This window comes from Calonectris borealis, chromosome 3, assembly GCF_964195595.1.
Source record: "Calonectris borealis chromosome 3, bCalBor7.hap1.2, whole genome shotgun sequence".
Taxonomy (NCBI): Eukaryota; Metazoa; Chordata; class Aves; order Procellariiformes; family Procellariidae; genus Calonectris; species Calonectris borealis.
In genome coordinates, this window is record NC_134314.1 from 94,744,297 (window position 1) to 95,321,012 (window position 576,716).

General features: G+C 38.8%; 6 protein-coding genes across 12 annotated transcripts; 2 read left to right on the plus strand and 4 right to left on the minus strand.

The window, feature by feature from the left end:
• Window positions 1-38,061: 38,061 nt before the first annotated feature.
• On the minus strand, window positions 38,062-168,353 carry BTBD9 (BTB domain containing 9). Of its 3 annotated transcripts, none has more exons than XM_075146799.1 (13): window positions 167,038-168,353; window positions 164,932-165,098; window positions 159,650-159,860; window positions 158,220-158,583; window positions 156,318-156,582; window positions 154,067-154,286; window positions 150,085-150,204; window positions 86,076-86,185; window positions 75,723-75,912; window positions 66,013-66,120; window positions 46,167-46,245; window positions 42,075-42,101; window positions 38,062-41,363 (listed from the first exon to the last, which is right to left on the minus strand). In XM_075146799.1, exons 2-13 carry the CDS (start codon window positions 165,011-165,013, stop codon window positions 41,169-41,171), a joined length of 1,971 nt encoding a protein of 656 aa, XP_075002900.1. In that variant the 5' UTR covers window positions 165,014-165,098; window positions 167,038-168,353; the 3' UTR covers window positions 38,062-41,168. The 3 variants fall into 3 exon arrangements, with proteins under 3 accessions (XP_075002900.1, XP_075002899.1, XP_075002901.1); XM_075146798.1 differs by lacking the exon at window positions 42,075-42,101 and adding an exon at window positions 100,813-100,866; XM_075146800.1 differs by lacking the exon at window positions 42,075-42,101 and having other exon boundaries at window positions 38,063-41,363.
• A 2,739-nt stretch (window positions 168,354-171,092) lies between these two features.
• On the minus strand, window positions 171,093-178,564 carry GLO1 (glyoxalase I). The gene is made up of 6 exons (XM_075146801.1): window positions 178,422-178,564; window positions 177,192-177,274; window positions 175,654-175,794; window positions 174,755-174,822; window positions 173,581-173,670; window positions 171,093-171,472 (listed from the first exon to the last, which is right to left on the minus strand). Exons 1-6 carry the CDS (start codon window positions 178,500-178,502, stop codon window positions 171,384-171,386), a joined length of 552 nt encoding a protein of 183 aa, XP_075002902.1. The 5' UTR covers window positions 178,503-178,564; the 3' UTR covers window positions 171,093-171,383.
• A 7,460-nt stretch (window positions 178,565-186,024) lies between these two features.
• Window positions 186,025-338,273, plus strand: DNAH8 (dynein axonemal heavy chain 8). 2 transcript variants are annotated; one of them, XM_075146803.1, is made up of 89 exons: window positions 186,025-186,147; window positions 187,531-187,720; window positions 188,090-188,253; window positions 189,222-189,398; window positions 189,723-189,836; window positions 192,383-192,490; window positions 194,282-194,383; window positions 195,955-196,101; window positions 197,048-197,245; window positions 197,818-197,894; window positions 198,352-198,451; window positions 201,575-201,694; window positions 203,011-203,146; window positions 204,132-204,319; window positions 205,240-205,320; window positions 207,421-207,537; window positions 210,053-210,172; window positions 210,964-211,105; window positions 212,189-212,298; window positions 213,217-213,323; window positions 214,772-214,874; window positions 217,002-217,197; window positions 219,194-219,390; window positions 221,019-221,145; window positions 223,271-223,506; window positions 226,914-227,018; window positions 228,046-228,159; window positions 228,756-228,818; window positions 229,974-230,074; window positions 231,021-231,158; window positions 234,193-234,433; window positions 235,454-235,653; window positions 237,130-237,283; window positions 237,388-237,551; window positions 237,698-237,800; window positions 238,411-238,515; window positions 238,815-238,976; window positions 240,877-241,101; window positions 242,223-242,395; window positions 244,219-244,397; window positions 246,389-246,576; window positions 248,529-248,615; window positions 248,715-248,822; window positions 249,613-249,747; window positions 250,384-250,545; window positions 254,134-254,380; window positions 255,718-255,959; window positions 256,040-256,180; window positions 260,665-260,902; window positions 261,908-262,050; window positions 266,599-266,733; window positions 276,694-276,816; window positions 277,430-277,643; window positions 278,193-278,302; window positions 278,856-279,019; window positions 282,102-282,294; window positions 282,708-282,830; window positions 284,525-284,655; window positions 284,975-285,128; window positions 285,596-285,760; window positions 286,334-286,560; window positions 286,953-287,071; window positions 291,060-291,163; window positions 292,890-293,066; window positions 295,162-295,329; window positions 296,539-296,751; window positions 298,125-298,262; window positions 298,603-298,730; window positions 299,830-300,001; window positions 300,801-300,956; window positions 303,103-303,258; window positions 311,395-311,577; window positions 311,994-312,099; window positions 312,935-313,187; window positions 313,287-313,477; window positions 314,739-314,860; window positions 317,779-317,897; window positions 319,069-319,271; window positions 320,173-320,246; window positions 322,414-322,566; window positions 324,986-325,141; window positions 327,231-327,347; window positions 328,050-328,151; window positions 328,530-328,690; window positions 333,308-333,464; window positions 333,993-334,145; window positions 334,240-334,429; window positions 337,064-337,185; window positions 337,672-338,273. In XM_075146803.1, the coding sequence occupies exons 1-89, from the start codon at window positions 186,040-186,042 to the stop codon at window positions 337,957-337,959; spliced, it is 13,503 nt and encodes a 4,500-aa protein (XP_075002904.1). In that variant the 5' UTR covers window positions 186,025-186,039; the 3' UTR covers window positions 337,960-338,273. The 2 variants fall into 2 exon arrangements, with proteins under 2 accessions (XP_075002904.1, XP_075002905.1); XM_075146804.1 differs by having other exon boundaries at window positions 214,814-214,874.
• Window positions 338,274-348,640: 10,367 nt separating this feature from the next.
• On the plus strand, window positions 348,641-436,028 carry GLP1R (glucagon like peptide 1 receptor). Its single transcript, XM_075146805.1, has 13 exons — window positions 348,641-349,528; window positions 379,892-379,988; window positions 381,298-381,408; window positions 404,627-404,736; window positions 407,372-407,478; window positions 411,000-411,153; window positions 412,721-412,880; window positions 421,294-421,354; window positions 425,530-425,599; window positions 426,322-426,410; window positions 429,851-429,989; window positions 430,886-430,927; window positions 435,575-436,028. The coding sequence occupies exons 1-13, from the start codon at window positions 349,445-349,447 to the stop codon at window positions 435,740-435,742; spliced, it is 1,392 nt and encodes a 463-aa protein (XP_075002906.1). The 5' UTR covers window positions 348,641-349,444; the 3' UTR covers window positions 435,743-436,028.
• A 4,273-nt stretch (window positions 436,029-440,301) lies between these two features.
• Window positions 440,302-441,057, minus strand: SAYSD1 (SAYSVFN motif domain containing 1). Its single transcript, XM_075146806.1, has 2 exons — window positions 440,884-441,057; window positions 440,302-440,793 (listed from the first exon to the last, which is right to left on the minus strand). The coding sequence occupies exons 1-2, from the start codon at window positions 441,040-441,042 to the stop codon at window positions 440,497-440,499; spliced, it is 456 nt and encodes a 151-aa protein (XP_075002907.1). The 5' UTR covers window positions 441,043-441,057; the 3' UTR covers window positions 440,302-440,496.
• Window positions 441,058-512,991: 71,934 nt separating this feature from the next.
• KCNK5 (potassium two pore domain channel subfamily K member 5) lies at window positions 512,992-551,221 on the minus strand. 4 transcript variants are annotated; one of them, XM_075146809.1, is made up of 6 exons: window positions 550,823-550,911; window positions 547,869-547,977; window positions 522,060-522,171; window positions 520,450-520,616; window positions 519,083-519,251; window positions 512,992-518,258 (listed from the first exon to the last, which is right to left on the minus strand). In XM_075146809.1, the coding sequence occupies exons 2-6, from the start codon at window positions 547,875-547,877 to the stop codon at window positions 517,438-517,440; spliced, it is 1,278 nt and encodes a 425-aa protein (XP_075002910.1). In that variant the 5' UTR covers window positions 547,878-547,977; window positions 550,823-550,911; the 3' UTR covers window positions 512,992-517,437. The 4 variants fall into 4 exon arrangements, with proteins under 4 accessions (XP_075002910.1, XP_075002911.1, XP_075002908.1 ...); XM_075146810.1 differs by having other exon boundaries at window positions 547,869-547,974; window positions 550,823-550,903; XM_075146807.1 differs by lacking the exon at window positions 547,869-547,977 and having other exon boundaries at window positions 550,823-551,221.
• Window positions 551,222-576,716: the final 25,495 nt, after the last annotated feature.

Sequence of the window (576,716 nt, forward strand, 5' to 3'; positions counted from 1 at the left end):
TGGTTTGTGTAACAGCTCTATTTTTTTGTTTTGTTTTTAAATGAGATGCATGAACCTGTAATCAAGATGTTTTTAAAAAGCTCTCCCTTTTTACAGCTTCCTTTCCCAGCTGCCAACATGTTTTATATCTACAAGCTTTGAGAATTGTCATGATTGTTTGATGTAATAGCCTCAACAGCAATTGTGGGGTTGTTCAATGTTTATAGATATATCCAATTACTTAGCATGGGGATGGCTTTGGTGCCTAATTTGTTCATTTCTGTTTTCTCCAATACATTTCCACTGAGATCAGAATATCAGAAACAGAGTCAAACTGCACAAGCCAATCAATGTCAGATGCTGAACCCAGCAGATGAAACTGTGAGAAGTGCCTTTTGAATAGCAAAAATAGATGTTTTTATTAATTACAGTTATGCAGGACCCCTCTGTCTCTCTCAACTCCCCACCATCCAAATAGGACATCTGAGATGGTGTATTTGGGCTAGGCTTTTTTCTCTCATTTGGAATCATTTCACTGACTTTGTAAAACAGGCACCCAGCAGGTAAAACAATTACCCAGAAGGTTTCCCATTCAAAGGCAACATAGGTTACAATGGTTTATCTTGGGCCCCCACCCTCTGTCTCTAAAGTAATTCTGTCATTCTAGATGCAGGTGAGAAATCAGTGTAATTAGTACATATTCTCAGTGGTAGCTGAAATATGGTAGCTGCCTTGTATATGCCATTTTTCCTCCTTGTTCCAAGTGCATAGCAGCATCTTACCTTCAGCAGCATGAAGGGAAGAACAAGTCAATTAATGGTGAGAGGAAAAAAAGCAGTTCCTCTTGTATATAAAAAGGGGACAGCAAGTACTGCACAGGTTAGATGGCTGATTATTTTTCATCTTAGATTTTAAAAGGCAGTAAAAATGCTAAAATATCATCAGAAGTATTTGCTGTGAGTCTCTACAGTCATACCAAAGTCTAAATGCAACAAAGTAGTATTAGAAATCCCAAGTGAAGCCTAGGTGCCCAACAATTCCAGACCAGAGAACTGAAATGCTTCACATGGCATTTAGAATGCCACAAGCATCAGAGATACGCCCTTTGGAGATGATACAAGACATCAGTATCAGCATTATCCTTTACCCTAGAAAAATCCAAATGTTCACCCCACTACTGAAATTTTACTGCTAGACCTAGCCTCACTTGCAAAGGGCCCAACCACAAAAAATTTGTTCTTACAGAAAGAAACCTTGAATACGAAGATTATTTTCCCTTCTGGTGAGTTTCCTACATTGAAGTAAACAGAGCCCTACCCTTTTCACACAGAAAAATCATCAAATGCGTGGATTAAACACAGATTAATCACTATGCCTCTGAGCACACTGGCAACACTACACATTTCTTTGGCATGAAAAAACTCAATCATGTTCAAATGAGATTGCTGTCTCCATCCAGACTAGACCTGCAAGTGATTGAGTTACCATGGTGTACAGCGAATTACAGCTTGCCCATTGAGCAACAGTAGCCAAGGCCATATATGCCCTTAACCCACTGCAAAGGCAAAGGAAAACCACTTCCACCTGGTTTAAGCTTAAAGCTAAGTTACAATTTATCACCAGTGCTTCAGTAACACTTCACAGGCATTCTCCTCCTCTTGCAAACATAGTCCTTCACACACAGTACCTCAAACATTTGTTATCATATTAATGTAGATTTAGGGAGGCAGCACTGAAGTTGTTTACATGGAAATTTGAACAGGCCATGCAGAATAAGACTCTCAGTGACTTGGGAAGTTTTCAACTGCAGTGTAAACCAGATGCAATTTTCATGTCATGCATGAATGATGGCACTTCCAGAAGGACAACATCCCCTGTTATCACACTGAAGTGTTGTCTGCCCTTGAAGAGAGAGGAATGCCAGCTCCCCCATCAAAAAACAACACTCCTTGCAGCACAAGATTTTCCCTTAGCATTCTCCCACCTAAGAACTGACCAAGCTTGAACCTGCATTACCTCACAGAAGTTAGCAGAATCACAGCCTGTGGCAGTTTGCCAGCATGCCAAGTAAAATACTACTCAGATCTGTGCAGTCAGAGTGTCTTTTTTTCTAGCCTTGGCTGATTGCCTTTGAGCTGGATCCTCAGCTCCAGTGACATCTTCAAAGAGAACAACAGCTGCAAGGTATTGCACTGATTACAACAACAGACTAGCGCTAAAATGGCTGTGAAATCTCACTTCATCAGAATGAGACACAGATATTGTAACCCAACAGGGAGATGTGATCTGGAATGGACAAACAAGACACGCAAAAGGAATATAGCATTCGCTGATGTTAAAGGGCAAGGCAGCCACAGTGTCACTCCTCTTTTCCTTTACCTGTGCAAGTCCCAGCCAGATCCAATAGCTTTCTGTAAGGTCACTAGTCAGGATGAGAACAAACCAACAGTCAGTGTTCCTAATCAGCCTGACTTGTTACACTCAAGGCACAGCCCCATGTTTACCTTGTGTCCATTATCCTTGGGTTGGAAGACATCTCCCTAGACCACAAAGTCTTAGGAAGTCTAGATTACAGCCAGGGATAACATGGCAGAAGACAAGGAACACAGCCTTCACAAGAGGAATTTCTTAAGCACAGCCATTTTATATGATACATGCAGAGAATCATAGACCAGGATTCACAAACACCAGTTCTCTGACACAGCAGCCACCTAAGCCCACTGACGATGCTAAGTAAGAGCATGAAGAGCTAGACCTGGACAAAGATTTCAGAAGGTGTATGTTCTGCCCAACTCACAGGCTGCAGCCACTGAGGCAGGCCTCAGCAGCAAGGTTTGCCAGCAGTAATGGTGTGGAGTGGCAAAGGGGCCCATGCTAACAAACTTAAGCTAACAAGCTGTAAGCAGCACTGTGGGAGTGCGGTGGCAGCAGCCACAGCTACAGTCATGGCACGAAAAGCCTTACGTACTGTGGGAGTCCTGGGTGGTGTGGAGGATGGGAGAAGCACCGTGACACATACCTAAGAAATACCTGGGATCCAACAGTCTGGTTGGTAGAAGCAGTGCGAGAGCTCTGAGGGTTTTCTTTTGGTTTGTTTTTAACACAGGTGCTTATCGTCTACAGACAGTTGTACTTTCAATGTTACAGGTTTCTGTGCATCTGTTCTCTTACATCAGTAAGACCTGGGCCTGTCTACACAGCTGAAAGGAGCTAGACAGTGGAGGCAATCTACTCAAAAAGCAGACTGCTGTCTAGACTTGGACAATGAACCAAATTCTGCTTCAGCTTTACCAAGAACAGCCAGGTGACCAGAAAACAAATGATAAAAACAGAGATGGGGTCACAGGATAAAACTAGAGAAGAAGAGGTCTAGTCCATCAGAAGCTGCACACAGGAATCAGAAACACTCTCCTCTTCCAGGTGTTTTCTTTACTCAACAGCTGCGAGCAATCGGAGGTGCATTCTCTGCCCTTTACGCTAGGCATGAGCATGTGCAGATCTCAGGGTAAACGGAATAGCTCTGCTGTAGATGCTTCTCAGACTCCCCATCTTGAGAGACCCAAACCGGAAAGTGTAACTCCAGTTAGCTCTGCAGTCTAACTCTGCAGCAGAGGAGCTGTAAAATGAGAGACATTCTACTTATTTATCAGCTTCGCAAGTAAAGAACTCATGCAGAGCATGGATGGCTCAGATGCACCTCGCCCCCCCTGTCTGTAGGGGTCAGAGACCTACGGCAATTCCTTAACTGTCGGCGTAGGGGGTGCTCTGAGCTAAGCGCTCTCCTGACTATCCCAGGTGTTAACTGCCACTGGGCTAGGAGGAAATCCCAGAAGGAAGTTCTTCTTACCCCCAAAAGCAGTGCCCCGCTTACTAGACTACACAAAGAATGCAAGGATAAGCCCAAGTGACACGCCAGGAGACTTCAAGAATCACTGCACAGTCTAAACATGCCAGACATTGCTTCCTAAAATTGCTTCTGCAGTTGTTGAATCATCAGAAGAGCTCTCTTCACGCCTGCTGCAGTTTAATTGGTTTGACCACAGGTGACCAGGCTGTATACAATATTTTACATATGGTGGTACAGCCTTAGTACTTCCTTTTTTCTGCTGAAAATTCCTCACTAAGCATGTCTGGAAACAGGAATACAAAATTGAGATCATCACAGGGTGCAGGTCAGTGAGCTCTGCCATAATACCCACAATCCACATTCTATTTGTTGACAGCTCTGTTAGGGCAAGGGTCTGGCCACTCTGTTTCCCTTTTCCTCAGCCCACTGGTTCCATTTGCATTACTACCACACATAAAGCAACGGTCTTTACTCCTTCACAGTTCAGTTATCTCCACTCTACAAATTTTTCTCCTAATATTGAGGCAAACTTAATAGCTCATCAAGCCAAGTGTGCCTCAGACATACCCTTCCTGTGCTGCCCTTTAAACATGGAAGCAGTCACATAGTAAAATCCAAAGAACCATTGAAAAAATTCTTCAGGTCTCATCTTCACCACACTGCCCACAAGATACATGACAATGGTTGACAGACCATGCTGTTCCAACACTGGTCACTTCCCAAGTTGCAAATTTTTTCCTCCCTTCTACTGTTATCCAGTGTTCCTCCGGCCTCTTGTATCCCTCACCTATTTTCCTATAACTGTTCAAAGGTCTTTGGGACAGGGCTTAGCTTTTCATTATATACACAGTAGAGTTCCAAGTCTGATTGGAGCTTTTAGATGCAACAATACACATTAATAATAATAGCTGCAGAACAGTGGTAACACTCTCCAGTTGTGATGGGCATGCTGGAAAGATTTCTTGATGTTTATAAAGCTCTTTTAGACTCTTGGATGAAAGTCAAGGTAGTGATGCACAGGATTTATTATTCTATTCAGCACTTCAGTATCCAAGGCTAGCATCTATTCTAGTTGAAAAAGATTTTTACTGCATTGTAAAATGGAAACAAAATGAAATATATACAGTGCAAGGTGCTTTATATATAAGGCACAGGCAGCACAGAAACAGAATTTCATTATTGAAATGGATGTAGCTGAAGCTGTTACACACAGTAGGTAAAAGACCAAATTCAGTGACCTCTTATTCCATTTAATCAAAAACTGTTAGTATATGGTTTTCCAAAGGCCAAAGAAAATTTCTGGATTTTTCTTTTTTTCTTTATCAGGTACTTCATCAGTTTGTAATAAACCTTTGTAGTTGCTTATGATGTGAATCTCAAGCAGATTTGACCAGCAATGAAATGAAAATAAAGTGGATATATGTTTAACAAACAAAACCACAGTTCTGTAATACACTGTGCATTTAACCACCAGATCGTAACGATTCAAAGAGACTGCACTCCCTCTTCCCCATCACAAGCTTCTGCTCATTTCACAGCATCCCCCACTGCTCTATTTAGACGCAGGTCCCTAGTAAGTTGTCGCCCTCCCCCCCCGCCCAGTTCTGCGCTTGCTGAGCACAGAGGGTGGACACTGCTGGTTTAATCGTGCTAGTTATGCTATATGTGATCTTGCTGTTTCTAGGAATAGACATGCTCAGACATCAATTAACATCTAATTGTGGGAATTAATCTTGTTCCTCTGCCTCAGACGCCACAGAGATCAAACCAAGCCCATTTGCAGCTCTATTTTTAATTTAGTGGAATTACAGTTTTTCCATCCAGTGAAAAAATAATTAAGTGACATGCTGTCCAGAGAATATACAGTTCAGGGATCAGGATGTTTATGAAGAAATGAAACAAGCAGGAAGAGATCATAACTGTTTGTGCCAAAGGAAAAGCGTCTTTGTTACTGCAAGTCTGTCCTCTCTTCTTCACACTTTCTCAGCAGTATTTCCTTCACACCTTCCTGCTTGAGTGATCCTCACAGAGACAGTGAGGATTATGAGACTGGCTTGGGAAGGAGCTGAAATTACCACCCTAGCAGATAATCCCTAATTCCCAGAGTCAGCCTGGGCATAGGGGCAAAACAAGCATGGAAAGAAGATAAAACAAGGAAGCAGAGGGAAAGGATTTAAAAACAACAACAACAACAACAAAAATCAAGCAAAATGTTTTTGCAGCACTCCCTTAAAGCGGTCACCCATCTTCTTTATTACCTGCTGAAGAGAAAAATTGCAAGTCTTTTGCAAGTCTTTGTACTGAATGAAGCCAAGCAGTTTTCAGCAGACAGCTCCCAATCTTAAAATACTGTCCCAGTTTCCTATGTACATGAGCAAGGAAGACTTGAGCTTGGCTGGTGAAGTTAGGGTGGAAACAGGCTGGATTATTCAGCGAGAAAAAATAGAATCCTGTATGATAAGAGCAAACCTGCAACAGATACCAATCAGAAAGCTATCTGAGCCTGACCCTCTAATAGGGCTGTGTGAGATAACTCAGTCATGAGACTACACTCTGGGATTGGGCCACACCACCTTCTTATATTAAACCTAAAGCAGCTAAAGCAAGCATTATGTCCACTTACAATGCAGACTAGTGACCTATATTTCTTACTGTATAGAAAGGGACTTTGATGGCTCCTCCAGTTTTCAGAAAGAACTGAACCACTCCTTCCTCATTCCTAGATTAAATTGGCAAAGTCCTAGGTTAAATTCCAAGGTCAGCTGCATAACATGTAGCTTCACTCATATTTACTGCTTGTGTCAGTCCAATTATTCTCTTGGCTCCTCAGCACCAGTGGCTAGATCAGAGTTGATCTCACCTAAGGCCATCACCCCTTTGCTTCCTTTTTCTGTCATTTACCAAATACAGCATGCCTAGTAATGAATACCACTGAACTCCTCCTTTTACTCCCTCCTGCTAAAGGAGGATGTGGAACATTCCCACTTCAATGCCTTCATAAGAGCTCAAACTCCCTCCAGAAATGCAGCTTAAGGAAAACGTGCATGTGTGAACCTTTCTGGCACCTTTACTGTAAGTCACTCCCTGTGTGAGGAGCCCATTTGGAGCCGATGAACATCAACCAGCCCTGCACCTGTAGAAATTTCAGAATTTACCAAGAAATAAGAAGGGTGGTGGAGGAACACCACCATTCCATCTGCTCTCATAGGCTTGCAAATCCCACTTTCTTACTTTAAAGAAAAGGAATGGTTCCTAGAGCTTTGCCAACCAGACCCATCTTTCCTACATTGCATTGTAGTGTTGGTGGAGATTTGCCACGTCACACCTGATTCAGAAAACTTCTGGTTTCTGTAGAAGAGCAAGATGCTCAAAAACGAGACTTCGTTTGATCTGTTCCTAGGAAAGTGTCACCAAATTTACACATGCTTATGTGTGAGTGAAAGGCAGAGACAAGCTGTTTGCAGCAATCTGCAGTAAGTAGTAAAACAAGAAAATCAAACCTGTTTATTCAATGCATATCATTAGTTACTTAATTTGCATTCCTACCAAGCAGCAATAAACATCCTTCTGCTGCTTCCCATTCCCCTCCCCCCAGTCTTTCTATCAGGAGCTCAGCTGGAGTCAAGGAAGGAGTGGGAGAGGAGGGAAACAGAGAACCTAATTCCATAAACCAATTCCTAGTTCTCAAAATACTGATACATAATTCTGCCAATTTGTAACCTTAATTTATAATCTCTGTGCCCCCTGCAGTCCTTACTCATTGCTGACAGTAGAGTTCCAAACTATTAACACCACATCTCAAGAACAATTTGACTTGCTTGCCACTTCTACTACCTCATTCCTGGAGTTTTCCCCTGTCCCTCCTAATTGCATCCCCCAAATCACTCCTCACCAACAACCCATACCATTACAATCCAGTACTTTTCTGAAGCAGGAGAGAGTAACATGATCAGTGAGAGAGCTGAAAGAATCCATTCCATGCTGTTTCATCCTATCCTGCAGTAAACATACTTTCTTTAGGAGACTGACATTGCAATAAAGCAAGAACATAAAGAAAAGTGAACTCTTCCCAGCACAAAGGTCTTAATTCTCTGTCCAGGTGAAACCCCCACTAAACACAAAGCAAGGACCATTCTAACTGGATGGTAATTATTGGCAAATTACACAGAATTTTCTGATGAGAAAAAGCACTTGCTATCACCTTGGAAATATATCCTATGGTACGGAAGAAAAGAAAGAATACAGAATTAAAACTCTCAGATAAAGAAAGTAACCTTAATGTAAACCCTAAGCACAGAAACGTTACTTTAAAAAGTAAGCCACGCTCGAACAAAAACATTGTCACATTCAGAGATCTCATTTCTTTCTTTCTTCACAGACCTTAAAGACACAGACAATGACACTCTGATCCAGGAGCAATCAGCTTACTTCAGAGTAACAGATACACATCTGAACTCAACAGCAACAAACAGTTACTGTTGAAGTGGTGCAAACATGAGAAAAGAATTCAAATTGCGAAACACAACAGTGGTTTGGGGAACATGCCACAGGCATGGAAGTAATGCCAAAGCACACTAGCACTTTACACAGTATTTGTAAGTAACAGCCAAAATTTTACTGAGTAAGAGAAAAAGGTGTTTAGATGAAAGACTGCAGTATCCCATTTCTGACTTAATATGCAAAGCAAACCAAAACGTGACTTACATTCCTACCTCAGTTTCCCCATTTATATAATGATGATACTAATATTCAGACACCTTTTAAAATATTTTACTATCTTTGTTTGACAAATGCAACATTAATTAAGTTTATTCATGCTAGTCACTTCTATCACACTCATTAGCTCTACTTGAAGACATCACAGCTTTATTAGAGACACCAAAACTGCTTCATAAATTTCAATTACCTAGTACAAATCATTATTACTATTATTTTATTAATGCTTGTGTAATTGCCTGTTGTGCATACAATTACAAAGTTAATATATGTAAATCCCACTTTAGAAGTTTTTTCTGTACCTTTTATCTACATTCTTAGCACAAGTGTGTGCTTAAATAATTTTTTTCATTAGCTTTAAAATCTCCACCCTGAAATGTTCACTGTGCTTACACATACTGGTGTGATTTAGACATTAAAACATGATTTTTTTTGTAATACTTCCAAAGCAGCCATTTGTGTCACTGAAAAAAAAAAATCTTACCATTTAGATATGTGCAGAAACATTCATATTTACAGGAAATCTTGAAAAAGAGGATCACATCATTATTTCTTTTACTTTTTTTTTTTAAAAGAGGAAAACAAAGACAGCCACCTAGTTGGGTCTTAGGCATAATTAAAGTATCAAGATCCCAAATTACTAATCAACAGCTTTCACTCAGCTGTTGCTATTGATGGCAATGGTCTGCTTTTATAGAACACCTGAGGACTTAAAACATGCACCTGAGAGTAGCCAGTATTCAGTTTTGAGCATTACTCCAAGGACCATTATTAATTGGTAAAATAACCATGTGTTCCCTGAGGCAGGGATCAGAACTCTGGACTTCCAGGTGATTGAAGTACTTCATGTGGGAGCCAAATTTCCTTTTCCCAAGTATTATTTTGTGCATTGATGACACAGCTTCAATAACACAGGTAGCAACTACTCCACCTCTCTCCCAGTAAGCTACAGGCTTAGAGTATTTCTAGGAGTAGAGGAAGATGTGACTTTGAAAGTCGTGAGGTTGCAAAGAAAAACAATCTCTCACTTTCTGCATGGTTTCTTTGACAAGGTGTTATATACCAAGGTGACATCTCCATCTCTTCTCCTACAATGAGGATACATTAAGGAATAAAAAAAAGCTCTCTTCTCTTTGTAGGCATCCCTGCTCAGTGAAGAGCTCCAGACGATATCCCAAGTGATTCCAAATTAAACACTTGAACTCTACAGAGAGACAGGATGGATGATAAACCCTTCCACTCAGAATTTCCTACTGGTTAGTTCTGTCCTGTTTCAAAACACTGTTCTGGAAGTAATTTTGATATACCTAGCTTTTCCTATGCCTCATTCAAGGAGCACAGGTGGGATTTGATACAGGTTTCAGATTCAACTCCCAGGACAGGTGATTAAACAATAAAGCATTCTGGCATTTAAAGTGCCATACTTTGTTGTGCTGAATTGTTTTTGGTATCTAGCTCTTAGAAACCGATGTAATGAAACTGTATTTACTTGCCTTCCTCAAAAGGAACAAGCATCTGAAGGTGAACACGGCGAGCTGTTTGAAAAAAAAAAAAGAAGTGGGGGAAAAAGGGTACAAGACTAAATTGATAGAAAGCAGAAAACATCTGTAATACTAGAATAAAAGAAGAGATTTTTAGGTAAGACTACAGCAATTTTACCTATGCAAGGGTGAACAGCTCCTGCACAGACCCATACTCTTCCCTGGACCATGGCACAAACAAGTGAATACCACCTCAGGAGCCATGATGCACGGTAGTCCCCAAGAATTAAATGGGAAATTATGAAACCATGATTGGAAAAGCAAGGAAAACAACAGATAAAAACTGAAGAAATCACGAGGCATCTCTTGTAAATAAACATAACGACAATGGAACTACTGTCAAATCAAATTATACAAATTACAGATTGTAAACTGTAGCTCCAAAGCAGCCTGATTGATTACTCAAAATGAAACGAGAAGCAGGCGGAGGACACCTCCAGCATATTAAGCAGCTCCTCACCCGACAGCTGCGGCTCCAGCAGCACGGCCAGGCCTAGGAGCGAGCTGGGGACGACCCACCCCGGAGGCAACTTCATTTACAGCGTGACATTTACAGACTACACGTTACTTATAGGTCTTGTTTCTGCCCAGTGTGGTGCAGCCTTCGGGTATGGGTGTGACTACCCGGTTGGGAAGGCATCGACAGGGACGGCGCGTTAAGCAACGGCAGTGCTTAGCATTAAGCCACGGCAGTGAAAGCGACCGATTGCGGTACGCCTGCCTGCTGCTGCCGTGGCGGAGCTGCTTCAGCTAAAAACCAGGAAAGTCGCTCATTGAGCCAACAGAGTTAAAACAAGGCAAAAAGGAGCCCCGGCACCACCTCCTCAGCCCGGCGGCCCCGCCTTACCTCAGCCGCGGGGCCGGCGGTCTCCGGCTCCCTCTGGCGGGGCCGCACCAGCGGCAGCGCCGCTGAAATCGCCGCCGCTGCTGTGTCCAGCTCCGCAGCTGCAGCCCCCTCGGTGGGCACCCCCCTCCGCCCTGCCCCGACACGAGCGCGGCTCGAGACGTTGGGGCGTCCGTTAAACGGCCGCTGGAGCTGCCTCGAGCGGCGTCCGTCGGCCTGTGGTTGGCGGAGAGGGGAAGAGGGGAGGTGCCGGGCAAGACATGAGGGCCCGGGGGAGCCCCTCGGAGGGGACGGCGGCCTCAGGGCGCCTGCCAGGGGAGGTGGAAGCGATCGGGATGCGGTCGCTGGAGGAGATGCGGGCCCTAGAGCCGTGGGCGAAGAGGAAAGCCGGTGGCGATTTTGGAAATGCTGTGGAAGAGGGGTCAGACCCCTCGTTTGGAGCCCCGAAGAGGGAGCGCTGCTCCGGGCGGAGCCGGGGAGAGGGCCAGGGCACGGCCTGAGGGAGGCTCAGCGCTGTCGGGAGCGGGGTTGCTCCGGATAGCACCCCTCCGGTGACAGCGGCTCTCCAGGCGTTTTGGGCAGGGCCCCCACTCTGCTGCGAAACTGCGGGAAGTGCTGAAGGTCGGGAGGTCGCGTCGCCAGGGAATTCGCTTCCGTCTGCCCGGCCGTCGCCTTGTGAAGGTCTTCTAAGAGGTGCTGCTGTGTTATGTCTTTCACGGTGATATCTGATCAGAGTAAGATACCTCTCCCTGGGACAGATAAACCACCTTTCTTGTAAAAAGTAATCTCATTTTAAATTTGAATGGTTTCCTTCAATAGAGTAAGTTGTTTTTATCATTTATTCTGTCTGTACAAAACACACCAGATTTGTTGCTAGAGATAAAGCTATAGCAAAGGACAACGTTTAACAAAGATATCAAAGGGTTTCTCACAAAGCGATGCTCAATATACACTTCACATTATTAATAACAAGGAAAGAAACAGATGGGCATTGTAGATCATCCATCTCCAGAGGGAAAACGACTTTCCACAGCAGGCTTTTATGTAAAATTTCATCCGGTGCCCAAAAAGTCCCAGTGGGTTCTTTCAGCTATATTTCACTGAGTGTCATAGAACAAAATAGTAAACCCTTAAATACATGATTGGCATTAAGCTCACAATGTCAACCTTGATATGTTACCCATCTGGCTGGGTGTGTGGAGACCAGAAAGCATTACATAGTTTGTAGGTTGCTTTCCATTCACTCTTTGCTTGCCCAGCAGTTTGGCAGCATTTGCTTGGGATACTCTGCAAACAAATTATGTGAAAGAAGTAAAACCAAATATTGCCTCAGCTTCCATAACAGTGTGAAGCTCATACTGTACATCAGCTAAATCTTCCTCTGAGGTCTTGGCCAGACAAACTGTTATTTAACTCACCTGCTTTTATTTTTTAATAAAATTGTCTTTAAAATGTATGAGGTGCATTGGAGGGGACACAGTGTAGAAGGACAGAAAGTGCACTGTCAGCCAAATAAACAGCTAAATGCAATAAATAAGTAACGAGAGGAAGCAGAAGGCCCTGAAAGACGGGCCCATGTGGGAATGCCCAAGAGGGCAGTCTCGTAGAAGAGCAAACACTACAGCTTTGCTCCCAGAGAGCCACCCAGCACAGAGGACGTGGAAGAGAAAGCTACCACTGCTCGGGGTAGATGCAGTAAGATTCCAAATGCAAGCACAGACACTTCCAGGCCTAGAAATATTAATGCTTTACATGGAAGTAGTCAGACAGACGCTAATTGCAGGTCGCGAGGGAAAGGAGAATCAGTTCCTGCTTGCAATGATGAGCTCTGTGTGACTCTCCTAGAGGGATTAGATAGTCTGCTGTTTCATTTCACTAAAAATCTTATGGCATTGCTCAGTAATGACTGAAGCCAATTCGGACAAATCTGGAATTGTCCCCTTTTCTTCCTTTCCCTTCCCCAAGATGAGAAGGGCAACACTGACCTTTCCCTAATGCCATGTGTCCAGCAAGCTGGAAATGCTACATGATAACTTCTAAACCTTTACAGAATGAGCAGTAAGGAACATGCTCAGGCTGCTTGCTTGTTCATAAGAATAATCAAAGTGAAGATGAGGATGAGGGAAGGGACATGACTGTGACCTGCCTCAGCTGATACATACAGAAGTACATGGGGAAAAATCCCAACATCTATCTGTTGGAAAATGACACCGTCATGAAACTGTTAAATCTGAGTTGATGCCATTATTCCCAAGCGTTTCATTGATTTGTTACATCGCCAAAAACATTATTAACTGCCCAGATCACTGTGTGCCCTTGGCTTCGCATTTCTCCATTTAAATAGATGGAGACTGGGGGAGATATTTTCAAATAGAGGAGCTGTAAATTTAAGCACTATTTGATTTTCAGAGGTGCTGAGATTTCTTAGCTGCCAGTCAAATGAATTGGAGGGGCATTTGCTCAGCACTGCTGAAAATGAGTGTGGATTTGCTCAGGTAGTGCATCAATATGAAAATAAAAGCCTAGTGTACGCAGCCAGGTTGAAGATTTTGACCATGATTTTTATCAAGCATCAGTCTAAGGCCAAGTGCAAGATCCATGTGGCACATGGAAAAAAATCCTCATTTTGTTCTTCACAAATGTTAAGAGCAGCGATTTTGACTCAGCTTTTCTTTCTCAGTAGCACATGGTGTTCTGGAGATTAATGGGCCTACTCTGTTATGTTGATACTTAGATGCTCATTAATAGAGTTGTCCCCTTTGGGGGGGCGGGCAGGAGGATTGATAGTTAAAATTTCTGACACTGGCTGTGGAAAGCCCTTTTTGTCTGTTCCTTAAGAGGGGAAAACCTATAAAAAGATTTGTTTTACCATGAAAATGCAAAAGGGCCTGTGGTACTTTGATTTTTCATACGGAAAAGATAGAAACAGGTTGCAAGTTTAATTTACTTAGAAGAGGTGACATCCTCTTTTTTATCTAAAACTCACTCATTTTTCAAATACAGATGTTTCTGAGGAACAGACTACTGCTGGTTCCTGAATAGTTTGTAGTGGGTGTGGTTTTACCGGCTCAGTGGACAGCCCAGGTGATAAGCCAGCCCCTAATGCCAACTCGTCCTACCACAGCAGGATCAGGTGAACAGCAGGGTGAGGGAGAAGAAAGGCCCTATCGGTCAAGAGTTCTGTAGTAAAATGCACAGGTGAAACCCAATAAACTATCCCTTAAAGCAGCCTAGATCCTTATGGTGATACTCTTATGAATTTATTCTTGAACCGTCCAGAATTGATATTATTCCTGGACTCACATCTATAAGGATTTCTGGGATGCTCTTTCACACTGTAGTTATTAGATGAACGGCAAGCTTTGCTGTGCTTTCTGGGGTTAAGCTCTATATAAGGAAGAGACACCTTAAGACACCTCCCAAACCTTTTCTGGCTACGTAGTGCTGTATTGTTGAATCTGATAATTATGATTAATATTATGCAGAGGGTTATGAATGCAACAGTGCTAAATAAAGAACAAGAATAGAAGATGTTTGAAATGCACCAAAAACATTCAAAGTACTTCACAATAGTAGAAAAATGGGAGTCTGTTTACAAGCGGTCCCATCTTTCAGAAATCTCCATCCAAATATCAATCTTGGAAGCCTTTTTTTGCCAAGAATTCACTCTAGTTAGAGACTGAATCAGAAAACAAAATCTCCTGCTGCTTTCAACACCTTTCCCAACAAGAAAATGCATTACAAGCGTAACAATAAAGTGTATTTTCTAAGGCATTGTTCTCATGCTAGGAAAAACAGCTTTGGAAACACCACCACCTCGAGCCTCCCACCATGTCGGGAACGGCATTAGTGAAGAAACTGGCAGAAGAGGAGTGTCTTAAACTTCGCTGAGTGGTATTGGGGTGTAACCACTCACAAAGGTCGTTCTACCATGCAAGGTCTACTAATAAGGAATTAGATCAGTGTCTCTCATCTCTCACTACAGAATGGCTTTTTTAAAAGAAAAGTGTAGAAAAATAATTGTTTTCAAAATTCCACGTTACAAAACCATCTGACAGGTGGCAACTGACAGGGAATGTGTTTGACCTAACTTACACATCTGAGAAGCACAGAGCATTCTGCACTTGGAATAGCTAGTTAAACCATGCTTATACTATTTGCTAATGATTAGTTTGAGGGAGCTGATTATATTAGATACTAGCTATTTTCCAACTGCTATATGACCTCATGGAACAAGACCATATCAATCTGATTTTAGATTGCAAACATTACAGTGCCAAACAGTGATGGCTATAAGTACAGTCCCTCTGCTAAAATTTCTTCACACAAAATACTTAGTGAGTAGCTCTGGGTGCGAGATCCACTTAGAAAAACTGTTATCTAGGAAACAAAATTCAAACTCGGTGGGTAAATAATTTGTTGCAGATAGCTCGGGTAGATCGACAGTAGCAGGCTGGGCATACTGTCACTGTTCTCCTCTGTACCCACAAAAACCACTTGTAAGGGTACATGCTGCAGATCAGCATAATGGACAAGCAGAACATCAAGCATCTTCTTTATGGAAAAAGTGAACGTGATGCGTTTGTCAGCTGCTTCCAATAGATGACATGAAGCTGTGGGCAGGAAATAGGAAGCTCTAATAGAACAAAGCTTTTCTAAAGGGCAAGTCAAGCAAGCGCTTTCTAAAATTTCCAAAAGAACAAGCATACTTTTTGCAGGCAAACCTGCTGTCAGGCTGGATCTGTTTACCACCTGCCTTATCTCAGAGGCACAGCTGAAATAGTAACAGGGATTTTGATGCTGGAGAGTTGCTTAAATATGGCTCATTAAAACCCAGTGTGACTTGGGAATATGAAATATTTGCTGTAAGACACAGTAATATCAGTATCAGGGACTGACATGTAAGAACACCCTCGTTGCTGGCCGTAAGCTGGCCATAAGCTGGCCAAGAATGAGGGCTGTGTGCTCGAGGGACGTGGAATATGACTTGGTTTCACTCTGAGGAAGGGGCTTGAGGAGGATATGGGAAAAAGGGGAATATGTATAAATCCGAGAAGCTGCAGATGGACAAGCTAGTCTACATTTATATCTGTGCCACTGTCACATTAGATGGTGGCCAAGATAAGATTTACTCTTCTAGAGCTTTTACAAGGAGCTGAAGCTTCCAGGCAGGAGAAAGAACTACTATGGGACTGGGTACGACACGGCGCTTTTCTTATTAAAGAAATGTGATTAGCCTATTGCTTACTGTACTTCCTAACCTCAGTGATTTGAAATCTGTTTCACGCAGACCATGCCTGGCTATGATCCCAGTGCACAGGAACTTGCTGTAAAGGCAGCTGGCTACCCAGGAGGGATGATTAGTGACTCCCCTCCATCACCCTCAACCAGAAAAGGAAAATAACTTCTTTATCTGACCTCTGGAGAAAACCTGAAGCCTCCAGCAGCCTTGGCAGCAAGATGAAGTAGATACTGATCAGTAGGAATCTTGCCACTGGTATCTCTGGTCCACTCCTGCCAGCCCTCAGAGCACACTTGGCTTTTGCACCCTCCAAGGAAGACTCATACTTTTCTACCAGCTCCTGAATCATCTTTTTGTCATCACAAACATAGCAGAGTAAATGGGTATTCACTGAAGCTGGGGACTTTTAACCAGGACTTTTCTATTAACATTCATTCTGAATCCTTATCCACAAAGGTGAAATGTGGGGCTCATATTGTTTATTGCTTCATGTTAAGTAAAACAATTGATTCTTCATGGAAGAAAAGTACTGGCACAGAGGTATCAATCAAAATCCTAGTCTCTAACCCACAACTGTGTCAGCATGTGGGTACCAGAAGAATATGTCAAAAGAATCAATGGGCCTTTACCCTTCATTCTATAGTAATAAAGAAGCATTTCTGATTCTGTATCTGACTTGCTTTTCTCCCTTTTGTCTCTCTGAAGCAGGGCAACAGAACATACACACACCAAGTTACCAAAATCCAGTATTTAAGACAGCAGAAAACTGATTATAATACTATGCTCTGCCAGCTCTCCAGAGATCTTATAACAGTTCGTAATTGCTAATTCAGCCTCAGAAACACCAGTGAGATAGGCTGGAGCCATTATTTTCATTTTTAAATATGAGGAAACTGAGACAGAGTGAAAGGCTGTGACTTACGGAGTATTGCTTCAGGAAGACATCTTAGAAACGTGGAATTGCTGTATCAGAACAGACTGGTTCATGAAGGCTCAGTCCCCATTCTCACTGAACTCCAGAACAGTGTGCCTGCTTAGCTTAATGGTGTTGGTCACACATTGGCAGTTGTCACCACCAGATAAATCAGAGGAAGGTATAAAATCCTATCCCATCATTCCCAGGCCATACACTAATCACTTTTATAAAGAGCTCTGTCTTCATCTTGCTTACTTAATGCATGTACCTTACGTTATTAGCTGTACAGCAGCCAAGCTTTAACAGGCCAGAGAAAGGTGCCTTCTTCCTACAGCTTGCTTTATGTCATGTTATGGCACCCTCCTGGAAGATAACATCACATTACATCACATGGAGCCTCAACTATAAACCTTGGCAGATTCAAAACATCTCAGTGCCTGCGCCACACCGACAGGACCAGGTGGGCTGTCAGCAACAGTGTGCAGGGACAACCTCCAGAGCCACAAGAAGTAAGACGGAGTACAGCTGTGCACAGCAGCTCTGTGCAAGCTGGATCTGAGCTAACACCATGCAGAACCACTGCCTCCGCACCTGCAGCTCCATGCTCCTGGTTCCAGGGCTTGTTCATTCAAGCCATGATGTAGCTGCAGACCTAGATCTGGGCTAGCACTGCGCTTGATTAATGAATCCTCTCTCTCAAAGACTGGGGAACACCAGTGTAACTCTGCAAGAGCCAACTTAGCTCTGATATGGCCAGATAATAAGCTCGACTGAACTCAGATCTGCACTGGACACAGGCATTGGGTATATTACATTGTGCTTTCAGGTGCACCCAGTAGTACTTGTACAGGTTTCTCATCTCACAGTTTTCCCCATTACCTTTGATAATGGAGACTTTACTATAGAATCTCTCTCCCAACTCTTATCTGACAGGATTTATGTATGTGGGAAGAAGAACAAATACGGCAGCTGAGATCTGCAAATTTGCCAAACAGTGCAACTCAGCACACATTTCCATTCTTAGTTGAATGCATTTTGCAAGAGATTCTAAAGATGAAAAACTCTCCAGATATGACTTTATCAAACACAGCTTCATTCTTGGCTCATTTGTTGCCTCTGATGCTTTACTTGTTTACACAGAGATAAAATAGACAGATTCAACCTGGAGTAGTGCCTGCCTTACATTTCCAAGAGGCTAGGGAATGACCAGGCAGAGTGCCAAGACTGAGGACGCTACTGGAGAGGCCACCTAACACAGAGAAAAATGGACTGGTTTCTCTAAGCAGGGGTGCTAAATTAATTAACTGTAGTTTGTAATACATTTGATATGTTTTGGGCCTTTCAAGTTCAGGAAAACCAACACTTTGGAGGGAAATAACAGTAAATAATTTTTTGAACTAGCTGATAATGACTACTATTTCTTCACTTCTAGCTCTACTCCCAAGTCCTTGGCTGTCCTTTTTGCCCCATTTGCGTGCGTGACTTCCTTCAAACTGATTTAATAGAAAGCATATTTGCATGCATATTTCGTTTCACTTCAGTTTCTCCAAAACTAAGCTTCTTTGGGATGTTTGGCTTCCTGTATCTGCTTTTTGCTGCAGCTTCTCAGGTTGCTCTTTGTTTTGGCTGAGATACAAAAGCCGAGATTCCGAGCACCTTTGCTTATTGAGGTTCAACTTTTTGAAAGAACCAGAAAATTTCTTCAGGGAAATTCTATTCGCTGTTTTCCTTTTTAATGCCTCGTCCATCTCTTTCTTAAGGATCTGTACTGCCCTTTTTATTTATTCTAGTTCTCCACATCTCTTTTTTTCCTCCTATTCTTCCTTACTTCCCCCCCCCCTTTCATTTCCTCTTTCTTTCCAGCTTCCCTCCACTGTGGAGTAAAAACTCCTGTTCTCCTCAATCCTGCAGCATTTTCCACTTAGCCATGCTTTGCATGAAAACCCTTGCACCTTTAAAATGCCTTCTACCTTTAGAGTATAGAAGTATACCTTGGTGTCAGCCATAATAATTTAATATAGCATGGGATTTTGAGTGTTATACTTCAATTTGACTATCCTCTGTGCTGCCTCCTCTTTCTGTATGTCATTCTCCTGTTCTGTCCTAACTTCCTGGGCAAGCCATGAGGAAGACAGAGTCATGTTTGTTCAGAAGTCCCACTTGAGAGGTGAAGTCAACTTCATGGTTTGCTGAAGCTTATAGGACGTTTTGAGATGATTATTAACTGATTAATAATTATAGGAGAATGAATAATCTCCCTGGCCAAATCACTGTCCTGCCAGTAGCATCTGACAGGCTGGGAAATCCATCTGAATGCACTTTCTATCCTACAGAGAACTTCAACTGTCCTACAGCTATGGCTTATAAATCCCTGACACTGTAGTAAGGAATACTTGCTTTCTATTTCCCTGCTACGACCATTAGAGAGTGCTTTCTCTTGATCAGAGTCCACAAAATTAATTCCTACAGATCTCAGGCTAGCTGGTGGGTTAGTTAGCCTCTTCTCTTTCTGTCATCAAAAGAAGAGTATAACATGAATAGAAAGAGGCCATGAACATGCAGAACAGTGCAATTATTTCAAGTTCATATTTTTACCAGCTGTCAGTCATGCCAGCAGTTTCCTCCCACTCTGCTTCATGTGCTGAGCCTCCTCATTTCCTTTAGGCATGAATTAGTGCACTTGTCAAGCAAAAAGATTCTCACAAAGTCCAAGGCTCTTCTCAGTTTAGTGATTGTCAGCCCTGACAGCCTTTCAGCTAAGTTTATTGGGTATGTTTTAGCAACCCCATTCATGGTAAAACAGTTTGTCACCAAGCTGAGATACCATATTGATCCCTCCTGGTTATATTGTGGGATGGCCACTTTCCTGACACCTACTAATGCCAAAGGGAGACGTGCACCAAATGCATGCCATAAAGTGATTGCCCAAAAGAGTAGTAGCAAGAACCAGGAAGGTGGAGACAAAAAATGTGCAAGGCTTAGAATTTATTAATCTAAATGCCCCGTTTCACTTGTTGGTTTCTCCTCCCTCTCTCAGCAGTTTTTTCCCTTAACATAGATGTTCCTTCCCACCTGCATAAATTGTAAATCTTACGTCCCAGGCTGAATTCAGTTGTGCCGTTTAGTGGAAGCATCAGTATAAATGCAGAGACTTCTGTAAATGTCTTGATTTTTTTCCTTAGTGAAGCCGTAAGTCTTTTTTGGTAACCTAAATCCTGCTAAAGGGAAATGTAGACAAAACAGTAATTGAAACACAGACATACAATAGTGAAGTATGAAAGACAGCTGTTACAATCTCTTTTGCCTCTAGGTATGAACAAAAAAAAACCCCACCACCCCAAGTTAAGTTTCTTATGTTATCGGATAGTTGCAGCAAATCTTTAGTAAAGGCCATCCCAGGATGGAATATACTGGCTGCTTTCTCTAGATTTAAAACTGCAATGAAAACAGGATACTATGTTTTCTACTGAGGGAGACCACTGTTCTATGGTTTCCATTTTCACGTAATAGACATTTGGGCAGGTCTCTTTAAATCCATAATCCAGTCTCCGGTGTACAAAACTCAACTTCTTTTTCATTTGCTTGCACAGACTTAAGTGCTTTGCCACAGACCTGTCTATTGTTTTGCTACCTTACCTATTATTTTGTGTTTGAAATTAGATTTCAAGTTCCTTGAGATGGAATCCCATAACGTATTTTGCACTGTAGAAGTGTTTAGAATACATTGAGGTGACTTATAAAACACATAAAAAAGAAGAAAACATAACATGGCAATGATTCTGAATTCAATGGGCCTTCATTAATGCACATCTTTACCAGTTTTTACTTCTCATACAAAGGATTCTGGGTTAGACTCGGAATTAAAGATTGCAGGTAGGCGAACTGTGAACAAAGACTATAAGCACAATGTTTTTACAATATTTTAGTTACATAGGTCTGCTAGTAGGCTGTCACCCATATAAGTAAAGACAAATCACCCAGCTAACTGATCAGAAGAGTGTTTTCACCACAGACATGACTTAAGAACTGAAGTCATTAGCTCAGGAGGCTTTTTATAGTGTTTCTTGAGCATTTAAAGATCCCTTTGTCTTGTGAAAATACTATCTCTGGGAAAGAGGTTGCCTTCAAGCCATACATGTTCCACTGTTTCTGTCTTTCTCAGACACCTAATTTTGCCATTGCTGGGACACTGGTATTTCCTTCTGATTTTACACAGAGTTTTATTCCAAGCATTTTCTGTAATTCTACATTATAGAAACTAATGTTGATTCAGCCATAGAGTTTAACATTACACCCTTAACTCACTATGCCTCTCTAATCTAGCTAGGCACAGGCAGTCCTCATTCCTATGGTACCTGAGTGCCCAGGCAGAAGAATCCCACCTAGTTTGCACTTCTTTGGACTCTGTTTTAGGATTTGTTGTCGGTGTGACTTGCTGGCTTCAATGACTCCTGTTGTTGCCCTCTGCAAGATGAGCCTTAAGCAGGCCGATGCGCTTGTTCTCTCCCACTAGAATCACTACATCACCAACACGGGCATTCCCCCAGTATGATGCTGTGAAAAGGCATGGTCTTCAGGAAGAGATAAGTGAGACAGCAGGACAAGTGCTTTATCATGAACAATATGTTTTAAATTGGGGTTTTTTCTTCCTTTTATTAAAAATCTTCTGAGCACCCGGATTTGACTTGCCAGTATCATTAAGAAACTCTCATATTTTGATGTTGCATGGGTGGAACTATGAGGCAGTACTATATTACTGTAATAGCTCAGCAAAGATCCTTGAGCATGTAGCATGTTGTAAATTTGCTGTAATGGAAGAAAATATTTCTGGTCACTTCAGGGGCAGGGGAGGGCTCTTTACTGTGATCCCCCAAGTTTTGCTGTGGAAATCAAGGCATAGCCAGCTGCAGGTAGTAGGGAAGTCAAAGCTGCCTGCTTGCAATAGCTCCCATCTTTGAATGCTCCTGTTCAATATATGATGCCTTCTGTTCACTCTTTGGTGTTTCTACAGCTTTCAGTATTCAGATATTCAACTTTAAAAGCCTTCCTCAATTTAACACAGAGCCCCTGATGCATCTCTAACTAGGGAGGATAATTAGATGAACCAGGCGCACAACGATGTTCCAGTAAGGACAGTCTCTGTGGCAAACCTTTGAAAAGCAAAAGATAAACTCCCACTGGAATACACAAAGAAGCAGTAACCATATGGGGATTATGATGTTGAATATATCAGAGAAATCAAGAAAAATACATCTCAGGATAAGTCAACATATGGCAGGCATCAGCAAGGCTTAGACATTCTCAGCTTGGGCTGTGTGTTTCTTACACAGGTCACAGAAAAAATGCGAATGCCAGGAAAAAATATATGAAAGATCAAAGTCTGCACACGAGTTAAAAGCATGTCAATATGTGGGCACAGCAAGTAATCCATGGAGCAAAATGAGCAGCGTAATATACTGCAAGCTGGCGCTTCTAACACCTGATTGCAGCCACAGGGGTACAGCCACATCAGTTCCCCCAGCCTGCAGCCTGGTCTTCTGGCCACCAGTATTTGCATCATGAAGAAAAGAGTAATCAGACCTCATATTGCAGGACAGTCAGTCATCACGTGAAGGGATAATTAGAATTTCTCTTTGCCCGAATTTTATACCATGCTGATCACCGTGTTTTCTGAAAATGCACTTTAAACAAAAATTAAACTGTTGTTTTTTTCTCATCCCCCACTCCCCGCCCTTAGGAATTGCTTCCTGACTCTTTATCTTCTTCTGTCCAGGACCGCTCAACAGGTCGTGTATGTTTTAGAGAACGCTTCCCTTCAATTGAAGCATCGGACACTGCCAAGAGCAATATAACAGATTTGACAGAGCAACAGATGGGTGACAACCTCTATGCTAGGAATAGTTTCCTCTCTTTCTGGAGGCAGTTCATACATTCACAAACTGGTCAAATTTGTTTTGTAATGCACCAGTCTATCATTCAGTGAAAGCGAGTTAGCAATTTCCAAGGTAATTCCCCTATTTCCCTGCCAACAGCTCTGACAGGAGTCCCTGGGGAAATAACCATTAAGCAAACATCTGTGTACATCCTATCTGTCAGCATCTCAACAGCTTCAGAAGCGGGGGCTGACGTGAAGGACCTGCCAGCTTTACCAGAACCCAAATTCTGAGGCAGCTAAGATTAGCAGAAACTCTGACTCAACAGTGATAAAGACCCAGAGATACACTGAACTGCACAAAGTAGCAAATTGCTGTTTTCCTAAATGTATTATGCTCGCCTTGATACAATATATGTCAATTTTTACAATAAAAATCTGCCTTGAGAACCTGCTGCAGGATTAGTATTGTCATCTGTCTAGTGTCATCTGTCTGGTGATGATACATCGTATTGTCATATTGTCAAAATGATTAACTGAGCTAAAAAGCTAAAATTTTAGCGCTTTCATGATAAATAAAATGCATAAAGTGTTCTTTGTGTTTGTCAGTATCTGCTATGTTTTAGTGATTTGGCTCTGAAGGAGGAGGGAAAAGAAAAAACAAAGTGGGGAGAAAGACAGGTAAGGAAAACCAGTAATCTTGAGAAAAATAAGACTGCGATCTGCCCATCAACGTTAAGATTAAAATCACTCAAAAAACAATGGGCAATTTTATTTTCACTTAAGAAAGAAAATGATAAAGCAACTTGCTACTTCACATTCTCAGAAGTAAAATCTATACAACATCTGTTACCTAATAGTTTCTACAATATTTTCAGGGGAACAGAATATGTTAGTATCTTCCTTGCCATAAAATAGACCAGCCAACACTTCCAAACTACACCTGAAATACACTTTTGCATAGCGCCTAGCAAAGAATATTGTCTTCAGTTAGACCACTAGTGAAACTACAATCTTATTTCATCCTTAATATTTATTAAAAAAAGGGAGGTGTTGCAAGTGACATTTGTGATGGAGGCTGTACTGTAATTATCTTGATACAAACTTGTAATCAAGTTGAAAACATTTGATATTTTGGATTTAGATATTACACAAGCATCTCAATTGAACAAAAGTCAATTTTGCTGATTAAATTTGATGTAGGACTGCTACAGGCAACCATGGGGCATTCCCTAAGGCATCTTAGATTTATATGCCTACTGCTATGTCTCAGCCCATGACAGCATGGTTGATTTGGCCTGCCCGCTACTGCAATCAGCGGAGAGAATTAGAGATCATATTCAATACATGTAATATAGATATCTACCAACTTCAGCGTTCAGCCTACTTCCCATTGACTACGTAGTGAGCCAGGATTTGGCAGCCGTGGAAAGCAGATGATCGAAACTATTTTGTGGTCTCCTGATCTTACATGTTGTTATAGACACTAACCTTACTTGTAGGTCAGTTGATTGATGCGGCCCTGAACATTCATGTTTCATCAGCTCCTTTCTGTCTCTTCTCCTTCACAGGGTAAAAAACCTTGCAACCATTACAAGAGCATCTCCTTGATCATGATAGCCTGAAGTGAAGTGCCAGGCCCTTTCATGAGGTCCTTCATATACATAAGTCTGGCCAAAGGATTATTTTCTGAAGATGAATAATAAGCCGCCTTCCTTTTTCCTTATCCCCCTGAGAGAATATCTGAAATGTGTAATAGTTAAGCTTAGAAATCATTGTGTTTAAGTTATTGGGACAGTCATTTCTCTAAACAGTTACCACTGGGAGCTGTTCAGAGTTAATGCTTGGAAAACAAGAAAGAAAATGCCCTGGAGTATTAGTAAACTTGCAGCTTGTGTTTCTGACGTTGCCAGTATTAACAAGGACATGAAGGAAATAACAGCATCCTCTTTGAGCAGATGTTTTAATCACCGTAGTCATGTACTGGAACCCCCCCCATGAACCGGCCCTCTTTGGCCCATCACCCAAAGAGTTTATGTGCAAGTGTGAGAGACAGTGGAAGTTCTTAAACACATCATCAGTCAAACCTGAATCTGGCAAATGCCAGAAGATTACAGGATTTCTTGCTGTAAGTCATGGGTCCTAGTCTAGTTTGAAACAAAAAGAAAGGTAGTTTAATGGGGAATTCAGATCTCATAAAATATGCAGGATAATGTATGTATGCTTATACTATTGCTCCCGATTCCACAAAAGTGGAAAGAATACTGGAGCTTGCTGGCTGTTCTAATCAGAGGCTAATACTAAACCACAATTATGCCAAAACTTTACCCACGTAGTTTTTAAGACTTTGAAATTACTAACTCTGTATTAATTTTTCTCTGCCCAAATACTTCTACAGGTCTGCAGTTGGGAACGATGCTTTTGACAAGGAAGCTACTTATCTTTCCTTCCATTTAAAAAAACCCCTTTTCACCAGTTCTAGATGAGAACATGGACAATGAAAATGTTTGTGTAGTAATGACATGCTTTATTTCCCTTTCAGTAGATTGAACTTGAGAGTCAGAGAACAGAACTGTCACCGGCAGGAAGCCCTCCACACTGGAGGTAAAACAGCACAAAGAAGAGGAAAGCTGCTGGGAGCAGGACAAGAAAGCCGTACCATTAAACATATGGGAAAGAGTTAAGTGTACATATCAACTGGAAAGCTATTGACTGGGAATATTTGCATACCCCTACTGTTATCTCCTGTGTTTTTGCTGAAAAACGGTTTCTTCTAACAGCCTCAATTGCAAAGGCAGTGCTTTTTTGTCCTTCTAGTAGGCTTTAACCTAGACGATACTATGACAGCATCAAAAGCATAGGTAATTCCTTTCCTCATTCCAATCACTTCCAAGAGTAGTGTTTCTGTCCAATATTATCATTAATAACCAGAGAAATAAAAATGTAACTATAATATAAGCTTACATATTCACAGCAAACTCCTACTGATGCTATACAGCTTAGAACATAACTAAAAGAGCATCATGACATATTTTCCATTTATATTAATAAAAACTCATTTACCTGTTTATTAATAGTGAAACTATTAGCTTTAAAATACTTCTGTAAAAGAAAGTGTCACCTCCATTATGTGATGCTGAAGTCTGAACGGTGCAAGTAGCAATAAAACTACACTATGTCAGCACCTTAGCAAAAATACCTTTTCACCCGGCAGTTGATAACAGAATGTGATAATGTCATGTCTGAATTAAAACAACAAGGATATTTATGTAGTGGTCTAGCAGAGAGCACGCAGCATAAAGAACACACCTGTCAGAAATGCATCTATTTGTGCCACATTCTCATTTCTTAAAAATACACCTTACGTGTTCATTTCATTAGACTGTTAGAAAGCAAGACCTTTTGAAATTCTTACAATGGCATCAGTTTAATCCATTGCAATGATGGATTAATAGTAAATTGCCTTGTTAAACAGAATCAACTTGTAGAACCGCACCAGGGAGCCTCAGGCATGCTCTAAGCAAATTTCTAATACTGTTACCACGCCCCTCATTGATATATTGAAGTACATTTGTTCGTGCATGATCTCTTCATACATGTTGTGCCTAATGAAACCATGAAATCAGGCTGCAAAATGCCTATTTGTCAAAAATAAATATCTCTGAACAGAGCTCAGGCTTGGTCTTATGCAGCCTCAAGGCAAGTGCAATTAGGAGTAGTTGTTGCTAGAATCACTTTTACTTTAATATGGTTTTCAAGCAGCAATCCTGGAATCTGCAACAAAGCTTACTACTTAAGAATACAACAGTCCACGTTTTCAAAGCTCACAAATTCTCTGAATCAAATTAGGGATCCCTCATTAGCCAAGCATGTGTATGCACACAGCTGATTTGCGTGTAGCCATTTGCATACATCAGGTATGCAAGTATGCATGACCTACAGGCAAAGAAGTCTTTATATTGAATAAGCCCAGCTGTGTCTCAACCTATGTCGTTGCCCTGCACATGAACTCCAGGCAGTAGGTCACACAATTTGAGAGTAACCAAGGCACGAGGCAGTAGCTAAGGGTAGACAGGGGAGCGGATGCACTGGAGAGCAGTTAGCTCTCCATGAGGATGACCAAACCCCTTGGCTATTCCATAGCTGCGCTTCCTTGGCTGGGGGTAGGTTGATTACCTGCATACAGCACATTACCTGCCTACAGCAGCTCCTGTCTTCTGAAAACCACACCAAAAGCGGTAGTGAAGGACTATGAATGAAACGGGGGACAGACAAGCAAGTCTCAGCATATGTATGACCCGACAGATCTGAAAATGTAAAAGCTATTCCACAGTGCACAGAAGCGTCGGTCATCTCTGTTTCCTCCTCGACAAACACACAATGGGAAAACTCAGGATGGCTTTTGCAGAGGAAATAATTACCTCACAAATACATTCGGTGCCTTGAAGAAGTCAATGAGCACAAGGATACCAGTGATTTAGTTGGTATATTGTATGTAAGTTTTCAATAAGCTTTTTCACAAGGTTCTTCACAGAATCTCACTCTGCTATGGGCTACCATCAGAGACAGGATACCAGAGCAGGGAAACGGTATTGCTCACCAAAGGCTCCAAGAAACTGAGCTGTCATGGGATATAGAATGTCCTCTCATAAAGAAATAACTGTTCAAACAATAGGAACCCAAATATACCTTTTATGTTCTAATAATAACCTCCCCTTGTCAATTTGATTTTATCCCGGAGATGGTGATATTTCGGTGCTAAGCAATACCACTGTCTCCCGTATGTACATGCTGTGAATCTTCACATTCAAAAAACACAGGGAGGTGTTTGATCAAACAGAACTACAGAAGCAGCATTTCCGCAAACATGTCGGTAACAACTGGCCCGCACCCTCTCTGCAAGTCAGAAGGGAACCTGCGCAGCAGTCAGGCAGCTTGTTGCTGAGGGGAGCGAAGATTTGTGAATATTTCAGTTCCTCCCTGGGGTGGTGCATTCCCCGCCTCCCCCCCTCCTGGGCCGCTCCGTGATCTCAGAAACTCCCGTTAAACCTGGCCTTGGTGTAACGAGTCAGGCGGGGAAGCGTCCCTTGACCGCATCAGAAACTCTGCATAGCTGAGGTTGGGAACGTACTCCTACTGCCTGGCCCAGGTGGGAGACGAGAGCTGCGATAATTCGTCACCCCCTGATACCCTTATCTGAGTTGTAGCTCAAGTGGAACGATATCATTATTACCGAAACCTTGAGAATTTTAGTAACTACCACCCTGGACTGTGGCCAGGATGGAAGTTTACGGATGACTAAAGCCAATCATCTTGCGAACCTATAGACAGCGGTCCCAAGTGAGACCCTTTGAGCTCTCCTGGACCGCAGCGGGCTGTGCCCAGTATCTGCCTCTTAGTGGGACGCCTCTCAGAGCTCACGAACTCTTCAGTTTGTGATATTCGGAGGACCATCACTGACTGACGATGGGACCTGGGCTGAAACACTCCTTGAGGCTCAACCCCTTGCCTGTTGAGAAATGCCAAGACATTTGACGTGAATATTTCACTGGACTCGAGGGTAATTTTTAACAGGTATACCTTTTGTACATTTATATATATTTCTGTGTGTGTGTGTGAATTGATTTAGGTAACCAATAGCAAGCATAATCTGTAATTAAGTCACTATTGTGATGGTAGTAAATTCTATTCACTCACCTTTAATGATTAAGTACTGCTAAAATCTTGTGATCCACCATAAAACTGTGAATGAACCTTAGACTGCTGCTAAACACATATAATCCCTTAGACATAAACCGCTGACCAAGTCTAGGACTAGGAGTGGATCCAGCCGCACCTAAGCTCTGTCAGAAGTTCAGAAAGCAAGGGGGTCTTCTGCAAACCTCGTGACTCAGTGGGAGAGTCTCCTTACCCTTTTGTATTAGACATAAACCGTTGTCCAAGTCTGAGACTAAGATTGGATCCAGCCGCACCTAAGCTCCATCAGGAGTTTAGAAAGCAAGGGGGTCTTCTCTGAACCTCCTGACTCAACAGGAAGGTCCCCCCTACCCTTTCTGTCCTTGGTCTCTGTATAAATCATTCTAGCTCAATTCTAACTTGATTTTCCATTGTATGTAGTAAGTGATAGAGTGAACCTCGCCATCGAACTTTTATAAATTTCTCTTAAAATCACTTTCTGCTAATACCTTTGATGGTGATTCTTTAAGCGGCCTCTAAGCCACTCATTCGTGACACTCCGAGTCATGCAATTTAAATGTCAACCTTCAAATGTAATGTCTTAAAAACCAGACAACAAAGAACAGTTCATAAATGGGACTAAAGTTGGCGCTGCATAGATTAGACACATGCAACTTCCCAATGACTCAGCTGCATTAAGGGGTATTTTTGTGATTTATCCACTCTTAATAAATGGGATATGCTTTTTTCTGTACAACTTGGATCTTCTGATGCTTTTGAAACAAAAAACACACGTTTCCAGCTATAGAAGGTTAGTATATTAGTGGGGGAGAAAAAGGGAAAGAGAGTGGCAAAGCACAGAAATACAGAGACTCAAATAAGATCTTACACGATTATTTCTTTTTTGCCTTGAGCTATAAGGCAACGTCTACTTTCCAGGAGATTTAAATTGCTTAACACAGTCTACGAGGATATTTCTGCAGCAGTTAATAGAGGGTAAATTACAAAATGAGTAAGTAACAAAAACGTCCTGTTTATGTGCATTTTGCTCTGTATCATGAAGATAAAATGATTGTGATTTGACATATATCTGGTCTTTCCAACTCATACACAAACGATGTGTCACTGTGTTTTAAGCTTCAATTGCCACTGCTCATTAACAAGTGAATCCATGACTTAGAATTAGAAACAACTTTGAAATAAATCCCCAGGCTGTAGCATCCAAATTGACTCTGCACTCTGCTACTGTTCGGAAAGATAGCTGTATTTTCACTTCAGTCTGCACTCTCTTCATGATCCCTTCCTGTTGATGATGATTTTACAAGCCTAAGCACAAAGATAAACTGGACCCTTACCAGAACAAGGAGCTTTGCTCTCATCCATCTTTTTTTTCTCCTCTCTATGGTTTGTAAGTGTATTTTTTCTTCTAGTATAATATATCCACCACTTGCTATGAATTGCATTATCTTGAACACAATTAAAATTTTGCCTGCGGGTTGCGATGGAAATTGCCTAATGCCCTTAAGAGGCCTCTGATTTGTCAAGATAGAGCAAAAAGCATTTACCCTCTTTTTAACTTGGACACATGGCCTGGGAATGCAGATGGCTTCAGCATGCACTGCTTCTCATTGACTGGATTACACAACTTTCTGGCTTACATTCAGCCTGTACTCTATTAGGCAAACAGCATTTCAGAAGTAAGGTTTCCTCGCATCAGTACTCTCACATGTTCCAAGTCTCACAATTTAGTAACTGAGGTGAGTGGCAGCTTATGCTCCAAAATCCACGCATTCATTTTTTTTAAACAAACAGCAGGATCTGACACTAAAAAATCCCATTTTTATTCTCAAAATCTAATAATAACTGTCAAACTCACTAACTATTGTAAGGCTAATCAACACACAAAAGAAAGTAGATCTAATTGTATTTCGGCATTGTATGGTTTGCTGTGGTACCTCAGCTTGATCTCACAACCTGGTATCGTATACTTCCATCTTTTGAGTTTGACCCCTCCACTTTCTAGGTAACAAAGGTTATATACATTTATGAAGGGAATAGCATGACACACCTACAACTGCTTAAAAGATTACACGATAGAGGAAGGTATTGTTGTTACTGGAGAACAGTGCTTTAGGGCATAAAGTTCTGAAATCCAGGCAAGGCTTACAAAAATTCTGTTCAGTATGTGAGGCTGATAAGCCAGACAGATAAAGGCCTAATATTCATGAATCAAACACTTGGTGCTCCCACCTTTCATGGTAGTCCAAAGGAAATCAAGTGCTAAATATCTCTGAAAAACCAAGCCTTTTTTGGTTCGTTTGAAAACAGATTCCCAAGTCTCAAAATATTTGCCCCCTTTTTTGTGAAATAAAGTGAAATACTCACTCATACACTTCTTCCAGAGAGCACAGTGGCACATGCCGGTAGTAATGTCTGGCAGCTGCTGCTTTCAACAGCCACAGTAGCTTCATGGATGCCCACTGGCCTGAAAGTCACTGCGAAAATCACCAGCGTTTTCTATGTTGATATTAAAACTGCATCATTATGAGTTAGTACATCAATGATGATGATATTCATTTCCTTGCCATGCTGGGAAATCAATCCAGTTCTGCCAAAACTCTTCTATTCGCACATGCAATATGTGAAAAGCACTACACAGGCTCTACCACTATTTTAACAAAACTAGAGACAAGCAGTTCAACACAAAAGATCACTTTATTTCTCAAATCACACCCCTCTCATTCTTGACAAGGTGCATTTCTAATTGTCACTATTTTAAATATAGTCTATATTTTCCTGTGAAGTTAAATACTTTAAAGGACAATCCCCGAAGAAATAAATACAAAGCACAACAGTTTCACTTTATGATTTGCTTTGAGCATTGTCTGGTCCTGCATCCACTCTGGCGAGTTTTGCTGCTCTTTGAAACTCTTAAAAAAGAAATCCAGAGCCAGCCTTCCTTGCTCTCCAGAAACCTCTGCTTATCAGCTGTTAATACAAACTGTTAATACAATGCTAGAGCATGCACAGAATAGCTTATAGCAGTTTAATAATTCTATAACTTTCATTACAAATACACACTTTGTTACTAAGGATATAACTGTGATGCTTCTTTTTCTAGATGCTCATAGAAAATTCCATGTTACAAAATGCTCATTTGATGATGTGCATGTCTGCTGGTGAAAAGGAAATCAGTACTAACAAGGTTTGCCGCGTTGTTCAATGGATAACTTACAAAACCAGACAATTCCCAGAAGTTATTGATTGGATCACTGCAGCACAATCTGCAACCATCATTTTACCTGAAACATGATTAGCCCAAATGGTTGGCAATGTGTATCCGTTGCGGTATAAAATGTTACCAAGGTCATCAGAACATGCCATGTGGGGTTTATTCTCATTTGATGAGCACAGTCCAATGCAATAGCACAGCTCCTGCTAACAGCCAGAAATGGAGGTCTGACGATGCAATTTTTATGAGGGTTGTCACAGTAAAAGAGAGGTGAAAGTAGTCCAGTGCAGGCAATATCATGTTCCTTCAAAGAGGTGAGACAAGAAAGTTGAAGCACTTCCCATATCAGAAGTTGCGCTCCTGAAAAGTTTTCCTTGAAAGAGGTATCAGTATGAGCCCGAATGGGTACGGCTGTGAATTCATCCCAGTTATGTATCTCACTCGAGACAGCATTCCTGAAAATGTAAGCAGGGTTTGGCAGGCCGATTTCACTACATATACATGCACTTAAAGAACATTCAAAGACTATGATAAAGTCTGAAAACTTTAGCTGAAACTCGTACCTGTTCACAACAAGGTCTGAGGTAGTTTAGAACCACTCTACGTTTAGGAAATGTGAGAAAGAAGGAAAGGGATTTAATGCACAAGACTTTCAAGATACAATGATAATTACTACAGAGAAGGGGAGTGTACCATATAGTTTTAAACTACTGTCTGTCAAGAAAGAGGAGCACTGACAGAAATGAGTGAAAAAGTTCATTAAAAGCTGAACTTCTATTTAGCCTGGCTCCTTATATTTAATTTATGATCTTTATGAAGGAACATACACATTCATTAACATTCACTTCAGACAGAAAACCAATGATAATAACAAAATTGAGCAAAGCAGAAAGGAAAGAAAATTTTACAAGATATTGGACAAGGTTAATAGACATGGGCACTGAATTGTGAAGTAACGCTATACTTCTCAAAATGAGTCCATGTGCTCAGTGTGATGTCTGAATCTCCAGACAGCTGAAATACCCTCACACAAGGACGCTGAAAAGTTACAAATTCTTTCGAGGTTCACTTCTGATGATGCAGTTTATTTAGAAAACCACACTTATGTACAACTAACACATTAAGCAATGCTCAACTAACAAATTGAGCGTGTACCTGGTGCATCATGGTGAGAGAGGAATACTTAAATTTATATTTAAACTTAACTTAGATAAGCCTGCACAAAGCCTGACCTACTACTTAAGTCAACAGAAAACCTCTTATTGATTTTTCTCTTAAAGGTAACAGATTGCAAACAGATGATGGAAGTACAAGCTGCAAAAGGGCTAGCATTTCCCATACCCATAGACAGCCAAATTTAAATTTTGCTCACTGGCACTTGACAGCCTAGTGGTAGCTGCCTTTAAAGTCTGATGTGAATGAATGGGGATGAGGATATTTTATTCAGCATACGGCAAAGAGGTAAAAATAAATAAATTTTTAAAAATCCTTAATATATCACAATTTGGAGGAAAGTTCCAGGGAACACCACAGCAACAGTGATATGATGCTAGATAGGGAGGAAAAGAAAAGGAGTAACAAGCAGATTGGGGGAAGCATGTAGGAAAAAGTAAGAGCTGTGTGGAGTGGAGACAAACAGAACTAGCTCAGACCACAAGAATGGTATCTTCGTGTTGCTTTTCCCATAAAAGCTACTAAAGCCTTGCTCCCTACATTCTCCTATTTTTTTTTTAGCGCTCACATTCAGATGAGTGATAGATTCCTTAACAGAACTCCCTAAATTAAAAAAAAAAAAAGGCCACGTAGAAACACATCTTTGCAAATAGTCACTTCAACTTAGGTAACACATACATTTTCTTAGCTATACATGCACAGATGCACACATGTAAGCCCATACCAGTCTTTCCCCCAAACTGCTCCTTGCAACTCCAGCTCTTGCTGTAAGTGATATGTTTCTAATCTAATCTAAGTCCTTTGTATTATTGCATAAAAACATTAACTCAAAGTATTTACCTCTCAAAATGAATAAGTGACATAATTCCTGAAATAGATCCAAATCATGCAACACCGATGCCCTTGTTATTAAAAATGGCATAAACAAACTTACAGAATGACTTAAACGGGATCCTGGCCTGCAGAAAGCAGAAGAAACCCGCCCTGTTCTCCAGCAATGAACCCTATGATTGTTTCAAAAGCTGTTTCTCAGTGCGACAAATCTCTATGAGAAATTCCTGTGAAGAATTCTACTGTCTTTTAGCAGCTGAAAATAACTAAAAAACCCAACAGACAGCTATAGAAGATGCAAAAAAAACCAATTCTGTGGCCTGACCATGCTTCAAAAGCACAATCTAAAATTTTTATGTAAAGACACAAACTTCTTAACATCTATTGTTAAACACATTTATTGGATTCTAGGTATTAAGCATAAATCACCTCGCGACTATAGCTCAGGAGTACAGAGACAACAGATAGAGGTGAAGTAGACCAAAAATGATACAAAGGAAATGAGTGATTTCTGGTAGGTGTGCAAGTTCCCGGCTTCCTCTCCAGAAAGAAGCTGCGATAACTACTATTCACTAGGATTACATGGCACATAGCTTTAGATGCACAAACCCTCACCTGAACAGTAATACTGCCCAACTTACTTGATATTTCAGGAGTCACCTGGTACTTCTTGGACACATAGCATTTGCTGTAAAAAACCATACAGGTCAGTTTTGTAAATTCCTCAGACTACTTAATATAGACTGAGGTTGTTGATGTATATCTGCCAGTTTTCAGGAGTCACTGGATAATTCTGAAAATCCTGAGAAACTGGGTTACCTTCTTTTAACCAAGGGATGAGTATCTGCACAAAGAGAATAGATGCACCAAGATGATAAATACAAAATACATGAGTAAAAGTTCAATGAGGAAAAGTACTTACATTGCACCAGCAGTGCAGCTCTCCTCCTCTACGATAGCCCAGGGCCTAAAGTAGCAGGAGGCACTGGAGAGGTGCGTTTACACCTGTGCAGGGTGAAGTCACCACTCATTCAGATTTTTAGCCAAAGTAATCTGAACTTGAATTCCTAGGACGTTTACGTAATGAATCAATTACAATTTTTTTCAGAACACTGAGTTGTATTGTTCTATTAGGCTGGAAAGAACGGGAAAAGAAGTAATTCTCTGGTGTCTGGTTGGGTGATAAGGTCTAATGCTTAAGGTATGCGGAGCCGATTCTTCACTTCCTTCCACCATTTGTATATATCCTAGTAATTAAACACGTACAGCATTATAAAACTGGGATGTAGCTGTACTGGCAGTCAGTCTACTAGTAAATGACAGACACCTGCAGTTTCCTTGTATTATACTACAGTTTTTAATTTGGGCTTTATCTAAGAAAAGTTGCAGGGTGATTTTAAAACTATTTTTCTAGTCAGCATCTTCAAAATCAAACAGAGACCCAGCTTCTGTCATGGAGTATGGGTGGGACTTCAACATTACCTCAGCCAAAGCTTTGCAGTGAAAGCTTACCAAGGGCCAATGAAAAGTCTGCAGGGTTTTTTTGAGCAGTTAACGAAAGTCGTATGAAGGCTCACTCTGTAAACACTGCAAGCCATGGCATACAAGGTAGCTATGAGGAATATAGGTGTGTTCTTTGGACTGCACCCGTCTTTGAGATGAGCGTTTAACTTGCTCTATTTTACACACCTCACTACAGCCGAATTGCCAATACTTAGCAACGGGGCAAAACCCAGCTTTGGACCTGCTCACCCATACCTTGTTTAGACATTTTGCACTTTTTAAGCAACCATAAAATAGAGTCAGCATCCTGCCATACGACAACGGAAGCATTTCACATCTGCAAAGAAGTTTTTTTTAGTTTTGCAGCTTTAAAACCTGTTCTAAATTCAAGCTAAATAATTAGCTACTAGCTCAATTTAACATATATATATATATATGATTATTTAGGTACTCCTAAAACTTGACCCAGGACTTTTATTTCTGTATCCTGAACAAAGCTTTGTGGAGCTTCTATATATATCTGAGTTAACTAGTGCAACTGACAACAACAACCATCAGTTCAGAGAAAATTAAGGATTCTAACCTAAATACACCATTAACTGAGAGATGGGGATGGGAACCAGGCCTCAAGCATCCTCTGGGATCTACGAATTGTAATAATTTCTGAAGCATGGTTTAGTCCTCTGGCAACTGATATAATGACATACAAGCCTAAACGTTTACTCTTAAATACATTAACTCTTACTGGCTCTGATTATTTGCTGACTACTCCAGCCACAACAACAAAATTACCCATGCATTCACTTGTCCATTTGACAGTATATTAACACCTGTCAAAATATAAGCCAATTAATACTTCCATAGAGAAACGCAACGTATAGCATGTCTACTTGCTGTGAAATCCAAGTTCTAATTCCTAATTGAGTGTCTCTGAGTGGGCATCACTGTATAATCAGAACTACTAACACACAACAATCAGACAAAAATGGCATTAACTTTGTGTTCTGATTTTTGCACTGACTCGAGATGTACAAAACATCACTGAATAATGAGTAGATGCTCGCATGCATTTGGTTGGAAAACTTAATTTACTTAGAGTGGAACAATTATAGACATCTTTTGCTTTCTTTCATGGAAACCAACTCTCATCAAGTCAGATACTAAACTGAAAATTCTCTAATTTAATGTTATCATCAGTAAAGATGAAGATGCATTAAATTCATTTGAATTTTTCAGCAATGCTGAGAAGCACTGAGCTCTTTCATGAGTTGTCATAATAAACACGAAAAACTGATTTTCATGGGGAGAAAAGAAAGAAATAGAGCTCTAAGGGAAGGCAACTGCAATGAAGAACAGTTCCTTCTCTAACAAAATTGGTGATTCCTCCTCTGTATTGTCTTTTACATTAGACTTGGATTAACTTCTCTCATTGTAATTCCATTTAACTTGCCATTTGAACTTGTTTTAGAGTTGATTGGCAATGGCTTGAAAACAGAGCTGCACAATTTTTGCTCACTTCAGAAATTAATTTTCCCAGATAAATCAGTTTTAAGGAGTTGATATTTGGCCGTACATTTCTGTGAACAAAAATCTTTTAAATGCACTTGGAATAAGTTAATTAAATAAAGAGACTTTAGAAAGAGCTTTGTTGAGCTCCATATGAGTTGAGCCTAAGTCTAAATTCAACCTATGGAAGAAAAACTGAGAAAATGAGGCCTGGGGAATTTAAAGATACTAAAGTACTAAATAGAAATAATGGCTCAATAGTGACAATATAGTTAGTTCCACTATGTAGAAATCTAACAACAGGCCTATTTTATAGTTTCTGAGAAAAAAGCAATGAATACCTGGTCAGTTCTGCTCTACACCTGTTGCAAATAAAATATGAGTAAGTGATAACACAGTTCTGAATAATTACAGTATTTCATCACTCTGATAAACCCTGATATTAAGACATAACATCACAACTTTCTTCCACTGAAAGGGGAACAAAAAAAAAAGGAGGAAAAAGGAGGAAAAAGGAGGAAAAAGGAGGAAAAAGGAGGAAAAAGGAGGAAAAAGGAGGAAAAAGGAGGAAAAAGGAGGAAAAAGGAGGAAAAAGGAGGAAAAAGGAGGAAAAAGGAGGAAAAAGGAGGAAAAAGGAGGAAAAAGGAGGAAAAAGGAGGAAAAAGGAGGAAAAAGGAGGAAAAAGGAGGAAAAAGGAGGAAAAAGGAGGAAAAAGGAGGAAAAAGGAGGAAAAAGGAGGAAAAAGGAGGAAAAAGGAGGAAAAAGGAGGAAAAAGGAGGAAAAAGGAGGAAAAAGGAGGAAAAAGGAGGAAAAAGGAGGAAAAAGGAGGAAAAAGGAGGAAAAAGGAGGAAAAAGGAGGAAAAAGGAGGAAAAAGGAGGAAAAAGGAGGAAAAAGGAGGAAAAAGGAGGAAAAAGGAGGAAAAAGGAGGAAAAAGGAGGAAAAAGGAGGAAAAAGGAGGAAAAAGGAGGAAAAAGGAGGAAAAAGGAGGAAAAAGGAGGAAAAAGGAGGAAAAAGGAGGAAAAAGGAGGAAAAAGGAGGAAAAAGGAGGAAAAAGGAGGAAAAAGGAGGAAAAAGGAGGAAAAAGGAGGAAAAAGGAGGAAAAAGGAGGAAAAAGGAGGAAAAAGGAGGAAAAAGGAGGAAAAAGGAGGAAAAAGGAGGAAAAAGGAGGAAAAAGGAGGAAAAAGGAGGAAAAAGGAGGAAAAAGGAGGAAAAAGGAGGAAAAAGGAGGAAAAAGGAGGAAAAAGGAGGAAAAAGGAGGAAAAAGGAGGAAAAAGGAGGAAAAAGGAAAAGATTTCAGAAGAATATACAAGGACTACATCTGAAATTGGGAGTCAATAAATACAGGCAATAATTAGAAAGAATGAGAACATTCACACCAAACCACAAATCAGTTCTATGTGGTATCTTGCTTTATCACTAGTAATATGTTGCTGACACAATGTTTAAGACAGAGACCTATACTTGGCAATACAGATATTAGGGGTGTTTGTTGGCAGGTAGTGCTAGAAGACCAAGCACAGTTCAGGTCCCCTAAACATTTCAACATTATTTCTTTGAGTAAAAAGGTAAAGGACTCCCACTAGAAAATGTGAAGTTGTGGCAGGGCTTGTTTTAAAAGCCTGGGAGCTCTGTGATCACATTGGACTCACCTCAACAACAGTTCTAAGAGTAACTCTAACAGAAGAAAATAAAGACTGTGAGAAAGGCCATGTGTGACTGAGAATCGGTCTAATACTAAAAATTTGTATTCACCTGTATGAAGGGACAATGCAAAGTTGGTTTTTGTTTTGATTGATTTTTGGGGGTGGGGAACTGGAGGGTCTATAGGACCTAATAGTTTTTGCTTTGGGAATCTCTCAGATCTGTTCATTCAGATTCTTGGCAGAGAGCGAATGTCATGGGAAATAAATAGACAGTTCTGTTCAACAGTGAGTCATGGGACAATATCAAAAAGATTTGCAGTAGGTTATAGTCTACAAGACTTATTTGTATCATAAAAATTAATTGTGCATATCAAAGATTACAAACTGAAAATCCTGTTCTTTCTCTGAGAGCCTAGACTCAGAACTGGCACAAACTCAGCTGGCACAAACTTTTTAAAAATTTTTTCTTAACCATTCTCTACAATGGTGACTACTAAAGACTAATGGCTAGGAAGTTATGCCCTTTGCTTATCCACAGTTTGAGAAAAGGAAACTTGTTTGATCAAATTGCAAAGAAATACCACCACTGGCACAGAAGGACTTACCTACCAAAGACAAGACATGCTCCATGCATCTCAGTAATTCCAGCATGGATTACAACCAGAATAGAAAAGTTTTCTGGTTTTACTTTTCAAAGGGGAAAAAAACCCAAAAATCCAACTTTCTGGACCTATACTTAAACAAGAGTTGTGTCCCCAGTAGCTGGTCTCAATTCTTTCATGCTCCAAAGGCTGTTAAGCCATAAGGTAATCAGCACCCCAGACTAGGTGCTGGCCGGCACGAGCAGTATCCTGCTTCAGAACTCCAGACCGTCTGAGGCAGCTGTGGTACATACTATTATAAGCTATATATAACGCAACAGGCATGCATCTTCACCGACAGACATTCACAAGTCAGAAGACAGCAGTAGGAAGGGAGGGGGCTGTATGCAAATGTCAGAATTCAACTGCAATTTGGCAATGAAAAATACTATAATATTATTGATAAAGCCTAATCAATTTTATTTGGAACAAGAAAAAGAAAGCTTTTCTCCTTCAAAGTTTCTACTGATTCATTGCTACCACTTGTTATATTTCTCCTGTTTTTAGCACAACCAGTATCCAGCAGGGAAATTCTTTCAAATTAAGTAGTGTGATAAATTAACATGCTATTTGTTATGTTGATATAACTCATTTTATCACTATGGTTATGCAAAGGAAAACTGTATTTATCCTACACTAGCTTTGTTTTCTTCTGACAAGCCTATTTGTCACCACAGGGAATTCCAAGTTCATAAAACCGGAGAGCTGACATTTCCAATATAATACACTTTGTGAGGAGTAACAACCCTCCTAATCAATTTTGCCAATTACATCAGCATTTGTCTTAATACAAAATCACTTTATCCCACAGTGAAAGACCAACGTGGAGCTCTTCCTAAAAGTCATGTAGATCTGGAGAGTAAGACTGCATCATCATCAGTGTGGAAACACTTAGAATAAGCAAAGTAGCAGGCAATGTAATCCAGACAGACATAGATGGATAACGAATTCTGTGATTGTAAAGTAAGAGCCAGATCTTTTACAATACAGTGTAAAAGCATCATATTTTATGAAGATTATGAGAGAAGTTTATGCACAACCTTTGAATTTTTAGCTCCCGACTGTAAAACATTTTTTTCTTGGGGGGGGGGGAAAAGTATTTGCAAATTCCTCTTTTTGTATTCTGAACAAATGCTTGTCAGCAACCAGATGCAGTTCCACTTTTCTAAACCAAACATTTTTGATGGTCTTTTGCAAGTTTTCTTAGAAATACAGGTAAAATTTAAGTAATCATCTTCAGGAGTGAAAAAGATGTTTTTCTTTCAAGACAGATGCTTGATTTAGGAATTTCCTTTTTGAGTGTGAGAAATGACAATTTTGTACTTTGAAAAGTCAGCTAAGGTCAAGATTAACATAGCATCCATTAATTAGTTTGTTGATATCATGAAGGCTTTTCTTGTCATCCCACTGATGAATGAGGGAATTTGCATCTCAGCAGGTAAACATGTTTGATACTTCCTTAATCTACTGCACAGCCAAAAATAAGAGACAAAGTGGAATAGAGTCAAAACAATTTAGAAAACAGGTTACTAGTTTCAAAGGAATATGAATGAAGAATAACTTCTAAAAATAACATATATTCTGGACTGATGTGTTCCACAAACATTTTCTTTGCTAATGGAAGCCTTCAGGGAACAAATACTTATTTCATATGCCTTCCATTCTGCTCGAGTCATTTTAGACTTCCACTGTAGCTTTGCCTTTTATTTCCTTCTGTTCTCCTTGCCTTGGTTAGATTAGAGAGGTAGGGTGTTAATGGGGTACTTGATGAAGATTGAAGACCTATTTTCTCCCCCCTCGGAGACCAGCCTGATTTGAACAAATTGAGAATGAAGCAGTCTCTTCATGTTCTTGGGAAAAGCCTTTTCCATTTCAGCATTTCCAGCTTTCAGACCTGGTCCCCTTTGTTCACAGAGAAAAAGCAAGAAAAGGTGCCAGCACAAGAAGGTTCTGAATAATTTCATATAACGTCAGCGGGGCTGCAAAAGCTCCCTTTCAATCTCCTTCACGGTTGGTGAGCATGTGAACGCGAGGTGGATCCAGGAGGGGAATGCAGGGAACTAGTGCTTGCAGCTCGAACAGGGCGAGAAACAAGCTGCTGTCCACCAGTCCCCACCTCTGCTGTTGCCACTTCCTTACTACTCTCATCCTTGTGGGTACTGTTTTGTGCTGGGCACTCAAAATGCACACAGTGAAACACCTGGAGAGAAGAAAAGATGAAGATAAGCAAAACAATTAAATGCTGGCAAAAGCATGATCAAAGTAAGATGAAGTCTATATGGATGTATGCAGGCCAGATCAGTGCCAAAGTACTTAGTCAAATTAGAATGTTTCACCAAGAGGTCAAAAACATCTGTCCATGGGCCATAACCATTATAAAGCGATACAAGTGGAGCACGAAAAGGCCTTCAAATTATACCAACCTTTACACTAAAAATCAGAAAAATAGTTCCAAAGCGGACAGAGTTATTTGTAAATGATTTTTTTCTTTGCCAAGTAGCATAAATATCTACTACATGCTATTGGATGACAACAACAATTATATTAATTGTCTTAAATGTATCTTGTGATCTAATTGCTTCCTCAAAAGACTGAATGTTCATACATGCTAGAAATTGTTCATACATGCTAGAAATGAAATTTAAATCATTACCAAGATGATTCTATTTCAAGATTGCCCTCTGCTGTAATAGCAATGGTAGCTCTACAGATACATCCCGGAGTATGTAGAAAGGCATTCAGAGTGTCCAAGGAGGCTGCTGCTTCATCAGCTGCAATGTTCCATTTCAAACAGTGATCATTTTCTGATGTTTCAAACAATACCTGGGACCACTGTATAGGTGACTGTATCTTAGAGTAAGAGGACCATCTGTTCAAGCATTTTTTCCAATTTATTTTCTACTTTACTTACTCTTACTTCTACTTGTTCTTGAAGTGCCTGGGAGGAGAAGGGGGAGGAACTCTTTAAAATTGTTACAAAACTTCTTTCCACATAATTTCTCATTGCTACGAATTGCACAGCTTTGCCACATACTAAACAAATAAATCTTTTCTTATATTGATTTAAAATTTGCTATTTTCTCATGCATTGTAGCTTTATAGCTAAAGCTTGATGAATATTAAAACCTGAATTTTAAAATTATTGTTTTAACTTAGTTTTGTATGCTTTTATGACATCTTCTATTATTCTTCTCGCAAGTAGATCATGTCTTTAAAGCTCTTCTCACAAACAAAGGTAATCTCTAACTGCCCTTTCCCAGACCCTTTCAAGTTAATGTGGGCAAAATCAAATACCATAAACAAGACATGGGTATACTATATATTCATACAAAACTACAAAATATTATATTTTCTATCCTTTCTTCAATACAACCGAAAATCCTATTATTCTTTTTGACCATCCCTGCTCAAGTGCACATTGCAGACGTCTGCTCAATGACATGTCTGCAATAGCCCCTGGGTCTTTTCTGAGGAGGTAGCTAGTTAATTCAAATTCTGATAGCATACATGAAACGAGTAAAAAAATATTCACAGTCACCGTTTTTTATGCCCGTTATATTTTCTTGTGCCTCTCAGTGTAAGAATTCTTGCAGTTTTTTATACAGATAGATAGCGATGCATGTTGATATTTCTACATATACACACATGCTCACGTAAAGATGTATCGCTATGCCTTTATATATACAGATGACAAATCTACACCTGTACCCACACATACACACACATGCACAAAATGGTTTTTCTCTGCATTTCTTCTGGTGAGGTTTTTTTTAAAGCCGAACTAATTTCTACAGTGGCATGAATTCTCTCCATCTGTTACAGTTCTTGAGAAGCCAATTTTTGCATTCAGCTACACTTCTTGAGAAGCCCCTTTTATACTCATTCTGCTCCTATGTTTTTAAAGTAACAGCTATTGTTATTTTTCCAGCTGCACTTACCAGCATCAGGATTTGCAGAAAAGAACATTATCTCATCAGTGCATCTCTATAAGATGCTGTTTTCCTTGAAAGGCAGCACAGTCTAATGAATGGGATGGAGGTCTCCAAGTCAGAAGATCCCATATTTCTACTGTATCCCACACCGATAGTGTTTCTCTTTACATAGTGATGCATACTTTTTTAAATATAGCATGGGTACCACTGAAATTTAGCTAATACTAGTTTATAAAGTCTGAAGTACCCGATTCTTAAATTGTAACTTTCATTTTTACTGATTCTTTCATACTAAATTCTTAATGCTCAACTCAGCACCTGGCACATTAACAAGCCTGTGAATTTACAACACAATTTCCAGTTACTCTGCCACTTCAACATACAGAGAATAGAGCTTGTGAAAGAAGCAGAGGACAGAGAAGTACAATTGAGCTCATCTGCTTCATCCAATATCAGAATTACGTATTTCAGAACAGCATTACTAAAACAAACAATCCTGCATGTGTTTGTCTCAAAAGGCAGAGATGACAGTTCAGCATCATCCTCTGATCAACAGCATGTTATACTTCTCATGGATATTTTAAGAAAGGTTCGACATACAAAGCAGGAAGGCCAAGTACATACACACTGCAGTAATTTATAAGATAAAGCTCTCATATTAGCAACTAGGTGTCCTTTCCAGGTCAGTAGTACTGAAGAGGGATAATAAGATGAAACTTACACAGTCACAGTATCAGGTGACCTGTCTGACAAATAAATGATGACAAGGACTAAGGAAAAATAATCCTTTTCTTTATAAAAGTAGGATGACTGGAAGCTCAAGAAAACAAAAAATTACACTTCTATCATGTTCTAACATACCAAAAAGTATTCAAATGCCAAGTCAAAAAAATCTGTGAACATCATGTCTTTCAAAACTTGGAAAACATGGCAAAGGAAAAGATGAGTTTAAAAACCGAAATTATTCACAAAATGGAGAAATTTTATGGGATTTTTTGCAATTACAAAAATCAACTCTTCCCTTTGGAAAGTATAGCTTGTGCTTCAAAATTCAAAGGTATGTGTTGGTAGAACAAGTAGGGAGTATTTTTGTACCCATCGCAGTAAAACTCCTTGATGAGAATATGCTGCCATTAGCATCTTTTGTTTAAAATGAGAATGGTTTGACATAAAATACAACCAGCTGTGGGCAAATAATTCTGGAAACTGCTTGTGTTCTTACTGAAGAGATTACCAAGACTATAGACTCCAGAACAAACCAAGACTTTGGTTATACTGTTATTATTTAAATTGGAAGTATGAAAAATATCTTGCTGCCTTCTTTGGAAAATGAAAATTTATGACAAAATGTTACAGACCATCTGTTTAATATATATCAAAAAATGTAATTTAGTAATAAGTGCATGCTGATAATGTTCCTCTGCAAGCTTTAGGAAAAATAATTAAAAAAAAAATTTAAAAAATTAGTGTTGGGTACAGATTTTAAAGACAAAAGAGGAAAAGACTTAGAACAGCAGCATGTGTTTATGGTTCCACTGAGCCACTACATGAATAGCTGTAACCTCAATTTGCACATACTGATCTTCACTATAGTTATGCAGTGCTCCATATAAATAACTACACAGGATATTAAATTCCTTGGAAATAGTAACCAATTTGAAATTAGAATCATGTTTAAAAGCCCATTACTCTTCAGGGCATAAAGCCACCTTTAAGCTGGAGGTAAAAGTTGGAGGTAATGTTTCTTGTAGGCTGATTTTCTAAGTTTACGCAATGCACTTCATTCTTTTTTAATAAAGAGATGAGAACTTACAGAGACTAGCATGAGAGCAAACAAGACTATCTATATGGATCAGGAATGGAAGAGGCCTTTTTCATGCATGTACAACAACCCTGGAGGCAGCTTCTGACCCTGTATTTCTAAAAACTCACTGATTAAGACTGAACTGTACACCGCAAGAGACAGTGCTTAGAAAAAAAAATAAAAATTTGTATTCCCAGTTCAGTTAATTGGTCAGCTTCTTTCCAACTGTCTGCCGAGAACTGGTGTTGACATCTGGTGATGCATGTGTTTGCAATACTTGCTCTAAAATTGGACATAAATAAACAATGCTATTTGACAATTCTTCCAATGCTTAAGAACCAACAACCTCATATGTGAAATATAATCAGAAATCCTGACTCCTAGAGTTGACAAACTCTAATTACTACAAATGTCATAGTGCTATCCAAAGTTCATTGTAAAGCGTGAAAGTTCATTGTTTTGTGGTGAACTACATGTGTGGGATGTAGACATGCATGCGTACAGAGAAGCAGCAGCTTTTGGTGCCTCTTATAATCTCGTCATATAAGGTCCTTATCTCACAAAGACTTACATAGTTGTTTCACTGAATTCAACTCTAAAATCTGAACTTCATCTGAGACAATACACAACAATTACGAAAGACAGAAGCACCAGTAAACAAAAAGAGGATGATATTGCACTTGGTTGGTTAGGGCAAAATACATTTTTTCTGTATAAAATGAATTGAAAAAAATCTCTTGGTTTGGCCACTATTGGTTAACTGATTTACCAGGAATGAAAATTAATTATAAGAGAATCTTATGCAAGTAAGATTTTCTTACGAAGAATGAGATTTTTATTATGTTTTATTCATTAAGAAGATAATATAAAGGTGATAAAACCAAGTAATGAGAGACTACACACCTTCCTCTAGTGCACTAAAATGGTATTTTCATCATTCATCAAAATAAGGATTAATTTAAAACCAAACCCAATAAGGAATGTTTGATGGCACTGTGGAAAGGTCAAAACCAGAAACGCTTTACTATACTTTGCCTGTAAAACCCCCCAAATATCCCCCAGACTGCAACAGCCCTTCAACTCTGTAGGGAACACAGTAAGACAGTTCACAAATACTCAAGTAAGAAAAGCATTCATTCTTATTTTGCCAGAGCAAAACAATGAAGCAAGTACATTTTAGAAGGCATTATCAATTTCATTGCAAGATATGAAAAACTGTACCGTTGTAGATTCATGAAGAATATAGGTTTTCTTAAAAGTGCCTTACCTCATTAGCTGTGTTGTGAGTTCCAACTATTCTGATAAAAGATGCAGGCTGTTTATCAAAAGTGATTGTTTGCCAGGATCTACAAAAAAAATCCAGAATGAGATACAAATATTAAACATGGTCACAAGAGCTTGCAGTAACATATACAGAGAATCCCTTCAAGTGACAGTACGTACTATTATCACTTAATGGGACAAACAGAGAAACACTTTTCACCACCTGAATTTCCAGCATTCCTTGTTCATTTTTATTTTTAAGTGCCTTGGCTTTGCTTATGTGTTTTCATACATACCTTACACTACTATGATTTGTAGGCAGAAATAATACTCATACTATTGCTGAAAGTTAAGAAAATAGTAGAAGAAAAAAAAACGGAATCAAAGTCTAAAATCCTTGACTAATATTGACTGTATTAGATAAACAAAAGATCAGATAAACAAAAGTAAATGCATCCATCTGTTAACTACTCATGAGAAATCATCAGAGCTTGGTTAAGGAAAATTACAGCCTCATCCTGACACAGAGGCAGTGGGGAGAACAGACCACCCTCCCCAGAGCTAGAGTGTAACTTTTTAGGCTAGACTGAGAACACTAGAGGTAGATTGGGACGACTATAATCTTCCTTCCTCATTCATACTCGTGTGATCTGGGTGAGGTACAACACCTCAAGTAGCCTAATACACAGCAGGAAATGGGCACCAATTCCTACCATACCTCTGTGCTCACAGAACACACAGACAGTGAAACAGAAGAAACAAAAAGAATACTGGGAACTAGAGGTTTCAGTTGGATGCCAGTCTTCCACTACACTGGAAATCTAAATTATTTTATATTCATAAAACATGAAAGCTAGATACAGAATTTAACTTTTTAGCAAAACTAGACTCTATCACAGAAGGCTTCAGAAATAAAATTAGTCAAGTATAACTTGATTAACTCACTACAGAAGAAAAACATTGGAGAGTTTTCCTGAATGTGTCCAGAATACCTTCGGAAGTGTTCATATAAGAAATAAGGGACCAAAGCAAAACTGGAATAAAACACCACTCGCCACCAGTAGACTACCCCAAAGCCTGGCAATATGAACAGCTTGGTTGCTAACTATTTGTCAGGCGCTTGAATTTTCCCTTAGTAGGAAAACCTCTTTGTCACAAACATAGCATTTCTGGGTTTCATTTAGTCAACTATTACTTTTATCACTGCTGTCAGGTTATATTTGCTTAAAGAAGATTATGAGCCCAATCAAGAACCAATTTCAAATAGTTTACTAGTATTAGTGCATGAAGTAATGGATGTAATTAGAGTTACCCATCATAATAGAAAGGTGCGGTCTGTGTCAGGCCTCGGAGGTACAGCAGTTATCTATCTAACGCCACAGTTTATTTATATCCCTTATGTGGCTATGTCCTCCTTATTTTAAAGCTCAGGCTGCTTCTTCAAGCTCCAAATAAAATACAAAATGAGAACAGACTATTTTGTTGACTGTCTCAAGATCTGAAAGATTGCTATGATTTAAACATTTTTTTCCCTAAACAGGAGAACAATTCTTCTTGAGTTTCCTTCTCATATTACTCTAGTACAGCCAGTCAGTTAATCTTCATGGCGAAATGTAACTTGTTACCTTGAAGTATAGAGTCCCAAAGATGAGTGGCTGGGACAATCAGATGATTGCAACACTACTTCTCATAACAAAGTATTGCCATAATTTGCATTATGCATATGCTTTCACATTTACATGCACGCACTTTATGCAAGGAGAGTGATGATGTAAAAATCAGATTTCCCTATTTAGTGATTTGGAAAATATTCTACAGCTATTCTAAATAAAAGAGTTTAAAATAATCCTAAAGAAGCTATTAAGAACAGCCTATGCCTTCCTAGCCTCTAAGGTAGAGTTTGTGTTCTGTGACAAGAAAATAGGTTAATTAGGGATCATAGAATAGAATATAAATGGGTCTGTATTTATTTATAGCACTTCTGAGCACTGGTCAAATACTCACTGCAAGAGTTCAGTGCAGATTTTCTGAAGATGGCAGTCATATGAAGTGACAGCAAGGAAGCTGACACATCTATTCGGGAATACAGCTGAAGAGCATGACAGATACTAAGAGAGGTTGAGAAAAAGGCCTCTGAAGATCCTTTTCACAACACACTTCTAGATCAGCTCCTCCTAAGTTCTTCCACTTCCCACTGCATTGCAAGTCCTTACTTTCTGCTACAATGCTGCTGTTAGGATTGGATTATAATTACCCTTTTAATAATATTAAAACATGATAGAAAACAGTAAAAAAAATTCTGGAGGATGTGAGACTTGAAGGGAGATAGGGTTTTCAATAAATTTGGTCCCAAGGATATTTACTGTTTTGGTATGTGTCCATTTTATTCCTTTCCCATTGGAAAAAGAAAGTCTAAATTATAGACAATTTGTAGAAGGGTTATTAAAATTCAAGTTATTAAAATTCAAGGATATTGCAACTAGAGAATTAGTACTTGATGGGATAATGAGAAAATTAGGTCTCTTAGTTTATTTCCTTAGCAAAAAGGAAAAAACAAAGTAGAAAACAACCAAAATGGATTTGGAAAAAGTCACTTTTGAAATAATCTAGGCAAACTTTCTTCACTAGAAAGTTGCACTGATTTCAACTGTAACAGTACATTTGAGAACATCGATATATACAAAGCAACACCTCACCAGTACAGATATAATTATGCAACAAAGAGATAATTTATGTAGTGTAGCTATACCCACATGTGAAGAGAGATTACTGACAGAACATTATCAAGGCATATCTGCCTTCTTTTTGCATTTTTTGCTGATATAACAAATTCAGTAAGACTTCTACTTAGGTATTAAGCTATAACAATTGTTCAGTGTTGTTCCTCGATTAAATTAAAGACATCATAGGTAAGCCTTAAATTTCTTATTAATTTTCTTCTTTTACTACTAGGTATCTCTTCTGGTATTATTGTAATAATTTCAGTTTCTCTGTAGAAATTTTATTTTGCAAATTATTTTGTAGTCATGCCATTTGTGTAGTCATGCCATGCGTATGTGCTTATTTTTTACTTTCCTCACAAGAGCTAGTCTTTCTATCCTCAAAATCGCTTTTGATGGTCCTTACAAAAATTTCCTCCAAAATTTATATATAGCTCTGGTATTGACTCATACATAAGTCACTGTATTCCAGGAAGAGCAGCATTAAAACATATCAAAAGCACCTCATTTTTGGTCTGGGATTAGATACTTCTGTGTAATAGATGCCATTTCTTCACCTTTACTCCCCATATGCCAAGCAAACAAATCTTTCAAGCCGGTGGCAATACTTTCACCTTCTTTACCTAGTACACGGTCATAAAGAAGCTATCAGAACTTACTTCTCCCATAAACTGACATTGTTTGTCTTTGGACTTTCTGTATCTCTGTACTCCTTATTAGTGACCCTATAACAAATTGATTTTTCAGGGTTTAGCTTTTTTAAATATTCAGGAAGCGTCCATCTTTTTTTCTGCTTTCACACTTGTCTTGCTGGTTGATTCATTTTAGATTTGCTGCTCAATCTGCAGCAGTCCTGGTCATCACTTTCACAACAGAAATAATCACTACCTCAAGCTGAGGTTTACATCTCTAAGAGAATGTCGGGACTAGCAGCCTACTCAGATTTATATCAGGGTCCTCAAGCTGAAATGCAGCACTACAAGTTGTTTGGCTAGCAAAGATCCCCTGATACCACAGTTCCATTTTCCAAAAGAAATTAGCCTTGCTACAGTCCTACGGTGTTTTATTTAACACTCTACATCTCACCTCAGCCACCAACTTCTAACTCTCTCGTTCTGCCCTACTCCCCTAAGGAGATGCAGTAATTGATGATTAGCATTCCAAAGCCATGCTTGCATCCTGTAAGCCTGTCATATTTAATTACATTTTAACTATATTCGTCTTCTATAATAGCCTGAACATAATTTAGATAATTATCTTTTGCTCTCTTATTCTCCGACTCTGCCTGTCTCACTTAGAGCTCCTTGCAATGAAAATAATTTTCTCTGCTCAAACATATAAAGAGACTCTTGGGCCAAGTGCTTTCATCTCTCCAACAGCAACAGCTGTCACTGAAAACTCAATAGCTTTGTGCATCCCACAATCTTTTCACCATATTCTATTCAGAGGAAGAAGAAAATAATTAGAAACCCCTCCACCTTCATGTTTCTTCCTGTCTTTTTCTTTATTAGGCTATTGCAAGAAGAATGCAAGAAATACTGATGTCCAGGTAAATTATAACAATAGCTTGCTATTGCTTAAGCTCTCTATAGCTCCAAAATAGCAATTCACCTCTTAAAGATTTTAATGGCCTTTCTCAGCATTTGGAATCCTTGCCTAGTTATTTCTATGAAAACCTGCTATCTTTCTAAAGATTTATTACATATAATAGAATATAAATAGTGACCCTTCCGCGTTATTTCCTTCTCTTCCAGAAAGAACAAATTAAGAAAGAAGTGGAAGCTTATCTTTTTTTGAGGTTTTCTAATGAGCCACTGGCACTACAGAATAGTACCACACTGTGGGATCACCAGAGCAGCACTGATTACAGCTGAAACCACGTTTAGGCCAAAGATGTTAAGATGAAAGAGAAAGCTGTTACATGTAACTAACATTCATCAAGCTGTAATAACCATATTGTATTCATATCATCTTGCTTTAGGCTAAGCATGTACATTTTGTGTGTGCACATTGTCTCTCCTCACTTTCCAAGGTGACATACAACCTCCATATTTTCTTCCTCACTCCAAGAAGAAAAGCAAAGCAGAGTTGGAAGCAAATGTGGAAATGAACAACACACCCTGAAAAATGTCAATTACCAGCAAGTAACCTCCATTTTGCTTTCTAATGCTTGTCCACATATGCCTCATTCTATAGTAAGTAACAAAACATTTCTTAGCTTATTTGGATGTGGACTTTTTCAGCTGTGACTACATATTTTTTTAATGAAATACAGCATTCATCATGATGGCATAGTGAGGAGATATTTGTAAAAGCAAATTACAGGAAAGGGAAAGAAGAGTTGTGTTGTCTTTCTGTACATCAGGCTGATGACTGTACTATAAACAAGACAGCAAGTAACTACCATGTGATGCTGCCAAATAAAAAATTGCGTGCACACATAAGCAAGCCAACTGAGACTCGAGAAGTACTGTAATATGTTCTGCATGATATGTGTTACATCCCTTGCTTTATTAATAAATAAAACTAAAGAAAAACCATACTAACCTCTACTATGGAGTACCTACAAAATAAACACAGAAGTGTGCACTAAAAATGCTCTAACAGTTATTGTCATATAGACATTTTTCTTTATAAAATACCAAAAAGGTCTACAGCTACCTTATAAATTGCCTATAAAAAACAACGTTTTCTACCGTAACAGTACTAAACAGTAAAGTGAAGTAATACTCCCTCTCCTGTTAAAGCTGTAATTTAACATAATACTAATTCAGAGAGTCAGACCCATAAATCACAGAAGCCAAACTAGGTAGCTGGCTCAGCCACCCCTTTCCATCCAGCCTCCCAAGCCACTGAGGGGGAAGACAAAGCAGGAGAAAGAAAATATTGTGAGGAATCAAAGATCATCTACATTTTGGTTTTTAAATCAAAGTCAAATTAAGTGCAGTTCTACCCCTGGTCTACCTCAACTAAAAACTGAGACTTAAAACTGAGTTTCCATCTTTTCTGTTGTCACCATGACAGCACTCTCTCAAAAGGTGGCCCATCAAACATGGTAGGTCTAAGGAAGCAAGGAAGGTGCAAGCCAGAAGTAACAGCTTTCTCTCTGCAGCTCTCAGCGACAGAGGCAAAACTCACCTAATAATACATCTTGGTTATATTTATGCTATAGTCCATTGATGAGATAGCAAATATACTTTATGCAGTCTAATAAGGAAAAAAAAAATAAAGGACTTGAAAAACTAATGGCAGAGGTAATAAAAATGGTTAAGAGAAATATAATGAGAGTCTAGAACAAATTTGAAAATAATGAATACTAAAAATCACCCGTCGCAGTGTTTGTTATCTAACGGCTTTATATATTGACAAGTAAAAATAGGTATTCCCATCTTTTGAGAAAACTCCCCTCAGAAGTTTTTATTCTAAATATACTCCCCGTAAGGAACATATAATTCTGAAAGCATCTGAACAAAATTTGTAGTTATTTCTGCCCTATGATTGGTCCCTCCCACCAATCCAAACAAAATACCTGTCCTCTGTAAGAACACTTTACTAAACTGGTATAAACATTTTATTGCATATGATTTACTGTCGAAATCAAATGTGGGCTTTATAAAGCAGACCTATTAGAATAAAAATTCTCACATAAAACAGATTTAACGAAGTCTATACCGACTTTCTGACATCTTTATAAAGCTTCTAATGTAAAAGATGCCTTATAGTAATCCCTACTTTCACAGCTTCAGTGCTGACATTTTTGCTGTTTTAGAAAAAACATTGCATAAAGAAAATGTTAAAATAGTCAAATTGAGCAATGGTAAAACTGAATGTAGTAATTATTTTTCTAACTAAATGTAATAACCAATTTTCAAATATATCCACATGCCAAGGTAGGCAATCAGTAGCATTTTTGTACTGCATAAGCTGTATACTCATATAATTTAGCTTGCTCACACATTTTTTCAATTTCAACAGGTTGTCTTTCTGTACTTCCAGAAATATAGTTTATATTTAAAAATCTTACACAAAATGAAATCATTAGCAATTTTCTGGCAACTGTCTGGCAGAACACCAGGAGTCAAATTTCTATGCCATAGCAAGAACTGTGCATGTAGTATCTACACATACGTCCTTGGGGGATGGCAGTGGTGGCGGACAAAGGCTGTGAACTTGAGTAACTTGACCTGTACGTTCATCTTAGGTACTTTGGCGTACACCAGAGCACACATGCAGAAGACAAGCTTGCACAATCCTAGAGATTGAATTGGTTTTGTTGTGCTTACTCATTACCAATAGTTACTGCTCCTGATGTTCATGTAGATAGCAGAGATATGAAAAGCCATCCAACACATTAACATACCCAGTAATACAACTAGGGGGATGCTTTTAACTTTGAAGACTTCTCCCCCCCATAATCCTACAACAGATTGTAAGCTATTTTTGTTATATAACTTTTCATACCAATGAAATAGTTGATTAACAACAAATATATAAACAATATTTTTAGAGATATGAGACAGAAGCATACTCCCTATTAATCAGTTCCTTTGTAGTGTGTAGACTACACTGTATTTATCGCACTTCTCTCTTACATTCCCTTGGGTGTGATCTCATGGCCCACTCGTAAAAACTTCACATTTACAGCAACCGCCCTTCTATTACTGTCGATAACATCTAATTGACATGTCAAACCTCCAAGGAATGCAGTAAATTGAACCACAGCCTCTAAGAAGAATAAAACAGTGAAAAAAGTAAATCAGCATGTGCCTCCTCCTAACAGCAATACAAGCATACTGAGGTTTCCTAATGGAAAGGAGGAAAACTGTAACCCTTTCTACTACCACACTGAATTATCTATTAACCTCAAGGTCAGAAAACCAGGCCTTGTGACCTCAGACTGAAACTCGCCTAGAAAAAAACCTGAACCCACATCCATGACTGCAGTAACTTTAGACATGAGATTACAGTGAACTAAGACAGACAAAAATAACAAATACAACTTTTGCTTCTGTTACCATGTTATAGAACAGAAAAAATGTAGCTCCCCTCCCAATAGTTTCTGATAAACTAAATTTCAGTATTTAATTCATAGCTCTGTACCTTAAAATTTTATAGACAAAGAGCTGGGTAAAATTCACAAATATAATTTTAAAAACAGAGGAAAACTTGGCTCATGATGAAAGAACACAAAATAAAGTCAGGCAAAACTTGTTTAAGTAGCAACCAAGGTAACAGGAAAAAGGCAGAATGACTTTATAAATATGTAGTTGAAGTGTATGAAATCCATTAAGAAAGAAAAATTGGTTTACAGGGATACAAGAAAAATCATGGAATGAAATTAGGTAATATGATATTAAGCACTGGTATCAAGAAAAAAAATTCTTACTGTGGGAACTCAGTGTGATAGAAAAGCAAAGAGCAGAATGGAAGCACCATCCCTTCAAGCATATGAAACAAACTGATGGAGCATTATTCTAAAAAAATACACTGCATACCACATAGTGTAGGAATCCCCAAAGGATGAACCTAAAGATATAATAATTCTTCCATTTTGTGATTCATGGATATAATCTGTCCTGGTAAAAACATTACTGTGAATAAATCAATGGCTTAATACTGCATATATCTCAATGCAGGATATTTGTAACACTAAAGACCACACCTGTTTTGGCCAAACATAAGCACATGTGTACTTTTCAGAGTTTCAATGAAATTAGATCCTGAATATCAACAATCTAATTTGGGTAAATCTCTAGATTTGATGCATTAACATCTGACTGGCCTCCTGACTATACAAGGAGATGTCAGCAGTCGCTATATTTAATGGCTTTGCCTGTAAGAAAGGGCTACAGACAAAACAGTAACTTACCACCTAGTTCATGAACATTTGCACATCTCCTATGCATTCAGTTATTAGATGATCTTATGCAACAATGAATTTCAAAATAAAAAAACGTAACTGCAAAACAACAGTTCAAGTACTAGGCATTCCTTCCTTATCTCAGGCAGATAAATGGGCCAGTTTCACAGGAGACATCTATAATTTGGATACCGTTTTTGTAGTAATGTTTATAAATAAAGGTGCTGAGAGTGTGCATGTGTGTGGGTGCCTGCATGCATGTGGGTATGTGCATGCATGCACAGACATTTTCAAAAGAGAGAATATTATGACTCAGTGAAGGCAATCCAATGTACTGCCATAGCATCCTTCCATAATGTAAAAGCAGTAATCCGCACTGTTGAGTCCTTACCCAGAAGTTGCAAATTTGTTCCTGTGCTGATTGGAAAAAGACTTTGCTTAGCAGCATGCAAGAGAGTAGTATTCTCCTCCTAGTAAGAAAATTAGGATTTCTGTTACATTGAGCAGAGTTGGCAATAGCTGGCGAAGACCTCTTAAGATAACCGGCCTTTCCAGAATTGCTAAATGTTGTAGGTCAAACCGGGACCCAAATGTTTATGGGGGGGTATATTTAAGTATTCTTAAGTATTCTTAGCCTATACAAGCAATGAGTCACAGAAGGAGGATGACAGAATTTACAAATCTCTGAGAGGGGCAAGATACACTGAGGTAAAGCTGAACAACACAATAAGGTTAAAAGAGAAATAAACCTACTAAGAGCACGTTTTCTTACACTATCAAAGAGCTTCTCCATGGCAAATAACAGAAAGCCAAACAGTTTGTACATTTAAGCGAGGCTGACCACTGAAAACAATGGTGTTTGTTGTAAGACAGAGCAACAGCCAAGATTCTGACTTTTTATTTTATAAGACAAAATTAACGTTTACTTATAAAGCAAAATTTAATTCTGGCAAGGCATTATCTATAAGGTTTAAAAGAGACAGGGATCATTTCCCATCACCTTCACATTTAGCCTGCATCTCCAAAATGGGGTTATGTACTAATAAAATAAGCAATGTGTAACTTGCCATCTTACTGATCTTTAATATTCAAAAGTGACCATAGTACAATCAAGCAAAATACAGCAATGTAGTCATGCTATAACTCTCAAGGAATACATGGTTTCTTGTACCTCTACACTACAAGGAACACTTACAGACCAGTATGTTGCTGCAGAAATGGGCTGCTCAGGTATCCATCTCAGTGTCTCAAAAACTTACATTCTTCAATCTCAGCAAGCATTTCCTTATAATTAATTATCATCTTTTCAGAAAACTTTTCAAAAGGCATAAAGGTTTCACCCTTCACTAAAAAACACAGTGTTTTTATCATCTAATTTCCTTTTTACCCTGGCAGACATGAAAGATTAAGTCGAGAAGAAAGGATACAAAGAGGAAAGGACAAAGTTTTATGATTAATCTCAGAAATAAGAATATGTAGAATCAGGTCTTGGAGCTTCAGTATCCAGGAGTGTCCCCTACCTACAATATATACACCATATTTATCAACTTAATATTGGTTCTACAAAACCTAATTCATTAATACTGGTGAAGTATTTTTAGCTCTTTTGATGGCATGTGTTGAAAACAGGCATGGTACCATGTTCAAGTAAATGCAGAAGACAATCAAGTGAAGTTGAGAATAAGGATGTTTTAAAATGGAACATAGGAAACGTGTTCTCAGAACCAAGAAGTCTGAATGCTTCTATAATTTGGTCCCTGGGCTCAGGGAAACACAACTCTCTTTTGAATTTCAGTTTTTGTATGAATCTATCCTAACAACAAGCTGTAAAGACAATATTAGCGTAAGTAATATTATCTCACATTCTGGCATGTTCTTCCCTCCCACCCCCCAACAAATATTCTGCCCACTAAGCAATGGACAAGAATATTTGTCTCTCTGGCGTATTAGGGGGGAAGAAAAAAAAAAAAAAAAGAAAATGGACTGAGAAAGTCAATGGACATTGAAGTGTATCTGAATCTACCCAATGCATATGTGAAATATGCAACAAAAAGCCTATGGACATGGTTGATGTATGACAGATTACATACATAAATGACAGATTTACCATAAAACATCAAAGTGCATGTAAAGTAATTGGTGAAATAGTTTAAAAGTAAATTCATATTGTCTTTAAGAAAAAGAAGTAAAATTACAACAAGAAGTCCTATTGAAAAACTCTAGAAACTGGGTGCTCAAACAAGATCTCAAGCAAATACGTGATCAAGAAAGTCTTCACTGTATTGCTTAGTAGACAGTGAGCGAGAAAAGTTGCTGTGTCAGAAGGGAAGGCAATGCTGAGCTTCATGGAAATCACGCAAAGGACAAGTCTGATTATCCAACCCATGACTTTGCATTGATAACTTCTAAACTAAACGTGGTCAATGAATGCAAATTTGACAAATCAACTGTAACGGTATGTTGGATTAACATGCTTTTAAAAGTCACAGGCATCACAACAGAAGGCAAGAAATCTACAGGCAAGCCATGTCTAGACAGATAAATGACAGCAACAACTTGTGATGAAAGCACCATGTCATGTCAACATGGTGATTTACACGACTTACAAGATAGCACAAGATCAGTGATTCTGGCAGCAGCTGGTGTGGCTCAGATTCAGTTGGGATAAACAGTTGCAAAGATAAATATATAGATGAAAGAACGGCTAGTGCAGAATATGCAAGAATGAGCAGCCAGAACCAGACAGACCAAATCCCATCCACTTTCACAATACGGAAAACAAATCCCTTCCTGATAAAACCAAAGACGCTTTACGAGTATCGACCCAGGAAGTAAGACAATCAGAAAAAGAATTAATAAATAAAGAAATAAAAAATGTCTGAATATCAGAAACAGATTTGGAGGTTGATAAAACAATTAAGGCAGCCTCTCTCTCCTTCGGTACTGTCTTTTCAAAGCAGAATGAAAACACATTTACGAAAACACCTCCCCTCCTGTGTCTAGCGCTTACAGTAGAAGTGGTTATCTGTAAAGAGTGAGAACTAGCATATACTTAAAATGTAATCTCTTGTAATAAGAGTAACTTGAAAGTTTGCTATTTTATCACAGAAGTTTTAGAAAGTCATCTGGCAAGAATCAAAAAGGCAAAGCCATTGGGATGTCTAATTTCTACTGAAACGTCAATGTAATAATAAATAATAATAATAATTATAAAATAATAATAATTCATGAAAGGAAATGAATGTTTGCTTTGATTTTTATGTTAAATAGAAGACTATGCAACAGATATTTTACACATACTTAATTACCACTATTTATTTTGAAAAAACTTTTTTAAAAAAAAAAATTATTTTTTCTAGATGATATATTATGAAGTAATAATACATACACCTATTTATATCATTAGCTTGACAATTTTTACTGGCCTCCAAAGAGACATTCAAGTCTTCAGCATGGGAGAAAAATCCAATGCCTAGAAGAAACAGGTACTGATACTATGGGTATTATTTGGTATTGCTTATTTTCTCTGAGGCAGAACTGAGCTAACATCTAAATTGATATCAGAGTTTTCAATTGATATCGTTGTTTTCTTCACTCTCCTCACATGCATGAAGAGGAGCTGAGAACATGCCAGCCGCACGGCAAAATGGAGCAAAGCAAAACTTCAATGCATGTGGCGCATGCAAAGCTGCAGTGAGATAAGTGTATGGCACAACATTCAAGGGAGACTAAGACACTGTAGTTTGCAACTTGTTGCTACTCTGTTCAAGCCTCGTTCAAAAGATCCGTGGATATTTGTGGCTGAAAAGCAACCACAAGGAACTGAAGGTAGAAGTGGAAAAAAGACAAGACAAATTAACAATTCAAAAACCTTCTTGTGATCCTGAATCACCACTAAGAAACATAACTTAAAAGAAGCTAGATCTTTCTTCAGTCAAACTAGACTCAGCTAAAATAAAAGCTAGCAAATGAAATGTTAGACACAAAGTTTCCACAGTTCTGAGAGGCTCCTAATGCTCTGAAATGGAATACAACTCTGGTTTCTCTCTGTGAAATCTTAATTCTTCGTGCTTAACAAGGCAGGTCTATGAAGCTAGAGCCTCTTTCTTCTTTTGCCTTATGAGAATCTTTCAAAATGTGAGCATATAAACACAAGGAAAAATATGTACTTCAATGCCTCTATCGCTCAGGGTTTTTAAGCTCAATAATTACACAAAATGACCCTTTATATCTGTCTGACTTGCTCCAGCAGGCATTACTAGCGGCATAATGAACAGATTAATGAGAACCCTCAGTTTATTTTTGTGAAGTGAGACTTGAAATTGAGCTTAACAATGTAGCAATTTCCCAGACATATTGCTTGAATATATTTCATCTTTGTGTTGTATGAATGTGGTTACACTGAGTTCGGCAACTCTGGAGGAGGCGTTTGGATTTCACAGAGTTGCTGTGAAATTTGCTTCATGTAAAATAGGACGAACCATGGTTGAAATACAGTTTGACAGAAGAGGTACAAGAACAGTTTTGCTGTGAAATTAACTTCATGCAAAATAGGATGATGTGTGGTCAAAACACCCTGTTTGACATCGCAGGTACAAGAGCAGTTTCTTTTATGCTGTTCCAACACCCCCCTTGGGAGCTCAGGTGCGGGATAGAATTACAAAAGATATACAAAAATTAGGAAGAACGTTATTTTTGTCATTCTAGGTATGACAGGACAGTAGATGCATGCAATTCTGATGGGAAGCAACAGAAAAAGCAATGTGAGCATACAGGCAGTTGGAAAGGCAAGAGGGCTGAGAAATGTTCGAGGTATTTTATTATGAGAGAAAACAGTCCTATGAAAGTGGTTAAGGAGAAGACTGATGGATGAAAATGGATGTGAGGGAATTCTAGAGATGCGATCATAGAGTGAAGTGGAGGAACTAGAGAAGGACAGGAGGAAACTACATATAAGAGTACGTAACGTGCCACGTGCAGTTATGAGGAAAGGTATTTACATGCTTCAAATATTATCTCTATAGCAAAAGAAATAATCACATCATGATAGAGATTAGCCAGGTTTCTCAAAAGTATACCCAGAAAAAAAAATTCAAAACTGAGTTTGCCACTACCATTGTGTAAAGCAGAAGTATTTTCTCACTTGAAGTCCTTAGACAACATGGAAAACACTCTTCTGTACATCTGAAGGGCGGTTTAGAACTGTTAAGTGCATGACCTAGATCTCTTAGGTGTTCTTTACCTGTGATTTATTATTAAAGGAAATACAGCAGTGCTTGAAAACTGGAAATGCAGATAGTACATCATAGGATAGAAATATGAAACACTGGACAAGAGCAGTAAACCTCAAAGTTGAAAATTATTCTTGAAAAATCAATCAGAAGACAGTTAATTTTGTTAATGAATCTCACATCCACATCCCAAAGGGCATTTCATGTGAAAGTACTAATTACATTCATACAAAAAATATAGAAAAAAAATTGAGGGGAACTGAAATAAGAATTTAGGATTTGAAATAGCTATTATATAATAAAAAGATAATAAGCAATGGAAATGTGAAATTAAGTTTGGAAGTTTTTAAACATTTATCATAACAGCAGTATACTCTGAATAACAAACAATGAGTCCGAGGGGGAGATATAATGCAATATGCTATAAACCATCTGAAAATGAAGTCATGCCCTCCACAAGAAAATCATAAAACTGTCCCAAACCAGCCATATAGACAGTTGATACCAACTGCCTTAGAACTGCCCATCAATAAACAATATCCATTGTCTCCCAAATTCTATCAGAGTATTAGACCCTTTATTCCTATTGGGGAATTGAACGTGGTATGTCTGCTGCCAATGGATTAGATTCATTTCACAACAACTACACAAGAGAACTTTGAAGAACGATACTGAGTTGATAACCGTCATGATAGCCTGTTTCATATTTGTCTTTACAGTGCTTATTTTACCAAAAGTGTCATTAACTCTAAGGTCTGAGTCCTACTGGCCTTTGGTATTTTCTGTTTTTCATTTGACTTTCAGACTCTCTGTCAGCAAATTCTGCTAACAAGTGCAGGTCTCTATTGTTCGACACTAACACGCTCAAGGCCACTAATCATAAATGTTTTAAAAAAATAGAACGGAACATGACTGTTTTTCATTACTGTCATACTGTGTAGAGAGAAAAAAAGCTTATTGTGGAAAAGAAAAAAAAAATAGCCTCCATAAAGCATTTGAAAATTGACAATTACACAACCAGTACGCATTAATTGGCTCTCACATAGGGAAGGTAAGCAAGCTTCCCCTGTGAAGATAATAGACATCCAGTTTCTGTCTTCAGCCTTTTAGAACTGGGAGAAGAGGAGGTTAGGAGTGGCCTGTCAGTTCCTGGCTTTGAGCACTGAATTATTAATTTAAACAAAATACTACATTAAAAATACCATTAAAACAACCCAAAGCAGCATACTGATAGTTCAAAGGGGAAGTTCATGCTTCAGTAGACTGCCAAAACCAATATATGCTATTTGAACGTAATTTTATTTTCTTTCTCATCGTTTTGTTTGCCACTTACTGATCATCAAAGGTGTCTGCTGATGTCTGTGTTTGCTACCTTTATGGTTCATCCTACCCCTTGTGTCAAAATTCAGCACAATGATTTGGAGACCTCACAGGACAATTGCGAGACATCACGCTAATGACTTTCACAAAGGATTGTAACTCCACTGAAAGACCGGGTAGACAGAAAATCAGCAGCAAACAGCAAAGGAAACAACTCTTATCCACATGTCTTTGAAGACAGGAAAGTGAATAGAGAATATTACTAGCAAAATAAATTTTCTCATTGGAAGTGCTCTGTCTCTTCAAATGTGGGCCCTTGTGAAATTCTCCCGAGTTTTAACTCCATCCACTTTCACTTCCTGCTGCAGCATATCCTACACAGAATAGCAAGCGAGTTATTTTCCTGGAGTCTACTGCAGTATATTAAACACAGAACTAACACCAGAAAGGGTAAACCTTCAAGACCTTATCAACCACCTGGACTGCACTCACATCTCCAAAATTTATAAGAGAAACAGACATAATTCAGAGTATACTTTTTGGAAATCGTATTTCAGCCTCACACAAATACATGTATAATGATTCTTAGTTGACTGTTGCTCTGAGAGGTACTTCTAGTCAAACAGGCAATCATAGTCCCAGGCAAGTACATACTTACTTCTTCTTTTCTTTAAAGAAAGACACATAAGCCTAAGTGATGACAATTTTTATATCAATGTAGGATTAGTCCTTTTTGGGCTGGGATGTCCAAGTATGCATCAAAAAAAATTAGGATTTGGCTGAGACAAAAAAAAGTGGCAAACTTTGACCGCATTAGCAAAATATTTTTTTTGTTTTGTCCAGGTGAGAGAGGGGTGCGGCATTCATAAACATACAGGGAATGAAGCGATGAGGGTACTGTTGCTTCCACCCCGTGACGCTGTAATCTGGTTGTGTGAGCCGGCACAGGCAGGACGCAGGAACAACCACAAAACCGCAGATGAAAAGCAAAGTGTAAGCTTATTTCCGTTACCTCGCCAACCGGGGGATCCCCGAAGCAGCACCCAGGCAAGAGGCACACATGCGGGGACACAGGCACCGCAGAGCTCAGTCCATGCTAGAGGATCGCCGAACCTGCTGTTTTCGCCTGTATATCAGGGATTCACGCAGGCGAGGTTTACCACTGTGCTTTGATCTTTCCCGCAGCAGGGCAGGAATCTCAAGTACGTGCGATAGGGTGCCTCTGAGTCTATCACAGGCCTATGTTATCTAAACACAGATGTTCTACTTGTCAAGCACACAAGGCCAAACAACAATTAGTATGATATATGTGTTTTTCGACACCTTAGCTGCAAGTCACTTGAGCGTGTTTACAATCTTCCTCGCCAATCTGCCGTTATTTTCCCACACTGGTTAAGGCAAATTGCTGAACGCAGTCTGCCTAAACCTGATGATGAGCCAAACCCAGGCACAGTGCACGAGTTTGATTCTTGCTTTTCCTTGGGGAGTGCCTGAATCACTTGACTAAAAGGCATTTAGAGGCAGATTTCTCTCTGTTGGAGCTGTGCTGTTTGCGTAAAATACCAAGTTATTCATGGTAAGGGGAAAGACAGAGATGGGGGTTGGGGGGGGCGAACTCTCTTGCATGCAGCAGGAGTATCTTTACCATTACACTATGTTGGTAAACCAGGTAAACTGCACCACCTCCACCTTACTACACCACTTGTTAATTTTGGTTAAAATCCAACTCTTCATCTCTTCTGTTTGTTTTTGATGTTAAAATTGCATGAAGTTAAAATAACTTGTTTGTTTTTCTTGGGGCAAAAAAACCCACGTTTTCAATTTGGTTCAAGATGCGCTTTTTTTTTTTTTAAAATTTTTTAAATTTACAGAAATTAAACCAAAAAGTCCGTTCTTCACATTCCTACCAGTGATTGGTTCAATTTTCTCCTTTTCATTAAGATGTCTCCTCCACCACATTGAAATCTTGCCCAAAAACTTTTAAGTGAGGCCCTTCCTTCAGAGCATGAGTCACTGAACGATATCTCTTCCATTCTACTTCAACTATTTTTGAGCACTAAGAACATGGCTTTTTATGGTCACACTACCACGTTTCAGTATTTCTCAGTAAAATGAAAGTGGTCCAGCTCTGACTGTATGCAGTGATGGCACTCTCTACTTTACAAAACAGTCCTAAAATTTATAGCATTTGGCATTTATATAGTATTTTATATATTTGTTTTATATATTTAATATATGTAAACAGATAAATATATAATTTATAAACATACAAATATACATGTAGTATTATATATATTTGTTTTCTATATTATACATATACTTATATAGTATTTGGAGTTACCAACCTGCCATTACAATTAAAGTAATTTTTGAGCTGAAGTCACTTCAGCATTTCTGCAAATCCTACTTGAAAAGAAAATTAAACATATTTAAAAGGTTTTCTTTTCTGTGATGGGGTGACTGTAAAAAAAGTCCAATTTGCTGATCATAAAGGGCAAGAGATTTAAATTGAATATGAAAAAATGCTGTCAAATGCAAAGAAATCACGTGAAAATTGAGGGGAGTATATGGGGGGGCCACAAACCTTTGAACTTATCTCAGTTCCAGATCATACAGTATTTAAATGTAACTGAAGAGCATAGAAAACTTTCAAAGAGAAGCAAGATTTTTCAAGTTGATGTTTTTCTTTACAATTTTCTAGTCCTTGTTAAATTGAATTGTTCTGGAGTCCACTGAGCTTTTGTAATTGTAAGGTCTTTGTATTTGTTTAGAACTGATAGTTGCAGACAGTGCTAGGACACTGTAAGTCTCTAGACTTAAAGACTGGCATTTTGCTAGCTGGATGCATGTCTGTCAGAGCAAGAAGTTAGGCAAAATACAATTCTCTAATCCACATGAAAATAGTTCCTGTAGCCACAGCTTTGAGACCTTCCAGAGCACCTACGTTTTGAATTAAGATCTTGAAGTATATATCATGACGAGGCAGCTCTCTTTACTTCAGGGATGCGCCTATACTTGTCCAAGGTTAAGGCTTTAAAAAAAAAATGTGTGGTTTGAAGATGGTGAGTAGATACTTGAACTGGGCAGTCAACCAGCAATTCCACCTGTGCACACTTAAGCAAGTGCTCCTTTTGACTGTTATAGACTATTAGTATCAAAACGTACAAGGAAAAAGTGCAAAAAGATTCTGATTTTGACTCTCCCCCTCTCTCTCTTTTCTGGTTTCAGCCTTTTAGTGCTCCCACTGCTGGAGACAGACAAAAAGATGAATTTTATCTGTTACGCTGAGATGCCTTTGAGAATGATTAAATCTCCTTTACTCTTTTGCCAGACCTGCAGGCAGAACCCAGGTTTTCTGCTCATCAATACCTTGCCCTTTACAGACGGTGAAAGGACATGTCAAGCTCTCCTTCACCAACATGTCTAGACCATATTGTAATGCATGTTTGAATTGCAGTATTTGTTAAGAGATGAAATAGAAACTTTAGAAAATGTGTAATCAACAGTGTTGCTAGAAAGCACTGAATAACTCTCTTGCCCGATCTGACAAACTGAGATATGCCTCTGAATTTGTAAAATCCATTTTGTTTTGGTTGGCACAAATACAGGATGGGTGGGGGCTGTCCCCATATGAGTTGATGACTTCAATTTTGACCCGGGAAAGAAAGCATATCTTATGGAAAACTGATGCGGGGAAAAGGAGAGAAATAAGACTTTTGTAAGTCTGAGCTTCCCTGCGGACCAGCCAGGAGATCATACCCTATCAATATCCACTGGATGCTGAGCATACCTGGCTGAAGGATATGTAACGTGTACATTTGCAGCCTATCTTTTCAGTTCCATGACAAGTATCTGGGTCATTCTTTACTTGGAATTAGAACTATCAAGTGGTTTAAGAAGGCTATCAACACTGAATTACTCTTCCATACTAGAAGAATGGGTTTTATCAGCAGACCCAGTAATTACAGAAAAGCCAATGGAGAGTATACATGTGGAGAGCATTCATGCCTGACTTCTCTTGATTTTAGTATACAAATGAAAATGAAACAGTTTTTTTGTCTTTTTTATCTCTTTTTAAGAAGCATTTTTTTTTAATGGAAGGGTCCTGTCCAAAAGCAGAGTGATCAGTGCATATAGGTCAGGTACTCTGCTTTTGAACAGAGACAAGGTCAAGCTTAGATACCTGTTTGATCTGTTATGACATGATCCCTACCCTCACTCTCCCCACCCCCTTCAAATATCATACAGTACATTTATGTGCTTTGATAAGGGAGAAATGCATTTGATTAAGAAAATCCTTTCCAAGCATGCTCTCTTTTCCTCTCCTACCATGTTTCTCAAGGAGGGGTGATTTGACAGCAGGGTCAGCATAAACACGTGAACTCTGGAAAATGGTTTACCTTCCAGTGATCACAAAACCAAGGGTATGGTAGGCAGACTGCTTCTGAGAATGATCAAACTGATTGTTTGAAGATCCAGTACTCATGTGGATCTTCAGAACTTGATTCTGGTTTGAAAGTCTAGATAATCAGCCACAGTAGAAGCTGTTACCTCCTAAAGTTGTATTTACAAAGGTCTAGAGTTAGAAATCTACAGGTTATGTAACGATCATCTTTTCACAGTCAAAAAGACACCTATCCAAGTACTGAACAACAGGATAAAAAAAACAGTTTTCCAGTTCTGACTTTGTGCAAATAAGGGGAAAAAAATTAAACTCACTTGCAGGAAATTTTTGTGCGATCGGCCACCATAGTCCACTGCTGCTGATTTGTTGAAACCTCAATGTAGTAGCTGTAGCTCCGATCATCACAGTCCCAAAGTAGCAACCTAAGTATGAAGAAGTTGAGTTGTAAGTAAAATAAACATTAAACCAAGCTGCTTAAGTTTTCCAGTCCTTTCTTTTCTCCTCTTAATCCTTTATAAATTTAGCTGTTTCTTTTGGAATGTGCCTCTAACACTCAACAAGGTCTTTACTGTTTCTGTCATCTCAAACTTGCATATCCCTATTCTTATTATCCTAAGGCCAGTAATAGACTTACAGGCTTATAATAACTATCTTACTAACATTAATCTATTACATTCATTCAATTACTTTTAATTTATTTGAAAGTCAATAAAGGAACTAATTTATTTGGCGTGTGACATTGCCTGCTTTAAACCTGAATCAAACATCTGTTTGGAAAGGACAGTTTAAGAGGGGAAAGAAAAAAGATTCTGATGACTAAAAAGATTACATTGTCTTAACTGTATTCTCTTTTTTTTTTGTAAATATATCAGAAATATTAAAAAAAAAAAAAAGCAAGTAGGAAAATGGGAATTCCCAGTCCTGGTTCATCATAATATGAGGAAAAAGGTACTGAATTGTTGACTACATTGCTAAAAAGAAGAAGAAAAAGGAAGAAATAGACGTCTCAAGGACTCATTCCATACTCATTCTAACAAACATGCAGCTCTTCAGGAAGGGCACTAAATGCTGTATTGAACAGCCTTCAATTCCCATTTCCATACCTGTCTCACAGAGAGGAAGATCTAAAGAATCAGGGATGTGATTTAACTTAAGTATGTAATTCTCAAAAAACACATCTGGCAAATAACGTATCCTCTCTACTCCTCTTTATATGGGGATTATTCCCCTGTTGTAAGAGATATTTGAAACCTCAATATCATTCCTCATTTTAATTTTAATTCTAAGGATATGAATTAAAGCAAAACCAAGAACCTTGCCCTTCCTTTCCTCTCCTCTCCTCCTCAATGGATGGGATTGAGATACGTGTACTTAAGAAAAATATCCAGCACAGAATACCTTCTTTAGCAAAAACCATGAAAAATTCTATCCACCATGTTTGCAAACCAATACGGAGCATCCTTTTTTCCAATGAAGCATCCACAAATGACAAGAGGGTATTTACACAACTTAAAGGGGCAACAGACTGGCCAGAACAGAGGCAGACACTTCTGCAATTTCTTCTTTAAAAGCAGTTAAATGTAGTCCATATTTTGATTAACAAATGTGTTTTTCCCTAGATTTTATGTAAAACCCCTGGCTGGTGTCATTCCACTCATTAGCGGGGTACAGTTCAGAAAAACTAACTGCTATCCTTACTGTTTTCATATAAACTCAATGGCAAATGTGATATCAAAAACAAAATTTCAAAAATCTTTTCTATTTGAGTTGGAGGTGACTGGAGGCAAAACCAGCATGCTGCATTTACCATTCTCTGAAATAATGCTCTCTTGTCAACCTACCCACTGTTTTTGAATTGCAATATTCTAAGTGAACAAGCCACATTATGTCTGTCATGGAAAATGATGTTTTGCTGATTTTGTTTTTGTTAAAACTCTTTTTCTCTGAACCCATACTTAATACACCAATGGAAAATAAATACTCTACTGCAATATATTGGCTGCTACCAACTGCTGCCATCTCTTGATCCTCAGGTTCTTGTCAAAGTTAGCTCACAATTACTAGGATTACTGCTTAAATCTGACTATTTGTTACAGAAGCAAATGAACCTGCTGTTGTCAAATAACCAAAGCACAGCTAGCTATCCAAAATAGCTATAACTGTACCGATGACCTAAATGAGAATAACTACAGCCACACGCACAAACAGAGAAGTGCGAAAGCCAGGTAATACAGCTAACCTGGGTTCTTTCTCCACCTGTGAGGAAGAACTTCCACAGATCCACATTTTTCAAAGTGCAATAGATAAGGATCCATTGATTGTCAATGAAAATAGCCAAGACACACATAAAAAGAAAAGGAACTTGTGTCACACTACAGACTTTCCCAGAAACAGAGTTTCAAGCTGTCTCTCTTTAATCACCTTTCGGAAGAGTGCCCAAGTTTTATATTATAAATTCCTTTCTTCCAGCTGAGAAAGCCTTCCTTGTTTTCAGCTGCTACCTCTGCTGGGAGGAATAGAACTGCAAAAATTATTGCTCGCTTTTAACATTTAAAAAAACAATACTGCTAGAGGGGGAAAACGACCTATCCAGTTGCCGAATGCAGAATCCTTCCTCTACAGAGAGAGGTTGTCCCAGGCAGAAGCTGGACTGTCTTTGGAATTTGGTTATTAAGGACACATGTGTCTGTATCTTTGCCCTAAAAACCAGTGCTACTACCTTCTTTTCAAAACAATCTAGATTAGCTCTTTTTTTTTTTAGGTTTTGGAATTCCAGCATTCAAAGTGGAATTGGGTCTACTGGACAAGCAGATTTAAAATAAACTTCCTAGATGCTCTCAACTGAACCCAGCTCATTAATATTATCAAAAATAATAAGCTATCAAGAATAGCTTTAAGAAGCTAAAATAAAACACTTTTAACAGAAGCCTTTTAGCACATACTAACACTGTCTATTTGCAAATTAAAAAATTCAGAGCTGACTTACTGAAAAATAAAAATAGTTGCCTGTGGCATCATGAAAGACTTAAAAAAAAGAACCAACACAAACAAACAAAACACAACCTACACCCCAAAACAAAATCACCCAACTCCAACCCCCCTCCCCCTGCTTCATCAGATCCTCTCCGTTCTGCTTTTCTATAGCTTGAGGGTCCCCAAATACTGAAGAGACTGAATGAAGCGCATTTTCTGTTTTGTTGTTTTTTTTTTTTTTTTTAAAAAAAAAAAGTTTATGGATTAAAATTCTGGATTTGGTAACTACTAATAATCAACAGATCCTGAACTGATTTAACATCTATATTTAAATCAAGTCTTCTAAATGATAAAAAGAGGGAAAAGGAAAACCAATGTAAATTTGTTTTCTTTTAAAAAGGCTATTAAAATGTAGCTAATTATGCTTTTCAATAGGATCCTTTTCATCATGGGGGCTCAGTGTTGTTTCCTTGATCCGTGTTTTCAAAGCTACGATCAAGAGTTTCAATATCAGAAGCACACTAGTGACTGTAATTTCAACTAACAATACTGTAATTATAACACAACTGGCTCGGCTTTAGAGCAAAAGGCTAACAGGACATATGTGTTCCTTTTAAGAATGTGTATAATTGCTCTCTCCAAAAACAACCTAGCCCAAGTTAAATAGGTTTAAAAAAGTTTATGGCTTAGAATTATGACAAACCAAACAATGAGTGAATTGAAGTTGGCAGAATCTTTCCCAAAGTGACTTAGCATGAATGCTAAATGTAAATTTTTGTTTCTTTGGGACTTGTGAAAGAAAATAAGAAGTTCTTTCTTCACCTCCCTGCAGTAGCTTTTTTAGGAGAGACTGGGGAGGGAGACTGACAGCAGATCCTATTTGGAATTTATTCTGCGTGAAATGTCTTTCTGGATAAGCAGCGAAAAACTTTCAGGTGATTACATGAATATTCACCTGTGCACGCTGGGCACAAGGGCCACCTTTTATGCCATGTACAGTAATCTTTGAAACACATTCCAGGTGAACTGCCAGGCTAAATTTTCGTAGAGAAGTTATGTTTTGCTAAGATGGATATTAAATGACAAGAAGGAGAATATTCCACTTAAAACGTCAGAACTATACTCACTGGAAATGCATTTGTTTACAGCAAAATTGCCCATGTTCCCAGGACTTTCTATATTAGAATAAAAAGCTAAATTAGTTTGTTAGTAAATCTTGCCTTCAGGATTGAGATGGAAAAGCGGAACAAAGCTTTATCCAGCTCACTCCCTGCAACATCGTGAGATTCAAAGAGAATTCTCATACGCCACTTCTTTGGGTATCTAAAGTCTAAGCCTATTAATCATTTAATATGGGGCTGTTATCTACATCACGTGTTGAAAATGCCTCATTTTATAAAATAAAAGCTTTTCAAATGTAAATAAAATTTCATATTACAGGTGTGGGAAACTGATTATATTGGCTACCTGTTACATCAAAAGATGCTGCAGTACTTTTTTTTAAGAGTATTTCCCTAAATGTCATGTGTTTCCCTATGATTGGTTGTTCTGCATTTATACAAGCATTTTGTGCTGTCTCTGCTTGCTTTTTATTCCTAGAGTTCTGAAAAAAAGATTGTCACTGTTTAGTTTAGACTGCTGTATAACTACATATACTCAAGGTGTTAGCAGAATACCAAACAAACCTGACAGGATGATACCTGCTTCCTGAATACTGGAAGTCAGTAGTTACCACAAACTGTTTTCATAAACTACTTATAGAAACCCAAAAGAGAGAAATTAAAGCATGAGGTAGCGACACTTGTTGAAAGATGGGGAAAAAGAAAGAAAACCCAAAACCATATGGAAAGTTTTTTTTATACAATTGCCTTTGCATTTTTGCCTCCGGTTGTCTATAGTCCCCTTTCATTTTCTGCAGATATTTATGTTTCAGTAGTTATCTTGCAGGAAACCAATCTTTCTTTAGGACCCTACAAAGGAGACAAAATTCCTACACATTTGCTATGTGCTTATATGATCATTTATTCTCAGTTACAATTTCACTCTCAAGTCAGGCAAGCACAGAAAATGAGCAGCAAAGAAAGAAAAACTGCATAAGCAGAAGTGGTATGGAAAATTAGAAAGCAAGAGATGTATATGATGATGGTATAAGCAAACAGAAAACACATTAAAGCTAATTGATATCGTTTGTTAATTTAAGAATTACTCTGAATATGAAAAGCAAAACAGTTGGCTATTACGTATTCATATTAGTAAAGTAGTCTTCAAATAGATTAAAGTAGGATAAGTGGTTAATCCACTTTTACAAAGATGCAAAATGTTTCTACTTATTTTAACATGAAAACCACTATGGTACAGAAGAATTCTGTCTCCCACCACCACATACACTATAACAAATCCTGTTCGATCTTTTTTTTTGTTTGGTTGGGTTTTTTTCTTTCTTTTTTGGAAATTCTTAGGGAAAAAAAAAACCCTATGAAGTTATCAACCAAAGATTGTAACATAATAGTATTACATTTCTATTCCAGATAAATGCAGGGAAAGTTAGACAGAGAGCTATTGTGATATGGCAGCCTTTTCAATATTAAAGTTTTAGCCATTTAAAAGTTAAATTATGTTTACTATGTTAAACACACCAGTTGCTGTCTTTCTGTTCCTAGTTAAATATAATAGTTTTTCTGTCATTGATAAGTGCCTTTTCAGAAAGGAAAGATAGCAAGGTTATTTTCTGTCCAGACAGGCAACAATGTGGAAAAACTACCTAAAGTAACATTTTCTGTTAACTGTTCCAAGTATCTTGTAAGCTGTTCCAACTAGGAGTCTTAATAAAAGAATAAACCTCTTAAATAAAAAAATCTTCTAATTTCTATAATCTAAAAGACAATATTTAGTTACCATTATTTTAAAATAAAATCATAGAATCATAGAAGAGTTTGGGTTGGAAGGGACCTTTAAAGGTCATATAGTCCAACCTCTGTGTTCTCCAGGTCTTTTCTATTAGAAAATACTATTGAGCACAGACTATCATTACATCTGTTTCAGAATTTCTGAGTAAATTTTGATGTGGAAGTCAAGAGCTCCAAATTTATATACAAAAACCTGAAGAAATATTTGATATTAACAAGGTTACAACATGGTTTCCTATAGCATCCCTGTATCCAAGTTGGGATGTTACAGTTAAGATGGGTAGACTACAACCCAGGTAAAAATCAGCCAGATTGTTTAGTTCAACAGGTAGTGGTTAACAGTTCATCACCCACCCAGCGACTGGATGCAAGAGAAGTTCTTCCAGAGTCTACTCTGGGACCTATCCTGTTTAATATCTTTATCAGCGACCTGGACAAGGAGATGGAATGAGCCCTCATGAAGTTTGCAGACGACAGCAAACTGTGGGGTGCAACCGATACACTCGAGAGTATGGCTGCCATTCAGGAGGACTGATTGCCAGCCTCTGGGAAGACGAAGGGCATGGGCAAAAAAGCATCTCATGAAATTCAACCAGATCAAAAGCAAAATCCTATTAGTCTCATAGGAGACTAATCCACTGCAGTAGTAAATGTTACAGTCCAACTGGCTGTGCTAAAAAGGACATGGGAGTCATACTGAACAGAAGATGCCATTAGTTGCCTGTGTGCCTTCTCAGCAATGGCAGCTAGCAGCATATGGAGCTGTAGCAACAGGAACTGAGCCAGCAGAACACGGGAAAAAGATTATTCTCCTTTACTTGACACTTGTTAGATTATAGTCGGCATACTGCATCCCATTTTGGACCCAAATACAACAGGGATAGATCTGAGCAAGTCCAGCAGAGGACCACCAAGATCGTCAGGAGGTTGGAGCACACGCACTGTGCAAGAAGCTGAGGAAATTGGCTTGTTTAGCCTAAGAAGGCTTGGGGTCGTGGAGGAACCTAACAGCACTTTTCAATACCTGAGAGCAGGTTATCAAAAAGACTGAGCCAGGCTAACTACTGAGGTGCACAACGGGAAAAACAAAAAACAGTGGTCAAAAATTGAAACAGGACATTCCAGATGGACTAGAGGCATAGGAAAACAGGAACCGCATGAAAAAGAGAGGAGGGGAAAAAAAAAAAGTACACCGTGAGGGTAATTAAACATTGGAACAGGCTACCCAGAGAAGTTGTGGAATTTCCTTCCTTGGAGGTTTTCAAGACCTGAATGCATAAAGCCTTGAGTAGGATGGTCTTTCTTCATAGCTGACCCTCCTTTGAGGAACAGGCTGGGCTAGGTGTCTTCCTCAAGTCCCTTCCAACCTGAATGGTTCTAAGATTCTAAGACAATGGGATGACTTTTGCAGAAAGCATGCATACAAGATATATTCCTGAAACATTAAGCTCTCTGTGCATTTTTAATGCATATTCGAGTACCAAGAGTTCTTCTGCTTTTTTCATACTTAGAATTTAGTTGCCATGGTAACATGTTCTGACTTGGAGGCTCTCTCCAGTGGTATTCCGATTTCTATAGACTAAAAGCAGCTACAACCCTTTTTGCAAAGGCTCATATATTTACTCTCTCCGATACAAATATATTCAATGGCACATTCATGTCTCTGAACTTAAAAGATACGTACTTTAATTCCTAATTATTCATTTAGAATCCAAACCCACAGGTCTAATGACTCAGTTTCTGGGGGTAGAGCAATTCATGTCATTCTGCAGTCACGGTGTACAGTCAGCCTAAAGAAAATGCTCCTGGAAATTTTTTTCTATTAGGTGGGAGGGTGAGATCAAGGGAGTTTTCAAGCAAGCAAACAGCAGGAAAACAGGCAATGAATACAGTTCAATCAGTTGTGGAAGACGTTCTGTTCAAAAAAATCTCTTGCTTTCACTAAGATGAAATATTAAGACTTTTTGCTCTAATCTATGTTTATATGTAATTTGATTACTGTACCAGTCACAGATTTCCTGGTGCTAAATAAAGAGATCATTGTCACCACCTTTAGCATTGCACAGTACAGGACGTGTTGCAGACCCTTGCCAAAGCTGTAGCTGTCACATAGTGAAACCTTGCTTCCCCACTCAAAGGGGCATCTTTCCCTTGGCTGCCTATGATCTGCCACAGACATGGCTGCAACTCAAAACACTTGTTCTTCTAGGCAGAACACAAAAAGGAAAAGATGACATAGTGCTAGCATTTCTGTCTCTAGGCAATGCAAGTAGTCTCCTCTGTCAGAAGATACCCTAGATGATCATGTTTATTATTGTTGTTTTTTAAGGCAAGCTATTCATCTTTGTACTATACATGCAGGAAAGCTGACAAAGAAAGACGAGATGCTGACCCTATATCTGTACAATGCAATATCACATAAATCACTAAATGCCTATTAGTTTTAAATTATGTAACGTTTGGGGTTTTTTTTAATTTGCTCTACACACTTGCCCATTATACAATTATCATTTCTTGGCAACCAAAAGTCTAGCTCACCTAACACACTATTTAATACTGAGACTTATTAAAAAGAATCTTCTGCTCAAGAATAAACACTAGCATAGTATTTAATATAGGAAAGTCAATTTTTTGCACTGACTTGAAAAGATGGTATGATTCACCAATTGAAAGAAAACAGAAAACGGTAAGATAGGAAGACAGAGACTATGAATTGAGAAACTATGCATTTTAGTTAATATATTCTTCTCTTACACCTTCATGTGGCCAAAGCTTCTGCTGCTACTTAAATTTAAGTTTAAAGTGGCATGAAAATGATGTAATTACATTTTCAATCACCTCTTTTAAGGAATCCAAGTACTGTGTCTTCCTGGTTTTCTACTTGAAATGCAATACTTAATTGAACATTAAAAACATCGAACTCAGAAGCATAAAACGACGAGTGTGGAAAGCTGCCAACTATACTTACTCAACTTGTTTCACACAGTGAGAACAATGCCAGACTTGCATTGTTGCTACTATCTGTAGCTAGCATATAGACAAAGCAGTACTTTTGTTTGGTTAGAGATTTGCCTGGATGTCTGATTTTAAACTTTACCTTCAAAGTTTTATAACCATCATAACAATGCCACAAGCCAAAACAAAAACACACAAACCAGAAATTGGCAGTTATAAACGAGCTTTCAAGTTCCACTTGCTCATCAGTCAGTTTGAAGAGGCAACTCTAACAGGCGGATGGCATCAAGCTAGTTCCTAGCAATACGTACCTATGTGCATGGTCTCTGTTGCGATCCAGTGCCTCCCCTGGGGTTTTAACCTTTGCTCACTGGTACTCTCAACTTCAGAACCCTTTCTCTTTTTTTTTTATTGTCACAGAGAATACAAATTAAGTCCCTGACAACATATTCTAAATTTACAAAGAACGGGAAGCCATTAAGACAAGTTTTTGTATGTCTGATTTTATGAAACAAAAAAACCTATTTACACTCAGAGAATCTGAAGTTGGCAAGAATATTTTTGTCTTCACCTGTGAACAGTCCCCCTCTCCAATCTATTTCTACATTAGCCAAAAGTTTGTTCTTCCTATAATTAGACATTCACTGTAGAAATAGCCCAATCCAGAACTTCAATCCAGATCTAAAAACATTCATTAATTCAACACTGTAAAGCAATATTCAGGTTACTGTACCCTATTATACACTCCATGTTCAAGTAAGAACTGGTACTAATTGTATAGTGAAAAGGAAACCTGGCTGACTTGAGATGATGGCTTTCTTCAATAAATGTTTTTGTTTTCACAATGAGGTGGATATGAGGAACCACATCTACTTCGACGACAAGCGAGGCTGCAATTAAATTTCTATTTTAATGTAAGTATGTACCTTTAATCTTACAATTTGATTATTACTATTATTATGCCTCCGAAATGTAGTATTTTCTGGAACTGCACTGCTGTATCTCGATGTATAATTCACACATTTAATTTTTAACATGCCCATTATATTGAAGTAAGAAGCCAAATGACAACTACTAAACTAGTCCCCTAATTATCGTCGTTTCCAAATGTCACATATTCTGAAGAAAATAACTGTGCTCAGCAAAGTTTCACTGTTGCCCTTAATTTAGAGAAAAATAAACCCTCTTACCGTATTGAACCAATCATGTAAGGCTGTGCTAGCTGTACTACAATAGCTCCGCTCCCAAGCTGATGGCACGTGTACCCAGAATCCCAATCATAGTTTTTTGTATCTCCATTCAACAAGGCATTGCGACTGCGACTTACACCCTCAATCACACTGGCACAGTCTGCAATTGTTGCAACGTTTTCAGTGGGAACTGTGAATTAAAACACAAAGAAGACAGACATACAGTCAGAAACAGTTCTGGTACCAATGGTCTTTATTTCTGGTAAAGAACTGAGAAAAAAAAAAAAAAGGATAAAAGTATGATCAATACAAGGAAATTTAACTCTTATTTAACATGAACTATGAAGCAGAATCAAGTGGTACAGATAATTTTTATAGCATTGATCCTGGAATAGCTTAGTAAATTAACAGATGGATTTCTGTCTTGGTGGTATGAAAGCATTCTTTTAATACAATTGGGAAAAAATTCTTGTCCAGTAAAACTTTGAAATTTTCAAACAATTTCTTCCTGTTTGCATGATGAAACCTCCCTCCCCTCCCCCCTGCCCTGCCTCCAAAAAAAAAAGAAAAAAGAAAAAAGAGAAAAAGAATCGAGAGAGAGAGAGGACTAAGTGGGAAATAGTTTAAAGCACTGATGTGGACTGTGGAAAGTCAGGACTCAAAGCCTTTGCAAGCAGGGCTTGAAGTCTTACAGCTCAGGAGACTATTCTCGACACATACCTATGGGTACTTCTGACAGTATCTCTGACTGTGATTAGAAATTGCACCCCAGAATTTAGAAAATGAAAGTGCTTTTTAATACTTATAAAATTCTTCAATACAAGTATTGGACTACTTGTCCCCCCAAAAAGGAAGGAGAGCCCAACAGGTTTGCCACACAGATGGAACAGCAAGTGCAGAAGTATTTCGTATTCAGTCAAGAGTCACAAAAATGATATGACTGAATGCCACAAAAAACATATTATAATATCCCAACAGCAAAAGAAAAGAAACTACTTAAAACCCATCCCTTTGAAAAAAGGAAGGCCAAAACACAGGATAATGATTTTCCCTCAGGAGATAGTGATGGAATTATACAGTACTTTCCCCGTCCCCTCGCCCCCCATGTTAATTTCATCACAGATCTTTACTGGATAATTCTTTTTTCTATCCTATATGTAGCCACAAAAAATGCCAGCAGTAGCCTGCTATGCCAAAGAAAGTCAAAGGTATTACTGCACAATATCGAATCTGCCTTCTTTCATTCATCTTATATGCAGTTACTTGAATATTACAGGGAAAATGAGCAAGTTAGGGAACTCAAAGAATTTTCAAATTCGTAAAAGCATTCCTGAGAAAACCATGACAAGAGGAACGCAGTCTCAGTTAAAAAAACGTAAGATTACAATTCTAATTGCACAGGTCAGTGCTAACTGCTACCTTGTGCTGCAACATCTATAATGAACTCTTTCTTTCACCTCTACAACCCCTCTTGCAATCAGCGTACATATCCAACACTGTGGTCCATGTGTTAGCATCATCCAACTTCAGCTCTTCCTTCTCCCTGGCACACCCAAAATTGAATGCTCTAGCTTGGAAACTGCTGTTATTAACCAAATTAGATAAAGGATAATAAATTTTAGAAGCAGGAGAACATTACATACTCAGCAATAAAAAAAGTGTTGTATTGGGAGTTATTCTTCTTTAGCAAAGGACATAACTTTAGTGTTGGTTTCTAGAAAACTTTCCAAGGAGAGGAATGCTCTTCTTGTACTTAGTCCTGCTCAATCTGACTCAAATCCAATGCCAAATAGTTTCCTCCTTCCTTCCAAAATTCACAGCGTAGTTAGAGCTCGGCATAATTTCAGCAATTTCATCAGAGATCAAGACAACAGCAGCTCCTCTGGGAGCACACTGTAAGAAGGAGGTGTATTTTCTTGTGCATAGAGTACTTTTCCAGCAATGTTTTACAAGTGCTTCAACACTTGTTTTTGGAATTACCTATTATTTCCCTTTGTTAACATTTAATCAAGTATGGTACTTTCTTTCTGTTTGTAATTCAGAGAGAATCCCTTTTTGAACGTCACCTTCCAGCAAGATGACAGATGAACATGGGGGAAAAAAAAAAAGGTATTTAAGACACCGTAGTCAGGTCCAGCACTTTGCTAAAAAGCCCAGTTTTTAGCTAACCTCCTCAATTTTTCACACACGTATGTCTTTCTATTCTCTTTCTCAATCAAAAAATTAACAAGGGTGAAAAATGATGCTCTCTGAACATGTAAAAATCAAGGTTGCCTGTTGAGCCTTTGGTTTTTTTGGGAAAAATGTTAAAAGCATTGATTGTTTTATCTAAATGATAACAAAAATTCTTTTAGCACAGGCTGTATATTAAAAAAAAGCTAAGTTTTTGTGTGTCAACTCTGATGAAGGACAACCAATCTGTGTGGGAATGCAATTTAAAAGAGAGAGGAAGAAATAAGTTACCAAAAATTATCTGAATGACAATGAGCAATTTAACAAAATTTCCAAATTCACAATATCTCATACCAAAGATTATTGTTCTTTTTCTGGTTTTCAATAAACAAGCCAAAACAAGAACGGCACAAAAAAATTAGAAATACAGAAGACGTACAACCAAGACTATTTGAATTTTCATGAGAAAACAAATGATGTATAGTACAGATGCAAATGTACCATTTTAAGCCCACTGCACACTGATAACTTAATTACATACTTTTAATAGTTGTCTGTGAAATATGTATTTAAAATACTACGACATCTGAAAATGGCTGAAAATATAGCTATGTGAAATTTCAGAGCTAATTGTAAGAGTCTCCAGCACCCAAAAGAGAGATAATTTTCCACGAAGAGCTAGGATTCTGTGTTTTAAGTGTGCTAGTGGTCTCAGGAGCATGATCTTAAGAAAACCACCAACCAACAAAACACCATAAAACACACGGGAAAAAAATGCAAGCTTGTTGCCAAGTAATAATCCAAGGCAGTGGAAAGGCAACGGTTTCTGAAAAATCTACTGCACTATCAAACGTACCATCACCTCTGTTTGCTCATAAAAAATTACTAAAACCAGCACATTATTATTCTAGAAACCTGATTCCCTATTACTGAAAAGAGGCATTCAGAAATTCCCAGATTCTTATGGGGGAGCAGGTGGCAGACATTAGAAGTACTTCACTGGGAACAATCTGAATAAAGCAAAAAGACTAACAACGCAAACTAAGAGTACTGGCATCAAAATCAAGTTTGTTTTGGCTTCCTTTTCTTCCCCTCTGCCCTGGCAGTAAGGGAACTTCTTTGAGTATCCATTTTATATAGGCATTGAAGCATCTTCTGTATATTGCTGCTTTTTGTAGGAAGAGGAAACTACTGAAATCTAGGTTAAAAAAAACAGGTAAAAGATGAAGTGTCAAAATCACTGTTCACGTTGAGGCTCTATGGCATATTCTGGACACCCTCTGAGCTAGGTAAGGCATTAGTTGAACACAGTACAGCTCAGCTCATCCAATATTTTACCTGCATGCCCTCTGAGCATCATCCTGTTCCTTCACACGTTTAGATTTCTGCACTAATCCATGACCTCCTAAGAAGATGTTACCCTGATTAGTCAAACTCCTTAACAACCGCACAGAAACTTAGTGTGTTTTTAATATAACGGTTAATTAGAAAGTGATTCTAACTAATTGCAGTGTGCAGAAGGTGCCATACTGTTCCTTCTCTCTAGGGGGGTTTGCCACTCCCTATTTTGAATGTTCATTATCATCTTTTATATCCGCTTGATAAATTTATTAAAAATACCATCTGGTGGGGACTCTGCTCTGTGCTGTATTTTCAAATCTTCTGGTTCTCTTCCTTCTTCCCATTAGAATTTCTGCTTCAATTTAGGTCACTTGTTTACAAAAACATACTGCCAAAACCACCAGTCTTGTTTCTATTTTTGTTTCTTTTTTTTAATCCACCAGCAATCCAGCTTTTACAGTAACCAATGTTGTAAGAGAAAACAAAAGAGGGGATTACAAATACGGAAATTCTTTGTTTCCACTGTTCATACAGCAGTTTTGCTCTGACAAATCTGATTTGCTTTTATGGAACAGAAAAGATGGGTATTAGCAAAGCATACACATTCTGTAAGCAAACAAAAGGAGAAGATGATTGCGGTTACAGGACAGCAGCATCAAAATATTTATTAAAACTTACTTTCTTGTCTCCTGGTCTTATGCTGCAGTATGGAGTAATGAACAGCTTGGCAGTATATTTAATTCTAGTAATAGTCTTTTTACCAAGGATTGTCATTTTCAAGGCATGGCCTAAGGGCCACCTATACTGGCTATATTTAAAGATAAGACACATACATTATTCAACTGTCCTCAGAGATGCCCCAGGAGAAAAATGTACCAGGAGTATGTGGTAGCCTCAGTCATATTTATTTATCACTCCTTAAGCTTTTTTTTTTTTTCTTCTTTCTCTTTACTTGATTTTCCATAGGATTTTTTTTTCCCTGAAGTACTCAGAAAAAAATTAACACAGCTGTTGTTAACTGGCTTCCATATCTGAGTGTAAAGTACTTCCTTTCATCTCCCAGTCTGGACAGGTCAAATTTTGTTTTCTGTCCATCCACTGTAACTTCACTGCAATCAATTGGCTAACATGGGGGAAAAAAATGTCAGAAAATCCTGAAACAACTCTTTGCAACACAGGAAGGAACAGAACAGAGTTCCTGCACCCGCTCACAAAAGCAGCCATTAATGAACCTTAATTCAATTACTAAAATAAACATACAGAGAGACAGCAGATCTACTAACTAGTCTTACTTTATAGAAAGGCAGTAATTTAAAGCAATATGGACTGTTGAATATACTTATATGCACTCTAGGCAACAGTCAGCCAAAGGTTCTCAGCTAAAGTGTCGTCACTGAACACAACCGTTCATTTTACTGAATTCTCTTAAGACACTTACAAAACCATCACTTTGTGAAGAAACTATAAACAAGAAATTATACTGGAAGAAATAAATTTTTGTTTTAGTTAATACGAAGAAGTGATTTTTCTCTCATGCTGACAGCTGTTGAATGCTCAGCTTTCAATCTCTCAATTTTTAACCATAGATTTGCATTCCTTCTCTACTTGAACATCTACTGAGCTTTCATTATTTTCCACATGCCAAAAGATTTGTTAAGTCTATTCTTTATTCAGTATATGAATTAGCACTTGTTTATTTGCTACATGGTAGCAAATATTAAGTCTAGAGACTTTTTAGCTAATTAAAAGTATAGTCACAAAGTCCTGTCTCCCCTTCCACATACTCTTTCTTATTTTCTTGAGCTGAAACTTGCTGATGACATTGCTACATTTCATTTGAATCTTCAATCAAGAAATCAATCAAGAACTCAAGAAATATCAACTTCAAACAAATACCAACAGCATTTCTGCCTGTTTCAGTGAAAAGCTTTCTGCAAGCCATATTTAGCTGGAGAAGAAAACCCCACTAATATTTGTCAATGTCCAACTGTCAGTTTGGATTAGAATAACTTCAGAGAAGGATGATTTTTTAGTTGATATCTGCTAGAGCTCGTGATTTCTGATCCAATAAAATAGGACTAAAGCATTCAAGTCACTAGAACTGGCCATACTTTTAATTGCCAACAAATTGGTTGGCTACAGGGATCTTCCATTAAACATTCTGCCTGAAGAAGGCTTTCAAAAATAGTAATTTTTTCAGAAGAGCCCTAGGAAGTATGCATCCTTCGTTGCAGCACTGGAAACAGGAAGAAAAGGAAAAAAGAAAAAAAAAAAAGTAACTGGAACCATATGAACAGATCTCTGCTGAAGAATGGGTAGCAGTAACTAAACCAACCATGTGGCTGTTCTTTCCTGTAGAAAGAGGAAAAAAAAAAAAATCCCTGCAGTATTTAGATAATTTTCAAATTTTCATTATTTCCTAAGGCTATGCTTGCAGCAGAGCTGACTTACATTGCTGGGGAAAGAAGGCTAACCTTTAAAAAAGAGAAGAAATAAAATACGATAGCTTTGTTTGGAGTCAACATTAAACTAGACACAAAAATAGCATCTCTCACTGCTTGGAGAGAGACAGAACAATCTTTTACAAAGCTGAAACACACACTAGGAAACTGATATGACTGGTTTCTCTCTGTTATACATTTAAATTTTCTTTTTTTTTCAATAATTGCCAGGGAGTAAGAGACAAGTGAATGATTATTTATTCATTTCATTTTCTCCCTTTTAAAACAAGTTCTCCTAAGGCATTGAACAGCACACAAACGAAGGTTCACAATGATTCGTAAGTACTGAACAGCATTCCCCAGAGAGCGACCGAGGACATTCCAGCGTTTTATATCCAACTCCTGCTCTTCAGTCATTATTCACTGTTCTCCCTTTCTTGTGCAACGTACAAGTTACAAGATAGTCGATAGACTGAGAGAGACTACAGATAAACACAACTTCATATAAAGCCTTCCACATTGCACTCCCTATGACCTTAACCAGGCTCAAAATAGGATGGTAGGATGGTCAAACCCAGATGCTTGCATAGTCCCTGACTGGCCCTCAGCACTGAGTACTGATTAAAGGACTAAGCGAGGTTATAATTTTTTTCCCTTTGAGGCAGATAAGAGGAATTGCTTCCTATATTTAGGTGGGGAAAAAAACCCCAAACCCAAAACAGGCATTGCACAGAAACAGCCCCTTACCCACTGTTGCAGCTTCTTGCCACTGGGCAGATCAGAAGCTTTTACAAAACATCACATCACACTGGGTACCGCTTCTGCCTCCAAAGGAGTACGTCTCTTGCTTGTGAAAATTTTCATTTGTTTTGGATTCTAGATTAAATATTAATGACTAAAGACCATTCAAAAATTCCAGAAGCGGAAGTTCATTAAAAGCAAACACTATACTTTTGAGATTTAAAAAATATTTACATCTCTGTTAATGAAACAGTTATGTCAGTCTCATGATTCTAATACGTAGAACTGTTCACTTGCTTACACATTTAGAGATAATACTATACCACAAGGAAAATTACATCTCAACCCTAACATCTGCGTTGATACGATTGAATTAATTTCTGTCACCTCATTTCACAAGACAATAAAGCGTAAACCAACACTAAAACACCAGACAGTGCTAAAAAGAGCATTTCCTGCTACTTTTACTTCAAAACTGCTACTCAACTACCAATGGGTCATGTCAGTACTGCATCCAGTATTGTATAAAGTAACTGTATAAATAATCTTCCATATTAACTTTTAAATATAATACGTCAAGTTAATAATTTGTCATGAAAATCTTGTATGCAAAAACACAGCAACATAAAATTGCTGTTATCATGAAACAGCACTTTGTTTTTATTATTTGTTTACCAGCCTTCTAATCTTCACTTTATAGCAGTGACAGCCATTACATAGATTAGGCTTCATGAAAATTAAATAATTACTCTTAAATCTCCACATAAGATTTCTAAACAAATCCCCCAGTGGCCTTATTTCTTTCAAATGAGGTTTCAAATGACAAACTCTTTGCATATTATCTTCAGTGTTGTTTTGGTGGAAGTAAGGGTCACAAAGTCTTTCCAAAAGAACAATATGGCCTTCAAGGGCTGACCAACGTTTCATTTTTTTAATAAAACAGGTTATAGAAACAGCAGCTGTGTTTGTTCTAACCTAATTTAATACCGTATTTAACACCATACTGCATAACCCAGTAGTATTACCTAATACTGCTTCTCAAGGGTTGAGGATGAAAGCTTCTATACCCAGTCAAGCTTAAAAGCAACCTACTCTGATTACTGCACTTTCATATATTTCGTGAAGCTTTCTTAACTGCTTTCAGTTCACCTTACCCTATCCAGCCACTGCAGAAATAGAAACAAACATTACAAATCCTCATTAGAGCAATAAAATAAATTTGTGCCAACTACCCCATTGGCAGTCACACAGATTTTTTACAGAAGTGGAACTGGGACAGTCTGCTTGACCAAGGGAGCCAGATAACATTCTGCCTTACTGTAACTATCACAGGTATATAAAACGAAGCACTAAATGAATATAAGGTCACTTTGCTGGATCAAAGCTATTGAGAGTACTTTTGAATAGGTAACGTTGATGGCCATAAATTCTGGTGGAACAGCCTTTGTGCCCCTGCACCATTTCACAACAGGACTGCCCTCAACTAGTCCCAAAATCTTTCCATTTGTCCCTTTCTCACCATAAATTCTGCAAGGTCATGTATCCAGTTGTTGCTGCCTCATTTACAATGTGGTAGTTGGTCCACATCCCTCTTTCAATTAACTATTCACTGAATTCTTACTCTTTTAATTTTCTATTAATTGTATTGCCTACCATCCCTTCAATATAAAAAGCTCTACAGGCCGCTCTTTGCTTATTGTAGATCATTTCAAATGATTTACATGTACAACAGCTTGATTTACCCATACTGAATGATAGCATAGTTCCACTAATCACCATGAACAACAGATACTTACTATTATGTAGCCCAAACCCTATTTACCTGTAAGATTCTCTAACTACAAAAAAAAATTTCATAAACGGATAAATTTTAATAAAGCCATATAAAGTCTCCATCCCCAGATTTTCTTTGAAACTCATGAAATGCTGAAACAGATCAAATAGTCCGTCTCACCAAAATGCTCACTAAACCACAAAATATCATAGAGTATCTGAAAGACAAGTCAATTACAGTACAAGTACACTTCCACGAACATACATGGATTCACTACCTTGTCTACTGTTACAACCAAACAATATTTGAGTAAACAAAAAAAAAAGGAAAGCAAATATGTTATTTGAGTCCTAAATTAAGCATTTGCTAAATAAGACTGATAATCTTAAATCAAATATATATACATATACGCATCACTTACGTGCACGCAGTAACTCTGACTCTGTATGAAGCTTTTAAAAGTTCATAGCTGGCAGTGCTAAATATGAAATTTAGCTCAAAGGTTTTGTTAAACTTGACATATTTTGTTTCTCCCCTAACTAGCTTACTGAAGGTAGATGTTTTCTTTAAACACAGTTCTTCCTTACTGCTTATTCTATTTTCTTGTCAATAGCAATTGCAATACTACTGGCAAACTCCCTAAAACAAAGCAAAAACTTTCTATTTGCATTATGGGACAGCTTGTACACTTTGGGGCTATGTAACATAAAAATTAGTAAAGTGTGATTTGTCGGGCTACTTATTCTATGCTTCTAAAAAAAATTGTGAAATTACACAGCAAACCTCATGAGATCAGGTGTAACCACGCGATGCCTTTGTATAACAGATGGGGAACAGGCTGAAGGAGTTGGGTTCCAGTTTTTCACAGCTAAATATTACAGTTTTCTCAGAAAAAAATTTAAAAGAAATAAGTCTTACTAAAATCTTCCCTCTCATTCCTTTTTGAAAACTGTTTTCCCTTCCATCTACCATAGGTGCACACTTAAAATTTAAATATATGTTTAAAACCAGCATGAACTCAGAATTTTTCTGAAATTCTCAATTTCATGCCAGAAGTAACAAACTGCGGGAAATCCCTCCTAGACAACTACTAAAAGGTGCACAAAATTCTTCCCAATGAATTTCAGGATCTCACTTGCGTGAGTTTATATGGAAGAAAGCACAGAAATCACCTGTTTGGACTATTAAAAAAAAATTCAATATTAAATCTTACTTTGACATAGTTTATCATTCAGTATTGTTGGCCTGTTGGGGATTTCTACCTTAAGTAATGCAATACGATGTAGATACTTGAATCAGTATTATATAAGCTGTCCGGAGCTGCAGAGGTAACAGAGCTCCACCAACGTGGCGTTCTGAGAACAAGGGTAGCCAGTATAACGTCTTAGCCATGGCTAAGCGTGTCTATGACTCTTTAGGGGAAAATCAACACATGAGCGTTTACTTTCAGCAGTTGAAACCAGGCTGTATAAGAGGCCCTAAATGCCCAAATTCATCTTCACTGCAATAAATAGCTCTGGTTACTCCACCCTTGTTACAGAATTCAGGCTAACCTAGCAGGAGGCAAGAGCAACCATACTATGACATGCAAAGAAAAATCAGATTAGCAGCACATAGTGACTCAATTACCAGTGGCTTTGTCAGCAGCAGTTGATTTAATTTGAACTTTAGCATTCCTGCAGCATCACTAATTAATCCACAGAACTGGAATTTCAAAGAAGGTGCAAGGACTGGCCAACTAATTCTATGCTTACAACATTGTTTAAGTCAAGTTAGAGATTTCTGCGTGGAAACAGACGTAGAGTAAGAGTGCAGTGATGGCCAGTCTTAAAAGGCATGCGTTTGCAACAGTTCATGTAAAAGGAAAACAGTTTTATCTCTTACCTATCAGACCTTTCTCAAGAGTAAAGGTTTTGTTCGTGAACATGCATTCAAATGCCACAATATGGAAAACTTTGTTCACTGTGTTGTGGGTCCCAACAATTCGAATATACCTATGGGGGGGAAGAGGGGGGAGAGGAAAAAAAAAAAAGGTAAGTAGCACAAGTTAAGCATGACAAACTTCTATGCACTAAAATATAAATGACTCAGTTGGACTATATTGTGCAGACCTGTAAGAACTGAGTAACCATTAAAAAAATAAAACTAAAATAAGAAAAGGAGTAAAAAGAGTATAAATTTCACAGCAAACTTGCATCTACTCAGGATGCTGGCTCCAGTACAATTTAAGGAAAAAAAAAAAATTTAAAGAGCTGTGAAATCTATCAAAAATCTTTCTGGACTAATTTGCCAAGAAAAGCAAAATGAAGGACTTTCTGGTTCAGAAATGGTCTTTTAGTGCAAATGTGTGCTCATGGAGGCTTTAAATAATAATAATAATAATAAAAAAATCCCTTTACCAACTACTTTTGACCACAATGAAAGATTTCATACAGCCAGGACAAACGCAACAAATCAGTGAGGCTTCTCTGCAGAAGCCAAAAATTAATCCATTTTAATATGGCTGTTTCTAATTGTAACACTGGATGTACAGGATATCAATGTCTTTGTTGGTGTATCTTTTATTAATTAAAAAAAAAAAAATCTGAACAGTCAAATGTTATGAAACAAAGCTAGCTCTGGGTTTCATTCCTGGTTATATAACTTACATTTCTAGACTTTAATTGAAAATCAAATAGAGCTGTTCTTGAACACTGTGACCTATTCACCTTCTGTATTACCTTGGAGGCTTCACCATCTATAAACAGCCATTAACCTTGATTCAGTCCAATTCCCACATTTTCTGAAGAGATCCAACAGTTCTTACTATAAATTTTGAAAAATCCTACATGGAATATTGTGTACCATCTCAATAAATGTTGAACAAGTGACACAGAAAACTATCTAAAACAAATACCATTTCCCCACAAAATGCGTTACCCACACTGCAGAAAGCTTTGTATTAAATGAACTAATTTCAATCAAGAAGATTCAGAATGTATGAATCTTAGGTAATATCCCTGGACTGCGGTATAAAACAACCTTTCACTCACGTAGTATAATTATAGTTCCAACATAATGGCCGTTCACCAACAGCATTATTTTGGCTTGTATTCTTCATCATACCAAGTTGAAAAGACACACGGGTTTTAGTCCCGAGATTTTTTTTTTAAACAATAAAAAAACCTCATTGCTATTTACCGTACTAATGTTCAATCTCCTCCTAAACTTCAAGACTTGAGTGCCTTATGAAAGAGGTCTTATAAGCAAGCCTCAATGACTGTTATTACTGATATTTGTGTCTTTACCATAAATAGAAAAAATCTGCTAGAAAAATAATTTTAAAAAATCTACCTATAACATGCAAATGACTGCAAGAGACACCTAAGTTACCTGAATATCATGACATCACTAAAATTGCCAGTTTTTGACCTCTGCTCCTTTTAACTTATATAATAGTTTCATTTAAAAAAACTACTATATATTTTGATTAAAATTACAAAACTGATATACAATATGCTCAAAGTTTCACTTTAAAAAAATATTTCAATTATCATGACTTGAAACAAAAAGAATGATATGCTATTCCCTAATTAACATTAACTCACAGATCAATTATCACAGTAGCAAATTTCCTGCAAGTTGTTCTATGTAGAAAAAGTAAAAGTTGCAAAACTGGAGCAAATACTTATTTTTCATAAAGAAGGTGAACCTGTATTTTAAGAATAAGGCAGAACTTAGCCCTTGCTATGTAATTGTGCCAAGTGCCTGCAAAAAGCATCACAGGAATCTTGGCTGACAGTCAGGGAAACAGCAGTTCTTTCCCCAGACTCGCCCTTGTGAACCAGTCAGTTGCTGCAAAGTGATAGATGAAATGCCATATTTTGGGATTCACATTATGAAGGCAAAACCGCACCAGCCTCAGTTTTTCTTAACGTGCCGAGGATAATTTGCAGCGCTTTTGCAAGTGACGCACAGTCAGGTACAGTCATAGCAAAAGCACAGTAGACACAGAGGAGCAAGACCCCAAGGTTTCTACTCACAAAGCTGGCCTTCTACAAAACTGACACTGAAGATCCACTGAAAAGACTAAAATCAAATTATTCAGGGGATCTAACAGTTTGCTTTGTTCAGAGAAAGTCGACCTGAAATTTGAAAGAATCCTTCAGTTTTAGGAGGTCTGGTAGATATCTTCAGCTAAGGGTATGCCTCCTCCTTGAAGTTACAGGCACAGACATATTTGATCCAGTCTTTTCAGATTATTTTCTGTTTTGTCAATTCACAAGCACAGTATGAACCCTACATACTCAGGCAATAATCAGGATCTGACAACAGTAAATGTTCTCGTTCTATCCAGCATCAGAAGCGCAGAATTCGACTAAACACGCGAACAATCTTGGAACATTTATAAGCGCACGCGGAGGCTGGCTTGCCATAGCGACTCCCTCGTCTCTCTCGGGCAAGAAAGGTATTGACTGAGTTGTACTGCTTGGACAAAACATGCTCTAGGCTAACCAACAGAGCATTACTAATGCAGATACTCTGACATACTTCAGTTACACTTCCTTTAAAGAGTTTTAGAGAATAAACAAAGTAACAATATTAATAGGAACACAAGAAACTGCTTCATAATTAGCTTTAAAAGCTAATTTATTTAGATTTTTTGTGTTGTGAAATTGTAACACTAGAGCAAACTTATTGATTGGTTTTGGCTTTTTTGTTTTGGGCATTTTTGGGTTTTTTTTTGTGGTTGTTGGTTGTTTGGTTTTTTTTAATAAATCAAGAGGGTGAAAGACACACAAGACTTGAATAGTTTGCCATGGGAAAAGCATCTTTATCACACTGCACGCTTAGATTAAATAACATCACTCACTGGCTCTCAAAGTTCTTTGCCAACATGTAGAAAGGAACAAAGCTTATTCTTATATGCTAAATAGCCTATCAGTTATTTTGAACAATAGGTGACAATGTTTCACATCGCTGGAAAGATGAAATTTTGTGGTAATGTAAAACAAAATCCCATCCATTAAAATAATCATGTATACATTAATCTAAAGTATATTATTTCGATGTTGTAATGTTACTGCAAGGTAGAACATAATGATATGACAAATCCCATCCCTTCTCCCCAATACAATACATACAGTTTATTCTTTCCTTATGTCTCTCAAGGTGAGAGATCAGCATGATTCCCTACCTGAATCTTGCATTCTTCTACTTGGTGGAAATTAAAATAATGCAATCTTCAAAATTACTTTAAACACCCTAACTTCTAAAATCACATTCTCTGATTTTGCATAAAAACTGCAGCTTATTATTCCACTTGATACAAGACACTAAAGCCGCCATAGCCTGAGACTGTAAAGATAATCTTCCTTCAAATAAGGCAGAATTTATTAGAAATGCCCAGTACCGCTAGGTAAACAAGCTGTATCTGAATTTCAAATATCACCAATGAAGAGCAATATTGAAGGTACATGACCTGTTTCAGAAGAGTCAGATGAAGACATTGTAAATAGTGAAGTAGTACATCTTAATGAGAAGAACACTGAAAACAAAGAGTTGGCTCAGAAATATGGTAGTGAGGAAAAACTGCAATGTGGACAACTTCAATATGAGCTACAAAGTCTTAGTTCAAAGCATATAGATTTCAGAAATTTAAAACGCCTATTGTAGCTCATGACACGCTTGAAAATTTGTACCTTTTCCTAAGCTGTTTTCTGCCAAACGGAAATGCAACTGAGTCATGATTAAAAATAAAAGTATCCTTCAGGCAATCAGACTCTGTGTACCATCTCATCATTTTCCAGGAGCGATTTATTAGCTGGAATGTAAGAGTACAGGTAACAAAATTAATATGAACAATTTTTCAGCACATGCAACTTTGACAAATGCTTAAAAAGCATGGAATATGTTTTATGTGATCACTAAGTTTTTAAAAGATACTGTAGTGGTTTTGGCTGGGACAGAGTTATATTTCTTCAGAGTAGCTGGTATGGGGCTATGTTTTGGATTTATGCTGAAAACAGGTTGATAACACAGGGATGTTTTGGTTATTTTGAGCAGTGCTTGCACAGCGTGAAGGCCTTTCTTGCTTCTCACACCACCCCACCAGCGAGCAGGCTGGGGGTGCCCAAGGAGCTGGGAGGGGACACAGCTGGGACAGCTGGCCCCAACTGACCAAAGGGATTTTCCATACCAGGAAGGGGGGAAGTTCGGAGTGATGGCGTTTGTCTTCCCAAGTAACTGTTACGCATGATGGAGCCCTGCCTTCACGGGGATGGCTGAACACCTGCCTGCTAATGGGAAGTAGTGAATGAATTCCTTGGTTTGCTTTGCTTGCGTGCGTGGCTTTTGCTTTACTTATTAAACTGTCTTTATCTCAACCGACAAGTTTTCGCAGTTTTACCCTTCCGATTCTCCCTCCTACCCCGCTGGTGGGAGTGAGCGAGCGGCGGTGTGGGGCTGAGCTGCCCACTGGGGTTAGCCCACAACACCATGATACTGCTTTTGGCTTTGAATGGCAGTGCAGCCACAGGTGGGGCTCTCCGACTTTGATAACAGGCCTAAGGCACAAACAAGAATTAAGCACCATAAAATCTAGCAGCCTTCTGGTTCCCACAAGCAAATCTGCATCAAGTGACAAGAGTATCATATCTGGAGATAATTAGGTAAGATTGACAGAGAAGAAATCAGTGAGCAGGCTCTGTGTACAACTGTCTACAGCAAGCTAGGAAGAAAGTGCTCAGGCCAGATGTATGTCTGAAAGTCTATCCTTCTCTCCATCGAGCGTAGGGAGATCCTTCTGTGAACCTGGACTCCAAAGCTGTGATCCTTTTCTGAGGAACTCCTGTGAATACTGGTGCTGATAATCCCTCTTTATATAATGATCTGTTCTTTAAGGCGCTTGCTCTTAAGCAAGAGATTGAAGTTCAACTCCTTTTTTTAATGGGACTTCAAACCTAAGGAGAGGTCCCTACCCACAGGGAGCCAGGCCAGGCTGCGGCACGGCCTTCTCTGCCGCTGTGCTATACATGGCAGACAAGGTGTGAGGCCACTCGGTGAATCAGAGAAAAGCATCCAACAGCTCATCACTCAGGAACCATAGTTCACGTCCTATACATTGAAAAAGTTACAGGCTGAACACCCTCCTCCCTCCAAAGGCTCTTGTTATGAAATGACTACAAGACATCATCATGAGATCAAAGTATACTTAAGGCTGCAGGAGTGAACAATTTCAGTAACCCTGTATAGTTCAGAGTCCAACTTTGGAAGTTTAGCTGCCTTAGCATTTGCTTTCTATTTACATATTCATACAAAAACCACATCCCATAAGAAAACAAATGAATCTTAGTTAACTTAGTATTTTCTTTCTTGCAACTAAGGGAATAAGAAACAAGCAGTTGTGGGATTGGAAGTGCTGGAGTGAGTAACTTCTCCACTCTCTGTACCCTCTGTATGCTACAAATCAACCGATATGGAAATAAAAGAAAACCTTTAACCGCATAATAAAACATTTGATTTGATCTTGATTCTTTTAGATACTTAAGAATAAGATCAAACTTTGCATAGTTTTGCAATTACTTTTCACCTGTTCAAGTAGTGAGAACAAGTATGTTCACCTCTAAGATGAGTGGTATTCTCCTGCCTCCCACACTACATGCTTGCAATTATTGTAGTCCTCTGAATTAGAAAAAACAGAGGAAACAAGCTAAAGACCATATTTTTAACAGATCACATTTACTAACATACAATACAGGTATCTTTTATGCTGATTAAATCGACATAAATGCATATGCTAATTATTTTCAATAGCCACACCGAGTCATTTTTCTACAAGTGCTTTGCAAGGACCACTGACCAGACTTACTTGTGTATGCTGAATTACAAGATAATTTAAAAGCTTTGATTACTACAAGGTGAAGGGGGGAAAAAACAGCAGAAAGCCCAAACCCTAAATGAACAAAAAACTTTAGAGCACTTTGTTAGTGGGTGACACAAGCTTGGGCAAACCTGATTAAGCTGAGACATAGGAATGATGAAGAATTAACTGTATAATCAAAATACTGTGCCAAACTATGAATTTTAATTATATTGCTCACTGAGGAAGAGACATGGCAGACAAAAACGGGGAGGGCAGACATTAAAAACACTACAGGCAGTTTTTCCAGTGAAATTAGAAATTGTTCACTTTCCTGTCAGGAACAAAGCAGCCATATATAACACAAAGTTATCTATAAATCTTTATGTGATAGGAAAGTAAAAGAACCACAATTCAAGGGCTAGACTAGCTCCTCTGTCAACAGACTTTAGACTCAGCTAATAGACTGGGGGGAAGACAAAAAGAACCCTGAACCATTCTTCAAAGAGAAAACCTTGATCACTTTGGGGGGTTTAAAAGTACTTCCCTGGCAGGTGAACAGGCCTGCAGCATGAGAATTTTGCCCCTTTAGAATACATTTTATTTTGGTTTCTGGCCCTGTTTGAGAATAACAGATATTGATAGTATTTAAGTGCTGTAAGAATTTCATCCATATGTCACAGTAGTCACAGTTAGTTATGCTACACTTGGCCCTGAGATGCCCACGGCAGGAATACCAGAAAAATCTGTATCCTTCTTCTTTCTTTTTTTTTTCCCCACTAAGAAGAAAATTATCTTAACTAGAGGAAAACAACATGTTCTACTGGATCTTGGTAGAATCTTAACTTAAACTACTAAAATTTGAATGAACTGTCTGGGTTGATTAATTAGGCCACAGGACAATGCCCTCATCCATCCCCTGTTTTTCCCAGAGCAATTCTTCACCTTTACACAAAACTATGACTTGGGCAATCTGTTGTGCCTACAAATACTCACATTTCTGGAAAACTGTATTATGTTTCACGTCTGCTGTTTACATTTGTACAGCTGACACATTTAATTCAGATAACAGCTGCTGCTGAGCATACCACTGATTCAGCTGTGGATAGCCTGGAGGGCTACTAATACCAAAGCTCGGCTGCCTGCATCAGAACAGTACTTAGGACATATGTGTCAAAGCATAAAAATATCCTAAAACTCTAGGATCCGTTTTTAATCCTTCATTATAATAACAGCAGTAAGATACAGACAAACTCTGGAATATATTAAGCACCGATTCCAATCCCTTGAGAATATTGAGACAAAAGACTAAGTAAAGAGAGGTAAAGGAAATTAACTGGTATTTTGCACTGATATCCACTCTAAGTTACTATCAGAGCAACTCAAAACAGCAACAGCGAACTAAAATAAAGAACTAAATCCAGTATGTACCAAACGAGCTCTTAAGAACTTGGCATTTCATTTCCCTTTGTGGAGCATTTGGTATGAGACACCAGTGCTAGTCCTACATACCTCATATCTCCTCTGACTGCTTAGAAACCGCTAACATTCACATTCTGATCACTGCCACAGAGATGCACGAGATACAGCCCAGCACACATTAGAAGACATTGTGTTTGTCTTTCAGTGGAAAAGGAAACCGTGCTATTCACTGCCATCTAAACCCCATTTATTAACAACTCCGTAAAACATATAATCCTTCAGACTCACACAGCTGAAACAACAGGCTCATGGCAGGAGGATAAAAAAAGCAAGGAGGAAAAATCTATTGCCAGAATTAAATAATGTGGAAAAACAGTGGACATAAATAAATGTATAAAATAAAGAATTAAGCCAGAACAAACGTGGAAAGCACTTGTGGCTTTTGACAGGAGACAATTTTCCTGCACTTAGATGACAAAGTCTAAAGGAAATCCCTGCTGCAAATATAGAAAACAACAGTGACAAATCAAATAAAACACTTAATACAAGACAAAATCATTGAACTGTAATAGGAAAAGCATACGTAACACCTGCAAAGCCTGTACAGTAACAAACATTTTCACCTTCGCAACTGATGCAAATACAAGCAACAGTGTAGAAGTTTGAAAACACAACGCATTTCTCTCTGTAATTTGCTAAAATGTGTATCCAGGTATAATATAATGCTGCGGCATTCAAGTGGCTAAAAATATTGATAGAGAATAATTATACAGCATATGTAATTGTTTGTGCATATATATAAACAGCGTATCAACCAAGTAACCAATGTTTCTGAAAATATTTAACCAAATTAACATTGATGTGCATGGGAATGTAAGTAACATTTGCATGATAATGCATTTTGTGTTCCATACATAAGAATAATGAGCTTATAAGCGGTCATTTTTTCATTACTGCTTTCCAATTTTTTTTCTTTTTTTAAGCAGAAAACCTCAAATTTGAGGTAAACTTGCTTGAATCTGAATCTTCACATTGTGTGCATCTCTAGTTCCATTCAATTTCTCAAATCGGAACTTGGCTCTGCAGGTTTTGTTTCAGGTCAGATCTCAACCCAAAACAGTTCTGTATCCCAGAACCTGTCTAGATATGGGCAGGAATCTGTAATTTCACCTGATCTCATAATGGACTTCCCCCACATGAATTCAAAATCTGTTAGGAGAAGATACTAAGACTTTGATGCCATGAAATCTGTATTTAACCCTATCCCTGATTCGACTTTGCAGCCAAATCCAACTTAAATATCACCTTCATTTATCTTAATGCCATCTCTGTTGAATACATAAAATAGGACCCTAATAAACTAAATTTTATATAAAAAAGTAGTTCTTTTAAATAGAGAAGAAAGCATTGTTCCTCAGGAAGTATGGTTCTAGCACAAAGTGGACATGGGATTTAGAGAGCAGACATGAGCTTGCTCTGCATACCTTCCAGGCTGGTGTGTTATGGAGCCAGATTCTTTCCGAAATGCACATAATTTGCAACAGGACTTGTTTTCTTTGAATCACAGTATATCCTGATGTGGTTTCATGGCTTTGGGTCAATTTAACTTAGGCTTCATTATATATATACATTGTAGCCTCCACGTTTTTAAACGTGTTGAATAAAACAGAAGAAAATACAGGCAAGTTGTGTTCAATGAAATCTAAGAATGTTTTCCATTTTCCCCAGCTTCTCATGTTCCACCAGCCTGCGAATTTAACATGCAATAACTATTTTCCTGCTCCAAGGACACCTCAGTAAGAGCTGTCTAGATCTAGACTGGAGTCAGACTATATATGGTATGACAAAGAAATACTTGAAAAGTTTTAGAACAAAGTGATCTAGAAGCAAGTGGACCAAAAAAAAAAAAAAAAAAAAAGATATATCAACCTGCATCAAGGTAGCTCAACAAAGAAATAATTATGGTTTTGACCTGTGTTTAAAAAAGCAAGGAATTTAGAAATTCTTCCTATAAAACTGTAGTGAAGATACATACAGAAAATTGTATTTAGCTCTGGCGTCTCAGTATCTGACAGAAAATAAAGAAGGGTGGATTTTTTAAGAGGATGAAAATGATAATAAAAAGATGGCAACTACTGAAAGAACCCTTTTTACATAAGGTTTGTTTGGATGAATCATTACTAATCAGAAGTACAGCAACTCTAGGTATTTGAGCACATAAGCAGAAGAGAGTAAAAGAAGACCTCTAGGGCTCTCAAAAGGGGGTCATAAACGCACACAAAAAGTGAAACGTTAAAATAAATAAATAAAAAATAAAATAAAAACCAGCCAACCAAAAAACCCCCCCACAAACAGTAAAACTTTTTACTTACTGAGAAATATATCCAAGGATATATGCAAGGAACCCTACCATTTGTTATGGTAAAATTATACCAGAAAAGTGCTAAGCACTACCTGAGTGGAATCAGCTAAGTACTGGTAACATAAAAATGACTGGATACATCTTTTTCATCAATATTTTTATGATTTGAAAATTTGTACCTATGGATACAACTCCTTGTAGTTGGAGGTGGTTAGAAAATTGATTAAAAGTATTGCTGGTTCAATTTGTAATTTGCTGCGCAAACAATTTTGGAATGCTGAAATGTGAGGTAATTCATTAAGCTGAGTCTGCTTTATACATTTAAAACATTTATGATAAAGCATTTAGTGTTAATATTCAAGTGGTTTAGATCTGAGGCAAGGATGGCTTTGTTAATTAGTTCCTTAACTAAAGAGATAATCATACAGTTATTAAAACCCTTGTACTATTCAGTGATTTACAGATTTACAGTGATTTACAGATGCCACGCCAACAGCAACTATGTCACTTAAAAGAAACATCAACTTAAATTCTTCAACAGTAGAAGCAATGTTTGTAGGAGCAAAACCCCTTAAAAAAAAAAAAATCACAAGTAATGCCCTACTTAAACTAGTGGAATATCAGTTCTGGTTGCTTTGGTGTTCCTTTTTAACATAATTAAAGTGTGCAACACCTGTTCTGCTCCTGACAACACACAGCTTAACCAAACTCTCACCAGGATCATTCTTTAGATGCATTTTAGAAGTTATTTAGTGAAGACTCAAATTCACATGGAAATATATATCACACACTACGAAATGGAAGAGAAGCCTCATTGGAAATTATAAGATACATTCTTCACACTGGTGAAAAAAATGTCTGATGTGAGACAGATCAGTGAAAGGATCCACCAGTTATTTCTAAATTCACTAAGTTCTGCATTTTATGAGAAAAATCTGACATGGTATCAATTAGCAGTATCACCTGCTACACATATATATGGTTGCAACCTCAGAGCTATAAAACAAAGGAAAAAAGAAATATTATTTATGGGACTGTTCATCAGACATGGACAGTGCAGCAGATTCAATCTCGTTAAGCTTCATAGGTCTAGTTATTTTTAAATCAAATTGTATTTTACTGGAAATAATAGATAACATGGCAAAAGAAGATCATAAATTTGGATTACAAGTAGGTCTACATTAATGTGCACAAACACTCCTACACAGCTCAGCAGCAGTGAGATGGTGGAAGAGAAGGGCAGTGACTTCCAGTATCTGTATACACATAATAAAGTCTCCACAAACTCAAGGTCCTGTGAGAAGAGTTGGGTTACGGTTAAAGACAGAGAATTTAAGACAGACAACTACTTTAACGTAAGTATTTCTTGTTCTTGCTGCTTCTTTTTCCACTCTTTTTTTTTTGTGATTTGTTTTAGCTGTAGAGTAGAACCACATTTATCATATCAATTTGCCACATTTCTCTTGCTGATTTAATAAGCAATCAGGAGAACTGTTTGATTAATTCAGAACCGTACTTCACATCGCACCAGTTCAACTGATTACAATGGATATTAGCTCACTGAAACACTACCATCAGGCTGGAGCGGTACATTGGGTGCCATAGCCCCAAGAAAATGTTATCATTTTGTTAAAATGTAGTTCTTGATCTCCTACAATAGAAAATAATTTGTTTGACATGTCTACGAACTACGCCACTAAAACTTGTGAGCAGGTGAGCAGACCTGCAGAAGACAGAAATATATTTACTGAGCTACTGAATTCAGGTCTCTTCAACTGGTTCCTTCACCAAAGAACAATTTGATTTAATAACCAGTCATATAGTTCCCTTCATATGGTAAAACATGTAAAAATAAAAAACTGTTTTAAATCTAATGTCATAAATCCTAAAATCAATTTCGAGGCAATGGAAGAAGAACAGAATAAATGGTAACCAGAAGAATAAGACCTTTCTTTTAAACCTTATTTCTTCTATTTTAAGTGTAATAGAAAATAAAGTTCTCACTTGTCCAAAATTTGCTCACCATTGAGTGAGTTGCAGATAGGTTCCTTCTAGGCGATACTTATCCATCATAATAAATAAGCACCTGAAAATTAGCCATGAAGTTTCATTCTGTTGAAACACACCTCAAATCTAACAGCTGAAGTTTCTACGCTTTTCATGAAATGGTAAAAATCATTACATTTTTGGAAATCAGTTTGGTTTTGCGTGCTCTTTGGCTCACATCTTATCTTCAAGCTAATCTTATTTTGCACTAGAATAGTTTGCTGATGATTCCAGCTCAAATGAACAACGACTGAACATCTTTACCAATACATGCAGTAAAGCCAAGGTGCAATAAACTTTTGCATGTAATTCTGTATTAACATAACTCCTTCAACCATTCACCAAAAAGCTTCCACTATTTCTGTCAATATGTGCAGCTCAAGCCATATAAGACAAGCTGGTGCCAGAAGTACCTAGAAAAGAGAGCTGAATGAAGGAATTACCTTTCATTTTGTCTCAAGACAGCAAACAACATATTTCCACTGAAAAATTAAGAAGTTAGGATGTATTTACATTCAAATAATGTTTCACCAGAGTTATTGGATTTTTGCAGGAAAATCAAAGAGTTACAGGTTGTCACACATTATCACCTATATCAGTGGTGGAAGAAATATCTCACTGGGGTGAATGCAGCAATTTGTCGTTTATTCAACACCTTCAGGTCACCACAGCTTGACGTAACAGGACACCAACAACACAATACACTCAGACTGCGTTACAGTGAAGGGCATTACCATTGTGAACAGCTCTACGGAGAGAATTTTATGAAAGTAACTAAGCACTGATAGAGAGGATCATATTGCATGTTTGTATCAGTTACAACAACAAACCTGCCTTGATCTTCCTTTGTAATACCTTTCAAATACTTAATAACAGATCCCACAGAGCACTGAAAGGACATGAAGATGTCAGTACTTGCCTGTGCACAAATATTTCTAACAGTTGCAGGATGACTACTGCAGTGAAGTAAGTTTTATGGCCATGGAAAAAAAACCCTAAAGTAATAACTTCCTTCACTATGAACAAAGAATCTTTTATTTGGGAATCAAACAGAGCTTTGTCTGGATACCTACTTAAAAGCAGAATGCATTAAGCCATCATCCTTTTAGCTATCTATATATTAAGGAGTGCCAGAGAGAGATTTCATGAACTGTTTCAAAAAAGTAACATAAACTCACTGCGTATAAAAATTGTACTGAAAATGCTGAAAGTTGCAAATTGATAAGCTTAGAGCCAAGTAATGAAAAAATAAAGATTCCTTAAAAAATTTTAATGATCTACGTAGGATTCTCTAATGTAACAAACTTTTTTCTTCTCCATAAACCTCTCCCTTTTTCAGTCCAGAGGACATGTAGTACTCAGAAAGGATAAGCCTTCTTTTCCCAGTTTAATGCTGTAACTGAAATATTTCCACCACTTATGAAGGTACTGTATAAGGCCCCAATTCAGGTAAATCTTCTTGGTATTTTTTCCTCTATCATTAAATTTGGTACTATGTTCAAGACGAAAACCACGCAAATATAGCTCTAAATAACAATTTTTTCTCTCTCTCTAAAAAGAAAATGCAAAAGAGAGTTTTTTAAGTGCTCCAATCCATCTAAACTCTTACCACAATATGCCCGATACCACCTTATAAACTTGGGTCCCACATCTGTTTTCACCTCGATAGCAGCTGGAAGAAGAATTCTGCCCATACAGCACATCTCTAGCACTGACAAATCAGAGCTCCCAAAACAAAACCACGACGTTCAGTTTAACGGGAAGTTTTTTTTTTCCACTTCTGTCTGCTTTGGAGTATTGCTGAATTTACTTAGCTAACACTTTAAAATGTGACTCCTCAATGAAGAAATAAACCACTATCCTTGAACCAAAAAGTCAGAAGTAAAAAAAGGAGGGGGGGGGGGGGGGGGGGAACCAGTCTTTTCAATAGTCCCTATCCTGCATAGCAGGTGAGATAGTGAGAATGAAATTAGTGATTTAGGATATTAGCTCTAACAATTGTACAGCCTATCAGACACCTGCAGTTACACATTTGCGTTGGAAAAAAAACTGCTGAGCTGCTGTATTCACATGCTTGTTTCACCATATCTACCCTCAGGATATCTGATAGCTCTCCACTGTTATTACCTTGTATCTGGCCTTCCCAAAGTGGCTATGAGCATACACAACTCTCTCATATTCGAAATCCAATTAGATCATTACAGCGTTACACTGGAACAACTGCCATCGAAAGGCATTAGCTTGTATCGTATCTTCTTCAAGAAGATTTTTTTCCTCTAAATAATACGATTCTTGCCTCAGAAGTGACAGCGGTGCTCTGTGGTAAAGAGTATCTTTTAAAGGAATCTTAACATGCAGTTATGTGAATCTCAATTCTGTAGACATAACCTTCATTAGCATACCAATTCAATTTACCTGAATGTGCACTATTACCTTTTAAACCATGCACTTCACTTTATTAAGCTGATAATTTGAACTCAGTACTGCATTATTTTGATATGCAGCTAAAAGAGAAGAAGTTTATGTATTTTATTCTTATATATTAATGTAGTGAAAACATGTTTCAGGAGACAGCTCTTCATTATACTTCAATGCTTTATTCCTAGCTGTAATTGATGTCAGTTATGACTAGGAGGCTATCATCAGGATAATACTATCTTTTCCTCCATAACATTATTATTCTCAGTATAATGAAATAAATCTCTTTTTGGAAACAGCAGCAGTCAATATTATTTATTGCTATATTTTCATTAACTAGAAATTTACAGGGAATACTGGACTGACTTATTTTTGTCCTTCATGGAGTGGAACCTTTGAACTTCAGAACTAAGGTTCCCCCATCACATGCCCTTCTGGCCTCCCTTACCTATGCCCAAAGTCAAATTTTCACACTTCATTTTCAGATCTCTTACTATACCTCCTCCGCTCAGCTCATGCCCGCTTTCCCTCACCTTGGCAGCTCACTTAGCGTTAGTGTTTCCCATTTCCCTGCTAGGTCACGTATCCTGAAATAGATGATATATTTGATATATTCAAAATGAATCTTGATATACTTAGAATATAGCCTCCAAATTCTAGTTGAAATCAGTAACTAACCTATGTACTTTTCACCATAAAATGTTTAAGAACACTACTGCCTCCATATTTAGCAGGTAATCGTGGTATTGATTTATGTAATCATAAATCTCCTTTCATGTATACTCTATCCATCTATTTCATATCTGATCGTAAAGCTTTCTTGACTTCCTGCAACTCCCAACAGCTCAACTATATCAACCCCAAACTCAAACTTCCTGATCATTTTTTTGTATTACTTTATGTTGCTTTTTTTAAATATTACTCCAGAGAAGGCTGGTCAGTGTTTCTACCTAAATACACAGAGCTGACTCTCAATATCTCACTTTCAGATTCTTAACATCAACTCAGGAAAGGGGTGGATAAGACAAAAGAAGTCAACAGTGCCAAAATGTTAGTGAAACATTGGTTTATAGAAACCTTTTAAACTGGTTTCAGGGAAAAGAGTCCAGGAGTGTGCTTACTTAGCAAAAGTAACTGAAGCATAGGGAAACAAGTCATGGTAATTTTAATGCCTCAGTACCATTGTTTTTACACCCTACATTATGGATTAAAGCACATACAAGTCTTACAAAGAACCCTCAGAATGTCAGTAGCTGAAACCTGCATCCCTACAACTCACCTGCTATTATTATCCATGGTAGCCAGATTAAGTTAAAATGTGCATGCCTAACTCATGTTAGGATCACATTTTCATTTTGTTATATACACATACCATAAAAATAGGATTTCTACATGATCAAACTACATTTAAAATGATCAGGGATTCTACTATATTTGCTGATTTTCCACAAATAAATAAATAAAATAAAAAATATAGTGGTTGGATATGAACAAATTTCAACTCTAATAATTTTACATAGCTGGAATACTAATAAACATTTGCCCAATGTCTGATTCCATTTTCTATATGTAATGATCAAATCCATATATTAAGCACTGTGTGAAAACATTACAATTAGATACTATTTAAAGATGCATGTCTGTACATGACAAGCAATTTGGGCAACAAACAGATAACAAAATGCATAATGCTAAGAGAAGATCAACTGGCATAAAAGACTTGACATCTACTTCTGTTTCAAGAGAGATATTTAAGACAAAAAGAAAAAACAACAAAAAACCCTCAATCAACCAAACAACCCCACAGCATGACTATAACTAAGGAAAGAGTAGAAATAGTAGGAAGAGCAAGAAAAAGAAAAAGAAGAGAAAATGCAGTGAAAATTAATAAACAGGCAGTTCCATATTATTCTATACTTTTCTCATTCCAAAACATCTTTTTAAAGGAACTTGCTTTTAAAGTCATATTTAAACTCAAAGCAAAAAGCAACAAAAAAAAAATTTTCTTTTCCCATACAAATGAGTGTGATTTTACTATGACACCTCTTAACATGTTTAGCTTCAGACTTTAAAATATTCACCATGTTTTGTGAAGGAAGGAGAAGAAGAAAAAAAAAAAAAGACCTTTCAAGAATTGGTTATCCCCCTTAGCACAACAACCTCATGTTTGAGTTTATCTGGCTGGAACCCACCTGTGCCCCATCAGACATTATGGAAAGCATAAAGGGGCATTACTACATTTATTTTATTTCTCACGACACAAAACTCTGTTCTCCCGTGCAAGTGAAAATATCTCATCAGGTGTGCATTGCCAATGTTAATTTGTACGAATTCAAAGTTTTTTTTATTATAAATAATACACTATTGTTGTAGAATGTCAGTATTCTAAAAGGTAAACCCTGTGCATATGCTTTTAGTTCCACAACTACAGCTTCGGTTTTCCACCTCTGTTTCAAAGCAATAATGTTGCACATACATAAACAGGAGAGGACATCTACAATGAATAAATAAAATGCAAAAGTATGTTTTATTACACTGCAAATGGAAAGCACTTTAGCTGCACCTCTACTGTGACTCGTTTGTTTTGCATTAGTGAAGTCTAGGAACATGCCTGTTCTACACCAAAATTCAATCTCGAAATGACTCATATTCTCATAAATACTAATGCTAAAGGCCTGAGACACATTTAAATTAGAAGTCAAAGTTAAACCTTCATGACTTTTGAAATATTAAACCATCATCATCAAAAATACATTTTTAGAGGTATTACATAAATTTTATGCTGTCATGTCCCTTTCCAGAAAGAGACATTCCAGACCTGCACTTCAATAAAAGGTTTGGACTACAGACTGAACTTTATTCAAATAAAAGGCTGAGACTGAAAACCTGGTGAACCCTTCGGCCTGGAAAAAGCAGCCTTGCTTCTGCAAGAAACATACAGTTTAAACTACTCATTTTTGAGAGCGAGTTCATACATGGCTAATGTACCCCTTTCTTTTTAAAACAGAAAGATTACTCGAAATATTCTGTTATCCATTTTCTTCTATATTTATACACATCTTATTGTTAGTGCCATAGGATTACAATTAAATTCTACACCAGTAGATCAGAATAAGCAAGCCTGATTTTCCTTACTGTCAATGGATTAATACTCTTTGGCTCTTCTTTTTTAAAAACTGTCTGTTCAAGACCTGTTTAACATCAGTATTCTCCACAGTATAGAGAATTCACTATATTATTGATAACCAATATAGGCTTGCACTCTTACTCTGCAATAAATTCAGCCTGAAAATTAACATTAAACCTGTCCCACGCTGTATGAGCACAGTTAGCAAAAAAAAACCAAAAACCTTTCTGTATCAGTGGAGATTAGAATGATGATACATCCTAAAAGAGGATACATTTGGGACAGAAGTCATTAGCACTAGCCATCATTAGCATGATCCCTGTGCAGAGGGCAGCAATGCACCAATTCTAACGACCACCTTAGAAGTCCCCACACTTGATACTTTGTTTTAAAGTAGAACATTTACTCCATGGTCAACACATTCAAACATAAAGAGAAAGAATTTCTACAACTGTATCTGAACACTAACTGGTGGAGACTCCTGAAGGGGGAACAACTATGTCAAAAAAGCAGCACATCAAAAAGTCGCATCATAAAAATTTCCACTCCTCCCACCCATCATAGAATACATGATCATATTCACTGGTGTTCCCTAATGAAAATTAAATGGTGTATATATATGTATACATATATATACGTACGCCTAAAACCATTAAGGAAGTCAGCACAAAGCCAGTTACCAGCTAGAATATTAGCTCATATTAGCTCATGAGCTTCAGATTTCAAAATAAGAAGTTGATTTAACATAGCATTCAACTACAAAGATCCAATAAAAATGCTTTAAAAGCTTGAAAGAAGAGGATTATGCACCTCATCTGCTCAAGGGCAAGCATAAACTAAAGGATGCTCATCTGATGAAGGTTAAAATGACAACATGCAATTGATGATTAAAGGAACTTTATATATATTCAGGCTTTCTGGTGTTTTTGAGGTGGAAAGAGGGGAAGGTTAACTTCCACAGAAATGTGGGTCAATCAAGTAAAACTGAGAATATCAGATACAAAGATAAATCATACTTGGATATTATTGTTTTGATATTATACTCATAAATTTCTTTTTCAAAATTTTTGGTTTGCCTGCAGGGTTTTGGTTGATTTGTTTGTTTTGGTTTTTTTAATAGAAATGTCTTGACTCAGAATGGGTGAATCTTACAAAATAATGCATTAGCCTCTTTCAAGCAGAAAAGAGGCATAGAAAGGATATCCTGGCATTTAATTTAATATCAATAATATTGCCAGTTAATGTCTACATTCAATAAATGTGTAAGTTAAAATATGGAGCAGGTAACCATCTAACATTTGATGCAAGTTAATTCCAACTTGCCAAATGCATTGGTTTTGACAAGGCCAAAACTCTTAGAGGAAACAAATTCATTCCCTTTTAAGGACATCCATACAAGGCAACAAAAGATCTGCCAGAATCATAAAAACTTCATCTTATTTAAATCTTTAAATATATGACAAACTTTCCAAACTTACACTTGACAAGAACTATGTATTACGATTACTTACTAAGGGTTTGGGCTTTTTTTATCCCCCTCAGTTGCAATGAATCATTCTATGAAGGTACGCAGCCTACGAGTTTAATAATACAGAATACAATAGACAACAAAGGGGGAAGTTTTCAAGTACCAATATGAAATTTCAAAGCAAACTGTCTCCTCCAAATACATGCATTACATTGTGCAGAAATCCACAGTCACAGAAGCAGGACCAGAGATTATCAAATTTAAAGGACAAATGACAACGATCTTGTCATTCCCAATCTCATATAAAAGAGAACATGATAATGATTTAATTCTTTTAAACTATATTGGGTTGGGGTTTTTTGCCAACCTTAAAATATCAATGTAGCTCTTATTCAATTCAAAGTCTCAGGCCCTTTCTTTTTTTTCTTTATAATCTCTGTTGAACTTAATTGCCTTGGCAATGCCAGAACACTGCCTGATCCTAACAGGTCAGCATTGATCGCTCTAAACCAATTGGTTCCTTCATTACAGAGAAAATGAAGTACAGAGAAAAGGCAGGTGTGCTCTCACAGAGTCAGCTGGACTTCAGCTTCTCTTGCCCTTCTTCTCCCTCATTAACTAGTAACCAATCGATCAGGAACCTGCTCAGAACCCACAAAAGCTATTCATCACTTCTGACATGGAATGGTTTTAAGAGGTCACTGAAGTAAAGAATATTTGAGGTATCTATCTTTAGAGCCTTTAGAGCTCATATGGTTTTTAAACCGACATCCAAGAGAAAGGAAAATCGAAACATTACACTCCTGTATAGTTCTAGTCTAAACCTCCAAAATAATCCAAAATAAAATCTCTGTCAGTTATTTGCTCAAGACAAGAATCTGTGGTGCAGGGTACCTAATTTTAAACGTTCTTTATTGTGAAGAACTTTGACGGATAGAGAGAAAGACCACAACTGGGAGAAAGAGCGCAGATGGCCCCACTCCCCGCTTCCAGCTCACTCTCTTCTGCACTTCCATGGTCTTTAGTTGAACAAATTCAGAAAGCCAGTGAATGTTCATCCTAAAGCTTTACAGATCATTTATACCTCCAACTTTTTAAATATTTGAACACTGCTTGTATTTCCAACCATTTCACATCACTTTTTCCTACTAGTCCCTTTCCTATCAAGCTCCACACTTCATTTGCCCATACAATTGCCACAGAACCCTTTTGCCTCATTTGACAAAAATTACTAACTGTTCAAATTACTCTTAAAAATTATTCTTCTTGAAAAGTTATCTGTACTGATCAGCTCTTACTCTAGTCAGTTATTCATGGTGTTTCATCTCTTTCTCCAATTGTAAACTCTGCAGAATATGCCTTGTTGTTATGCTTTGTTCACTAAAAGAGGTTTGTAATTTCACATTACTATCAGTTCAAAATACTGCCACCAAGGCGATTCAGGAGAAGAAATCAAAGAGATATTGTAGTAAATATATAAGCAGGGAACAAGACATTAGAAAGGGAAAAAACTAAAAAAAAAACACCTAAAGAAGAGGACCAAACAGCATAAGGGAACAAGAAACGAACAAAGGGAAGAGGCAGCAGACAACAAACAAACTGGGTGAAGAAACAAAGGAGAGTGGCACCGCTTTGATTAGGAAAAAGAAAATTCCAATGAAAGATTGCATAAAAGTTTCACTTACTTCTACTAAAAGAACCGGAAAAGAGAAACAGAGAACCAATATGTCACTTTATGGTACACTGAATGGGAGGAAAAATTTAAGAGAGCAGCAGAACATAAAGGTGTAATCCTTTTATTTGCAAATCAGCGTAAGAGCCATTTCTCTCCCAGTTACGTCTACAAATCTCACAAATTAAAAGAAAAGGTTTAGATTTTTATTTTGAACAAATCCATGGAAATGAATTGACTGAATCCGTAGAACATCATAAGGAAAAAGAGGTGTTTCATCTGTGTTCTTTGTAATAGAAACATGATGTGACCAGTGAAACTTATTTCAGTTGGGAAAAAATTTATCCATTATAACCTATTCATCCCAGACTACTATAACAATTGTTAATTACACAATAAAATGGAATTACCAAGGATCAATAAATTAACTAACTCTTTTGCTAAATATTTCCTCCCCTATGATAACATACAGAATCAGTTTGCTTTCTGCTGTTGTTTTTCACCCTCTTTTTTTTTGTTTGTTTGGGTTTTTTTTCCTTCTCTTTTTAAACCTTTGAAGCAACCATCCTGTGTATCATTCAAAGGCCATGATTTCTGAAGAGATGATATTACTACTCAGGAACACAGTCACCTGTGAAGCAAATCAATTTACCAATACAGGATACTATGTAAAGGGCTATTCACATGACCTAGGTCAGCAATTTGGATTCTACCTGAGCTCCAGAGAATGATTCAAGTTCCCCAGGTCTAGCTGGGTTATCCTTTGTCATTGAATCACACACACACACTCATGAGCAGGTATCAAACTTGGATAGAAACTGGATGATTACATCAGCTGTGACTATTCGGCAACACATAGTTATACAGATGTTGAAGGAGAAGTATGAGCATGCTCAATAACTATTTTAAAGACTGTATGATGAGGGAACTTAACTGATCTTTCCCATAAATAGTCAGAAATCAACTTCTAATGGTAAGAATACATTTCAGTAGATTTGTGACAATCCTACTAAAAAAAAAAACATTAAAAATTTGACATACTACTGCACAAAAAATTGCAGGACCATTTTTCCTTTGGCATTTTAAAAATCAGTTAAATCAAAGGTTCCCAAATTATTTGGACAAGATGACAGTGGCAATCCTCCAAGTTTCTCAGACCTCTGGATACTCTATCAAACTCCTTAAAAAAAAAATTATCTTATGAGTATCAGAATAAAATAAGCCTGTCTTTCTACTGATGTGTGTCACAGACTTAATTGGGTTTGACACAGGCAAACTCCAAATTAGGTTTCTCCAAAACTGGGGTATCTTATAAAGTTTTTTGCTGTCTCTGTCTGACCCTTTTCTGAAGAGAGATCCTATGATGTCTGATAATATTTAGGCCTTTTTCCAGTGAAGGCATTAATAGAATCTCTTTCCTATATTTGATGCCTGTAGTATAGACTTCATTTCTTTATGGAACCAGGTACATACACTATAAAAGAAATGTGCTTCATCATACTATGTCCCCACAAACAGTAATCTATAAAGCATAGTTTATAATCCATGGAGCTAGATTATCCCATGAATCACTTCCAACTCATGAGACATGTGCTGACAACCAGAATGCAGAACAATCAGCGTTTAAGAAACAATACTGTACTGACCTCACGGTCATCATGCTGCTTTGACTCGAAGTACCAATCTGAGTCACACATGATCTAGAAACCAGAGTCCAGAAGTCACAGAAAAAAAGGCTTAAAAAGAGAATTTAAGATGTCATTTAGTCCATCCCTCCTGTCACACTGTCACAAAGAAAGATCAAACCACATTTATTACACTCCAGACAGATAAATATCTAACCCCTTGTTAAAATTCTCCACTTATGAAGCTTTCACAGCCTTCACAGACAACCTATATTTAGCCAGTGTGACAGTGTTTCCTAGCACCAAATCCAACTTTTCGTTGATATGATTTATGCCTATTACTTCTTGTCTTATTCCTTATGAAGATGCAGAACATATTCATCTCTTGTTTTGTACAAGTTTTTTACCTCTTGAGAGGCTTTTCATGCCTCCCCTCAGACCTCTCTTCTCTAAACCAGTCAGACGCAAGTGTGTCCATCTTTTCTTGTAGGTCAAACTGTGCTGGTTCTTGGTGTTCCCTTCTAGAAGCTTCCCACGCTTCTTGAAGTATGAAATGGTAATTTCCTCAAGGGTCCAAAATTAGCAATTCAGATATGACTGAACTACATGAATGATGCTGATTCATATTACAAGCTATACTCCTGTTTATATATTCAAATATTATTTTTTGCAACAGCTGATACTGCAGTCCCATGTCCAGCTTGGCATTCACTAAAAACTGCAGATCCTTCTGGTGCTGAAGTGCTATTCAGCCATTTGCTCCTCACCCTCATTCTTTAAATCGTATTTCCCCGCACATATACAAATTCTTGCACTTGTTCTTAGGAAACTGCATTCTATTTATTTCAGACTGTGTCTCCAATTTGTCAAGATCCTTTTTAAATCTAATTTTGTCCTTTCACATAACTGCATCTCCTCTCACAGTTTCATGCTATCCTCAAATTTAAGACAATATAGTGGGTTTTTTTACCATCCAAAGCATTACGCATATATTGAGTAGTATGGAACACCAGAAAGACCCCATAAAAATCTCACTTATATCTTTCCATTTTCCATTTCCATATAACTATGATTACAACAGGTGCTGTTCCGCTTTACTATATTTTCATTTAGACCATGTTCCCCTTGCTTGCACACTGAAATACCTTGTTAGTGTCAAAAGGTTTACTAAAGACAAAATATAATATGTACTGATTTATTTCTTATCCATGCCCTGTTTTTCTGCCTCAGAAGGAAACTAAATTGACTATCTGTTTTTGACAAACCCAGTTTAGCTGACAGTAATTTCTTTATCTTCTAGTGCCTACAAACAATTTGGTTCAATTACTTGCTCCAATATTTTTCTGGAAACTGAAGTTGTGCTGTATGACACAATTCCTCAGCAACCTCTTTTTCCTTCTTTTAAAGATGGGAAAAGAACGAACTTGGTGCCCATTACCTATTTTCCATGAGTTCATTAAATCAGTAACTTTTCCAAACTAATAGGTATCAGTTACAACTACTAGCTCAAAAGCTGTTTTCTGGGGATTAGAAAGCAAGTTTTATATTTATATAGATAAATAAAATAGGAACTAGAATATAAATTATAGGTACCAGTAGAACAACTTTATTTCTGGTTCTACAATTAATAATTCTTAACTGCAATTTTCAAGGACAATATCTGATAGTTAAAGTTTAGCTTATTAGTCATATTTCCCAATTTGCATAAAATTTTATGAATGATAGAACAAGTACTTCCCCTTCCCTAATAGTTATTGCTCCTTGCAGCTTCATGGTGAAATAAATATGGAATATTAGAATTAACTTCTGCACATCATGAAATTATGTATAGTATAAAAGTAAACAAGCTTCAAAATGGAAAAGGAAAATTATGCCTTACTAAATAATATTCTCTAAGGGGCGCAAATTCAAGAACATATACAAAAAGAGGTAAACACAGTGACAATACCTTTTTATTCTTTTTTCTTTCTTTTAAAAATCATTTGGAAACAGTTTTAAAGAAGGCTTTTCGGTGAGAATATTCAGCTCTAGTGGTAAAAAGTGAACGTAAGCCAGACATGCCAATAGCTCTGTTCCCTAATTTAATATAATGCAATAGTGTCTTTAATGATACACCACCAAGGGCCTTTCAGAGACCCCCATAGGTCTCTGAAAGGCAGAGAAGGAAGAAAGACATTAAGTGAGAGACTGTCACATTCTTATCTAACCTTCCTACAGAAAGAACTTAGATACCTTTCTTTGCCTTCTCCCTACCCACCAACCGAAAGCTATAGGTCTCCCCATCATTTACACTGAAAAAAAAACCAAGAAGAAATCCCACAGCTTTCTGACTTCTTGAGAGGGTTCCACTCAAGAGAAAAACCTCTGCAAGTGAGAGCTCATCTTACCAGAAAAGCACAGAAACTACTGTTCAACACACACCATGATACAAGTTTTATACCTTGGAAACACAAGTCCACCTTATTTTTTAATTAGTGACTGAAATCACTAAAAATGTGATATCTGATCTGCTGGTATCTGCAAAGTGTCCATAAGGATTATCCATTGTTTTCTACCAAAAACTTTGTCTAAGCGCTACAGAAAACTGTCTTTCAAAGTCTGTCTCATTGTACCCTATATGGACATTATAATAAAATAAATTAAAAAATTAAGAGGGGAACTATTTAAAAATAAAATTATTTTTTTCTAAATGTAAATTGGGTGGTGGAAGGCATAACAAACTGAAGGAAGACAATTAGCTCTCTTGTTCTTCCACTGTACATAAAAAATAATAATGTTGAAGTAAAATGAAGTGGAGTTTGTTTTTATTTATTTGAAATAATTGTTTTATAACATGGCTAAATGGGAAGCAAAGAGGGATAATCTGTTGTGTTTGTTTCATGCAAATACCTGCATGTTATTTATACTATTGTTTCAAAGTTCAGGTAAGTGAGTAAATAGAAATTCAGCTGTGTCAATAACAACTCCTTACATGCTTTGCAACAAAGAACTGAGAGCTGCCTTCCCACTTTAAATAAGTGGTTGCCTGTTTTAAAATGGTTTTTACACTTCAGTAACACCAGCCTATGGTGTTGGTAACAGACCAGCGTATTTCATGTTGGCATTCTTAGATTATTTAGATGCAGTAATCTTTGGGTAAAAGAACAAAACTCAGAAACCTGAGAGACAAATTCTTATCCTAGTATCCCTGAAAATTTATACTCTGATTAGAGAGATACTTACAATCCTGCTGGGGCAGCTGAAGTTACTGCCCCCCAACCAGACGTTACAGGCTCTTCGTATGAAGCCATTTTCCTCTGCATTACAAGAGATGCAGTACACATCATTGCATCTCAGTATAGACACCAACCCTCTACCAGAGAAAGCAGTAAATAAGAAAATGTTCAGAGATTTACAAGAGGAGGTAGTTAGATAAGATAGAGATGATAATGTACACAGATTTGTTTAATATGCAAATGTAAAAAAAGCTGTTTGCTCCTTTAGACATACTATATATTTCCTGACAAGAATAGCCTCACAAATAGCAGGAGGCTAGATAAAATCCAATAATACACCTCAGAAAAAAAGCTGAGTGCTTTAGTAAGTATAATTTTCAAAATTATTATATCATCCTTTGATGACCATGATCAGGTAACAGAAGAATGAACAGTATTCCACAGAAGAGATTAATTACCAGCTCTTCTTTTTTAAAGCTCAGTTATTTTACATTCCATTTTCCTCCATGTGATACATAAATCTTAAAAGAAACCAACAAAACATACCATGATTTAAAAATATTATTTCAAAAATTGTCAGTCTGAAAAAATAGAACGTAAAAATAGATGAAGTTAGACTTGTGGGGAGAAGATTTCTAACTTCTGATCGCATGACCTCAGAGATACCTCAAGTTTTCCTCTTGGCACTGACTGATGGGCCTGCCACAGAGACGTTGCTTGGATATTATTCTCTCTGAGATATTCCAGTCATCCTAATAAGGTAGGTGAAAGACAGTAACAGAACGAGAGTGTAAGTTTTCAAAGATGACAGGAGGAAGAAGAATAGGTTCCTATTCCACTCAAATGAAGTGCATCATCTCAAATTTCAATAAATATTGTATATAAATGAGTATTATGTACTCATAACTGTGCATCATACTGAACAAGTATTAAGGTAAGTCTTCAAAAGAAAAAAATCTTTAAGCACATTTAAGTTCTTACTTTTTGAATATTAGATCTCTCAAAAGCAATCACACATAGGAATTTCTTATCAATGCCCATGTATCAAAAAAATAACCAAACACTAAACATGTTCTATCTTATTACTACACTGCACTACAGCAAACCATGGCTTAGATAAAATCAAGAAATACATATTCTGTGATCTAATTATGTGGAATACCAACCTATGTATACACATTTTGCTTTCCAACCACTCTTCCAGTAACTTGGTGAACATGGTTAAGAAGGATCAGGAAAACTCCCAGCCAAAATTTAACAAAATTCTGTTTAGGGAACAAAACTTGAATGTAGTGTTTGGAAACCATGGTTTTCTTTATTGAAAGACCAGTGGTATCCTTACTACAGAGAAAAGGCATATTCTTTAAGTAGTTGTATAATTTATATCTTTTTCAGCGTAAAAAAAAGATAAAGAAGCAAGGATATCAGTACCTTTTATTATATTCATTCCCATTTTATTTTTTTAGGCAATCAACCCTTACTTGAAAATTTTGCTTGTAGCAGCTATTCGCTGTTTCTAATATAAAGGCACCTATTGTATCTCAAAACAAGATTCCAACCGTACATATTATAATCAGAAGCAGCAATATATACTGCACTCCAAAGAACACCATATTGGAAAATGATCAACCGATATTCTGGGGTCCAGCCCAGACACTAGTCATGCTGAAGAACAACTGTTTGCAAAACCTGTCCCAAAAAACAATGCTACTACTGGATCAAGAACCATAATGAATAATGTTATTGCTAAAAGAATGACAAAAATTTGATTTTAAAGAAAAGAAATGAAGTAAAATGATTAAAAATCAGAAGTAGTACTCAACGCTCAGTAACTTCTGCTTCCCCTCTTCCACCAGGCAGATTAGCCATACTACAGCCTTAAACACTACTAACCCACTTCTATGTGCAGCATATTGAGTCTAACACGGTTTATTCAGCTCAAGTACCCCATCACATAAATGCTACTATACTGCTTGCATATACTTGCGTCTTCCTGATATTGAGTCCTAAATAAAAGTCCCAAACCCAGTTCTGCACTCCAGTGTCTCAGCATTGCAACTCTGGAATTGTGACCAGGAGAAACTACAGTGTGGGAAGAGCAGTACTTGCACACAAATTTAACTCAAGTCCATGAAGACTGTTCAGCCCACATCCAGGCTAACTGCAGGGCTGCTCAACTGTTTCCTACCCAAGTTTATTATATTGGAACAAGCATGTATTATAAACGAAGCAAAACAGAACAAGGAAAGTGACTGCACGGCGGGAGTGGGCATTGCTCTCTACCTGACCATCCGGAGTGGGAAGGAACAGAGGGCAGAGGCTTCCAGGCAGGTCTGCAGAGAGCAAGCTGAGCCTGCACAGGGGCTGAGGTGGTGCTAATAACCCACCCTACCTTTGAGCAGCTTTCAAATATACATCTTGGAGACGTCTCCATTGAACTTTGCAGCAAAAGAAGATTAAAAGCCAGGCACTAAAGAATGTTATCCATGATACTATTGCCCCTCCCATTTTCCTAATTGGTAACTGCACTGTAATTTTAAGCCAAGGTAAAGGTATATTCGAAATCCCAAAGCAAAAATCGATGTCTCTCTTCTTCTCTGTACTAGTATACTTTACTTCACTGTAAGAAATAAAGTCTGCACATTGTTAAACATAATATCTTTCCTTTGCCAACAGGCTCTTCAAACTGTAAAGTTACAGTAACAGTTTTCTAGCTTCAAGGTTTCATCTTCCTTCATTTCAGACAGACTGTTAATAAAGTTTAGTACTGGAATTTCAAAGACTGAAAATAGCCGTATCCCATTGAGGAATTTATGGCATCTATTTTTCATGTCATTATGGAGAAAAACACTGAAATGAAAGTCAAGACACTGTTCCATAGTTAATTTTCACCCTCGGATCATACTTTCTTTTGTAGGAAATCTCTTCACTATGAATTACACTAAAACAGCAACATGTATCTACTTATCTTATTATTCTGCTAATAGTTCATTCTCTGCTTTTAATACATACATACACACACATTTTCCCTGTGAAATAAAGATGAGCTCTAGCCTTTGATCACAGTTTACCAGTTGACAATCCAGGCAACAGAGTTAAAATGCAAAAGACTGTCTACACTAAAGTTGTCAAACTTGGAGACATTCAGTACTCTCTGGACATTACAGAAGGGTACCGATCATCAAAGCTTCAGCGACCCTAACTTCTTTGCTGACTTTAATTAAGAAAAAAAAGAAAAAAGGGGGGGGGAGGGGCGGCAAAAAAAAAGACACCAAAAAAGAGCTAACATTACAAAAATTATAGGAATAAAAAATGCTGTGAAAAGTCAGCTGTAATTTGCTCTTTTTTCTACTTCATTGACATTTTTGTTTTACAGATGAACAAGAGATGGCAATTCAACAAACACTTTCAATTTTCAAAAAAACATCTTTCATTTCAAAGCGTTAGCTCCTTTTCACTTAATATCTCAATAAAAACATGTAAAATACACCAAGTAAAGCATATTTGGAAATAAAAAATATTGAACAACAAATTAACACCTCAGAGCTGTTTTCATGCAAGCTGCTTGACAAAAAGAAGCTTCAAGAACACTAGATCTGTAGCTTTGACACTTTCTAATTTCAAGTAACATCAACAAATTTCACTTTTGAAAAAATATTGTAAGTCCACAAAATGAGAATTAGTTATATTTATTTTCCCACTCTATGGAGTATATTTCTAAGATTTTCCTGCTGCTGCTCCCATGACCCACCACCTTCAAAGGGTGATAGAAAAGACATCAGCAGCAGATTCACTATTGTTTTGCTAGTTACAAAACTGCCCTTTTGTTTGTAACAGAGACTCTGGTTTTGATACGATAAGAGACCACGTAACAATTAATCAGTTCAGCCTTTGCCTATCTCAAAGATTAATCTATTCTGCCCATTACAATACTATCTTACTGATAATATGGATGCAAGAATAAAATCAGAGCTAACAAAACTCATTCTGCAGCTTCCAGTCACAGTACTTCATCTCCACAAATACCATTTCCAATTAGTGTATTTTTTTTCCTGAGAGAGTAGGAAAGAAGCAGGTGGGCAAGCAAATTTTTCCAATCAAACCTGTCCTTCAGTACTAAGGCATATGATACATTTAATGTACTTCCAGACCCAACAAAACATAGTTTCCAGACTCATTCAATGGCACGTTATCATTCCGACTTTCAATATGTTTATGTTATCTCCAAGAAATAAGGACCCAGAGCAATCACCTCAAATACATCACTTTCCTTATCATACTGTTCTCGACTGAGGGTCAATTTTGGTGATGACATAAAAGACGATGCTGTAACAGCCTCAGACACCATTGACTTAGCAGGAGTGGCAATAGCTCAAACACATTGGCCTCTCAGAGAAAGAAGATAAAGATTAAAAACCAAGATGCAAAGAACACACCAGCATCACTGCCAGACTCAGAGAAGTAAGACAGCTGCAAAGCTTGCGCACTAAGTGTAAATGCCTAACTTTGCAAATATATTTAAATCATTTTTATTTTTAAACTGAAATGGATACCTTCTGGCAAGAGATAGATACAAAGTCTATTTTCAATTAAATTCTCTATTCACCACATTGTTTCTGAATCAGGAATATCACATGGAAAGTGTATTTTCCATAGAATACATCCGATTCTGAAAGTATCAACATCAATTAAAAAGCCAGAAGAAAACCCCTTAAACCTATCTTTCAGAAAAAAAGGCAGGACTTTGTTAAATAGATTTCTCTTTTTCTGAAGGAATTGGATACTCCAGCAGATATAGCAATAGTCTGCAATACACAAAAAAATTCCCAAATTCACCACTTCACATATTATTTTATACATTTAAATTTCTGCTCTCTTAATGTCAGCTATACAATAATCCAAACTCTTATTATTCAAAGCGTAAAGCTTAAAAATGTGTGAAAAAATACATAATTATTCACATAGCTAACAAAAATTTCCAATGAAAAATATTTCTATGAAACTGTACAGCAGAAGTTTTTCCATTTACAAGGAATTTAGGAAAATTAAAATTAATCTTCCGAAAGGGAATGGAGGATCCTTTGTTCGCTATCATATTAGCCTGACCAGTGCAATAATACTTAAGAACAAATCTTTTGTATAGCCATGTCAGTATACAGAAAAAATAAAACCAAACCCAAGCTACACCTCTGACCAACATGTCTATACCAGGGTAGAATTGTAGAATGGGTATAACTGCACCAGCAAAATATTGTTAGGAATTAGTATAATATATAGCAGGAAAACAGTACTTCCTTTACAAAGGTTTGATGGTGGTATATTTATATTGCAAACTGTTAAAGACCCAAACAAGTCACTAAAATTTACTTGTAGGGTTAAGCAAGAGCTATCAAAGGCTACTTGATTTCTGCGTGACAGAATCATCATGGTGATTTAAGATCCTTAACTAATATATACCACTCTCTCGCACTTAACATTGCTTCACTCTGCAGTCCTCCTGGGCCATTCCAATGTCTGCGCAGCCTGAGCGGGAGCTTTTTACACCCCTCATAAAAGTTACTTTACTATATAACATCCCGCAAAGTATATTGTGCTACAGCATATAAAATCTGTGCCAAAAAGAGAAAATGCTGCTTACAAGATACACACTACAGTAGACTGGTACTGCTGAATTTCTACAAGAAGAAAAAAAAAAAAAAGTAGTGTAGAAATTTGGCTAGACTCCTGAAAGCAAATGTTTTCTTTCCCTGTTACATTTAATAGCTACCTGTCACTTAACTTAAATTCTGATAATTTTCTAGCAGACCTACACTCTCTTTTCCTCTTCTCTTGCACAAAAGTGTTGGCAATAGTGGAACTTTCCATTTCTAATATACTGCTCATATTTGTCTGTCATTCATGTTGAGATTTAAGTAACGAAGACTACAGGTATTAGCAATGCTATGTAATTTTATTCGCAGTTTCTTCTGGCTCAACAGATGCACAGTGGGCTTTTCCAATATGCCATGTTTTATGAAAGTTCTTTATGAAAGCATCTTTATTGTGCAAATTGTGTATAGGCCTGGTCTATAAAGCTGTGAAAAAGTAACTTCTGCTATCCTTAGTTCCCCCTCAGTCTGCAAATAAAGGTGAACAGAAGCATTAAATCTCTGCATTTCGCATAAAAATCCTGGAAGTCCTGCATCCTTACCTGAAAGATTTCTGTGCATTTGATCCCCACACATCTCAGCGTATTCAACTAAAACTCTTCCCTATGTTCCACACTCCAGGGGTTATGTACACCCCAATTCCGCACTCCTGCCCCACCAATTTACTCATTCACGTTCCTCCATGGAGCCTCAAGTGCTTCCACTTCTTCTCAAGACATGTGATCCATCTGCTTCAACCATTTGCTTCTATGCAAAGACAGTAATGCAGTACTCTGAAGGGCAGAGCTCCGAGTTCATCTCCATTTTTTCCCCTACCTTTATTGATGTTTAGTCCTCTCTAGAAACAGTAGGAGATTGTGTCTATACATATATATGAAACTTAGGCTCTTAGATGTATAAGCTAGATGGTAGGAATGTTCTAGACCATCGTCTTGAGGATAGCGTATTAGCTGTTGTTTTAAATTGTGTACAAATTTTCACAGAAAAATCCAAGATGGAAATATGAGTGATTCAAAATCCAGAAAAAACTCCAGCAGCATAGCCAAAACTAAGCTAATATTAGCACCAAACTGTGCCAGTATGATTTCACTTTTTAAAAGCATTTATAGCTCTTCTGACAGCTCAACGAGAGCAGCTAAAATGTCAGTGGGCAACAATTTGAAATCCACAGTGAAAAGACATTAAAGTCACGTTTAGTTATATGATTCATTGCTGCTGCTTCAATATGGAATGAACAAGGCAGTAAATCGGAAAACATGTCTACAATTTGTTCTGCTAATTTTTTTTAGAGAAGCTTTACAACATGAAGAAAAAAAAAGTTACACCTTTTAGTCCTACTGAAACTTGCAAAACATTTACAGCAGGGTTTTACCTCTTTTACTGAGTGCCTTGTGGGGTAAAAAGGCAATCGCACATCAGTTGTAGGGATTAGAAACTTGTATGGCATCTGCATAAAATAAAATATGTAACAAAATACCCGAACTACTAACAAAATGTTAAAGTTGTCGTTTTAACTGAATGAAGCCTGGAGTATTTAATTTAGAATCCTATTAGTAACAGTAACTAATTTCCTTTATATGTACTATTCACTTCATTTATCAAGATATTCCATAAAGCTTTGGAGAGTCATAACATTAGACATACACATGCGCACAAAAATCAGTAAATATCACATTCTCAACTATGCTTTAACTTCAACATATTTTTAAAATTGAACAGTCTTTAAAAAGCAGTTAAGACTCTAATGTATTTAATGCTACAAAAAAGCAGGATTTTTCCTAGCTAGAAGGGATAATTTGATGCTTGCAGCTTGATTTTGAGCTTGCTAGGTTAGCTAAGTTTATCCCAAGGTTCATTTGTCAAAATGTGGTGTACGCTCCCTGGTTCTTCAAAATAAAATATAATACGAGTCAGCAAATGATGTATGCATACAGTTGGAGCTGAGAAATCAGGTTGGTACATTAAAAAAGTGTGAGACTGACTGCAGGACACCTGCTCCACTATTGCTGAGGACGAAAGTACAGAGTAACAGATGAACAAGAGTAAAGGAAATAATGGAGGAAAGTTGCATGATTCAGGCATCTGAATGCTGCACTGTTGAACTGGGCGCAGTCCCTTCACAGGCTGCAGAGTTCTGGTGTGATGCCCAAAACCTCAAGTAAAACAGGCTTTTCTCAAGTGCCCATCAAGTAGGGCTCGCCAATATTTGAAGCCTGTGGCTTCACTTTACATTCAGAATTGTAAACTGAGATCAAGAGAAGAACATGAAATGGCAACTACAGTAAATGCAATACTGTATTATAAAACATAAATTTAAGGAGCACAAGTAAGGTTATATATATTACCTTGATTTTGGCATTTCTAAACATCCAATTACTGGATTTGCAACTTTGCAGAGAAAACTTACACTGAAAATTCACACAGAAAATTCAATAGTAATTTCTGAATTTTAAGGCCAATACGTTTGTCTATCACATGGTATAACACTTTCATCCATGCAGGTGACAACAACATACACATTCGCCGTGCAAGCTTGTTAACTAAAGTTAACTAAGAGCAACTAAGAACAGCAGCAGATACTCATTCTCCACCCCAATCAGGAGTACAGGTGAATGGGACGCTCTCAGCAAGTTTCACAGACATTTGCTGCCAACAGAGGAAAGCCAACATTCAAGAATTCTTGGTGCTATTTTAAAATCAACTGGATGAAGGAGATACAGAGCAAGTCAGTCAGATGCCTCCTGCTCCTACTCCTACGCAATGTCTTCCAAACCAGCTCCTTACTTGATTATTAAAGTTCAAGATATCTGAAGGTGCTATTAGTTACAAACAGAAATGTGGCACAATTAGCAGAGCTGGATTTGATTTTGCTTCTACTTCATTTACTTATGCTCATACACACTTCAGATTTGGAAAGGTGAGATTTTTTTTAGTTTGAGTTTTTTAAAATTTCCTTTGTGTTGAAAACCCTCCTGTATTTTAAATGTATATACATGCTTGGGAGGGTATCATTAAGATATTTACCATTAAACCAATTAAGAATAAGATACACATTATCCACATTGCTAATTTTAAACTGCAAAGTAAAGGTAGAAAAATACCACCACCCCTGAAATACAAGTATCTGAACTTCATACTTAACATACTGATATTTTAACTAATCATATCCGCCCATTCTGTTGTTAGGTCTATGAATTACTAAGAATCAAAATGAAACAGTGAATGATAATAAACAGTAGGACCAATTGTATTAAAAAGTGTACCTTCATCTGCACACAAAAGATGGAGTCAGTACAGTTGGAAGGCCAAATATTTTAAGACAACTAAAAATGAAATATGGTAAATTTGTTCACACTACCAATACAAGATATAATGACTTCTAAAAACATTAATAAAATACCCTTTTAAATAATACTGATTAAAATAGGCAAAAGTCTAAGTCCTGTTCACACATCGATGCATATCCTGACCTCTAGGCGATGACAGGAAAAAAGAGTAGATTATTGCACAGCTAAATACAATGTATAACTTTTGTGTTACCCCCCGATACATAATTTCCAACCCACCACTCGGAGACAGGATATGGCCTGGCTAGTCATATTGTTCTGCAAAGGCAAGAACAAAACCTTGTGAAATTCAAGTATCTCACTCCTTGCAGTTTTGCCAAAAGAGCAAAGAAAGGGAGGGCAAAAAGGGATCACTACAGTAAAGTGCCTACAGGCACTACAGGCTACAGTTTAACAGCATTTTGATTGGACAGGTTTGCTCCTGAAACCAAAATTTTTGGGAAAATACATTTCCAAAGCTTTTCCCCTGTCCTTTCCTCTCTATCATCCATGAAGATATGTCAACACATCCTGGGAAAAAGAAAGCAGATCCTCTAGTGCCGTAAGGTTTTGAGATGAACAAAAACTCAGGAAACTATTATTTAGGGCATTGTTCACAACAACAAAAACCATGAGGGAAGGGAGATGAAGAAAGAAAAGCAAGTTGCAGGTTGAACCGAGTAACACAGAGTAAGCAGAATTCCCCTTCTTATCAATCACTCAAGTCACAAGAATCCAAAAGGTTTTCCCCCATATTTCAGGGGGTTCAAGGATGCAATATACAACGTAAAGTACCAGCACTTCTAGTATACCTAAAGAAAAAAGTCTACTTTGACTGACTTCCCACATAAACTATTTCCATTACATTATGTGACTCAATTTTTCTCTTGGCAATGCATGTCCAATGTTAACCCTTACATTTTTATGTAAACATATGAATGCACCTACAATAATGCCAAACTCAGAATATAGTTATGCTGTTGTCATAAAGCAGGCTCATGAGACAAATCTAGACTATACAAAGCAAATGCAGTTGCACTTCACTTAGAAACAGCACAGCAAATGTAAAACCAGATGACAGGATGGAAGTACCTGTGACTTGCCTATCCTGAATGCTTCAGAAGCTTGTCCTACAGAAAATTTTTTATTACTGCCATTCTTATGAAGTCATATTGTACTGCAAGATGAGAAAGCAGATAAATAAGGAGGAAGGTATGGTTAATGAAAAGTCCTCCACCAGCTTCTCAACCTGTAGTATTACATGGAAGCTAACCAGCAGAATTGCTACTTTCTTTAAAAAAGGCTCTAATGGTAGGCTCTCAGGTGGAGTCAAGCCCATGAAACTGGTCCAGGGAAACGTCTTTTAGATGTGCATAGAAGCTTAACTTTCAAAAACCTGTATGCAACACTTCTGTAGTTCTTGCCAATCACTTAACGAAAAAGAAGAGAGAAAACGTATGCGAAGTAGAGGTGGAGGCTCTTAAATTCAGGGGGTTTGGTGTTTTCCAGGACCACATAAAACAACTTGACAGAGCTTCTCCTGAATAATTCAAATGACTAAGGGTCTCTTTTTTACTTCAATCCTAACATGTACATGTAGGATTTTTTTCTGACTCCCTTTTTAAGACAATCCTGGGAAGCTAGATTCCTCCTTCCTAACTTCCTCCTTCCTCTTCCTCTAACTTTCCCTACACAAAGCTGGTTGATATTTAAGTTACTGCAAAATTTTTTTTCTTTTTTCTTTTTCTTTTTTTCCCTTCTTCTTTTTTTTACTGAATACTTTCCTTCCAAGTTTGGGAAACTACATGCCCTCAAATACCAAGGAACAGAAGAGAAAAGCAGCAATGAAAACATAAATACACTCACCTCTTCTAGCTTATTTCCAGCAATAATTGCAAAGTTGTCCAACACAAACATGAAATTCAAAATATAAGCTTTTAGTTAAAAGCAGAGAAAACAGCACACTGGACAATGTCCCACAATGACATACATTTCATGTTTCAATTAAAAACAAAACAAACAAAAAATCAAACGCTTCAACAACTAATGGTCAATTCATGTTTACCTGACTAACAAAAGAAAAAAGTGAATTTAATTAAGGTACAGTTCCTTGAAAAGGAAATTTCAACTGTGGCTACTCTCTGCTTTTCAGCTACTTCTATAATACACATAGTGCAGAAAAAGCAAAACCTGGCATTTTCTCCCAAGTCTCTTGGTATTCAACTGTTAAATTTAAGAACAAAGAGCTCTATCTTTCAGCTTGGGGAAAGAAATCCAATTCAAAGACAGAATTAATACAGCAGTCTAATCATCTAACAAACAGAGTTAGAATAAAGTAGTTTAATACAAAGTGTAGTGATAGGGACCAATAGTTGCAGTGTGGATTCAGTTCTACTGACCACAGATGAGTATACTGTCAAAATACATTCATTTTCAGAATAGTGTTACAGAAATGTTTCATAGAAAAAGACTATTTGAACTTGCTGAAGACCAAATACTCTCTGAACCAAGCATGTTAGATTCATAGATATTTTCTTTTCCCTACATTCAAATTATCATAATGTGACTATTCGTTATCTCCTGATCAGGTAACAACTTTCTACTGCTGACATTCTGAATTAACCTGGTCATTCCTGTCATCAATTCTCATCTGCTAGCCTCAAAATAAAATTATTAAGAACAGTTGAGCTGATCTAACAACTCCTCTACCATCTGAAAGGGGAGGTCTCACTCCATTTCCAATTTTATTATTTCAATCTTCCCACCACTTTTTCTACTTCCTGCCAAGGAGCTCCACCTCTTCCCTTGCAACACTTCTGGTGCTTATCAGACAGTGCTTATTCACTTAAGCAACTCAACTCATTAGGAAGTAGAAAACTATTCTGTCATGGATCAGTGAGTTGAAGCTGTTCATGCAGAGGCCAAACATGCACCAGAGCCAACACAATGGAGAGAGGCAACTATGTTCACCCAAGAATGAGGAAAAAGATCTCCCATCCTTTTCAACCTTCCCAATATCCAGCTAAGGATTGTACTTGCACATACAGCTAACCTATATCTTATGAACCAATTAGTCTCCTAAATTGCTTCAAAGTAGTAGGAAACAAACATTTCCTCACTACTGAGAAGAATTACTCTAACAGTGAGCATCTCGGGAGATTAAGTGAGGACATCACCAACTTTGAGCACTTCCCACAGCATTGCTTTGAAGCAGAGAATAAGCAGAATTCATATGGTGAAGCTGGTGTACTGAGGTACCAGGATGACAAATGACATCCTTGAAATCACATACGGCACCTAAAGCAAAGTAGAGAACTGTACCCAAGACATCTAACTCCCATGTTAGTATTTTAAGCAGAATAACCTGGCATCTTCCTAATGAATACGAAGGCAAAGGGTCATCAACTCAGATCTGACAGATGCAACGACACGGCTCTCGGAAGCCAGGCAGCTGCACTTCCAAACCCACCTTCCTCAGGCCACCAGGTCATACTAAGCTGCAGAGCAACTGACCTAGATGGAGCATCACTTGCACGTTACATGCTTTTTAATATTTAAGTTACCCTAGCTATTTCTACACATCCCTATGAAGTTGAACCCACATAATCCTATCCAATGAAATTCAATGAAATGATTTACGACTTTTTAAAATCCAAGTAAGCATCAGAATCCTAGACACAAGCATTGTTTTTCAGATACATTTTATGTCCTTTTCCTTTTCTTTAAAAAGGGAACAAAGTAGGCATGTCCTTCCAAAATTGCTAAAATGTGAGTGTAAGACAAATTGCAACATAATTATCTGAAGCAATGAAACACATACAAAACATTAAAATATATTACTAAAGAGATGTTTAACTAAGAAAATTATCCTTTGCCAAAAATTTAGTAGCAACATTCATTAGTTCTTTCCCCAAGACACAACTGTTCTAATTCATGCTATGCCACTTCAGGTCTGATTAAAATATAAAATCTCTTTAGGAAATGTTAAGACTATATTAAACCACAATTTACAACTTATCTGTCAAACTGTGATAACGCTGTATTTCTTATCAAACGACCTGTATGTCATCTATTACTATGTATGAAAACTCACCCTAAAATAACTTCACGGTTGTCAGAGATGATTGTAAATTTAAGAAAGTCCACGGTTCAATAAGAAATGCATTCAATACATAACCATAATAGGTTGTACTGAGCTTCATATCATGTACCTGTTTATGGGAAGACATATGTCAACATTCACTCTTACCTTCATTGCTCACTCTGTCTTGAGCTTTCTTAAATATTGTTTCTGTATGTGACAAGAAAAACAGGCATGTTGAAGTGCCCTGAGCACCTGGAAAACTGGGTCAGGTGGCTGTACCATCACTGCTGTTCCTCACCTAGACTAAAGATTGTTAGTAATGACTCCAAAGGGAGCTTCAGTAAAGGGGCATTTGAAAGAATCCTGATTACAACAACTTTGAAGGTAATTAAAACCGAAATAATAGACCTTATGCAAAGGCTTATACCAACATTTTAAAAACAGCAAACAAAACAGAATAACAACAATTAAGGTCAGTTTGATGATCTGGTTGAAGAGGCTAGAACATTGAAAAGGATATATGGTATATAGGCATTTGATCACCGAGGGAAAATAGAGGGAGTTTTGGCTGACGCATTGCAGTTCTAAAAACATGTATCAAACTTTCACTTCAGTAAACCAGATAACTAGTTTTCATTTTTATTCATGGGCACCCCCAGATGAGGCATCCTAAAGCTACCAAACTGTAGTGATTAAACATGCCATGATTTCCTCCCCGAACCTCCCCAAGAGAATAGATGACCAACTTTTTTCTGGCTGTACCTTCATTGTCAATAATGAGGCTGGGGAGCGTTTTTTTCCAACTGCTGATAACAAAATACTGTACTAGTGCGCACTCACACAACGTAAGCTATTGAAAGCTACTGAATTCCAAACAAGAAAAGCAGCCAAGGTTCTTACAGCATTCTAGCAGTTGTCTAATTTCAGTAAATTCAAACCTTTAAAAACTGCACAATAAAGTACTTTTGTACACCTTTATTAGCTGAATCTATACCAGATAGCAAAAACATTCCTGATGAGATCTTTGGGCTTGAATGCTGAGGTTTTAACTTCAGCAATGGAAGATAGGAATTCAAGTACTACCACTGTCAGGTAAGTCAACATTTTAGTCGCTTGTTTGGCAGTTACACTGATTTTGTTATTTCAGCAAACACAACGTTCACTTCTGCTCAACAGAAGAATCATATAGATTAAAAAAGCCTATACAATTGATCTGCAAAATCAAGATTTAGTAGAAACAGCGTCTACATCAAATCAACACTTGCTTCAAATCTTGTCTATAAGTCTACTAAAAAAGAAACACAGGAAGAATTAAAAAGAACTAAAAAACTGAAGAAAAGAAAGAAAAGAATAGATCCATTGAGAAAATACTAATTTTAAAACAGAAGATGGTCAAAACTACGTTTATCTTAAAACTTTCTTTCCAAGTAACTTCTCATGAACCTGACTGCAAAATAAGAATTATAAAGTCTTATTTTAGGAGTTTGGGGTGGGTTTTTTGTGTTTTTTGTTTTGTTTTGTTTTTTTTTCCACATGTAATTAAATTAATGCTAAAAACAATGTCAGCAGCATTTGCTTTTGATCTAGCCAAATACGAAATTACAGGAATTTGAGTAAATTATAACCTTAAAAATTTAAATAACTTGCAATGAAACCATTACTGTCATTCAAACAAGTTTCTACAGTTAAATTTTGCATGTTAAGTGTAAATTAATTTGCCATTTGAAGAATAACAATCATTTATCTGTTTAATGTGAAGAAGGAAAGATGCAATTGGAGAATTTTTTTTCTGGAGAGAAAAAAATTTAGTTATTGCATAGCACTCTCTAGTGGCAAAAGGTGTTCAAGTCAACTAAGTCTTTGGAACAATTCTATCTGACTAAAGAATTTATCATTTAAATTACAATATAATTCTATATGACTCAGTATATACCTATGTTTCTTTGGAGGAAAAAATATGGTTATTTGGGAAAAGTGCTTGGGTTTGTGGTGGTTTTTTGTTAGTTTTGTGTTGTGGTTAGGTTTTTTTTTTTAACTACTTTACAGTCTCTCACATGCAACTTTTCTCATGGCAGTGTTTCGAGTACCATCTTTGTGAAGACTACTGAGGCTGCATCTAATAACATTTCAAACTTTCTTTAAATTACGCCTTTTAACTCATATCTTTGTACGATATTCCACAAACAACAAAACAGAAAGCATTTGCATAACTCTCCATTTACATTCTCTGACTTCAAGCATAGCCCATAAGTACAAAACACTTTGAACTGCTTGAAAACAGTTTCTACAGTCTGCATGTATACTTCTTTCTGAAGTGTATTTCCATGAGGTTGATGACACAGAGGTTACAAATGCGGATTTGGATACCCACACATGTAACCAAGTTGTATTTTATATATAATAAATTGTACCTATGCAAATAAAGACAAAGATTGTCTATTTCCATTAACCTGCACAAAAATGAGGTGAGCTATAATATTTTATGTTATATTTTTAAAAGTAAGTAATTTTATTTTAAGATAAATATCAGTTTTGCACATGTCAACACAAATTTAGTCATCTGCCACCTGGGAACAAAGACATGAGATTGGTTTCTGCAAGAAGTGCAGAGGAATTTACTGGTCTTCCAATCAGCTCACTCCCTACCTCTTTTTCTAATAGCAAATTTTCAGTGGGATCCTTATGCTCAACAACGCAGATTTCCCATTATATTTGTGATACAAGCAAAAAAACTTTATAACATGCAAGATCAACTCATTTGCACGTTCATTAAAAAAAATTGTGAAACTCAACTGTGTTTGAAATGGAACAAACCACGCCTTATTATTCAATGACTCAGGACATGCTGGTTCTTAAAGTTTCATTTTATGCCATAACTCAAACCTATTTTAGCTTTACTTGCTGGGAACAAGCATCTTTTCTGGCAGATTAGTAAAATACTAGCTTCATTCTGGGAACAGAACAAGCGCATATAAGACGGGCTAATCCATTTTCATGACAAAATTGCAAATGTTCTGTTAATAACTGTCTATAACGATTCTCAGCTATTAAAAGTGAAGTTACATTGTAATAAAAAAAAATCATTAAAAATATAAATATTATGAGCATCTGACTTCCAATACACTTTGTTATAAAAGGAATTGCAAAGCAAGATCAAAAACCTGAAGACAAACAAGGATTTTTTTTCTTTTCCTTTTTTTTTTTTAAACAAGATGTAAAGATTAGATTAGAAAGGATTACAATTATTATATTATTAGGAGCTGTAGCAACTTACCACATTTTAGTTCCTTGTTGTTTAAAGGGCTTATTCTTAAGCATTAATTATCACATGCAAAATTATGCTTTCTACAGAAGATTTTTACAAAATAAAACAAGTTTAGAAACATTTTAATTATTTAAGTAGATTTGGGCCCAACGTTCTATCATCTCATACCCAAACCTCCAAACAGAAAACTAGAGCTCCACTGGTTTGGAGTGGCATGTCCCTAGATAGGCTCACTGGGCTTTCCATCAGCTAGGAGCAAGCAGCATATTGCAACTGCTGACAGCAAGGGCCGAGTAGGCTCTGATCAAAGCAAACGCAGGAGCCATAGATACAAAAGGCTCTGGCATGTAAAAAGAACTTATGGATCTAAAAATTGATCTTGCTTCAAGAAAGCAATCCAAAAGGCTTACATCCAAGCAATCACCTAGTGCTGGAGGAATGTACAACTCAAACACCTCAGTCGGGTTAGTTTCTTTGCATGCCTAAAACTTACATGTACAAGCTCTGAAGCATTATTGACTTCTGATACCTCTCTCCAGCTGATGTTATAACACAGAGACTAGCTAGAAAAGTCCTAATAAACCAGAATTTTTCTTAATTTTTTTTTTTTTTTTAAATTTTTAAAGCTTTTTTACATTAACTAGGAGTAAGCAACTCCTGTTGGGAATACAGGCGCTCTGAACACCCTTCTGAAGACTCTCGTTGATTTTATTAGGAGTTCCTGTTAGCCTTTTCCAAACTTACTTATTGAAGGTAAAGGTACATATTTATTGTTTTGAAAAGCTACCCTGGCAGTAAAAACAGGTATTTCTGTCACATTAGTATCATAGTTTCACAACTTCTGGAAAACAACAGAGATACAAAACCAGCCCTGGTTTTGCATACCAGTTTGTAACAGGTATCCAGAATGCCAGAGAACCACCTTGAGCATCAGGATTTCTTTAGGAACTCATTGCTCATGACAGCTTTGGAAGTACAGCTTATTCCTTTAACAAAAGTTGTATTATAAACATTCTGATGATTTAAAAATTGCAGAATTCTTGGAATCTAATAAAAAAAACTTAATTCCACAATAAGATAAAGCACTGATCATTGTCAACGTGCAAGTTTAAAACATAAACTGCTTCCACATAAAGAACTTTTCCTACTATCTAGTCTCTGCTAGAACAGTTTGTACCATTTAGTTTTCATTTTTAACGGACTAACAACTACACGCTGGGGGATCCTACCTCAAAAAAAAAGAAAACGGGCTTTTTAATGCCATAAAAGTCCATGTTAACCCTTTTTAAAACTTTACAGAAAATATTCTTATTTCAGGCTGTCATACATTTATTCTAAATTAGAAGATTTTTCTGAATAATTTTTGATCTCTGAATTAATTTTAAGGAGTACCTAACAATGAACACGCAATTGTTTTCAGAAGTGAGAATTTAGGAAAGGAAATTTATCAGTACTTTCTTCTGAATTTCTTATTATATGTTATTTAACGACCAAATTCTAATTCTTAGATATATAGCCTTCTAGACAGAAAGAACAATTTTAAGAAGTCTTGTATTATAAAAGCATTTGTTTTAAAATATTATTACATGTGGTATATAGCTAACTAGACATTCAATATTCCCAGTTTGATCTTAATTGTAAGCAACTTTTTGAATTATATGTTATATTACATGTGTAAGCTGAGTATTACACTAGCATACAATGTGAATTTAAAACAATTACATTATATTTGTAAAGGACCTTTATTGAATCTTCCTGAGAGTAGTCTTAAAATCCTTCTATATAGGTTTATGTGTGTGTCTTCATGTATATATAGATACATAAATGTGTGTGTGCATGTGTGTGTAGGTGCTTTATACCACCATTGAAAACACTGTGAAATACTGTGAAAATACTAAAGGCACAATCAATTCTACATTTGCTACACTTGTTACTTTATTACAAGACAACACCAGAGAAAAGAGTAAGGGAATCAACCGCTTATATAAGAAAATCAGTTTTATTGAACTCCTACTTTATTTTACATCAGTAAGAAGGCTTTAAATTAGAATTCACTACCCTATGTGAGTTTAAATACATAAGACACGGTTTTGTTTGCTAGTGAAAGTAAGATGTAACTGTATACATTTCATGTTAAACCTTAAAATTACTGTAAGGATGGAATAAATAATTTCTCACAGGCATACTGGCTTTTGTTATGAAAATACACTGTACATATATATAGTTCTTATATGCTTACTGCTCCAATATAGCGTCTTGAACTACTGTGCAGATTAAAAAGCCCAGTCTCTTGCTTCCAAGAACTGCTCTTACAGTATTTTGATAGCAATTTGAAGTGTTAGCATGGTGTCTCAGAACTGTGGCTAAATGTAGTATTTTGCTGGCATCTTTCCTTACCATCAAACAAATGGACATTCTGCATATAAACTGTCAGAACAAAAATGACTTGAGATATCCTGCTTGCACTCCCATCTCAGAGCTGATCTGCCTCTGCATTGCAAATTTTAGCATAACACTAGAGCCTAAAGAACAGCAGTTTTTTAATCTGGTATCATCATTTTTATCAACAGGCAAGCAATATAAACCTAACAGCCCTTGTACTCTTTTCCATGTGAGAACGGAAATGGCCCCAGTTCAGCAGAAAACAGAAAAGCATCCAACAGCGGAGACAGAAACCCCTTTTTGGGCCCTTAATGAGGCCTCCAGAGCCCAAGGCAAACCAATAACAAATTGTACTTTCCACACATTGGAAAGTGGGGGCTGTGAGGGAAGAGAGGAAGAAAACCCTGGAGCTTGTCATCTGAAATTAATTGAACTTAGCCATGCCAGTAAAACACTGGTAATAAACCCTCCCCATCTAAATTAAGGTTTTACACCACAGGAAAAAAAAAAAAAATTATGGCAGTAATTTCATCTTTGGTTTTTCAAGAAGTGCTTGCTGTTTTTCTTGCATTCAATAGAAAAATCCCAGAAGAGCAATGCAGGCAGCAATAAGGCAGACTTCTAAAAAGATACCACTTAATTTCTCACTCCTTCCCTTGCACTATTGTTCCTCTTCCACTTTTATTTAACTGAATATTAACTCTATCACTGCAATATGCTACCACAAGGTTTCTCATTCTGTAAAGGTAGTAACTCTCATGCTTCACCATCCCTGACAGGGTGTTAGATCTCTGCAGTTCATCACTCATTCCATCATCCTAAAAGCAGTGCAGAGATGCTAGACAACTTGGGATTAACAAAATGGCATCAAAGATCAAAACAGAAAAGATTTTAAAATACTAAATCTCGACTTGGGCCAGAGGATAAACTTTTTATATAAGAGTAACTGACACTGCACTTCTTATTCCCTACATGCCGCAGAAACAAAGTGATCTTGGATTTGGCAATTGCTGAATACATGTTTTGCTTCACTCACTTATGCATCTTACATCCTATTAAAAATACAGCAACTAATATTCATTGCATCTATTTAATATACAGCATCCAAACCCTTCATTCGAGCACTAAAAATAAAAGTTTGCAATTTTAGTTTGTCTGCAAACAAAAGCAGATCAGCCAACATATTTTAGCTTTATTTTTTTCATCTGCAAAAGGAGTTTTTAAGAAGACCTTTATTAAAAAAATATTATTCATGCACTCTACAAAACCTAAAGAAATTATCAGCGACATCCTTTATTGATTCACTCTGTATCATAATAGAAAACGAAAATATCTATACAGCTCACACATATATCTATTGTGTCATTGAACAGCTTACACTAAGATGCTTCTGGTGTGTCAGGAAAATGACTACCAAAGCTCTCCAAATCAATTATTTAATAAGTTGAACCTCAGGCAAAGAGCTTTCACACTCTCTAAAACACTCTGTTCAAACAAACTGAAGCCATGCCTTTAATGGACCTGATGGCCCCCATCTTAGGTCCACCACCTCCAAGCTGTTCCCCCGTTCTGCACAGCAGTGATTGTGCACTAAAGCACAGGAAAAACTCTTCCAAAATTCAGTCTTGAGATTATTCTGGCTACATTATTCATTTTTAAGGTCATCTGAAAATGGAAGCAGACATACTGTCTACACTGTTAAAGTGTTAGACCTGTCCCTGGCACAATTCCAGTCTAGCCCAACTGGCACTCCCTCCTCAAGCACTGCTTGAGAATTCTGTAAGTTTTTTCAGCATTCCTAAGCATTCTCTAGGCTTGTCTTGCACGGCCATATTTCTATGTTTTGTACATGACACTTGCTCCAAATCCTGTCTTCCGTATACAGCTTACTTTGCCCTTTGGCTAATGCCCTCAGTTTAAAAGACTTTCTTTACTTCAAAAGCTTATCCTCCTATTACCCTCTTCCGTCCAGGCTTTCTAAACCTCTCCAATCTCTTCTGAGACTCACAAGCTACACAATTCTTAAGATCTTATTTAATCCCCCTGATTAGGCCAATACTCTATTTTTGAAGGAAGTCTGGAGAAAGCCAGCTGCCTTTATCAAGGATGAAATAACTGTTATTTCAACTAAGAGCCATAAAATTAGATCAAGAAAGAAAATAGTGTAGCATTTGTTTCCCTTTAAATACAGTAATTATCAGGCTGATTTTCTGACAGTAACTATGAGAGTAAATCAGAGTGACATTGACAAGAACTATATTATCCTGCATTTATGTATTAATCAAATTATCTTATTCAGAGATGCACACAAATGCTTTACCAAATAATCTTCTCTACCTGCCATATATATCTGCCATTTCATTTGCTGAAACAATTCTAAATCCTACCTAGCACAAATATCACATCATTTTCGTGTCAACAAAACATCCTTCCTAATTCTGTTGACACCATTTAACCCATTTTACCTGAAGTCAACATAGTACCTACAAGCTGTTGTATCATGGTTAACCACAGAATTCACTTAGCTGTCCAAATTTTTCTAAGCATCTTCCAACTCAGGACAGCAATATGCTGCCAGAATAACAACAGCCAATTCCAGGGAGGGATTAAGGCCTGTCCTGGACAAGTATGAAACTTTTCCTCTTCATTTTTCCCTCCCTTTTCCCTGCATTATGATCCAGGTCTCAATTAACAATGAGCTCTGGTTGTCTTTACCACCTCTGTCTACATGTGAGAGCATGTTTAGGCTATTAAGCCATGCAGAGTAAACTAAAAACAAAGGAAAAGCACAAACATGAGATTGCTTTAAACTGTTACTATATGGCATTAGCTCAGTAGAGAATTAAGAACATCAAAAACACAGAAAAAAAAAAAGATTGATGTGACAAGATACAGAAACCCTACAAGAAGCAGCAGATAGAAGGAAGACAGCAGCTCAGCAAAATGAAGGCTCAGCCTGCTCCAAGAAATGACAAGACCAGCACTTTCCCACTTGACTGATGACTGACCTGCAGACAGTCACTAAGGGACCGCGCTGAAGGTGAGGAGCATATTCATGTTTAGTCTAGGAATGTGTTTTTCTCAGTTAATTACTGTGCATATGAACAAGAACTATTCTTCACTCACAAACTGGGTACGATCCTGCTGTCAAGCATCCACAGCCAGTGGAAGATACCTAACAGCAATCCAAAGATTTGATGACTGCGTCAAGTATCTCTACCACTGTGGAGAAAGTGGGGGGAAAGTGAAAAGGAAGTCTCAAGTTTGATGTAGGAGCTCCTGTCTACGTCTAACTCAGTGAATTGTACCAACTCCCAGTCCAAGCATAAGAGGTTAAGAGAGGAAGCTGAGAGTCTCAGCCTCAAAAATCCCCACCTCAGTACTAACCTTGAGCTCAGGGAAGAGGAGGACCAGCAGGAACCACCCATCAATGCCCAATAAGGCCTTCTGAAGGAAGATGAAGTAGTGACAGATAGCATGGCATACGGGAGTTGTGTGTTAGTCACTAGTCCAAGAAACCAGCTGTCTTAACACTTGGTTTTCTGAACCAGAATGAATCACCTACAATTCAGCCCTGGCCTGGAAAGGAATTTAAAGCATTAAATAAGGAATTAATAGTTTTTCTAACTATAAAGATCTCCAAAAAGATAGAGGAGGAATGTGAGCGTCAAGACATTGTTAACGTGCAAGTGAACCACTACATTTAACTTGCTCAACAGAAATTGCAAAGAGGAAAGCAGAGTCAAAAAGAAAAATGTCTTTTAGCTGCAGATGATCAAGCATGCCAGAGAGCAGGCACTTGTTCCATTTGTACTTCTGGAAGTTGTCAGAAACTGTATTCTAGAAAACAGGCCGCAAAAATTACTCCAGTGACCCTGGAGTAAATTATTATTTATTAAAGCTTTAATGTTACAGTAACTATAAATGACAATTCTTCTAACACTAAAGCATGGCCATAATTCCACAGAGAGTAAAATTTTCAACTTTATTTTTAAGACAACCCTCCCCCTGTGCATCCAAGTATGGCACAGCATATTCTAATTAGATGATGGCAATTAAGTTCACAGAATTTCTTGTATATTTCCCTCCTAGATCTTAAAGTAAAAAAAAAAATCTGCTACTCAAAGTGAAAAGCACAAGTGTATTTCAGAATATCTGGATAAGAATTCCCCATTTTTGTTCTTGATATTGGTGGTTATTGCTTTATTTTAGCTACCTACTGTAACTCCCATATCTATTGACTCTTACATAGAACTTTGAAAATATTTACCTATAATTATTATGGAAGAAGTCCATTCTAAAGCATCATGCATGAACACCTGAAACATCATGCACATGAAAATACAAACTACAAAAAAATTTCTTTCTTCCCCTAGAGTGATGCTAATTTGTACATATTCCTCTTTTACAACAAGTCTTGCATCATTGAGACACGTTAGTGTATTCCATCTTCATGGAACTTCTGCCAACTTCAATGAAACCACTGTATTAAATGGGCTGGAGCTTATTAATAACTGAAGAACTGACATGTTTGTACATAACCTTCTCGACCCATAAATGAAGGTAACTACAAAGTCAACATAAAAGTTCTCCTTAAAATACTAGGTGGGTAGGAAAGCTCCATAGTACTGCCAAGTCATTTCTTCTAGCCAATGTTTCAAGCAGCACCGACCAATTCTGAAAACCAGAAGTTGCAAGGAGAAGGAGCAAAGTGTGGGAGGAAGCAAAACAAGAGATGTTCAGAAGACCCCAGAAAAAACTCTTCTCTCCTTTAAAAAGGCCACTAGAAATAGGAAAAACTCTGCAGAGAGAATTAAAAAGCTCAGTCCCTTCCTATCAGCCTGATCCAATGCAACTTATAGAAAAGCACTCTCCATTGTTTGTGACTCCTGTAGTGACCTCTGTTTTCTCTTAAGTACTGCAATTACTTCAAGTAATTTCCATGGTAACCGCATACAGTTCCTAATTTTAATACCCAAAACAAATTCTTATCTGAACAATTGAAATAGAATACGTAATTTAGCTCCTTATGCAGTTATAATTCACTAGAAGCTAAAATGAACAAAGATATTCAAATCCAGCTATGCCTGAAAAAGAAAAGAACGTAATTTTCCAGTTTTACAGCTGCTTTCAGAATTCTGCCTGAAGGATTACACTCGGCAGTTACTCAGCTGCAAAATATTACTTCTATCCCACAGATTTTGAATACGAACTATTAAATCTATTAGATCAATAGTAATTCCTCCCACCTGCACTTAAGAAATTGATATAATGACCATAACATTTTCATACTGAAACATTTCCTTTTTAAGTAACAGAGAACAAATATATTCAACTTTTTCAACTGCATCACGGCAGTTGCATACAATGTAACCCATGAAGCTACATAATAAAGATTAGATTACAAATTTCACCAAAATGGCAATTTTAAATAATGTACCACTGAGCTTACTTTAAAATAAAATGGTATAACAGATGTTCTTCAGTGCCTAGATGCCTTCTTCCCCCCCTGCAATTTATTTTTTTTTTAAATGTAACCACTAAATAAATTTGGTGGTTTGTTTCTGAATAGCTCAAACACTGGTCATCCACAGTACAAAATGAGAAAAATTGTCAAGTAGGTTTAGAGTAAATATTCAGAGAAGATATATTTTAAAATCAGTTAATCTTTAAAGATTTCATAAATGATGCATTAGTGAAGGCTTCCAAATGCTCAAGAGGCTGGTCAAGAACAGGCCTTATTTGTTTCTGTCACTCTCCCCACCTCCCAGAAAAAAAAGTTTAATTGCCATCATCCCAAAACACACAGAACAATGCATCACTCTGGGCCATTTTTAACTGAGGTCCAACAGTTGCCAAAGCTAATAGAGGAAACAGGCCAACCTGGGCAGACACTCATTTTGCATTTCATGCATTGCTTTAAGCAATTTTCCTTAGCTGATGATTTGGATGATTCTTGAACAATAATTTTTGGAATAAATATGCACTAAACAAGCTTATAGTACAGAATAAAATGGTTCAATCACCTCCCCAGTTTCTAAATGCCTTTTTAGATTATTTTAGACACAAACTAATATTGTGTCGAAAATGCATCTTTTGAGAATTCCAACTTAGAAATTTTTATTTAATTCAACAAGCCCAAACATTAAAAGAAAGCGTGTGATAATTCAGCAGACTTCTCATAAAAAAAAACACAAAAAACAGATTCTCTCCAAAATTCAATTATCTCGTCTCAGTCACCTTACTTCTGATAATGACAAATACAAAACCACCACAACACAGAAACAGACGCCAGTGAAATGTCTGTCCATTGCCCCTTGAATAAGATGTCTAGCCTCATCAGCATTTAGAAGATGAATTTCAGAGTCCCATCTCCTCCCCAGGTTACCAAATACAAACCTAAGCACTCTTCTGGCAAAGTGCTCATATTTTCTCTTTCACACGTGCTTTATATAGTGTAGATGTTTGATGCAGAAGGCATTTAAAACATCACATTTAGGTTCATGCTCTGTATTAAAGGGAGTCCTGGAAGAGGTTCTTTGCTCTCTATTAAACATACATGCAATGCAGCATGATTAGCCTCCTCCGGCAATTTGTGTTACCTTGCATTGGCCTCTAGAATTATGTTGCTGTGAAGTCAGCCAACCTTTATCCTTGTCAGACTATTTCTGTGAAACGTTACATGGTTCCGTGCTGTAACAAATTTGACAGCAGTGGTCTCCAAACAATTCTTAAGTACTAGAAAAGTAAATACCTAGCAGCATATTTTTCTGCAGAGCATCTCACGTGTCATATGAAAACTAAAGTGAGTATCTGCACTTCTCCAGCACTCACACTGATGATAACAAACAAACAGGTACACAAGGAAAGTTGGCTTAAGAACAGTCTCCTAAATTTTTCACTGAAGTTTTAGTAACAGAAGAATTCTTAATAAGTAACCAGTTATGAAAAACATAAAGGAACCAATTTTTGTCAAAGAAGAATGAACTATTGGCATGTATTTTGCCATACTATTACTCTGTAAACCAAACCATGCAAGTTAGAACTGAGAAACACTTAAAACTAAAATTTCTAGAAGATAATAATTTTCTAGCTACTTTGCCATGCCCATCAGCAGGACAGAAAGATGAGTCTTTTGAATGATCAAGACAGTTTGGCTTCGATTTTCTTTGCATTCATATAGATGACAGGAAAAGAAGAGTTGTGGTGGCTGTGGATACTTCTCCTGCTAGCTTGTGTGTGTATCATTACTAAAAGCCCCACAAGCTCAACTTGCACATGGCACTGTAAAACTTTCAAGGATCTCTCATTCTCTACATAATAAGAATGTCAGTCGGTTGTGGAAACGAAGTATTCTAAATATGCTGCTGACCCTTCTTAGTATATTAATTTCCAGACACCTGTGGGAAAGACCAGTTAGGTGCTAGATGCGATGGTGTCAACACATGCCCACATGCCGGAGGATGGTAAAGAACCTTCAGTATCTTCCCAGAAATCAGGTAATGCATAGATGATGCAGATGAGGCACAGGTAACTACAAACTTTCCGTAATACAAAGGGTAAAACGGGTTTAAGAAGTCTAAAAAAAATAAATTTTCTAACAGTAAACAGCAGCTTCTGTTAAAATGATGAACTACATGCTGTTCTGTGTAAATTAACATGCAAGAACGGCGAACCCCTTTTTCTTGACTGTAATTCAGTATTCGTGAATGTGTCTGACTACTGTTGATGATACGAGGAACATTCTCTTATTATTAATCTGCAGTATGTCAATCCGCAGCAAGAGGATAAAATACATTTATAGTTTCTAGTTTTACCCAAGAGCGAATTATTTCAATTTCATTCATTTTCACTCCAAAGAAATAATATAGATTTGCCATATTGAAAGAATTTGTTTCCCTTTCATTTACACATTTATCTATGAAGGCAAGATGAAATATGACACAGGAAGTCATCTCTCTTTACAGCTGTTATATGTGCTTTATAATTTACTACAAACTGAAATCATCAGCAATAATGTCTTCCAGCCCTTCACCCTATTTTGATCTACTGAAGTTTTAAAATCAGTTTTCATTATATAATATAATATATATCATAAATATATATATCCCTTAAAAAAAGGGGATGAACTACAACCTGAATGGGAGGAGTGTCTAAGCATACACATATACATGGTGTTCCACCCATCCTTAGTTTTCCTACCTATTAAATCAGAATCAAGAATACTCTCATTTAAAAAAAAAAACAAACCAAAAATAACCCTCACCCTCCAAATAAAACATTAACATCACTAGTTAAACTGAAAAAAACATTAGATTTTCTTCCATCAATGAAAGTTTTCATAAATACTCCTTTTACACAAAAAATTGTCCTGCTACTGATACTGTAATAAAAAAAAAACAATAATTTTAAAAAGCCAATCTCAGTAGTTCTTAGAAGTGAATTTTATCAGATAACAAACTTATTAATATGCACTGAAGAACATAACTGCTGTATAGAAACACCCTAAGGCATAATTAAGATTGATTGTATGCCTTAATACTAAGTACTTATAATTTACTCCTAATTTTTTCAGATGTCCAAACATGTGACATGTAAACTCTTAATTTTTAGACTCTAAAAAGCTTGTTACAGAAACAGTAATGCTTTACTTCCTTTTAAAATAATTGCTCTTTTAAATAAAGTTATTTTTAAACCCCGTTATCCAAGTTTTGATGGCATAAAAAGAACAAGGGCATCTGATAAGTTAATGTGAAAATGAACATGTAACGTCAAATCATATGGAAAGTTAGTATAAATTCCCCCCACACAAATACAACATATTTGAAAAAGCAAGTGTCTCAGAAAAAACTCAAGTTCTTCAAATTCATAAGGGCTTTTCAGGATTTTTCCAATCCAGTTTAATTGTAATCACTTAAAAATAAATCTGCAAAACAACCAAATTTCACCCCTCAACTCTACATAGGAGGACTCGAAAGAAAATAATTACTTTAACTTCAGAATGTTTCACTTATTTTGAAAGACTATAATTCTAGTCATTAACTAAAACAAACAAACAAAAAAAATCCTGCATGTCCATCCTCACCCGAAAAATAGATACTGCGTAACTTGAGAAACTTCCTGGATAAGTTTAGAGAGAGATTTTTGGAAAAACAAAACAAAAAACCCAAAAAAAAACATTCAATTTTAGCTTCTAAAGTATATCAGAGACCTAATCTTTGTAAACAGTGCATCAACTTCAACCCAAAGAAATACTGCCAAATCCTACTTTTTCAAGCTTTAAAACACGAATTGAACAAAAATGCAAGTCTCATGTGAGTCACAAGGTCAGTCAAAGAATTGTGAAAGCCAAAGAAGTTTTTTTCATTTGCAAAATACCGTCAATATCAAGACAGGAAGAGCCATGAAAGCTATAATCTTGTTTCTAAGCAGCACAGGAAAGTTCTCATTAGTGCAGCCTCCTAGTCTGCAGATGAAAGTAAGCTTTTTTGGGTAATCAAATGCCAGGGGGTGGTGGGGAAATCACTGAAATATTACACATCATTGTGAGGGGTGCTGAGAACAAAAGAGCGCGTCATTCTGTCACTGTAATAGCTTGGTGTACCCATATCTCTAGTGCTTGTATGCAGTTCTGGGTTCCACACTTCAAGGAGAGTATAGTAGAGTCACAGAAGGCACAGAGAAGATCACCTAAAATCATAAAAGCAACAGAGCAGACTGCAACTAAAGAGGAGATGGTTGAGGGGGCTATGCTTGACATTCACAAAATCATAGTAAGAGTGGAAAAGGTGAATGCAGTGCTGTTATTCACCAAATCCCACAATACTGGAACCAGAAGACACCGAAACTAGTAGAATTGTCCAAACAGATAAAACTACTTTCTTCATGCAGTGGCTACTAAGCTTTTGGAATTTGCTGCCACTAGAAACTGTGAAAGCAGTTGGTAACAGCCCAATTGGAGAAGGACCTTAGATAAATGAATGGACAACAGATCTATGAACGTATAATAATGGGATTGGGAGAAGTATAAGGAGAACAGACACACAGGATGGCGGGGCTCACAGGCTCTCCCTAACCAGCACCTCCTGCTCTCAGGGTCAGAGACAGGACACAGGGCGAGGTGCCCGTTGGTCTGACTCAACAGGGCATTTATGTTGTTAATGAAAATGCAGCTTGATTAGCCCACTTTGCAATTTGCCATTAAAAGAGACAGGATAATTGAACTGAACAGAATACAGTTTTAGAAATCAATATTTAATACACCTTCCATCACTGCTGTTATTCCCCAATACAAACAAAAAAGAAAATGGTATGAAGAAAAGTAATGAAGCCACTACTTTACTGATCACTAATGATCTTACTTACAGTACCTAAAATTTCCAAGATCTTTATTACATCTCCTGTGAAGTATGGAAATATTTGTCCCAATCTTACAAATGAAAAACAAGCATGAAAGAATAAAGCTGTAAAGATTGCTTCACGGTAAAAATCAAAACTCAAATGCAGAATCTGGTGTTTTACAAAGATCATTCTCTCTCTCTTTTAGAAGACATGACAAATAATAAAATAACTGCTTCCAGTAGCAGCCTGAAAAAGATAAGTCACACGTGGTTTTCCTATAATTATCCCTACTGTAAAAAACTCTTTTAAAATATTTTTCACTTGCACTGATTTTTTTTCCAAACACGTTTTATTTTCTCTGTGTGATCTCTTCCATTGCTTTCTTTCCTTCACTCACTCATTTCTGTCAGTTGAAGATGCTTATGCACGCTTTCACATGTCTTATTTCCTATAAATTTGATTCTCTATGGCACCTAATTTTTTCATTTTTATTGGTCTTTTCAACTTGATTTTTCATTTTCAACTGTTTGTGTCCTATCTTCTTCCATATTAGGGGGTGAATATTCCTTTCGTGGAACAGAAAACTATTTAAAAGCTGCATCAAATGGAACCATCAGCCTAATCCTCCCAATTGAAACGGAGACGAGAAAGAGCAAGTACAGTCCAAGCTCAAAAAGCTTAAGTTCAACACCAGTTCTATAAGCTTCTTTTGAGGAGAAAAAGGACACTGAATAAAGCAGTTTACTTTATGGCTTTCCCATTCATACGCTGATTTATACCTTCAAAAAGTGCTACACAGAAGATAACGTGGGGTTCGTGAACAAAGGATCAAGATTAACCACGGACAAATTTGCTTTACTATAAAATTTTCAATGTCATCCAAATTATTCCACACATGAGATTGGCCTAGTGTGGGTTGACAGATGGCTTTATAAACTTAGAAACTGAAAAGTGAATCCACATAAGGGTATTATTTGGTTTTACGTATACAATTTGAATATTCATAATGTGTAAGTGTCATACAGTGTTTCAGATACACATCAACAAACCATGCCCATTATCTGCTGAGAAATGGGGAAAAAGAGAAATGCTTTATGCAATGGCATCAAACAACTTCAACAGATGGCCAACACTGATCAACAAACTAAAATAAAGCAGAATTCTTACAAATTTGGCAAACCAAGATTTCCTTTTGTAAAAGCCTGTCTTTGTAAACATGTATGACAAGTTTTCACAGTTAATTCTAGCTCTTGGAGTGTAACAGAAATCGCGGAAGAGGATTTAAAGAAAAAGTGTATTGAAGATGCCTTTTAAACACAGATTCATCTTATGCAACATTAACTTTAAAATACAACTTGCTTAGAATTATTGTGAACAATTTGATAATTTAGTGTTTAGGTGTATCTCTACATATCACTTTCAAGCTGAGTAGCTACTGATAATTTTCACCTATGTCAGATATCTTTTATGAGGTGAAACAGCTTGAAAACAGACCTAGAAACAATTTACAGTTTAAGAAACTCACAATGAATACATCAAAACTCATAATACATAGAAATTCTAATCATACTACAAAAAAAAAGATTATGTCAAACATGAGAAATATGTAATCTAGATCGCTTAAAGTTTCTTCTAAACTATAAACCAAAAAAAAAGAAAATAATATACTGTACTTTTTTATAATTCATATCCAACAAACTGGATTGGCAGGCTCTCTCTCACATTTCTCAAGTATTTCTATACGAGCCATACTGACCCCTTCTACACACACTTTTTCAGACCAATTCATTCAGAGGATGAGCTGTCTGGCAGGTTGTCATGGACAGCTTAAATGCACACTAGCGTTTTTGCTTTTCCTCAAAGCTGAGTTGGGCTCTTTAGGTTAGGATAACTGAAATTGCTATGGCAGAGACAGAGAAGGAATTTGAGAAGAAAAAAGCTGCGTTGATAAAGTTCTTGATGAAAAATGTTATTGATTATGCCTGTAGAGAAATGGGCTTCTACATCAGTAGAACCGCATTTGGAGCTGAAATTAGAAGCGCAAGCTTAAGATCAAAAGTATACATAACCTGAAATGAAGAAAGGGAACTTTTAAATCAATAAACACTCCATCCCAGACGAGGCAATAGCTTTCTTGATCCTGTGTAGATGACTTACGTTGTTTGAAAAATCTGAGACTATCACCTTATCTTAGGAAAAGAGAAAAATGCCAGATTGAACACATACTGGAAAAAAAGATGTTTAAACACTGAAAGATAGAATGATAATCGAGCAGCACCTAGCCACTAAAATGGAGACTTCAGGAAATCATTTCCTTGTATTTCACAAAGTTAAAAAGCAAGGTATTGGAAACATGCCAATAAAGACCCTTCAATATGATCACCTTCTACAAGAAAGAGCGATTAGCTCTTCTCCCCACCCCCCAAAAAAAAAAAAACCCAAAACAAAAAAAAACCCCTGCATGCCTGCAGTGAAAATTGATTTGTGAAAATAATGTCAGTGAAAACCCTCAAAGGTCTGGAGTGACATTTCAAAATTGCTTTCTTTTAATATGTTTTTGTAATAGAAACCAAGTTAATTTTTACTTATCTCTGGACATTACATTATCACTGTATGACATACAGTATTAGAATTAGGAAAAGATTTTAAGATTTCAGTTATCCAGCAATGAAGAAAAGCTAATTTGTATTGTGCAGCAGGAGCTTTTTTTTTTCCTGAACTTTGAAACATCAGCATATCTGCACATTTAGAAATAAAATATTTACACAACAGTCAATGCTTCCCAAAGCAAAATAAAAAAAAACACCAAACAAAAAAAACCAAAACAAAGCAGCAAATAACATAACTTATCAACATGTTGCCTATACAACCATTTGTATTTCTCAACTGTGGTAACTAAGGTAAAGACGGTTTCAGTTACCCCAGTTTAATCACTCCATTTGCAAGAAGTCCTTTTATAAAGATAATTAATGACTTCGTGATGAAAAACTTTTCAAATGCTTTTCAGACTGACAGAACGCCTTACCAGAGCTCCTGCTAGCAACTCTTAGTCTACATATTTCAGTTAGGTCAGTGATGTAGTAGAGTTGCATTTTAAGTTAAAACAATGTTGAAAAGCCTCTTTTGGATGAATATGTGCTTTTTCTAAACACCACTGTTTTCTACTGGGGGAGAAAGCAGAATTACTTGCTTAAAAAAACTAGTGCAGACACTGCTTTCTTCTCAGTTTATTTCAAGTACCTGGGGCAGTGCTTCAACTGCTTTTTCCTCAAGAGTTAATTCCTCATTTGTTTCAACATCTTCTTAAGTTGAACCATATTCGGAACACCTTTTGGCAAATTATTATCACCAAGTTTCCAGCAAGCATGGGAAAACTGCAAAATGGGTATCTACTACAGGTAAGGCTGTCAGAGACCTACTGCTAAGGCTGAAAGTGAGACATTGCTGCCTAAGCAGGAATTAATTTCAATGAGTGACTCTCCCAAGTGGAAAGAAAAATGAAATGACTGCAGCATCACTAGTATAAAGCACAGGTATCTGAGGCTGCCTGACCAAGAAGACAAAGAAAAAAACCTTGTGTAGCCCATACTTGAAAATTACATCTCTTCACATGTTACTACCCGCAAAATAACTGTGCACAACTACCAACATTTCTTAGTTTAGAACTGCGTTAGTACTGAAACACTCTTTTTAAGTTTTGCTTTTTCAGTGCTCAGGAGACAGGGTCTACAATTTAATTTGTCTTCACTCAGGCAGAAGATTACAAATAGTGTAGTCATTAGTAGCAAAAACGGTTGAAGCACTGAACAAAAAACCACCCAGTATCATGAATGCTTAATAAAAGGAAAGGCAAGAAATTCTCTCAGCACTGATAAATACATTTAATACACAAGTACACCTTCTAAAGTAAAAATAATTCTACAACATGCCTCTATAGTAGCCAAGTACTTTAAGGGAAACACGGAGCATTTAGACATATTATACTACTACTAATTCAACCTATTGAGAAACCCTCAATATTTTTCAATTTAAAACAAATTAAAAAACAGGAAAAAGAATATGCTTAAATAATTTACCACATTTACAGCATTATTCTACAGGCATCTATTAGTTCTTTTAATAGAAACATGCTTTAGGACCAAAAATTTATGCAATAATAATTAATTAATATTTCCCTTTGATTAGTCACATTATAGTATCTCAAGAAGAGGTAAGACAATAAAATAGTAGCAAATGCAGATAAAAATTTACCCCTTTCCCCTTTCATTATCTTTTTCAGATTCTGGTATTACTGACAAAATAGCATTACTTTTCAAACTACAAATTGGTCTGGTTAGGCAAATACTCCCCCAATTAAAACTCAGCATCATCCAATGTCAGATGAAACACGGAAAATGAATTAAGAGTTTCCTTCTGATTTAACGTACCATGTCTATACTTGCTCTGTCTATAGCAAAAATGGCAAACCAGAATGATTCCATAAATCTGGGAAGTTTAGTACACATACTTAGTACACATAAGCACAACATACACTGGGAATAACAGTTTCACTGAAGGAGTTTAAACAGAAAGAAATTAAGTCTTTTAAACTTTTATTATAGTGACACCTTGTGGCTACATTTGACTTATTTCGAGACCTCTCAAAATTTTTCATTTTCTTGTAATTGCTTTAATGTTAGGTATTAAAAATACTTGGAAATAGGAAAGAAAAATATTCACTTAAAAAATCAGTAACAAACCACAGAAGAATAGCAAACACACAAACATTCTCTTCTACATTGCCTAACTATTAAAAGAGAAATCTGGAATAACTATGAGCCTGACACTTGTTCCTAATTCCGACAGGAACCTGCTTACGTGACTATTTTCTGTCTCCCGTCTTCCCTCTAAAGGAAGTCTTCGGCTCTACGTGAAAATTGCTACATAAGTGCAAACAATAAAACTAGGACCAAAAGAAATTTTAAAAAAAAATACAGTACCACATTAAAAAAGAAAAAAGTACCCTGTAATCCTGCTGTCTTACTTGCTTTTTCTGCCTAGTATATGGCTGTTCATTTTTTAAAGGTGGTGGAATAACATCTTCTAAAAATATTTAAAGCAAAAATTAAAAGTCTTTCTAAAACACAATTATTTCAATAAAAAGCCCAGGTATTATACCTAGCATTTTCTCTTACTAAAAAAAAACTCAAAATACAGCAACCAACACCCTCTCACCTGTTATACTAAGCCTAAGAAATAATCTTCCTTGTACAAATTAGCTTGTATATCTAAATCAGGGATTACATCCTACTAATCACAAATAAATCATCTTCTGTGTGTAAGAAAGCATAAACAATATCCTCATCTCCTTTCATTATAGAATTTCAGAGTCTTTGGTCACAGCCCTTCCATTTTCCATCTACTAATCTAGACAAAGGTTATGGCTGGCAAAAATTATTCTGAACCTATTAAAACATAGACTGGAGCATACAAGAAAGTAACAGGAAGAAGAAATGAGTGTAACTAATCTTATCACGTTACTTACTTGATTCTGCCTAATCAGTTTGGATGGCTTGGTACATGGTTTGCCAAGTACAAATTATCTTTCATGCGAAGCACAATAATGCCCCTAACTCTAACACTATTGTGAATATTCCATAATGCTCCATATATCAAAAAAATCAAAGTCGTGACAGAGAGTATGACACACACAATACAATAAATTACTTGTTAAGGAGACTGAACTGGTCTTAATTCATTGTGGTATAAATTACTTATTTTATTGAACAACTAACTGCCAGAATGTTGCTTTTTTTTCATCCAGCTAGCGTGAAAGAAGCATTGATTGTAGATTTGAAAATGGATAGATTCACTTAAGAGAAAAGTGAAAGGTTTTCAAAAAACAAATAAAAAAACCAACCTGCACACATGCAAATAGAAGATACACTCCATCAATTTTTATGCCCATGGAAATGTCCGAATAGCTTCTTAAAACTCAGATGAACACATTAGTTCAGCCCTTGACAGCTCTCACCTTGCATAACTAGTATTTATGTGAAAGGTAACTCAAAAAGGCAACTAACCTTGCCTAATGTTACAGGGCTCATATTCTCTTTGTAATCTATGTTTGAACAATTGCTCTAGTGTATCAGACACAAACAGGCTGTCCTTCAACAACGTGTACAGAATCTGGCATGTTTTGAAAAAAGGTGTGTAAATAAAACCACAGCCAATAACCCTGGTCTCCAATTCTCCATTACTACTCAAGAAGTCATTCTATACAGTGATGCCATAAAGCACTTTAAGCTAAAATCAACTTTTTTTTTTTTAAATTACAAAAACAAAACAAAACAAAACACAACCTATCTCAAATCTATACCGGTAAGAAACTGCACTATGAAAAGTTCAGCACCTTCCACTGACAGTGCATACAAACCTTTAAAAAATTGCTGCATGGTTCCCTAAGCGGTTGCTTGCAAAGAGATTATTATCCGCATTACTAAGACAAAAGGTGAATAAATGTTAAAACTAATGACAGGAAGACAGAGCAAAGCGTGATACTTGCAATGCACTCCTCAGTACTTTTGTCCATGAACAGCAACATTTTGGCACTGGGACTTATCACACTGACTCAAGAGTACACATCAGAAGCAGCGTTGAGCAATATGAAAACACAACTGGTTTCGGATGTAAAGAATGTACTGATTAACCTAGTGCTAATAAATGTGAGTGATTTGCTGAGTTGCATTACAGTCTTCCTTTAAAAATGGGGCAGGCATTTACATCTTCAAATGAAATAAATGTTTTTTTTTTTCATTATCTATTGATAATCTGATAACAATTTCTTTCTAAGCAGAGCATATAAAACACATAAAACATATCTGCCCTTTGATAAGCATGCATAACTTGTCTGTAAAAACAGAGTATCAGGTATTAAAAGAATACATTCTGACATAATCTCATATTAGCTCATGTTTTAAATCTGTGCTCATAACACTGGAAATCATCTCTTTTTTAGATGACAAAAAACTGCTATGTATTTTAGGATTTCTGTTTTGTGTATGTTAGTGTCCTAGAGATAACTAGTTTAACTCATTTAAGTAAACAAAACTATTTTAAATACATAATCACAAAAAACGGAAATTAGAGACAGAAAAAAAAAATCTAGTCCTCCTTGCTTACTTCTTTCTATACAGAATATTAATTAAAAGCCAGATAAAGAAAAGTCTCAAATACTAATATGTATGTATATATAGCTCCCTCACTCAAAGCCTCTCTTCTGGAGGTCAACTGGTCCAAACCCCTGATTAAAGCAGAGCCATCCTTCAAGTCAGACCTATTTATATTAACACAAATAAATAAATACAAAGTTCTTAAAGTGGACCTCCTCAAAAATTGTCAGCAATTTTAAGTTTCTAATTACATTTAAAATAGCCTCTTTTTCTTAACAGGAAAAATACATAAAAAGAACAGTAAATTATAGTCACAGTACTTTTACTTTTGACTAGCAAATGCACTCTTAATAGGCTTCAATTCACTGATGTAAAGAGAGATTACAGAACAACCTTGTCTAAACTACCCTGAATTATCATGTTGACTCACAACTGAGAACTCATATTGCCTTAAGGTTACTGCTCCTTAATAGTAAGTACTCATAAACTTATGCTGCTGCATGACTTTCTCTTTAGCTCTTTCACTCGCTTTTCAAAGTAGCTGCACCTCCAGGGAATTCCCCCCACTTTGTGGATATGATAACGAGGAACAGAGACTTATAGAAAATAACAGGTTTACTGGGGATCATGGAGCTGAACAGGAAAAATGAGAGGCATGAGGACTATGTGATAAGGAAATCTGTGCTGTAGTTACCTGGACAACTGTATACTTAAAATACCTGCTAAAATAAAACTGCAAGGGAGAGGCTTCCAGATGTGCTTGTGCATGCATTTATGTAGATAATATATAGCTATGCATACAAAAACACCACATGAAATGAACTCTCTACTGATAATCTGCTCCTTCAATAGAGGGCAAGTCACTTGCAGAGGATTAAGAGATCATTGAATATACAAGAGGTTCTTTTGTGCCAAAAAATGAGTAAGGCACCACCTAAAACTTTGGAATAACATTCTCCCCTCCACTCTTCCCTCTCTGCACTTTCAGGCAAGGCTACAAAGAGCCTTCACCAAAACAGAACAATGATGCTCTCAAAACATAGAACACACGCACAGAGAGATGAAGACAGCTGGGGTAGGGGTGGAGAATGACAAAGAGATAAACTGATGTTGAAATAGAAAAATCACTTTTGGACAAGTCTTTGGATGAGGCCAAAGAATGGCTGCCCTTTTGAAAGAAGATAAAGGAAAGTCCTACCGCAACACCCTAGATCTCTTAAAATCTTCTTGCTAACATGATGGAAGCAAAAAAGCTGTGCTTACTAACAATCTGTCCACTTTGCACCAAGTTAAGGTCACACACACAAAAAAATATCCCCACGAAATGTAAAACACCTATAAACTCCATGGGGCATTTCACCATTGCTAGATAATTTATCATACCTTTAAGCAAAAATTTATCAGATACACACACAAACTTGGGAACAGCGCCAACAATTTCAGAAAGAGAAAACAGTAAAATCAGAATCATAAAACTTACAGGGAAAAGGTGCGAATGCATTTGTTTGTATCAGGAAAAATAAATTTCAAGTCAGTTACATTCAGTATGAACTTATTAAAAGGACAGGGAGGCTGAGAAAGAGGAGAGACACACAAGTGACCCACCAGACTCTTTCCCCAGAGACTACAACTGTTTGCCAGCAATCCCATGTTGCAGAGCAGTAAAGATCACAGAAAGAGGTCATTCTTTGGGGAAAAGAAAGCACTTCTTGAGGATTCCAAGAGCTGCTGTGCCGATTAACAAGTTTGTGTCTACAGAATAATTATTACAACACAGGGCATTTCCTCTTTGGGTCTATGACCTAATGATGACAATATCTTTGGAATCTACAGACTGTGGCCTCTCTATCAATAAGCTCTATTCAGTTTTTGGGTAAGACTGCTTCAATGTGACCATAAGCTTTTTCCAGAATTCCCAGCACCTTTAATAAAAAGACATCATCACCTTAATAATGATTAAACCCAACTATCTGCTTTGCTTTACACAAAGCATTGCTCAAACCTCATTAGTCCTAACTCTCCCCTTTCTCTCTTTCACAACTGTTTAAAACACTCCTTCAATGCAACAGCAGGAAATATATAAAATATATAAAAATACATTTCTAAGTTTTATAGCAAGTATGTAAACACAGTTTAAACATTTTGGCACTCAAGGAATGATGTTTACTACTGAGTGAAAAAAACACATCAGCTGCAAGAGGAAAAGTGAGCATGACTCAAAAAAGAAAAAAGAAAAAAAAAAGAAAAAAGGAGAAAGAGAGACATAGTTAGAGATGGAAGCACCAGAGTTTTCAAAACAGGATGCCTGCAATTTATCACCTATATTTATATTAAAAAAACCATCCACCAAGAGAGACAATTTTTTTTTTTAAGGTAGATGATGAAAGTTGTATATATCATACATTATCAGAAATACATAATGCAGGAGTAAAATCCAGCAACTTATTCTGGTGTCTACATTATTTAATGATAGCCATGCAACATTACATTGATGAACTAACCTGCAGACACGGGCTGGAAAATAAAGGTTCTGCCAGGACCGACAGAGGTATTTAGAGTGATCGATAACCCGAATCCAGTCTAACTCATCCATGGACACCTCAATGTAGTAGGAATAAGACCTATGGATTGTCAAAAAACGCTGGTTAGAATACAAGCAACCACACCTTAGGTATTGAATTTTACGCTTTCTTCGGGATTTTCAGTTGTGCTGAAAAGAAGGCTGTTTGTTCCTACCCACAGATTTGTATCTAAGATATCTAAAAGAGATCCCTATTTTCAAACTAGCTTTGAAAATAAATTCATATGCAGTTATGTTAAGACATGTTTTCAGAATGACTTAAAACATCCTAACACTCACAATCTGCAGGAATTAGATGAGACCGTTGTCCCTCAAAAAATGCAATAGAGACTTTCAACTCAGTCATAAAAATAACCATTTGGATTTCTTCTGCATGGAATAAAGCTAAAACACCAGTGATACAGCTATTATTTCTATTGCCATATCAATAAAGAAAAATAAAAAAACATTTAGCAGATCAAAAATGCAAATTCAAACCCTTCACTTGAAGAAAGCAAATTTACTTTATGGTCATTTCCTCACTGATGATGTTCTTCACTTCTGACCCCTACAGTTGTTTATGATACATTGTTAAGCCTGTCACTACTTACTTACACACCCCAAAATTACCTCATCAAAAATAAAGAAAGTCACCAACACAATCTCTGTCTTCCTCTTGCTTATCAATTATATTTAGCTTATAGTTTGCTGTTAGGAGAAAGCAAATCCAAACTAAAACTTAAAAGCCACAGCTATTTCCATATTATACCTACAACTAAGTGATACTTAGAATGAAGTAGAAACTCCACTTGTGGATCAGCAAATCATGAAATACATGTTTCAGAATGTTTTCTTTCTCTTAGTGTACTAGTCTGCAACATTCACAGGCATTTCAACAGCACCATGTTAGCACTTATCCTCCTCCTTTCACACTGATTTCTAAAAGAAGAGTTGCTCTTCCTGAGTTCTGCACAGACATTTTTGTTAAACAGTAATGCTTTTGTTAATATTTCCAATTTTTTGCCGAGGTCTTAGAGGGGTAGATGTCTAAAGTGGTATTGTTTAAACATTCTTAAAATGTTAGATAACATTGTTAATACCAATTTATGCACTTAGAAAGGTAATGCAGAGTCTTTAAGATGTCAATTGCATAATCAGCTTTCACATTCACACCAACCAGATGTATAAATACACTGTATTTTAGCAACACTATTATTACTAGCCCATGCATATTTGACTGAACTAAGCTCCAGCATTTTAGAGTTTGAGCAGTTTGGATCCAAAAGTTACTGGCTGTCTGTCCTCTGTGTGGTGAGAATTTAGGGATTCTCACATCACCATCGCTAGACTCCTGTAAATGTGTAACCAGTAACATGCTATTTTTTTGGTTTCTGAAGGTACCAAGCAAAGAAAAATTATCTCAAAAATACAGTTCCATTATCATACACAACACTATGCCTTTTATTTTTCTTAAGTATAGCATCTTTTTTGCAGAGGTAATTCAGACAGCTAGTTTCCTTAGCACTTGTATATCTAAGATTCATCTGTTAATAACACCTCTTAGTAGAGGTGCAAAACACACCTGTTAGTTTGCATTTGGTTCTGTTAAGAATGTACATTATCTATATAAAGATATCCAATAGACCAGAGCTTCACAGAGACAGTTAAAATGAATGAGTAGTTTAAAAAGATGTTCAACAAGAAGACACCATGCACTTGTACAGTTGCTAAACATCTCTTTTGGAGACATTATTCATGTATCCCATGAGAAAGATACAGATGAGCGGCTGGCAATTCTTAGACTAAATAGGTTGGAAAGGATCTCTAGAAAAAGCAAGGACAATCTTAGAGCAAGTTCCTTAAGATCTTGGCTGGTAAAGTTCTGCATACCTCTAAGGACTGATATCCATAACTTTTCTGGGCAAACTCTTCCCAAGTTCAACTACCCCACTATGAATTCTTTTCCCAATATTTAATAGGAATTTACCTTGTTGCTTGTGTCCACTGCTCTTTGCCCTCTCAGCACACAGCTGTAAGAGGAGTCTGGCCCTGTATTCTCTATATTCTTCCATTAAATAGGCGAAGACAGCAGTAAGTTCCGCCTTCTAAGCCTTCTCCTCTTAAAACAGAAAGTTCTCTCAGCATTTCCTTGCACATTGTGTGCTCAGTCCTCATCATCTTGGTGTCCTGCTGAACTCACTCCAATATGTCAGCATCTTATACTAAGGAGCCCACAACCGGACAAAGTACTCCAAATGCTTCCTTTTCCATTTATCTTAGACAGTTGAGCTACTGCGGGGGGAAACCTGACAATTCAGGTACTATACCTGATTAGAAGCAAAAGAAAGTCCAATAGCAAACTTTCCACAGAAAAACAAAAAAGTCAGGATGACACAGAAACTAGACCCTAAACCACTGTACCCTCAGTATTTTATGAAGACAAAAAAACTCTAGAGTAGAGGTCCATCCTGTCTGATACTCTGCCACCAACAATGGTTTGGTCTACAAATTTCAGAGGAAAGGCATAGGACACCAAGCAACAGTTAATTTTTAATAAGTTGTCCCAAGGAGAAGGGTTTTTCCCTGAGTTTCAGCAGCTGCCAATTTACGCTTTGCAGATTTACGCTTTGGCATTTTACCAGTTATAAGCTCTCTAAAAATTGCTAGAAAACTCCTCATTATTAATATGTCTCTAATACTTTTTCAAATTTTATAAAATTGGTTGATAATTGGTTTCTAAATGTGGTTGATCTTCTGGGATAAGTAGTATAATACTGTATGAAGTAGTTCCTTGTACCTTCAAAGTTTTACTTTTCAATCTTTCCAAAAGGAATACAGGAGAAGCATAAATTTCAGCTGAATTGAATCAGGAGAACTTACCTGAAACAATTAAATAGCTAAAAATTCATGCAGTTTTGAATGATTAATAACTGTAATTCATATTTTTAAAATAATTTATTTTATAAAAAATAAAAATAAAACTCAATAAAACATTAGTACACCCTGTTCTAGAATAAAACAGTTAAGAAAACAAAATGCAACTGCTCTGCAATTCTAAACTTTTAGTCTGGAAGTAATATAAAATTAATCTTTTATCAGAAAGATAATAATGTGTTAAAAGTATAAGTAGCTTGTTTTATTGTTTTTAATAGAAAATTGCTTATGAATACCTGCATGAGCTGTCTACTAAATCATAGCAAGTTATAAAATTAATACATTCAATTTGTCAGATAAAAAGAACCTTGCAATTTTCCTACTTAAGCAGTCATTCAATTGTTCAAGTATGTATAATTTGATCTTTCATGTGTTCCATAACAATCTAAAGTAGCTGAGCATAAATTGGCTAAGGCATCCATGATAGTTCACACTTCACCAGTCTCACCATGAAGTGGCTTCTAACAACTACCGTAGTTATTTGGTAATTCACATTCTAAATAAATTTTACTATCTCTGAATTATTGTCAAAGAGTGTTAATTCTTAACAATTTTGATATATTGAAAAAATATGAACAAACATTCCTTCAATGTTTGGGATGTAAATATGTAAAAAACATGGTTTCTGCAAAAGAACTAGAATATTGTTTTTCAAACTGAAATAAAAGCCGTTGAAAACTAAGTGGCAAATAGAAAACAAAACAATTTAAATTACATAAACTTTCATTAGTAATATAAACTATTTAATGAAGACACAAAAATCCACTGAAATATTATGAGGTAGTTTAGTATCACAAAATATGGTCTGGTGTGTAAGCTATCAAACCTGCATTTAAAAAACAGGGTTTTTTTCAAATAAAACTTGTCATTGGCATCTCCACACTGTATCATGCTCTTTTTATAAAATATTTAATGAATATTTCGCATTGATATATTACCACCAGTACAAAAAGCGTTACTTTCCCTTTTTATGTAAACTTGGCACCTACCGACTATCTCTGTCCCACAGGAGTATTCGTATGTGGTTGATTATTGATGGCTGGCCTAGTTTAATTTCAATTCCAGAACGGCAGTCATCATCGATCGGGTGTCGAGAGAAGCCATGATCCAAGTCATAGTTCTGAGTATCCCCATCTAATAAAGCAGACTTCAGCTCCCCTTTTACAACCTGTGCTCCATACTTCATTGTTGCAATATTTTCCCCTGGTACTAACAAGAAAAAGAAATAATTGCTTAATGTTTACACTCTCATACTGCAAATTAGATGTTCTGAACATCAACTGTATTAGGTCAGAACAGAGATTTATTGCCAGTATCCTTTGTTGGCCACAAACACATGCTCAAGGAAGAACAAAAGTACAAAAAGAGAGGCATTTTAGAAATGTGGCTTCTTCCATTTCATTTGATGCCCCCTAGGACTTTTATGGTAATAATAAGTAGTGATAATTTACTAGTATGTAGTATCTATATTCTCAGTCCCCTTCATGATTTTACAGAATTCTATTGCATCTTTCTCATTCAATCATCACTTTCCCCCAGGTTTTAAAGTTTTGGTCTATTTAGTCTCTCCTTGTGATCAACCTCTCACCATACCTCTAATAATTTTTTTGCCCTTTCTTTCCCATTTTTTTGTTCTAATTTCAACTGGGTTTTTGGTTTGTTTGAAGTGGAAGAAAACTAAAAATCACATAAAATGTTCAAGGTGTGGATGCATCATGCATTTGCAGAGTGGTATATACAGCAGTATAGCTATACAAGCTATTTTGATAGCTATACAAGCTTCCAGTACTCTGCAAAGCTAAACGAACCTGAGTGAAATGGGAAACTTTTGGCTACATGGGCTTTGAACCAACATGGTAAAGCAAGTTTTTTATGCCACCATTTCACAGTAATAAACATGTTACGTCCTAGGAACAGATCTTCCACCATGATAACTGGGGATAATGATCCCTAACTCCAACTACAAAACAATACATTGATGAACCACCCTGTTAAAAAGACATTTTTAACAGTCTTGTTTGAGGACAGACCCTACAAAACATGATCTGAAAGCTAAATGATGAAAATCTGCCCCTGAACTCTTCAGGCAGGTTGGCAAGAGAAGTATAAATTTTAACAGTATGTTAAATTTAACATTTATAGAACAGAATTTGAAGTGGTAAAATTTTAACTGTATTGTAGTACTACTACATAAAAACATCAAATGTACAACTATGAAATTGCAAGTGGTCGTCAATGTTTCCAAACAGGAAAAAGTCCCAAGAGGCTGAACTAGTACTAAAACAACACAGAATTTAATTCTCTAAAAAGCTGTGATTTTTACAAAGCTAGAAATTTTGAGATTAGAAGCATATTATTATTGAGACATAAATATGCAGAAAAAGAAGTCAGAAAACACCATTTAACTTTTTCTAATTTATCTACTGCACTGTCAACAGAATGTCTTGCACGATAAGACTTTTACAATATCCTAATATTAAACTCATATGTTTAAATACTAATATCTGTAACTTCTAAGAGAGAACAAAGGGGAGATGCAGTTCTGAGAAAGCAGTTACCATTTTCAGGGCTCATCATGCATGACTGACAGACTACAGTGCAGCCTCTCAAAGAATACTTAACTTTATTCTTTGCTGTGGGGCAAATACTCTATAAATCACAGATTAGATAGCAAACTAACAATATTTTTCTAAAGCTCAGTGTTAGATATTCTTGTTGAATTAACAGAGAGCACAGACAAAAGTCAAACAAAAGGCTTCTCACACTTTTTAGGCTTCCATTAACACAATTTTGGAAGACAATTTTGTTTATACTAGTTCTGCAAGCATGTAAAGAGAAGAGAAAAATCAAAAGTAGTGGAGAAAAGATGGAAATCTTCATGAAGTAGAAAACAAGTCACCATCAGTATAAATATCATATACCCAACAGCCAATGCATTTTTATTTTTCATGTTTTTGCAAAAGTTTTTCTATTAAAATAGCACTTCCTCTAGGAAAATACACTCTTACTACAACATTCATGTTTGAGCAATGAGATAACAAAGCAAGAAAATATGCCGATTAATATTATTTGAGGAATAGAAATGGCAAGAACAGTACATAACAAGATATTGCATTATGTAAGCCTTTTAAAACACATAATAGTAGATAAAAACTCAAAGCACGAATTAACCATATCCTCCAGACAACTATAGTCACTCAATGAGAAAAAAAACAACCAAACAAAAACCCTGATGCTTACTTAACATGCCCCTGTAGTTGAGATCCATATCCCGACTCTCAGAACGAATCTTAATAGCATCTAGGATGGCATCAGGTGACAACAATCCAGAAGGTCTTACAACATTTAGTAGTTCTGTTAGACTCATTAGTGGCAAACGTACTGCTTGCATGATTTCAGCATGGTTTTCCTTGGGGTTATGTTTACACCAATTCATCAAAGCTTGGAAAATATCTTTCTCAGGAGCTGCAAATGAGTCCCTCAGTACAATACTTAGAAGAGCAGCCTGGAAAAGAAAAACAAAACAGAAAACCCCAAATAAACAAAAAAAAGAAAGTAATTTTAGTTCTTTTTGAAGGAAAAAAAAAGGAAATTAAAATAAGGCAAAAATTAATGGGTATTTTAACTTGTAGTTATTAAAGATAGTCTCCAAAGGAGTGACCAGCTGAAACTGTAGCTTTAGTTACTTATGCAAGAATTATAGAATCCATCATGTAAATAACAGGTAATATTACAAACCCACTAAGAGAAATAAGTCAGAATTGAAATGTGGAGAACTATTCACATCAATTTAATTCCAGTTACTACTTCAAATTTACTTTGGAATATAAGAAGTGATTCAGGGATTTGGTAGTATAGTTCAAAGCATTCCTTTAAACTTAGGCTGGTATAAGAACACTGATGAGAAAAATAAAGTGTGGCTTGGAATCACCTTTTCAAACCATTTCTAACTATTTGGGATTCTCCCCCCCCTTCTCTCTCTCTTTTGGTACCAACTTAGAATCAGCAGGTAAAAACTTCAGTGGCTCTTATTCATGCAGAAAACCCACTGATTCCAAAATGAGAACAAAAAGTATTAAACAGCTTTCTGATTTTCACCTAGCTAGCAGAATAATTAGGAGTTTGCCTAAGAAAAGGGTAAACCTCTCATATATACCAGGACTGGCTATGCCAAAGATGTCATAAAGTATGGGTTTCCTGATGAATGACGTTTGCTAATTTCTTTATTGATAATATGCTCTCAGAGCTCAGATTTAACAAACTGAGCATGACAGAGTACAGTAGAGAGAAAAAAAAACATTTTTTTCCCTACACAACTAGTAAGTCAGTCAGCAGAGCAGAATGTCTCGTACTTATTCAAGGAATAGACCCATCACAGCTTTTCCACTAAAAACACTTTAAAAAAAAAATTAAACCATCATTCATTCAAGATGCTTACGATACTCCATGGGAACACCACTTGAAAACACTCTATCACTATTATGTCCAGCTCAAAGACCACTCCAGAGTAAGTGGAAAATTTCAGCATCATAGAACAGCCTGATTTGGGCACAAATATTTATGCATCTAACAACAACAACAAAACCAACACACAAAAAACCCAAACCACCCTACAACACCACCATATTATGCAATCTCAGAACATGATGACAACCAGCAACATAAATCACAGCAACCTCCAGAATGCTTTAGCTTACACAGTACAAAATCACCCATCACTGAGGCAGCCTATATCAAGAAATTAATAGAATAGAGTACCTTCTGCTATCTTCAAACCTTTGTTTTATGTCCCCTGGGCAGCATTCAGAAGCCAAATCATATTATTTCAAGAACAGATGAAAAAAGACAAATTAAGATTAGATTGCCTGCTCCCACCTTTTAGAATACTCCATCAGATTTACTATATTTAGCTATACTGACTGGTCAAAATTAAATACCTATAAAATTCAGAACAGATCACCAGGATTTTCAGTTCAGCTTGGCTTGAACGTTTCCAACTGTCACAGTTTCACTAGCATAAAATGACAGCTGTTAACTAACATATAAACTTGTATTTGGTGCCCCCATTAGTATTTTATCATGAAGTTGTATACAGATTAAAATTAACATTACTGGGGAAAAAAGTGCAAACAAAAGATATACCTTAGAAAGCGATAGGAAGCCTTCGCTGGAGAGCACCTCTTGGGCATTTCTATCCATGAACATACAGCACATACAAGTTAATTTGGGAAGGGAATAAAGACTGGCAACGTCAAATGTCATACAGACATTCTGAATATTGAGTATTGTGCAAAGATACTCAGACGTGGAATCCTCCAGTTCTGGGAACCCATATTTATGTGCTAGGCTTAGGAAGTCTAGGAGAACCTCCTCTTTCTCATCTCGTAGTGTAGCACGACCAGTGTAAATATATTTCAAGAGCATGGTAAATGCTTCTGCAGTGGTGTCCTGAAGAGGAATTTCTGCTTCAGGCTGAGATTCTCTCATTCCGCCATACAATAATGCTCTATAAGGAAGATAAAATTTGAGAAAATTATAACCTGATAAAAACCAGGCAAAAAGTAGAAAGAGAAAGGAATAAATGGCTATTTACAGCAAGGGGAATACAAAGGGAATATGGTTTAAGAATTGACAAAAGAAAAACCCTTATACTTGGCATTTAAAGTGCAGCTCTGCTCTGAAAGCAGTTGCACAAGAATAATATTCTAATGCATCATGTTTTTATCCTACACAACAATTGCTCCATCTCCACTTTGAACAATAGCTTGCAAAGCAGAAATTGAGATGTGATTTTCGTACTTTTTTTTTTTAATATAGTGCTATCAGTGAGGAAGAAAAAAAAAAAGAAAAATTTTCAGAAAGCAAGTGAATCAAATAGTTCACCACTGTAAGAGCAGTGGCAGATTAGCAAATCTCAGGATTCTTAATCCTCTGTTCCTTATACTCTAAACCCAGCACACAGCAACTCCAATGAATCTTGAAAAAAAATCAAATTACTCACAATTATTTTTTAAAATATGATAGGCAGTTTGAATACAATTTGCATTCACACTTTAGTTTAGTTATTAGCTTATCCCTCTGACAAAATTAACTGGAAGAAGATTATCAGGAAGTTCTATTAATTACATTTAGAGTGAAAAATGCCCAGCTCTTAAAAAAGCTGGATTAGTATTATTCCAGCCTGTATCAGCCAGACCTCTTTAAATACTCAATTCCAACACATCAAAATTAAACTTTCTAATTGAGTATATTCCATAGAAGCACACCATCCATACTCTGAGAAATCAAAACAATTTTACAGCAGAACCTTCCTGTTCTGAAGTTATATTTCTCTTGAATTTGTGAAACTACCTTCAAAATCCAATTTAATGAAGGTCAAAAGAATAACATCATGACATGGTATTTATCTTTTTATATTTGGACACAATGATTTGATGTGCTGGGAAACATTCACACAGAAAAGGTCACACTCAATGGACAGATGATTACACCCTGAAAAGTTCATAGAGAAACAATGTTTATCTTATCTGCATGAAAATTTCCTGTGAGCCTGACAAAAAGCTATACTTCACCTGAAATAATGGCACCTAGCAGCTAGGATCACTCTGTGTGCCGGAAAACGTTTCTTTTCTACAATAAAGGTAACGTCACTATATTCTTCCCCATTCATTAGAGCACCAATATGCTCTGACAGAATGTGAACGTGGTCGATCTCACCCACAGCTGTGTAAGGACGAAGCGGATGGCTGTTACTCATCTTGGAGGGATGGTGATATTGGTAGCCTAAAGCGAAAAAGAAAACAACCAGTATTATAAAGGGCACAAATATTAAAAAATGCCAAAGATCAAGCTGCGATTACGAAAAAAAGCAACTAGTCTAAGTTCCTATATTACAAGAAAAATGAAACCAAGAGGTTTTATATTAAAGTTCATTTACAACAGGACTCGATGCAGCTTGCATCAACAATTCTAGCCCACAGAAAATATTTCAGAGAATTCCATCACTTTGTTGTTCTGTCAATCCATTTACTTAAAATAAAAAGCTTCCAACAAAAGGAACTAAAAATTAAACAACTTTAATCAAAGTTACCATTAGAAAGCAATTTTATCTGAATTAAAATGCACATAAATTATAATGAATATATAATTTGATCAATTAAGCATAGTCTTAACTCCCAAGTCTCTACTAAAATCCGTGGTTTTGCAGAATTCCAATCAACTTTCCAGAACTGGCAGAAAATAAACAATCAAGATAACTTTTAATAAATAACAGACAAAGTCTGTCAAAGAGCAAAGCTTTACAATGTACAATTTAATTTCCTTACCCTTTCCACTCAGTTTTCTTGATGCCTTCTTGTTCACTCATATATGTAAGAAAATAAACCCCCTAATACCCCTCAGTCATAAAAGTAGGATACTGTCCACTAATGTACAATATAGATTAATGCATTAGTCATATCTTCTATGGAGTTATTTTGTTACTTCTTAATTCACAACAAGTTTTAGTTTTGTTGGTTTTGGTTTATTTCAGCAACAGAAGCTTTCTGTAGTCTCAGTGACAAAAGCATCCACAGGACAATTTAGGCCTTAAATCAGCTCCTATTGTTACACTTCGGTTTAGTTTTAAATAAAAAGAGGTTGGCTATTTCAGATAATAACCATCTATATTTTCAGAGACACCTTCTGTGCTCCAATGACTAGCCGTTTTCAAGATGGGCACATACTTAGTGCTGAAGAAAGATGGTGTACCACAAGAAGCAGGAAAATGATGAGGCCATACCCAGCACACAGCTAACACGTTAATCTTTCAAGTGAAATATTCATGACATGAATGCATTTTTAAGCTATATTTTAAACGTATTATGAGAAAATACGCATCTGCTTCCAGTCATTTCTACTTCAACAAAGAAAAGAAAACACATGCACTTCTGTAACACCTGGAAACGTGTAACCCAAAATCAAGATACTGTAGAAACATGGTTCCAAAGAACTTCAAACTAAACTCGAAAAAGTGATAGAAATAGAAAATAAGATTTGAGAAAAATACAGCATACTAAATTGATAATACAGATCACAGCACAAATGGGAACAAAAAACCAGCTTTCCTCAGGCTGTCTCTGCTGCTTGCACTAGAAGCTGTGTGCCTGTGCAGCCATTATAGCGTGGAACCAGCAATACTGGCCGAGATACTGGAGGCAGCCTAACCATGGGAATACAGAATACTGTACAGTCATTCTTCTATTCTGACACGAGAGTAAATTAATTTTTATGGTTTTTCATAATAACAGACTGTTTCTTCCATTTGCAGTGGTTAATTTACAATTAGCTAAGACAACTCTGCACTGAACAGATTTATGCAACATAGACTTCCAGTAACATTTACTTTGTAACTAGCAAGATTCACTTAATTCACATCAGTCCAGTTGCATCTATTTATACTAGCAATAATATTTATCACAACATAATTATTTGAGCGTATAGACAATAGTAAAATTGAAATGCCCTCAAAATATAAAACCTTTTATTACACCAAAGGAGCAAACAAAAGGATGTATTTGTTACTCAGCTGCAAATCTCAAGTCTCAATACTCCTTCAAGACTTCTGTACCTTTCAAGTCTATAATTGCTGTTGCTGAGCTTCATTCACAATAGTCAGGCAACCCAACTACATGCGAGTTACATGCACATTATCAAGCGACTCTCTACTATCTCTCTTCTTCTCGTTCTGATTTTAATTAAGTAGGGAAGTTCACTTATGATATTTCATACATGCACAAGTACAGGCAAATTTTGGTTTTAAAAATCTATTTTTAATTTCATTTTTTCTACATTCTACTTGTTTTGTTTCCTTCATCCACTCTTATCTCTAAAAAATAAGAACAGGTACTGTCTGCATAAAACTGAGACTGTAAAAGTGGTAAAGATAAGGGAATGCCATCAGCTGCACGCTAACTTTGCTTCCAGTACCTGTAGATGTTGTCATGTGCCAAGAGAGTGAAAAGTTCAAGGGAAAATTGTTTCCATTTCAGGTTAAATAAATAAATAAAATCAAAAAAACACTTCCCTCTCAAGGGAACCTCTCTCTAAACAAGAATCAGTGTACAGAAGAGGGCAAAGTCTGAACTGGGGACACTTGCTAATAAGCCGATGATGCCAATTCTTACGAACATCAAGACCCTGAACTACAGCAAGCGATTAAAGTAGAAATTTACAAATCCATGTGTGTAAGCTGCAAGACAAACTCGTTTCGATGTTTAATGCTCACCAAATTGCTGGTACAATGTACTGTTCTAAATTACCAGTTTCAAACAAGAACATGCTGATCACGGAGAATACAGGACTCAAACGATAGCTACAAGCCTCTGGCTGAGGAGCCTTTCAGATGCTTGAATAACACGAAACGTTGGAAACTGGCAACTTTATGAAAACTATGTACATGCCTTATATGCTTTCTGTGGGTAACACTACTATATTGAAGAAGCACTCAAAATCATTTATTTGTTTACTACTATGCATTTCCAATGCAAGTTTCGTCTGTATTGTGGATTTTCCACCCAAAGCACCACAGTGCGAGCAGTCCCGCCTTCAAAATATAGAACCAAATAATGCATGACTTCAGATCTTCCCAGCTGGATTAATTAATGTATGAATTCAGTCAACCCTTGAAGTGATCTGCACATTTCTTGTTTGAGGAAGTAAAAAGTAATATACTGCTTTAGTTGTGGCAAGTTGCTATGAGCTCACAACTTCCCTGTATAGCTAAACATATACTTTTCTAGTTGCAACTCAAAGTATTATTTATGATAAAAAAAGATGGATGCTGCTAGGAGCTTGACAAAACCCTTCCTGAAGATCCCTCTGGCATATTCTGTCATCAAACAACGTCACCCCTTTCAGAGAATACAGGTGTTTACTCTTCCTGGCGGTCAAAGAACATTTAACCAACTTCAGAATAAAAGGCCATGCCATTTACAAGCCCCTTGCCAGCATCACAACCTATTTCCAGGAGGTATTCAGAGCTAATTAACTGCTTCAGGAGTCAGCTGCGGCAGCTTTGTTCATGCCACAGAAATAAACAAAACAAAACAGTCTTCTCGGTGAGTTTGAGGCGCCATTAAAACTGCAACAATCTCAAAAGGCATCTGTTTAGTCAGAGGGCCTACAAATCACTTCTGCCCCAGACCCCACCGGAAGACACGCTTCTTGATGGCCACCTTCAATAGTGAGCATGTGAAGTACTACACGCCCTAGTACTTATGACATATGCAATATTACACAATATGCGTCATGGCTAGAAAAACAACAACAAAACCACAGTTTTCAGCTTGCTACATTTCTTTTTAGTAAGTAATCTGTAACACATTATGGCATATAAAAACGTGATCTAGAAAATGCAGCAACAACAGCAAAACCCCTATGACATCTTTACTAAGCAACTCTCAAACCAGAGCTGCAATAAGGACTGGTACTAAGTCACTTCCCCCCTCACCTGGGCTATCACTAAAGAGTCCTCTGAAAGGCAGTGCTGTTTCAATGAAACATGGAAGAAATGTTTATTTTATACCAGGCACAGAAAAAGGAATTTAAGAAATTGTTCATTAATAATTTGGAAATTTTTTTTATATAAAATGAGTGAAAAATGTTTACGTAACTGATAACCCTATTGAAACTTTAGAAATAAATGCAAGTAAACAGACTATTGCTAGAATTAAAAATTTTATGAAATAAGTCTGGATTATAAACACTGAGCAAATCATTTCATACCCTTGAAACATTCAATTCCTTCATCGTCTAGTTTGTACCTATCAAGATAATACAGATTTTGTCAGAATTACACAAGGGGAATTTTCTTAAATATAATTCTTTTTATCTAGAAATAGGAATTGGTTCTCAGTTGATTGGAAAGGATTTGAGTAGTATTTCAATTTTTTGTAATTCATTACTTCATAACATATTTTGCTATGCTTTAAGTAAATTCCAGCAAAATATTTTAATTACAATTTCTATTACCACAGAATCACAGAACATGGTAGGTGTGGCAGTAAGGCTACTGTACAAACACACCGTTGTTATAAACCATATGGTTTGGTTTTTTAATGGATATACATGTCTTTTTTATACAAAAATATTTTTTTCTCATAAGTTCTGGTACAATAAGCTAACATCTCAGGAAATAGGAATTTTTATTAAATATTTCAACATACACAGAGTATAACTCAAGTAAATACTTTGATTCTGTCAGAACCCTCGCTACAGAAGCTCCTTTGTACATCTAAATAACAATAACAAAGTTGAGTGAAAATTGTAAAGAAAAGGAAAAAAATACATGTTCTAATACTTAGTATCCAATAATAATGTAATCAGTGCAGTACAAATACAGAATATAGAATATAGATATTCTAGATATAGAATATGAAAGATCAAGTAAATTAAATTCACAGAACTTTTAAGTCTCATCTCCAACCCTTCTGTTGTGAAAGGATTAAAAGAAAAGCAGGTATTAACTCTGGTTAATGGTAAATAACCACACCATTCAATGACAGCATTCTACACAACAATTAGTAGCAAAAGTGTTTTGACTTAAAGCATATAGTTATGCACTGCTCATCTGCAAACACATTGCCATTACTTAAGTGCTGTAGTGCTAAGGTTTTACGTTCTGCTCAGAGACGTATTCCTCTGACAGAAGAGCAGGAATAAGTTTAACTAGGTACAAAGAACAATATAGTAAGTACAGATTATTTATTAACACACATATAAAATAGGTATTAGTGCACTTGATACAACCTCGTTAAAATGGCATACAACTAAACCCTTAAGTTACAATCTCAAGAAAATACATTGGTCCACTCACCAGTAAAGCTGTCTGAAGATCTACAGTGGACGTAGCCTGTAGGCAGATGACCAACTTCCTGAAAATTAGGGTTCTTCGCCATTCTGAACAACAGACAGATTGAACAGCAAGCTCATAGAAACGCTATTCAGCAACATCCAGCTGCACAGCAACAACTGTACCATTTCCTGAAACAAAGCATGGAATATACGCCATCAGAAACACAGGGCATGTAGCCTATGGCAAAAGTGAGATACATATTTCTCAGTTAAAATTTTTGTGGAAATAAATTCTTAAATTCTATGGGAAAACTTCTAATAACATTAGAACATAGCATTAGAATTTCTTTTTTTGAGCCATCATCATTTAATGGTGACTATTCATTTCTTTAACCATCAAAAAAGATGGTAACACATTGCCATTCATTTATTCAATATAAGCCACAAAAATTTCATCCTGATGTTCTTGCTACAGCATTAATGTCCCTGAGAACACCGTTTTCCCACATGGGTGTCCTAATTAAACCAGGTCTATACAAACTGTACCACACACATTTTATTCCCTACACATCCAAAGTTCTCTAAGTGTTCTTGCCTAGCTAAAGGCTTTGGGGATTTTGTTTGGATTTTGGTGGTTGGTTTTTTTACAATACTTCAGGCAGTTCCAGATCTTTCTCCTGTGCAAGCTTTTAATTTTACAAACAGGAAAACAAAACAAAACTGTAGGGTGAGGAAATACAGAAATATAGAGGCTTTATTTGTTTAAATAAATAACCAACATAACGAGTCTCTCTCAACAAGTATAAATTATTGTTATTCTTCCCATCATACCTGCCAGCAGGAAAAATAAACTGTATTTAATTTGCTAAACAGATGATACCTTGATCTATGAATTCTCTCACAAGAGACACTCTAGTCTTCTTTAAAGTATATGTTTAAAGTATATGTCTTCTTTAAAGTATATGTTTAAGGGAGCAAGGGAAGAGAAGGAAGAAAAAATATTTTTAGGTAGTCTCATGACCTGGAAAGTAACCAGTAACCAGGAAAGTAAACAGGTATTTGACAAAGACCTCCTGGTTTTGGAGAATAACATGTAATATGTAAATATTTGTTCCTACAAATAATGTATGTTATCAAATTGGCTTATATTATCAAAATGTATTCAAAAGCCATTTATGAAAATTCTTGTGGGTTTTTTTTTTTTAGGCAAGTATGAGTGAACAGACCCCAACAGAACAATATACTTCAAGCCCCTGATTTACAGCTTTGTAACAGAAGACATGCCAAATACACCTGCATTGTGAGCAGGCTCAAATGAAATCTTATAACACGTAAGAAGTTAAGTGATTCCATGACAGGGCTTTGGGAGGGGTCTGTATGCTGTGCTTTAAAAATAATGCGAGCAAAGAGCATTGCTGGGCACGCAAGATCACGCAAGGCAGCTGCTAACAAGCTAACATCAAGTTGTTTTCTTTAAAGCCTGATAATATGACAGCTTCTTCTAAGTCAAAAGTATTTCAGTGAATCACAGCAATGCGTAACTGGCAAGAGTAGTTAAGTACTAAGACCCCAGAAGAATCTGTGAAAATATTGTGTGTACTATCAAAATATTGAACTAATATTAAAAAAAAAAAAGGCCACAACAGGGTCTTGCAAAGCACAGGGGCAGGCAAAGGGGTAGGCAAAGGGGCAGGCAGGTGAAGCAGGCGCCTCGCACCCAGGGAGGAGAGGGCGGCCGAGAGCCGGCGATCCGCCCAAGGTCGCGCCCGGGGAAGCCAGGGCCGCCACCTCCCCGGAGCCGCCTTCCAAGCCTGGAGACGCCGGGGAGGCGACCCCCCCCCGCCCCCACAAAAAGGCGCTTCAGGTGAGACCCCTTCATCGCCTGATGAGCCCGCCTGCTTCCCGCCGGCGGCCCGCGCTCCCGCCGGCGGCGCTTCCTCGGCCCGCGCCCGCCCCGCTGCCCACTCCCGGGACGACCCGTCCGCGCCGCGCGGGAGCACGTCGGCCCGCCGAGAGGCCGGAGCCCACCGCGGGGGAGGCCTCGGGAGCCGCCGCCCGGTCGTCACGAACCCGGTCCGCAGAGGGGAGGCGGCCGCCGCGCCCGACCACAACCCTCCCCGGGACTCACCAGCCCCGCCGACAACGAGGCCTCCACCCCCTGCCCCGCCGCCGTCGCTACGTCAACCGGCGCGCTGACGCCACTTAGCAACAGCAGCCGTCCTCCTGCGTGCTGACGTAGGCGAGCACCCGCGGGAACGGCACGGGAGCGGGTGCCGGTGGTAGCGTGAGCTCGCTCCAGCCTCCGTAGTTCCGTTCGCGCGGCACCGGGTTTCCTCTTCCGGCCATAGAGCGGAGGCGGCCGGAGGCAGAGCGGCACCCGCGGAGCCGGGCCGGGGAGGCGCGCTTGGCGCTCGGCCACGGCGGCAGGGCCGGAGGGGCCGCGTGCGCAGCGGGCGCGCTCCCGCTGCCCCCGCTCAAGGGAGCCGCGGGTCCGGCAGGACGGGTGGAGGAAGGCCGGGCTGCCCGCCGGCACGGCGCCTCAGCCCACCTCACCGGTAGGGCGGGGGCGGGCGAGCCGCCCCGGGCGCGCCCCCACCCCCCGCTCGGTGAGCAGGGCGAGGCTGGCGGCCGCTGCCGCACCGGTGGAGCTTCTCTAGGCGAGTGTTAAGACAGCGGTGTCCCGGTAGGGCTGCGTGGGGCCTTCACGGCCGCACCCCGCCTGCCGGGAGCAGCCAAGCTGTCGGCAGGTGCCAGCGTCCGTCAGAAACGGGGCGCTTGCCCGGACGACAGGGACGTGTAAACGCCCAGCCATGACAACATAGCAACTGGTGTTTAACCTTCCCCGCCGTCCTCATCTGCTGATACTCGGCTACGTTGAAAATACAGGTTTCTTGTGTTTAAGCGTAACGGTGCGCTTGCCAGTCTCTTGCCAATCCGCGAGTATTCTGCTTTCCTGAGCAAGGAGAACCTCCCCCTGGTCTGTGAGGAGAATGTGGACTTGCCTCTACGTGACCATTAGATTACTTTCTACTGTACTGCGTTAATCTGAACTTAGGCCCTCCAAGTGGCAAAGCACTACATGCTATTTAATTCCATGCTTTATTTAGCGGAAGTGTTACCTTGGAAAAAGTAAAAATAACGTCTGTAATCAGTGAGAACGTTAAATAATTTCAAAAGTTTTTACATCTAAAATCTTTAACATCTATTGCAGGCTAAAAGAATCCTTAAATGTTTGTCTTTAGTAGCTTATTCTTGCATTTCAAAACTGAGACTACTGGTTTTAATTAGTTCTCAGTATGGCAAACACTGATTAACTTTTTTTTTTTTTTACAAAAAAACATACCTTGCCCATTTAATGATATTGCTATAACTGGTTTGTAGATGCCAGTGGTTTTTTACTAGTTTCCTCTTTATTACCTCACCATGTATCATGTTGTCTATGCTTTGTCAAACACAAAATTAAAAAAAAACAAGGGTCATTCTTTGATTGCAAACATGCTTAGAGTAACTTTTGTTTGAGTACTAAGCAGAGAATCTTCAACATAGCCTGCTCCTCCTCGTGTAGTTATCCACTGAACTACCTATGCACACCTATGCACACCCTTTGACTTACTCATCTGATCTACGAACTATCCCCGTTTTAATTACTGGATTCCATGCAATTGGGTCAATAAGTTTTCCAGTCACACCTGTACTTTGAAGTGTAGTGAAACAAGTCTGAGTGAAACACTGGTGGTTCATATTTTATCAACATACAAGTTCCACGCCTGTAAAATTTTGAGATTTTCCTTGCCAAAGCCTTGGTCATAAAGCTTTAGATGATATATCTGTATTGACTGAAGTAAAACTTATTTTTAGACAACTTCGCTTAGACTACTATTAGTCTAAATAATTTTTCTACTGAGGTGATCCAATGCAAGATTCTGAATGGTAAGGAACAGCAGTTAGCACTTGTGCTTCAGTTGAGTTTTACTTCATTTTAAGTTCCTATTTCAGACCACCAGCAGCAGAAGGGGTGTATGTGTAAAACAGTTTAGCCATCAAAACCTATGTAACCTGCGATCAACTGAGTGCTTTGTCTCATTGCTGTAGCTCTCATCCTTCTTAGCACTATTCTCATCCTACTAACTTCAGAAGATACTGTACTAAAGTTACACTACAATAGTCTTCAAATTAAGAGTTCTCTTAATTGCTGCTGTAAGGTATTCTGCAATATTGTGCACCTTTTTTTAAAGTAGGGTGAGGTTTCATGAGTCAGCTGAGCCAACCTAACTTTCTGCTAAAAACAGAACAGCTTTATTTACTCATTCAGGAAACTACGGAGTCTTGAACTGGCTCCTCATTTCTGCTTAATAAACTTGGCATAAAACTAACGCAGCGCTCGAGAAAATCTTTGCCACTTTATTAAGCTGAATTAGCCTGCTTGGGGCAGTGGGTGCAATGTCAAAAGCCCCACATCTTGGAGGAAGACAACTGTAAGATCATGTGGTGACAGCTATTAAGACAGCTCACTTACTCAGGAGATCTCTCTCCAAACAGTAGTAACTATATTGTCCCTATCAAAATGACCTAACATACAGGAGAATAATAAATCGCACAAGGAACAAGACAGGGAACAGGGTAGGTATTGGTTCTGGAAGTATAGGAAGGCAGAAATAGAGAATGCAACCATGAACCAACAGTGTTTATTGTTGCAGAAAAAAGGCAACTTGGCAAATATTCAAGAAGGGAAAGAATCTATTGTATATGAATGACACTTAAAGCACAGTATCTGTAGATACTGTAGAGGCCAGCCAGAAAATGTCATACAAATGACAATTTAGAATATCAGGTTTGCTTCATATAACAAATAGAAAACTGAAAAAAAGATTATCTTTTGTGTAACTATGTCTACCTTCCAATGAATTTATGATTGCTTGCACATCCATAGGGGGTATTAAGCAGAGCAACACCTAAGGCTCAGATGAAGCATGCAATCTATTTTATTCATTTCCAAGGGTAAACAAAATATCTTGGATTAAGGTTTATGAATTATTTTTCATGTGGAGCTCTGTAAAATTACTAAGTTTATATACACTATCTTGTTAAAATGAGGCAGGCAAGGATTTTTCACATAAGGAGATACGACAGTAACAGCATTTAAGTCATTAACATCTACATTAGCATAGTAGAAATCAAATCCAATACTTCCTACATTTCTGTTTTAATTTATAAACCAGGGAGTTATTGACAGTTGTTACTAACTCTGCACATTATCATTAAGTTACTAAAACATCCTGCTAATCAAGTCACACAATTATCTTCTTCACTACTGTATTCCCAATTCATATTCTATCTTTTATCAGATTTCTTCTCAAAAAAGAATCCACAAACCAAAACAAATAGCCTTTCAGCTATCTAGGATTCAACAATTAGCAAAGCAACAGGTCATACTGCTTTAAAATTATTTTGTAGTTTGCACCAATGCTTTATTTAGGAGTGAACTGCAATGCCATTACACTATTCAATAGTCACATAATTGAAGACTTAGTAGGAGTTAAGTGCTACTTGAACCGCAGTATGAGGGCAGAGGGTTTTTTCCTTGTTGGAAGGAACAACAGGATTTCAAAACTCGACATGTTCTACACTGTTCATAACAGGTAGTGTAAAATCAAGTACTTTGTGTAACATACGTAAATGTCACGTTTTCCTGCTACGTACAGGCATCATTTCAGTAACCATCACTCGTTTTGAGAGGGCAGATCAAAACATCTACTAGTAGGAAACTTGTTTCAGATACTCTCTTCCATTAAATTCCTAATGCAGAACATACAGAGCATTTAAGTTAAACACAGCCCCAGACTTTCATTGAAACAAAAATTGTGAGCAAGTTTTTTCTAGTGTTGGAAGAGACAAGAAGGATCACTGTGAGTTAGCAACTATGAGACCTCTTATCTTGGCTGTCAATCAGCAGCCAGAAGCTGAAAGACTGAATTCTTTCTGCTGGACTGATTTATTGCCTCAACAAAGTTTCTTGTTCCAGGCAAGGCTGTTTAAGGCTGCTCCTTAAAGAGTTTTGCTTGGCATAATATAAGTAAGATCAGGACTTTCATAAACATGCTACTACTTGGTAGTAACACAGGATTTTGTTGTTGTTAGTTTAAGTCTAAACAGTGTGAGATACAATGAATTTCTAGTCACATATCTTTTGAGAGTGTTTATTGAAATATTAACATAATCAGTGTTCAAGAGGAGAATCTGTGTAAGCGCTTTTCCAAAAGATGGTTGAATATTGCTAATTGGAAGCAAATTGCAGCGGCATCACAGGACAACAAAAAGGAATTCAAGTATATTGAGGTCCCAGGGGATAGTTTTAGAGGGGACTCTGAACATGACCGATTCCTCTCCATTAAGCGAGAACTTCAAAAACACTGTTACAGATTTTCTCCAGGGGACTGAAAGTGTGCATCTCCTATATAATATACTTCATCAGAACTAAGTGAGAGTGACCATGTGGTTAGGATTCAAAATTTCAATCCAGTAGCCATCAGGATCCTGAACAAATGCAAGTCCTTTCATTTTCCCTATTAGAAAAAAAAAAAAAAAACAACAAGATAAAGTTAAGACTACATGACTAGTTCTTAATGTCAAATATGACTACTTTGAAAAGTATTTTTCCTTTTTTTCCTTTTGCATGAGAATTAACTCAAATTTAGACAGCTAATTCTGAAAACATCCAGATTAATTTTTAATCAGCATTAGATCTTTGTATGCTAAATTGTCAATCCTACTCTCAACAAAGCTGTAAAGTCGCTTTGAAATTCTATCTTCTGTTGACTGAAATTCTGCATATACCCCTGTAAGTGTTCATCCTCTAAATTCAGAAAAAGTATTTTTGTGCTCCAGGGTGTTTTGACATATTTTCTTGATCTGGCTTTGCCAGTATAAAATCCTGCGTTCTTCTGCTCTGTTCATCTCCCATCATTCCTGCCTCCATACTGAAGTTTTACGTTACTGGTTTTTGTTTGTTTTTCCCCCACGATGTGGTTTACAGTACATATTTGCATCACTTCATAAAACAGAGAAATGCGGGCAGGAATGTTTTAAATTTTACTATTGGAAAAAAATATTACTCATTAAATAGGGTTCCCAAAAGTTGTCTTCAACAGTAGATCAGGATAGCACAGCTTAACACGTTATCTTGAAGCGTTAGCCACACACTTTTAATTATATTTGCTCTATTAGGCTATTTACTGTGACAGAACCAACTTAATTCTTAATATATTCTAGTTACAAAAACTTCTGAGAGAATACTAGATGTTTCATTCAGTAATGTAGGGGAAAAAATAACATTAGGTCTCTCAGCCTGCTCCACAAACAGTGAAGTTCAAAACTTCCTCCTCCTCCGCATTTGCTGCATCAATTTTATTTCTTCGTGTTAAAAAACAGCCTTTGCTCTCTGCCCTCCCTCCCTTGACTGCTTCAAGAGTTCTTTCCTGTGATTTATTCCATTTACAGTCTAAGCTTCCCTCCCCTCATACAAACTTAGAGCTGTGCAGTGATACAGAATCAAAGTCAGGAGCTCTCACTTCAACTCTCTCAAGGTTCACCAGGTGATGAACAAATTAAAAAAGGGCTCAGAAACTCTAAAATGCTAGAAATACTAAGTTCAATTCTTAAATCAAGACATCTGTGTTCAAGTTAAGTTTTCAGCTGCACTTCTTACATTTGCTTCAGCGGAGAACAAATGAATAAGATGAAAATCCCTTAAGTCTCTTTTCAGTTACTTGTTCATATTCCTCTAGCAAGGAATCTAGAAGATCAATTCCAATATGTGTAAACTGAAGCTTCATGTACTAATATTACTTTCAAACTAAAAAAAACCCCACTGTTAGTACAGCCAGCAGTCTAGTTTCTATAGCCAGAAAGAAGTAGTAGTATCACAGATTTGTGCATGCTGCCAAGTACTAGATGTCTGTTTTGGAACGCATCAGTCCTAAAATGCTCATGAGGTCTCTTCATGAAAGAGAATCCAGTTGAAAAATGGCAAGCAAGACTTGTCACCACTGATTTCTGCATTTTAGGCTATTTTGACATAGAGATTCTCTGTTTATGTATTCTCTAGACATTTGAGCTACACGTTACGCATTTTTTAGCGAAAGTTATACAAGTCAAATATGATATAGACTAATGAGGCTATTTCTACCAAAGCTGACAGAACAACTAAAATGATAATAGCTAGTAGGTGGCATTAGGTGGATTTAAATAAAAATAGCCAGAAAAGTCAAGAATTACTCAGTTTTAATGGGTGGGAGTAATTATGCTTTCTGAGTCATCTTACTTTCATATGGTAAGAACAAACAGATATGAAAGGTGGGAATTTGATCCATGTTGAAGTAAATTCTGTAGTAACTCTAGGCAGTAGTATACTATGACATCAACAGAGCACGTGAATTTTAGTGAAGGGCAGACTACATACATAAGGCACGTAGCTAGACTGATTAACTGTTGTTATCGAGATGGATTATCACTTTTCCCCACGGTAAGAGGGTGCAGGGGTAACTGGTTCTAGCACCTTCTAAGCAGTGACAACTACTAGAAACATATTACCCAGCTTTCCAGGAAGATCTACTGGGCAGTATATGTTAAAAACAAGGAAAAAAATTGTCTTGCATTTCTGATCAAGACTTACCATCATCCGGTTTCTTCACAAATTTCACTCCTAGTTCTTCAAACCTCTTACAAGCTTTATTGACATCTGGGACAGCAATTCCAATGTGTCCTGTGCAACAAGGTAAAAAGAGTGAAGTACACTGTAAGTATTGCTAGGTATTCTAGGAAAAAGTTTCCATGCTGTAGCGCACGTAAGATATGGTTGTATACGAGAAAAACTGCTTCCAGAAAGAAGAGCGTTTTGGATAATACTATTCTCGTTCAGAAAGTTGGCTTTTTGATAATGCCTTTTAAAATAGGAACTTTAGAGTTAAAATATCTCATATTGTTTAGATGAGAATATTATCTGGAGTTGGAAAAAATAAGATTTTCAATCAAACTCTTTTATCTGTATTTCCTTTCCCAAAGCATGTCCACATAACAGGATTTTGTTGCATTTCCTCAGTTCAACAGTATAAAGAGTTTATCATTAATGCTGTATTTGTAAAGACTAACACTTGCAGTGTGAAAGGCCTGAGCTTACAAATCAATTCAGAAGCTTTAAATGTCAAGTGGCTAGATTGAGTATGACACTTATTTCACAAGTCAGTGACCTTTCAAGCACTGAAAATATCAAATCGAGCCACACAAATACTATCCGTAGTGCTACAAACAGAATTCTCCTTCTAGCTTAAAATGGTTAACCAATGGATTATAAAATAGAAATCCAAATGTAAATCAGTCTGAAGACTGTGATAATCTGATACACAAGAGCAATTACTATTCTTCATTCAGTAGTTACCATTAGCATGTGTTTGCTTGCCAAAGGATTAGATTCTTTATAAAAAGTGTAACTGTGGCTTATTACACTGAAACACGTTTGTTTACCTATTTTCAAAATCCTTCATAGCATACATGCTGGAAGAAGAGAGATAAAGGATGAGATGCAAGTTCCTTTCTTTCCTAGTGCTAGTACGTTTTCTTCTTTTCTACTAAAAAAGTCTTTTCATCCACACAAGTTTAAAATATTTTCTCTACTGGTTCTCATAAAAATAAAGCCTACAGTGTATACCATTCAACAACCTTTGCACAGAATTTATATAATGTTTTCTAAAAAACATTTGAAACTCCATTCTTCCTCAATACATGAGAGAAAAAACGTAATCACAATAAACCAAACCTTAAAAACTACAAACACAAAACTAAAGACCTACCAAATCCTCGGGGATCTGAATTGCCATTGTGGTAAGACTGATTTTCATCATTTTCAGTGCCCCAGTTGCTGTAAGAAGTAATTATTACACATTGAGGAAAAGCATCGAAATTAACAAATCCTAAATGTTGTGTTTCCTCAGGAGGGTAAGTTGCTTCTCCTAAGAAACCAGAGAATTTCAGCTGTTGGCTGCATTCATTAAACTATCAAGATTTTTCCTAATCACAGGTCCTAGGGATAGTCTCGGGGCTAATCCAGCCATGTTCACAGCCCTTCGCTAGCATTCAGGTTCTACATTTGAATGAGTCCGGGACACTCCTGTCTCATTGAGATTAGAGAGAAGGTTGCGCTGCATGAGTCAGTTTATCTACCCATCACTGCGGAACAAACAGCGAGGGTAGCAGGTCCTGAAGCCGAGCAAGACAGTGGGGTATTTGGGAGATTCTTTCTGCACAATTACAATGATTAGTAGCATTAACCAAACTGTCCTGTTTATGGGGAGTGTATGTTTTGACTTAATACCTCTTTTGATCAGATTCCAAAACCAATAGTTATCCATTATTAGGATGCTCTGGGGATCCAAAGGAAATTCTAATCACGTTGGGTTTTCCTAAATTCTGTGGCTTCCCTACCCAGATGGCATGCATACTCAAAATACAACAAGCATTATTTTGTGTTTATGTTCCACTGTTCACCCAGCAGTTTGAAAGAGCTCTTGAAAGAGAAAGATTAAGTTTGCCAAGTATCCAAGATCTCAGCTGTATTTTAAGGCTATCTGACAGTGAAGATGTTTCCACAGTAATGATTACTTTTTTTGTTCAATCCAAGAGGATTTACACTCATCCACTTCTGCTTAATCACTGTTAGCTAAATGTCATCTCTCATTATATTAACACTTACTGTGTCAGTTCAAGTGTAGCTTTTCTAGAGAAGGTCCAAGCTGTTCTCTCAGTTCTATCTTTCGGGATATCATTTTTATCTTCATACGCCAGGAAATAGAGCGAGAACTTCATAGTAGGAAAGTCAAATTTTTGAAGCAGTCTAAATGGCAACAATTATTTTGAAATAGTAACTTAAAAAGGTCATCAGGTAGCTTGCAAATAAACCAAGAGGCTTCCCCCATGGAAGAATTATTGCTGTGATTTTTTACCTTTCTGACTGTAATCCACATCTTAAAATAGCTACATTTTGAACTATCACATAGAAACATTCCAGAACACATTACAAATCTACAAAAATGAGAAAAATCAGATGCTTAAAAGCCAAACTATCAGTAACTGGATAGCAAAGCCAGTACAAAGGCTCAAGTCTTGAGGCTGCCACTCTGTTACTTGTCTGTATTTCCTTAGGAAGATCTTTATGTTTATCCACTTTAAAGTATCACCAAGGAGTAAAAAGATTTACTTTGAAACTTATTCATTCTGGGGAGCTCACTGGCACCAGACAAAGTTTAATAACACAGCAGGATTAAAAACCAAACATACCTTTAGATGAAGTATTTTTACAATTTCAATAGCTAGGTATAATGATGAAATCCATTTCAAATGTGACAATTTAATCAACTAAAAAATACCTGAGGTGAGAAAAAGCTGCTTGTAAAATTTATCCCTTTACTAGATGCAAGATGTCTCCCACTTTCCTGTGAAATATTTGATACATCTCTATCTTCACCTAATTTCCAGAGATGATGTGGAATAGTTCAAACCATTTTTATGTAGGACTTTTAACCAGAACAGGTAGGCATGCAAAACAAATCTAATTTCCTTTTCAGCTTACTAGGTATTCAATTTTTATTTTCTTACCCACATCTTCACTAAGTGGAAGTAGTTCATTTTACTTTAGTCTGGACTCATTTCAAGATGTTTAAAAATATGCTAGATTTTTTTTTTTTTTTAAATAACTCATTTCAAATGTCAAGAATGTGCACAGAGCCTTAGCATAAACACGTTAGGCTACTGCAGGGCATCTGCTTCCCAGTAGCCTTCTCCAAAGACTAAGTTTGGACCTTGTCTCCAGCTTCCATTGCCTTGGTCTCCTATGACTGGAGGTGGTCATACGCCACCTTTGAGAACTAGTAGAAAACTTAATTTCAGGATTTATAGCAATGACTCCTGATTATAAGCACCGTCAAAAAAGTTACCAGTTAGCTGCAGGCTCAGTGAGGAGGAAGTAAGCAAGTTGTACACTGATAATTAATGACCTATTTAAGAAAAAAAGAAATTTCTAGTGAAGGCCAATATTAGTTCATTTGCAGCTTAGGCATTAACTGTGCTGTGGGAGTTCTCAGAGATTGCCAGACTGTCCAACTGGGCATCAGCTGATGGGCCAACACTGTTTATGTAGTTAGACCAATTAGTATAATTACATCAAAATAACAAAAACTTTTCAGAACAACAGCAGGAAAAACAAACTTATTGTGGCATACAACTTCTACTCACGTCATTCCAAGAACTCTTGTATAAAAATCCAGTGACTTCTTAGGATCCTTTACTCTTAACATTGTCTGCTGCAACAAAAAATCCTGGGGGAAAAAAGGTTTATTATTTATACATCAACTAGAATTTAATTATGGGTATTAACAAAGATGCCAGTTAATAATGAATCTAAAACGAGCAGGTTTAGAAGTAACAAATAGAGTACTACATTAAGTTTAAACAAAACCTTTTGTTCTGATCCTACACATACAGATTTGTGTTAAATAACTATGCCTTTGTAACATAATGTTTAAAAAAAATAAACAATACCACCATTGGTATCACTCAATATATATTATCAGCAGTATAAAAAAAAGGGTATCAGCTTTATTATTCTTTTATGGAGCTGTACTGCATATGAACCACTTTTCATGCAAGCACACTAGCCACATGAATATTTGATACTAGGCCTCACTGCAGACATAATTTAAATAAAGCTAAACTCCTGAACTCATTATATTTGTTATTTCATTGCACAGGTGTTGAATTTATGTCAAGCTTGATGATATCTTGGCAGCAAAACCGGCCTGCAATTCTGTAAGGGTATTTTCCTCAAGCCACAGGGTAACTATGTAACAAGGGCTAATGAACAACTAAGCGGATGAAAAGTGAATGGTAGGATAGCTTTGACAGATGTATTAAAAAAAAAAAAAAAGACAGATACTGAAATGCAATTACAAGGTTCTCCTAATAAAAAATAAAATTGTTTGGGGTGTTTTGGGGCATTTTGTTTGCAACCCTGGCATGTGCTGGCTGAAGAGCCCCCGGACCACCCGATCGCCCCGCGGCCGAGCGCAGAGCGAGTGCTGGCTCTCCTCTCCCTGCGCACCAGCACGGGGGCCGACCCGGCTGCCTGCGCCACGGCAGGCCTGGACGCGGGGCGGTACGGGACAGGACGGGAGCTCACAACGACCGGCCCAGCGGATCCGCCCTTCACCACGGAACGTGAGACCGAACCGGGCTGGCCGACACCGGGTCGGTCTCCCCATACAAGGCGGGGCGGCGCACCCCGAGCGTCCGGGCAGCTCCCTGCCGAGCAATCCCCGGCCACCCCTCTCGCTCCGCCACGCCGGGACACTTCCCGGGCCCACGCCGCTTCCCATCCACCGCACGTCCGCCCGGCAAAGAGCAAGGCGGGGGGGTACCGGCGCTGTCGCAGCCCCGGAGCGTCCTCGTCACCCCCATCCACCCCACCTTCGTGCTGGCATCCGGCTCCGAGCAGGCGCCGTAGGCTGCCTCATCGCTGAGGCCGCTAAGCTCTGCTGGGGCCGCCATGTCGGGAGAGGAGAGGAGGAGGAGGCGGTGGCGGCGCCCGCGGGAAGGCGGTGCTCGGCTCCGCCCCGCCCCGCCCCGGGGACGTTCCTGGCCCCTGGCCGCTACCTGGCGGGGACGCCCGAGGGGTGCTGAGGAGGTATCCGATCAGGTGCGGTGCTGCCTGTTCGTTGCTATAAGCATTAACGGGAAGGAGCCCCCTGACCCCTGGAGTTCATTAGCCGAACCGTGGAATGAAACCATGGATCCTCCGCGTTGATGTGATGATGCGTTCCTCTAGCTGCCGCTCGCAGGCAGAGGGTACCGTACCAGTGCCTCCAGCAGGCGCGGGCATCCAGCTCCAGCGGAACGGTGCTGTTTTTGTAAATCCTCCCGACTGGCGGCATCTCGGGGTGGTTTGGAAACTCGGGCTTGCGCCTTCAGCCCTGTTCGCAAACACGCCGGCGGTGCGCTGGGTTCGGTACCGAGATGATGGTTTCTGCCTCTGCCTGCCGGCGCTGTGGGGGGAGTCCGAATTTGACGCCCTTTGGAGTTAGGCAGTGGCCTTTTAGTATAAACAATTATTTCAGGTCTGAAAAAGAAGAATAATCCTTCAAAAACTCGGCATGAAAAACAGCGATTGACGATTCTGGAAAAAAATACACTTTTGGTAATGGCGAGAAAAGCGCTTTAACAGTGCAGCACTCCCACGGCGTTACTGAAGTAACTTCCGTAGGTACATTTCAAACCAACCCGAGCAAGGGAATTTACGGTACGTCGCTGCGCAGAGCTCTTCGGCGCCTAACACGGTCTTTACCACAGAATTACGGTTCAGCTGCTGGGGGTCCAATTTCGGCCGAGCCTACCCGGGGCCGCAGCGGCACCGGCGTCTCCGCCCCAGCGCCCACAGCTCCCCAGCGGGCGCGCGGGGCGAGCCCCAGGCACGAGTAGCGTCGCAGCGTTAACGGGCGGCTCGTAACGCTCAAGGCGCATAACGACTCGCCGTCTCCCTCCGCCGCGCTATATAGCCCCAGCGCCGGGGCAGAACGCCTGGCCGCGGGAGGACTGGCGCGGAGGAGTCTTCTCGCGGCAGACGTTGGCGCGGCTTGCTCCCCCTTCTGAGGGGGCAACGGCTGATGGCTGTGCTGTTGGGGGGCCGCTCCCCTCTCCCCGCGTTGTGAGGCATCGCTCCAGCCAGGTCGGTGAGGCTCTTTGCCTGCATCTCTCTGACAAAGCCGCAGTGCTGGTTAAGGCATCTCAGCTTTTCAGAAGAGAGACAGAAGTCGGTATCCCTTGTGCTCTACACTTGGGAATCCTACACTCTCCCTCCCGTCCTTCACCTCATCCTCTTCCTGCCTTCTAAGACTTGTGCTGGAAACCAGACTCGCTTTTTCTACATGAAAAGGTCCTGTAGGCAAGGTTTAAAGCACCCTATAGGGCAGGAAAGGAAGTTCTAATACAAAAGCACATCAGCTGTTACAACTAGGATAGGTAGCCAGCTGGAGTTCATGCTGGTTTTTGAAAAGTGTGAAAATCTCAGCTGAGCCACCAGACAGATACTTGGAGAGTCAGGGAGGAAGTCAGTATGCAATGTAGTCTTTGTTCCTAAAGAGAGCTGTAAGAACCTCACCTCTCTCATCTTGAGCTTTAGGGGAAGGTACCAACTTCACTGTCTAACTTCAAAGAGGACCAGTTAAAAGGCAAGGGAATTAACATCCAACCTATTCCACCTAAGTGTCGAGGAGGAAAGTACCACTGCTAACCTTATAGATGACCAGCCCAGTCAGATAAACATGAAGAAAAAGAAAGGAATTAATTAATTTAGATTTTACATTTTCCTTTTTTTTTATGACTTTCCGAAGTTGTTTTTTCTTAATATTTTTACTGCAAGAAAGAGGCGAATGTTTTCTATAACAGGTGATTGCATGCCAAAGTCCATAGAACAGTGGCCACTTTGCTAATCATGGGCAAAAATAAGGAGCTAGTAATGTAGCACCAGGTGTTGTTTTTCCTGTCAGCCTCGCTTCCGATTTTCTATTTCCTGAATCAGGCAATAGTGTCTAAGGGAGTATATAACACAGTTACACCTGTGGTTGGCTACCCTAAGGCCTCACAAGAACTACAAGGTAATCCATAGTTATTTTAATCCTTATGGTAATAGTACTCAGAGTAGAATAGAAATTTCCGTGCTTTTGTTTTTATCTGTTATTCTGGGTATGACCTTAATGGCGTACCTTAAGGTTTGTTTTATAAAATATTTCTCCATTATAACATCCCTGTGAAACTGAAAAAGCTACTTTTAAAGGAAAAATTAGACACAAGGTAAGGACTTTAGATATAGCTCTACTGATTATTACGGTGCCTTAAAACTAGTTACTCAATCCATGTGTAGGTTTGAGCACACTGAATAAAACATTTAATTTTCTATATATATTTGTGAGCGTTAAGGTCTACCAAATGGGATTGATGGCAGCCAGCACATGCAAGTGGATGTGTATGCCCCATAATAGGAAAACATGGAGAGGAGTTAGATGCTTCTTTGTAGCCCTGGGTTATGGGCTTAGGATTCACAAACCAAACCTTTCCTAGGCTGATGTGCTAGTGGAGTAGAAAGGGAAAGAAAATGGAAGGCACTGCCTTTGCATAACAGCCTACAGCTTAGCAGTCAGCCATGAATGTACTTTGTTTTGGGCCATTTTAGAAATCCTCATCTAGGACAATTAACTTGCTAGTCCTTGGCCACCAGGAGATGGACTGGGAAATTCCTTTCTCCTGTTGAAGAATCTGTTCCCTATGAACTGCAGTGTTCCAGGGTTCAGGCACCGAATTAAGAGAAAGTCTGACTCTGTTTCATTATGCTGAAGGTGTCTAATGCTAAATTAAATTTTTTCCACTGAAAAAATACTACCCACCACCCTCCATCTTGCATTACTTCTGCAAACACACGTTAAGAATATTATGCATGGTGGGACATTTGTATAAAAATCATGTGTAAGTGCCTATGTGAGCAATGATTTAAGACCTGGTATAGAAGTGTATGCAAGGCTTTTTGTAACCTCAGTTGCTGAATATGTGTGTATATTTTGCAAACTAAAATTTAAACAAATCATTTATATTCTAAACAATTTCTATTTCTCAGTAATCAGATATTCAGTGAAAGTATTAATATTTTAAAAATTTTATTTATTATATAGAAGGATGTTCACTCCACAAAATACAAATGTATGGTAAATTATCTTTAAAAAATCTTTCTGTAATCATCTTCAGCTTGACATTTGTGTATCATAAAATGTATATAAATGTCTGTTATCTTAAAAACTTGAAGAGGACTTGATGAGACTATTCAATTTATATACCTGGGAAGTCAGTTTTGAGATACTCTCATTTTTTGTGTTTTTATTCCCTACCTTGCTCTTCCTTCTGGTCTTCTTGAAAAGGTGGACTTGAAAAATCTGAATCGTTATAAACACAATTTTTTTTTTTCAGATTTCAGAATGGAGGGGGTACGAAAAAATGATAAAGGTCGTTCAAACACTGGAGAAGGTGCTAGGCCCAGTCTTGCTGCCACAAATACTGCTGGGCCTAATCTCACTGCAAAGAGTTCTGTGCCTGCTCCTGTTACATCAGAAGATGCCGTAGCCAGATCTATTCACCATACTCGACAAATAGGAAGCTTTTCCTCTTCCCAAGAGTCTTTTTCTGCTGCAAGCCGAAGGTTGTCTAGGTTTTGCCGGAGCACTAGTGGAGTTCTGTCCTTGCAAGAAGTTTTAAAAGAAAAACAGGTTTAGTATTCAAGCTTAGGTCTTGAAATAGATTTCTGGTTCTTTTCTCAGATTAAATTCAGTTTATATTAATTGTTTCTTTTTTCTTTTTCTTTCTTTTTTTTTTTTTCTCTTTCCTTTTTGTTTATATTCTGTTCTTTTATTAAATTATTCCTGGTAAAAAGTGAGTGATCTTTGTTTTTAATGTTTGCAGTATTTTAAGATTTTCTTTTAAAGTAATAGAGGAAGGAAGCAGGAGATATTAACTGAATAATTTACACTGAAGCAAAGCTGTACCCAGCTTAGTTCCTGCAAATATTTACCTGCTTTAGATACTTTTAAATTGATGTTGTGACCTTTCTATATTAATATAATAAATTGAAATATTGATTGTGAAAAACAAAACCAGTTAATATGGCACACAAATATCTTAAAATCTAGCTGTAGTATATTTAATGTTTGCTTTTCCTTGACATATCCTCAGAGTTGACTTTATATTTTATAATAATTAATAATTTGTTCTGCTGATAGCCTCTGAAAATTTAGATATTTTTAAAGAGTAGAGCAGTTATGTAGTCTTATAATACAAGACAGTAGATTTCAGCATCTTTTGCAAGTTCAGTAGCAGCTCATTGTTGCAATCACTTTGTGTATTTTTAGTTTGAAAGACATGTTTAATGTTTTAGGCTCGATATAAAGAAGCAAGAGAATATCGAAGAACGAAAGTCGATGCTTCATATAAATACATATTTGAAGTTCTCAGTGTCAGGCTAGGTTTAGACTTAACAACTGTGGAAGAAATGATTTTGGATGCCCCTTCGGTGAGTCTGTTCTGTGTGTTTGTTGATTTCAGTTTTTAGTCAAAATATGTAGCAGATTGCCCCTTTGATATGAAGTGTTATCCATCATTTAGATTGTTTCTGCCAGAAAATGTGATTAATAAGGCACACAACTTAACTAAAATGATACTTGACTAAATCATTCAGCTTATTTGCAAATCTGCCAGGAAACTATTCCCAGGGTTTTTGGTTGTGGCTTTTTCATCTTTGCCACCTCAAGGAAAATATAATTACTGCTGTTATTTTGACCCAAGGGATTCTTGTCACCAGTTCCAACAAGTTTCATCCATCTCAGCCTGACGTTATTATATTCTAAAGATGATAGCTTCTATTTGTTAAGCAAGTCCTCCCTGAAATGCCAAAGATTCTGCCAAAATATGTGTAACTTCATAGGAACATTTTGAAAATTAAGAGTGTTATTTAGTAATAAGAGGGAAGATTAATCCTGCACCATTTAATTAATGTAATTACATTTGGAAAGACCCATTAAATAATTTCCAGTTTTGAGTGCTTTGTTTATTTTTGAATGTTTAAAAGATGGGATAGTGGGTTTGTAGAATGAGTAGATCCCAAACATGTGGAACTTGTGAAAGCTCAGTCATTCTTTGTGTGTCTTTAGTGTTGTGTCTTTCATAGTGTTTCAACGTGCTTGAACAAACAGGAGCTAAACTGCTCTTTTAGTAGAGTATCAAAACTCAGTATGGCTGTATGTGAAAGTATGTGAAAAGATATGATTCTTGCCTTCTCTGATTGCATGCTGTTATTTTTGTCTGTTAGAGAGATTTCACTTAGCATTCAAAACTCAGCCAGATATTGTCTCCTTTGATCAAACAAATCGTTAGAACTTCAGCTCTTTACTTACAAGCCAAATTTAGTCCCAGTCCAAATTTGCTGTTTATTGTTTGTTTATTGATACTTATGTATCATAAAATGTACTTAAACCGTCCTGTTTTTCTTATGCTTACGCAACATAGAGGTGCTTTAAATGTTGTCAGTCAACTAACATTTCCTTTTTTTACAGTTGCTAAATGGTATACAGTTTTAGATCATCCTGACTTCATGTAAAACTGCTGTTCTACACTGAGTTTGATTAATTCAGACACTTGAGAACCTTTGGGTTCTTAAGGCTTTTGTTTTTTAGTTTTGATTTGGTTTTGAGGATTTTTTTTTTTTGCTGTCACCAGGACCATCTGAAAACTTCTTGTAGTTGGAAATTTTCCCATTTCCAGTTTTAGTTTATTCATAAACAGTTTAGGCTGCTGGGGCTGTGTCAACATTGTCCTTTTACAAATTGTCAGTTAGTAAATTCCCATATACATATCATGTCTGACATCTGTAAGTTAAGTTTTACCCTTTAAAGCATTAGTCTGTATGTGTATTCATGCAGTGAGTGTTTGTACGTGGGCTTGAACCAGAAGCTATTTGCAGAAGCCACAGGGACAGCTCACGTCGTACGTCCTGGGTAAAATCATACAAGCCCAAAAGTTATTTTGCCTTTCTCTTCCTCTCAGGTTGGAATGCTTTTGTAATAGTGAATCTTTTTCTGATTTTTGTCATTGCCCTTTCAGTACTTTACTAGTTTTTCTTTTCTTTCAGTACTTTGGGGGAGATTCTTTCTGTATTTTTCTCAGTTTTAACCCTGTTATTCACTAGTGCCTATTAACCAAAGTGAAAGCACAGCATGCATTTCTAGAGCTGTCTTGCTTTTACTTCTTTTATTTTCGCACAATGTTGTCTTCTCAAAAGAGTAGGATTAAATTCTGTCCACCTGGGTGTCACTCATTTTCCTATCACTGTTCTGATTCAAATTTGATATTTGAAATATCTATTCTGTTGTTTTGTAACTTTTCACAATATTTGAGGATAAGCATTATGTGCCACCGAAACTTTAAACAGTGGCATGGTCAAATTATTTTTGCATGTCTTAAAGGCACATAAAAATATTTTAAGTAACAAGTATTCACTTTTTGATTTAACAGTTGGAAGCCTTTGATTCATTCTTTGCTAAGGGAGGAAGTAAAACATTGAAAATTTTCTATCAAGAAGGACAAGCACCAGGAATAGGTAAATTTTTAGCAATATTAATACAGGCAGATGTAATAGTGTCTTCTATTGTTAATTTTGTTTAAGGTTTCCCAGAATAAAATCTGGTTTTACTTGTTCATAATTTTGCAGTCTTTTGCTATAAGGATTGAAAATTCATATTTTAAATGCTTGCTTCAAGTCAAATTGTTTAGAAAAAATTCAGTCAATTTTATCCATTCTTGGAAGGAAGGCTAGAAAAAGATAAGTTCTTCTGAAATCTTAAATTGGTTGCAACTTTTTCTTACAGGAGGTATGCCTGCAGTTTATTAGAAAGTACTTTCATAAAACCTGTCTGAATTTGCATTTATTATAACTATTTGAAATTTTTTAGTTTTCACACAGTCGGTAGAGAATTAGAATTTAATGTCTAAAATCCCTAATGATTCTCTAAGCACTGAATATGTTGTTCCCTTACCTATTCATATGAAACAATCAAATTGCATAGGATTATATCCACAGACATCCTGAGGGTATCTCATATTCTCTATTTTCTTACTTAGGCATGACATCTTGTTTGATAGGGTGAATGCAAATAACCAACCAAAGTACCTCAGTCACCAGCAAATTAACGCAGAATGATAGGCCTGAGTGAATTTCCTTTTCAGTGCAGTACAATGTGCCAAAATTGCTTTGTAAGACATATGTTATATGTTTGGCGTAGATTTTTAATTGTGTGGTTAATTACAGCCAGGAATTCTGCTGGTTTTGGTTCTTTTACACACAAAAGAGGAAAATAAATTATTTCTATGTTGAATTTTATTTCATTGTATTGATTTTAAGCATTTTATAATACCCTTACTTTTAAAAATAGTGACACATATGAAATTCTTTTCAGAATGTGGTCGGACAATTCCAGGAGTTGTAAAAGGAAGTAAAATGATGCAATTGTATGTGGACAATACACCAGACAAATTCGTAGGACTATGCTTATTTTTTGTTCGTTGTACGAATGACAGCAGTATAAGTGCAAAAACTATACATGAGGTATCCTCTTATATATTTTAAAAACTAAAAACTTTAGAAGTAGCTATTTTCATTTCATTATTTGTTTCACTATTGTCACATAACTAAAGTTACTGGTAACTGCATTTTTTGAATGTTAAGCTATATCATGCTCTTTGCTCTCCTTTTTGGGTAGACAATGAATAGCTGTATTACTTCAGCAAATAGTCAGGATATCTTGTGAATTCAGTGTCTTACAGGACTCTTGTGAAAGAAGTCAGCATTTAGATTAATTTCTCATTCTCCTTGCTGTTTTTGAAGAGGTTAAAGCCACTACGTACATTTTAGATGTGATCAAAATCTCTAAACTAGAAGGACTCACTGAGAAGACTTTATTGCAAATACCAGGAGAGGAAACGTTTACTTGTACCTTTCTCTTTTATGTGTCTTTGAATGTGTGAAATACACATTTATGCTATGTAAATTATGTAGCATGAGTTTTTCTGCTTTACAAGACAAATTCTTAGATAAGTGTGAGCTTCATTCTCGTTTATAGCTACACATCTTAATACTCGGGCAGTGCTCAAGGGACTGTGAATTGGTAAGAATCAGTCCTATATATGTATCTTCTAATTAATATGATTTGAAATTCTTCAGACAGAAAATCCATTATTAATTTATATACTTTATATTATACATTAAAAATGTTCTGTTCCTTTTGAAAGCTGAGAAGGTGAAGGGGGAGAAGCACCATTAGAAGTAAGATACAAGATCTGTCTTTATCAAGAGTCTCAATATTGGTCATAAATATTACTTTTGCATCAAATTCCTTACTGAAGTGATGAGAAAAGGAAATTTATGTTCTAGGAAGTTTGTTACGTGAAGTATGTTAATATTTACTGATTTGAAGGACATTTAAAATATTGGAATATTAAAAATAGTCAGAACTTGTAACGTTTAGTTTTGGAGAGTAGACAAAAATTCCATCTGACCCAGAGTATTATACATTCAGTCAGATAATTGCTTCTAATATAATTTCAGATATGGACATTCAGAGCATTTGTGCTACTCGCATTTCATTACCTAGTACCTCATTGTAGATGGGCATATTTAGAATATTTTTAATTGTTATGTACTATTTAAAAATTCCCAGACTTCCTGTCTGGTAGGGAAATAACTGAAATTACAAAAATATAACCTGGCAGCCTTTTAAAACAGTATTAAATCATTGCTGACTTCCCTTTTTTATTGAAAACAGTATCTTATGGTCACATTGTAGGTATCAGTATTTTGTAAGATTTTGTCTCCTTAAATTAAAGTTTTCATTGGCAAATTGGAGTGCCTTTATAAAAAAATTAACTGATTTTATAATACTGTTTCCAGTCTAATTACTGCATTAATAACAATCATTCTGTTACAATGCAGGAAATATTCTTTGGTGTTTTGGATGCCACTGAAGGAGTCCTACGTGGTATTAGGAGTATGATGGAAAAGATTTTTCTCCCTGCTATCCTCGCAACAAATAATTGGGGTGCTTTAGGTCAGACCACACAGGATAGAAAAGACAAACAGAATTTCGTGGAAACAATTAACAGATACCTTTCATTTTTAGAAGGTAAGCATTGCATTTAGGAAGCAATCAACCTAGAGGAATTCTACTTAAGAATTTACATTTAAAGGCAGTAGTACATAGGTAAGGAACTTCTCACGTTCTGCAACGAAAAATAAAATGATCAATTACTTGCATAATAAATACATGGGTAGATTATTTACTTAAGAAAATTCTCTAGTGATATGTTACTTTTAAGGAGGAACACTGGATTTAAAATAAGAATTTTCTGCTTTATGTGAGTGCAGTGAAGTGGATATTATATTGAAACAACACTGACTGCAGACATATATTCCCAAATTTAAGTTGCTTACACTGGTAGAAATTAATTTTAGAGTCTTAATTGATTCTGTATTGTAATTGCTTTTTTTTCAGGGGCTATAATAAGCATTGAAGGAACTGTTGAGTTGAAAAAAATAGATTACATTAATTTTTCTAAACTCCAGTCCTTTGAGAAAGTAACTGCAGCAGCTGATAATCCTGACATGGTTCACCAGCTAGAGGAAGTACTTATGATATGGTATAGACAAATTGAACGGGTAAGTTGTTATTTTAACACATCAATCCAGCATGAATATGGATAGATATTTATAAATGATATCTAAGACTTGCCTGAAGTTACTTAAAGGCTTCAGCTGCATCTCCACCTGAGTAAGACAAGGGCTTCACTTCTATGCACAAGTGAAGTAGGTAGTCCTTATCCCTAGGAACTTACAGTCTACCAAGAATAAGAGTTTCTTAACAGTTAATACAAAAATAGTAAGAAGGAGAGGACAGAATGGTGCAGGAGTGATAACACTGGCGAGGACCATATATATATATACAGTTAGGTATACTCTATACATTACCTGCTACGTTTCTGCTGCTAGTCATGGTATGAGATACTACTCTTAGAAAGATCTTTGACCAGGCCCATTAGCGCATTTTTTATCCTGTGTAAATCTTGCATGGTAAGGTCTGTTATCCAAGAAATTAGTGTCTGAGACTTCCGTGATAAAGCACAGAACCCTTTGTCAAAACACAGAATCTGTGTAGACTGGGGCATACTATGTTTAGTGTGTTTAGCTCACGAGAACAAAAATGTAAAAGACATAAAAAGAGCTGACTGCACTTTTATCAACATACAAATGAGCACATTTATGACTTTATGTCTGATATTTAACGTTTTTATTAAAAGAGTTCTTCAAGTTTTTTATAAGTGAAGTTACATTTGGTGCATTTCAATCTATAAATTCTGATTGAAGAAAAAAATACGGATATATGCCGAGGTTCACCCAGTTTATGACAACAGTTGAACATATGTATTAGTTGCCTTCATTTCAATTTAAGAGTATGATTAAGTGCAATTCAGACTTAGGATGCTTCTCCAAATCAGAACTATTTTCATGTGTCAATAACAGCAAATTTGTTCCTTTTTAAGTTAGTATCCTCAGAGTGTTTCTTCTCCTTTATTATGATTTATCTATTCTCTATAGTAGACATTTGGTTTTTTTCAAATTGGTTGCAGGTTCTGATTGAGAGTAAGCAGATGAGGAAAGAAGCTGATGATTCAGGCCCACTGACTGAACTAGAGCACTGGAAATGTATGTCGGCTAAATTTAATTTTATTATTGAGCAGATCAAAGGACCAAACTGCAAAGCTGTCATTAATGTTCTGAATGTTGGACATTCCAAACTACTAAAGGTAATTCTTTTTTTCTTTTTTATGTTGTTTTTTACTATAGTAGACAAAGCTTGCGATATTTATTTTATTTCATTGCATCTAAGAGAGATAGCCTGAGGAGAATTAAGAGAGGAAAATTTAGGTATGGTGCTGGTGTGCTTAAAAGAACAAGACATTTCTAGAAATACAGGCAAAAAATATCATAAATGAAAATAACTTTTATTGCCTGCTTTGACAATGCCTTTTAAAAATTAATTTACCAAGGTTTACTTCTGGCAAATCGGTATAAGTTAAAGAAGTAGTTCAGTATGTATGAAGTTTTTTATAGTACTGTTTTCCCTCTAGATGTGGCAAGAGCTAGATGCCAGAATCACAGATGCAGCAAATGAATCGAAAGACAATGTGAAATACTTATGCACACTTGAAAAAGTTTGTCAGCCACTTTATAACTATGATCTTGTAAGTATGCCTTTCATCATTCTTTAAGCACAGTTTAGTTATTTACATAGAATGCCCAGAGCAAAAGAAATCATCTTTGTATTTACTTAAAAGTAAATTTTTCTAATTTACTTTTCTATTTTTCTAATTTTTCTGATTTTTTTCTAAATGCCTGTCAAGCTAAATGTTAAAACATCAGTTTATTACATGTGGCATAAAATATAATATTTTAAAATATGTATTTTATCAACAAACATAAATACATATGATTGCCTAGTAAGTCAGTCCTGCTGCCAATATAATTGGCATACATATTTTATAATACAAGAATCTCAAAATATGTCTTTCATTAAAAATTCCATGTGTGTCAATGAATAATCACACAACTGTAACCAAAGTACCAAAATTTCAGTTATATACAGAATAATGAAACCTAATGACATCCAAAATGGGTAGAATAATATTTTGATATTGAAAACAGTATTAGTTGCTTCTATTTGCAGAAATACCAGCTAGTCAAAATTTAAATAATTGGTTGTCCATGTACACTAGTCAGCCCTAGTTCAAGGTATGAGTTATTAGGTATATTATTATATTAATTATTATAACAGGTATATGTTTCTAATGATTGTTGCAGAATAGGATGGAAGGAGGAAATACCCAAGGAAAAATTGCTTGTTCTGCTGAGTTTTTTAGTCCTCCTTGTTTTGGTCCTACCTGCCTCCTGTCCTCTGTCAGGAAGTGTTGCATTTCTTTTGAATTTCTGGCAGCTTAGGATCCTACTTCAAAGTTTTAAAGGAGGGAAAACAAAAAGTCTGATAATGTATGACATATAGCTGATACTGCATGGAATAGTAGAAGAGAGGAGTATGATAAACAGGATTACTAAGCTGTTTATCTTCAGCTCTTCAGAGCATCACTAGAGGGTGCCAGGTACCAGGCCGTAATAATGAGCTGCCTCATAGGAGTTATTAAGATAATATTCTTTCTATCTTAAACAAAGACAAATATTTGTGGGTGGAAACCCGTTAAAGGGTTCATCATTTTACTAATACAGGATAGTTAACTATAATTCTTTGTTTAATCTGGAACAATTTGGATACATCTGAATTTCTGTTTCATTTCTTGGAACATTGTTCCAGAGATCAGGATAATTTAGGTAGGATTTTCTATGGTATTCAACTTAAAAATGACATCCAAGTTAAATATATCCTGTTTTCATAGAATCATTAGAATCATTAAGGTTGGAAAAGACCTCTAAGATCGTGTACAACTGTCAAATAATCTCTAACCGTCTTTTAAAAAGAACTACATTCTGGATTGAGTTGAATTTAATATCTGATATTAAAAAGTATTTTAAATATTAGTGGATCAGGAATGGAGTACATGCAGATTTAATATGATATTTAGTGTGTGCATAAAAAATGGCATTTAGTGTATACAGTATCACACATAGTCACATTTGTAGCTGAAGTGGGTTACTATATGAAAATTTAGACTGAATGTTTGACTTGAGGCTTTGAATCAGAGAAATCTCTATACAGTCCAGTATTCAGGGTTTTATTTTCTGTCAAGGATTAAAAAGAAAACAGTAGACTCAGAATCTCCCAGTTCCATTGGGGGGCAGGGGGGGCGGGGGTGGTGATGATGAACAACATGTGGACACTGAGGGTTGTTTTTATACCATATAGCCTTTCTTTCACACTCTTCTGCCAAATGCAAATGCCTGCTACATCTATCCACTGTATTAGTGTCTTTACTTTGAGTTTGCAGCCCAAAGTTAATTCCAGGAGCTTGGCTTCTCTGTTGAGGGGTGACGGTCAAAATTACTTTTTCCTGATGTTCTGAATTGCAACTTTGATAAGTCCTTGACAATATTAATGGATTATAATTTTTTATCTTTTTTTTTTTATCTTTTTTTCCAAAACACTTTGGAAGTGATTGAATTACAGAATACTTGTAATACCATGGTTTGATTTTAATGATATGAACAATGATTTCATGAAATATGTGAAAGATTTAGATGTTTCATATGATGATTGAATGAATTAGGCAGTCATTAATGAAATTAACATTGTGACAATTATTTTGAGTTTTGTGAAATGTCTGAATGAAACATTTTATGTAATGATTGTTATCACAATGTAATTGCATAGAGTATATTTAACAGCTGTACTTGAAGGAAAACAAAAGCATTAATCACAGACAACCACTGTCAGCTCCCAGAAGAATACTTCCTTTTGTGCCAAAAAATGCAACTTGTACTTTTTGAAACAATGTTTGATTGTGATCGTCAAAATAGCATATTAAAATATTCATATTAATATTTTTAATCTGATTTCTCACCAAATCATCTAAGGGTTTTATTGGTTTTATTAGTTGAGGTTTAAAAATTCATTGAGCACGATTAACTTTTTTTTACAAGAAACCTTTTGGTAAGATGCTATAGCATTTTGAAGATTGGTTCATGTGATTTAGGGAAAAACGTAATTTAGAAGTTGTCAATAGAATAGAAATATAGTTGCTAAGAATAGAAAGTAAAATTTTTCTCAAAACTCTGCTTTAAGGTATCAATGACGCATGGAATACCAAACTTGATAAATGCTATACGAATGATTCACAGTGTTTCAAGATATTACAATACTTCTGAGAGAATGACATCATTGTTTATAAAGGTGAATATATCAAGTATAATATTCATTATAAAAATTATGTCATTTTGTTTAAATTAGTAGGAGATTTGTTTAAAAATGGTAATAAATAGTGGGTGTCTGATGGGAAAGGAAGAGAAGACTGTTGATCAGGAGAGGATTGAACTTGGATTGAGACTTGTCTTCTGGAAGGAACTTTGTTGTTACTCTTGGTTCAGCAAAAATATTTTTTTTTCTTATCTTCTTGATTAATCTCCTGATCTGAATTAATCTGCTCAGTTGTTTCCTAAATCACTGAATCCACAAAGATTCTTTTATTATTAATCTTGAAGACCTAGTTAAGCAGATGGCCATCAGTCTGACTAAGCTATTCCTCCAAAAGGTATGAAAGACAAAAGGTTCCTGTTTTCCTGTTCTTGAATCAAGTCATACTTGAAAAGTTAATTGAATCTTAGGTCATAAACTTTGCCACCTTAAACAGAAAATTAAGATGAGCTAGGTAATTATACCGATGTCTCTTGCAGAATCCAGGTATTCACTGCAGGAAAATATGGTTTGTGTAATGGTTTTAGAAAAAAGAAATCCTTCATAACTAAAACACACATCTCCATTAAGCATATAGGGGAAATTCATAGCAGACCCTCATTACACCACTGTCTTTTTCTTTTTTTTTTTTTTTTAAAGAATACCCCAGGTTTTAGTGTAAAGTTTTGTTACAATTCAATTTGAACTAGTATATTAAGAAATATATGCTTTTTTGAGGCTATATTTATCCATGGCTGGGGCTGTTTTGCATACATCACATGTTAGGTGTAGATTATGCAGCAATGTTTATATTGCCTATTATGTAATTGTTTTTTATACGTTTGAGTATTGACACTTGCTAGTGTCTATTATTTAATGGTCTAAGGGATTGAGCATTTCACTACAGAGGCAAATTGGTTACATGAGGCTGTGCTAAGAAATAGCAAAGACAAAGCTCTATTTCAATCCAGTGGTTTAAGGTCCCCCTTACTCTTTGCTTCCATTTAAAGATCACTAGAGGTGACACTGGAGGTCCTATCTACAACTTCACCAGTCATTTTATTACAGTGTGAGGCTGCCTTTGTTGTGGCAGTGTCTAGTCTTTATTCAGTTAGGGATTCTTAAGACCTTCTTACAGGACTCTGATATTTCAGGAGAACTGTTTTGAATTGTTCGCATTATTTAATAGACAAAAAAGTTAATCTACCTGTAGCTGTTCTCTGAGATGTGTTTTCTATATCTGCGTTCACTCCCGTACTCCTCTCTTTCTGTCATTGCAAACTTTGGATTTTTGTGGTTGAGAAGTAGAAGAATGTTCTCTTATTTTCATAGCCATGGGAGACCAAGGTAAAGACACACTGCTAGGGTAGAAAATTCTTTAATGGCAGTTTTTAAATAAGGATGCACACACTAAAAAGTGTAAAGATGTCGTGGTTTAATCTGGCAAAGATGACAATGTAAGTGAAGAATAGTTAGAGTTAAATAACTTCTCTTTGTTTTTGAGTTATGGTTGGTGACATTCTGTGTTTATGCATACGTATTGCTGGACTTACAGTACTTACAAATACTTCCTGGGACTTAAATACACCTCTGGGAGTATTTTAAGACTTTTTGTTGGGTGTTTGTCATGTATATTTCATATATTATTTACCCACTATTATTCCCACAGGTGGAATTTATCTGAAATCTCATAGTATTAATACACGCAGGTGAAAATTTTGTTAGATTTTGCGGAACAGACAAATTTCCGTATAAGTTTGAGACCTACTTGTTTTCATTTGTCTGCGCTAGGTTACAAATCAAATGGTCACGACATGTAGAGCATATATTACAGATGGCGGCTTGTCTTGTGTCTGGGAGCAGGAGACATCAACAGTCATTGGGAAAATTAAGGTTTGTATTTTGGTATTTTATTATTTACCAATCAAACCTCTTGGTTACTTATTGATACGCACAAGGATATATCAATATGTATCAAGTACTTCACACCTCTTTACTGTTTTATTTCATGATGCTTTGAGTGTTTTCCCATTTCTTAGCCCACTGGCATTTGTTGAAATAAGAATGACCTGATCTTTATCAGGGTGGTCTGTCACTGACCTTGGAATTGGTATCTTCACTGTATGTACGACCAAGGAATTTTGTCATCCTGCATAATCCACATTCTTCCCTCTTGAGGGTATCTGATATGGTACCGTCTTCCTCTACCATGGGGAATTTGATATTTGAGTAGACCCCCACTTTGTTACAGTAGCTCCTTCCAATACCAGATTTTCTTGGCACACCATGAAAGTTCAGTGCTAAGAGAGTCTTCCTCTTCTTTGGCCGATGATGACATATTAAGAACAAATTAAGCACATGCAATATGCCATGGCAAAATATGTCCAGTTGTGGGGTTAATGGTTGCCAATACTGACGTCATTTCTACCTTCTCCTTTATCAGTTACTGACTTCCTATCTTATGCAGAAAGGCATGGATTTCATAGTCCTTTAAAAATTAGGTCCAGAAGTACAAAAGAAAATGTATTGAATGTATCTTTCCTGACCTGACAGGACGATATGATTCTAATCATGCATCTATTTCACTGAGGTCATCTTGTGGCTGTTCTACAGCTGACAAGCCCTCATTATTCTATGAGAGAAATGTAAGCCCAGTTTCTAATCATGGTGATCAGTCTTTGTTCTAGTGTCTGTACATTCTTGAAGATCCAAACATTTCTTTCAATGAGGACCTTTTTTCATTTAGTGTGATTCATAGCCAATTTTTATACATACATATATAGTCAGACAGTCTGGTGACTGCCAGTATATTGTGATAAAATCTGCTCTCTGTTTTCCAAGAACTGACAGAAGATTTTGTATTCCAATGATTATAGACTTTACAGTTCTCACCAGTCATTATTTTTACATCTGGTCTTAGTATTTTAAGCAAATAATCGACTGAGAAAGATGGATTATTTTTTGATCTCACTTTAACTCAGACTTATCAACATACATTAATTTGTATAACCAATATTTCCTTTAAGTCCCCTGGGAGTTCCAAACGGACTACCCTGTTATGCCAAATTCTGTCCTTATTTAGAGGACAGTCTGACCATTCTTGACTAAGCTAATGGCTTTTCTTAATATTCAAATGTCTCCTTTAGAGCAGGAGTAATCACCTGCTCTTCGCTGGCCTCTAAACCACTCTTTGCTTTAACAAGAACTAAAACTTTCCTTTCTTTTTTTGGTGACTCATTTCCCAGTGTTAAGTCTTCCACTGTACTGTACTGTTGTATGTTCATATGTTGCAAATATTTGCTACCCATACTGAAAGAAAGCACTGTATATAAGTCATTACTGCCTGTTGACTGAAACTAGATTAATAATTTAACCATTTTGGAATGACAGTAGGTTTGAATTCTCCAGTCTCTCACCCATAAGCATAGCATAATGAGTATGGTATTTATTCCTTCACTTTTTAGGACTGCATGTTTCTGCTGAAAGAATATCAGAAATGCTTTCGTGAAACAAAGCAAGAGATATTAGAAACTCTAGGAGAAAAGACATTTGAAGTATCAGAAATGTACATTTTTGGAAAATCGGAAGCTTTTTGTAGGAGATTAGAAAAAGTGAGTATACTATGTGCTGCTCTTATCAGTAGAGAAGGGCTTCTCCAAAGAACAGTTTACAAGGTGGACACTTGTCAACATACACACTCTTAATCACCCTGTGAAGGAGTTTGTAACTATTGAGAGAAATTAGGCACTTCCACAGAGTAAGTCACCCCAATACTTTAGGCAATTACCTCACAATGTCCTTCTGAATTTGTCAATTTATCTGTTAGTGTGGAGAGAAATAACCTAATTGATATAGACTTAGATCATTATTTTAGGAGGTTTAAAATTATGTGAAAAACAACATACCTTTGCTTTTCTGAATGGTGTCCTAAGGCATGAAAACCTCCTGTTACTGCCAAACATAGCTCTTCAGATGATTTTGCTGCTTGGTGTGGTCTTAACCTTTAGCTTGCTAACCCGATGAAAGGATTTTAAACTAACATTCGTAGAGTTTGTGTGGAAAAGATTATAGGTGCTCCTCTGTGCAGAATAAGGGCAGACAAGGGATAAGAGGATAATGGGGCAGACATCACATGGTAGGAATTCTGTGAGTCTCTGATGTTTTTCCTTATCATGCAGTATATATACTAATCTGTATGGTTGGTTTTTTTATTCTGTGAAATCTCTTTGTGTCATCAGTATGCATATGTCATGTTTTAACTCTTTTTCCATATTACCCTATTGAATCTAACAGTCAAATATAAAAAAAACCCCAACCCTTTACCATCAAGAAAAACAAAGATGATTTTTCTTTTATATTGGGTTGTGATGAGAACTGATATTGAAAACTGAATTAACCATGCTCTGTTGAAGATACTTGACTTAGAAGCTCAGAAGCAACACATTTCTGAATGCAGTAGTTAGAGAAGTGGCTATTGTTTATTTTACTCAGGTTTTAGTTTATAGAGGAAGTAACAAATAATTTGTTATGAGCATGAATATAATGTTTATATTTCAGATTACAGAGATGATAAATGTAGTACAAACTTTTTGTGCACTGAGCCTGTCTACCATTGAAGGGATAGATATTATGGCAGTAAAATTCAAAAATATCTACCAAAGTGTTCAAAAGAAACAATATGACATCCTTGATCCACGAAAAATAGAATTTGATGTGGATTTTGTGAACTTCATGGAAAAAATTGAAGGTTTAGAGGTAAGTAATATTGCTACCTAAAACTTAAGTGGGGAAAAATCTCATCACTACTTACTCAGTATCTCCCTGAATGTCAGTGAGACTGTGAATAGGCTACATTGTTCTTCTTCCAAAGAGCATAGAGTTTGTGTTTGTCTGGAGGGAGGCTTTGTGTTTGTCTGGAGGCAGGCTTTTTCCATTCTTTCTCCTCCTTCCAAAGGAAGCTGTAAAATATATCATACAGTCCTCACTGAAGATCAGTCACTCTGCAGCCAAAATGACAAAAATTATGAGACCTGAGAGAATGACCTACATGGAGGTGGTTTATTAGCCTGGAGACACGTGATTAGATTTTGGGCAGAACAAAGCTGCAATTGTTTTCAGTACATGATTTGATTCTTTGCTAAAGTTGTCTGGCATTGTAAGAGATTACTTGACTGATACTAGCTATTTATTGATTATATTAAGCATAGACTGGTGAAGGCTGCTATTTTGTCCTTTAAGCAGTAACAATTTCAAATGTTAAGAAAGTATCAGACATCAAAATACTATTATCTGACTAGAAAAACTATACTAAATTATGTATTCTTTAGATACAGATACAGACATTTATGCGTACCTGTTTTGGGAGAATTTTGTCTTCACAGCATGCACTTCAGTTACTTCAAAGGTATTGGCAATTATGTTTTAAAATATTTTAAAGTAACTTCATATTACTGATTAGCACAATTTAAATAACACAGCTAATTTTAGAACAAAGGGCCTAATGAAGAATTTTTCATTATTGGTGTTCTGAACAGTATAATCATTATAAAAGATGTATTTTTGCTTTCTTATGGGAATCAATATATTATCCTGTTTCTTAATTTCATTACAGTTTTTTCATATATACAAGAGGATACTAAAAGAAAAACCTAAAAAAACACAACAGCAACAACAAAAAAACCCACCAGGGCAGAAATTTTCAACTTGCTTAAACTTGCTCAAAGCAAAAAAATTTCCCAGATCCAGAAGCATTTCCTGGATTTATGCTTCTTTCATTTTATGTAACATTCATGTACCCCAAAATAAAAAAAAAATTACTTGTATTTTAGAAATATCATTTTGGGTACTCATTTTTAATACAGGTTTCAAAATCTGAGAATGCCATGCCTTCAAGAAGAAACAGTACGTACAGTTGATTGTATTCTTCAACATTATGTAGCAGAACTTGAAGCTACTAAAAAGGTATTTCATTTCTTTGCAATAAATTTTAAACATCATTAAAATATGAGCAAATATTTTAATATGAGTAATTTTTATTTATTCTGCCTATTTCACTAACTGACTGTTAATGCTTAATTTATCATACTTCTATTTTCCTGTTACGGAAAACAGACCTGAGTGTGTAGGGAAATATGATATACATGCTCTTGGGGGCAAATGTGTCATCACATTTCTATTTTTTAAACCAAAATATTTTCTGTTATTCCTTCATCAATTAAAAAAAAAAAGTATGTTCTTTACTGGCTGTGTACATCATCTGCATATACCTTTTGGGTTTTTTTTATTATATGAGGACTCTACAGTTAATTTGCATTTATATATGGCTATTATCTAATGCTGTGACAGTATAAAATAGATATAAAATGTAGGTAAATTGCATTTATGTTCATTATGAAGTAATTTTCCATGATTTGTGTAGTGTACCATGACTGTAGCATAAATGAGAATTTATCTTAATCCTGCCGACTATGCCAGTTTGTTGCAGATGAGTGATCTAGATTGCTTAAAGAATCACCATCAAAGGTATTAGCAAAAGTAGTTTTAATACGATGTAAAAGTGTGACTTACAAAGTTCAATGGCTAGGTTCACTCTATTAATTACTGCATGGAAGAAACATAGAAAGGAAAATAGAGTTACACTCGAGTTGGAATGATTCACAGAGAGACCAGGGACGCAAAAGGATAAGGAGGACCCTCCCATTGACTCACAAGGCTCAGAGTGGACCCCCTTTCTTTCTAAACCCCTCCTCAGAGAGGGGTCTAGGTGCGGCTAGGTCCAAACCTAGTCTCAGACTTGGTCAACAGTTTATGTCTAAGGGATGATACATGCAAAATTTATGTAATGTTTCATTAACATCAGTTCAGCATGCAATCAAAATTACCAAGACAAAATCAAAGTTACCATACTACAAGGTTATGCGCGATATCGGTCACTTACCAAAGATCTGCCGTTGGTAAAAGGTCTCTCTGCCTCGAGGAGCAACCTTGAGAGGTGTCCCAACTCAAGGGGAGATCACTGCCATGCAGCCACACTACCTAGCAGGGAGAGCTCAAAGAAGGCTCACCTAGGCTGTCATATTTGTGGAACAAAGTCGTTGGCTTGTAGTGAAATTACATGCAATGGGAAAGATATGCATGAGACTCCTTGTATTCACAACTTTCTTTGTTCCTTGATAAATGAGTCTTGGAAAAGCCACCCGCTATTCATGCGTTAATCGCATGATCGGTGTTCCAAGCTCATATGCACTCTGTTCCTTTGTGGGTTTTCAGAGAACAGATTGAAACCAGAGGAGTTCACGGCCCGGCTATGGCTCAGGCCTTTACCTTTTCCGGAGCCTATACCAAATCACTGCCAGTCTGGTTAAGGAGTTGAGCGCATCTGTCACAACTTGTTACTTGACTTTAAACATTTAGAGAGGAATTTATCTAACCTGACTTTATATGTCTGCAAAATAAACATCTACATCAAAACTAGACATCCATACTCCCTTTCTACTCAAGAAAGAAACAAGTATTCTAGAGTCAATTCATCTGGTCTATTTTATGTGTTAACCTGAAGATTTAAATAATTCCCTTAAAATGGCCATTTTTCTTCAATGAGTAAAAAAGGGAATCTGGAAAAGCAGACTGATGCAAATATTTTTTTTAGAGATGTTTACATTTTGATAGATGAATGACACACGTTTATGTGAGGACCCAAGTATCTATAAACTCTGCACTTACTAGAAAATTATTCCTCCAAACAGTGACTTAAAACTGTAGCCTAGCATAGCTGCTCTGAACCACTCTTTACAGTGTCCTTTCCCTATCTACTCACTGTATATAACACTTGTGAACCTCTAATTACTGGCTTAATTTGATGAACGTATTTTCAGCAGGACTGCCTGCTTAAGAAATCACTGACCCCACCTCTGGCTGCTTTTTCCCATCCAAAAGAATAGATACGTTTTCTGAGGAGGTTTCATCCATGTCAGTTCCTCTCAAGTTCACTGTGAAGCTATTTGGGTTTCTTTTGTTGGCACTGTGCAGGAGACAGTATAGGGGTAAGAAGACATGCCAGTAAGTGAAGAGTGGTGCTGCTTAAGCAGTATAGCTGTTTGTGTTATCACAGCATGAGTTTGCCTAAAGTTGGCTGGATACAAGTATTTCTCTTTCTGCTGTTGAAGAATATGTCACCAATATACCGGCTAGTTCTAACTATTTATTAGATATTATTGGATTGCTTTTTATCTTTGCCAAGCAAGTTATTTCTAATAAAAAGTTGCTCCCACTGCAATACGGGTTCTAAAGTGCTTGAATAATTCGACAATGCAAATTTGGTATGTGATAATTTTAGGCCAAATTTTTCTTGACTGTAAAGCAGCCATTCAGTGAGCAGGGCCCCTTTTTTTTCTCAGCTTGGGCACAGGTAAAAGCATGGGCTCTGTACCCTGGGAGTCTCTACATACATATTGATGAGAAGTTAGTAGAAAAGAGCATATCGTAGAATTATAGACTATCCTGAGTTGGAAGGGACCCACAAGAATCATCAAGTCCAACTCTTGAAATGTTAGCTATTAGTTAGGTGTATATGAATGAAGAACAATGTTGACATTTCTATTCAGATAAAACCTCTCTGTTAACAATATAGCTTAGGCCTTTCCTGAGGGCAGTTCCTAATCAAAGGAGGAAAAGCCTTAACAAGGGTTCTCACAATACTTTCTTACACAGCTTTCTTTCACAATAGATGGCTCCAAAGTTATACAGCTGCACCAGTCAGGCTTGGCCTTGAACACTGGCTGCTCAGCTCCTAGGTTTGCAGTGCCGTTTGGTGTACTCAGGGCTCTGTCATAAGTAAGCACAGCTAAGAAACAGCACGAGATAGTGAAGACAGGAGAAATACCAACACCAGTATCAATGTGTGCATCTCAGAAGAGTAGCAAGTGCGGGAAGCAATACATTTTTCTCTCAATGAACTGTTGTGTGACTCCACACAAATTTAATCTGTTTGGGAGGAGGAAGAAATTGTGGTATCAGAGGAAAAACAATTTTACATTTCAACAGATTTTTTAATCCATGTGTTTAATGATATTGTTCTTATTGTAGCTTTACCAAATTCAGAAAGATGACCCTCCTCTTGCTCGAAACATGCCACCTGTTGCAGGAAAGATAGTGTGGGTGAGACAGCTATTCAGGAGGATAAATGAACCAATGAACTATTTCCATGTAAGTTGATGTGAGGAAAAATTAGGTGTTTTGTGTAACAGTGAACTGTCTTACTTCAGTAGAGTGACCATAATGTTTCTGGCTATGATGATGTCACTTCTCATATGCTAGGCAACCTGTTTATTTTTATGTGAATATCTAGTTAAAAAAATATGCTCTGCAGTAACCACTGTTGTAGATCCAAGATGTAGTGTTTTTTGACTTACCACTGAACTAGCACCCCAAGCTGGAAATATGGACTGAATTGTTAATATGTCTGTCTTCGTATTGCCCAAAGAAATATTTCACCATTCCAGCTAGTGGTGTTTTTCTTCTTTTTGTGGTGGAGCAGACCAGAGCTTGTACATAAGACTCACGTCCTGTATTTTAATGGAGTACCCACCTCTTCTGTTCCTCTAGCCCCATAGGGTTCTCTATGGAGAATCATGTCTCTTTACAAAGCGGCTGCTAGGACTAGCTTAAGGCACAAATGTGAACTGCCTGACATCCTGAAATTGTCTGCTGTGTATGTTCTGGTACCACTGAAAAAGCACATTTATTATAAGGACCCACACAATAGGCTACAGTGGTGTAACTGAGAATCAGGTCACCAGTTTCACTGCAGATGATCTCTGAACTAGTCTGGGAATAGGGAATGCCATTACTGAACTACTCAGTTCTATATTTTCTGTCCCACTAAACATACAGCTGAAGGTTGGTACCAGCCACATAAGCTTTGACATTTATGGCCCTTAGGAATTTTGTGGTATTGGATTTCCTTCCTTCATTGGAATGATCAGAATCTTGCTATACTAGGATTCACTATAGCAATAATATTTCTTGAAATGTTTGAGTGATTCTCCTACAAAGTATCTAGGGTCACCTGCCAAGTTAACTTCTATGTGAGAGAGGTTTTCACTTTCCTGTTTCCCTCAGATGGGAATAATGATCACCTAAATCTGCTCCAAAGAAAACAGACATAAATATCATTACTGATTAAAAAAGGAGAATTTTTTAAAATCAATTTTTAGTTACTGTTCAATTTTGAGTAGAACTGAGCACCATTTCATTGGGAATTACCAGTGTTTATCACAACATAATAAGGTAATTGCTCTTGCATGTGTTAAATATTTAGTATTTATTACTTACAAGTTCCTACTGACTTTATCACACTATAAATTTGAATCATAAATACTTTATACAGTTTTTAAGAACTCTGTAAGTATAATTTGTAATATTAACTTATGTAATGTATGGTCAATAGTTAAGTTGAGAAAAACCCTAATAGTATGGTTTTCTTTTGATATGGTTTTAATTTGAATGTACTGTTTTAATAGAAAAAGTCAAATATCTTGGCAAGTCCAGAAGGTAAAGCAGTTGTTCGATTATACAACAGAATTGCTTATGTATTGGTGGAATTCGAGGCAGTCTATCATAATGCATGGATGAAGGAAATTTCACAATTACAGTATCGTAAGTAATTAAATATGTAATTGTTTTTTTTTAAAACTGTTATTGAATGCTAAGTTAACACAAATCAGATCAGATAATTTTTTAAACCTCATTTACCCTTAAAATGTGCAAATTAATCATGATCCAATAAGCAGGCCCAATGATACAAATCTTTGTCCCTTACTGATCTTGAAACTTGGTTTTGATGCAGAGGATTGTAGATTTGGTACACTGTTTGATAGATGACTGGAAACAGTAGTGAAACAAATTTAAGGCACACAGTTGTTCATTTGTGTATTCAAATTCTTTATGTATAGCATTTAATAATTCTTCCTGTTTTCTTTCCACTATAATGATTTACACAATTTTATTATCCCAGTCCCTCTCAGGACAACTATTACTTTATGGCTAGAAAAATCTGTTCGATAATCAAGTTTTATCATTTTAAAATTAAATGAGAGTCGAAGTTTAAAAAAAATAGTTTTTGAGTAGATTTTTCATGTAAATTGTAGACACTCTGTGGGCTTCAAAACTAGAAGTAGATCTGTAAGAATAAAATCTTGTCATCACACAGTCAACAGAGGTTTTTGTCTTGCTGTTTGGGCTTTTATTTTGTTTTGGATTTTTGCAATATCCCTATGTAAACATTCATCCTCTGGGTTAACAAATTCCTGTAAGATAGTGAGCATCTCATAAGTGTTGTGTTTTCAGGTCCTTAGAAAAAGAATTTCATAATTTTCTAACTTGAGCTAAGAAAAAATATGCCACAAATAAGACTGGATCTGATGCTTGTTTAGCTTATGAAGAGAAAGGTTACATATGGTAGAAAGCTAATATGGTGAAAGTCAGTTGTATATTTTCTTTAACTGAAAACTTGAAGCTATTTCATAAGTAACCATACATATTTAATCACTATATAGTAATATTAGAAATCTGTGTTCCATAATAATTTATATAACAAAAACAATTGTTTGTCTTAGAAACTGATATAAAAATTTCTTCACAGCCTTACAAGCCACGATATTTGTGCGTCATCCTAAAACTGGGAAGTTCCTGGTCAATTTTGATCCACAAATTCCAGAGATCGTCCGAGAGACCAAATGTATGATCAAGTTGGGTCTGGAAGTACCAGAGCAAGCGAAAAAGATAGTAAAAATAGAAAATAACCTGAAGTCAAAAAAGTTGCGTTTAGAGGTAAACTTAAAAATTGTCATGATTACTGTTTAAAAAATAAAAAAGAACATCTGATTAACTGTAGAAATTTTTCTATGGTTAAATAAAGATTAAAGCTGGGTATGAGCTAGTTTAAGTTAAATTTGTGGAATGCACTGATGGACATAGAGGATCTCATTTGAAAAACCTCTACTGACTGCTGTGTGGGCTAGTATATACTTAAATATAAGCATATATATTTCTCATACCCTGTGGCATGTTACATATTCTGGTAATGAAATAATTAGAGCTATCCAAAATATGTTCACTCTCTGAAAATCAGTAAAATGCAGTTTTACAGAGTTTTTGAGAAGCAAAGATTGGAATTCTTCTGGATTGGAAGATATTGTGAGCCACAAAAACATCAAGGTTACCTGCCAGAGAAGTCAGATTTCTGATACTTGTAGTATTTGCTATTGTTGTAGTATAGAGAAGCTTATATGTTGGGGATGAGGTGTGCCATACAAAATGTGTGTGTGTGTGTAAGGCATAAAACAAGAGGATATTTTAAAACTGAGTTTATATGTGACTTCAATTGTCTAAAGCATATGATACTCAAGTTTCAAGAGGGTATTGCAAGTTACAGTCACTAAAGCTCAGCTGACTTTAGCTCTAGAGAAAGATCATACTTTGTCTGGCTTTGTGCATAAAGGCTAGAAACGTGTTGCATGAAGGCTGCTTTCATTCTTCCTTGTGTAGCATGACACAGATTCATTACGTTCCAGAAATGATGTACATAGGTATGTAATGTGTGTGTAAAATTCTATACGTGTTTTCAAATGTAGTCTTGTACTGCTTTCCATGTTTTTTCTGATGATTTGATTGTATAACAGGTTGTTTGCTTCAGTAAAGAAAGCACTTAAAATATTCTTCTTGATACTCCCTTTTCTAATAATTAACAGAGTCTTCTCCAGTGTTATGAAGATTTGTGTCAAGAAACACCAACGATTTTTGTAAATCTAATGGCACCAAAAATGAAAAAGGTTGGTATTGCTAAATGCGCTTCAGTATACTTCAGAAGAAGTTAGAATAACTTAATAAAAGTTTATAATTCTAAAAAATTTAGATGGATCTGCATGTTGTGAACTTAATGAATTTTACTAAAACTTTTGAGACCAAAAATTTGCTCTTTGCATCCCTCATACAGTGCTCAAATAATGTGTATTACAGTAGAATAATCTTAGTGCCTATGAGATGTAAATCCAGTAGAACAAAGAATATGGACTTTGTGGGTGTATTTATCTACACAAATCTCTGGCTTTGACATGGAAGTAAATTATCACTTATTTCAGTTTCAGATGTTTTCATGGGAAGTTGTGCTTTTCATTTAGCTGAAATACTAAATGTCATGATCCTTGTCTTTGCTTAGAGACAGTTATTAGCCTTGTGAATCGAGTCAGTCTCTTCAGTGATGTAGAAAGGTTATATACTACGCTAAATGCACAGTTTTATTGGAGATGCAGAATGTCTATCCTACAAGCCATTTTATTTTGCCAGACACTTGCAAGTGTACGTATGTGGTTGTTCTAAGTAACTCTTTCCTTTTTGATTGTAAATAATAACATCAGGAGGTTGCAGAGCTTGCATAAGTTTCTGTAACTACATAGTTGGCATGTGCCAAAATGTGAGAAACAAAAAAACTTGTTCTTGTTCTTAAGAATTAAATAATAAAAGACAAAGAGGTAAAGTGATGGTAGTCTTCACTTCAGTGATACTACTGTAAACGTGGTTATATCGTAGAGGGAATCATAAACCTCTGTATTTTAGAGGTAACAACTGGCAAAAGAGAAGGATGAGTATTGTACAAACAACAGAAGATGAAAATGTTTTTTGAAGAAGGGAGAGAAGCCTTCAGTCTGTAGGAAGAAGAGAAGAAAGCACAAATCCAAAGATGGAATGAGCAAATCTAGCCTATGGCTACATTGGTGCCATAATTTGACAGCAACTCATGTAGAGCCTTAAACTGTTTCTAGATCGGCTATGTTGGTTACCAGTAACAGCACCATCCCAACACTGTGAGGTTAAATATATTCCCCAAAAACCTATATATTAAGGTGATAGTAATGGCTGTATTTGCAAATAGCTGTGTGTCTATTTGAGCTGAATTAATCGTTTTATCTGTGACATAGACATAGAAAAAAGAAGCATTAGGATGAAGAGAGTGGGTGTCAAGATGAAAAAGCAGATATGATAGCTGGCTATTTAAATATGAGTGGAATCAGTTCACAGTTTCTCAGCAATTAAGCAAAATTAAATTTCTGTCACTTCAAGGATGATGGGAATGGCAAAATTTAAAACTGTGGTGGCTGTATACTGGGAAATCAGTGAGAAGGAGCGCTAGGCAAAAATTTCAGGGGAGCTCTGTGAGAGAGTCTGCAAAGGTTGATTTTCCTAGGCTGGTGGTAGTAGATTTCCTTTTCCTCAGAGTCCCATCTCCTTTGAAGGTACAGGATCTGCAATGAAGGAACGAGCTTGGTGTAGATCATACAGTGACAGGGAAACAAGCTGATTTCAACTACATGCTGAACATCTTGATGGTGACAAATCCAGATGAAACAGACCATGGAGAACCAAGAATTCAGCAAGGGAAATAGTAGGGAAGAGAGGATTTTTAAAATTAGCATCGAGACTGTAACAAAATTTGGAGAGGATCGGTGTGATTCAAAAAGGGATGAATGAAAAATGTCATTAGATAGATACATGAGGTTGAAAAACAGGCTGTTTTTCACGAGACTGTTGAGGGTGGTCAAGATATATGTTAAAGGACAAATTGTAAGATCGATAGTGGACTTGATTTTAATTTTAGGAAGTAGTGGGAACCACATGTCCAGGAGAACAGGAAGGGGAAGGTATTTGCTAGGCATGTACACTTAACAGCTGTGGAGGCTATAGTATGCACTACCCTCCTCCTTCCCCAGTATTGCATAAATTTGTCTGATGTTTTCCTTGAAAACTTGTAACCTTCCTTGCTAAACTTAGACACAACTCTGTTTTTCATCAGTGATTCTAATAATAATGGCATTTGTTTTAAATTATGTTTCTTTTTTTTTTTTTAATCTATGAAATTATATTTTTATGCTTAGATGGAAGCTGTGTTGAGGCAAGGACTTACCATGTTGACTTGGTCATCTGTGACACTGGAAAGTTTCTTTCAAGAAGCTGATCAAATTCTGTATATATTTAAACAGTTTTTGAAAAAGGTATACACTTGATCACTATATAAATGAAATCACAGTTTAGAGAAATTATTTCCAGTACGCTGCTCTTCATATTGGAAATTAATCTGTACTTACTTTTGTACCACTTGAAATACAGAGAAATTTTGTTTGCTTATTAAAGTATGTTCTTTTTTTGAAGAATGATATACTCAATGATTCTTTCCCATTATTATCCTCAAATGTTTGATCTTTACTTCCGTTCTTGCAGTAGAATATATTTCCACTTGTTGTCCTCAGATTCTGTGACTACCACTCTGATTTTTGGAGTCAATCTCGGCTTCTGTTTGAATGCTTGTCCATGAGTGCAGTTGCACACAAGATACCTCCATGTAAACACTGTCCAGTGGAGAACTTTTTAGCATTAACTGTATTCATAGCAGGCATGCTGTGAAACTGTCTCATCTTTGTGCAGTCCATAAAATAATGAAGGGGAGCATGCTTTTCCCTCACAGTTCTCTGCATGCTGACTGAGTCTCTGCTTTTTTCCTCTCTTAGTGTTTGCTACATAATTTCTGAATTCTTTTGATTCCATTAGCATGCTTGAGGACCTATATTGGTTCTTTTTCTTCTCAAGACTTTATCTTGATAGTCAGATCATCCCTCTGGCTTGACGGTTGAACTGTATGGCTATGGTCTCACCTATCAATATCATAAATTGTGTCTCCTGTGGTAGGAGATTGTTACTCCCTAGTGGATATATCCACTTCTTTTTCTGTGTGGCAGAAAAACATAATTATGATCAAGTGCTCTGCTGCTGAAACCTAAAGCTGAAAAAAGATTGGCTGTGTAAGAAATTAACAGTTCTCTGAGCCTGAGTATATCTGAAATAACCATGTCTTTTGTAAGTACGCTCTGTTTTCCTTAAATATGTACGTTGTGTACATTTCTGACTTTCTTAACACTCCCCCCCCCATATCAATACAAAAAGATGTAAACTTGGTTAGATCCTTGATTACTGTGAAGGGGATATTGTAAACAAATAGGGAAAAAGTGATGTAAAACAGAAGCATGAGTGATATCATGACAAACAAGATGGGATATCACAGAGGCAGAATATTTCAGGTAAAAAATGAAAAATTGGACAGAAGTCAGCTTCATTTGGATTCTGCCATGACAAAGCCACTTCACTATAGTTGTCTGAATGCTAATAATGCTGTAATTTAGAAACAAAACCCAGTGAAAAGCTATGTTGAATAAAAGAAGGAGAAGGACTGAAGACTAAACCATCAAGCATGTTACAGCAGCCCTGCCCTTGCCTTGCAACTAGCATCATGGCCAGTAAGATCATGAACAAGAATCTAATCATCTTATATTAATGTAGCTTGTTATGTTACTCTGTTTTATTTAATCTAGCAGCAGTGTATCCTGCTTAACTGGAATGATCTGGGGCCTGACTTACTGTTACTGCCTGTCTGCCTAAAACAGCAAGGGTTCTTCAGGAGTCTGGCGTGAATAACATCATGGAGCAAGAGTTCTCTTCTATTCCATCAATCCCTAAACTTTCAGGACAGAAGAAAAACAAGTTTAAAGAAGCTACTCTTAGTCTTGGGACCACTTTCTGATGAGGTTCTCGGGGCATGGGAGATAATTCTTTCCGTTGTCACTCATTCATCTAATCTCCAAGACTGGATAGCTCTTTGAGCTGTCAAGAGAAGCTCATTCAAAAATTAGATCATTGCTGTTATGGTGCAGAAGTAGTCTTGGCTTATACTGTCTTTGAATTAATTTCACTTATGCAGTGAATTTTAAAATATGGTGCTGATAACCAGAAATCTGTGAAGAAGTAGGTGGAAACACCAAATTCCTCTAAAAATTTCACTTTCTCAATCATTCATATGTCTCAGTTTCCCTACATGGATCCAGCAGATACTTAAGAATTACAAAATTTTGTTTTTGAAGGACTGCCTGAAATGAAATTGTGCACACTACTAATCTTTTTAGAATTGTGTTATCACACTGTGCAAGATTTAAATACATACACTCTTAGCACTCAAGTTCTCATTTTTTGTGGCAATAGTAACCATATAATTTCCAGACTTATATCTGTTCTTTCATTGTTCATATTCAAGATTGTCTGCAGTGGAATATGTTAACAAAGGCTAAATTTTTTGTAGGGTACTTGTCTCCCTAAATTCCCTCTGTAGATAATAGAGAGAGAGGATAATTCACAGTAAAAGCAGACTATATTTAACCATTGTAAATAATCCCCTAAGTTGCCATAACTCATGAGGTATTGCTGTGCTTCCTTTTTTCTCTGCCTTTCTCATCTTGAGGTCTTTTGTGTTGGTGCTTTTACCCCAGGTTTTTTTTTTTTTCTGTTATGATTCACTTTCTTAGAGGATTTTCTGCTATGTAAGGTTCTTGCATTTTCATTAGGTGAAGAGATGCAATTTTTATTTTTCTGTAAAATATTGTATACCTGTTAGAACTTTCTAAAAAGCAATATATTATGCTTTAAAGATAAATGTACAGTATTAATACGATTTTCTCTTTTTAGGTTAATGATTTAAGTGAAGTGCGGATTGATTTAATATTAAAAGAAATATCAAATACTCTTTTAATTTCCTTACCGGTAGATGGTCCTATCAAAGTAGAGAATATGTTGACCTGCAATGAGGTGTGTGCCACTTTACATCTTCAAACTTGAATTCTTGAACATGTTAGAAACAATGCCTCAGTAAATTAATATAAAACCAGAAAAGAATTCTTCTCATTCTAGAAATACAGAACTTTTTTTTATTAAAATATTTTGGTTAAAATATTTTGTATGAAGATAAATTGTTTCTTAAGTGTTTGAGATACTTAAGCTGTAGTATTTCATAGATAATTTTTATTTATTTAACTGCTTCACTATTAAGTGAGATTCTTTTTATATGAAGATACTCGGACATATGCAGCCTTTCCCCCCCTCCCTGCTATTTTTTCCAAACTGTTTTTTAAAAGGAGAAGGCAAAAAATACTTTCCAACAAGTATATTTGAGAATTTGAAAGTTTTCTTGATTCCAAATGAGGCTAAAAATATATTTAGTTAGTTAATTAGTGCAAATAAATAAAATTGTTAAGGACAGTTGAAAAAGTATTTGGGTAATTTCACATTCAGACTGTGACCTCCCTTCAATATTCAGGGTTTTCTCCTGGCCCTTAAAAATACCATTGCATTTCAAAAATGGAAATTTTTAAAAAAGCATTAAAAAGATAGTGATAATATAACAGAAGATTTTTATAATTTTGAATAAAGATTTTAGGTTTGGTTTCTCAGTTTTCTTTTAAAAATGTTGCTGTTTCATTGAAATAGTCTTAGTCTGAAGAATGCAATATTCAGGGAAATGTTTTGGCTGTCCATGAAGAGGAACAGTAATAAGATAATCAGTGATACTAAGATAATTCATTGATATTTTTATTTAACAGACTTACACTAAAGAATGTGCTGAGTTATTGAACCACAAAAGCATGCACATTGAAGATGCTGTTCAAGAACTAATATCTGTATTTGAAAAGAATTATGAAATTAAATATTCTAAGAAAACCTCAGAAAAACATGTATTACCAGGTAGATAATGTTGATTATTTAAATAAAAAATTCTGTCCTTTCTGTAGATTTAACTAGTATGCATGAAAATTGAATTGTTTTAGCTAATTTTCTTCAGACTTCTCCCTCCCCTTACAGTTTCATCTGTGTCACAGTTCTGCCTTCATTTACCACTGTTAAACTAAACCACTAGCCTATGAAAGACAGAGGTAATTCAGTATTGGTGGAGTTCCTAAAGTTAAACTCTGTCCTTCTGTTTAGATTACCAAGGTATTTGCTCTAGAGGAAGAACATTATGGTTCCATTTCTCTTAGTCACTCATTTTTTTTTCTCGGTAATTGAAATACAGTGTTCCTCTCTTCTCAGCTATGTCAGGTATTTGCTACTGTCCCTCTCTCTGTGACATTTCTGCCACAGTAGAATTGTATCTCAAATACCAGTGCTTTACTGGCTGGTCAGTTTAAATTAGTACAGCCAATTGACTATCAACTGCTAACGTACAAGGCTCACAGCTGATAAATATGGCTGGTTCCCATTGCTGTGGGGTGTGTTACAAAGATTTTAGGAGGTCCTGTACCATTATAGGAGAAATAGTTTATAGTTGGAGGAAAATATTCTGTTTTAAGGAAAAATGTATTTTGAGGCTTAATCAGTCATGGAGCTCCTTTTCTTACACGGGATTTTTTCCTTCTGGATTCAGTTTCCTCCAGGTATAGAGGCACGGTCAGGATCAATACTCCAGGTAGTTCAATACGATGCAACCAGAAAAACCTGATGAAAAGATACCTCTCTATATCTTTTGTTAAATTGTTTATATTGATTTTTTTTTTGGCGGGGTGGGCATTTCCAGCTGATACATCCGTGTTTGCCTACCTATCTTTGTAGTGCATGGTGTTTGTTAGGCTGAGGCTTATAGGCTGGGCTCTTAGCCAGATTCCTGGTGTGAATAAAATTGTGTGAAATAAAACCAATTAGCTGATCCAGGTACTACTAAAATAAAAAGTGATATTGTTTTGCCTGTAAAGAGGGGGACAACATGCTTCAAAGCAGAACACAATGTTCAGTTAACAAAAAATACATGTTTTCTTAAATTTACAGTAAAAGAAAAACATATAGTGTTCGGAAATAATGAAGAGAAGAGAGAAAATAATACTTCTGCAGCTCTTCGTGGTGATAATAGCAAGGGGAATGATAAAGAACATGAGTTTAAAAAGGTATTTTGTGATAAGAAGGGAATTTTCAGTCTGATCAGATTAGTAAACAGTATCTTGAGTTTTGGTAGCTGCATATCTGTGTTACAGAAAGACTTCACATAGAGAATATCAAACGTCATGTAAGAATGATGAAATAGCTTCCCTACAAAGCGAGTTTAAAATGGATTTTAGCTTTTAAAAGTATATTCCATGTTATTCCAGTTATCACCTTTATTAAACAAATTCTCGATATGTGAGTGGTAAGTGTAAAAGTTTGGAGAGAATATTTTGCCTAAACTGTAACACAGGCTTTCCTTTTTGGGTGGGCAGAAACATTCATCCTTTCTATCCTCCTCTTCCAACTTCACCAAGAAAGATCACCTTTGTACTTTTTCCTTGAAGAATACAATCTTTTCATGTTCAGCAGGGAAGGGAAGTTTAAGTAGAGAACAAAGACTCACAAACTTGCAAGCACAAATGCAATAATGCTACAAGGTTGCATTCTGTCGTTTTGTGCTAGTGATCATTACATGTTGCTGTATTTTTATGTTGTTCTTAATCCAGTACAGTCAGATTTTACTGTATTTGTCTCTTATTTGAAAAGGGTACATACGCACCAATATTCTTGGATAATTCATGGTGGTTTTTTTTTTTTGGAGGAATATGAGACTTCAGCCAGATGTCAGTATTCTGTCTCTGAATAAGACAAATTGAGTTTCCTTAGATGCTATATTCTCTTTTTCATGCAGCTTTTACTTATTTACTTACTTACAAGCTATTTTTCCCCCAACTTCTTCCATTGTGTTTCTCATGTAGCTTACGGCATAAATTCCTTCAGACAAGAACTAATATATTTGACTTGACTTAAAACCTTTTGAAATAATCTTCTGGTTCCTGTCTGAATACAATACTAAATAATGTACATTTTCTTTATTACAGAAATGTAAAGAGATGGTTGCCTATTTCAGTTACCAGCTGCTAGACAGCCTCCAGAAAGCCACACGACTGTCTTTGGATAGTCTTAAAAAAAGAATATTTGTTTCAAGGTATGTTGCAAATGAAAGATTCTTTCAACAGTATTATCAGAACAAACTTATTTCTGTGTTAATATAATAATACAAATATACATTCACACGTGTAATGATACATGCACATGTATCATTAGTCAAACAGTTCCAGACTTCTTGGCCCTTTTAGCTCAAGCAAAACCTGGAGAACATTCACTTTTTGTTGCAGCGATGTTTTGGACCCACATTTTTCTTTTATGCTTTAATTCATGTTGTTAGTTATAGTCTATGCACTTTGTTTTGTGCAGAAAATGAAGTTTATTTTTACTATTGTTTCCCCTCTGCCTGCACTCTTTTGTTTTTATTCCCATATATTTCCCTTGGGATTGCTTTCAAGATGCTGTTAGTACAATTTATTGCCCAACACAAATGACTAGAACTTAAATGACCATTCTAGGTCATATATGGCAGTGTGCCTGTATGTTCATCTCATTTCAGATTATTTCTGCAAGTATGGCTATGCACTCCATATATGAGTTGTTTCCCATGGGTTAAAGATCATCCATGCACTCTTTATGAATTCTATATGATAATGGCAAGATCCATATGATTTTACCATTCTCCTATATTCAGTATAATTTCTGTAGATTCTTCTCTGCTCAAACAGGCATACACTTCAGAGACAGAATTGCACTAGTATAATAGATTGTATATTGAAAAGCCTACTTAGAATTCTATTAAGAGAATTTATTTTAAGCAGGTAAAGTTGGTGGTGTTTTGTCATTAATGTGTGTTGAAGCTTGAGTTACTTTTTTATTTTTCTGAGGACATCTTTCATAGAAAATGTATTGAAATCCTCATCTTATTGAAGTCAATAGGAATTTATTTGAGTGTGTCCTTTATATTTGCCTATGGTATCGTATTGTTGAATCCTCCCTTATCTGGTCACCATGTCATGTCATAGCATTTAGAAATTGTACTTTGCACTTTGTTTTTAACTTTTAGTTTTAGTTTTGAGTGGGTTTAGGTCATGTATTTATCATTTTGCACTAGCTTGTCATCTTTGAAACTGTTTTTTTTTCTGTTCTGTTGAATATTCATCTAAAATGTAATGAGACAACTTTTACTCTTGGTAAGTTGTTGCATGAAATGGTCAGTAAAACCTTCTTATGCCCTACTTAAATCACTGGCAGAGTTCCACCATTCTGAAATTTGGAGATTAAAATCCAGAATCAGAAAATATTCTAGATAAAAAATTCTGAAAGCAATGGCTGGATCCAAGGTAACCTTTGTCTGAATGATAGAGGTCTAGCTATTGTCTTTACCCTTTACACATGAAGCTTCTGTAAGTTTTGTCAAGTGGTTCATAATGTGAAAATGTTCCATGAGGGTTTGCCCAGAAAAGGTAGCTCAAAATTATATTTCGAAGATAATTTGAGGGTGTTTCATGGTGAAGTATCTATGACATGCTTCAAAATTATTTTCAGCAAAACTACATTTGGGAGAACAAAGTTTTCTGTTCGTCCAAGCAAATCTGAAGAGGTAGCTTCTTTTCTAAAAGCGGAAGTACACCTTGCTATTCCAAACATGGTAAGTTATAGGTCATATAGGTAAGGTAAAATACACTGTCTTATAGTTATCTCTGCATTTGCCCAAGCGCAGGATGTGGGCACACTTCTACTGAACCAGCATCCATTCCAAAGGAGAACAGTTGCTCTGGCCTTTCAGTGCGCTGAGAGCACTGATAAAATGTGCTCACAGTCTCAGTGTTCCTGGTTTCTCTCTTAGTGGTACTTGCAGAACCTGGGCTTTTATTGTTCAGGGCAGTGAACAATACAAACCAGGACAGTGTGTTTCAGCAATTATATTGCAATTTGTTCATCAGTGTTCTTTGGAGAATGATTACAGTTCTCCTTCATGTGTAGTAGTTGCATTGCTGGAATAGATTTTTCATGTTTGTTTTTTATTTTAACTGTTTTGTTCCTTCTGTGATTTAAATCCTTTGTTGAATAAAAATAATGAACATTATCTTTGCTCAGTTTGGCTTTAGTCATCTCAATAGCAAGTAAGATGACCAGAAGGAGGAACACTGTACAAAAATGAGAAGATTCAAAACCAAGAAAGCTGTAGATTTCTGTGTGCAGAGAACAAAAAGGCAGTTTGATTGCAAAGAACTAATAAATGCATTTGTTTTCCTTTTGTAGAGTAAGATAACTCTGTGTCAGCAATATGTATGGTATTTTATTTTATATGAGGAGGTAACTTAATATTATCCAATTGTCTTATAAAGATTAAAAGTTTTATATTCATGAAATTATAATGAAAGAAAGGTTCTGTTCTAAGGTGATATTCCTATGACATTGAACCTGTGTTCATATTCGCATTCTGTTGTACATTCACACTGTGTCTATACACATGATATATAAGGTCTGTCAAAGTGTAGAATTTTTACCTTGTTGATATTTGTATAAGCATAAAGCCCCAAGCTCCACCCACTGCAAAGAGAAGTGCATCTATCTTTCTTTCAAGTCCTCTGAAATGCTTGGCTGATCCAGGGTAGTAATCAAGTAATGCAGGGTAAAATACCACTTTGCTAATGCTAATAGGATTTTGCAAGATCCTTGCTTTTATGCATACAACTGATCAATCTCTGAAATTGATTTATAAAATGTCAGAGTCACTTTTAAGCAGTTTGTATCCCAGTTCTGAACACTCCTGTGGATGATTTCATCATTTCAAAATAATGACTTGCACATGAAAGCTATAAGATGATGTTATAAGGACTATATTTGAGGATTGAGCGTATCCCAAGAGTGATCTTTCTTCTGAAGTTTAACAAGAAATGCTGTTTTTCTATTCTTTCCTGGATCAGTCTTAGGTAGGTTCTTCCTCCTGCTCAGTATTTTGGAGAAACTGATGTTTCTTCACCTTATCCTACATAGAATTATTTTCAAACAAGGGCAGGACAAAGTCACAATTAGCATTATTGCTGCCAATACAGTTCAAAAAGGTTTGGGACTTTATGGTTGTTTGTGTACTACTAAGTAAAACAGGCTAGAGGCCTGTACACATGATATATAAGGTCTGTCAAAGTGTAGAATTTTTACCTTGTTGATATTTGTATATGCATTTGTTTGCCTGGAATTACCCACGGTGTTAATATATGTATAGATAAGCACTTAGAAGGAGAACTTATATACTGTAAATCTTCTTTAAAATGAGCTGTCCATACATATTTTTATGACCATCCCTCTTACAATTCTCTCACAAAATTTAGGATCCAGTGGTTAAGAGCAACAGAGAGGAGGATCTTGGCCTGCAATTTTTAATGGTTAATGGCAACTTTTATGATTCTAGAATGCAGGAAACAAGGCTAGTAATGTATTCCCACACACTATAAAAAATAATTATAAAAATGCTGTTTAAAATCTTGTAGGAATTGTAAAAATAATTGTAAAAAACCCAATAAATCTATCTACTTACACACTTGCTTGTCATTTTGCCCACAGTATGACTGTACAAATAGATAGTGGGTCAGTACAGCATGTTTCATTTCTTTAGAGGCAATTCTGAGCCAGACAAACTTGTAAAGTTACATTTTCCAGCTTCTCTTCTGGGGCAAGTTCTGCAATTCACTACGAGTGGAGTAAAACTGAGGTCTTAGAAAATGCCAGTCAGCTGCATTTATTTCAACAATATTTCAACTGTTTTAAATAGGTAATGGTTCCTAGTTTAGATGATATACAGCAAGCCATCAATCGCATGATTCAGTTAATATTGGAAGTAAGTCGTGGAGTTGCTCAGTGGGGACAGAGACATTTGCAAAAATCTAATTTAAGAGCAGAATCACGCACACAGCAAGTATCTTCAGCAGGCTTTGGATCACCAGGAAAAATAGCCAAAAAAGGGGAAAGTAAGTAGTGTTTTTTTTTTTACTTATTTCAACTTTTTACTTTAATAGAAATGCCATATATAAATGTTTGTGAATATGCTCACTTTTCTTCAAAGAGGCCAACTGTGGATTATCTTGGATTAATTTGTTGGGTTTATTTTGATTTCATTAGCTGTATTTTTCAGAAATAGCTTTTCAGGCGTACGTAAGTATTAGAACTCAGAGAAACAATAAGCAAAAAAAATCTTAGAAAAATTGCTAGATTCTGAATCTTTTTACCTACTTACTATGGAATGTAGCCATAACTATATTGTTGAAACCATAAACAATGATTGTAGACTGGCTCTCATTGGAATATTGAGATAGAACAAGAGCTAGTTTAATAATTAGATTTCAGTAAAAATTTTAATTGCTGGCTATATTTCTAGAATGGGTTTAAAACACTTCAAGTGTTTGTTGATGTGAATATTCAGACTGTAGATACACCTGTGTCCATTTTAGTCAGGTACTTTTTTCCTTAATATTATTTCTAAGCATCTCTCTGTATGCTTTGCAAGCATCCACAAAAACCCAAATATATTTTTACCATGCAGTTCTCTTAGCTGCTTGGCTGAGCCAGTGATCTGCAGTACAGTTGTATCTTTGTTGTGATTCCTTTGGAAAGACTTTAACATCTTGGAAAGTTTTTCTTTTTGATAGTCCAGAGCTGGGACTTTATTCTACTAATGTGCTTTGTATGATTTTAACCTCTTTAATGGGCTTCAAGCAGGCTGGCAGGAGACTATCCTCATCAGACAGTCCTCTGCTGTGTCAAAATACAACATCAGCAAATAACCATTTTCATCACCTTTAAACTACTCATCAGCAACACCTGGGGGCATATGTTAATGTTTGGCCAATGAGATCTGTGGAGTACACTCGCAAGGATCAATCTGAGACTTTGTTTCCAGTGACCAGATCCCTGAAAAGGTCTTCAGACTAAAAGAGAACTTGGAGTTGCATTAAATCCCTGCCATGAAACAATGTGTGTGGTGGGAAGACTGGATTTTTCTTCTCCATTCTCTTAAATCTGCTTTAAAATACTCAGGCATTGTTATGACAGAAGGGGCTCATTAGATCTCGGGGATATTAGTGTCTATATTGACCCTGATTGTCTCAACAATTCATCAAAGATGAAGGATGGACATGATAAATTGCGTTTTATTTTCCTTCTATTTGAGCTTACTTGTCGTTCTTAAAGGAGACAGGGCTCCTGTTTCAACATCAACAGTGTAATTGAAGCAGCAGCTACCAGTGTCTAAACTGCATTTGAAAGCGTATTTGGAGGCAAGAGGTTTAGGAAAATCTCTAGTTTGTCCTTTCTTTTAATTTTTTCTTTCTTTCTTTTTCTTTTTCTTTTCTTTTTTCTTTTTTCTTTTTTTTTCTTCTTCATTCAGTTCTAACCTCTTTCAGACAAGACTCAAAAGACTTCAATATTAGCAGTTTGTAAGAAAAGTGCAGCTCCAAAACATGACAAACTTTATTTGTGCACTCATTAATATGATTTGACAAGGTTTAGCATCTTTTTTGAAACCACTAAATAGAATAACAAGAAGTTATTTATTTGAAGCATGTTAGAGTTGAAGAAACTTACACTGTTTTAAGGAGTTTATACAATTAAAAAACTTGGATTATATTAATTCTAAAAAAGATGAAATAACACAGGATATTTATGAGGCCTTGTTGTGTTCTAGTTACAATTAAATTGTGGTGAAAAAAATGAAATTTGTGAATTAAGATAACTATTTTCTTTCCACTTGGAAACATTCACTCTAGATTGAATTTGCTCTAGCTGTATAGAGCCTGGCCTGAACTAGCACTTGGTACTTTCATATTAAGCAGTCAGACAGACATTTGAAGAAGGATATTCAGCCTTACTGAACAGCATCATTGCTTCACTTGGCATGCATAGGTTTAGAAGAGAACTCTAATGAAATTTTTAATGGTTCATTCATTTACATATAATTTTATTTTACAGAAGGAGTTGATGATGTTGTGCTTGTCAGAAAGCTAAGAAATTTTTACTCAGGTGTTGCAGAACATGAAGATATTTCTAAATTAGTTGTGCTCCTCTCTTCCTCTGTGAATTCTCTAAGAGAAGTAGCTAGTGAAGTTCTGCAGGACTTTCAGAAATATAAGGTGCTGTGGACAGAAGATAGAGATGCCAAAATTCAGGTGAGTTTAATGATGATCACCTACAAGACTGTTCTTCATTAATCTTATCTTTTGAAATCAGAAAACATTGAGGAAAAAAAAATCAAGGAAAAACATGTAGAAAACACATTAACATCTGAAATTCTTAATTTGTCTTTCAGTAGTAATAGTAATATATTTTCTAAGCAGAAGTGATAGCATCCTACCGAATTTTTGTGTTGGGGTTTGGCTTTTCCTGCTTCTGTGGCATTCTAGATACTGATAAACGGGTCCTAATTTGTTAATTGCTTTCATTTTTGTTTGTGTAACTCTGGATTTTAGGCCACAAGAAACTACCCCAGTCTGACATGATGTATAACCCGTAGAAATTCCCACAGCATCAGTGCTGATAATTGTGCACTTTTCTCTATGGAAAGCATTTATTTTGAGTTTAATAAATATTTTTATTCACCGCCCTTCCTGTAGTTATTTTAGGAGGTGAGTTCTGCATTCGCTATCCAGGAAGACTCCTCTATTCAATTCTTGGTTGTTTGAACTCTAAGTTGAATCCTCAAGTGTGGTAGAAAAATCTAGTTCTACTACAGCAAGAAAAAGTTAGTTTCCAGGAATTGAAGGTTTCTGGGACTTCTACTTCAGAATGTTTCACACTGTCCTACTACAATAGAGTTTTAATTAAGAGTTTGGATTTAGAGGTTCAGTAGAACAAAGTTGGCTTCTCTATCTACTTTATTTAACCTTGGCTTAATTGAGTTTTCTATTCTTAGATTTTCTATTTAATAGACTACATAGATCTGTGAATATCGCATCACCTTGTTTTACTGCAGGTGCACTGGTATCTTTTGAGTATCACAATGCAAGTTGTGCAGTTTATGTGCGCTAAAAAATCCCACTTTATATGCAGAGCTGAGAATTTACTGTTAGTCCAATTAAAATTTTAAGTCTAATTAAAAAATATAACTAATTTGATCTAGTTACTACTGAAGAAAAGAATACTGCTACAGAGAAAGCCTTAATAATAATGCAGTTAAGTTTTATACACACATGCCCTAGTTTCTACATTCTTTCTTTAGCACTATGCTAATGCTTCCACTGCCTGTCTGGATACTTTCAGATAAAAGAATAGAAGTGGGAAAGAGCTTTCAGCATTTATTACTTGCCCATGCAATGTAGACATTGAATACACAGCTCTTGTGTAACATTTCTGAAATTCAGCTTTTCAGAATCGCAAAACTTTTCTACACTTGAGTTCTGCTCATGTAACTGCTTAGAAAATGTGTTTTATTGTGATTGTTTCACACATAATTGGGCTAATGGTGTAGTCTTTCTGCAAGTGCAGGCATGTGTTTTTTGATGTCAGTTTCATCACTTGTTTTCACAAAACCAGTAGGCACTTAATATGTCTTGGTTATCTGTTTCTCTGTTAAATTTGATTGGAATTTCCCAAGAAGCTTGAAAGTTACTGACAGAGAAATTGATAAACATGAACACCTCATCACATGCATTTTACTATGTTAGCAAGGCTACAGAAGGCTAAAAATAGGTATAATATTGGTATACATTTTCAGTAGTTCCTGAATAACTGTTGCCACTTGTTTTACCAAAAATATGAAAAAGGACATTTGTTGATTTACATTTTAAACTACACACAGCAATTTTTGGCTAGCTGTCCATCTCTGACTGAAATTAAAGAAGAAATACTTCACTATGCTATGTTTGAGCAGGAAATGGAAGATTTAAAACCCATTATTCTTCTTGGTCCAATTGAATTGCATACAGGTATGACATTTTCTTATCTTTGTATGTACAGTAAGATAATGAATATAATAGTCATGTTATTTGGTTTATTCTCTGAAATAAATGATTACAATATGAATAGAAATTACTGAAGAGACCTCTCTGACTGATCAGCCAGGGCTCACTCAGGCTGTTCTAAGAAATCTGACTTGAAAAAACCCTCCATTCCCCTTGCCTTCTCGTCTTTGGAGTGGTGAAATTAAATTCTGTCATAGTTGGGAAGTTATCATGGAGGCTTGCTAAGGAGTTAATGAATGTGTATCGACACTGATTTGATCATCTCTGGCACCAGGTCAGCCAGTGATTATAAAAAGCATTGGAAGTTTAAATCACTTTCTTTGCTATTGGTGCAAGACTAGCACATAGCTGCATTAGCGTCTTTTTCACTATCAGTGTTTGTTTCGGCAGGAGATATGGCTGCTTAGCCATTCCCATGTTTAGCATCCACAGCTCTCAGAATATCATGTGTTTTCCTGTCCACCTCTGGTGTGTTTAAAGATAGAGAAACTGGCATCAAGACCTGGTGTTGGAATGTGTTGCCTCACACAGCGTGTGTTCCCTCAGTTCTATACAGCACCATGCCTCAGTACCTGGCCTTCTGTGGCCCTGACAACTTGGTACACATTGATCATGTTACTCTGAAGAACAGTCAGGTGTGGAAAAATGTATTCCCTCCAGACAACTGCTTGTTGAAGAATTAAGCCGTTTGTGCTATGACAAATAAGCAAGGATTTCAATGGCATTTATCCCTCCTTTTTTTTTTTTAAAAAAAAAAAGGAAAAAAAAAACTTTCTATGGCAGATGTTATCATGGTTGCTATCTAGGGACAACTAGTAAATGTATTCCTTTCCAAATGTCAGTGGGGCCACGTTTCTAATGAGCAACGCCCATCTTCTGAGAGATTAGGTTGATTAGATTGAGAAATCATCTCTGTACAATTTGTCTTCCTCGTACATCAGAGAAGACGGAAGCTGCACACTTTGACTAGAGTTCATTTCAGGATCTTGTTGGCATGTTATCCCTAGCTTTCTTTCAGTGAATAAGCAAAATTGTCAAACTGCTGACTGCATATCCTTATCCAGTTCCTGCATGCAACTTCTTATTAATGAAACCACTCTGGAGCCAATTAATTCACTCTAGAAAACTCGTGCTGTCTATTATTCTGTGACCAAGAGTGATAAGAAGCAGTGTATCCAATAGAATATGGATTTTTTTTGATGGTCACACTACTCCCTCATCTGTGACCACTGCATTAGAGGGAGCCAAGTCCTCTAGGTTCAAGAACAAGGATATTAAATGTTTTTATTATCTGGGGAAGCAGGTATTTTTCTCCGACTCAATTTAGGTTTGGGAATTGATTTATTATCATTTGCATATTCTAGCTTCTGGACAGGGTACAGTACTCTTCTTGAATTACACCTGGCCTTCAGGAATCAGGTTTTTAATGCTAATATCCACATTATTAAAGAAGAAACTATATCGGCTGTAAAATTTGTTTTGTGAGCAGAAGGGTTATATGCTGTTAGTGTCTTTTGGTTTCTTTCACCAGAGTACAAAATGTTGCCTATTAAAATCCCAATTTATTCTGATAATAAGTTAGAGTGCCAGTGGTTGGCTTTTCTGTCTCTTCAGTGTTGGTTTGTGTTTATATATTAACTGCATGTGATATGATGTGACACCTTACAGTTTTAGTTGTGAAGTATTCCAAATCCCAATATTGAAATCCCAAGATACCATTTCCTCAATGGGTATAAACCATTTAAATATGACTGATCTTTATGCATTTGGTTAATATATAACAAAAGTATTCTCTGAGAATCTACATTAATAAGTAGGCATTTTTCTTCTTTATTCATCCTCTCTATGTGTTCTATTAGATAAGCTTACCAATATGTTTTATAGATGTCATAATATACAATAAAACAACAGAAATATATTTAAGTATAGTTGAAATTGTTTTGAAACTTTTAAAATGCAGTAATTGGATTGCCTGTCTGCTTTTCCTCATTGCTTTTAAAGAACCATATGTGATGATGTGGCGTTTTTTAACAGAAAAAAATGAAGATGTAGATTGAATAATTTTTTTTTTTTTTTTTTTTTAAATCAGGACCACTGAAAACAGCTTTAGCAATTGAAGCCAAAGCCTGGAAGATGCTCCTCTGTCGTTACTTAAATGAGGAATATAAAAAGAAAATGACAGACATGATGTCGTTCATAACTGAATATTTAAAGAAATTGTCTCGACCTCTGTGTGACTTAGATGACGTCAGATTTGCAATGGAAGCTTTATCTATCATACGTGATAATAAAATACAAATGGATATGACTCTGGGACCTATTGAAGTAAGATGACTTTTAATTTTTTATCTTTATTAAAATGATCTTATATAATAGGAGTCATAAGATAAACTGAGAACCCAAACAAAGAATTTACTGTCCTGAAGGATCTAGGCTGAAGATGGGAAACAAAGTAATACTTTTGTTGTTATTTTTATTATAAATTAGGAATCAGTTTTAGATACTTTGCTAGATATGGTACAAATGCAGAACAGAAAAAACTATTCTCTCTCAAATTATAATATAAATACAATCTAGGAGACAACATGCAGAAATAAGCAGATGAGAGCACAAGAGAAAGAGCAATACTCTCCCTTTTGCTGAGAGCCTTAATCATCTTCCTAAATTTTCTGTATCTATAAACAAACATCATCATCATCTAACCCCTTTAAATGTAACCAGAATATATTCATGGAGCCACACATCATTGTATGCTGTCAGAAACTTGCACCATTCTTTTAGTTTTCCCTATAAGGAAGAAGCAAGAAGCAGCTCATTAAGTTTTATATATACTTGATATTTATTATCACACTCTGAAACAGTCAGCTTAATAGAACACATTTGTTTTACATTTTCATCCACTTTTTGGAGAAGAAATTGTATTGCTGTATAGTAATATTTTCTTTCTTGAAGACTGTTCTATTAACATGATACCAGAAAGGTCTTTCAGTGGATTGTCATCATTTTGCTAGTTTTATGTGAAGAAAGTGGGGTTTGTCTTAGCAGTTTATGCAGTGGTTTGTAAGCCAGGAGTGGTAGAGAGACTATTTGAAGGCAAATATAACCAGTTCTGTGATCCAAAAGAGGTAGAGGTTAAGTAAAGGAAGAACCTGAACAATAATTTCAACATTTGAAGTAATAATCACATCTACTAAATATTATTTCTTAGTCTGACTGTCTTCAGGCTGAAGATATGGACATGATAATCATACTCATAGATGTTAAATAAAACAAACAAGAGGAACTGAGTTCAGCACTGTCTATTTGCTAGGTTTTACATGTGTAGGAAATGATGCAAAATTTGTAAATAAATAAATAAAGGTATACAAAATTATGAAGTATTAAAATTGCTTGTTTATTTATACCTGCTTCTGGCACTTTGAGATGAATATTAGGATAAAGGTTCTTGCCCAAACCACTTATATTCTATATATCTTGCAAACACTTACTCCCTTTCTATATTAACGTAATGAGTTCCATTAATATCAGTAGGGCTAGTCATGTTAAGTCACTGTTAGATCTTTTTTTCATGAGCTTTCCTTAAATACTCACAGAATATAGAGCTGATAAAATCAAGAAGTGAATATAGAACAATGGCAACTGATGAGTAATTTCAATATTTTGTCTTGTTTTCTCGGTGGATTTAATTAGAACCTTGTTGATGGGGTGACTAGGCATTATATTTCTCACTAGAACATGATTGAAGGAAAGAGGGCTTATGTAAGGAAAAGTAGGACAGGAAGGAGATTGAGCATAGTCAATGTGGATTTATCAAGGCAAAATCATGCCTGACCAACTTGATAGCCTTCTATAATGAGGTGACTAGTGAACAAGGGGAGACTAGTGGATATTGTTTATCATGATGGTAGCAAGGCTTTTGACACTCTCTCCCATAATATACTCATTGACAAACTGATGAAGTGTGAGCTATATGAGTGGACAGCGAGTTGGATTGAAAACTGTCAGGCTCAAAGGATTGTGATCAGTGGCACAAAGTCTAGTTAGAGGCCAGTAAGTAGTTGAGTACCCCAGGGGTCCATACCGGGTCCAGTACTGTATACCTGGAGGATAGGGCAGAGTGCACCCTCAGCAAGTTTCCAGATTACACAAAACTGGGAGGAGTGGCTGACACACCAGATATTGTTGTGCTGCCTTTCAGAGGTACCTGGATGGAGAAATGGGCTGACAGGAACCTCATGAAGTTCAACAAAGAGAGATGCCAAGTCCTGCTTCAGGAAGAATAATAAGAATAACCCTAGGCACCAGTGCAGCCTGGGTAGAAAGTAGCTTTGCAGAAAAAGAACTGAGTTTCTTAGTGTACATCAAGTTGAACATAAGACAGCAAAGTACCCTTGCAGCAAAGAAGGTTAAGGGTATCCTGGGCTGTATTAGGAGGTGTGTTGCCAACAGGTTGAGGGAGGTGATCCCCTCTACTCTGGGGTATAAGTCTTATTTGGAGTGCTGTGTTCTGGGCTTCCCAATACAAGAGAGACATGGACATCCTGGAGTGAGTTCAGCAAAAGCTGATTAAGCAATTGGAGAATCTGACATTTGAGGAGAGGCTGAGAGAGGTGAGAATATTTATTCTGGAGAAGGAAGGTGCAGGGGGTATTTTATCAATGTGTTTAAGTACCCAATGGGTACTAGGAAGGAAGAGGGAACCAGACTCTTCTCAGTGGCAGCCAGTAACAGGACAGGAGGCAATGGGCACGAATTAAAATACAATAAATTCCATTTAAACCTAAGAAAAATTCACTGTGAGGGTGCTCAAACACTGGAACAGATTGCCCAGAGGGGTTATGGACTCTCCATCTTTGAAGATATTCAAAACCTGACTGGACATGGTCCTGGGCAACCTGATTTAGGTGACCCTGCTCTGAGCAGGATGGGGTGGACTAGGCAATGTCCAGAGGCCTCTTTCAACCTCAAAGGTTCAATTTACACCTCTCAGTGGCTAAACAAGAGAGAATTCTAAGTGTAGATATCTGCATGGAATAAACAACTGTGTTTATCAACCATCATAAACTGCACAGAATACAAGTCATATAGGTCAAAGGAGCAGCTAACATAATGCACACTGCTGTTTGTCTTCATTAGCAAATCTTTTGCCTACCTGTTGGGAAACTATAAAATGTGAAAATGATCTTATTTTTAAATAATGCCATGTGTGTAGGAGGAGGATAATAAAGCAGAAGATATACAAACAAATCACAAAGGAAAACAAGCAATAAGAAAGGTTCATTCTGTAACAGATACATATGCAGGCATTTGATAGTTTGGCAAACATATAGTAATACTTTATAGATGATATGGCAAAACATTTAAAAATGTGTAGGTTAGTGTGCATAATCATTCAGAGTTAGGAAAAATTCATCAAAATCTACATTCAGGTGGAATGTAAATCAATGGAATAAAAATACGATTCAGATGATAAAATTTTATATATTTTTAATATTAATTTTATTGTGTTTGTATATTTTTTCTAATATTTAATCCAAAACATCTTTAAAGAAATATTTTTTTGCTGTTGTTCCCTAGTTCTTCATTCATCATCCTTATTTTAAAAAAACAAACATTTTATGCCTAAATTACGTGAACAGATTTTCTTTGAAATCTTCCTTACAAATTGGATCTATGCTTCTGCAAATGGACTTAAAATGCATCATTCCTAAGTTTTTTTTTTTTTCGTCTAGGAAGCCTATGCCATTTTAAATACATTTGAAATTGAGATTACAAAAGAGGAATCAGAAGGAGTTGATACACTCAGATATTCTTTTAATAAATTACAGACCAAAGCTGTAAGTATATAAAACTATGTTATTTTCCATTTGTCTTCATGTGCTTTTTTCAGAGTATAAATGACAGTGTGGGACTAATTGTCACTCCACTCTGTCTTCTCACTCTTGGCCTCAGTTGCACACTACTATCTATACCTTTGATTAGTAAGTTCATTTTCTAATTTTATTTTTATAGAGCTCTTTAATATTTAAGTATTATTGTAACTTTTAGATATATGCTTAAAACCTGCAAGAAAATGAGAAATTTATTATGTCTTTCTGCTCTCCTTCATTTCCAGTTTTTGTGTCATTCTTGTCTGATCAGGAAGATTACTACCCTTAGATTACCTGGTTCTAAGAAGTGCATACTCTGCCTGTGCTCTTACCCCTAAGTGGTGATTGCACATTTATCTTTATTGCTTAGGACAGCCTTATATCCCTCAAAAGCTCAATGTTTATTGAATATTTTTTGTAGTGTAGAAGGTTAAATGGAAATGTGTAGGTATTTTGTTGGAACAATTAAGTTAGATCCTGTCCCATAGATTAATCACTCTGGAAAGGACTCAGGAGTTCAAGAGTGTATTTTACATTTACATTTCATGCAGCTCTTGGTTCTTTCTCTCAAGCTTTGGAACAAAGAATAAGAAAGTTGTTAAAGAGAAGGCTGAGCCATCATGAGGAAGAGGACCCTAACACTTTGAGTTTTGTGGTTTTCTGGAGGGAGGGAAGGAAGGAAGAGAATAGTTCCCCCCACCCCCTTTTTCTACGTCCTTTTGTTCCCCCACCCCCTTGTAGTGGAACATGTTCAGTTAAAGGCGGAGGGCAGATTTTGTTATGGGTTTTGGTTGTTTTTTTTCTCTCCACTTTTCATCTCAGAAATTGAACATACAGCACCATAAAAGGAAAAAAAAATCTATTTAGCTTCAAATAATTAATTTTTGTTCAGAATTTTAATACTTTTTATTTATAATTTTGGTTTATATAAAACTCAAGTATTTATTCCTGATTTTTAAAGAAATAACTTTGATTTTAATCTTTTGTATGTCAGACCAGAGTTCAAGATGAGTTGGTTCAAGTTCAACCCAAATTTAAGAGTAATTTGTTAGAATCAGTCGCAGTTTTTCAGAAGGATGTGTCAAACTTTGAAATGTCATATGAAACGGTAAATGAATTTAGTAGCTACCTGTAAGACTTGTACTTAGTTTTTTGATATTTTTGGTTCACAGCAGTTGGGTGCCAGAATTTTATTCTGCTGAGCTACTGAGTATTTGATGCTGTGGTTGCTAAGCAGTCATCATTGCGGGTCAAACTTTCCAGTATTAGCAGTGCACACAACTCTGTAAGGAAAGAAAAGTATCCCTGCTGGTACAAATTGCCATGAAATCTTAATTTAGAAATTAATTTAGAAATTAATTTAGAAATTGAGGCATGTGTTGTGGCATCTTTGCTTACACATCAACATTAAAAAAGACGGTCTCAGGCCACTCACTGGGTATTTTATTTTCAGCAAAAGAACAAAATATGAAAAATGAAAGTCTAGTCCTATTCAGTTTAATCAAGCTAAAGAACTTTCAATTTCATAAGTTATCTTTTCTTAGATTTACCATTGTAAATATTGCATTACCAAGTTACATAAGTTGATTGGATTTTGAGTACCAAAAAAATACGCATTTTGTGATGACCTGTAAATATATATAAAGTGGTCTTCAGTCACTTTGAGAATTAATATTCGATTTTTGTTAACTGCTTATTTGAAAGGAAGGACCTATGGTTCCAAATATTCCACCTCAGGAAGCCAGTAATAGGCTACAGATCTTTCAGGTACGAAATTAAACTGCTGAGTTTCCAAATAATTAAGGTTAGATCTGCTATTGCTTATCAAAACAAGTTTAGAAAAAGACACATTTACAATCTTCGGTAAATGTGTCTTGGTGGATATTCTGTGTAGTATTATGTTAACTATACTTTAGTTTCTATCAGGCAATGTTTTCCTTAATGTGAAAGTATGGATTGATTGATGTGTAACCTTGCTTCACTCTTCGCGTTTTGTGAGCAGAAATTGTCGACTTGAAGTAATAAAAGCAGTAGAAGAGGGAAGAGTCAAGTACAACAACTCGGTATGACTGAAAAGAAGCCAGGTTACATATCAGTCACATGAGCCAATCTTTTCATCTTTTAAAGATCACATTTTCCATTAGATAATTGTCTTTCAACTTGATATTTGTTTGTTATGAACCTTAGTTCAATGGTCCATAACCAGTTTTTAATCTATTTTTAATCCTTCTTCCTTTCTCTGCAAGTTATAGTAACTTGAAGATTTTTTTCAACACCACTTTTGTCAGTCTCTTACATATTGTATAGACTCTGTAAAAAGTAAATTCAAAGTTTGTGAAAAGCACTAGATAACTAACAGAAGGTGCTTAAACCTTCTAATGCATCTAATATGTGAAAATTGAGTGATTTTGGTTGAATTTGCTGTATTTATTATTTTGCCAAGAGAATGCTTTGTACTTATGGACAGTAACTGCCGAAATCATTCTTCTTTCCATTTTTCTACAGTGATCATATCCTTTGGACAGCAGTTATACTTCGAAAGTAATTGTATTTTTTGGCACTCTTCAGTGTTTTTTTCAGGCTGTGTATTTTACCATCTGATACAAATATTTTCTTTTTTTTTTCCTCGATGATGTAAAATTAATTTCACATTCCATTTTTATAAAATGCTTCTTCAAATTATTGCTTCTTATATAAACTTTCACTATTTGAATTCAATATATGGATTTGAGTATTACATTACATGAGAACTGTTCAAAATTTTAGATCAAAAATATTTTCAGACATTTAAGTATGTTTCTAATAGAATTACTTTAAGACAAGTTAAGAACTGTTTAATGATTTATTATTAGGCAATTTTAATTTAAAACTTATATTATACACACATTTTCATGTTGTCTATATGAATGCTAATTTTATCAGGCCAACTTTGATGAGCTGTGGAGAAAGTTTATCACATACTCATCTGGTGAACAGTTGTTTGGATTGCCTGTCACAGACTATGAAGTTTTGCATAAAGTCAGGTAACTGTGGAAATACAGCTGTCTTAGGTGTTTATTAAGTATGTTAGAAAGGCTTAGGGTACACCAAAGAGGGAAATATTACAATATGGAAGGTTTCCATTGCCTTAAATTAAATAAAAAAAAAAAAATTAATGAAAATTTTAGAGGTCTAATGAACTTGCCAATAAAAAATAATCATATTTATTATGGTAACAGAATCATACCAGATTATTTTACTACGTGTAAATACTATATAAAGGAGCAGAATACCATGTCCTAGGAAAAAAAAAAAATATATATATACACACACACACTTATATATAGGTAGATTAGTAAATATAGTATTATGTATTAAGATATGGTACAAAGAGCGAACAAGGAAAAGGCAAGGAAAGGTCAGTGTATCATCATATATGAAAAATGTAACTAGAGCTTTTATGAAAGTCTAAGTTTTTTGAGCAACTGTACAAATGAGAATCAGATTCTAAAGTTTATGCACCAGCCATTTCAATAGTTTGATGATGATTTACACCAGATGAGGATCTGACCCCTTCTGGCTGTTTTTAGACCAGCTTTTTAGTTCAGATTCAGAGAGTGCTTCCAAAGTAAATCAACTAATTGTCCCCACTTGCCCTGCTCAACTTTGCACTGCAGAGCCAGCTCAGGGTACATAAGCTGTGTTCCTTTTGGAAGAATGGAAGTTTTATAGAACTAGACTAAAGCAAAACTTCCCCCAAATATGTTTAGCGTGGGTATTATGTTCTTAGCACCAACTGTCTGCTCTTTTTTTGGATTTTATGGATTTTATGGATTTTATTCATGAAGTGTTCTTTTCTATATTAGGAAACATAATCTAATTGATCTACCTTAATTTTTTGTAGAATTACTACATATACCACGTATTTAACTATTGTGAGATATCCAAATAGCTGATTGAAGTTATCGGTGTGATTATTTTTTTTCCCAGGAAGGAGTTAAACTTGCTTCAGAAATTGTATGGATTATATGATACTGTAATAAACAATATCAATGGTTATTATGAGATACTTTGGACAGATGTAGATATTGAAAAAATTAATGCTGAACTTCTGGATTTTCAAAACAGGTATGTTCATAATATGAATTATAACTGATGTTAAATGCATTAGGATTTAGGTGACTTCAGTAAAGCTATTTGATATATTTAAATACAAAACTTCCATGAATAAGGTTTATCATAAAGCAGTAAGATTCTTCAAGGAAGAATGGAATAACACTATACTTTTAGTTAACCAGCCTTTTACCTGTAGTTTTGATAGTCGAAGGCATATGATCAGGTGAAGAGTCGATCTCCTTAGCTCTCCAAGAGGTTAGGAGAGCTGAAAGTTTATTTGTAAAAGGTAAGTTCTTCAACTAGGAGGATTAGCCCATTGATTTTAAGTCCTGAATACAAGAATAAAATTTCTGAGTCTTTTAGAATATTTTATCCTTTTTTAAAAACATTTCTGCCATTTCAAATACATTAACAATGCTGAGTGTCTTAAATAGAATGGGTTTGTAAAAAAGTTACAAATATTGCAGTAATGCTGAAAGCTTAAAACAGTTTTGACACTGTTGAGAGGATTAGATGTAATTAGTTTGATTCAGAAGTATTTTCTAACCTTTTAATTTAGCTTCATTTTTAATATCTTCAAAAGTACATATATTATTTTGGGAAGAAATATAATATAGAAGACGAGGACAAGGATTATTTTACAACAGAATAACTGCATTGTTGAGTGCAGTCCCCAACTCTTCTGCTACGTAATGGAGTCCTGTTATAAGCTTGGCAAGCTCCATCCTAAAACAACTCCAGCTTTCCCGGCACTTTCTTTGCACGCCCAGTCCTCCTATTAGAACAATATTCCAGAATCTTTCATTATTAATTTCCAAAATAAAGGCATGACTAATTGATATACGTTTGTACTTGTGCCAGTATTTGGTATTTTGGAGTATATCTGTACTACAGTTCTAGAGCAGTGCAGGCCTATTAAAACAGCTTTAGATCAATCTTAGATAATGTTAAAATCTAATTGCTGAAATACAGAGCTCCACAAGAGCTAAATTAAATTACTCTCTGAATTGACATTCGTTTAAGGTAGGTCAAGTAGAAGTGTATAACAGGGCAATTGCTTTTGTAACTGCAGCGAAAAGAAAAACCTTCAGTATAAATAGTTCTTTCTTAGGCTGTTAAGTACAAATCCCACCTATTTACCCATCATTTCCTTCCATTCTCCATTTTGTCAACATATCTTACCTCTTGGCATTACCTTGGCAGTTTTTCATGGCTTATCACACTGATGGGTTTAGGTAACCCAAAAATAGTAGCATAACCTTCCTAAACTAGGGGGAGAGGATCTGTACTACAGAATGTGAAATTTTTTACTTCAATTTTCTTTTTTTTTTATTGGCCTCTAGTCCAGGGTGTCATGGTAGTCTAGTAAATATATATTTTCCTGAAGGTTAACTGACATATCAAATATGTCATTATAAGGCATAAAATTGGTAAGTGAATTTCCATAATTTTGAAGTTGCACTTTTGACAGACAGGATTGAAGATTTGCGGAGTTGAAGGTCTTAGATTTGCATTATTTCTCAATTTCTAAGTGGGGAACATTAACCAGAGACTGATAACCTTTCAAGGAAATATGTGCCAAGAATATTTTTATTTCCCAAATTTGAGGTTACATATGCTGTTAGAATTTCGGGGATTAAGAGTGTCTCAAAAAAGCAAGATGTTGACAGACACCTAATTGGCAATATCTTGCCACCTAATTGGCAATATCTTGCCTTTGTGTAAAATAGTATCTCCTGGTTCACAAGACTCAATAAGGATAAGAGGGCTCCCAGCTCTGGAACCTGCAGCATGTCATTCAAAATCTGCCTCTTTGCTGTATCTGATTCCTGTGTCCCAAAACACTGAACCTGACATTAACTCTTTACTAATGAATGAAAAGAATGGCTGCAAACAGAGAAATTTATAAAATATTCAGATGTTTTGCCTGGTTTTCTAAGGAAAAAGGTGATCTGTGATGTCACTGTCTGACCATGTCTATGCTCCTCTTTTTCAGCATTCCTGAATACTTTTTTTTTTAAATCTATTGGCTAGTTCCAACTTTCAACAAGGCAGATTTCTCATAAAATAACCTTAAGTGCCTATGAGTTTTATAAAAGTCAAAACTTCACAGTAGTCCAAAACCAGACACAAAATACTTTTCCCCCTCAGGGAAAGGCAGGCAGGTATTAAACATTCTGTTTGACAGCAATCAGGGAACTAAACAACATGAATGTACTGGCAACCACACATCACCAACATAGCTCTAAACCAGACACAGACTGCTATATTCTACCTGATTACACAAAATATGAAATTATACCAGTGGGAGGTAGGGAGATAAGTGACAAATGATGCAAAACCAAGGGAAATATGATCCAGGCTTTATTACTTTTCCTGCTAAGGATATAATTTATCATTTACATTAAGACATTCCTGTGGTGGGTCAAGTGCTTAATTCTTAGTGTGTGGACTCTGTAAAAGTGTGGTCAAAGAGGTGACTATTCATTTAACTATTCTACTGGGGTTTTTCCACACTAGAAGTATATAATTTTCATTTTCTTAGTGAATAGTTTCAGGAACACTAACCAAAAGTAGAGGAGAAGGTGGTCATATCTTTCTAATTTTCACACCTATCTCCGAAGAGGTATGTTAATATGTGCCATGTGTATTACTGGTATTGTAAGTTGAAGTAAATATCGTATTGTATATGGATTACATATGTAAAACTTAACTATTTTTGCTTTGTTTTTTGTGTGCCAATAAAGAGTTTGTGGTGATAAGCAGCAAATAAGCTATATTTTAATGTAAACTGCAATATTTCTGTTTATTTGCAAAGAACATATTAGTGGTTAAAACTGTTAGATATTATGATTTGTTAGTAGGGTGTTTGCATTAGTTTTTCCTAAAAAGGTAGACTGATTGACATAAATTGGAATTTTACATAGAAAATGTTGACCTCAATACAAGCTAATTCATATCTTCATGTCTGTTTTCAAAATGTTTAAACAATTCCTATTTTGACGAAAGAGGCATTTACTACAGTATCAATTTAACTCAACTGCAGGTGCCGTAGACTACCTAAAGGACTCCAACACTGGCAAGCGTTTTTAGATCTCAAGAAAAAAATTGATGATTTTAGTGAGTCTTGTCCTTTGTTGGAAATGATGACTGACAAAGCAATGAAGCAAAGACACTGGGATCGCATTGCTGAAACAACAGGACATCAATTTGATATAGAATCTGATTCCTTTTGCCTTCGAAACATCATGGAAGCACCAATTCTTAAACATAAAGATGATGTTGAGGTAGGTACCTACATTTTTTCCCTCCTTGTTATTTTACATTGTCAGCAAAAATACTATGATTACTTATAAAATGATCACCTTTTTAAAAAATGTTTACTTTGTTAAAGTCCTCGACTCTCAATCAGACCACACTAGTTTAAAATAATTTATATTTTATTTAGAAGTTCTTATCCATATGAACAAAGACAGAGGTAGCAGCTGGAATCTTTGGACACTTATTTCTAGATAATCTCTTCACATTCTTCCTGGCCCTATTTTCTATGATTTTCTTAGTTCTTTTTAAACAGGAAAAAAAACAAACAAAACTTCAAATGATCATGGTCACCTAATTTTTTTAACTCTGTAGTTGCTTTAAAGATTTGTAAATAAAAATTTGTAAATAAAAGAGGAAGGCTCCATGCTTATTAATATTTAATATGAATACTTTTTTAGATCTTTATGGCTTCTTCTGAACCATACAATTTCAAAAGATCCCCCACATAATCTGAAAAAACTCTCAATGGAGTTTGCAGGTTTTATAGGGTAAATATGCATTCAAAAGTTATTGTTATATTCATACTTGATTTATATGGAAGCATTCCAAGGTGGTCTGCTTAATTTTGAATTAAGCTCTGATTTGAATAGAATGTTAGACTTGATGACCTTTCCAACCTAAACTATTCTTAGATTCTGTGATTCTATAAATTGAAATGTGATAAGATTGAGAGTTCATCTGGTGAGGTGTCTACATCACTACCCTAAACCTTGTAGAAATGATGATTCAGAAATCTTGTTATGCAGAAATAACAAAATGTGAAGCTACAGAAATGGTATATCCATGCATTTCCAAGTGTGCACTTTTCAGTTATCCATACATGTAATTTGAGTGAGTAAAATCTCTGCATTTGTGTGACACATTTCTATACTATTTTATAAAATTTCATACATTATTTTAAAATATTCTATTACTAGATGTGTAATATTAGGAAAGATTTCTTTTCTGAAGAATGAAGATTCTAAAAAATGGTTCTTTCTTTGCAGGATATATGCATATCGGCTACAAAGGAAAAGGATATAGAAGCCAAACTATCTCAAATAGCTGACATTTGGGAAAGCCAAATTCTGAGCTTTTCATCATTCAAAGGGAGAGGAGAGTTACTGTTAAAGGGAATTGAATCATCAGAAATTATAATGTTGATGGAGGACAGTTTAATGATTCTTGGCTCTTTACTGACCAATAGGTACTTTTAAATTGATTGTGTATGGTATTTTCAGAAACACACTGAGATAGGAACTGTACTATTATTAGGCCAAATCAGCAGTAAATCTGAATGGAATATTATTTTTTTAATGAAAAAGAATGTTACAATACTAATGAAAAACTTCCTCAAGTGGAAGTAGCAAGTAGACTAATAGCAAACTATTGTCTCAATATATTTGAATGTTGTCAAGCTGGTAGAAACTTTCCACAAGATTCTTCTTGCTCTAAATGAATGTGGTGGGTTGACCCTGGCTGGTTGCCAGGTGCCCACCAAAGCTGTTCTATCACTTCCCTCCTCAGCTGGACAGGGGAGAGGAAATATAACAAAAGGCTCGTGGGTCGAGAAAAGGACAGGGAGATCACTCAGCAAAACAGACTCAACTTAGGAAAAATTAATTTAATTTATTACCAATCAAATCAGAGTAGGATAATGAGAAATAAAACCAAATCTTAAAAATGCCTTTCCCCCACCCCTCCCTTCTTCCCGGGCTTAACTTTACTCCCGATTTTCTCTACCTCCTTCCTCACAGCGGCGCAGGGGGACAGGGAATGGGGGTTGCGGTCAGTTCATCACACGTTGTTTCTGCCACTCCTTCATCCTCAGGGGGAGGACTCCTCACACTCTTCCCCTGCTCCAGCATGGGGTCCCTCCCATGGGAGATAGTCCTCCACTAACTTCTCCAACATGAGTCCTTCCCACGGGCTGCAGTTCTTCACGAACTGCTCCACCGTGGGTCGCTTCCATGGGGTGCAGTCCTTCAGGAACAGACTGCTCCAGCACTGATCCCCCACGGGGTCACAAGTCCTGCCAGCAAACCTGCTCCAGTGTGGGCTCCTCTCTCCACAGGCCCAGAGGTCCTGCCAGGAGCCTGCTCCAGTGCAGGCTTCCCACAGGGTCACAGCCTCCTTCGGGCATCCACCTGCTCCGGTGTGGGGTCCTCCACAGGCTGCAGGTGGATATCTGCTCCACAGTTAACCTCCATGGGCTGCAGAGGTACAGCCTGCCTCACCGTGGTCTTCACCATGAAATCTCTGCTCCGCCACCTGGGGCACCTCCTCCCCCTCCTTCTCCACTGACCTTGGTGTCTGTAGAGTTGTTTCTCTCACATATTCTTACTCCTCCCTCCGGCTGCAATTGCTGTTGCGGAGGGTTTTTTCTTCCCCTTCTTAGATATATTATCACAGAGGTGCTACCACCGTCGCCAATTGCCTCGGCCTTGGCCAGTGGCGGGTCCATCTTGGAGCAGGCTGGCATTGGCTCTGTCAGACATAGGGGAAGCTTCTAGCAGCTTCTCACAGAAGCCACCCCTGTAGCCCCCCTGCTACCAAAATGTTGCCACACAAACCCAATACAGTGAAACAAGTGTTGTTTGGGTTTTTTCCCACCGTTATAAGTATCTGTTTTATAATAGCTTTATTTAGGATTAAATAATTCCTGCTTCTCATCCTTTTTTAGATACAATACACCATTTAAAAAGGAAATTCAGAGCTGGATTTATAAACTAAGCAGCTCTACAGACATAATTGAAGAATGGCTGCTTGTGCAGAACCTCTGGATTTATCTTGAAGCTGTTTTTGTAGGGGGAGATATCGCAAAACAGTTACCCCAGGTAAACTTTACAGTGCTTGCCTATTATTGTGTATTAAAAGCTATCTGTGTAACAATTTCCAACAGATTATGCTGTGAAAGTACTTACATTTTTGCTCTATATAGGAAGCAAAACGTTTTCAGAATATTGACAAATCATGGATAAGAATAATGCAAAGAGCTCATGAAAACCCAAATGTAATTAACTGCTGTGTTGGAGATGAGACTATGGAGCAACTTCTCCCTCATTTACATGAACAGTTGGAAGTATGTCAGAAATCACTTACAGGGTATGAATTGTTTGATTTTTAATGCATTATTATTTTGTAACTAGTTTATATGAAATATTAATAGTATTTCAGTCTTACTTTCACTCTTATGTAGAAAAAATTTAAGAGCTGAAATATTCTAATAAAAATCTTGTTTAATTTTAAAGATACTTAGAGAAGAAAAGACTACTGTTTCCTAGATTCTTTTTTGTTTCTGATCCTGCCCTTCTTGAAATTCTTGGACAAGCAAGTGATTCTCATACAATTCAGGTACAACCTTACTGATTTTTTTCTGCTTATAACAAAAAAAATTAGAATATGGAAAAGCATTTAATAAATTAAAATGTAACCATTTTTTAATAAACTTTGCTTGAGAAAAATTTTCATTTCTTGCTCTTTGGTCTTTAACAAAATCTGAAATGGATATCTGTAATTTAAAAAAAGCTTCAGAATTCAGAACACTAGAATATGGTCCCATCAAGTGATTTGCTGGTGGTTCCTTTCACAACTAAACTAACAGAAGGGACCATGTGAGACTTTCCTGCTTTGCATATTGCAAAATTCATCCAGCTAGTCTGGATTGTTACTGAAGGTTTATGGTCCAAGTAGTTGTGGATTGTTACTGAGGGTTGATTGAGATAAGATAGTTGATCTCACGCAGCAGCTAATCTCTGTTCTGCTGGATCATCTCTGGAAACTGTAAAAAAACAGCAAATGGAGATAAAATCCTACACAACCATTTCTGTAATTATTACCTACAAATGGCCTGAAATTCATCTGTAGGTTCAGATGAACTTTTGCAGGATAACCTTACTTGAGAATTTTTCTGTTTGCTAATGTTATATATTTACATTGAATGACTTCTGAATTATCCTTACAGCCACATCTGCCTTCCATATCTGACAATATAAATGAAGTAGACTTTCACCCAAAGGATTACGATCGCATACTGGCAGTCATATCAAGAGAAGGAGAAAAAATTCCAGTAATTCTCTGAATTTCTTTCTTTTTTTTCTAGAAATGTTGTTAATAGATAAATCATTCTATTATTGAACATATAAGTATATATTAAATTGAATAATTATTAATTACAAATGAACATTTGTAATGTTGTAACAAAGGATTGGTGTAACAAAACTACGTCTTCATTAAATAAATTTCTAGTATGTTTATTGAAATTAAATCCGTAGTTGTCTTGAACCAAAATTTAGTAACTAATGTTCTTGAACAGAAGTTTGGTAACTATGTTCTATTTTGTACCTTTTACTTTTATTAATTTTTCAGTTGGACACTCCAGTGATTGCAAAAGGACCAGTAGAACTTTGGTTGCAGGATTTGTTGCGTGTGCAGCAGATTTCATTGCATGGCATAATTAGGGCGGCATATTACCAAATTAGTGACCCAGGATATCAGTTGCTGAATTTTCTTAATTACTTTCCAGCACAGGTGAGACTACAGGATGTGGATTTGTATGTGCAGTCTGGGTTGTGTGGGGGGGGAGGTGGGATGTAAAGATCATATGGGATTGTCTATATGAGGAAGTTTTCATAGAGGAAACAAGGATATGGATCTACTCAGTAGAAGACAATCCTTAATTACTTCAGTTTTGGTACCCTATTTATAGCATAATATTTTTCTTGTAATCTAAACTTTAAAATGACTTTTTTCTTCTCTTGGAGAATATAAAATATAGAGCTTGTATTTTCTGTGATGGATATTGAACCCGTTTCAGATGCAAATAAAATTTCATGTGCAGATTAATTTCTCTCACATAATTTAAAATTGCAAGAGTTACGATTATGATTTTTTCTCTCATCATTTACAAGATTTACCTCATAGTTTGTATATTTGTTGCTATGATAATGCAGTCCTAACAGAAGCCTATCTTGAAGGATTCTAGTTTGCCTAGAGACTCCTCCATCTTACTGATAATTCATGGATTTCATTAACAAGTAATGAATTGTTTCCCATCCTGTAGAAATTCTGACTCTGTAATTTGCTAATCAGTACAGTGCTGGAAGTAATTTTTTTAATAGAAATTCTGCAAATATTAAAACTGGCCAATACATTGCTAATTTTAAAAAAAATTCAGTACACTTAAATATTTAATGGAATTATCTTAAAGCTGAATTTATGATGTAATTATGTATTATCTCAGCAGTATTTATTTTAAAAAGCCTACTACTTTTCTTTAAACAGATAAGGACTGTCTTGTTTGCGTGTCAGACATTTTGAAGTGGCTTTATTACCATCTGCAAAGATCTTCTTTCCCATGTCTTGCTAATCCAAATGTTTTTATGTTCAAATAATTATTTGTGTTAGAAGGATGGGGGCGGGGAGGGGTGGTGGAGAAGAAGAAAATGGTCTTTGGCCAGAAATCTAAAGTTTAGAGAAAGAAAAGCTATGTTATAGGACAGAGAAGAAATTGGGCAAAATACTGGCAAATATTTGAAACATTTTCTTTCCTTCAAACTGCCTTTCTCCTGTTTCAGAAGCTTCTGTTTATAGGTAGCATGAAAAAGTCACATCCAAAGATTTTTTTTTTTCCTCAGACTAATCGATCATTCTAAAATAAATTTGTTTTAGACTCTACTGATGATAGCCTAATGATTCTAAAATGGTGTGATATTTCCTGCTACACAACCTCTGTATCCATGAACTCACTACAGGTATCGGGACATAGTGGAGTAGTCAGATATCTAGGTCTTAGTGCTTTGTGAATGTAGAAATGTGGGGGAAAAAAGGTATTGATACAGTTCTTGTCTATCCTGTTTTGCATGGGTATGCCTGATATTGTAAATGAAAATCAGTCTGAGACTGTAATTTACACTCTAGATTTATTTGGAAGCAAAATAACTTGTAGTTCAATGTGCTCTAAGCTATACTGCAGTCATGGCATCATGTTAGAAAGATCGCAATCCATCCCATGTTCAGTGGAAATGCACAGCATTTTTTTTTAATGTTCTTTAATTAGCTACGAATTGGCAATGCGAAATTTTCAGAAGAACTTCTTCCCACAATTTAAGACCTGTTTATGTTTGTGATACTGGAGTACGCTAAGGGATTGTAAGTGAAACTGAGAATCATCCTTAATTTGTGTGTATCTCAGTATGTGACAAATCTTCATAAAAGTTCTTAAATGTTTTCTCAGGAGTTTCCAGTACCACAGCAAAGCCAATTAACTCAGGCACAATATCCTGGTGAGATAGCATTGTGCTGGAGGTAGTGATAATTTGGGACTCTCTATACCATAATTTATTGTTCCTATTACACCTAAGACTTCTATAATAAAGCTAGTGTTCAACAAGTGTTTCGTTTGTATTTTTTTCACGTATTAAATTTGTAGGTTGGATTACTGGGAATTCAAATGTTGTGGACACATGATTCAGAAGAAGCTCTACAGAATGCTAAAGAAGACAGAAAAATCATGCAAGTAACCAATGGGAGATTTCTGGAGATTCTGAATATGTTGATTAGCCAGACGACACATGATCTTTCCAAGTTTGACAGAGTGAAATTTGAAACACTTATTACCATTCATGTGCATCAGCGTGATATTTTTGATGATTTGGTAAAGTACAGATTTTGATTTCTGACAATTAAAAGCATTTTTCTGTCATAATAATTTTTCTTATATGTGGTAGCTATAGTTACACATGTGTATGCATGTGTTTGTAAGACAGATGTCCATAATCTCATCATAGTAAAAATAGTACATTTTTGCTTAAACTAGAATAAAATCTATCAGTTCTGTCATCTAAGTATTTGCTCCAAATTTTTACTTTTCTTAGAAGATTTCAATTTTCCACTTCTTCCTACAGAATTGTTTTGAGAGACAAAAACCTTTTAGTATGTCCTTTCTTTGAAGAACTGTTGTATTACTCTTACTTGCATAACTAAAAAAGTTGAGTCTGCTGAGGGTGTTGTAGCTTTATCATCATAGATAGTTTCCTCATGTCTTATTACAGAATCTCAGTAGTTGGCACTAGACTGCACTTTAATTCCACCCATTCTAGAGTTACAGCGATGATAGCAACATCTTCCATATCTCCTAGTTTCTTCTTTCTGTCTCTCCTACTCCCTCAGAGAGCAGGCTACTGGGATTCTCTTTCTGGTTCCTAAGGAGAATACATAGAAGACAAACAAACAAAAAACCCTACTAAAATCAACAGATAATGCCAATCCTATACTTGAACTTTTTAGACTGTGCTAAATCGTTTACATTCCTTTATTCTTTGAGGAATGCCATCCCTCAACACTACACCTCTCACATATTTTTACTGCTGATGACACAAGCTTATTAGATGCTACACAATTTGCCTTCCATGCCTCAGTCAGATTCTTTCTTCATCATGCCCTTTGTTCCAATGTGTTTGGTGGATTTAGCAGTGTGTTTTTTGCTAATTTTACTTGGAGGGTGAGCTGCACTACCAAAGCAATTTAAGATTTATTTGATTAACACAGATGTTGTAATGATCAGGTTAAGTAATCAGGACATTTTTTAATATCAGTTTAGCATACGTCTGAACATATTATGTGATGCTTATATGTATTTCAGTTTACTTACATAGGAACTTTAAACTGAATAATCACTCATTATTCTCATATAAATAAGCATTTTATCACAGTTATCAAAGACAATAAATGTGGATGCTCCGTTATAACATGTACATTTATTTACTTTCTTTTAAGGTAAAAATGCACATCAAATCACCAACTGATTTTGAATGGTTAAAGCAGTCTAGATTCTACTTTAAAGAGGATCTTGATCAAGTCTTGGTATCCATTACAGATGTTGATTTTGTTTACCAAAATGAATTTCTGGGTTGCACTGATCGTCTGGTTATAACACCTCTTACAGACAGGTTAGAAAAACAATTATACATAATGAATTCTCTTAATATATATATAGTGTTTATTTAACATATGTCTTCAAAGAGGTACATTCTAAATTAGGGCTAGGTGGGCTAGGTAATTCAGGAAAATCTCATACTTTTGCTCAATCATATTCTTTTAGAAAAGGTAAAATAGACACTCACTAATTTGTACACTTAGTAATTCCTAGAAAAGTTTTATCACTTCCCAGTCTTAAAACAAAGATTTAGTAACAGAAATGAATCATTTTAAGGTTATATACTAATGTATAGTTTAGTAGTATTTCTATACTGAAGAAAAGACTAGGTCAAATATTTCAAATTCTGTAATAAGGGATTCTATAAAGATTTTGTGGCTACCAATGTCTTTGAAAGTCTAAGACAACCAGTCAGTGTCTGTCATCTTACTAGTACTGGGAAACAGTTTAGATTTGTCCATAAGAATCTAGACATTGACAAAGTCCCAGCTGTATGCACTCACTTGCCATTCTTCTGTAGCCAGGCAAGCAAATGACCATTAGTTTTGTTTCCAATGTGACTTAACAATGAGAACTATTTTTCTTTTTTCCTCTTGGGAATTTCTTGGCTTCTTTTTTTGTCAAAATTCTTCCTCCATTTATTCCTTTCTTGAGATGTCACTTTTGACCAAATGAGAAAATAGGAAGCCAAAAGATACTTCACTTGCAAAAAGATCCCCTCAAGAACCAAAAATAACTTCCAACCTACAATCATTCACTTTGCTACCTATGTGGAGTATGTGTCTGTACAGCTTTTTGAACACCTTTTTTTCTTCAGAAGAGGTAGGACTGCTATTGTGACAATATGGAAGGTTCAGTACATTTCTGCAGTGAACTGTACTGCCCTCAACAATTAAGTATTTTTGATGCAAAATGTTAAATTCTAGCCCAAAATTTGCATTGACCCTCATAGAACTGTAGAAGTAAAACCTTTATGTCACTTTAAAGTTTCTTATTGGTTAGAAAACATCAAGATCCCTGCAGTGCAAGGTTGGCGTAATATATTATAGTGTTTCAAGCTAAACTGTAGGAACTAATTAGTTATTAAACTCTGTTCAATTATGGATTAAAACCAGAAATACTTTAGTTAGAAATGCTTTCAGAGTATGTTGAGTTGATCTGACAGTGAAGATACCCCATCATTTGTGTAGGAACTTTGTCATTTAATTCCTTTAGTGTTATTCTTCCATACCTTACCATGAATGAAAATCATAACTAAAGCTCATGTAAACTAAAACACTAGTCTAAACTTTTTAAGACTAAAAAAAAAAGGGGTAAAGCTTAGGGTTTTTTTTCTTAGAATTGTAAAGATTTTTTTACCCATAATTGTGGAAGGGGCCGTATATCATTATTCTTTCACACTTGAGGATTTAGACAAAGGTAACCTAACCTAATGAAATGTATACAGATTAAGATACTGCAGAATATGATGAGGTGGCAGAATTCAACAGCAGAATCTGCTCTTTATAGCTGCAAAAAGAGTTAATGACAATTAAATTCCTTTATGTGGTGTGCATTAATTTTTTAGCTCATCTAATATTCACAGTTTGTAACAAATCAGACTAATACCAGATAAATTTGTTTGCATTTATAGAAGTGATGTTTAAATGCTGTATTTTGTGATTTTTAAGACTCTGAACTTCCTGCACTCATGGAAATCAATGGAACTGCTTTATGAAGAAGTAATCTTTCAGCATAAGAGCTGTAGAATCTTTCGCATAACTCATTGTTATCTTATATATATACATATATATCTTTCATATGATTTAATAAATTAATATGAATTAACATTTATAGGTGCTATATAACTTTAGCGCAGGCTTTGGGAATGAACATGGGAGGAGCTCCAGCAGGACCAGCTGGAACTGGTAAAACAGAAACGACGAAAGACATGGGAAAGGCTCTGGGAAAATATGTAGTAGTCTTTAACTGCTCTGATCAAATGGACTTCAGAGGTTTGGGTAGGATTTTCAAAGGTAAGACTTCTTCATGGAGGATAGAGGAGACCTCCACAGGTCATATAGCAGATGCAGTGAAAGCAGGTTGCTCAGGACCTTATTCATGTTGGGTTTTGAGTATCTCCAGGGATGGACGTTCCACAACACCTCTGGGCCCCTGTTCAAGTGTTTGACCATCCTCATGGTTACATTTTTTATACTTCCATTGACCTGGAATTTCCCACATTGAAACCTGTGTCCATTGTCTTTTCCACTGCACCTCTGAGAAGAGCCTGGCTCCAATTTCTCAGTGCCACCTATTAGCTAGTTATGAACAGCAATAGGCTTTCCCCTTAGCTTTCTTTTCAGGCTCAACAAATTGTATTCTCTCAGCCCCTCCCTCTGTGTCATGTACTCCAGCCATTGACCATCATGGCAGCCATCTATCCGCTGGACTCATGCAAGTATATCAATGTCTGTCCTCTATTGGTAAGCCCCAAACTGGACACAGTACTCCAAATGCTATCTCACAAGTGCAGAGTAGAGGCAAACAATGATTTTCCTCAACCTGCTGGCTATACTCTTGCCCAATATGCAGCTGGCTTCCTTTGCTACAAGGGCATAATTCTGATTCATGCTCAATTAGTTGTCAAGCAGGACACCAGGTAATTTTCTGCAAAACTGCTTTGTGGCCAGTCAGCACCAAGCCTGTAGTGCTGCATGGAGTTATTGTGTTCCAGATAAAGGACTTGAACTTCATGAGGTTTCTGTCAGCTCATTTTTCAAAGTTATGTTATTGGCTGTATTGAGAAGCAAGGGGTGAAACTATTAACTGTTTTCTTATATTATTTTTTTTTTGGCAAGCAAATAATTGTGGCATAAAAGTGCCTAAAGTTGTGGGTTTATAAACATATTGCCCCTTTGAAAGTCAAGCTATTCAAATGTAAAACAATCTTTGAGTACATGACAGAATCCCTTTAAAGTGATTTACCCTTGACTGTGTAACAATAATATACCCTGAATGCGTTGGATGAATTTTGCACTTTTAAATAGCTATGTCTCTGTATACATGAAAGAAAACTACTGCTTACTGGTACTTTGATATCATGTGGAAAAAAATGCTGCTACAAATTTGCTTATAAACAGTTGCTAAAAGAACAACAATTCTCTTAGTTAACTACTATATACATGTTACTTTTCCAAACTGAAATTAGGCAACTGTGAAATTAATCCGTTATGAAAATGTTATTGTTATTAATATAGTGCTTCTAGATTTCACTTTCCATTTAATTTTCTCTCTCTGTCTTCCTCTCTTTCTTTCATAGACAAGTTCACACAGAGCATTGTCCACTCTTTGCATGTTGTTAATACCCTGTACCATTACATGAAAAACTTGTAATTTAATGTGAACTTAAAATGGTAATGCTTATGCATAGAGATATATACTCTAAGATTAATATTTTCTGTCTTGTGGGGTTCAGAGTTTTATTTAAACCCCTAGTTAGTGCAAAAATAATTTCAATTTTTAATTTTAACCATTATGATTTATAAGAGGCAAGTAAAAAGTAATTTAAAAGCATTGTGAAGGCTGGAAGACCCAAATGAAAATAAAAAACTTGAGATTTTTTTGTTGTAACATTTAGGGCTAGCGTTTTCTAGCTTTAAGTCACTTATTTTTGTTTTTTTTAGATTAACAATACAACTTTTTGCAAATAATCGAATTGACGCTTTAGAATAAAAGGCTACATTCACAGAAAGATCTGAAAGAAAGATCTGCCAAATGCGCCCCAAGATATCAAAAGACTTTTTTCTGATTTTGATTAACTTTTAAGCATTTTGTATAGATCAACTAATATTAATTCAGATTGGTATGGAAATGGTCAGGTGGATTGGAGGAAGGTAGGCCTTGGCCACAGGGCAATAAATAAAACTAATCTTATTTGGTTATTTGAAGGAAAAGTCATCTAGTTCAGATATCTCAGATATGCATGAAGAACAACAGATAATAAATTTTTCTGTCCCTGTTTTAGGTCTTGCACAGTCTGGATCTTGGGGATGTTTTGATGAATTCAACCGAATTGAGTTGCCTGTCTTGTCAGTAGCAGCACAACAAATCTGTATTATTTTAACAGCAAGAAAAGAAAGAAAAAAGCAGTTCATTTTTTCTGATGGAGACTGTGTAGATTTAAATCCAGAGTTTGGTATTTTCCTAACAATGGTAAATGTAGTAATAATTCCAGAGAGGTGACAAATTATACTATATGCAGGTTAATTAAATGGCAAGGTGAAAATAACCGATTTTATTAATTAAGTGATGCTGTTGCTATAGAATTAGACTAAACTACTGGAACACATAAATAATCTGATTATTCATGAATTGCATGCCTTCATTTTTACTTTAAGATTATTGAAAAGGTTCATAATTATGTCCCTTCATTACTGTACTGCCATTTATTATGTAGACTGAATTTGGCCAAACTTCCAGAATTCTCTGTCCTCACTGAGAGGACTGAAACAGTAGTATACTTTACTACCTTAGCTTGAAATGCTTTAACAGTATTAATGAGAAAGATACAGTAGGAAAAAAAAAAGAACATTCACTTAAAGCGGGAGATATAGGAAAGATATTTTTCAAAGACATACATCTTGTCTAATGGGTACTTTACATGGATATGAAGAATTCTTCAAGCTGGTTTACAGAAGACAAGTATGATGATTCTTTAATAAACCACCCTTCTTGTACTGTGGTGACAACAGGTCTTTTCAAAACCTGTGCAAAAAATTATCAGATCCTTTCATTTGTTGATACAGGATATGTCTAAACAGGTAAATACAATGCTGAATGTCGACTTTTGGCCTTCTGTGGCAAAGAGGCCCATTCTGCTCTGTGCGTCAATCCTGGAATCAGTGCAGGCATTATGACAGAACTGTGCTTATATCATGGAGTTTTTATGGGTGGTATCTGAAATACATTGTTCCCTTTCTTATAATGACTTGCAGTATAAGAAAGGCTTGAAAAAGGCTTGCAGTATATATAGCTCAAAGTTAGGTCCCACAACTGAGTGGATAATCTGCGCAAAAAAGATATGCAAGACAGTACGTATAATTTTACACCAGTTACCAACCAACTACCAAAGGGAGAAACACAAACTCCTGGATTTAGAATATTAACTTTCAGGGTATGCTCTCTTGTTGCCATAGGGTTCCTGAGGCTTCATAGCATTAATTCTTGTAATCTCATGGGCAAGGAATTTTGCAGTGTATGTTTCCTAATGCCAAGGCAGATGGCAATCCAAGATGACTTTATGGGAAATTAAAACCTTCATCTGCATGTTCGAGTGCAGGATAATAACTGAGGAGGTCATAAATGTCTTCTGACTGCTTCTAATTTCTTAAATGTCACCTGTTTAATGTCAGAGTTACTCCTCATGTTTTCAGCAAGTTGCCAAACATCTATTACTCAAACTTTCTTGGTCATTAAAATTTTCTTTCATATGATTTTGTTGTAAAGTTTTCACATTTTAATTTTGTTGACTGTGTTATTTTTACTGTGTCATTACAAAATATTCTCTGCATATTCCTAAACCATTATTAAAATCAGTTCTGTCACTAAAAGAGAATTACAATTTTTTATATGATTCTTACTTCAGTATTCACTCACAAACTATTAAACATGCAGTGAGATTCTGTACTTTAAGACTAGCCGTTTAGACACAAGAAAGAGAGAGGGGCATCCTAATATTTCTTCACTATAGACTGCTTGTTATCCTTTTTTTTTAATTATTATTATTATTTTGGCTCTTGCTAGACATTGGATTTTTAATATGTTACAAACCTACCTCTTCTGCAAAATGGAGATGAAAACTTTATTCACATTGGGAATACACTAGAAGAAATCAACCAACTAGATTGTATTCCATGAAATTTTAAAATTCTGATTGCTGGTTTGTTATGATAAAGAAATTCAGTTATTACTCTGGCAATTATGCATAGGTTATTAAATTCGTAGTTATGGTTGAAGTATTTTCCTCACATTTTAATCATTAGTAGACAAGAGTTCTAACTCTGACCAGATCTAAGTATTTCTGCATAAATTTACTTTTATTGAACAATAAAAAGGATGTTATTTTGACTGTTATAAATAATAATGCAGTATGTTTTCTTATATAGAATCCTGGATATGCTGGACGTCAAGAACTACCAGAAAATCTCAAAATTCAGTTTAGAACTGTTGCAATGATGGTTCCAGATAGACAGGTACAATTACTGACGGAATGGAAAGAAAAAATGTATTTTACTTTGCTTAACTATCTTCAGGAAAAACTAATGGAATTTCTAAAAAAAATTGTATTTCAGATAATTATAAGAGTTAAGCTTGCAAGTTATGGATTTATTGATAATGTGATGTTGTCTCAGAAATTCTTTGTTCTTTATATACTTTGCGAGGAGCAGCTCACCAAGCAGGTAGTGTTATGTATTCCTTTCCTCTTTGTCTTCATATTTATAGAATACAACCCTTTAGGTTTTGATTTGTGCAGATTGTTTTTGAAGTATCACTTTTATGCTTTTTACAAAATATTGAAGTATTTTAAATATAATTCAAACAAATATCTCTACAATTTTTTTTAACAAATAACCATGTTAATTCATGTATATGTAATCACATGCACACATTTTTTTAATTGTTAAAGAATGATAGGTTGTAGTTGCAAGTGCATGAGGTTCTCTGCCTAAACATAGCAGTCAGGTAAGAATTAACCTGGTGATGTCATTTTTCTGTAAGAATTATCTAGGACTAGAGAGAGTAGTTGGAAATTGGAAACCGCGGGAGGAATGTCTCAAGTTTGATTTAAGTTGCCCTTCTCCCCACAGCACTGCTTTGATCTGAGGTCTTGGCTTTAAGCTGTCTCAGTTGGAAAGACCCAGTCTGGAATGGAATTATTACTTTTTTAGAACCCTGCTATAGAGAGCTACAAAATAATTGCTATATGGCATTATAAATAGTGAAGTCAATTAAATTTAAATTAGAAAAGAAAAACCTTGTAGCCTCCCCCCTGCCTTTCCTGAAAATAGGCTTATTATCCTTCGTTTGGGAATTATTCTATTAAAATAAATAACAGCAGCAATTCCTATTTTAGCTACCTTTTCCAGGCAGGGCAACTGTACTATACAATATGCAAGTAAGGTTTGATATACTGATGAAATAAAGCTAGAGAACTTGTTACTGATGCATACGCCTTTTTCCACTCCCTAGGTCCATTATGACTTTGGTCTGAGGAATATCCTTTCAGTACTGAGGACTCTTGGAACTCAAAAGAGGGCCAGGCCAAATGAAAGCGAATTAAGTATTGTTATGAGAGGGCTAAGAGATATGAATCTTTCTAAGCTGGTAAGAATCTAACTTAATATTTTAGCACCATGTAAAGGCAAGTCTACTAGATATTTCATGGGGTTTTGTAGAAGATTAGAAAAAATCTCAAACATCCTTTTCTTTAAAAATTGAAACATGATGATCATCATGTTATCATTAAACAGCAATGAGAGTTTATTAGACTTGGAAACAGTGCTCAGGGTGCAAAGGTTCAAATAGGTTAATAGTGGCTTAGCTGTGGGTATGACATTTTATGTACTGACTTGTGTACAGACTGACTACTGTACCATAAGTAAACTGAATAATTTAAGTATCCACTAAATTAGACTTTTAAAGATTTCTTTCCAGTTAGGATGTTCTTTCCAATATATGCTGCAAGTGTTTGTTTTACAAATAAATTTTAGAAATAGATTCGAGTGTCTACTCAGTGGGAAATTTCTTTCAATTTTGAATTAATTTCTCACATGGCATATGGATGACATTTTCAAAATGCTATTTTTGTAGCTGTTGGCTGGCTGTGTTTATGAACATAAGCATCTGTATTTAGAAAATATATTCTTACTGTTTATTATTTTAAAATAGAGATTAATTTTGTTTTGAGAACATTCTTTGGATAACCATGCTTTAAGCACTTAATAACTTTTTTTGTTTCAGATAGATGAAGATGAGCCTTTGTTTCTCAGTCTTATAAATGGTCTCTTTCCGGGGTTACAGTTGGACAGTAGTACCTATGCTGAGCTTCAGGCTGCAGTAGCTAATCAGGTTGAAGAGGCAGGATTGATTAACCATCCACCATGGAATCTTAAGCTTGTTCAGGTAAACCTTTTTTTTCCAAAACATTTTTAACAAACAGGAGTCAGAACACCATATTAGTAGCTAAACTACTGTCTCCCTCAAGGATCTGTGCTTCTAATATTGGAAAAACTGAAGTGTACGCCACACTGAGGAAGACCAATCCAAGGGACTTAAGTTTTTATTTCTTTAAATTATCTAGAAGAAGAAGAAAATATACCTTAAAGCATGCTATTAACCCAGCCTTTCCCAGATATGGTAATGCATCTAAGTTAACTGAATGAAGCAGCAAGGCACCTACATGGGTCTCTGAACATGAGTTTCTTAGACTAGAGTAGGGACAGTAGGGCATAAGAAGGATTGGGAGGCATTTTGAAGGCCAAAGCAGTAAATAAAGAGTGAGAAGAAACATAGCCAGGGCACAACTGCTAAGGAGGAGGAAAGTGCTAAAAAACCTTTATAAGGGCAAAAAAAATGTAAGAGGTATGTATTTCTGACTTAAATATGTTTCTGTAATGAAGAAGAGTCTTCATGATGAGTTTGAGCAGATATTGTAGTAAACAAAGGTTTTTCTCACGTAAGTTTTGAGAACCTATACACTAGTTGGGTAATCATCCAGCTTATCTGTATTGAGCTGAATGAGTTGAAGTGTAAGGATGTATAGAGCACATATGTCTTAGCATATGCTATGACAAGGTATGGAAACCTATAACAAGGTTAAGCATGCAAGTGAACATGCATGTAGGTACTGTAAAATGAAAGAACCAAAAATAGTCTCAGTTACAAGAATGACACTGTTATACAAAGGGAATTGTTTCTCTCAAGGAGATGTGTGATTGAAAGATTAAAGCTATAAAGAGATTTAGAGGCTTTCTAGACTACAAAGGATGTGAACAAGCCCAGCTACTGTCGATTTGTATCTACAGTGTTCAAAGCTAGCATCCTTCTGAAGTACATTAGCCACCTGAATACTGTGGAACCTAAGTGGAATATGTATTCTTCTACTACCTGCATGCAAAATTTTTAGTAAAAATGAGTAAGAAAATACATAGAATCTGAATGAGAGACTCTGTAGCAAAAAGTTGTTGCAAACATGTTGTTTGCATAAAACAAAAAGTTGCTTAGTTTTGACATGAATAACACTTGGTTCTTGGCACCTGAGGAATAGAGAAATAGACCCTGTGTGCTGGCAGCTTGCCAGGAGTGTAGTATGTTTTGTTTACCTTGTGTTGTGCAAGGTCTTTAGACCTGGAGTGTGTTCTGATTGAAAAGCAAAAGAGAGAAAATTGTTAAGGTGTTGCAAGAAATTATTTTGATTTCAGAATATTTGTAAGACATTAAGTTTAGTAAACTAATGATTCAGTGATTAAAGTGTAATTTTGGTTTATAGTAATTTGTGTTTAGTGTGGGATAATCTTTACGACGTATTGTTGATTAATGAATACGTAGTTATTTAATATGAAGGAAGAAAGGTGCTTAAATGGCTTTTTGGACCTATACTCCAATATAACATTTAAATGGCTGACAGTTGTATTCCTGACATGCAATCATGTTTGAAACTAACTTTGAATTTATTATTAAAGACAGTTAACTCATGTTCTGATGATCTTTATGGCAGCACACTTCCCTATAAACATCCTTCTTTGAAAAGCAAACTTAACAAATGCAGCAGACTAACAACTCAAGAAATAAATAATTAGACAATCACTAAACAATTATGAATTGACAAGCTAGAAAGATAACTAGAGCACTGTTGCTCTTTTGTCTTTTTGTTCTACTCATTTTTTGAGAATACACTTTAATTATTGATGATAATGATGTTTTTAAACATTATGACTTTGTCAGTTTCCTGTGTTCTCAGATTCTTTGGTTTTTCTGCATGCAGGCAACAAGATGTGAATGCTTTTTCTTGCAATACCATGCTTTAAACAGTGATCAGCTTTACTTTATTTGCTATATTACTCATTGAGACTGAGCTTGTAGTCTTAATTAGTGAAATAGATTTTTTTTTTTTTTTAATTCTATGAATTGATGAAATTGAATTTTGCTTTGTAAAATTTGTCAGCCAGAGAAGAGTTATGCTGTCTTCTAATATTCATATTTTACTTATCCCTACTTTTTGGATAATTGTTAATCACTGTTAATGGTTAAGACTAATAATCTTTACGATTTCTAATGGCTGAAAACTATATTGCTCTAGAAGCATTTATTTGTAATTTTGCTGATTGCCAAGATGACAGTACACCTACAACAACTGACACTTAAGAACATTTTATCCTATGGAAATATGTTTGCATCTCCTTGAAATACAACCTCAGAATAGAGACTTTCTGAAACTACAGGCCTTGAAGTGCTAGGCTTGTTCATTGGCTGTACAGTTTTCAATTAGAAAGTACATCATTGGCTCTTACAAACTAAGTATCTTAAAAGAAACTAGATGTAAACCAAGAAAGGCACTCTGACCTTTGTGCTTATTACCAGATTTCTGAAAGTTTCCAAACTTGTCTAGCTTAAAAAACAAAACTGCTGTGTGATTTGTTGAATGAGAGCAAAAGATACAAAGTGCAACATATCCTGCCTTATGTTACTTCACAGCAGCTAAAATACCATGTCTCTGTCATCAAACCAGAGGTATATTTATGGCTCTGCTCAGACTCCACCTAATTTACAGAAGGTTTTGCTCCACATTCTGCAGACTGGATCTATATTGTCCTTCACACAGCTTCACACTGACAATCAGCAGAATTTTTGCGTGGGAGAAAACTTTTGACCATCCTGCTTAAAGTCATGTTCACCATTTTATTCACGGCTTAATATTTCTGGTTGCTAAATGGTCATATGAAGATTGCTTGTGCCTTAACAAATTCCATCTTCCACTGGGAATAAAAAATTTGAAATTGTCAAGTTCATGGTGGACTTGATCTTAGTTTAGATTTGTGGTGCCTGTAGATCTTCCTCCTGGACTGAAACAAGCCTTTATTCAGCTTGCAAAGGAAGTAGCTATATATGCTTCTCCTTACAAGGTTCTGTCATCCAGGAGGACTACCATTTTTTCGTTCCTTTCAGTTGCTCCAAAAGGAGATACTTGTGTAGGCAGACCCTGCCACTTCCATAGCAAGCCTAAAGCTAATATTAAAAGAAAAATAGCAAATTCAGTAAAGAACTGTCCTGGACCTAAACCCATCCGCAATCCTGTAGGAAGTGTGGTCCCTATGATTATTTCATATACTCAGGTATTTTAGCACTGTAGTGATTAGTCATTCTTCTGTTGCATTAATGTTTTGCTACTATCCATTTCTCCTTTTGAATAATACAGAAAATCCTTTTTAAAATCTGGTAAAATTATTTTCAGTTGCTTTGAAAAGTTTAGGCAAGATTTAGCTCTGTAAACTGTTTTATAGTAAACTTGCTTGGTGCTTAGAAGATTAGGATGTGAAGGTATGTACTATTCCACAAAACACTAAAAATCAGCAAACGCATGCTGATTTCAATTCTGATCATATAATTTGTATGTCTAATACGTTTATAATCACTGACTATCAAATGTATTAAATGCAAGCAAAAATCTTCCAAAAGCATATATTTCTTAAAATATTTTGATTTTTTTAATAGTTGTATGAAACTTCTCTAGTACGTCATGGGTTGATGACACTTGGACCTAGTGGATCTGGAAAAACAATGGTGATAACTATATTAATGAGAGCACTGACAGAATGTGGCCAACCTCATAGAGAAATGCGTATGAACCCCAAAGCTATTACTGCTCCTCAAATGTTTGGAAAACTAGATGCTGCAACTAATGATTGGACAGATGGAATCTTTTCTACACTGTGGAGGAAAACACTGAAAGCTAAAAAGGGTATGTAAATACTTTGTGTGTGGTATCATAAAAGTACCTCTTGAATGATATGTTGAAAAAAGCATCCTGAATTTGCAAATGTGGTGAAGTTCCCTCTTGAGACAAACTACAGAGAACACAGATGAGGTTACAGTTCATTTCTCAAGAAAGGGCAGCAGTTTAAAAATTTATTATTTTGGTTTTATCTACATTAAAAAATTGTTTGTTTCCTTGCCACTTCAGTTCTACAGTGCAGATGTGGAAGCTGCTAAATTATAATTTAGATTTACTTGTACTAATTGCACTAGCTTTAAAATAATGGTTTTTCTGTGGTTTTTCATACATTGATTACCCATATTTATATTTCAGTATTTTAGGATTGGAATACTGAAATTCCTTTTCACAGTGATTCATTTGTATCTGAAAAAAAAATATATTTATAATAAAGGAAGAGAATTCTTCTACGGAACCTTCCTAGAAGGAGGTTCTTTAAAAAGAAAGTTGAATTTTCTGTATTGGAAATGTCTATATTTTCTCTATTGGAAATTTTCTATATTCAAACCAAATCCAATTTTAAAATCTGATTGCAAAAACTTAGGCATTTTCATCTATATTTATGTTTCAAAATAAAAGAAAAACAATTAGATTTTCAGAATTGATGAGCGATGATAGTTTTCATTAACTTATATGGGATCTGTGAATACTCAACGCCTTTTGTTTAGTTGCCCAAAGAACCCTTATTTTAGCAACAAAATGCTAAATCCCCATTCCCCCTGTGCTGCTCAGGAAGGTGGGGGGGTGGGGGAAGGAACGAGGAAGAGTTATATTATGTTGGGAAGGAAGAAGTTGAGTCTGGAGAAAGAAAAGGGGGTGGGGGAAAGGTGTTTTAGGTTTTTGTCTTTGTTTCTCATCATCCAAGTCTATGTTAATTGGCAATAAATTAATTTTCCCCCAGTCGAGTCTGTTTTGCCTGTGACAGTAGTTGGTAAGTGATCTCCCTGTCTTTATCTCAACTCACAAGCATTTTCACCTTATTTTCTCCCTCTGTCCTGTTGAAGAGGGGGAGTGAGAGAGTGGCATGGTGTCTGTCTGACAGCCAGCCAAGGTAATCTCACCACAGATGTTCAACATTATAAAGATATACTTGTGCCCTCATTTGCTACTAATTGTTTAAAAAATAGTTCCTTAACTAAGTATGCAATTTATACAGTAATGAACATCCATGGAGATGGCAGAAATTACAACAAATAAAATACATTTTTATACATTATTTAAGTTCTAGATAATCTTTTGTAAACTTATTTTCTTGCTCTTTCAGCATGGTCTATGAACTATATCTCTTTTGATTATTTTTCCAGGGGAAAATGTATTTCTGATTTTAGATGGTCCTGTAGATGCAATCTGGATTGAGAATCTAAATTCAGTTTTGGATGATAACAAGACCCTCACTCTAGCAAATGGAGATCGGATTCCTATGTCTCCTACATGTAAACTGTTATTTGAGGTCCACAACATTGAGAATGCCTCTCCAGCAACAGTTTCTCGAATGGGTATGGTCTACATCAGTTCTTCCGCCCTCAGCTGGAGACCAATATTGCAAGTAAGATTATCATTGCTGGCTACTTCTAACTTTACCTTGTTATACATTTTATACAGAAAAATATTGTGGATGTTTTTCAGGCATGGCTGAAAAAACGTTCTCCTCAAGAAGCTGAAGTTTTACAAAGTTTGTATGATAGAATCTTTGAACCAGCATATACATACATGAAACTAAACCTTAATCCAAAAATGGAGCTTCTGGAATGTAACTACATTATGCAGGTAAAATAGATACTGTGTAAGTCTGTATGAATTGACTGACTATAGTAAGCGTGCAGAAATAGCAAAGAGAACAGTTGATAGCAATAAAATTTAATTTGAAAATATTGTTTCCTAACAAAGAAAACCTCAAACTCAATATTTGTTTCTTAGGCAATATAAAAGGAACTGTTAGAGATGTGCAGAAGAAAACTTTACCTTTCTTTATCACTTCATATGTAGGCTAGCCTTCTGTTGACTGGAATTTGCAGGCTTCAGTAAGTTTTCAGAAGGATATGTTTAATAAGCTAGTGGTCTCATTCCAGTTCTTTTAATACCAAACAAATTGTGGTAAGGGTCAGTCTAACCCTACTGGTAGTGTCAGCAGAGAGAGTGAAGAATAATTCTAATTATCTTTTTCTCTCCAGATGTAACAACTGTGATTCTGTCGGTCAGATCTTCCAAGGCCAATGTAATAATTTTTGCCTGTCCTTTCCTATGGATTGGAATTCTACCTTGAGTGGAGTCCAAATTTTATCAGTGATTTATTAATAGTAAAATTATGTGCTTGGCAGATTTTACAAGACTGTCAGTCCTATACTGCATGTCTCAAGCTGATTTGTTTACGAGTCTGTCGTCATCTGCAGATTCTAAGTCTCCAGACTTTCCATTTGTCCATGTAATCTCAGTTTTATATTGACACTCTCATAACAAATTCAGTAGTGCTTTTGAATAAGAGGGTAGACAAGATAATATTTTGGATAACACTTCAATTTAATATTAAACTAGTCAATTTGCACCCAATATCTCTTTACTGTTCATTAGGGATTTAGCTTCAGATTTTCAACAGTTTGAAGTATTTTGCTGCAAGTTAATAGCTACAGTAAATGCTGCAAAGATTAACTGTGCAGTATCAGATGGAATTAGGATATCTGTAGAATTAAAGTCCACAGGAAGAAACTATATAACTTGCCAATTTATGATGATAAACAAGATGGACGTGCTATGCACAAATTTTTTAGAGAGAGATAATATTTTTTTCTTTTACATTTGTTATCGTGAAACCTCTGACTGAATTGATGTTGTCTTCATGGAAGACTTTTCCTGGGACTAGAAGTTTCTATGTTATTTTTGATTAGGGCTTGTTAGGAAGTGCGAGCAAGTCAGTGTTCTACTTACACTGCTTGGTCAAGGAAATATTTTCCTATTTGATCTGTATTGAATGTTTCTTCCTGTGAACGAGAATCTCTAGTAAGTTTCTGTCACAGGATGACAGAGTAAATAACCCTTTGTGGATCTCCATGCTGGGGTTTATCTAAGAACCAGTGAGACCGGAGCTTTTACCCTGCTTTATCATTTCACAGATTCACTTCTTCACTTGCTTCCCCCCTCCAGTGTTACATTCACTTAGGCTTGATTTCTCTTCCCAGCAAAGATTTAATCCTTGGTGTTGGAAGGTAGGGCAAAAAGTCGTGTTGGTTTCTGTGCTGTGCAGCTACCAGGATTGGGCATTACTTGACAAGATTTCTTGGCATCATCCAGCATTTGTCTACATGCATCTCTCTGATCTCCAGGATCTTCCCCTGTTTCCAGGATGTTTCCTCCAACCAGGATCTTCACCTCCTTCTTTCTGGGCCCCTTTTTTTCCAAGACCACTTCTTTTGGGGGCGCTTCTTTTCCACACCACCTTTCCTTTCCAGAACCTTAAGATCCCAGTTTTGCCGTAAAAGGTCTATGTGCAGACGCATTGTACCTTATCAGCCTCCCGATTAGTGGTTCTGTCTTATGTCTTTTTATTAATTGTGGGATTCACATGTGCCGCTTTTGTTTAGGTCAGGTGTTTTCAAAATTTACAACCATCTCAAACCAGTTGCGTCTAGCAGATAACAGACTTGTACTTGAGTTCTAAAGTTCAGTTTTGCATGTTCACCTCCGCATGGACATAGAATCATAGAATCATTAAGGTTGGAAGATCGTTGAGTCCAATCGTCAACCCGACACCACCATGCCCACTAAACCATGTCCCTAAGCGCCTCATCTACACATCTTTTAAATACTTCCAGGGATGGTGACTCAACCACTTCCCTGGGCAGCCTGTTCAATGTTTGACCGCTCTTTCAGTAAAGAAATTTTTCCTAATGTCCAATCTAAACCTCCCCTGGCGCAACTTGAGGCCATTTCCTCTCGTCCTATCGCTAGTTACTTGGGAGAAGAGACCAACACCCACCTTACTACAACCTCCTTTCAGGTAGTTGTAGAGTGCAATAAGGTCTCCCCTGAGCCTCCTCTTCTCCAGACTAAACAGTCCCAGTTCCCTCAGTCGCTCCTCATAAGTGTACCAAATTATCTGCCATTTGTTAGCATTCACAATTTAAGCTGTTTTTCATCTACAACAGCTTCATAATGATTTTATACAAAAAGTGATCTCACCTTTGCTTTCCTCCTTGTAATTTCCACTGACTTTCTAGCTGTATATATTCTAGTATTGTTCCTGGATTATTTTTTTGCTGTTGTTTTTCTTTATACGTTTTTCTTTTGGCTGTTTACCATCCTCTGACCCACCTCATTAGGTGGACAAATATAATTTATTTTAGAAGATTCAACACAGTTTTTGTTTAGGGTTATCCTGCCTTACAAGCTTATTGGAAAAGTCAATAAACTTGTAGCTAGAGGATATCTGATTGATATGGTCTGCATGAAGGAACAAAGGTGTTTGACAAAGTCCTTTACCAGGGATTAACATGGAAGCTAAGCAGTCATAGCAGAAGATAGGAGGTATATTTCTAGATAAATAACTGATTAGAAGACAGGAAATATGTGACTGGAGTATCAGTTCTTAGGAAGCACAGAGGTTACTATTGATCCTGAGGTACCTTTGCTGGGACCAATGCTGTTCAAAATGTTCATAAACAGTTTGGAAAAGTTTTAGGTGAAGAAGTTTATTGATGATACTAAATTATTCAGGGTAGTAAGGACAAAACAGCTAACCATGAAGAACTGTAGACAGACTTTATGAGGCTGAATAAATAGGTAATAAAATGGCAAATGAAATTCAGTGAAGATAAGCATGAAAGGGTTCACACAGGGAAAAAACAAATGCCGTGAATAGCAGACCTATGGAACATCTTGTCAAAGGGTGTTATAGATGATAAAAGTTTATGTAGGTTCAAGACCAGTTTTGATATTTTCAGGGTGGAAAAATCCATAGAGGATTACTAAACCCAGAAAAAAGTGTATTTGGTTCAGAAAGCCCCAAGCTGAAGAGAGTACCAGAAAGTACCACCCCCAGTACCACTACAAGACAAGAGTATTTTTTCTTTGTTTTTACTCTTCTCTAAGTGTCCACTTTTGGTCACTATTGCAGATGAGATGCTAGGCAGGCTGAAGTTTTAATCTGATTTGTAGCAACCATTTGTGTGTTTTTATAAGTCAGTTTAATTTTTTCTGTTTTCTTTCTCCAAAAACTTTTTACAGAATATTGCTAAGACCCAGAGCATTATGGGAAATTTTGAACTCAAGCTTGTATTTGAGGGAACAAAAAGATTTTGTCAGATAAACTGGGACACAGTCTGTCCTGGAAATAATTAGATAAATTGATTGTCTTCCAAAGAAAATAAGTGACATGATTTTAACATTATGAAGTGTAATTAATACTGATTAATCATTTTTTTAAATGGAATTTTGAAGTAATCAAAAGTATTCTAACTATTTAGGTCCTGTAGGCTGCATTAAAACTATATAGTACTGCATTACTTCCCACTTCAAGTATGAGATCCAAGACAGCATAAAGAATACTAATTCCAAGAGCTGATTGAAAATCTGCTTCACTGTTAAAAAGACATGTTTTGAAACAATGTGCTTGACACTGCCTTGTATAGAAAGGGAGTATGAGTGATGTTATCTAAGGCAGCCAAACATCAGCCAAACATCTAGCAACATCATAGAATTGGAGATAGCAAGTTACTAGATTTCTGGAATCTAGATCCGTAGAAACAGAGTGAAGCAATCATAAAATAGGATATTTTAATCTATTTTTTTTAACACAAAATAGAAGTTAATGTGATAGATGCATTAATTGACCATAATTAAGATAAACGCATTAGGCAGATGCTGAAAATTCTTCCATGCTTAAAAATGGAAAGAAATGGCTAGGCCCCACCTACTTTGGGAGTTCTGAATATCCCACTAGATATTATAAAATCCCTTTAAAAGCTGTTCTGTTACCCTAGCTCTTAAATGACATTTATTATATAGGCATAATTTAAAAGGATAGTTGATGATCAAATTACTTAAGTAATTTTGAAAATATAGTTTTATATAGATATGTTAATCTATTTTCTTGGGTTTGTAGTTCTGAATTTTATGTTATTCTTTGGAAACCCGTATTGGTTTTCAAATTATGATTTAAAGTTCCAATACATATAAGTAATGCATGTGCATATATGTATAAAAGTAAAATGTGATTATGTAATATTTTCTTAATGCATAATATTTTGAAATATTTTCAGTCTATTAATCTTCTGGAGGGTTTGATTCCATCGAAGGAAGAAGGTGGTTTATCAACTATGTTTCATCTGCATAAATTGTTCTGCTTCACAATAATGTGGAGTTTGGGTGCCCTTCTGGAGTTGGACAGTAGAGATAAACTTGAAGCCTTCATTAGGGCTCATGATAACAAATTAGACTTACCAGAAATCTCCCCTGGCACCAGTCAAACGATGTATGAGTTTTATGTTACTGATTATGGTAAGAAAAAGCACTAACATTGTTTTTTATACTGGCATTTTAAAACTGTGTATAGCTTCTCTGAAATTTAAAATTACTCCTTTAGTCCTTATTATACAGTTATATGAGCAGAGATTTTTGATGACAGTATAGCAGTAACACAGATTCTGTATGCAGCGCCTCTGTGGAGGTGAGAAGTCAGAAACAAGGGATAGACTGCTCATTCGTAATATTTTCTTTGGTTTTTTGTTTTTAATTTTATTCTTACAGATTTCTTTTCTATTAACTTAACCAGCCTACAATTTTTAGTTAATTTATGCTTAGGCTGGTTTATTCTAAATTAACATTAATTTTATATTTATTTTCCTCACAGCTAATATTTTTTGTTAAAAAATATAATCTGATTTTAATTCCACTTAATAATTATTTATCCATGCCTGATAATCAGTAATAAATCTTACAGTTTTTAAAACTGTAAGAATAGTGTGATATTTTGAATATTGTGAATATTGATATTTTGAATAGTGTGATATTTTCCACAAGGAATTTATAGTTTAAATAACACACACACAACCAATTTCACAAATAACTTACTGTTCTTTCAGAGTATATTTTCACATGAATACATCTATTTCTCTTGTATCCTAATTCCAATTTTTTTTTTGCCAGCAATGTTGATTTAGTGTACACATACACAATCTGTATTCTCACATTCTATAATTTTTCACCAGCAGTGTGAGAACAATTTTCTAGGTAAACATTCTTTTGGCTTTTTTATTTAGATAGCTATATATAAATTTAAGAAATATGTGTATATTTAGTAGGATTGTAGACTAATTAGAGGTCATGACTAAGTATGTCCTTTGTTAGATGCATTTTAGCTAGATTTGAGAAAATTTATCTCTTCTTATACTTTGTAGTACTTCACCTGTAACATTTAGGATTTTGGGGTTTTTTTTGTACTAGCAAAATGTTGCACACAATCAAAATATTGTGAGATATTTTCCTCTTTTTTTGTCCTTTCAGGTGACTGGGAGCACTGGAGTAAAAGAGTTCAGGAATATGTTTATCCAACAGATACTGTCCCAGACTACGCATCTATTCTGGTACCAAATGTTGACAATGCTAGAACTCAGTTTTTGATAAACACAATTGCAAAACAACAGAAAGTAAGTACGGAATTGCTTATTTAAGTATATGCCTACTATATGAAATAAATAGAAACCTACTTATAAATTAACTGGGAGTTGCAATCATTCTTCATATTCTCTGTCTCTAGTTATTGCTTGCCAGGTGCATCATTATTTACATATTGCTCTATTTTTATTTTCTTAACATGAATCCTCTGTACTTATTTCTGTGCATGGGCAAAATGTTTAAAATATTCTTTTTATAAAATAATTCTTTGTCATAAAAGTTCAACTCGAACAACCTATCATTTTTCTCAGAGAAAGACATAAAACTTTGTTCTTAGTCTTTACACTGTATTCATTTTTCTGATTTGTGCTTTCTTGAATAGGGAAACAAGAAAAATAAATTTCACAAGGCAGTTCACTAAAAAGCTGAAATTCCTAGCCTTTACTCTATTTTTTTTCGCTCATTAGGAAAGCCGTAGTTAATAGCAGTAGCCACAACTATAGAAAAGAAGAGAACACTCCTCATACAGCTTTAACCAATAGGACCAATCTGGTATCATGGCTTTTGACTTAGGCCACATTAAACAATAGTTACTAAACATATACAGGCCTATTTTCAAACAGAGGAAGATCTGAAAAATACGTCTTTTGCTTTAGCACAATGCTCTTAATAACCCTAGCAACTTCCTATGGAAATCTGTGTCAGCTTGTGAAATATAAGTCAATGTACTCCCTTCTTAGAAGCTGGAGCCAATACTGGAAATACCACAAGTGCATGAGCCAGTGCTGGAACCTGTTTTTTCTGTAAAATTCTGGGATTTGAACAGAAAACCTGTTGATTGGATTTGATGAAACTGTTCCAGAGGCCATAATGTGGCTGTGCCTTTAATGTGTCTGACACAAATTATGAAAACATGCAAAATCTTTATATTTGGAAACAAATAATTAATCTTTGTATGTTAATGGCTCGGGAGATATTGATTATATTTCCAGGTACATTCTTTTGGCTATCATTGCAATAGAAATAAGAAACATTGAAATATTCCAATAAGAGTCTCTGAAACCTGGCATTTTCCACAGTTCAGTGTTTCTGTGATGTACAGTTTACATCTTCCTCTCTTCACTTGAAAAGTTTCAGCATTCAGTGTGCAATGGGACTTGTCTATGCTTCCCTGTTGAGCAGAATGTTCCCCTCCATGGAAGCAGTCAGCTTGCTTTGTTTTCAAGCATTTTTTTATTTGGTAAGGTTTGAATTAATCACATATTGAACTGTGATAGAGAATTTTTTTTTTTCCTCCCCTGGATCAGATCACAACAGTATGAAATTTCTTTCCAGCTACAGCTGAATTACATGTACTAGATTAAACCAAAGTGGTGTTTTACAGGTCTGACTTCACTTGTTGGTTCTGCGAGTTTATTACTGTCATCTGTGTTAGCATGGTTAATTGATCACTTGGGTGTTCAAAAACAGGGTGAAGAATGAGACCATGTGGTATCATTGTGGCTATCAGTTGGAGAGCATTAATTTAAAGCAGGAGCAAGTCAGTCAGGAGTACTTGAGCATTCCAAATCTCCTGCAGGAATCTCCTACGTTATCAACTTCAGTGCTCACAATCATAAATAAATACATACTCCCTTTTGCAAACTGATTAAACTCCTTTCATGGAGTGGATATAATAATGAAGATAATACCATCTGTCAAAAACATAAGTAGGATGAAAATCTGAGCTAGGAAAAAACCACGTCTGAAAAAGGAGCAGTGTTGTTATCTAGCTCACTTTGATGAGATGAAATGGGAGATTTCTATAAAAGCTTTAAGAGAAAGGAAAGAAGTATTAATCTTTTGGTTCAGCAACTTTCTGATTTAGATTCAGATTTTACCAAGATAAGAAGGAAATCAGGAAAGACTTTCTTCTTTCTTGACACATTTATTGCTTTTTTTTTTCAGGGAAATAACACTTAGTATACAGATTAACCAGAAAATAAGTTATATAATATTATATATTTTAATATACTATATTAAGAGAAAGCAGTAATAAAATACTTGCTATCAAAATATCAGCTTGAAACAAGAATTTTCTGCACCTTTAATTTGCATAAGCCATCAGAGAGGAGTAAAAATGCTTTGAAAAATAGGAAGATATATAGTGAGGTATACATTAAGATAGTATGAGTTGTAAGAGCCAAAAGTGCCATATTAGAAGCATCAGATGCTGCTGTTGTAAATACTGCAGTGATAAGGAGACAGAATAATTATATTCTCATCAAAAGGGAGTTCATTTCCAATAATAAAAAAATCAGTAAGGAGAAACAAATTTTGGGAAAAATTCTAAGATTTTCTGACCATTCTGTGAACATCCTTGGCCAAAATCTGCTTTGTCAAAGCTTGATAACCTAAGTGATTTAAAGGTCCTATGCAACAGCAATAATCTTGTTGTTAAAAGTAGTCTGAAAAAAATGCATTGGTTTCATATTCCTCCCTGGGTGTTTAGAGAAAGAGTCAAACATGTCCATGACAGGCAGTCAATGAAATTCAGGACAAAAAGCACAGGTCAAGTTTGGTTCCAATTCTGAAAAACATACTGCTGTCAGAGGGCACATGGACTCTTTAAGCATCCAGAAGGTCTTTCTTGCTAAGTCAGTTTGTGTCAGCATAATTAGGCTGGGGAACCTGGGTAACAGACTTAAAATTCCAATTTAGGAGAAGAGAAGGGGTGGATAGGAACCAGTGTTCCTTAAAGGAAGGATGATGTTCTCTTGAGGAAAGTTGAAGAATAACTACCTGCTTTGAAAACAGGTGATTTTCCTTTGTTGCTGTTAAGTAGGAGTAGTTCTCAGTTCCTTTTGCAAGTGGAATGTAAAACACATTTCAGAGTTTCACTGACCTATCTAACAGGGGATGTGAGCAGTACAATACTCACTGCAAATCAATGTTATGTTTATTTTATCTCCTCACACATTCAGTTTAGAGAAAAAGATTGGATCAGGTATTTTAGACAATATATGGAAATATAAGAGGAACTTCAAAAAGGACTACGTTTCTACAGGTGGAAAGCAACAGTCTTTTATCCATCTAATTGTTTCTTACTTTTACTAACATTTAGCACAAAGCCATAGATATTTCTGGATCAGTTAAGACTTCTGTACACAGTTCAGTATCTGTTATTCTTACTTGTAATTATAGAATCATAGAATCATAGAATAGTTTGGATTGGAAGGGACCTTTACAGGTCATCTAGTCCAAGCCCTCTGCCATGGGCAGGGACATCTTCAACTAGATCAGGTTGCTCAGAGCCCCGTCCAACCTGCCCTTGAATGTTTCCAGGGATGGGGCATCTACCACCTCTCTGGGCAACCTGTTCCAGTGTTTCACCACCCTCATTGTAAAGAATTTCTTCCTTATATCTAGTCTAAACCTACTCTCTTTTAGTTTAAAACCATTCCCCCTTGTCCTGTCACAACAGGCCCTGCTAAAAAGTTTGTCCTCATCTTTCTTATAAGCCCCCTTTAAGTACTGAAAGGCTGCAATAAGGCCCCCCCCCCGCCTTCTCTTCTCCAGGCTGAATAACCCCAACTCTCTCAGCCTTTCTTCATTTCATCCCTCTGATCATTTTTGTGGCCCTCCTCTCGATCCGCTCCAACAAGTCCATGTCATTCTTGTGCTGAGGGCTCCAGAGCTGGATGCAATACTCCAGGTGGGGTCTCACCAGAGCAGAGTAGAGGGGCAGAATCACGTCCCTCGACCTGCTGGCCACGCTTCATTTGATGCAGCCCAGGATACGGTTGGCCTTCTGGGCTGTGAGCGCATGTTGTTGGCTCACATCCAGGTTTTCATCCACCAGTACCCCCAAGTCCTTCTCGTCAGGGCTGCTCTCAATCCCTTCATCCCCCAGCCTGTATTGATACTGGGGGTTGCCCCGACCCAGGTGCAGGACCTTGCACTTGGCCTTGTTGAACCTCATGAGGTTCAAACAGGCCCACTTCTCGAGTTTGTCCAGGTCCCTCTGGATGGCATCCGTTATCATTACATCATGTCTGTACAGACCTTTAGCGTATCTCTTTTAGTAATATGCTTGAGAGAGGATATAGCTAAATCTAATCTATACTGTATTGTTGCTTTAAGGACTGTGCTGGGAAGAAGGATCTATCCTTCTATTACAAGCATGTGTCACAAAGGATACCTATAGCAAAAGCAAATAGTAGAAATTTTATATTCAAATTAGATGTCAGAGACTACTTTCCATTACAAAGAAAGCTGCCTTAGGGTCATCTGCTACAAGAGACTGCTGCAGTGAATGTGTTAGAAAGTGGAAGAAGTTAGGCAACTGGAAGAAAAACCTCTAGTACATCCTCGCTTCATCCTTTCTTTTTTGACTCTGTAAGTAATTTGTCTTGGAGAATCTGGGTGGGGTGAAAAACACATACTGTGTTACTACATATGGACACACAGGAAAAACCTATCAGAATAATATATCATTCAAAAGCAGGTACAGAAAGTATCCGTTTCTCTAAAATAGGTCTGTTATGCATATTTACTTATAAGTTTTGATACTACTTATGTGATTTAAATATCTGTTACAGGCAGTTTTGCTCACAGGAGAACAGGGGACTGCAAAGACAGTCATGATTAAGGCATATGTGAAGAAATATAATGCAGAAGAGCATTTGTCAAAATGTTTAAACTTTTCATCTGCCACAGAACCATTTATGTTTCAGGTAAAAATATAGATTTTAAGCAAGCCTTGCATATCATTTCCTTGCTAAGTATTTAAAGTGTGCTTAATTCTGATGATAAAATAAGTGATTTAGAAATAAAGTCTAAAGGACCTTTTCCTCTAAGTCACTTAAGCACTTCAGAAAATTCCGTAAAAATTAACTTTTGCAGATCAGAATAAAATATAGTCACTCACATAGAGATACATATATTCATGATTGCTGTGTGTTTTTTCATTATGGAATTCTGAGAATCCATTTTTTGCTGAAGACCTTTCCTCTTTATTTTAGATTAGTGAAAATTTTTGGTTATATTTCTTCAGTTTTTTCCTGATTCTTTAGTTTATAATTTTTATTTTTGTTAAATAAAACACGGATTTCGACTTATCCTCTTAGTTTTCCTCAGCTCAGGAGTGACTACAGCATCAGAAATCCAATCTTTAAGGTCCTCTAGCATCGCAGCTTCATAGAGATTTCCCTTTCCCAATATAACTCCTAAAAAATCCATATAAATAGAAACAAATACTACAGATAGTTTTTTCAAGTGATTGAAAGGATGATTTATACCACTGTGCTATGATTCAATACTACTGATTTGCTAGGATGTGATCCTGTAAGTTGAATTTGCTTCATTACCTCTTCAAAGCAATGAATTCATGGTGACAATCTGCCAGTAGGATAAATATTTCTTGATTGGAATATTTCTTATTGAAAAGTCTGCTCATGGAACAGGTCTTACAAACTCCATCCCAAAATCAAGTGTCTTTCTTAAGAAGCTAATGTAAATGTTATTAAGAAAATGGTGGAAAGTAATGGCTTAAACATCTATTTTTTTTAAATTTCAACCTCACAGAATATCTGCTGAGCTTTTCTGTTATGCATAAGATCTCTGGCCATGGTTTATATCAAACTGTGAGACGGAATAAGGCAGGCAATCCTTTCATGCATGCAAGATTAATTGAACAGTCATTATTTCTGTCTCAGTGTCCTTTACTTAGTGTATTATGGGTCCCTAGAACATTACTGTCTTGAAAACAAAACCCAGACTTCCTCATCTCTGGTGCAGAGAGTCTGTGAAAGGATCTTATTGTGTCTTGTCTCTGCTACAGTCCTGTAGTACCTCAAAAGATACGCTCTTTCTTTTCAGCTAGCTAGCTAGCTGAATACATAGCTCACTCTGCTGAATTCCAAGAGAGAGATGTAGCAGAAAAACAGTTGAAATGCTTCTAAACACTTGGAAGAGCCACACTCAAAATAGTTTTAAAATTTTGAGTCATCATTCTGAGGATATTTGAAAGATTGGGTGATTTTGGATGTATCAGCTGCGCTACAAAGTTCTTAATTTCTTATGTAATCACTTTCTCTTAGCAGTTTCTCTTTTTCACTTTAATCACATATCTCCAAAATGACACATCAATGCTAACAATGTTCTATATGTGTTTATCTTAGAACAGTCAGCTAATTATTTTCTCTTGTGAAAAAACAGGACAAAAACATTGGACAAAACTTGTATCTGTTTTCTGTTTCAAAAATGCTATTAATACTTCTATTTTATGACAGCACACGCCACATTAGTCAAATAGGATGACATTTATGCTTGTATTTGTCTAAGGAAAACATTTGCTACCATCTTATAAGGTATTTTTTTTGCCATTGTTTTTGTTGCAAGTACTTTTAGAAAGACTGTAGAGCTGTAGAAATGTGAAGATATATTTCAGTTACATATCAATGTTTTATTAGTCTATTGCATCCTGCTTCTTATTTAGCTCAAAACTCGGTCTTAAAAGATTATTGCCACCAAAATGTTAAAATATTGCATCACTTAGCTTACAAGACATCTCAGAAATCATTGTAAAAGGAATCTAAGTTGCCTCTATATGGTCTGCAGTTGTACTGCAAATATAAAATGATTGAGCTTAGCTAGGGGAAATTGAAAGCAGTCACAATTTTTAGTGTATGACAAACTCTCTGAAATCAGATTCCATTCCTCTCCAGAGCTACCCTTTGGAAGGGAGATTCTTAAATGCCTTTCTAAGTCAGTCCAATATTTATAAAAACCATGCTGTAGATAATGAAAATACTATTTCTGCTTGTTGATATTTGTCCTGGTTCCGGCTGGGACAGAGTTAACTTTCTTCCCAGTAGCTTGGGGGGTGTGCTGTGTTCGGGGTTTGATATGAAAGGAGCATTGATGGCCCATTGATGCTTTGGTTGTTGCACAGGGACTTTTTTCGGCCTCCCATGCTCTGCCAAGTGCAGGGGAAGCTGTGGCGGGGCGGGGACCATAGCCGGGACGGTTGACCCAGCTGGCCAATGGGGTGTTCTATACCATGTGACATCATGCTCAGTATAAAAATAGGGTTGGGGGGGGCTAGCCCCCCGTTCGTGACACGCGGTCAGTGGTCGGTGAGCAGTTGCATTGTGCATCGCCTGCTTTGTATATTCTGTTATTGTTGTTGTTCTCATTGTTATTATTACTGTTCTACTTTGTTTTATTTCCATTATTAAACTGTTTTTATTTCAGCCGGCGAGTTTTCCTACTTGTGCCCTCCCGATTCTCTCCCCCATCCTACTGGGGGTTTTTGCGTGGTGTTTAGTTGCTGGCTGGGGTTAAACTACGACAATATTCTAGCTTGCTCATAATTAATACAATTTTGATTAATCCTTCATTTCTCAAATTGTGCGTGCTATCTTCACATTATCTCTTACTTATTTGTGAAGAAAGAGAAAAAAAAACAACAGAATTCACAACTTCTGATCTGTTCATTTTCTTTACTTTTAACAGTTTCTCTTGCATTAATCTTGACATGTGTCGTGGTTTAATCTGGCAGGCAGCCAAATACCACGCAGCCGCTCACTCACTCCTCCTTCCCCCCAGTGGGACGGGGAGAGAATCGGAAGGGTAGGAGTGAGAAAAACTCGTGGGTTGAGATAAAGACAGTTTAATAGAACAGAAAAGGGAAAATAATAATAATGATAGAATATACAAAATGAGTGATACACAATGCAATTGCTCACCACCCGTGCTGACCGATAACCAAGGAGCGATCGGTACTTCCTGGATCACGCCTACTATTCATATACTGAGCATGACGTCACATGGTATGGAATGTGCCAGCTGGCCTAGCTGTCCTGATTATGTTCCCTCTCATCTTGTGTACCTAGCTCAGTCAGTAGGCATGGGAGCTGTCCTTGGACTAGGAGGGTACTTAGCAACAACTGAAAACATCAGTGAGTTATCAACATTCTCCTCATACTAAATCCAAAACACAGCACTAGGAAGAAATTTAACCCTATCCCAGCCAAAACTAGGACAGTATCCACCCCTTATTCCATACCATTTACGTTATGCTTAGGTCTCACATTTTTTGATACATTTCAATTAATCACCACTATCTTTCTTTTTATATATACACATATATATATGCATACACAGATATCATTCCCTTAGTCTATGGACTATCCTTTAAAATGTCGACTGAGTTCATTTAGTCCACGACTTTGGGCTCCATCTGTCATAACAGTCTTTCAGGGCTGGAGAGATGGTGTGTGGTGTTGGGCTGTTGCGTCCTGAAGCCAGTTCTCATTTCGGTACTGCTGCGCTCGTCCAGTTCTATCATCATTGCACTTTGCTCAGTTTCATCGGAGTTAGTTCATTCTTCATTAATCTGGGTGATTTTCACTGCTATACCATTGATAGCAACCATAGAAGTAATGATATACAATATCATATAACAATTGACATCATAAAATTCAGTTCATTGGCTATTTTCACCCAAAATCAAACCCCCTTGAGGTATACACTGGACCTCCCCATCCTTTCGCATCACCCACCAAGGGCACCCAGGTCCTTGAGCAAAAGCAATCCCACGGATGGGTTTTCCCTTGCCAGAGGCAGGAGTAACCCAGACTGTCTTCCCCAGCATATTTCTTATGTGTATGACAGGGACTTTATCTCCATCTACAGTACGTAAGGGTTTTGACTGGGCAGGGCCAGCTCGATTAACAGATCCCCTAGTGTTGACTGACCAGGTGGCTTTTGCTAAATATGTATCCCAATGCTTGAATGTCCCACCACCCATTGCTCTCAGTGTGTCTTTCGCAGTCCGTTGTATCGTTCGATTTTCTCGGAGGCTGGTGCATGGTCGGGGATGTGATATATGCACTCAATGCTGTGCTCTTTGGCCCAGGTGTCTATGAGGGTGTTTCGGAAATGAGTTCCGTTGTCTGACTCAATTCTTTCTGGGGTGCCATGTTGCCATAGGACTTGCTTTTCAAGGCCCAGGATGGTGTTCCGGGTGGTGGCTTGGGGCACAGGGTATGTTTCTAGCCATCCTTCTGGTGGTTGCTTCCACCATGGTGAGCACATGGTACTTGCCATGGTGGGTTTGTGGGAGTGTGATATAATCAATCTGCCAGGTCTCCCCATATTTGTATTTCAACCATCGTCCTCCATACCAAAGACGCCTTACTCACTTGGCTTGCTTGATTGCAGCACATGTTTCACATTCATGGATAACTTGTGTGATAGCGTCCATGTTTAAGTCCACCCCTCGATCACGAGCCCATCTCTATGTTGCGTCTCTTCCTTGATGGCCTGAGGCATCATGGGCCCACCGAGCTATAAACAATTCGCCCTTACGTTGCTAGTCCAGATTCACCTGAGCCACTTCAATCTTAGCAGCCTGGTCCACCTGCTGGTTGTTTTGATGTTCTTCAGTGGCCCAACCCTTGGGTACGTGGGCATCTACATGATGTACTTTTACAGCCAGTTTCTCTACTCGGGCAGCAGTATCTTGCCACAATGCAGCAGCCCAGATGGGTTTACCTCTGCGCTGCCAGTTGTTCTGCTTCCATTGCTGCAACCACCCCCAACAGGGCATTTGCCACCATCCATGAGTCAGTATAGAGATAGAGCACTGGCAATTTTTCTCGTTCAGCAATGTCTAAAGCCAGCTGGATGGCTTTCACCTCTGCAAACTGGCTCGACTCACCTTCTCCTTCAGCAGTTTCTGCAACTTGGCGTATAGGACTCCATACAGCAGCTTTCCACCCCCGATGCTTTCCCACAAGACGACAGGACCCATCAGTGAACAGGGCATATTGCTTCTCATTTTCTGGTAGTTTATTATACAGTGGGGCCTCTTCAGCACGCGTCACCTCCTCCTCTGGGGATATTCCAAAATCTTTGCCTTCTGGCCAGTTCGTGATCACTTCCAAGATTCCTGGGCGACTGGGGTTTCCAATTCGGGCCCGTTGTGTGATCGGCGCGACCCACTTACTCCACGTAGCATCGGTTACATGATGTGTAGAGGGGACCCTCCCTTTGAACATCCAGCCAAGCACCGGCAGTCGGGGTGCCAGGAGGAGCTGTGCTTCAGTACCAACCACTTCCGAAGCAGCTCGAATCCCTTCATATGCTGCCAATATCTCCTTCTCAGTTGGAGTATGGTGGGCCTCGGATCCTCTGTATCCCCGACTCCAGAACCCTAAGGATCGACCTCGAGTCTCCCCTGGTGCTTTCTGCCAGAGGCTCCATGTAGGGCCATTCTCCCCAGCTGCGGTGTGGAGCACATTCTTTACATCTTGTCCTGCCTGGACTGGCCCAAGGGCTACTGCCTGAACTATCTCCTGTTTAATTTGCTCAAAGGCTTGTCGCTGCTCAGGGCCCCATTTGAAATTGTTCTTCTTCTGGGTCACTTGATAGAGGGGGCTTACAATCAGGCTGTAATCTGGAATATGCATTCTCCAAAAGCCCACAATGCCTAAGAAAGCTTGTGTTTCCTTTTTGCTAGTTGGTGAGGACATGGCTGTTATTTTGTTGATCACATCCATTGGGATCTGATGACGTCCATCTTGCCGTTTTATTCCTAAAAACTGGATCTCCTGTGCAGGTCCCTTGACCTTACTTTGTTTTATGGCGAAACCAGCCTTCAGAAGGCTTTGAATTATTTTCTTCCCTTTCTCAAAAACTACTTCTGCTGTGTTGCCCCATACGATGATGTCATCAATGTACTGCAGATGTTCCGGAGCCTCACCCCGTTTCAGTGCGATGTGGATCAGTCCATGGCAAATGGTAGGGCTGTGTTTCCACCCCTGGGGCAGTCGGTTCCAGGTGTACTGGACGCCCCTCCAAGTGAAAGCAAACTGTGGCCTGCACTCTGCCGCCAAAGGGATTGAGAAGAACGCATTAGCAATATCAATGGTGGCGTACCAGTTGGCTGCCTTTGATTCCAGTTCGTATTGAAGTTCCAGCATGTCCGGCACGGCAGCACTCAGTGGCGGCGTGACTTCGTTCAGGCCACGGTAGTCTACTGTTAGTTTCCACTCTCCATTAGACTTTCGCACTGGCCATATGGGACTGCTAAAGGGTGAGTGAGTCTTGCTGATCACTCCTTGGCTCTCCAGTGGACGAATCAGCTTATGGATGGGGATGGGGGAATCTCGGTTGGTGCGGTATTGCTGCTGGTGCACTGTTGCGGTAGCAATTGGTACCTTTTGTTCTTCAACCCTCAGCAACCCCACAACAGAAGGGTCCTCTGAGAGACCAGGCAAGGTGGACAGCTGTTTAATTTCCTCCGTCTCCAGGGCAGCTATACCAAAAGCCCACTGGTACCCTTTTGGGTCCTTGAAATACCCTCCCTTGAGGTAGTCTATGCCAAGGATGCATGGAGCCTCTGGGCCAGTCACAATGGGGTGCTTCTGCCACTCATTCCCAGTTAGGCTCACTTCAGCTTCCAATACAGTTAACTCTTGGGATCCCCCTGTCACTCCAGAAATACAAATGGGTTCTGCCCCTCTATAGTTTGATGGCATCAGGGTACACTGTGCACCAGTGTCCACGAGAGCCTTATACTCCTGTGGCTCTGATGTGCCAGGCCATTGAATCCACACAGTCCAGTAAACCCGATTGTCCTTTTCCTCCACCTGGCCGGAGGCAGGGCCCCTCTAGTTCTAGTCATAATATCTGTTTCTCACTTCTTGCAAATGTGAGTCAAGAATTCCTTCATTACAATCTAAAGTAAGATCAGGCCTTCTACTCTGTCTGGGGAACTGTTCACTGGAAACTGGACTGTCGTGAGACAGGTTTTTCCTGAAAACTGGAGCAGCATTCTTCCTGGGAGAACCCCCTTGTGTCATTGTTTTTCCTTGCAACTCACATACCCGTGCCTCTAGGGTCAAGGTAGGTTTTCCATCCCACTGCCTCATGTCCTCTCCGTGGTCACGCAGGTGAAACCACAGGGTGCCCCGTGGTGTGTACTTTCTATATCCTTTCTCTTGAGCAAAAGAACGCTGACCCTTAATGGCTGAGATACTGGTCCATACAGGTGGAGAACAGGACCTATCGTCTTTGAGTTGCTGGACCTCCTGGGACAGTTTCTCCACAGCTGAGACAAGGGAGGAGGAGACAGTTTCTTCGAATTCCCGGAGATTGCTAACCATGTCATCTACCCTTGGTGCTTCTTCCTCTTTCCAGCACAGTACTGCCAATGAACTGGCATATGACGCTGGTGCGCTCCGTACTAATTTCTGCCACATGGGTCGCGTGCAGTGGACTTCATCTGGATCTTTGGGTGTTTGGCATCGTCCAGGTCACTATAAACTACCTCCAGCACACCTAGTTCTCTCAGGTACTGGATACCTCTCTCCATCGTGGTCCATTTGCTTGGGCGATATATAACATCTTCCTTGAAGGGATACCTTTCCTTCACGCCTGACAGCAGTCACCTCCAGAGGCTGAGGGCCTGTGTCCCTCTTCCAATTGCTTTGTCAATGCCTCCTTCCCTAGCAAGGGATCCCAGCTATTTGGCTTCCTTCCCCTCTAATTCCAGGCTACTGGCCCCATTATCCCAGCATCGGAGCAGCCAGGTAACAATATGCTCGCCTGGACGACGGCTGAAATCTTTCCGCATATCTCGCAGCTCACTCAGGGATAGGGATCGGGTGGTTTCCATCTCGTTTATGAGTTCTTCCTCTTCCTCCTCCTCTCCTCGTGATCGCCTTGCTTTTCCATCATCCCTTTCTAAACAACCTGACCTCCGCTTCTAAGATTTTCTCTTCTGTACAGGGGCAACGGATACCAGCAAGGGTTGGTCCTCTAGTTCAGCTGTAGTGCCTGTTGCTGGGGTTTGGGTAGCTGCAGTGCTTGTCATGGGGGTTGGAGTAACTGTAGTGCCTGTTGCCGGAGTTTGAGTGGCTGCAGTGCCTGTCGCAGGGGTTGGAGAAGCTACGGTGACTGTTGCCGGGGTTTGAGTAGCCACAGGGGTTGTCGTGGGGGTTGAAGTAGCCGCAGTGCCTGTTTTCGGGTTTTGAGTAGCCACCGTGTCTTTAGCCGCCCCCGAGACTCGCCGCTCCGCCCGCCCCGATGAGGCACTGCCGTTTGCCCTCCCTCTTTTCTTGTTCCTGAGGGTTGATCTCTGGACAGTATTCCTGAATAGTTGTTTAACCCTAAACAAGGCCTGAACCACATTCAGGAGACGTAGTAGCAATGTGAACATGCTTGTTTGACCATCCCAAGGATATTCAAAATTCTCAGGGAATATTGTGGACATCTTCGTGAAGAGGATAGAAGAAAAAAGGAGTTTCTGACGATATGGAAGGGAAGATGAACAAGTGGGAGAGAGTGTCCCATCCTGTCTCCCCCTTAAATTCGTTCTCCGAGGAGAAAAATGTGCAATTATGAATAATTTCTAAGAGGTGGTTCCCGAGGTACAGAAATGACGGCAGTGCCGAGTACAGATACCAGATTAGACTTGCGACCAATGATTTTATCACCTCATAAAACAGCAGCAAAATGATAATCTTGGCCCAGTTCCGAATAATGATAAACAGCACAAAAGGGAACATATACTGCAAGCAAGGTATTACATGACCCAACATTGAGAGCCAGCCCCACAACTTTGACAGCCAATACATCAACATTGTGACCAATCAATATAATGAATGCTTATAACAATTTTGCCTTAACACACTTTGGTCAGATCTATCGTTATCTCAACCCTTCGTGCCCCACGTTGGGAGCCAAAAAGGACTGTCATGGTTTAATCTGGCAGGCAGCCAAATACCACGCAGCCGCTCGCTCACTCCTCCTGCCCCCCAGTGGGACGGGGAGAGAATCGGAAGGGTAGGAGTGAGAAAAACTCGTGGGTTGAGATAAAGATAGTTTAATAGAACAGAAAAGGGAAAATAATAATAATAATAATGATAGAATATACAAAATGAGTGATACACAATGCAATTGCTCACCACCCGCGCTGACTGATAACCAAGTAGCGATCGGTACTTCCTGGATCACGCCTACCGTTCATACACTGAGCATGATGTCATATGGTATGGAATACCCCATTAGCCAGCTGGGCTAGCTGTCCTGATTATGTTCCCTCCCATCTTGTGTACCTAGCTCAGTCAGTAGGCATGGGAGCTGTCCTTGGACTAGGAGGGTACTTAGCAACAACTGAAAACATCAGTGAGTTATCAACATTCTCCTCATACTAAATCCAAAACACAGCACTAGGAAGAAATTTAACCCTATCCCAGCCGAAACTAGGACAACATGTTTGAAGACTGAAATACAATTCACAAAAAGATGTAATGTTTCACGCAGAGATAATGTGTCATACTAAAATTAATGTCCTTTTAGTTTGGTGACTTCATGATAATAATTAGCTTCAATGCTGATAATGAAATAATAATTTCCAAGTTTGAAAACTTTTTAAGAACTTCTCTGGTAGCCAGAGATGGGTTGCAGGACATAGTCCTAAGGCCGGGGAATTGCATAGGAATGTGTGTGATGAACAGGAGAATAGGGCTCCATAATGATGAATCAGAAATGAAACTACTAACAAAAAGAGGAAATCACTGGATAAGTGCTGTAGCAGAAAGCAATAAGTAACACATTTTTTAACAATACATTCTAAATATTGTTGCTTTAGATGTAAAACAAGAACTTTCTTTAATTTTTAGAGGACAATAGAGAGTTATGTGGACAAACGCATTGGAAGTACTTATGGACCTCCTGGAGGCAGAAAAATGACTGTTTTTATTGATGATATCAATATGCCATTTATCAATGAATGGGGAGATCAGGTAAACTGTTTTTTAACAAATACAAGTTATTCTCAAATCGTTGCGGTTTTTTTTATATATACATGGGAATCAGTGGACTTCCTCAATATTTTAATTAACTATTAATTATTGGAAATGCTTTCTAATTATGGTACATTGATGAAGAAAAAAAGAGAGAAAATTAGATTTACTGACAAGACATGTAGGGTGACAGTGTCATATCTTACATGATCTCCACTGCATCACTGTACTAAAGTACCATGTTATTAAGTTCAAGATTTACATTAATTTGAAAGCACCAGTAAACAAACTTTCTGCAAAACTCAAGTGTGATACCTTGGAGAAAGTACTAAAGACTGTGTCCAAATTCAAGGGCAACACATTGACTTGCAAACTGGATTAAAGATTTTTGGCTTTTGATGAGCCCATCTACTACTTGGGTGTGTAACGTTCATATGCCTATACTGACACAAAATCAGGCAAGAGTGGCTCACGGTTCCTGAGTTTAGAGTCAAGTGAAAACCTCTCTCTAGTGATTAGTGGTAGAGTTACAAGAAGAAATTAAATTATGAGAGTATATTTTCTTTTTTTCTTGTTTGAATTTCTAATTTGTACAAGTTACATAACCTTACAGGTAACAAATGAAATCGTTCGTCAGATGATGGAAATGAAAGGAATGTACAGCTTGGATAAACCTGGAGACTTCACTACAATTGTAGATGTACAATTAATAGCTGCAATGATACATCCTGGAGGAGGCCGTAATGATATTCCCCAGCGTTTAAAAAGACAGTTTTGTGTATTCAATTGTACATTGCCATCCAATGCATCCATAGACAAAATTTTTGGTACTTCTTTCTCTTGTTTTAGCATAAATTTTTTTTTCATAACTCACTTAAAATGTATAAAAGTATGTTCTCTTTCTTACTTTTGTCATGCAAATTCAGAGTACTTCCAGTGAAACAACTGAAGCTGTATTAGTACTTCCACAAATAGTGCTGTGGAAGAGAAATTAACCCCTTTAAATGCTTGTCTTTCTAATTTTGGACAAGCAAAATAATTAGTAAGAAAGTAATGGCATTTCCTGGAAGAATATGAGCCCTCCTATTACTATGTAGGTTATCATTCCACCTCTGCACTATCTGAAATGCCCTCTGTTGCTGAAGTTCTCAGTCCTGCTAATTTGTCAATACAGTATATTGTTAAAAGCCAGCAGTTACTGTCAGTTGTTTCTACACCAGTTCAGAAAAGCCATAGACAAGAGAGGCAAAATTATTTAATCAGTAATTTAACAGCAAATTAATATTTTAAATAAGTACTTTTATGTCTTGCTCACAACCTACCTTATTATATTGTGCAACTTCAGATTAATTGTATATTGCATTTTATCTTTTCAGGTATTATTGGCTGTGGATACTTTCATTCATGTAGAAAATTCAACCCTGAAGTATGTGATATGGTGAAAAAATTGGTCCCAACAGGCAGAATATTGTGGCAGTGGACAAAGGTATAAATTACAGGGGAAGTTTTATCACAGTCAGTCTGATCAGAGTGCCTATTAGTGTAATTTAGGCACATATTCCTTAAGAACATTTCAATAACAAGAAAGAAACAGGAGAAAGATGGGCTAAAAAAGTTTTGTAGATACAATCTGGAAAATACCAGATTTCAGTATACAAGACAGATGAATGGAAATATCAGTCCATTCATTCCTGTGGTTTTATTCATGTTACCCAAAGCTTTAATCAATGTAGCTAAGGAACAGGGAGTGAAATTCTTTATAAATTATAATTTTTAATTTATAAAGTCCAGAGCAACAGTTGAAATAATTACATGTTATAAGAGTTGGGGTTTTACATTTAGTGCTAGATCCTGCTTCCAAACAAATGAGATATTTTTGATGAGTTCTTAAAAAGAGTTTGCCCACAGTATTGTATGTGAAAATTAGTAGTTTTGATATTTTTATATTTTATATGTGTTATTAATTATAAATTTATAATTTATTTTATTCTTGATTCCTTCTATTACTGATTTTTAATATAAACAATATTTTTCTTTAGACAAAGATGCTGCCTACACCATCTAAATTCCACTATATCTTCAACCTTCGAGACCTTTCTAGAATTTGGCAAGGAATGTTAACTATAAAGGCAGAAGAATGCAACAACAGCACTGTCCTTCTAACACTTTTTAAACATGAATGTACCAGAGTAATTGCTGACAGGTATAATAACTATAGTATTCTATATTTAATAGGTTAAGCCATTTACTTCATTTATGTTCATACATCTGTAAAACTTCTTACTATGATAAACCTTATTAGGCCGATATAAAAAATTTTGTCTTATTTTACATGCAGTCTGCATTGGGATATTATCCCAACAAATGTCATGCTACGTACTGATAGATTAGACCAGGTATTGGATGGAGAACTCCAAAATAGACGCATATTTTATGTTCTAACCTATATTTTTTTGCATTTATCTTTGGCTACACTCAGCCAGTTCCTCTGTAAAAAAGAGGATTGTACAGTGTCCTAAATTTATACACAAAGAATAATTTAAAATTGCTTTGATCTCATCACAGAAAAAAGCGTCGCATGCCTATGAATAAAAAATGGCCCATCTCCTCTAAATCTCCTTTAAAATATTCATAAAACAGATACAGTTATGCGCTGCATGTGTTAAAGATCCAGTAATATTTTTGTGTTTACAGTGTTTCAATTTCTTGTGAAATTCTAGGTGTAGTATTGTAGCTGCCAGTAGAAACTTCATGTATACCCACCACTACTGTGGATTTTCACAAATATAATTATTTCTTATTCTGACGTCCTGAGGAAGGGCCTTCATAATTTTTATAAAATTAATGCCTTATAATTAAAGCATTGAAGTTAAATGTTGACTCTTAAAAATATGTATGTGTATTTTATTACACTGCATTTACTTTATAAAGCTATCACAAAGGAATGAAAAATGTTTTGCCATGGACACAAGAGATCATGTTATATTGCTTTTGCTTTTAATTAGACCTAAAGGCCCTGAATTGACAAGTGCTTAGGAGTTACCTGCTATGACCAGAATTTTTTCAATATTCAACATAGTTGCAAAAGTCTAAAATGGATTTTATCTATTTTAAGATGCCGACTACATAAATGCAGTCCGGTGCAGATGATTTGGCATGGTAGCAGGCAAGATGTATACATAATGATTGCATTGTATTCAAGCACAGTCAGGCTTAATCGCTGTTATTCTAGTAACCTGTCAAAATAAAGCAAAGAGTAAAGGTATAAAATAATTATAAGGAGTTCCATCTCTGTTTTCAAAAGATAAGAGGGACAAAGTGAAAGCCTCGTAAGTATACATTGGTATGTGGACTTTAGCACGTACTCAGTTAAAACAGAAACAAAACAAGGTATATAAAACTTAGAGATTAATTACACATTGCCAAAACTGGTGAACGAAACAACTGCCCTCCATTTCAAGTAAATGTTAGAAACAGTTCCAAACAAAACATAGTTAGCAACCAGTTTTGTTTACCATCCCTACCTGTATCTCCTGGAATCCCTCATTTTCTTCCATGAGAGCTCTGAATCAGCTGGCTGATGCCATCTCGTTTTCCCCAGGAAGGTGCATTAACAAACTTGAGAGCCAAGGAAATTAGATTGCTATTATGAACAGTTCCAATATCCCAGAGGAACTCTAATTTGAAAATCCTGCTCACTTTCTCCTCTCTCCTTCGATACATATACCGAGTTCAGAAAATGCACGCAGGAAATCTAAAAGGAAATCTTATCCATCAGTTGTCAAGAATATAAAAATGGAGGCCAGAGTTTTCTGCTGACTTTAATAGTTATTTCTCTATAATCTGAGAAATCCTACTCAGTGTAAATCCACTACGAAGTCCAACATTGCTGATAATTCTAAGTGCCTGAACCCCCGTATATTATACAAACATACAAATTACCTGAAATTTATGTGTATGTATTTATATATGCAATAGAGTGCTGTTGATATAAAAAGGGGGAAAATGTTTAATTTGAATTTGAAGTTAGGATCATGCTCACTGATGCAAAAGTGTCATACCGCTTTGAATGTATTATTTTCTGCTTTAAAGTTAGGAGCAATATCACTGACATTTACTGAAATGTTCTTTTTTTAATTTTATTTGTTGGGGGCAATTTAAAAATACATGGAAGATATGTATTTGTACAGATATGTTATACATGAGAGGGAGGGAGGGAGAGTGTAGTCATGCAGTCTCTTCTTCCATGCCGCTTTTAGATTCCATAGCGGTTAGTATTATAACGTCATCACTAAGAACCTCTAACAATAATGAAGTATATAATGTATATCTAGGCTGTCTCTATACCACAGTTCTTTAGTATTCTTTGTCTTATTTGAAACTCAGAGCACTGTGTACAGCTTTCATATTCGTTGTATTTTCCTCTCATTTGTATCACTTAAAAGAAAAAGGACTGAAGATGAAAATTCTTTTTCTGTAGTTTGACATTCACAGTTGGCATTCCCTTTTTCTGGGGTCGAGGTGGTTCTTGCCTTTTATGTTTACCAGTTACTACTCAGTATCATTTTTGATTGTTTCTCAGATAATCTCAGTCACAGATAATCACAGTAGTCAGAGATCTTGGTCTGTATTAAAACCATCTTGAACCTATCAATGGAAGCAGATACAGTTGTTTAAACAATGAAATGTAGTCACTAGTGTTTGCATTTCCAGACTTTGTTTTATTTCAATCTGTATTACTCCTCCCCACCCCCATCCCCAGTGTATATCCCCCTCTGTTAATTATGGATTTTGGTGTAAGAGGGATTGAGAATCAAGTTAGGTTGTAGTGACATATACTATCTTCCTTTCACTATTCCTTATCTCATTGCAGTTTCATAGGCAGTACTATAATAACATAAATTATGCTCTTCTGCTGTGGGTTGAAAGATGATAAGGGTCACTTAGCCATGGTTATTTGGGAAATCATTCAACCTTTTTCATCCTTTTTCATCTGAGAAATTAAATGGTCTGTCATTGCCTAGTTCTAGATGAAAGCTGGAAAGTCAAATTATTTCTGTGTTTTATGTTTTATGTGATTGTCTATTATACTTTAGAATATGGAAGCATTTCATTTCTGTGAATATTGCCTAATCCATTTCTGTGACTGTTGTCTAATATGTATTGCCTAATATGTATTTTTCTTTTAAATGTTACAAGGTTTTTTTTAGTACTTAATCATCGATTTTTCTCCCTATATAACTAGAAATCAGTTTTTTAAAATTGTACTAATCTATGATTTTTAGATTTATTACTCCTGAAGATACAGCGTGGTTTGATAAAACTATTACTAAAGCAATTGAGGAACATGTGGATACAGGCTTAACAGAAGTTCTTCAAGCTGAACCATATTTTGTAGATTTTTTACGGGAGATGCCTGAACCAACTGGTGATGAACCAGAAGATTTTGTGTTTGAACCACCAAAAGTTTATGAGGAGGTATTTAATTTTACACCTAAAATACTAGGCACTGAAGTTTTCCTTTAGTTATTAAGTGTGTTATATTGCTGAATTCGCATCATACAGAAAGTTTTGTTGAATACCTACCACATTTTTTGTGGAGATACATCTAGATTTTTCTGGTTAGTATGCAATAAATCATTCTAGTGATGTTAAAGTTAATAATGCCATATAAAAGTAGTTTATTCATTCCTATTCTCCTTGCTCCTTTTTTTCCCACCATTGGCAGAAAATTTCTGCTTAAACACAATTACATTCACTACAGTGAATTAACAAGATAGTATCGTTACGTGTGGCCAATACATGAACTCAGGTTTGTGTAAAAATATCAGTGCAGTTTTAAATTCTGAAGGGTCATGCTAGTAGTATTACTGATTTTTTTTTTTTTCCAGATTCCAAGCTTTGAATTTCTGTGTGAAAAATTACAAATGTATCAGAGACAATACAATGAATGTATTAGAGGATCATTTCTTGATTTGGTGTTTTTTAAGGATGCAATGACACATCTTATTAAGGTTTGGGGTTTGTTAATTTTTTATTACTTTGACTATTGCAACAGTGTTCCTGATTTGGGCAAGCTATGCTTAGAGGGCACATTCTGAAAAGCTACTCATATCCCCGAACTTGCTTGCCATCTTTGCCTAGTCATTTTCAAGACCTAGGAAAGAGCTACAGTTACTTTACCTGTTTGCATGTTTTGTAATAAATACCTTATTTTATATATTTGTTTAAGCTTCTGTGTATTCAGAGGTATGAAGATTTTCCTCGATAGGAAAGGTGAGGTCATAAAGAGGCACATTTAAATTTTGTATATAGAATGATCTTTAATCATCAAGAATTCAGAGAACACTTCAAACGTACCTGACAAGTGACCAAAACAATGTGAGGTAGAATCTGATTGGATGAGAGACATGAAAAGAAACATAAATCAGGGCTGCAGTGTGTAGGGTAGAGGTAAGTCTCAGTTTACAATCAGTTGAACCCCTATTCAAAAAGGAAGATATAAGGAAAGAATTAATCCGAAGTCAGAATCCAATTCACAAGGGAAAAAAAAAAGGCCAAGCCTGAGATTTGTTTGAAGTGCTGTGCCTCAGGTCTGAGAAGTTGTGTTAATTATCTCAGGAATTACTTTAACTCAATGATCTGTTTACTGAAAGACACATAGAAGCCACAGTGAAACCAAAACAGGAGGAGATGTTTAGTTCTTCTCTAGTTGACCTCCAGTGAAGTAAATGATTTTATTTGCTTTGCATTTAAATGGAAGAAAACAATTTTATTTTTAAATACAGTTCATGTGATGCTAAGTGAATTTCAGAAGACCTTGAAGTCTCTGATACTCCATTTCCATTGCAAGTTTTAACCAGAATGTCTGGGATATGCAGTTAGGTAGTAGAAAGGAGCCCTGCTGTCACTATGGTGACAATAAATTTAATCACCCTCATAATTTCACATTTAGACTTCTATTTTAATATAGTTATCTGGATAGGCTCAGAAGGAACTGTGCATAAAACCAAAATTTTTTTGAAGAAAAAAATGAATGGAATTGGAAGGCTTGATGTAGATGCCAATCTTTTGCATTTTATACATAATTTACATGAGGAGCAAAGCAAACTGTAGCATCTTAAAAGTAATAGCGCACTAACATATAATGAAGCCAAGGAAGATGTGATGTGTATGCATGACGTGTAAAAAAGCAATAACATAGTAAATTTGTAATCCAGCTTTTGTATCTGGGAGATTTGTTAAGAAAACTATCTCAAAGGAAATTTTGAAGGTAGATAAACTAGAAGATAACACTAAATGATAGTTTAAAAGTCTCCGAGTCTTTCAGACTCTTAAAATTAGGAATGTACTATGCTTATTCTTCTAGCTAAAGTTTTTTTATTAATATTTTTAAACACATTCAGGATCATACCTTCAATTTAAAATGGAGCTCAAAATGGCTCCCTTTATGTATTTAAATCCTATGTGTAACTATTTATAACCATCCTATATTCTTACGTGCAGCTTTTTCATTAGCTACACAAAATTCCTAAAGAATGTACAAGTGTTCTTTTGAGAAGAAAAATTTTCTGCAAGTATCCTTTTAATATTCTTTACATTATGCTCTAGTAAATAAAGTGTAGAGTATAATAGATATTTAATTTTGCTAATTAATATTTTAATTTAAATTTTTTAATGAGCTTTTCTTCCATTTTTTCCTATATAGATTTCCCGGATAATTCGGACAGCATATGGAAATGCATTACTTGTTGGAGTTGGTGGTTCTGGAAAACAAAGTCTTTCAAGGTTGGCCTCCTTTATTGCTGGCTATAAAATATTTCAGATCACTTTAACCAGGTAAGAAATGCAAGAAATATATAAATCCAATTTATGCTACTGCTTTCTCTTTACACAGTCATAACCTTATGTTTTTTTTTTTTTTTCATTTTATCACCATTTAAAAAATGTGGAAAACAATAAATTCTCATCTGGTTTGCATACAACATTGGATTAAGTTTGAGCTGAAAAAGCTGGACCATGTGTTAGCTATTCCTGAACCAAAATATGTGTGTTTACAAAGGATGTTTGCATTATTATTTACAAAACACTATCATCTGAAAATAGCAGTATTCTCAGTTGTTTTGAATTAACAGGTAATGTTTTTTATTCCTCCTAGATCCTATAATGTAAGCAATCTGTCAGATGATTTAAAATTGTTGTATAGAACAGCTGGAGTAGAAGGACAAGGCATCACTTTTATTTTCACTGATAATGAAATAAAAGAGGAGTCATTTTTGGAATATGTTAATAATCTGCTGTCTTCAGGCGAGGTAAGAGTCTCAACATGACAGGCAACGTACTTTAGAGGCAGGAAACTGCAGAATTTGTTCCCACTAGTTTATTTCTATTTAATTTGGTAATAAATTGTAGAATCAATAATGGTTAATTCTAAAATATCTCAACTTTTAAAATAAGGAGTGCTCATGGTATGGAGTTCCTTTATCTCTATTTCAATGAAAGCCAGGAAAAGATAAGGAGCTGTGATGGGTATTTCAGTAGCCTTTATTAAATGAGTATTCACTGGCCAGTCAAGATCTGTACTCTTCCTGAGCTAGACTTCCTAGTTTTTAATGGAGTTACATGAAGTCTAAATCAGGGACAGGTTTGGGTTTTAATCTGTCTAAACAGTATATATGCAGCGAGAGAGATACAGATGTAAACAGACAAATATTTGTAAACTCTATAATAATTACATCCATGCAATTTATTTTCTTACGAATTTTAATTTTATAAAAAGATATCTAATTTATTTGCTCGGGATGAATTGGATGAAATCACCCAAGGATTAATATCTGTGATGAAAAAAGAGATGCCTCGGTGTCCTCCTACCTTTGATAATCTTTATGAATATTTTTTAACTCGGGCAAAGAAGAACTTGCATGTTATCCTCTGCTTTTCTCCAGTAAGTTTTTTCTTCATATCTGTCTTCCTTACTTCCACTAGCAAACTATCATATAAGGTGTGACAGGATTATTCAAGCTTTATATTTTTAAGGAGATTTAAAGACACATAAAAAGATTACTGAAGTCTGGTTATAATTGCTAAGATAGTAAAAGTAATCGCACAATTGTCAGAACTTAAAACAAAATACTTAAAAATTAAATAATTCCTTATATGTTAAAGTGATTTTTATTTTTTCCTTCTGGCATATTCTTTCCTAATACAAGTCAATGAATATATCTTTGTGAAATTCTTGCTTGTTACTTGAAAACAAGAATTTAATGGAAATTAAAATAAGTTAATTGAAGTTTTAAAATATTAAGAAACATACTTGTCACTAACTTATTTCTTCAAATTTCATAAAATATTGAATGTTGGAAATTTAGCAAAATACTTATATAAAAGAAAAACTGCAGGGTGTTCTAAGCAGAAAATTAGCATTAAAAATAGACTATTTAGTTGTTTATATGAATTAAACATTTTGATCTACCTAATTAAGTATCATATTTTAAACTAACAGTGTTACTTTCTTTAGGTTGGTGAGAAGTTCCGTGCACGTTCTTTGAAATTTCCTGGTCTCATATCAGGGTGTACCATGGATTGGTTCAGTCGATGGCCCAAGGAGGCTCTTGTAGCTGTAGCCAGTTATTTTCTTTCAGAATTTAATATGGTCTGCTCTGCATCAGTTAAAACACAAGTAGTGGAAACCATGGGTCTCTTTCATGATATAGTTTCAGAAAGCTGTGAGAAATATTTCCAAAGGTAATATTTTATACAAATGCAATAATTAATTCCAAAAGTGTTGCTACTGATAGTGTTTTTTGAACTCATTGTGTTATATGAATCAATAAGTGTCTTTTAAGGCTAATATAAAAATAAATCTGCTTTACCAATATATGCAAAGGCCATGAAAAGGAATTGCTATTATGTTGCAAATTTATTATCTTCATTCCCACTATTCAACAATCTTTAACATTGCTTATGTGGATAAAGAGAATGTAATTGGAAATAATGGTTTGCATTATGAAGAAATTTGATTTTGACTGAATTAAAGACTTGATTTATATAATCTTCTGTTTCACTGGAAGTAATCAAATGGCTGTACATATAAAAAATATGTATTAAGTTGATGTTGCCAATATACTATGTTTTAGGTATCGAAGAAGATCTTACGTAACACCTAAATCTTATCTCTCTTTCATCAATGGCTACAAAGAAATTTATACTGAAAAGTTAGAGAGTATTAATGAACAAGCTGAACGTATGCAAATTGGTAAGCTAAATAGGGATAAACATATATTTCTATGTATGGTCTCAAATGATCTGTGTTTTTAATATTAGCCTACTTATTCAGTGATCACTTAAAATCAGTTCTGCTGGATCACAGTTCAAAACTGGTAACATATGAGGACCATTTCCAAGCACTCCAGCTATCACCAATTCACAATGATTCTCTTACAAAAAAGCTTCAAAGAAGCTGCCAGCTTAATCTTTCATCTCAGCATTCTATTAAACTTTAGTATTTCCAGTTTAGCATTTGTAATAGCAAGTAGAACCTGAAAATGGCCAGAGAGAGCATCTGATTTACTAGTGTAGAGAGAGGTAGCTCTAAACATGGTTATTAATTTACTTCTGGATTTGTCTATGGAAATTCTCACTATACAATCTGAGCACTTCACAGTTGATTTATTTCAGATTTCTGCTGTAGAATAAGTAGCTGTTACTTGTGGTCGTTTTACAACTAGGGATCTGAAATACAGAAAAGTATGATTGAAATGTTCTTCTAATTTTGGATATCTGTTTGAAATGACCTAATTTTTGGTATTAGATTAGTACTTAATGAGTTCAGAATACATTTCCAGTTTTCTCTGGTTTGCATCTAGACATGCTTTTGTAAATCTACAAAGGCAACTGAACAGCTTAGAAAACTTGGTCTTTGGGAAAAGATACTGTATATCAATCTAAGAGAATAGAGAATTCTACATGATAAGATTTTTTATACAAAGGTAAAAGGATGTAGCATTTAGACAATGATTAACAATGCAACTGGTACATTTCACATGAAGAAAAGAATAGAAAAAGAATGTGTAGATATTTATTTTATTCACAAACTGTTTGCTGAATTAGAATGGACTTTAGAGGAGTAAGTGAATATTTTCACGTTATGCAAATTTCCCTGTATGAATCTGTTGCCAGTTCTAGAAATCAGAACTTATCATTAGTCCTGCTTGAGATGAGGATAAAGTCTGAGAGCCTTGAAGATTTCTGATGGTGGGGTTTTTTTGGTATTCTTTTTCCAGTCCTTGTATTTTCAAAAATAATTTAAAAAAAGTAACCTGAGTAGCTTCAGCACTGTCAAGAAAATTTCATTTGTTGATTTTCCTAGCCTCTGACATGATATTATCGCTAATTCCTTACGTGGTCTTCAAAACAAAATGACCATGTACATGTACATCTTCTACTGCAGCATCTTTATATCACTGATGCTCAGAAAATCATGTCTGTCATGGGCAATACTCATGCCAGTTAGAAAATATTCTAAATAGTTTCACTTGCGTAGAAAAGATGTATTACAAAACAACAAAAATACTGGTCATCCCTGACTCCAAATGTTCTCCAGTGTTTACTGCATCCTACGGAACTTTCTCAAAAGGTTTTTTATCAATTATTTAGCTACTATCTCACACATCCATCCTTTAATCCTTAGTCTTTCATCACCTAATGTCAAAAAGATTTAGAAGGATAAAAAGATTAGCCTTGAAAGTTGTTTCAGTTTGTTAGGAGATTATCCTGATATGGGATTTAAATTTTATGTTATTAAACTCAGCTGAGATAATGTTGCTCATTTCATCTCCTTATTGAAGTTTTTTCCCTGTATGTAATGATGTCTGGGCCAATTCCAGATGCTTGTAAAGCAGCAAAATTGTAAGAAATACCTCGATCAATACTGATTTCTAGAAAAGTCCCTGGCTTGAGCACACTGAAAGTGTGCTTGTCAGCACTATGGTATCTATACGAGCAACGCACTTTGAAAGCTAGAAGTAATCTTTTTTCTGCTTTGTCACTTTGGGTGAAAAATCTTGTAAGTCAGATGAGGAAAAAACTGAGATCCAATGATAATTACAATTATTTCTGAATGCTTAACATCTTGTGTCTTCTCTCAGAATCGATCTGGGGAATCCTTGGTAGAGCACCACATGTGTAGATAATGTCTTTTGATATAGTACTGTGGTTCTACAAGAAGACCTCAGTTTAGCTTTGACAAAGTGGGCATGTCATCCATTTGAGCAACTTGTCGCTAGATCTTCTGCTAATTAAAAGTGATAGAAATTACATCCTTGAGGTAGTAAGAGTACTGTGGCTGTGTCTTAATAAAGATTTTTGTAATTTTTCTATATTCACTACTTTTCTGGAGTCATCATTCAGACAAGTTACAAAATACATTGACAAGAGATAAAGATTACTTTGATTCTCTCTATAGGTTCAAAAATATATGCTGACTTTTTAACTTGCTTTAGATAAGTTGTAGCTGATATCAGTAAGGTTCTTACATGGAGTTCTACATATCCCTCTGAAAAATACTATTCCTGTTTCTGATGTCTAAATCAGTCATTCGTTTATGACTACAAGCACTAAAAAAGAATTATCTGCTGGCATGGTATTGTTGTAATGTTTCTTGTGATTAGAAGTATGCAGGGGACATAAAGAAGCTGTAAAGTTTTCTTGTTAATAACAGAAATTCTTCGATTGTTCTTGTTCTGCGTATTCCCATTCTTTGTCCATCTTTCTTTATTCTCACTCTAAGATTGTAGCAGGGAAAGCTAATGCAGCAAAGGGTATAACTCTCCCTTTCATAGCTTCTCTTTCAGAACTTTTTTTTACAGTGAAGTAAAGTAACAACCATTTTGGAAATCGCTGTCTGAAGAGTGGGAGGTGCGGGTAGAATGTTAGTGTGTATGTACCTCTATCCCTCATAGTATTTTAGGAAGCGGCATATGTCTGGGAAAAGGTAACATGCTAAAACATGTTTTAGTGAATATATCTTTGAACTTTATTGTTGACAGTGGCAAAATAACCTGTATTTTGGTGAGTAATAATAAAAAGCCTGTAGAATGGCAGTAGCTGAATCATGAGGCAGCTGTGTCACAAGAACAAGAAATGTGCTAGGAGAGAATGCTTGTCTGTGCAAAATGTGGTAACGGAAAAGTGGAGAGACATCACAGAGAAACATCACACATCAAACGTATAACTGCAAGGGTGCTCTGACTCTAGCCCTTACGGAGAGAGGGAGATAAAGGGAATGCTTCCAGGCAAGTTGTAAGATTTTAAGATTCAATAATGAAGAAGAGAGAAGAGCTAGAGAGACTTCAGCATGCAATGTGGAGCTCAGGAATAGCCAAAAATCTGTGCTCAAATCTATGAACAAGAGAGGATAGAAAAAAAGAATGCGTGAATGCATGGGGAAGACTGAACATATAATAATTATAGAGGGAGTAAACTCATCTCTTTCTGGGCAACTGTTAGTGTAAGGCTGAACGGCCTCTATGGATGGTTGCTTCAGCACATATAAGAGCTATGATGGGACTGGCCCTAAGCCAGGTGGGTGCAGATGCTTTTGTGTGCTTTTCTGCACTCTCTGTCACTAGGGACAAAAGAGAGTAAACTCAATATGCAGGAGCTGGAGGTTGTAATCTTGCTGTGACCTTTGGGTCCACTTCTGGTGACTCCACTTCTTCCCACTTCTTTCTAGAAAGAACTCCCTATTGGAAGGCAGTTATGGATCTTAATATTTATGTCATTTCCTTATGCAATGATAAAAATGCACTATCAGTCTGATTTTCTGATTGTCCTGTGACTTTATGACACAACATATCCTTGACATACTCCCTCCTTTTTTTTTTTCTTTTTTAAGTCTATATAATGAGCGTAAGGATATATTTTATTAAAGGTAATATCCCAGCTATACACTTTCAGGTACTGTTTACAGCTATAACAAACTAAAACTAAGAAGTATGGATTTATCTTTTGAAGAATCAAGCTTGTTTATAATCATTTTGTGCCTTGTGAAATTATATTATCCATGAACATGAATAGTAAGCGCAATCATGATAGTATGACTGTTTACATGCACTTTGTCTCCTTTACACAAATTTAAATGAGAACACAAGGTACAAGGCATTTGGGATCTAGAGCTAGATTGTATTATCTAACTAGGAAAAAAATAGTTTTCATTTTTCTGAATTTTATCTTTTACTTAATAGGTCTGTCTAAGCTGATGGAGGCCAGTGAATCTGTTGCTAAACTCTCTCAGGAGTTGGCCATTAAGGAGAAGGAACTGGCTTTGGCATCGATTAAGGCAGATAAAGTAAGTACTTGAGTGTTAAATAGCAAAAGGCAGTGGATAGCACTAGGATACATAGTGGGGTAAAGTGCTCTTGCAGAATTTGCTCACAATTTGTACAAGCCAAAAAATGTGCATTGTGGTCTAAAATGAGGTTTTACTCCTCTCTCTGTAGCATGTTGATTCAGCATTTGCTTCTGAAAGTGAGGCACTTTGACTGCAACAGAGGTTGAGTGCCTTCCTTGTTCTCTTACCCATTCCTATAATCATCAGGTTTCATTTTTTGTTTCATGTTTTTTTGTGTGCTTGATTGATGTTTATTAAATTTGGGGTTATATGTGCACTTATTTGCAGATAAGAAGTTAACAGATGATAACAGGACTTTACTATTTCAAAATTGTTTAGAAAAAAGTTCATCACAGTTCAGTTTCATATTTTGTCTTTTACATTAATGAGGTGTCCATGTGTTTGAGATTGGTGGTCTGGTAGAAATCTAGTTTCCAAAATGACTCTCTGGAAAGGTATGTTAGGGAATGTATTAATACAGGCATTCTGTTTTCTGAAAGATACCATAATGCTATGATGGTGCATAGCATTATGGTTTGCACTGGAGAGCAAACTTTTGGCCAGTGTTGGCTAAGGAACTGCGTGCATTCTTCAAGGCCTTTTATCTCATAAGAGAGAAAATTATGACAGAAAGGGATGAAATCACACTTCTCACATTTCAGAATTATGAAAGATATGCTGGTAGAGTTCACTTTGTTTACTATTTATATTTGATATACATTTTGAAATAGCTCTCTGGCAATCATTCACATAGCCTGTTAGTTGTCAACTTTTTCAATAGGGCACTACTTATGAGTCATCAGAAGTAGAAGACGTATGGACAAATAATAAAAGAACAGATTTTTCTTTAAACTACATATAATATTGTTCATATTCTATATATTTCTTTCTTTCCCTAAGTACTGAGCCCTATAGAAACCAGAACTGGATTTCACAAAAAAAAAATTGAGGGATTTGGGGATTTTATCTATCATTTTTTTCTCACAGGTATTTGAGAGCATTATTTACGTTCTTGTAAATGCATACAGAGTGCTAGCCTTGACCCTATAGCTGATACTGGTCAAAAAACATTCTGACACTAACTGTATGCCACACATGCACAAGAGAATTAAAAATATATGTACTGAAGAACCAGGCACAAATGGGTTACTTCATTCTCTGACTTTACATGGGGTTGTTCCTTGAATAGACTAATTAAAAGTGAGTTTAGTCTTTTTAGACTAAAGGAGTAAAAGAGAGGCTGACCATTGGTGCAGATGGTTTGCCATCTTCCATTAGTTTTATTAGCTATACTATTTTTATTTTTATCTGCAGAATTATAGTCAAAAAAGCAAATACTTGTATTTGTATTATTGTATTGAAAAAGTATAGGTTCAAATAGGATAAAAATCCATCATGGGATAAAAAATTGGCTTTAAAAGCCACTGAAAGGTCTTCTACCCGTTATAAAAATAATTCATTTTTTACAATCCAACTCATGCTGAGAGACTGATACGATATTTCTTTGTGGGGATTCTGTAAATTGTATTAATTTTTATTCCATAATTATATAATGCCATATATAGTTAGGGTTAGCTTTATATTTTTCTGTATAACAGCCTTTACGTATCTGTTTTCTCTTGTGTCTGATAACTTAATCACTTGTTCCACCATTTTGATTTTATGTGTTTATTATCAATTCCAGGTGCTAGCAGAAGTCACAGAAAGTGCTGAAGCTGCAGCTAAAGTAAAAAATGAAGTCCAAGGTGTGAAAGATAAAGCACAAAAAATAGTAGACGAAATTGATTTAGAGAAAATGAAAGCAGAGAGTAAACTGGAAGCAGCTAAACCAGCATTAGAAGAAGCAGAAGCTGCACTGAATGTGAATAAAATTCTTACATTTTGATTAGTTTAGTACTATTTGAGTCACCCGTGAAAGAAAGGCTAAAACCACCAACATGCAGTTGTCACTTGGTTTTGACTGCTGTCACCAGCTCTTCACAGTTGGTGGTCATGTCTCTGATGAATATTTATGGAGCTCACATTTTGCTTTAAACACAAAGAGATTATTTTATAGTATTTGTTCTGCTTCCGCCCTAATACTTGATCATTATGAAGGTGTAAATCTTTCAAAAAGTTACAGATGCCTTTAGAATATCTGTTATTCTGAATTCAAGAGAGTATTTCTTGTGCTAAAAGAATGTTTTTTCTTCATGCTTAACTAGTTGTAACTTTCTTTTAAGAGGAATAAAAGGCTGTCTCTTCTTTCGCCAAAAAACATTTAATTTGGAGAGAAAGAGGACACAAGGGGGATTCAGGGCGATCAGAATCAGGGTTAAGAAATTTGAAGGCATTGCTGCACTACATAACTCCATTATTCTGCTCTGAAAAATTAAAAAGTAAAGAACTCTGGAATCAGAAATCAATGATGTATTATATTTTTAAGGCCTTCTGTTCCAGTCACCAGAATTTATGTGACAGAAAATATTGAGTGGAAAAAGCCAGAAAAGGAACATTGTTTGCTCTTACAGTGACATTTAGATAATGAGATAAATGAAAGTTCCAAAAACGGTCACAAAATTCACTTTAAAATGTGTGGACTCATACAACGCTACAGGCTTGGGGAAGAGAGGCTGGAAAGCTGCCCGGTAGAAAAGGACCTGGGGGTGCTGGTTGACAGCCGGCTGAACATGAGCCGGCAGTGTGCCCAGGTGGCCAAGAAGGCCAATGGCATCCTGGCCTGTATCAGAAATAGTGTGGCCAGCAGGAGCAGGGAGGTGATCGTGCCGCTGTACTCGGCACTGGTGAGGCCGCACCTCGAATACTGTGTTCAGTTTTGGGCCCCTCACTACAAGAAGGACATGGAGGTGCTGGAGCATGTCCAGAGAAGGGCAACGAAACTGATGAAGGACCTGGAGCACAAGTCTTATGAGGAGCGGCTGAGGGAACTGGGGTTGTTTAGTCTGGAGAAGAGGAAGCTGAGGGGAGGCCTCATCGTGCTCTACAACTACCTGAAAGGAGGTTGTAGTGAGGTGGGTGTTGGTCTCTTCTCCCAAGTAACTAGCGACAGGACGAGAGGAAATGGCCTCAAGTTGTGCCAAGGGAGCTTTAGATTGGACATTAGGAGAAATTTCTTCACTGAAAGAGTGGTCAGGTCTTGGAACAGGCTGCCCAGGGAAGTGGTTGAGTCACCATCCCTGGAGGTATTTAAAAGATGTGTAGATGAGGCGCTTAGGGACATGGTGTAGTGGGCATGGTAGTGTTGGGTTGATGGTTGGACTCGATGATCTTAGAGGTCTTTTCCAACCTTAATGATTCTATGATTCTATGATTATCCTGTGGTTTCTATAATGTATCTGTAACTACTTCTTCTAGACAGGTAGTGGCATGCATGTATCTTGTAGACACAAATTAATATGTTATTTTTGAAGTTTGCAATCATTTATTATTTTTGTATTAGTTATTGAACTAAGCAAAGTATCAGTGATGCTACTAGAAAATGATGTAAAAAAGCAGTATCTCATACCTATAGTAACTTAAAAAACAACTAAAATAACCAAATCCGTCTCAGAATAAATGATGACACTTAACCCTTAAAAATCCAAAATACTATTTTACCAAGGAAACTGCTTTTAATTAAATCCTGTGCAATTTTACCATATATTTTTCTTCAGTCACTTAGGCTGACAAGTTAAATTAATACTGCTGTTCCATGTATTTAAATTTGATTTTTTGAGTGATGTCTTTAGCATTGGGAAAATATTCCTGTCTAATATATATTCATTAAAATTATTAAAGTTTCATGAAGCTATGAAATTTATTAAAGTAAGTCCAGTTACTCACTTTTTTTGTATGTACTTAGTACAAACTTGCCTCAGAGAAAAGTATGACAAACAAACATTAAAATCAAGATATTGAATGGGAAAATAGAATATTTTCTATTGATGCAGGATTCTGTTACATTTTTCTTCAAATAGACCATCAAACCAGTGGATATCGCTACTGTTAGAAAACTTGCAAAACCTCCTCACCTAATTATGAGGATCATGGACTGTTGTCTGCTACTATTCCAAAAGCAAGTAGATCCAGTTACCATGGATCCAGAAAAGCCTTGCTGCAAACCATCGTGGGGAGAATCATTAAAAGTAAGTAGAATTTTCAAACAGTGTTTCTTAAACATCAGAAATAGCAATTTGCATATCAGAAAATTTATGATGCTGTTTACTCAAAACAGGACAGAATTTTGTAAGAACACAAACATATGGTTTTAAGATAGGCATAGTATATAAATAGAGTTTATTTGGTAGCAAGTAGTAGGTGAATTGCTTAGAGACTTTTGCAATAGGAGCTTTAAATTTTCCTTGTTCTATTCCTGGCATATGACCTGAGGGCAAATAAAAAATCATACCAATCATGTTAGCCATACCTGAGATAAGGGCGTTCTGGAAAACCCTTCTTTTTCTTTGGGAACTTGTAGGTTTACATTTAAACAGTCTTTTCTGAACCTCCCCAGGCTCCTTGATTGTTTGAAAGATTATTTGACTAACTAAGAGATAGTAGGTTTTCCCATTCTGCATTTCAATATTCCTGGCCCAAATTCCTTGGTCAGACAGCCATCTCTTCCTTCTGGACTTTGATCTTCTCTCAGGATACTCTTTTATTTCCATGCCTTCTCCTGCCATTCTTTAAATTCTGTTCCACCTCTATTAGTGTATTAATGTGCCAATATATTACCTCAAATTTTTTGTCATGCAAATGAAGAAAAATTACATATTTTGGATATGAATAGAGCTCTTGCTTTTCATTTAAGCTTTTCCAGGAATTAAGAAATCATCAAAACTTTTTATTTTCCACTGACATAATGAAAGGGGATAAGCAGTTATTTCATCAGTTGCCCTTAATATGTTAAACATTTGTTAGAAAAAAGTTAAAACCAATGATTTTCCTTTCCAGAAGAATTTAGATCACATTTCACAAATGCATAAGCAGTTTTTTTGGCATTCTTTAGATAAGGTACAAATGTATCTCTGAGGGTTTATCTTGGTTCAATTTTTTTTTATGAAATACTGCTTCTTAAATGCCTTTTAAATGGCAACGCAAGAATATGGAAGGTGGAAAGTACATCAATAACTTTCAAGCCTAGTTACTGGAGTGTAACTACTTAAAACTATAAAATAATTGAAGGCATGTGGGAGGAGTTACAACTGAATAGCAGAACTTATATTAACTGTATGTATTACCTTTTTTAACAGAAGAATTTTAGGAACTTTTTTTTTAACATACTCACCTATGAATAAGCTTTTGAATGTAAAATGTGTAAATAGCTTATAAATATCCTGTTGGGTTTTTTGCAGCTTATGAGTGGCCCATTCTTGCAAAGTCTACAGCAGTTTCCTAAGGATTCAATCAATGAAGAGACAGTAGAATTACTCCAGCCTTACTTTACCATGGAAGACTATACACTGGAGTATGGTAAAAAGGTGTGTGGTAATGTGGCAGGACTCCTCTCTTGGACACAAGCCATGGCAATATTTTATGGTGTTAACAAAGAAGTCTTACCTCTTAAGGTAATACATCATCTCTTGCTTTGTGTTTGCTTTCCATGTAATTTAATTTAATTTACTTAATAGTAGTAGGATTTAAAAAATGTATTTAGATAACTTTATTCAGACATAATTGCATGTAGACTTTAGTGGCTAAGGATGACAAGAGCAGAAAAACCCCATGTCCTCTTCTTGATTCTAGACAGAACAGAGAACAAAAAATTAGCCTAGATTAAATTTATGTGCTCTGGTTTACTGTGTACAATGAAAGCTGTTTTCAGTCTTTGTTTTTATTATGTTATAATTACTTCATAATTGTTTTCAAAAAGTTGTACCAGGAGAGGATCTTGATTCCTTCTCTAAAGAGTCCTGCAAACAGAGGTTTACAGCTATTTTACGTTCTTTGCTCTCACACGATAATGTAGAGGGACTGGAGGACTGATATCTTGCCCAAATATTGGCATTCTGAAGAGATTCAGAGCTCACATCAATAAAGGCGTTAATGTTGCAATAGTGGCAACCAAACAGAGTAAAACACTTTCAAGAGTCATTTTTACTTTAGTGTGGGTGTTACTTCTGATGTTTGCGAACATTTGAATAAAAGATTTCATCAGAGGTAAAGATCATATAGAAACTCAAATGCAATGATTGTTGCTTTTTGGATTCTAAAACAAGTATTTAATTCCTACATGTCGCACAGTTTACACAAAAAAAAAAAAAGAGAAAGAAAAAGAAAAAGACAAAAGTAAAAGGGGAAGGCATCTGAATGGTGACTCCAAATCTTTTCAACATTTTTTGTCACTGGTAGAAATGTTATTTACAAAAGTAACAGTAACGCAGGTGGATGATTCAAAAAAATTATTTAATGAATTTCCTGTGTTCAGCATAAATATCAATTTAGGAGCAATGGGAAGATTCACTGTTTTAGGACCATGGTTTTCTAGTGGGTAAAAGCTATATTGTTAGCTGATAAAGGACCAATCTCCTGTTTTTGTGATTGTTGATTGCTACAGAATGTACAAATAAAAAAGAAATAATAAAACATATAATCAAGCGAGAAGATTGTTTCTCTAGGCTAATCAATATGTACAGATCAGAAAGCTTACTTCCTTAACCAGCTTCTTTAAATGTAAATTTTTTTAAAAGAAATAAATTTGACAATATATAGTAGGAACCTTGAGTACTACATTCTTATTTAACAAAAAAAAATCGTATCTGCAATATATATGTGACATAGTTTTAAGATTAAATATTTTTAATATTCATATAAAATTAATATTGAAGTTATTTTGATGTATTATTGTCTCGCGATTACCAACTAAGCAGGCTTAAAATAATTCATCAAAGTATATTCAAATCTTGTGTGATTATTGTTTTATTATTTTTTCTCTTTGCAGGCTAACTTGGCAAAACAGGAAGGCCACCTGAAAATAGCTAATGCAGAATTAGCAAAGGCTCAGGAGGCATTAGATGAAAAGCAAGCTGAACTGGACAAAGTGCAGGCAAAGTTTGATGCAGCAATGAAGGAGAAAATGGTGAGATAAAATTATTTTAGTATTATGAAAAATGCTTGCATACAATACTGTTATGTAATCAGGAATTGATACAAACATGCATTTAGGGCCTCCCACCTTGAATGACATGGATGAGGTTCACGCATAAAAATAAGAGATTTAAATCTATGTTCTCTCATATTTCCTTCTTTCTGTGAATAAGAACATATTAGACAATAGATGCACTTAGAGTTCTCAAGTATGAATTTTAAATAAATAAAATAGTCATAATAAATATTAGAGGATGAAAAAATATATAAAATACCTCTTTAGATCTTTGCATTCTGTTATTAAATTAAGTAGGACATTTTTTCAATTTTAGGACTTACTGAATGATGCAGAAACATGCAGAAGAAAAATGCAAGCAGCCTCTGCGCTTATAGATGGACTGAGTGGAGAGAAAGCTAGGTGGACTCAACAAAGCAAAGAATTTAAATCTCAGATTAACAGGTATCAAATTCATCAGAGGAAAAAAAAACCAAAATACGTGTGAAACCTGAAGAGCTAGTAAGCAATTTAGTAGCTTTAATAGTTGTACTTCATTTTTCTCCTGGAAATCTTAATATAATTACACAGTTAAGTGAACTATCCTGAAATTTTAATTTTTCTCCCATAAGTGAATACTTGAGTGCTGAGTGCTTGTATTTCAAGTCAGAACAATACCTCCGATTTTGGAATTTATTTCCAAAGGGATTATTTCTAGTGCAGTTATGTGCCTGTATTTCAGCTGCCTCTCCTGCCCCCCTAACACTGCACGTCATTCCAATATTTACAATAGGCGAGAGGTAGGGATGATCTAATGCTGACACTGAGAAGGAAAATGGAAGGATTTCTAGCCTAATACTGGATAGGAAAAGAAGCATCCCTTTTGATATTAGCTATAGCATATTTGAATAAAAGAAGGAGGCCTAGAGACCAGACAGTAACCCTTGTCCTATAGTCTGTGTGTTGAAACACATGGGGGACAGTAGGCCTTATTCTGAGAAACTTGGAAACTTGGGAGTCCCCATTGTGTTGCTGTCCAAATGACAAAATGTTGATCAGCCTAGGAGCCAGAGATCCTAGCTGTCTAGAAAACAGGAAACCTGTCAAAATAGTGCTAAAGGTAAAGAGCCTGAAAGTTTAGGCTCAGCTTCTGTGGAATGCTTCTGTTTCCATAAATTTCCTATTGGGAAATTGGGCATTTCTGGTGAGGTCTGCTCATTCCAAGAGAATTAAGTTTGTATCTTCTGATAAATATTGTATTGCAGACATATTTTTAAGAAATAACTGATTTCTTTCTTCAGTTATGAGAGAAGGAATAGTTATAATCAGGGATTTTTTACTTTGTAGGGGTGAAGATAATGTTTTCATACGGTACTACTCTTAAGTTTTGCTACAAAAATGTTTTTGAAACACAAAGAAACTATTTGTTGTTCTCGAAGAGCAAAAGTTCTCTCCTTAAATTGTCCTCAGAACAGAAATCTTATATTTCAAAAGCTAGTTGTCTAAATCAATAGAAATTGAAATTGTACATCACCTTTTAATTATGGTTTTGTTCCTTTTCTAGACTTGTGGGAGATGTACTGCTCTGCACGGGTTTTCTTTCGTACTGTGGACCTTTTAAACAAAACTTCAGGAAGCTTTTGCTTAAAGATTTATGGGAAACAGAGATGAGAGCCCATAAAATCCCCTTTTCTGAAAACTTGAACCTGATTTCTATGTTGGTAGATCCGCCAACAGTAAGTTCTTGGTGCTTGGTGGGTTTAATTTTAATTTCAGTTAACATATTCTGTGACTGTTAGCTAGCATTATGCTTGCTAATCCCCAATATTGCTGTGCAGTGTAGTTCTGTGGTTTCCAAATGTTCTTGGCAATTTCCACTGAACATCTGAGTACTGAGCAATGTTTAGATAAATAAACAAATTACAACAAGTGACAAATTATAAACAAGTGACATATTATACAATTAGACAGTTGCCAGTAAGACAGTGCACTTTCAAGTATCTTATTTTGAGAACCCATCACTACAGGTATAGATCACATATCTGCTAAAACAGTGGGTTTGGTTGTCAGCTTTGGTTCTGTCAATATTATCTGGGTCTGGTTTCAAAAATAAATTTTGTGTCAACGAAAACATTTAAAAAAGAATGCATAAAGTCTTTTCATTCAATGTGAATGTATGAGAAACCAAACAGAGGACAATGCCAGAATCTTCAAGTTTCCTTCAGTAAATATTAAGGCCCAAAAGTTCTCCTAGTCTGGTTTTCTCTTAATTGATCCCAATGTTTAATTTGGCTGTCAAGCTGCCTTTTGACTTTCTTACACTTTTAAAATATATTGTTTATCATTCTATATAGTTAAAAATATCCATAAAAATAAAATCATGGAAATATTTTTCCATCTGCATTAGTCACTTTTCAGCAGGTTCAGATATGCATCCCCTTTGGATTGATGTCCCCATTATTTCTTAGAACAACTATAATTGAAGTATAATTCCAGTGAGATTTTATTCCAAACTACTTTTTTTTTATTCTTCAGATTAGTGAGTGGAATCTTCAAGGACTGCCTGGAGACGATCTCTCAATTCAAAATGGTATCATTGTCACTAAGGCAACTAGATACCCCCTTTTGGTAGACCCACAAACTCAAGGAAAATCATGGATTAAAAAGAAAGAACAGGATAATGAATTACAGGTGAACAGTGTTTTAAAGGAATAATGTGCTCTATTATATTCCTTCAAACATTATTGCTTTAGGGTGTGTCTGCATTTGAGTCAGCGTAACACATATCTGACATAACTTTAACTTGTGTGGAGACTGACAATGATGTAGATGCGTCAGCAGGGAACTTGACAAGAGCTGTAAATTCCATTCAAGGACTTGGAAAAAATTGTATAGTAAGTAAATATTGGTATAAAATCTAGCAAGAAGTATGAAAGAGAAGATGGTGTTTAAAATTGGTGAGTACGTTCCCCACACAGAGGGCAAAGTGGTGAAAAGTATAGCAAAAGAGTATAATACGAAATTATTAAATGAGAGTAAATTGGGCAACTATTAGTAAGATTACAGACAAATGCAAGATAACTTACAGCTTTGAAAATGTAGGCAAAGTACTTAAACTTGATGCAGTCCAGAATTTAGAACCTGAGATGGAATTCATACATGAAGTTACTGCTACAAAAGTAAATTGAGGACAACCAGTTGAAACCAAACCCAAGACAAATCTGTCTGTCCTAATGTTACTGCAATTTTAATAGCTCTTTTATAGCTTAAGCCAATAGGGTTAAATGTCTGCTCATGAAATATATAATACAAAGATGTTCAGGTGTCACCTGTAGTTTGCATCACAAATGAATTTTTCACAAATGAAATAGCATGGGAAAAGGAGCCTGCATTTTAAAACCCTTAACCTGAATGTTGCAAAATCTCACATGTCCTCCTGAATCTCAATAAATTTGGGGGGTTTTAGGACCTCTAGATTTTGAAGATTTTAAGTCTTGGAGTAAAGTGAATGTGAAGTTCTTGCTTGTAGTTTTATCATTAATAAAGCAAACTGTCAGAACCACAGAAAAGCTGAGGTTGGAAGGGATCTCTGAAGATATTCTAGTCCAGCCTCTCTGCTCAGAGCAGGATCTGCTAAAGCAGGTTGCCCAGGACTGTGTCCAGTCAGGTTTTGAATACCACCACCTCTCTGGGCAACATGTTTTAGTGTTCAACCACCCTCACAATAAAGTTCTTTTTTTTTGCTTATGTTTAAATGGAATTACCTATATTTCAATTTGTGCCCATTGCATCTTGTCCTGTTACTGTGTGCTGCTAAGAGGAGTCTGTCTCCCTGTTCTTCATTCTTACCCACCAGGTATTTATATACATAGGTGCATACCCTTGTGAGCCTTCTTGAGGCTAAATAATCCCAGCTCTCTCAGCTTTCCTCATATGTCAAGTGCTCCAATCCCATAATAATCTTAGTGGTCCTTTGCTGGACTCACTTCAGTGTTTCTCTTACACTGGGGAGCCCAGAACTAGACAGAGGACTCCAGATATGTGTCTCCAGTACTGAGCAGAGGGGAAGGATTGCCTTCCTCAACCTGCTAGTAATGTTTTTCCTAATGCAGCCCAGAACACCGTTGGCCTTTGCTGCAAAGGCAGATTGCTGGCTCATGTTCAACTTCTTGTCCACCAGGACCCCAAGGTCCTTTTCTGCAAAGCTGTTTTCCAGTAGAATGGCCCTATTTCATACCTGTAGAGAAAATCTTGGAAATAATATGAGATCTTTCTGAAAGTCAAAATCTAGGAAGCAATACAAAATTAGTGTTTTATTTATTTATTCATGTCTTTTAATGATTCCATATATTATGAATCCCATTTCATGATATTTCAGTCATCTGAGTTCATAATATTGTAACAGCAATTCATCTGTTAGACTGAATTCAGGTTTCCAGAAAGAATTTCTCAACACTTCAAAGCTAAAATTAGAAAATCTAGTCCTGAGGAAGTAGAATAGAAAATTAAATTTTAAATCAGAGATTTAAAAAAATTATGTAACATTTTCAGTTCCCAATAAGCTGTACCAGTTTTACTTGATACATTATTACTTTCATAATGAAGTTTTGCGGATTCCATTGCAGCCAATCTTTTAATTCACCTTTTTATGGTACTTTTCATTGTATACACAAGAAGTATTTCTGCATAAATTGCTGCATGGTCAACGTTTATTACTTTATTTAAAATGCAACTAACAAAAACAATGAAAAATTTTCATAGTTAGATCTGTGGTTTTCATGTAAGACTTTGAAGAAATGTTTTTGTCCTTATATCAATTTATAATTGACTTTTTGAGGTAACAACTTTGAATGATAAGTATTTCCGTACACACGTAGAAGACTGTCTTTCACTGGGACGATCACTTGTGATTGAAGATATAGGTGAAGAGTTGGATCCAGTCCTTGATAATATATTAGAAAAGAATTTCATGAAATCGGGAACTTCTTTTAAGGTTAGTAATCAAACAAAACACCTAGAATAAGTAGTTAGCTTTGTGATGAATGATATTTTACCCTTTTATTCCAAACCTCTGCTGAATCAGGTAAACTTTGTATTCAGTAGGGCAGTATGAAGCATCAAACTGAACTAATAAAGTATAGGAGACCAAGCCTCAGCTGAGTAGTAAGTTCATGAGTCTAAAATTTGAGTTTAACTACTGAAGTTACTACTGAAGATTCCAAACTGAAACTAATTATGTTTACCCTATTGAATGCTTACAATATTTTCTATTGATTTTCAAGCAATTTCATTTTACACCCTGTCCTGGTTTCGGCTGGGATAGAGTTAAATTTCTTCCTAGGGCTGTGTTTTGAATTTAGTATGAGAAGAATGTTGATAACACACTGATGTTTTCAGTTGTTGCTAAGTACCTTGCTAGTTAAGGACATTCAGCTTAAAAAAAAACACAAAACAAGTGTTGGGAGTGAGCACAGCCAGGACAGCTAGCCCAGCTGACCAACGGGGTATTCCATACCATGTGACATCATGCTCAATATATGCATGGTAGGCATGTTCCAGGAAGTAGCGATCGCTCCTTGGTTATCGGTCAGCACGGGTGATGAACAATTGCGTTGTGCATCACTCATTTTGTATATTCTATCATTATAATTATTATTTTCCCTTTTCTGTTCTATTAAACTGTCTTTATCTCAACCCACGAGTTTTTCTCACTCTTACTCTTCCGATTCTCTCCCCATCCCACTGCAGGGGGAGGGGAGTGAGTGAGCGGCTGCGTGGTATTTGGCTGCCTGCCAGGTTAAACCACAACAGTCCTTTTTGGCGCCCAATGTGGGGCTGGAAGGGTTGAGATAACGACACATCTGACCCAAACAGGTTAAAACGAATTTGTTATAAGCATTCATTATATCAGTTTAGTACTCGCTGGTCACAATGTTGGTTTATTTGCTCTCAGAGTTGTTGGATCTGTTCTTGGAGTTTTGGCATGTAGCACCTTACTGGCTGTATGTACTGCTGATTATTAGTTTTTATGTGGGGTTTGTCATCTCTGGGAAATGGATTAAGGTCATCGCTTTGGTATACTGTGTGACACTGGTTTACGTTATGATAAAATTATTGGTCACGAGCCTCTATTCAGCACTGCCATCATTCCTGTTCTTCAGGAGCTATCTTTTGGAAACTATTAATAATTACACTTTTTACCTCTTCACCTCGGAGAATGAATTTAGGGGGGAGACAGGATGGGACACTTTCTCCCACTTGTTCATCTTCCCTTCCATATCTTCAGAAACTCCTTTTTCTTCTATCTTCTTCATGAAGATGTCCACAATATTCCCTGAGAATTTTGAATATCCTTGGGATGGTCAAACAAGCATGTTCATATTGCTATGTCTCCTGAATGTGGTTCAGGTCTTGTTTAGGGTTAAACAACTATTCAGGAATACTGTCCAGAGATCAACCCCGGCAACAGACACGGTGGCTACTCAAACCCCCATGACAGGCACTGCAGCTACTTCAACCCCCACGACAGGCACTGTAGCTTCTCCAAGCCCTGCGACAGGCACTGTGGCTACTCAAACCCTGGCGACAGCCACCGCGGGTACTCCAACCCCCGTCACAGGCATTGCAGCCACTCAAACCCCGGCAACAGTCACTACAGTTACTCCAACTCCTGTGACAGGCACTGCAGCTACCAAAACCCTGGCAACAGTCACTACAGTTACTCCAACCCCCGCGACAGGCACTGCAGCTACCCAAACCCCAGCAACAGGTACTACAGGTGAACGAGAGGACCAACCCTTGCTGGTATCCATCGCCCCAAAAAAGAAATCTTTGAAGCGGAAGTCAGGTCATTTAGAAAGGGATGATGGAAAAGCAGGGCCATCACGAGGAGAGGAGGAGGAAGAGGAAGAACTCATAAACAAGATGGAAACCACCCGATCCCTATCCCTGGGTGATTTGCGAGATACGCAGAAAGATTTCAGCCATCGTCCAGGCGAGCATATTGTTACCTGGCTGCTCCGATGCTGGGATAATGGGGCCAGTAGCCTGGAATTAGAGGGGAAGGAAGCCAAATAGCTGGGATCCCTTGCTAGGGAAGGGGGCATTGACAAAGCGATTGGAAAAGGGACACAGGCCCTCAGCCTCTGGAGGTGACTGCTGTCAGGCGTGAAGGAAAGGTATCCCTTCAAGGAAGATGTTATATATCGCCCAGGCAAATGGACCACTATGGAGAGAGGTATCCAGTACCTGAGAGAATTAGGCATGCTGGAGGTGGTTTATAGTGACCTGGACAACGACCAAATGCCCAAAGATCCAGATGAAGTCCAGTGCACACGACCCATGTGGTGGAAGTTGGTACGGAGCACACCAGCGTCATATGCCAGTTTGGTGGCAGTACTGTGCTGGAAAGAGGAAGAAGCACCAACAGTGGATGACGTGGTTAGCAGACTCTGGGAATTCGAAGAAACTGTCTCCTCCTCCCTTGTCTCAGCTGTGGAGAAACTGTCCCAGGAGGTCCAGCAACTCAAAGAGGATATGTCCTATTCTCCACCTGTACGGACCAGTATCTCATTAGGAGTCATCATTTTTCTGCTCAGGAGAGAGGATATAGAAAGTACACACCATGGGGCACCCTGTGGTTTTACCTGCATGATCACGGAGAGGACATGAGGCAGTGGGATGGAAAACCTACCTTGACCCTAGAGGCACGGGTATGTGGAAAAACAATGACACAAGGGGGTTCTCCCAGGAAGAATGCTGCTCCGGTTTTCAGGAAAACCCTGTCTCACGACAGTCCAGTTTCCAGTGAACAGTTCCCCAGACAGAGTAGAAGGGCTGATCTTACTTTAGATTGTAATTGTAATGAAGAAATTCTGGACTTGCGTTTGCAAGAAGTGAGAAATGGATACTATGACTAGAACTAGAGGGGCCCTGCCTCCGGCCAGGTGGAGGAAGGGGACAACAGGGTTTACTGGACTGTGTGGATTCGATGGCCTGGCACATCAGAGCCACAGGAGTATAAGGCTCTCGTAGACACTGGTGCACAGTGTACCCTGATGCCATCAAACTATAGAGGGGCAGAACCCATTTGTATTTCTGGAGTGACAGGGGGATCCCAAGAGTTAACTGTATTGGAAGCTGAAGTGAGCCTAATCGGGAACAAGTGGCAGAAGCACCCCATTGTGACTGGCCCAGAGGCTCCATGCATCCTTGGCATAGACTACCTCAAGGGAGGGTATTTCAAGGACCCAAAAGGGTACCGGTGGGCTTTTGGTATAGCTGCCCTGGAGACGGAGGAAATTAAACAGCTGTCCACCTTGCCTGGTCTCTCAGAGGACCCTTCTGTTGTGGGGTTGCTGAGGGTTGAAGAACAAAAGGTACCAATCGCTACCACAACAGTGCACTGGCGGCAATACCGCACCAACCGAGATTCCCTGATTCCCTGATTCCCATCCATAAGCTGATTCGTCCACTGGAGAGCCAAGGAGTGATCAGCAAGACTCACTCACCCTTTAACAGTCCCATATGGCCAGTGCGAAAGTCTAATGGAGAGTGGAAACTAACAGTAGACTACCGTGGCCTGAACGAAGTCACGCCGCCACTGAGTGCTGCCGTGCCGGACATGCTGGAACTTCAATACGAACTGGAATCAAAGGCAACCAAGTGGTACGCCACAATTGATATTGCTAATGCGTTCTTCTCAATCCCTTTGGCGGCAGAGTGCAGGCCACAGTTTGCTTTCACTTGGAGGGGCGTCCAGTACACCTGGAACTGACTGCCCCAGCGGTGGAAACACAGCCCTACCATTTGCCATGGACTGATCCACATCGCACTGAAACGGGGTGAGGCTCCGGAACATCTGCAGTACATTGATGACATCATCGTATGGGGCAACACAGCAGAAGTAGTTTTTGAGAAAGGGAAGAAAATAATTCAAAGCCTTCTGAAGGCTGGTTTCGCCATAAAACAAAGTAAGGTCAAGGGACCTGCACAGGAGATCCAGTTTTTAGGAATAAAACGGCAAGATGGACGTCATCAGATCCCAATGGATGTGATCAACAAAATAACAGCCATGTCCTCACCAACTAGCAAAAAGGAAACACAAGCTTTCTTAGGCGTTGTGGGCTTTTGGAGAATGCATGTTCCAGATTACAGCCTGATTGTAAGCCCCCTCTATCAAGTGACCCAGAAGAAGAACAATTTCAAATGGGGCCCTGAGCAGCGACAAGCCTTTGAGCAAATTAAACAGGAGATAGTTCAGACAGTAGCCCTTGGGCCAGTCCAGGCAGGACAAGATGTAAAGAATGTGCTCTACACCGCAGCTGGGGAGAATGGCCCTACATGGAGCCTCTGGCAGAAAGCACCAGGGGAGACTCGAGGTCGATCCTTAGGGTTCTGGAGTCGGGGATACAGAGGATCCGAGGCCCGCTACACTCCAACTGAGAAGGAGATATTGGCAGCATATGAAGGGATTCGAGCTGCTTCAGAAGTGGTTGGTACTGAAGCACAGCTCCTCCTGGCACCCCGACTGCCGGTGCTGGGCTGGATGTTCAAAGGGAGGGTCCCCTCTACACATCATGCAACCGATGCTACGTGGAGTAAGTGGGTCGCGCCGATCACACAACGGGCCCGAATTGGAAACCCCAGTCGCCCAGGAATCTTGGAAGTGATCACGAACTGGCCAGAAGGCAAAGATTTTGGAATATCCCCAGAGGAGGAGGTGACTCGTTCTGAAGAGGCCCCACTGTATAATAAACTACCAGAAAATGAGAAGCAATATGCCCTGTTCACTGATGGGTCCTGTCGTCTTGTGGGAAAGCATCGGGGGTGGAAAGCTGCTGTATGGAGTCCTATACGCCAAGTTGCAGAAACTGCTGAAGGAGAAGGTGAGTCGAGCCAGTTTGCAGAGGTGAAAGCCATCCAGCTGGCTTTAGACATTGCTGAACGAGAAAAATTGCCAGTGCTCTATCTCTATACTGACTCATGGATGGTGGCAAATGCCCTGTTGGGGGTGGTTGCAGCAATGGAAGCAGAACAACTGGCAGCGCAGAGGTAAACCCATCTGGGCTGCTGCATTGTGGCAAGATATTGCTGCCCGAGTAGAGAAACTGGCTGTAAAAGTACATCATGTAGATGCCCACGTACCCAAGGGTTGGGCCACTGAAGAACATCAAAACAACCAGCAGGTGGACCAGGCTGCTAAGATTGAAGTGGCTCAGGTGAATCTGGACTAGCAACGTAAGGGCGAATTGTTTATAGCTCGGTGGGCCCATGATGCCTCAGGCCATCAAGGAAGAGACGCAACATAGAGATGGGCTCGTGATCGAGGGGTGGACTTAAACATGGACGCTATCACACAAGTTATCCATGAATGTGAAACATGTGCTGCAATCAAGCAAGCCAAGTGAGTAAGGCATCTTTGGTATGGAGGACGATGGTTGAAATACAAATATGGGGAGACCTGGCAGATTGATTATATCACACTCCCACAAACCCACCATGGCAAGTACCATGTGCTCACCATGGTGGAAGCAACCACCAGAAGGATGGCTAGAAACATACCCTGTGCCCCATGCCACCACCTGGAACACCATCCTGGGCCTTGAAAAACAGGTCTTATGGCGACATGGCACGCCAGAAAGAATTGAGTCAGACAACGGAACTCATTTCCGAAACACCCTCATAGACACCTGGGCCAAAGAGCACAGCATTGAGTGCGTATATCACATCCCTGACCATGCACCAGCCTCTGGGAAAATCGAACGATACAATGGACTGCTAAAGACACACTGAGAGCAGTGGGTGGTGGGACATTCAAGCATTGGGATACATATTTAGCAAAAGCCACCTGGTCATTCAACACTAGGGGATCTGTTAATCGAGCTGGCCCTGCCCAGTCAAAACCCTTACGTACTGTAGATGGAGATAAAGTCCCTGTCATACACATAAGAAATATGCTGGGGAAGACAGTCTGGGTTACTCCTGCCTCTGGCAAGGGAAAACCCATCCGTGGGATTGCTTTTGCTCAAGGACCTGGGTGCCCTTGGTGGGTGATGCGAAAGGATGGGGAGGTCCGGTGTGTACCTCAAGGGGGTTTGATTTTGGGTGAAAATAGCCAATGAACTGAATTTTATGATGTCAATTGTTATATGATATTGTATATCATTACTTCTATGGTTGCTATCAATGGTATAGCAGTGAAAATCACCCAGATTAATGAAGAATGAACTAACTCCGATGAAACTGAGCAAAGTGCAATGATGATAGAACTGGATGAGCGCAGCAGTACCGAAATGAGAACTGGCTTCAGGACGCAACAGCCCAACACCACACACCATCTCTCCGGCCCTGAAAGACTGTTATGACAGATGGAGCCCAAAGTCGTGGACTAAATGAACTCAGTCGACATTTTAAAGGATAGTCCATAGACTAAGGGAATGATATCTGTGTATGCATATATATATATGTGTATATATAAAAAGAAAGATAGTGGTGATTAATTGAAATGTATCAAAAAATGTGAGACCTAAGCATAACGTAAATGGTATGGAATAAGGGGTGGATACTGTCCTAGTTTTGGCTGGGATAGGGTTAAATTTCTTCCTAGTGCTGTGTTTTGGATTTAGTATGAGGAGAATGTTGATAACACACTGATGTTTTCAGTTGTTGCCAAGTACCTTGCTAGTCAAGGACATTCAGCTTAAAAAAAAAAACAAAAAACAAACAAGTGTTGGGAGGGAGCACAGCCAGGACAGCCAGCCCAGCTGGCAATGGGGTATTCCATATCATGTGACGTCATGCTCAATATATGCATGGTAGGCGTGTTCCAGGAAGTAGCGATCGCTCCTTGGTTATCGGTCAGCACGGATGGTGAACAATTGCATTGTGCATCACTCGTTTTGTATGTTCTATCATTATAATTATTATTTTCCCTTTTCTGTTCTATTAAACTGTCTTTATCTCAACCCACGAGTTTTTCTCACTCTTACTCTTCTGATTCTCTCCCCGTCCCACTGGGGTGGGAGGGGAGTGAGTGAGCGGCTGCGTGGTATTTGGCTGCCTGCCAGGTTAAACCATGACACACCCTTTAACAGAATTAATAGAATTGAAAAGATCTCTCTCTTTCTAGTGTGGAGTGCTGTTTGTAGCAACTGCAGAATCTTTGGTCTGGAATAGAACTGTTTTCTGATGGAACAAGCCAAAAAGCATGAAGTTTTATTAATAATATTAAGTATAGTCCCAACCTTGAAAAATCATGAGTCTTTTTGACCTTCATTAGATAAATAAATCACTCCCAAATTTTAAAAACAATCCCCCTTCAAACATCCTGAAATGAAATGACTGCACTTGCAGTCATTTCCATATGTATTTTTCTCAAATCATCTTAATTAACTGGCTGGGATATGAGAGAAATGACAGACCAGATTGTTGATGATAATGAAAATGAAATGATTGCTATTTTTGTGAAGTAGTTTTTACTTTGAATGTCAGAGCAAACAATATGCTTAAGGGAGTGGTTTGGTCCTACTCCTTCTTAAGCCAGGTAATTGAAGTGGGCTTGGAGGGTCATACACAGTGATGAGATTTCCTTGTGCACATGCAGCTTTCAAGTTAGACTGCTGATTTGGAATATGTTAACTTCTGTAAAAATTTCTGTGGAAAACTGAATAAATTTACAGTTCCTTTAGAAAGGTTCTTTAAGATCCGCTTAGTCTTAATAAATATAGAATTAATTTTCAATCATTTATGTTCCATTGTTGGATCAAATAATTTCTTTTTCCCCCTGAACACAAGAGAACAATGTTTTCTCCAACGGTCAGTAGTTTCTACCATCTTCATTTGAGGTGTGATTAGAAGCACGAAACCTAACCCAAATGGTTCTCAATCCATTAATCAGGACCCACAGTGGAAGTAATCCCTATGTTTACCTGGAGGGGAATGCTACTTTTATATGTACCCTAACTGCTACCTTTGGTCATCGATTGTTATTTTCATAACCAATTTGAATTGTGAAATAAAATTCCTCTCTTTGGCATGTCAAATAATGTAATTTTTTTTCTGGTCAATATTATTGAGTCAAATAAAGCTCATTTTCCTCTGCTTAATACTATTCTAATTTACTCAACAGGTGAAAGTTGGTGATAAGGAAGTAGATGTTATGAGTTCATTTAGACTATATATTACTACAAAGCTACCCAATCCTGCTTTCACGCCTGAAATTAATGCAAAAACATCAATTATTGATTTTACTGTTACAATGAAAGGACTTGAGAATCAGTTACTGAGAAGAGTAATTCTTACTGAAAAACAGGTAAACTAGTAGTACACACAAACCATAGTGATGCTTAATTTTTTTAAACTGTTTTTAGTATGTAGCAAAAAATAAATGTTCAAATGGAGAAAAGACATCAACCATTTTCTAAAATTTTATTCAGATTCAGTATAGAAATTTCCAAAGAACAAAAATACACCTAGAGGATCTTCTGTGTATGGCTGTCAGTATGAAACAAATAATTAAGCACAAGCATTTGGCGTTGATAAGACACTTCGTAAGATACTGAATAAACACTGCTTAAAAAAAAAGGATGTTATAAAAACATGTTTTAGATACCTGAAAAAGTAAAATGCACATTTCATGAACTTGAAAAAACAGCAACTGAATTTTAAGTATGACTCATAGTTATAGTCCATAAAGTGTCGTGCCATTTTCTTGTTTTTTAATAATAGGAACTAGAGGCAGAACGAATTAAACTCATGGAAGATGTAACTTTTAATAAGAGGAAGATGAAAGAACTGGAAGACAATCTTCTGTACAAACTAAGTGCAACCAGAGGTTCTGTATCAAAGTGTAAAAGAACCAGAATTAAGCAGATTAGGCAGATTAAACTGATTCACATTAGAAACTTTCCATACAGAAATTAATTTATCCATCCAAGATACAGTAAGATAACATCCAATGGTAGAAATTTGAAGTATGGTGATGAGGGATTTGGTACCATAGCATGCCACTATATATAACCCTAGACACCTAAACAAGTTTTGTGAAACAAATCAATTTATTGAGAGCTTTTTGCCCCTTAAATGAGATAAGGTATCTGATCATGGGCAAATCCTTAACCCATTGAAAATGCAAAATAAAATGGGCTAGCTTAAATGGTATTGAAAGTCTTTTGCAGTATATTAGGAGCCTGCACATGATCAATTACTGTCTCTTTGGTGGAAAAAGAAGGTGGTAACTTCCAGCAAATCGATCAGTAAGTACTTGAGATGCATGAATACTGTTGTGTGACCATTGCCTTTAGGACCCTAACTCTTTTTGACTTTGAGTGTACCAATCAACAGACTTTAAAATAATTGAAGTACTGTGTATGAATATGTATGTTATGTGCATAAGAAAGCTGACTTCTGTAGTACATACTGCAAAGCTGTTGGTATAGATACATTCATACTGACATAGGTTGAATGCATTTGTTTAGCATGTTGAATATAAAAAAAATTTTTAGTGTTACATATCCTGTTTGGTTTCCATTTTAGAAGCTTTCTGCAATTCCGTAAATCATTTCCATTTGTTATAAATAATTCCTTGATTTGGCCTTTCAATTTTTACATATATGAAGTGAAAAAATTGTTATAAAAATGTCCTAAGCATCCAATATTTGACTTTTTAGGTTCACTAGTAGATGATGAATCCTTGATTGGTGTTCTGCAAACAACTAAGCAAACCGCTGCTGAAGTAGCTGAAAAGTTGTCTGTGGCAGCAGAAACTGAAGTGAAGATTAACACTGCTCAGGAGGAATATCGACCTGCTGCTACACGTGGAAGCATTCTTTATTTTCTTATTACAGAAATGAGCATGGTCAATAATATGTATCAAACTTCACTGGCTCAGTTCTTGAAGTTATTTGATCAATCCATGACCAAGTAGGAAGACACAGATTTTTCTACTATTCAGATGTTTGCCTTTCCAATGTATTTGCTCTTATTAACATGCTTTCTTTGTGCTTTGTTTTCGTGATTCAGATCTAAGAAGTCTCCTTTACCTCAGAAAAGAATCTCAAATATTATTGAGTATCTTACCTTTGAAATTTACTCATATTCTGTTAGAGGCTTGTATGAAAACCACAAATTCCTCTTTACCCTCCTCCTGACATTAAAAATTGATCTTGAGAGAGGACATGTGAAAAACAGAGAGTTCCATGCACTCATTAGAGGTAAGTTTAAAAAATTGTGTTATATGTAGAGCTAATTTCAACTTTTTAAACTTTTATACTCCCGGTATCAATACAGGCTGGGGAATGAAGGGATTCAGAGCAGCCCTGCCAAGAAGGACTTGGGGGTACTGATGGACGAAAATCTGGACATGAGCCAACAATGTGTGCTCACAGCCCAGAAGGCCAACCGTATCCTGGGCTGCATCAAATGAAGCGTGGCCAGCAGGTCGAGGGACGTGATTCTGCCCCTCTACTCTGCTCTGGTGAGACCCCACCTGGAGTACTGCGTCCAGCTCTGGAGCCCTCAGCAAAAGAAAGACATGGACCTGTTGGAGCAGGTCCAGAGGAGGGCCACAAAAATGATCAGGGGGATGGAACGCCTGTCCTATGAAGAAAGGCTGAGAGAGTTGGGGTTATTCAGCCTGGATTATTATTCAGCTTCGTTATTCAGCTTCGACTGTCTAGAGCTCGATGGTAGTGATGACAAGGTCGAATGCTTGTGGGTAAGGATGAGGGAGAAGGCCAACAAGGCAGATATCCTGCTGGGAGTCTGTTATAGACCACCTAGCCAGGACGAGGAGGCAGATGAAGTATTCTACCAGAGGCTGGCAGAAGTCTCCCAGTCGCTAGCCCTTGTTCTCGTGGGGGACTTCAACTTTCCGGATGTCTGCTGGAAATACCACACGGCAGAGAGGAAACAGTCGAGGAGGTTCCTGGAGTGTGTGGAGGATAACTTCCTGACGCAGCTGGTAAGCGAGCCCACCAGGGGAGGTGCCTCGCTTGACCTGCTGTTCACGAACAGAGAAGGGCTGGTGGGAGATGTGGTGGTCGGAGGCCGGCTTGGGCTTAGCGACCATGAAATGGTAGAATTCTCGATACTTGGTGAAGTAAAGAGGGGGGCCAGCAAAACCGCTACCATGGACTTCCGACGGGCGGACTTTGGCCTGCTCAGGACACTGGTCGAGAGGGTCCCTTGGGAGACTCATTTTGTATGTTCTATCATTATAATTATTATTTTCCCTTTTCTGTTCTATTAAACTGTCATAGCTGACCCTGCTTTGAACAGGCTGGACTGGAGACCTCCTGAGGTCTCTTCCAGACTAAATTATCCTATGATCTTATGAAATAAATGCTAAGTACACAAGAGTGCAATTAGTACCCCAGTGAAACTGGGCCAGAAAACATAATTTAAAAAGAAATGTCAAATATATCTTGACCCCTGGAATGTCATGTGTATTTCATCAAAATGTTTTATTTACAGGAGGTGCAGCACTGGATCTACAGGCTTGCCCACCCAAACCTTTCCGCTGGATTCTTGACATGATGTGGCTAAACCTAGTGGAATTGAGCAAAATTCCACAGTTTGCAGAAATTTTGAATCAGGTGATATCTACTAATTATGTTTTTAATGTTAATATCCAGTTCCCAGTCATAATTGTGCTCCCATATTTTACATTTAAAATGCACAAGAGATGTAGTTAAGAATAAGGCCAGAGAGAATACAGAATAAAGGCATAGAAATGAACAGCTAGGTAGCATGAGGTATAGCTAGGTATATGTATTTGCTCTATGGGGGTATATTTATTTGCTCTATGGTTTTTTTTATCTGCTTCATTGTACTTTGTATTATAGTCATTGAGGTAGAAAGAGAAGAGAACAGGAGCAAATAACTAGTAAAAAAGGCAGCCAGTGAAAGAGAGGCAGAAATAAGGAGAAAGGATAAAAAAGTAGAGGTATCAAAAAGGCTCAGAAAGTTAATCTATGAGTGTCAGGTTTTAAGTTACAATGTTTCATGTCTTGAGTCTGATAGACTTTTACAAGTAAATTGTTTGCTGCTTGTTTTTAAATACTCATTTGCATTCCAAGGTTAACATGTTATTCAGATATAATGAGCTAGCTATAAAAATACTATTTATTTTATTAAGACATACATGAACTTACATGCACATAAGCTTGTGATATGTTTATCAATTCTTTTCTTTACTTTGGTAAATTTATCTTTTTTTAGTGTAGTTAAACCACTCCATAAGTATTTCTCTTTCTGTACCTCCTAAGCACTCCTTGTAAATCAGGCTGATGGCCAGGACACTAAGTTCTTGCTGTTACAGCATTGGTCAGCCAAGTCCATTTTGTGATGGCATTTAGTGCCCTGAAGGGTAGCAGACATTTTATCTAAATGGTGTACCTGGAAGTGGTCCTGGCTGTTTCCCAACTCTGTATCAAGGCAAGATCTGGATACATACCAGCCCATTTCCTCCAGGTTTTGGTTTCTGGAGGTATCAAAACAGGATATTGAGTTAGGAGAAAGTTGGAGAAATTCTAGTTAGGCCTTCACTCTGAGTTGTTAGGGCACCAGGACCCAAAATGCATGCCACTGCACGCTTGCTAACATTATTTAAATTTAGCCATGGGATTATGAAATACGTATTTTCCTTTTAATTTGTAGATTGTAATGGTTCTGTTATAGGACTTTTCTAGAATTGGTGCAAACAAAATTTTAGACTCCAAAATACTTAGGCAACCATGTTACTCCAAAAGGTCTCTTTTTAACTAATCTTTTAGCACTAACTTAAAATTGTCATATATTTACAAGTTGAGAAATGACAATTAGGTGATTTTAGTAATAGATAGAGATGGAATCTAGGAGGGTGCCAACTAGGATATCAATAAAAAATGCAAATATGGAAATAACATCTTTTTAATACTTATTTGCATCCATTAGATGTGCTGTTCTATTTGGCTCATCATATTAAATACAACTGTGTCATTATTCATTTAGATACAAACAGAAGAAATTTAAAGTAAGAAAAAAAAGCTTGAAAATGGTATGCCCAGTTCTCAAGAGGTTGTCTGTGATTTTCTTTTTTTCTTGCCAGTTACAATTTTTTTTTTTCTCTAAAAATTAAGTCCTCCAGTCACAGATGCCTAACTTAATTTAATAAAGACATATTCCCCTTTAAACATTTAGATGACCCTGTTCCTTTTCACACTATTACTACTTCTAGCTGTGGTTGAGTGAGACTGGGAACCACATTGCAGCCGTGTGAAAAGTGTGCTTTAAGTGATTTTATTGCATCAGCTAAGATATCTGTGGCAGGACTCGGGACAGAATGGAGTTCCCCAAAGCAGCATTCAGCTGCCTTATGCATGAGATCATATCTTCCTACGTTCATTGTATACTTTCCAAGTGCTACAACAAATAAATCAGGGACACTACAAAAAACCAACAACATTAATTACTAGGCCATGATTTGTCTTTGGAGCAGATTCAACCTGTGCAGTAAAAAAGGCCAGAAACTGAGTCAACTGAAGTCCCTTTAGTTCAATAACCTATCTTTGGCCATGGCTCAGCTTTAAGAAGGTACCTCCTCTGAATACTCTCCTAGCATGGGCTCAGGTTGATGTCAGTTAGTGTAGAACTGAGCTATTTGCTTATAAAGTAATTTTTTTTTCTCAGACTTGGATTATAGCTCAGAAAGGGACATTTGGTGTTTATGAATCTCTCTGAGTTTCATTATAGGAAATACGTGGTTGGAAGAGGTCCCTGTATGTTCGTTTCTCACTCTTCTCTCAGTCCATGCTTGGCATAGGTTGTTCTGAAACTACTTCTAATTGAAACCAAGCCAGTCAACTGGACAGAGCTTGGTTTATAATAAGCATATAGAACTGTATTTCAGAACAGGTGGTATCAGTGTGTTCCTTGTTCTCTTTCCAGTGATCTCAGAATATTGCGGTAGCTGACTCTTCCCAGTGACTGCATTAAAAGCTCTACTGCACAGCAATTTTCACTATGTTCTGTCCACCAGTGTCCCTTGTCCTATTAGGTCATGGGTTCTAAAAGGTGCCTAAAAATGATCATATTTGTGGTCAGATTTACTCTTTCTCAAGTCAAAAGCTTACTAGAGTCTGTTATTTTTAATTTGTGATTCTTTGGCTGGCTGGACAGATTTTTCTGTTCCTCCTACTTTGTAATCAGAAGGAATGAATGAATCACAGTATGTTTCTCTTGTAGTATAGAATCCTTCTGCTAATTATTGATTTTTCTTAAGTAGCTGCATGTGTTTGGGAGGCGAATCCATGGATAACTGATTAGCTTAAGAGCCTGCATCTTAATACTAAAATTTCTATTTGTAATATCTTAATAGCAATTCACATGGCGTATGTCTTACATGCTATAGACTCTTAATGTTATTTGAAATAGATCCTAATATAATAACAGACTCTCATTAAAATATACATTTACAAGGGGATTTTGCTACAGCTGAAATATATTTGTATGTGTGTTAATGTAATAAATTTAGATAGCCCATAATGAAAAGGGATGGAAAAGTTGGTTTGATAAAGATGCTCCCGAGGAAGAAATTATACCTGATGGATATAATGATTCACTTGATACCTTTCGCAAGCTTTTACTCATCAGGTGAGCATCTTCAGAAAATTGGGAAATGCATACATGGTTGCATTACATGTCTCAGTCTATCGGTATGCTATTATCATAATAGCGTAATTTTTATTAATTTCGGGGTGACATGAAATATTATTTAATTCACTCACTTGAAATATGATTTAATTCACTCACTTTGGAGCTATCTTCTGAAGAGTCTAAAGAAGTTATTTCTAGAAAATATTTTTTATAGCTTTGCTTTTATGTCATGACAAATGGAAACTGGGAACCACATTGCAGCCGTGTGAAAAGTGTGCTTTAAGTGATTTTATTGCATCAGCTAAGATATCTGTGGCAGGACTCGGGACAGAATGGAGTTCCCCAAAGCAGCATTCAGCTGCCTTATGCATGAGATCATATCTTCCTACGTTCATTGTATACTTTCCAAGTGCTACAACAAATAAATCAGAGACACTACAAAAAACCAACAACATTAATTACTAGGCCATGATTTGTCTTTGGAGCAGATTCAACCTGTGCAGTAAAAAAGGCCAGAATCTGATGGAATAAGTTCTATATTGTTCTATGCTATACACCCTGAAGGGGGGAGGGGGAGCATCTGAGTCCTAAGCCTTTAAATATTAAGCCTATAAATTGAAGCTTTGCAAAGTCATATATTTTATCCAAAAGTAGTTGCTTGGGTTTCTTCCCCTTGGGAAAAATAAAGACTCATCCCCAACACAAATGCAATCCAGTGCAAAAGAGTTGAGTCTGTACCCTAAAAGGCTAATAGATGCAATGAAACATCTGCAGAATTTTACTAAAGGGCAAAAGCAATCTTACATTTCCCTACTTGGGTCCTCAGATACAAAAGCTCCTAAAATGAAGTATGTCCCAACCTGATAAAGGTACCCAGAACAGAAAATTCCAGTGCAGATAGTTTATTTAAGGCAAAATTGTAAGCAACTGAAAAGTATTGAACAGTCATAAGTTGAGGGAAGACTACTAGCACTGTCTATTATTATATCTGTAAAGACAAACCTACAAACATATATATGAATGCGTGTATGCATATGTGGATGTATATATATGCATAGTATGAAGCAAAAGTCTATATTTGATAAAAATAGAATTTCTAATTTAAGTCTGGTCTTTGGAACAGCAAGAGGCATTGAATTTGTATCTTGGTATATATTTTTATTTCTAGGTCTTGGTGTCCAGACCGAACACTTTCCCAAGCCAGGAAATATATTGCAAATTCCTTGGATGAGAAATATACAGAACCAGTCATTTTGAATTTAGAAAAAACTTGGGAGGAAAGTGACACACGAACACCTCTCATCTGTTTCTTGTCTATGGGATCTGACCCAACTATTCAGATTGATTCCTTGGCTAGGAAGCTTAAATTAGGTATGAAGTAATTATTTGTTGTCATGTGTTAAGATACAGAAGGGTAATGTAAGTAATTCCAGAGATTTTTTTTTTCTGAAAAGTATTTCTTAAATTCTTTTGATTGTTCCTGAACCATCATCTTAGGGATAAAATAATATTTTAAATAAAAGATGGCATGCTGAGGATCATTCTGTATGCAGTTGAACAGTAATGTTTTCAGTTCTTTTTTTATAAATGGTTATCATCCTTCCCAGTGATGTTTTTTTTTAATTCCTAACTATAAGACAATTTTTTTTTTTTTTTTTTTAATTCTGGCATGGTGACAATACTGTTTTCTTGTTTTAACTCTTAACTGCAGGTAACGTAAAAATCAGCAATCTGCTTACAAGATTACTTTGTAACAAAAAACACCCACATCATCTGCGTTGTTTGTATATTCTGGACTTTATGGCTACATTATATGGAAATTTTGAAAAATTGTGCATACAAACTGAGTTGGAAGTAGATACATCTATTCATTATGTTAGTCACATTAATACGTTCACAAATGCAATTTTACAATTATGCATTACGCTCATTTACGTGGCTTCATTACCTACCCTTAAAGAAAAATCTGGGTTCATATTTCAAATACTGTGGCTTACTTCATTAAAATCTAGCACAAATTCCCATTGACAATAATAACATTAGTCACAGTCTTTCAGTTCTACAAACACTGTAAATCTTGTGGATGTATATTTTAATGTTATTTTACAAAGTTTCAATGTTTAGAAAGTTTATACGTAGTAGCATAATATTTTTGTATAAAAATGTATTTCATTGTGCTGTATTTATATCACTGTTTTTTTAGACTGAATTTGAATTCTTACTTTTTCTGAAGAATGTAAGTTCATTAATCATATTATCAAATATGTTGTAGAATGTAGAACCATCTCTATGGGTCAAGGACAAGAAGTTCATGCACGCAAACTCATACAGATGTCAATGCAACAGGTGGGGAAAAACACTGCAGTATAAGTTGATTGTCTGTTTTAGCATTCTTTTACACTTCTTTTGTATGCAAACATCTTCAATATTTTGCATTTTCACCTTACTATCAGGCATATCTCAGGGTAGAAAAGTCTCCTTGAGTGCCTGAACCTAAAAACATTCCACTGTGGGACATGCATGTGCCAGTGGAGTCCTAGTCAATACTTCTGCCAGCAGTAATATTGAGCAGCTTTTCAAAGGTAGCACATTACCTTCTCATCACTATGCTGTTATCCAAAGGTAAAAGGACATCATGTCCTAATTCTGTCCTGCAGGACTTCTCAAGATTATTTCAGATTTCCATCTGAACTAAATGGTTCTTTTGTCACTTTATTCTCCTATGTTTAATCTCAATGAGATGAGGAAATGCTTTTTTCTTTAGACTTCTGCAAAGTCCTGTCCCCAATCTGATAAACTGAAGTGCTTCAGAGCCTTTCCAGGACTTCCTGACTTTCATGCAGAAAAATGAAAAGGTCAGGCAGTATCATTTCAGGGAGTTCCAATTGTATTGCCTGATATCTGTGAGATATCTTCATTTGAGGCAAAAAAAAAAAAATCTCTTGCCAGATGTGCTATGGTATAGTCTGCTTCATTTGTGTTTCTCTATTATGGACAAATATAATACTTGTATATGGCCTTTACTGCACACTTACCAGACATTACTGTATAATCCAAGGTTCTGTAGCTAATGCAGCCTTGGTTATGGAAGTTCTCTATATTGTATCCCAGTAACCTCTCAAGTCCTACCAAATGTTGTGACACCAGTACTGGAATATAGATGAACACCACTTTGGAAAAAGAGAAGAAACAAATCTCTTTATAGCAGATGGCATTTTTCATGATGTGCAAATGCACACATACATCCCTCACACTTCTTTGTGTTCGTATGCCTAGAATGGTCATCATGAACTTCCAGTTCATTGGAATGGTGAAAACTGGGGCACCCCTGCCTTTCTTTGCGCTCAGTTAAAACCACAAGGATACTCAAAACAGCACTCCAGTAGAGCTACTAGTAACAATTTCTGAACTAAATGCCTTGGTGCTGTACACATTTTGCAGAGGGAGGGATATGTGAACAGCAGATTTGCAAGAGCAAAACAGAATTAGTAAATATGAAGACAAATATCTGCATTTTTTTTCTACTTCTGGCCAAGAGTATATGATATGATTAAAACTGCTATGCTGTGTTACAGGTAGGTAATTTTAAAAAACTGAGCCTGATTCATTTGGAAATGTGACAAATTGATTAATCTTCCTCAAAAAAGTGGTTCCCCATAAAAGATGGAAAAAACCCGCTTCATTTAATCTTTTTTTTTTTAATATCCATCAGTTCACCATAAATATTTCAATTATATTTTGTCACCAAATGTTATTTATTTCTTTTTAACAAAATTGCCAAAATGAAATTACAAGCTGTAATGAAATCCACACATCACTGTTTAGAACTGATTAAATAATGCTCCATTTTAATATCAGGCTTCTGATTCATCAGACTTCTAAAGTGATGCTACAAAAGCTGATTGAATTTAAATTCATAAGCAGAAGTGCAGAGAGATAATAATCAAAATAGAGCTTTCATGCAACTTGAGAGCTGAATAAGATCAAAATTAATATGCATATAAACTAATTACAGTTGAAAAGTTTTAGAGTCTTGTTACCATCTCTTTACACTTGCTTTAGATTATGTTATTAACAAATAAATTTAAAAAAAGGTGTATTCCTTAGATTTCAGCTGTTACTTTTCCACTCACATTCTTTTGGATCTGATGGCAGGATTGCTTATCACTGGTGTTTTGCTGGGAGAAGACAGGAATTACTTCTTTTTGCCACTAGGTAGCACTGATACTTTACTTAGAATATTGGGTCTGGTTATGTTATTTTTATTGTGAACAATAGGATGTGGAAATAACTTCTGCACTAACTTTTCCTATTTGCTTTAACTGTGCCAATACAAACTCAAATGATAATACATGTTCAGGAACAGACGAAAAGTCAAAAAACTCAAAAAAAAAAAAAAATCCAAAAAATCCCATGCAGGACCAAATTTGGTTCTAATATAGACAGTTGGTTTTAGCATTATTGAATAACTTGTTCTAAATTTTATACGGTAATAGTCGATATTCTTATTTAGGGAGGCTGGGTGTTACTTCAGAATTGCCATCTTGGACTGGATTTTATGGATGAACTACTGGAGACACTTCTTACTGCTGAGATACAGAATGAGACATTTCGAGTTTGGATAACTACGGAACCACATCCTAAATTCCCAATTACACTGCTACAGGTTTGTTCAAATATTTAATTCAGGTACCTCGTGCCATCAAAATTATTCAGATTAAGTGTGCAAACGGAAATTAAATAAGTGTGGGGAAAAAAAAAACAAAGCCCAAGAAAAAATGAACTTACCTTACAATGCAAATACCACTTTAAACAGGAAGGTTACTTACCAGTAACTGGAAGTTCTCAAAGATGCATTATGTATGTGTGAATTCACACTAACTCTATACACAGAAACACTGGAATCAAAAATATCAGACTTTACCTGTATCCCTTTTTGTCCAACCAGATGCCTTTGTGAACAGAGTAATGCCCACAACTGTTCTTAGACTCTTCCAGGTTTCCCTATCTGAAATAAAGGATAAAGGGGATAGAACACACATGGACAGCACATTGTCAGAGAACATCATCTACCAAGAAGTTACCTGTTTTTCTTTGGATAAACTATAAATGGTTGTTCTGTAGATCTCAAGGAGATATTTTTCATCAGTACCAGGAAAACTGCCTAAACTCTTAGGAAATGCATTTAAGTCACTTACGATGGTTCCTAGCACTCTCACAACAGATCATAATACTAGTTAATATCTAGCGTAATAGCTGTGTGTTGACACTTCTGTGTTCATAGACCCCTTTCGTCTTAAAAGCAGTGGGAGTCTCCTTAGTGGTTCTCATTCTTTCTAAATAAAAGTAGGTAACAAACCTGATATGTGGGATGTGAAGGGGGGGAAGGTTCTTTTCTCAAATGAATCTAGGAGACAACCTTCAGTAAGAAATCTACATCACCATGGAAAAAAAACTGTGTATAGAAAGCTAGCTGTATGGACCTACATTCTCTTGTATTCTCTCAACAGAAAATGAAATCATTCTGCATCTTCAAGGGGTTTATAAATAGTGAGGTATATAAACATACAGTTTGCTAAAAGTGAGAATAGAAAACTGAGAGGGTTGCCACATGAATCTTCACTGCATTTACCTCAAATGTTTCACATGTGATTTCCCAGTCTATAGTGTCACATTACCTGTTAAAATATTAACATATTCAGGGATTCCAGAAAACGAGTAACTGACAAACCAAAGGTCAGCTCTTTCTCAGAAGAAAGGAGAGAATACTTGGGTTTTTTTATACAGAAAATTCATCAAAACCCGAACAAGATATCCTTTGAAATATGGAAAGACTGGTTAGCAAGTGCTCCCATTCAGTCCAACGCTCTAGTGTGTTCATGCGCACATAGGTCCTTGCAGAAGGCTGCAGCTCATCTCTGAGACAGCTTGCCTGGGCGCTGCAGCCCAGAAATAAGTTTGTGAAACTGAAGTTGAAAAGTCATTCCTTAAAAATAATTGAAGTTCTTTACCACAAATATGGAGATAGTAAAACTGCACGTGAACTACATATTCATCAGTGTCTTCCATTAAGTGTCTCTCAGAAGTAGAAACAGTTCAGAGGCATGCTTGCATTCAGCCTGTGGGCATTTACTATCCTTTCAATGCACACTGCCATGTTACCCCAGCCAACCAGACAAGTACTTACTGTTGGAGCAGGAAAATACTTTCTTGTTCGCGTTTCTCCAGCATTTGAAAGTGTCTCAGGGAATACAGTTTCTGGTAGGGTGAGTCTGTGTCTGAACTAATAGATTCAAGTGTGCCCATGAATATTACCCAGCATTGGAATGCAATAGTCCATTGGGGTAAGCAGTTACAACATTCTCTGACATGAAAACCTGTGCTAACAAGCACTCTTTCAAATAATTTGCAGGCATGGTTTGACAATTAAAATTTTGTAGAAACTATTCCTGTTAGGCAGTTCACATGAAACTAAAGGGCTGTATTCTAAGGGGCTGTGGCAGTTTACTACCACAAATGCGGATTCCATGCCTGCTGACCGGCATGCCCAGGAACATTCTCATGTGACACTAATTTACTGCTGCAGACATAGCCACAGGGTCCAGAGTAGCCACTGTGAAGACAAAGATCTGATCTGAGGCGAGGTGAGATTTCTTTGTATTTGCTGTGAAGTCCTGGGACCAGAAATACAAAAGAGTTCTTGTCATCTACTCTGGATAGTTCTCTTCCACCAATCATTGAATTAGGGAGAGAGAACCATACGATGCCTTCTGAAAAGCATGGCATTGCTTCCAGGTTGTTAATGAAAATTCTTAGATCCATGGACAAGTGTCAGTGATGGTTCTGACCAACACAAACTGAAGGTCTATGTTCAAAATCTTAAAGTAATGTATATTACAGAGTTTTGTGGCCTAATCTAATATGTACTCCTTTTATGCAGTTTATAGTAAAACTACATATCAACTTTGTATCTACAATGCTTCAACTATTTACATTTTATTTATAATTAATGGTTGTGACATTTTTGTATGTTGGTGGTTTTGTTCAATAACAAATCCAATTCCTTTATCTTTTTCACATGACAGATTGCTATAAAGTTCACAAACGAACCTCCCCAAGGTGTACGTGCCAGTTTGAAAAGAACATTTTCTGGAATTAATCAGGATCTGTTAGATGTCAGCAATATGCCTATGTGGAAACCTTTGCTTTACACTGTAGCTTTCCTGCATTCTACTGTTCAGGTATTTCTTTGCAAATAGCATTATAATATATGGAATCACTTTAACAGAGGTTCCTGACAATACGCAGTCTAATATTTGCAGGGCTGAAGCTTTAATTTCTATAATCTGTATTTCAAGGTTCTTTATTCTCTTAATTGTTTTATAAATTTTACACAATTTTCACACTATGGGCATTTAGAATGAGGATTTTTCTCATCTAATTTTAGCTGTCCAAAAGTTAGTCATTTGGTGTAAGGGAAGAAGCTCTCTCTGTAGTCAATAGAAATAGATAAGCATCTCAAAAAAGAAAATAATCTTATCTGTCTTAGCTGTCTCTCTAAAGAATGAATAATATTCTGGATATTTATCACTCTTTCTGTCCACTGATTTTAAAGGCAATTCAAATGCCTACCTTAGAGTAGCTGTCTACTTTCTAGATGGCTAAAATTAAACAAAATTCTATCACCTAGAGTCTTGTTTTCATCTTATTTTTGTCTGTGTCAATGTGTTTTCTCCATTAATTCCAATGTAAGCACAATATCTATACTTTGTACTTTAAAGATATGTAAATTTTGAGATCACAATAAATACGAACATTTTGAGCTCTCTGAATACACTTTCTTTTCAGCAAGGATCTCAAAATAGTTCTAAAAGGCTATTTAAGCCTTAGGCTCTACTGAGCTGCTTGTATTTTCAGTGTAACAGAGATGATGAAAGAGAAAGATAATTTGTTGAGGTCCCTATTAAGATACAGTATTTGGCATTATTTTCCTCCTTCTACCTTTTTATAAACAGTGAGAAAGTTGTTCTGTGTACTGCCTCAGGATTATACTGTTCCTGCGGAACTAGAAGACCTAAGCTTATTCAGCCATCAGTACTTTTAAAAAATATTATAGCTATTCATCTGTTCAGAAAATTTATTTATGGATTGCCAATCAGCAAGCAATATATACATTGCCCTGCATTTAAACTGACCAATTCCTAATATCCTTTGGTGACAAGATCGCTATGATAAATATAGCTTAAGAAGTAATTCAGAGAATTTGGCAGAAAATCATTATACCTTTCTGCAGGGTATTATTGGTTAATGCTATCTCATTTGCTTATAAACAATACCTGATTTTGAAAAAATAGAAGTTTTTTTTCAGTTCTAGTTCTTTTTGAATATTGTAGCTAAGGTACCTAAATGTTACTTAACTAGATGTCAAAGACTGTCAGTCATTGTGACCTGGTAATTTAAACTCTAATAACTATGTTGTCACTTAGTTAATTTTAGAATGTCAGTATTACACTGTTTATTCATTTAATAAATGTCAGCACTATTCAGCAATTTAATTCTTAACTTCTTAGATTAATTTATTCTACGTTCTGAAAAAAAATCATTGAGCGATGTAACTGAGGTGGTTAAAATAAAGTTGTGAGAAATCTAATAGTGTTAGATGTTTAAAATATTTGGGCTGCAGATTATATTCTCTTACGTTTATAGTCAACTATTTTTACTTTCCTGCAAGTGTTTTAATTTTATTTTCAAATATGTATGCAATAATAAATTTGAATAATGTAGTGGTGGAAGCCTTATAATAAAGTTGTGAATTTTGAAAAACATATATTAAAATAATACAGTGAAACAGTAAGACAAAAGGGGCAACCTAGAAGCCTTTGGATAACTGAGCATTAATACAGGAGCTTGAAAAATCGAAACTATCATTAGACCGTATGTGTAGAAAGAAATGAAAAACTGTAGAACTCGGAATTGTTGAGTGTGCTGAAAATGCAGAGATTCGGTAAATCTTTAAATTTATTTCTTAATATAAAATCTGATCATCCACACAGACGAGACATTTCAAACCTGTGACTGATACATTGATTAGTAAAGATAGCAATAAATGATTCTGTTGCTTTTTCTATAAATATTTATCCCTAATGGTGTAACTTAATAATAAACTTTGGTTTTTACTGATGTGTATGAGGCACACAGCTGTTTCCTAGGCTAGCTTTCTTCTTCAGTTCAATGCTTTACTCCATTGTTATTATTATTATTGAACTTTAATAATGAAACAAAATTATATGTTGTTTCATAAATGTATTTGGTTTTAATTATATTCCTAAGGAACGACGCAAGTTTGGGCCTTTGGGTTGGAATATTCCTTATGAATTTAACTCATCAGACTTTACAGCCAGTGTTCAATTTATACAAAATCACCTAGATGAATGTGACATCAAGAAGGTAAATACTAAAATTTGCATACAGTATATTTAATTGCTTTGTACAGCATCTGTAATTGGTTTTTTTCTTCGTGTTACTATTTATAATAGTTTATGCATTGCTATTCTTTCAGTGCAGCTTCTAGTGATCAAAGTTTCAGATTCTCTGTAAGACAGTCAAGCTGAAATATTTTGTGTGCTATCATCCATGTAAAAATATCTAATAGTTAAGAACTTCAGAATTTGATCTTGTTTTTTTCAGTACCATATCTAAAATATTAACAGGTCTATACAATATCTGTTTTGGAAAGGGAGCTAAAATATTTACAGAGTTTGACAGAGCCTATTAAACTTCTCTATGGCTGTCATTTGGTCTTCTACTATTTGTCAGGGAATAATGTAATAGAATAGCCATTCCTTGCAAGGCAGCACTTTGTCAATAGAGAAAGATGAGAAAGTGAGGGAAGGGGGGAAAAAAAGAAAGAGGAGAGGCAGTAGCAGCTGAGAGTGATTTCAGGTCACACAAGAAATAATGAAATATATTTCTAATAGCAGGATCAAACCCAACTCTACTATAAAATTATAGAGCTGAGCTCAGAAAATACATTAGAAATAAAGTACTATTTTTTCCTTATGAGCTTCAGATGATATTGAAATTACAGGCTGGATATCTTCTTCTTACATGTTATAACTACAGTCGTTTATTTACTTTACTTGCATCTAGGGGATATCATGGAACACAGTACGCTACATGATTGGAGAAGTACAATATGGAGGCCGAGTCACAGATGACTTTGATAAACGTCTTCTTAATTGCTTTGCAAGGGTGAGAGACCTTGAAAATACAGCTATTTGTCATTTTTATTGACAAATACAGAAATCAGAAGACCTTCTTTCTGCTGAATATGCACTTTTTCACCAGTTTATAAGACTCTTCAGAGCAAAACGAATTTTTCAAAACATATTCTTTGGCAGTGAGGTTCTTCCCCTTGGTTTCTCTTTAGTGAGGAGCAGAAACTATTAAAAAGACTTAGCTGGAACTCAAACTTAGAAGACATAGCTTTTAATGATTTACTTATGTATTCAAGTAAAATTAGGTGTAGTAGCTAAAACAAGAGCCCTAACTCTCCAAGAATAAAAATGAGATTAAAAACACTCTGAGTAGCAAAGTAATTGTGTTTTTTTTGCTCTGGATTTTTCACAGGTATGGTTTAATGAAAAGATGTTCGACAGCACTTTCTGTTTTCACACTGGATATAAAATTCCAGTGTGCAAAACCCTGGAACAGTATTTTGAATACATCCAGTCACTCCCTGCCATGGACAGCCCAAAGGTCTTTGGTCTCCATCCTAATGCTGATATTACGTAAGTAGGTCTCAACATATTGAAAACAAAGATCCTTTCTTTTAGTATTTGGAAACAAATCCCTATGAAATGCTTAAGTAAAGTATATTTTTCATAGGAAGTCTAGGATTCATGTGAATTTCGCTATTGAAGTGGAACACTTGATGTGTATGTACATGATTATGAATGCAATATCTTCAGCTACATTTTACATGGTCTTTAAAGCAGTCGGAATTCTTATTAATTCTCATGGTTTTAGAATTTTTTTTTAAATTTGAAAACATTATAAAACTTTTATATGAACTCATGATACAAGGTTCTATGCAGTTCAACTATAGAAAGTTTCTAATGTTTGCCTTCTGTTCCAAGTAGTATACTATTTTTTTGTGCACACTTGTTAAATGATTCTCTGGATTGTCATTTGGTTTACAGCACGCGTTTGGATGTAACTACAATCTTTTGTTGCCGTCAGTCCTGCCATTCCCATTATTTAAAAGAGGCTTTTCAACCTCACCTAGTACTAACTCCATTTAAAATTTTATCTTTGACTTAATTCACTTTTTCATTCCAAATAATGTGTGTAACAGCTTGGCTTTTATTTCCTTCTAATGTTATGTGCCCTGTGAAAGGATATGAATCATCATCATATTTTTTTTCACTGAAGTTCTTAATAATTCTGCCATGAATTATTGCATTTTCATTATGTCCACATTCATTGTTTCTTAACACAGCTTTTTGTATTTTTTAAAAAAACAAATGTTATTCAAATGCTGAACCGCTGTGGAAACCTAGTATCTTCTAATACTTTTGGACAAAACAATAATTTCCCACAATTTTTCAGTCTCAAATTTGAAAGGCTCATGCCATATCAAAACCCCAGTATTCTAAGCATGCTGTGAGAACAGTACACGGTTTTATTGTCAATGCTGCCTAGCATCTACCATTGTAAATATATACTTCTGAAGAAAAGAATCTAAGAGTAGATTCTATTTCAAGTCTTTCTCTGACACTTGCAAGACCTCCCTTCCAGAACTGATTAAAGAAGAGCCAAGATTTAACAGAGAACTAAACAAAGTCCTAAAGAAAGACATGCTTTGGATCCAAAATTAGGCTTGTAAGGACGGCTAATTTATAGGAGGAAATTTGAGACTAACAGTGTTCAGGGAGCTTTAGTGAGTAGGAACAGCGCTCTCATTTCTCTCTAGTATCGAGTTTTTCTTCCACTTGGTATATCAGCAGATTCCTGCTACTTTAGTCCTTTTTCTGGAGATTTTCCTTTGTAGGTATCTCTTTAGAGTTTGAGGAAAATGTTCAACAGCTTCATCCTTTTTTCCATGACTTATCACGGTCTGTTATAGGCAACTATGCACAGGTACTGTCTGTCTGAATTTCATCTTTGACACACAGACCAAATGGATTAGCATCCCATACAATTCCATAAAAAGTTGCATTCAAATTCTCCTTAAAATATCCTATCAAGACATCTCAGAGTATGCAGAAGGCTAACTGCGGGAATTGGAAACCTGAGACAGCCAGGACCTCTCCATGTTATTATTACTAAGGACAAGAAAGACTTTATCTCCCACTGGTTTAGTGGGACAGTTTTCCAGTTCAGCCAAAACCTTGATCCATTGCTTCCAACTGTAAAACTTCACTTAATGTCAATACTTTCATCCACTTGGGATTAACACCTGAAGTCATTGTGACTGATTTTAACTTGCTATGTGAATCATAGGCTCTGCAAAGGCCACATAGTTAACACGTACCTGAGCACGCAAGGAACATTCTGACAATCTTCTGTCAAAACCCCTTCTCCAATTGGTTTCATACTGAAGCCTTAAATCTAAGTGAATTTTTGTAAAGTTATTGCAAGCTGTTATTAACCAGCTGAAGACAGAGCAGAATCTCCCGTTGTTCCTTGGTGAATGTGAGGTTTTGAATACCATGTTGCAACAGATATTGCTGTTTTCTACACAAAGCTGAGGTAATAAAGCTGAGGTAATATTTCTGTCAAACTGCATTTGTTCTTAGTTTTAACTTCCAGTACAGAAAATTCCTGATGGCAGAGACTCCAGCTATCAAACTATGATAGGTTGTTGAATCCAAACTCTGTAAGAAAATATTCTTAATAATATTTTTGGAGCAAATCAAGATCCATAGAAAATTCTGTCTTTTTTTCTTCTTATGACACAATTTGCTTTGCAATACTGCTTCAGGGAAAAACAATATAAACAGGTATGAAGTGCTTTATCTTACATACTCACATTTAGGCAAAATTGGGACTGTAAATGAAATTCATTTAATTTTGCTTTAGCTTCCTTTACGGTTACCCAAGACTTCTTTTACTGTAATAGAGAAAAATAGAGCCTCGTAAAGTGCAGTTCCTCTGATCACAAAGCAGACATCTAAAATAGATGAGCTGAATCATGCTTCTTTGCATTACCTCTACGGGCAATCTAGACAAACAGCTGTTATGTAGACACCTACATTTAGATGTCTAAATGTGATCAGGGACACCCCATCGTGTATATCTGATTTCCTTTCCAGGAACATGGTGCCTCCTCTACAAACCTGTGCAATCTTTTTTTCATTATTGTTTGCATTTATACATCAAATTTTATTTGCAATGTAAAGGAAAGTTAGGTTTTCCAAAGCCCAGAAAAATTTTGTTTCAGAGTGTCTTTTATATTCACTGTGTCCCACGGTTATGTGAATGAAATTTCTTGTTTCTATTTTCTCCTCACTTCCACACTGGAATATTATTTTTAATTATGTACACATTAAGATGCATCTTTTTGGCTTTTCTATTTTTATTTACAATAAAAGTCGTCTTGTTCAAACTGCTATTTCTATTCATGTTTGCTTCTTTATACAAGATTCAGATGATCATTTCTCCTCTCCAGAAGATTCCTAGCTTGTGTCATTGAAGAAAGGAATATTGCTTACCTTTGATTCTGCTCCTTTGAGGTTATTTTTCAAAAACTGTTCTCTGCTTTTCCACGAAGTTTGCACATTGCCTTCTTTTTTAAATTGTTTCTATTTTTGTTTATATTTGGGGAAAGACCATTCATTTTTATAATTCTGTAATATTTTATAATTTAATTGATGTAATAATCATGGGACCTATTCCTTCCACATAGAAAAGTCTGACAGCAGTATTGGAAGAACAGTACTTGCAGTGTGAAGGTTCACATCTCTTTTATCACTAGTTGTTAGATCAGCAAGACCCAGAGTAAGGGTTACAACCACCAGTATGTCATCCAAATTAGGAGTGAAGGCATGGGTCTGAGAGAAATTCAATTTTATCCAACTTTTCTGTTGGAGGTCTTGAATAAATCTATCATTTTTTAAATGGGGCCATAAATGGAAAAAAGCTTGAGAGTTTTGCCAGACAAAATCCTCACCATTCCTACATTCAGAAGCAGAAATTATGTCCTCTGAGAAGCAAACTGCCAGTAGGATTTCTTTTGTTTTTCTGATTTATAGTCTTTATAATTACATTCACAAACAGTTTATGTTGAAATGCTGCAGTATCTAGCTTCTGTAGTCTTACAATACTATCTCCAAAGCTTAGAGGCTTTAGGACTTCACATCTTCTATCCTGTGGCACAATCCTTTGTTTCATTTCTTATATAATTATGTATGACAAAGTAATAGCAGGAGATGGGTGTCATATGAACATCGAAAAGTAAAACTGACATGCAAAATTATGCTTTGGGTCCGTATAAATTTATGTTCTGAGTCAGACTCAGGCTGTATGTTCCTCATGTAGCTGACTCCATAAGGTAAAAGTAGGCAATGCCAGTACTGCAGTACCAACATATACACTGTTACATTTTCTTTCTTACTGCCTCTCGCAGCTCTATGCCACTATCGCATTATAACAAAAGTACTCCTATAATTCTGCTTGTGTTGAAGGAGTGACGTGGTCTACTATCTTTTACCATCAAATACCACATGAATTTAATTCCCTTTTTTGTATTGACTCAGAACATAAATTTACATTAGCACTGCCCATGCTGTACTAAGGAATAGAAGGTTTTAATCTCCAACGTTGTAAATCTAGCAGCTTTTATCATTAATCCTGAAATACCTCAACGCAGAATGAATTTACTCTTTAATAAAGGGGTACCTTGCAGAGTTATGCCTCCACCTTTTCCTTCTTCTGCATTCCACTTTTAAGAAGTAACTGAATGAGGGAAATATTCCGTGTTACAAAACTTTCGTTGCTTCTTCCCAGCAAATAGCTGTTTAGAAGTTCAGGCATATGCCATTTTCTTCCCTTTCCTTAGAATCCCTAGAAATCATATGATAGGTTTTTCTCACATTCTCAAAGGTTGAGAAGCAGCCTGCAGAATTCTTTCTTCTTCTTAGCCCTGAATTAGAAAAACCAGCAACTGTATAACAGGATGTGTGGCGGGAAGTTCATATTCTTTACAACCATGGAAAAACACGCGTTCACTATCAGTGTGTTCAGGTTGGTGCAGGACACAAAGGAAAACAATTTCTTTTGGGAGTTTTGATTTAACCTGGTGACAGTACGTTTTTTCTCAACTTTCAAATTGTGTGTTTTACAAAGTATTCTTTTAACTATTAAAAAATCCTATGTTATTTATAACATATTTCTTAACCTCTTAGATACCAAAGTAATACAGCAGCTGATGTTCTAGATACTATTACCAACATTCAGCCTAAAGAAAGTGGTGCAGGACCTGGAGAAACTCGTGAAGCAATTGTTTATCGTTTAGCTGAAGACATGCTAGAGAAACTTCCTCCAGATTACATACCCCATGAGGCAAGCTAATCTTAGTTGTTTTCTTACTGTTCTCTCTGTGGAGTTTTCACATAAGATATTCCAAAAAAGAAACCCTGAACTGCAAAGAAAGATCATATAGCTACTAGCAGATTCAAGCAAGGAACCAGCATCTTTATCGCTATCAGAGTGAATGGATATGAGGCTTTTTTATTTAAAATCAAGACATCTAACAATTGATCATGGAGATATGTCATGGAGACTATGCTTGGACTTCCAAAGCTGCTTGTGAAAACACAGAAAAAAATCAGTCTTGACTTTTTGTGACAGCAGTCTCCTGGGCCTTCTGGGTGAAGTCCTGTTCTAGCAAAATCATGAATAATTGGGCAGTATCAGCCAAAAAATAAAAATAAAAACTGCAACAGTTTTAAGGGGACTAAGGTTAGTTGAATAACGTGAAGTACAAGTCTACTTTTCTGAACACAAGAAAGTTAAGATGTCAAATATGACAACAGTATTTCAACATTTCAGATTTAACTAAATTCCTTCTTCTGCGCTCCTATATTTTAGGTAAAAGCTCGTTTAATTAAAATGGGACAACTTAACTCTATGAATATTTTTCTTCGGCAAGAAATTGACCGAATGCAGAAGGTGATCACAATACTCCGCAACACTTTGAATGATCTTAAATTAGCCATAGAAGGAACTATTATTATGAGTGAGGCAAGTAAAAGCATATTTACTACATACGGAATACTCTGTTTTAAACTATTACCTTGATTGCTTTAGTTCATATATTATAATTTCATTCCTTCAGAATTTGAGAGATGCACTTGATAATATGTATGATGCTCGAATTCCTCAACTATGGAGAAGAGTATCTTGGGATTCTTCAACACTTGGCTTCTGGTTTACTGAACTTTTGGAAAGAAATAATCAATTCTCTACTTGGATATATGAAGGAAGACCAAATGTGTTTTGGATGACCGGATTCTTTAATCCACAAGGTAAGGGTACTGAAAGGACTTGAGTAATAATGTATTTAATCATAATTTAATGGTTTTTACTACATATCTAATTTAATATTACACCTAGAAAAAATGTTTTCATCGCTGTCAGAATATGTCATAGAAGCCAAGATGATAAATGGATTCAAAAAAGAGATTAGATAAAGTCATGGGAAACAGGTCCAATGGTAGCAATAAACATGTCTGTCCAAACTTAGCCTTCAAGTTGGGCGATCCGAAAACTCCAGATTGCCAGAATCTGGAGGAACATAGAAGGGAAAGGATTTATGTGCCATTTTGCCTGTCGTAATATTATTTCACTAAGCATCTGCCTTTGTCTAGTGTCAGAGACAGGATGCTTGTACAGATGGTCTTTTAGTCTGACCCATAAACACAGTTTTTATATTACAAGAAGGAAAACATGCAGTTAACACATAAAATGCTTTATCTTGTTGACATATTGTAGCATGATATGATACAGCTTCTAAAGAAAATATACTTAATGATAATGATAGAACTTTTAAAGAAAATATGCTTTACCTGTGGTTTCAAACTGTTTAACTCATTCCAAACTGTAAGTTGTGAGTATGGAAGAGCTTTAATCTAGAGCAATATGTTATTTATATGCTGTACAGTATCAACAGAAAGAATTTTTTTACAGTAGGAACAATCATTCACTGGAACAACCTCCCCAGGGACATGGTAGAGTCCCCATTGCTGGAGGTTTTCAAGATGCAATTGGATAGGGTGCTAGATAGTCTCATCTAAGCTCTCTTTCCCACAAAAGGTTGGACCAGCTGATCTTTCAAAGTCCCTTCCAACCTGGACTGTTCTATGATTCTATGAACATGCGACTATACCAGAATTTATAGTAGTTATCTATCTTTCACAGAGAATCATCAAACTGTAGTTTTCACAGCGTTTCCATTTCACATGTTATTTAATGAACAGTTTGTTCAAATTAATCAAAGATATACTGCAAAGTACAAGTAAATGTTATCTATCATTATCTGTTGTAGCTTGATATATTTATCATTTTATAGGAAAGAGGAAGAAAAACAAATTGTAACCATCTTCATGAGTAACAAAACCTGTTACCTTATTAGATGCATGTTCATGGAAGAATCTCATTTAGCCTACACAATTCTCCATACAAAATTCTCATGAGAAACTTCTCCCATGTCACAGCTATGAGGTGCCTTTTTTCATCAGGATTAACCTCTGAAATCCTTGAATATTTTATGAGTTATCTTCACTTTGTGATGTTCATTTCTTCTTCTTCACATGTTCATTTCAAGTACTACAATTAATAATTAATTAATAATAATAATAATTAATAATTAATTTCAATTAATAATTGTATTTACATCACATATGAATATTTTAGCTGTGACAAATATCTTAGCTTTTAATGGGCTTCATCCTAATTAGCATGTTAAACCACTTCTTAAATCTTGAAATGCTGTCTTCTACTGCATGCCCATGTACTTTCATGATTTCCCCCCAGCTTGTCAGTATTTCAGTCGGTGGTTTCACCTCCTTGTGAATACTTGACAGCCCACAAAACGCTAGTCGTCTTTTCCTTTATGCCCTATCAAGAAGGAACTGATGCTATTTCATCTTCAAGTCTTTACAGTAATCACTCTTAAGTATGCAGTTCTCTATTGTTAACTTTTCTCTCTTTGCCTCAATCTCTTTCTGACAACTCCAAGTAGTTCTTCACCTGATAGCATAAACCAGCAGCTATTGGTTTTTTGGTGACTGCATTGTCATCTTCTGAGACACTTACACAGACACACAACCAGGTATTTGCTACAAGTGTTTCATTTTTGTAACTTTTTCCGTTATAACACATCCAAACCTCTTTGCTGCCCAGTTATTTGTCATCTTGTGCTTATACTATTCAGCCCTTTACCTCTCAAACCTTTTTTATTGCAAACCTCTGTAAAGTCTGTTCAAACAATACTCAAAAAATCACTTAACTCACTGCTTCATTGTGTCATCCTCTACCTTCAATTCTGTATAGGACTCCCTTTTCTTCACTAACACAACATAAATTTTTCATCCTTCATAGGCACTGCCTTGTCTAGATTCCCCACACTCATATAGTTATTTTTATTATCACATTCAGACACACCTTTTCTGTTTTTCATCAGTGAAATTTATTTTATTTTTCTACTTCTTTCATTTAAAATAAAAATTGCCTTTTCCCTAAGCTGCCTTTACATAAATATCAGCTCACATCATAATTGATACCTTGTCTGCCTTCAAACTTCTTCTTGGAATACAAATCTACCATGGATCCTGTAGTTGATTGCTTAATGATAATTTGTAAATCAGTATCCTGAGCAAGCATTTGTTAACTGAATAATTCAGTATTAAAAAAAAAAAGTATATTATTTTATGTGCCATTTAAAAATATTTTTCTCAGTGTAATGCATTCTATGCCCCTTTTGTCATTTGTTCCTATTTTGGACCAAAGCAAAGTTTGCTATCATTAGTCAAGGTGCTCGTTTTCAATAGAACTCTGATTATCTGTCTATAACATTCAGTGCAGAATTATGCAGACAACCAAGCAAGATTTTTTTTTTGTCATGTGGGATATATACTAAATCTCTGGCTTAATTTCTGAAGGATTCCTGACAGCAATGAGACAAGAAGCAGCTCGAGCACATAAAGGCTGGGCTTTGGATACAGTTACAATACATAACGAAGTGCTAAAGCAAAACAAAGACGAAATCACAGCACCTCCTTCTGTATGTATGACATGCAAAAATGTTTCAGTATTAATTTTGGTATTTAATTTGTATTGTGTATCATTCAGTCATTTTGGATTGCTAGAGGAAAAAGTTACTACTGTCTTCACCTCACTGGTTTTGCTCAGCATAGAAGATAAATAACGATAAGCATAAAGATTTAATTTTTTTTATTTTTCAGAAATATTTTATTAAAAGAACCATTTCATTGTACCATCTCTTGATTTTTTGAATTTATAGTAAACTTTAGATCAAATTGTGTAGTGTATGGGCTTTATTAAACAACTTCTATTGCCATCCATTTCAGTAGCATTATCTTCCGAAAAAGGATGGTATTACAGTTTAAAATTAAATAGTTTGAAAAGATTCAATGTCAGGTATTTTTTACTATAAAACATATATTTCTTTTAACGGTTTAAGCCAATTACTCATTTTACAAAACAGATGCTTTATTTTGTGTGATGTATCTGCTTACTCTCCACACAGGAAGGAGTATATATCTATGGGCTATACTTGGAAGGTGCAGGCTGGGACAGACGAAATAGCAAACTCATTGAATCTACACCAAAGATTCTTTTTGTCCAGCTGCCTGTGGTGCATATATTTGCTGTTAATACAACCAGTCCTAAGGATCCCAAGCTCTATGTTTGTCCTCTTTACAAGAAGCCCAAGAGGACAGATCTGAACTATATTACAGTGATCTATTTAAGGACAGCAGTGTCTCCAGACCACTGGATATTGAGAGGAGTGGCTCTCCTGTGTGACATCAAGTAAACTGTTTTTCATACCATAAGAGACACAGAATATATGGCACATGTAACCAATTACATGTGTAATTCTTCCACTGCTTTTTATTTGGTGGCCATTGGTCATTGTACTTGAACTGTTGTTTCAGTCTTGGCTTAATGATTTTTTTTCTCTGCTTCCAGTAAATTCAGTTTGTCTTGGCTATTTGGTGATAGTTTTAAAGTAAAGTTTTCAAAATAAGTTCACTGATTGTAGTCTTTGATGTTTCCATTATATTACTTTAAAAAGGAATATTTGCTTTAATAATACAATTAATGTAAAATAAAATGTTGTTAAACTGTAAAAGAGAAAAACTTAGCTGTTTCACATTCTTTCTCATATACAGCTTTTAGCCTGTGTTTCAGTAACATATGATGACAACAGAAGACAATACAGAACGTAACAAAATTTAAGTTCTCCTAGATACAAGTTTTAAAATATTCCTGGATTCTGCATGATACATACATTATTTTCTTTGACTCTGCAGAAAGCTTTATATTTAAGACAGAGAAGTATATTTGATCCATATTTTTTGGTTGGGGTTTCTCAGGGTTCAGCTGTTCTTGTTAAACTATATAGTTTAAGCAAAACTACACCAGGAGTGTTTGTGTCTGGAATACCTGACAGAGACCAGTATGTTCTCTGTCCAGTTTAGCTGTGTGGGAACATAGCTACAGAAGCAGAACAGTGCCAACTACTTAATATAGATGTTTTTGTAATTAAAATAGAGAACCAGATTATCTACAAGTACAATTATTTTCCTGCATCTCATCTTAGCTCTAAAATATAGGCTGGAATCCTTGGAGTGGCTATCATAGCATTATTCTGTGATAAACCTGATGAACATCCATGAATTTTCCAGACATAATTAGCATTAAACATAATTAGCATTTAGTATTACATAGCATATATTCTATGCATGTAATACTAAAGAAGATATGCAGTCTACACTATCTCTTTAATAATCTGCATAAAATTTGTTCTTCCTTCAGATACCTTTATTTGGCAACACAGTTTTTCACTTACACCCCAGGACTGGACTATGTTCTTCCTTTTGAAGTTTAAGAGTGATCAAATGCATCTGCTGTGGCAAAGGGCAGCTACTACTTAATGAAGTCCTGGGGCATCTGATGGGATGGTAAAGGGGTCTTCTTGAGTTAGAATCCTACAGCTTTCTGTTGGAGGTCACCATCCCAGGATATCCTCTCGCAGAAAGGCCGTGGCATATAGGAAATAACAATACATAGACACAAAATGATGAGCAGAGTAACAAAAAGGAAGATCTCCAAATGCAATTAAGTAAAATGTTTCTTCTCTCTCTGCTCTGTAGACTTAGTTAGATCCAAATATAACAAACCAGCTAAGGTGTTAGGTAAAAATACATAGAAATTGTACAAGTTAAAAGTTGTACCACAGAACTATATATGCACAGAGGGAAAAAAAAAATCTGACTGTGCAACTGCAAGAGATTTTGCTCCAAGTAATCAAAAAATTGGTGACAGTACTTCTGGTGGGTTGAACTTGACCAGTAGCTAAGTACCTGCCCAGTTGCTTGCCCGCTTACCCCTGCCCCAGCAGGATGGGGGAAAGAATTGGAAGAGCAGAAGCTGAAAACACGTGGGTCAAGATGAAGACTTTAATAAGTGAAGCAAAGCTGCACACACAAGCAAAGCAAATTAAGGAATTTATTTACTGCTTCCCACTGGCAGCCAGATGTTCCTCCCACTTCCTGGGAAGAAAGGCCTCAGCACACATAATGATTACTTGGGAGGACAGATGCAATAAGCACAAATATTCCCCTTCCTTCTCCTCTCCCCAAGCCTTTGGTGCCAAACATGACATCATATGGTATGGAATATCCCTTTGGACAGTTTGGGTCATCTGTCTGGGCTTTTTCCCCTCCCACGTTCTTGTGCACTCCCAGTCTACTTGCTGTGGGGACAGAGGGGAAAGAAGTTCGTATCCAAAACCAGCACAACAGCTGTAGTGTATTCGTTCCTAAAGTTTTTTCCTGGTTTGGCCTTTCAGCTTAATTACAATGGGGAAACAATGTGTAACCCTGTGAATGCCTCCACAGGTGGAAGATGTGTATTGCCACATTTACAAGTGAAAGTCTATCATGGAAAATACCAGGGAAGGTGCAAATTAATAATGTGCTGAGTTATATAACTTGCACCGAACAGGGGTTTATTCTCCGTCCTGTATAATGTCAAGAATAGAGATGAATTGTATATTGTTGATCTCAACTATTTCATATATTGTATCAGATTCTTGAGAGCATCTCTTTCCTCTGCTTGTCAGAGTCCAATCGCCATTTCCCATCTCCTCTGAGCCTGTCTGGGGGTTTGTTCCGTTCTGTTTCTTCAATACCATGCATTAGCTCATTACTTCCAGGTTACAATGAATGTTAATTTCCATATAGCTTTCCAGTTAGTTTATGGAAATAATCTGTGTTTTGTGACAGCAACAATCTACTATCTATTCACAAGGCTCCTTTTTTGTCTTTGCGCGCTTTAAGAATATTCACAAAGTATTTCTCTGCCATAGTCATATGTGGGATAGTAAATTCTTACACTTAATTTGGTGACAGCCAGCTCTTCAAACATCTGACAAGGTGCAGTTAATTACTTGAACCACCACAAATTATTCCTCCCAGCTGACATAATCTATAGGAATTCAAGACCTCAATTCAAGACCTTTCACTCCCAGGAATGCTCTATACATCCAGGATATTGTAACAAGCATTCAAATTCCTAAATTAACTCTAACATGGTTTTTTTCAAGTTACTGAATAAATTACTTCCTGAACATTTTTATGCTCAATTGCCATTCAAGATACTGCTGTTCAAATTGTGAGACAGTATTGTGGTCCCTGAATTGACAAAGACAAGAATGCCATGTCAGCAAAACACAAATATTTAACGGATGATCAAAAAAAGACAAATACTTGAAATACAACATTTAACTAGTCTCTGTGAAAGCAAGGGCCTAACTCATGAAGATCTGTGTTTGAGAATGTAAAGAAGAACATGTCCAGAATTAGCTTCGAGGGTGCATCCATAGTCTGTATTATTCTTTCCTCGCTCGGTGGAACTGTCACCCAGAAGGATTTTCCTACCCATTTCCTCTGATTTTCAGAGGTAAGTTCAAGCAGGTGAGACAAGGGAGGGCATACTCTTTCCCACTGCTTTAGAGTGGACACATTAATTGGGAGTCATTGATCTGCCAGTATGTCAAGATACTCACTTTTCATAGAAGTGTTTGTTCTTAGGTGATGATTCATGAGAAGTCTGGAGCATGGCTGTACGATAAGCTTTTATATAACAACGGGTAGAGTTAATAAAAACTATGGAAAAGATCTTGCAAATGTTGGGGGGAAGGGATTTGACTTCTAGTCAGGTTGTTAAATCTCACAAAACCACTGCTTGGAATGAGCTTGTTGCAAGAAGGTAACATTTCAGCTAAACTTTAACTTAAAAGATTTGTTAATTCCATAGAATAATTTTCTTCATCCACACCCTCTGTTTCTGCCTCTAGATTCTGCTTGGTTGTAACTAAAATTTGTTCAGCAGAGATTCAGAATATTCATTTTCAAGGTGAAATATTTTATGGAAAGACCTACAGTTTTCTTGTTCACTAATCTCATTCACTGACTATATCTATTCTTAATATTTAAACTAATTCATTATTTTTTGATAGTCTGGAAGAACATTTGGCAGCAGTACATAAGTATAATTCTATTGACACAAGTACTGAAAATCAAATGCATAGAATGTGCAAGCTGCAGTTTCAAGTATACTGATGTTTCTGCTGGTTTTTTTTTGATATTGGAGTATAATTGTACAGCTATGACAAGTCTCTTGATCAGATTTCTTCAGAAGCCTCTGGTGTTTTTATACTCTTAGGGCAGACATCACACATACTAAACCGGACATTGTAAGATGTGGTTCCTGTATCTGCACCACACAAGCAGGGTATTCCCAAGGCAAGTCTAGTTGTAGAACAGCCAAAAGAGATGCCTTGTCCAGTGATTAATACTGCCTTCAGAGCACAAAAGAAACATGCATAGATTAACTCTCAGAAATTCAGGAGAACTTTCTTTTTTTTTAACTTAGCAACAGTTCATTATAAAGGTCAAATCCAGAAACAGACTTTGGAAATAGAAATACCACATGATTCTTATATAGCAGAGATTAGGATGGGGAAATAAACAACTGCTAATATGTATGACTTATTTTTATGCCTCTTTATTTCCATTACAATTTCTAATTTATTAGGTATAAATATATGCTAATAAGGTCCTTGGGGATATCTGAACAGTCTATGACTTACTGCATTGACTATTTAATAAAGCAATGACTCAACTAAGATATTAATTAGCTAGATGACTAGTAAGTAACGGATATTCAGGAACACAAGACCCAACTTATCCAACTTCCACTATCTTCACATATCCAAATGTCTAAAAGGATTAGTGGTTGTGTTCTGCCAGTTTTTTTGGACTTTAACTTAATCCTTATCTTGCTGATAGGCCTACATTTGCCTTTTATTTTTGTATTCTTTATTATTAATCAAGATATTCTTCACAGCATTCAGGTGAGGTTCAATCTTCAGCAAAATTATTTTATCATTTTTCATAAATACTGAGATTTCACCCAAAATTTATCCTTAATGTCAGTTCCAACATTCACCTTAATTAACATATAGTAATTAGTATTTTTCCCCCTAAGCCTCATTCAGCTCCAGGGAAATGTGATTCCACTCTCTGGATATTAGGAAAACATTACCTTTTTATCTTTCTAGGACAAAATGACACATCTGATCTTAAAGCAGGTCCTCTCTGACCCCTTGCCTTTGCCCCAACCCCTGTCCCAAGTCCTGGTCTTTCCTTGTGGATCTGCAGCTTCTGACGTCTTACAGTATCAACAGGTTGACTCCTCCAATTCACCTTACAGTTCATTTTTCCAAAGCAATCTTGACAGCGTGTCGTAACAGATGAACTGTCTGCAGCTTCCTGCATATATTCACTAATCAGTAATTCCTCCTACCAGTGTTTATATTTGATATTCAGATTAGTCAAGTGGTTGTTCAAGAAGTTAGCTAATTAAAACTCCTAATATTAATTTCTCCAAGTCTGCTGGCTAATCACCAAAGCGGGATTTCTGTGAACAGATACTCAAAGGCAGAATGACTATTTGCCTTACAGACAGTAATTCAGAGAACTGCGTTAAACAGGTAATTGCCCTTCTTCCTTGCAGCTTCAGATGACTTATGAGCAGGCTGCTATATAGCGATGGAAATGAATGATGGTTAGGGTCACCCTCTTTTTTGGGGGGATGTTTATGATGCAAAAAGCTATGGCCTCAAAAGACGTTGTGTTAACAGTTTGTGATCTCCTTCTCACTAGGCACATGAGCACAAGAAGTAAAATTACTATAATGTAAATGGCCATGTAAATGGAAAGGATTTAACCTGCATATTTACCATCTAGAGAATTTAATCCAAACAATACCCTTCTCTCTCTTTAGTCATAGCCATGGTAGCACTTGGGAAACCCATGAAAGAGGTTCCCCATCTCACTCATTCATCCAGGGAATATTTTTTGATCCAAAATGCTAGACTATAAAATATCACCTCTTTCTCAAGAGACACATCCTGTCCCTCTTCAGAGGATATTTTTCTCAAAAACCCATCAGATGCTGCAGACAAGCTACTGAATGCTTGTCTGAGCATTTGGGAAGCCTTTAACTGAGGGAATCCAGATCCTACCTACTAGGCATCTAGCAGCAGAGTAGACAGAAATAATCTCTGTCTCTTTGGAAAAGACCAGCATTATGATCATTGCACAAGACATGTATCAAACTATACAAGGCAATTTTCCTTTTCTGTATCAATGTTTCCCTTGGTGAGAAGATATTGAATGGAGTGATTTCCAAATAATTTCCCCACAGAAAAAAGTTACCACTACAGAAGAGGGAGAGAAGAGAGTAATATTTCTGTCAATTTTACTTAATAAAGAATAATTTGACTTTACCCTTTCCTTGCTTTGTTCTGTGATTCATAGCTTCCTACTTCCTTCTTCTGAAAAATGAGAGAAATTGAATGCTTTACTGAATATTTCTTGCCATCATTTCCTTTGTGCTAGCATCTTTTCATTTTGTTCATCCTAGCAGCCTTCTATAGTCCAAAATACAATCCTTAACAAAGCATTCTTGAACAGGGGATTTTTAATTAGAAAATTTGAATTAGGAGTCAGGGATTGTGGTAAGAAATTCAAACTGTAATAAAGTTGTTTCCTATTACATTACATGCCTACAAACAACCTTTACATTTCTATACTTCTAAGAGTTTTAAGTACAGGAATGTCTGGGTCAGGTTCACAAATTACTCAATACAAGGCCATATGAATCCTTCAACAACATTTTATGGAAGAAATTAAAAGCAATTTCGTCTTTATAAGACAGAGAATGTAAGCTTTGTATTGAAATTAAATACCTGTCTAAATCATTCTCTCCATACAATCATTACATAGGATAAATTCCACAAGGCAGCTAGACCCCAAGAGTAGATACAGCTATTTCAGTTCATTATGTAGTTCACGCAACTTCAGTTTAAAAAAAAAAAAATCTTTGCACTAATTTCTTCGTTGTCATCAAGAAATATATAGCCCGAAGTGTATAAGCCATACTATCTGACAGCTGAAAAATGGAACTGTCCATTTTGCTCAAGCACTACTTGTTCTTTTCGTATATTTACATACAACCAGGCCCTTACGTCTGGAACGGCAAACTGGCAATAACTTATGTTCATTCATTCTGAGTCTGCATCTACAATACTACACATTATAGAAAACTGGGTGATTTCAACCCCTGCACTCCAGCACTGCGTAGCTACCATGAGACATTTCATGTACTGAGCACATTCTCCTACATGTGAGCAGGTAACTTAAGTAACAGAACAATTAATTAGCACTTATAAGCACTACACTAAAAAAAAGGAGATTATTGAGCAACCTGATCTAGTTGAAGGTATCCCTGCCCATGGCAGGGGGGTTGGAGCCAGATGATCTTGAAGGTCCCTTCCAACCCAAACCACTCTATGATTCTATGAGATTTAATGCATAGATGTGTACTATGGCCAGTAACCAGAAGAAATTCTCCTGCTTCCTAATGCACATTTTAAAGTTTTGTACATTAATCTGTCATATAACTATTTGCTGCAGCCATGTTCTGATATAGAATACTGTAAGATCATTTTGAATGTTACTAAGATGCTTAAATTACCCACTCCCCAAAGTCTAGGTTTCAAGGGACAATTCAGATGATTTAGTTTCTCCAAAGGTACTGGAAGTATAAATAGCTCCAAGACACGTCCCCCCTTCTAAACACCAATGTGCTTGTAATTGCAGTTGTAGCTTACGTGTTTGTAACTCCCATTTGCATAATACTGTTCAGAGCTACTTTTTCTTTTCCAGGAAGTCTACAGAAGGATTTAGCTTAAATGAACTTTTATTTCAGTTAAGTAGGTATCTATACGAATTAAAATTCTACAAACACCATCCACATTCAATGATTCAACACTAAAATTCTTCTGCTTCATTTCCTAAATGCATATTTCAAATTTCTAAGTAAAATATTTGAATAACTTCATAGGTGCTGGGCCTCAGCTCAGGTACTTTAGCTTTTATTGAGCTTGGAAAGGTCTTTACTGACAATTCCTCTTGGCTTTGTAAAGAAAAAAAAGAGCCAAAGCGTATTCACTGCTGTGGCACACTGCAGTTACAAAACACAAGAGTAAATAGCTAACAGCCTTTCAGGCACAGGGGCAACTCTTCCACAGCCACTCCCTCCATTTTGCATATAAATCCCGAGTTTACGTAAAACATCTCATTCTCCAGATCTCAGCAACCCTGTACCCTGCAACTTCAAATAGACATATACAAGATAGAAAGGAATAAAACTTCACTAAGAGTTTAGATCTATTTGCACTGCAGTTGTTTCCAGGAATTATATGTCTCTATCCCATAAACAAACTTCTTATAAAAGACGATGTTTACAAAAGCGAGTAATTACTGGTCAGGGAGAAGCACGGAGTGTGTAACTTGCACTGAAAACTGATAACATTCTTTAGGATACCGCCTAAGGCAGCTTCGGAAAATGTCTGTTAGTCAGCAAATGTCACAGCAGAAACAGGCAGTTTCTCCATGAAGCAGATTTTTCTCTTTAGAAATTTTCAGAGACAAAGCATTCAGTCTCATGTGGGACAGAAATGTTACTTTCTGCATATATGAGCCTAGTGGTCACAGTTTCCAGGCAGGAGAGAGCCCGAGCCCTTGTGAAGGCTTTGTCTCTCACCCGTGGGAGCCTCCCACAGCAAGCCACCGGTTATGCTGTTTCTGCAGAAAAGGATTATCAGGGGAGGTTATTAAAAGAGATACTGAGCTTTTTCAGAATGCAGTTTTGCCCTCAAAGTGCAGTAAATTGCATTAATATTGCTCAACGGTCATAGGAGTACAATAATCCCTGTGTTGCAGTGTAACTGCAAGGTAGCTTCTCCTCAATACATCTGAGAGGTTTGGTCCAGCCTAGAGGTAAAGGAACAAGAGAGAAGTTACAAAGTCCTACATTTTAAATAGCATTTGCAGTCCTTCAGCTACAGAAAAAGAGGTATTTGCCTCAACAAACAGAATTCTTAAGTTGTACAATGCTTCCTCAACTCATTGCGTTGTATTTTTCAAACTGAAAGGACCCCAGCTCCTTTCAAATTTGGGTAGTGTCATTTTAATGCTTCACTTGGCTATTTTCAAACTGTTCTTTTCTTACATTAGCACTGATAAAAGATCAAGTTAAATTTTAGTATTAATAAAACCATGAATAAATACAACAAAAATCCAGCAGACCCAGGTTTTAGAGACAACTTTCATCAGTATTTCCCCCCTCCAAAAGATTCGAATTTATTGGACAAACACCTTTCTATCTCTAGGAAAATGACCTCTCTTTTATTACAGTGGTTTGAGTCAACAGGATTTGTTCAGTCTTCTGAAATTTGATGATAGCTTCTTAATGGGCACAATGAAAATGTGCCTGTTCAGAGTTTACTCTGATCCATTTTCTTTTTCCCCTCCAAAAACACTCATGTGGATAATGCTAGTGCATGAAGTCATCATACCTAGAAAGTGACCTTTGATTATTTCTGGAAAGCAGAATTATTCCAAAGTAATACCTCTGCTTCCAAAGTGATATATGTCACCCTCATAGCCCTGATAAGGCTCTTCAACAGAGGCATGAGCCTATTAAGCTCTCGCAAAAGTGCCTGGCCCTCTGCTGCACACAGATGCTGGGAGTCATCTTGGGAGCAGAAGTCCTAGCTGGAAAACTTAATTAATATGCCTGGTGCAGAAACAATAGAAAGCAGTAGAGATTTGCACATGAAGTAAATCAGTACGTGAAGTACGTGCACCCTGCTAAGGCTGGTGGTGCTATCCAGGTGGAAGAGGTTTCTTTCCCTTTATTTAAAGGTTTCTGTTGCCTGGCCTGGAGGACGCTGGAGGATATTTTGCTCAGGTGCCCAGTGGTGGTGTTGGTTTATTGAAAGCAGATGTAACATGCATGGTCTTCAGGTGCCAGGAGGTAAGGCCAGCCCTTAGGCAATTCCAAATGGGATCAGGCATTTGGTTTCAAGTAAAACATTCCTGTGAGGTGTAACCAGGCTTGGGCAGGGTCTTCTGTTAGCCTTTCAGGGGAGTCAAACCACATAAAACCGTTAACAGCCATCTGTTAGTTTTCCGAGTCACATTTCTCAGCAGTCTGGTATTGCAGATGCTCTCTGGTTGCTTCCTTCAAGGATGTGTGATAACTGCAGGTAACAGAAATGTAGTTTTTTTACAGAAGTTTCTTATATCTGTGTGTAATTTGTCTTAGCGTGCACACACACACAAAAATACAGATTCAGAAAAAATAAGCAGGCTTTTCTCTGTCTCATTATCCTCATCCCTTTGAGGCAAACATTAGGTATGGGTTTAAATATTTTAAATCCAAGGAACCACTAGTTTCTTTAAAAATCATAGTCTTTTCATTGTTCCAGGTGACATTGCTGTGGCTGAACATGCTTTTTCAATTAGATCTTTATTCTTTGTTCCTCCTCACTGTTCCCCAAGTCTTCAGCAATGTCTGTAGCAGACATACTTATTCTACAGGAACAGAGTATTTATTTTACTGGATAGTAAAAAAATTAATCTCAATGAGCAACATAAAAACATCACCCGAGGCAGACATTAGGAGTTTCAACTAAACTTGGGGTGTTTGAGGATCATCTCTTTTAACAACCCAAAATGTATGTTCTTTCTCTCCTCTTTGGGAGTAATTTTTTTTTTCCTTGAATCTTTTGTTTTCGCTCACTTTAGAAAAGTTTGAAGGAAGTACCTTTTCAGCTTTCTGTCAACCAAACCACCATGGCAAATTCTTTCTGCCTGGAGTTAGCTGTTGAGATGTAACTGCTGTCCTGGCAATTCACACGCTGAGGAATTTCATGATCTCACAGCATTGATGCTCTGACTAGTTACATTCCCAAAGCATCAGCCTGATGCTATGTTATATTTGAAATTAATACACATCATTAATATTTAAGCTATTAACTTCTTTATATTCCAGTAGCATCTAACAGACCAATGTGAAATTCTCCCCCCAGTTCCCTGTTCAATTTTGAGCTTTCCTTCTAAATCTGTTAGGTTCTGTCTGCTTTCTTCTTCCAGATGCTGGTGTGTAATCTCACCACATACACGTGATTCATTGAAGGTTTAGTTTTGCTAGTCAGTGCAAAGTGAATACATAAGGACAATAATATCAATCTAGTACAAAACGAATTCAGAGCACCCTTTTGCTAGGCAAGTAAGTTTTCTAAGTCCTTCAAATTTACACATCATACTACTCCTAGGACTGACTAACTTAGAAACCAAGCTCTGATCCGATGTGCACCTCTGCAAATCCGTGTTATAAATGGGTAATTGCATTTACTGTTATTAAAAACTAATAAAGCCTGGACGTCACGAACAGCACGAAGGCCACCAAGATACCCAAGCCTGGACAAAGTCAGTCTGAAATAAAAGAAGTTGAAGAGGTGGGGGACAGGATCGCAAAGGCGTTTCCTCGCCTTTTTTTTTTTTTTTCCTCTTTTTTCCTTCCCCTCTCCGAAACAGCCCTTCGCGCTGACGACACCAGCGACCGGCCCGTCCGCCCTGCGCGCCGCGGAGCGACCCCCGGAGCCCCAGCCCCGCCGGGCGGCGCGGGGCCGGGCCGCACCGCACCGCACCTGGGCCGGCCCCGTCCCCGCCTCCGCCGCCGCTACAAAAGCGGCCGCCGGAGCCCCCGCGGCGCCCGCCGCCGCGCTGCCGTCCCCCGCCGCGGAGCCTCCGCGGAGAGCGGGAGCCGGAGCCGGAGTCTCGCCGGGCCCCCGCGCATGGGGGGCCTCCCCGGACATGCCCTTCTCCCCGCCGGCGGCGCCGCTCGGCTTCGCTCTCCTGCTGCTGGCGGCCGCGGGAAGGTCGCTCCCCGTCAGGCGGGTGAGTGCCGCGGCGGTGCCGGCGCCGTCCGGCTAACTTCCGCGGCCGCGCTGAGCAGCTGTGGCTGCTGGGGCGCCTGCCCCTGCCCGGCGGGGCCCCCCGCCGCCGCCGCCCGGCCCGGCGGCCCGAGGTTATTCCGCCTGCTCCCACCCCCCGGCAGTGCTGGGGCGGCGGCTGCGGGGGCTGCTCCCCGCTGCGGCTTTCCGCGGAGCGGAGCGGGAGGCGGCCGCGGGGGAAGCGGCGGGAGGCGGCGGCTCCTGGTGCGCCTCGAGGACAAGTTAGAACTTAAAGCCGTTACTTTCTGGGTGCCCACGCCAACGCTTGCAGCAGAACAAGCGGCCGCCGGGGACGCGGGGTTGGTGCGCGGAGACGCTCCGCGCGTGGGCCGCTGCGCCCGTCGCGTGCGTCCCTGCGGGGGGTCTTGGGGGGAGAGTTTGGGTTTAAGGCGAACGGAGGGGAGGAAAGAAGCGGAGACGCTGCTGCGGCGAGGACGTTGCCCTCGAGGTAACGCTTCCACCCCCCCACCACCCACGGGGAATAGTACGCTCGTTTGTAGTGTCAAACAAATTCAGTGCCGCGGGAAAAACAGAGCGGGGTGGTGGCGGTGGGTTGTCGAGTAGGCTGTGAGGGGGAGCCAGCCGGACGGGGACGCGGTAGAAGTGGAGGGGGAGCGGGTGGGAAGCCCCTTTACTGAAACGGAGCAGGGGCCGGTGGGCAGGGTCTGCCACGGGCGGCTCGTCTCGGCGCTGCCTCCCCGAAACGCCGGGGGAATTGCTCTAACGCTTCCTCTGGCCGCGGCCCGGTGAAACAAATGGGGCCGGTGGGTTTTCCTCTTCCTTGGTGGGACCCGTGGGCTGTGTGGTGGCAGAGCCCGGAGCGCCGGGCTCGGGAGGAGGCTGCGCGGGCAGGAGCTGGGCTGTATGGGTGCGCACCCGGTGCGAGGGTGGGGAAACCGAGCGTAATTTGTTGTGAAGAGCAGCGAGAGGCGATGGGGAAGGGGTGGGTGAGGGAAGGGGTGATGGGCAGAGAAGGCTAACTGCAGTTTGGTGGGGTTGGGGGACAGAGAGAGACAAGAGAGACTGGTGAGGGGGTGGAGGTGACAGGAGGAGGGCTGCTACTGTAGGGAGAGCAAGGGCAGGCTCGAAGCTGAGGTTGTGGGCTGCAGAGGGGAAGGAAGGGACAGTGAAGCTGATGATGGGCCGAGTTTACGGTCTGTGCAGCTTCTTTTCAGTTGCTAAAAGTTTTTGAGGTTACTGATTTAATCAGAACAGCACTAAGATGATCTGTTTAGTGCCCGACTAGGTCTAAGTCTGTAGGGTTGTCGTAGGTGTTGGCTTCTGGGTTTTTTTGGTGGTTTTGTTTTTTCTTCTTGTGGACATCAGGCCCTTAAAGGAGCAACAGGCACAAGTTGCTTCAGGGAAAATTCCAATCAGGAAAATCTCTTCTCGTGAAGGTAGTCAAATACTGAAATGGGGGCCCAGAGAGGCTGGGGAGCCTCCATCCGTGGAGGTGTTTGTTATTTGACAGGGTAAGGCACTGAGCAGCTTGAGCTTGTACCACTGAGCAAACTAACGATGGGTCTGCCAGAGGCAAAGAATCAAGGCGAAGTACCTTTCCTAGCAAAGAGGTTGTCTTTAGCTGCAAGCGGAACTGGGGGGAGGTGAGAAGAGAGGCTTCTCTGGTCTCAACACTATGATCGCCCTTTGACTTCAGTCTTGCAATAAAACTTTTATAGCCTCTTCTGACACTAGAGGGTCTTATCTGACAACTTGTCTAGAGCAGCGATTGTGCTTGTGTGCTGAGAAAATGTACAAAATACTCAGCTCAATCCTTAAGTATACAAAAGCATGGGACTTTTGCTGTCGGGAGTCTTTTCTCAGGTTCAGTTCAGAAAGGTGTTAAAGGTAATATTTAAAGTAAACCGAAAGTAGCACTGCTTAGGCAGTAGTGAATAGTAAAATCTAGGTGATAATCAGCTCCAAGGTCTTGTGGTTTAAATGAGCAAGACAGGTGTGAGAAGAAGGTAGAATGGTTTGATACTGAGTTGGGGGAGGAAGTATTTTATTGGTGCTGTGACTACTGTTTTACTTTGACCTTCCCTCTCTCTCCCCCCAGCCCCTCACACAAGTGAGAAAGGGGAGAGGGAGAAGAGAAAGCTGAGAATGTACATAGAAGGAAGAAGAATTTAAGTCCAGAGTTTTTATTTGAGGTGGTGCTGCTTACTTGCCGTTATCTTAAACGCAGGGTGACTGGAAATTGCTTAATAAGTGTCCAGATCTTCCTTACTGCATTGAGGGTAGTAAAATGACCAAGAGCTGGTAGCACATGGCTGCATTGCAGAATCTTATTACTAATGACAAGCCTGTGTCCTTTCCCTGCTTGGCCTTGAGCAGCAATGTCCTGCTGCTGAGAGAGCTGACACACAGCTGGCCGCTGGTTCTCTACCATCCGGTTGTCTCTTGGATTTGGATTTCAGATCCCAGTTTTCTATGTAGTACTTATGCTCAAAGGTTTGATAAGCTAATCTTGAAGAAAGTAGTTTAAATGTCAGTGAAGAGCAGACAGGAGCTGTGCCACAGTTCTTAATTGGGGGTTCTCTTCCTCAAACTACCCCAGTGCTTTTGTTCCACAGGCTAAAATGTGAGCTCCCGAGTGGAAGTACGAACAGTTGAATTCAGTGGGAAGGTTACAGATCTTTTGCTCTCCTCAGCTCTTATTTCTGAAGTGCTCATGTGGGAATAGAAAAGTACTCACATCAATATCAACATTAATTAGAGCGTATGGGTATTTGGGTACGTGTATGTTACTGGCTCTCTCAATTACTATTGTGTTATTCAGGGTTATTTCGATACAGTTGCTAGTCTGTTCTCCAAACCGACAGTCAGCATGGCTTCTTAGGTTGCAGGTGTTAGGGGCGCTTACAGTTACTGCTACTTGCTCAGTCTTCTGAAGCCTGGCACAGCTGCTTCCAGTTCTGCAGCATCTGCTGCTTTAACCATGGGTATCTAGGACTTGTCTCTGAGAGTGCTACCTTTGAATCCTGATAAGCCATGATGAAAAGGTGCAATGTGAGGGGGTGGTTTCGAATGCCTCATTAGTCTGCTGTGCTCTGCCCTTGACAGCAAAGAGGTCCCTGTGTGTTTGAATGTCCCAGCGCAGGCTTGCAGGACCATGCCTATTTTGACTTCTTGTCTTCTGTTGCGTGCCCTAACGCTGAGAGAACTGAACCTGTCCTGTAGATTTGTGTTCCTTAGAAGTCCCCCAAAAGTCCCCAAAGCTTGCACAGAGATGGTTTTCTTGTTGCCTGCGCTCTGAAAATCAAAATGCGCTAGCCAAGTCTCAGCAGCACATACTGGGAGTAGTATAGAAAGCAATGGAGAAAAGGATGAAGAGGCAAGGTCTGACACTGTGCCACCTTGCTGTAGTTATTATCAAAGGATACTTGGCTGGCTTCTAGGTAATGGGCTGCTTTCCCAGGAATACGGCCAGGTTCTTCAAAACTTAATATTTGCAGGCCACTTAAATTCATGCCTATATTAATATGGTGTAAAACTTTAAATTGCTTAATAGTACAATCATCTAAATTAATACAGGTTAAATTGGCATCCCAAATGACATAACATCTTTATGTATTCAGAAAATAATGTGGTTTTTGTTGTTTGCTTTTTTTAGAAACAACTCTAATTTTCTGGAAACTCTGTAAAGCTAGTGACAGTGTGTGTGTGCTATAAAACCAGATGCCCTAACACAGCAAATCTGATTATACACGCTAAAAAGAAGATACTTAATTACTTGTTATAATATCCCCAACCTAAATGTATGGGGGGAAAGAAAAACATTTCAGGCTTAAGGAGCCTAGGATATCAGATCTCCAAGGGCCAAAGGAGAGGACTCTGCTTCACACAGCAGAACAATGACTTGGCCCTTTGCATTGTTTTAAAGCTCTGATGTCTGGTCCAGGCAAGTTTAAGTTAGTGAAACAGTTATCAAATCTTTCTTCCTTTCCCCACATTTCTAGTGCCATTACTGCACCCGCCCACCAAACTAGGAGCGGTCTGAAAGAGTTTGGACAAAAGGATTTGAGGTGAAGTGTAGGCAGATACAGCTGGGCCTGGAAGGGCGTGTTTCATGGCTGTATCGGCAGTGAAGCACATGTAGCTCTCTTCTGTGAGAAGAAAAACTCATATTCTCAAAGTGACGGAGGTGGAGCTTTGCATAACTAAAACTCCTGCCCTCCAAAAGTTGTAGCTCTGTAGCTGCAATAAAGTTCAGTGAAACTGGGCCTGATATACAAAGCATAAACAGTTGTCTGCCGGCTGTCAAAGAGATTTTTAAAGGTATTGTATCACATCCTGTTTCTGTTAGCCTGTCAAACTAAATTCAGCTTTAATTTGCTGCATTGATTGATTGCCAGTTACTTGAGAGGACAAACCAGGAGGAGCTGTTATCTCTGAAATCACAGGGCTTTCGCTAGTTTATAACTTGGAGCAGTCCTTTGGAAAACTTGATAGTTTCCTTCTGCAGTGCCGTAGTGAAACGAAAGCTATCATCTTTGCGTTCAGCTTCTTTCATTAAAAGCTTTTGTATTTCTTTCTCTGTGGTAAACCAGTGTATGTACTGCCATCAAGGCTGTCTGCTCAAGTTTCCTTGGCGCAGTGCATCAGTTCTATTAGTTTGTGTCTTAACAAAAGCAAGTTTACACGATAGCAGATATGTCTTTGCTATGGAAAAAAGTTGTCTGTGCGGTAGATAAGAGACCTTCTATTTAAGCCCTACAATGTTGTTTTCTTGTGAGGCTGAATTAAAACATCGTGCAGGAACTCTTTTTGTTAAATCAAATCTACCTAACCTAGCTACCCAAGAAAAGACCGAGTCTAATGCTTGCATCCAATCCTTCCCATCAGAAGAGGGATAGGGTAAATAGTATCTAGGGAGCTCTAGCTTGCCAAATGGAAGATAGCCCCTTCAAATGTTATAGTTTTATACAAAATGCAGCAAATTTGAACTTATGATAGGTGAATATAGGTTTGCTACTGGTGGCTGAATACTGTTCTTGATGCCTCTTTTTGTTCAGTATTGGAAACGGGTATTTATAAATTGCGAACACACTGGCCTATGATCTGCTGCATTCCAGTGATCCTTTGGTGTGAACGTGGAGGAACTTATGAAATGCGTGTCGATCTTCACAGGTAGGAGGAGAATCTCAAGGCAAAGTTGCATCATCATCATCATCTGTGGTTTGTAAGGATAAGCGTGGAAAGTCCGCCTCTTCCACTGCTGAAGGAAAGTAGATGACTCTACTCTTACTGCCGTGAATGTGGACCCATGCAAAGGGAAACTCCCTGCAGTTTTATCGGGACTTCAGTAAGCCTTACAGATAGTGTTCCTGGGGTACAGTGTGGCAGATCTGTGTGGAGGAGAACATGAGTGGATTTCCACCAGTTATCTTCCACTTAATCTTTATGGTATTATCTTCTTAAAGAAACAAGCAACAACCCCTGCCCTCTGATGTACGTGAATGAATTGATACAGCTTGCTAAGTGCAGACGTGATAGCATAAGAATCTCTTTCCCAAATACTTACATGAAAACCTTGTGAGCAACCCCCAGCCCCAGGTTCAAGTATGGCTTCTTAATAGTCTCATAAATACTGCAGCTATGTATAGAATAGACACAGGCTTAATTTAATTGAATGAACAATTAAAAAATGGTAACTGCATAGAGGAAATTGTAGTTTGCACATGTGGAAAAGAATAGTTCCTTCAGCTGGTCATTTTACTGACTACATCTTATTGCTGTTTCACTGTAATTGATTGTTAATGGATTGCCGTCTTAGTGCAGTCTGGTATTGACTGCTATTTTTCTTGCAATTGATTGCATTTCATTGTTAGTTCACCCTCTCGCCATCTGTTCCCTAAATTGTTTTATGCTGGCTTTCCCAGTTGCCATATTTTTCTGTCTTGTGCTCTTCTGTCCATTGAGCTCATCTGCATTCTCCTATTCTGTTCTTGCCTTGTCTCACTTATGCATGTGCCCTGCCACTCTCCCAGTGCCGCCTTTGATGCCTTCAGGACAATTTTTGAAGCTTGCATTCTTGTCTTGATGTGTGGTTTTAGCTGTTGTTTGCTGCTGCCCTTTTCCTTGCTCTGTTGCTGCTCCTATGTACTCTCTCTGCTGCACTACGGGAGAAGTTCAGGAAGGTGAACCTGCTTTCTGATTGTGCCTTGGAAGTAGCTAAAGAGTCAAGGTCTGTGTGGAAGAACCTTCTGCAAATGTTAGAGGAGGAACTCCTTGAGCACAACTGAGAAGCTTGTGGCTCTTTTGCTGTCCTGCCTTCTTCACTACCTCCTGTTTCCTTAAAGGACAAGTGAACATGAGTTAGCTTGCCATCGAAATTTTGTTATACTTGGGGCATATTGTCTGCTCACCCACTTATGCCTCTTACCATTGTTCAGACTGGTTTTCCCCTGCAAAACTGCACTGCTTCCCCCCACCATGAAGCAGTTTCTTGCCAATTCGTTAGACTTAATTTCTTCAGGGCAGACAGGAGGGGGGTGTGTATGGACATATCTACATGCGACAATCTCTGAAATCTTGCTCTCTTTAAGACTTGCATTTCTGACTAGGACATTTTGGTAACGCCTCTGACATCTCCAGTTCTGGTGCTGCTCAGCACATCAGTCTGAAAACTGAGCCACACTGAAAGGCCCAGCATCAGGTAAACCAAAACACTTCTGTGACCAGCCGAAGGGAAAACCTGGAGGGAAGACAGTGCTCTCGTATATATCCTTCTCTAAATGGGAAGAATGGTGGCCACTGAGACTTTTACACTGAGTATATCTCTGGTGCTTGGCAGAGGCTTATGGAACAGTCCTCCTACAGCAGAGCGTGTTTTTGTGGCAGCATGAGTAGTTTAGACTGTGACTTGCTCTTAGACGTGGACAAACCAAATGCAAACAAGAAGCTCAGCTGCCAGAAGAGCTGCCTCCTGGGTGCTCTGGCTCTCTTCATAATGGGTATTTCTCTGGTGCTTTGAAAGGTGGTCCAACTACTTGTGAGCATGTCTTATGTGAATGAGAAAGTTGAAGCAAGTTGAGGAATGGCAGCTGATGCCATAACCAAGCTTTACCATGCTGTCTACTGAGCTCTGATAATCAAGGGAGATGTACAAAACTCCTTCCAAAGGAGTGTGTGGATTGCTCCTCTTAAAATCAGACTTGGGATATTTCAGGATGTGTAGCATCAATCTTCCTTTTCCTCTGAATTCTGCTAGCAACAAACTTCTGTATGTTTCTTTCCCATAGGAAACAACTATCTTATTCTTCCATTTGCTAGTATTCCTACTCCCTTTCTGCTCTATAGATATTAACACTGCTCATGGTATTGACCAACATCTCCTGGATGCTATATTCATCCTTACGTATTGTTTCATTCTGAAAACTGAAAAATGTTTTTTTGCTCAAAGCATATTCCAGTTGTTTCATTGCAGCTCAGCTCTTTGCAACTAAGTTTCAAAGAGTTTGTTTTTATTATGACCAGATTATGAGTCAAATTTTGCATTTGCTCATCTCTTTCATCAGTTCAGTCTTTCTCAGCATCTGAAAAAAGCCTTCATAAAATGAGTGTAGTTGGACTGCATGACAGTGTAGGGTGTGACTGGCGGGAATAAAGGAGGGATGACAAGTAGATGACTTCTCAACTTCTCAAGCATGACTTAGTCCTCTAAGAATCTCTTAGAGCAAATAATCAGAGGATTATCTTGTTATTTTGATGGGTGTCAAAACCCATCCCACCTTCAAGAAAACAAAACCAAAAAACTACCCTAAAACAGGACTGAACTTCCAGAGCATTGTAGAACATCCATTTTTTTCTTTGAAGTTTGCTGTCACTGTGTAGAGCATTAGGAGAATAGTAGGTGAGAGGGTATGGTATGTCCCTGCAATTTGCAGAGGTCTCATCACCAAATCTTTTATTTTCCCAAGATGACATAGTCAGCTTTTAATGGCGAGAAGAAAGGACAAAGGGTCTGTGCTCAGTTAGATGGAGAGACTCTGTTTTTAAGTTAGTTGTTAGATTTGAGGCCACATATGCACAAAGCAGATGAGAAAGTATTTGATGTGTGTGTTAGCAGGAGCCTTGGTGGATATGGCCAAAGATTGTGTTCTATGCTGCAGTTCATCTCTAAAGCCCCATCTTTGGGGAGGGGTTAGAGACATTAGACTAGCTTTCTCTTGACTTTTGTCTCGCATCCTTCTGTGACATTTGTCTCTTTCTTAGCTTTTTGTCGAGTGGAAGATAAATCCTAGGCACAGCGTGCCATATGTGCTGTCAACAACCCAGCAGATTTTTTTTTGCTCCCCCCGTAAAGGAGACTAACTCAGAACTATTGCAGGTAATGTAATGGCAGAAACCTTGCTCCCTTTGGAGGGCATTTCTGGTCTAGTTTTCTGCTTCTGCAGGAGCCTGGTAGAAATTCTGAAGTATGGGTTAATGTAACTACTAAGCTGTGGTGTGAAAAAGTAGTAATTATTGCCTTTCAAACCTTCTGGGAGAGACTGACATGTCTGATATCTGCGGGCTTCTATCATAAGATTCATTTCCTGACATGCACAGACTCCTGGCAATGCAGTAGCCTCTTCATAGATTTTCTTCAAGATGGAAATTGATAACTTTGCTCCTCTGACATGTCTACAGTGCTGTACAGAAGCTGCTGAAGGGTTGCTGTAAGACATTTTGACATACAGAAAGGGTTGGATGTATAGAAGCGTTGACAAGCATCAGGTATCTTTGTGACGAATTGGAGGGGGAAAACCAGGAAACTTTCAAAGGACTTGGTTTATAATTTACAGAATGCTCTATTCAAGTTACTACTTTATGAAATGAATTAATTACTTATCCCGATTTGATCTTTGTGTTGTTCAGACTCAGTTAGAGTGGGCCCCTTGGGAGCTGGAATAGGGTGGCAGGGCAAGGTACCTATCTGGTCTGGGAAGTCCAGAAACCTATTGCCTTTATGGTTGGCTGTGACTCCTCTACAGACTGATCATTGTGCTGAGGAGTTTTGTACACAGAAACCCAAATTCTGCGTCTTTCGTCCAGGGTGAGAATCTAGGCATCAGCGCTTGAATTTTTCACTCTGTTTCAGTAGGTGAAACGGAGTAGGAAGCGCAAAGTTTGAAGGGAACGCCAACATCTAGGAAGGTAACAGCCTGCCTCATGTGCCTTAATATCACTAGAGGTGCTGCTGCTGTTGTGGAAAGAACCAGACCCTGGGAAAAAACCTATGCTTCCACATAAGTAATCTTTAAAAGTGTTGTGGATATTGGTGCAGCTGTGCATGGGTTACAAATAAGAGATACAGCCCTGCATCACTGGATCAATGATACTCAATTAGGTCAATCCTCATCTTCCTCCTTTTGTCCCATTCCTCCCAAATAATAATATTCTGTTGTACAGAACGAACGAAGCTTTTATTTTTTATCCCTTGAGATGGGAAAATTAAAGGTATAGTATTTGATCTGAATTACTTGAAATAGCTATTGGTCTTTGCTTTTGTCAGATGCTGTGGTGTCCTCTAATCTATTGCCCTTTTCATTACTGTTTCTTAATGAAGAAAAATTCATCAAGTACCATTTGAAATGCATCACTCTAAGAATAACAAAAAGATCCCATTCCTTTTAAACTCGGTGACACTGCAAGCAGAGTACGCTCTGGAAAAAAAAAAAAAAGAAAAAAAGACAGGAAGGTATTATATGCTGTTTACAGTGACACGGCGTAGTTATAAATTGCACATGAAATAAATTAAGAAGTATTTGTACTGGACGTCTTTCAAAAAGCCCCAAATCCTTAATATGTATGACTTCTCTAAATGAAATACGAAGCGTCACAGAGGTGGTTGTCGTGGTTTAACCCCAGCTGGCAACTGAGCACCACACAGCAGCTTGCTCGTGCCCCCCCGGTGGGATGGGGGAGAGAATCAGAAGGGTAAAAGTGAGAAAACTCGTGGGTTGAGAATAAAGACAGTTTAATAGGGAAAGCAAAAGCTGCGCATGCAAGCAAAGCAAAGCAAGGAATTCATTCACTGCTTCCCATCAGCAGGCAGGTGTTCAGCCATCTCCAGGAAAGCAGGGCTCCATCACGATTAACGGTTACTTGGGAAGACAAATGCCATCACGCTGAACGTCCCCCCCTCCTTCTTCTTCACCCAGTCTTATATGCTGAGCATGACGTCATATGGTATGGAATAGCCCATTGGCCAGCTGGGTCAGCCGTCCTGGCCACGCTCCCTCCCAGCTCCCTGCACACCTGGCACGGCATGGGAAGATGAAAAGTCCTTGACTAGCGTAAACAATACCTAGCAACAACCAAAACACCAGTGTGTCATCAACATTATTCTCACACTACATCCAAAACACAGCACTATACCAGTTAATAGGAAGAAAATCAACTCCGTCCCAGCCGAAGCCAGGACAGTGGTACAGAAGATATTCAAGTATAAAGGTGGTCAGAAACATCCTATTCAAACAGTATTTCAGAAGACTAAGTTCCAACACATTCAGTGTTGTGATAGATGCGCTTTAAGCCTAGATCTCAGCACTCCTGTTTATTAGTTGAATTTAGGTGATTGCACCAGCAATGAAACATTGTATGAGTAGGGAAATGGGCAAATGATTACATGGATTAATTTCTTCCCCTGCATATTAATTCTAGAGTTGTAGACTGTTGTAGACTGTTGTAGACTGTTAGTTTTCTGTAAAAGAAGCCTTGAGTTAGTGCAGCTTTCTCTTCCTCTGCTTGGTTTTGGCAAAAGGGTGTCACAGGCTTTCCAAATGTGAACCGCAGTCTCTTGTTTGGACCTTTATGGTGATCTTCCAGAATGCTCTTTCTTTTCCCAGGAGGAAGATAATAGAGAGGGTTTTTTGGTGGTGTTTGGTTTTGATTTGGTGGGTTTTTTGTTTTGTGTTGTTTTGAGGTGGTGGTGTATTGTGGGAAACGCCTTCAAAACCTGTTCAGGATAAAATGTTTCTTGTTTTCAACAGAAAACTGAAATTTCTGTGTGGGGATGGGTGGAAAGTACGTGCTTTCAGTTACAAAAAGTAGTTGGGGTCCTCTTTGGGGACAAGGCTCTGACTTCTGTACATGGGAGAGGAAAGAGGAGAAGATGGCTAACAAACAGTCCACGTTGTTGCTGTAGTAGTCATGGTTAGACTGTGCAATCAGGGGAGATGTGCCATCCAAGACAGTGGTTGTTGGTGGCAAGGAGTCTGGCCAAACTGAAACTTGTGGCTCATTCACAAGCTGTTGTTCTTTGTTAGAGTTTTCTTTTTATCTTACATAGTACCTATGCTTGCCGGTAAAGGCTTTCTCCTAGGAATAGGGAATGGAATAGTCGGGTGTGAAAAGAAACAGAGGTGGCTCAAGATTTATGTTAGATGTGTCTCTGTGGCCTCTGTGCAAGTCTGGTGGAACATCCTGTGGCTGATAGATGACAAGAGATGTCCAGGTTTGGGCTTGGGGGTGTGTTTGCTTTTTTTTCCTTGACTATCTTGCACAGAAAGATTTAAAGTTGCAGACTTAATATCTTACTCTCTTCATTTTAGGGAGATTGAGTGAGGTGATTAACATTCCCGTGGGCATATGTTTTAATTATTGAATAGGGAAATGGGTTACAGTGTTGTCTTGCATTTTGCATAGAAAGTAGGAGTGGTTGTCACTCTCACTATTAATAATGAGGTAGGATGACTGCATGTGCATGTTGCTATAATCCATGCAGTACGATGACCCCTTCCAAATACCTGTTTTGGGGAAGGGGTGGTAGTGATAAGCTTTCTTCTGTGTGCACTTAATTTACTGAGTGCTTGCATACTAGTACGATAGGTGCGTTGGAAATATCTGTAATAGCTACAGAAAGCAGTAGAGTACAAATCCCTTTTTATATCGAGTCGGGGTTGAAGGGCTATGTTTTTCTGAAAATGTTCTCAGTTCTGTTTAATTGATTGTGGGGGGAGGAGGGGTAACAGCTGCACAGTAGACATCTTAATCAATGAGATTATTTGTACTATTAAACAATATACTCTTTAGAGCCAGGCATTTAATAACAAACTAAGCTGTCAGTCGGTGCTACACATACTACTTAGGGAGCTTAAAGGCTGTAATATTGAGAGAACAAAGCTAATGTAAACATCCTTTATAGTTCATGAGGTTAACTTCCTACTTGCTCAAGCTTTCAATAATTAGTTTCCTTCATGTCTGTCCCTTGTATTGTCCCTTGCTTGTAGAGTTCTTGGGTTCAGCAACTTGGTTCCCAGCCTGGCTTTAATCTCTGTTGTGTGCTGTCCCATGTTGTCTTTGAAAATACTCCATAGTTTTTCTTCAACAGAAGGACTTACAGTCATCTCTAATCTTGGCTTTGCCATTCTATCTGAGCTGCTTGGCATAATGCTTAAATAAAGCTTTAAAGAAAATTCATACGTTCAAGTAATTCATGAATATGCCTGTACTTCAGAGAAGGGGAGGGAGAGAGACCCTGTGTACTGGCAGATCAAGAGAAACTAAATTTCCCATTAGTGTGATAGAAAGAACTTACATAAAAATCCTGAATTCCAAATGCTTTCTGTTGTCCCCAAATTACATCTGAGATGATGATCTTTATGTTGATGCTACTTTATGGCCTCTGGAGAGTTTTGGTTTGTTTTTAATTTATAGCTGTTCTTATTCTTCCCTCTTTCCCCTATTTTTGTCATGCTGGAAATATTTGGAGCAAAATCAAGCTCTGGAAATAAACAGATTTATTACACTGTTCAAAGTGTCTGTATCCTGCTCAATGGACAGCTGGGATCAACACAGAAGAAAAGTGTTTCTTGAAAGGCAGCATGGGCAGCAGACTATGTCACTGGGAAACGAGAAGATAATTTCATAGCAAATTTGTAGCAAGCTTGGAACGCTGTCAAGTATGAGATGACAGGCAGCCGACATGGAAATATTCAACTTCCAATACCATTGTGAGCTAACAGCTTTGGGCTTATTTTGCAATGCTTGTCTTTTATTTAGTTTTATGATCCAAACTGGAAAAGAAACTATTTGAACAGTTGGGAATGGAAAGTGTCAGCCTACTTTGGTCTTGACTAAATCACTTTCTCTTTAGCCTTCTTTTCCCTCTCATCTGTCTTTTCCTCCACCCCGGCGCCTTCTTAAGTTTTTGACCATTTCTGGTCCAAGTAATCTGACAAGAGAAACGTTCTGCGGGTTAGTGTCCTTTCCGTTAAAAGTTTTGGTAGAAACAAAGCAGACAAGCTGGCTGGTCTGCTGTGTGTTTGTCTGATTGCCCAAGCTGCTCATCTGATGGGCTCCTCCAGGGAGCGTGTCCCAGCTCCGGCCAGAGTTGTCTTCCTGTCCTCCATATAGTGAGTTACTGCCTTTTTCGGTTGTGTTGTTTCTTTCCTTGAATTCCATAAAATGGACGCTTCTGAACAACTCCAGTTAAGACTGAGGTTTTTAGGATTTCTTTTTTTTTTTTTTTCCCCTGAAACACTTGTTTATATAGCGATCAGCCTAGTGAGATCCTGTGCTCAACTGGAGCCTTGCTAAGTTGTAGTGATGAGCATTGGTATTTTTATTTGCTTTTCAAAACCAAAAGAAATGCCTTTATTTCTTTTTTTTTTCTTTTTTTTTCTTTTTAAATACTGTATAGCTAAATGAGTCTTTGTTTTGGAAATAGGAAGTGCAAAGGATGAAACTTTAATGAATTCATGACTCGCTCATTTTAATAATTTTAAACCGCTGTGTAAAGGATGTTGAGAGAGGTGTGCATGCACAAAAACTTATTCACAGGATCTGAATAAATCTTGGTTGCCATAAAGGAGAAGGATGCACCTTACAGTGACCTGAACAGAAGCTGTTCCTGCAGGTTGTTGGAGCACAAGGTTTTTCATGTGCCTGCCGTTTCTGGCCTGATTTTGGCTATGGGCTTTAAGAATATAATCAAAGCTGACCTTTCTTTCCATTCCACTTAGTACTTTTAATTCTACATGGGTAATAAGAATGTTTGGCTCACTAGGTAAAATCTTAATTGCAGCATATTCTACGGTGTCTATGTACCACATGTCAATCTTAAAGGTCTATCTGATCTACTGGCTAGTCCTTCATGGGGTTTAAAATTTGTGATTTTATTACTTAGTGATGAAGAATAACTTAGTTTATTTTGTGGGTTGGTTGGGGTTTTTTTGTTGTTTTGTTTTTTTAAAGGAATATTGGTGATTTCTTTCAGCCTGTTTAGAGCTAGGTGTGACAGAGTAGTAAGACATGGAGAGAGAAGCTGTGGTAGTGAGTTTCTTTTAAAAGGTGCTCTTCTAAGAGAAGTGCAAGAGCATCTCAGACAGCTTTAGAGATACTAATCTTAGGTTGAGATTTGCTGCATTTCCATAACATACAAAGTAAAAATGAATTTAAGTATTATACGTGGGTGTATGTGTAAGAAAGGAGGATAAGACGGCTGAGAAATTTAGGCAAAATCCAGTAAATTAAAGTTAGAAAGTGAATGGAGGCTGTTAATGCTTCCATGCTGTGAGTCCACTTAAGGTCGTGTTCTTTGAGTTGTGTCTTCCTAGACTCCGCATACACTCAGTAAGAGGGAGAGGAAGAAGACAGCAAGAAAGGAAAAAGGCGAGGGACATGTAATGCTGTATGGGGGCTCTGGAAGGGTGTAAGAGGCGTGTGTGTACGCACACACATGCGTGTGTGGCTGGTGTGATGTTTGAGCAGAACTTTCATGTACAGTGGCTAATTTACCTATTTTAGACTTAAACATTTCAGTGAACTTTCTGTCCTCAAAATCTACGCTGCTAAAGCAAAAAGATACCTGAGGTGGAAGAGGGACTGTTGTCTGTAGTATATCAGCGTGCTACTTTGCTAGCTGTGAGCAACAGACTTATTTTTTGGGCAAGGTAGTCAGGCACGAAAGCTTTTAACAATCTCTAGAAGCAGATGTGATCTACAGCCCTGATACTGCAGCACTTCCATCTACAGATTTTGACTTGTTTACCTAATCCATTCCTTCTTCTAATTGGAAAACCAGAAAGAAATCTAAGCTACCATCTGTAGCTGCAAAGCTGAAAGAGTTAAAATGACGTGAAAAGAAAAAATTATCATATAAAAGCACAAATACTTTTAACTTTGAGGTGTTCAAGATGCTGATAGTGTCCCCAGTACCTCCAGCTGTGTAGTTGTCTTCTGTAACAACGTAAACCATTCTTGTAAGAAATGGAAGTGGTGGCTAAAATAACTCCAGCGATGATGTATAACAAAAAGGTAAGGAAGCTAATGGCAACGACTGCAAACCAACAGTGTAAAAAATGCTAATGAAGGTTAAAGTATCTGAAAAGTCCGTGGTGGCTGGGGCTAAAGGACAACTGGCTCCTTTGTCAGAAACCAACTCAGTCTTAACAGCAGTGGGGTGCAGTCTGGCCTCTCCTCCACGGGGCTGCAGAGCAGAGTGTTAGCACAGTACCATATGGCAGCAATACTATGAAAAATTCAATTTGTGCTGCTTTCACTAGTAACTATTAGCTGTTTAATCTGATACTCGCCCAACAGCGTTGTGAAAAGGCTAACAACGCTGTACTAACCAACCTATTACTGAGGGAAAATTGAATCGGGTGTATTTTAATTATATCAGTCCCATTTTATCAATTAAAACTATTGTGACATACTTCATGTTTTGCAAGGCAATTCCTTTTAAGGAAACTTATTTGCATGGTTAATTCAACTCAGACCAGAAATAAGTGCAGAATTCAATACTGAGGGGAATCAACCACAGCAGCAGCTTGCCTAAGGGTGCAGTGGATTCTCTTGTCATTCGGGGTCTTTAGGTCAAGATTAGATGTGTGTCTGAGTGGTATTTTCTGGTTAAGCTAGCATGTGTGAGATGGATTCAGAAGTTAGTGTGGAGCTCTAGAAGGTGCTATGCAGGAAATCGATGAGATTATCATCATGGGTCCTTCTGGCCTCAAGGTCACCATGGTTGCCACGTACTATTCCTAGTGGCAAAAGGTGAAAAATCATGAGTCATCTAGTAACGAGCGTAGATGAAGAGACCTTTAAGGGCTATTTCTCCCATAGCTGAAGTCCTCAAGTCTTTGCTTCTTTGTGAGTAATAGACATTTGACTCCTAGCTTAACGTTTTTATACAAGTAGTGGGCTTCATTTTAGGCTCCTCTTAGTTCTAAGATGGTGGATAATTAAGATTATTCTTATGCCTCACTGTGAGCTGTGCTGCTTTTGTCTCTGCTTTACAGCAACTCTTATCCTCTTAAACATTTTTCCAGTGTAATTTTACCCTGGAGAGTTCGCCTGTCCGGCTCACAGTGTGATGGTACGAGTGCTTATGGTGGCATAAGGAGAAGAGGGGAGTGAGGTGTGTGGGAGGAAATCACAACCTTTCTCTGGGGACAGAGAAACCACTTCTTTCAACAGCAGTGCTTGTTTATGCTGCCTTAAATGCTGATAGTTATGCTGTAAGATGACTCTGTGCTCCAGAAGTACGTCTTAAGGATGAACTGAGATGTGAAACATAAAAATCCTTTGCAGAGCAAGTTTAGTTCAGACAGCAAACTTTTCTCAGAAAAGACAATGTGTCAAATAAAGCCACTGCTATTTAAGTTCCCAAGTTTTTTCTCTAGCCTCTTCTCTGTGAATCTGTTCTGTTGCTACAAGTGCTGCTTGATTTAAGGTTAATGTCAGATGGGAAATATGTGGCTATGAAACTACTAACATGGAACTAATGGAATTATTTTAATTCCTTTAAGTGACCTATCCATTTTCAGCTTTATTACTGCATGGTCACTGGTTCCCTCAGTGCTTTGAAAATTGGAGCTGGGGGAGGGGAAGCTTTGTGCACAACTTAAAATATTCATTTTGACAAAGGTTAGAGACTGGAGGGGCAGCTGTTCTGTGTTTCCATTTGTCCAGGCTGGACAGCTTTCCTGAGAAGCTCTCTGCATGTTTTTCTTTACTTGGCTTATGAAATTGTTTCACCCTGCTCTTGGGCTTTATCCGATCTCTTGCTTTCTGAAAACCAGTGTGCTTGCTGCCTGAACAGCAGTCTTCCTCCGTCGCTCACTTTTCCCCTTTCTATTGAAGGTGTCCCCAAAGAAGGGTGGGAAGAAATGTAAGTCCACTCAGCTTTAACATCACCACAATCGCAGTTCACTTCTGTAGCTTAAGCCACAAACCTCTTCAGTTCCATATGCCTCTAGGAGAGTGTGGAAAGGAAAGAAGGGCTGAGGGGGAGGCAGGCTGATTTCTGTGGAGAGTTATGACTGTCTGTGAAACTGGCTGTTGCCACAGCAGACCTGCAGGGCTGAAGGCTGTGATACCTGCCAGAAGTAAAGAAATAAGATCCGGCCCTGGGGTGGGTAAGGATTCTGAATGAAGAAAATCCACCGATTTCCCACGTATTGGGAAGATGATGTTGTGAGACTCTCAACTGACAAAGATCAAAGCCTGCTAGAAGTGGCCTGAAGATGGGGTAGGGATAAGCTTCGGAAAAACTAGAGATTGCATCTTGTATCCGAGTTCCTCTCTTGTGCTACTGTTGGGAGGCAGAAGCATAGTAGCATGTGCAATTGCCTTGCAGAATTAATGTATAGACCCTTTGCTACTGATTTATCTTGTGCAGTCAGTGCCAGGATCTCTGGGCGGAAGAGGGACTTAGTATTGGTATCTGAATATTATGTATGCAAGGTTAATGCAACGGAGGTAAGAATGTAGAGGAATAGGGAGGACAGTGAGCTGATGCATGCATGATACTGAAATGGGTTGCAGACTTCTTGCTCATTTTATTGCTTACCCAATCGAAATACTCAGAGAGGGAATTGGGAAAATTGCGGGTTGGTTGGTTTGAGAGACTTGTGGTGTAGACTATCTGATAAACTGGCCCCATATTGACTACTGAAAGAAATGTTTAAGGATTATTTTTTTATCAAAATCCTTAAACTACAAAATCCTCTGAGCTCAAGGAAAGGGTGTACTGAAGCAAGATGAAGCATACAGAAGGATTTTTAATTTTATTAACTTCTGTGTCATCTATACATGCAGCTGTCATGGTACTAACTTCAGAGACCCAATATTATTGTCATCTCCTTGGGGAACCAGAAGAAGACAGAACTCCCAGAGTCTATTTGTGTCCTGGTCACCCAGTTTGCTTGCTGCAACACTTGGCATCTCTCGTAATATTTTCATTCTGCTCTGCTTCCAAAATGAAGAAACTATGGTCGTCTTTTTGAAAGAGGTATTGTGGTAGACTAATTCAGATTTGAGGAAAAGCCTGATCTGATTCCTATGGTAAGTAATAGTGTGGTTCATAAGTTGCTTTGCAGTCCTAGAGTAAGGAAAGTCTGTGATTCAACTTGGCTTGCCTCTATTTCTGTAGTCTGCTTCCCTGGCTGAAAGGGACTGTAGGAAAACTGGGAAGTAAACCTATTCTGAATAAATCTGACAGGTACTTTTACTTGTGTAAAGGGGGAGGAGGGGAGGGTGTTATTGATCCTGCCAGATCATTTGAGTCAAAGGTGGTAACATAATGTTGTTATGATGAAATACTGAACAGCTAAGAATTGTTTGGGATTCCTTGATTTCAAAGTCCTCAGCCTGCTTAGTCCTACGGAAAGCTCTAAAAGCATCAATCCTGTCTTAAAGATACCAAAAAAAAAAAGGAGAAAAAGCTAATGTCAAGTAAAGTATTAATGAAAGCTGCTGATTTTAATGCCTTTCATTCCTGTGTCCTGCAACTAGGTGAATTTGGTCTGATTGTAGTTTTAAATATTGCAGAAGATGGTGATGACTGTCCTCAGAGAATGAAAAAGCAGAAAAGTTAGGTTTCAGGTTGGAGCTGTTTTATTTTTGCATTTATTTTTGCCTTCAAGGAAGCTGAGTTGGCCTCTGCAAATAAAAGCAAATGTAAAACCGTGCAGAAGTGAAAGCAAACATTGTAGTGCACTTGTATCTGCTGTTGACTCTTGCTTGAAACATCACTTCTGGAGAAAGATGACCATACAGCCTTAGCTACCAAGACCTCACAAATACAGCAGGCTGTTGCCAAGTTAAGATGATGCTTTAAATTGCCTCTCTGCTTAGAGGCTTTCAGAAGCACTGCCAAAAAAACAAAAGCAGCCCTGTGTAGGGAAGCGAAACTCTTCTAAGTTCCATTTTAAAACAAGGTAGGAGGAAGAGGGCATGGGAAGTTGGATGAAGGCGGGACTACAAGTTCCATGTTTGGGTGGTCTCTGGAAGTGGTAACGTCATCTGGCTGCCTCTGCCGGGGAACACAGCTCTGAGGATGCTACTGCGGTAGAGTGTGGTGCCAGATTTTTTCTTCTCGCTTGTGCCCCCTATAGATTTTGATCGGCTGCAAGATCTTCCCCTCAAACTTTGGATAAAATAACATGATCATCCAATGTGAGCTTAACCTCAGGCATGTTGATTTGGTCCTTGTTTATCAACCTGTGTTACTTCTGTGTTTCACGTGATCAGCGTGCAGTCCCTGGGTAGCAGCTCAGTACACCTTTTTTCATTTGTCTTATTAGTTGTTTTTTGTTCATTTTAATGCTTCTCCATATTGGGCTGAGTTAAGACTCTAGCCTTTATACAGCATTACTCCTGTCTTGTTTTTGACAAATCAAGCCCTTGGAATATAACACTTGGCAGCCATGTGGGTTGAATGCTGAAAAATATAAGATCATATGCAGCCTGTGAAACACCACACTGCATCCAGCCAAATAAATGTGAACTCTACTGTATATGCTGCAATACTGCAAAGATATTGTTGTAGGGGTTCTGTCCTGTCTACATGGGATAAACCCATGTCACTACGTTACGCGAAGGTGTACCTCTGCATTGTGATTTATTTAATATTTTGAAGGAAAACAGGTGAGCTTCACTGGCAGAACTTCTCTTGTATGCTCTGTTCTCAAATGTGTCATAACTGTTGATGAAAACACTAGCAATTTGCAAAGGCGCTACATATAACTGCCTTGGCAGGGGGATGGGTAGGCGGGAAAGAGCAATATGGCAGATAATGGGACAGTGAACCTTGAGCCACTGTGACAATGAGCTGCTGAGGGAGTTAATTTGCATTAGGTAAAACCAAAATAAACTACTGCTCTCAGCTGGAACTGCAAAAGCCATACAGATTTGATTGCATTCTTCTCTAGCAATCTCTATACAACAGTAGATGCAGAACCCATGAAATTATGTACTGGAGTTTTTGGGTTTGTGTGTGGTGGTGTTTTTTAAATAGCTTTGTGGTGATTGTTTTTCTATCAAATCCTTTTGTGTGTGGTTTTTTTTTTAACTGGAGAACTAAGTTTGTTTAAAAATAAAAAAGTGTAAATGGAAATGCATTCAGTGAGGGAGAGGTCTGTGAAGGTTAATATGTCTGATTTAGTTGGGTTTTTTCTTGTTATTGAGCTTATTTGGAGGGATTGCAGTGATGGGATGACAAACTGGTGACCAGGTTTACCTTGCTATAGAATTCGTGATCGCAGGAAAAATAGCTAACTCTCTACACCTTGCCTTCTGAGCACCATGGCTCTTTCAGAAGAGTGACTGTTAAATAGTCATTTGAAAAGTTGGGGGGAGCTTAACTTCCTTGGAACACTTCGGTGTTAAAGGTGAAAAGATGTAGAGTTTTTCTTGCCTAGTGGAAATACAGGTTATTTACAACAAAGTGATGTTCTCTCAGTCCCTGGGGTTGTGATGAAGATTACTTTTGGGTGTTTTTTGTGAAATCTTTTTTATTTTTTTTTGTGCTTGGAAACTCAAATGTTGCAATTCCCTGGCTCTGTGGGACTGCAGGCTCTGTCCATTTCTTTGCTCAGGCAGCTGTGGGACTGGACCATTGCTGGCTGCTTCAGAGGAACCAGTCAGTTATAAGCTTAAGAAACAGATCCTTCTAAATGCACTTGGTTTGGTATGTCATAAAGAGCCAACTTAATTAATTGTGTTTTAAGCCACAGCAAGAGGAGCCAGAAGTCCAGATTTGACAGATGTTCTTTGCTTTGTTTTGCTTCAGCAACTCGGAGACCTTCAGGATGAGTCAGTTGCCCAAATGTAGGCATCCAGTGCTGCTGCAGTATTCAAGACACTGTTCGGGACTAACAGATATGATGTAAGGTGCAGGGGAAACCCGCACCTCTCTGCAGCTGTGGCAGGGGACAAAGCAAGGCACTTGTGCATGTTGAGAGGAACAGGAGGTGCCTGTGATTAGGCATCTGAATTCCTAAATCTCTACTTTTTCAGCTCTATATATCCCTCACTGTCCCTGTACTCCATTGTGATGGTACATGATAGCGGTGTCCCTCAGGGGTCTGCATTGGGACCGGTGCTGTTGAGTATCTTTATTAATGACATAGACAGTGGGATTGAGTGCACCCTCGGCAAGTTTGCAGGTGACACCAAGCCGAGTGGTGCAGTTGATTCACTTGAGGGAAGGGATGCCATCCAGAGGGACCTTGACAGGCTTGAGAAGTGGGCCCATGTGAACCTCATGAAGTTCAGCAAGGCCAAGTGCAAGGTTCTGCACCTGGATCAGGGCAATCATTAGTATCAGTACAGACTGGGTAATGAATGGATTGAGAGCAGCCCTGCAGAGAAGGACTTGGGAGTACTGGTGGACGAAAAATTGGACATGAGCCGGCAATGTGTGCTTGCAGCCCAGAAAGCCAACTGTATCCTGGGCTGCATCAAAAGAAGGGTGGCCAACAGGTCAAGGGAGGTGATTCTCCCCTTCTACTCTGCTCTGGTGAGACCCCATCTGGGGTACTGCATCCAGCCCTGGGGCCCCCAGTACAAGAAAGACATGTTAGAGTGGGTCCAGAGGAGGGACGTGAAAATGGTCCAAGAGCTAGAACATCCCTCCTATGAAGAAAGGCTGAGAGCACTTGCATAGTTCAGCCTGGAGGAGAGAAGGCTTCGGGGAGACCTTATTGTGGCCTTTCAATACTTAAAGGGGGCTTATAAGAAAGATGGAGAGAGACTTTTTACCAGGGCTTGTAGTGTGATAGGACAAGGCGTAATGGTTTTAAACTAAAAAAGGGTAGAATTATATTAGATATAAGGAAGAAATTATTTAGTATGAGAGTGGTGAGCCACTGGAAGAGGTTTCCCAGAGAAGTTGTGGGTGCTCTATCCCTGGAAGTGTTGAAGGTCAGCTTGGATGGGGCTTTGAGCAACCTGATCTAGTGAAAGATGTCCCTGTCCAAGGTAGGGGAATTAGAACTAGATGATCTTTAAAGGTCCCTTCCAACCCAAACCATTCTATGATTCTATGTTCTTACAGCATTTTTAATGAAATGCTGAGTTCCTCTTCCAGTAGTATAGGTTACATTTTGTTTCTAAATCTGTGAGGGTAGTTCTGAAGCACTCTTCTCATCTTCAGCTTTGTAGCTTGCCCTGCACCCACGATGCTGCTCAACTTTGCCTTTGTTCCTTCCATAGTGTTTCTAGCACTATACCTTTTGTATCTGTCTAAAAATGCAATTTAAACTCTTTATTCTGTGGTTTTGCTTGCTCTGTTGTATAACTGCATCAATAAAAGTCCTCTTCTAAAGAGCACTTCACAAACCATGTTTCTAGATTTGCAATGCAAAGTAAAATCTCCTTGTACGGGAGTCCTATGATCATTTAATTCTCATGAATGCTGGCACACAGTCTCCCACTAAGATTGTGGGATTGCTTTCTGCTCTCCAAGAGTTTTGGAGTTATAGTTGCTTTTGAATTTTGTGGGTTTTTTTCCTTCCATTTCTCTCACTGAGCACATAGTTGCTCAGTAGTTTCTTCTGTCGTGTTTATGACTGGCTGATGTAATACATTCAGGATAGCAACATTTACCAGAACAGGTGAAAGACATTGTAAGGAAAATAACATTTTCTGGTAACAATGGCTGTCAATCTAAATATGTGTCTGCTTCAACTGTAAGCACATGGATTCATGGGTCCTACAGTGACCAAAGAGGAAACCTTTTTCCAGGCTGGGAAAGCTCTTCATGGGATAGAAAAACTCTGCAGGTAACTGGTCTTGTCCCAGGTCTGTCCATCACTGAAGACAGAACAATAGAATAACTGCTGGAACACAGGTTTGTAACATGTTTTCAGTCTATCCTACCTGACCTACAGGAGTTTGATTTTATTTATTTATTTATTTATGTCTCTAGATGATGATGCTAAATTTTGTAGCATGCTGAAATATTAGGCTGTGCTTTATTCCCTTGATTTTGAGACTGTATAGCATGCAAGTTGATTTAGATGTTAAAAAAGCTTGCTTTGACATCTGTGCCTCTGAATGCCAAATACTTTGCCTTGATCCAGAAAATGCTAGGGGCCAAGAGATATTACTCTCATTGAAATGCACCTTGTTAAACACAAAAATTTCAGGGATAGGAGGAGAAAACTGGTCAGTTTTAAAGCACGAATGAAGCATCCCAGGGCAGACCTGGGATGTTTGGTCCCGGAGTGGAAGCCCTTGTGGTCGGGACTGAATTCTCCCGCCTGTTCAGACAGCTTATGTATTTGGAACAATTTGTGAAACGATAAGTCAGCTGAACTGGGCCTGTGCCCAGTCAACAGAAGTACTGAGAGCAGGAATATGCCTCAAGTCAGTTTTGTTTTTGTTCTGTAAAATGTCTTATTTGAGACTCTGGGCAGAAGCATTCTGCATTTGGAAGTCTGTATTTCCACACCTTCTTTAGGAGATGCATACGCTTGTCCTTTTTTCCTTATCTGTCAAGGACAGGTCTTAAGAATGAGGGAAGGCGAGGTGGTGATTAGTGCCCTGTGCTATTATAGGCTGTTATGGGATTGAGCACGGCCAACCCTTCCTTCTGAAGCTGTGTAGGTGTGCAAAAGAGGAAGAAAAAGGCATGGGAGCAGGCAGGCCAGGATGAGGGACCATGTGGTGCAGTGGTTATTTTCATCTGAGAGAGAGGAATCCTGAGATTCAGCCTCTGATTTAAAACAAACAAACAAAAGAACAACAACAACAACAACCACCACCACCAAAACCAAAAACCCAAACAAAAAAAAACTCCACACAGGTATTTTTATACATATTCTTATCTTTGACAGGAGTGGTGTTTGTTCTTTCAGGATGCTCTTTGGATGGGCTGAAATACTGTTTTGAAGCTGCTCAGGCAGAGAATGAAATGGAATGGGGGGATCTTGTGTGTTTTGGGAAGTTCTTGAACGCCCAATGTTATACTCAGGACTGGAGGTGTGCTGTCAGTCTGGGCTGAGCAGCTCTGAAGAGACAGGCAGAGGAGGGGTGTCTCTTCTGTGCATTGATGGGATGCAAGTGCTTGATGAGAGCTTGCTCTTGCAGCTTTGAGTTCAAAAGCTTGATGTCACGAAACTTGAAGTCTTAAACCAGTGACAGAGTAGAGGGGTCTCCATGGTTAGGCAGCTGGTGAAACCCTGTTTTCAAGATTTGCCTTTATCGAAGTCCCGGGCCTTTTTGTTTTTCTTGACGGTCTCATTGTGAGTGCTGAGCTGCTGCAGCCTAAGAGGAAACTCAGCTGGCAGATGTTGGCAGGGAGTTTCTCGCCGAATCCAGTAGCTCCTTTTGCGGGAGCTCATTTGCTGCTTTTCACTAACAGGGAGGATGCAGAAAGGTTTCTTGTTCTGGTGCTCTTGAGCTACTGAAGTCATTAGTTCATTAGTAACTAAGGAACAGAAGTGTTTACAGGAAAAGCTCCTAGAAGCTGGCAATACACCTTTCTCTGAAAGAAGAGTTGTTTGGATCCCGTTTGTTTTTTTCTGAAGGGTGAAGGATTTGTCCAGAGTGATCCAACTGCTGATGAAGTATCTTGCAAAATATGACTTGGGAAGCATAACTAATGTTATATCATCTGATCAGTCAAGTTGCCTTATAGAAGGGACTGAGAATAATGACTTTACCTCAAAGGCTTACTTAGTCTTGCATAATGTCAGATGACTACATTAAATTCGATACTGGGCAACGTCATATGGGAAGAGAATGCGATAAATACAGAAATCTGGGGGATGTCAGATGTCCTAAAGTATGATCTCATTTTATGATCTCTGGAAAAGGTATTGCTCAGGTATCTTTACTGATACTTCTTTTGTACTATCTATAGTAGAGGCAGCATTGTAAGTTTTGATGTACCTCCTCCTTTGACATAGCTTCAGTACTTAAAGGAGAGTAACTGAACTGTCAGAGACGTTGCCTATAATGGATTCAGATTAGCTCATTACACAGAAGTTGAACTAAGTAGTTATAAAATCAGTTTAAATCTTACCTGTTTGTGGGGAGTGGGAGGGGAGTTCGAAAAATAAAGCCTGCTCCCATACCAAAGCATTTCCAGAATCTCTTTTGGTTTTCAAGAAGCATTGTACTTGAAGGACTGATCCTCCACAGGATTGCTTTGTCATGGGGTGGACAGTGGGTCAAAGGACTCTATTAATATGAAGTTCAGTGTTGGGGTTGGTTTTTTTCTGCAACAGTTAAAGAAACAACTCTTCTTACAAACTGGTGGTTGGAGCATCAACATTTGCAGGACTACTTTGACAAATTTATAGTAACTGTTGAGAAATTGGATCTTGACTGATGGGCTTAGGGACGTAGTAGTAGCATTCTGCCATTCACATGCTTTCATATTTACGTCAAATTAGAAGTGGAGAAAAGTGATGACAAATTGCAGGGGGAGGCAAGTTTGTCGTGTGAACAGCTAGCCCTGTTGCAGAGTTGTGCTGTGCTACAGCCTCTGTTTTTAACTTCTGCTTCCAGAGGTGCTGTTGTGGCAAGCCGAAGGGTCTTGTTAGGTAGGAAAGTGCTTTCAGGAAGGTGACTGTGTTTAAGCCCCACATGAATTAATTCATTTAAGTTTGAAACCTGGAAATCATTCTTTCTTGGACAGGAAGAAGAATCTCATCCCAATAAATGCAAGGTGATATTGGGTCATAGCAAAGACTTCTGGGGTAGCAGTGTTGTGCTCTGCCCCATTTGGGCTGTGAACTGAGCACAAAACTGTCTCGTGAATTCAAGCTTATGTCCACCCTATGAATTGAATAGACCTGTTAGGTGGACAGCTTAACTTCCACTCTGTGTTGGCTTTTATTGATGCAGACCTATAGCTTATGCTGACATAACAGATGATTTGAAAAGATCCATATTATACAAGAAACAACGTCAAGTCAGAATGAGCATAAAGCTGGTAATGTATAATCTTCACCTATCTTCAACTTAGTTGCTGCGCTGGTCCTGAGCAGAATAGCCTTGAAATAAAGTGTCGCATTGGCCTTTTCAAAAAGGGCAGTAAAGTTTAAAAGTAACTCACTGGTGCTTCTGAGATAAAAGGCAGTAAATGTAATCTGAACCCTCCTCTCACGAGGTAGATATGTCATCGTTACTATCCGAGGGAAGAATACCAAGGCCATGCAAAAGTGTGGTTCAATGCCAGGTTGCCTAGCTTTTGCTTTTGAAGACTAAGATTAGCATTTTGGAGGTCCCAGTGGTTGTAACATTACATATGAGCCTTTAGCAGCAAGTTGAAGTCTTGCTTAATATCCTGAAATGTTAAAAGCATGAAAAAGCTATAACATAAGCGTTCCCATTTAAAAACAGGCAACCAAAGACATAGGAAATACAAATGTAAGGAGGAGTTTCTCATTCTGTTGCATGTAAGACTTCTTCTATGGTGATGGGAGAAGAGGGAAGAAGATAAGCTCAGGAGTCACCGGCTGCCTCTGAAGCTCTGAGAATTCTCCCTTCCACTCTGAATGATGCCGTTTCATGGTGCATTTTGTCTGGTCTGAGCCCCCTGCAGGTTTATACTCTTTGTGCTCAGATTTCACTGTATTAGAATAGCGCTTTTGTAGTGTTGATCACCTTGGATCTGTGTGGATGCCATTTTTGTCGCAGAACAAATAGTTTCAAAGATGTTGAAAAGTGATTAAAATGCTTCCTTTTAAGGTCTATGAAGACAAATGATGGCTACAGAAAGAGGCTTTCCTATAAAGGTGTTAAGGATTTGTAAGGAATTCTGTCTTCGGACTGTTGAATGAGCTAATTTATCACTAGAGATTAATTACATTTAATTATATACATACACTGAAAGGCTCCCAGTCTCCGTGCTCTTGCCTGTCTTAATTTTTCTACATCCATTTTATGCTCCTTAGGCTGCACCATTACTCACCTCCTTAATGTCCTTCATCCATTCTTGCCTTCTGACTCCTCCACCTTAACCAGTCAGCCATGTTTCCATCCTTTTCTCCTCCGCTATCCTTCTGTGATATATTTTCACCACAGCAAAACTACTACTGTTTTTCCTCCCGCGGTTGAGTATAACTGGGGGGAAAAAAAACCCAAACCCACAAATAAAATGCAAGGACCAGTGCTTTTAGCAACAAAAATATAGTCCTGAGTTTAACAAAGCTATTTGAACTTTTGCAATTTACTCCAAATTTTGGGTACTGACCCAGGAACCTTGTCCTCATATATATGTGTTCAGTGCTTTGATGTGCAGTGCAGTGCAGAAGGAATTAAATCACTTTTCAAGAAAATATAGTATCTCTTATTTGACTAAATACTCACATTGTAAATATGTGGCACTGTATAACTTGTGATTCTTGTTCACGTGGGCTAAAATCTCCGGGAAATGGGGATTAGCATATATTAAAATCAAATTTAAGTCAATTTGTTTGATAACAAAAAATGGTATTTAGTTGAACCAGAGTAAACTGTTGCGTAGAGAGAACAAATTATGTTGGGATTTATATTTGATTGTATTATTGCAACAGACTATAGATAATAGAAAACTGTCTACCGAATCAATCATCTCCACAAAAAGATATGTCTAATTATTTTACTCTTACAGTTTACTAATCTCCTTGTTAGAGTTGTCTTCTCGTATTATGAGAAACCATTAAAAGTAGAATGTTTCTACTTTTTCATGGAATGGAGGGATAGAGGCTTGATTTTTCCTAAGCTGTAATTAAAGCTGGTTGTTCCTGCATTCGTGAAGGCAATAGATGAAAACTTGATTTAGAAGAAAATACTTTAAGGCTTGCTGACTCCAAAAGAGCTAATTTTCTTAGTGCAAGCAGTTTTAGGGTATTTTCAGGATATTTTAAAAGATAGAGTCTTGTTTCTAAATGAAACTCTTTATGCATTTTTATCTTGTAATGATTTTAAAAGCTAAATTTGGATTAACTTGATGTGGTCATCTGTATGCATGATCAATAGTTACTTTTTGGGAAGATGTGTGACACTTAGTAGCTTCTGAAGTTATTCTGAATCATAATTTAAGAGTTCCTTCTAATTCATTTATTAAAGTGTTAACCTGGTGATGAGAGGGTGGTGAAACAGTCCTGTATAACTTCAATAACCACCCTTGTAAAATGAAGACCTTTTAAACAATGCATAACCTGAAAGTTTCTTTTTAAAGACTGCCTGAGAGAAACTTAGGTTTGAAAGTTGTTCCCTCTCCGTGTACTCAGGTCATCCATCCTTATTCAGCCTACATGGATCTGTAGATGGCATTTTAGTTTTAAAGTTACTGGTTATGCGTTTCTCTACACACACCTGTAGACCTAATTTAGGTGATGATGTTTTCTTTCTCCTTCAGATATATTGAGCATAGATCACAAAGCTACAGGTTTGTGTGTTTCCGTAGGCACATGGGGTTAAAATTCAGTAGGATGCATTCATTTTACACTAGGGACTTTAGCGAAGACAGACTTTGGCAGCACTTATTGGCACAGATAAGATGATTTAAATCAGGCACACAAGGGTCAGAGTTTCAAAGATCCACAGGCTTGTGCTTGTTTTGACTTCAGGGGGAGCTGGCTAAATTCTTCTAAAGTTACAGCTGTGAGGCCCTAGCTATGGTTAAGTTGCGTGTAAATATAGACAGTTATTCTTGAAACACAACACTGGTATCTACTAAATGTTGTACTTCTCATCATGTGTACAAGAGCATCTTTGTAATTAAATGTAATGGCTTAATCCAGGCAGAAGCATGATGCATATGGTGTTTTGTTTTTTTTCAAACACTTTTTTTTTTTTTAATCAGAAGGATATGAGAGAAGAGGTCTTGAGAGGTCTGTAGACCAAAAATGCCAGTTCTACTTCTGTTCTTTTATACCAAGGTGATTGCCTGGTGTCTGAATTTTAGTCACATTGGTTGTAGTGGACAGCATTCAGTTTGGCTTTCCTGAAACACAGTATAGGTTTAAATGACTTCTTCGTTTTAAAACAGTCCTTCCCGTGCCCTGGTTTCCTTCTAACCATCTGAAAAAGGTTTAGAAGCAGAAATGGAAAATAAAAATTAGCAGTTGAAGCTGTGAGGGTAAAATTACAAGGATTATTTACCCTCACGCTTTGTTTAATAAATTGATCGACAGCTGGGATTAAATGATTTTTCCTCCACTCAGTGTTAGTGTGTTGTACCATTAGGTTCATGCTGTTGATTGTACGTCTGAGACGCCCATGCTGGGCCTTTCTCTGGAAAAAGAATGCTGAGTTAGCTGCATTATTGATCACTTACAACCTCCTAATCGTGACATTTGTAATTCAGTTTATATGACTGCGGAGAGGGGAGAGAAGGACTGATGTCTCTTTACTTAAATGCCATGAGTAAGCTGGGCCTCTGTGAGCCAGGTGGGGCATCTCCCAGGGTTGAGCGAGCAGCTAGCGCTAAATTTTGCAGTTTAATAACAGCTAACTTCCTTTGTGCTCAGACAGAGTTTGTACATAGTTTTCTTCTGCTCCCTCAGTACTTGGGGTAGCTGATGGCAGAACCTGCAGCCTGTCAAACTGTGCAAAAAGGAGGTCCCCGCTCTTTCTGTGGTTTCAGGAAAAATATGCTGGATGCGGCGAAAAGCTGTTGTTCATGGAAGAAAAGCTGAGCTGGAAAACCTTTCATCCATGTGCTGGAAGAATGCTTGCAGAATATCTGCTGAATACAGTCAATTAACTTGGTCTCATTTATGGGATAGCAGAAATACTGCTGGTGGAAAGAAAACCTCTCCTAAAAGGACTTGCTGCTGTCCCTGTCTCTTCATGAGATAATAAATCACACAACTGGGGCACGTTCAAGAGAGCAAGGCTAGCTCAGTTTGGATTTCAGTGAGGACGTGGTATAATTGTTTGTGTTTTTTTTCAGTTCCTTGCAGTACATATAGAAGGGGATTTCTTTGGCTGCAATCAGGCAAACGCATAGCAGCATCTTGTCCCCTTTATGATAAGCAGTACTGTTTTGGCTTGTGGTAGTCATTTTCACACCCACCTACTCAGGCTGCATGAAAAATACAGTTTAAATCCCTGCAATGTCTGAGACTCGTGATTTCTCTTTCAGAGTTCAGATGGGTCCCTCTCTGGGGTTATGCAGAAGTGGAAGGAGTATCAGCTCCAGTGCCTGAAATACTTGTATGAGGCACCCCCCATTGTGGCAGGTAAGCCCTCTTGGTAGCGATAGGATGTATTAATTTTTAAAATGCATGATAACGGTAGCAAGGGAGTGATTATGAACTTGAAAATACTTCTGCAGCTTACTTTCCAGTCCACTTCTTCTGTATCCCATTTGCTTCTGCCTGCTCTCTGTGGGACTCTGCCCTCTGATGAGGAAGCATTTTATAGAACAATTCCATTGTAAAGATGTTAGTCTTTAGGTCCAGAGTGTTTTGTGGTGGCAAGTGGTGGCTGCAGCACATCAAAGCAGCACACTAATGTAATACCCCTGAAACCTTTTTAGGGGTCAGAGTTGAGAGAGCACACAGATGTTAGGAAATCTGGGACCGTGCTGTTCACATTGACCTTGCAGTTTGTGGGCATTAAAGTTGGTATAAATTACTTTGAGCATTATATAATGTTGAAATGGCTTAAAAAGAAAAAAAAGTCCCTTAGTGAAAATGAGAATGCAGCTTGTCTTAGCCATTGAGCTGCTGTAATGTGCTGAGAGCAGCTGCGATGTGCCAGCATCATGGTGTTTAGAGGACACTGGTGACTTGTCAGTGACGCTCACAACTGGACACAGTGTGGCCTTTTCTATGCTTTGGTGCTTTTGTGACACACACAGAAAGATAAGACGGGTCTAAAGTTGTATCTGTGAAGAATTATTTCAAAACTGTTAATTTTCCTTCTCTTAACTACATTATTATGGCAGAGTGAGAGCAGTAGTTGATGACAACAATGGCAGGGAAACATTCATCTCCCTCTGCTCCATTATCCTGTTGAGCGGTTGAGTGCTGCCCTCTAAGAATGACAGTTTAATAAATCTGAAGTTGAGGTATTCTTATGTTGATTAAGCTGTAATGCAAAGTTATGGTTGTGTGTGGGTATTTCGTTGATGGATCTATATATTAGGCTAGACTTTCCATCTGCACAACTGTGAACCATTCTCAGGAATGATTATCTACAGTATTCATAGCAAAAATGATTTTAAATTAAACTGAGACACATAAGGGTGTAAAAGAGAAAAGATGGGAATGGATCAGTATTGATTTACCTTTCTTGTCCTTTGATTTAGTCAAAGACTCTAATCTTTCTTCAGTTCCCCCCTGAAACAACAGTTTCTTGTGTGGGGATAAACTCTTTTGGACAAATAAATCCCGTTTAACTCCACATCAAAGCTTAATTGCATAATGCTGTTATGGCTTAAGTGCACGCGTCTGTCTTTCCTTTTATCTTCTGCTCTTCAGTCTTTTCCTCCTTGCAGTATTAATATAAGGCAGTGGCATGACCCTCCCTTCCATCTCTCTGCAGAAGGCAAGTTCTGCAACAGAACATTTGACAATTATGCCTGCTGGCCAGACGGACTGCCCGGCACCTACGTGAATGTCAGCTGCCCCTGGTATCTCCCCTGGGCTAACGCAGGTAAGAGCCTTTCCTTATAGGCACAGCTTTAAACCAACCCTGTTTTCCTTGCACAGTCTTAGCAAGGATAAATTGGCTTAAATGGCTATGAGTGCAGCCAGTTCTCTGCAACATAAAAGTAGGAATGGGGCTTAGTATGATACACTTTTTATCTCCATTTAGCAAGAGAAAATGAAAATGAGAGAAGAGACTGTTCTTAAAGGTTGCATTTAGTTCGGATTTTTGTGCTCTCATCTGTTTTTGCTGCTTGAATAGTGATGACTATTAATAAAATAGCACTGTGGTGCTTGTTGAAGACTATCTAACAATAATAATGGTGTAGTCTGAAAACTGAGATAAAAGTAGCAAAGCTAGACGGTAGGTCGTCCTGTAGTAGATAAAGACAAAAAGGTCTAAAGTGAAAGTCTTTTGTGCTGCTTCCTGAGATAAACTTATTTCTCAGAATGCTGCAAGATGAAGACATTGTCAGTGGTCACAAAGACTTTTTTTCTCTGAAGGACTGAATGTCACCCTTAGATTTTACACCCTTATGTACATGTACACTTGATGCCACTTGAAGGCAATGTGTATTAGATTGCTTCATCTAGTATTCTGTCTTTGAAACCAGTGACTTGTACAGCTTGTTCTTTGTGAAGAACTTTCTGTGTCTTGAAGTCTAAATGAAACAGTTTGTTAACTAGCTACCCCGGTGTGGCGAATTAGCTTTGGCCCCTGTTAAGGGACAGATGATGCTGGTTCATGAGGATGTATAAATCTGACTGCTGGACGTAAAGATGGTTTAAGTGTGGAGTACACGTTGTAAGTGTTGGTATGAGAAAGAAAAGGAATGGGATGGGATACTTAGATGTATTGGATAATGTGGGACCTGGGCATGATGCAAATGGTATGGAATAAGGGGTGGAGATTGTACTGGGTCTGGCTGGGATGGCGGTAACTTTCTTCACAGCAGCCCTTATGGTGCTGTTCTTTATATTTATGGCTAGAAGCGTTGACAACGCACCAGTGGTTTGGCTGTTGCTGAAGAGTGCTTGCACAGCATCAAAGCGCTCTCACCAACCCGTGCCCTGCCCAAGGCCAGTAGGCTGGGGGTTTGCAGGAGGTGACATAACTGGGACAGCTGACCTGATCTGATGAAAGGGATGTTCCCTACCATAGAACATTGTGGTCAGCAGTAAAAGCTCAGGGAAAGGGGGAAGAAGGGGGTGGAGGCATTCACGGTTATGGTGTTTGACTTCCCAAGTAATGGTTACGCATGCTGAGGCCCTGCTTTCCAAGAAATGGCTGGACATCTGCCTGCTGATGGGAAGCAGTGAATAAATTCCTTATTTTGCTTTGCTTGCACGTGCAGCTTTTGCTTTCCTTATTAAACTGCCGTTATCTTGAAGGGGTGGTGGTGTGTGTGTGGGAAATCCTCACACCAAAATCAAAATGTCATTACTACACTGACAAAGGTGGACAATTTACACACACAATAAAACTCCACCCCTCGTCCCTTCACTGCTTTACAACCACAAAAGATTCCTCACAATTACTCCCCTCTCTGGCAACGTCCAGTCCCAGTTTTGCCCGTTACCTCTCCCAGTTACTGTCTTTACCTTGACCAACAAGCTTTTCCATTTTATTTTCTCCCCCGTCCTGTTGAGGAGGGGGAGTGGGAGAGTGGCTGGGTGGGTGTTTGGCAGCTGGCCAAGGTCAACTCATCACATCCACCATGATATCTCCAGGGGCTGCAAAGAAGTCTCTGCTCAGCAGAGCAGCAGCCTGCAGAACCTCCTCTCCTCCATCTTCTCTGAGCTCAGTGCTCACAAGTGTTTCTCATACTTTTTTCCTCACCCCTCACTGCCAGGCAGTGTTTGGCCCTTTCTTATGTACATTTCCCCATCTTGGCTGAAGGGCTCAGCTGTGCCCTGCGGTGGGTCTGCTGGAACCGGCCGTGTCCAGCACGGGGCAGCTCCAGCCTCTCCTCACAGAGGCCACCTTGCAGTCCCCCGCTGCCAACACCTAGACACGGATGCCCAGTACACTTGGTAACCTGCTATAGCACTTAATGGCTCTTGCTGTTGAGTGGGAGAGGTGCTTGGAAATGTAAAAATTTGGTGATGGGGGGGGGGAGGTGGGAAATGTCAGGTCAACTATCGCAACCCTTTAACTTTCTGACTAGCTTTAAGCTTGTCTCAGAGGTAAGTCCCTAAAACAAAATTGCTGGTCTGGATTGCTATTTTCACTTTAACTTGGTGCATCTTTTATATTAGGGTTTCAAGGGAAGAGATGGGAATTAACATTATGGTGTACTTAGTGGTTAGGGACACCCGCGGCGCATGGGGGAGAGATGATCTGCTCCCCTCTTTCTGCCTCCATGCTCTGGGGTCCTGCTGCCACTTGGTTACCTCTTTGGCCTTGCCTGCTTTCCTAAGTGACTTGCATGCTTTGGCAGTTTTATTCCTGTCTTGTTTGTGCTGAACATCTATGTTGGGGTGATTTCCCCTCCCACAGATGTATTGTTCTGTATTCTACCGGGTGAATATTATGCTACTGTGTCCATATTTCTAACTTCTGCACGTCTTTTGTATTATCTCAGCTGTCTTGGTAATAACTGCCAATTTTATAACCTCTGAACTTAAAATGCTGTTTGCTAATCCTCTTCAGATTATTAATAAAGATGTTATGTTTTTAGAATGGGTAAACAAGCTTTTATAAATGTATGAAATTAATATTTACCTCATAATTAATTTACATAAAAATATCAGATGCTGCAGAATTTTTTCCAATAATGCTAATCTTTCTGGATATCTAAAACTCTTCACATGATTAAACTTCTTTCCTCTAAACCTGTTTACTTGCAACCTTTAAGACCCTGGACACAGTTATTTGACTTCCAAGTGCTCTTGAAACATCACTGCTGGAGAGAGCCAAGGCTTAACACAATACTGCAGATTAATAAATTATTGGAATGTGTAATATCTTTCAAACTTTTGGAAATAAGTTTTTTAAAAAAATTATCCTGAAAACAGTGTTTGTTTCAGTGAAAAGAATAGCAGCATTTTGTATAACCCCTTGCTAGGGAGGATTGCAAAAGTACTTCAGAACGTCATTAAACCTCTGGACGTGCTCCTTTGTTGTGCATACTGAGCATATACCTCAACCTCTCTTTTATCAGTGAGGAATAAGAATGGAACAAGGAGGCCTTTCATTGTCTAATATAAAACAAGAAGTTTGTATCGGTGCCAGGTACGCAATTTAGGAGCCTGAATTACCATGACCTGATACTATTTTGTGACGTCTTGTGGGGTCATGTTCAAAGTGAATGCTAATGGGCTGCCATGGTGAAGAGGTAACATCTTTATAATGGAAGATCTAGAGCAATAGGAAATTGGACACCCTGTGATTTACAGTAATCACTAAAGCATACTTATTACTTGTTCTTGCTTAGCCCCCTACTTAGAACTTAAAACAGATTCTAGCACTGCAGGGCTTCCATCTCTTCACCTGATGAAAATGGAGAGAATGAAAAGATGAGACCTTGTTTGGGAAGTACCTTCAAACATGTTCAGTGAAGGTCACATTAAGTATGAAGTGCTTCAGCCAAGCTTACTCATTTGAAACTGCTGTTCCTTTGATTAGGAGTCAGGTTTTCAAATGCGTAAAAAGTTTGCTGGGGGACTTCACACCATACCCCCAGAAGTCCCCTGGAGAATAAATTGAAACACTTGAAACTGAATACTGCTTATGATGGGGTACTGAAATGGAGCAAGCATGGAGTGCAAGTCTCTTTATGACCTGGCCATTTCTGTAAAAAGTGTATAAGAGTTGGAAGAAGGGACAGGTGACCCAGGAGGCATATAGAGACACTGAGCATTCAAGGATAGGATGAGGAAAGCCAAAGCCCACCCAGAATCTCACAAGTGACGTGAAGGGCAAAAAAAAGGCCTTCTAAACAGATGTGAGAGAAAATTTGGATCCACTGCTGAATGGGGCAGGAGGATCTTGTGACAAAGGATGGGGAAATGATTGAGGTACTTGCTGCCTTCTTTGTCATGGCCTTTACTGGTAAAACTTGCCTTCAGCAATCCCAGCCCCTGAGATCAGTGGTAAAGTCTGGAGCAAGGAAGACTTACCCTTAGTGGAGGAGGATCAGATTATGGAACACTTAAACGGGATATACACAAGTCCATGGGACTTGGTGGGATGTACTAAGTGCTGAATGAGCTGGTTGATGCTATTGTGAGGCCACTCTTGATTATCTTTGAAAGGCCATGGCAACTGAGGGAGATTACTGAGGACTGGAAGAAAGCAATTGTCACCCCTAGCTTCAAGAAGCACAAGGAGGAGAATCTGGGGAACTATAGGTGATCGGCCTTGCATCAGTCCCCGGGAAGGTGATGGAGCAAATAATCCTGGAAACTGTTTCCAAACACATGAAGGACAAGAAGGTGATTGGGAGTAGTCAGCATGGATTTATGAAGGTTGAAATCACGCTTGACGAACCTGATGAGATGACTAGCTTGGTAGATAAGGGGAGAGCAGTGGATGTGTTTATCTTGACTTTAAGTCAAGTGACTTTGTCACTATCTCCCATAACATCCTCATTGACAAACTGATGAAGTGTGGATTAGACAAATGAACAATGAGATTGACTGAAAACTGGCTGAGCTGCTGGGCATATAGCGTTGTGGTCAGCAGCACAAAGTTCCAGTTGGAAGTCAGTCCCTAGTGGTGTACTCCAGGGATTGGTAGCAGGGGCCAGTATTGTTTAACATCTTTATTAATGATCTGGGTGATGGGACTGAGTGTGCCTTCAGCAAGTTTGCAGACCATACAAAACTGGGAGGAGTGGCTGATACACCACGTGATTGTGCTGCCATTTGGAAGGGCCTTGAAGGGCTGAAGAAACGGGCTGACAGGAATCCTGTGAAGTTCTGCAAACTGAAATGCAAAATCCTGCCCCTGGGGAGGAATAGCTGCATGCACCAGTACTGACTGGCTGGAAAGCAGCTTTGCAGAAAAGGCCCTGGAAGTCTGGGCTGTATTAGCAAGAGCATCACTGGCAGCTCAAGGGGATGATCCTTCCCCTCTCCTCTGGGGTGCGAGACATATCTGGAGTGCGTTGTACAGTTCTGGACTCCCCAGTATGAGAGAGATGTGGACATACTGTAGCAAGTCCAGCAAATGACCACGAAGATTATTAAGGGACAGGAATGTCTCTCAGATGAGGTGATATTCTTCAGCCTGGAGAACAGAAGGCTCAGGGGGGATCTTATCAATGTGTATGATCACAAATTGAAATACAGGAAATTTCCTTTAAACGTAATTATTTTACTGTGAGGTTGGTCAAACACCTGGAACAAGTGACCCAGAGAGGTTTTGGAGTCTCTGTCCTTGTAAGAAGATGGTCAAAGCTTGACTGGACACGGACCTGAGCAACTTGCCCTAGTTTACCCTGCTCTGAGCAGGGTGTTGCACTAGGAAGTCTCCAGAGTCCCCTCCCAATCTTGGCTGTTTTGTGTTTCTCTGTTTCTGTTAATTTTTTTAAGACGGTAAGTCTCGGTATCCTAGTTACTGTCAGGTGTTACAAACTTCCATTGGTGTCAGCCACAATAGGAGATGGAGAAAATAATTTGCAAAGGGAAGAGTTTGTAATGCTGGAGCATTCCTTGATCAATTACAGGTTTTGCAAACCGTATACTTTAACAGCTTTTATTCTTATTTGTGTCCTGCTCTTCTTGTCCTAGTGGCTGTTAGTCTTGAGCCTGCCCTTCTGCAAATCTCGACAGCAGTTGTAGCTCAGCAGGTTGCCTAGCAGAGTGGCAAGCCAAAAATGATACGGAGAACTTTCTACCTGCTCAGCAGGTATGTGCTGTGTCACTAGTCCAACCCCACACGATGTTAAGTAGGTTCTTGTCTCTACTTGCTGCCACAGAGGTCCTCGCTGAGGTGTAACTTTTTTCTTGCTTCCTTAATGTGGCAGCTTCTGAATCACTGCCTGCATCGTGGGCATGGGTTCGGCAGTAATGCTTTCTCCGGGTCTTCGGATTGCTCATTTATCTCAAGGTGCAAGAACAACTGCAGGGAAATGGGAATCTGCTCATTGAAAAACTTGAGAATAAAACTGGTGTTCTCAGTGCTGTACGTCTATTCAGACTTGTGTGCATACGGAGACTCAAGACCAGTCTTTCACAAGACAAATCCATGGAGGATGGGCCTGCAGGTCTTTTATGCTAAGCAATGCGTGCAGCTGCAAGGTTTTGTCTCACAGCATCACTCGCCTTGTGACTGCAACATTGGTCTTCTGCCCTTTTTGAAAGTGCTGCTTGATAAGGCAGCCTATAAAGTACAGCAGAGACACTCAATACGGCCCCACTTGTGTCAGATTATTTTAGAAACGCTGAGCCTGAGACTTTTTTTTGTTGCGTTACCTAACGGGTGTATCAGCATCCCTGCCAAACTCGGTATTGGCATGCTGTCTGCAAGGATGGACTCTGAAGGCTGGGAATATGTCGGTGATAATTGAACAGAAGAAAGATCGCAACATTAGACCGAGATTTTATGCTTGAAACCGTGTATCCCTGTACTGCTACAGAGTTGCTTTGTGACAGGCAAGTAAATTAAACCTGAATTTTTAGAGGAATTTTTGTTTTATAGCTCGCACTGAAGTACTGGGCATTGGGTTGTCGGTGCACTTTTGGGATGTGGCCTGTGGTTTATTACATCTTTCTTCAGCAGCACTTCACTACTGCCTTTTTTTCATCTGTAGCTGTGCAGCAAACTAGATTGGGAGTTTCACCCAACTGAAAAGTGGGGTTTTGTCCTCATTCCTTTGAGTGTGGTTTGTTTGTTCCCCCTCTCCTCCCCCCTGCCCACCTCACCCCCCCGCAGATCAGTTTCCTGATTGGTGTGACTGCAGCTTTAGCATTCATCTGCTTCAAGTATATTGGTTGTTATAGTATTGCCTTAACTCAATAGGAAGTTGTGAAATAAGGATATTATAGATATCTGGGTAATCAGTATCACACTGAAGCCAAAGGAGCTGAGGTTTAGAGTAGCCTCTGCTTCAATGCAGGTTAAACCATTGTCACTGGAATGAGAAATAGGTGGCTAATGTGCCTCACAGCACAGTGCAGGGGTTTGGTATCGTAGCAAATGAGCAGCCCAGACACTGCTGGGCTATAACTACATGGTAGGAGTTCATAAAGTCATCTGTGTCCCTCTAGTGCCATATAAAATAGCTTTGTGTATGTAGTGAGGAAGCCCTTTGGGACAATGAGAAGCAGTAGCATTGGGGCAAACAGAAGGTGGAGGGAAATCTAGTTTTGGTCAAACAAAGCATTCTGTTCAGGACTCTAGTGAAATTCATAAATTTTCTCTTTAGGAAGACTTTTTGTTTTTCAAAGTGGTGTTTCGAAATGCTTTGAAAATATGAAGTGAAATGTCTGGATTATCAAAACAACATGCTTAATTGCTGCCATGCCTTGCTTCCCCACCCCCCCAAAAAAAACCCCAAAACAAACCAAAGCTTTTTTTTTAGCCTGCTTATACATCTTTGAAAGAGCAAACTACAGCAATTTCAAACCTGTATGGACTATTTCACTCCAGCTCTGTTTTGCTTCTATTTGTTCTTATGCAATTCCCACTGTTGGGCAGGTCTTCATGGGGAGATGCTGAAGTAGCAGGAGGGAGGTTATTGCTAAAAGGATTTGTTCTGTGAAGTTGCCAGCACAGATTTTGGACCACGGCCAAAGCCTGTTGAAGGCAAATTTCATGTACTTTTGGCTGTCTGAGTCAAAGCTTTTGCTCCCATATGTGTCTTGGGCCAAACCTTGCCTTTGGTGAAAACCCAGAAAGCCTACTCAGTTTATAGTAGCATTGAAGTTACACCAGGTAAACTTTGCATATCTTGCTGTCCCCATTGTAGTCAGTGAGATTACCATAAGTTATACTAAGGCAGCGGCTGTCTCGAAGTCCCATCAGGGCAGAAGCCTCCAAGGGGAGCAGTATCCCTTTAAGGGGCGGCAGGCACCTCACCTCACTGTCACTGGCTGTGTGCTTTTTCTTGTTACCTTCTTATAATTGAAGGCCAGCTGCCAATAACACCATGTGGATTTGGAAACTGTGGAGCTGCACAATTCATCTTGCAATTATGCCTCCTCTGGGGTTCTGATATTTTATTGTTTAATAGCACTAAATCCTTTTTAATTAAAAAACCTTCCAGAGGTACTAGTTTCAGACAAGAGTTATGTGAACAGTAGCCGCATCAGTTGCTCCTATATATACTGGGCTGCACAAAGGCTGGCTGCAAACTTGCATTAACACAGATGTGGCTGCGACTCAGATCTCCACTAAAAATCTTCTGAACTCTTTGAATGCTTTTGCTTCAGCTTAGAACCTGTCTCTGGTTTGAGGTGTCTGACACCTGAATTGGCTTGACTGCTGCTCTGTGTCTGTATTGGTATCTTGCTCTGGCACTGCTGAATTTTGAAGCAACCCCCTGATTATCCTACTTGCTGTGACTGGGTTAGTTTGAGCAGTTTTGGGGTCTGTTTCTTTGGAGGAAACTAAACCAGAAGCCGTGCCCCAGGCGTGCATTGGATTCTTTTCGGTCCTGGATGGAGACATAAGACCTAATGATATGTCTGTACTACTATGAAGTCTTCCAATATGACCGTACATGGGCCATTGGAGGACTCCTGAACTACCAGGCTCTCATTAAATCCTGAACGTTTCTTGACTTGTATGCCTTTAACTGCTGTTGACCATGAGGCCTCAATGCTTTGTAATTCCCCCTGCTCTCTAGATCCACCTTTCTCCTAGTTTGAAATCCTTTCCTTTGTTTAACTAACAACTTCTGTTGTCATTCACCTTTGCTTGAATCGCTTGTCTCCTATAATTCACTTTATTTTCTATATTATCCTCTCTTTCCTACATTATGCGTTGCAATGGTGACACCTGCTCCTTTGTTCTTCCAGAAGACCAGGCAAAGTACAGCCTGGGGACCCCTGGAAACAACATAGCTTTTCAGCCTGTGACGTGAAAGACCTGAAAGTTTCTCTGGTGGCAGAATAACCCAGCAGTAATATCAGATGATCTCTGCCTCTGGCAGATGGCTGCCTCTGGCTACTAGAGATGCAGTTAGAGTCTGATTAAATCTAATAAGTTGAAGGGCGTTGGGGAGATCTGGGACCACAGTTTTACTTCACACAATAGTTTTGCCCGGTCACAGAGACTGCACGAACTGAGGTTCATGTGGGGGTGTGGTAATGCAGAGGCCGGAGACCGGGCTGCTGCTCCAGAGTACCGTTAGGTGCAAGGACACATCCAGGTCAGCTCTTTCCCGTTTCCCCCTGCTGTAACCTACATTTGAGACCCTTTTTCCGGCACTCCCCATTCCCTCTCTGGTGACAGAACTGCTTCTCCTGACGTGTCTTTAGGTAGGTGTGGGCTCTGCGTGAGGCTTTGAGTGGAAATGGGGCATTACCTCAGAGCTGCCAGGTACCAGAGGTTACCAGTCTGTGAGGATTTTATGCTTTTTAAAAAGCAATTTCGCTAGGGCTGTGAGATACCGGCAAACCACCTTGTGGTGCAGCAGAGATGATGGAAATTGTCTGCGCAGTCCCCACCCTGCCTTAGTGTCTAGCTTAGTCCTGGCTACTGTTTAAATCATGAACTCGGCAAGCCCTAATACTTCCCTCCTGTGTGGCGTCTTCTCCTCCCCAAAAGCTGCGATTATAGACTTACACAGTTGTGATGGCATCATGCACAGCAATGGTGCAGATCCTATTCCCTGCAACACAAGGAGCGGAAGCATAAGTGTTGAAATGGATTTTGTTTGGAATCTGAGAGATTCATCTGTGGTGGTTGTGCCCACCAAGGAGAAGGGCTGAAAAAGGAAAGAGAGCCTTGTCACGTTTGTCAAGGTGTTGCGACAAGTGCTTGAGTCTGTGGCATGCCATATCGTGACCCAGGTGAGAGAGGATTACAGGTAGACTTCTGCTTCGGCAGGGATTTTGGGTCAGTGACTGTTGATGGGGGTGGCCAGTCACGTAATGCTCTCCCCACAGCAGAGTGCTCCCAGGCTGGGCAGGCGGCTGCATGGTGGGGAGCAGGCTGGTGGTAAGCACTGGTTTGGGGTCGGGGGAGTGATGTAACCAACTTCACCTATCTGTATCTGTAAGTCTTGCTCAAATGTTGTCCCATGAGCAATGTGGTCCCACCAGTCTCCTGGGCCCACCGTCTGCAGGCCATTGGAAAAGCTTCTGCAGCCAACTTTTTCCTAACAGTGATTTAGTGCCTTCCCCCCGCCCCCCGCCATCGAACATGGTCATGGAGGGCTGATGTTCAAGCAGCTGCACTTCTGGGGCGTCTGCTGTGCTGCCGGATTAAATCCACTGTCCTGGTCCTCTTTCCTTTCCCCAGGGTTGCCTGTGTTTGGGCATTGCTCATACTCGGAGGGAGAGGGAGTTTGGGAACAGAATGGCATAGTGCCACAAGCAAAAAGCAGAAACAGAAAGAAGGTGCTTTCTTTTGTTTGTGAGACCTCCTACGGGTAATGATGCTGGGGCGGTGAAATGCTACTGTCACCTGTGCAAGGCAGACCAAAGGAAAACATGTGTTGCTTTCTAGAGAGGTCTGCGGAAAACCCTACAGCTGAGGAAGCAGACATTTGTGTGAGAGTTTTCCTTCAGACAGTTTTGAAGTATATGCATGGCTGGAACATTTGGTTCGGGGGACCAGGTTAAACCCTGTCTGATTTAATCTCTCTCACTTTTTGTTTAATCATCCAGTTTCATAGTTTGAGATCTTGTTAAAATCAAGACAGTTAGCAGATGGCTACGTGAGTGCATAGCTAAACTACCTGTTTGTCTTTCAACGTGCAAGAAAATAAATTTCACTTCAAATATTGGATACAGTGAAGATGATTAGACATTTATTACATTTCATCCCTTCTTTGCTCTAATAAAACCAAGTTTCCAGAAAGCTCTTCGTAATGCTGGAAAGGGGTGTGACCTTTTTTCAGTGAAAAAAATGTTGCTTTGCATTTGCTAACCCATAAGCAATTCAAACTTTATGCTTCCTTACACTAAAGGCTGTCTCAAGCTAATTGGCAATCTCAGTTTGCTTAAAAAAATAATAATAAAAACCCCCTAATCTTTCAAGTTCACCTCTGCCTCTGTTTGTTAGTCTCCATCTGGTAGTACACCAGAGAACTCTAGAACATATGCTGCTCATCTCAAGGGTAGTTATAGGGACTGTTGGAAGAAATAAATTTAAAAAATCATTAACAGATAGATATTATTAACATGCATCTATTGTGGGCCATGGCAACGCCATTCTCCATTTTATCAGTTTTATTTGTTTAAACAAACGAAATATATTTTTAAATAAATCGCTGGTTAACTTCAGTTTGAGATACATGCAACAGAGCAGTGGCTTATGAACTTTCAACTGGGGTGAGATATGTGACTTCCTTCAGGGACAGTGAAAAGCTGTATGCTCCGATTCCTCTTCTGCTGCAACCAAAACATGGGCATTCCTCATCAAATGTGTGATAGGAACAGAAGGAGACTTTGCATGTGGCCAGACACTGAAGTGCATATATGGGTGATGGGAGCAGCTGCATGTTGTTCATATCTGGTCACCTGAGGCCCTCTAGGAAGAATTTAGTTTTCTGCCTTGCTGGACATAGCATAAATGCTGGACAGCCTTGCTGTAGGGTATCAGCTTGCTGTGACTGCATCTGGGAGTTAGAGTAGTTGGCAGGGCTGCATGTTTTCCAGCAACGTTCAGTTAAAACTGTATAATGTTTTTGTTTTGTTAAAGTAATTCCTTGAGATGTACTGTCAAGGATATCAAGGCACACCTCTGCAGAGACACAGCTGAACCTCGTTCTGCGACTGCTTGAGAAGTTGCTCCCAGCTGATCTGACTGTGAATAGGACATTTAAGTGAGAAATAAACACCGTTACACCCAGCTGCAAGGAATTTACTGGACTACCTCTGTGCCTTGCCTATGCTAGTCTAGCAGGTAGCTTAACTTCCAACAGACATGTCTGAGCTCACCAATTACCTTAAACTTTGTCTACGCTCTCATTACAGGTCTTGCATAACTGAAGTATATGTTATCTACCCAATTCTATTTGTTAACGGTACCAGTATACTCTATTAAATGGAGGGACCTCAAGCCTTTCTTCATATTACTTGCACTTAAGAACTTGCAGTTTTTAATTAGGGTGGACAAAGAGTAAACTGAACTAATTAAAGGCCTGAATTAACATAGTCCTTGTGTGTACTACGTAATTAAATGCCTTGCTGAAAACAGTTTATTATCTTTCTGGCTTACTTAAATGTTGCTAATCAGTAAAGTATTGGTTTCTCCCCACCATTCCCCAAGTCCCAAAGACGGGATAAAACATGAATACCTGATCTTAAAATAGCATAGGTGGAGAGCAACTTGCTAGAAGAGCCATATGACCTACAGCCCATTTCTTCCTCCCTTTTTCAGGAATCCCTGGCGCTTTACCTTTGGGTGATGGGAAATGTTCCTCTCGCATTCAACCTATACGTGTTCTCTCACATAACAAATACGCTTCTGGTGCGATAGTGAGCTTAAAGGTTGCTTCTTTCTCCCAAGATCCTCAGCTGAATTTGGGTGAAGATACAACTCAATCTACTTATAAATGCTTTACGTAAAGGCGAATCACACTCTTTGCCTCTTGAAAATATTGGCTTTGTGTTTGAATTTTTTATAATATTTTCATTTGACAGAGTAGTCATACAAAACATGGGGACTGGCTTAAAAGGTGTCTGTATGCAAGTAGTCTAATTATAGAACATCCTTCCTTTCACGCCATTTCACAAATGCAGCTCTAACCTGAAAATGTGCTAACCTGTGTACAATGATTGCACTTGTTAATCATGTACACAGTTTTATGTATTTTGCAGTATTATCCTTTTCCACTCGTGTGTTTTGCTAGTAACTTTCCCCTTGAGAGTTTTCTGTAATAGACCAGATTCTCCCTGAGAGACCCAGGTCCCTGCTATGAATTTTGAAAGTATGTCTAATCCTCCTCAAACATGCTCCAAATGTTAACTATTAGGATTCCCATACATCGCTTTAAATTTTCTTTGAATAAGAACAAAGTTTTTCTGGGCAACATGTTTATGAGAGAACCTGGGTACATGACTAGTTCAATGACAATAATAATGATAGTGGTGGTTGGCGCCTGGCCAGGCTCATCTGACCTTTCTGGAACTAATTTACTTTTTGACAGTTGGAATGAGCAGAAATGAATTAGGTAAGAAAAGGATCAAGTGCTCATCAGCATATTTCCTCTGAAAGCAAAAAACTGGCTTCCACACGCAAAACCTGCCTGATAATTGCCCTGGAGCTTAATGAAGCAGGGCATCAACAATTTCCTTTAAACAGAACGAAAGCATGGCTAAAAATGTGGAAAACATTGCGTTTGTGTGGCTGATGAATGACAGTGGGCCTCTCTAAGTTTTTAAAGATGTGAGGTAGGGTTGGCAGTGGATATTCAAGGAAAGGATTGCATCTTGGCAGGAAAACAAAAGTTTAAGTCAGAAGGATTGTATGTCCATCCAAATACCTTTCAAGCAATGAAAACTGAGTGGAAACGAAAATGGAATAGAAAACTTGTGGAGGATTACCAATAGAATGGTATAAGAGTTCCTGATTTTTACATCGGAGGTAGGTCCCAACTTTGGGATGGAGGGTAAGAATCAGAGGTTGGTGTAAAGACTGGCTTTGTAATGGAAAGGTAAATCCAGACATAACTGCAGCTTTAGCGGCCTCCAGTCATTATTGACAGCGAAGATGGTGGTTTCCATAATAAAAGCACTTGGTGCTTTTTTGTATTATTTGTAAGAGCTTGTATTTAGTAGCTTATAGGTTTGCGGAACTTTGCTTGACTGAAATTCAACGCAACAGAAGTCTGTTTTTTAAGACGTTTTTCAAGAACGTTTTGTCAAAACCTTGTTCTGCATTTCAGCATGTGGATGAGGAAGAGGAAGATGGCTCCTATGGTATTGGTGATATGCCTCTTGCTGCTCACGGGGGTGAATTCCTTATGTGCGCTCCCCAGACTTCCTAAAGTTTATACCTACAGTCTCCAGAGGCCACATGAGAGTGGAGCAGTGGTCCTTTCTCCTCAAATCCTCTGTGACTGTCGGGCCAGGGTGCTTTTGTTGCACGGGCTGAGCAGGACTTCTCGTGCCCTTGCCGGCCACAGTAGGCTCCAGATAGGAGAGCAGAGGTGCTTCATTGATTTCACCCCTCTTCACTGCTTGGCTGGAGCAGGAGGAGCTGCTGGGGTGCGATGAGGAGGGCTGAGGAATGGATCGGTGAGAAAGGAGATGTGAGAGGCTGGAGTCAGGTTGCAATTTTGTCTAATTACAGTGTTTTTGGAGAACGGAGTAGGAGCTGAGAGAGGAATAGGGAAGTGCAGGGTGAAGGAGAAGGGTCAGCTGTGGGTAGGTAGATCAGCAGCATAGAAGCAGGCATTGCAGCAACAGGGAGTGTTGGAAGAATAAAGCTGAAGAGGAGAACCAAGGAGGGGAATGTAAGTAGGGGAGAAAAAGGAAGAGTGTGACAGTAGCTAAAAGGAGAGGGGCAAAGGAGGCAGAGAGAAGAGGAAGGGGTTGGGGGAGGAAGGCAGAGAAGCGTTAGTGTTAGGGTATATCTGCTATGGAGCTTGAAACTCAAAATCGGTATCCCCGCGTGTAGCAGAGAAATCCATTGGCAAAGCATGGGGATATATTGATGTGGGTCAGTGTCCTGAGCAGTAGAATCAAGGGCTGTATTTCTTCTTATACTTGAGCTAGCTGCGTTTGGGGTTTTATTGCATACCACTACTTCTTACCGTGTAGATGCAGCTTATACCTGTAATGCTAGGTCTGCAGAGAGTATAAGAGTGACGTCTGTAGGAAAGCCTTTACCAGTTGATATAATTTTTCTTTACAGCTTCAGATGCTTTAGCTCATCTATACAGAGGTAATAAGCCTTTAACCAATGTCAGAGTGCACAGCTTGCTCAATAAAAATGTGTGTCTTCACTCTTTGAAACGCATGAGATCCTTTATTGTATTTGTTCTGCTTTGAAGTATCCACTTCCTTTACTTTCTGTAGATAGTGGGTAATACTTGTGGAATTACAGTAATCTCTAAAGTAATTTTCATGGTTTGGGTTCCATTTTATGATGTTTTGCAGTTGCCTGTGCTGAAAGCTTCCAGTTCTTTAGGACTTTTTGGTTTATCTTTATAACTGTCCTGTGAAAGATGATAAATTAGGATTATTGAATCATTGGTTCTTTATAACATTGTTTTTGAGGATAACTAAATACCACTAATTTTCCTGTTGCCAAAGATTGGCAGTTTGTTTGCAGCACCTGGCATTGGTTTTAGCCTGCATCTTCTGGAGCTTCTTGTTTTGCTCAGAAGCTGCATCAAACAACTGGTGTTTATTTGTGTGTGTACTTCCCTCTCCTTCCTAGCTATGCATATTTAACATACTAGTTATCTGTTGTTTTTTCTCAAAGCTGTTTTTCCTTGCTTTAGCTCAGCAAGCGTTATGCTAATAATTTGCCTAGTTGTTTCCTTTTCTTTTGTTTTTCTTTCACTGTCTGCATGTTTTGTTTGTTTATTTGGGGGGTGTTTTGCTTATTTACATAAGTCCTTGGAGCATGGGCATAGTAAAATAGATCCCTTTCTCTGCCCTGGGAGGACTTTAGTTGTGTCTTTTGCAGCCTTTTAAGAAAACTTCTTACTGCATAATTTTTTGCTTCATTTTACCATCCTCTAATGAGATGCCTTCTATTAATTACATTAACTAACTGATCCAATAACTTTAAAACACAAAACCTCTTAGCACCGTTTTTACAAGTTTATTATGCATTAAACTTCCAATCACGTTTGTTGTTGCAGTAAATTTATTCCAACCCACTTTTATTTATTCTGAACAAAACTTTTAATGGTGCTTTTTGGTATCTTACCAAACCTTCACAAAGCTGTACCATTATCATAAATACTTGGTTTTCATAAACAACCTTCTTTTATTACATTAAATCACATATCTTTTATAGTTCATAAATACTCTCTATTAAACCTAATGCACACATACATGCGTGCATTTTTATAAGTTGTTTTTTAAAGTATATTTCAAAAAGTTATGTTAGGTTTCAGTGCAGTCTAGCATAGTTAATACAGCACTCTCTCAATACAAGTTACTCAGCTGAAACGCTTGGAGAGTATGGCTCCTTTTAGGGTAATACTCTGTGTTAAAAACAGTATTGTTTTTCAGGAAGATATTTAATTTTTATGAGATATTAACTCCTACCCAATGATGTATAAGGTTACAACTTAACGAATGCTTTATGATTTGGCGTGGTCTACTTTGCTCACACAACCTTTATTGGCCACCATTATGCAAGTAGTTTTTAATTATTAAGCTATATTCTATCATTTTTCCACAGATCTCTTATTCCTTCACTATGCAGAATGGATCTGCTTGTGAGATATGTAGTAAAGGGGGCTCTTCTTTGCAGGATCATTGCCTCATTAACTGTGGGAGTTTGTGTTGAGTGAAGCAAGATACTGCAGAGCTGGCAAGAAAGATCTCTGCACTAGGAGAACTGAATGCCCATGCAGAATAAATTTTGCGGCTGCGTAATTTTCTTTGTTGTATAAATCTGGCTTTACTATGTGACTAGAATATGTTCTTTATTTTTTGGATCATCTCATATGAGATAATAGCACTTAGTGCTCATTGGGGAGCTGAATTGGTCGTCTTTGAATGGACCGTACAAATAAGAAAATACTGTATTTGGTGTAGACTTGATTCAGTATGCTTAAGTATGACTTGACATCTCACAGTGGTAAGGATGAATAATTTCCCATTAAATGATCTCCCTCTATTCTGTATCCTGAATAAAACAGTGGATTCTGTTGGAAAAAAGGTATGACTGTGTACATAGAAACAGTGTTATTGGGTGGAACTAAAACCCACATAAGTAGCTTTAGCTTAGCACTTCCTAATTCTTGAATGTTTAGTTTTGTTGTGTTAATTTCATTCTAAAATGGATATTTTTAAATAAGAATTTATATGCGGGCAATACCCCCTGTGTGATGTCAAACAGCATCATCTCCATATGCAGAGTCTCTGACTTTGTGCTGTTGGTAGCACAGGACAGGATTCGGGCACTGGGGATTTCCAGGGCATGCAGGTGGGCTTGTGCAGCCTGTGGCATGGCCTACGCTGGCTTAACTGGATCTCCCCTTGCACCATGTAAAGGTATCTGTTAGGTCTGCGTAAGCTCACATCCATCTCTTGGTAGGAGTGTGGATGCATGACTCTCTCTCTCTTGTCACTCTTCTTTGCAGTAATTATTTTTTTTTTTTGGAAGAGGCGGGAGGAGTTCTTGGATCTTTCCAGCTAGGACCTAGTGATGGGGAAAAGTTACAGTAGGGATGTTCGGATCTGTTTCCCCACCTCTCACCCAAACCATAGAGTATAACTGAAAATTACTCTCTTCCTGCTGCAAGAACTTGAAGTGACCACCAACCTTTCTGCCTTCAAGGCAAAATGCAAGGCGTAACTGGTTTTCAATTTTTTACCGTCACTAAAGCAAAGGAGTTGGGATGACTAATACGCTATGAGGGAGGAGGAATAGTGGGAAGGGATACTAAATAAAGTACTCGTAGTTAAACTGCCTGTTGAGGTAATATAATTTTGGACGATGTGGCAGTGAGCCCAGCATAAATGCGCATTTTGATAAATGTGATTCTTGGACAGTAGTGCAGGCTGGAGCTGCCCCAGCTCCCCGGAGGCTTCGTCATCCGGCTGCTCCCTGGTGTCGTATTTCCAGCTGCGTGCTCACGGTGCTCGAGTCCTGGGTTTAGGATGTCTTCGCTGTAAGCAGCACCAGGATTGGGACTGAGTGACACTTATGCAGCAGCTTTTACAGCCAAGAGTGGCTCCTTCCAGGAGGGCGGTGCAAAGGTCACACCAAATGAGAGCTGAACAGAGCTGCTGATGGGGGCACAACCTCCTAAATTCTGATAAATTGTTGTCCCCATCAAAGGGCAGGTTGCTCATTTCAGGAACAAACCAGTCTGCTTTGAAGACTGTCGTGATGCTCTCATATTACAGAGTCCCTGTTTTATGGAGAAAATTGTTGCCTTTTCCAAAACGTTTCCCCTGCTGGAAATAGAGAATAGGTATTACCAGAGGAGAAGACTATAATACTTGACAGACAGCAGCCAGACAAAACTGCGGTCTCTCTTGTTCTTTTTCTCATTCTCTCATCTCTCTGCCTGAATAGAATTGATTGGGTAGGACATGCTGTAATTTGTTTTTACAATGAATAATGTTCCAGTTTATCCTCAGGGACAGTTGGGTGAGTAATCTCACACCGACCTTGACACCCTGATGTTGTAAAATACACATCAGGTTGGTTGTTTTAAGCAGAGAAATAATTCAATTTGGCTTTATTTCTAGTAAAAGTGGGCTAATAAGGACATATTTGTGAGCCTGCTGCCCATGTGATAACATATTTTCTCCATATATAAAAGTATTTAGCTAGTTGTAGTACTTGATTTGATTTACAGGTTCATCAGAGAACTAGATAGATGTTACTAACTTTAGTGCTAACTCTTGGGCTCTCCCCTCTGTCTTTTATCAGTTTACAGAGGCTGAGTTTTGGGCTTCAATCCATGTTTTAACATGAAATTCTAATGAGGTGTGATTGACACTGTTCAAATGAACTGGCATCATTAAGCTACTGTTCCAAAGGTTACGCAATTTTGTAAGTGAATGCATTTAGCTTGCAGGTTAAATAAAATCAGATTCCCTGTGCACTGGCTGTAGAGATTTTTTTTTTTTTTTTTTTTATTGTTGATGTTTGCAGAGGATGATAGCCAGTTCTAGAATGTAATAATCAGTGTGATTCAAAACATTGACTATATGGTAACAAAAAGCATTACAAGACAGGGAAAAGGTATTGTAGGATAGCAAGGAGGCAAAAACCTCTCGAACCTTCAAAAAAGATTGTTCATTATGCTGATCTATTAGAACTGAAGCTGATTGTTGTATGTTTGTTATTTGCACTGCATTAAAGGTAAGGGCCTGAGTCACTCTGCAGAATTCAGGCATGGACAAATGTGAATCACCTCTGACTAAACCACCTGCAAGCAAGAAGCTGAAATTGCTCAGCAGTGGAGGGGGAAGCTGTGTGCGTGCCTTCCTTCTGTCATGGCACACAGGCAGCCTCCAAGCATGTCACGGTTAATTTCCCTCTGTATGTATTAATAACTGATTTTTTTTTTTTCAGCGATGGCTTCATATGAAAGCTGAAGGAAATGAGATTCCTGGTGAGCTTTGGATCAGGCCCACGGCAAAGAGAGAATGTGTACGAATACTATCCCTTTATCCATTTTAGGAGGTTGAAGATCTCTGCCATCCTAAGCCATGACCAGCTGTGCAGAGAGGGAGTCATAAAAAGTCCATGGGAAAAAATGGTTTTAAGAATATTTGTAGGTAGCTTTAATGCAAACCACATGGTTTCCTCTGACCAGTAAGAATGGTAGGATACTTGCAGTGCTTGAATCAAGATGTCCCTGATTAAAAGCCAGTGGATCCCTTTGAAATTAGTTGGAACTGCTTTCACCAAGCAAAGATGAGGATTTAGCTTGTATACGAAACAAAAGAGATCTAAGGTCTCCACTTAAGGTTTTTATCAGTTATTTTGGAGACATGCCAGAGCAGAGTTTCTGGCATTGAGGCTGTTCTCTGTCCCTCCCGTTGGTAAGGCAAGACCAGGGAAGGGCGTTCAGTTAAGGTAACATCTCTTCTGAGCTGTCAGTCATTAACAGCCTTTTTCTTGTGTTTGGGCGGTAGCAGGTGGCTGCCTGTGATGGAGCGTGTTGCCCAGAGGATGAGTAGACGGAGGCTGTTTGCCTTGTGCTTCTAGGAAACAGAGAAACCAGGAATGGCTGCAGGATGATGCGGTTCAGGAGGGGTCTGCTCCAAAGGTGCATCCTGCAGGGGCCATGCTGTGTGAAGGCCGGGGCTCATGGGCCTGTGGCTCTGGGCCTCCTTTTCTGGGGGGCTTCTGCGGCTGATCACACAGCATGCAAAGATGTCGGCACCCCTGGGATGGGTTTGCCTCACAGGTCCTGCACGGTGCTGGTGTTGGATTTGCCCAGCTGCAGGGCATGAAGGGTCTTGCGTGTGGTGTATATCCATCACCGAGCCCTTCACGGCCCCTACGGTAAACGTCTGCTGATGTTGTGTGGGTTCTGTGGTGTTCAACACATAACTGAAAATAATTTATTTCTACAGCAGCGAGACTTGTTTTCACATTCCTGAGAGTAACTGGCTGCCTGCAGTACATCAGCCCTGCGCTCTCTTCATGTCGTGGTTTGTGCAGTCTCTCAACTCTTTCATGAGCTTCTCTCTGTGTATCAACCAGAATCTCAATGCTGCCTTAAAGTCTAAGTTTTCTTTTTTAACTTTTTCTCTCTCATAAGCATTTTGGCTAATAAATGAGTCCATAGACCAGACGTATATGGTCTCACACTCTCATACGCAGTCTTATCTATTTGGATTTTTGATTAATTCTTTTGCTTCTTAAGGCTCTTCCTGGATACAGGCACCCAGATGGTCTTTAGCTGCCTCAGGGTCCTGCACTAACTACCGCTGTTTTGGCGAGGAGTGAGGCTATGACAACCTGCCACAGCTGGATTGTGGCTACCCAGAGGTCCATGAGAGCCATCAGTCCAGTTTGAGTGTTTGTGACTCCTAGATGTGGCAGGGACTCTTCTTCCCAGTGTAACAGGGTTACATTCGTTTTTCTTCTTATCTAAATGAATGGCCTTATTTTTCTGTCTGATGGCAAATTTCATGTTTCGTTTACTGTAAACTCTTCTATTCTCCAATATATGCCAGGCTTCAGCATACAATAGATTTTCCTCATTATTTCAAAAGAAGTGTTATCAATAAAAAGAAAATTAAAATGTGTCACGATGATTTGGAGAGAAAATAAATACACTGAGGCTAAGCTTTCATCCCAATTAGATCTTGACAGTAAGAAATACTGGGGGGGGGGAAATTCACAGTTTCAGAGAATGTGAAATAATGGTTTAAAAAAAAAATCAATTCTCCTTTAGCAAGTTTTTCTTTTTTTCAGGAATATAGTGGAATTTATTTTTGTGTGAGATGGCGTCACATAATAATTTTGTCTTGTGATACTTCTTGGTTACAGCTCATGCAATGGCAGTCAGACTGAATTTCTGAGTCCTGTGACCCTCTAGACTTCAACCCCCTGGCTTTCACCTTCATTGGCTTGTAATATATAATATTTACTGATTCCTGATTCCTAGAGCTGCCTTTGCATAGATGTTTTGAATGGCTTACTTCAATTTGCTGTCCATTAATCTTGAGGGGAAAAAAATGATGCTTTCCTACTTGCTGCCCTCCATCAGGTGTGAGATCCTTAACACTGTAGCAACATCCCAACCGAAGGAAGTGGTTGGCACTGGCAGTAGGTGATGAGAGCAGGTGACAAAATGTTCATAGCAGTTAATGGATATGAATGTATATGTTGCACGTGCTGACCTAATCTCTCCTGCTGTTTTTGTGTAAACATACGCAAACAGATATCCTTAATAGTGAGGAAAAACCTCCACAGGCATAACTTAATTTTTATATCACGTTTATATTATCTCATACTGGTATATTCAGTACACCAATTACAAAAGCAAATAGACTATGCCTACCAAAACCATTATCAGTTACCATTTAGCATACTCATTAGAAATGGCTTATTAGAATATAAATGTCTATATTATTTTTTAAAACATCATTCTTCACTTAGAGTACCTACTACTAGTCTACTGCTGACAATTATCAAACAAATTACCAATTGTCAACTAATATGCAAATAGCCTACTGGGTTGTTATAATTTCAAATAAGTTTTAATATTTTCCCATTGAACAGAAATGCCGAGTTCTAACGAGTTCTAGTTTGCAGTAATGAGGGAGCTGACAACAGGATGAGGTTGCAGCAGGCAAGGCTGGGTTTGAGGAAAAGCTGTAATTGAGAGGTATTTTGATACCTGTGTAAAACTGAATCCTCCTAATTTGACTTCTCATATCTCAAAATGTTGTAAGTGTCTGTTTCTGAACATTGCCTCAGGAGAGGCTAACCCTGGTTGAGGGATTGACCCAGCACTGCTTTTTGAGGGGTAGCTTCATAACATAGAGTAAGTCGGTTTACTGGGTGAGAAATGTGATTAGTAAGAAACTTCATTTGCAAAGCAGCCGACATCATTATTCTAGCTATGCTCTGATACACAGGCACCTCCAGGTTGCTTATGTACAGCTGTAAAAGTTGTTAGACTTCCCCAATACTCCAGACACCCGAGAGGGGGTTTCTTTTGATACACTATGGTTGAGTGCTCCTTCCCCTTTGTGCTTTTATATTGGTGCTTCAGTCTGATGTAATTTTATTATGAGCCATTTCATCGTACCTGCTTTTACAAGATCAAGCTGCTAACTGCTTCGGAAAGGCGTTTTATTTATTGCTGGTTTTGTTATACAAACATGAGGACAGAAGGAATAAAAGGAGTACGTGGGTCATTTAGGCAAAGATTTATGGCTTCATTTTGTAGCACAGATGTTTGTATAAGCATTTACATTTGGGGGAGCTTGTGTTAGCATACCTATTCTGAGGTTTCTCTGGGTCTGCATGATCTCAGAAAAGAAAAAGCACACTTACTCTTTGTGCGCCGCCTTTTCCCTGTGAACTTTGTAGCTGAGGCTTAACATTTCCAAAATTTGTGTGTCTTAAAATCTAATATTTCAGTGAGCTGGAATTCATGCATGTTGTAAAATCCACACAAAGACGGCAGCAACTATTTCAGACTGTTGTTGCTGCTGAAGGGTTAGCAGTTGTCCTGGAGTACGCACCGTCTGATGCCTTTGCAGCCGTGTCCTCCCAAGCCGCTCCCTGGCCCTGCGGACGAGCAGCAGCAGCACCCGCTGCAGGCAGGGAGCGGGCGAAGAACTCCCCCAGCGATGTTGCGGCTTCCCCCTCCAGCCAGGAGAGCCATCGGTGGGGAAGAAAGGTTGCACTGAGCTTCAGACCACTCGGCGCACCTTGCCCCGCAAGCAGGCTCTCCTCCCATTAACCCTGTGGCTTGTTTTGCTTCTGGCAGTGCTGCGTGGGCAGGTGTACCGGTTTTGCACCCCGGAGGGGACATGGCTGCTGAAGGAGAATTCGACCCTGCCCTGGAGGAACCTGTCTGAGTGCGAAGCCTCTGAGCAGGTAAGAGTTTCCCTCTCTTGCTGTTGTTGCTGTTTAGGACAAAACAGAAGAGAGGAAAAATATATTTACTGATGCCCACGCATTTTTGTCTTGTCAAAGTAATCTTTACTGACTTATCCTGGGTGCCTCACTTCAGAGAGCCTAATGGTAAGGGTTGTCAGGCCTCTCCCCTTCAACAAAGGGAACGTGGAGGGTAGATGAGAGCAGGTTTAAAGGTACATGAGAGAGCCAAGAGAAGTGCACCAGGTAGTCCCAGCTCAGTGCGGTGCAGTGCAGGGGGCTCAACTGCAGCCCACCCGAACCAGGGGAGTGACCTAATGTTATTCCTTTGCCTTTTCTTCCATTGGCATGTCTTACAATAAAGTGACCGTTTGTTCTCTCTGTCTTGTTAGCAGCTATTAAGGTGATTAAGATGAACTGAACTGAAGGATATTTGCTTTTCACCTTTGGGCAGGGGGCAGTCCCTGCTTTTTGTTTGTTTGGGGGTTTTTTGTCTTTTACTTTAATTTGCTGTGGGTGATGGAATTAGGCTTGTCAGTGTTATTTTCTTGCCTAGTGCTTTATACTCTGCAGGGAGCTGAGACGCCTGGCACCAAATGAAGGAGAGCGTAGGGATTTCCAGGCGATTTTTGTCAGCCATTGGCGTCAGCTAGTGCACCGTGTGCGTTCCCATGACACGTGATACCATTACTGCTGTGAACCTCCAAGGGCGATGCTTTTCATCACATAAATTGAGTGCACTCTCTCTGTCCCAGGGTACTAGGAACTAGTACATACCTAGCCAAAACAGTTCAAGTACATGAAATTCCCAAGTGCTGTGGGTTCTGTGCCCTCTAGAATTCCCGTTGCTCAGTGCCTCATATCTTCAGAAGGAATAAATGGCTGCAGACTAGAAGGAGATGGGAAAAGAGATAGTTTCTCATTCTCCAAATATGTTAAATTTAACTTTTCCCTTTAATTTGCAGCCTTATTCCTTGTCCCTTCCATGTTCTGGAGTATCCCAGCAGAGCGCATTATCTTAACGCAAAGTGTAAGGCTGGTCATTTGACTTTTCCTTGTTTGCCATTAAGGTTTCTTCCAGAGCTGTGTTGGGACATGCTAAGGAGAGAGATACCTAATGGTAACACTTGGTCATTTGGTATCTGCCTCCACGTTTCCATGAACTGATCTGGATTCTGAAACCCTGTGTACATGGTGTCACTCCCCGAAATGCAAACAGCCATGTTTGGTTTTCCAGCTAATGTATATAGAGCCCCCTAATAACCTACTTTGTTTTATGCATCTTGTACATGAGTACAAAAGGTTGTTTTGATAAGTTTGTTGTGTATTATGTTACCACTGTTGCTAAAACAAAGTCCAAAGGGTTTGTGAGTGAATCCTTATAAAATAACATTGTTTACTTTAAGTGTGCAACGTGGTTTTGAGCTGCGTAGATGTTTTAAATTATCAGGTCTCAATAGTTTGCCTGAGCTTTGATACCGAAGAGATTTTTCTTTTCTCTTCATAAGGCAGCTCTCATATCATTACCTTTAAAACATTAACCTAGCAAATCCCTGAGGAACAGCCTGTATGTTCACCTTAAATCCTCCTGGCTGTGCAAAGTACATCTGAATAGCTGTACTTATATCTGAAGTGCAACGAATGTATTTCTTTGTACAGCACAGGTCTCGGGAGTCAATTGCAGAATTAGCAGCTTGAAGAAGGGAAGTGAAATGCCTGAGTCTATTTAGACAAAGATACGTGCTTAGAAATGAACCAGAATAGAGGATATGAATGTGCCTCAGAGACTGAGCAATAAGCCTGTGTTATAATTCAGACCTGCCTGTAGCTTTTCAAATACTTCTCCCTAAAGATTTTGGCCAGCACTTTCAAGCAAGGGTCTCAGTGGTCATGTCTTCAAAGTGAATCTGAAGAGAGCCACAGTCCAGGGCTGTCAGGGGGGTGCGAGCATCCCCGCTGCTCTGGCCCGCGTTGGGTCGCTCTCTCCCAGGCAGTGCTGTGACACCTCGGCCATGAGATGGTGCTGGCTGTGGTTTGTTACCAGGAGGTTGCACAGTTCAGGCAGAAGAGAGACTATTTGGGGGCAGAAAAGAGTTTAGTGGTATGAATGCGAGGCATGCTTTGCCTCAGAGTCAACGAATGGGAGCCGGCCTCGTTTAGTTCTAAGTATAGACGTAGCCGAAGGACCCCCCTCATTACAGCAGTAAGGAGTCTTGCTTTAAGTGTTCAAGTCTGAAAGCATCAGCTTTGCCATTTTTACTGCAGGGCTGAGTTGTGTCTGTGCTTCCAGCCATCTGTTTAAGACTTGCTTGTGTGGTAATTCACAGCTCTCCAACTTTATTATGAAATAATGTCACATTATCTATTTTCTAGCCTGGCTGCAAAACCTAACTCTTTGAGTGAACACCTGGGAGCAGCTGGGGAATTAAGATAAAATTTTTATTTCTTTAGAGCATACGGAAAGTGGAAGACTGATTTGATATGTGCATTTAAACTTGAAAGTAGGAGAATGACTTCTGGTTATCATTAATAAAAGTTAGAAAGCAGCTGGGAGAAAAGAACTGAAGCCCATGAGATCTGTCTTTTCCCCCCTCCCTTTTTTTTTTTTTTTCTTTTCTCCTTTATGTGCTCTCAGGATGCACCAGAAGAACAGCTCCTGAATTTGTCCATCATATACACCATTGGATATGCTCTTTCCTTCTCTGCCCTTGTAATAGCAACTGCCATTCTTCTTGGATTCAGGTAACTGGTGAAGCTCTGAAGAGAGTGGAGAAAAGGTGTTATGTTTTTCTATATGATAGTATCAGACTTTGAGAGAAACATTTGACGTCCCAACCCCCCCCCCTTCTTCCATCACCTCGTTATTTCTCTATCTTATGTCACTTCTGTGTTCCTTCCTACAATCATTTCCTCTCAAAATGCAAGTAAAATTCCTAAATTTTTGCAGTGTTACCTGTATGAATGTGTGGAGCAGATGCTTTTTATCAGTTGAAATATTTTGTTGTGATATTTTTTATTTCAATGAAATTTCCACTGGAAGAGGTGGAAAAATAGAGAGATTCCAGCATTCCCTCATGGGTGTCACCTTGCAGATGAGGCACTAGTCTGGAGTGTGAGAAGACATTTAGGACAGAAGTTTTCATCTTGCCTTGCTTGGAATTACACAGAGCATAAATCTCAGTCTGGCCTATTTCCCAGCCCTCACATGCAGGGTGTATTTCAATGCAGAAAAGGATTTTTGACACAGTTTCTCTTTTTGGAGAACTTTCAGAAATTCTTATTTCTTTTGCAATATGGAAGAGAACCTAATTTTGAAACTTAAAAAGTTTCTGTGAAATAAATTGCTGTCAGCTGGTCAGATTGGTGTATTGGGTTCATCCACATGTGCACCAACAAATTGCATGGAGGACATCAAAATTAAGAAACTATTGGTTGCACATGCCAATGATACCCTGTGTAGGCTTGTTAAAAAAAAAGAAAAAAAAAACCCCAAACACAAAAGAACAAAACAAACAAACAAACAAACAAACCAAACACAAAACCCCCCAACTTTGGACTCCCAACAGAGTGATCTTTTTTTTTTCCTCTGTAAATGCAAGAGGTGTCTTGATTCCAGCCAGACTTCCCTGCAGTTTTGGGGTGCTGAGCACAGGAGACTGATATTTAGAAAACACAAAGATGTGATCCTGCTCTGTTGCGGGTAGGAAGTCCCTCTGCCATGAAGCCTGCCCCCCGCCAGGTCCCATCATCCCTCTTAGACGCTGATGAGGCTGCCTCCTAAAAAAAAATACCGTTTTCCATCTCCTGGTACCCTTACTTGAAATCAGGTCAGGGACCCCCTTCAGTGCTCTGATCCTTAAGAAACTTTCTTCCCTGACTAAAGCATTAGCATTGCCACTTAATGATTATGTGCTCTGGTGCCAGCACTCTCTGTTAGCAAGGCAGTCCCTCTCCTTTCCTCCCTCCTAAGTGTTTATACCCCTTATGTATTTAAAAAGATCAGTCGTGCCTTTTAGCTTCTAATTTCCAGAACTAAAATGACGCAAGCCTTCTAATGTTGTACCACACCTCTTAGCTTTGTGTTATCCCTCCTCCTTCAAGTGGAGAAGCATAGGCTAGCAATCTCAAAGAAGATTTAAAATGACTACAGAAATGCAGACACATGCTCACCCTCTGTGAATGCCACGTGATAATTGATTTGTACGTGTTGTACCTGTGCAACTTTGGGACTCATCTGACAAAACACCAGATGGTCTTGAAGTCTCCAAATGTCTCCCAGGATAGGTGCTTTCTCCTTGTTTCACCCATCAATGACACTTTTTGAGTAATCTTAGCAGCCCAAATGTAAAGGTCACAGAGCGCAACCATATACTTTTTGAAGGAAGGAAGGAAGGATGCGCATGTTTTTTGGCAGGGAACAAAGAGCAAGTTTGTCACTGAGGACTGGTAGGAGAGAAGGAATTTTGATGCCCTGACTTTTGTGGAGAGATGCTTTAGCATTCTTTCCTTTAACTGTGAAGCAGGGACTGGAGAAGTGTACAGGAGTGTGTGCTTCTGATTTTGAAAATGAGGTTTCAGAGTTGTTAAAGGGGATGAGAGCCGTGTTAAAACTATGCCATCAATGCATTTTGTGCTTTCTGGTCTAAATTGTCTATCTGGAGACAACTTGGGCCTGGATCTCATGAAATACATGAGACCTACCCCTATGTGGATTGCAGTTGCTGGATTCTGACTGGAACCTCTGCTTGTGGCCTCTCCCCAGTAGCTGTGCAGCCTCAACAAATGGGGATCGAAATCTAATTCAGTGGCACCAAAATGCTGATGTTCTCCACTTTTGTAATAGGAAAGCCTTTTTAAGTTCTCAGACTACAGAATAACCTTTATATTTGTTTTTAATAATGATACAGCAGAAGAAACAATCTATCTCCAGTGTCCAATTTTGCATCCTCTGAAAGAAATGGAAGAAAAGTCTCTAATTTCAGTGATGGAAGCTGAATTAGGCCCATAACTTCATGACTGAAACAATTTGAATAACTTGTATTGCCTGTAGCAGAAATACTCAGTAACTACTTGCAACCTATTTTCTTCAATTGGCTAATTTACATAATTTTTTCAATCAGATTTAAATGTGTAGCAGTTCTGAAGGGTAGCAACAAATAAATTTTGAGTTAAAGAAAAATAAATATTAATCATAGGTAAGTTTTGAAATAAGCTGTGACTTAAAAATGATGCAAGGAATTCTAGTTGATCTATGGAAAAAAAAAGTTTTCCTTCCTCTTCAGTGTAAAACCGATAACTTTCAGACCAAGTCTATTTTTCTGCTTAAATTTATAGAGCAGTAAAAATAGACATTTAAAGCATAAGTTCACTGAAACTCTTGCTGGAACGATTGCTGTTTATCATATGTTACCTGTATCTTCTAGCATCAAAGAAGAATCATACCCAGTGTAATTTCCTTTGAAGCAAAGCGTGTACCCTTGCAGTGCTGGAAGAAAAATGTTTGTGGATAAGGCTGGTGAAACATTGGCAGCGCTCTGCAGTTGGATGCCATTTACATGACTGCAGTTTCTTTTGCTATCCCTTAACGTGTTCTTTTTTGACAAGTAGCAATTTTACTGTCTTTGCGTCTGGCTGCTGAAATTCAAGAGGATTTTTTTCTTTGTTTTTTTGTTTTCAATTCTGAATGCAGAGGTGAAAATTCTGTTCCTTTTAGTTCTACAGAAAGTATTTACAATTCCCCCAGGAGGCAATCTGAATACAGATTTTTCTCTTGTTGTCAAAGCGGTAATTTACAGGTGGATGTTTTTTCATTGTGGGTTTGAGCACAGCCAGAAGCTGTACTGCACACCAGTTCCTGAGCCTTGCCAAGGTAAACCTGTGCAGTGACATTGGGGTCAAGTCAAAGAGATTAGATTCAGCATGATGTGAAACTTGACTTTTTTAGTCCTTTCAGATATGTCTTCTGAAAATGACTTTATTTTTACACTTTTTAAACTTTTGATTTTTTTTTTCCTTACACACTGATCTCCTTCCTTCCCCCAAACATTCACACTTAGCGCTGAAGTTTTGAATGTCTTTTCCTTGATAGTGATTTCTTCCCAAAGACAGTTTGAAATCCCTACAGCCATTCTCAAGTTACGGGATTTCCTCTGGTACCTCCTGATTTTCAACAGGGCTCATCATTGTTCCCTCCCTCACTCCTATGTGCGATGTTGCAGCTTTTACATAGATAGTGGATCATGACTGGTTCTTCCTTTTTACAGACATCTGCATTGCACGAGGAATTATATTCACCTGAATCTCTTCACCTCTTTTATCCTCCGGGCTATATCTGTCTTCATTAAGGACTCAGTGGTGAAGTGGATGTACAGCACAGCCACACAAGAGCACCAGTGGGAAGGACTTATCTCCTTCCAGGTAGGGGAAGATGCTGTGGTGGTTCTCAGGGTATCGGAGTCATCACGGTGGTGTGTCTGCATGACAGCAGGTAATTTCATTTTGTACAACGAGGGTTGTACAAAATGCTGCTCTTCAGTCCACTGAAGAGTTTCTCTGAAACTTGCAGTGCAATGTATGCGGTTGTAGTTGTGCCACCTCGGGCTCGGTACAGGCAAGTCGTTGATGCCGTGGCATGTTTCTCTGCCTGTGGGAAGTTTGCCTCTACTAGAGCAAGGAAACATGAAGAGGTGGGTTTTTGATATATGTATACAAATGCCCATCTCTTCTTCCCATGCTGCAGGTTCATTTCTTCTAGCCGTGACAAGGGGGCATTCATTTCCCTAAGCCAGCACCTTTTGTGATAGCACTGTCCATCTTGTATAATGACCAAATTAGTTGGTCATTCTTGGAGATCTTTATAATCTGTTAATGACGGAAAAAAGGGAAGCATCTGATTAAAATGCAAATTTGAAAGCATTTAGAAAAGCTTTGGAGGAACAGGCTAATTAAATACTTCTAATCGAAGGGAGAGGATATACAGCTCTTCTGTGAATATGATGAAAGCATGCCTTTCCCCCTTCAGATTTGGAATACAAAATGTACTTGAATCTTCAAAGAAAGGGATTTTCATTATTTGTATAGCTCTTGTGGTTCTAGAACACGGGTACAGTGTTTGCTGCTGCAATACAGGGTTGGGGTCGTAAAGGGTATGTCTTCTGATGCATACATACTTCGTACCCATCCTTTTCTGACAGTCTGCCTAAGGCTTAAGCGCTAATAGCACATAGTGAATCTCATGTGATGGTTGATTTCTTCTCATGTGCAATGTATCAATTGGCAGAAAATAACATTGTAATACATATCTTAAATGGTTTGGAAATGTTCACATTGGATTGTCAATCATTCCCTCCTTTCAGAAAAACCTAGGCTTTATGCTTTCACACTTGGTTTATCCAATAGTGGTTTCATCAGATCTGATGGATATATTAATTAGGTAATCAGGTTTCATACTTATCTAAAGCCTTGCTGACCACCTCTCTGTAATTTACCAGCTAAGAGAGATTTTGCACTTAAATGTGATGCACTGAGCAATAGTGCTGTTCTATCAAAAATCTTTTGCTTTGGAAAATAGTCAACATTATGGCATCCCCTATTTGCTCTTTAATAGAGAAATTCTTAGCTGCAGAATAGAATATCTGGGGACTTGAAAAGATTCACTGCAGTTGTTACAGTACCTTTCACTTGCTCTTCTTTTCATCTTTGTGTTGTGCTTTTCAAACTATAATCCACTGGTTATTGATGGAAAATGCAGAACATGTAATTTTTAATTTTTTTTTAAAGGTGGAATGTTGTTGAAAGCATCTATCTGCTGTGTATAGCACCTATTACTGGCTTCTGTCCTTTCAGTGCTCAAATGTGATTAGTTTAGCAAGCATTGTTTTGAGGAGGAAGTAAGAGTAGGAGAGAGAACTAGTCTTTTGGGTTAGCATCCTTTTTTTCTCAGCCTCTATTGCATTCATTTGGGCTGTGCTTTCTTCTGTCACAGGAATCACTCAGCTGCCGCTTGGTCTTTGTGATGATGCAGTATTGTGTGGCTGCAAACTACTACTGGTTGCTGGTGGAAGGCATGTACCTGTACACGCTGCTGGTACTTTCAGTCTTTTCTGAGCAGAGAATTTTTCGGCTTTATCTCTGCATTGGCTGGGGTAAGTTGATCTTTCCATACGTCCACCTGTGGCTGCGTGCACTGGCGGATGGTATAATAGGAAAAAACACTGTGTGTCTGTCGTAGCGCTGCCCAGTTCAAGTCCTGCACTCTCCATTCCCTTTTTGTTCCCTTACCTTATTTGAGCTGGAGGGTGCTGGGCCAGCACAGTTCCTGGATGCTTGCAGCATAGAGGCTGTGGGTTCATAACAGAGGGGCTGTGCGGCACCGCAGAAACTCCCTAAACCAGTGGCAGGCACATGGTACTTCTCCTGCAAGACATCAGCTTCCCAATGCAGAAGATGTGTGAGTGATTCCAGGTGAGTGTGGACTTTCCTGGACTGCCCTGCTTCATCTCCTGAAAGTTTCCCGTTGCGTTCAAAGATGTGTTAACTACTTGTGGTGCAACATAGCAATGATAACTTGTATCTGGTCAAGGATGACACTAGAGAAATGGTGGCAGCATGAGCTAGGGGGATGCAAAGGGGCTGATGAACAAGGGGCTGCTAGCAGGGAGTTGTCAGGTTGGTTATGTGGGCAGAGCAGGTCAAATGATTGACGGGCAAAAGAGTGGTCAAGGTGCACATGCCATGGGCAAGTGTGTGCTTGGGATTAAAGACTGTGATGCCTTGAAATCAGTTGGTTGAGCCAGAGTCGCCTTCTGTAGAAATGCTGAAGCTTTGATTCTTTCACTGTCCACTTAGCCTGAAAGTATATTACTGTTCAGGATTAACCCTATTTTTGGAATGATCCCTTGTGTGCTTTTATTGTGTTCTCTCCCTCTTCTCCCGACTCCCCTTTTGGTGGAAATCAGGTGACTTTTGGAAAGCTGAAAGTAAATCCAAGTAAATACTGCAAGTGCTTTCACAGATACTAGTTTGAACATTTAAATTGCTTTGACTGTCCTCTCTATGGATTTGCCAACTGTGAATATTCTAGCAAATTAGTTCACTGGTAAAATGCATATAAATGGCTTACTGTGAATTACCCAATTCTACTGAACAGCAATATATGAGCAGCAAAGGCTTTCTGGCACACTGATGGGAATAAATAAATGCAAGTAATAGCAGTTTCCTGCTGGAGAGTTTTAGTTATAAAGTTCTGTATCTTCCATTATTGTTTTATATAGGACATGCAGCAAAAGCAACGGCATCTTGTATAACATTTGAACTATGTATGTTTTAATCACATTTTATGAATAGCCATACCCTCAATTAAAAAAAAAAAAGAAAGGATTGGGGAGCTATCCTGAAGCACTGACTAAGGTCATGAGAGGACATGGAAAAGAAATTAGAGCAAAATTATATCTAGCCAAATTCTAAGGTATAGTGTTGTTTTATAAGTAAGGGATAGGATGGTTTTGATCTGAATCACTTCTAGGCAGAGTTTGTCTCTTGCAAAAGCAGAAGGCAGAAACAGAAGACACTGTTTTGTTTTTGTTCTTCCTTTACAATGGAGGATTTGCTACTGTATATTGAATTTCTGGATGAGTTTGTGGAAATGAGTGGCAATGCCAGAACTTGGCACTGGATATATGGGTTTCATCCAGGCTTCCTAGAAAAGCTCTGCCTGTGCCATTCAATCCTCATCTGTACAGTTTCTTGCTATTCCAGCCATGGCTGCATGTGCAAACCTTGCCAATGATTCTCCATCTTCAGATGCAGAAGCATCTGCTATTTCAGTGCTCCCAGATTAGTTATACCAGATAACAGTTTCATCTCTAACAAGTGGAAAGAGATGAAGATTTTTTCCACTCTTCCTTGCTTCTTCACTGGTGATTCCATTTTTTGGGTGCTCAGGTCCCTCACCAGGTACCTTTCTGCTGTATGCAATGCTCAGAAGATTTTTTTTTTTTTTTTAGCAGCATGATAGCCTCAGCATAATGCCGAGGTTTCAGAGAGCCAGTAGGTTCCTGTTTGAGCTGAGAGGGTCCTGCTCTTTGAAATAGTTTATCAACTGTAAAAATAAAGCTGTATCAAAAAATAAATATCTATTTGATTGTCAGAGCTGATTGGATACCCTGACCCTTTGTTCTGTTAATGAATTGTCCTCTTACAGGATAATTTCTTAACTTGTTCATTACTCATCATTTGATGAATATTTATCTTTTAAAATTTCGTATATGTATTGTTCACAAACTTAGTGGGTACTAGTCATTTCATGTTGTTATTTCTTCTTATTATAACTGAACTTTGTGATTGCTCACAGGCCATATGGTATTGTTTTTGCTGTCTGAATAGCTTCCGCAATCTCCTGTGTGATCACATATGTTTGCGCTTGTACTTCTCTCAAATGTACATATGAATAAAACTCTGTATTCTCCTCAAGGTTTCTGTCCACCTGAGTGTTTGCACATACTCTCGGTCATGATGTTTGCCCTGTTGTACTTCTTTCGAGGAACAACAGGTCTCAGAACAAATTATTTTCTCAGGTAATCCCAAGCAAAACTGTAAAATAAGGGCCAGCTTTCAAATTGGTAGAAATGTCCCAATACCTATTTCTCTCCAAGCTTTTAAACTGCTATATTAAATAGTGCTATATTTTGTTACAACAGGGGAAAAAGTCCACGTAATTGTGTAAATAAAAAAAAAGTACTTCTCCCATTTTATGGTCAACATGATCATTTCATCTCAATTCAAAACATGGAAAGGGTAAACCTGCTTTTCAAATAGAAACATGTAAAAGATACTGTACCTAGTCTGTGTTTTCCTAGGAACAGTTAGCAGACAGCGAGGAGTGTGAAGAAAAATTAATAAATATTTCCCAAATATATTTTTGCTATATGACAATTTCAGGTCAATTCTTAATGTTATTAGGCGGTAGTCCATTTAGTATCAGTTCAAATGAGTAATTATTCTTTGCTGTTGAAGTGTTTTATAAGGGGAAAAATCTGTTTATCTCATGTTATTATACTTTGCAAAAGCTAGAAAAGTTATAAAATCTTGATAGACCTAAGGAAACTAATGGAGTTTTACAAATTGGGAGTCATTTATATCAACATCATGTATATTGATAGGATTCTATAAATCTTCCTGATTACTTGTAAGGTAACTGTATTCCTGTAATGGCCACTGCCTTGCCAGGATTTCACGCCATACTAAGCTTTGAGATGGTAGTGTTAAGTTTTTCCCATTTCATTTAATGTGGAAAATGTCTTGCTTATGTCTTCTTTTTCTTTGTAAAAGCAGACTTTCATACATTTGTGTCAACGCTGAGTTCCACATATCTTACTGCAAAAACAATGGCTTATGCCATATTCAAAGCTGATGGAGAAAATAAAAAGCAGAAACACTAACAGCGTCAACAAACAAAATTCTTAATAGGCTAATGGCAGAGCAGGTAGACGAGTTGCTCCCTTCAGTCTGGAGGTCAGCACAACAGCAGCTAAACAGGATGTTGACTCAGAGAGGCATTATCTCTTGCAGAAACAAAACCTGTTGCTATACATTGCTGGTACCTGGTGTTCCTTCCTCTGGCGCAGGAGAAACCCTTGCCCACGGAGCTCACCTAGAGAGAAAAAACATTTGCAGAAGAAGGGGAAAAGAAAACAATGTAACTAATGAGATCAAGATGATTACTTTTTTGGTTGGTTTGTTTTTCGGGATGTGCAGACTGCACTTAATCAGGGTGCCCAGGACACCAACTCAGTGTTCATCGTGTCCGAGCCCAGGTGCAGAGTCGCTGAGCTTGGCGCTGACTTCAAGCAGCTGTGTCAGTGCTGTACACTCCGGAGAAGAGCAGTTCATACTGTAACGCTGCTGTATGCATCTTCCAGCAGCTTTTAGTGGAAAAAGGACCTGTTCGCATTCAGAAGCAGGGAGGAGGGAGGAATGGGGAAACAACAGCAAGGTCGCACAGTGACTGCGTGCGACATCCAGGCGGGAAGAATGACAGGAGACAATTTTCAGCACTGAAGGCTAAGAAGAAAATGTTAATAACAAGCTAAGCATTCTCTGAGCTTCTGTGGCAATTTTACACCCAGCTGCACTTGCAGCAGGGAAACTGCCATAAAAAATAAATATTCCCCTTCCTTCCAAGCCTTGGCAATCCAAACTTGCTCTAAGGAAGAATACTTTGAGGGAATGAAGCTATTAAAGGCAGGAAGCCTGGCTAGGGTGTCAAAATCTACATCTTGATTGCAAGGAAGATCTGACTGGAACAGAGCCAGTAAGAAACCTTCCTTCTGAAGCCCAGTATGAACTCAGTGTAGCAACAGGATGCATTCGTTGCACTCACCACTTCTTGTCTGTTTTCAAATGAAAGCTGTGTTTCAGATAAGGATGTGAAAATGGGTTTTGTGTCCAGACTGATCTTGGTAGGAAATGCATCTGTCAGGAGTTCCTCTTAATTGTCTTCACTCTTTGTCTTCTGGATTACACTCTTTAATGCTTTTCCTTTTTTAGAAAGAAAAACATTTTGTCTTTTCTTCTCACATCTTCAATGCTCTTACTCTTTCTACATCTAGTCATATTTATTTATCACTTCTTTCAGTTCCTCATCACATACTTCTTGCATTCGTATGTCAAGCAGTTGATCAAGTCAGACCATCCTGGATGGTTTCTGAAAGAGAAAGATTGGAGTTCTTCTGACAGTAGTAGTGTCCTTCTGGTTTGTGTGTCTTATTGTCTCGGAGGTTGAACTTCTCACCACGTGGAAACCAGTGATATCAGGTTACATCTGAAATATGAGCTTATACACAAACTCATCAGTCCTAAAATGCTGTTTTCAGAATATGTCCTTATTTAAGGGTCTCGGCAGGATCGCAGTGCTCTGGTCCTACAGAGACAAATTTACTTCAGGAAGAATCTCTAATCAGCACGTGAGGATGAGGGGAGCCTTTCTTGCTCCTCATACATCTTTCTCCCCTGAAAGTGCCTTTATGTGCAGTGCAAAGCTAGAAATATCATGTGTCTGTAGAATGAAAACTTGTTTGCACATCGAGATAAGGGACAGAAGGAAAGGCGGTATGGAATAGCACCACCTGGTGACACCTTTCATGGTAACTGCTACTTAGTGGACTCCAGAACAAGCCTGAGCTTTTCTATTCTGTTACCAAAATATCTCGGACAAATTCAATGGAGAGACTGATTTCTACATGCTGTTACCAGGACATGGTAGCTTCCATTAGCAGCTCCACAAATTGCTCTCCTCTCTGCTCATTAGGAACAGTGGAGCATTGTGAAAACGTCAACCAAACAGTGGTTGCTGTGCAGAATTCCTCACAGCTTTCTTCTCTCACCTACCCCATCCTATTATCATTCTGGATAATGCCTGGTTTTCCCACTTCTTTTTTTTTTTTCTTACTATGCAGACACCTGGTCAGGTGTAGAATATATAAGCTAGAGTGAAAATAAGTAGGTTGTGCTGCTTATTTATGCAGTGGGGTGTTAAGATGTTGATTTGGCAGTTCCATTACTACTTCATCATCTATAATATATATTATTATCACAGCCTATAATTCAGATGCCCTGTCATTTGAAGTTGGACTTTATTAGCTGAGCTGTCGGCATGCTTATTTCCTAGTATACTTGACAGATTTCATAATCACCATGTAGTGTTCAAAGATTTTTGTTTAGTTATCAGCCTGCAAGAATTAACATGGCAGAGGCTATTATGAGCAGGCTGTTGCAGTGTCTGGCATCTTCAGCAGTGATGCAGTACAGACAAAAGTAGACGTTACCATTTCCAGAATTCAGAGACCTTTCTGTGGTCTGTTAATCTGGGAAAAGATCAATCTTGAAGCTTTCAGTATGACACGAAGCAAAACCAGAAGGAGTTCAGCCTATATCTTAAATAAGTGCATCCTATAAATGGGTGCAGTTTTTTCTCAGATACCTGATATTCTTTGAATAGCAGCAGCAAGAGAAAGAGGTGTAGGACTGAAACTCAAATGCACTAAAAAAGCTGCATGTTGGGAGCCCAGGACTGGAATACAACGCTGATTCTGTTAATGAATGATAGTCATTTGTAGAGTTTATTCAAGGAGCTGTATACAGTTTGCTTCCACTGCCCGCTCAAGCCAGCCAAATTTCTTTTGACTGAGTGAAGTAACCAGAATAATATTTGCATTTGTGCCAGTTAATGCATGTTAATTAGGTATCAAGATTGTAAATCTATGGAGAGCCTCAGTGAGCCTTGCAAACTACAATTATTGCAGAGATGCTGCAGACTTGCTCTTTTGCAGTTGTGAATGACTTCTACAGGCTTGAGGTGGATTAGGGAATGTTGTTGGGGCAATCTCCTCTTCAGATCTTGACTAGGGCTTTGGAAAGCTGGATGCATTCCCATCTGCTGAGAGTGTGTCCCAGACAGTTTTCAGAGCCACCCATTTCTTAGGACAAGACTTTCTGAATTTGGTAGATGTCAGATGGTATCCAGGTGGAATTTGCACTGCTGTTCAAAGCTTACATGTCTATATTGCACTGTTAAGTCTTGGTGTCTCAGATTAAAATGTGTATTGCTAGCATGGAAAATAATGTGACTGATGGTGTTGCAACACCAAGGCACCAGGGGCCTGCATCACAAGTGGGAATGGGCAGAGGATGTTGAACAAGTCACCTTGTACATGCTGCCTATTAATTTTTGCCTAGCAGGATGCTGATGCAGTTCAATAATACCAATCTCTCTCTAGCTAGGCTCTTCTGAAATACAATATTAATAACAGATTCTCAATTCAAATGTCAGGTAATGGAGAGATTTCTGATGTATCCAGAAAATGGAGATACCCACAAATCATTATTGTTGTCACTCGATATATCAGTTCCTTCCACTGACATACAGCCTTTGTGCTCTCAGTGTTCATGTCTTATCCTGTAAGTTTCATATTAAGATATCTTAATTCTCAGCAAAGTCAAGAAAGGAATAATTCAAACTATAATTAGTTTCTGTGAGTCAAAGGCTCATTTGTGTTTGGAAGTGATTTGCAATGAGCCTGTCCTTAATCTCTTAAGCCACTATCAAGGCAGCATGGAGTTCTCAGTAACTTTGCTCCCATATTGTGTACTCTCAGTATCAAGTACATCCATGGAACATGTTCAACCACTTGCCCCAATAATCTCTACTCAATTCACTATCTTTGCTATTATTCTGATTATTGGTATTTTTTGCTTGCTGCTGTTTATTCTCTCTTTTTTTTTTTTTTAACAGATTAAGGAGAATAATTGGTCTTTTGTCTCTGTAATATTTAGCTGTTCTGATAGTAGAGAAAGAATACAGTACAACAAGAGAGAAGGTTTTTACTGATATTACCCAGTACAGGTACTGCTTGTAGATTTTCAGGCTGCAAGAGATCACCGATTTCCCTCTGGCTTCTTCTGTCAGGAACTGTGTATTTGCCCTGTGCAGTGCTTACTGCTGCACACTGATGTTCTTGTGGTCCCTTACCATATTGGTTCTTAAGAATGCAATAATAAAGCACATTAAATGTTGCTCTTCCTATACCACATACAGCATCGGACATTGTCCAAAGAGGTTCACAGAGGAATTAGACCGTCTTGATCTTAGGCAGAAATTCTTCATCCTGCTTGTTGAGTCTCAACCCGCTCTCCTTCCTCGTGGGCTTTTCTGGCATTCCCTGTACTGAGTATTGGTTGGTAGATGCACTTTAAAATTATTTTTCAAGACCTAGGCATTTCATAAATGAAAGAAATTAATTTGAGAGCCTTTGACATTGTAAAGCAAGTAATGACTGCCAGGTTATTTGGCTTTTCTCTCTTCCCTTTACACCCCAGATAAACTGACCAACCGTAGCACATGCACTGTCGGGTAAGTGTAGGACCAAGCCTCTTCTCAAGACCAGATGCATCTGCTGCCTTTGCTGCAGCCACTCCAGTCCATGCCAGTACCGCAGCCCAAGCTTGGGACTTCTCTGTGGGGGAGGCCTGAGCACTCTTGCTACGTGTCGTGTGCCCAGACTCCCCTTTGCCACTGGGGATATGCAGGGCTCCAGCCCCGACGCCGATAGGCAGCCTGAGCTTGGTGCTGCCTGAATACAGTGTAGCTGACCCACAGGCAGAAATGTGGATGCAAAGGTTCGGGTCAGAGCGCCCTGCACTCCTCTCTAGCGTGAGTATAGAGCCTAGCAGAGCTTCCAGAAATTTCGTTCCCTTGGCTCCTCTGTGAAACTTTCCACGGAAAAGCTGGTATATGCCGAGTATGGGGGTGATGGTCTGTTGTTGCTCATTTTTCATGCCTGTTAGGAGCTAAGTGGGGACCCAGGCAAGATGAGTTACGTGTATTAGTTACTTGCAGGTTAGACAACTCTTCCCACCATTGACAGCCATCTGCGCTGGGTGGGAGCTGCAATCCTGCCACCAGTTAATTATGTTGCTCATCATTATGTGGGGGGTTTGTCCTTCTCTCTGCTTTTCCCTGTCTCTTAATGTCAGTGTCAACCTTGTCTCCTCTCTTCCCAGGTGTGCCAATGCTGTTTGTTATCCTCTGGGGAACTGTCAAGTACCTTTATGAAGATGAGGGGTTGGTTTAGTTCTGATTTTTCTAGCTATCTCATTTGTGCTGTATGTGTGCACCGGCAGGTCATTGTTTGCTTTCTGTTCGGTGTGGTTTGCTTTGGCAATGTGCTGAAACCTCGCATAATTGCTTCTGTTTTGTCTGAAGGTCTTGCATAACATTTCAGAAAGGAGCATATGTTTCTTTCTGATCAGAATTTTCTGCATGTCTGAATGAATCTATCCTTTTGCAGGTCAAGGAAAGGTATGTTTTGTTTTTCTGTAGTTACAGTATCAACAGGAGAAGTCATCATACCCAACCAAGACCACTCCTGATGCTGTGCCTTTGGCAGTAGCCTTTACAGTTACGCTTCAGAGGAAGGCAAAAACCTTCCACAGGATTCTGCCTGTGATTTGTAGTGGTTAGCTTATGCCTAGCAGCAGAGATGTGATTGCCTGTTCTTGTTTAAGCTTCCATTATGTAGATCTTCTTAAAATAAAGGCACATTCTCTGTCTGCTTACGTTAGTCTTGCTGAAGTCAACTATAACCACACACAAGACTGCTGCAAAAAACAAAATATTTTTTGTCTGCTTTTACCATAGTGGCTGTTCTGAAAAATTGCCTTTATATATGCTTTATGTACCAAATAGCATTGTAGTTTGTTGTTTTTTTTAAAAAAAAAAAACCAAAAGGGAGGAAAGTGGCTTCCTCTTCTTAGTGACAGTGTCTGCCTGGAAATATTTGGGTAGGTTTCTTTGTGATGAAGTAAATAACTATTTCTTTTTTATTCTAAATGTACTATTTATTGGGTCTTCCTCTTACTTAGTTTCCAAACAACCCAGCCAGCACTTTTGTAGAGGGTCCTTTTTCCTCCCTCCCCCCCCCCCCGACACAATTGTTGCTGCAGAGATGCTGCAATGTGAAAATTCAGTGTAGTCAGAGCCATCTCCAGACTTTTTTCTGGTGTTCGTGAGTATTGAGAACCGGCTTTTTTTTTAGTGTCTTTCACAGTACTGAAAGAGTTCAGTCAAAGATGCCTTTTCTGGCTTAAGCAATGCTAGGATTTTCTGACTTTCCTTTTCAAGGTTGACTTGATAATATCCTGTAGCAAGATTGTGGCCGTACTGATGTATTGCAAGTTTTGTTGAAATTATCAGAATAGGTATAAGAGAACATGCGGCCTCTGAACAGGCGACGTTCCATGGGAATATCTTCCCATTGATGTAGAAAATGTATTCAAAGTGTCATGCTGAGCCTCCTACATTATGCAGCGCTCAGAGCTGATTTATGTTTTCTATTAAGGAAAACTGTCACTCACTACCTTCAGCGGAGCTTAAAAGGGGCAATTTTGCACCTTATTGAATTTTCTAAATCTTGTATAAATATTTGTAAAATACAGCAATAAATAACCACGTACAGCAGCTTCTCTGAAAGGCAAGATTTCTGTGCCTTGGGCGGGCATTTGATGGAGCAGCCAGGGATATCTTTCATGCTGTTTGCCATAAGGCTGTCACCAGGGATGTGCAGCAGGCTGTAAATTTCATTTGTGACTTAACTGCTTCCCTGGCTATGAGGAATAACTGGAAGTAAATGTGGTCGGGGCTGGGAATTTGAGGCAGTCCTGTGAACGTAGCCATTTGAATGAAGGACTGAAGCCTGCAAAACTTACTTGCAGGCTGGCTCCTTCTTTCCTTATATGTGCAAGCGTAAACTCCTTTAGAAAGCAGTTGCTGTTTTAAAAAGTGAGCTATTGAAAAAGACTTTGTCCAGATTACAAATGAAATTAAAGGCAAGCTGTACTTCTTAATTATTAGACTGTGCCTAAAGAGCTGATACTTACACATCTTTGTTTTTGTCTGCAATTAATTATGGGAGCAAGACAGCCAGCCTACAATCTTTTTTAAAAAAGGAGCCATTCAGCTGTACCTCTTTAAGGTAAAAATTCAGTGTTTTCATTTTTAGAAAAAGAATACCAGATTGGTAAGCAAAGGCAGAAACTTCCCAGTAGCATTTGTTTCACTGGACCAATTCTCCATTCACGGCTCTGAGGCAATTAGTTGCCAAGCATCTTCTGAGTGGTGCTGAGCAACCTGCAGGGATAGATCCCAAACACAATAGATGTTGGTGTATTTATCAGTGTGGCAATCCCAGAAAGCACGAATGGACAAGAAATCATGTACAGATCTATCAATTTTATTTTCTGGACACTTTAATAGCTGTGACACTTTAATTGGGCTCTAGTGGCATTTTTATTGCACATATTTATATAAATTTAAAAGTAGCTAAAACTGCTCTGTGCCACAGGAAGCAAATTAATACACACAGAAATGTAGCAGAGTTAATGTAAAGAATCATTTCTCAGCCTCTGTCATTATCAGGAAATTTTAAAATTGCCTCTGCTTCCACTGCAGCTAGTCAGAAAATTAGGACTCCGCTTCCAGCCATGCCTATTATCCCACTGGTCTTGAGGCATTCAAATAAAATTAATTTTAAAGGCTCCATGAAGCTGGCTCCTAGTCACGCGTCCCAATTAGGACGTTCTTCTGTTACTCAGATTCCAGCTCAGGTACGCTGACTGCACACAATATGTACACCTTTTTTCTCCAGCATCTAAAATACAATTGAATTGGAGGTTGTGGAGCTGCTGGTTGCAATAATATGCTTGTTATATGCATTAAACTGAAATTGAAAGGAAAAGAAATCCTGAGCCCTTCTCAGGCTTGCAGTACCTGCAAGGGAATATGGAATTGCCCCAGCTGAGCTGCTTCACTTTCCTCTCTAGTATGTGAGCGCACGTGGGTGTGGTGTTGTAGCATGGATCCCTACCGCGTGCTGCACGGTTTGCTAGTTTCTCTCAAGTTGACTGTCCCATTACAAGGTTGGGGAGGGTTTACTCTCCACCAACATCACCCAAGCTGAAGTTTCATAGGCCTGTTAAGAAACCCTAGGGAAAATTGAGCATATATATGTTTTAGATGAGATTTGGAAATGAAGAGAAACTTGTTTTGTGAAGGAACCTATGTTTTCTGTAGTGCTGTTTCATAGTTTATGTTTCACAGCCTGTGTAGCTCAGAAACTTGCTGGCTTTACTGTTGACTGTTGCTTTTGAGTAATGCTGAGCAATACGGCAGGAGGCTAACAAAATTATTTCGTAGAAATATTAAGAATGCTGTCGCTGCAGCAACGAGTGAAGTGGCACGTGAACACTGCCCCACACCTGGGCCATTGTGCACACACGTAGCTCACAACACGGTTGGGGGTGGCTGGCTGTGGCCAGGGTGGAACCTAAAAGAACTCAATGTACAAACCCCGCCAGTATAAAGTCCACTTTGAACCAGTGATCCCAAACTGTGGCTTTCAGGCATCACTTTCCTTGTGATTGTTCTCCAATGTTTCTCACGGACACAGGAATTTAAAAAGCTAAAATGAGACTTATGGGGAGAAGGAAGTATTAGATTGCCCGCAGCACGTTACTTACTTGGCAGAGGACTCAGCTGGCCAACAGAAGTTGGGAACTATTGCTTCTTTGATTTTACTTGCTTATAACTTTTAAAACTCCCTTTGAGCCTGAAACCTGTACATATACACTGCAGGAACTGGAGTTTGCTGCCTTAATTGCTTTCTCCTGGTTGAAATTAGTAGGTCCTTTTTGAAAATAAGGACAAATAAAATAGATGACTGATCTAAATATTGATATGAGAAAAGTGATGGTAGGTAATGGGATAAAGAACTATCAAACAGTTAAATAATAAGATGACCTGACATTGAAGACTGAAGAGTAATAAAAAATGATGCAGAAAGAGGAGGATAGGAACCACGCAGGAAAGGTCTGACTCAAACAGATTCCCCCCGCTTCTCCTTTCAGCCGCATGACAAATTTGACCTTGGTTTTAATGGAGTAAATCTTCACAATTAACTGATGATAATTCATAGTAAATTGTGGAGGAGAGCTAGCCATTAGTGGGCAAGAAGGGCCGGTGAGTAGTATCCAGTTGGATTATGATAGCTGCAATAATACAAAGCATTCAGCGTTTCTAAGAAGCAACTGCATCTGTTTCCATGTCAGCATGATGTGCTTTCCTGGTATCTAGTCCTCAGTATTGTTTTCCATCTGCATTGCTGTGACAGAATGAAAAGCAGGAGATTTTAGTAACGTACTGAAACTTTTTCTTCTTGTCTCCTTCTTTTTGCCATCTTCCAGTTGCTGGACCAGAAACTATAACATGAATTACTGGTTGATCATCAGACTGCCCATTCTTATTGCCATTGGGGTGAGTATGGGGCACGTGCAGCGAGCTGGCAGATTTCCTTGAGAACATGGCATGATATAGTACAAAGAGCAGATGTGCACATGGCTGTTGTGCATGTCCAAAGGCTAATAACCTTTGAGGGTATTGACATTTTCATTCAGAAATGTGATTTTATGAAACCAAATTGGTTTCTGTCACTGGAATTCCTGACTAGCATTTTGTTTGTTTAATTTGGCCACACGTCGTAGTGGCAGCACATAATAACAAAACAGCATGCTGCAGCAATCCAGTTAACTCCCCTCTGTGCAGAAAGCTATGGCAGGTAGTACAGGGAGGTAGAAGATAATATTCCAGGTACTAGGCTACAGAAGAGCAACAAATTGTGTGGCATTGTGGAGAAACGCCACGTTCTGCAGCCACAATACTGTGTCAGTCTCAGACTTCCAGACAAGGCAAATGTGACAGCCCACACCTTTACTGTGTCTCGCTCCCCAGAGATGTAGGTAAGCACCCCTGCTTTTTTCAGTGGACTGCCTGCGTTTTCAAAGGTGACTTGTGCATTCACAGAGGATGTATTTAGAGCACAATTCCTTAGCAAGGAGTTGAGTTCCATGGCAAATTCTGCAGCTGCCGAGTAGCAGGATGCACAGGGACCTACACATGCACACACAAACCAGCTTTTTTGAACACTTATGCACATGTGTTTCTTGATGATGATATAAATCCTTCTTTCATTTCTCCAGGTAAATTTCCTGATCTTTATCAGAGTTATATGCATCATCATCTCCAAACTACAGGCTAATTTGATGTGCAAAACTGACATAAAATGCAGGTATGTCATCTGGCACTTTTCGTGCCCGTCAAAATGGAAGTAGACAAGGAGGTACATGAAAGGGGTGGGTTGACAAAGCTGGTTAATGATCACAGAACTTGAGTAATGCACAGGTGTGGTGTCACACAGAAATGTTTCATTTTTATTTTGCAGGCTTCACCCTGTCTGTGTCTGTATTCTTCCTGTTATTTAATCACCTTGCTAACATTCATGGTCACATCCTTCATTTCTGCATCTTGGAGAATATTTTTGTATTACAGTCTGAAAAATAATGTAGAAATAACAAGTTAGCTATTGAATTAACCAGTGTGGAGCTACATGCTGTGGTAGCTGGACTGCTACTGGCGATTGACTTAGCTAGTTTGAAGTTGGGTATTTCAATGCTGCAGCCTTCTAAGCTAGACACAGCATGTATTTTGGTGCATTCTCATCAGAGTATAGAGTTGCCTTGTATGTTATCTACCTTCTTTACCTCACGTGAAATTTTGGAAATCCTAATGTGTGTTTAGAACTCAAAGCAGAGAAAAGCACTTGTTTTAATGAGCTGTAGGCTTTGCTTTCATGCCTACTGTTTTGTTGAATATATGTGACCTTTATTTGCCAGGGTAAAATTTGTGGTGGTGGAAGGGGGGATTTTCCAGTTCTGATGGCTTGAAGCCATTTAAAAGTCTGACTGTAAATTTACCCTGTCAAGGGAGAAAGCCCTTGCCCTCATGACTTCTGCAAGCAGCAGGAAGGTTTGATGCAGATGAGCCATTTCTCAGAGGTGCATGTTCGTTCATTTCTTCATGTTGCATGTTCAAAAATCTGCTGTGTAAACAGAAAGGCTTTATCAGAATGGGATTTACCCAGCAACAGAGCCTTCTTCACTGATGGAGACTATAGTCTTGGTTGTCCATCCGGAAGCTGGTGGTTATAGCCAGAAGCTTTGAGGAAGTCTTTTACCCAAAAGAGTTCAGTTCATTGGTATGCTTCTGATGATAACAAGACCAGTAGTCAGAGATTCCTGTATGAGAATTTCGCCGCCCCTTCTTTTCTGCTCAAAGACACTGGAAAAGATTTTGGGTGGAGGCAAGACAGAACTGCTATGTTGGAATGTGTTATTTTAAACAAGGACCAGTCTAGGTGCCCTAGAAAGTCACTAACTTAGATACTTTTGTGTATAGAAAGGAGAAAAGTGTTTTGCTCTCAGGCCAATCTTTCCTTCCTCTCTCCTGTTGCCCATTCATTTGATGAAGAGAGAGAGCTCACTGTTCGGTTTGGCAGCAAATCCCTTTTCTCCACAGAAGGACTGGAGTTATGGAGAAACTTCTCCCCTTGCTCAGGGAAAGGATTTTCTTCAGGGAGGTCTTAATTACCCAGGAAGCCTTTTCACAGGACTTTGCATGGCTTCCTGTTTAAGGCAGAGTATCCCAAGTATCCCAGAGTATCCAAGTATCCCATCTAGAACAACTAGCTTTCATTAAATAAGTTAGGGGATTGCTGTACACCTACACAACTCCCTTTTTTCACCCAGACGGTGTCTCCAGAGCCAATTCACCGTCAGCCTCCCGCTTCTACCTCTATCTCAGGCAGGTGGTGGTGGAGCAGAGCCTCCATCACCAGACTTGCTGGTAGGCTGCTCATTTGACCAAGCCCCCTATCCCCTAATGCAATGGTCTGCCCAGGTCCACTAGAGATCTGCATTTCTGCTCACCTGTATGTGTAAACTGTTTAATTTCAATAGTTGCTTTGATTCACCATCCCTCGGTCCTTGTGTATCAAAGACATTGGCAGGCCAGTGGATGGGCTGACAGGAGCCTTGCACTTGGTATGTAACAACCCCATGCAGCAGTATGGGATGGGCACTGACTGGGGAGAAAGCAGCTTTACAGAAGACCCAGGGATGCTGGAGGACACAGGTTGAACACGATTCAGCAGTGTGCCCTTGTGACAGCATAGGCTGACTGCCTGCTGGGCTGCACTAGCAAGAACATAGTCAGAAGGTCAAGGGATCCCCTCCATTCAGCACTTGTGAGACTGCTTCTGGTGTCCAGGTTGAGGTTCCCCAGTACAAGAAAGACATTGTGTCCTGTCCCTCCCACCCCATGGGGCTTGTGTCAATTTTGCACAAAGCTAGTTCAGGGGCTGGACCAGGTGACATAGAAGGAGGTGCTGAAAATGCGTTTATTCAGTCTGGAGAACAGAAGACTGAGCAAGGATTTAATTGCAGTCTTCAGCTACCTAATGGTGGTTTTGCAGAAGACAGAGCTGGAGTCTTTTCAGAGGGGCACAGTGAAAGGACAAGGGGCAGAGGTCACAAGTTACAGCAAGAGAAATTCCAATTGCATGTCAGAGGTGAAAAAAAATTCACAGTGAGAGTGGTCTGAAGCTGGAAGAGAAGCCCAGAGGGGCTGTGGAGGACCTTGGAGATATTCAAAACTTGGCTGGACACAGCCCTGAGTAACCTGCTGTGAACTGGAGTTGGACCAAAGACTTCCAGAGGTCCCTTCCAACCTGAATGATTACACGATTCAGAATAGCAGCCAACAGCCCTAGGGCACACAAGATCTAATAAGTACTGACAGCCCTGCTAGCTGAGTGATTTTTGTACCTACTGAATTGTCTAAAGACAGGTTGTTGTGAGACGTTGATAGGTTCTGTGGCCCAGGATAGCCCTATAAACTCCTATGCGAGGCTCAGGCATCTTTCATTATCCTGTTGGGTGGCTAGCATGTACGTCTATCAAAAGAGAGTTAAGGACCATTCTTGTGAATGTTTTCCTGTGGTTGTATCCCTGAGCATTGCTCTCTCACAGGTGAAAAATGTTTTATTTCAGGTTGGTTTGTCTTTTTTTCCTTTGCTAGCTGTGTCTTTGAACTTGCTGTTTAAATCATGGAGTCATCACTCACTTTAAGACACTTCAGCTGCTTTTACAAACTATTCTGCAGTTACTTTTAGTTACAATTTTTTGAAGATTTAACCAAGATCTTTGCCAAGATATTTTTAAAAGATTCCAGTTATTGATAGATTATTTCTTTCAGGCCATCAACAAGGTAGGTTTTGATCATCTTTCCCACTTACAGATGGGGAAAAGGATACATAAGAAGACATCTCAGGTACAAGAAAGCACATGGCCTCCTCCTGAGTTTGGAAGAAGATTTTCCAGGTGAAATACAGCCAGTAGCTGAATACAGAGCTTTGCTCTCAGCAGGAAGTGGTCTGCAGTGGAGTGGCAGGGGCAGTTAAAACATGTTGAAACCTACTCAGGTTATTTTGAGGATTATTTTTTTTTTTCTGCAGCCTCTGGAGAAGGAGCCTGCGACACAAAGTGGTGCAGTGACTTACCAAAGTTGACAGTGTGTCAGAAGCAGAATGCATAAACGCAGACTCCCAGTGATCATTGGGATCAACAATGATCTACTCAGCGGCATTGTTTTTTTCTTTCTTTGTGATCTTAGGCTGGCCAAGTCTACGTTGACTCTGATCCCACTGCTGGGGACCCATGAGGTCATCTTTGCCTTTATTACTGACGAGCATGCCAGAGGGATGCTGCGCTTTGTGAAGCTTTTTACTGAACTCTCCTTTGCTTCTTTCCAGGTAGCACTCACACTGTGCCCATGTGGATATTTTTTAACTGCTGTTTGGGGACCTGCTTTCACTCTCATTCATTGCATGTTCCCTGTTCTTTATATTTCTCAATTTAGCACTGGATATTACAGGATTATGACAGTGGAAGGGAAAGTATGACAATTAATTTTTAATAGCCAACTTAGATCTTAGTGTCACATAGTCTTATTTTCAATGTCTTAAATTTCCCACAATAAACTGGTATTCCTATTCACATATTAATATCTACTTCCTATGGGACACCTCAAGGCAATAATGAAATTGTCCGTGATTTCCTGTAATTGTATATAACAGCATAGCTGAAAGCAGTTTGTGTTTCTCCAGTGTTTTTGATACTCCTTGGAAAATCTGTGCTGCGAGAGGTAGCTGTCTACAGCTGTAACTGCATGTGAGGAGGATGTAGGTTTACATTTTTATTTAGCTGTTGCCTTAGGTAAAGCCATTTCAAAAGAGTCCCGTTGTCTAAGGGAATCATTATTCTTCTAGTTTCCCTGCTCACCCACTCATTCCCTGGTTATCCAGCACAGAGCTGTATTTAAGATCACTGTGAACTGTTCACTTACAAAGTATTTGTAACTTGAAACCAGGTAAGGAAAAAGAAGGGGAAAGGAATCTTTAGAAAAAAATAACAGGTTGAAGAAAACAGTAACTCCGTTTTCCTAAGATTGTGTGCTTTGAGACGTAGTTCAGCCAAACCTCTGAGTTTGGCTCTGCCACCAGAGCTGACAGGGACCACAGATTATCTCCATCTTTCAGTCTTATATGGGACATGCCAGTGTGGAGCCTCTAGCCCTCTCCGAGTTTGTTCGGCAAAGCGAGGGAACTGCTCTGCTCACTGCTCTTCTGGGTTTTTTTTTTTATTTCAGGGGCTGATGGTTGCAATTCTCTACTGTTTCATCAATAATGAGGTAAGAGAGACACTAGTTGTTCCAATTTGCCTTATCAGCATCCACTATAGGAAAAGGAAATTGAAAATGGTCTTGAACTGCTAAATTGTCCTTGTTCAGGACTTTTACTTTTTTTTACAGACCCTCCTCTGTACAGCTACAGAGGATAACTCCTCAGGCAAATGCTGTTGGAGGGAATTCAGGCAGTATAATTTAGGGCCACTATTTGTAGACATGAAATCTTGCAAGTTGTCTTGCTCAGAATTGTATAGTTTGCACTGCTGGAGCTTTTCTTTTATTAAGAATTATAGCTGCTCTTCTTAATCTGTCTCATAGTGCTTCTTATCTGCTTGTTTTGGTGCATGTGGGAGTAGAGCCCGTTTTATTCTGAGAACTCAGCTCAGCTGGTTGGTGAGGTTGGAGAGTCCTCTTGGCTAATGCCCGTACAGTTTGGTTTCGTTTGGTTTCCCTGTGGCCCAGCTACTTGAAGACATCATCGCTCTCTCATTCAAACTGAACTTCATAGAGTGGTGAGCTCTCCCACAGGCTCAGAAGAAATGTAGCCAGGGCTTTGAGTTAATTGATTGCAAGTATTATCTTCTGTGTCTTTTGCTGAATCCCAGCCCTTTTGGGGGAAAGATTATTGTTCTGTTTCAGTATTGCAGGAATCTCTCATGTTACCTTCTAAGTGATTATTATTATTCACTCATTCAGCAGCCAGGTTTGCAAGGGAAGCAAACACTACTAATTTGGCAGTAAACTTATTAAATTTAATGCACATCAATGTGTTTCACGCTCGTGCTAAATCTACTTTCAAACATGACATGGTAATTCAAGCTCACCTATTGAGAGAGAGGCCTCATCAAGGAATTGGAATCAATGGAAAAATGTTCTACTTGTGTCGTTGTGGCCAGGCTGGAGTCAACAGAAAAGCAGCAGGCATCCTGAATTAAGCTCTGCAGGAGGCTGTTCACTTTTGTAGCTTGTGGGTAAGATTTTGTTTAAGTGAATGTGTTAATTGTACTGCTTACGGAAGTCAGAGGTGGGTAGCAGCAGGCTTTACTCAAGCATAATTAGAGAATATTTGTTTCAAATCCCTTGTACAGCTTTACAGGTGTACTTTAATCCTGAAACGCAGCACCGTCTGCTGGTGCATCGTGTATTTATTTTGATTCACTTTGGCCTTTGCTCATACATCCTCTGTGCAGCTGCGGCCAGACCCCTCATGAGTAATGCCCAGTAATTTCCTCCATGTGATACAAGGGCAAAGTTACATCATAGCCCAAACTTTACTACAAAGCCCGAAACAGGTAGGCTTGTGTCATTTGAGGGAACTTACTGTGAAGTAGCCCTCCTACATTTCTAAGAGGTCCTCCAAATCTCTTGTTGCTATCGTTCTCTTGCCTTTGTAATGTAATTCGTAAAATCTAACCATAATGTGCTCAGCTTCACAGAAAGCTGACAATCTAGGATGAATTATTTTGCTTGTTCCCACTTTTGTTAAAAGAAGGGAGAAGGATTTTGTCAAGCCCAGTCAGCAGCATCCATAAAATAAATCCATGTAAAGAGTTTGATTAGGTCAAGTCTCTTCTATTTCTTTCCTAAACTATATGAGAAATTTTTCCTAAACTGAACGAGAAACTGTTTTTCTTCTGGCAGACTATATGTGCCTGAAGATTATCCTTGTTTGCAATATGGTCCATATTTTTATTTTTGTCTATGACTCATTGACTCCTTTTCTTTTTCATTAACCATACAGAATGAAAGTTTTTTGCAAGTCCTAGTGCCAGATCAAGAGTAGAAGTGAAGCTAGAAGTGATATTAATGTCCTTTTCTAGTATCTACTTATGGAAAAACATAAAAATATGTTTATATTTCAGTCATATTTCACCTGAAAAATTCTGGATTTTCTCTGATACTGCTCTGAAGCCAACAGCAGGGTCTCATCAGATTGCCTGTTATCACCAATGTTCTTTGCAAAATGAGCTGGGCTTAATATGACCTGTTTTTTTGCAGTTAGCGTTGCTTTCTATAAGAAATATTCTAAACCACAGAGATGCTGCCTCTTTCCACCAGAATTAGTTTAAGCTGGTTCAGGTTTCATTCTCTGTAGTCTTGCTTATCCTTTTTGCCTCCTTCCTATCACAATAGAAGTACACTTCACTGTCTTCTACCTTAAAGAATCTGTCCTGACTCCAGGACTCCTGAATTTTTTTAATTACTGCCCAATCTTCCCTTTTTCTTTTAATTTCTTTTCATTCTCTATACAGACTATCCATTGAACTTCTCCACCAGCTCCATTCCATCCTACTTCAGACCTACTTTCCTTTCACTATGATTTGTTGAGATGTTTTTTTGCCAAAGTTTAACTTTTTTCTAATCAGATTCCAGATTCATTGCCACACCTCAACATCCTTGCCCATTAGCTGCATTAAGCTCAATCAGCTGCTGTCTGTGAGAAGTCTTCTCCATCTTTATCCTCCACGACCGACTTTTCCAAGTTCTCATACCTCTTCCCTTTCTCTTTCAAAATACTGTACATAAAAATTTTCCTTTTTCCCCTTTCTGATGGGAGCTTTGTTCTTGGTTCCCTTTTCCCTGTATAGCTTATTTCTGGGGAATCTTATCCACACATGGAAGTTACTAGGCTAATTATTTTGCTGAAAGATCTGTAGATCTACTTCTGTGCTCAAGAACTGCCTCTTTACAAAATAAATCTTAACCTATTCCCTCGGTCATACATTCACAGCTTCAACATGGACAGCAGAGCTGCCCTTTACCCTTTTCCTAACCTCTGGAGAGAAAACTAATATTCTGTCATTCAGATCCATTCCTAAGACATCATCTCTGATACAGTCTTTAGTTCAGGTCTTCCCATTCACTTCATCTCAGTCTTGCAGCCTGTTTGTATCATAGCTCAAGGATACAGCCTGTCGTGTCCAGCTGGATTGAAGACTCATTTCCTCCCTTTGACTGATTCTAAGATATCCATTTCTATTGCTCATTGATTCTGTCAGTAAGCGCAGTCACGCTTTCTTTCAGGATCTGCCTGTAAATGTGTACAACTGCTTTTTCCCAGTGCTTCCCATTAAACCAGCTGCTTTCCATGCCCACAAAAGGTACCAAGTACTGGGGTGGTAACACGATCAGTTCTTCTCCTGCAGGCAGTATGATCCCTGCATTTCACTGTTTCCTTTTCTGTCTTTATCAGGCTGTTCTCGCTCATTCTTCTATGCCAAGCTATCCCAGACACACTGTCTTTTTCTGGTGTCTTTGTGCAGCTTTTGACACAATGACCCACCGTTATCACGGTAAAATACAAGCTTCTATCTCAGCAGCTTTGGTTGTGATACTGGAAGGACAGATTCTGTTGTCAGAGGCAGAGATGCAGCTGGTTCCCACCAGGACAGTATTCAGTACAAGGGCTGTAGCCCAGAGCTGACAAGCACTGCTAGAGGTAACCACCATGGGAAGACCACGAGTTATATAAGGCTTTGCTCCTTTTTTAGGGCTGCCTCTCAGATTCAGTATTTCACAATGAACAAGTAGAGAAGAAAGACATACAGCAGCTGGTTCCCTAGGAAGTTTCCCTCAGAGTATGAAGGTTTCAGCAGCTTGGGTATGATGACAAGCCTACGTTGGAACTGCCATCAGTCTATTTAGTCTCTTGGTGGTCAGTACCGGACCCTAAAAGGAAACAAAAAGGAACTCTCCAAAGAAGGCTCACTTGAGTGGCCCGCCTTAGTGAACTTACTTTCAGGCTGAAGTACACACCATAATGAATTGATTACTGCATTTGCACTCCTGCCTTTTTCTAGAGTAAAAAAGGTTCAATTTTATGTCCTCTGCCTTATGTGTTAAAAGCTAATGGAGGTTCTTTCTTCAGTCAAGTGGCAAGAACTTTCCCATGGAACAGGAAGATCTAAATTCTGTTCTTGTTTAGCAGTTACAAGACCCTGGATAAACTTCCAAATGAGTACAGAGGTTACACAGTTTAACCCAGAACCTGTGACTGGATGAGCATATTTTGTAGCTTTAAAAAAAGCTAGTATCTGGAATGAGATACTGTAATTGCTATTTAAAAGGGGGGGGTGGGGGGAAGTACAGTCTTTAACGTGCTTAATTGTTGTTTTTTCAATTCTGAATACATCTTCATTTTTGTATGGAATAAAAAACCAGTAAATATTCAAAGAACAAAAATAATCCAAGACATAATATTGTTTAAATCAAACCAGAAGTTAAAACAGAACTCTTAAGAATACCTGTGGTGACAGTATGAGCAGGAAGCCAGTCTTTTCAGTCATTTCATGGCTGGTAAGCAAAATCAACATAATTGTTAGTACTGGTAGGGCATACAGTACATCCAGTATTGCAGCTGAATACAATTTAGAATAAAGTAATGAAGATAAGATTTCCTGGTGCATAGAAGAGCTTTATTTCTACAAGTAAAAGTGAATGCTGTCATTATTTTAAATATGGAATACCCTACAATGGACTAATGAGATAATTGGATAATTTGGAGCAATAATATTGCAGGTTTAAAGCATTGCCAGCTTTTCTCAGTAGTATGGTATCTTTATTTTTTCCTTGCTCTTTTCTAATGGAGTCATTTAAAGATCTGATTAGTTCTACATTCATTCCTTTTGTTTCCTTCTTTGCTTCTGTTAGGTTCAGATGGAGTTTCGGAAAAGCTGGGAGCGCTGGAGATTGGAACATTTGTATGTCCAGAGAGATAGCAGTATGAAACCTCTGAAGTGTCCGGCCAACAGCATCAGTAGTGGAGGCACGGTAGGCAGTAGTGTCTACGCTGCCACTTGTCAGGCCACATTCAGCTAAGATTTCTGCAGGTGAATCAGACTGAGAACAATGAACTGTATAACATACCTGAAAACCCTTAAATACCCAAGCAAGTGGCTTAAGTATGCCATCTCCAGCAAGAAACTTAAGCATATGCTGCTCATTGCCTGCAGGCTGTTGGACAAAGGTTTCTAGGGAAAGCAATCTGCTAATGTAATCAACACATCAGAGGAAAAATTGATCACGTCTAAAGTAAGTTAAAAGAGTTTCTTCCTCTTTGCACACAAGGCCTCCAGGTGTCCAAAACTTAAACATAGCATTGATCCAGTCTGAAACCACAGGGTCAATGGCTTATTACTGTTGAGTGGGCGAGCTGAGTGATCGACTGATTAAATTACAAGGATACAGAATATGATTATTGCCAAAAAATACATTTAGACTTTTATGGGGATAGGGTAAGGTGCTATCACCAGTTTTAGAAAAAAAGACCTTAGTAGGACACAACCGGTGTTTCAGGGAAGAATCAGTTTTGTAGTAAGAGTTTCCCAAAGCTAAAGTTGAAAATATGCTTACCTCTTTTCTGGGTAGGTGAAGAACAGCATCCTGAAGATCTATCAGTACAGCAGGTAGCGTGGTGTACATTTCTCAATGCTCTTTTTAAGCTTCACTTGAAAGAAAATAAACCAAAACCAGTATCTGGTAGGGGCGTCTTCTGCTATTAACAGGTGCATGTTATCGCTATTGACACAGATGGAAATATCCCCTGAATGCACAGCCCTTCCGTTTTTATATGGTACTCTGCCTCTCCAGTTGGCAGAGGTGTTAAGAGGGACAGGAAAATGACTTGTGCTTCAGGAGGACATTTTCTTTCTAAGCTATACTCTGCTTCTTGTGGGTGCAACCACACAGAAGTCAGCTTGTGGCCGCAGCTGGTCTTACCGGACTTCACCTCTTCGGAGGAGATTCGGTGGTTCACAGAGTGGGCTCACTTTTGTTTCTCCTCCAGCCTTGTTCATTTTCTCCGGACAGGGGACGCGCGCAAGGTCCTGCACCGACGGTGGCGGCTTCGGGCAGGCTCGGGTTCAGCACGGAGGACAGCTCCCGCCTCCCGCCCCCGCCGGGGGGGGCTGCCTGCCGCCGCCGCCGCCTCCTCCTCCGCAGCCTGCCCGCCATCAGCGGGATTCAAAAAATCCCCCCCAAAACACTATCCTAAACTCAGCGAGCTTTTGTCTGTTTGTTTAAGACCGCGAGCCCTCTTGCAGTGAATGCATCTGCACTGCTAATTATGTTACCCTCCCTGTTGTTTACAAGAGTTGCTGGGGAAAGAAAGCAGAGGTACCTTTACAAGCAGGATGCGATCCATTGCATCAGTTAATAACAAGCTTTACATATCTTTACTCAGCTTAGTTATTCGGGCTCCCTTTACAACTCTGAGAATATCCCTGTCCATAGCCTTCTTGTAATAAGTAACTTCCGTGGCATAGCAGGTAGACTACTCAGCAGAGATAAAAGAACCTATTTTCAAGTCCCTCTTTGCACTTGCATTTACATCCCCCTTTGTCAAGAAAAGTGGACTGGATATTCTGGGATGTAATTCAGCATCTTTCCTGCCTGAAGCTAGATTGCTTTGCATGGCATTATTTAATCATTGTATTAGAATCCAAATTGCCAACAGGGTGGATTAGTTTTGCAGTCATCAGGTTAGCATTGAATTAGAGAGGATGGGTTACCTTCTTCTCCTATAATGCTTATAATTGAGCTCCAGGGGGGGAAGTCAGACATTCGCGGAAATCCACCACAGTTCTCAGGCTGGCTTATGTACGTGTAGCATGCGGGCTTCTACGTGGGCCATTTCCAGGCCATCCCTTCCTAACATTGGTTGCAAAGCTGACCTTGGAAAGAAGCAGCTCAGGTTCTTCTGTAAATTTAATAACTTAGCTTCTATGTTGTGTGACCATCAGTACAATACCTGACTAGTACGTGCGTATGTTAACTGCTGTCCTGCAATTTAATTAATTTGCTTCCTGTACGTAGCGAGTATGCTTGATGTTTCTACTTAATATCTACCCTTAAGTGCTTTGAATAGGAAAAGACTGATAAAGTTAGTCACTGGTAGGTGAAAAGGCAGCATGATGACAGATGAAATTTACAGCTGTATGATAATGGACACTGGAGGGAATAATTTCACTCATGAGTATTCAAGAGTGGGTGCTAGTTTTCCACGGCCCTGCTTAGTTGTGTGCAAACCTGAAAAAAAAAGTTTCTGCTACTTGCGCGGCTGTTGGCAAGGTGATAGTTTTGCTGTGACAATAGGAAGTTACGGAAGTGTTTTAACTCACTGTTATGCTGGAAAAAGTATACGTAACAAATGAAAGACGATAGACATAGGAATAGAGAGTATTTACATGTGTGGTACCAAACCTGTACTTAGTTGTTGTCACAAGATTCTTTCAACAGTTTGACATGCTTTCGAGTTACTAGGCTCTTCTTGTCCCTCCTAGTCACTTAAGAACCGAGGGCTTTGGGCCCACAAGAATAGCTCCAGCACCAGATGTCAAACTTATCTTGGTAACTTCTGCTTTGTTAAAATCCAAGAGAAAAAGAAGATGACAAAGTGAGATCTTAGCCAAGCAGAGGGTTGTGGTAGAATTTTTTTTTTTCCTCTCTGATTAAGCTCTCACTTCTTCAAACCTTTTAAAATCCCTTCTGAGTACTGAGGGAACAACTCAGTGAAAGAAATTGCCACCAAAGCAGAATTACTGTAATCGTGTATTTTGAGGAATACTTTCAGCAAGGCCTAAACACCAATTTCTACATCATACTTTACCTACTTCAGTAAAACCTTTTACAAGCCTTTGTTGTTATTTATGCCATCTCTATTTCAGAATTTATAATATGCATTTATTTGAGTAGCATGAAATAAGCAAAGCAACACAAAGCACTGGAACAGTTGAACTGTGTGAATTTTTATTTCTTGTGCCTTTCAGCTTCACGCTCACTTATTGTGGCAACTTGTTTCATGAAGCATTAAATAGAAGAGTCTATAAATTCACCTGGACATAAATGTAACTAGAGTTTATAGCAAATGAAAACTTTATTTCCAGCCTTGCTGCTATAAAGTTTTATAATTTCATGGATGTTACCTTGTATTTAATATTTATTTGCATGTGTTTCCTTGTTTTAAAAAACACCCACAGAATCTAACTGTACAAGATGTCAGATTGTCAACTCCCCATAAACATTATAGTTGCGTTTATTTTTATCCTTGTGAATAAAGTTTCAACTCACAAAACTCTGTCACTTACTGGTGTATTTACTTTAAGTATCACCTGACTACTTCTCACTCTGTAATTAGAAGAGCACTTTCAAAGAATGGAAAGACTCACAGTTCATGGTTCTCCCAAAGACACAAAGCTTTGTATTTTCAACTCTACGCCCACTAGAGAAAGGCCTTTGAATCTGCAGAGGCTATGTTAATCAAACAAAAATGTAGCATGTTATTTGTATAGAGTAAGTATCAGTAAGAATAGCGAGAACTCTGAGGGGGGTTTACCAGAGGATGGTGGAATACGTGCAAATCCAAAAATCCTGTGCTTGGCTTTCAATAGCAGCATTTGAAATTTATACAATACTAGAAGTTAAGAGAGCACTGTGGAGAGCTATTGAGAGATGCTTAGCAGTGTTAAACTTATTATTTGTGCTTTAATCTACTATTCTCTTTCCTATCTAATTAAATTCAATAAAGGACACTTCCTTTTGTTTCCCCAACCAATGACAGAACATGGGGTAAGTCAAACATGGGGTAAGTCAAGCCTGAACAGTGTGTAACTTAAATTAGAAAAGGCATAACGAAACAGGATTTGAAAGATCAATTTGTGACTTTTCTTCTCAACTCAGTCCTCAGGCTGCTCTTCACTATGACTTAATATTAATGATTTGTTTTACTGCACTGCTCTATGTATTAAAAATACCAGTGGATTATAAGAAGTACACCTCACAGTCTGTGGGATGATGGTGAGAAGCATCATCAGCTGTGCTGTAGTAAAAAGACTGAATCCAGTGACAGGGCAAATCTCCTTCCATCTGAGGGCCTCTTGCATTTCCATGTCTGCTGCGCAGACACCCTAAATTTTTTCAAAATGGTTGTTAAAGAAAAACATGTATTACCTGCCAGGAATAATGGTAAGTCTTTTTTGCTTACATTACAAATGATGAAAGCTGTAATATGAAGCAAAGAGGGAACTTGCACTGAAATCAGATGTTTGTGTTTCATGAAAGACATGAGTGTGAACAGAAGCAGCTGCCTATTTTAGGTATACTGATAGTGCCTCATGTCTTTTCTTCAGAAAGAGGATTCTAGCCAGTGCTGAGAAGAAAAGCAGTTGGCCATTCTACTAAAGGTGTCGTCAAACCCCGGCCTTCCCATTACCGGTGGTAAAAGTCAGCAGGAGCTGAAAATCACCAGCTGACAAGCTGGCAGCTCCAGCTATGAAAAGGCCGTGCCTCCAGCTGCCGCTGCAACAGCGGCCAAACCAGCTGCCCGTGGGTTTCCTGCCGGCTGCCCGGGCCCGGCCCTCCCAGGAAACGAGACCACAGCGCACGCTTTGCTACGGCTTTATTCGGGACCGGACCGCGCCCGCAGAAGCCGGGCCAGGAGTAAGGCGCAAGCGGCGTTTGCATAGAAATAACCCCCTTTTCCTCCTCCCCCGGCCCCTCCTCGGGTCCGTGGTCCGGACGGGCGGAGGTAGCGGGGGCCAACCCCCGCAAAGCGGCTGTCCCCGCCGGGCCGGTCGCTACCTCCCGGCGGCGGGCCGGTAATGCAGCTCCCGCTCCAGCTGCTCGGCCGTCAGAGTCCCGGCGATGGCGGCGCAGCCGGGGTTGAAGACGGAGTAGGCGCTCAGCTCGCCCCGCCGCCGCTCGGCGGGGCCGCGGGTGCCGGCGTACATCCAGTAGAGGAGGGAGAGGACGAAGTAGGGCAGCCCCAGCTCCAGCTCCGCGAACAGCGCCAGCAGCACCGCCCACAGCAGCACCTTCAGCAGCAGCGGACGCGCCCACACCGGAGCCGCCGCCGCCGCCCCGCCGGGACGGGCCTGTGGAGGCAGCAGCGAGAAGCGGCGTCAGGCACCGACCCGCCGCCACACACCCCCACCCCGCCCCACCCCACCCACCTCGGCGCTCACCTGAGCGCCGCCGCCTGGGCCCGCGGCGACGGCCCGCTGTCCCTCGGGAGCCTCTGGAGCCGCGGCCTTGCCCGGCGGCTCCGCAGGGCGCGGCGAGGCAGTGGCGCTACCGCGGGCGGCGCGGAAGCGGGCCAGCCGCCGCTCCACGGCGGCCGACATGGCCGGCCCGCGCCTGCGCAAGGGCGGTGCGATGGCCGCGCCGCGCCGGTGACGGCTCGGTGAGGGGCGGGGCCGAGAAGCGCCCCGCCCCCGCGGCCGTGGTTGCCGGGCAGCGCGCGCGCGCCGCCCTGCGGGCCGGCCCGAGGGGGCGGCGAGGCTGAGGTGAAAACCAGAGCGAGGGGGTTCCCCAGCCGCCTAAACCCGCAGCTGAGGAGGCTCGCAGAGGCTTAGGCCCCCCCGTGGGGAGCCACAGAGAACCAGCTACCCCCTGCCTTTCCTTTTCCGAATTGGTAGCAGAGCCAGCCATTTAACTCTGGAGAAAAGCTGAAAATCACCAAACGCCTCCCGCTTTTGTTTTGTTTTATTCTGCCTTCCCCTCTCCCTCCCCCCATCTAAACCTTAATTACTAATATCAACACCAAAAAGAAAAGGAGCAGAAAAGAATAAAGTACAGGGTGGCCAAAGCCTGGAGAGTGTGAATGAGACGTTAGCAGCCGGGGTGACTGGCAACGTTTGCGTTAGGCATTCGAGCGGCCATTTTAGAAAAGCGCTGAGCATCCCAGGAAGGGGCAGCATGGAGGAGGAGGGCACCCGTGCAGGGCATGGCCAGCAGCCCCGCTCGCTCGGCCCGCCCCAGGTGGCCTCCGCTCTCGGTGGGGTGCGAGGAGCCGGGGCTCTCCCTGCGGCACCCGTTCCTGGCTGCGGGAAAGCGGGCAGTGGGCTCCCTCCAACGCAGGCCCGCAGGCCTTGCCGGCGTCTCTCGGCACGGATGTCTGCTGAAACCGGGTCGGGCCGTCCCACCCTCTCTTGAAACAAAAAATTAAAATCAAGAAAACCAGTTCTGTCACATCATCTTTCAGCTATTGGTGCAGCCGAGAAATAGAAATTTATTTACAGGAGCCGGCTCTTAGCCTCAGGAGTAAAATATTTATCACTCTCCAGCAGTAATAGTTAGCAATGAGACATCATTTCATCCTGCAGTGCTGTTTCCAGTTACTTATAGCTTTCTCAGAAGTGACCTTTAGGGCTGAATATCTCATGCATGTGTCAGCTCAGAAGTGAATATGAGAAGTCTAATAAAAATCAATTTGGGTGTTCTTAAGTTATCTTAATGTGGAAAAAATTGTGTTTTTTCCAGCTAAATAATTTTTCAAATGCCTATTTTATGGTTGGTTACAAAATAACTTTCTTTTAACCTTCCAACTTTGCAAAAAGTGCCACAATGAATGACATTTTTCTCTTTATTTGTGGAAATTTGATTTTGAAATAACAGTCCAAAATGTTTTAAGATAGCCTGCCCAGGACATTATTTTATTTTGATTTTTTTTTCTTCCTCTTACACTATTGTTCATGAAAACAGCTCCTCCAAGAAGTGCTGGGTAATTCCACGCGTTATGTTCTGTATGCATTATTAGTCAAACTAATAGTTACACCTGAGCTTAATACCACCTTTGCAAGCTGCATCCAGTGATTTGCATGCTATCAGATTTTACTCAAAATTTACTGGTTTTAGTATGTATTTGCTATTGTGCATTCAAATAGCTATTTTATGGCTGTGCCAGGCTACCTATATTGCCATGTATTGTTAGGAAACACATAAAAGAGTGCCATGAATCATGCCTTTGAAGCCTAAGTGCACTACAGTAACCTCATCTGTAAAGGAGTGTTACACTGCAGACAAATACCTAAACAAATTTGTATCCATAAAGTCTTAAATTACTTCAATATATCCTGTTTTTAAACAAACAGCTTCATTGAATAGACAGTTTTGTTTGTTTGTTTGTTTGTTTGTTTAACAAACCATCTGGACAATTTGTTCCCTACTCCACTGCTTACAAATGTCCTGGGCAGTTCACCGAGCCCAATTTTTGGATCCTCAGCCAGTGGTTGGGAGGGCAGGGGTGGCATGGCGAGGTTGAAGAACACTTCTCTGGGACTTTTGAGTCGCTTCATGCCTTTCTCACTATGTATGAGAAAACCAAATTGAATATAGTCTTTTTGTAGGTGTGAGACTATGAGCCAAGTCTTTCTCCCCTTTGCTGCAGCTAAGTAAATGATTAATCAAAAATATTGGGTGCTATTTATAGTTCTCTAATGCTTCATTCTTGATAACTGAAATCCTGGAACTGCCCATCGACTTTTAGGAGGGAGCATTAAGATCACTTTAAGAACTTGTGATTTTTTTAACTTGGTTTCATGCTAAATCATAATTGTCATGTCTGTAATACAAAGAAGCCCACATGGATATTTCTCTCTGCCAAGAAGAAAACCTGTTTTTCTTTATGTATTTCCACTTCAGCAATTTTGAAACCTTTTCCTTTATCCCAGCTATCAACTTTTCATTATATTTTAATATTTATGGTACAGAAGAATCTTTGCATTCTGCTCTCAGCCAATTATCACCAGCTTAAGGGACTGCTTTTTCAATACTTGGGAATTTCCAAACCATTAGCAACCTTGGATATGGCACTCCATCAGCAAGAGAACTGAAGGAGATGAAGTGGCTGCTGAAAGAATTGACAAAACAAGAGAACTATCGAAGTCGTGTCCAAAGTGCAGTTGATTTTTTATTTTTGGGGGGTGACTGCAGAGTTTTTCTCAATTAATTTTCAAGCGTCTCTGGTCTTTCATGCTCCTTAACGAAGCAAGAGAACTGAAAACTAATTTGAGGCAATAGTTTTACATGACAGAAGGCATTAGAACTGTTTGTGGCAAAATACCAACCCAACTGAGTTAAGCTAAGCGTTGATAGCAACATTCAGACCCTGTGGCACCCTTTGCATTTATCACATCAGCAGCCCATCAACACGTCTTGGCGTCAGCAACCTCTTTATTCAATCGTACAGGCTCAGGGCCTTGCTCAGTGGTTTGGAGTGTTGTTACTTACTTCGTACAGCTGCAGATATCTGGTTGTGCATGCCAGCTTTTTCAGATATATCAACAGTAATCAAGTCACATTAATTCTCTTGATGGATTCATTTAATTCATTGACAGGAGCTTTCTCCTTCATGAGATAAGCATACACACACACACTGACTTGCTAAGTGCCATAAATGCAGACAGAAGGGCAACCCATTATTAATATAATGACCTAGCTTAATTAGTTCAATGGAGCTGAGGGAGCATTAGCTTTAGTTGTTGAGGTCTTGGAGAACATGTATAAAATAGATTGGAGTGCACAGACTCATATACTTGTCTAATTCCATACATAGCTTTCTGCATATCCATTTACTAATCAGTTCTAAACTGCAGAGAAGAGTTGCTTCCTTTGTAAAAAATTATCATTAATTTTCCTTCCTAAAATAGCAGCATCAGGGTACTTTGTCTTTAGACATAAAGGAAATCTTTTGTCTGTCTTTTTATTGAACTAGTTGAGGTTCTGAATTGCAAATTTTCATGTCTGTGTGGTTTCAAAATGCGTGCATTTGTATATTCAGCGGTGCATGCTAAAAGGTGCTGAGATATTAGCACTTACGTTACTGCTTTATGTGCTGAAATGCTCTATATTTAAACACATTAAAACATGGGCAAAGCAGAATTATTAATATTTCCATCACAACTGTGAAACGTTCCTTATAATTTCATGGGAAACTTCCATTTGAGGAAAAGAACACAGTAAATATCCCTTATTAGTACAATGTCAGCTGTAAATGTCAGGTATTTAGTGAAATCATTGTAACAGAAAAGGGAGATAAGCTGTTTTATGACATTTAGAAGATAACACCCAATGAGCATTCTAGCTGGGATTGTTTTGCCATATTCATAACTTTGATCTGATTTGAAAGTCAAAGTTTGGAAAACTGTTCTAAAACTTCAGAAGATTGTAATGCTGCCTTTTGATTTTTATCATATAGATAGGGTAGGAAAAAATGCAGCTGCCACCTGAAATTCACTATAACTTAAGTGAAAGGAAGCCTGATTTTTCTCTCCTATCTGTCAACATTTTTATGTTGGGTTTAACCAGTCCACTCTTCTCAAAACTTTTTAAAAAAAAAACACTTTGTAAATTAACTTTGTAAAGCACTTTTGTGAGGTTGGAAATACAAAAGGCTCTTTGGGCTTGGAGTGAATATTTTTTTATTCTAGATTTGCATAGCATTTAACCACAACAGTCCATAACGAGGACTTCCAGGGAAAATGAAGTAAAAAGAACGTCAGAGAACATCTTAAAACCAATTCTAGATCTGAGTTCTGGTTCCACACTTATTTCCTTCAAATCCATTGGAGTTTAAAATACAGAAAATGCTATATGCCAGAAGGTGAATAAAGCGTGAGGAAGACAAAAGAGGAATACATTACCCCCTTACACACATACACACTCAGGCTTCAGAAGCCTTTTGTTAAGAGTACAGTATAAACTTCAATTTTCATGTTGACTGCCAGTTTTATACAGCCACTTCCACAAAAATGCAAAGGGCAGCAGAGCACTGGCAGGTTTAATTTTTAGAGGAGCAGAATGCCCAGAAAGGCTTTGCAACAACCTGTTCTCATGCCTTCACTTCTCTGCCCTGTATGATAGGGCAAATCATCACGCAGAAGCACCGAGCTGTCATCACATTTGGCAATGTACATTCCAGCCAGCTGGTTGGAGCCTCAGGCTCTTGCTGATAAATCTAATTTGCCTAGAAACAATCCAAATGGGGGTGAGACTGCACCTGCACCCCTGAGATTGGTATACCAGCTGCTAGGGCTTAGCGCTATTTCTTAATTCCCACAAATTATTCAGCAGAACAGAAGATGAAGGAGGGAGACATCATGGCAGTCCTATTCCTCCTTGGCTCTCAATGAAAGAAATGAGCTTACCTAAAGCAAAACTGTTGCATATGTATATCTCCACATAATCCACAGGACAAATGTCCAAACTGTTGCTTCTGACAGACTGTCAGATTGTATGGAGATACAGTCAGTTTTCTCTTTTGGCCAATTTCTCCTTATTGTCATCTCCTCTTAGCCCCAATACCTACACTGGATTTTGGAATATTTATGACAATTGCCACCAGAAGTGAAACTGCTCAGTCAGATCACAGCCAACAGATGGCAGAAGGTTGGGGTAAGGCCTTCCTTAGTCTTTTCAAAGACAGGAATAAACTAGCCAATTCAACAAGAGAACTTTAGCCTTTCAGCATGACCTAGGAAAACACTTTTCCAAAATGCTATTTAAACACATGACACACCAATTACTTCGTTCCAAACTATGCTACAGAATAGTCCAAATAACTGATTGTCATTGCAACAGAAGCTTTGACCTCTAAGCTGCGTTGGGATCCACCAGTGAAAGTTAGTGGATGGCATGCACAAGTAAAAGACAGGTACACCAGTAATGAACTTAATCCCTAAATTCATCTGCCAGTTATGGAAGGGATTTTTATGGGCTTGTGACCCTGGGAAGAAGGCAGGAGCAGAAAGCTTTATATCCTACCAATGCAATGAGTCAAGACTGGTGCATCATCAGAATCATCTGTGAAAAACCTGGTGTTCAGTGGGGAAATACTTCAGCTGTTATATCGTTGTACAAAATGTGGGCATCACCATCAGTACAAAGTTCCCCAAGTACTCATTCATTTTCTAATGGAAGTGGTGATTACTTTTTCAATGCTCTGTGCTGAATCCAGAGCTGTCAGATACCTCAACTGTGTACCACCCCTAGGGATGAGTAGTTTGAGAATCCCAAATTAGATTTATAGAAAATAGGACATGAGTCCTGCCCAGTTAAGATGACAGCACTTCTGTAGACACACAGGAGCACCCAAGAAAGCTTTCTGGACAAAGCCTGGCTTATCACCAGGGCAAAGATTTTGTACATGGCTGTCTTGGATTGCAGCCGTGCAATCTAAATTCTGTCCGATCATTCTGTCCCTCACCCATGTTTAGGTGACTACACCTGCTCTATTCATCTAGCATCTCATAACTATCATTTTGGATCAAGTCAGAGTCCAGAGTGCAGTTGATCTGTGTGTAAGGGCCTAATGGAAGTTTCAGCCCCACTCTAGATAATTACATGCTATTTTGGATCTTACCCCCCAAAATTGATTTTTAATTCATTAAGAAAATACCAACAAATTTCTTTTCATGATTATGAAGAAAACATAGGAACCCAAATGGATACAACCAGAGTAAAAGGTGCAGTAGTGGTACAGAGCTCTTAGGAATCTGAGTTCCTTGCTTTGTAGGTTAAATTTAATAGGGTATAATTCACAGACAGAGTATTTTTTGTGCCAATATTTGTTCTAATAAATAGAATAAAGATCTGGAAGCAAAGCCTATGCGAGGCAAAATAGGAAAAGAGAAGCAAGATTTAAATAAGTCTTAAATCCACAAAAGACTTACAGAAAGACAGCCTTTCTAACTGCGGAAAGCTAGTAAAAGGCAACTTTGCCTATTGAAACAGATTATTACCTCTTTGGATTAAGCACATTGCCAACCCTGAGTTGCAAAAAAAATCTATTCAGTACTCCAAAATCCAATATATAATGCAGAGGCCTACCTTCAACGTCCTCAGAAATGGAAAATCTCAGTGTTCCACCAGTTACCGCTTTCTCTTCAAGTTATTTCTATGGCTTGGGGCTAACCGTTAGCCCAGGAGCAACACAGTTCTTTGCAGACCCATAGCAAGCACCACGTCAAGCAGAGACTCAGCAGCAGTCTCCTCTGGTTAGCGATCAAGACACAAAATCTCAGGTGTGAAGCCCAGTAAGGTGGGACTGGATGAATACACAGGTAGGAGGGAAGAACAAGGGAATGCATGTGAGAACAGCGGAGGCGAGAACAGAGACACTCCAGTGGATCTGAGAGAAATGGAGATACCAAGCCAGACCCTCAGCTTTCCTGAACTGATGAGACCCTGCGATGTGAAAGCCTGATCCCACTGAAATCAGTGGCAACTTTGCCAGGACAACACTGGTGTTGGGATTACGTCTCCTGACGGACTGAACTGAGCTCAAACCGCACTGTCTGCTTGATGAGACCTGCGGGCCTCACACAAAGTTGCTGCACATTATTTCCCTTAAAACCAACACAACAGCAAAAACTTGGGAACTCTTTTTTTTTTCACTGTGACAGATCCAGAAAATTTATTCTATTTATTATACTGTAAGTATTCCCCACACACTTTGTGCCTTATGCGTACTTATGTCCTACTTATTTAGGACAAGTAAAGTTCAAAACTGGGTCTGTCTGGTTCTAGGGCAATAAGAGAATGAGGAGTACTCATCCTGCCTCTAGTGGGTTTAGAAACCATGGGCTCTTTTGGCATTTTTGGGCTTATCCTGAAGGACACTCAGCATTGCACCCTCAGCAGCAAGTTCAGCATGTAACCTTATGCCTGGGCTATCTGTTCACTTCAGTCAAACTGGACCACCGCTTAAGTACTTTGCTTGCCTGGGGCCTGATAGGCCACACCTTGAGCAATCAAGCTTCAAAAGGAAGGATGGGAGAAATCCAAGGAAACCATGCTGCATATCTGCTGGTTAAGTAGAGATTTCAGATGGCAGAAAAGACTGAGGACTGTTTCTAGGTCATTTGTTTATCTCACAGGCCAGCAAAGGATGCAATATGTTCGTTTGTCAGTTCTTCCAAAGGATGACTAAGTGGTTTTCATAGGCAGGACATTGCGAACATTTAGCAATATTATCCTATCATTTCTGTTTGAGCAGTTCAGTAAGGACAACAACCTGTAGCGGATAAAGTGTGAATTCATAAGGGAGAAATATTTACAGATTAAAAGGTCTGTCATTTATGTTTCTAGAGAAAAGCGAAATTTAACCAGACAACAGCAAATTCTCTACAGTTTAGTTTTGTAAAATCTAAGTGCTTGTTGCAAATTTAGAAGTTGAGTTCTGGCCTTAAATACGTGCCAGTGTATATTTTCTTCCTCCACCGGTGGTCTCTAACTCCCTTCTGGATAACTTCCACTGAATTTCAGAGTTTGTTTTTCCAAGATTCTTGAGAATAACAACACAAGGGGTAAGAGAGCCACAGATTCAGTTATGACACCATGAGCCGAAGGAGAAATGATAGCACCCTCTGCTGTCATTTTAAATTATTACCTTAAAGATTGCTGTATTCATCTCAGTGGTTTTATCTTGCCTGGAAAAAAGCCGCCAGAATATTTGATCCATAATTTTAAATTCATGTTAAAAAGACTGTGACTACCTTGTGATTTATTTCTATTTTATTGTTTTGTAAATTACTGTAATATTCCACAATCCAGTTTAGTTTATCTTCTGGGATCTAAATAGAACTGAAATTTTAAATCTATGCCATCTGCTTATGTGAGATAAGATTCACCTTTCAAAATATACCTTCTCTTTCAATAAGCATGGTTTTTATCACACGCACACTGAATTTCAACATACATTTTCTAGAACCCACTCTATGATTGACGAGCCCAAGAGATAGACAGCTTTAATCTTCACTTCTGTAATTCATACAGCTAACATTGGAAAGCTGCACAATACAAATTTAGATTATATCTCCCTTTTCCCTGCTGCAGACACAGCCAGTTCTGACACTGATTTCCCAAAGACATATTTGTGGATTGACTACAGAAGCCTGAAGGGATTTAATTCCAGGTTTAGGGGCTGAAGTAGAATTTACATTGCATTAGATGAATATACACTCCCTCTTTCTCTAATTCCTGTTTCCCTTCTGGGATGGATGTATGTTTGTGGTTGTGAGGTAAATAAGTTAAAAATAAAAGTAAAATTGTATATACAGAGACTCTTTAATTATGCATTTATGGAGGTGGACTACTTTGCTGTGGAACGATTGGATAGATCTCAGTTTGTTTTTAATTCACTCCCATGCATGAACAGATTGAAATGTATTGGATTTATATTATCGTGATCTACACAAAAGTATCTGTGTGTCCAGACCGTGGGATACTGAAAAGGGAGCTCTGGACCAATACCAAGAAAATCCTTTTCTTTAGAAACTTTATGTGGTGTATTGAACAAAAAATGGATCAAGTCTTCTAGTATATTTAATGTTTGTTTCATTAAATGGATTTCAGAGTTCAATATCAGGTTTTCCAACTATTGCTTTTTCTTTCCAGAGGAAATTTGGTATTCTGTCCACTTTTTTTTTTTTTTAATGTTCAGTATCAACATTTTAAATTGAAGTGCTAGGAAAGATTCTTCTGTGTTCATTAAAAGAAGCTGTTCTGCTGGTAGTGGTTTTAAAACATTGAGTATCAGTACTCATTCACATTCTTGGACAAAAGTGATTTTTAAGTAAAGAAGTGCTAAGTAATTACTGATCGTATACATGAAATAATAACAGAATTTTTGCTAAGAGAGAACAAACACATATTTATCCTAGCATTGCTTTTGCTGCTTGTTGTTGTTGCCCAGATTTATCAGCATGCAGTAGAACAACAAAACCAAAGGGAATCAACAGAACAGAACCGACCAGGTTCTCAGTGGGCATCAGCTGGTGCATAGAAATCACTAGAGCTGCATATACATACATTAGCAAGTATCTGTCCTGATATTCCTTACGGAAGATACAGGCCTAATGCTAAGAGTCATAGGGTTGGCTCAGTTCAATGTCTATGTTTATCTCTGAAAAAAAAAATCGTCGGAGACTGAACAAAATAGCATCTGCTCTACCGTTGTATTTACTATGCATCATTACCTGCAGGCTGTAGAGCCAAAAGAACTTGTACCATATCTCCAGATGGATCCCAATTTGGGATCATCTTTAGTTGCCATATTACCACCTCAGCCTCACTTCACAAGTGAGTTGATGCCCTCTCCTGTTGTTCTTTGTTTTCGTGTTCTCCAATCTTGTCTGACTGCAGAAAAATGAAATCCATGTTCGCAGGTCACAGCCTCGGTCCTCCCATCCCCTCCTCAACACTTAGCAGGGCCATAAGGCTTCCATCTAACAATGCTTATGTGCTTCATTATAACTGTTTCTCTTAATGCTTTATTGCACTTACAGTTTTGGTGTATACATCCAGTTTAAGACAAAAATATTCTCTCCGTTTGATAGGTGGTAATCTCTTTAGGCCAAGGGCCACCTTTCACAGCATATAAATCAAGGTTCTTGACTTGGCATACACTTCTGTGGCCTTCAGACAAGTTGCTACAGTGTTTTGCTATTGCTGACTGACTTCTCCTGAAATGTGGCCCTCATGTCATGGTCCAGGACATTAAGCAAAGGTTCCTCTGACCTCTTGATGAAACCCAATGCAGGGTCAGACGACAACTGTAGTCTTTCCTTCAATATAAACAGTATCGGGGACCTTCTGGGATCTCAGGCAGTTTTACAGCATGCATCACTCCAAAGCAGCCAAGCACAAGCAAGCATCAGGCACCTCGGAGCACCAGATGAAGGAGCTGTAGCATCATGGCAGGCAGATCGTAGAATCATAGAATCATAGAATCATTAAGGTTGGAACAGACCTCTAAGATCATCCAGTCCAACCGTCAACCCAACACCACCATGCCCACTAAACCATGTCCCTCAGTGCCAGATCTACACGTCTTTTAAATACTTCCAGGGATGGTGACTCAACCACTTCCCTGGGCAGCCTGTTCCAAGGCCTGACAACCCTTTCGGTGAAGAAATTTTTCCTAATGTCCAATCTAAACCTCCCTTGGCGCAACCTGAGGCCATTTCCTCTCGTCCTATCAGATCTCAGGTAAGAGCATGACGCAGCTCTGCCTTGGCCTTCCTGCGCTGCACCGGGGACCAATAGTAAGAGCAGCAGCGTCAGGGCCCAGGAACAGCAAAGCAAAATCTTACAGCAAAGAAATTCAGGGGAAATTTCTGTACACAGTTCTCCACATTCTTTCCCTGTTACTGACACCCACCTGTCTACAAGAGTCTGTTTTATCACACCTCCTGATGTCCACTAGGTGGTAGCAAAAAGGCGTTATTGGGAGAGGAAGGGTTTCCAGTGCTCTTGCCAGCCGGGTGCATACATCCATCTGCAGCAGCGCACCCGGCTGTCTGCAGGGCAGACCTGGAGTCAAGCTGCTCCTGGTGGTGGGTAGGCAGGGGGGAACCCTGCGGAGCTTCAACTGTATAGATCCTGGACTAGGAACTTGCTAAAAAGTAAATGCCTCTCAAACTTCAGGAAGATGAGATGAAGGCAAGTTGCAGCAAATGCTTTGCTTTTTTCAGAACCACAAAATAGGGAGAAGGGAAGGCTTGGGGACTTTCTCATTGAAGCATCCCCAAAACCTGCAGAGGAATTCTCTGGTGCCATGTTCCTCCAGCAATGCTGTCCCACACAAAAGTTGTCAAATGCATGGAGGTTTCCATGTTCAGCTCATTTCTTCAGGGTATGCCACATATGGTAAGGCCATCACTAGGGAAAGCGCTAGAGGCCAAAGAGGGGAGCAAGGTAAAGGCAGTTCGTGGTGTTCTGATGGCATTATTACTTCATTTAAAAATACCTACAATTAATAAATTAGCTGAACTATCTGTTGGGATGAAGATTCAGGCACAAGCTTAAAGACACAGACATTGATCTCCTTCTGCTCCACATCTGTTACACAGCTAGCACTAGAGCTTAGTGACAAAATATGAAACGTCTGATCTCGTAGAAGTTTTCCTTTTCCATACAGGGACAAACTCAATATTTTTTAAATGGAAGGTGAGATTATTTTTGGTGAAAAGAGAGCAAAAGAATTTCCTCAAAATGATTAGGGCATTTACATCGGAAAAGAAAGAAAATAAACCAAGAAAGATCTCTCATTCAAATCCCAGCCCTGCTTGATTCAGGGCAAGCACTTGATTTCAGTAGGCAGCTTTACCAGAGACTGTGACCTCTGCATTGGTGCTGCTGGGTCACCTCATGGGACACAGTGATGCAGTCTGTCTCTTCCCAGCCTCTGCTTATTTGCAGGTCTCTCTCAGCATGTTAATCTGAATTACCACACTACAGGAAACATCTTCTGCTGAAACATTCTTGCAATATATTTGGATTACAAAAAAAGGGTCTTTTATTTGGAAAATTGCTCCAGGAACTCCTGACCATCTCTGTTCAATGGAGCAGGAAGGCCATGATTTCAGAGTAAAAAAAGCAAGGCTCAGCAAACTGCCTGACCTCCTCTTGTGCACATAGAACACCCCAGCTACTGCTGGAGCCTAGTAGAAAGGGTGGCAGAATGGCTGTGCAGTCGTTTGGTACCAACCAAATAGCACTGGGAAGGATGCAATTTGTTTCTCTTCTCCAGCTCCTCAGCGTTTAAGCTGCAGCATCTCAGCCTTCTTGAGAGGAATCCCCACCAGACAATTTAGTTGAGTTCTTACTGTTCTACAAGAGAAAAGCAGAGCAAGGAAAAAACCAAACACAATGAAACCAGTAACTCTTTATTAAAAGTGAATTGTTTCAAGAGCAAAAGTTCAGAAAATGTCCCAAGTCAAACAGGGTCAACTATAACAGATTTTCATTCCTGCATTCCTGCAGGTTTGATTCACAGGCAAGGTAATCAATAATCCACATTTTTCCTGATCTTAGCAACATCCTAGAGGTGGTACTTTCACAGGGATAAACTGTTCAGCAGTTTCTTCAGTATGTTAATCACAAGCAAGCCTTTCTTGAATGTCAGGCAGTCCTGTACTTTTGCTATTAACCTTTTTTTTTTTTAAAGGCAATATTAAAAACACAACAAAAAGTCCCTGGTTTATTTGACCATTACTTAACTTCATATCCTTTTCACAAGACAAGTTTTCCTTGGAACCCAATCCCTGTGGCACCTCCATTTCCCCATATAAATTGTTATTTGTCACAGTTCCTGCATTTAAGTTATAACCCAGTCTTGCTCCATTTTTAGATTTCACCATAAAAAGAATGCTTTAAATCAAGGTGAATATATTTCTATTACTATGGTGGACTTCACAAAGGCTTTTCCTGATGTCAAATCTTCTCTAGCCTCTTGACAAATACCATTGCATTTGTAGATGAAAGTTTTCCCACTAACAGGATGTGTAGCCTTTCACCTCTAAGATATTTTGAATCCTGCCCTTCTCAGCTGCCAAACAAGTGTCAAAGAGCAGCAATTTAGATTACAAGAGTTGAAGGATCTTGATCTGATTTCCAGGGAAAAGATGTTCACGAAGCGTAGAAGGAGTCCATTTGGCCCCTTTCTTTTGAGACTGGCCTTGCTAACCAAAGAGTTAATAATCAGAAATTAAAGTTAGACCAGCTCAGTTATGAAATAAAGTGGTCATTTTTGGTAAGTCACGCGATGAAGTAGCTTACAGATTTAGCAGACTTCAGATTTGGTCAGGGAGAGGGTATCCAGTCACCAGAAGCATGTACTGCATGGGCCATCCTAATGGAAGCTTTAATACCTTTGCTTTACCTCCTGCCAGCAAGAAGGGGCTAATGACTGCAGCATCCCCTTCTCACTTCATAATTGTTTGCCTCCGTGCTGATGCCTAGCAGTGCTTTCTCCAAATCAGGGTTGGCATATAAGCAGAAGAAAAGGTACCTTTTTTGTATGCCTGAACCATGCCTCTCCCATGGTTAAATAGAGTATTCTGTTATCATGTTCTTCATGGATGATGGTCCAGGAGCAGCAGTAGTAATAAACTCTCTTGCCCTGTGCAATTTCATTAACCTTGTTCAGTTTGTGACTGTGAGCTTTGCAACCTCAAGTGTCACCTTATTTTCTCCCATCAGATGCACAGGTTAGTCATGCACACCTTTATTTATAAATGTAACATAACCTTGTTTATCTGAGCCCCAGAGCTTTTGGGTAAGCACAGAGCCTAGACAAATGGGGATGCTGGCCCTGAGTGTAAAATCCAACATTTTCTGAGCATACTGTGCTGCCTGAGTAAGAGCAAGCAAACATCCTAAACAAAGGGGAGACCGTAGGAAAGCAAGCAGGAAGAGGGCTTCAATTAAAGTTAAATCCAAAGGCTTTGCACACACGCTCAAAAAAACCAAAAATAAAAACAAAGCCCAAACCCATACACTCCATGCATGGAGGCAGGGAAGAGAGAGCTGCTCTTTGGGTATGACCCATACTGTGCTGCGGCAATACAGATACTACAGTTGGCTCTTGCCAGTCCTCCTGTCACCGCTTGCCATCTTTGTCTTGCTGGGGGACTAAGGGGGGATGCCAGCTGCCCTGGGACCGCTCTGCTGAGCCATTATACTATGCTGTCAGCTGCAGTGAGCAGACTTAGCTTTCAGGAATTTTCCATTTTTTGTTCTACAAAAAGGTCTTGTTGGTTCTGGCAGGTTTTTCCCTTTTCTTGTTGGTGAATGCTGAGGTGAAGAAACGGCTGTGTTTCCCAGCACTATCTAGTGCATCCATGAACAACTTCCCCTTGGCTTAAGCAGTCTCTCAAGACCTTTTGTTCCTGACATAATTATAAAAGTCCTACTTTGTCTTCACAGTCTTCAACCCTTTTTTCGTCACATCTTTTGTTGCCTTCCTGACATTTCTGGTTTTGTTGACCTTTTTCCATCATTTTCCTATTTCTTTAGCTTTGTAATGTTATGTGGATCCTGCTGATTTATATTTTTTACTGTCTTTATCTATTCCACACCCCAGCGTTGAGATAACTGGCCATTTTTTGCTCATCAAGTACTTCTGACTTGTAATAAATATCTTGAAGTCCCTATTAGTTACTTAACTTTCCCACTCCAAGCCTATGCTATTTTGTGCTATGCTCAGTGAAGTCTACAGCCCTTCCTCAAAAGGTCAATGAAAGTCATGTTTGTGCATATCAGGACAGAATTTGGCAACAAAAGCTTAAATTTTTCCATGTTTTACTTTGCGGAAACTTAAAAATAGAAATCTAAAAAGAAGTGAAGATTTTTCCCAATCCACGTTTCTCACTAGATCAAGGATATTTATTAGTTTAGTGATGCATGTTTTCACTTGCATTTGCTATCCCAAAAGCTCCAGATAGGTGTTTCTCAGGGGAGTAGGACACGTGAAGTCAGTGAGTGTTTTCCTGGGACTCTCGGGGCCCTGACTTTGAGCATTCACCTACCTGCAAACCTGAGCTTGGTTGCTTTTCAAATAGTTGGAAGATAAATGGAACAATATGCATTTGGGTAGATAGCTGCATGTAAATATTCAGTAATTTTGCCATATAACAGAATTGGATCAAGAGCTCCAGTCCCTTATTCTGGATTCTAGCAACACTGTGGGACACTGGAAACACTGGAAATACAGAAGATTGCTACACCAACAAGAAGGACTTCAAGATCTTGAATTGGAAGATTCTATAAAAAGGCAACAGAATATTGATTAGTACCATGCTATCCTACGTGATACTGGGCTTACTGCAGGGAATGTATTTAGTACAAAATATGAGACAAGTAGACAAGAGGGCATTCATTGAAGAGGGACAAATAAGTCTTGAAATTCATCTGCAGGTGAAATTGTTTGATTTTCCTCCACAGCTGCTTGCTTACAGGCCAGATTCACAGGCTAAGCTTCTCAAATAAAAGATTTCCTGTTTTGTTCACTTTCTTGCTCTACTTTTACAAATTATCTATTTAAAATTGTCAGTATTGAAACATGAAACATAATTGCCACAAACAGAAATATTAAAACTGGCCTAAGGACGTAGTCACAGCAATGTCTGTAGGTACAGCCGACATGCGAACTGTTTAGTCCCCTGACAAGAGAAACGCATTGTTTTTCAAGAAGAGTTTATACTTGCTGGGTCATGCATATACACTGACATTTCTTCCTGTCCAATTTTTAGTAAATGTTTCTAACAGATCACCCCACTGAAGAAGAATACAGATGCGTTTAAAACAATGCACAGTGCTTGTTTCAGGTTGTAAGATGCATATAGTATTTTAAAAGAATTATCATATCTTAATAGGTTTTGCAAGGCCATGATGATACTTTCTCACATTACCTGATAGCAAATTAGTAGGCCATGTTTGCAATTATTGGATTTCATACGGCGTTTAATAATTTCTGTAGAATTCATTTTACAGACTCATTAAAACACACTCAGACTTTGTTAATAAAAACATTTAATCTGAAAATAGAAGTGTAATGGTTTTTGATGTAGTGTTGCACCTGCAGTAATGGCAAACAATATGTGAATGTACGGAAACCTGGATGAAATTACTCTTATCTCCCACTACCACAGTTTATATTTAGAAACAAGAAATCATGATCGAGGCCATTGTTATAATTCTGAACTGTGCTCTGCATGATTGAACATGTGTTCAAAGCCCAAGTTTACCTAAAAGAAGCAGTCAGCCCAAGATCAAACATTCCCCTTGCAAGGAATGGGAAGCACTGAGAACTTTGGACTTTGTGAGTTTGAATTTCTGCTGCGTTGCTTGGTGTGCCACCTCTGCGACGTGGGAGTAGGAGAGAAGGTGAGGATGGTAGGAGGATTTCACAGGTGGCTCCTGCTGGTCTGAGCAAGTGGAAGGGGCAGAGCGGAGAGGCAAGGAATTGGGTCTGGGTGTCTCTTGTTCCTGAGTCCTGTTTCAAGGTGTCCGAGTGAGAAGGGTGGATGAGTAGGGACAAGAATTGCCCATTGGTAATCACAGTCTCTCCTAGCCAGAGGTCCCTGCAGTCCTGAGCATCCTCTTGACCTATCCTGCCTCTGGCCCACATTCCAAGCCCCCAGTACTGTCCCTCTTCTGACCCAGATGTCATATCCCTCACCTCCCTGCACTGCAGTGACCCACTAAGAGCTCCAATGACCTAACTGCGTTCACTCTACAACTCCTTCCTTTGTCCTTATCACCCCCTTTGCTTCCAGCTTCCCTCTGATCCCAAATCCCTTCTCACCATTCCTGTTTCAAATACACCACTTTCCCTTTTCTCAAATGTCCCGTAAGTTAACCACAGTGCCCTCAGCCTCTCCCATTCAAGAGCAGCTCCTCATTAAACCCTCTCCTGTTTCAGCTTCTTAGTGCTGACCTCACAACCCACCCTGGAGCCTCTTACTGCCCTCTTCTCACTCCTTCCCTCACCCCCAATCTTGCTCCCAAATTCTCTTCCATCTCACCCCCACCCCATACACATACTCCCCCTTATCTGCAACTCCTTTCCCACCTATGTTCCTGCCTCAGATCACCAACCCCGCTGCGGCGTTTTAGTTTTTCCTGCTCAGCTTTGGTGATGTGCCCATTTGCCATACTCTTCCCCTGGAGCTGGGTGCTCAGCTAAAGCCTCCCCCTTTCTTGGCTGTCCTTGCAGGATAAAAGCAAGGAATCAGAGCTCCTCCTTTACACAGGATTTCAAAAGCTCAGTCTGCATTTACCAGACGTCAACAAGAACAAAAGTTTTCAAAAGAAAAAGTGAGGTGAGGAAGTGGGTGTAGGGTAGTCATCAAGAAAAGTCTCTGCAGTCTAGGTATCTGTCCCTAATTCATCATAGGAGTGGAGAGTGGAGAAGGGAGTTTGCCTAGAGGAAGAAAAAGGGCAGAAAACTTTGGCCAGGTCAGCATTCCCCTAAGCAAATCCCTGGAAAGGTAGAAGGGTCAGGGCAGGACATCTCCCATCTCCCTGAAGTCTGCATTACACTTGTGTTCTCTAAGGCATCCGGAGGAGCACAGCCCAAGCTGTCCTTACATGCATCACGTTTGAGCCCCATCTCTGGACAGAAGGAAATGGGGCTCTGGAGCCCCAAGTCCTTGGGAACAGAATGAAGCAAGCCATCGGGGACCTAACTGAACCAACAGGGAAAATTTCTGGTTTGGATTTTGAGAAGCTTGCAACACAGGCCATAAAAATTTCCCCAGAGCTATGTATGAACAACTGCACTGCAGCAGCCCAGTGTTAGTTGTAGGATATTATGAAGGCAACAGGAGAATTCCTTCATGTATATTGTTGCAAAATGGTACTGAGCAATATCTGTGAGTATATCCTTGAACATTTTTCCACCACTGAAAGTGACTAATCCTGTGCAGGTTTAGCCAAACTTTCTCAGAATACCAGGCAATGCCGAGGAGCAAAGCCATCGGACCATTGCATGAACTACAGCGTAGCTGTTAGCAAGGACAGTTGGCGTGAGAAGGGGGGGAAAAAAGAAAAAAAAAAACAGTCTCCCTTCTGCTTGAGAAGAATTTCTTGACAATGTAAAATTCTTTCCTTAGAGAATAAAGGGGCTCTTCACGATGACTGAAGAAGAGTCATTTCTGCTGACAACAGGCATCCAAATACTGCAGCAGAAACAAAATAGCCAAACGATCAATATATTGTAAAGAGCACTACTTTAACAACCTTAGGTATTTACAGCAGATGGCTAGGACATATTCAAACACTCCAGATTCTTTCTCACAGATGTCATGTGCACAGACACTACCCTCCTCATTATTGTACATGTGATTTCTAAAGTCTTCTGCTGGCATTATGGAAATATCGGTTTTAAAACAACAAACAATATTTCCTTCACATGCCAAAGAAAACAGGAATTTTAACATTTTAAGCCTTCCCTAGAGATGGCAGGATTCCCTTGGTTTGTGTGTTACTCCACAGAGTTGCCTGTTATGCCCATGTGAGGGAGGGACGATTTCTCTGGGTTTTTCCACTTATTTCCCAGTGAGGAGCTCTTTGTCCGCAGACTCCTATGACAAGTCTCCTTGTTTCCTGGCTGTGTTCATCATTCATTTCTGAATCTGGTAGGTAGGACAGTTTTGTACAGTGGGGGAAAAAAGTTCTTGCGTTTGCCTGGACTCCTGTGGCAAACAGTGGACTTGAAAGGAGGATGCATGACAGGTTAAGGCTAGTTGGGTCTCCTCAGCTTTGGTCCTTCTTCAAGTATCCCTTTTCTTCCTACCAGGCAAATGTTTCTGCTCCTTATCTGCTCACCTCTCCATGTAGCCTCTGGTTTCCCTCTGCCACCGAGATCTGTGTGTGGGCTGCTTCTTGTGAAGGACAAATGTTCAGCTCCATCAGCAGCCAACCGACCCTCTGCAATCAGGGCACTGCTCCTCTGCCTGACTCTGACTCAGAAATGGCTGGGGGCCCTCCTACCCTTGGTGCTTGGCTCCTCTTGCCCCAGGTTCGTCTCCCATCACACAGTGCCATGCGGGGCTGCCAAGTATTCCACTTAGGTAACACTTGGCATTTCCAGCCCCAGGGCCTCAGCACTGACGCAATTTCCAAAATTATTTTTTAAAAAGCCACAAATATTTTGAATTCCTAGCAACTGAGAAACCCCAAAAGCAAGAAAGCAGCATTCTTTTGCCAGGAAGGGAAGAGGAAAGGCTGCAATGGGGAGAAGAATGGTGGATTGAGAACCGCTTCATCTTTCTACTCCCTCATCCTCTTCTTTAAACTTGCTGGTAATGCAGGGTCAGCGGAGAGGGGAGAAAAAACTGGGGTGGGGGAAAATGAATTCTGGAATCCTCTCTCCAGGATCAGAGGTGGAAAAGATCACAGAAAGCAATGGCTGCAGCTTTTTCTCTCTCTTCTCTAGCTTCTCACCTCCATAAAACCCATATATCAATAAAGGTGAGAGACGTTATTCATTTTTCCCCTTCTTCCTTCATTAAAAATAAATAAACAGAGGCATAGTTAATGGTTAATGCTGCTGAGTTCATGGAGCAAACAGTTCTCTTTTCCCATCTTGCCCATAGTTTAATTATGAACTTAGGCTGCCTTCAGGCTACAAAGGGCAAGAAAGCAGGGAGTACATATATCCAGAAATGCAGTCAGTGTTTGATGTCTCTGAGCTAAAATAAAAAAGAAAAAAACATTGAAGTGGAGAATAAAAGCAATGTGCAAACCATGGAGCTTGGAGTCAAGGGGAGAAAAAGCAAAAAAACAGGTCTGAAGAGCAACAAGCTCATGGAGGACTTCCAAATTCAGCAGTAATGCTGGAAAGCTGTTTCTGTGAAGGTTATTAGTAAATGATCTTCAAAGTAGTCACTGATTAAAAAATAAGTGAACGAGCTGTGGCTGCTATAAGTGTGGCCTCCGGGTTTGCCAGCACTGAACAAGCAAGGTAGGAGGAGAAAAATCAAGATTCCAGGGTCTGGAGTCAGAAGAATGGCAGAGAAGCCCAGAAACCCTGTGGGGGTGCAGAAGAGCCAGAGAACGTGGTGTATCCCTGCACTCCTCCAAAACACACAGGAAACTTCAGGATTGCCTTGAAGTGTACGGTGCTGTGCTCTGAAACACTGAACGCCAAAGCTCAGTATTTATCTGTCAGGGAGGTGAAAGCAGAGCTGAAGGACCACTTTGGATAAGGATGCTCATACAAATCTGACACTCGGCAGTGCCATAAGCAGTCACTGTACAACTTGACAGCCACAGAGACCAGGCTCCAACTCCTGATGCTGCAGGAAGGAGAGGGCAGCTTTTTGTCTGCGTTATTCCATGGTGGAAGAGGATAGTATTTACAGAAGCCTGCCAGAACGGGGAAGAAGGATTTGGATCTTTAGTGCAAATCAAAACTAGCCCCCAAAATATTTCCTTTAAGTGTGATCCACATTTTTCTGTGGCCCAAAGCAAATCAGAGCTCCTAATCTCAGCATCACAGCTAACCACATGAGATTGAGGAGCTGATCCAAAGTTCACTAACCATCAGAGAAGTGAGTTGGGCTTGCCTTTGGGTACAATAAAATACAGGTGACGGTTGTATTTATAAGAAATAAGAGGCACACACAAACTAGCTGACTTCACAGAACATATAAGGTCACTATAATTTGCAGAAGCCATAAAAAATGATGAATAGCATAGATATGTTCAAAATTGTTAGGAATGCAAAATTAATAATTATAAGTACCTGATAACATGTGCAAAGCTTGCTTTTCGAAAGTCAGGCAGGTTGGTAGTCAGGCCAGTTTCTACCAGAAACTCCAGGGCATGTCTCCCATCGTTTAATACTAAAAGAATAGGGTACCCCAACATCAGACTGCTGCTAGAAGTACTGTGCATCAAGAGAACTGTGGATACTGAAAAAACAGCACCTACAGACTGCAGACTGTGAAAACATCTACCTGATGCAGAGTAAAAAGATACCCTAATTTTAACCAGTTTTGTAGAACTGAGAGAGCTGTCTTCCTGATCTGTGCCTTTCCCTGTATCATCCAGTGAAATCGCCTTGTTAATCACGTGAGTTTTCTAAAACAACTGAGTGCTTAGTGAACACAAAAGCTAAAGGTGAAGCCACAAAAGCTAAAAAAAAAAAATCCAAATAGCTGCTTTACAGTTTTACCTCTTTAATACCTAAAGATGATATTTAAATTTAGATACTGGTATCCAGATTACAGGCAGTAATATTTACATATGCATCCCAAAATCTAACTATGTTGATACAAAAAGAGTCCTTAAGCAACATGAAAGAAAAAAAGCAACTTGTGGCAGAGCACCTCATGAACTTTGATATGGTGATATACATTTAACACTCAGACTGAGGAGGGGGAAAGGAAAAAGCTTTCAGTGATGTTGGAAAAATATCCCTTGTTGTTAGAATAACCACGGACTTTAAAACAGGAGCCAGAGTGGGTTATTCAAGCTCCACTGCACATCTCTAGTTTAGGAAAGGAGAACCCAGACACTATTGTGAAACAAGATGGAGATAATATATTCTCCTTCCTTTGGTTTTGGAACCATTAGCACAGGTGATCAGACCATGAGTGAGGTGAATTAATTTTGGAAAAAAAGAAAAGTGTAATAGTGTATTAATGCAAGGTCGAAGGACAACGCGTCATTAATCTAACGACACACTTGTTATATTACTAACTGAAATGCCTTATTAAACAAAATCAATAAATACAATCTTTTCCTTATCAGAAAGCTGACTAGTGAGATCGTCGTAAAATCTAGAATCATTCTCAAGGATCTGACCACTAGTTGGCATTGTTACTTCATTCAAATAAATAGCCTTTGAACGAGGTGTTCAGCTACAAAAACTGACCTCTACATTTTTGAGCTCTAAGTTTCATTTAGCAACATTTGGGAAAGGTGGTGAGGGAAAAATGGAGGAAAAGGTAATACATGACTGGGAAATTATTTCCCCCTCCCCACCCCATATGTCTCTTTCAGCAAATTTTTAGTTCTACCTAGAATTCTGAAGGAGGGACTGAAGCAATCTCAAGTGTATTTGTGAAAACAACAACAACAAAAAAAAACCAAAAAATAAAACCTAAAACAAACCCATAGCCATAATCACATGTACTTAAGTAGTAAAGTCCAGGCTGTGAATGTAGACCCAGTGGTATTCCCAGGTCAGGAAGCTTAAATAACAGAAACACAACTGTTGAACGCAAACATGAAATAAAAGCACTTTATACCCCAGGAGCTGCTCCTTCTGTTACAACTCTAATAACCCGGAGCTACAGCGGAGCCTTATGCTCTGTTCTACCAGCTCTGAGCTGCTGGTAATACAGCAAGTGACACCTTTTCTGCGTGGAGTTTCTGTCATTTTTAGAATAAAAGGAAGGGTTTGTTCCTCATCTTCCCAGAAAAACCAGGGTGCTACATTTGTGAGTTTGGGTGCAAAGAGGCCTTTCGGGCAAAGAGTCTGCCTGTGCTGGCTCCAAGAGGCTGCTCAGCCCCGAGTCCGTTCGATCTGAGGCTGCGTTATCACACACAGGGTGAGATGTCGGATTCCTCCTGGCTGTGCTACCCATAGCTCGGCCGTGCAAGGCTGGGGAGCAGCTCTGGGGTTCAGCAACACAAGGTGGTTACGGGGGTCCCTGCAGACAGGCAAGTGGAAAAGAGAACAGGTTGTCTCTCTATGCCCAGTCGGTGGGAGAAGGAGAGGGGATTTTCACCTCTTGGAGTCTAACTTCTAGGGCTGATGTTGAAACAGGTAATGTTTTGCTTTAGCTGTAAATCGGGCTTCCTTTCAAGTAAAGTTAACATTTCAGTTAAGTAGAAGCAAGCTTTCCAAAATATCCACTTCTCAAAGGAAAATGAACACAACCTGAAAGAGCTGCTTTAGAACAATAAGAAAGATGTAATCTCTGTAATACTGCAAATCCTGGCTCATACACAAAACCCACAGACTGACACTACTAGCACATTAACTCCAGTGAGTCACAGAAAGGTTCTCAAATTAAATCCTCATCTACACTACTGACACACTTTATGGCCTTAGGTATGTCTCATCAACACTCCTGAGCTCTAAAATACACATAACACTTACCCAGCATTAGGGAGATTAATTCATTAGCGACTGCAAAGTGCTAAGTAAATGTTTACAACAATTAACAACCAAGTAGGATGTCTTCATCACCAAAACACAAAGAAATGTAAAATGCAAGCAGCACCAATGTGAATGGCGGAAAATAAAATTAAAGCAAAAACTACCTTCCATTCTAATGAATGTTTGAAAGCCAAAACAACAACAAAAAGCAGTCAATCAACCAGACTGTGGTTTTGAGTAACTTGAGTAGCTTGACATCAACTCTTTAAGAAAGCACTGTAGGCTGGTATATAAGAAAATTAAAGGTTAAACTTTGCAACTGCTTTGCATATACAACTTTATAAAGTCTCATGATAGAAAGCAGCTGATCCCACAGCATCCAAGATATCCCCTGTTGCTTTAGATTTAATTAAATTAAACCACTCACAAGATTATGCTATGTCACAAGGCAATCCATGGATGATCACAGAAGCCATAGTAAACCATCCCCAAATTTTCCACTATCAAATATCTTAGCAATTGTTTTGTTTTGAAGAAGCTGTACGTTAGAAACACTCAATGGGTTGGAGTTAGCAGATGTAATGCTGCTTAAGATGCCCATGTATGCAGTCTAATCTCGCTCCTCTCAGTGAGAAGCAACTGAAGTATGCGTGATGGCTCCTAGTTTGTAACACAGACTGGAGTCTGATATCCAATTGTACTCATTATCAAAACCTATATAAATGCTGTCCAAATTATTTAGCATTAAAAGCTTCCCTCCTTTGAAGATAAACAGGTTAACAAGCTTTAAAATAATTAATGAAGTAAGGCTTGAGGAATATCTCTCTGAGCAGCATAAACATTGGCTCAGCTAACATCTCATGCCATCAACGAAGAAAGATCACTAGCAGACCCAGGCCAAGATGCTGTGGGAAATAAGTGGAAGGCAATAACAGCTGGAAATATTTGGCACATACAAGAAAGTTTTGAAACCCTTTGGATACTGGCTTTCCAAGCTTTTTTTTTTTTTTTAACCACAAAATATTTCATTAGCACTTGCATGAGAAACAAGGTCAGCAGCACCCAGGTGTGCTATGACATTATTACCTGCCATGAGATGGTACAAATATCCCTCTCCTTCCTCCCTCTGCCCCTCCAATTATCTATTTGCAGAATGCATGTAACAGCACATCTTCAGAGCTAATGTTATATATCTGGGCAGGAATACAAATCTGTCTGTATATATTACAACTGGAAATCCAGTCTTCTTAGGGTGCTTTGCTGATGAAATGGGCTTTGTACAATAGTGCTGTATATCCATCCAGCTTTGCATTTCCTAATGGCTTCCGAACGCGACAGGCAGTTTTAGCCACATTTGATGGATGGATTGAGGAGGTCACAAATTCCTACAGTGCTGTAGGAGATCTGCATGAGGATAGAAGATACCAGCAAATGGCCCTGTTGAGGGAAAGGCTGCAACAGGGGATCAGCAGCTGAGGGAGGACACGTACAGCTCAGAACAAGGCACCCACTGCCTTTTGCCCATACGGTAGTTCAGAGGAAGATGAGAGTATGTACGCAGGGAGCAGAAAGGCAGGGAACACTGAAAGGGGAAGAACGGTATTAGTGGAGGGCTCAGAAGAGGTGCAACTGTTAAATCTGGAGGGTTTTTTAAAAATGTCTTTTTTAAATTTTTTATTTATTTATTTATTTTTACTGACAGAAAGTTGGGATGTAGGATGCAAGACTTGAGGGAACTAGATTTTTGCTGCTCAGAAGAAAAATAGTTCTTTCTACTTAGACATCTCACTCAAGCAGATGAAATCTGCTTATCCACTGCTCAGTGTGATGGCAGAATGAGAGAAGTAAGAACACAAATACTCGCGTACTGTGGTACAGGAGTCCCACTCACTGCATGGACGTGGCTGTGCTCACTCCGCAAATGTAAACAGAAAAGATTATTCCTGTCCTTAAAAAAATTACATAAATATTTTTCTCGTCTGCCCTAGAATAGTGAAACCCAAACTAAACATAAACCAACCACCCTCTGTAATGGTGATTACAGCCTTGCTGGGTTCTCTGCACAATAACAATGGTTTGAATTTATTAAAGGTTGCAAGAAAAAGTACAGCAGCGAGACCTTGTAGCTGGCAGCGTGTTTTTGTTCCTCAGCTTCAAGCATATGCAGTAGCTGGCTACACAGCAAGCGCTTTTAAACACTAATCTCTGCAGAAAAAAAGGAATTAACTACACACTATTGAGCAAAGTAAACTGGTAGATAAAGGTATGAGTGGTAGTCTCCGAAGTTTCATAGCTGTTTCACCTGTGCAAACATCAAAGAGAAAAAAAGTAAATAACTCTGCTCCTTGCCTGTGCATCCTAAGGAGGAGGATCCCTGCTGCTGTCATTACAGTTCATACAGAGCTCTGCCATAACACTGGGGCACAAAGAATATTTAAGGAATCCAGAGAGTGCTCCTCTCCCATGATATTATTTTTTTTATGCACCGGAAAGGAGGAATAACCGAGGCAAAATAAATTTGGATTCAATCAGTACCGCATGACAAGGACTCAGTTGTACTCCAGGCCTTTGCTTGAGTAAACAGCGATGTGTCTCATGAAATGTTCAAACCAAAAAAATAAATAGCCTTTAAAGACACAAACTGTCTGTATAAACAGAGGCTGGGGAAACACTGCTGGATTACCAGCACCTTTTGAGGGAAAAAGAAATCGGCAGCTCTCCCTTTAGCAGGAGCAGAGAACTAGGATGCAGGTCCTGCAGCGAGGCTTCCTGCAATCCCGGGAAAGCATGGGACAGATGTCCAGGCACCCACTTCCGCACAATACCTGCCCAACATTCATAACCAAACAAGGACCTAAGTAACAGCTCAGACAAAACAGCTGTAGACAGCAGACAGCAAAAGAGAGACTGAAGGCACCGCTGATGTGCTAGATCCCTGCAATAAGCAAGAAATCTGTTAGACAAAGTTTGTTAAATAGTTTGAGGGGGACAAATCTCTGCTGATCCCTACAAGAAAGGGATAGAAGTCTTAGCACAGGATTACCAAAAAATAAATACAGTGCAAGCAGTGATCCGGTTTCCTTTTGAACCTAGCAGATACACATGGATTCTTATCTTCAGGAATTCTCCAAATTAGTTACACAATCCCTTCCACTGGGCTTATCGTGCTCAATCTCCCAACAATTTAAACTCCTCGCTCCCTCCAGTCCTGCTTGGATCTTCACTCTGTGAGTGTTTGGGAACCTTCCACTTTTCAGCCTAAATGTATTCATAATCAGATAACAAACACTTGATCTGGGGGTAATATTACCCTTTTATATAGGATTTTTCCCCCCTTGATACATAACCCTCCAATCCATTTACAAATAGTTGTCTTATCCCCCTATAAGCATCTGCCCACCAGGCTAAACAGATCAAGGCATTTTTATCTCTTTGTAAGGAATAACAGGGGAATGTTTAATCCATCCCATTCTTCTAACTGATCTACTAATCCTCATCTGCACCTGTTTGAATTCACATTAAGCTTTGTTAAAGCTAGGTGATCTCAGCTGTACATGAAACTTTATCATTGCCCCATATAATGGCTTGGATAACTCTACCGAAAATAACTCCCTTAGTGTGCCCTAAAAGTGCATTAGTCTTTTTACTGCTACTTCACACTGGTTGCTCATGGGCATCCAAAAATTTGATTAACCGTCATATTCTTCTCTTTTTTCTCCTCTGTTCTTATTTGTTTCAAAGACCCAGCAGCAAGTACAAGCAAGGCAGTTCACTGCAGAGGATGGCTGTTGTGCTGCTCCTGCCCTGCCACAGGGCTTGCAAGATACATGTTGTATTCTGCGCCACTTTCTTAAATCAAGCACACTAGGCGAATGGATTATTTCGAAAGATTTAGGTATTACAGAAGTACAATACTCCCCTGCAATAAGGAATTAACTTTCTCAATATTTCTACATCCACAGATACTTGTGGTTGCATGTAAATTGAGAGGGAAAAATTCACGTAGTTTTGCATGCAAAACAACCAACAGGGAATAACTTTTGCATAAAATAAGGAATATATTCAACTACAGAAGAAGAAAATGTACACTTGTTTCAAGATTTAAAAAAAGCAAAAAAATCCCCAAAACTCTGCTATCAGGAGATTGCTAAATGCTTTGACAGTCAGCAGACACAACAGCGTGGCACCGGTAGAGAGCACACCCAAAGCTCTAAATCAGGTAGCAGAAGTCGGACTTTTGTAAGTCAGAGAAATAGATCAATACATTTTTCTGGGTCAGCCCCAGAAGACTTCATTATGTTTAATACAACGTATTCAAAAGGTGACAAGGGCATGTTTTTATCAGTATGAAAGGAACACATTTACTCCAGCTCCGAAAAGACACTCCTGTCCAGAAACAAAACCCCAAAGCCCACAACAAACCAGCCAGTTTTCTGCAGTGGCCCCTGGACTGACATTTGATGCCTCCGCCTGAGGTTTGGCAGGCGGGCTGTGGTGCTCCGGGTCGAAGGAGGGAACGACGTCATTGGAGCCGTGTAACTGGAAAACAACAGCAGCAACCCCCTCCCAGAAGCCCAAGAATCCTGGGAAAAGCTCTGCAAGATCATTTCAGGAATGGGTGTCCTGGTTTCGGCTGGGATGGAGTTGATTTTCTTCCTATTAACTGGTATAGTGCTGTGTTTTGGATGTAGTATGACAATAATGTTGATAACACACTGATGTTTTAGTTGTTGCTAAGTAATGTTTACTTAGTCAAGGACTTTTCATCTTCCCATGCTCTGCCAGGTGCGTGGGGGGCTGGGAGGGAGCATGGCCGGGACAGCTGACCCAGCTGGCCAATGGGCTATTCCATACTATATGACATCATGCTCAGCATGTAAGGCTGGGCGAAGAAGAAGAAGGGGGGGGGGCGTTTGGAGTGATGGCATTTGTCTTCCCAAGTAACCGATACGTGTCATGGAGCCCTGCTTTCCTGGAGATGGCTGAACACCTGCCTGCCGATGGGAAGTGGTGAATGAATTCCTTGTTTTGCTTTGCTTGTGCGCGTGGCTTTTGCTTTACCTATTAAACTGTCTTTGTCTCCACCTACGAGTTTTCTCACTTCTACCCTTCTGATTCTCTCCCCCATCCCATTGTGGGGGGAGTGAGTGAGCGGCTGGGTGGGGCTTAGTTGCCGGCTGGGGTTAAACCACGACAATGAGCAAAGTTAGATTGACACCACTTTATGTCAGATGAAGTATTTATTTTGGTGCAGTTGTATCGGTTCGTTCAAATGGAGGATGCGGTTTGTGATTTGGAAGGCTCGAGGAAAAAGCGCAAGTCCATTTTCAACAGTTGTGAGGGAGGTGAAAGACAAAGTGTCTGATCTCAGAGGTCTTATGAACTTAAATGAGACCCACAGGGATGTGAAGGCACAGATCAAACGAGTGCCTGATAACTGGGAAGACCTGAAGAGCAGAAGAAACAGAAAAGCTGAAGGTCATAGGAATTTACAGAAACATGAAGGCAAAACTCTAGTGACATCTTTGGAAATGAAGTTTAAAACTGCCAAGTGCAACACAAGTGAATGACAAAGCACTAGTGAGGGACAAAGAAACAGCAAAGCACTCACTGTATTGAAAACTGGCCTGCCAGCTCCACTGCCCGCACTCTTTTATGGCTGCCGAACACCACCAGAAAGCTCGCAGCCATGACTAACAGTACAAAATTAAGAACAAGATTAATTGCAAAATTTATTTTTAGTATTTTTTTTCTAATTTAAGCATAAAAATATGTAAAATTGAAGTGATACGTTTCCTGTAAAACATAGAATCATAGAATCATAGAATCATACAGGTTGGAAAAGACCTCTAAGATCATCGTGTCCAACCGTCAACCCAACACCACCATGCCCACTACACCATGTCCCTAAGCGCCTCATCTACACGTCTTTTAAATACTTCCAGGGATGGTGACTCCACCACTTCCCTGGGCAGCCTGTTCCAAGGCCTGACCACTCTTTCAGTAAAGAAATTTTTCCTAATGTTCAATCTAAACCTCCCTTGGCGCAACTTGAGGCCATTTCCTCTTGTCCTATCGCTAGTTACTTGGGAGAAGAGACCAACACCCACCTCGCTACAACCTCCTTTCAGGTAGTTGTAGAGCGCGATGAGGTCTCCCCTCAGCCTCCTCTTCTCCAGACTAAACAACCCCAGTTCCCTCAGCCGCTCCTCATAAGACTTGTGCTCCAGGCCCTTCACCAGCTTCGTTGCCCTCCTCTGGACGCGCTCCAGCACCTCCATGTTCTTCTTGTGGTGAGGGGCCCAGAACTGAACACAGGATTCGAGGTGCGGCCTCACCAGTGCCGAGTACAGGGGCACGATCACCTCCCTGCTCCTGCTGGCCACACTATTTCTGATACAGGCCAGGATGCTGTTGGCCTTCTTGGCCACCTGAGCACACTGCCGGCTCATGTTCAGCCGGCTGTCAATCAGCACCCCCAGGTCCTTTTCCTCTGGGCAGCTTTCCAGCCACTCTTCCCCAAGCCTGTAGCGTTGCCTGGGGTTGTTGTGGCCGAAGTGCAGGACCCGGCACTTGGCCTTGTTGAACCTCATACAGTTGGCCTCGGCCCATCGATCCAGCCTGTCCAGGTCCCTCTGCAGAGCCTTCCTACCCTCCAGCAGATCAACACTCCCGCCCAACTTGGTGTCGTCTGCAAACTGACTGAGGGAGCACTCGATCCCCTCGTCCAGATCATTGATGAAGATATTGAACAGGACCGGCCCCAGTACTGAGCCCTGGGGAACACCGCTCGTGACCGGCCGCCAACTGGATTTAACTCCGTTGACCACAACTCTCTGGGCTCGGCCGTCCAGCCAGTTTTTTACCCAGCGAAGAGTGCACCTGTCTAGGCCGTGATCTCTAGGAGAATGCTGTGGGAGACAGTGTCAAAGGCCTTACTGAAGTCCAAGTAGACCACATCCACTGCCTTTCCCTCATCCACTAGGCGGGTCACCTGGTCATAGAAGGAGATCAGGTTGGTCAAGCAGGACCTGCCTCCCATGAACCCGTGCTGGCTGGGCCTGATCCCCTGGTTGTCCCGGACATGGCTTGTGAGCGCCCTCAAAATGAACCGCTCCATGATCTTCCCCGGCACCGAGGTCAGGCTGACCGGCCTGTAGTTCCCCGGATCCTCCCTCCGGCCCTTCTTGTAGATGGGAGTCACATTGGCGAGCCTCCAGTCGTCCGGGACCTCCCCAGTTAACCAGTTTCATTAGCTTCAAACACATGCACTTTAACAGTTTCATTAGCTTCAAACACATGCACATGCTCACAATGGTCTCAGGGAAAAGTATGAGTTTTTGGCTTTCAGCAGGTCAAGGACATCAAAGAATTATTAAAGAAAATGAACTTAAAGTTGAGACGAGCCAGAGCTAGGATTTTAGCTTCTTCTTAGATTTGAATTATGGCCTGCTTCTGGATTGCATGGCATCACAGGGGAGCGAAGTAAAATATTACGTAAAAGGATTGCTTTCAGGTGAACTCAGACACCCAGCTCTTCATGACCTGCAGACAAGTGACTATGAGAAGTGATCTGCTATAACTTTTGCCACAGGTTGGTTTGGTTATAGCACAGGCTATAACAGTACCCATCTAGGAAGCTAGGAAAGCAGAACATCTTCTTGGACACCTGGCTCATGAGAGGAGCGTACTACAAATGCACCCTACTACCTGTCCTGTTAATTAGCCAGAGAGAAGGCTTTTATGCTACCCTGCCCCTGCACAAACTTAATACCACTACTAATTTCCAGTTTCTGACATTCGCATTTATTTACAAAATATATAAGCAAAACACAACTGAGCACTTTCTTTGCTCATGATGCCAAGCCTCCTGCCAGCTAGCAGCTGAACCCCGAGAGCTCCTTCTCTCTCTCGGCTTCATCCTTCAAATAAATCTGCATTATGTTTCTGTAGGCTTTCCTTGGCTGCTGCTCTCCCAGCCCCGCACTTCCATAGGAAGATCAGCACCAGCTTTGTTTTTTCCTCGGCTGCTCAGAAACTCTGCCTACAGCTTGTAACGTCATTGAGCTTTCTGTGAGACCTATACTTCGGACAGTGATGCTTGTTATTTCATCTGTGCCAGAAGAGAGCCGAATAACTTTCTTGCACTTATTGTGAAAGTTTCACCTATCTCTCCTACCACTGTTTTTTCCACAGACTCTATTCATACCCTCCCCCAAGTCACAGACCATTTCTGATGATGGGCTAAAAGACAAGGCAGAGGACCATCCTTTTTTCACCTTTTCTCACTGCTATGGTTTTTCTCAGTGCTGTGCTATTTTCTGCACAGGAGTCAAAGGGACAATTCTGGTCTTGGGCTTGAATCTAGAGTCAAGGCAAGCTCTGTGTTCCCTTTCCTTTGAAAAGGGAACATCTGGACACGGACCAGGCACCAGAACTACTGAGAGCGAAGGATTTAGGCAGAGCTGAATTAATCCCCTTCCAGGCCTCCCCCACCCCCTCACTAAAAACCTTGGGAAAGCTCAAATCCGAGCTTGATCTCTAGGTACAATATGCGTCAATGCCACAAAGTGCAAGCTTGCAACTAAAGGTGCTTTGAATACACAACAGATTTCCCAGATGGGAATTTTCTCCATTATTATTTTTAATTTTCCATTTCCTAACATTCAAATACCAAAGAATACATCCAAGCATACTCGGCTTTGAAGAAAGCAGTTAAGCAAGGACTAAACTAGGAAAGAACACTTGGCCATCTGCAACATGGCCATTACATTAACTCCTCTGAGAGCTGGTCTTTTGAATCCAAACACAGTTTGTTTTTTTAAAGTCACTAGTGATTACCAGAGGAAAAAAATAATTGTTGGGAAAAGCTTGGTTTATTCACTGACCAACATAACATTTAACTCCATCTCAAGCTCTCTGCAGCATGATACATTGCGAGATGATGGTATGCTGTACTCTGAGGGTCAGCTTCAAGGGCCAGGAAAAAACAGTCACCCAGAACTTGAGTTCAAAAGAAAAGCACGGTTAGTTTTTGGAACGGAATGACTGGTGGGGACACAGCATTAGGATTGAACTCTGGCAATATAAAGAGACTTATTTTTATGTATAAACTAATTCTATGTACAAGTTTAAATAAGAAATATCTATTCAGGCTGTTCTGTGGGCTCCGGGACCAACAAAACCAGTTTTTTAGAGCAACATTTAAAAAAAGAAAATCTATTCAAGAAACCCTCAGGATATGCAGATAAAACCCTAGACTATCTCAGCATCTCATTTTCTTGCCTTCATTACCACTAAACACCAGGGAGGAAAAAAAAAAATTTTTTTAGGACTCTTCCAGAGCAAGTTGTATGCATCAACTGCAGACTCCCAGATCTTTTAAGCCAAGGTTGCTTTCGCTGAAAGCTTTTTAACAATCTGCGGTTAGATCAGAAAGGTATAGCAAGGGGGCGATGGCCAATATAATGCAGGCCTAAATGTAACTTGAGGTTTTGCCAGTGAAAGCTGGTATTTTCTGAAAGGACGAGCACATCAGTGTCACCCAAGTTTAAGCTTTCCAATTAACTGTAGCTGTAACCCTTCTTCACCCAAAGTGAGGTATAAGTAATGAGACTAAGTGTAAGTGTTGGCAGTACTGCCCATGCCCAGGTGAAGAGGCCATGCTCTTCCAACCCCACAAATATAGAAAGAAGCCCCATAACCTTTGGCAAATGCAAAAATGTTACATGGAAGTATAAACTCAGGTGTTTGAACATATCACCATAGTAAAATGTGCTTATAAGTAGAAAACTTGATCTTTAGTCAGGAGATGTTATAATCATTTCAGTAACTGGGTGCTTCTGCAACTCCAGGGCTACGTTTAATTGGATTTACTGACTGTGTTTTACAAAATGGTCATGGAGGGCCAAAAGGGGTTCTCCTCCACCCTGGGTGCCTCTGCCAGCGTAATAGCGATTGCTGCCTCATTAGGTACAGCAAAATACGATGATGAGAAGAAGCCCTCTCACCCACATGAAAGAAAGGAAGGAAAAAACAGGTGAATTTGCCCTGACGTAGCCTTAGGAAGGAAGAAGCATTTCCTCCTCTTTTCAGTTTCTAGTTTTTGTCTTTTTATTATAGTGCAGTTTGTTTTAAATATCAGAAAACGTCATTCCCAGGGTGAGGTGAAACTGAAATCCTGAAAAGTTCTTCTGATCTTGGCCCATCAGTGAAAGCAGTTTGAAATGTCTGCTTCTACTAAATGTTTTGTTTGGGTAACTTCCACTAGGGATTAAGTCTTAATGCTTTATTTCCATTAGAATGTCGTTTGAACGGGATTTTGTAAAAACTTAAAGAAAGGAGAAAACACTTTCGGTCAGAACTTGCTCATAGCAATGTTTCTTCAAGACTATTAATCTGGGATTGAATGAACTGTATTGTATCAGCTGACAATCAGTAAATAAAAGTCTGGGTAATTCTGGTTTTTTCGGTTCCGTGGCTCCAGCGAGGGAGCTTGGTAAGCAAGAATGCAAAGTCGTTCCCTAAGAGACAATCAGAAAAGGGCACATTTGCTTGCTGGTACATACACAGCCGTGCATACGCCGTGCCTCAGAGTACAGTCAGCTCAAAAGAAGTGCAGCAGATTTTGCAGTCTATGGGCCAAGTTTTGTTCACATTTAGACAGACCTGTATCCAGGTTACATCTATAATTTCGCTGAATTTAAAAACACATCTAAACTTTAAACTGGATCAACAAAAGCACTGTCTGGGTCTCTGAATCCAGCAGAGAGAATCAAAAGGCATTTAAAAGTGTTTGAAAAGAAAATCCTCCTCCTTTAGCACTTCATTGTGTGGATTAACAAATAAATTAACAAAAATTTAATGAAACTGCCAGTAGGCAAGTGTGAGAGAAGGTCTCCCTCCCTATCCCACATACTTTAAGCCTTAATCCGATCTCTAGCCACTAGAAATTGGGATAAATCGTGGAGTATGAAATGTACCATCCTTTCCAACCTTTTGTTAGTCTTATTTATTTTGCCTCCTCCGGTATCCCTTTTCCTTTCCACGGTGGGCTGCAGAGGAGTGAAGTACACAAATATTCAGAGGGCCTTAAAAAGCCCCTTATACAGAGCATTTCCCTGCAGGATGCTCCAGCTGGCTTTCAGCATATGAACGAGACAAAGAACCAAAGCAGTAATCCCTAGAAGGGGGAATATTGTCAGGAGAAATATGTTGCCTGAGTACACGTGCTTTCTGACAGCAGTGAAAAGGTTAATTGTGACAGCACCGGAGGGTATGACTCCATGGTTACAGCCCTGAAAATGTGTCCTACTATAAAAGCATCTCTATATTTCTTCTTACATTGTAATCTTTAGCGGAAAAAAAGTTAATCCCCTGATTTGCAGTAAATTACAGCTCCAGGCAAAAACTTCACCAGAAGAAAAACGTTTCTGACCATCCACTTTTATCTGTACGCAAGATACAATCCGTTTCTGTTGCAGAAAGCCTCCAGCACATTCAGTTACAATTTCTTCCAAGGTTAACTAGCATCCCCCGACCCCCCCGCCCCAAGCCCTGGACTTGCTGTGGAGCTGCAGCGTTGCTCTAGAACATGCTGGTGATTTTCCACTATCTGTACAACACACAGTCTCTGGTGTTTCTCAGGTGTCTTGGTTAGATGGTTCAGGATTTTCTAACCAGACAATCCATTTCTTCGTGACGCACCATGCTTAAAACTCTGCCCTCTTCAGAGTAAATTGCAGGTTCTTGCTTCTGAAATTAAGTCCTACCTGTTTGTTCAATTTGTCCCAAGAAAATAAGTTATTAATAAGTTATTAAAATACCTCCCCCTGCCTCACTAGTATTGCTTTTTGTAGACATTCTTCCATATTCATCTGAAGTCTTCCCAAAAGTCATTGCTTTTTGCTTTTGGTTACATGTAGGGGGCAAAAGGAAAGTATTTTGTAGGACATATTTAAATATATGTAGCACATATTTAAACAAGTGAGGGCTATTGGAGGTGGCTCAGTTTTGCGGTGCTGTGGGAAAGGCAAGGTTAAATACTGCATGAGAGATTTGAGGCTGTCCTCTTTGATGGCAGGGGGAAATGTCATTAAACAGAGACCCTCACCATACAGCCCCCTGCTCCCTGTGCTTGCCCTTCTCTTCCCCCACCAGCCTTTAGCAGCCTCCAGAAATGCAACCTGCTCTTAAGAAAGCAAGCCAAAGAAAGCCCTATTTCAGCTCTTCGTTTTCCTATCCCACCCTGACAGCACTCTCTTTCCACCTCTGGTTCCCTCTCGCATCCAGCACAGCTTCTCTGCTCGACCATGAAACGTTACAACCAGCCGCATCCTTTCTTGCCGTCTTTCTCATCGAAGGCAAAGGTGGAAGAAATTAACTCAAACCAAATACTGTCCGCCTAAAAACTGTCCTAACAGCAGGTACACAGATGACCTTGGTTATCATTGCCTTTTACCTGGACTGTTTACATTAATTCTGAGTGCCTGCAAAACAGCTGCCAGCAGCTCCTAAGGGAGGCTGGCTGTGCAGTGCCCTAATGCCACTGACTACACACTGTACAGAGACATGCCAACCGGGATTTCCTAGGAATCCCTCCACCCTCCAAAAAGCATCTCCTCTGGGGCATCTCCTCTGGAAAAGGGCAAGATGTGTACATAAAGCTTATTTACAAGCTCAAACCAACTCCATTTCCTGCTTTACTTTATTTGTCTTCATCAGGCCCAGTCAGGTTCAGCGGGAGACCTTTTGCTGCCCCTCTCCTGTAGGGAAATTGCTTGCCAAATGCAGAAATCAGAGGCCTGTTGGACTCAGTTTGGCGAGGTTTTTTCCTCATCCTTGTAGAGGTCTTGTATCCTCCAACCCTTTTTTTCCCCCGACATCCCCAAATCTGCCTTAAACTTCAGTAGTGTGTTTGAACAACCAGATGTGGCTTCTCTAACCCTCTAGGACAGCCCCCAGGAGCTAGCCGGGAAGATACCTCACCAGCATCTTCATGTTTTTCCAGATTTGACTGAGGGGCTCACAGAACCTGAGCTTATCAGGAGATGTACACAGTCAAAAACATTTTAACTGTTCTGAGTTCAGAGCCACAATCTTAAGACATAGTTTATTTGTTTATTAAACAGCATTATGATGTCCTGGGAAACTTTTTAAGTTGCTTATATCCTATGAAGTGACATCACTGAAATGAAACAGCGGGTCACGGTGTCACAGCTGGAAACCTTGAATCCATCATAACAAGATCTCCAAGTTTCCAATTCAAAAGCTCTGGAGTGCTGAAATTTTTTCCTCCTAAGGGTATTTAGCTCAGGATCCCGCTTTCCACGGTTCATTGTGAATAGGATTTGGTACTAAGCTATGTATAGGGTTTCTTCTGGAAACCCTAGCTGTGAGAGCCCCAAAGTCGGGGTTACGTTGCTGTGTTGCCATGCCACAGAGTCTTTACGAGCTTCAGAATGTATGAAATGCAGGTAAACAGTCCAAGTCTGATGACAGATAAGTGCAGGCTTAGGTGAGGGAGTAGACGTATGACACAGATATTAATTGCTTGTGGGAGAGCAGGAGTTACAGACTTAGGATGAAACAAGAGATCCAGAGGGATAACTGAGAAGAGGATCTTCTAAAATACGTACAATGTTAAAAAGATGTTCATCGAGGCAGAGAATGCAACCATGCAGACAATGCATGGAAGAGGTCCCTTATACAGAAACATCTTACGCTCAGCTTTTTCCAGTTTGACCAATGGAATTCAACGTTCTTGCATCTTTATGAGGTTATGGATGACAAGAGTGGTAAAAGAATAATGTTGAAGTAATTTGGATAGACCTAGGGACTCAAACCTTCAGGTTTTTCAGAAAGTGGGTAAACCTGAGCAACAATGCATACGCTTTCTGCAAATGCTTCTGGATGAAGTCATTTGCAGGGAGGGAAGTTTAGCCTGTCTAGCATCAGTTGTCTAAATATTCTCTTCTCTACTGAGACAGCTAATGGGGACAATATTTCTGTTAATAGACTTACTGCAAAACTACCATTTAGTTAATGCGGAAACCCAAATCCAGCAGGAGTTTTATGCCTGCTGCTTGGAGGTGCAAAATTCCACGTCTCCTCACCAGCCACAGAATGGCTCAGCTTTTCCCCCAAACCCTTTTACTGACTATAGTTCACTTCTGAGATTAATATTTTCTTGAAATTCACTTAAGATGCATCTGCAGAGGGGAAAAAAATTAAGTTACAAGCTTCACCAAAAAAAAAGAAAATTCAGAGAAAGCTTCCAAAGATAAAAAAATTTTCCTACCTGGCTTAATGGTCCACCTAGGATTAATCAGCCCAACCAGGAAGATTATTAAAAATCATTAAACCACAAAAACTACCTGAGAAATTTCAGCATGATCTGGAGTTAGAAAAGTTAAGTAATGAGTATTCTTGCCCTCACATATAAAATACAAAGGATTATTTCTTAAAGGTAAAAGCCACAAGAACAATTATTTTAGTGCCAACTCTAGCTGTCTGGAGTGCAAGGCGTAACCTGATACAATCTCAAGTAAGTCTGATACAGTCGGCTATCCATTCGCTGTAGCCACTTGTTTTTTTTTTAGCCCTACGGGTTATGTCCCAGTGAAACAAAAAGAAGAGGGAGATGGTGGGAATTGAAGGTGTCCCTCAAGAAGGAAAAGAAGCATGAGGCAGCTAGGTGACTTACATGAAGTCACCCAAGAAATTTTGGACAGAAGGAAGGAATGAAGTCAGCTCTGATTTCAATGTTAGTGACTGAGACATCTTTGCATCTGACATACTGGCACCAAACTCACTATGTACCAGCAGAGAATTTTGCCTATAGAAAACTCCAGAATGAAAAACAGTTAAACACCCCATTTCCCAATACACCAGGGTAAAATTAATACAAAAAGATGATTTTACTTCCTGAAAAATGGGGAAGATCTCTCTATCCTTCAATACAGTACAGCATTGGGGAAAAAAAAAAAAGGAAAAAAAAAAGACGAATCACCCCCTGCATAAACCTAAAAGAAATTTTCTTCAAGAACAGCACAGCATTCTGCCCCTCTAAAAGCTATCAAGAGAACACAAAATAAAATCTCTTCCCAGCATTTCACGCTCTTTCATATAACACATTTAAAGAGAAACAAACAAGTTGTATGGGACACTGATGAGCCTCTGAACAATCCCCCTTTTCATCAGGATCCAAACTGGGTTTCAAAAGCTGCTTGGGACATGCCTAGCTATTTCTGTTCCACAGCAATACAGTCATGGAAAGTTTTCCATGTACCACAAGCAAGGCCACAGAGCAAACAGTTTATCACTGGAGTGTCTGAGCTTGCACGATAAAAAACAAACAGGGAGTAATATATGACAAAACCTTGAAAGCAGAATTTTGGACTCTAATTACCTGGTCAGAGGCACTTTTGAATGGGTTGTGTGGGCTAATAAATTCCGCGTTTAGAGAACACGAACAAGTCTACTTTGTCTGGCCTCTAATCTTGGTTTTATAGCGGATCGTTATCAGTGCTTTTTCCCTGGAATTTAGTTTCTCTGCACAGATTTAAAAGAATAAGTCTTTTTCTACTCCTTCGAGGCAATAGCGTGTTATGTAGCTGCTCCTGTATACTTTTTGCCCTTATTTGGGGTGAACGGCAACTGGTTTGATTCTCACTCATGCTTCGGTTTCCTTCAGCTTTCTGGCAGAATACCTACAGAAGGCCTCCCTCTCTAGCACTGAATTGGCACTGAGGCTCTACAGTATTTTCTCCCTTTCCTGTCTCCTGTGCAAAGATTTTAGTGGGGAGCCACTAGACACACGTCCTGTATCCTCGGGATCTGGTGGTGGGGAGCTCAGAGTGAAGAACGGTGAGAAGCAGGACATGGGATTTCTCTAATTTTTATACAAATCCAGGGGAAATCATAGAAAGCAAGGATGACTCGCCCCGCTCTGTTATCCACCTTCAGGACATAGGGAGTCAAGAGGGCCAACGGTCTCGTGTTTTCGTGCATCTCATAAAGTCTTTCCGTGTCTTCCCCTTGTTTTGTTTTCTACACCAATCTCACTGGAATACTATGGGATGGTCCACTGGACCGTTCTGTGATCATGTTATCACAAATGTAAGACTCCTCCAAAAGAACAGATGTGCCAAACCAGCCCGAGGATGCTGAGCTGAATGGAAAGTACGCACTGATCAAATATTTACTGTTGCTGCTGGGGAGGGAGCTGAGAGGTGGCGTTTCCATGACATTTTGTTCCTGTAAAGCCAGGAACTGTTCTATAACCTTTGAATGTCCCTTGAAATTGTTAATCTTACACCAGAAGCAAATTGAGAGATTTAGAAAGGATGAGATTACTTATTCTAAGTCCACAGTATCACACATAAATAACACTTACTAGTGAATGTTATTAATAAATGAATCCTCATGATGGCTATGAGAAATATCTGATCAGAACAAAAGAATTTACAGCTTAAGAGCAGGGTGACATAGAGACTCAGTGCAAGGTTATCTTGCTCTGTCCTGTTGTAATAGGCACATGTGCTGAAAGTTTATTTTAAAAAGCATACTCATATTCCAAAAGTCAGCTAAGAATAGTAGTCTACAAATACTAGGTGTTTCCATATCATCCATTAGCCAGAGCTGCCAGAACACTCTATAAGAATCAGTGAATTAAAAAATTTTTACCACCTCCAGCCTGCATCAGGTCATTTCTCATCGTCCCTTTTGAAAGTTGCTATTAGAGAAGTGGCCTGAGGTACAGGCTGGTTGGACTTGCATAGAAAGCAAGCAAGAACAAGAAATGTAAAATATATGCCACGTTCAAGGAGGTAACTGTGGAAAGACTCAAAATACAGATGAAATGTTCAGCACAAGAGATTAAAACTGTTCCAGCAGCTGATTTTTCTGGCAGAACAAAAGTCCAATTTGTCTCTTTTAAAAATGCACATATAGCTTTCTTCTGAAGCAGCTGCCTTCACCCTATTTTTGTTCTTTTGCACCCCTATTGGGATGCATAGACATACATACACCTTCTTTTTCAGGCATCACAAAATACCTCGATTCTATCTAATTCTTCTTCCTGCGATAAGTGCAAGACTGCTACCCATCCTACATTTATTTATATTTTGTCTAATATAGTTTGGGAATGTGCCGAGTGGTTTAAAACAATAACAAGAGCTGTCCTGGAGGAGAACACAGTGCATTTGGTAAATGGTCTTGTGTAAACCTGTAACAGCATGCTTTTACTAAGGGAGGAGATCTATTATGGAGGGGGGAATAAAAAAAAAAAAAAACAAACTAAACCAAAATAAAAAAACTGAACCCAAACCCCCTCAAAACCTCTCCCAAAAGAAAAAAAAAAAAACAAAACACAAGACCAGGAAAAAAAAAAATCCATTCACCACTGAGCCTAAGATATTGCACCTGCAGCCTGTGGAAACTACAGGTTGGTTTAAACTGTGCTCCGTTTTGTGATAGATGCAGATTTCACTTATCCTTTTTTACCTTATTTTATACACAACCTGCATTTCATTCTCACAAGTGCTGCATAATCATTGCAACACAGAAAAGAAAGTCAGGATTGTTGGGGTGACTTTCTACAACTGTTTATACCCCTGTGCCTCCATGCCTCTGCAGAGATGCATAATTTATCACAGTGGGCAAAGTACTTTTTAAATTGCTGTTAATGAAATGCGAGTCCTACGCTGTGATTTCCCTGAATCTAAGTCCCCCATAAACCAGGGAATTAAATAAAATTGTTTTCATTCTGCAGAATGGTAGAAAGTAATGACACAAATAAAAGAGAAAGATTTTAGATCACAACTTAATTGCAGATGCTGCCTACTTCTCACAGCAGCCCAGCCCACCTCCAGGTAGTGAACATCACACTTTTTTAGAAGAGTTTGGAGGAGTCCATGCACCTCTCACTAGAGCATCATTAAATTCCAGTAAAAGTAAAAAAAAAAAAAAAAATTACATTGAAGTGTTTTTCTTGAATGTTTTCCAAACAAGCCTATACATCCGTCCAAGCTCATGCATATAATATTTAGTTGTTTTCACTAACATCTGATTTAAATGTAACCATTAACTTCTGGAGACTACTTTAAAATGCAGACTAGAAAATCCCTTCTATCTGTCATTTTGTTGTTGTTATGTTTAAAGACTCTTCCCTCTGGGAATTTGCTGTGGTCAGAAGTCTTCATCACAAACTCACTGTACTACATTTGCTGTAAAAACAAGAAGTCAGAGCCTTCTCCATTTCCTTTTCAAGAACCATGGTTTATGATGTTTTAATTAATCTCCTCTTAGCTTAACAATTTAAGAAGTAATTTGAACATGCTTTCAGTGCGTTATTGCTACAACTTCAAAGCTGCTGGTCATTGGTAGAGGAGCCTGGGTGCTCAGTACATGTCTCTCGGTGGGTTCATTTCTGGATGTATCATGCAACAGCCTCCTCTTTTTCTTCCTTAAGATGGTCTCATAACATACAGATATTTAAAATTTAACAAGCGTGAAAACACCAGAGATTGCACTATCCTCATCATAAGATCCTGGGAGCTCTGAGTGAAACAAAGGCAACTTGAGCTGTACCGTGAAATAAAAGCCAATTATTTCAAAACCAATGCTGAGACAGCTTTGATATTTTCCAGGGATGATTTATAGCAAAACTTACAGTGGTAACAAGGTTGTAAGAATGCCCAGCATAGGCAAAGCTCAAGAACAGATGAGAGAGAGAATCCAGTGTTTCAGAGAAGAGTGAGAAACAAAACCCCAATGAATCCAACTGTACAATCTGGTAGCAGAACTGCCAACGGGCTAGAGGAAGCCTATCACTTTTGTAGTCTCCCAAGAATCAGAAGTATTTGGCAGACACTTGAGACAGGAAAGAAATAAGTTTTATTTGAGGCCTCAAACATTATTAAAAATGTCAACTCATAGTAATCTTCCATGAAAACCTCATACTATCACAGCTGTAAAATGTATATTTTAAGACATGACTGTAGAGAGTATCAGAGTTGCCTGAACCATCTACATCTCTGTCTCTCATATATATATGTGTGTGTGTGTGTGTGTAGGTATATATGTATCTATAAAGCAATTTGTTTGCCTTTAAAATGTATTTCTCGTAAGTCAAAACACCTTCCTGATTGCATTAAATTATTTGGTTTAAACATTGATCTCTAGGGCACTGATAAACAGTATTTTTGTGGGTTTGGGAAAGCTGCAAATATTTGCACTTTAAAAATCCCATATTGCAGAAAAGCAATGTTTCCACAATTAAGAACATGGCCCGTTCTCTGAGCATGATTCACTGTAGCTAAGCCCCCAAAGAAGCAGAGCTGGTGGATGTTCGCCAGTAGTAGCGTATTCTAGAAAGGTTCCAAACAAGCCCTGCAAACGTGAATAGGTGCCGTTTAAAACAAATTATGCACAAGTACCGTTCACAGACCGGCAGCCAGTGTTACACCGAAGTCCAAACATAGGTGAAATTTCTTCCTGGCAAACAGGAGCACTCCCCTTAGGTGTTCTCAGCCAAAGCAACAAAAAACCAATCGGGGCCTGATATAAAAAGTGGTCTGTCCTTGGCTAAGTTTGATCTCTTCTGGGGACCACACGCTCCCGCTAGCTACGGAGGGGACGGCAGACCCCCGCCTGTGAGGGGATGCGCAGCCAGCTGCAGGACGAGGCCTCCCGGTAACATTTGCCACCTTTGTCTGTCACTGACAAGGGAGGGATTTTTGTCAGCAGTTTTGCAGACCGTATGAGGGCTGGCTAGTCAAATGCTTCAGCATTTGAATGATTCCCAGCTACCTACCTCCTTTTGGCCCAGACTCAGCGCGGCTCAGTGCAACCTCAGCAAATAGCGTTTGATACACAGCAGGGCAAGAACACAGCACCTGAAGCTTCTTATCGTAAGCCATATCCAAAGAAACACACTACAGACATTTGGTAGCCATATAAGGAACAACCCTGGCACCGATCTGCTGTTCTCATTTAAGTCTCCCTCACCTCACACTGCTGCAGCACAACTTCTGCCTGCACAGACTCCCGCAGACTTTTGGGTTGCACAACCCTGTGTCTGAAAGCAGGAGTAGATGAACCCAGTAACTCAATGACCAATTCTACAATCTGCAACAAAACAAAACAACAAAACAGAACAAGCCCCCACATCTGTGCCTACTTCTCAGCCCTGGTGCATTTTTGCCAGACACCCCTAAAGCCAAAGGGCAAGGGGCATCTTCTCTGCAGCCCTCAAATGGAGCAACTCTGTTGCTCACCAGGGCATGCCCCAGAAGCACCTGTGGTACAAGCACTCCTACACCCCCAAATCCTCCCGTCATAGCAGAACAGCTCCAAATTGAGACCAGCTTGGGCTGAAGCTGCCTTTGTGCAACTCCTCCTGTTCCAACCTGCCCAGACAAACAGATCCTGAAGAGCTCGTTCCTCTGCTCAGTTTTTATACAAGAGAAGAGCTAGTTTTGCAAAACAGACTCAACCAGGATGCATTCCACCTAGCCTGCACAACACCTGTAGGAAAGTACGGGTTATACATATGACCAGTACTTCCAAGGAAATATTGCTGGTTTTCATTTCTCAAGGTCCAGACAGGGAGAGCACGACAACCACGGCAAAGAGCAGCAGAAGTTCCTGCTGTGTTTGCGGGACTCTCACATTTGCCTTTTCTGAAAGGAGAGCACAAGCATTTTCCTGCACTCTAGAACAGCAGGAGACCAGAGAGGGCTGGGGCAAGAGGCAAGGGCAGATAACCTCTTTCAGCACAGGCTTATTGGTTTTGGGAAGCTTTCTAGTTCTCAGTGCGATACAAATGAGATGTAACTGAAACTCACCTGCTCTCCCTTAATCTCTCTTTGACAAGCCATTGTAGCTTCTGCAGCTCACCACCTCATAGAATATTTAAAAAAAAAAAACAAACAACAAAACAGAACAGTTAAAACAGACCTACCTCTGTGCATCTGGTACTAAAAATTTGGTCTGACTGAAGAAGAAACATATGGCTCACTGCTGGCTAGAAAGCACGATAATCTGTAGAGCAAATAACTTGTTTCTGTGGATCACTGCTAAAATATCAGTTTGAAATCCAGCTGTAACTAAAACCAAGTAAGCAAGTGCACGATCAGCAGGAATAAAAGTACACGCACAATTGAGCCCATGAAGGCTTCTAGTTTCAGGTATCAGATACCCAGCCTCAGGCCAGGCAGTAAAAGTCTCTGGAGCCCTGACATCTCATGTTCAATCACTCCTGGAAATGACCAAACCAGCAATGACAGCACATCTATAAGGGGCAGCCCAGGAAAGGTTAGCATTGCTCAGTAGAGGAGAATAGCAGTAATTGTATCAGCACCCATTCAGGCTATTTGTGTTGACACAGACATTGTGTAACTCCCAGGGAAAATGAAATTGTCCTCCTCAGGAACGCTTCACAGTGAGATGAACCTCTGTGCTATTCTCAGGCTGAATATTGCTGAGAAAGACACAAGTGAATGAATCTGGGCCACGAACTAAAGAATATAAAGGAATGTTTCTGTCTATATCAGAGGAAAGGCATATTTGCAAGTCTACTTACATTTTTAAACAAGCAGCCAAAGCGTCTTTATCTCCCATGTGAGAGGCAGACAAGGAAGAACTTGTTTATTTAAACTGCAAAATTTTATAGATGGTCTGAAGTTGGGGGAAGCATTTTAACCAGCTGAAGCTTGAGCTACTTTAGGGCTGGGAAAATACTTTATCTTCCATGTTTGATCTGGGTTGCTGTATCAAAGGACAGGAAGGTCTGATTTTGCAATGCATCCAGGCAATCTTGTTTGTGAGTGCCCCAGCACCACAAAACATTTTTAATCCCCCAAGTTATCCTTCCTATTGACCAGTTTCCATATTCATCTTTTTATAACCCTAGTTGTCCGTTTTCTCTCCAAAGTCAGATTTTGTCAGACTATAGTAAAACTACTCTACACATCTGTGTGCCCCAAAAGATGCTCTCTCTGCTTCCAGCCTATCTTACTTGGCCATATGCATGGTTTATCCTGTTCTAGCTCTAGCAAAGTCACAGGGTGCATGTGAGCTAACCAACATCTTATCTTGTGAAGTGTCTGCTCCTATGACCTGAGGTCCTTCATATATTTGTATTGTCTTAATGAACTATTGCCAGCAATATCTCTGAGGTTGTTTTTATTATTTGTTCCCTCCGTCATATTTGCATGCTTTTCTTTCAAGCCTCCTTGTCTTCTCAAACTTGACAGCCTTACACACAGTTTCAGTGTGTAACATCATTAATAAAGTAAATCATCAAGTGAAAGAAAACCTCACCTATATTATCCAATGGCAGCAGAAAACAAAGCAGCACATGGCTTTCTTTAACTACTGTCAATGCCTGATAATGCTAGATATTTTCAGCAACTCTAGAGAAATGTACCATGTCTTTCTTTGGATCTATCAGTAAACACTAAAAAACAAAGGGAGATCATCTGTACAGAGGTGAAGTGGTATTTTTAATCTCCATTCAGGTTTTCCTCTTTGGCTCCTCTTACTTTCTGAGTCCTACAATCCAAAAAACCTGTAGGGCTTATCTGCCTGTGCTAAGACTTGAGACATATATGATTGAGGCATGTATTTAGAATAATTCAGATGTCACTATCAGTTCCTTTAATTTTATCTACTGGAAATAAATGTGACTGCCAGCTAGCAGTCTTCTCTCCTCTGTGTTAGCTGTGGCAGAGATTTGATAAGCCATATGCACTTGAGACGATATAGCTTTACCAGGTGAAAAGAAAACCTGGGAGGGAAAAGCTCCTCACAGCCTTTTATTGCAGGTTCCTTTGTGCGTTCGTGTTCCCTTCAAAAAGGGCAAAATCATGGCAGTGAAGCAGGGAGAGGAGGCTCTTGGCAAAGCCTTCACCTTCAGGTCCCATCCCTTTCAAAATAGCTAATCCTAAGCTTACAGACAGAGCTTTCCCCTGCGCTGCAGTCACAGGGATGTGTTAAGAAGAGTTAAACTGCTGGGAAGGGCCTCCTGTTGAAGGAAACACACGGATAGCTGGGCATGGGTTTGGTGAAACTTAAAGAAGACTTACAATTCCTGGAGCTACCAGAAAAGTTTGGGCCAGAAGATGATGCTCTGAATTCATATAAAGGAATACAAAGACAACAAAACTATTTAGGATGCCGGTATACCTACCGCACACTTTTTTGGGTCCATTATTTTTTCATTATCTTTACTTCTGACAGCACCCCCGGTCCCTGCCCTCTGATACTAAACCTGTGTGTGTGGTGTTTAAACTCTCCACGAGCGACGCTTACAGCTTTCAGACTAGCCGCTTCCCCTACCCAGCCCACACAGCTTAGCTTACAAAACAGATAGCAACTTACCCGAAAACCTTCCCCAAAATCCCACACCTACTCGTGCAGGAAAAAACAGACACCCACAGGTTTCTGAAGTAGTGCTCCTCCTCTGTCCACACCATGAAGGTAGAACTTATAATTCAGTCTGTATTTGAGCATAAATTTATTCATTAAGCCTCTTCGCAACAACTTTTGAGAAAACGTAGTGTTGGTCAGAGACACTGGATTGATTTACCCTGGGCACAGAAGGCCTCTGCAGAATCAGAGGCACCACAGGGCTATCAGCTATTTGGAGTGTCCTCCGGAGGTAAAAGCATGGAGCACTGAAACATATTATTGGAAGTTTTGTAGGCTTGATAGTACAGAAAGGAACGCACAAGGTTTTTCCCACCTTATCACCATGTCTTTAAGGTTCTGTAAGAATGGACTGCTTCTTATCATGCATTAAATGCCATGAAAAATTGGTAATATTTTTCCCAGCTTTTTTTTTTTGCCTGGTTTTGTTTCAAAAATTTAGCTAGGTTCTTTTTCTAGCTCAATACAACAAAATGCACACAATCCTTTGGTAACAATTACCTCTGCCCCAGTGTACAAAAGAAATGGTCCACAGGGACTGAAGAAGAGGCTTTCTCCCTGCCTCTCCCTCCTCTTACTTCCACCATACCCACATATTTACAAAAAGCATAGTTTTGACTTTTTTTAAATTATTGTTTACTGTCCTGTGGTTGGATGGTGCCATTTCCAAAGCTGTAAGCTGACCTGGCTTATTACCAACATTCCTAATAGTGCTGCTGCATGGGGAAAAAAGATTCCCCATAAACCACCTACAAGCACAAAAATTCCCTTTGGAGAAAAGGCAAAGCACCGAGTTGGGAAAGGATAAAGGTCAAATCCATAGCACATAATTGCTCGGCAAAACCATTTGAGGTTTTGCGGTGTAAAAGTGACATGACTCTTTTTATCATACAATGGTGCACTGATGCTGTCATGGCTTTAGAGATTATTCCACTTCTTGACTCAGCACTGACAAATCACCCAAAAAGCAACTTTTAAAGGAATAAGCAAGTTCAATGATAACTTAGTCAGTAGTGGATGAAAACTGTTTGAGCAATCTGAGACACACAGTGTCCCAACCACAAGACTGCCACCAAATGTCGCTTCTTGTCACCCTGTGACTCACTTAAGAGGCAGCTATGAAAACCATGAAGCTCTTGTATTCCTCTTCTTCCCCACGAAGCTTGGATCCATTTACTGGGAACTTGGATGACAGAGGAGCTAATGTTGAGTGGTTTATAGCATCAGCCTACTTAGGAAATACAAACTAATGCTAACTTCCTCTGTTCAAAGTTTTTATGACAAAAGTTTTAACTTGAGCCTCATTAAAGCTAGAGTTACTCCATGAGTAAAAGAGAGCACACCAGTTGTTGCAAGCTTGCTGTAGGCGGGACTTGCAGTGTTAATGTCCAGTTTCCAAAATGTGCTATATTTCACACCTTATTCTTCTGCAAAACAAAAAGGAACAGGGTTTTTTTCTGAAATGAAGCTGTCAGTATTTCAACAGAGGAAAAAGCCCCTGCAGAAATGTGGGGATGTACACAATATCCGGAAATAATATTCAGGCAATCGAATTCTCAGGGGTGGACCTGCTGCTAAATGCTAAGCTGTCTCGTCCTGAGCGACACTGCTCTTACCAAAAGCTTGTACATGAAGAAGTAACTTGCATCACCGTGAGAGAACTTGTTCTGGGAGGCAACGAAATCAGATAAAACTCTCTGCAAACAAGAACAGCTGCAAACACAGTCTACGATGAGAAGAGAGTAGGGCAGGAAACTCACTGGACTGGGGGCTTTACATGCTCTTTTTCAAGTCCTGCAAATTGCACTGAAACTTGCATGAGAAGGGCAGGTAAACACCAAGTGGAAGAAAAATTCTTTATGTCTGGTCCAGTCAAGAGCTGAGGCCAAAGTCAACACAAGGGGCTAGGTTTAGTCATAAAACCCTTCAGTCTGTCTTGATGGCTTGGGTTTTTTACCGCCTTCCTTAGTAATGTTTTTGTTTTGTATAAAAAAGAAAGATTTCATGCAGTTTGCTTAAATACTAGCTACTTACGATTTGAGAAGAAAACACTAACCACAGCTTTGCATAAATATTCTACTGTTATATGCCAATGAATGACACATGTCCCTCTTCTGAAAGGACATCATGATTACCCCTTCTCAGTAGTATGCGGAAAGTCGCAACTACTTGGTTGATAGGAAGAATTGCTTTATACTCCTATTAAGTGGGAATCAGAGAATTATGGTAACATGATACACTAAAATATAATATAATGGACAAAATGAATGAAAAAGAAAACACAATACCTGCACCAAGAGCATTAAAGTCTCTGTGGGTAAAAAAAATGGTTGCAGACTGTACACAGTGTACATTGAAAACAATGAAGCCTTCATAGAAATAAGATGGATCTCATCTAAACCTCATTGGCAAATCAAAACTAATACATTTCAAACCTTTACGGAAAGTCAGGAGGAGACATCTGAAACAATGAGAAACATTTCTGCTACACTAATAGCTTTATCGTTTTCAAACTGCAGTAAGGACATCTCCTTTTGGGAGTTTATCCATTCCTGTGCTTGCCAAACATGAAAGTGCATAATTGAAATGGCCTCTTTTTTTTATATTACCTGATTTGGAATTGCTTGAGTATTCATTTAAGGCGCCTTTAATTCAGGGTCCTTTTCTCTCCATCCAAATCCAGCTCTGGTGACGCAGACTGCAAAGGCTGCAACGAACACAGGGACCAGAGCAGCTGCCACCCGCCCCTCTCAGCATTGCTCTCTCACCCCCAGTACGGTGGCAGAGCATGTGCAGCATGTGTGTTACCAACATCTAATGCTGATGAACCATACGGAAATTAAAACAGCCTACCCAGAGTTCCCATAATTTACATAAGGGTGAGTGGGCGATGGGGTTCACAGGGAGCCAAGGGCATAGGTAGCACAAAGCAATTTTGTTGCTCTTTCCTTGGGCTGCATCTTTTGTGGAGCATAAAGCTGCCTGAACCTGAAGCAAAACAGCTTAAAGACTACCGCATTATGGTGGCTATTCTAGCTATATAAATGCAATTAATGAATGTTATTTAACTGCTGCATTCATCATGAACATATTATATAACCACTTTATTGCATGCTCGGGTTTTCACTTACATCCTTGTTGTTTTAATACCGTGACTCAGCGGAGAATAATTCTTAGCTTATTTTGCAGCTTCTTTGTGGTCTCTCTCATTGATGCATGTAGTGTAAGACAGGGAAGAGACAGCAGTGAAACAGCTCAGACCCTGCCACATAGACCTGAAAGCCAAATCTTCGGTCATTTTTGCATCCAGCATCACTCACTGATGGGAACCATTGTGCTAACTGTTTGGCCCTGCTCTCATTCATTGGAGCTGTGCTACCAGCTCTGTGAGCTGTCAGGACTGAAGTGACCTAAATCTTTCTCTCCAGCCTTTGTACAGACACCGGCAGTAGCGTTTCCAAAAGTAATAGCAATATGAGTGCAGGATATGATGCACCCTTCCACGCACAGGATTTGACTCACACTCCCTTACTCAACCAATCCCCTGAGCAAGTATTACTCCTCCTGAGTGAAGTCCCTAAAATTTAGCCCCCTTCCTGGACCGCGATGCTCATCAGTTAGTGTTGCTCCTCCCTCCATTCCCACCAGCTTTATGGTGAGCGTTCGCAGTGTTCACAGGGCTGGGCTGGGAGGATGAGGGGCAGAGCGCACGCAGCGCGGCACGGACACGGGCTTTACCATCTATAGAAGATGGTCTCTTGGATGCCCCAGAGGTTGAGAATAGCAGATGTAAATCAATCCTGGATCTCTGATTTTTATTTAAAGATTTAATCATGCCATTTGACATTTTCCATTGCAAGATTTCCCAGCAGTGAGTGCTTAGATCAGGTCAATGCACCATATAATCCCATGTCTTCAGAGCTATCAGCTGGATCACTGCGGCTCCTCCACAAACACGTGTTTTGAGAAGAAGAAGTGAGTGTGCATGAGATGACTATGAAGCTGTACAGTCCTGGGAGTCACTGTTGACTGGGGGAAATGGACCTCAGCGTCCCAGGTGTGTTGAGAAGAGCTGCCTGTTCTTTTTAGTGTGATTTGAACTAATTTAACAAAAAAGGCGATTAAAGATAGAATGGCCACTGCTCCCTCCTGTCAGATTTCTTTAGCCTTTTCTCAGTGCTAGACAGCTACCTCATCTTCAGTAAATTTAACACTCTCATCACCCCCTTCCCCAATCCTTCAGGTTTTAAAGTCACTTAGAGACTCTGCCTCAGTTTTGGGGACTGAGAAAGAATTTCTTCCAACAATGTTCTTTGTGGGTTTTAAAACCTACTTGATTTTAGGTCATTTACTTGGAGCATATTTCCGATATGTTGCTTCTTCCAACTGTGATGACTAGACTAAATATTAGTTGTACACTAAGTCACAGGAGCTGCAAGTGGAGTCCAGGAAAAAGCAGCTGCGGTAGCTGCTGGTGTTGAGCAGCCATCCAGCTGCACTTGCTGGAGGCCTCGGTAGCCTTAAGCCTGGGGGCAGCAACCACAAGCAACCTAAACTAACTTTCTGATTATGGAAAAACCTCACAGCAATATTTTCTATGCTTCTGTCATGCCAAGACAGCACGAAGACAGTGAAAGACCATTTTAAATAGCCTTATTTAATTATTTTGGGGGTTTTTTTGAAAAAAAGTCGGAAAGTGGCAAATGTTCAAAACTGAAACCTCAGGAGAGTATCTTGGAATCACAGTAGTTTAAATCTGTAAGGACCTCAAGGTATCACCTACAGCTTGTTTGATCCAGATAAGAATAACTGGACCTAGATGTTCCCTGGTATATATCTTAGCTGTTTTAAAAACCTCGGATATCAAAGTCTCCCAAACGTGCTATGTAGTGTATTCCTGAACTTAGAAAGTTCTTTCCAATCCTGCAGATGAGTGTTGATCTCTTCACTTTTATGTCCTGTCTGTACAGGACACAGAGAGCAATTGATCACTATCATCTTTGCAACAGTTTTTTATATGTTTGAAATCTGTTATCAGACAACCTGATGTCTTTCATCTGGACTAAATACATTCCTTCAAACTTCCTCCACTTTCCACATAGCTCTTATCATCCTTCTTGATCATTGGAATTTGTGATATCTGTCGTGAACTGTGGTGCCTTTGTCAAAAGATTTTTGAAGGCCTATGCCACTGGGGATGTACTTTTACATTGTCTTCTTTTTGTATAAATTTGAAACTTTGAAATTTTGGCCCTGTTTATAGACCAGGAAAAAATTTAACTGCAAATTTGAGCTTCTTTATAAAAATATAGTTACTTGCATTACTTCAGGTTTAAATTACTTTTCTTCCTAACAAGATAGATGATAGCTATTTGTGCTGATAGGCTCATATAATATTTCTGTCCAGCAACATGTTAATTCATCGAACTTCCCTTCAATTCTGTTTGCTCAACACAACCAAAGTCAATGGAGATATATCACAGATTAATGTTTCCATCATTTAAGGTGTCTAAGTTGTACATCTGTGGACTGGGTGTTTATGTGATGTTTATTTGTGGTTGTGTTATTGAATTGCTGTTCACAGCAGGGGCAATTCCTTGATTTTGCGTGCCTCTACCTAAAATGCAGCAAAATGGGATTAATACTACAAGCATGTTGCAAAGATTTGCTAATGATTTTGAGTATTTTTTTAATCCTTGTTCTTACACAGCATTTGGGCATCTGTCAGTTGAAAATGTTGTGCAAGTGTTTGGCAACACTGTGTTAACCGTCCTCTTATGCAGTAAGAGCTATTGGCATTCTCGTCGTAGACTTTGTTTGTTTAACGAAGTGATCAAAAGGCACATTGTATTGCCACCAAACCCTGAGTCACCCTCCCCAAGGAACAATCACCCTTTCTTTCCATTTGGGTGGAGATAGTATATTTCTTGCAAAGGGAGTGGTGATCTCAGTCCAAAATTTCTTGATAATATTTAGTAAGCTGAAGCGGGCTATTTTATATTGAGGAAACAGAGGAAAGGAGGCTTATTGCATACATGCCGGTAAGCTTTTGTCATTGCACTACTAAGATCACAGCACCAGTTTAGCATCTCTTTTTCTCCTAGCGCAGAGTTACAGCGGGAGGGAGAAGGAGCGTCAGTATAGGTGGTGCTGTGAACTTCGCAAAAACATCTGGCAGATCCTGGCTGTAGCAAAGGAATAGCAACATTTCTCAGTCTTTTCCAGACACGCTGCCTGTGCAGTGCCTCACTTTCTACTGGGGACATTCTTCTGCAGAACCACTGGTTTTGACTTTTTTGTGGTTAGGAAAATGCAGCAACATCAGAATACAGCAACAGTCACCCTGATGGTGACTGTTTGCCTGCTGCGGGCAACAGCACATGGTAGCAGAGGGAAATGGTGGGGGGGTGGAGGGTGATGAAGCTGCCTGTCATGTGCTAGGGGACAGGATTTGAGCGTGAGGAGGATTGGTTTATCCTGCCCTAGAGAAAGTCAAGCAGAAGACTTTGCAGCCGGATGCCACTTCCTTATGCCCCAAGATGAAAAGCAGGAGGGAGGAAGGGGAGGAAGAGCAGGGTTCAGAGCCAGGGTTGTGGCAAACCCACCCCTGGGGAGTTCCCCGTTTCTCTCCCGTCAGCTACTATAACCCTCCCAGCAGTCTGGGCAGGGAGAGGAGGGAAGAGAAGAGCAACTAAAGGAAAGCACAGGGGACATAGGGTGGCACATTAGAAATCTGCTGGAATTGGTCAGTTGGGCTGGAACGTGACGGGGCTCTGGAGAGTTACTCATACTACAAAGTTTCGAAATATGTACAACTCACGCTCAAAAAATGGCTCACATCTGAGGGTGGGGAATGTTTTCCCCAGCCCCTGCTTGCAAGACAAATAGGAAAATGGGAGGGAAAAATTACTGCCACTACAGTAAACTGTTTGTTTAACTAAAGATAATTGCGCTGATGTTTGCTCAGGTAACGCTTATTCTTGCTGCCTGCTTCCTGGAGACTGTCCAGGGCAGGTACCTGATAGCACAGCTGGGTCCCAGTGGGGCACAGAAGTGGAAAAGGAGTGTGCCTGGAAGCTTGAGCCTGGGCTCGGTAAGGCCTTTGGGGATTTTAAGTAGGCTTTGTTATGAACCAGGAGAAGTGATACTGAGTGCCCAGTTTTTTTGTAAGACTGTCTGCAATCAAAAAGATTATTAAATTATTTTAGCTGCATGGAGACAGTAGCTGGTAGCTGATAGCTGCCTTTAGCATGTTATTTTGTCTTATGTGAATTTTTGCTCTTGTTTCCCAAATGTATAATAATACGTAATAATTCAATTGTGACAATCCTTGCACGATTGTGGTGTGACTGACAGCGACCAGGTACCTGATTTCTCATAGTTGCAGGAGACAAGTGACAGAAACATGTTTGAGCCTGATGGGAGGAAAGCTTCTTCCCAGCCTGTCTGACTTTAAAAAGATCTTTGCTTGCCTCAGCTGTGTATCAAGTCACTCTGACCTGCTACAGTTAGATTTCCATAAATACAATCTACAAAAGGAAATACTTGCTGTAGCTAACGCTGCGGGAAATTACAGGTCAATTCATTTATCATACTCATCAGTATAATATACCACGCGGTGCACACACTATTCCTTTGATTATTCAGAGCATTGTTCTAAATCACTTAGCGCCCAGAACATGTTCCTGCAGATGGCAAGAACCAGCAAGTTCAGGCTAAATCGGGGAGTCGTAACTTACTGTCTCTGTCAGCTACGCTGACAACTAGTGGGAGCCTAAGCTGTGGTACAACGGCTGTAGTGCTCTCATCAGTGTAAAATTAACCTCTGGGTAATGTCCAGATGAGATGTATGCCAGGAGCCAGTGAAGACCAACCTCACCTGCCGTGGGGATGCAAACTGATGGGTGTTTTTCCCCACTTTGTCTCTGGCTCTCCCCCTTCCATTTCCTTCTGTCTTCATCTGAAACCGCTGATAAGATATGCGGTACTTGCCTTGCCTTTTCCGTAGCTGCCACTCTGGGGAGATGGGGACAAGAAGCAACCAGAAACTAGCAATACATACGAGGAGTTTGCTTGCAGAGTAGAGTGATGATATTGCTCTTTGCTTTGAAGCTCTTTTGATCTTGCAGATTTCAAATCACTTCATGCCAGGGTGAAATTGGAGTGCTTTACTCCTTTTTCAGCTGGGACAACTGGGGCACAGAGGTGTACCACAACATGTTCTAAGTTACCCGGTGAGACACGCAGGACTTCTGAGCCAGGACTCGGTGCGGCCGACACTTCAAAGAGCACTTGCTTTTTCTATTAATTAAAATAACGTAGGGTGGGTAACTCAGGCCTGGAGATAGATACACTCAAGGAAGAAAACGTAGTCTTTGCAAGGGTCACGTATGCGGTAGGAAGGACTCTCAAAGAGCTGGCATCTCCTTTCAAGCTCTGTTAGAGTCTCTCCCAATATTTCTGCCTGTTGCATTCTCTTCCTGTAGAAGTTTTGAAACATATATTCAAAAATGCCTGATGAGTGTCTTCATGATGGATGCTCAGCAGTTCTTTAGCGAGACTCAAAGCCGAATCCTTGCCTCTGAAAGCCTGTTTCAGACCTGAAATTCTATGTAGGAATAAGGGCCCGTCGCAATCAGACATCTATCCCAAGGAGAGAAGAAAGATATGCCAGACTGATCCAGCGTGGGCTCACATCAACACTCAGATTACCTTTGTACTAGGTATTTCTATGAATGTGCTCTTCCAGAAGCAAAGGAAGCCTCTAAGTGTCACTTGAAGGCAATGGGAGTTGTTGGAAGAACAGCAGGTTCCCTTAAGTGGCTCATTCCGTGATGCTGGTGTTCCCTTCTCCCCAAAGCACTTCCAAGTATTTTCATTTGTTTTGTGTTTTAGGGGCAAAAAACCTGTTGAATAATAGCATAGCCAGACACATCTTTAAATACTTTTTTGTGTTTGCAGAGTTTTACAGAGTGAACATTTTGGTGTGGAGAAGAAGCTTCTGGCGTTTTTAAAATTCTTCACTGTAGAGCCTTACAGGTTTCCTTACAGTACACACTCTGGGTGAGGTTAAAAAAAAAAACCAAAACAGTAGGTTTCACCTATTTGCCAGTGAAATTCAGTTTTTGTTTCTCACACTGAGGGCTCAGAGAATTGTAGTCCTTGTCACATGCAGCTCTTTATGACAGGAAAATGATGTTCCATAACCAAAAGTCTTCAGCACAAAGATCCTGGCAGTGCAATCATGCTGGATATTTACTTAGCTCAGCTATTCTTTAGCAAATCAGATCCACTTTTGACAGCAAGGTGTTTAGATTTGGGAGCATATCAAATTGAAAGAGAGAAAATTCAGCTGCTGGTCAATTAAATGTGTATTTATTTACTGAACTAAGCACACATTGGAGAAAGCTGGTAAAATAATATTTCTATGCATAAGAGCAATTTGGTTTGTAAGTCCTCCACACTTTCAAAATTTCAGTGTGCTGCAAAACCAGGTTGAAAACATGTGACAGTATTGCAGAATTATCAAAAGGAGATAGAGCTGGAATGAGGACAGCTGCTTACTTAAGCAGCTGTGAAGGAATGAGAGGCAGCGTGGGATGGGGATGATAAACAAGTTAGTTGCTTCTTCTTCCTAAAATCCACCAATATTTCATTTTCATCACAAAGCACTAACACCTGCTAAGGTGAGCAGAGTAGCTTAGAGTGCTATTTTTCAGGTAGTAAATACTGATGCATCAGCTTGTGTTCAGGTTTCCTTGCAATCACAGTGGTTGGAAAATAACTTTTTAATAAATGAAGGCTAATTTCTGAGCAGATTTTACACCAAGGGTGAATGCTATATTTCAGGGTCACAGAAGTCATGCAGCGTGCAGAGGTCTGACATGAGAAGCCTGGCTGATTCCTCTGCAGGCTTTTTGGGGATTACAGCCTTCCCCCTTGGGAAGGGTGAGCTCAGTGTCTGGGAGGAGAGTGTCACCAGAGCAGCAGACCTCGGCAGGGTGTCCGGCCATCGGTGGCACAAGGCACCGCAGGGAAAGCAGTTCCTCTCACCCTCCGGTGACAGCATCCCTGTTTATAGGGTGTCTTCAGAGCCGCTTAGGAGACATATTTTAGATGTGCAGAGCCTCTCTGGGCTTCCCTTCGGTGCTCAGCCTGCGTCCCCAAGCTCCTGCTGTAGTCCCAAGTACTGTTACTCTGTTTTAGGGCTTTTCTCCAGACTTGGGGTGTTGTCAGAACCTGCACCCACTAGAGAAGGCACAACACTGCAGTTCTTTGCTAACATAACTCCAGTCAATCCCCCATGCAATGTAAGCTATACCAGAAAAAAAAGACACTTCTTTGCTATTACTTCGTCTGCATCAAGAGTTTTGCAGCTGTAGTTACTGTGGTTTTCCCTCCTGCATTCCTACAAAAAAAGTTTTTGCAGAGGAAATCCAGTCTTGCTTTTAATCGCTCTTCTTCTGCATCTTGCGGGGCTGTTCCCTGGAATACGTAGGGTTTGGTTTTGTTCCCCCAGAGAAGCTTTGGAAAGTTCAGCTAGATTCTGAGTTAAAGCTGACCTAAAATGTGATGTCAGCTCTCATACACTGAAGGGTGTTAAAAATACAATGTGAATCATTAAGAAGCAAGTTGCTCTGATTCCAGGATTATGGTTCTAGCTGGAAAAAAAGAAAGCCAGTAAACTAAGACCACAAAATTATACTTCAGCCTTGATGCATTTTCAGGGTACCTTGAAAGAGGAAAAGAAAGAACTAAATGCATCAGTTGATTATAGTATGAACAGGAGATACAGTATAGTTTATTGCTATTGATAAAACAGCAATAGTATCAATAGCAATAGTACCAAGAGTTTATTGCTATAATATAGTTTTCCTTATTGAATTTTTTGGAGTGGAAAAGGAGTCTTTATTTGATGAGCTTTAATCTGTAAAAATACCTGACTACTCCTGTGCACACTGGAGTGGAACAGAGAAAGGCAAATATGCTAGTTAAGGAGAAGATAAAGGACATCAGCTTGTTTAATCTAGCAAAATAAGGACAAATTAGTGGAGTGGGGATACAATTACTGTAAGTCAATACACCGGGACATAACACTAGGAAAGGAAGAGAATACAATGTTAGATTACTAAAAATAGGTAAGAACTGGTCAAGAATAAATCTGTGCTGGAAATCAGGTTTCCAAACCCCAGAAGAATGAGAATTTGGAACAGCCTTCTTCCAGGGCCAAAATCCCTCACTAGTTTTAAAAGGAAGCTGGATGTATTTGGGAAAATTATACCTGTGATGGAATATACCTGATCGCACAGGAGATAGATACTCTCTGCTCTGACATTTTTATTTTCAGCCCTTCCTTTTGGATGCAGCATGAAAAAATCTCAGAAAGTACACAGGTCATTTATACATGTTGGGATGTCTTCGCCATACAATTACAGGGCAGTATGTGTGCATCTGTCAGTAGGAGCTGACACATGGCGTTACCCAAGCTCAGAGTTGTTATCAGTCAAACTAAGCAAAAACAAATCTTCAACAAGCGAAAAAAAGTTACTTGTTTCTCCCCATGCTGTATTTTGTCTCCAAAGGAAAGAAGCCAGGAACGTACCCCCTTGGTAGGAAGGATAAAAGGGAGAAATGTTATCGCTTTGGAAACGACCTTGCTGAGTTCCTCCAGGACAGTATTGTTTTACATCTATCAATTGTAAAGATCAAGTTATTAATAGATGTTTATAGGAGCGTAAGCAATCCTCCCTGGTATGCCTAGGCAGCAACAAGAGAGAGGAAACAAAATACCTAATTTAACGGGAGTTGGTGAATCTGAAGGGCAGAAGAGTCGATGGGGAGTCAGGCCTGCCAAACCTTTGCTACATCAGACTATTGAGGTAAACTGACTCTTGTCTTCTTCTGCTGCCAACACGGTTCCTCAGGCATCTGCTCCGGTGAGATCATTAGCCTGAACAAGGTATCCCTCTCAGCAGAATTAAGTCACAGTCTCCAAACATTCAGATGTCATGACTCAGGCCTCTTAGAGGCACAAGATTTATCTTTAAAAGGCCTTAGATTTGTTAAGTATGTGTGTGTCTAATCTGGTAAAACAACATTTAACGTTAGATGCTGTTTTACCAGTCTTTTGCATAAAAGATCAGGACAGATTAGGATATGCCTAATCCTTAGTGTGAAATTCTGACAGTGCTGCAGGCAGTGGGAGTTCTGCTAGTGACTTCAATAGACAGATGCCTCTTTCGCTTTCATCTCGGGAGCTCTTGCTACTGGTGAATAAAAGACTCATTTATGAACTACAGAGGAAAAATAGTTCTCTTCCTTTGTAATTGAAGAAATTGGTGACCTAAGAGTCAATTTGAAAGAAATTGTTACCCTATACAAAAACAGAGGGAAAAAAATTGCAGTTTCTCAGATGTTATTAAAACTAAATTAAATTATCTGAGACGTCATTTCTTAGATCCTATGGAAGCAGGGTACATTTGGAGTTTATTACAGACAAGCAAACAAGCAATCCAGGAGATGTTTCTTTGATAAATAAGATGATATTGTGACTCATTTTTTATATGTCTATTGGACTACCTCGCTATGCAATTTGTTGGACAGTGACTGCCTCTCCCATGAAAGCTCTGGTGATTAATGCAAGCTTACCAAAAGATCTTTTCTGTGGTAAAGCCTGATGCTAATGTGAACATTCATATCCCAAGACAGAGCTTCTCCACTCCTTCTTCAATGCTGCAGAGAAGACAGTAGCAAAGAAACATCTCAATGCAGCGGGATCTTAAGAGAAAGATCTCTAGGTTGAAGAGTGGGAGACCAGAAGCTGGAGATAAAGATCAAGGTGATGTAAATAGCTGAGCACCTACATCCATTCACTAGTGGTAGTATGGGTCATTTCTGAAGGTCTGCATAAGTAAGAGGAAGACATGGCCTTTGGGGTAACTGGATGGAGTATCTCAGATACTTATATTTGTCTTTTTAGTTCAGAGGAGCAGTCACTTCTACAGGGCACAAGGGCTGTAATGGTTTGATTTTGGTAGTAAATCAGTTCCACAATTCCTTATGATCTGGAGATGGAAAACCAATGACAGAAAAGAAACAGCTTTTGAAGCTTATGCCAAGATCTCAAAAGCTTTTTGAGGTATGTGGTCTTCCTGTGAGCCAGTAGAGCATTAGAGCATCCAAGGGCAAAGCCACATGGGAATGATGTCTGGGATGCAAAGTTAAACATGCTGGCTCTGTCAAAACATGTTCCAAAGACCTGTATCTATTACTGTAAAGGCTGATGCAGTTTCAAAGGAGGATGGAGAATGCAGAATATTTGCACTAGGTGCTGGTAGAATCCGGTGAAGTTCTGGTCACATCTGTCTTAGACACAAATTTGGGTGGCAAGATGATTGGAGAATCCAGTCACTGTAGACATAAGCAGGACAAAGACATCCTCCCAGGCTGAGCAGATTAAAAAACAAGTTGATTTAGTGCTGGGGCAGGATCCAATGGCAACTTTGAGCCTCTCTCTTTCTGGCTCAGGGTGATATATCACCACAATGGCAGTTTCTGCTGGCAAAGGCCAAAGTGGAAAACTCATCGTGAAGATCTTGCTACCTTTGAGGTGTTGAGAGATGTTCAGTCTTTTTTGAGCTTTTGAGGTCAACTTGTGGTTGCAAAAAGCAGAAGCAGAGGACAAAGGTGGAGGGGAAGTCCATCCTAAGTGTGAGGGCTGAAGACTGATCAAAATGGGTTGCAGAAAAGCACACTAGGAGCTGCCTGAGAGAAACTGAGGAATGGAGAGTTTGCACTGCCCTTCCTGCCGTCAGGGCTAAGGAGGATACAGCACCAATGGCGCTGCTATACAGGGTTTTTATACATGGTATGCACGTATATCCGCAGTAATTTGCACATCAACAACGTCTCCGAGAATAATCCAGGTTTTCTAATTGCTGTTTTAAGCCATGATCAATATAAGTTATTTTGATAACTTTGTTTTAAACATATACAACTAAAGAGTACAAATGGCATCACAAGTTTTGAATTACAGCTGCCATTTGAACATTGCTTCTCTGAGAAAACAACTGCTGTTCTCTGTTTAAGCTGTTTGTGCCGTTGCTGGAGGTGTTCCTCGCTAGTTGTTATTATTGACATACAAATTGGGGGAAGAGAACAATTATTTTCTGAAAATTGTCACTCATATGTAGTTTCATATTTATTTCTGATATATTGAATTTTAAAAATAAAAAAGAATGATAGTGACTAACAGCAGTTTCTTTAGCATTAGCTACCTAACTATTGCAAGCTATTTTATATTAACAAGCTCTTCTGTGAGTCTTTTCATAGTGTATTTCATTAGGATTTTACAGCTGGGGCTGATATGAAAGGTCCCTCCGAACCATGCAAGACAGGAATAGGTCAGCCTGAATACTGAAACTGTGGTCTGAATTTTCAGAAGTGCTGGTGTGCTGACTCCATTTATCCAGTAATCTGTTGCCAAACTAAAGTGTCCATATATCTTCAAGTGAATAAAATGCTTTTTCTACTTTGTCCCAAATGTCTACATACTGTTGAGCAGCCACTGCATCCCACCCCGAAGCTGGCTTTCCAGCAGGTTTCAGTGCAATGTTTCAAGCACTTCAGGATTAAAAGTGCCATCTGAGATTACCAGCCTGCTCTCACATCCATGGTAGCCATTCAAGTCATTTTCTTCGACCACTCTTGCTCCCATTCCCTGAGCTTGCAAACCAGCTGGAGTGCATGATACCTAGAAATGAAGGAAAGAAACACTATGAACAGCAATTGGCAGAGCCACTTCTCATTTTCTAGATTGGCTTGTTCATAAATAACGTGAAAACAGACACCACTTTAAAAAGTGACAGATTTTTCCCTTGCAAACATCTGGACAGCGAGGGGAAGGGGTTGCCATGCCCTACCTCACCAGGATGTTACTGCTAGAGGAGCTGTAGGAAGCTGCTCACTGAGCTTTCACGAGGTTTGCTCCCCACCCCAATAGCACGGTCCCACCACTGACTGCATGTAGTCCCTGTGTACCCTCTCCTCCTGTCCAGTGATTTTGAATAACTGAAGTGATGGAGCTATTGCTTGATGTGCTCCTGTATTTCTCCAGGATGCCAGTAGAGGGCAAAGATGACTTTAGGCTTGATGTGAGAAATCTCACAGGTTGCCCTGCAGAGCAGAAAAATTGCATGAGTTAGGGGAAAATGCAAAAATGAATGGGAGTTTGCAAAAAAGAGGTATCCCAGGACCACCTTCTTAGCTCTTTCTCCTGTCTTGTGAGCACAAGTTTCCACGCGACACAGCAAAGCGCTGTGAATCATGGTGGTGAGCCCCACGCTGTGAGAGCGCTGCAGGACCCAAGGGGCTGTCAGCCTCAGACCCAGAGGAACCCATCGGTCCTCAGCGGGACAAATGTGTCCCTGCCTGGCTGAGGGGCTGTCGGTCCCCGCCATGCCTAGGAGGGCCTGGCTGCTGCATCTGTTGTGAACAGAGGTTGATCTGTTACACTGGTCCAACCCTCACTTCTTCATCAGCTTTCCCTCCATCTTTCCTGAACAGCCTGCTTAACACGGACTAGAAGGAAGGGTCTTCCGTTGGTATCATGTGGGACCTCGTGGCAGCTGAGTATTTCCCATTTCTTTACCAGGAAAGCTTAAATACAAGAGTAAGTACGTTTTTTAGCTCTAGTCTGGGGAAATGTAATTAGCTGTAATATAAACAATCTTTAAAGACCTTGTAATCCAAATAACCCAAGAAATTAAGACTCAGAAATGCAGATTTTCTTTAGATCCTTTCCCTGAGCTGAATAAAACATGATTTACGTCAGTAAGTATTTTAGATGGTCTCTGACATACCTTAGTAAAGCGATTTTTTCTCTTTTCACTGCAATTTTGAATCATGTGTCCAGCTGATTTATCCGTTCATTATAATATGCTTCTCTTCTACACAAGCAAATCCTAGGTGTCTGAGAAGATTGTTTATTCCTCCACTCCAGAAACAGAAATAGCTTAACATTTTGTAAAATTGTAGGAGTCTGTCTCAGGAGCTGATGTAAAACCTTTCACACAAAAAAAAAAAAAAAATCAGGGATAAAATTGGAAGTGAATTGTAAATAAGCTTCTTGTTCTTTTTCCTGAGAGAGCTGTTTTTGTAAAACTTCCCAACAGTCAGAGGTTTTGCCAGTTCTCTCACCCACGAAGGGAATAACGTTCATCTGAGATACCAGTTGCTACTTTTTAGCTGTGGCTGTGCAAAGCATCTGTGCTACTCTGGAAGGCAAAGCCTTTCACAGAATTTCTTACCTCTTTTTCCATCCCTTCTATTAAACAGTGGGGTAAATGAGCAGGGACCCACTACACAGCAGTGAAAGGTCACCAAATTCAGAATCCACAGAACTATAATCAAGAGATGACTTTTGTAACTTTACATGCGTGACAACTGACGTACCGTACAACCACTTCATCCAAGTCACAAAATCCATACATGTGGTTGAAATGCAATGGAAGGTGAATAAGGAGTGGGAGGAAAAGCTAGGCAAGGAGGACACACTGTTCAAGGAGAAGCTGCTTGAAAAGAAAAAAAAAAACTTGTTTCTTTTCAAGAAGAAAAACAGATGGAATACACTGGCCTAGGCATAGCAAACTTTGCCTTAACACTATTATATCCAAACACTCAGCATTGGAAAGTGAAGCCAGGCAATGAATTAGAAGATCCCATACAGCATCATCTTCCAATGGCCTCGACAATTAAGGGAGCTCAGGAAACAGAAATGATATGAAGTCTCCTTGTCTTTTTATTATTTACACAGTTTCATTTTTTTGTTAGTACATTTGAACCATGTTAGGGCAGCCAGTTAATCTTGGTAAGTGGAAGAGAGTATTTTATTTCTAAGATGTGTATGAAATATTGCATCTGATTTCTAGCAGACATGCAGTATGCTGAGTAACCCTAATTATACAATATAGGAATAACATAAGGGAGTGATAAAAATATATCAGACCTCTTAGAAATGGACACAAACCACAGAAATGTAAAGCTGAAAGGGATCTCAAGAGATTACTGAATCCGCTTTTCTGTGCTGGGGGCCAGTAAATGTAGCAAGACCATCCCTGGCAGCTGTTTGCCTAAACTGTTCTCAAATTCTCCAATAGTTTGACGTCTACGTCCATCTAGGAGACTTTATTGCTCCTACAGTTGGAAAGCATTTTGTAGCATCAGGCTCTGTCTTGTTTATTGCAATGTGGACAGATTTCTTTTTTTATTTTCTCCAAGGTCTACAAGAAACAGTTTAGCCCCCGCTTAGCACTCTTCAGCAATCTTTTACCCATCAGAAAACTGATGTGTACTAGCTGTTTTGTTTTCTTTTCTAGTCTGAATAAACCCATTTTTTCACCATTTTCTAATGGTTTTCTCAAATGTCATGCTTTCTTAAAACATTTTCGTGTTGCTGTGATACAGACTACTCTCTGCTTATCTACAACTTCCTTAAAATCTGATGATCTGAGCCCATACTAGAGCCCATACTAGCCCCACCGTCCGAGAGAGTGGAATAATACCTCCCATCTCTCACACATGCTACTTTTGCTCATATATCCCGGGATAACACTCATCCTTTTGGAAGCCATCACAATTGTTTGGTGGGGGAACTTTTATACCTCCCAGATCCTTTTATGCAGTAGTAATTCTGACACTATTCTAGATCTTCTATTTGATTTTAATTGTCTTTAAAGTGTTTGGGATGACTTTCTTGAGGTGGGAGGATGGGATTTTAAGAATTTCCAGATATGGGCTCTATACTCACGCATGCTGGTTTTTTTCTCATGAATTCTGTTTTTAGTTTCTTCCTATTTTGCTGCCCAGAGGCCTCTGCACCCAGGGCAGCCAAAAGTTAAAATTAAAATTAAAATGAGAACAGGAACTAATTATTTCTACTCGCTAATGAGAACAGAAAATGATCATGAAATTAAACTTCAGAGAGTTGCATATTACACATAAGAAAAAAATTAAGCTACCTGAAAAAAAAACCCTGCCTACTGGTGGAAACACCACCAGTAGATCTCACCAAAGCTACAACTAGCTGGCTACTCATTGTCAGCACAGAGTTGTACAGGTTTGCTTGCTGCAAAGAGTCATAAGTTAGGGAGGAAAGAGGTCTGCTCACACTCTTCGGCCTTCCAAGGCTATAAATAGTATTGAACAGCTGAGGGAAAACTAAGCTTGCGTTAGGGATCCTGTGAAGGAGACCTACCTAGGTTCTGGTCTGATCCTAAGGGAAACAGTACCACTGCCTCCCCTGTGAGAAGATGGGTGAATGAAGAAGCAGCAACAAGACATGAGACGCCTCATGGGAACGAGGTTATCTCCTCAGTAATTGTCAGTTGCCCTCCTGAAGAGTCTTCTCCACAAGAGAAGGTTGTACACTTCTCATGACGCATATGCACATCAGTTTTTGTCTAAATTTCAAATAACGGAAACCTTCAGTATAAAGATGTAGGCTTTGCTCCTTTTAACCCTTGAAGATCACTGTGCTGATTCAGTGGAAGAGAGGGTATACCTCTCTCTACTCTTTGCTCCTTGTGAGTAGATGCTAATTTTTGCTTCCCCAAACTCCTTTCCCAGCAGGTGGCATATGGCAGCGCATGCTCCGCTCTCCTCTTGCGGACTCCTATTAAGGGAACGTGCCACATCCCAGAGTCCCAGAGCACAGGGATACTTGAAGAGAGGCCTTCAGCTCCAACAGGAGAAACAAGAGAAAGTGTCCTAAAGCTGTTGCATTCATCCAAACTCATGTTCTTATCTTCCCCACTTCAAATATCAGCCAGGCCTAAACATAAACCAAAGCAAAGATCTGTTTAGCAGGACATGGGTATGTAGAAGAATCTTCTTCATCCATAGTTAACAAGGCTTCTTATTCCCCCTTGTGTAGAGTACCTACTGTGTGCAGATGCACTGGAGTGAGGGTCACTCCCTTGACCTCCTTCTTCCCAAAGCTCTAGATGATGACTGTCCTCATCTAGGCCTGTTTCCCGTTCCCAGGGTTACATTTCTGTGTACAAATACAATTACTTCGATGGTGCTAGCTATCCTTGGTACTTGAAGACGACTCCTCTTACTACAGTTTGTGACTAGCCAGCCAAGAGGTATGTAAACTGTGTGAATGCCACCGATAACTCTGCCTGGGACCACTGGCACCTGCTATTCATGGTCTGTTCTTCTGTGTCTGTAATCAGCTGATTGTCCCTGTCTAAAATGTTCCCTTTATGCTCCCTGGCACCATAATACACTAGAATTCAACTATGGCATACGGTACCAGCAATATCCACACTATGAGCTTGTGCTCTCATGCACTACTAGCTTCCTATTCTCCTTGATAACACAGACGACAAATCTCTCGATGGGGGTTTCTGCGCAGATGTGGTGTGAGACCCCATTCCCACTCCTGCCCTCTCACTGGTGTTCTGGGGCCACTTACAATCAAGTGTTATGAAATACACAAATGGTTCCTGACATCGATCTATGATATTTTTAAAGTCAGTTTTGGCATTTATTGGGAATAACTGTAACTAGAAAAGTAGCACATATGGATTCCTCTAGTGCTTAAAAAAATTCTACTGTGGGAGTTTTCTGTACCCTGAAGACACGACATGTAGGCTGTTTAGGTTATATTGGTTGCCATCTGGCTCTCAGTCCCACTCTTTGTTTTCAGTCTCCAGACCATGATGTCTTTAGTAAACAATCAAACATATTTTGTTCTATTCAATTTCTTTTCTTCTGTTGAATTGTTGATTAGGAGCCAAAGGTTTATTTAAACAGGTGATAACTTTCCTGCTTACTTGGTGCAACTGGAACATAGTTTTAGGTCACATCTCCATGACAAATGTAGTCATGTCGAGCAGTCTGAACACACAGCAACAAGCTAAAGTGTTTCTAAGGCTTTGGAAGCCTTCTGGAGAGTTCCAGACTAAAAAGAGCTAAGCTTTATCCTCCCAGTTCAGGGGCTGGAGCGATAGGGACAACTGTGGTCATAAAGTGAGACTGGGGAGTGTAGGAGTGGTGGTAAAAGGGAACTGGAGTGGGAAGAAACAGAGGAGGAATATGGAGCTGGAAGGGGTGTAACTACAACTCACAGCAGGCACAGCCTCTTTCAAAAACTATTTTGAACCCCAGCCTCACTAATGAACCTCTGCAAATATTTAGATAGGCTTGCCTAGTCCTCTTCATGGCCCCATAGTGAAGCTCTACCCTTGCCCTTACTGAACCACATCCCTGCAAATCTAAATCCACAGCAGACATAAATAGCATGGCTGGAAATGTGCAAAAGCTTGAACTTTTTCACTGAAGGAAGCCATGACCACTCAGCTGGCTGCCTTAGTTGTTCAACCTCTGTCTGCTTTAGCTGAAGCAGTTCAGGCTGGCACTCCTTGAGCAGGAGAAGCCAAATCTATCTTCTGGCTGTCAGCCCAAAATGCCAAGCGGCCGCTGTGTCCTGCCTGCAGGTAGCCGTGACGTTCCTAGGGGGCCACAGGAATTGTAATGGGACAGATGCAACGCAGCAAAGGAAAGGGAAAATTAAGACATATAACCAAGGAGAAAAGTGGTGGGAGCCAGAAGAGACAGACAAAAGAGGTGGAAGTGGTATCCTTCCGTGAAAAATGAGTTGGGTCATTACTGCGTAGGTCTGAGTAGTGTTTGAAACCAAGTCACTACTCTCCCCATCCTGAATCTTGTTGTTGTTGTTTTAAAGAATGGTCATTTTACAGTAAATAAACTGTGATAACCCTAAAGCCTTTTCCTCCCTCTCTGTGCCAGAGGAAGCTAAGTTTATCCCAAGCATTTCCAAAACCACATAGCATTTGAATGCACAGTAATATATGGGGTCAGAAACTTTTAAATAAAAGCCAGTTAGAGCTTCAATCCATTTCCACCTTATTTTTTATTTTTATTGCATTCTCTGAACGAAAATATCTGTCCCAAGCCTACACATTTTAACAGGCTGCCAGTTCTTTCCTGCAGATTTTGCAGCTTTCAGCTATTATGCCCCTATAAGATTATACTTTTCAGCTACTGATAAACATCATAGAATTAAACTCCCTCAGAAAAGTCAGTATCACTTGGCCAGACAACATCTTCAGAAAATTGCTTGAAAATATTTTTCAGGAAAAGCTTATTTCCTAGTGTTTTAGAGCAAATCTCCCCACAAATAACAGGTTCCTCAGCTACTATAGTTTTGGGTCTCTGATTTCTTCCTGTACTTGATACAAATTGTGACTCTTGCCCTAAAAAATTTGTTCCCAATTCAACACCACAACCCTTTAACTTTCCTTGAGTGACATGCTGGGGTTATCAGAGTGGGGGCCAAGTGTCAGGCTCTCTTCTTAATTTAAGCAGCTGTAAAGAGTGGAGAACTCGCACCATAGAACTACAGAGAACTTGGAGGTTAAAGTTTAAAAATAGGTATTCGCTTTCCTTCTTGCCTTCATCTAATCCCTATTGTACATCTCAGAGTCTAGTCTGGTATTTTAGATTAAAGAGCTTCACTTTCTGAAGAAATGCAGCACAGAAGAAAATCTTAAAACCTGGGTTTTCTTCCTGATATGAAAGCAAGCCCCCCTTGCAAGCCTTTCTTCCTTTGAGTTAAGCCACTGATTTTCTATCATTTATTAAAAACTGACAGCCACAAAACCAGCCAAAGAGGGACTCAGATGTCCAAGGCATACTGCTTACTCCTGCTCTTGTATTCATTTCCCATTCTAATCAGCAATTAAAAAGCAGACCAATTAGCTTACTATTTTTCCTTCCTTTCCAGCCGTGCCAGAGATGGAATTGGCAAAAGTCCCAGGCTGAGAGGAATACAAAATATCAAAAGAGGTTGTCTCTGTCTTAAGTCTTGATTTGTTCCTTTACTTTTTGCTAACTGCCAATGTACAACCAATAAGCAGCAAATACGAAGGTTGCCAGAGAAGGACAACACAGCTTTATGCATAAACACTTATCCTCTAGCTTCAGAAGCTTGTGACTTCTATTTCAACATGAACATGGATTTCTTTCACATTCGCATGCATATTTTGCAGTTCTGCCCAGCAACCAGGAGTATGTAGGAAGGAGTGCTCCTCTGCACCCGGTTTATTTTGATCAGTATGGGTAGGGCCCAACCCACAAATAAGCACACAAGAGGATTTTTGTCTCTGATCTTAGTGGCATTAGGAATTATGATACTTCCTTATACACCCAGAAATTTAACTAGATAAACAAAAATGTGATCAACAAGTGCCAAAAGCTGTAAGTCCACAGAACAGTGCAAAGCTGTTGACAGGCCTTGAACGGGATATTTGCTCTCGTTGTGGGACTATGGCCATTCATACAGACTGTATTCATTCTTCTTACAATTAAAAGGCCTATCATGGTGCCACACACAACTTTTATATTCAATTAAGATTAAAAGTGTGTCAAAGTACTTGTTTTTTTCCTGAATAAATAATGCATAGATCTAATTTGAAAACACAAGTACTCTTGTTTGGCATATTTAGGAGAGTATCCAAAAGAATTTTATTAAAGGTTAGCACGGGAAATTTCAAAGAGTGTCTATGGGAAAAACGTTAACTTTTACTTCAGATATTTTGTGTTTTAACCTCCTCACCCCAATTTCAGAATTCATATTTTCAGGTTTTTTGTTCTGCTTTCTCTGTCATTCACAGCCCCACCCTAGTAAGGAGAACAGGGGGCGAGGTGTATTTTCTACAACTTCCTCCATATAGAAAAAAAAATAACCATCAAAATATGAAGAGTGAGTTGTCACCATCTCTCTTTACTTTTTCCTATGAGCAGCAAGGAGCGACAATAGGGAGGCAACTTCTGGCACCCCATAAAAAATATTCTAAAAATAGAAAACTAAAACTCTTTTATTCACAGTTGTTTCAGTTCAACTTGTAAAATCCAAAGTCATTATTAAAATATTTCCATCAGAATATTTCTCATATGTCAATATATTTCTCACATATTGTATTTTTTTTTTAATCAGAAGGAGTTCTGGCTACGGGCTGTACTTGGAAACTTGCCTGTCAGAGGAAGCTCTCCTAACTAGACCATGCTACCTGGCTTTTCAGGGAGCCTCTGTGCAGGATAATGCCTCCAGCATTCCAATCCACCTCAATTCTCCGTTTCCAGATAAGCCCTTCTGATGCGAAATAGCAAATTTCCTTGGTCAGCAAGCTGAATCTTTGTAGGTGTTTCATTTTGGACCTCTGTGCTCCTACCAGTTGCGGTACCACTCCCTGTGCTAGGGTGGCTGTGTAGTCCAAGATAACCACTGCTTGAATTTGTTTTCATGCCAAGACTCAAAACACCTGCTTGGACACTTATCTGTGTTTCCACAAAATATCACCCCCCAAAAAAACCCACCCCTTATGAGTCTGGTTTTCTTGGAAGCTGGGATGGAAATCAAGGCAATAAAGGTCAGTAGTGCACCCCTTTTCTCCGAGACTTTGCCCACATGCCTTGAGTCAGCAGGAGTCACATTAAGTCCATCGCAGAAGAAGGTATCTACCAACAAGACAGTGAAAAGCAATCCTTTAGCAAGCCCTTCAAATATTCCAGCCTGCACAAGACCTGTAGGTGACAAACACACTTGAGCGGAGAGCTAAGGGCCTGCCACGGAAAGGCAATGCCACAGGTTCGCTCTCAGCAAGATGCATAGCCCCTGGCAGGGCTAGGTTTGCTCCCACCCACCCATCGCTCCCCCTTGTTCCTGAGGCATGGAGTCAAAATAAAGCCACAGCCCGCAATCACGCTGTGAACCCAGGCAGAGTACGTGGAAGAGGCCCAGTCTGCATGCAAGTCAGGGGAGTTCTCCAAGGGTTTCGGGAACAAAAAGAAGTCAAAATCTAATGGGTGCAGTGCTCAGCCCAACCTTTTATTCCTAGATATTACAGTATTAGTTATCTTATCACAGGGAGGTTGAGGCTAAAAAAAGGTTTAAAAAAAAAAACACACAAAAACCACCCAACCCTTGCTGAAAGGCACAAGGTACAAGTCATGAATTTAAAAAGAAAACTCCTCCTGCTCAAACTATAGGGCAACAGACCTCCCCCACCTCCCCACAGGTCCTTGCAGAAGAGTTGAAAAAGGTATTTTATCAGGAAAAGGACTTAAGTCCAGCTACAGGAAATTGCCCTGAAGGGAGTGAAGTAGCATTTTCCTGTGTAAAACGGTCCTGAACAGCAACTCTCTACCTGCTATGTCACCGTCTTCATCTCCCAGAATTAAAGGTTTGAGTTCTCCATTTCCATGAACTGCAGGTTGCTGGTATCATGTTGCACCTCGCATTATAAAGACCTGTGATAAACGTTCAGTGAAAAGATTTCAGTTGTTTTAAGTGTCAGCTAGTCTGCGATTTTATCTATTAAACGATTGTATTCAGAGGAACCTGCAGCCAGGCATGGACCGTAAGAACAGGCGCTTAACAGATACAGGTTTATCCTGTTCTCCTACTTCTTGCTACCCTACCCCCTATATATTATTAACACTCTACTAAAATACTGAGGGCAGAAGGTGAACAACAACAGGGCTCCAACCTGCTGGGAGACAGAAATGTTATCGGGTGCTTACCAGACTTGATGTTATATCCTGCCCTCAGCTCCATGACAGGATCCCACCTTTCCCTTGGGTTACTGATGCCAAAAACAGCCAGTCAGGCACCTAGTCCTCCATCCACTACTCTGTTGCGGGGCTGGAGGGAAACATAGAGATCGGCTACCCTTACTCAAATCATGATAGCATCCACCTTCTCTCCTATGCCTATGCATCTCCCCACTTTCCTAGCTCACACTCAGCAATTTCACTCAGTCACCCAAAAGCTAAGGTTCACAGTCTTCACCTTCAGGCTGAGTTTGTCCCAATTTCTGCAGATGGCTCTGTCTCTATCATGGGTTTCACCGAGACACATTTTGCTACCCATTAAGGTAGGTAGTTATCTATTTTCCAAGGTTTTTTAAGGAAACTGCTGGAGTTGAAGGACTGCAAAATGGTGAGCACTGCTGCTAGAAATCTTGTGAAGATTCATAAACAGCTACTCAGATATTTTAACGGCATAAGATTCAGATAGCAGTCATAAATGCCTATTTTATTTTATTGTAGTACTGATCAATTCTAACACTTCCTGTCTCAGTGCATCTTCTTCAAAAACAGCCCCCTGAAAAAACACAGCCCATAGAATAAACTTTTGTTTTTCTTTCAACAGCTGTCCAAAATCCTCATTCAATAATACTTTGCTATGCTGTACCTAATTGGAGACCAGATGCCGTTGAACTGAAGTCATCAATACTCCATACAAGTACAGGCATCTGCTTGCATAAAACAACTTGCTTTATAAGCTCCTTACCTTCAAGCTTTTTGGACCAGGACCAGTCTCATCTGTGAGGTGCATTACAAGTGTAGGGCGTTGTAAAAAGAAACTTCATTTCTTGATTGGCTATTCTCCTCATGACAGAGAGGATAAATTGTAAAATTTTTATTGCCAAATATTAAAATAAATTACATTTTACAAAGACTTAGCAAATATTTACATACAGTGTGATTCCAGTGACGATCAGCAACAAAGAACAGACAGACAGGCATATTATGGAGTGATAAGAGTCGGAACTGTACAAACTTCAAAAGCCGTATGAAAGACAGGCTAATTTTTTAAAAGGTAAATCCATCACAAATGGAATGAATCCCATGAGGCACAAAAATTACAAGTCTACAACAGAGTTCTTGGGGTGTTTTGTTTAGGTCAACAAACTTGTATATTGCTTTTTGCTCTCCTCATCAGTGATGCTTGTCTGTCTCTATACATACTCTCCAAGATCAACTGGAGGAAAAAAAAAAAAAAAATCTCAACATATACAATTGTATCACCATGGATCTGTTATCAGTCTATGGTTTTATTTATGCATGTTTTGTGACACCCATTGCCAGCAACAGATTCACAAATCATTAGTTCAGAAACATTTAACACACCACTTTTTGTATTTCCCTCAGTGATTTCGTACCAGTGTATCAGATGTGTTAGACGGCCTGCTGTGAGATATGTATCTGAAAATGATGCCCTTCTGGTAAAAATAGGCTTCAATAGCACAAGACAAAACCAAGAAGTGTCACAATGATGTCATGAAGGATGGGGTCACATAGTCTATAGCACTTAAAAAGGCTTTTGTAGGAACAGACTTTGGTTGTCACATTTCAGGATTTTTAAATTTTTTTTTTAAATTTTTTAAAGTATTGGCTCATCTTGGCAAAATTGCTGAGTTTATATTGTGAAAGTGGTTCCATGCTTCACATGATGTGACTGGAAATACAATCTAGGTGTAGGCAATAGCTAGAAAGAAGAGTTTCCACTTTTATTCCATCCCTTCCTTATATATGCTTTTAAGCTTTTTTTTCTTCTTCTTCTTTTTCTTTTTTAAAAATCCCCTTTCCTCTCTTTCCAGGAAGAGATCCGTCTCGCCTACAAAACTAATTCCATAGCATTAAGAGAGCTGTTAACAATTTGGTTAGCCAAATGAAATCTCACATGATATCCAAAGAAAATGTTTCCAGATTGACCAGATAATTGAAGTAACTATAAGAACTTACCAAGTAGCACTGGGGAATTCACTCAGAGGCACTTTTGGGGCTGAATAGCTCAAAATCCAGCCTGGACACCCCTCTAACTCACTACATGTAAATCTGAAGGCAGAAAGACATTAATTCAGATCCCCCAGGCTTTTCTCAAGATGTGGAAGACAGGCAGGCAAAAAGCTGTCTTGCTTAGCACTTCGGCAGTTCCGAGATGGCACCATAATTTTAAAACCCCTGGGAAATGGTTCAACTTTTTGGAGAGAGCCAGTATGAAAGCTATGCGCCAACTAAACCCCTCCAAAACACTGAAAACAAGTAGGGCTTAAAGAGACCAATTGTGTTGGCCCCTGTGTAAAGAGGAATTTTTTCCCAGTGCTAGGATTACATTAAGGCACATGGTGGGATATCTTGAGAACAGTTTTGTGAGGTGTGATCATGTTTCCCAAAAAAGCGGGAATATTGTACTTTGTTTTAATAAATTTAAACTATTACTTTAAATCCCATGATACTTATTATGCAGACTTATAGTCTATGCTGACTACACTGGGAAAGGCCAGAGAGCCACATCTAACTTGATAATATGAAACAGATCCCATCCATTCTCAGCTCTGGCGTACAAGTGCACTTCGCTATGGAGAACAGAGTCTGGGTTCCAGTGTACAACATCCCCTCCCAATCAAAGCAGCCCAGCCAAGTGTCTGGGTTGTATTATTTCTGTATTAAAGAGAAATTTATCTTTTTTTAAATGAAGATTGGGCTATACTTTTCCATTTCATGCACATTCAGCAAGCCTTTTCTCTCCTCACTGTCCTGTAGCTTTCTAACTGTCACTAAAACCTTGATCTTTGCATCAATAATGGAAGACAAGTTGGAGGACAACAAAAGCTATATATGGAGTGCTTTCTCATTTTCTTTTAAGCTAATGTGCACTTTTTTAAAGAAAAAGAAAAAAGAGAAGGCTAGACTTGCTACACAAGCATCCTGTGTATCATGTATGTAGTCTTACCTACCATTTCTTACAGTTACAAGGTATAGCTGTCAACCACAACTCTTCAGAAATTCTTGAAGGCCTTGGAGTCGTTTTAAAATGATGGGGGTAAGGGTGTCTATTAGAAGTAAATCAGAATCTTCTCGATAGGGCCTCTCCTTTCCTGTCAGATACAAGTCAAATTCATCCAGCCACCCCTGCTCCAAATAGCAGTAATATAGTAAAATTTGATTTCAAATTAGAATCTCTGTTCAGCGATATTATCATAAAATATAGATTAACTACCAAATCCAATGATACCGATTTTACATTTTTGCCAGAATAACAGAGTTGGCCCTAGCCTTGTGTTCACTTTCTATTTGAAGAAATGTCATATATGTGGAAAATTCTGAAAAGAAATGAGTAAAGACAGTCCCTTGTTTCACAGTAGATGACTTCAAAACTTCCCATCAACAGGCTATCCAACCAGAGTGCCAGCTTTCCATATGTCCTCCTTCTTCTGTGGAAGAGGCCAGCAATTGAAGCTGCAGCCAATATTTGCCGTTATTAGAAATATCTAGTAATTCAAGATTAGCATTGCAAGATTCCATAAGCTCTTCTTACAGAGCTAGTGATCTGCCAGCATTACACTGAAAATGAGAATGAGACAAATTTTAACTGTTCACTGAACTTTTTTCAGACATACTGGAATGACTGTAAAACTAAACAGAACAACAGAACTTGACATGTTAAGGTTCAAAGGTCTTGGCTATTTTCTGTTCCAAGTATATCGGATACAACTGAAGTCAGTACCTTTTGCCAACATGTAATCAAGAGCCTCATTTCAAAGAGTTGTCAGGGTTAACGCATAGATATGGAAAAAGAAAGAAAAATAAAACCATGGTATAATTTTCTTTGTAGCCAAAACAATTTGGGCATAAGTGTTATGAAGAGACATACTTCCTTCTCAATGAGAAGCCCATCTCCAAGCCAAAAGATAATACTTTCAGGAGCTTAGAGCCAAAGTTCCTTTTAAAAAGTGCCTTATGGCCTTAAGTCACTTGATCACATCTCAGTTTGCCCAAGATTTGACATTGCCCAGCCTTCTTGAAAGTGGGATAGAATAACCATTGTATATGCACATAGGTCATACTTTAAAACAAAACAAATAAGCAAAGTGTAATCAACTGTTTCAAAAATCATCTCTCATTCAAGTCTAGTCTGAAGTACCAAGGCAGGGAGGAACATCAAATAACAATACTGACTAACACACTGCACAGATCAGCAGCAGTGCTAACAGGTCCCTTCTGACAGGCATTAGGGCATTTGGAAAATATCTGTGCATCCCAAGGTGATTTTTTTCCTCAGAAGAACAGTGTCAATAAAACTTCAGCTGTACATAGATACTGTATAAGGTTCATTCAAGTATTTCCTCTAGGAAATGGACAGTGGAAGGACACTTTCAACATTAAAAAAGTTCATTGAATCCTGCTTGTGCTCATACATGCTTTGATCAATAGGTCTTCCAGTCACTTTAACAGTTCTGGGGCTGATGTGCAGTTTAGCAGCGCAATTGGTGAGCTTCATCCCAGATGATTCTTCCTTGTTAGAGGGCTCCTTCTCAATCCATTCCTTTGGAATTTTTAATTTTAATATTTTATTTATGAAATTACAATTCACTATAATTTGACAAGCACTGACATATTCTAGACAGATGTTTCAGATGCTTCCTCCTCAGTCTGCCAGCGCACCTCAGCTCAGATCTGTGTGTCCTGGTATTCCATCTAAAGTTTCTCATTAAGAACAACCAGTGGTTGCACCATTTTTTTGTGGTAGCAACTTAACAATGGGCAACTTAAAAAAAACCCAAACACAGAAGCAAACCCCTTGCTTTCATTTGTGATCAAAGCAGTATTCAAATCCAGGTTTTCAGAGGTGAAAGGCTAATGGAGTAACCGAACACATTTGATGCCCAAGACAGTCTCTTTGCAACAATATAGTTACACTCCCAAACTAATTCCTCAATGAAATGCACAAATGCAGAGCAGGTCCAGTGTATTAACTAGTCTTTTCTATTCTTTCTTCAAGAACCATAAAATCCCAAGAAGGAGCAGGACTCCAAATTCAACTGTTACTTTACAAGTTTTTCAGATAAGCAAAGCTAATGGGCTCAGAAACCAACTTAGGATGGGAAAAGGACACTGGAGTTTATTAGTTTGGGACTTGCTTTTGTTTTCAAAGAGACAGGAGAAGCTGCAAAAACATGCTTTTCTCCTTGCTCTGTTAATTTGTTCAATATGCACTGACCACTTTCAGAAAACCATTGTCAAACATGCTTCACGTTGTAGCCTTCACATTGCTTACTGTATTATATTCATTCATCAGTTGTTCATAAGGCACAGAAAGTTCTAGCTCGTTATTGGTAAAGGTAGATTCATCAGAGGATGGGAATTTTACCAGGTTTTTTGCAGTTTCAGATTCCTCTGCGAGATTATCATCCATGGAGGACTTTGATGTTTCCTCATCATCTGAGATATCTTCCTCATCATCATCATCTTCATTTACAAATGTTATATTGGCATTCTCAAATATTAAGGGTCGATAGTCTCTGGAATCCCACACTTCGCCTTCTTCTTCACTAATCCTGTCTAGCTGGTTTACAAACATGGTTCCTTCTAGAGGGCTGTCTCCAATATGTTTATCATGCAGGGGTCTCAGTACATGACCATTTTGAATGTCCAGGGAAGCCTCATCGTACTCAAATGACTCTGTCTTTGTGTAAGTCACCTGGGCATCTATACTGGCGTTCTGCATATTTTGTTTGGTATTTTCTACTTTAATCATTTTGTCGTTGTTTGTTTTCAGGGCCTTCTTCCCAATTTGCTTAATAAGATCATTATAGGTCTCTTCCTTCTTTGAAAGGAAGCTGAAGATGTTGACATCCTTTGAGGTACCCATTTGAAGGGGTTTTTTAGACCGAGGATGGTTGTCAAATGACTCTTTTCTTTTTTTCCTCCGTTTCTTGATTGCTTTGTGGACTTCCACAAACATACTGACCTTCCAGTTAACAAACAGTGAAAGCCAAGCTAGTCCCAGATAGATCCATAACTCCACAAAATATCTGTAAAGGGCATGATAGTTTGCATCTGGATTTACACCTACAAAGAATTAAAAACAAGAACATTATTGAAAGAGGACTCGCAGCCGACAAACCTTTGAAGTTATGACCCTGAGAATTACTTCCTTCCACACTAACAAAGCCTCGTTGTTTGAACGCTGTCTGAGAAGTGGTACATGGGGATCTGAAACCATCTGACAGAAAAAGTTGATCCCAGGTCTTCCACTTCTTAGCTGCAGGTATTCTGACCACTGGACTACAACATAAAATGAAAGCATATTTATCCTCTCCTGGTAAGCTATAAAAGTGAACTTTTTTCCTCTTTGAAAATTATAAGCCTTCTCCCTGCTGTTGAGGTATGGATATAGGTAGCTTCCTTGAGAAAAGGATTCAGAATTCCATTTACAAGGACCATTTCCAAAGCCCTGAACAAGGCACTGTATTTTAAAGAAAGCATACACCAGTATGCTCAACATTACCTTTTGACTAGTTCTAGACAGCTGCATAGAGAGCATTGCCCAGTACTTATGTACTCTACTTAGTATACTGGATCCCATTCAAAGGTGCTTAACTATCATGGTGGATAGGCTAGCTCCTTGTCTGAAATAGGGACCTGGGGCACCTGAAAGAGTTACAAACTCCAGAACTTGGCTCCAGACTTAGTCCAACAAAGGCCTAAAGTATCTAAACCAAGATTGAAGAGCCAGATCTAGTCCATTGGATCAGTACCCAGCTTTAATTGAATCTTCTATTCAGCAAAATGTTTTGGAAAAACTTAGAAATCACCTTTTCGAATGAGAGTTTGGAAATAGAATTGCCACACTATGCATGTAGTGAAATATTACATAAAATACAATTACTGACCAGCAACAAAATCTCCAAATCCTATGGTGGTGATAGTGATGAATGAAAAATAGAGGCCTTCAATGTAATCCCATCCTTCAGTCACCATAAAGACAAAGGGAGGAATAACCAGATGGACCAAGACACCCCAAACAATGAATATAGCTGTGCATGTAATTTGTGCTTTCCTCTGTAAAGAAAGAAGAAAAAAAAGTCAGGGAAAGATCTCCAAATTTTCTTTTCCCATCCATGGCACCAAGCATCATCTGACAGTATCGGACATTTCAGAGTTTTGGGCTAACAGTTTATCATCCATGACTAAAAGTCACTAACTGAAGTAAACACACAACTATTTTTTTTCCTTTATGCAGAACTCACTATTCTTACAACTACTTGCTCAAACAGGTTTATTTCCTCATAGTTTTCTTTCACACTCTTGAAAAGTTTAAGGAGTTCCTGATATTTTGTAAATAGGCATGGGATACAGACATAGTGCTCTAGTCTAAAAAGCAGTCAGTACTTCTGATTTTCCTTTTATTTATTTGAGTATAGAGGATCAGAGTGTTTAAGACGCTTCTCTCCTATTTATGCCTCCTACCCTTTGCCACTCATGTAACCTCTGCACAAATCTGCACACACACATGCATTTCACCCTCATTTTCTGTACTTTCTTCTCAGGTGCTGAACCAAGAAATTTTTTGCTCTGTTTCTGAAACCAGAACATAAACCAGTCCCACTGTCCTCCAGGCACTATAGCCCTGCATTGCCTCCCATCTCTGTGCAGAGTTAGAACTGAGATAGAAATCACTTGGGGCGGGGCGGGGGGGGGGGGGGGGGGGCGGGGCAGAAGGGCGGGGGGTGGGTAAACTCAACAAAACCCAAACAAACCACCACCAAAAAACACAACAAAAAGCCACAAACAAACAAAAAAAACCAAGCCAGTAACTCAGAACAAAACATTATTTTCCAGTTGGTTCACTGCACAGCAGGAAGTACTCATGCTAGAATAGAAGCAGGTGGGAACAAAGCTGGATAGCTTATTTCCATGCCAGAGGAGCTTGCACGGAATGTTTGTGAAATGGAACCTCACCTACATTTGTACTACAGGTTTCTAATGTAAGGAGATACATATGTCTCCATAGAAGCTGCAAGATCTATATTTAGTATCAACAGTTTCTACAAGATCTCATTTTGCTAAAAACTTCTTGCAGAACTAGCATATCAGACCCAATCCCCCTTTCAGTTATTTCCATGCAACACCATTTGGGAAAATTCGTATTTGTGCAAGTGTTCATTTACTACTAAGATTAGCAGGTAAGTTAAGAAGTGTAAGCTTAATTCTTGCATCAAAAATACATAGCACGAGAGTAGACAAGAGAGGGCCTTACCAGGCTTACTCCTCTTTTCGTCAGAAACTGGCCCAGCCTCTTGGCACGTCCTCCAAAGAACTTCCCCAGAGCACTGATCCATGTCAAGCAGAGAGGAACTCCAAAGAGCCCATAAAATATGCAGAAGAGACGCCCAGAGGGTGTCTTTGGAGAAACATTTCCGTAACCTAAAAGAGATAAGTATGTGCACGGTCTGTTCTTGTTGCAGAGAATTCAAGGCAATTCTACCTATGCACAAAACAACACTGCGTGGGCTTCTGCTGTATGAGACGCTCCTTACTTCATCATCTAAGAGCTTTAGACTACTCCAGCTGCTGATCTTCTGAATCTGGATACCTTCCAATTCTACTCTAGCAAACATGTATTCCATTAACGCAGGGTGAGAATATTACCGCATTTTAAGTGTTTCCTAGATTTTGTGCATCTTTTTCTTGACAAGATGAGATAAATATGAAATAAAGCTCATCTCAAAACTTTTAATATGAATCTCCAACCTTAAGCAGCACTGTTAAAAACTTGATTGAATCAATTTTATAGAATAAAAGCTCAAAATGCATCCTGAAGCTAGCTTCCACGTGAAAGATCCACTATACACATTTAGCTTGTGACTTGATACCTTTCCAGGGTAAGAGTTTGCGAGTTAAGTGCAAGGTGAGTTATGACCTAGCAAGGTATTTCAACTGAATTTAGTTCTTTGCTGGTCGCAGAACCCAACAGGGCATTACAAACTCAGGCTCTAAAATCAGCAGCCTATTTTCTGAACTTCTGCCAGAGTTTTCTTGTTTAGGTTATGTTCCTGACTTCAACTTTTTGTCATAACTTATATTATAAGCTGGGTATTGTGAGTTTCAAATAATAAAGAAAACCACAGTACTGCATATGGTTTAACAGTAACACTTCCATTTCTGTATACCTCCAGCCTTCTCTGGTTATTTTGCATTCCTGGGTTTTTTTTTGCATTGTAGGTGTAGCAAGGGTGTAGCAACACCGTGTAGCAAAGACTTTTTCTGCAACAGCTGAAGGCAGATGATGTTGAGCTCTGAAAATCTGTATATCAAAGGACGAAGAAGTCTTCCAATGCAGAGGGTTTTACAAGCACAAACCAGTAGTGAGATTCAGAAGACAACACTTGTACTACTTTGACTTCTTAAAGGATAGATAAAAAGTCTAGATTGTTCTGCAAGCCAAGATAAATCAGTAGCTTAACAGGATGCACATGAATAACAGGACAGCTATACAAAAACCTCACATGCACATGCTTTAAGTATTACTTTAATGGAATGTTTTGTAATGCTTTTGTTTTGGGATTTTATGATTTGGAAATTTAAGCGCATGAATTAATGGAACTGGAATGACACCAGTCATCCCCAACAGCACCTTGAATCTGTTACTTATTGGAAAGACACACATTTCTCTTCTGTATACCCATGGAAAGAGTGCCAAAAAACTGTTTTTTTCCTCTACAAATCTGCGGGTGAACACGTACTGTAAGCAACGCCAGCCATTGGGACTTTATTCAGTGGCTAGCTTGACACACAAATGGAAGAGTACAAACACACTAGAGCATACAGAATACTACAGTTAAGAAAGTCAACATAATAAATACTTACCGATTGTAGTGATCACAGTAGCAGCAAAGATCACAGCGTTAGGCCAATTCCAGTTGTTGAAAGTATTGTTCCCAGTGATGGCAACCCCCTGTCCAGCAGCATTTGACACAACCTGTAAGAAAGCAGTTTACAGTCATTCTTGGAAAATCCTGGCAGCCTGAAAAAGAAATGTGTCTGTCCCTCTCAGGTTTTCCCTCTTTGTTCATACTTTTAAAATAATCACTCAATTTTTTTGTGAAGGCTAGCCTAGTATATTCGCTACCAATAGTTTCACGAACTATTAAAAACTTGCTTCACTTAAGTAGTGCAGTGTCAGGTGCTCTGACATTTAAATAAGGGGTTTTAATTAGATAAGCTTTTACTTGATTGACCAGTTTAACCCCAATGGATCTCTTCCAGAGACCAAACACACTCCTCCAGACTGAACTAGCATTTAACCTCCAGTGTAGTTCTTGAACTTGGTTTAATATTAGGGACATCTTCAGAACTACTATCCATTTCAAAACACTATTACATGCCTCAGCTTGACTTGGGTATGAGCGGGTATGAGCAGGACGTCACAGAATCCTTGGCAAAGCTAGTGTGATTGATGTTAATTCACCTGCTGTCCCTGGCAAAGTCAAACCATCTACAAGCCAACATAAAACTGTACTTTTCAGCAAAGACAGACAAATTAACACTTTTCCAAAGTATTTCATGCAACAGGACTCTAATCATTGTCCTTGAATCAGGCCCCTTTGTTATCCCATCTTTGAATCTAATACGCCATGATGAATGCAAAGCACTCATTTACAATGTTCTAGGGAAGTAAGTGTAGTTATTGGCATTTCCACAGATTCAGCAAGTCAATTTTTTAACATCTGTTCAGGTCTTCAAGTGCTCAAGAATTACTAACTATCTTCACCTTTTGTAGGAAGGGACTTGGAAAACGCAGCCTCCCCTGCCTTTCCAAAACTAGACTGCAGAAAATGCATTGATAAAAAACCTAATGACTATTTAGCGCAGAAAATCAAAGTTTCAGATCAAAATCATGCATCTTGCCAATTCTGACATGTATTTCTACCTCCATGAAGTAAAAGAGAAAAGCGATTTATCATATTCTCTCCTAGAAATTCCTAGTTATTTAAATCTTTGCTCTGTCACGTCATGCTGCAGTTAAAGCCTTCTCAGGTTACTCTGCTTTTTTCCCTTCAGTGTAAACCAAGGTTGTCTGAACAAAACTCTGAGGCTACATCCATATACAGGAGAGGTAAAGGTATCTCCAAAAGTTGATTCATAACATTATCCCACTTTCTGTGTTTCTCCTGCAAGGAGTTTTGAGCACAAAAAATATCTTGAGCTAAATACCTAAAATTGGAGGCAATAAACTTTTGTTTAAATAAACATGACAGGTGAGGTTTATCTTAAACTGGTAAGAACTTTTAGAGGTACCTACAATCAACTCTTCCTTCCCTTGTGACCCCTTCCTTCCTACTTGATTAAGATCTGATCTTGGACCCAGCAGAGACTCAACACAAAGTTCAATCACTACTGAAAACATACACAAGTTAACACAGGTTTTAATTATTCTTGAGACTTATTACATATCACCACCCTCCTGCTGTAATAAAAATGCCCTCAAAGTGAATGTATTGTGCATATACAAGATGCAAACAATTTAATTAAAAATGCACTTTCAACACACAAGCTATTACAGAAGATAAAAGGAGAGGCATTGAAAGTGAATGAAGGTACAGAACTAGATTTTTCTCCTGGTAAACTCAATGTGTGTGCAAAACTGCATGCAGCGTCTTTCCATAGCCTACAGGCTCTGGATAGAAAAGGATATAGAGAGAATTCTCACCAAAGGCAGTCATTTGTCATAAGAAAGTAATGTTGAAATGAGAAGTAGCTATAAAATGGGCAGGTTGAGAGCAGGCAAGTAAACACACAATGCCACCCCCTTCAAAAAAAACATATTTGAGGCAGCTACAATGGATCACAAGAGTTCATCTGAGTAGAGACCAAAGTAACTTCATTCATTTCTGCTATGGTCTGCAGATGAGCTTCCTAAAAGTCCCAAAGGACATCCAAAGAACCTGAGAGATCACCAATTGTGTCTATTATCGCTGAAAAGATGCCTTGATTTCTTCCACTGCCTAGCAACACTGCACTAAATGTTATATCAAACACCAGTTCTCTAGTAATTTTCCATGATATAAGTGGACTTGGATTTTTTATTATTATTGTTATTTCCTCACAGAGCAACTGATCTCAAAGAGACGTGCTGAAGTATCTGTTGCCATTGTCACTGGGCCATTATCTCATTGCATTACTCCACCTTCAGTCTGAGCTAATGAGCTCAGTTTCCCAGTACGTACAGTTACTTTAAGATCTGCCAGCATTTGAGGTCTGGAGGTGTGAAGGGGGCCCAGACCCTTCCAAGGGGAAGAAGCTGCTGGACTGAGTAGCACACAGCTGCCCTTCACACCCAGGCAGTTAACATTTTGGGGGAGAGATGGCCAGCTCTCCGAGTTATATAAACACTTTATACAGAGAACCACAGATACTCTCCAGCCAAAGCTGCCACTCTCTTCCTGTCCTTATTTGCACACAGCTATCTGCTATTAGTGCACAATTATCTACGATCTGTAGTCTAGTCTTCTAAGTTACTTTATGCCTGCAACAAGCCTGAATGTGCATTGCCGTATCCCAGCTGCAGGAACAAAGATGGTCACAAAACATGCTTAGATAGCTTTGGTGCAGTGGGAAATACATAGCTGCTTTCCAAGCAGCATAACTCTTGCCCATACTGAAATAATTAAATATTTTGGCTTCAACAAACAATGTGAGTGGACACTATACAACTGAACAGCAAATATGTTTTGTTGCTTGGTAAATCTGTTAGACAATGTCAGAGATGCCTTTATTTTCATACACTAGGATACAGAATGCCCCAGGTTGCCTGTGCTGGCTTTCTTAAACTAGAGAAAATTTGCTCTAAAAAGCCTTTGGATAGGAAAATAGGAGACAAGAAGGCAGAGGAAGAAGAGGATGTCATTTAGAAAATACCTTTTCAAGTATCCTGGGCTGCATCAAAAGAAGCGTGGCCAGCAGATCGAGGGAGGTGATTCTGCCCCTCCACTCTGCTCTGGTGAGACCCCACCTGGAGTGCTGCGTCCAGCTCTGGAGCCCTCAGCAAAAAAAAGACATGGACCTGTTGGAGTGGGTCCAGAGGAGGAGGGCCATGAAAATGATCAGGGGGATGGAATGCCTCTTCTATGAAGAATGGCTGCGAGAGTTGGGGTTATTAAGCCTGGAGAAGAGAAGGCTTTGGGAAGACCTTATTGCAGCCTCTCAGTACTTAAAGGGGGCTTATAAGATGGGGACAGAATTTTTAGCAGGGCCTGTTGTGACAGGACAAGGGGAATGGTTTTAAACTAAAAGATTTAGACTAGATAAAAGGAAGAAATTTTTTACAATGAGGGTGGTGAAACACTGGAACAGGTTGCCCAAAGAGGTGGTAGACGCCCCATCCCTGGAAACATTCCAGGTCAGGTTGGACGGGGCTCTGAGCAACCTGATCTAGTTGAAGATGTCCCTGCCCACGGCAGGGGGTTTGGACTAGGTGACCTTTAAAAGGTCCCTTCCAGTCCAAACTATTCTATGATTCTATAAGAATGCCCAAATTCAAAAGTTGAAAATAGTTAACTAACTTGGAATTTACACATCCCCTTTGACCCCACCTCATGATAGTTTGTACTGATAAAGGCAGGACTTTATTTTCAGTCAAACGACTTTTGCCTCACAGGAGTCAAACCTCCTTTTCTCCCTCACTCCCCACCACCCCAATTCTGCACTCCGGCAAATGAAAAAGGAAAAGAAGATCTAGAGTCCTTGGAGCTATTGCTGAAAGTAAACAGACTTGCAATTGCAGAGCAAGATTTAAGACACACATAAAACTAATATATCTTCTGATGACATTAGCACAAGTAGAAACCGGGATGCCATTTGAACATAATCAAGCAGACAATTTGCTCCATTTGCAGGTACTTCCCCACAGACAAACCCCAGCACTGCTCCAATAGAGCCTTGTGTTTCCTGGGCTTGGTGACATTTTTATTAACCCTCCGATGACCAGGTTCACTCAAGAATTACAAGATATCACAAGAACTAGTTGTTAAAATCTCCTCTATCTTGGACAAAGAACAGGAGTTTCTCTCCCTCCGATGCTTTGGGCACATGCCACTTGCATCCCCCCTATATGACTAACAGTAGGGCTGAAAAGTTTTCAGAACAAATTTGAAAACAGCAAGGAGAAGCCTTGACCCACATAGGTATTACGGATATGTTCCTGTCCCTGTTTAGTCTACTTCTCCATTTTCTACTGGGGGCAAGCCCAGAACAGCAGCAAAGTTTTCCCAAACTGAGAAACCACATACTAATGCATTTATTCAAATTGGTTTTTTTTCTACTGGCCTGTCAAGGTTTGCTAGGGCGAGTCTCTATGGTGGTTTAAAAGCTTGCAATAGTCAGCAGACCCATCTTAGCTGTCCTTTTCTTTGTATTAGCAGGAGGGATGGTTAAGTTTGAAATTTGATCAATACCACTGTAAGGTAAAGTGGTTCACAACAGAATGACATTTAGGCCCTGTAGAAGTAATGTGAGGGTATAAAACTAATGGAACAAGCACACTGAGACTGTCAGTAACTAAGTATGTTGAATATGCCATTTTACTTTGGTTTCTTGGCATTCAGAAGAAGGAAAAATGGTACAGAACTATCACCTGCCTCTGTAACCATGAACAATTGCACAAGGCTTTATTTTCTTTCTAGGAAAAGAAGAAAATATTCTTTTACGCCATCCCTTCAGGTACTTACACACACTGATGAGATCCCGCTGAGCCTTCTCTTCTCCAGGCTGAACAGTCCCAGCTGTCTCACCTTTCCTCTGATAGCCTTTCCTTGATCATCTTAGTCACTCTTTGCTGGACTCTCTCCAGCATGCCCCATGTGTCTCTTGTATTGGGGAGCCCAGAACTGGACAAAGTACTCCAGGTGTGGCCTCACCAGTAGAGAGTAGAGAGGAATGATCACCTCCCTCGACCTGTTGGCAATGCTTTCCCTAACCCAGCCCAGGATACATTTAGCCATCTTTGCTGCAAGGGCAATTGTTGGCTCATGTTCAACTTGATGTCCACCGGGACCCCCAGGTCCTTTTCTGCAAAGCTGCTTTCCAGCTGGGTGGCCCCCAGCATGTGTTGGTGCATGGATCCACACATGATTAGTGATGTTATTCTAAGAGTTACGGACTGCAAGAAAGCTGTGATACAGGTTTTGCATATCAAGTAGGAGTAATTTCATATTTGGTGTGAAATCCTAGACACTTTAATAAGGATTAGCTGGGTCTGATAACAATGAGCAATAGGAAAGAAAAAGGACTTCTGGGGTACTTACGGCCAGACCGACAGATAGGCCAGACTAAAGACACAAGACAATGAACAGGTTATATAAACTAGAGCAACAGATCCTGCCCCACAGGCACCCTATTACATACAAGAAGAACAGTCAGATATTGCTCAGTGCCAGGTCTCTTTTGAAGAGGATAAAGAGTACCATGTTATTCCCTGGAGATCTGACACGTAAGTCTAATGGTCCTTTTAAGCTTCGCCCAGTGGTATGAACAATTCTCTTTTGCAAACACTAAGTGTTTCTCCATAAGAAAGGAGATGTAATTGATCTATTAAGCCTGCAATCAGAACCAGTGGCTTTCATTCTACTCTCAGAGTATTACCATCTGCATAAAGGACAATCTCAGCTAGCTGCTGCATCCAAAAGCAGAGTCCATTAAAGCAATAACTGATGCATCCTTTCAGGACTCCTAGGCTTTGTCCCCACTTCTGACTCTGAAGGAACATGGAGTAATTTTGCTTCTTTCTCAAGTTCCTTTAATCGAGGATGTAAACATTTAATGCACAGAAAAACACTAAGAATTACAAATCTACCAAGTACTTTAGAGGCCTTCCTACAAGGAATAAAGCTTCAACAGCAACCTCTTTTCACATTGACATCCAAATCTTTTACACAATTTGAAGAAACCAGAAAATCGTGGAGTGGTTATCTAATCATGGGTACATACAATACTGACAATTTAGCCAATCATAATAAAATTGTCCAGGGTAATAAGGTTTAAATTTAGAATATCAGATGAAACTCTATACTGCTGTTCATTTTTAAGCAGATTTTAATTTTAACCAAATCCAGCAGCAGCAGAGCAAAACAAACAGGTGAAGTATTTGGTACAAGAAGCTGTATGGACATTTTTCATGGCTTTTAAAATCAAGAAAAGGCTTAAAGTAACTCCTAAGTTACTTTAAAAATAAAAAAAAAACATATTCATGCCATGCACACCCTTCTACTTGTCCCCCATGATTTTTGAAGTTACCTGGGTTTTCTGGCTCCAGCTATAAAGTTACAGCAGCAGTCAGCTGTTTATAATAATCAGATTTTTAAATGCAATCAAAACATATTTAGTTGTTAATGTTTATCTTTCCAATAATAAAAAATTGAGTCACATGTTAAGTCTACCAGGTCAGATATACATTACAAAGTTCTGCTGACCTAGATAATATTGTCTCAGGATTACATGTAAATAAAGAGAAAAGGAACCCTCTCAGTCAGTATCCCTTTTGAAGGAAAAAAGTCTGTGGGTGGTCACAGCTAGATTGACAGAACAACTTCCTCAGACTCATCATGCAGACAGGCAACACAGTTGCCATGGCCAGAAATTTCCTGCCCTGTTGGCATATTGCCCTTTGACATCTGCTTGCATATTAAAAGCAGCACAGTCTGAATTTGTAAGTAATTTATAGCTAGATCAAAAGTAGTAGATTCATAGTCAAACTAGGAATATATTAATCCTGGCTGACAGCTGTCATAGCCCATCTATTGAATTAGCTTATGTGTCTAGTTTTTAAACAAAAAATATGTATTTAACATAATAATGCCATAATCTATTGTTTTGAGTTAGAGTAGTTGAAGGAAGAGGGGGGAAAAAAAAAAAAAAAAGAAGAAAAGATATTTAAAGGTAAGTGCCTTCCCCCTCAGCACCCCCCACACCCCATCTCCCCTGATGTGTCCTGACTGAATGGAGGATACTGCACATCAGAGAAAATATTTTCCTCAATAGAGTATCTTGGCAGCTTGGGGTTTGGGTAAGGAAAGGGAAAGAGAAGCCAACTATGCAACTAATGGTTTTACCAATGAGTAAGACTCAGAGAAACTTTTTCCCCCAATTACTTTTCATGTCTAGTTATGAGGTGTGTACATGTAAGGATTTATTAAAATTTTCTCTTTGAGTTCTCCAAAACCTTCATATTAACCTATACACTCTTGAGACTAAAATATTTCACCTCTCTTCCCAGCCTTCACTCCCAAAGACAGCTGCACTACTGCTGAGAAAATATTGCTATGCCACGATGCTAATTTTGGTAGCCAGAGACACAACGTGGCAGAGCTGTGGAAAGATGAGAGAATACACGTAAGGTTAAATGATTTGATCAAGGCAGCAGAAAGAGCAGCTATTCCAATGTTATCTTTAGGAGGGCTGCTATACACTTGTCTGTGCACAGAGAAATCAAAGCTCATCGCTTCTTGGAGAGAAAAAAAAATCCGTTGGGGATTAGAATACAAAAAAACACAGCCTAGAATACAAAACAGCGGCACTCTATTTGGACATGCGTATTTCTGCCAGCCACTTGGCACCTGGCACATTTAGTACGTAATCGGCTCAAGGCAAGAGCTCTCAGTGAAGAATGGTAGTAACTATCCACCCCTCCAGAGCAGCTCAAAGTCACCCGAGAAGCCTATACTTGTGGTTCCTATCATCCTTTTTTTCACCCCCATCTCTAGTGTAATGACAGGCTTATCCTGATTGCTCACTTGGACTCTGAGTTGCCAGCTGACTGAATCACACTGGCATATGATCAGGGCCAGTGCACCGGGCCAAGTGAACAAGTCTTTCAGGCTGCCTTAGCCACTTGACAGTCTCTGCAGGACTATGCTAACCAGCAGGAGTTAGGATAGCTGACCTTTCATTTCCCTCTCAGCATTATCTGTGTTCGCAATATGAATTTCGTGTTTGTCAGGACAAGAACCATGCCAGATATAAAAAGAAGTCTTTTAGCTGAGTCCTGGATTTCCTACTTCACTTCTGTAGGGAATGGTTTGCGACCTTTTTTGTAGAAAGAAAAGAAGACAAGTGAACCATATTGTCTCAGTCTAACAGGCAACACCCTTGTGTCTTGCTAACCTGTGAAAGTTTTACTGTCCTTTACTGACCTATGCAGAGAGTCAAGTTGGAAGGTGGTTGGGGCAAGAGGGGCAGGATATGAGTCAGCAGCACCTGCATTAGAGAAGGATGGTGGGATTTAATAAATTCCACGTTTATTAAAGAGGACATCAGTTGACTACACAAGTCTGATTCCGGATCAACGGAGCATATAGGAGTGAATCTGCAGTTAATTCAACTGCTGTGCACAGCATTTCTTCCCAGCTGCCCTATACTAATAGTTGCTAGGTTCTCCAAGATTCTCGCTAATCCTAGAACTTGTACAGTCTATTTTAACACATGTAAAATCCGAGGCAGAAACAGCTTGTTTCTAATAGCACAATGGGGTTATGGCCAATGGCCACCTATCACAAGGCCAAAGTTGAAATGGTGTCAAAAAATAGGAAGTAGGCATAGAGGGAATAATGTTAACTTTTACTTCTAAAAGAATAAAAACCCCACAACCCTCATGTTTGGTGTTGATAGATGTAAATAATAAACCTAACCAAAAGCATACACAAACATTACCTGAAAAGCTAGAGAGATCAATACAGGATTCCTTCCTCCTTATTTATGAATTGAACTAGAACAAAAATAAAATCAAACCCTGGAAAGCCAGTGTTAGTCTCAGTGTTTACATTCCTACATAGATCAACTACAAATAGCAGGGGACAATTTTTCCCCTTGCTGTCATACACTGCATTTATAAAATGGTTGATTAAGTGTTATTGCAAGTAAAAACATATTTTGCATTTTTCAATCAACAGTTCCTATCAAAGGGCAAACTTTTGAAAATTCCCACTTGGGAAAAAAAAAATCCTGGCAAAATATGGGTTTACATACTTCAGGGGAGGTTTTTTCTCCCCCAGCAATACAAGATTTAATCCAGAATGAGATAGTATTTTCACACTCCTACCGATACAGCAGATTGAATGTTATCCTGTCAGTTTTCCACAATCTTCAGAGAAAGGAGAACTTTTTAAGTTCTCCTCAACTTTTCTTTTTAACTGCTTCAACATATCAGTGGTTTGTTTTTTTTTTAAAAAGGCAATTATAAAAGTTATTTAAATTAGCTAAAAGTGACTTTAAATTATCTGCCAGTATCTTAGCATACAAAATAGAAAGGTACATATATAGGTCAAATGCACTGTAGATACCACATTTTATCCGAAAGATTATAAAACAAGATTGAACTTGCTCTGCAGAGAAAGTTTAGCTAATCTTGTTGATTCTTCATTTACGCAGGCAACTTCTCAGTGTTTCATTCTAATCATGCAACAGTGCTGCTCAATGCATAAAGGAATTACAGAACCAAGACACTCTATTGCTTTCCCTTCATTATGCTTAACTTTGGTCTGTCAGCAACTTGGACTTCCATCTAAGCATACCTTTTCTTACCTAATAGAGCCTCCAGCACATGCCACTTCATACAGGGCTGTCCCTACATCTAAGCCTGATATTTAAAGAATGCACGTAAATACATGCCTGGTTTTCACTTTGCATAGTTTTGTTATGTAACAGGACAGCAAACCAGACATCGTTTGTGTCTGTTAATTTAGAATACAGCACACCCCGAGGGCTTTTTACATGCGTCTTGGTATTGATTTCTCAATTTGGCCGTTTTGTCACAATTCTTTTTTTAAGTATTGGGGAAACTCCTGTTCCTAGACTTCAGTGTGCCTAGCACTTTTTTTTTTTTTAAAGCAGCCTTGCTAGTTTTATTAGATGGAGAGAGCAGAGTGGGATACATTGTCTTGTACGGGACTTTGAAACTAGATTCCAATGAAAGTAATTAAGTACATGCTATGAAGAAAGCCATGGAATAGAGCTGCAGATTCCTTTAAATTTACTCGTTAGCCAGGAAAGCAGAACAGGCTGTCTAGTAAGAACACCTGAAGATCACAGCACTAAACATAGTTAGGCAATACAAGATACTACAAAACACAGAGAAACACAGAAGTAGTCTTTAGCAGAGGGAAAATACTCTTGACTAAATAACTGCATCTCTGGTGAAAAGAAAGCCTGTGTATGTCCTTCAAAGAACATGACTGAGCTTGAGGAGGGACTAGAAGGCATTCACATCATAACCCTACACACATACTTCTACGCTGGAAAATATTTGCTATTTAGTGTAGTTCTGAGGAAGCTTCATCTGATGTTTATTTAGGTGCTCAGAACTGAGGAAGAACACAGAAGTATTTCAAAGCAAACTGGAACTGCTCAACAGCGAGCTCTAAGATATCTCTGTGAAAGAGAGTTTGTTGGATAAGCCAATGAATTCCTATTTGCACCTGAAGTTATATCAGGTTAGCTGTTCTTTTTAAAATTCCACACTACTCGATCCCAGAATATCCTGTATGTACAGAGAGGATTTAAAGAGCATCCTAGCTATGGGTTAGTGTACTACTGCATACAGACTCCAGGACTTTCCAAAAATGTTGTGAGCAAAGTTTTTCAAAAGCTCTTGCATTTGGATGCAATGCCATCATAAATAAAACTGAAGAGAGAACACTGTCACAGGTCCCTACCTTTATTAGGCTATTTATTAGACTAGCGGCCTAAAAATCCATCCTGACCTTGCAGGAGAGGTGTTCTTTCTAACTGTTTTGCTAAGTGGAAAGGAGTTTTCCCCCACCTTCTCCCAAGCACTGATGACAGCACTTCCCCCCCTCTTATTTTAACACACCACCAATTATGCACGTTAAACAACACAGGAAGTTCTTCAGCAGACTGAGTCTCAAAAGGAACAAATAAATCCAGGCACTTCAGTTTTTTTCTCCTGGGTTTTGTTTTACCTCTTTACAAGTGCAATGTGCGTGGGGGAACAATATTAAAAAGACAAATTTGTAACAGGGACCAAGCATCAAGGTTTCTTAATCCATACCTGCTGACAGTGACAACCCAGTGAAGAGAGGAAGTAATTTGTTTAACCTGCGAAGGGTATTCTCAGTAAAGACAGTACTACAGGCACACGCATCTCTTCTTGCCACTGTGTTCTCTTACTCTATATGCTTCCTAGTTGGCAAAAAGAACCAGGGTAGAGAATGCACATTTGTCACAGATGGGAACACTTGTTATTTAATTCTTTTAATGAAATGTTTTCTTGTTTTTCGATTACAATTTAACCAGATTAAGTGATCCTTTAGAAAGGCAATCTATTAATTAACCCATATTGGGCATAAGAAATCATGCTCTTCAAGTACAATCTCAATTTCTTAACTAGAAATAGCTCTAGTCAGTCAGAGACAAGAAGGGAGGAAAAGGTTTTTACATGCAAAATTAGAAGATACATGCTCTACCCTGGTTTTAGCTTGTTATCTGAAGGTCATGCAATAAATCATGAATTTAGAGGAGACGTAAAGAACCATCTTTGTACTTGCTTGAACCTGAAAGACTCATAAAAAATTTAATTGTGGCTAATATTTATGAGTCTGGAGGCCTCAGGACACAGTCCAGTGGAAACAATTTGTGAGTCTACAGTCAAATTAATTCCATATTATTGCTTGGGAATAGAGAAGGTAAATAATTGTGCCAGCTATTCCCTGCTTGGAAAAATGATCAAAATTAGACAAAGCATGAGCAGGATAAACAGGATATAGAAGAATTGAGGATAAATATCTTGGGCACTTCTATAGTGCCAATATTAGACATATTGAGTATTCTTCTCTCCTCCCTCCCCATGCCCCCCCAATTAAAACCAGACATTCATGTGCTGACCATTTTAGTAGTTTATTTAAATGTAAATGCTGATCACTGCAATGAATTCTACTCTAGCTACAGCAAGTCCTTAGGGTTGCTTCTGCTTGGAGAAACAGAGTCTTAGTATTGCTGTAATGTACTGCAAGATTACCTGCTCAATCCGCACTGGTAACTAGCAGCATCACCTCTTCATTCACACCAGGGCAAACACAAGCTTCACAAAATGTATTGATATTTTTGAGTTTTGCATGGAAAGTTACAGCTGAGTAATAAACCTAATCCAGAGAGCTTGCCTGAGGACATGATGCTTCCCAAGATGCAAGTGCACTGTTTTTTGGTTTGTTTTCTTTTTTTTTTTGTCCCTTGGCATGGAGAACAAGGGCTGAGAGTTTTAAAGTTAATGGAAAATATCCTGGGAAATAATCACTATTGACATGATGAGAGAATTATCTCCTGTGGGACAAACAAGTGGGCGGGGAACAAATGTACCACTTAACCCTCCTAGCTTCCCAACTTATGCAGTTATCTGAAAATTAATAGAAAAACAATAGTTCCAGGAAAGGGTGTTGATTTAACAACAGAAAATGCCTGCCTGTAGAAGAGAACCATTGGAAAACCATCTCACTTAGTTGAATTATATCCTTCCACAAGAGAGAGCAGACTAGCAAAATACAGCTTAAAATTGATCTAGTTTCCATAGTTTCCTCCTCCAGTCTGTGCTATGAACTGAATCGCTCCTTCAATTAGCCTGAAGTAAGAGGAGAGTTCCAGAACTTTTGTGTCTTGAAATTGGACGTTATTGCCCTTGAAAGCAATATAGATTTTGTCATCAGTTTTATTTAGAGAAGATAAGGTCTTATACAGGTAGCACATGGGTTGTGATAAGCCCTAGCAGTGCTGTAAGCTTAAAAAAGTACATGACAGAGCAATCAGCTGGCATACTGGCTATATCTTTTAGAGTCATTTACTGGCATCATTTCAGTCATTAGCAAGGATGGCACCAGACCTTTCATTCATATTACCCATGTACTTGGGCACCCTGTAAATCTGGTGACATTATAGACTTTGACATGCCTTCAACATATAAACACCTTTTTCAAACGTTTATTGCTCATTTGATTTGAGAGGCCTGCAAACAGTCCTGGCCAATTGTACTCTAAATCATTACTGCTTTAGTTTCAAGGATAACATATCTTAATGAAGAACTGTGTTTCAAAAATCGGGTATTTTTAAAGTCAGCTTTAAGATGTTCTAGGCACCCACTGCAATTTATTCTGCCTCTCCTTTCCCATTCTCTGACATAAAAGTGCTATCATAACCTACAGCATTAAATGCAAGAGGAATACATTTTTTTCGTTACATCTCATCGGTCCAGTCATACAGTTTAGGCATCTCAACAACAGAAGCACATCAATAAAAACAAAAGGGGAAGAACTTCAAGGGACAGCTAGCTGCTTGAAATTTCTTTCCTGATGTCTTGCTGTCATTCTGCAAAGCACTGGTGAAACTTAGCTGGCATGATTTTTACAACTCTTATCATCCACCTTCAAGAAATGGGAAGAGGCAGACAAGGGCTAGAAGAATGAGGAGACTATTATGGGTCAGGCAAAGCAATTTGTACTGCAAAAATAAAGGCTAAGAGGGGATAGCATTGCTTTCTGTTGTACTAAATCAGAAACTATAACACAAGACCACAAACAAAAACTATTTAAACCAAAACCCAGTGTTGGTATAAGAACAAAACAAAAAAAATTGAGCGTGAGTTAAATTAAGCTGTAAATTAAAACAGGTTCTCAACCTGTGCAATAGTTTTTAATCAAAGCACTCATCATGGTAGTGTAGATGAACCTCCCTGTCTAAACCAAGATCCAGCTTAACAATGATTGGTTTAGTTTAATGTAAATATTTCTACAATGTGGTGTTACAGGTAAGATTTTGGATCTGAAATCCTTGTTACAATTATAATGCATCGGAGAGCATATTATTGTCCTACAGTAAAATCCTCTTAGTAAGAGAGAAGGAGTTCTTCAAACAGAAGTTGTGAGGAAGAGTAAACAATTTCACCATTTTCTGCGGCACCATTCAAAGGCATGCAGGAGTTCTTCCTCAAGGATTGACACAATGCAGAGTAGGCGAGAGATAAATGCTAAAGAGTAAAACAAATCACTTGGAAAGAAACAACTGTACTGAAAAATAGAACACCAAAACTTTTGCAGCATCAGCTTGATTTATATTTTTTCCTGGCAGACTTCTAACAAGAGTTTAAAAAGGTCTTTCAGTAAGTCTCAAGCATCATAAAATACATGTCATTTCCGTTACTGAGTACACTAGTGGTTCTACAAAGCGGACACATTGCCCTACTGATTTTGTGAAGCCTCATCTTAAGGCCACATTTAAGAGAAGTACAAGTCAAGATTAATGTTTTTGTAATGATAATTTGCACTCCTTACTTGTACAAAGTGCTGTTCTACTGGAGGTTTACAGATGGCTGTTACGTCTACAGCTACAGACATAACACAAGAGCTATCCTCTTCAGATTAAGCAAGTTTTGCATGAAAATATTCCAGCTGATAGTGGAAACAGAACACTAATCAAGGATTGCAGCAGAAACACTACACAACTGGGAGGTGGGGGAGTGAAGAAGGGTAGGTCTTTGTTCTTTTGTTTTGTAAAAAGCAAAGCAAGAGATACATGTATCCTTGCAGTTTTCTGTCACAAACCTCTATTTTACAAGACAGTATTTTAAAAATAGGCAGTTTGAGAAATTTTCAGTCAAAAGACACATAAGCCTTTTCTAAAAAGTCCTCCCATTGTGTACATGTGTGTTTGTGGAAACCTGATGTACTCTGCCCAGCTGGGATTTGGATAATGCTTATTAATTTCAAAGTCTGCAACAAGTTCTGTGTTTTGCCTTTTTCTTCATCCTCATGGAAACTCCCCATTGCTTTCCCAAACTACCTCTACTGAAAGGAATGCCCAATTCTGAGGCTTCAGTTTTCACACAGTAAATTCAAGAATAAGGCCACAAAAGGATGTTCAGCCCAAACAAGGTTGGACCTAAGCACATGCCTCTTCTTCCTTACCAAGGCAAGTTGAGGCCAAGCCAGCATTGCTGATGTGACTTGACAGAAAAGCTGTGAGTAGTCAGGTCTTTGGAAAGATTTATTGCTGTTTCTGTTAAGAACACATGCACTCTCTCATGGCTACATTGGCCGTTTTCATTCTTGGAAATGAAATCAAGCATGCAATCAAGCCCCTAAGAGAAAGCATGGAAGAACTTAAAGCCACTGTTTGATCAAGTAGTTGTAAGCTGCTACATGGTGAATTTTGAGGTTTTTTTGGCAAATTGAACCATTACAGTTGAATGATTAAGTTTCCCCTCACTACCAACCCTTGCTGTCCTGCTGCTAACCTTCTCTTTGCCATAAGAACTAGCTAACAGCATGCTTTATTCGTGACCTCCCAGCCCAGATGTGTGAAAAAGAAGACTAAGGGAAAACTATTGTAATGAGAGAATGAATTAATTCTGCAATAAACACCCAAGTTTTGGAACAGTTTCTATTTTAGGATGAAAGGTGGTCAGGTGAGACTTAGGTGGTAAGAGCCCATAAGAAGGGGGGGGGGGGGGAATCATTTGAACAAATGGAGCTCTACTTCCATTCTGCAGTAGAAATAGGTGTTGCTGTTTCCTCTGGAAAAAAGTTCTCATTTGTAGGGATGTTAACCTCTTGGAGGCATGTAAATATTTTTACAGCATGCACTGTTTAAGACTTGCTTGTGTATGATGTATAGCATGGACAGTTAATTTTCCTATAAGTCATAATTCATAGGACAAACAATGTGAGGGATATTAATGGAAAGAGATCAGCAAGGTTATTTCCTTTTTGTGGCTTTCTGCAGAGTTTAATAATAAGTGAAACTCATAATTCAGCAAATTAGTTAACTGGAACTATTTTGTCATTGCAGAATTGAACACTGAGCTTACCTGTTTGTGATACTTGCAGATCCTATGCTTGAATGAACTAATGCTGCTTAACTTTATTTCTCCTTTCCACTTATGTGCAATGGACGTAAACACCAACAGTTTTGAAAAGGCAGCTGGCTTCTTTGACAGATCATGACTACAGAATTTAACAGTTGATATGGATTTTTTCCCGTATTAATTTCAGGACTAGATTCCAGTTTAATGAACTAGTTAATAAACTATTTTGATGAAAAGCATATTCAATGCTTTACCAGCATTCCCTTGCTCTTGTGATTAATGCAATTATAGAACTGTTTCCTTTTCACTTTCCCAAGTTCCACAGACATGTTTTGAAGACAAATTAACTAAAGGTTACTGCTGCATGAGAACTGCAGCTGTTCTGCAGATGCTGAGTGCCCCAACTTTTCTTTGGCCTCTGATTACTCTCATTCAGAAATAAAACCTATCAGACAATTTCAGAGCTTTCATTAATATAGCTTAATTTTGAGGGCTTCTGTGCCAATATGCTTATAACACACTTTTCTTTGGTTGGAAAAAAAAAGTATTTCAACAACTTTTACGTTGCATCAGCTGAAATTAAGAAGTTGGAATAATCTATAATAGCAGATTAGGCTTCCTTCCTATCTGAATATATACATGGTGACTAACGTAGCCAACTCCCCTTTAAAAGGGCTTTGGAAAATGCTGTTGTCCCCATTTTACAGATAAGAAAGTGGAAGCAGAAGAGTCAAGAGTTTAATCAAGCCCTCACACCAGTTGGTGACCTGCGTTAGGCAGGGTTAGAACCAGCCAGTGTTTACATGAGACCATTGCAACAGAGTTGGTACCGATTGCATAAGCAGATGCTAACCCATGCAGCAGTCAGTTTCCAAAATAATGTAGTTATTTAGCTGCAATTGATTTAAGCAGATTTAAATTAAAGCAAAACAATCCTAGTGTCAATAAAAACAGTTTACTGAGATTAATTTACTAGATGGAGAGGGGTTGGGCCATATCTTTGGCGTGTTGCATTTTTTTTTTCCCTTATTCAAACAAGGCTCAAGACCTGGGGCAGCAACCCAGCAATCTAGTTAATCTTTGTAGATTTTCACCCACACATAAAATGGTATAAACTGGAACATTTGGACAGAAAAGTCTTGATACTACACAGAAGTAAAAGGGGAAGCTGAGTTTAAAATGAAGCTTCCCCCCCCACCCCCCATGCTTTCAGTGTATAAGAATAGTTCATTAAGACAAGTCAAAACATAGGTGATCCAAGCTTGACAACTTTGCTTAGAGACGCCTAAATAAGCTTTTCAACTCAGTGAATGAATTGCAGCATGAAGTAACATTGCATTAAGAAGCATATTATGCTCTCTCCCATTTATAGCCATGTATAAAAACATGCTTCAGATTAAAAAATTTACAGAAAGTCACTTTGTTCGAACACCCTAAAAACTGTTTCGAGTTTGTTTCTTAGTAGCTAGGACCGAAATGTTATAAGCTTCAGGTTTCACAAGCATTTTTGTATTTCATCCCCAAATTTCAATACAACGTTAAAGGCCTTGCTTCTCTGAAGACAAACTAGAAGCTGCTGCCAAAGCGGGCTAGTAGCATCACACATCTCATTTCCTATTTAACAACCTAGCTTAAGGAGAGAAAAAAACAAAAAACAACAACAAAAAAAAGAAGCAGGTCCTGGTAAAACAACTGTTACTTGTCTGACAGTTCAATGAGCTTTCACAAGCTAGAATAAAAATCTTATTTGTCCCAACAGCATCAAATTAATGAAACAAAACTGAGTGATCAGACTTGGGTGGAGCAGAGTACTAAGTGTAATGACATTTTTAATCAAGTAGACTTTTGAACTACAGAACAGGAGCAAGAAAGAGTCACACTGTTGGCTATTAACTCTTTGGGGTAGAACCTTTACTAACTCACCTTGTTAGGCCAAACAAAGAAACAAAGTTTCCACGGCCAACCAAAAACTTTACATAACCTCAACCATGCTAGTCTCTCTCCCCGTATCGGTCCATCAGACAGCAGGAGGAGGAGACAAGGCAAGACAGGCTTCCAATGTCAACACGGACAGGATACTTTGTATGAATAGCAAGGTGATGGGTTTATGTTAAGAGCAGTAACAATGGGGAAAAACCTGCCACAGAAACACTATTTGCTTTGATATTTCTGTTGCTACGTATTTAGCTTTATTCCAGGGCTTAACCTGAAACAAAACATTGTTATGTTACTTACTACAAATCCCTTCAACACTAGATTAGCTCAAGACTGATCTTTGAGGAGGACTGGGGAAGGAGAGGAGGCTGCTCTGGACAAATGTTTTCAAATATAAATACAGAGATCTGCCAGCACTGTTATGGCAGGATAGAAAGAAGTGCGATCAGTAACTAAGATAAGTGCGCTGGGAAACAGCCTGATCTAGACACTCTCAGACCTGTAATAGCATAACTTGCCTACTCTATCTTGTTTCTTCTGCTGGGCGAGTGAATTATACTGGTAATAGCAACAGTTTGCTGGTAAAAGCTGCCTATGCATTAGAATATTTCTTAAACACAGTTGTGTCAGCATACACACAAACCCCATTTTTGCAGGAATAGTATAACATTAAAAACCACACACATGCCACATGTACACTGGAACACAATCTTCTGCTATTTTATTATGTTCAGCACTATATGACTAAGTATACAGGAGGGGCTTTCTTCCCAAGAGAGCTTCCAATCAATAACTTTGACAAAAAGCAAAGCAGATACTGCTTCGATAATTCTTCAATAATCTTTTCAGTCCTGTATCACATTTAGTTCCTGGGCAAAAACTGATGGTAAACAAGTCATTGCATATATCCTGTAGAAAATGTTTTGAATAAGTGAAAAAGCAAGTTTAGTCAACTGAAAAATCTTTCAACTTTAAGACTACCAAACTGTGCACACTTCCAGATTCATAAAATTTCTCATATATTTGCAGGTCACTCCTAAACATCTAACATGAGACAAGTTGAAGGCAAAGAGTAATGTACAGCATTGACATGTGGCAGGTAATTAACAGACTCTTTGCCCTGTCACTTCTCAACTGTCCCATCCCTGAGGATCTATGAAAGCCAAACCACTCTGCTATCCTCTTGCTACTGTTATTAAAGGGAAGAGGGATCAGCTGGAAGAAGCACTGTAGTTGCTGCCTTCTGTTTGTTACACTCTTTTCCTTCCTAGCCCAGATTTTTTGCAACTGACATCTCTAACCGTTCAGCAGGCGTCTATTACCTTCTTAGAAGCTGAGATAGAGGAAGCACATTGCTAAGTAGAGAACCGTCAAGCTTAAAAGCTGCTCAGCATACAAGGTGCTCAGAAAGTCAACAAAACCACAGAAAAGCTGCAGTTACCTCAAATAAGTAAAAGATGCACAGAATTCAGCTGAAGGCACCTAGTCGATGCCTATTTTATTGCAGTGTTGCTCCGCTAGGAAACAACAACAACAAGCAGCCAGCTGTGGAGACATCTGTCCAAATAACCTACTGTCTAATTGTAGCAGAGCTGAGGAAGCATTCTTAAAACACATGCAAATAAAGCTAAGGCACTCTCAGAGTGTGAACTATATTTTACTTCTCTTAAATGTAAGATAAAGAGATCTACAGTCATGTCATTAATCAAGTTGACAGCTTTAGGACCTTGCAGAGACTACGTAGCAGCTTCATGAAAAAGCACAATTATCCTACAGTCACAATCCAGCCAAGATACCACCTTGAAAATCTAGTATTACTGTAACAAATTATGTAGAGACACAATAAAGTTAGCTACTGGTTTTGCTGCTACAACAAAAGCAACTTCCAAGTTTTTCATTCTTCTTCTCCCTTCTCTTGCCTTCCACTCCAAAAGCTGTAAAAAAAATTAAGTCAGAAATATGCAAATATTATTTTAAAAGGGCAAATTGATAGTGACACAGGTGAAAAACTTTCAGAGTGCATTGATACCAGTAAGAAAGAGTGATTTTCTAAGCATAAACTCCAGTGCCTTCAAAAACCCTTGTGCCAACAAGGCAAGGGTTGATTACAGAACTGCCCTCTCTCATTCTGCAGTCACATAACACCACTTACACAGGCCTGAAGGTTGAAATTCTAACTTAACTGGCAAGTTATCATAGTTCAAGTCTTTAACTTGATTTTAACATATTTGCATTACAGTCTGTGAAGCTGGTTAGCAGCTACTGTAACAGCTGAGCATGTAGTAGGGTGAGGGTTCCAGCCAGACTGCTGCAAGAGAAGCGGTGGGAGAAGTCAGTACCACCAGTGAGTTTGATTAGATGCCTTCTCTTTATACAGCTGCTTGGCTCCAAACACCTCCCCTGTTTCTTTGGTGTCTGGAGGAGACTCATCAGCCTCACTTCCATCAATAGGCCAGAACAAACATACTGCTGTTTCTCTAATAAGGGACCACACATGATTCTTGAGCAACTTTCCTCCAAAGCTTTTTTACTCTCTTGGAGTGGGTTGGGAGTAGAAAAGAGGAGCAGCAATATGAGCACTTGGAGGTCACATGCAGAAGGCCTCACTGATGAATTTGTTATTTTAGCCAAGCTACCAAAAATACTGTACCATATCTGACTATGCTTTCCACCTCAGGACCTTCACAACCCTTTGCAGAATTATTTTCAACTTCCATTAGCTATCACTCACTAGCTGCCATTATTTGACAATCTTATGACTGACTTTAGAGTCCAAATTAATGTTAAATAACTGACATCTTTCTTGTTAAGAAGGACCAGAGTTCAGAGACCTGTGATAGGTCCAACTAGGACTTTTTTTGCAACCTTAAAGAGACACACAGGTCTGGGTTTTGTTTCTCAGCAATTGGAACCTGCTTACACATATATTTGTAAGATGCCAGCACAGAACAAAGTCAGTTTAGTATTTACCATTTTGCTCAATCACAATCTGCATCTACCTTTTCATTAAGGCAGAAATATAGTCCTACAGATGGGCTGATCTGTAGCAACTGATCTGACATCAGGGGTTAAAAAACCAGGTCCATCACAAGAAACACTACAGATACACAGATTGTTAGAAAAGGAACTTGATTTCAGATTCAACAGAGACTATGATATACGAACTATTATTAGTTTCCTACTCCCTTTTCATCACTCATGTTTCTTTCTCTTAAGAAAACAGTCTACAAAGTTTGAGTTTAAAACATTTAAGAAGCTACTTTGCACCTGACAGTGCCTTTGATCCACTAGAGTTCACACAACACAATGCAAAAAAAAAAAAAAAAAAGAAATTATAACTTCCTTACTGATTTGCCTGTAAATAGAGCGCTACAGCAAGGCATGCCTAGGAGGGATCTCTCCTGCCTACAATTAAAATGTTGATAAGTCCATAATTAACACAGTAATATCTAAGACCTCTAATATAAAGACACGATAAAATAAGATGGGTGGACACAGAAAACAAACTGCCAGTCTGAGGTTCCCTGCTAAGGAACTTGGTGTTTTAAAGAAAAGATATAGTAACACTAGAACCAGCAGTACTGTTGAGGAACCTGAATCAGAACGAAGACAGGAAATAAAGGAAGATGAAGTTATGCCTTCAAGCCTAAGCCATCCCTTCAATAAATAGAGCTAGTAAAAAATGCAGAGTGGGTATTGTGTGCCATATTTTAGGGGTTCAATCTGCCTCTTAAGTGTGGCTCTCCTGAGAATCATAGAATCATAGAATCATACAGGTTGGAAAAGACCTCTAAGATCATCGTGTCCAACCGTCAACCCAACACCACCATGCCCACTACACCATGTCCCTAAGGGCCTCATCTACACGTCTTTTAAATACCTCCAGGGATGGTGACTCCACCACTTCCCTGGGCAGCCTGTTCCAAGGCCTAACCACTCTTTCAGTAAAGAAATTTTTCCTAATGTCCAATCTAAACCTCCCTTGGCGCAACTTGAAGCCATTTCCTCTTGTCCTATCGCTAGTTACTTGGGAGAAGAGACCAACACCCACCTCGCTACAACCTCCTTTCAGGTAGTTGTAGAGCGCGATGAGGTCTCCCCTCAGCCTCCTCTTCTCCAGGCTAAACAACCCCAGTTCCCTCAGCCGCTCCTCATAAGACTTGTGCTCCAGGCCCTTCACCAGCTTCGTTGCCCTTCTCTGGACGCGCTCCAGCACCTCCATGTCTTTCTTGTAGTGAGGGGCCCAAAACTGAACACAGTATTCGAGGTGCGGCCTCACCAGTGCCGAGTACAGGGGCACGATCACAGGATGTCTGCAGCATACGTGCTGATCACAGGATGTCTGCAGCACCAGAAAGAGCTTCAGGTGTAACCACAGTGGTGTTTTAATTTAGTTGAAGAGTGAAACTCTTCCAGCTGTCCCCTGTTACTATGTGGTTTTTTTTTTTTCATACTATAGAGCAGACTCAGAGCTTATGAGCTGAACTCATTTCGGATGAAACAAAACCTAAAGACATACTCCATGAAGAAATTTAACTACTTGCTCATAGGCATTCAATCCATAGGATCATAAAAGGGCCAGCACAAAATAAAATCCCTGCAAATACAGGCACTGTGATCAGCAAGTCTATAGCACCAAAGCACAAAAGCATTCTCACTTGCTCCCCTGCTAATCAGACTATCGACTGCCACTTGCAATCCAGCTTGTTTCTGGTTGTATGTTACTATGTTGACATCTACTTGCAGTACCAGCATGAAATGTGATTGGTCTGAAGGTCAACAGCATTCAGAGAAAAGCAAAACAATTCACTTTGTTTAATTAGTATTAATAGCAAAACAACAATTTCTTTTAAAAAAGTAAATCTGTACAAAGTCATAATTACACTGTACCTTCACTGGCTACAGAAGGTATCTTGCAATAACCATATATACAGTATGAGCCAAAGCAGGGGCTCCAAGATCTTTTAGGACAACAAGCTCTTGATAACCTGCAAATCTGCTCGCATGCCATGGTCCCTAGAGCAGAGCTTGCCAGTAAAACACACCTAGTAGCAGAAGGTAACATGTCAGGTAGTATGAACATTCTGTCCTAAAATAACAGAAGGACAACATACTACAAGCACTCAAGGATTAAGTCCATAGCAGGAAAAAGGAAAAGCCCACAGCAGGAAAATTATAACTTCTGATCGATTGCTATTGCTCCATCAGCAGAGAGAGTTGCAGTGTATGCACTATCAGCTTTGTTTAACTATGTTCCAAGAAAGTTTAAACAATTTAATGGTTAAACAGGGAAAAAGGCAAAAAAAAAAAAAAAAAACAACACCCACACCAAACACACAACAGAAAAGAGTGCCTGCTTACATATGATTTCGCATGTAGAAACACACAGAGAAAAGCTGTGGAGTAACGTAGTACTGCCTATCCTTAGTTTTCCTCTCCTAATGCTGCAGCAGCAATATCCATAACTCATAATCTGAGATGCCACAGAGCACTGTGCACAGTGGTCCTACATTTTCATCTCAGTTCATCCCTGGTGAACTTAAGAGGGTGCATAACTGAAGATATACAGTTGAAAAATCTAGCAATACCTATTTCTCAGGCATAAGCCTTAATTTGCACTGTCAAATTTTTATATTAGATGTAGGTATTAGATGTTAACTTTGCAGTTAAAGATTTTCCATTGGCAGTCGCTTGTTCTTGTCTGATAGCTGCTCAGCTTTACTTTGTTCCACGTATGCAAAAATCTTAGTCTTGAAAGGGACAGCTCATCTGGCATTCCAGCTGAGGAATTCAGTCTCCAGTTTGTCTCCCCTACCTTCAATACCGTAGATGGAAGGGATCAGGAAGTTAAAGACCAACCAACCAAACCCTAGTAGTCTAGAACCTCATTTATGCACCTCCTGAAGAACACAGGGGAAGGGAAAGATTATGAAAAACATGCCCTTATTAACTTTATATTGGAAAACAAATCACTCTACAAAGCATAAGCAAAAGCCATAATCTCTTTATTAAATATGGAACTAATTAAAAGCATTTAAAACCTAGCTCAAGTTTTTAAGAAAAGTATAGTTTGCAAACTCTCTTGAGTATTGCACATAGATTTAAACCTTGAAGTACCAGCTTGCAAGTAAAGCATTGTGGGAAACAGTGCTCAGAATCAGAGAATATTTTAAAAGTTTCATAATAAACCTGACAAACTCCAAGAATAAACAAAACTAGAAGCAAACTTCATCATCCTTAAACACAACCCAAAATCCTGTAAATGCACCTATCGGTATTTGTGAGTGGAGAAGACATCCTGGTTTTAAAAAACAGAGGGGAGAAACTACTATTAAGCCACTTAACTGTTATTTTCTTTAGCATAATCCTCCTGTGTGCCATGTATATCCTAGCAGAAGTTCTCCTTAAAAGTCTTCTAAATGTTTGTTCAGAGCACTGGGCTTTAAGTCTAAACATTTAGGTTTCTAAAGTTATTTCTCAGGCGTGTTCAGAGTCTTGTACACTTTTCAAATAAAGACCTCAATTATTTGTTCTCATACTTGGTATGTTTGTCTGCTTCTCCTAAATGGAGTCAGCATTTTCATTTTATTGCTTAGTTTTGAAAGTAATCATTTTCACTTATCTTCAAATTCTTCCCTTTCTTTTCACTAGCCTTGATATTTATCAATGGGAAGCATTTAATTTTTTGATGATTGTGGTGGGCCAGTAAAAGAGATTTCCCAGTAAATAAGATGTGGCCCAGTGTTGCAAACCTTTGCGCATGTGAGTAGCGACATGAGGGTCAAGAGGGCTCCTCCTTGCATGAATAGCTCCTTTATCATTAAGCTGATGTTTCACAATCAGGATGGAGCAATAAAGAGTAAAAGTAAGGAACTGGAGAAGAGGGAAATGACTGAATTGCCTTACATTTGCTTCTGTCTCCAAAACTCATTCCTACTGCAGGGTAGGCGAAGATGTCATTACTGTGGATCTCAGCCTTCTCCCTCTTCCCAAAGAATCTCAGGACTTCGGGGGGCCTCAGCAGTAAGTGGCAAGGACAAGCCATAGACTTCTGTCAACAGACAGAGGTGTTACACTACTTTTAAGATTCTACAACGCCGATAAATATGGCACAGGTATATCACTATTAAAAATGTTTATTTTTGCAGATACTCCACAGTGTTATGAGACATTTCTATTCCAAGGTAATTGTACATAGTGAGGAGAGATTACATAGTTCCTTGTGTCAATACATGGTTGTGGTTGAGTGTCTTTGAAGGCCTAGATAAATTGTCATGTGAAGTATCTCAGCCACATTTTCATTTGAGCAATCACCTTTACCCAGAAGAGCATGGGCAGGCAGCGACCAGCCTATACACTGTCCAGAGTGAGTCACCTTTAAAATCGGGGTCTACGTAGCATTACTCCAAGAAGAATTTAAGTACTTTCTTTACTCCTTATAGTTATGATAAGTAATATGGTACTTACAATAATCCAAAGCAAATGGATTCTTCACATAAAAGACTTCTAAAAGCTGTTTTTAAACAAGTTTATTTTTAGGCATTTCTCAGTTAGGATTGGGGGAAAAGGCTTTCTTTCTAGCATATCCTACAACACTCAGCTTGTGAGTTTTCTGAAAGTGCATTAAACACATTTTCATAAACATTTACTGCAGTGTATTTCTACTGTAATGTGTTGTGAAATCTTTAATATAGAATATAAACTTCAGACAATATTTGACCTAATACAGCCCACTTAATATCCACTTAAACTGCTGGTACAGGGATACCAGTCTACATGTGAATTGAGAATCTGTGCTGATGAACTACTTGTCTTCTTGAGTGGTTAAGATGACACTACAGATATAACTTTGTAGCCATTCCACACAGAGTTTCCATTGCACTTACAGCTAACATTAGGCTCAGATGAACACAAGAGCTAACCCAGGTGGAGAACAAGGGCAGCAGAGAGATCGGTCTCTGAATAAGTCAGTCCTTGTCACCTTTCAGGCTGCTTCTGGAAACAAAATTGGTATTGTTAGTTCAACTTTAACATTTCTTGGCATCCTTGCATTTTACTAACAACCATTTAAAATTCTATAGTTGGTGATATTTGTTGAAGAATTTTGTCCGGTGTGTTTTAAATGGGGATATTAAAAAGAATATCAGTGATGTAATTGCAAAGCTCAATGTAGCTCTGTAGAGTCACATGACTGTCAGTGGGGACTGCAAGCAGAGTGAGAGAAAAGGCTCTAAGGTGAAGACTGAAAGCCACTTAAAAATGAGACAAGAGCAGAGAAATGAGTCAAATCATGCAAAATCCCAAGAACAAGTTCAGGGAGTCTGTGGAAGATGCTAGAGGAATAGGCTCAGAGGAACAAAACCGAGGTAGGGATTGGGGGGTGAGTCGGGTAGAAATGCACATTTTCAAATCAACAACATTCTGGATGTATTGTAAAGAGAATAAATTTGGAGGTTTAATATGAAAATAGCATGATCAGGATTTGCCTAAAGAGAACAGATGTTAGTGAAGTTTTAAAGATTCAGCAGAACCCAATAGAAGCAGCACGGATAGTAGTTGAGAAAGGACAACTAAGACAACTATTCCTGATATACTTTACAGCTTACTCGGAATGAACTCCTGATGCCCTTACATGATTCCCCCCACCCCAGTTAGCTTCAGCTAGGCTAGATTTCACACTGCCATCCTCCTCTGTAAGAAATGCCACTCCCCTTCTTCCCATCACTTCTCATATAGAAGTTGAATGAGAACAGGAATAAAGCTACAAGTCTGGAAGAAAGCAGGCAGTGAAGTTTCCAGTTACCAGTAAAAGTGAAATAAGAGCAAGGTAAGACTTACGTTTTAACTAATCTGAGCTTAGCACGACAACAGAGTATCTATGAAGGATCATCAGACCAGCAAGACTGGACATGGAAAGTAAGGTATGATTGGAAGTAGTACAGAGGCAAAACTGAAATCACATGAATATGAGAATATCAACAGGAGCTAACACACACTGAAGAGGGAAGGCCCTCCACATTATACTGTGGAGAGATACTCAAAGCAAATATTTTGATCTGGCCATAGTTTGTCTTACACTACTTTTTTTTCTCCTCACTGCTTCTGCACCCATCCCCATTCTAAAGCATGCTCTATCGTACAGACCATTCTAATGAACTGCCCAATAATTTTTTCGTTGTCATTTTGTATTTTAAGAAAAATCTTTCTGCCACTTCAGGATTAATTGTGATAAAGATCATAGGAAAAAAAAAACAACTAATGATTCCCTCATAGCAACATGAATTTCATCCTAAATTGAGCCAGAATCTAGGTTCTGCATTATGTCTGCAGCAAATTAACCATGCCAGGCTTAACGCACATCCCAATCCAAATACAGGTTTTTTCTTGAGGATGTTAAAACAGGTTTGGGATATAACCTAGAGCAGGATTTCAGTAAGATTCCAGAACAACAAAAGCATACTCAAAAAACATAGGATGTCTTTCATTTTCCAACATTCCTTTATAGTTTCAAGCCTCCATCCACCCATTTCACTGTATACCACAAAAACACATTTAATAGGGTACTAAGATGGTAACAATAAGGACACTACCAGAAAGCTCTGCTGTCTGAAGCACACACCAACTGAAAAAAGAGAATTTAAACCACAAACTTCTAGGATCAAGAACCATACCCTCTTCTAAGCTTGCACAGTATTGATTACACCAATAGAACTAATGAGCTATTTTCCCAGCCTTCTGTATTTTAGCATTTTAGTAGACTTTTAGTGAGCTTAAAAATAAAATAATAATAATTAAAAAAACCAACATCAAAACACGATGACCAGAAGATCTGCTCAATATAAACATTTCTGAAATGAAGTCCCAAATGACTTATTCTCACCACTGGAGCCCCACATATCTGGGCAGCCTATTTTTCATGGTTCACCATTGCTTGCCACCACGTTTTAATGGGTACCACATCCATAAAAAGGCATTAACCAAGTTTATACTGCTCTATGATTTAATACATGCTATTGATTAATAATTAGTTTCGAAGAGGCATTCTGCCAGATGAGCGAGATAGGACGATTATCAACTCCTTATGGCTTGGAAAGAAGTCATTCTCCTAAAGTAAAAATAACAGTGCAAGAGTTGCAAGCATCCCTCCGTGCGAGCCGTTCAGCCTTTTCCTCAGTTACCCCGATTGACCTCCGGGACCCACACTCAGACCCCCAGACACGTTTTCCTCACAACGAGAGTATTCAGTACGGGGGGGGAGAAAAAAACAAAGGAAAAAAAAAAGAGGAGGGGAAGGAAATCAGACCAAACACAAGAGAATCAAGACGCTTGGCTTCACCGTCCCTTCCTCATAACAGAACCTCCACTGAGGCAGAAGAAACCACCCTGGGTGCTAACACAAGAGCTGCATTCACGGCTACTGGGTTTAGCAGCAGGCGGGCTTGCGGGAGCACGCTCCCTGCGTGAACTCCTCCAGTCCCCAGGACCAGCCAGCCAAAACCGAAATCAACCCCGAGCTCCTTTACCACTTGGGGGGGAAAAGAGAAGGAAACGCGGACCCATTTAATGACTCTCCCATTAAGTAGTTAGGAATGATTAAGAGCTTTCCCCGCGCTCCCGCTCGAGGGACAGTTTTTAGGCAGCTACGGTCTGGTTCTCCCGGGGACCCGACTGCCTTTCCAGCCCGGCAGCACTCCTCCAGCCCGCCCGCCCAAAGGCGCGGTATTTTCCGCTCCGGGGCGCCCGGCAGCACCTGCTGCCGCCGCCCGCCACCACCGCCCGGCACCCCCCGGCCTCGGCCCCGGCCCCGCCACAGCCCCCGCCCCGGCGGCGCCCGCTGTACCTGCAGGATCTTGTCCAGCCCCTCTTGGCCCAGGCAAGGGAACTGCTTGAGCAGCTCCGTCTTCTGCCGCTTGTAGTCGTCGGTAGCCGAGCGCCAGTGCGGCTCCTCCAGCACCTCGAAGATCGCCGCCCCGATGGACAGGTAGAAGATGATGGCCGAGGTCAGCAAGGGGCCCCTGTCCACCATGGTGCCGGCGGGAGGCAGGGAGGGCGGGCGGAGCGCGGCGGGCGGGCCGGGGCGGCTGCCCCGCGCTGCGGCCGTGGGTGCCCGAAGCCGCCCTGTCCTTCCCCTGACACCTCTGCCTTCCCCCGCCGTCCGCCGTGCCTCCTCTCCCGGCCTCTGCCGCGTTCCCTTAGAGTCTTCCACACTCCCCTCCCACTCTCTCCTCCTCCCTTCTTTCCTCCCTCCTCCGCTCCGCTCCCCCCGGCTGCCTCCTTCCCCCGGTCTTCTCCCCTCCCTCCTCAGCAGCGATTTGAATTTGGTGCCCTCCCGCTTCCTCCCCCCACCCGCCCGCGCATGCGGGGCTGCCGCCGGGGGAAAGGCCGGCGGGGCGCCCTGGGGTGCTCCCGGGCTGGGCCGACCCCACCGCCCCGGTGAGGGGCGGCCGGTCCCCGCGGGGCGGGAGAGCGGCGGTTGGGTCTGGCTATCACCACCGCCCGCCCGTGAGGGGCCGCCTGGGGGAAGGGGAGCGGGGCCGCGACCTCCCCTCTTCCCGCCCTGCCCACGCGGCCGTTGGGAGCGGGTGTGGGGGCCGCTGAGGTGATCCCGTCCCCGGGCGCCTTCCCCCCGAGCAGGGGTGGTCCCTGCGCCCAGACCCGTATTTTCCCTCCGTATTTTTCCGTGAGTCAAGGGAAGAAGGAGTAACGTCCCTCAACTTTATTTTACTTTTTCCCTCGTGCTGCCAGGTTCAGCGGAGTTTCTCGTTTTAGACACCGGAAGGCTGTGGAACGAGAGCTGCCTTTCCTGGCTCCAGCGAAGCGCAGGGGGAAGGCGAGCAGGAGCTCTGAGGAGAAAAGAAGGGGGACTGTTTCACCCCTTCTCCGAGATGTTGTCCACACGTGTGCATTACAGAACCTTCACAGCAGGAACTGTGCTCCTTTGTGCATTTTGTACGTTCAATAAATAAATGTTCCTGTACGCACCCGTGTGTGTGTCTGCGAGTTTGGGAGCAAGGAAGAGACCCCAGCTGGTGATTTTCCACAAGATGCTTAAAACCCCATCTGGGCAGAAGCTCTCTTGAAGCCCACCATGTTCACGAAGCCCTTCCCGGGAGTGGCTTACAGCCGCGCACAAGTGCACGCTCCTCTGTGTTCACACTTTGAGGCAGAAGAAAGGCAACCCAACTGATTTGAATGAATGGGGCTGGAAATGGGGCTAAAGGGGTCAGGGAAAGACCAAGTCAGTGACAGGTTAGGGCGGTGTGTTATGCATCGCAGCAAAGGGTTTATGGTGTGGACATGGTTCATCTTAGAAACACTGTTTTTGTGGGGATAACTTATTTTCTGTCTTCTCCGGCACCCCCCCCCCCAACCCCTCAACAGGAAGAAAACACTCAAAAATACAGACTTGACCGTATCAACTGCGTCAACACTAAGGATTTTGGGATGTACAGGTATGTCAGCTGGAGTCCACACACGAAAGGGCTGAGATGAGTCAGCTGAAATTTCTCATGCGGACATAGTTGAAACTGGAGGAGGGAGAATGGGAAAGAGGAAGGAAACAAACAGAAAATAGGCAACAGAGTATGAGAAAACAAAAAGGAGAGCATGTGGAAGGCAAAGGAACTGCCTTGGTTACAAGGTATCCAGACACCTATCTGTAAAACTTTGAATCATGCCCAATGGATGCTCTTGTGAGATTGCCCACAGAAAGTTACATAGTCCTTAAGCAGTCCTTCCTACTAACGTGTATAGTGCTCAGTGAAAATACATCTGCAAGAGGTTCCTGGCAGCCTAAAAGCAGGACTGGAGAAACCACAAAATCCACAAGCATGTTACGTGATCAGCATCACTGTCTTTGCATGGGAGTCCCCAGTTATGTAAAGGAAACATTAAGAAGAGAAAAGGATTGCCAAACTGTAGTAGGAAAAAAAAAAAAAAGCTTTTATATGTGTTAGAGGAGAGATCAAGTAGAAGGCATCATAATAAACATTTTAAAAATAATGAGTGTAATCTTTTTTTTTTTATTAAGGCAAAACCGAGAGATGTTTCATGAAGTTGTAAGGCAGAACTTTTAATTAAAAGGAAAAGAAGAATTTCGTGATGCGTAATTACCACAGGAAAATTATTCCCAGGTGTTATCACTTGGCCCAAGACCTTCGCAAAACTTGAAAAGCCATTGGCCATATAAATGAATAATATGAGCATCCATCATTGCCTCACCGATTTAAAATTAAAATTAAAAACTGTAAAGTATGTAAATACTTATGGCAAGTGATTGAAAGTATGGACGAAGAACTCTTCCCATAGGCAAACTGTGATATAATTTTCCTTTTGGTGCTCTCACATCTTCTTCCGACTCACCTGCAAATGGTTAGATTATTCCAACAGCAGTATCAGTAGCCTGACACGTTATAGCAATATTACACTTGTGTGTTCCTGACCCTGAACATCTGTGCTTCGTAACTGGAAGGTATTTGATTAAATTTTGAAACTGTACTCTTCTCCATCTGTCTCTAAGTCTCTAAAGGCCCATTTATACCATTGAAACACTATCTTAAAGGCACAAGGAGTTACACGAATGACCCTGAACCTACTGCAATTATAAAGCACAAATGAGAGCAAAAACACTTTCAGGCACTTTTTAGAAAGCTTGTTTGCAATTTTGATTGAACATTTCTACTTTCCATTCTAAACTCCCAATCACTGATTGCATAATTAGTGCTCTCAGTAACTGAGTCAGTCAGTGTTTAAAAACAAACAAACCTGTAAATCACATACCATTTTTCCCTGTGTTGAAATGCTATTGCACTTGTTAGACTGTCATCTCCTTGTGTTTCTCCGAGTTTCAAAGAGGTGAGCCTGGTAAGGAACACCATCCAGAACAATAGTTCATTCCCCAGGGAACTACAGCCAACTACTCCAACAAGCAGAGGTGATCCTCTGAGTACCAACAAACTTCTTGCAGTTAGATATTTCACTTTGATTCCTTTGTCTTTTGCAGAACAAATTACAAGGCATAATTTCATGCTGCTGTCCAAGTGAGCATGGTAAGAAGGAATGTTTTCTGTAGCTGGCCTCTTTTTGCACCTTCTGATCTAAAATGCCTCTCCTGACCTCATAAAAGATCCCATATCCTTTTATTCATGGCCCTTTTCTACTCTGTTTCCCTTGGATTGAACAGTACCCCTATTGTTAACCCACAGCACCTGCCACATAGGCCCCACAGCTTTTCATGCTAGCTAAGTTAATGAAAAGGCTGGGTTTATTCCCTCAAAGGCTTTAAAATCTCATTAAAAAATCAGGGGAAAAACAGCAGATAGCACTGTGGTGAGCAATACCACAAATATCAATCATTTGTGTTATTTGCATAGGTCATTATTTCAAGCTGTCCAGTCCAAAAGGAAATCTCTTTCATCCAAGCTGTATGTCTAAGACACATTTGCTGTACAGATGTTTCCTAGAACAGCCTGAAACGAGTGAATAAATGTCAGAAAACGTTTTAGATGGAGCAAATAAAAGACATTATTTGGTCAAAGGAAACCTGTCATGTAGTGGCAAAGACTGCTTGTTGTACTGAGTATGAACTATGAGCCTCTCTTCAAGCCTCTGCCATTTCTCACTTGGAAGTCTATTTTTGGCTGGTTGATGGCTCTGTTCACGACGATGCCTGTCAACTCTGCATCTTTCACTTTTCTTTATCCATTGAAATTTGGACACCTCCAACATTGCTTTCAAGTGTTATACATCTAGCCATGTATAGTTTTAAGTAAGTTGAGGGGTGTACTATAGTGACAAGCAATTTTGCTTCTTTGCTACAGTCCAGTCCGTACAGTAAGGATAAGGCTGGTCTGCAGATGATGCAGAATTTTATATGAGACATTTGTAGAAAGTTCAAAAATTCTCCATGGGATTGTTCACACCTCTTGGCCTAAGTATTTACACATAGCACGTTTTGTGCCCTGAATGTACAGTAACAGATACTAAATAATAATAAAAAAAGAATAAAAACCTTTACCAAAACAACCCGCATACCACTGCAACAGACTTCTTCACCCGTGGACAGATAATGAGTGAACAAACACCACATGACAGATGTTAGTCATGCTGCTTAATGAATAACTGGTGATGAGTACAATACCTGTGTGAAATGGCTGTAATGTGTTCAAGGAAAAATATGCATTTGGATCATCTGTTTTTCACTGAGATACCTGCAAGTGTTCGAGAGAAATGTCTTCATCAGGAAGTCCAGGTATTTCAACATTTTTTCTTCTTGTATTTCCTTGACTGCCTTGTTCCTCAGCCATCCACAGCAGTCACTGGATTTTCAGAACTGGATAATGAAACCCGGTTTCCTTCAAAATATTTTACAAAGGAGGACTTTGGTCTTCTTTTTCTGCTTCACCATGGCCTCAGTCTTGCAGACAAACACTGGTAGTACCAAACGCTTATGGCAGTCCTTCACACTGACATTCATGTCAGTGATCTAGACAGTTCAGCATACAGCTGTACAAAAAACCCCAACTCGGATGCTGTCGGTCCTGGACTGGGTTTTACCATCATGATACCTGGAGCAGATTACTATTCTAGATAGTATGCTCAAGGCTAGCTGAGCACCATGGTAACAGAGTCAGTGAATAATGCAACAATCTGTTATTTTGTTATGTAAAACATCACTGTCGAGTCTTATTTCTGTGTCATTAAGAAGGAGTTAAATTCTATTTGTGTATAGTAATATGGATGAATGTATGCACGTTGCTCTGAGACTTGTTTCCCAAACTGGTTTAAATTAAGTTTTATCAATCTCGTGTCACGCAGTGCAAAAGTCTTCCCCAGCGTTACGGCGTCTGCCTGAATGTGACAAGGGCAGATTACAGGGGAAAATTCAAGGAGTTGTTGGCCTCCCCCGTCTCCCAGTTGGGTTGCGCAGTTGCATGTCTGTGTGCCAGGTTGTGCAATGGAGGGCCTTGTGTGTGACCGGTCAGTTCTCACATCCACATCGGGCTCCCTTCCATGCCCAGCATGTAGTGCTCACGTTTTGTTAGTCAACATGCCTGAAGAGCCGTTCCCACCTACCTCTTTCCTTTATAGAAACAAACTCACCACATTAATTTTGGCAGAGGAAAGGCAGAGAGAATGTTGATGGCTTTTTTTTTCCCTCTTGGGTGAATGGAGTCTTGTGGATAACAAATGAGGACAAATATATACCCTAAAACATTCAAAAAGATCATATTCTTATCATCCATTCTCCTGTTCTAAATCCTGCAGCAAGAGCTTGCAAGGTTAGCTTGGGTCTTATCTGGGGGCAAAAAAGATCAAATAAGCAAGCAAGCGAGTTGGCTACATACAATTAAAGGGGTATGAATTTTAAAGAATGTTTTGCTATGGATACCAGTTGCTTTTGTGCTTGGTGTCCTGGAATGAAAGAAGGGTCATGGGCCATGCTGTCTCCATGCATGTGCCTCTTCTTTCTGTGCTTAAAGGAGTTTTGTAAGAAGACAAGAGTTCCTGGCATAGTCTACCTCCACAGCCCGTTCACCTGTCACGTGGTCCTTTGTGGTCCCTCCTCCATCATGTGTGGTATTGGGAAAGAAGATAGCGAAGGCTGAGCCGTAACACCCACAGCTGTCCTGCAAGTGAAGTGCTTTCAAGCTGTTTGTGGCTTTTAACTTATGGTTTGTACTCTCCTAGACCATTGTCAGGAGACATATTAAGAGGGTTTGGAGGGAATGTGGATTTCAGTGTTTGTTGCCTTCCAATGGTGCCTCCCACATGCCAAAACCAGGTGTAGAAGTAGCACGCAAATCCAGGTCACTAGCAGATACTACTCTAGGGAGGCAACCTGGCACAAAAATGACTGAGTTAGAACATCAGGAAAAAATCCACCTGGTCTAGTGCTTCGGTCAACAGCTAGACTGTTGTCACTGCTATAAGCATAGAAGCTGTCTGCAAGTTAACTTATACTGGTCCTTGTCTCACGGTGAGCACCATGCTCTTGGCTCTCAATGGCTTTTCAGGGATGTGAGTGGAGGGTCACAGTCGATTGCAGGATAACCCATGACTGACGTGGTAAAGCAAGTCAGATGCTGGAGGTTTTCCTCGTATTGTGCACTGCTCAAAAATTGTGCAGCACCTCAGCAGTGCTCTGTTCTTCATTCTCTCCAATGGCCTGTTGGTCTCAGAATTGGAATAAAGTCTGGGGAAACTGAGGAAGCAGTGAGTGAATGGGACCAGATTCAAATTGCCCATGTTGCTGCTCTCCTTTGGGAGCTCATGGAGAAGTCCTGGTAACTCAGGTCGGACTCACAATGGTGCCAGCAACGAGGTGTGGGAGAGACCTGGCAGGAATCAGAGTTGAGAGAAGGCAGAGAGCATAAGAATAGACAACCCCTAACTATACCTGGGGATCTGGTACATCTGCAAAAATCTCTGGAGCAGTTGGTGGGGAAGGGGAGAGAAGAGGGATGGGGAAGGGAACACTGACCCCATCTAGGTGAAGTGATGTGGTGCTCTCTAAGGGCATCCAAACAGAGGTGGACATCCTTAGCTCCTTCTTTCACTCAGGAGGACCATCTGAGCCAGCCAGAGGTCCCCAGTGAATATTGCATTGCCAACATGGGTTATAGAAACTAATGGTTAGCAGGCTGTTAGAGGTTTCACAACTCATTTTCTCTGAATATTAGTTATTTCTTTTGCCAAAGAGAGAAGGAGAAAAAGGGAGGACGAGGAAATAAAAACTACATGGGTAGTTAATTTATTTTAAAAGATTGAGTCAGTAAGGAGATGGGTGAACTCTGCAGATGGCATTGCTTCAGTCAGGACAGAAAATTCAGTGCTTTCCTTGCATGTGTTTAAGATTTCTTTGGAACAAGGAAGCGTATGCAAATAATGGGACCTACCTGCAAACACTTACTCAGGTCAGCAGCCTTTGCTCAAGAACTCTCACTGGTTGGGGATACTTGTAACAATAAAGATTCCCCAAGCTGGCGAGCCTGGCTCTTAGGTCTGCCTCATCTTCTATCCTTGCTTCATTCCCTACTCTCACCCCTGATCTTTTGCAATTCAGTGACAATCAGAGTTAATAAAAGGTGTGTCTGTGATCCTATAAAGCAATTTGCATCATCACCTTTTGTGATGAAATTTTCACCGGGGAAGGAGGAGCAGCAACATTTTGCCCAAGTTAAGGTTGCCCTGGCAATATACCAAGAAGCCTGAAGCACTTAATTTTCATAAGAGAGATCTGATTACCACAGCCCATATATGAGTGCAGAAATGTGTCCTGCAGAAACTACACCCCTCACCCCTCCACCCCCCACTTCCAAGATAACTCTAAAAGTAGTCTGGAGCTTACAGTCTTGCATTACTCCCACTGTGTCACAAACACATGGACAGGCTTGGGCTGCCTTGCTGAAGTTACTGTACTACGTGTGCAACAGACCACGCAGCAGCTGCCTCCGCCCTACCGAAAACATCATTTTCCTTAGCAGGGATGAAGAAACTGTGCTGCTTTCACTAAACAGAAGTGGCCAGAACCTGCTAACTGACGTTAACTGTGTTGTATGTTATTTCAATGTGTGTCTATTATAAACAGATGACAATGCAACTTTCATTTTGACTAAAGGAACTGATAATTGACACAGAGCTATTAAAACGTGACAAAGAAGCAATGTCTAAGCCAGCTGAATAAAAGAACTGTCAGAAACGTCTTTCTTCTGCTGTGTTGTCTAGTGCTAGTACAGCAGCCTTGCTTAATAAACAAGGCCTCATTTAGTTCTGGGCTTGTCTCAACATCAGTCTTTTACAAGCACTTGGGACAAGATCATTAAACCTGCATGTATCAGCTGAAGACCTGCCTCTCAGATTTCCTTCTAATGCCGGGAAAGGTCCTAGTTACACAATTATACATTAACTAACAAATGATTATTCTCAGCAGTGGGAAGTGAGTTATTTTGCAGCTCTCTATTGGAGTGTTGTATGAAATCTAGAGAGATTAAATTCCTTTGCCCTTCTTTATAGTTGGACTGGTTGCAGGGCATGCTGCAATGCTGCCATCTAAATCTGCTTGGAGAGCAATGTGGAAAGATTACAATTGGAATATCCATTATCATGATAATGTGTGGAAATCTGGCACCCGTTAATAGAGCAGTGTGGGAAGGACATTACTGGGGCTCGTAGGTAAAGCGGAGAGGGGATTTTGCTGCCTAATGTCACTAGTACAGAAGAGCGGAAAAGCTGATGCGGTCCTTCACTGGCAAGACACAGTGGGGAGGCTACTGCTGCAGTGAGGTGGGCACTGTAAGAAAGGGTGGCACTGCAGGAAGGGTTGTGCAGGCTGGCTGCCATTGCAGGCCTTCGCTGAACGCGTTGTAGGCATCAGGGCCACACAATGAACAGATACTACCGCTACCATCTTTACTTTCCAGAAAAAAGTTGGCTTTCATATCTGGAGTGATGAAACTAAAATGTCTTTTCTCCATGTAATCTTGATGGAAACTCATATCTGTTTCTGAACAGAGGTCCCAAGTTTTAAGATCCAGTTCAAATCTGAACCTTTTCTTTCTTCTGGTCTCCACTTTGTGGAGAATGCCTCTGAGTCTGACAGTTTTCCATATCAGAAATCTACTGTTGTTACGTTGATTGTTGTTTAGACATAAAGCCTGAATTCAGTCCTATGTGGCTAGCAGGATTTAGTACCTTCAAACAGTGGCAGAGAGAGAAAGAAAAGGAGAATAAAAATGCCTTGAATAATATAAAAGGTGCAATCTGGCTCTGCTAAGGAGATGGATCAAATAACCTCTTGGTCTTTTCCATGTGTGACTTTTGCAGTTCCACACAGGCTTTTCACAACAGTTCAGTACCCCACATCAGGGCCAGGGTGCAGGGGTAAGGAAGAGCTCACACCAGCAGCTCGACAGTTTGCCAATGCATACAGAAGCAATATGCACCTTTCGGTTAGCCACTGCAGTGAATTATGTTTTCACTTGTACCTTGCAGAGTGAATGGCAAATAACTTTAGAGTATAACACTGTCCAATTTGTTCCCCCATATGCACTCCTCTTCTTTTCCAAAGAATACACTGTACCATGCGGTAATGAGAGCATTCAAATAACAATGGAAAGAATGACTCTGATATTCTCCTGAACTAACTTCAAAGCTGCATATCCAGTTCTCTGCCTTTTTTGGTCACTCTCTTTATACCATCTATGCCTGTTTTTAAACATACTGGGTAGAAGAAGAGATTCCAGCACACCTGATCCAACTTTTAAGATCAGCTCCACAGAAAGGCAGACATTACGCAGTCGTAGAGGAAAAAGTCAGTAGAACTTTCCCTGCTCCCAGCACATTTATATTTCTTAAAACTATCCAAATGATATATGGGGAAAGTAGGTAAAAATGAGAGTGGGAGGTTACACATGAACTGGAATGCAGGACACAAAAAGTCGTGTCTTTCTGTAACACTAAGTATTATCTCACATATGGGAGGCCACTTCCAGGCAATATATCAGAACTCACAAATCGTCTTTTAGGCACCTGTGAAAAACCACTGAAACCAACACAGGCCACCTGCGACATGCAAAGCCCTCCGCTGAAACAGTCACATTCACAAAGCTGAGCTATAAAGTCCTCTATACTAAAAAATCCTCCAAACTAGAAAGATTTATTGTTCTGGGGGGAGTTTTAGGCACACAACTTATTCCCATTGAGCTCCAACAGTTTCTCATATTCTGTTTCTTCTGTGATCTTCTCTATGGCCAGTCCTGCAGCCAGCTCATCTCCTAGCTAGATAAGCTGCCTCTGCTGTAATATCAACACTTGTTGGGCCAACAGGGAAGACAGTGGAACCAGACAGTGGAATGGAACCATAAGAGTGGTAATACTGGTATATTCTTGATTCCTTGTATTGACTTTTTCACTGAAGGACCGTGCACAGAACAATACTGAGTGAATTTCAGCCCTGTGTGCAGGGCCAGGATACGGTTTATACAGCACCTGAGTTCTATTTAATCCTCAGGTTGGCTGTAAGTGGGGTATAACTCTTGTGTTACACTTCTGCACATGGGAGAATTTTGATTAAAGAGAACTAAAGATTATTTGGGAGGAGTGGGGATCTTTATTTTTCCTTCTTCTTCTCAACCTGGAAAGGACCACCAAAGCCCTTGTGCCTACTGAACTATGAAGACAAAGAATGAAGGTTGCATCTACTATGGCAGGGGAAAGCTTTTACACCACCGCTCTGTCCTGTTTGCGTGGTCCACCTCCATACATTGTTCGTGCTTGGACAGTGCAGTTTCTATTCAGAAATGTTCCCGCTTGAGTGCCAGCTACATGCAGCAATACCAGAACATTGTGTCATATATGGTGCCTGGCACGGAGCATTGGTCTGCCTTTCCAACCTGCTGCGAAAGGGCTCAGCTGAGTACAGTGGCTGTGATGACATGGGTCAAGGCTCCCAAGTGCACTTGCTGAAGCAAATATATTTCTCCAAAAATAGTGTCTCGGAATAGGACAAGCAAAAACCAACAAGCATCTCATTGAAAAACAGCCCATTAATTCTTTCAGATTTTTCCTCTCCTGTTGGTCCAGACAGGAACATGTTTTATCTGTCGAAAGAAATTCTGTTTATGCAGGGGATGGATACAAGCCTTCCATACCTCTAAAATCCTCCAGGTCTTATAGACGGACAGGTCTTATTCTAACCGTCTTCCTGATGTATTTCATCCTTAATACAAAACGAGTCCGGCTCAACCCTTTGCAGACCTCTGAACTGTCAAAATTCTGGAATTGGATAATTGCATCACGTGAGAGGGGAGGAGGTCGGAGGGAATCATCACTTGAGAATGCATGCCCACATCTCAGCTCCTATATGTGATCTGACACTGGGCATGTCAGATCAAGCACGGAGATGATGCACAGGGCATGCCACTGCCAGCAGACGCGTGCTGCTTAACAAGGTTGGTTTGAATGCGGGCCCCTGCGGGGTCTCCTCCACCTGCTCCAGCTCCGGGCTTGAGCGCTTCCTCTCTGCAGCCGCAGTGCTGGCAACAGCTCTTACCTTGGGGGGTGCCGCCGGGAGGAATGGGCGCAGCAGAGGAGCGGCAGCAGAGTGAATCTCACTCAAAATGCCTCAGGCTCAGCAGGGCTCCTCTTGGCATCTACCAATGGATCATGTCACTGCCATCACAACCGCAGAAATAATGACCAAGGTTGACTTCCTTCTAAAAATGGAGACATTTCATATAGTGAACTACATATTTCTTGGATGTTATTTGGCTTGCCAAATGGCTATTACCTGCCAGCCTTCAGTTTCCTTTTACCAGATCAGCCCAAGGCCTTCTCTTATCTCCTAAAAATGCTGTGTCTTGTATCTTATTGCTGAAAGATTAGTTTGTTCATGCTAGGCTCATGTCTCTTTTCATGAGAATCTGTTACCGTACAGGTTACTAAGCTCCTTGTAGCTTCCTCACAAAGCAAATATTGTTCCCGTCTCCCCAGAAAAACATTTAAATTGTCAAGGGATTAGTGCATGTTAAAGAATTTTAAAAAAATTATAGCAAGGAGGTCAGAGAATACACGAGTTCTTTGGGTTCCTGTGTTTCAGAGCCAACGTACTGAAAAGCACTTCTATTCAAACACAGAAACTGTGGCTCTCTGTGCTCTCAGAAGGGTGTCAGCAATTGCAGAAGTGTGGAAGAGGAGAGGAAATCTCGTGGCGCCAGCCGAAGGAAGGAGAGGCAGTGAGATGAACAGTGCCCCTTCAACCAGCAAGAAAAAGAGGAACCACCCGCTCTGTTTCTGCACCACCAGTTCTCTTTTCTGTGCTAGCAGATGTTCCTCCCAGTCCCAGCTTCAGTTTAAACTTGTGTTTCAGAGAAGTAAATGCAAATGCCCCAGGTGAGGACTAATTTGTATCACAGAAAATGAAAGGAACCCATGAAGTCAGGAAAAGAAGGTCTTGAGAAAGGGACGAGTTTCATTGCCCTGCACTTCGCTTTGAACTTGCTGAAGTTCAGATACATTCAGAACTGGAGTTTTGGAGCAGACCCATCTCTGTTGTCAACTCACTTAACCTCTGTTGTCATGGATTGTTTATCACAGAATAGTGTGTGCAAGATATCACTCAAAGTAAAAATGTAGAAAAATGAATTGTGAGTGCAGTGGCCACAATAATTTCATTGTTCAAAACACTTTAAATTATATGGTTAAATAAAGTACGTGTGAAGATATACTGTTTAAAACAGTGAACTTTAACCATGTAGGTTTGCACATTTGTACAGATAACCACGTCATAAAGTCAAGCACTCTTAGGTTAAAACAGTCTGGATTCATCAGGAACTCTTCAGCTGTGGACAGAACATGTTTCAGCAAGTTGGAAGTAGTACCAAATGATCATGGGCTGAAAAAGGTTTTACCCTGCTCTGAGTTGCAAGCAGAGGAGGATTTGGCCCAAAAATATACCATCAGAAGCCCTTTGAATTAATATAATAATAGAAATGCGGTGGTTTTATACCTTTTATCTAATGGTCCCAAATTAATTTATAAGTATTATTTAGCACTAACTACAGCTTTGAGTTGTGGGAATGTGTTTTCACAGGCAGCTCTGATATGGTCGTGTGAATTACCCTAGGTCACAGAACTAAAAAAAAAAAAAAAAAAAGAACAGTAAAACAAAAGCAGGTAGGGAAAGGGAAGCAAGAAAAGGACTGGGAGAAAAGGACCAGGAAAGGGCCAGGGAATCCATCTGGATTGGACATGAGAGCTTCATCTCCCATTCCTGCTGGAAAATATTCTTTGTCATTATCATTCTCAGTAATTTACCTCGCCAGCATGATATCAGGTTACATATTGTCATGGCTCTACATAATGTTATTTTTGAGATTTTTATTTGCCTTCTTTTTGAATGCTTACCAGGTTCACTCAGGGAGGGATACTAATGTCTCCCCTCAGAGAAGCCCAAACTGTATTATCACACTCTAGGAACAGTTTCTGAACTCAGTTGCTCCTTAGATATTAGAATAGGCTGTATCTGTCAAGCCATCCCTTTTACCTTTCCCAAGCACTGGATGCTTGTGCTTTGCTTTACATGCATATAATTACAACGACACAAATGAAATATGCTTAAAAAGGTAGTTTTATGATAAGCCTCTGGGTTGTTACTCAAGAGAGGTTACTTCAGTTTCTGGCTTGTCACAAGAACCAGCCCCATAGGAAACGTATGGGTCTTTTCACATGGGAGAAGAATCAATACTGGGAACTTTGTAGCTAAGAAGATGTTGAGAGATGTACAACCATTAAAAGCTCTGACTAACAAATCAGGGAGATGATAGCAGGCCACTGGTGAGAAAGATGCTCTTACAGTTTCCCCACCCAGTAAAGGCTGGGTCCAAATGTTTGTTGTCAGTTGCTAGAGAGCCTATAACTTGGCATAACCAGGCGCTGATGTCAGGGCTTCAGGGCTAATACTGAGCTAAGATCTTGCCAGCATTTATAGTTAACCTGTTTGTACTACAGATTGATAGCACGAAGCAAACTTAAGTCAATGTTTACCTCTACTGTTAAAAGCAAGGAGAAGGGGAGAGGACAGTTGGTGGCTCCAAGAAGGCTTGATAGCCAAAGACTAGTGTCCTTGTAAATCTGATAAATAACAGACAGTCCAAATTTTTGTAAGAGCTCCAAGGTTTCCTGTGGGATTCCTTTAGATAAGAATTTGAAGGGCGCTGGTCACTTCCGAAGGTACATTCCCCTCTCAAGGTCCAGCATATGAGGAGAAACAACGCTTTAAAAAAAAACAAAACAAAACTATTTGTCCCTTCTTTGCGCGGAGATGGACTGTCTACACTCTCTTAGAAGCAGCATGCAATCTGTGGATGTGTAAAACAAGAGGAACAATTAGACATGATAGTGGTGAGCAGAAACATAAAAAGCAATGGAACTGAAAAACAAACAAACCCTGCCATATGTAGCCTCCTGAGTCAGGGTCATGCCCTAAATACACAATACTCTCTGAAAGTAGTGCATGTAGTATTTAAGTATCTAAACACACACTTACTACGTTCTTGTAAAATATTTTCCAGATCCAGCATAATATCCTTTTACCTGTACAATATGTTCCTTTAATAAGGAAGAGGCGCCAATGCTGAACCTGCAGTCAGAGGCGCTTGTCTTAGAGAAGGTTCCTGGAACCATCTCGGCTCAGGTTCAAAGGCTGCTCAAATGTTTAGGCTCAAACTAATCAAGTTAAGTATGTTCGTGACAGATTATTTTCTCCCTTTCATAGCTCTCCCCTGAGGGATATTAGTCATAAACTCAGCAGAACGCCTACACTGCATCCACACAATTTGAGGTAGATGTTAAAATAATCCCCCACCTGAGCACATAAGTCTGGTAACTGTTCAATCAGTTATGCTATTTGCATGTGTAAATGAATTTTGCATTCGCAGATGGATTCATATGTGTATTATGGATAGTTAAGAGGGGAATCTGAAAACTGTTCTATAGCATTCATTTCCCATAATGGGATTTTATCACATTAAATTTTAACCCTATATGTTTTTATAGAGATAGATATATATATATAAAGATGCACAGAATATATCTGGCTATGTTCACTTTACTTCTGGAGCTGTAACAGTGCTTCACCAGTTGAGAATGGGACAGTGGAGCTCTGCCCAAGATAGTCTTTGCTTGTCACGTTTTGGGAAAGTGGGTGGCACAGCAAGACTGGCAATTTTTTCAAACTGCAGCGGCCTATGAGAATAGCTGATTTCATACCCATCGCTGGGTATTTGGATTTCAGTTTGGTCATCATTGCAACTTTTACTCCATTTTTTTGAATACAAACCTTCAGATTATGAAATGCACTATTCAAATTCTGTATTGTCAGTGCTCAGAAAGGAAGTGTGTCACCAGTCCCACAGGCCACTCATTGGCACCAAGTTGTTAGGGAAGGGTTGCGTGGGTGCTGGGTTTCTGGCACTGATCTTTTGTAATATTTTTTTCTTTAGAGAACAGACAAACACACAAACACACAGTTCTGAGCTTCGCAGATGAATGTAGGAAAATGAGGTGGCTGAAGGTTTGAGTCTGCCAACTCTCTGTCAGTATTATCAGTTTCTGTAGTATAATGAAAAATGAAAGTATTTTTGCAAGATCAGTCCAGGATAAAATCAGGTGGTTACAATGACCGATACTTCACCTAACCTTAGAGAATTCAACGATTTCTCATGGAAACAGAAATGTCTTCCAGATAGTCATATGTTAAAAATATAACACCTCTCACTCGCATGTTTACAAAACAACTCCCCAGTATGATTTTCAGTTTCTATATGGCTGAGAATTCCAAGAAAAGTCTCTTTAGAAGTCATCCTACATTTCATACTTAGTGATCAGGTTAAAGTTTGGGTAGCAGCAATGGTACCTGTAGGCTTTTCAAATTCCTGTTAGGAACCACAGAGCTACTACTAAGAGCCATGAATGTGGCTTTGCCTATATGCCTATAGGCATAGGTTTATATTATAGGTTTATACATTTGAATATTCCCTGTCAGATAAAAAACCACTTATCAATGTAAGATGTTAGGAATTCATCAAACCACTTGACTAATTCTCCAGGGGCATCTCCCTCAACTGATCTATTTTTGGATTAAATCAAATGTATTTACCTCAAATTCTATTACCACATGACCTTTAAAATCTTAATCTCAAAGACTCCCAGCAAATTTTGGGAAACCAAAAAAAAACCTGCAATATTCCTCTTCAGTCGTAACACAAAAAAGATTTCAGTATTTTTTCCTTTTAGAAAAAAGAGCAAAAGGATACTTCTGAATTCATGGATTCTCTACCTTGTTGGTTTATATTTTAGGAAAAAAATATTAATAGAAATTTAAGTATGATAAAATTTTAGAAAAAGTATTACACCAGTGAGCAGACACTGGTATAGGACATTAGCCAACTAGAAAAATGAGCACTGATTAACTGAGGTGATGGGGAGCTTTTTCTGCCTACTTAAAACTCAGTTTCTAGTTCGCAAATTTCCAATTCTAATGCCCTCTAAAGAGTTAGGAGGTAAAAAAGTCTTTGCTAAAGACTTTACATTTCCTTCCTTCCTATTCTTTCATATTATTTAACCAGAGACTGATGACAGTAATTCAAACAAACAAAAATAAAAAGCTCACTGTAAAACATCCAAACTCCCCAGAGAGTCCTGTAGGTAAACCAGTTTTAAAAAAATAGCACTGACAATTCCTCTCAATTCCAGAACCTCACCAAAACTAGAAAAACTATTATTTTCCCTTTGTAAATCACCTTAAGGTCAGGGTATGTTACTTTACTTGAAAATTTCAATTCTAAAAAAGAAAGTGTCAAAAAGAATATTAATCCTGTCCACTGATTATTGCAGAAGATGTGCTGTTACGGGTACTCTCTGTCCTTTGCTGGTTTTTGGCTGCTGCTAGCTGCCCTTGTTTTTACCTACTGCTGGAATATAGCTTTATCATATGAGGTTGCTGTGTTATAGTGCTGCTTCCTGCTGGTGTGCTCCTGTTTCATTTCTTCAGTTACTGTCTAATGTTTATGCCATTTGTAATATGTGAATGGAAACAGAAACCAGGGCATGAAAGACATTGACAATCTAGATAAAGCTATAAATCTGTATCTTCTTTTAGTCCCCTACCTCAGTCTTTACTATCCTCATTTTTTTTTTTTTTTTACAGCGACATAGTGCATTTGTGTTTACCTCCAAAAAGCCTAATCATTTGGGAACCTTTTGGTTAACTAAGAAGTAGGAACATTTTTTCAGGCACAGCAAGTATTTTTCCATCCAGCTCTATCTTCACAACCTCATGATGTCTTTGACAGATGAGGTTATTCGTTTCTGTGTCATTTCCAGTGTGGACTATTTAGTATTAGTATAATATTTTCATCCGAGGCATGACTTTTACCAGCACAACTACATAGCTGAAACCTATAGGAAAAATGCAGCTGAAAAAAGCAGATATAATGTTCTGCTTTTCATATGATGGTGAATTACTCTGATATAAACACTTCACTGTCCGCACTTTAGAAGACAGTTGAAGCAGTACAATTTCTGGGTGGAAACATGGCCCAAATGACTTTTTCATTTTTCCTTTTAAACCCAGTTGGCTATCCTGGTCAATGTGGAATTGTAATTCAGTTCGATTATGGATATATTTAGTTTAAGTGTTTTCTTGAAAAGAAATATATTTAAAACCTTGAGTTAATCTAAGATTAAGTGCTTTGCTGCACAGGAATTTAGGTAAGTACTTAAGAGTTCTGCTGAATCAGGACCCAGTGAGTAAACAAATACCTACATGCTTTTATAACTTCTCTTTTTAGATTACACATTCTCAAGCTCAAGAACTACTGATGATTCAGCACAATGATTATTATACTTATTTTTTACCAGGAAAGACATTAAATAATACTATACATATAAAATAGTAACTGTTTTAAAACATTTATTATATTAATGACATATTATGCTATTATTATAGTATGTCCCACTGTATGCTAGATGAACAGAATTCAGAAAAGGACAACGCTTGTTCTGGGAGGGCAATGGTCTAAAGACAGATAGAAAACTTAATAAGAATTATGTGAAGGGAAATAGTATATATGGATTAACCATAAAATCTCTGGAAGGTGACGTGATGCTGAAGCAGAGTATTATTAACACATATAAGATAATTTTATCTGCTCAGTCCTCAAAGGCAGAGAAAGATGAGAATCTTAGTGAAGGTTACCTGTAATTTTTTTTTGTCCTTCTTCCTTGCAAATGAATTTTTAGGTGATCTCCAAGCACTGGCATAGTCAAATGAATCAAATATGTTGGGACAGACTGTGAGAATATAACAAAAGGTGATTGTGAAAATTTAATGGTTGAGAATAGTGAGAAAATTGCAATGTAAAAGGGTTTTATTAGAAAATATATACTCATAAACCCCAAAATGTTTCACCAAATTACTTTCGGTGCACTTCTGATGAAATGCAGGCCGGATCCACTGGCGACGTGCAGCTTGCTCAGAGTCCAGCCAATAGGTCTGGAAAGTAACCAAGAACTTGAGCTTCCAGGTCTGTAGCTCCCTGTCAGTGCCACAGTGCTGACTTGGTGGCTCAGATTTAGCCTCCAAAGCTCCCAGATCTCCTGCCATCAGCCTTGCCTTGCCATATGGGTTGTTTCAAAACCAGTGGTCTAAAAGTTTCCTTGCTCCCTGTCTTCCAGGTCAAGCACTGTAAGGTCTGTCAGCCAGCTCTGCTCAAGGACCATCTCTGAGTGCCATTGCTGGGAATGTGGGAGTCTACGTAAAATGAGGTCTCTCTGCTGGGAAGAACTTCGGGACTCCCACAAGTGCTGGGTGATCATATTGTACCACATCAGTGTTCTCATTCTAAATGTATGTGATACTCATTTAATTTAGGGTGCAGTGTGACATTATAGCAATGATGATCTAGGAGCTGGTGTCACTGAAAGAGGTGTTCACATTTCTCAGAGCAGTTCCTTGTGTAAAGTTACACTCACACAGCTATAATGCTGTTAGGCAAGTAAGTCTAATATTTGTATAGAAACTGGTGTTAAACTGATGTAATCTGAGTGGACATAGCATTCTCTATGTTGATTTAGCTTCAGTTAATTGCCTACTGACTTAAGCTAAATCCTTAAAGCCACTCATAACTTCCTATGTATCAGGGTTTATTCTGTCTAATCAGTATAGTTTTCTTTTCCATAAAGGAGTGAAGTCTTCAAATGCACTTCAGCGATTTAGAAGCCTAAGACTCCTTTTAGAAACTACTTGCATGTCTAGGAGCCTCAGTCTTTTTGCAAGACACTAAAACCTAAGCTTATCTTGAAAATAATGTCGGCAGTCTTAAAATGGCAAGAGTCTGCACCTGTGTTGTGCGGCATAAAGCCCTAGATTAGAAAACAAGTCCAAAGTAAATATTTAATTGAGGATAAACAATTAACAGTTCAGGGAGATCAAAGAGACAACTCACACTTCTGACTAGGATTGTTTAAACTTGCCCGGCTGCAGGTTAGGAGCAGTGACCACTTCGAGGTCGCCTTCACAGTCAGAAGTGACAAGAACTATAACATTTAAGCAATCTCAGATCTCCAGGCATACGACCTGTGGAGAGCCCTGAGCTTCAAACTAGCTACACATTTTCCATGCCTGGGGATTTCTAACGTCTCATTTAATAACAATCTCCAACCATGAAAGCCAGTGGTGATCACAAATTCTTAAACTGTTGGTTATCTGGTATTTGCATCTCTTGTTGAGGGGAAAGAGCAGGGCGTGGAAGCGGGAAAGATGGCATGCAAAGTGAAACTGAAATCAAAGAGAGATCTGCAAATGCGCAGGGTAAAAAGCCAGCTGCTAAACTATCCTATAATATGGAGACTCAGGAAAAGTCAGGAATGGGGAGATATCTTCTGGCAGTGTCAATACACTGAGAAAGCAAAATGTTAGCATGGCTTAAGACAGCTTAATGAACTTAATTTTCCTTTCCTTTCCTGAGGGAACTGGGGTTGTTTAGCCCGGAGAAGAGGAGGCTGAGGGGGACCTCATCACGCTCTACAATTACCTGAAAGGAGGTTGTAGCGAGGTGGGTGTTGGTCTCTTCTCCCAAGTAACTAGCGATAGGACGAGAGGAAATGGCCTCAAGTTGCACCAAGGGAGGTTTAGACTGGACATTAGAAAAATTTCTTTACTGGAAGAGTGGTCAGACCTTGGAACAAGTTGCCCAGGGAAGTGGTTGAGTCACCATCCCTGGAAGTATTTAAAAGACTGTAGTGGAGATGAGGCGCTTAGGGATATGGTTTAGTGGGCATGGTGGTGTTGAGTTGATGGTTGGACTTGATGATCTTAGAGGTCTTTTCCAACCTTAATGATTCTATGATTCTATGATTCTAAGACAGCTTAATGAACTTAATTTTCCTTTCCGGTCTTATACTTTAATTTGATTAATTTAATATAACCAAGGAGATTTAATACTTTCATTTTCTACATCGCTTGGACATGGTGGTATCAGTTCAAAATCTGAGACACAAAGGTACGTCATTGTCATATATTCTTGGCTAAACTTAAAGACCTCGCCTTGTAATGTGAGTAACAACAATTTTAACATTAATCCTAGCTTTCTGAGAGGCAAGTATTTTCCACGAGGAGGGAAGATGATTTGAACAGAAAAATATCTAAATATCTATGTAAGAGACTCATAGGGTATCCTCTTTCTGTGTCTTGCTAGTGGAAGATGGCCTAACGTGTCTTAGGGCTTGCTGATGGACCTAGTGGCCTGACCACGCCAGCCCTTTATAGTTGCACCGTGAAGTTTTGGGATTCTGTTCGAGGCTCTGGGACAGCTGGGCAGTGCTGTTCCAGTCAATGTTCCTCTCCAGTGTACTGTCTTGAAAATATTAACAGCAACAAGCTACTTCTCTGTCAATAGAAAGGGCTATCGTACAATAAAATGATCAAGATGAAGGTACATAAGGGCCTTAATGCGATTGAAAACAAAGACTACCCTGTGTGTGAAACAGTGTGAAAAGTACAGAACTGACATTTTTTTACAGTTCAAAATGGAAAAGTCAGGACTCCAAAATCTTGATTAAAAAAATTGTTTGTTTCTTGTGCACATTGTACAGCCTTTACCCCCAATCTCATCCACCCAGCACATGTGCCAGCATGAATGAGATGACATGGTAGACAGCTCCCAGGTGTCCCTAAGATTACAAAGCCCTACTGTACTAAGGCTCTACCCCACAGCCAGCATCTCTCCCCTGTCCCACTGCAACTATTCTTCTGGCTGCAAGTATTCTTTACCTTTCTTCTTATCTTTGGATAGTTGATGTACATCAGCTACCCCAAGGTTAAAAAGAAAAGGTAGAGAAAGCAGCGTTTAGCACTGAAGACAAGCTCCAAGGAGATACTGACAAGCAATCCGTCTTGGGGGAGTAATTTCCAGATGGATCCAGTGCAGAAACCACATTCCTGAAACTGGTAGATGAAAGCATGGCAGCTGATACAGCTTAAATTTGTGACTCAGGCAAATCTGTGTTTACCCAGGTAGGATTAATGCTGATACCAGCCAGAACTGCAGTCACCTAGTGCCAGCAGTAAGGGTTCTGGGGTTGTCCATCTAAAATGACTACTTGCTCTACTGGCTGCTGTGAATACACCATTGATTTCTTCATTTATTTAAAAAGTGACAAAACAAACACTCCCAGTACAACCTGGGCTTTCATTTGCAAGAGGGCTGAGCTGGTTCAGGCAGGTTATGGTAATTTGTCTGTTGACATTCTTCTTATGGACAAAATGCCTGTTATAAATAGGTTTGTTGCTTTTCCCGCTCTAGTGGCCTCTCGCCAAAAGTATGGTCTGATTTTGGCTTTAAGAGTTTGCTCTGCAGATACAGTGCTCCCATATGCAGTGCCGCTCTGAACACTAAGAGCAAATTAATTAGACATACCACTAAATAGAACAGGGAATTTTAAAAGGTTAAATCTTCCCACAGCTGAGTGGAAGAGATGGGAGATGTGTCCTTCTGTGGCTGGTGAATTCAAAGCCTATGAAGCTCTTACATCCCATTTACCATGGAAAAAGGATGTAAATGGTCCATAGGCCTGCAAGTAGCCTTGACAGTTTCCAAAAAAATAACTTTAAAAAGTGATTCTCTTTAAACCAGATCATCTCACAAACCAGATCATATTGCAGACATACAAATATTATTTCTAGCACAAGGAAGAAGAAAGTAATATCAGGTTGGGAAGGAGAGAAAGGAGAAGTTAAGACTAAGGCTGCCCAAACTTAAATCAGCTGAAGGTGCCTACTCAGAGTTTCAGCATATGCCTTTCAAGGTCTCACATGCATTTGCTTTGAGACCAATGCAAAATGAACTGAAATTATACATGCTTGTTGAGCTGATCTATCTGCAATTTTAGTAATTTAGTATCAGAGAAGCCAAACCTCATTCATTTCCCAGGGTGCCAACACCCTTCAAATTACATCTATCACTAATGGACACTTTACTCAAAAACCCTTTACATGTTTAACTACAAACGGTTTTCAGGATCAAAGCTTGCAGCAATAAGATGACACATGGTGACAAAAAGGGGATGGGAAATTCCATCACTCTCCCCGACCCCTCTGCTCACCAGCGGGAATCAAAAGTGCTGTGCCAGGCACCAAACAAGATGCCCAGGGACCGCCACAGGACTCTGGTGAGCCATTTTGCAAAGGCTGCTGCAAATCCAGAATGGAGAACAGAAAAGCATGATAAATGATCAAAACCTCTCACAGGAAGAGAGATTGGAAAGACTGATAGTTTCATAGATTGGAGGCAAGTAAGAGATACATGAGAAAAGCATGTAATACAGCAAGTGGTCTGGAAAAGTGAGACTAGGAACTAAAAGGAGACTAGGAACTAAACTAAAAGAACAGGAGAGTATCTCTGATCTTATAGCCCAGTACTTAAACCACTCTGGAGCAGATGGATTTCCATCTGCCTGCTGCAGGCTTCTTCTGCCTGCCTTGTAAACCTCTGGTCTGACCACAGTCTCAGGTGGGCTTGGATTAGCTGTATGTTCAATCTGATTTCTCATGGAAATTCCTGTATTCTTCTAATTGAACAAGGCTCTTCATTCAAGGTTCAAATCTGATTGCTGTGGTGATATTTAAACACATGTTTAAATGCCTTGCTAAACCAGAGTTTATGTCGGTACCCGTTTTGGGCACTGCAGAAGTTGCACCACTCAGAGGAACAGACCTCTGGCCACTCTGGATGGCAAAAGATGCAGGCACATGACTGTTAGCTCTGCTGGGTTGATTAGCACATGTTAACCACTCGGGTGGATGTTTATTTAAAACCATCTGCTCAGTTAATCTGTGTAACTCTCTGAAACAACTCCTGGTTGTCTTTTAAACAAAGGGATTGGACAGATGGTCAGCTTTGCAATGCAGGTGGAGCATTACAGGTTTGAGGAAGCAGATATAATTCCAATATAAGCTTGAATTACCCACTTTTCTTGCAGTTGTTGGATAGTTAGAGCTGTTGACATCAGTTCCCAGGCAGTGCTTCTGGTAACATAACCGTATTAACTCATGCTGCTAGTAAGGTCTGGCATCTGAGACCAAACATTAGGATATATGCATTTGTACAATAGTTTCACTGCTCAGCTTCCAACTACCACCCCACAGCTAGGAGCTGCTGCCCATTCAGCTGAAAAAGCACAACTATTTGAGTGTGGACAGCTTTAGACCCCTTCTAGAGGACATTTAGACTTGTTTGCTTAGTTTGCACTGCTATGACTGTTACTATGGCTGTGATCCGTTACTGTATCTTAGCTGAAGTGGGGTGAAACTAGCCTCTGAGGGTTGCTAACTCCTTAAATTTACTGAAGATAAGAGAACATCTGACTCTACACACTTATTACTTCTTCAGGCTTTGCCTGGGTAGAGTCAAGCCAACAATCTACCTACCTATGTCTCATTTTCAGTATTTACAAAAGAAAGTGATAGCACATATCTGGCTCCCCAGTGATGCATGCGACATAATGAGAAAATACTCACCTTTTTTTAACAACATGCATAGAAACACAGATTGTTCTCCAGGTCTTGCGAGGGTACCACATGTTGAGCATGGAAATCCCAGCAGAAAAGGAGAAGCTGTGTTTGGACAGTTTGGTTGTCCTTGAAACTTTACAGAAATGTGGGAGCCAAAAGGAAGGTAAATAGTTAAAAATATTTGTCTGGCAATGAGGTTATCTGTTTACAGAAACACAGAAAAACAGTGTGATTTTTCAGTAAAATTTGTTCTGAGCAATTTCATCAGACACATCTACTAGATGGCTGTCCAAATAATTGATTTTGTGGCTTGGCAGTCAAATAAAAATTTGGGTGAAAATTCAGCAGGGATCAAACAGAATTTGAATCTTCTTGCCAAACAAAAATTAGAAATTGATTTAATTTGTCATGTTCTAGCTAACACAAAATATTTCATTTGAAGAATTTTCACAGAAGCAGAAATATAAATATGTAGAGAGGGAGTAGTTCTCAGAACTGCTGCTGGGGAGACAGTTGCCCCTTTATTCAGTATCTCAAGGGCTGTAGCACTTACGTAGGACATGAGCTACCCGGATTCAACTCTGTCTTCTGTCTCCATTGCTCATCTCCCAGAAAAGTGGCATAATCACCACACGTGGTTAAAGAGCCGCTCTCCAGTTATCCGCTGATGCACTTTCACTTTGGATAAACATCTGCAGGAGCAAAGATTGGAGTTCCAGCCTTACAGGGAGTTTATCACACATCAGGTGGAGGCTGATTCCTGAAACTTTTCTGTGGTCTTTCTTTTGTAATATTTAAATGTTTTGTGCAAAGTGGAGTTGTGGTGCTAACCCTAACAGCTCAGGTAAGCACTCTCCTCCCAGGCTGCCAGGTAAACCCAGTATCTGTCACATCCTCCTTTATCTTTGTGATGAAAGAGGAGGAGGACGAGGTGCTAGCCAAAGGTACCTAATTAATTCAAACTGAATTGGTAAAAAACTTTGGGATAAATAATCCAAATACACTTTTTGCTGAAAATTTGTCTAGCTCCAGCAATTTCTTTGCAAACTCTTGAGGAAGGAGTGCACGTTACGTATATTATCTGACACTGGAAAGCTTAGAGGATCCAAGGAGATGGACTGTGGTCAAAAAGTTTTAATTTTAACTGCGTTGAATGTTCACAGTATATAATAGTCTGCATGAATATACGAGAGTTACATGAATTAGATATAAGATACATTCCTGGGTGGGGCCAGGCAAGACGAATGTAAAATTTGTATTCAAGTGACTGCCATTAAACATTTTTACACTTTAGATGTAAAGAGTCATATCTCCTGAAAAAAATATTCATGCAAATTCATTGGGAATATAGTGATCCTAGCCTCTAAAATATGACATCTCTGTACTCCTTAACAAAACAGTTGTCGATTAGCTATGTTTAAATTCAAGAAACTGTGTAGAGAAGACAAATAGAGGAAATTTTTAAGGGGTCACTTGAAAAAGATCTAAGAAGGCATGCTGTCTCATGTGTCGCTGCTGATGCAAAAAAGACTGCCTGGAAGAAGCCAAGATAGTGTCAAGAATGCTGGCATAAGTAGATGAATGACCAGTGCCTTTGGGGCACTGATGTTTCATTACACAGACAAAAATGGACAAGACCGTCACATGCATTCACATGTAGTGGGAATGAGGAGAAATTCTAATACTTTCTTAATGTCAAGAATCTAAGCCAGGATACTTTTTGAAATATATTGATAGATTACAAGATGAGGAGGAAAAATGAGGGCACACAGTGGCTTTCATCTTCTTTTTTAATCTTGCAAAAATCAATCAATCAATAAAAAGTAGTCATATTTTAGACCACACCAGAAATTACTGCAGTCTATTGCCACCATCCTTAGACACAGGTTGAAACACAAACTCTGGTCAAAAGTGATATTAAGACCTTTCTACTTGGATGCAACAGCTTTATAACTGGAGCACAACTTAGTGCTGTATATTCTAGGTGACTAGTGGTGACAGGAAGAAAAAAAACCCAACCAAACCATCTTCTTTGTGTGAAATTCCAGGCTGCTAACATTGTACTTAGGACAAAACACCAGCAGCCAAGTTTCCAGCAAATGGGAACAAACCAGTCCATTGGCCAGCCGAAATACCTGCTCAGCCACAAGCAGGGAAGCCAAGG

Coding starts and splice junctions, on each gene's coding strand:
- SAYSD1 (XM_075146806.1), bottom strand. CDS start 441,042: ATGTCGGCCGCCGTGGAGCGGCGGCTGGCCCGCTTCCGCGCCGCCCGC. Junction 440,794..440,883: donor GCCCAGGCGGCGGCGCTCAG/GTGAGCGCCGAG, acceptor CTGCCTCCACAG/GCCCGTCCCGGCGGGGCGGC.
- GLO1 (XM_075146801.1), bottom strand. CDS start 178,502: ATGGCGGCCCCAGCAGAGCTTAGCGGCCTCAGCGATGAGGCAGCCTAC. Junction 177,275..178,421: donor AGCCGGATGCCAGCACGAAG/GTGGGGTGGATG, acceptor TTTTTCCCCCAG/GATTTTTTGTTGCAGCAGAC. Junction 174,823..175,653: donor GCTACACTTGAACTGACACA/GTAAGTGTTAAT, acceptor TACTTCTTACAG/CAACTGGGGCACTGAAAATG.
- BTBD9 (XM_075146798.1), bottom strand. CDS start 165,013: ATGGCGAAGAACCCTAATTTTCAGGAAGTTGGTCATCTGCCTACAGGC. Junction 154,287..156,317: donor CAACTACAGGGGCATGTTAA/GTAAGCATCAGG, acceptor TTTTCTTGTTAG/TACCAGGGGAAAATATTGCA. Junction 86,186..100,812: donor ACGCTAAGTGAGCTGCCAAG/GTGAGGGAAAGC, acceptor TCCCCCCCATAG/GTATATTCGAATTGTTGGGA.
- KCNK5 (XM_075146807.1), bottom strand. CDS start 551,008: ATGGTGGACAGGGGCCCCTTGCTGACCTCGGCCATCATCTTCTACCTG. Junction 522,172..550,822: donor GGCTGGACAAGATCCTGCAG/GTACAGCGGGCG, acceptor GCTTTCTTACAG/GTTGTGTCAAATGCTGCTGG. Junction 520,617..522,059: donor TACTGTGATCACTACAATCG/GTAAGTATTTAT, acceptor TATCTCTTTTAG/GTTACGGAAATGTTTCTCCA.
- DNAH8 (XM_075146803.1), top strand. CDS start 186,040: ATGATGCAATTGTATGTGGACAATACACCAGACAAATTCGTAGGACTA. Junction 187,721..188,089: donor ATACCTTTCATTTTTAGAAG/GTAAGCATTGCA, acceptor CTTTTTTTTCAG/GGGCTATAATAAGCATTGAA. Junction 207,538..210,052: donor TTAAACAGTTTTTGAAAAAG/GTATACACTTGA, acceptor TTCTCTTTTTAG/GTTAATGATTTAAGTGAAGT.
- GLP1R (XM_075146805.1), top strand. CDS start 349,445: ATGCCCTTCTCCCCGCCGGCGGCGCCGCTCGGCTTCGCTCTCCTGCTG. Junction 349,529..379,891: donor GGTCGCTCCCCGTCAGGCGG/GTGAGTGCCGCG, acceptor TTTCTCTTTCAG/AGTTCAGATGGGTCCCTCTC. Junction 407,479..410,999: donor GCCATTCTTCTTGGATTCAG/GTAACTGGTGAA, acceptor TCCTTTTTACAG/ACATCTGCATTGCACGAGGA.